The sequence below is a fragment of the Perca fluviatilis genome, chromosome 10 (genome assembly GCF_010015445.1).
Source record: "Perca fluviatilis chromosome 10, GENO_Pfluv_1.0, whole genome shotgun sequence".
Taxonomy (NCBI): domain Eukaryota; kingdom Metazoa; phylum Chordata; class Actinopteri; order Perciformes; family Percidae; genus Perca; species Perca fluviatilis.
In genome coordinates this window covers 20,079,727-20,656,442 of record NC_053121.1, presented here as the reverse complement: position 1 = coordinate 20,656,442, position 576,716 = coordinate 20,079,727, and the positions used below count along the sequence as shown (strand labels likewise).

The following is a 576,716-nucleotide window of genomic DNA, read 5'->3' as shown; positions in this document are numbered from 1 at the left end:
AACAAGTGTTAGACAAAGGCAGAGTGACTAAGAGAGACGGGGGAGGGCGGGAGACAGAATAAATAAAGTATTGAGTTTGTGACTCTGGCAGCATCTAATGGGGTCAGGGAATAAGACACCTTCAAAATTGAGTGTCTGTGTGAAGCTGGCTTGATCAGACACGGTGTGCTGGACATACATCAACACACTCTCACGAACACCGTTGCACACAATCAATCTTTGTGACAAGAAACTCAAACTGTCATGCTCACACAGACAGCCAATCTCAGTTGCAGACAAAGACGAAGTGACGAAGCATGTGTGTTCACACATTTGTCGAAACAAATGAACCAACTTGATCTTTGTCAGTCCCATCCTCTATTCACGTAATGTGCCAAATTTCTTATTAATGCAGACTCCTCTGGTATTGTACAACACATACATACACATCATTGTGGAGACAACATGCACAGTATGTTGTAGAGAATGAGACATTCTCTTCTTTCCCCAGCATATTAACTCTATTTTTTCTTTGTTACCCTCCTTCCATCCTTCACATCTTATCTTTCCCCTGTCTCTCTCCACTTCTTTCTCTCTGTCTCCCAATCCATCTGTAAATCTGTCACTCCCTTCCTCCTGCAGGCCTCAATACTACAAGTTAATAGACGAGTGTATCGCTCAGATCGTGCTTCACAGGAATGGAGCGGACCCTGACTTCAAGTGCCGTAAACTCAGCCTCAACATTGAAGGCTTGATAGGTGAGTTGTTAGACCAGAACACCCATATGATCAAGTCTTTCCTTTTCTCTCTCTAAGAGTACATGGGGCCGTCTTGACCATCAACCAACGCCCTTAAAATGTAGAGCTTTATGCATGCTTTTTCACAGGCATTAAGGACCACATTCACGTAGACCAGAAAAATCAAACATTGTGGCATAGTGCTGTGTGAGTTGAAACTTTCAACCATATTTCACTTTTAGCCTACCCCACTCCAATCACTGACACAATTGCTTTTGTGCTGTCAAGGCTATTATACCTGCTTTATGTAATTTAACCTTAATTTGGTCATTATACAATAATGCGATGTATAATACATTTGATAACCATGGTTGACAAATGTGTAGTGGCCCAGAAACACCACAGGGTGGACCCAGAGAGGGAGTGTGTGTTAGTGTGGGCTGAGTTGTGCGACAGGTTTTACAGTCATAGGTTGGTGGTATAAAATGCACTTTATCAAGAGGACAAAAGCTTTATCTCAAACTAAGCCACCCCAGAGACTGATGTCACAATATAGTAGCTGAGATTTATTTGTCCTCTTCCAATGTTTGATTCTTGACACACAATGATAGATTGGTGAGATGGTAACTCTCAGGCACTGGTGGTGGATGTATTAATATAATAAAAGTCAGTCATCCCCTCTGTTTAGAGCATAGGTTCACAATTTTCCAAGTCTGTCTTAAAAATAATCGTCAGGTGCCCAAATGAACATTGAAATTGGTATTGCTTGCTGTAATCATTCCTCTTTTTTTCAAACAAGCCAAGATCCTTTCCTAATGCTTTTCCAATGGGAGTGATGAGGAACTAATACTACAGTCCTCATTCTGTGCAAAAATACATCCCAAAGGTTATCTGAAGATAATATGAGGCTTCAACAGTCTAAGTTAATCATATCAAGCCTTTTTCAGTACAAAGTTCCCTCTTTGTGTTACTATGCCTCCACTGCAGCTCTGCAAGAAAACAGTGTCGGGGGGGAAACAGAAAAAGGGAATTCTAAAAAGACTTTGAAGGATACTCACTTGATAGTTTCAGACTGGTGTAAGCCTCATATTGGCTTCAGATAAACTTTGGAATACACTTTTGCACAGAATGAGGATGAGTAGATTTAGATTAGAAAAGGATCTTTTATTGGCCAGTATGAAAAAGAGGAATTATTACAGCAAGCTAAAACAGTTTTGACTCATATATGGGCACCTGACTATAGTTTTATGACAGACTTGACAAATTGTGAACCTATTGTCTAAGTGCCCATGAGCAAGACACATAATCCTACAGGGTAACACAGAAAGTATTATGAGGGCCACTGATCCATGTCATTTCCTGTCACTCTATTATATACACGCATGAAAAGCTGAATTTTGGTGAAAAGTGGTGCATGTGGTATTGTGGACGTGAGTGACAGCACTAAATGTTGACGAGGAAACACCTGCTGACTATAGTAAACTAAAGCAGAGCATAATGGAGGTGCAGGCCATGTCTCAAGAGTTCAAAACTCCTTTATGGCAGTTCTCCGTTGCTCACCGCAGGAGGCTCTAATTGCACTGCTTCTAAATGCGTCCTGACACACACAGGCTGGCTGGCCTCCTTTAAGGCTGCCAGAGTTATTATCGGTGGAAAGCAGCCCAATTCTGCCCTGCATGCATTATTTAGTGTTTTTCTTTGAACTCTGAAATTCAGCACAGTTTTTCCCCCTACATTCTGGCTCCCTTAGTGCTCTCTATTCGAAGTTTGTCCCATTTCCCATTTAGCCTAGCCACCATGACAGAAGTAACACCCTTACACATCCAATAACCATGTAAACTCGTACACAAAAGCACACTCTGAAAATGATGTACGTGGGTTGGCATATTATTTTCAAGTTCCTTCATCCGGGAAAATCTTCTCTTTCACAAAATAGATTTCTCACTTTGCTCTTCCTTGCTTACCAGCTTATCTAGATATAAGGCATCTTGCATAGTTTCCACTCCTTTTTCCACTAGCCATATTTCCATGTAACTGATGAAGATTCACACTTTGTCTCTTCACAATCTGTATAATTCACTTTCTATAAGTTTATGCAATTTCTTCATTTTCTATTTTAGCTTTTCACAGCTCTGTGTTTCTGCTATCTATCTGTTTGATCCCTCTTCTGGGCATCATGATTAGCTGTCTTTGATCCAGTGACTTTGTGGCATTCATCTTCAAGCTAATTAGTTCTTTTACTGCACATGCTCGGTAAGCCCTTGGGCACTGAACCACCTGTAGGCCCTGCAATTATTCTGGAAAATAACCCTGTTGGTCAGCCTTTGTTCTCTCACCTTGTCCTTTGCCAAGCAAAACCTCTGATAATGGATTACTTCCAGACTGTTACATGGTCTTTCTATTTTGAAAAAAAGAATTTGATATTTGTGTGAGATGTCTTTCCCATCAAGGGAAATTAGGGTGCTCCCATCTCTCACACATACACACAGTCAGACAAAGGTGTATGTATTGGAGGCTTAAAAGGTAATGATGTGTAGAAGCAGCATGCAACAGATGGCATCCTGTTGTAATGAGATGCCAGCACAATCTTCTCATGGATCTTGACTTTGAGTAGTGTGATAAGGGAAAATAGGGAGACCAATAGGATGCTTGCTCTGTGTGTATTCATCTGTTTGTACTGTAAATGTATGTGGGCACACAGCATGTGTCAGACGGAAGGGTGCGATGTCTTCACTCCCAGACGTGTGCAGGTGCGTTGTCTGAAACGTTCTCATTTCCTTTCTTCTGTCCTCTCTGTTTGTCCACAGACAACATGGTCGACCAGACCAAGGTGGAAACTAGCGAGGCCAAGGCAGCTGAGCTGGAGAAGAAGGTGAAAAACGCACAGTATAATTTACATTGAAAATCATTAACACACACACACACACACACACACACACACACACACACACACACACACACAGACATCCGGATGTCAGGTTTTGCTTGCCCCTCACCTTCCGCTCTCTGTGGGCCAGATGTACTAACACTTTTGCGCCCACTTCAGGCGTATTTGTTTCGCAACGTGTGCGTAAAAGCATGGCGAGGTATGTACAAACAGGCCGCACTGAGGTAAAAGCACAGACTGCCTGTTGCGGGAACGGAAAATGGCAAATTGCGCTTTTCCGTGTCATGCATATGTGTTCACGGGAGGGTCAAGGGGAAAGTGGGAGTTTCCCATAAAGAGATGGGAGGGGAAGCGTAAAGTGCGCCTAATTATGTATTACGTTGTATGTACAAAAAACGCCCGTGAAAGCGCGCCTCTATTTCGCCTCTTAAAAGCAGGTGTAAACCTGGAAGCGGGTTTCCTCGCATATGCCTCCTGGTGAAATGGCAGCAGTAATCCGAGCAAGACGAAGACATAGGCCAAGGAGACGAGCTGAAAAGATTTTTGCCACAAGGATCGCACTTTTTCAGTTGAGTGAACAAGAAATCATTAAGCGTTACAGATTAAGCAGCCATGCAATATTACAGTTACTGAAAGAAATCAAAGATGACATAGAATCTCCCATTCCATTCCAGCAGTTGTTAAACTCCTCGCTACATTACCAATATTGGCATCAGGATCATTTCAAACAGTCATCAGCAGTGGGAATATCGCAGTCTGCACTCAGCCGTATCATAGCACCAGTACTTAACGCTTTGCTACAGCGCAATTTACGGTATAGTGTGCGGAGAAAGGCACTGATTACCCGATGAACTGCAGGTTTGGTAAATGCGACGTAAACTGAAGTATCACAGCATGTGCTTTCTGCGGGTTGGCCATGGCGCTGATAACACTACATTCGCAAATGTACGTACATCTGGCCCTGTTGTTGCCGTTCTCAAAACCCCTGCGATACCGGAAACAACAACAAACTTCGAGCTAGCAGGCCACACGCTGAATATGGCAACTTTTGAAGACCATTTGGACTGCGCAATAAGGCAGGCCTGCTTGGCTCTTTAGGAGAATGATTGTAAAGATTTACAAGGAATTTGTTTATGGCGTTTACTATCTAATTGGGACGTATTGGGACCGATTAATGGGGATTGCTGTGGACGGATTACACACGGCGATACACTGGTAAGAGCAAATTACTTTTAACCATGTATCCAACTAATTTAAATATCTCACATTACTGTATTGTGTGAAACTTCATTTAATATTGTATGAGGCGTTTTCTTTTGTGGGTTGCAAATGTTTCACCAAAACAAGTTCCTTCCCAAGACTATTTTGCAGAGCCACCGCCACTGCGTCATGAGTTTAGCGCCGCCAAGACAATTGTGATTGGTTTAAAGAAATACGCACACACACACACATTGGGATTGTAATGAAATTCTATGCGTCAAGTGTTTGTCTGACATGGGATGACAAATGAGAAAAAGGAAGGGACAGCAGGTGACTAAGAGAATGAGCATACACATGTTTGACAGACAAATACTCTTACAGGCTGCAAAAATGACACACACACACTCACACAAGGTGGTAAATGCCTTGATTGCGGTGTGCTGGTGCCCTGATATTTCTGTCCCAGTGACAGGATAATTGCATAGAGGGAGCTGAAACTAGCCTTCATTCACACAGATATAAAGACACACTCCCACATGGGATCATATCCATTGACCACAAGCACAAATTACGTGAGCACCCTTGGATTCATTTTCGTTAACCACATACACACATACACCATAGTGCTAGTTGTCTATGATGGGGTAATTGCTGGCAGTCTCTTTGGCAGGAATTAGGGATGAGGCTGTCGGGATGCTGACAGCGAGAGTAACGGATCTGCTGTCGGCAAATTAAACAGCCATGTGTGTCTGTGTGTCCGTGTAGGCATCTATTTAAATACACTTATCCTGTTGTCAAGTGTTTAAAAAAAAAAAAAAATCCTTGAAAATCTAAAAATTGGGGGTAAAATGTTTTTCTATTTCTTTTTTTTTATGGATGTGAAGGTTTTAAAATGGAAGTGAGAAGTGAGCTCATACAAGTACACTGAAGCATCCTAACTCAATAATTGACACTAATTTGCAGTGTAAATTATACAATGAAACTAAAAGCATTAGACTGCAGGAAATGGCTTCTAAAGGTCTTTGAAATACAGAAACTGATGCAGCTTTAAGAGGGAGGCGGACGCCTGGGTAGCTAGATAGTTGATAGAGGTTTACTCCTCGACACAGCGGCCGCGGGTTCGACTCCGAGCTGCGGCCCTTTGCTGCATGTCATTCCCCCTCTCTCTCCTCTTTCATGTCTTCATCTGTACTATGAAAATATAGGCCTAAAATGCCCAAAAAATTTTCTTTAAAAAGAAAAAAGAAAAGAGGGAGGCTAAAAGCTTGTGCACGCAAACACGCTTTGCTTCCATATTTCATTGGATAACCCTGGTGTTTTTTGTAGCATCAGGTTTGATATATATTTGGTGTAATAGTTTTATTTAATTTTTTTACTGTTCTTCAATCATCCTTTAAATGAAATTATTTATAAAATTCTTTGGCCTTTGAAGACTTCTCGCTCAACGTAAATCCTGTGGTAGTGCCCCTTTTTAATTGCAGCAACACTTTATTAATTCTTTGTTCATTTTACACAGCCTTTATTTTATAAGAAAAATGCTTGAGAATATTTTAAGATATTCAAATAGTAATTCAGGACATTAATATTCAGTATTTCATTTTTTGAATTATATGATTAGGATACTCAGAAATTAAAGTTTTTAGCTCATATTGTATCAGTATATTCCTGTATGCATGGTACTTTTATTTGCCGACTGAGTCTCATATCCAGAGGGAGAGATTTGTTGTCCAGGTAGATGTGGGGGGTCACTTGCGGTACTGCATAGGTAAAAGTTCACATGATTAGCTGAATATTAATTACACAAACGTATCAGGAAAACCATTTCCACAACAATGGCACAGTATCTGTGCAGTCCTGGTGCCAGTGGGACCTTTTTAGTGCCTAATGGAGGTCTGAGAAAACATTGTTTACTGCCATCAAGATAATGGTTCTTAAAGTTGACTGCTACACACAATTTGTAAAGTCACCAAAAAAGTCTATCTAGCACTTTTACAATACTGCAACTGTATATGTCTCTCTCTCTCTCTCTCTATGACCCTTTACATGTGTGTTAGCTGGATGCAGAGTTGACAGCACGCCACGAGTTGCAGGTGGAGCTGAAAAAACTGGAGGGTGACTATGAGCAGAAGCTGCAGGATTTAAGCCAAGACAAGGAACAGCTGGCCACTGCTAAGCTAGAGCGAGAAAAGCACAACCAGGAACTACAACAACAGCTAAGCACTCTGCAACAACAGGTAAACACTCATCCACCCACCCACCCACCTGTCTATGTGGGGCTCAATGCCTTTTTAATTTCAAATAACTAGATTTGTAATAATACGATGTTTGCATTTTAGTGTTTTTTTTTTTATTTTATTTTTTTTACTGTGGAGTATTGGGTCACGGAGCTAAATGTGAAAACTTCTCAGTGCGTTTTTGATGTGTGAATTAATCTTAAACACCTGAATTCACTGAAATAAAAATGATTTGAACCAAGTATGACAGAAATCTTGGTGGCAAGTTGACCAGCTCAAACAGTACTTCCATCATTGCTTGATGCCATTATCAATATTAAAGAACTGGAACATTAGGACAGATTCAATAAAGATTAAGTTAGATCATTGAGTCTTTTTAAATGTCCCGGAAACGCACAAAACAGAAACTTCTGCTGAAGCCGCAAGAAGTAAAATATTTTGAAGCTTAGAGAAATACAACATTGCAGAAGTCTAAGCACCAAAAAGTTGTCCAACATCTAAGCACACCCACACAAACACAGAAGCTCCTGGCCTTAAATGATTTAGCCAACTGCTAGCATGGCATGAAAAGAGAAAAAAAACTAAAAGAATATCATGAGTAGAAGCCAAATCCTTTAGAGATTAAGAAACTCAGTAAAAACGTGGAAAGTGGGGGAATGGGAGTCTAAAGAGTGAATAAAGGGAGAAGAAAGAAGAAGAAAGGGAAATGATGGAGATGGGAAACTGAAATTTTAAGGCCAAGATACACTGTGTGTGTGTGTGTGTGTGTGTGTGTGTGTGTGTGTGTGTGTGTGTGTGTGTGTGTGTGTGTGTACACATACAGTAGGGAGGCAAAGATGAGGATTGTTTAGCTGTCAGTGTCCTGCTGCCACACCAGCTGGACTCTGCCTCACAGTGACACCCAAACTCACAAACACACCAAGTGACCCAGAACAATCTGCCTCGGTGCATGTGTGCTCATAACCACATGAAGATGTTCCTCTGTGTGTTTTTGTGTGCGTCTGTCAGTAAGAGAACTACAGAGCTTCCAAAATGAGCTTCATCCAAAGTGGCTGATGCCAGCAGAGTCATCGTCTCGCCATGCGAAAAGCCCAAACACACGCATATGCACACACAGTTGTCAAACGCATCAACAGCATCACCAGCCAGGCATCAGACAAGCTTCTCATACTAAGATGGCTCACTTTCTCTGTGTTTGAGGCACTGCCCATCGAAGATTTCTTCACATGTAGAGATCTCTCACTGTCCCTCCATGTGATGCCGTGCCCAACTCTTCATCTGCTGCCTCACTAAGAAAACTTGCCTCTAAGGCCCTTGATGTCTGTTACTGTCTTCTTTTCAAAGTCTGAGGAGACGACACAAACAATTTGTTACGCTGCATACAGACCCTCTTTGACATGCACACTGTTTACACTTCACACACCTAAGAACACATACAGTAAATAAACTTATCTATACTTTAATCCTTTATATCGCATAAAGTATATTCTCATTTAAAGCCCAGTCCTCTCATAGGCCAGTATTAGCTGGCTGACTTTAATGACTTGGACAGTTTTCTCAAGAATTGTCGCCTCACTGATGTAAATACTGAGATTAGTATTTCAATGTTGAAATTAAAAATTGATTTCACCCTGGCTTCTAATATAGAAGTTTGTTCTCCTCCTTAAAACTTTTTCTTTTAAATTCCTCTGTGGACTTAATTCCCCCCTCTTATGTTTTTCTCACTGAGCCTTGTCCTCCATTCTCTCCCAAAACTCAATCCTGCCCAGGCTTTAATCCTTTTCTATGTCGCTCTTTCGCCTCTTTTGTTCTGCTTATTTTTTTTTTTTTTCCTCAAATCTAATCACTCTGTTGGCATGGCTATTCATTGGAAATGGTGGAAATTGCCAATGCTATCCAAATGTAAGAAATAAACAACAAACAATATACTGTCAAGTCATGCTTATGTGATACATTACTGTATATGTTGTCAAGATTTACAGTAGTATGTCAAGTAGTATTTTAATCAATATTTATGATAACCTACTGTATCCTTACTTCCCTGCAGATTGAAAAGCTGTCTAAAGATCTGGAAGAGGCCAAGACCAAAGTAGTCACAGTTACTGTTCCTGTGCCAACACCTGGTTTCTCTCTTCCACCTGCCCCTCCTCTCCCTGGCCAGAATGCAGGTATGCCCCCTCCACCTCCGCCCCCACCCTTACCAGGCCATGTAGGCATGCCTGTTGCCCCATCCCCTCCTCCTTTACCGGGTCATGCCACTATTCCTCCCCCACCGCCTTTACCAGGCATGCCAGGACCTCCACCACCCCCACCTCTCCATGGCATGCCTGGACCTCCACCACCCCCGCCTCTCCCTGGCATGCCAGGACCGCCACCCCCTCCACCCTTCCCTGGGATGGGACCTCCACCACCACCACCACCTGTGTTTCCTGGCATGCCCCCTCCACCACCAGGCCCAGGCATGCCTCCACCTCCATCATTTGGCATGGGGGGCTGGGGTCTCGCTGCACCACCCTCACTGCCTTATGGGCTCCAGCCTAAGAAGGAGTACAAGCCTGAGGTCCAGCTGAAGAGAGCCAACTGGAGCAAGGTCAGTCCTAAGATAGATGGTTCAATATATTATCAATTTTCAAAAAGTGATAGAAAAATTGTCAGTTATTTATCTGGTGATGTAAAATATTATGGACAAAAGAAATGTGCAGTTTTCTTGCTTTTTATGGTCCTACATTCTTTGATTCATCATATGATTTAACTAACCCTTTATAGATTACACCTATGTAGGTACCTGGCTTGAATACTAAGCTTGAATGTTTTAATTCCCATAAAGCCATTTTTGTTGGATACCTCCTGCAACAGATGTTATTTTAGATGGCATCTCCAGAAATGTCAACTTTTAGATCAAGTTGCGATTGCTTGTTATTGTGATAATCTGTCCTGATGCCAAAAAGTAGGCCAGTGTTGATGAGTTGGTGGTCGGCTAATATAACATACTGTAGTTCAGCTCCTTATTATACCATATGCATAATGCTAATGTAAAAACAAGGAGGGATTTTATTGTAAATAATTCTAATGCAATTCATAACTCTAATAAAGTTTGTATGTATTTTACTTTACTACGTTTTACAATACAGTTTGCTCAGGTTGTTCTTTAGTGTGTGCAACAGTGTGAGAGGAATGTGAGGTGGAGCTTCAACAGTGAGATTGTGGCCAAAAGTGACTTGCATGCACACATTATCTCATGACCATGTGCATCATGTTCTCCTCCACCCTCTCATCTGTGATGGTTAAAACATCAAACCGGCCCTCTGTCTTTCTTTAGCCTAAAGCTACTGTTTAATGGCTTCAGCAGACTTCATCAGCATTTAGCCTCTCTCTCTCTCTCTTTCTCTCTTTCTCTCTCTCTCTCTCTCTCTCTCTCTCTCTCTCTCTCTCTCTCTCTCTCTCTCTCTCTCTCTCTCTCGGGCTGGTGAGAGTGTTTGACGAGGATGTCACAGAAATTGCTTTTTAATAAGCCTTCTTCTTTTAACTGCGCCACTGGAAGATAATTAAATTGCTGCTAGAAAGGACAGTATTCTTTTGTAATTTAAATTAGCTTTTTTTTTTTTGCTTGGTCTCATTCTTCTTTTTGCGCGCTCTCTTGCTTTTCTTTCTTGCTCCTTCAGCTCATCCCCATATCACATTTCCTTCCCCTACTCTCTCTCTTCTCTGTCCTACGCCCCCATCCCTGAGGCTTTGTCCATAATGAAAGGACTGATATCTGTAAATTTACTACCACTGCTTTTTCTCTCGCTCTCTCTGTTTCACTTCCTCTATTTCTCTTTTCTTTTAATGAGGACACTCAGAAAGTGAAGGAAAAACATACAAAGTTAATTGTGAATAGTGACCAGAATAAAGAGAGAGAGAGAGCGCAACATCAAGACAAAGAGGGGATACAGAGAGAGCACCCGAGTAAGGGTGAAGAAAGAAAGAATAAAGGGAGGAAAAAAAGCGGAACCCTCTGTATTTCTTTGCATTTCTGTGTGTGAAGTTCTGATGCTCAAGATGCTTTGTGGTAGAGACAGTGTCCGAAGATTAGAGAAGATAACTACCTTTTTCCTCCTCTTTCTTTCCTCTTTCTGCCTTCCTTCTTTCACCCTTCTCTACACCCTCTACTATCATAACCTCGCCTCTTCCTTTTATGGCTGTTTCTTTTGTTCTGCCGACTTCTTTATCTGCTCATCTCATTGTTTGCCAGGTGCACAGATGAACATTTTGGGAAAATTGAGTCAATTTGATGATATGATTATATAACGGATACAATATATCTCTCTTCTTCATTGTATCTCCCTCTGTCTCCCTTTTTCTCTGTGCATACCGCGTTTCTCTCTCTTAGATCGGACCTGAGGACCTCTCTGAGAAGAGTTTCTGGACCAAGGCAAAAGAGGAGAAATTTGAAAACAATGAGCTCTTTGCCAAACTCACCTTGGCCTTCTCCTCACAGACAAAGAGTGAGTGTGTGGCATGTGTGCTTTTACTACTGCTGGTATTATCATGTTGTGTTTCACAGTAATGAGCAATATGTCTTTCTCTGTTTCTCACCTCGCCCACATCCCTCCCCTCTGTCTATTTCAATCCTCCTGCTCTGCTTCCATCAGCTACTAAAGGTAAGAATATCACGCACATACTTCCATTTAGTTCTTTTTTTTTTTTCCACACCTCCTCTCCAGTTTTTTCACCCTTCTCTTCCTGTGCTTGGAGGACACACTGCACATTTACATTATTCAGCAACACTGTGTCAAAACAGCATCTCACACAAGTTCATGAATAAACCACCCACACCTGTGTTTGTGTATGTGTTCATCTTCTAAAAGTGCCTGTGACTTGTTGTGCAGACCCTGGGTGAGATGGTGAGATTTGGGGACAGAGGGAGAGATGGACAAAGAGAGGAGGGTAGTGGGAGGGATAAGGAGAAGGTCACTGATGTCCTTTGACTAGCCACCTGCTGTCCTGGCACAAAGCGCTGACACACAGACGTACGCTCACACACGCGCACCTGTCCACTCCTATCACCTTGTCCTAGTGTCACTGAGCCTTCTGCTCCAACTCCTCCATATTCATATAACCAGGACACCAGGAAATCACAGACTGTGTGTGGCTGTGGGGGGGTTTGGTGTGGGTTGGTTTAAAAAAAAAAAAGGGGGGGGGGGACGGGGGGGGGGGGGGGGGGGGGGGGGGGGGGGGGGGGGGGGGGGGGGGGGGGGGGGGGGGGGGGGGGGGGGGGTGGGGGGGGGGGGGGGGGGGGGGGGGGGGGGGGGGGGGGGGGTGGGTTGGGGGGGGGGCGCGCGGGGGGGGGCGGGCCGGGGGTTTTTTTTGTGGGGGGGGGGCCCCGGTTGTTGGTTTTTGTTTTTTGGGTTTTGCGGGGGGCGGCTATAAAGACACTGTGGCCTTTTCATAGCCAGCCCCACACGTGTGTGTGTGTGTGTGTGTGTGTGTGTGTGTGTGTGTGTGTGTGTGTGTGTGTGCGTGTGCGTGTGTTAGAGGGACCAGGTCCAGTGTGTTTAGTGTTGTAGATTTTCCTGTGCTTCTTGAATCTGTTGAAGTTTGGTAGTTATGAATAACACATTCTTCAAGACAGAACTGGAATTTTATTGAGCTGTTGTGTAAGCATCTTATGTTTTTGTGAGTGTGTGGTTTAATTCACACTGTGTCCGTGTTGTGTATACATGTTTGTGTGTCTGGCGGCGCATGCATACATGCCCAATAAGCAACCAGCCCTGGTTATGCAGATTGACCCTTCACCCCTTGTTCTTCCTTCTCTTGCTTAAACACACCGCTCAAAGCGTAATACATTCCTGCTGACCTCCCTATCCTTCTCCTAATCTCTCACCTCTGGAAGCCCGGCTTCACTCTTTCTCATCCTCCTGTTTCTCCTCGTCCCGTGTCTCCCATTCCTCGTTACCCAGCAAACACACAGACACCACACCGAGTCACCGCTGACCATTCCTGACCTTCCTTCCTCCTCTCCATCAGCTGCCCAGCAGCGCTGTGGGGGTTACACGCACGCACCTCAGAAAAGAGACGTGTGGGGGGGTAGTGTGCTCAGGGCAGGGTCAGGGGTGTTGCCCTCTGAGCCTCATTGGAAGAGCAGAGAGCTGATGGTGGGAGACACGCCCTCTGGCTGCACATGGCTCTCATGGACACAATTCCACACTTTGACACACACACATACACACACACGCAAGCGTACATATATGTTGTTATTTCCACAATCTGTATATACCTAGTTATATATCTTGATATCTCTCTCTCTCTCTCTCTCTCTCTCTCTCTCTCTCTCTCTCTCTTTCTCTCTCTCTCTCACCCTCCCTCTCTCTCTCTCATTGAAAACAGGGTCAAGATCAGTAGTTTAGCTAAGGCAAATTACAGTATCGTCATGCTTCTGTCTTTCTATAGCTGCTCAGTGCTGAGCATGTCATAATTTAACTAAACACATTCTGGAACAATCCTGGACAAACTGCAGAGATGATAATTAAAACCTTTATTGTTTTTAATAGTTGAATTGATATGACTTTTATGTTAAGGTGGATTTTTGCCTTAACAAGAGCAGATCGTGTGAAATCCCACTTAGAAGAGGCATACCCATAAGCCACGAAGCTGTTATCAGAAACTGAGCATCAATTACCAACAGTTTGTTTAATACAGTCTGTTTGTTTACAGTCTGTTTGTTTTCTTTATTAGCATCTACTGCAAATCTATCATAGAGCATGTTTCCTAACTTCTGTGGTGTTAGGTTGTTTTCGTATGTAGTAATTCATCTGATCTAATTTAGATGCTTTTAACTTTTAACACTCACCAACCTCCTTCAGCCTGATAAAATTGTATTTCAGTATTGAGCCTACTTGACTGCATGTTTTCAACAGTGGCTCTGAGGTCAGGCAAGATAACATGTCAATAAGACTACTATTTGAAAAAAGCTTCACCTTACTCAAACTACTTAACTTGCCTTGCGATCAACCATTGCAACCAAGGCCATCGTTAGTAGTACTGTACTGCGCAACATCTTATTCACCAGGATGGAAATACAAAATTAAGCTGTCAACATGGGAAATGAGAAGTATGCATTACATAGTCAGTCAATAAATGGATTTGGGTTTGGCTTATTGAAGATACAAACTGTCAAACGTTTTCAGACAGTGAACAACCTCTGGGACCTGTTTGGGCATTTTCTTTCAGACTTATTATCCTGTACATTTGTACAGTTTGATGACGATGATACAGCTTGGTATTAGTAAGAATTTATTATGATGTAACTAGCCAAATTCTGCTGCAATATTTGTAGGGGAGAAACCATGCTAGTATATTGTCATCTTCTTTCTGCAGATGTGTGGAAAAATGTTTGTGCTTTGCGAGTGTAAGGGCTTAAAACCAGAGACCCGATGTGACTATCTGCTATTGTAAATAAATACCCAAGTTGTTTAGATGAGCAAGTATGTGTGGCTGTAAATCTCTTAGTGTAGTGTATAGGTTTTCAGACGGCAAGCTTATTCCCACATTCTCCTTTTAAGCTACTGGTTCTCAATTCCTCACTTTGAAGTGCTTGTGTGTGTTTTCTTCTATTTTAGTATTTATTTGTGTCACTATTTCTTTTAATAATAATAATAATAATAATAATAACAGTAGAAGTAATAAGGGTAAACAGAATCTTAACACAGGTCCTTTTTATGTGGTAATTTCTTGGAGAGTGCAGGACAGTGACAAGGCTAGAATTGATACACTGTTCATCTAATATGGGTATAGAAATCCTGAACTTTCCTTTTCTCACTTTTTCAGACTGTGTTTGATAGCAGGTGCCCTTTGAAGTCGGCACCTCAGATAGCCCAATTAGCAAAAGAATGAGAGAGCGAGAGATGGAGAGAGAGGGGGAGGGGGAGGAGGAGGAGGGTGAAAAAAAAGAAGAGAGCAGAGGGAAAGGCTGGGCTAGGGGGAACGTTGGTGATTAATTTGATTTGGGAGCGAAAAGGAGACAGAAGGGCCAGGAGCACATATGATTATTAATCCTCATAATGTGAGGATAATTTTCATATCCCAATTCTCCAGCGTTTACACCGTTCCCTAATCTGTGTCTCAGTCTCTTTTGCTGTGTTTCCGTGGTCTGTTGTAGTACGGCGACCTCATTTCTCTTTTCTGGTGGAGATCCCCCACCCCAAGGAGTCACTTTGTGATGCCATCCACTGTATATCGCTGCATAACACATCTACGCATGCAACAGCACCTTCCCGCATCACATTCGCTTTCTAAAAAATACAGACAAGTTTATTGGAAATAAATGCGTGTTTGTCACTGCAAGGGTGCCTGTATGCTGGTGTATGTGCTGCTCGAGAGTGGGTGGTGAGCTCAACCACATTTGCAAACCAATTATAATAAGCTGTTTGATCTCCCTGTGTTCTGAAGAAATCAATTTCCTTCTCTGTAGGTATGTGTGCAGTGCATGTACGTGTATTTGTGTTACTGAGTTTCCTCTTAGGTCTGTTCCATTCACTTTTCACCTTTTAATGAGCCACCAATCAGCTAGAAAGTGCTGTATGTGCTCATGCTTGCCTGAGGCTTCTCCCAGGTTGTAGCCTAATCAGTTAAAGGAATGAGATGTGTCATATATTAGCAATAAAAGACCAGGAGGCATGAAGGGTTATGATACAGTGTTGTTGATTAGGTTATCACATCCTCTGCTTAACAGAGTTCACAACATTTGGTGACTTGTTTTTGTTACAGTACACTGGCTCTGGGTCATTGTCAGTCAAAGGAAAATGTTCATGCTAATGAAATAACTTAAGCAAACGCATGTTTTCATTTTTACATTACAGCAGACTGATTGCAGGGTTGTTAAAAAAAATGTCAGCTGTGTGATCTATTGATGCTGTAGATTTGCCCTTTGGTCATTCATAAGGCGCAGTTTATAGACAATAAGTCACATGAAAAAATAATGCAGTTGAGTGTCTCTTCTGATTCTATACCTGATGGTCGCGCAGTCGCTGCTCCGCATTTGAAAAGCCTGATAAATTACTTGCAAGTTTTAGTTGAAAGTGAGCACAGGTGAGAAAGGGGAAGACCATGCTTTTTACTTCAATAGTCTCCTTTCTTGCCTCCCTCCATCTAATCCTCTTCCATCCCCATCCCATCGTTTAATAATCCCCACACAACCCACTTCTAGAAGATGCATGTTTTTCCACTGTTGGATCCCCTCTAGATCACAGCCAAGAAACATTTGTGAGTTGTGTGTGTATTTGTGCATACATTTGTGTGCATGATTGTGTATAATTAGGGAGAGTTTTAGATAACAGTTTGTGGGATGTGTAGACTCAGAGCTGCAGTCTCCTGAGACTGTTTAAAATATGTACTAATAAAGCACTAAATGAGGAATGGGCACACTTTATTAAGCTGTAAGAGTGTTTGTGCGATTGTGCTAAATTAGTATTGGCTTTGAAAAGCCTGTGTGTATCAGTTTTAAGTTCTCTGTGTGAGTGTGTGTATATGTCTGTGTGTATGTTTGTACTCGTGTAGTGCACAGAAGCAGGCCTTGTTAATAAATCATGCAGTGTTCAGGCTTGGGCTGCATAAAGAGAAGCAGGTTAATGCAAGGGTCACTAATGCTGTAGAAAGAGCTTGGAAAAATATCACACTATTCTTTACCTTCTATTTTATTCATTTCATTTCTGGATGCAGCCATTTCTCCACTTGTATCTGTAATCCCTATTTTCTCTCCACATCACCTTTTTGCCAACAACGAATGATCTCACGTCTGTGAAAGACAATGGAAACAGCACCTATAGCCAACACATAGACTAGCTTTTCAATATGCATGTATAACCTGTAAATGAAAGATTTGATGTTTATAGGTTGTGTTGTGTGTATGTTTATTTGTACCTTTGCTTAAGTTAAAATCCTAACTATACCTCTTAAGCCCTCAACAGTAGCGGTGCATTAGGTTGGCTCTGCTCGCTCTCTAAGCCTCGGTGTGTTTTCTCAGTGCGGCAATAGCAAGCGTTCCCTCATTCACCATCTCTTTATGTTTGAGGAACAGGCGCAAAACGCCGCTCATTCATCAGGCCTTATCAGGTTCAAACACATCTGTGTGTGCTCACATTGGCTCTCACTGCCAAATGCAACAGCTCACTCACATGCACAAGCAGAAGCATACACATGTAAGCGTGCTCAAACACACTCACACATGCTTTTGTTCCACTCATTCTCTTCATTCCATCCCTCGCTCTATCCCTCCCTCGTTATATCTCTCTCCTCTGTTTTACATGCAAATGAGCTAAGTGTACTCATGCCGGAGCATTACCGCTGTGTGTGCCTAATCTCCTTGCTGCCTTTTCTCTTTCCTAGAGATTATCCTGTTTTTAAACGGAATAGGCTTTCTTCGCTTCACTCGGCTCCTCTCCCAACCAGCCAGCCAGTCGGTCAGCCAACGTTCCAATGTCTCATCCCAAAACCATTACCATTTAAATGTTCCCAGTGATATGACAGCTGTGCAGGGACTGAGATAACCTCTGTGTGTGTGTGTGTGTGTGTGTGTGTGTGTGTGTGTGTGTGTGTGTGTGTGTGTGTGTGTGTGTGTGTGTGTGTGTGTGTGTGTGTGTGTGTGTGTGTGTGTGTGTGTGTGTGTGTGTGTGTGTGTGTGTGAGTAGGTTTGTAATCTTTGCGAGTGTATGTCTTTAATTGAGGGTTTGGCTGATAAATTCAAAAGCTTGTTACAGATGCAGAGTATCCCCAGTGTTCATGATTTGGTCTCTTTTCACCCAGGCCAAGAGGGAAAAAAAACATGAACATAGATGGAAGGATGTGGGGATGAAGGGATATATGTATGCACACCTACACTCCTTCCACCCACTCTTCCGTCCTGTTTTGCTCCTCTTGGTAACAGCAGCTTTTTCCTCCCCCTCCTGTATTTCTTATATATGTATAAGTGTGTGTGTGTGCCTGTGTCTCTGAGGTGTCAAAGTGTTCGTGAAGGTAGAGGTACATTCGTTTTCCTATTGTTGGGTTGAGGAGCAAGGGAAGTGATACTGAGGCTGCATCTATGATTAGAAAGCATGTTAATCATGAGATAGGGGGAGAGATAAAGAGGAGAAGAAAGAGTCAAAGTGCATTGCAGCTAAAAGTGCAGATTGACTGTGGATGGCTGCGATTCCCTGCCTCAGAGACTCCCTCTCTGTTTACTTTTTGTAATATTAGCTACCTATCCCTGAGGGCAGTGGCGCGCGCACACACACACACACACACACACACACACACACACACACACACACACACACACACACACACACACACACACAGGAGACGTAGCCCACTTTGATGTCACTGATAGCATACATAAAAAAATGGAGCGGTAAAGAGCAACAACTTCAAAGATGGAGTTGACAAGATAGGAGCATTAACCCCCATCTCCCTTCCTTCTTTTTCTCTTCCTCTTCTCTCTCATGATTTCCTCATCTCTCTTCTCTTATCTCTGCCTGATAAAGGGGTTCTTATGAAAAGAGAGAATGAACGAGGGATGGCACTAGAAAAATGACAGAAGATTGGTGGGGGGTGAAGATAAAGCAAGCTGTACAATGAGAAAAGGCAAGATAGATGGTAGCAACAGAGGCATTTGAAAGTGTCCTTTAAAGTCCAAAGCCCCTATCTCAGTTGAATTGTTTAACAGTAGCCTTGAGCTGCTACTGATGCGGTGTTAGCTAGCTAGTGAGTTATTAGGGTGCTATTAGACTATCTTTCCCATTATGCTGATGGCTCAGACCATGTCTTCGGGGGTTCTCTCACAATCACACATATTAAAACTATCAATTTCACCCAAACTTTGCACACCAACTTTCTTAACAAACACATTATGTTGTTTATTTCCATGTGTGTGCGCACACACTTTGTGCTTGGCTAGGGTGTATATGAGCTCTGTTTTGTAACCTGCCCAGCTTTTATTGCTACTGGTGTAACGTGGCCCCCTGGCCTCTAGCTGTGGAGGCTGTGTGTAATATGTATAACCCAGTGGCATTTAAGCCCGACACCGATGGTATTTACAAGGCTTGGTGGACCAGGTCATGCTCCACTTTCTGACCTTAATGTGTGTGTGTGTGTGTGTGTGTGTGTGTGTGTGTGTGTTGAAATACATGTGTTTTATGTGTCATGGATGGTAGGCAAAATAACTTAGACTTGCATGCATAGTAATAATCTGATTACAGTAATGCTCTGTGTGTAAATGCTACTTGGTCATTTTGCTCCTATGTCTCTGTGCTCCTAGGTGCCTGTGTGTGTGTGTGTGTGTGTGTGTGTGTGTGTGTGTGTGTGTGTGTGTGTGTGTGTGTGTGTGTGTGTGTGTGTGTGTGTGTGTGTGTGTGTGTGTGTGTGTGTGTGTGTGTGTGTGTGTGTGTGTGTGTGTGTGTGTGTGTGTGTGTGTGTGTGTGTGCTCCATTACTCAGTATCTGCATGTGTCGTGTTCTGTGAGACGTGGGTTCTGCTTCGCCCTGCAGGCACCTTAATTTTTCACCGTGCTACGCTGCACTGCATGAAAGTGTGCGTCTACACCCTCTCCTTCTCTCTCTCTCTCTCTCTCTCCCTATTCATCTACCTCCCCCGTCCTCATACTCTCCTACCACAAACACCCCTCACCACACACACATACACGCCTAATCAAAGCAGGGAGCTCTCTAGATTAGCACTTGAGAAAAATCCCTAAAGACATTCCTTCATTTTGACCATTTTCAGGTACTCTCTTTCCTTCCCGCGCCTTCTTCCTCCTTGCTTTGAATTTTTAACCTCCCAACTGAATAAGAGATGTGGCCAACCTCGTGGGGAAGGGAAAGTTGGAGGGAGGGCAAGGAAGGGAGGAGGCGGGGGAAGCAGAAGGGAAAAGGTTGTCCCTAAACATGCTTTCACATTTATCCCCTAAAAACTCCACTCTGTATGCTCAATAATGCATGGCCATCGCTCACTCCCCATCCCCTTCCCCCTCCCCTCATTCCCCTCTTCCTTCATCTCCTTCATCTTCCTCTCATTGGTTCCCCAAGCGCTCATCACTCCACCCAGCAGATTAACTGCGGGGTGAAACTGAGACTGGCAAAGCAGGGTGAGGGTAGCAGGGCACCAAGGACTAACAGTAAAAGAAAGAGAGAGTGAAAGCAGATGAGTAATTTGTCATTGTGTGAATGGAGTTACTACTCTAAGTATTGATCTGAGTGAGTGGGCTTTGAAGTTGTACCATTTCAGAGGGGCCTTAGAGCTCGACTGGCCCTGAAAATTGGAGTCAGACATCACCCAAAATTCTAAACCCACATTGAATTCTTTAATAATTTCTCTGCTTGTTTTTGACCACTTCAGAGACCGAAGCATCCTTGCCTAACCCCAAATCTGCCTGTTCCTGTTTCATTGGGGCAAGAATATGAAATATCACAGTACAACCTTGATGTGCAGTGATGGCAGAAAGTAGTCAGGAGGAGCACTTGGAGCTGTGCCATTTCAACTGAGATTAAATTACACCATCCATAACAAGCTACAGGACCTGAGACAAACATTACCTATAACTAATGCGAGTCACATGTTTTTTTGTCTTTTGTTTTCTATGTATTGTACTTAGAAGTGCTTTGTTTGCTAGAACTGTTGAACTGTAGATGTGCAGCGAGCAGAGCGAACCTTTCAGGACTTGTTGTGCATGCACATGGCATCAGCAGCAACTCCTGTCTGTTTGGGTGAAAGGAGTGGTTCGCCAGAGACTTCTAAAGATCTCTTCAAGAATGTGTTTTTAAGTCTGTTCTGGAAAGTTTTTGAAGAACCCAGAGATGTTTTTGCTTTCAAAATTTCATGTTGATTTTTTGCTCTGAAGCTTTACCTTTTCACTGGTTTCTTTGTTTCTAGCTTCAAAGAATATAGCAGTATAAAACTGCAAGAGCAACAGACCACAACAGCATTGCAAATAGTACCAATAATAATGTATAAAAACATTTTTTTTCTAGCAAATTTCATTTTAATGAAGATCTAAAATTGCACAGTGTTTTTGGCAGTTAAGTTTTAAGGATATTCAGGGATGTAAAGCTGTCTGCGTTGAACTACAAACATGCTGCTTTCCCTTTCTTCCAGACTCTGAAAAATGTGGGTTGCACTTGATGCAGTACTGCAGATTTTATGGGAGAAAGTTACTAAAAACGTTGTTTGTTGGCTCACAAGGTAGTTGGCTAACCCAAGAAAGATAAAAGCTTGCCGCCACTTTGGGAAAGTGCAAATTTTTGGGAGCTGGATTGATGATAACAAGCATTCTGCTTGATTGAAGCCAGTTGAAGGAAACAAACATGAAGGCTACTGCATTGTTTGCCAGAGAAAAATCAAATTGAACATACAGTGGTGGATGAGAGTAGCAGTTTTAAACTTACATTCTGAACCTTAAGACTGCTATAAGAACCCAATAGATCAGTATTTGTCAATATAAGGTTGTCAGCTTTTTCTTTCTTTCAGTTTATTCTACATAGCATTAATATGACTTTCGGAACGAAAAGTACCTTCAGGTTTTTGGAAAAAGTAAGGGAGATTACTGTCAAAGATACAGATGGATGGTTGGTTCAGTAGACGAAAAAGACGGATGGCGTTATTGAGGGTAGAGTGAAGGAGAGAGGCACAGAATGAATGAGGCTCGTACAGTAGAAGGTCGAATGGAGGCAGGAGTGATCTGTGTACGACTGAAGAGAGCACTGAGAGGGAATGACTAATGATCAAAAGGTGGAGAAACATGAAACGACAAGAGTGATTGAGGAGATGGAGATTGTGGTGAGGTAAAACGAGGAAACCAAGTTAAGTTAGCTTTGCAAGCGTGTGAGTAGGAAAAGGGAGAATGAGAGAGCTGGGCAGAGAGTTAAGGGGTTCAGGTTGGTCATAGTGACATGCTGCATTGCTGGCTGCTGTGATAGCTGCAGGAGAGATGACACTGCTCCCCTTAACAAAAGGTGACTTGATCAACATGTGTGCCCTGCATGCCTTTCTCTCTCAGTATACACTTTTGAGAGAACAGATGGCATGGACCGAGAACTTTCTCTGCCTTCAAATGTCTGTGCCTTTTTTTTTTCTCCGTGCCTTTCCTCTCTGAGGAGTGGAACATGTCGCAGCACGCATTTTAATGCCTTACTCTTTTGACAATGTTTGGCTTTCCACTGAATCTCTCCACTTCCCTTCCCTCTTTCTGTTCTCCAAATAGGTTATTTAGGGCTTAGCTGTACACAGTAAGCGGTCAGTCGACACACACACATACATATACACACACACACACACGCGCGCACGTACGTACGTACTATACCACTGGGCTTCCTTAGAGATTGTCTGCTTAATACTGCATAGCACTTAGAGGCATCAACAAGCCCCGTGGTGCTCCACTGAGGTGTAGAATGCATGAAAGCATGCTAATTTGGCCCCCTCAACTCACTCCATCTACATCCATCCCTTTGTGGACCCCCCCCCCAATCCATCCATCACACTACTTCGCCTTTCTACCCCTCACCCACCTGTCTTCGCCGCAGCCAGCATGGTTTGGTGAGCACAGAGAACACAACAGTGTACACACAACAACATGCAATACAATATGTTACACATTATTAATTTATACTGTGGTCCAAATGTCACTAGTTTTTCTTGAGAGTTAGCCAAAATCAACTTGCACTTCCGGAGGCTATTCATTGAATCTACTGTGCTCAATGTTACATGTGTTTATTTTTTGCATAATAAAATGTAATCATTGACCACATAAAGATACATGTAGTTACCTGCTGGGTGCAAAGGATGGTTCATTTGAGTTAAAGAAATTAGCTTCTTGGTCATTCTGTGCATTTTACAACTGTTAGTCAAGCCTCAGCTCAGACTAACATTACCTTTGCTAATGTGAAATTCCTATAAAAATTGCCCTGCACTACTTAAACGGCTGACTCTTACTATATGAATAACACAGTTACAGTAACATCAAACAGTTGGACCTTTATAGTAGCTTGTTTACAACAGGCTATTGATTATACAATGTTACAGCAAAACACTATTTGGTAAAGGGTATAGTTTAGGTTCATGACATTATCAAATAAATACAGTACACCAAGCTAGCCTATTCAAATATGAAGAGAGAGAGAGAGAGAGATTCCAACTCCACAACATTATTGTGGTTATATGACATGTGTATGTGTCATACTCTAGTTTAAGTACCCCACATTTGTACATCATGCTGCAATACTACATCCACTTGGGTATCACAAAACTGTGTACATTCCCTTTTTTCCTATTACTTTTTCCTATAAATTAACAACATAGTCATAGAGTCTACTCTTGGTGGTTTATAGATCAAGTCTTTCCCCCAAAAAACACAGTAGTGAACAGAAATAGAATTGTATTTGCTATTTAAAAAAAAAAAAAAAAAACACAGCTCATCTACAAAGTACAAAAGAACATACACTGAATTAATTGGTTTTGGTGTATGAAAAGGCTCTCTGGTTTTATTTCAGACTGCAGTGTAATGCAGAATACATCACAGGGGGCAATTTGTGTGGCAGCTTTCAAACTAGGACAAGTGTCTGTGTCAAGGGACCTGTGTCTGTTATGTGAGTAAGCACATATCTCCCATGCGTCCTCACTTAAAATGTGTAAAGTAATGCTACGAGTTCTTCAGCACAATAATTCATAGGCGTTTCAAGACGTGCAGTCTAGGGACTCCTTGCACGTTTTGTGTATGTGTGTGTGAGAGTGTAAGTGAATGTGTTTGTGTCATAGGGGACCACAGACACTGTCAGCCTCATTTCCCAACATCATGAAACCGTGGACAGGCTGGCCTTATGAGACCTCAAGTTGAAAAACTGTAAACTGGCATCACACACACACACACACACACACACAGTCATAAGAGCGAAGGGTGGAATCCTGGGCTTGTCATGCTCTGCGCCATAATCCACTTTAGAAGGAAGGATTAATTAGGAATTAAGGAGTGTAATGTTATCAGTGCGTGATCCGTTCACATGCATGCACATACACATATCTCACTCTGTTTGAGTGTGTAAATAGGGCAAGGATCATTCAGAGCTAAGAAAGAAATGTAAAATAATTTTTTAGATTTTTCAGATTTTATTACTTTCTCCTTCAGTTTCTCTCTTTTCACTTTCTCTTTACTCTCTCTCCCTCCTTCTCTCAATGCCTTTTCTTATTACCCTCTCACAATCTTCACCCACCCTCTCACTCTTTTCCCTTTAACTTCCTTCCGATCGTATGTTCTAAGAACATACATAAAATTACTTCTTCAGTCTTCTCGCCCCTTGTGTCCTGCTACTCCTTTCTGCTTCTGTGCCACCATTATCCTGCCCCTTAAGGTCCTGTGTAGGCTTTTATTCAATGCTTTTATCCCCCAGCCTAGCTTTGTCAAAGAGAGAAAGTGTGTTTGAGAGGGATTTCTATAGCTCTGCTACTCTTTCAAGACGGCTACGGCATTTAGGTGTGCCTCTCTTGATGTCCATTTTGTGTCTGGCTTCCCATTTTTCATAGTTTGTCTTTATTCTGTGGTGAATAGTGCGACTTGGAAGCTGCGCTACTTACAATTGCTTGACTCAAGCCCCAGCCCCTTTGCTGTATGAAGCAGCTTTGCTTTCAGACAAGAGTTGAGTGGCTTACCTTTGTCCTTGAGATGATGCTTTCAGTCTTCCTGCTTTTTCGCTCCTCCACCCATCTAGCTGCTCATTTGTGGATGTGTGTGCTCTCTGTGTATGCCCATACTACATTTGTGCTTTATCATACACAATGATTCTAAAGGTAGATTGATAGATGAAAGCAGGAGGATAAAGAGGAATGGAGATGGAGTAGAAACTGGTAAAAATGCAATGCATGATAAGGTTGTTTACGTCTGGATGTTTCCTGGACTTTAATTTTGTGTGTGTGCCTGCCTGCCAGATTTAGTGAGGTGTGTGTTGATACTTCCTTAGGCAGACGGTAATGATATTGTTTTTATTAATGCCTGATTAAAGTTTTAGCATGTGGCTGCTGGAGCTCTTAGTGCTTTTATAACACTGTGCCGCTATCATTCGTCAGCCCTCTTAACACGCAAATACAAAATTCTGCCTCACTTTCCATCTGTCAGTTTTTCTCATAAATGAGCAACATGCATTCATAACGAGCAATACTCCTCTGACCACCACCACCATTATGTATCCATCTCTCTTTTCATGTCTCTGGTTTATGTTTTTTTTTTTGTCTCCTTTAATTTAGCTCTCTTCTGCTCCCTCCTTCCCGTTTTCTTTCTCACTGTCTGCCGCCCTCCCTCTCTCTTGTTCCCTCTGGCACTATTGGCAGCACTCTGTCTCTGTCAGGTGTGTGTGAGATAGCCTTCACGCCATTGACTTGGAGGAGATGGGCTTTTGGATGCCTCAGCCGCTGTTCGACTGGTTCCTTAACTCTTCCTTTTCCAACCGATATGAAGAAATCACTTGTTCGTCACTCTCTGTAGATTTGATTGAAGGTTATTAGACATTTAATAGATCCGACTGGGTGCACTGCGTGTTTTAGCCCATTGCAAATCATGTACCATAAATTGCCACCATCCATTTTAAATGTTTTTTTTTTAATGCTTGATTGCTTTTTTCTTACCCTCTAGGCATGTATTTGTTTCTGCTCATTTCAGCATGGCATAGAAATCAACGTGTAAAGATTTTAAACTTGGTTTAGATGAGTAATCCATCAGTAAACTTCATTAACTTTTTATTGTTGCCAAAGTTGTCTTTGTATAGTAATGTTAGTGAAGGATGGTTTGATAGTAGGCTACTACACATTTAATATATTAATGACATATCAGAGGCTAAAACCCAAACTTAGAGACAACAATAGGATAAGCATAATGTAAGGATCATTTGAATTAATGTGTGTTAGATAACTTCTCTCCAGGTCATAAACACATTACACTTTGGGTTTCATGGCAGTTTCACTGATGACAATTACATAACTTTGTCAAAGGAGGAAAAAAAAGCAGCTGTGATGGATTATGCACCTCAAGCAAGTTTCAAGTTTTTAGCAAGTTGAGTTACATCATGTAGTGAATGAATCAAAAAAGTTTCCAAAACCAACTCTGCAACAAACGGCAAACCTTGCCATGCTGTCAGTTTATAAGATTCTTATGGTTAACGTGTTTGCTGCAAACGCAGAGAAACATGAGAAATGTTTAAGTCACATTGCTGGCCACCTGATGTGTCGTCGTCGTCGCTCTTAGGACACAACGAAACAACACGGTGAAGCACAACAATGAGCTGAAAGCGGCACATAGCCCTAGAATGGCGTGTTAATTCTCAGTTGGATCAGCAGTGCTAGAAATGCTTTTACATTATAGCAATCGTGTGATTCAATATTAATGTCAAAAATATTAACAGGCTAAAACATGCAAACCCATGTACAGTATATGGGACTTTAAGTATTGATTGGTACATGTATTGCTTGCGGGATTATCAAGATATATTTAACTAAAATGCAGTTAACAGTTATTCATAAAACAAGTGGATATTCATTGTAAATATTTAAACATCTGTTGTCTGATGTATTTCTGAGGTCCAATGTTCAAAAGGCTCGGTTTGTTACAGTGGCCGTAGCTGTTCAGTTTGAGATTGTTTGTTTGTGTGAAAGAGAGAAAAGGAGAGGGAGCGAGAGAGTAACAAGGCCAGCTCTGCCTCCAGGCTGTTTGGCCCCAAACTCTCATCAGCCTGCTGGTGCTGAAACGGAGAATCTTCTGCCCCTTGCCACTGTATAACCACCCCCACCCCCACGCACACACTATAAACGCATGCACACATAAAGAAACACACATGCATTCATAACACACACAATCAAAGTTTATGACTTAAATAATTTTCCCCATCTCTCGCTGTCATCCTTACTTGTTTTATCAGTGCATCCCATCTTCTTTTATCCACCTCCCTAATCTGTCTGTGCCTCTGTCAGACACTTTCTATTCCCATATCTTGCCTCTGAGACATGCTCTCTTTTCTTACTCCTCCACTCCCTTCATCCTTATCTTGTTTCCTAGCACCCCCATACATCCACCAGCTTTAGATTACTTTCAGAATGTTTCTTGTCCCCTCTCCCCTCTTTTCCATTTCTCTCTCTGTGTCTCCATCCCTCTCTACCCCCCTCCTCATCTTTCTCCTCTCCTTTCCATGTCTCCCTCTCTTCTCAGCGGTGGTTTTAATGCATTATGAAAATGGACTGGGGCTATGAAAGCGAAACAGGACAAGTTTGGCTGTTTAATGTCACTCCTTTCACTCTTCATCTGCCTCATTGGCACCCTGAGTTTGTGTGTGTTCTTGCTGCTGTGTGAAGTTGTGCTTTTTGTGTGCATATTGGTATGCATGTGCGCGCACACATGCACATCCTTTGGCAGCTTTTTTTGCCGCTAACATTGAAAGCTCAATGTGACCAACACATGAGCTGGTCTTAAGACATGTAGCGACACGTTCCTCTTTAACGTGAACTTCCAGCATGCACACACTTTGGGTAAGCATTAAACTGTATGAATAATAGAATAGACAGGCAGACAGACAGCGTGTAACATGTTTCTCTGAGACATGTCTTAATGGAAAAGAGTGTTAGGGCATGGATAGAAGCATGAAGGGGTGTTTATGAGACTGAGGATAAGTTCTACCCTACAGGGTGGTGTGACCTGGATGTAAGTCTCCCCATTTCCACCTCTCTTACTCTTTCTTTCTTACATTCATACCAACCTGGCCTTCACTCCCTCCACTATTCTCGCTTTAAGTTGAAAGTTCTCACCTCAGAAGAGAAGCAGATCATCCTGTGGAGAGATGGAGCCAGATGAGCTGATTATTTGATGGTAGATGCAGAGTTGGAGAAATGCAACTAATAAAAGAGAGGGGGAGAATTAATGAGTATTGGAACTCATAGTAAGGTGAGACGTTGGTTACCTGGTTGGTGGTGTTGGATGGATGGATGGATAGATGGATAGATGGATAGATGGATGGATGGATAGATGGATAGATGGATGGATGGATGGATGGATAGATAGATAGATAGATAGATAGATAGATAGATAGATAGAGTGAAGAGGTCACGTAGCCACCGCATACCTTAATGTCAACTTAAAGTATTTATACATTTGATGAAGCTGATGGTGTTTGAGCTAGAAGTTTAATGAACTTTTACTGTGCTACTTGAGAGAACCGTAGCATTGATTTAAAATAGCCTCAGTCTTTTCATTTCATTTCTTTTCTTTCCCAGACTGCCTCTCTGCCACTTCCTCCTTTGCCTGTTCTTTCTCTCTGATGTTGGTGTGTGTGTGTGTGTGTGTGTGTGTGTGTGTGTGTGTGTGTGTGTGTATGTCTGGCGATGGATATTCTGAGTGCGAGCGGCGTGTGTGTGTGTGCATCAGGGTTTAATTGCGGTGTGCATAGAAACGAGTGTAATTAGCCAGCGCTCGCTTCCCTGCTGCCCGGCTAACAACCAGCATCCCCTCTGCGCCTGCTCTTTCTCTCTCTGCCTTTCTTCATTGTCTCCCTCCCTCTCTCTCTTGTCTCATGCCTGTTGCCACAACGACAAGCCCCACACCGCCATTGTTCCCCGCTGTTCTCCAAGAACAAAGGAGGAGGCTATTAGCTCCCTGAGAGAGGAGTGGTGGAAATGGAGAAGAGGGATAGAGAAAGGATTGCTGTGAGGGTGGGATGATGAGATGAGAGTGTGAGAGTGAATTGGCGAACAAGTGAGAGAAGGAGAGAGACAGGCATGGAAGAAGTGAAGGAGACAAAGCGATGGAGTTAGAACGACAAGAGTTTGGGAGATTTACACCGAGGAGGAGAAAGAAGGGAAGGAAAAGCTAGAGAAGAACAAGACTTTGTGAGGAAGACTTTGAGAGAATTAGAGAGACCGATTAGAGGAGGAGAAAGGCTTGTGGGGCAGCAGAGAAAGCTCTTTTTCCCCCTCCTTTAGGAGCAAAAAGTGAGCTTGAACAAGTTATTTAATTTTAATTCAGAGAAACATACTTAGCCTCTCTACACAGAGTTTCATCCCACCTTTTCTTTATAATCCTTTCTCTTTCCCTTCTCCCTCTCATTTTTGCCCTTTCTCAGTCCATTACAACCAGCATTGTGTTACAACCAACAGTCTTTGTGTGTTGGCGTGTGGACATGCAAGTTTACGCATATACACTTTGTACTTTATATACACTCATAGTGTGTGTGTGTGTGTGTGTGGGGGGGGGTGTCATTAGTAGCGAGTGTAGGCGGGTAATGCGTTGTCTGCAATGCTAGCCATCTGAATGTTAACAGATTGTAACGCAGGACAGAAAGTGAATTTGGTTTCCTAAGGAAAATGGAGCAAATTACACTTTTATAGCTCTCTGCCACTATCCTTTGCTACCGCCATTACTCACTGGGTGTAGCGGGAGAGAGATGAGGGGAGGGAGCGAACGGGAGAACAAGTTATTTGGAAGATGTCCTTACTGAGGAGGTTAGTTTAGGTGTGATGGTGAAACCGTGGTTTATGGGGAAATGCAGGGGCAGCTTTTTAAGTAGCTGATAACCTCTATCTCTGTTTGACCTTCTTATAGTGATATAGCTCAGAAATGAATGCCTGCTATTACCCCAGGGGAAGTTTAGATAATTGCCAAGATTTCCTTCCCTAGTTGAAATTTGCAGTACCCGTACACATTTAATCCTTAAAGTATAATCCAAATATGAACATGTGCTGTATACAGTTATTATTTTTGGATTAAGATAGCTAGGTGTTCCTCATATTTACACTAATAATTTAAAATCCAAGTCGCTTTTATAATATGTCAATACGGCGATGTTAAAGGAAAATGTAAGCGCTTCTAATGGGGATGTAATGTCATGCCACATGAGTGTCATTTGAATTTGTCAACTTAAATTGTCATCGTTTACAATGATGTGTGAAATAGCAGATGCATCTTAATGTAGATATCGGTGACCTTAGTAAAAGCTTTAATGTTAAAAGGAGATAATTCCACCTAGCTAGAGTTAACTAAAGCTTAGATCGGGCCCAAAAATTCAAGCCCGACCCTACCCGAGCCCGTGCACGTTGTGTCCGAGCCCGGCCCGGCCCGACACATTAACTGTAATTATGAGCCCGAGCCCGATTTAAACCGACAATTTTTTAATACGTGGGCCGTTATAACTGACGTTCTCAACTACAATTCCGAGTTGTTTGAACTGCACAGTGTTTCCTCTATGTTGATAGCATAGTGGCGGTGCGCCACTGTAAAATTTCCAGCGCCACGGTATCAGAAATAGGGCAGATGCACAATAGGGTTTCCGCTATGTACACCATGCACCACCGTTCCTTCGGCTGTTTATGAAAAGTGATGAAGTCGTAGTGCTCTACTGAACTCGAGCGAACTGTCATCCTCTCTCTCCCCCTAAAGTGAGCAGAGCAACTGGAACAGTGACAGGACGTCATCACTCGCGAAGTCATGGCAACCAAATAAACAACAGGGCGAATACTACTTCACTCAATAAGTGATAAACAGCGATGACGCACTCACAGTGTTTGGCACACTGACTTTGATGAATTTACTGTTTATCAGACCCCAGATGAGACAAGAAGCTAATGTTAGCTAACGCTGCTGTGACGGTCCCTCTGCCCCTGACACCCCGCTGCAAGAGAAGGCTGACCAAACCAAACGCAAACCAACATGAAACAGCGTTTAGTTTTGTTGTTAAACTGTGTGTAAAATGAGCGGTGACGTTAAATCACCCTACGGTACCGTCTATTTGCTGGATGGTTTCAAGGTAATGGTCCGCAGCTAACATTAGTAGATAAGCCCGTACACTGACGTCCAATACCTACACCCCCCCCAAAGTTAATTCTCCTGTTTTTCTTTTTTTCTTTACATCTTCAAGCTCCATGTTGCACTTAAGCTACACAATACAGCACAGCAGGCCCGGTGTGATGCGTGCGAGTGGAGGAGACGCTGCACATGATTATGGCATAGCTTTCTCCCCACCCAATTAGGCTAATAAAGTAATGATTAAAAAAACACAAATGCTTGATCAAGGGCCTAGGCCAAAGGATAGTGGCGGGAAATATTGGCCCGACCCAGCCCGATGGTCGTTTGGGCTCAAGTTTGGGCTCGGGCAGAGAATCTAAACTCTAGAGTTAACCAACTCAAACTTCCCACACAAACTTGTTTTCTGAGCATGTTTATGTAGAGCCCAATGTAGGAAAGTTTTTTTGCACACCTCTTTTGTCGGGCAGGTGACCAAAGTAGCAGATCAAAAAGCTTAGAGAAAGTCCCGCACACTGACCATTACGCAAAACAATAATTTATTTAGAAAAATATGTTTCGTTTCAGACCTTCATCAGGTAAATTCCTCTGTAGAGCCCAATAAAATCTCTGCAATCAATCAAAATGTATTTATATAGCACTTCACAGCAACCAACCGGTATCCAAAGTGCTTAACATCAGAAACCAAGAGTAAAAACACATATCATACAATAGAAAGAATGAACATAGAAAACAGTAAAATCAGAAAAGGTTACAAAGAAACAGAAGAATGAAATTGTCACACCACTGCTACGTATTAAAAGCCAGACTAAACTGGTACTTTTGAGTTTGGACCTAAAAAGCGCTACATCTGTGGTAGTGCGAATATCCCAATGTAGGGTGTAGAGAACGGGAGTGATATGTGCACGTCTAGATGTATTTGTTAAAAAGCGAGCAGCAGCATTTTGCACAAGTTGAAGACGTGAGATGGAGGTCTGATTCAGACCAACATAAAGAGCATTACAGTAATCCAACCTTGAACTAATAAAAGCATGAATTGCCTTATCTAGATCGTGCTTGTTAAGGAAAGGCTTAACTTTAGCCAGGAGACGAAGCTGGAAAAAGCTCATTCTAACAACATTACTGATCTGCTTGTCAAATTTCATGCTGCAATCAAAAGTAACCCCCAAGTTTTTGACAGCTGACCTATCCTCAGATATAATTTCCTCCCAGATTTCCCAACAAAAGCATTTACAGTTTTGTATAATTACTGATTTTTGTTTTCTCTATGCAACTTGTGAAAAGCTCCAAAATGTGTTTTTAGTAGCAACATTTAACATGAATCAAATAAAATGACTCTGTTACTTTTATGTGGCCCACTGAAATCGTTGCTTATTATAAAGACAACACAATGGGACCAGCTGCCAGGGTACAAAACAGTGAAAACTGCAGAAGTTAATAATGAAAGAGGAAATTATCATGCCAGTAGAAACCAGTTGTATAATTGAACTTGACTTCAAAGTGAAAATATCATCATGACATTCAAAAGTTTATTGGTGACTACATACAGTATACAGTATGTTCTCCCCCGATAGTGACAGTAAGTAATGCTAATGATGATTAACAGCCAGTAAATGATATTGACAGATCTAAACTGTAACAGATTGAGATATTAGCTTCATAGTCTGACAGGACAAGCTGCTTCACAGCTCTGAATCCTGGAGACAGTCCTGACTATTACCTTAATAGCTGCTATCAACCCTAATCTAAAAATAACCTTTCTTTAGAAGAGTTGGCGTAACATCTGATTAATACATGGCCAGTTCTGTTTTATGGGAATTCTAACAACGGATACAACACATCTTTGACCAACAAGACTGCTATGCCAAAACTCCATGTTGTGCAATATCTGTTCCTGCTCTGTGATTCTGTGATTTTTGCTGTTAAATAAACCTGGCTCGACCCCATTGACCTGAGGTTAAATTAAAAGAACTGTTTAACTCATTAAAGTTTGATATCCTTTTACGATTCACATTGCTCATGTTCACCCTAACAGAATGCATATATTATCGAATTCACTACTGACCTGACATTTTAACACTGTTGAGTGTTTAAATTTTAAAGACTGTGGTCAAAGTTCAATACTTTAATAATCAAATTATAGAATTGTAGATTAGAAACGTACTGTACATATTATATTTCTGTTTGTTTTTTTAAAGCTAATTTTTTGGGCATTTGTTTGGATAGGACAGCTTAGACTTGAAAGAGGAGAGAGGGGGGGAATGACATGCAGCAAAGGGCCGCAGGTCGGAGTCAAACCTGCGGCTGCTGTGTCGAGGCGCCCGCTCTACCAGGTGAGCTAACCAGGGGCCCGGCAATATCCTGGTTCTTAGAACGTATTAAAATTCTGCCATATACACTCACCTAAAGGATTATTAGGAACACCCTACTAGGCAGTTCTGAAGGCAAAATGGGGTCAAACACCGTGTTTGACCCCCTTTTGCCTTCAGAACTGCCTTAATTCTTCGTGGCATTGATTCAACAAGGTGCTGGAAGCATTTTCACAAGAAATGTTGGCCCATATTGAGAGGATAGCATCTTGCAGTTGATGGAGATTTGTGGGTTGCACATCCAGGGCACGAAACTGCCGTTCCACCACATCCCAAAGATATTCTATTGGGTTGAGATCTGGTGACTGTGGGGGCCATTTTAGTACAGTGAACTCATTGTCATGTTCAAGAAACCAATTTGAAATGATTTGAGCTTTGTGACATGGTGCATTATCCTGCTGGAAGTAGTCATCAGAGGATGGGTACATGGTGGTCATAAAGGGATGGACATGCTCAGAAACAATGCTCAGGTAGGCTGTGGCATTTAAACGATGCCCAGTTGGTACTAAGGGGCCTAAAGTGTGCCAAGAAAACATTCCCCACACCATTACACCACCACCAGCAGCCTGCATAGTTCGAGAACTAGTGTTGCAGAGATGCATGAACATCTTGCTTGGCTGGTGGTCAAGCATAGACTATCTGCTAATATGTTAGGATATTTTCATAGAATTATTAACACTCAGATTCCAAAATTTCTTTATGACAATATAATTTACTATTCAGATATGCATTCACATTACACAAGAGGGGCGAATAGTCAACAGATTTCTTTACCCCTACCTAAATCTGACTCTATGAAGAGGACCGTGTTTTATAGGTCAATTGTGTTTTGGAACAATCTTCCAGTTGGGGTTCGTGAAATCAAGGGAAAAACTGGTTTAAAAAAAAGACTAAGACTGTATTTGTTTTCAACATCATAATATCGTCTGGATTGGTTGAGCGAGGTTGTATCATGTGCTATGTTGTTTTGTATTATTTTACTATTATTCTAATCAGTACTTTTTGTATTGTTACTTTTTCTTGTTCTATTATGTGATTTATATATGATATTTTTGTGAGTAATTGTGATTGTAATTACTCACATACACGTTTTGTATTTATTGTTTGGACCCCAGGAAGACTAGCTGTCGTCTCGGCGTCAGCTAATGGGGATCCTTTTAAAGGGAAATTTCACCGCTGGAAAGCTGAATATATCTTTAAATTGGGTCACTAATGTAGTAGAAATGTGAAAAGAAAATTGAAATTGGTGCCTTCTAGGCCGAGATAAGCCAGAAAATGTGTTTTTGGCTCATATGGATAAAAGACACCAAATCCCAGAATGCACTTGCTTTGCTGCTGTATGAGGCCACTCCCAAGCCACGCCTACCCTTTACAGACAGACAGTGAGACGATCAACTCAACAAGTGTGTTTTATTGTCATTTCAACCATATACACCGAAAAACGCTTTTAACCGTGGCTCAACTGGTGTTACACATTTAAAACATGCTTTTTTGGCCACAGCTGATGCATTATCCGGACTTCTTTCAGCGGATTGATTGATAGCTCCAGAGTGAACAGAACTGTGTCCATGGCAATGCTGCTATGCATGGCAACGGTGTGTTATCCTTAGCAACGGTCTGTTATCAAGAAATAACAGACCGCATTCTACATTAGAATTCAACCAAGCCATGTAATAAAAGAAGGCTAACACATAGCTACTAGCATTAGCTCTTGGTGGGCTGTGGTATAAACATCGAGTATAAACACAGCCGTACATTTGCGTGAGATGTAGCTAGAATTGTCGGCATTTTACAGTCACAAACTCCACCAGCAGTTAGCAGTTAGTTGGATACAAATCACCCCATTTCTGCAACAGGCAGTCCGGGGTAACACAGCCCACCTCCACTAGTAGTCTTACCCGGTGACAGAGCAGCAGGCTGGATTGTCCACAGCAATATTTCCACAACAACAAAAACACAGCACAGCACTCTCTGAACTCGCGTTGGGAGTTTCGTTGAAGTTGGATGTAGTCCAGTTTGTTTAATGAGCGGACACTTGCAAGCAGGATTGGTGAACAGATGGCTGGCTAGTGTTAGCTTTCCACCGGCACACTCGTTCAACGCTCCCCGCTGATGAGGTCACTTTACCGGCCACAGGAATCGAGCACCACCGCTGGTCTCCGTGCAGGCAAAGCTCGCGTAGTGTGTGGAGTATTGCGTCTGTAATAAAGTGTCCTGCATATTCTCCGATGTGTTCCAATGTATCCCGGTGGTACACGTGTGTGGTAGTTTGAATGCACATAATTGTTGTTCTAAAATTTCCGTCGGGATGAACAGTTTCTGCTCCTGCTGAGAAGCTAAGCGAGGATTCAAGATGGCCGACACTCGTTTTTTCCTCGGCAATCTCCGGAAAAAGCCGACAGTCCAACCCCCTTTGGGCTATGCGGAAGTGGCTCCTAATACAGGCTGTAGTCTTTTGCCTCTGGGCAAAAAAAGCAAAAATCACCATTTTGCGTCATCTGAGGCTTTTTCCAGACCCACAATACAGAGATCTCCCCTCTCAGGGGGCCATGAGGGAGGGAAGCACGGTCATTCAAAAATACTACCAGGTTTCTACTGATACAAAGCTTAATGCTAATCGGTGAAGTTTCCCTTTAAATAAACAAACAAACAGTGGTAACAAGGCATGACGGATCCATGTTCTCATTCTGTTTACGCCATATTCTGACTCTACCATCGGAATGTCTCAACAGAAATCGAGACTCATCAGACCAGGCAACATTTTTACAGTCTTCAACTGTCCATTTTTGGTGAGCTCGTGCAAATTGTAGCCTCATTTTCCTATTTTTAGGAGATGAGTGATACCCGGTGGGGTCTTCTGCTGGTATAGCCCATCCGCCTCAAGGTTGTTTGTGTTGTGGTTTCACAAATGCTTTGCTGCATACCTCGGTTGTAATGAGTGGTTCATTTGAAATGATCTTCTATCAGCCATGTGATTGGTTGATTAGATAATTGCATTAACGAGAAATCTTACAGGTGTTCCTAATAATCCTTTAGGTGAGTGTATATTATCACTTTCCCATTGCTGTCATGCGTAAACTCCTGGCAATAACTGTTTTTCTATGCAATTAGTGTTCTTTCGGTTCCCTTCAATTGGTGATATTAGATGCATCAATGGGTTTGCTATGCCACTCTATGGGAAAAAGACTGAAGCACTAGAGTGAACAGCTAAAGTGGAAAGCTACAAGAGCATTGTGAGCGCCCGTGGATCCTGTCTCACCATCAAGTCATGATGAAGTAACACGGCAGAGAGAAAGATATGGCTTTTGATTCGGGAATTAAAGCAAAGCTTAGCTAGAGTGAAACAGCAGTCAAGGTTGGCTCAAGGGCAACATTTCCCAGCCAGGCAGCGAATGTGTTAGTGTACACACACACACACACACACACACACACACATATACCATCATATGAGGATTCACCCGCCTGACCTGGCGGCTCTGTTTCCATCCAGGGGGGAGAGGGGGGAATATCTCTCCTGGTGAAGTGTTGCTTCTTAGCGCAGAAAGATTGTACTCCTTCCTCCTGTAGGGAGCCATGATGTGGAAGTGTCTCCATCAGTCTAAACCCACCTGTCTCCTTCTGGATGTTTCGACTCTCCTCTTTTCCTCTCCTCCCTTCTTCCTCTCTCTCTCTCTCTCTCTCTCTCTCTCTCCCCCTCCATCTGCTACCCTCCCTGAACTGACATTTGCTGTCAGGCAGCCTTATTATTTTGTTCTTCAGGTTTCTGATTAGGATTCTCTCGCTTTCTCTCTGTCTTGGTCCGTCTCCCTCTCTTTGTCTGTCTCCTCTTCCTCTGGCCCTCCCCTACAAACAACTCAGTCCAACGATGTTTCCTTTCCTGCTCGTTCTCTCACTTTTCGTCTTTCTTTGCCGCATTCAATTCAGCATAATGTAATTCGGTCCATCTCCCACTATCCTATCTTCCATTACACCTCTCATCTCTCACCGCTTCTCTCCATCTCACTCTGTTTTTTTAAAGGTCAGTTTTCCTTTTCTGTTTTTCTCCCTCCCTCTTTTTCCCTTCTCCCCATAAAGTTATTGCTGCAGTCACTCCCAAGGACTCTGTGTCTCTGGATTTTAATTATACTCTGTGGGCCCTCTACCCTGTCCCTGTAGAAACATGCACACATGCAGGTTTATGCACCCTCCCAGCACGGATGTGGAGCAGACTTGCGCAGAGTAAACAAAGTAAGCTCAACCATGATTGTCCAGCTGTTGATGTTTATCCTTCGTACACACCTAGTTTTAAGTTTGTTATTAAAAGTATGTTGGAGCTTATTACCGCTAATTATTTCACCACAGGTTGATTGTCGGGCTGCGAGAGAAAGTGGATATTGTGTCCATGCTGAGGTCCACAAATATAGCAGGAGTTCATCATGCAACTGGACAGCATAGGAGACAGGAGAGGGTTGTCATGGTGATAAGAATCCCTTGAGGGTATATTTCCCCCCTCATTCTCTCCACAAGTCTGCATCCTGTCAACTTGCTTGTATTTTTCTTTTTCTCTCTTGCTCTCTCTCATTGCAGGTTACTGTCTTTGTTTTACTACCCCTTGTCTTGTTCTGCCTGTCACACTCTGCTCTCTGTTTGTTTCTTTGTCTTCACGCCTCTCAGGCTTTTTTCTTCTTTCTCTTAATGTCTTCTTTTGTTTCCATCTTTTCTTCTTGTTTCTCTTTCTCTCTCCTTTCTTCCGTCCCTGTGGTCCTCACCTCTTGTCCAGCCGTCGAGGGAGGGAGAAGCAGAGGAGGGATAGGAATGCTAATTTTATCACCACAGCGTCGGACTGCAGAAGGAGAGATAGAAAAAGAGAGAGAACGACAAAATGTCACTCGTCTGAGGAAATGAGATGGCCATTGCACTCTGTGTGTGTGTGTGTGTGTGTGTCTCAACAGAAGAGATCAGGATGACAGTCTGAGTGACATTTAGTGTATTTTTCCTCCGCTTTGCCTTGCTCCCCTGCCAAGTAAATTATCTATATGTATAACGTATATAGGTGTGCGTTTTTTTGTGCGCAGGGGGCAAATGATAATGCATGTACGTGTGTGTCTTTGCATTTGTTTGTTTTTTCATCCAGTGCGAGAGCTGTTTTCTACCCTCTTTGTTTTTCCAAGTCAATCATCGGTCTCTCTCACTTTTTCTTCATTCCACTTTTCTCTCTCTCTTCACCCCTCACTCATGTCGGAAATGTAATCACGTTCGGGGGCTGCGGGGGGGGGGGCAGGGAGGGGAGACTTTGAAGCAAACGTGGGGAAGAGAAAGAAAAAGGCATTTGTATGTGTACCCAATTACCACTCCAGCCAGCCCAAAGTCACCTTCGCAGAGAACGGACGCACGCACTCTCAAAATAGCTACTTCCATCCCACCTCCTCTGTGTGCGCATGTGTGTTGGTTACAGTGGTGATGAGGTAGACTGAATAATGTAATGGCCTTCCTCTCCGTGTTCCGCGTGGGTGTCGTCCCTGTGTAATTGTAGATGTGTGTGCGTGTGTGTGTGTGGGAGGGGGTGGTCCTGTGTCTGATTGCACTAGCTGATTGAGTCCTAGCCCTGCAGATTTCAACCCAGGTCCTCAGCCTCTGATTAGGGTGTGTGTGTGTGTGTGTGTGTGTGTGTGTGTGTGTGTGTGTGTGTGTGTGTGTGTGTGTGTGTGTGTGTGTGTGTGTGTGTGTGTGTGTGTGTGTGTGTGTGTGTGTGTGTGTGTGTGTGTGTGTGTGTGTGTGTGTGTGTGTGTGTGTGTGTGTGTGTGACCTGAGCACAATGGTCTTTAACAGTGTCTGTTGCTCTTCTTTGTGAGCATGTACTGAATGCTTGTTCATTTGTGTGTCTATTCTTGTGCTTCTATCTTTGTGAGGCAGACATTTTGACTCTTTTTCTGTTTTTTCAAGGCACAAATTCAGGGTTAGGACTTGGATTAATATTAAGATTTGATTCAGGTATAGTTCAGTGTTAGAGCGTACGAGCTCAGGTCAGGCATGTGGTGCTGATTAACTTCAGCGCTGGGGCCTGCAGACAGTGTGGGTCCTTACAAGTAAAGCAATGCAAACGTCTGTCTGTGTGTGTGTGTGTGTGTGTGTCCTTGTTAACTGTGGCCTCGTTCCGCCTTGCTTCTTAATTAAGAGACCGTAGGCCTCCCAGCACTGCCTGCTATCCCACACTCCACTGAGGCAGAAAAGGACAGGAACAGAAAGGGGGGGAGAGAGAGAGTGGTACACAAACTGGAGACGGAGAGAGCGGACAGAAAAAATACAGAAAAAGCTGTGTCAAAAAATATTTAACAGAAAGAGTGATAGATTTAGAAAGGAGAATGAGGGAAACTAAAACAGGGATTGCCTGTGAAGGAGTGAGAAACCATGGCTGATGAGGGAGAAAGTAATAGAAAATGTGGAAATGTGGATTTAGAGAGAGTGATAGTGTAGACCAATAGGACGCAAGGCCCATAAACATTCTCCATTTCCCCTGCTGAATTGATGTCGCTCATTTCCACAGCCGTCTATGCATCAGATGTGTGCGTGTGTGGTTTTCAAGCGGTAATCTGTTTCATCTTATTCTTTACTTTCCATCTGTATGGGATCTTTCGCTCCATCGCTCCCCATCTCTTGGTATCACTTCTCACACACTCCTTGGTGTGTGTGTGTGTGTGTGTGTGTGTGTGTGTGTGTGGTTAGATACTTGCCTGTATATCCTTGTATGCCTGCCTGGCTATCTCTGCCGTTCACTGCCCCTCTCTTGTCAGTGTGTGTTGAGTGGTGAGATAGTGGGTTAAATTTTAATGGTGCTGCCATCTCTCAGTAGCTTCTGAAAAAGGGCCAATGCAGTCTGACACACTCACTGAGCCATGAGAAAAGACAAGACAGAGAGAGGAGCAATAGCTCGCTAGACATACGCACACATGCTAGCTAACAAGTGCACAGCACAAACAACAGGTAGTCTTGTGTTACAGCATTTTCTGGAGCATTCTGTTGACTGTCAAAACCATAAAGGTCGAATTCTAGTATTTTACAACTTGTGTGTTATCGTCATACTACTACTACTTTATTTAAAGCGTACGGCTCACTACGGCCATTGTAGAGATTGTGTATACAAGTGCTCTACTGTCTTATGTTTAAATAATAAAAGAAAAAAACAAATCACATACAGGCCAGCCTGCAGGTTGAACATGGAAGTAGCTCTCCAGTGCAAAGATAATCCTTACTTTACGTTCATTTTGCAGATCCTTTCGTCCAAAGATGTGCATTGCACAGCAGCAGTCAATCCTTAAGCATTGATTCTTTTCCTGAGTATGCCACTCTTACCATCTATGATTTTTAGTTACAGAAGACCCAGAAAATCACTCCACACACAGTCCCTCTAGGAATGCATTGGGTGAGCAGTACAGAAGTTTGTCTCTGGTTGGCATTATGTGTGTATGAATCTAAACCCAATCACACAAACACACATACTCATATACACACCATGTCATTTGCACAAGCACAACCAGTCTCTTAGCCATGTTGTGTGTTGTTCCTTGATTGTTTTCATTCGCCCAGCATCACATAGCGGTCTGATTGGCAACACGTCCCCTGGTGGCTAACTAAGCACATGCTGGGATTAGGTGTGTACTTTTGTGGACGTGTGTTTTTTTTGTTTGTGTATTTGTGTGCATGCATGTGTTTCTTTTTGTCCAGGCCCAATACAGCCAATTCCTGAGAGAGGCCAGCAGACAGATGTTCTAGGAAAGGATTTGCACGTCTGGCTCTCTGTTTAAATATCGGTTTCTCTAGTTTATTTAGGGCCGGGGTTGTTGTTTTGGTTCTCTTTTGTGGATGGGGTAAACCTGATTTCACAAAACTGAAAACCCTGCAGCACCCCAATGGATCTTTGATGAGAGAGACATTTCCCCAGGTTCCCATACAGATGTAGAGGTTGCCAGATCATGGTTGTCATTCCCCTCCAGCTACTTAGTTTGACTCTGATCCAGCGTCATTGATGTATTTCAAACACCTGCAGTAGTTTTCCCAAAGCTTTTGCAACAAAGAGAAAGGTTCACATACACAAATGCAAAGAAGTGCTCAACGTGTTCTCAGCAGTGTGAATTGCAGGATCTATATATACTTTCTGGTTTTCCAATGAGTCAAAGCTGTAAATAAAATACACTAAATTATAGTTCAAAGGGGGAGCTTTGGGTTTGCATGTATATGGAAATGACTAGCGTGTTGATCATCAGAACTGAGGCAAACGCTTTCTGAAACTGCTCTCATACCCTCTTTCTTCCTAATCCGTTGACCCTATCACACTGTCTTTCTTGTTATCCTTGTCTCTCATCCTTTTTTTGCTCCACGGCCTCTCCCTCACAATACTGCCTCCCCTCAAAATGTCTCCACTTTTCTATTCATCCCCTTTATCTCTCCTCCAGATAGATCTCCTCTCCACATATCTTTTCCCCGCTTTCCTTTATTTTTTCCTCTCCTCTCTCTAGTTTCTTTGGCTTGGTCATAATAACATGTTGGCTGAGAAAACCCATAGTGACAAGCACCAGAAAACAGCCCAATCTTTATGCTTCCAGCCAGATACACTTTCTCAAGTGTCTATGAGTATGTATGTCCTGCGAGCGATGGCTGACATTAGAAAAGGCAAAACTCCCTCCTCCTCTCTAGCCCCCTTATTGTCTCTGGGCCTTGCCTGTGGGTTAATTAGACCTAGCAAAACTGGCCCTTGTCCTCCTCTTTGCCAAATATGTGTGTCTGTTTGTACATATGTGTTTGTACATGCCTCTGTGTGTTTGTGCTTGCGTGCCAATCTTTCCACCATGCGGTCAAGTCACAATTGCTAATCAGGTCTGCGAGCGTTGCCTGAAGAGACCAAGAAAAGGAGAAGGGGGGGGGGGAAACTGGGGAGGGAGGGTGCAAATGAGTGAGTGCTTTCCTTTGTCCTCATCACTGAAGCAGAGATAAAGACGAGTGAAGGGATGGATGGTTGGTTAGAGACGAGAGGACGGAAACTGAGGGATTAACAGAGGATGAGTGTGTGCTCCAGCCCTGCAACGAGCTTTTAACTGTCCTCCATGGCGTGACACCGTGTAGACCCCCATTTTTCTCTGTCCTCCTTTCATCTATTTTGCTTTACATAAGTCAGAACTGCTTGTATTCATAAAGTGCCTCTCTATCACTTACTCATGCTCTTTTTCTTTTCTAGCTTCTTCTTGCTCCCACTCACTCTCTCTCTGCTATCTTTCCATAAGGTAATAATGAATATTTGAGGGCTGACAGGAGCGCAGCACCTAATCCCTTTTGCCCAGGGCAAAATGGGCCTCATGGGGTGCATGTGTGTTACAGTTCATCTAACTTTTTAATTGAGATAGAAACCCAATTTATAAGTTTTCATTTCCACCTCTGTGCTCATGTAAATGAGACCTTCTGCATGGTTGTGCATATGCCATAGAAGCGCTAAGGATGGACGGTATACTTGACAAGCAGGGAATTGTCAGTACGTACATTTGGTAGGCAGCTGGCACTGTACATTTGCCTGCATCTGACAGGATGAAGTGTCCATGAGCAAGAGCTTGTGAAGCGCCCCCCCTCCCTGGTTAGTAAGGGTTATGTTGGGGTGATCTTTCCCTAATGTAAATGATAAAGTATCAAGTTATTAGCTGTTCTTAATTGCTTTTTTCCAAGGCTATATTCAAATATGAGAGATTGTCAGACCTTCACAGATAGCTGTTTGTAAGGACACTAATCTCATCAGTCAGTCAGTCAGTCACACACACACACACACACACACTCACACGTAAAGTATGCAAGTGTCTGCAAATGTCACTGCATGTCAGCCACAGCACCAGGCACAAGGATTAGGGTTGATTGATACCCAGCATAACCGTGAGCGGCTTGATGATGTAATTCATTCTCTTCCCCGTAGAGGGAGCACTGTGCTGTGAAGGCCAGTGCAGTGTCAAGGACATTCACACTGTGAATAACAAACACCAAAGTGCCACACAGACTACCAGAGTACCACAGAAAAACTACTCAACATACTCAGTGAGTCAAGCAGTTAGCAGTCAGACACACACACAGCTGGTTTGAGAGTTTTAAACATTGAACCTTGGTGTTTTTGTGTTGTCTCGAATGTACCCCATTCAAAGCTCAGCTGTTGTGGCTGGCTCCAAGGTCACATCCTTATCGTTTCTGTCCTTTAAACTTCTCTCTATCTCTCTCCACTTTATTTGCTCTCTCATCGTCTCAGTTTTCACACCTTTATTTGCTCTTGCTCCTTTTTATGTGATTTCCTTCTCTCCTTTACACTCTCTCTAGCTCTCACTCGCTCCCTCTTTCTCTCCTTGTAATTAGCCAGTGTAATTGCTGTAGTAAATCTTTTCTGCTGTCCCAAGGAGACTGGCTGATATAGGACTGATTTAATAAGCACACCAGCGGCTCACCTGTGTGTGTGTGTGTGTGTGTGTGTGTGTGTGTGTGTGTGTGTGTGTGTGTGTTGTGTTGTGTGTGTGTGTGTGTGTGTTGGGGGGTTCTGTCTGTGTCCTCTGTTATTTGCTATGGGGATTTATGGGCTGTTAGTGTGGTTTCAGCAAGTGCGAATTCGAGTTCAAGGTAGTGGTGTGTCGACTGTAGTGCACCTTATCAGCAATTCAGGCAACATACTCGGTGTGCGTGTGTGTATGTGTGTCTCATCAGTGATGCCGTTACGTGCCGTGTATGCGTCATTGCTGAAGACCTTCATGGCCAGAAGAGCATAGAGAGGTCAGAATGGCCCTGAGAGAACAACACTGACACACACACACACACACACACACACACACACACACACACACACACACACTGTTTCAAGCCTCTGTCCCCTCTCCCACTTCCACACACTCTATCCTCCTCTGTCTCCCCTATTTGTACTCCCTAAACCATCACATACTGATTGTTTGTACTGTATACATACAGTACAAACACAATCAGTATGTTCTTTCTTTTAGCTTTTTTTCTCTCTTTCTCACACACACACACCTTGGATGGTGTGTGAGATGGAGTGTGAAGGTAATAGACAGTGTATCCAGGTATAGGGGTTTGCCAGCCATCTAGCAGCAGTACACCACTTTCTCCAGTCGAGGGCACTGTGACTCCACACATAAACAGCAACCTCACTGAAGGACCCGCACTTTGTGCCTCCTGTAGTCAATACATTTAGATTATAAACCATGTCCCTCTATATTAAACTACACTAAAATACTTTTTAGTAAGAGGCAGAGGAAAATATCAGAAATTGTGATTTTTATATGTTTTGGCTAATATAGAAAATTCATTTTCAAACAGTTAACAAATCTGTTTTGGATTTTTGTAAGTATACAATAATCGAGTTCTTCCAGTTTAAAGTATATTGAAGTTGTCTGTCATCCAAATGTAAACAAAATAATCAAAATTCAGATCACCAGTTTGCAACCTCCTCTCACTATGAAATTAGTTGGCAAACCATTTAACACTGACTAACAATTGAACAGTCAAAATTCTCAAATATACCTATAATGTATATGTTAAAACATTACTGATTGGATCTTAACTGAGTGATACAACATACCATATTGCCAACATTTAATGACAAAGACAAATGACAAAGAGCTATTTGATGTTAATTTTGAATTTAATAAAATGGAATAAATGTATAAGTTACTGTACTTGTAACTGTACATTATATAAGACCATTAAATAAGCAAATTATGTTTTATACATTCTAACAAGCTTATTCTATAGGCTTGAGATTAAAAATAATTTATTGGAAAACTCCTTTTGAAAACAAGTGGAAGTGTGGTGCCCTTCAGTCTTTTTTGAAAGTTTAGTTAGAGCCAGCAGGCCAAGTCTAATAAGCAGAAGGTAAATCAGAACTAAATTATTTATTCTGTTATTTACTCTAGATATTTTTAGCTATACATATTTGCTATTTTTAATGCTTCTAAAGCAAATGTAGTGTCTAATTTAGTTCATTGCAAAAAATATAAGCTGCAGTTACTCTGTTCATGCACCAGGGGTGCGCAAGTGAGCACAGTCTTAGCCCCTCCCACAATCCCTCCCCCTGCATCCTGGCCCTCCCACATCCTGCCCCCGTCCCCCCTCCCTAATGCCTCACCCTGCCATCTGGTTCTTTTCACACAATCACACACGTACACACACAGTCAGGAATTTTTTTTCTCCTCATTTCCTTTCACAGTGAAAAACAGGATGAAGGGGCTCTTTCAGACCCAAGGTTACCGTGGAAACCCCCTTATTCTTCTTCTGTCAAACTTGCTTACATTGTAACACACACACACACAGACAGAATGTGACAGAATGTTGGACATTTAAAGTTTAAAGGGACCAAGGCTACAGCTGTCCCTCTGTCTGCCTTCTGTTTAGTTTGGACAAAGAACTCTATGCCCCCCTCCCTTTCTTTTTTCCTTTGTCTCATTCCCCTTCTGGTACTAATACTTTAGTGTTCTGAAAGCAAACCTTTTAAAACCAAAAACGTAAGATGTTGTTATTAAGCTTCCCTGAAAAGTGTTTGCTCTATGTTGTTGTTAAAAGTTGGCAAAAGATTTGTTTGTGTCTCTGTATGGTTCTTTCAATTGGGCAACCTCAGCTACTTTTTCCAAAGAACTGCTTACCCCGAGATATTGATGTTGAAACTATAAACCCTCTCATCTGTTCCAGTTTAGACAATCTCCGATGCTGGAATGCTGAATGGAAAAAGTTAGTTTGAAGTTATATAAAGTTAATGTTGTGCTTTTCTTCGATGTTGCCACCAGAGGGCCCATGTAAAACACGTTTGGCGCCACAGATAATACAATAGAGCACATCATCTGAAAGCTTTTAGTGGGTTAAAAATAAACTGCAGCGCTCCACAAGCAGGGAGTGGTGATGAGCGGATGAATAGACCACATGAAAAGACAGTAAAAGAGATTGAAAAGAGCTTTCTGGGAGAGGACTGAAACTATTCTTTGAGTTGAGGCTATTAGTTCAGAGTGGTCAGGAATGAAAGTGTACTATACATTTTTTTCCTCTTTTGTTTGTCTCTCTCTTTGTGTTCCTTACAATCTTGTTCTTTCTTTCTTTCTTTCTTTGTTTCTTTCTATCTATCTGTCTTTTTCTATTTTCCTTTTCTTTCTCCAAGCCTGGCTACCCATCACCTTCTCTACCACATATTCTCTCCTTTTAAGGAGTGAGGGAACGAGAGAGGAAGGGAATAGGAGGGAGGGGGGTTGAAGGACACACTCAGGTCTGCTGACAGAAAAACAGACTCCTCTTTGTGCAGATAGACAGACAGACAGACAGACAGACACACACACACACACACACACACACACACACACACACACACACACACACACACACACACACACACACACACAGTTATATATTGACAGAGACCTCTGCATGACTTGGCTCCTGATGATTCTGTGCACCGCTCCTTCTCCTCTTCCCCTCCATCTCTCTGCTTTTTTTCTCTCTTTCCACTTAATTAAAAACAGAAGTCAGAAATAGAAGAATTTAGTTTTTCTTTCATGGCGCACACATGTCTGCGTGCACAGGCGCACACAGACCACAATCATCTCTCAGTGCCAAACAGCTGTTGGGGAGACGAGGGGGAAGTGTTCCAGGAAAGAAGAGTGAGCGTGTGAGTGTGTGTGGTAGTAGGGGTGGTAGTGATTTGTTTCCACAAAGGGGCCTTCTTTGTGTGACGGTATAACAAAAAAGGCAGCTGGGACGATAAAACATGTGGATGTTGAGATGTCAGAACTCCACTAGTGTGTTCGTATGTACTTGTGTATGTTTGTGTGTGCGCGTGTGTGTCTACTAGTCACACATGTGTTCTGCCTCTGTCATCTCCTCTCCTCCCCCACAATGACCAAGTGTAACATGGTGCAGTGCTTCATAGCCACCACTAGAGGTGCCATTGGCTCATAAATGAAATGAGCCGACTGTGCATGTGGAAACCACAGAGCAGCCATTTTACAATCTGCACACCAGACCCCATTTTATGAATCACCATGATGTCAACATAGCTACGCAGTGCAACTGGCACTGTAGCTATTATAGCACGGATGTACACACACACACACACACCGGCTCTCCTTCTCTCTGAGATACACACACAGGCACACACTGACCTAGTGACATGATGCCATCACTAGGTCACTAGTCTTGTCCCAGACTAACTGGATTGCCAGTCCTTGAGATTATATACTATCTAGATTAAACGTTCATCTGTGCTGTAGCATGTTTACTGGTCTGTCTTTGCACAAGTCATTTGTATGTATACACACATTGTTAACAGGTTTAAGCTTTTATTGATATTTTGATCTCTTTTTTTCTCTCACTATCATCTTTAGATGTATTATTTACCTAATTTTGTGTCTTGAAGAAGTGGATTTTTTTCAGGTCATTATCCATGTCCCTGTTTGTCTCTGTCCTAAGATGTTTATTTGTAGATGCTTGTCACTTCCTTTGAGTTTCTTCCTAACCTGTCAGCTGTGACCTGCTGTGTTTATATGTTTGTGTGAAGATATTTATGTTGTTTCCTCTCAGATGTCCTGGTGGATGTTCCTAGCGTGTGTGTGTGTGTGTGTGTTGTGTGTGTGTGTGTGTGTGTGTGTGTGTGTGTGTGTGTGTGTGTGTGTGTGTGTGTGTGTGTAATGGTTGATTTCCTGCTCTGCTTCCTGCTCTCAGCAGGGAATATGGCTGGCGTGTTAGACACACAATAGTATTATTGATTCATGGTAGTGATACACACAGCTGATTATACTGTAACACAAATTATATGCAAACGGTAGAAGAACAGAGTTCAAACAGATCAGGTTGCCCTAAGGTTTGAATCAAACTTTAGAAACAAGTGATTGTAAATTCTGAGAGAGGGGTTTCATAAAGCTGACGCTGAGTGAAACAATGGGACTTATTGAGGCCATAGTCAACTGACTGACTGACTGTTTTGTGTGCAAGTGTGTGTTCTAAATGGAGAGATGAAGAGCTCATTAAGAGGCCTGGACTCGTTAACAGACTATCCGACTGATTTGCCTCTCGCAGAGACAAAGCACTGTTTGACTGGACAAATGGGAGGATGGACAGATGGATGAATGAGTTGTTATGCTGTAGTGGCTATCGTGTCTATGTGGAGAATACCTACAGTGTTGCTGTTTGAATGAGACTATTTTTCACTTATCTAACAAACTGTGGTTGAATGTGGACAGATTGTGGGGAAAGATGGTGGAATGAGTGTGAAATGGAGTACAGAGAGCTGGTTAGGTAAAACTAAATTACATTTGATAATTAATTTTAGTAACACTGTAGTAATTAAGCAGCGGTAAGAAGGTCTGTCTCTACAGCATCTAGTCATTGTTTTACAGTGGTTACAGTAGTTTCAGTCCAGATAGCCTTGTCTGTTGTAGTGAAACACTTCATTTTAGCTTCGGTTTCCGGGCAGTGGAAACAGGTGGGGTGCTCAGCGCGCACGGTCTGATTTTGATGTGTATTGTTTGTCTGTGTCTCAGACAGAAAGAGACAAAGAGAGACAGAATACTCATACTGTACATCCTGCACCAGCAGTCATGTTGTCTGTTTTTCAGACAGTGATTGTTGTTTCCTGGTTGGTCTTTACAAAGACAAGACACGGATAAGGCCACATAAAAAGAAGACAAAGCCTAAAGAGTGACTGGAAATAAAGTGTGCAGAATAGATCTTCAAGTGTGTATCAACTATTAGCTATACGGAAAGTACTAAGGCATGAGAAATGGTTGAGGCCATTGTTTCTTATAGGATTTTCTTCTTTTTTATATACTTGTTGAACAGGAATATATAATATTTGTGGTACTGAGACATACTCATAGGCATTTTCCATTACCTGTTCCATTGTTATTTATATTCCAGCTAAGGCCCTCACCAGAAATTGTTTTAATTATGAATTAATATTCAGATGTTGTCTATGAAATGTCCAAAAACATGTAAAATGCCCTTCTCAAGTTACCTCAACCCAAACAAAATTATATATATATATATATATATATATATATAAAATACAAAACAACTCCTTAAAATCTCTAACCAGAACATGTTTGTTAAATGACCAAACAGTTGTCAGATTTGTCAGTTTATTTGTCGATCCACTAATGATTTTAGCAGTTTGCACTAATCATGACAAACAATAATTGTTACTGCACTTTCACATGAATTCAAATTGAGTATGAGTAGATAGATAATATTGGCAGCTGTGACATCCAGTGCTCTGCTGACCTCAGATCGGATGTGGCTGTGTACAGTGGGCTATCATGTGGTCAAACCCATGTGCTTGTTCATCTTTCACTCCTAATTCTCATCCAGTGCACATTCACCCCCACACACTGACACATCCTTACAGTTTCAATCCTGACCTTGTCAGGACGAGTTAATGTGAAGTGCTTCTGTCAAGTGTGTGCTTGTGATAGAATGTACTGTATATGCATGTGTGTAAGCTGATTGCAAACTCTAAATCCCTTACAGCTGACAAACGTCCAACCGTATTTACCAGGCCCACACACACCAGGGATGTTTTTCCCCCAGTGTTAGAGCCATTTCATAGCAGTTCCGTCATACCCAAGGCTACTGATAAAATAATCCTAACGCCTCCATGACACCATACAGTTGGGATGAAATGGAAAAAAGTGAAGGCCATGCCAAGTCTGTCAGTCTTTATAGCATCACATAGGCCCTCTATCCATCCCTCTTATCCACTTCTCTCTCTATTACAGAACCCACTGCATTTACTACTGTCCTTCTTTCCAACATTCTTTCTGTTCATATCCAGCTGTACTACTCATCTCACATTAAGAAAGTTACCAAAAAAATGCAATTTCTAACAAAGTCATCTCGTTCTTCTGTCCTCTGAATACTTCCACCACCCTCCCCATTTCTCTCTCCACCTCTCCAGCCAAAAAGGAGCAGGACGGCGGAGATGAAAATAAGCCGGCACAGAAAAAGAAGGTGAAGGAACTAAAGATCCTCGACTCCAAGTGTTCACAGAACCTTTGTAAGTCTGTTACAATCTGTTTTAAAAGCCTGATACCCCCACACCAATGACACTGCTCTTTAAATGCGTTACACCTTTATTGAAATGCCAACGATAAAGTGTGTTTAACTAAATTCTTAATGGATTTTAGTAAGTGCTGTTCATTGTGTTTGCTCATACAGCCATTTTCCTGGGATCGTTCCGTCTCCCGTATGAGGAGATCAAGATTGCCATCCTGGAGGTTAATGAGAAGGTCATCACAGAGTCCATGGTTCAGGTACAAAGCTCAGATCTGCCGCTGTCTTAGTATATATGTTTCTGTTAGAGCAACCATTTATTACTGTTCTAACAGTATGGTGTAGGCCAAGAAAAGTTAGTTTTCCTTGTATTTATCTCTGGGGTCTTTTTCAGACTAGATCAGTTTAATGTGTATTAGATGTTTGTCAAATTGTGAGCGACTATAACGAAGAGGAGAAATGTTTATTGAGCTCATAGTATATTCTGGTGACAGCAAGCCATTTTATGTAACCTTTATTTAACTTGAGATACATTATCTCTTTTATAAGAGAGACCTGGCAGCGTAAGATGGGCATCACAGTTGCAGAAGAACACACAATCTTCAAGATTCTTCACACAAATGTCATTTTGCTTGTATGTGTACACAGTTACTTAGCTATTAAAGCTGATTCCGATTCAAAGCTACTGCTTATTAGCTGAATCTGCATCTGATTGTCCTTCACAGTGATATACCCCGCAGACGAATTTCCTATCACGGGTCTATTAATCGGTCTTTGTGTTTTGTGTAGACCCATGTCTTTCTTAAGGAGTAGTTTTGGACACATGTAAGTGGCAAAAACATAAGTGTCTCCAGATCCTGAATAGTTTGTATATTTTGCTCTCATTGTCATATAGAACCTGATCAAACTACTGCCAGCAACAGAGCAGCTGAGTGTCCTTGGTGAGATGAAGGATGAATATGATGACTTGGCTGAGTCCGAGCAGTTTGGAGTAGTGGTAAGAAAACTTACGCGCACACAAATGAAAACCACAAAACAGACAATTTTGTATTTTGTAAAATCTGTATAGTTTGAATTCCTAGCTAAGCTAGACTAAACATAGCAGGGTATTTAGTGTAATGGCACATGAGGCATAGAAAATGTGGAATTACTGAGATAGAGTCATACCGTTGTCAATATATTAGACACGGAAAATACTAATGCTGTTAAACACAGACCGCTTTGTTCAACTGTGGAAGATGTGAGTAATGAATGAAATCCCCTTTACTCACCCATAACTACACACACACACACACACGCAATCTATGTGGCAACAAACATACCAGCAATGGGTCCCTCTTTTCTCTCTCCAGATGTCCGGCGTGAAGCGGCTGATGCCACGGCTTCAGGCCATCCTGTTCAAGCTGCAGTTTGAGGAGCAGCTGAACAACATCAAGCCAGATGTAGTGTCTGTGACAGCAGCCTGTGAGGAGCTTTGTAAAAGCCAGAATTTCACCAAGCTGCTCGAGATCATCCTCCTTGTCGGGAACTATATGAATGCTGGCTCGCGCAATGGAAATGCATTTGGCTTCTCCATATCATACCTGTGCAAGGTAAAATGAGTTGTAGGCATAGTGTGTACACACACACACACACACACTAAAAAAGGCCTTTAGTCTTACCTTTGTGTACTTCTTGGAGGTCAGGTGTGAAAATGCTGACATATAGTAAATTACATAAGTCCCTTACGAGTAAAGCATTCACCTTAACAGTGCCCTACCTGCAGTGTAATCACAGTGACAGCAAACACTAAATCAATTCACTCTCCAGGTCTTTGCTATGCTAGGCTTCAGCTATTTTCAACACTGAATTGTAGTCTCATACTAAACAAAAACAATAGCATAATCTCTTCCTGTGCCATATTATTCTATATTATAGTTGAGTGAAGTAAAAACACATGTACATAGACAATAACATGCAAGGGTTTTCCCCTATGTCTTTTTAATATTAGTTTTAGGTATGTAGGATATATAACATAGATATGAACATGTACAGATGGCCCCATAATGTTTTCATCAGTACAATGATGCTACACCAAGTTAGTGTAACAACAGTGGTCTTTACTATTCATTTTATTGTATTTCTATCTTTCATAATGTGGAATTGGCAACATGGGCGCGAATTCATAAATGCTGGAAATTTGGAAACCCTTATCTTGCTTGCATATCCATTTACCACATATCTGAAACAGACATTAAATACTTTTGATTGGTTGCTTTTTCAGTGTGCCATTTTTAAATCAATCCTTCTCCCAATTAGCTGCGTGACACCAAATCAGCTGATCTGAAGCAGACACTGCTCCATTTCCTCGCTGATGTGTGCAAGGAGCAGTATCCGGAGGTCATGAGCTTTACCGACGAGCTCATCCATGTGGAAAAGGCCAGCAGAGGTACATGAGGCATCCCAACTGATGTCTATACATCTCCATCCCTACATAGTATCATGCTTGACAATGCCTGGTTACACATCACATGCATCTTTATTAGTACAGTGAGCTCTCAATGTTGTAGTCATATGAAAAAAACAATAGTCCATTATAAGCTACATGTTTTGCATCATTAATGTTTTTCCTGCAGTTTCTGCAGAGACAATTCAGAAGAACCTTGAGCTGATGGGCCGTCAGATCAAGAGCCTGGAAAAAGATCTGGAAACCTTCCCTCCTCCACAGAATGACAAGGACCTGTTTGTGGAGAAGATGACCATATCCTCTTCATTCAGTTACATATGTCATATAATTATTCAGCAACAGTCTGTTTATATCAAAATTCAATAGATCTTTATGACCTGTCACCTTGATGTATGTTCTTTATTCCTTAACACCATGTTTCTACATTTTTGTGGGTACTGCCAATGAGCAGTTTGAGAAGCTGGATCTACTGCATAAGAATATGGAGAAGCAATATTCCGACCTGGGAGAGTACTTTGTCTTTGACCCGAGAAAAATGTCCGTAGAGGAATTCTTTGGGGACCTCAACACCTTTAAAAACATGTTCCAGGTGTGTTTTTTATGCATGTGAATTAACTCTAAGTCTGATCTGCAGGTGTGGTTTTCAGTCTTTACCCACCATCCGCAAATTACAACTACGCAAACTCTTACACATAGAGCGCAAAGATATACGTACACACAAGTGGAGTCGAAAAACATTAAGTAGATGTAAGAGGGAAAGATGAAAGTGTCAAACCAGGAAGAGAAAAAAACGGCTGCACACCTGTTTGTATTGACATAATAATGAAAGGGAGCGACGACTCCATTATGTTGTCAGTTTACACATCAACTGTAAATGTGCCTGTTCGTGAGGGCTCCCACAGGAGGTAACTTGTTTTGCCAATTGCTGTGGATAACTGCCATCCAATTGGTTTGAAGTTATGTTTACATACACAAATATCAATCAGTTCCATCATACATCTGTCTTCTTGAATTTTGTTTTCAGAATCACATTCATACTTTTCACACGGAGTTATCCACACCAAACACTTGATCTTAATTTGCATACATACACTGTGATATCCTTTTCTCTTTGTTACCTCACCAGCAAGCAGTAAAGGAGAATCAGAAGAGGAAGGAGGCGGAAGAGAAGCTCAAGAGGGCCAAGCTGGCCAGGGAAAAGGCAGAGAAGGAGAAGGAGGAGAAACTCAAGAAGAGCCAGCTTCTTGACATCAACACAGGTCACAATTGCTGGATCATATCTGTTTAACTGTGTGTGTGTGTGTGTGTGTGTGTGTGTGTGTGTGTGTGTGTGTGTGTGTGTGTGTGTGTGTGTGTGTGTGTGTGTGTGTGTGTGTGTGTGTGTGTGTGTGTGTGTGTGTGTGTGTGTGTGTGTGTGTGTGTGTGTGTGTGTGTGTGTGTGTGTGTGTGTGTGTGAGACTGCGTGAGAGAGAAAAACACGCCACTACTCTGTTTGTATTTCCCTCAGATTCCAGTTGGGGGCAGTCAGAGTCCACACTTCTGTGGAATATTTGTATGTGTGTCTTTGTGTAAGAACAACCCACCAGTATTTATGGACCAGAGTTAATCTAATGTTGATGACCTGTGTTTTGAAGTAAGGAAGTAACAATATGCTCCACAGAAAGTGAGCACAAGGAGGATGTATATAAGGAGCCCCCTGACCTCTTTCACTCCTCTGGTGAATGATAGATTTGCCTCCATAAAAGAGAACTGAAATGATGCCTAAATCTCTTTATCACCAAAAACATATTTACACTCTTCTATGAGATGCTAGCAGCATATTGTCCTGTGTGTAACACACACACACACACACATTCTCACTCGCTCATCCTCGTATACACACAGTTAACTCTCAAATCCTGCCTTGCAGACACACATTTATGCACAGGCACTTTTCCCCACTACTCTCAGACAGTGACCTAGTTTCAGTACATTCCTTCTCACTCTGGCTCCAGTCATGTTCTCCTGGGACTCAACAGTCAAAATATTCTACAGCCTGTGTGTATGTATGTGTGTCACAAAATGTCTTTTTTCTTGTGAATGTTTTTTGTTATTCTTTGCCTATGTGTTGGAAAACCCTTGCTTTGGCCAAAAAGTGTTTGTGTGTGTGTGTGTGTGTGTGTGTGTGTGTGTGTCTGTGTCTGTTTGTCTGTCTTTCTTTCTTTCTTTCTTTCTTTCTTTCTGGCCTTTCTCCTAGTGGTACATGTTCCAGCTGGCTTCTCCTCTCTTTCTTGCTTTTGTTCCATCACTCCATCTTCTTTTTTCCTTTCCCTCCCCTGTTGTTCATTTAAAGGGCACTTAAAGACACAGCGAGCATCAAGGCTCCACTTGGAATATGTTGTCTCTGTGTTTAAAGTATGGAGGAGACATTTTGTGGTGGAAAGTAAGCTAGTCAAATGTCATACCTCTAGAGGCATGCGCCAATGGAACATAATAGTGCATCAAAGGGGTGTGTGTGTGTGTGTGTGTGCGCACACACTAGAGATCATTTACATACAGGTGGCATATTTGACTGCCCATGTAGCCGGGAGTCATTCAACACCCCCCTATTTAAATTCAACCACACACAAATCTGACATACACACACCTGGTCTTTGTTCTGTATTTGTTTATAACCATCATCAAGGTTGTTTTCAGCAGCTACATTTTCGCACGCTCACATCTTCTTTGTTCCCTTTTTTTTTTCAACTCCCCACCTATCAACTCACACACCCTCACTTTCTCATGAATCCTCTGAATGTTCCTCTTTCTCACTTTCTGTCTTTTCGTACACATTATGTCCCAGTTGTTGGTTAACCCCGGAAGGTCACTGTGTGTTTGCACTTTGTGACCTTGTCATTCCTGTGTGAGTCAGACAGACAGACGCTCACTCACTGGGGCCTTACTTTGCACATGTGTTAAGCATGTGATGATAATTATTGTGACTAACTGATCCTTCTAAATTCATTGTAGATTATTACTTATTTCATCTTTTGATCATCTAAACATTAAGTCCTATTACTTTGCTTTATTTGGCTTTAATGAAACAAAGTTCAGTAATCAGAGTAACAGACTGCCACACCCAAAAGTCCACATTCACCATCTGTGCTTTAAGTAAGATCTTTACTCTAATTTGATCTGATAATATTGTCTACTACTGTAATGAAAAATCCATCCCTGGCTGTCATACAATTATCTTTGGAAAGATGCCAGACTACTTAGCAACTGGCTTTTTCCTCATTTCTACAGCTAGGTGTCAGTACTGTCTGTAAAAGATTGTGTGACGCTGTGTGATTTTTATGTATGTGGCAAAGGGTGTGCGCATGTGTGGTTAACACACCCACTGGTACATGCTGGTATGGGAACTGCCACTAGGAGTGCTCGTGCTCTACACAGAGAGCAAGTGAGGGAGTAGTGTGGGGGAGGGGTAGGAGGAGAGTAGGGCAGCAGATGCTCTCTTGAGGATTAGACTATGTTCTTGTCTCTGTTAAGAGGAGGAGATGAGAAAAGCACATGGTGAGAGGGGGGATGAGATGGGATAAGCCTGGGTAGCCTGCCTCACTCCAGGCCACTGTGAGAGAGGGACACGATCATGGCACATTAGGAATATAGAAATCCAGTCACCAACCCACTTGAATACAGTTTTTCTTTCTCATACTCCTTTACCTTTTCTCTGTGTGTGTTGTTACTCCTCTCTAAATATTTCTATTCATGTCCTGTCATCTGTTATTGTGTGAATGTCCATTAGGGGTGCTACTGCTCCACGCAAGATACTGTCGTGTGTGTGTGTGTGTGTGTGTGTGTGTGTGTGTGTGTGTGTGTGTGTGTGTGTGTGTGTGTGTGTGTGTGTGTGTGTGTGTGTGTGTGTGTGTGTGTGTGTGTGTGTGTGTGTGTGTGTGTGTGTGTGTGTGTGTGCGCGTGTGCGCGCACTGTCATCTGTTATTGTGTGAATGTCCATTAGGGGTGCTACTGCTCCACGCAAGATACTGTCGTGTGTGTGTGTGTGTGTGTGTGTGCGCGCGCGCCATATAGAACCTGTCAATGTGTGTGTGCATCCAATGTAGATCAGATCCAAAGAGACATCTTAAAGAGCTCATGATCTAATGCTGTTACACTAATTAATCCATCTTATGTTCTTACTTGCTCCAGGCAATACCTTGTTTGTTTCGTGCACTGTAGTTGTATGTGTGTGAAGGGTGTGCATGTTTGTGCTGCTCCCAATCCATGCCATTGTTGTACTGAGTCTGATATTGCTACCACAGTTTTTGATGCCATTTTGATATTGATGATATATTGATTCTCAATAATAACACCATTAACCAGATGTGTTCCACACCAAAATCATGTGAATGTAACAAGAGCACATGATTATCAATAAGTGATTGAACCCACAAGTGGGTTTCCCCCCATTATTAGCCCCATTACTAATCACTAACGAACACAACATTGTAAAGCTTCCCTTTGATAAAGAAGACTTTAATACTTTGCTTTATGATATAGTGTTTCCCAAGGCCACCCTCACACAAAAACACTATAGAGCTGTATCTATAATGCTATACAGTGCACTGGCCGTAGGACATTCTAGTTTTAGTTGGGAGTTCACTCTGTCATCAGTAAGCCTGTTTCAGGTCATTGTTTGGTCCCTGTATTGCCTCCAGTACATTTTCACAAATAGATGTGTGTATCTGTGTGCTTGCACCAGTAGTTTAAGCCAACCATGTGATTAGTGTGAGTGGATATGGGCCAGATGTGTTTCCCCGGAAGGAGAAAAACGTGGCCTATATCATTCTAGTCTATCTGTGCAGTTCCAGGACATGGACATTGAGGGGTGTATGTGAGCTGTGGAAGGCCTGTGGAGTGTGTGGAGACTTTCTCTGACGTGACAGGCGAGACCACAGGCCATCTGCTTCATGGCTTACTGCAGAATTTGTGTGTGTGTGTGTGTGTGTGTGTGTGTGTGTGTGTGTGTGTGTGTGTGTGTGTGTGTGTGTGTGTGTGTGTGTGTGTGTGTGTGTGTGTGTGTGTGTGTGTGTGTGCGTGTGTGTGTGTTCGTGTTCGGGGGTTGGGTAGGTGACGACATAAACCTTTAACCCCCAACCTCACTGCCCCCTTTTCCAGACCCCTCTGTCTCTTTTTAGATTCAAATAAAACTAATTAAAACCATCTGCCTGAGCGCTGAGCTGTGCCACTAAATCCTGCCCACAAAACAATCATGACAACACTCACACACTTGTACACACAGCAACATTGCCATGGAGTACCCCCCCCCCTCTTATTTGCCCCTCCCCTGATCCCTCATTTAAGACTACCAGACAAACACTGTTCATGTAAACAAACACCAAGACCACCAATACAAACTGTACCTGTACACAGATACAAAGTTCCTTTTCAGTCAGCATACTTGGCTTTAATGGTGTGTGTGTGTGTGTGTGTGTGTGTGTGTGTGTGTGTGTGTGTGTGTGTGTGTGTGTGTGTGTGTGTGTGTGTGTGTGTGTGTGTGTGTGTGTGTGTGTGTGTGTGTGTGTGTGTGTGTGTGTGTGTGTGTGTGTTATAGAGGTTACCTCCCTGAAAGTGTAGTGTGTAGCCCTTAGCAGAGACAGTAGCTGAACTAGGTCACTGCTTATCTGGGTTAATGTAGCTAATTTGCCCACATGGCCACGTGGCTGGTAAATCACCTCCCTGCCCACATGTGTGTTTGCGTAGCTGAGAGAAATAGAGATAGGTAGAGGGTATAGAAAAACCACCAATCCCTCTACTGTTGTTGGGAAAGAAAATAAGTGTATATGTCAGGGTTGTATTGATTTGAAAATAACATGGTTGCAATAATAGTTGCGTGTGTATGACATGATTAAAAGTTAAGACTCCAAATGTTGATTTAATCCAGCGTTTGTTGATGCGTTGCTGATGTTTTGCTGTTATGTTTACAGAGGATGATGAAACTGGTATCATGGATGGCCTGTTGGAGGCGCTGCAGTCCGGCGCTGCTTTCAGGAGAAAAAGAGGACCACGGCAAGCAGGTACTTGTACACAAGCAGAGCCGTATATCTTCAGAAAACATGCAGATGTATAAAAGTTTCACGTCTTACTTGATTTACAGATTTCTGTTTCCTTTCACACACATTAGTGGTATGCGTACTATACTGAATGAGACAAATGTGTTCCATTTCTCTTCCTCTCTGTCTCTATGCTTCTGTCAACACACAACAACAGACTTGTTTGTGTTCCCCATGTCTCTGTTCCATCTGTTGCACGGCTCAGAGACTGTGGGTTGTGGTTGTATTCTCTGGCCATGGCTACAGGGGGGCAAAGCCAATTCCACCAATGGCTGGCACAACAACAAAAGAAGAGGGAGGGTGTGGGCATCAGGACACTTAAGAGTGGAACAACTGGTGAGGGTGTGGTTGTGGAATAGGAAAATATAGGACAAATATGAATGTAGAGCTAAGGAGGATAAACCATATTGTGGGTATAAAGTTTAAGGAAGTGGCATCAGTGAAAGGGCAATAGGGTGAAAAAAATGAACTGGCTAAAATATGAAGAAAATATGAATCATTAAAGTATTGTTACTTCACATACAGTGATGCCTGTGCAGTTTGACACCAGAATTCATCTTCTGAAGAGGGAAAGTTCCTGTGCTCACCTTAAATGAGACATGTACATATCAGTATGATTTTGTGAAGTTACAACCAGTTGAGAAGCCAGTCATGGTCCAAAATGCAATTTACACAGTAGAAACCTTTTTCAAAAGGTTTTATGGTAGGGTTTGAAACCCCAGCTCACTGCAAATGTGTAAATGAAAATATATCATAAAATCTACAGTGTCAAAATCATTTAACTCAAAATATTTATTTTATTTTATCTTGGAACAAAAAAATATGAATGTTTTTGGTCATTACTGAGCCAGCCAGAAGTCCATGTCCTGTATATGAGGACTTACTCCTCAGCCCAAATCCAGTCTGTATTGATTGTCATTTAGGCCATGTTGTTCAGTCGGTAAGCTCATAGAAACCGGCTCGTAATCTGGTTAGCTACTTATTCTGCTGTGTGTCCCACTGCCCAATCCAGTAGCATTCACTTATTGGAGAGTATTTCTGTCCCTCCTTTTTGTTTTCGGTCTTCTAAATTGTACATGTACCACATTTTGTGGGAAATGTGTCCTGGTAAGACCATACAAATGAAAATGAGGCAGTGCGAGCTGTTAGGATAGAAACTTTGTAATACGATACCTTGTGTTAGGAAACTTGTGTGTAACCATGTGAGCGGGAAAGTGTCCGGTGCCCATTAAGTGAGAGAGAGAGCCTGCATATGTGTTTGTTCACATGCATTCATGTGTGGGTTGAGTATTCACACATAAGAGAGGCTGGGGACGAGCGTGTGCAACCCAATACCTCCCTTAATAGAAGCCAGATGTGAAGCAGTGCTCCAGAGTGGAATAGCACAGAGCCGGAGGGTAGACTGCACTCTTATTTTCCTTCTTTTTTTTTTTTACATCTTTCATCTTCCGTTCTTTCTTTTTTTTTTCTTTCAGTCACTAAATGCATGTATGTAGCCAGTTAACAGTAATTGTCCAACGCAATTAAACTGGCGTTGTAACAAGTGGTCCTCGGTGGTCCACTAAGTCACACTGAGAAAATCGCAGCAAACTTTCTTTAATCACAAACAGCTCGGGCTCATCCCCACGAAACTGAGACAACAGTGAAAAGAGGAAATGGAGGGAGAAGCAGGAGCACTGTAAGAGAGAAAATGGGGCCCACTTGAGGGCTCAGTCAGTCACCCATAATACAGTTTGGCCACCTCAGACTCCTAACAGGAAATACCTTAACATGTGTGTTAGAGAGAGAGAAGGGGAGAGAGAGCCTTACATCCTATGCACACTTGTCTGTGGGAGGAAAGAGAAGGAAAATATAAGTGGTTGTATGTATCACATCTCTGCTCGGTGCCTCCTCCCTGTCTCTATTCCCTCCATGTTGTCATTTTTGTTTTCTTTTGCCAAAGTTCAGGGTTTTCCATGGCTGATGTGGAGGGGGGGTGAAGCCCTGCTGTGGTCTTTAGGCAATCTTAGCTTTGTTAGGAGTTTATATTTTATTCACTTATGTTTGAAGGCTGCTCCTTTCCAGTTACCCACTTTGCTTTGTACACCCGGGAAGTCCTTTATCCACACAAAAGGAGCGTGTCTTTGGTTGGTTGAGTCAGATGTCTTAATTTAGTGGAGCTGAAGTAGGAGAGACATCCTGTCTCTGGCTGTACTGTGGCCACAGGCAGCCTGTATGAACGGACTAAAAACACTCCTATCTAGCTCATGTACGCAAGCAGAGTATTTTTAGTGTTTACTTCATAATTTGTAATACATCAATACAGTTTGCTGCATACAGAACAGAAAAGTGGACACAAATCAGACTTCATTTGTTCTGTGCCTGTTATAGTAACACAACACAATATCAAGGAACCACAGCTCTAGGAAAGAGATGTTTCCTCATCTCTCCACCGCTCACTGATTGAGATATGGTATTTAACTAGCCCTAAGGCCAGTTGAACCAGTTGCTTATCTAATCTCACTCTAATTACTTTTCCATGCAGTTAAAATACAATTGATTTTAACTCTTGTGTTCAATGATATTACTGATCAGATGTCACGTAATGCGCCTGCCAACACATAACAAAGGTTCATCTGCTTGAAGGATCTATAAATAAGCAAAGCAGTAGAGGGGTCATGGGAATACAGCATCACAATGAAGCCACATATTAACAGGAGTTTCAGTTGCCTGATATTCCAACATAATTACCTACATTAAAAACAGGTGCTTAGGCTAATTAGTTCTGCATTTAAGGTAACTGGAGTATTAATCGGGAATAACATTAGTGTCAAGATGCCCGTTTTCATGTAGGACATGATAATACATCGAGGGTATTAATGTTAAATGTAATGAAGCATTATATAAGAGTTCCTCTAAAATGTGAAAAAAATATCTACTTATCTCATGTCTGTCAAATCACCAGTGCCTTTATGCCCATATGTAATACACAGAGAGTTATCTTTTACAGTTTTTGTCAACCCTCTAACACAAATCAAGTGGCAACAAGCATATTCTTCTTAGTTCCGGAAATGTAAAAATATGCATGAACCCATTTCTAACAGGTTGTCCTACATTAACCAGTGCCCAGAGCTATCACTCAGACTTTCTGCCCTATTTTTGATCTGGTAGAAGAATCTTGCTGCCTTAAGGTGCTGCTCGTAGCTTCTTAATTCTGAGTTTGAAAGTCTTATTTCGTACTCTGTATGTCTTTGTCAGAAATAAGAAAATAAAACAAGGAATGATACAAAGCTGCAAAAGCTGAATTACAAAGAGATTTTGGTCATGACCATTTTGTTGGGGTTCTTGAAGCATGCTATAGTTGTAATTACAATGTGAGGTATAATACGTTTAGGGATATTGCTTATCAAGCTACTGCAGCTTGTTGCATCCAATCAGATCAGCTAGACCCAGACGGTGTTTTATCAGAGGGCATCTCACATTACCGTCTACCTACATTAGCCTGCCTACGGTCTATATAAAAGCATCCAAAAAGCAGCATGTCATAGGATCTTTAAGGTTAACGAGCTGCAGGGAAAATGTAAGTGTGTGCATTATGTTCCAAAATAAATGGTCTTCCCATGGCTTTTTTTTTAAGATTATTTTTTGGGCATTTCCTCCTTTTAATGGATAGGACAGCCAGACATGAAAGGGGAGAGAGAGGGAGAATACACGCAGAAAATTGTCACAGGTCAGACCCAAACCCCACCACCTTCTGCGTTGAGGAATAAACCTCTCCACATGTGCGCCCGCTCCACCGACTGAGCTAACCCAGCCACACTTTTAAACACTTTGAGGACAACTTCTAAGGTGGCCTATTGTGGCAACAGTACATATGTATACATAATGTACCACAAAATAGAAACATACAAATACCACAGGTAAAAATAGACTCTTGTTGCAACTTTGTCACAGTAACGTAATAGTGTGCTTATTATGCATATGTGTTTTGCAGTTATTGGTAACAAATCTATTTAAAAGTTGAACATGGGTGTTGGAAAGGTTCAAATGACAGTGAAATGTTGATTTTAACCAAAGGATGTAAAATATACTGCATACAGTGTCTCATCCCCAAACACCTGAGCTGTTGCCTACTGACCACATTACATCTGTCGCTAATCTTACGTCAAATTTGGGCCACAGTAGCGCACCCATTATACTGGTTACTGAACTATTTGTACATTCATCTCCTGTTGCAAATACATTTACAAGTAATTCCCATCAACATAAGAGGCTGCAACTTGTCAACAAGTCAGACATGTATATCAAACCCAAGTTGCAAGACATATTGTGAAACCACCTGCTAGAAATTTGTAAGCATTTTATCAGTGCTCTGGGGCTGACCTGTGTGACATCATACAATGAACACCATCACTGTTTGAAATTGTCAGTTGTCAGAACTTTAACTGCTACCAACTTTCTATGACCACCTTATTTACAGTACATTATAACGGCACTCAATCTCTCTGCCAAGCAAAAATGAACACTTAAAAAGTTACACTTGCAATAACTCTCAAATATATATTACTGTAGATGTGTTAAGGGTTTTAAAAGCATGGTTTTAGGATGCTATGAGTGTGTATCCTTAAAATATAGGCAACATTTTTATATCTGCTGATTATAAATTAAATAAATAAATTTGTTTGGAGCTAGTAACCACTATTGTGCATGTTTTGGTTTTCAGTACGTGAAGTGTGTCCGTACCTTCCCCTCCTCTTACTTCCATCTAGGCACAGCTGTGGTGACTGCAAACGTCACCAACTTTGTGTTAAAGGACTACTAAGGGCCTTTTGAGTGTGTTGTCATGCTTATTGTGTCACGGCATTGTGACTGAATGGAAAGCCACGAGGCTGCAGAGGCTATATATCTCCTCACCTTTGACCTGCACCTCGTGTGTGTGTGTGTGTGTGTGTGTGTGTGTGTGTGTGTGTGTGTGTGTGTGTGTGTGTGTGTGTGTGTGTGTGTGTGTGTGTGTGTGTGTGTGTGGAATGAGCAGACTGCATGGGGTATCCACAGATGTCTACCCTCCGTCTGTCTACCCCCCTTTTATGCTCATACAGACAAAACGCACACACCAGATGCTTGCATGCCGATACAAAGACACATGGATGTTTGCATACCAATGCATGCACCCAAACAGACACGTTACGTTCCAGCGGACAGACAGCCTTGCATAGTTTTTTTTTAAAGGCCCTAAACACCCATACAGGTGTTTTCAGTTAATCTGGCGGATTGGACCTCTTCCTAGGACTGTGTGGGTGTGTTTAGACTGATTGATTGACATCTTCCTGAGTCTCCTTTTAGCTTTGTTGCACCTGTTAGGGCAGGACAAATTACAGTTGTATCATTCTTATTGGTAGAAATGATTTGTGACCTAATATATTCCCATCTAAACTCCAGCCCACTTTAAACCTGAGCAGAGGTCTAATCAGCCAGAGTAACTATAATCATCTGCGTGGGTGTTCAGAGGCTTTAAACACTATCACACTAGCTAAGTTTTCATCCACTTGTCAATCGAATTATCTGAAGTTCGGTAAAAAAACTCATGCGAATAAAGCTGGTGAAAGTGTGTTTCCATCCAACAGCTTTAAAGCGAATAAACACCTGTGCGTAATGACGTCACATGCTGTTTTGCGATTAAATTGGTATATCGAATTGATTTGAGACATTTTATGGTGTTTCCATTCATTTTTGAACTTAACGTGAAAAAGCTTAACATGGTTTAATATCTAAACAACGATCAATCATCACCAGATGTATTATGGTCATCTCTTGTCATGAACACTTAAGCCTGTCAAAAAAACTAAATCGAAATCCAACGATTATAGAAGTTATCTCACGTTAATGTGTCAGATAACGTCCATAATATTTGGACATTGGGTTAGATTTGACCGTTTTAAGTGGTTATGATGAGCAATATAGAAGAGGATTTTTTGGTGATGATTGATCGTTGTTTTGGTACATTAAACCATGTTAAGCTTTTTCACATTAGGACTTATAAAGCCAATGAGAACCGTGGAGAGTCAACCCCCAGCCGCTCTGCTGCCCTGAAGCAGAAACGCTTTATGTCAGATAACGTCCATAATAATTGGACTTTGGGTTAGATTATTTGACAGTTTTCCGTGGTTATGATGGGTAATATGAAAGAGAAATTTGGTGATGATTGATCATTGTTTAGGTACATTAAACCACATTAAGCTTTTTCCTCGCCATATTAATAATATTAATACGGCCACTGATGAAGAAAATATTAACGTGAGATAACTTCTATAATCGTTGGATTTCGATTTAGTTTTTTTGACAGGCTTAGGTGTTCATGACAAGATATAACCATGATAAATCTGGTGATGATCATCGTTGTTTAGATACATTAAACCACGTTAAGCTTTTTCAAGTTAAGCGTTTAATGTCCCTGTCGTAACTGTTGGTCATTTCCTTCGCGAGCTCCTGATAAATGATGCCATTTCTTAGATTTTTGCTATCTAAAATAGCTGTTATATTTTTCTGGTAAATTAAATAAAAAAAGTATCTTGTCTCCTCGTTTGTCCACTTACATCTGTTTTTGTTTTGCAAACCGAGCGGAAATACTGGGCGGAAATGAACTGAAACTTCTACTTCTTCGTTTTATTGCGGGTTGCAACCATAAAATGACCTAAAAATTAATCGCAATTCATTATTAATTCGGCAAATAACGTTTCCATCAGCGTTTATCGCATAAGCCGTATATCGATCAAGAGAAAATCCGATGAGACCGAACGTATTTCATTTGAGTCGATATTCATGAAATTCAGTCGGATTTTACTGTTTCCATAAGGCATTTTTCATTCGATATCACTTAATTCGGATAAAAACGGGTCGATGGAAACATAGCTACTGTGGCTCTCTGCTTTAGATAGTAAGTTACGGTCTGTCTGTCCTTTTCGTATGAATACTGTCAGCTTGGCTACATTAGCTTATTTGTGTGTATGTTTAAAGCAGTTTAAGACTCGTGTGTAGAGGAATGATGTGTCTAAACACTCACTATAGAACCATCTGCAGGGTCACGACCCTTGCCAGAACAACCAATTGCAATAGCAACTAGCTGACAAAGCACCAATCACAACAGAGAGACTGTGATTAAGGGGATAGCAACAATAGAGGCACACGCTTGCTCTGCAGACGGCTTGCTCCTACACAAATAGAAAAAATACCCCTATAGAGATCTGGGCTGTCACAGATGTTCACACAAACACACATAAAGACACACACACAGGAGGCAATAGATCAGACCAATAGAAGAGCACTCATCAATCAAGTCATTACTGAAACACTGGCGATGTCACGCATACTAAACACCTACTGAGACAATAGACTAGACATTAGAAGGGAGAAATGTATATTAATGGAAAAACAACAAATGAAATATTTTTATATTGCTCAATACAGAATACAAGGAAAAACATTGGCATAATGCACTTAGATATAGAATACCCAATATTAATATTATGCTAGAATACCCTATACTTATACTAAACTACTACTACTAAAATATAAACATAGGATAACATGCTATATACTTTAGACAAGTGGGCACATTTCTTAGTTTTTTTTAATGCATGTGTGCAATTTGAATTTTTATGTAAGGCATGCCAGTAAGCCACACATATGCACCAGTTGAGCCCATTCAGTGACATGAAAGGCACATTAATAATAACCCAAACAAGCCAATAGTGGTGCCAGATGACATCACTCTTTCCCACAGTTCTCTAGTGCAGAGCAGCAGTGTGTTACACAATGTGGCCTGAGGAGGGCGATATGACTCTCTGCTAAGATGGAGACACTGAAGGAGGTCCAGCCTACATCTGCAAATACACCATCATGCTAGTCGTGGCACTGTTAACATCAGAGAATAAAGATGGCTGCTTCAGTTGGCATCACACCATTCAGAATTTCTGTTCATTCAGGTGCCACTGAGCTAGTTCTTATTAGCTTCTCATCTCAAGCTGCCCTACACCCACATGTCTGCAAATTCTCTCCTCACTCTTCTCCCTGTTTTTGTATTTTCCCCTCACAAGGTCAGCACACTCACATTCTGTATAATAAAGCGTTCTTTCCCTCATCAGGCAGTCATTATTTAGTCTCCTGGAGTGTAATGTGTTACAGATGATCTTTTCACTTCACTCTTTATGCCACTGATCGACCCTCAATGTACAAACACACTCATTCAACCTCACGCCCACCAGTAAACAGACCCAAAAGCAGTCTTTGTTGTGAGTCCCGACGTCTCGTTTCCTACTGCTGCACACACCAGGCTTCATGCCAAGTGCATGGATCATTTAGTCAACATCACAGCTAGTTTCTGGATACACATGCTGAGTATTTCCTTGTTTTCCACCTTTGTAGTGCCACATGTTAAAGGGGTACTCCATGGATTATTGTACTGCACTTCACAAGGTTTAGAGGCTTGCAAGAGACAGATAAAAATAATCGTCATAGTCAAAGCAGCAGAGGCCGAGATATCCTGACTTTTCATTCCTATGTAGTGTGGGTCGAGTTCCAAAAGCACTGAATCCTTTGTTTCCTTATCAGGATTGTTTTCTCAGACTTTAGACAGCTCCTTTCATACAGTATTTAACAACTGTTTTCAATCTGACTGGTCTGGTGTCCGCTACGAGCTGCATGATCGTTCCATTTGTTTTTTAGTGGATGGTAACTTGGCTGCTTCAGCACTGTGGCCCCCATAGAGCAGGCGCACTAGGGACTTCAGCCAGCCGAGCTAGCTACCTCTGGTTTAGCACTCCGCTAACTTGAATGGGGATTAAATGATTTAATCGTGCGGCTCTTCTAGACTTTACAAATGTAATTGGACCGAATGGATTCAATTTTCATAGTGAAACGAGTCATTTTGCGTGGGGTGTGACACTCAAATGTACGCACGATCTGTAAATCAGTGCGTACATTTTATGATGTTAGTCTGTGGGAAGTTTTTTTGGGCCCTATGGTACTTCCTGGTGGGGGCCTCGTAGGTACAGATAGGATTAGACCTGAGGGCCACAGACAGACTGGAACTTTTGAGAGACAAACACGTTTGTTATGGTCTTTTCATGGGACCTGTTGACAATAACAACAACATAGAATATTGCCTTTTCATTTATTTCTTGTGTTATCTATGTAATATGATATTTTAAATTAACTTAGTATGTTCAGTGAAACCTTTCTGTTAGGGGATGTATTTGCTTCTGAGGCTGGTTGAGTTCATGTAATTTAACTATATTTAAATCCAGAGAAAATGTGCACATTTCTGAATATTTTTCTGTTTCTTTTTTTTTTTTTTTTTTTTTTTTTTTTTTTTTTTTTTTTTTTTTAAACTGCTGCCTGCAATGCAACAACCCTCTGATCCTGACTCTTATCCCCCTCTCTCTTCTTCCTCTCTGTCTTCTCTCTCAAGAGGGAGTGGAGGAGGATGAGAGAGGAGAGGAGCTGGGTTGACAGCCTTTTGAAGAGCTTTTCTCTGTGGGTTGGATTTTATTTTGGGACAAGCTCAGCATAGTACACGTAGAATAAAACCCACACTGACGCACACCCTTTCTTTCGGTTTTGGGGTCATTTGCATAATTTCTAATTAGAAAGTTATGAGTAAGAGAGAGAGATTTGGAAAGGGACAAAAATAGATATGGAGGACATATTTGAGAGTTGACAGAGAGAGAGTGAGAGAGTGTTCTGAAGTAGTTGTGTTTATAAGAGATGCAGAGCGATCTGTGTGCCTCTCCAAGAAAAGTGTGTGAAATGATAATTTGACACCCCAGCTGTCTGTGTTGATCAGTCCAGCTGAGGCTTGCATATAAAGAAGACAAGTCAACTGTGAACATGACTCTAAATCTCCAAATCCTCCTTCTCTTTCTCCCCAGACTCAATTGTGTCTTTGTCACAGCTAGTTCTGGAGACCTGTTCGGTAACTGGTGTTTTTGTGTGTTTATTTTGCTCCATCAGAACCATGTGTCAAACATTGGTTTGTTGTTTGTTACCATGGTTCATTTGCATGTGTATTGCTTTTGGTTTTGCATCATGATGTTGTTGAATTGATCTTTTTTTTTTCTCTCTTCTCATCAGTAGCAACAGGAACATGTGTACAAGTGTGAACATGTGTCCTGTACTTATGTTAACCTTTTATTCATAGAGTCTACGTTCTTAACATACACCAGGCATAACATAACAGAAAAACCCAATCTCCCACTGACCTATATAATTCAAAATGGCCGCTGCTGGCCTCCCACACAGGAGTGTGTGTGTGTGTGTGTGTGTGTGTGTGTGTGTGTGTGTGTGTGTGTGTGTGTGTGTGTGTGTGTGTGTGTGTGTGTGTGTGTGTGTGTGTGTGTGTGTGTGTGTGTGTGTGTGTGTGTGTGTGTGTGTGTGTGTGTGTGTGTGTGTGTGTGAAGGTAGGAGAATGAAATTGACAGCATCCTCAGGGCACAATCTGTCACACTCGCTGTGTTTCTCTGTGCATCTCTTATCTTTCCTCACTGAATCCACTTTTGGTTTTGATCTATTTTACTACTTCCTTCCTTCTGACATTCCTTACAGCTCATTCCTCCTCTGACTCGATCTCTCCATCCATGTTCGTCTCATTTTCATTCATCCCTGCCTCTGTAATCTTCCCACGGCATGAATCATCCTTCTCATCATGGTGTCGTACCTTCTTTTTTTGGTTTTACCCACTCTCCATTCGTCCATACCATCATTCCCTCTTCCTCTAAAGGTCCCTTATAGACCTTATTTTTGTTTCCCACTTTGTCAAGATCTAGTTGAGTCTAATCTGGCATTAGCAGTGAGTTGCTCCAGATGCCACACTAATCCACACACATACGCAGCCACACCATTAAGCCATTTGTGTGTTTGTGTGTCATTGTAATGCATGTACGTGTATGTTGGAAAGAAAGGGAGCTTCCATTTTCGGTTTTATCATTCAAAACACAAGTCTATGGTGTTCTCAGAGGCACATGCTTGTGACTTTGTGCTCAGTCAGTGAAAATGTTAAGTGTCTGTCTGCGTATGTGGTGCTGTTTGACTAACTGAAAATATGATATGATACTTTTGCACATACATCAGATATGTCTCTTCATGGCATGCACTGACATATCTGTATGGATTTGTTATGATACAAACATGACCTCTAAATTACTATGGTCTCTTTACTTGTTTATCTCACTCTGTCTTTCTCTTTCTCAGCCAACCACCGACGAGCTGGTCATGCAGTGACCAACATCCTGGCCAAAGAGCTGATGCAGGAAGACGCGCCTTCATCCAGCAAACTGCCTGCTAAGAAGAAAAAGTCAGAGGAGAAGGTGGAGCCTAAACTAGAAGGAGCTGAGTCATTAGAGGAGTTACTGGAGCCTACTCTCTCTCGGTCCAATTAGGCACACAGGGCAGAAAGTTTTTTACTCAGAGTTAGTGATATCCAAACGCAGATGTATTTGTAGCCATTTCAGGGGCCGATATCAATCTGAGATTAGCTCACAGGAAAAAAAGCCCTGTTTCCCCGACTCTTGTCTTAACAGGACCATCTTTTAGGGTAGTATTGATTGTGGCTTCTCGGAGGACAGGGAGTGGCAGAGGATGAAGGTGGGGCTCCGACCTCAGCCACAACTCCTGGATGGATGTCCCTCGTCATCAACTTTTGGATCTTTGCCATTGTCATAAAGATTTAATTGCTTTCTTCATGTGCACATATCTGTTCATGTTATTTTTTTCTGTTTCACTTGATTCACTTGTCATTTATCAAAGGGCATCTTGAGCGATTCCAAAGACTCAGGAGTGATCCACCCTTTTTTTGTTTTCTTTTCTTCCAAATCTCTAATTTAGACTGGGGATGTCTGGAATATGGCACATCTTGTAGGTGCCTCATAGGGTTTTCTTTGGATGTTCCAGGCCAAGACCACTTTGCGCTTTTTCACACTATGAAACATATTGCTTTGTATTTGCCTGGTATACTGTATGTTACTGTTTGTAAATGTTAATAATTTCTCTGTGTTATTGAAAAAAAAGTGCCAACCAATAGAAATCTAGTCTTGTCATTTCACTCCCAGGTTTTGTCCAGTCACAGTTTGCATTAGGCTGCTGTGTGGACCAGTCCAACAGCAGTCATCACCTGGGTGTTTCAGTGTGTGTATTTTTTACTGAGAAGGGATTTAGTTCACTGGTGTGCATGCATATGTTAGATTTTACATAAAAATGGAGATGATTTACACAAACTTGTCTAAAATACCACACGTGCCCACAACAGTTATATGAAGAAAACCTGCCTACATCTATGAACATTCCCATTAACCCCAAAGGGATGTGGAGATAGATTGGAGGAGAAAGGTCTTCCACACTCAGTTAAACCAAAAAGAAAAACTTTTAAAAGGGTGTTTCCATACAAAAACTAGCCTGAGCAGTTTACATGCCTGTGTGTTTGTGTATAAGAATGAGTGTGTGAAGTAAGCTGCACTTATTTTGTTTTATGTGCACGACTTCCTACATAAATGTGTGTATTTGTACATTTAGGTTTGAGTGTGTGTGTTGCCATCTGTAATTACTGTATGGTACCGACCATGCTGTCATAAATCCTAGGTTTCATAAACAGCTTTGTGGTCTCTCTGCTGAGGATATAGCACACTGGAAAACTGCCCAAAACTGCTGAGATAAGGTGTGTGTGTGTCTGTGTGTGTGTCTGTTTGTGTCTGTGTCTCCACTTTCCCTCCCACTGAACTGCAACAGTAGTTGCTGAATGTCTGGCCTTGTTCTTATTTGTATGCAGTAGCCGTCAGCAGACATGTTGCCGTTATGTTGTGGTGTAATATCCGACAGGAATCCTGAGAGGTAATGTCAGCTGCTCCATGCAATATTTATAACTATGCAAACACGATACTATAGTGTGTACTCCAGCCCTGATACCCAGCCAGCCTCAGGATGTAAAAACTACTGGGTGGACTCCAGTGGTCTTTATCAACCCACTGATTCGAGATCAGTGCTTAATTTTTCCTGTGATTGAGGAAAATTTGTATAGGTCTGAAAGTTCAGCATTTAAGGAACCAAATCTAATTTTTTTTTTCTCAACACCAGTGTTTATATGACATTGTGTCTCTTTGGACATGGAGAAACTAGCACTTAAACAACATAAAAAGAAATGAGGTTTTCAAGGACAGTAGGTATAGAGATCCTTTTTCTGATCAGGTGCTAGTGCTGCATTTTAATCCAGTAACAGAATAATAAAGTGCAAAACCACCTTGTTCACCCAAGCACAAAATATGTCGTATATGTAGTTAAACCAGACACGAGTGCTGTTTTATTATTCTGCCCGTCTCTTCAGGTAGACTGTGCCAGGTGAATGTGTAACATATATTGAAAGTTGGCTGTTTTCTAAATTAAGGAGAGAAAGATTTAGAAAACTGAAAAAGGATATCAGAACATCACTGGAATATTTGTTGTTTTCTAATTTGAATCATTCCTTTTGTTCATTTTTTTTTTTTTTTTTTAAGATTGTTTTCTATGTGAATTTTTACAGTTGGTTATTTTAATGTATTTGAATGGAGACAAGGTGTTTGTTTTTTTGCTCTATGTATACAGAATAATGCACATAGTCATTCTGTTTGCTACACAGAACTATTAAAAATGTCTTAATTCATTTAATGATGTGACTGGCTCATTCTTTGGTCATGTCACGCTGAAAGTGTACACGTCATCTGTCGCCGTGTTAATGTGATCAAATGTCAGTGTGAAATTTCTAGCTCAGTTGTATTCCTGTACTTTTGCAAAAGTGAATTACTTTAAAGCACATTCCTACATACTTTTCACTCTCTCTCATGTAAACACATTGTGCAGTAAAATACCAGATAGTTTCTGCATTCAGTAGTGCAACTAATCATATTGCCAAAAGAGAGCAGAAGAATAAACAGTTTAATTAGTTATTTTTTACAGATACATTGCAGGATTTTGCATGGCACCAGGGTTTCCAGAGACATTTCCATTATTGAGTATTAGACATGATCTCTCACATTAGTGTGTGTGTGTGTGTGTGTGTGTGTGTGTGTGTGTGTGTGTGTGTGTTACGGTCTTTGAGATTTCCTATAGCTTTAGAGGGATGCTAGCCCACTTTACATGTTGTGACTTTAACAGAGCACCCAGTTCACTCAGAGGAAACACACCAGTCTTCAGTCCGACAATCACTCTAACCAAAAGCTTGTATCTCCTCTCTTCGACAGCAGCATTGACTCAGAAAGGTTTTCTAATATAAACTATGATCAGTCATGACTTCCAACTATCTCCTCCCTGTAGTGGTCAGCTAGCCAATCACAGGCCTGTTATGGGAATACCCTGCTGTGTCATAGCGGCTATGCAGATGCATACCCAAAATAGCTAGAGAAGTTTCCTGGCCTCAACTTAATTCTGTAAGGTGAGGTGGATTCCATTCTTTGAACATATTTCCTTCCATATCTCCTAAATCTTTCAGACATTCTCTCCCGCTGCAGCTTGTACAGACTGAAACCTTTGCATCTGCTTTTTGTTTAAATCGGAAAAAGAAAAGCATCAATCATGTCCTTTATTCTCTGGTGGTACTGTTAAGTTAAATCCACCTGAAAAGTGAATTTGCTCCGTGTAGAGGGCAGTCTGTTAGTGAAGATGATAAACTTCACCCACAGTCAGTCATGAAAACTGTCAATTGGGCAATGAAACTCTGCAGGGAAAGCTGAATGGGGCACTCCGTTTCTGGCTAATGTACCTCAGTATAAGCATAGTTTTAGGGCTTTATTCCAAATTTCAATCATTTTTACCTGATGTTCACTGCTCTGGTTGTAGTAATACAATATTAAATGTGACTATTTTCCAATGTCAAGACTGATCCACAGTTTTGTTTTCATGCAAGCAATCATTTTAATTAGGTGTCACAATATCTAAACATATTTAAAGAGCCCAAAATGGTTTCTCTTCAGTTTAAATGGAGCATTTTCTCGTGTTATATCATCTCTGATGTCAGAGAGAAAATAATGAGTTCTGCTTTTGGAAGTCATTCCATAAGGAATCCATTTCCCACCAGCTTTCCTGTTCACTGTGAATGAAGGCCCCTGCTCTTTAGTGAACCTGAGCTGCTGCTGCTGCCGCAGTCCTTTCACCTCATTAACTGCCCTGTTAATTTAACCAGAAAGCCCCAACTTCCTTTCATCATTTCCGATCTTTCTTTGGGCACACACACACACACACACACGACTCTGGCTCGACAATAAAGACGATGGTAAATCAAAATGTCTGTACATCATTTTGATTTCTTTGTATCCCTTTGTGCATCGTACTGTCTATTTGAAGACAGAAATAATCATCATAAGCAGTTGTTCTCGAGCATCTGATCCTAATCAAAGTCAAACCTAAACGGGGCCAGCAGCTCTTTGTTTTCTACTGTGTGTGCACATGTGTTCCTTATGTCATCCACATAATGGTTCCTGAAGTGATTTGTGTGTGTCTCTGCGTGGTAGAACTGCACTGATGATGTCGTTTTATAGCTTTGTAGTGGAATAGAGAAAGTTTCTATCTTTTGAATACATTTTGATATTGCAACTGCCCAAATGGTAATAATAGGCTATCTAATATTCATAAAACTTAAACGTTTAAATTACATTCTCAAAATGCCTAAAACATATTTTAATCTATGCAAAAAAAAGGGGGGGGGGGGGCCCCTTTTTTTTTTACTCGAGAAATCGTTTTTTTAGCCCTAGTCCACTGTGAATGAATTAATTGTCTGCATAACATAGGGAGGGGGAAGAGGAGGCTTTTAAAAGCAAGTGGGGAAAAGCTTTCAACATATGATTTACAGTAAATGGCAAACTATCATAAAGATGTCTCCTTAATCCTGAAGATGAGAGCTTGAGTGACTACAAGAGTTTGGAAAAGAGGCAGGAAGAGGAGTGTTGCATTTAAAATCAGCGGAAAGGTTTGAGAATGAATGAAATGCCCATATAGTAGAGCAGGTGAAAGAGGTTGGGGGATTGAAACAGTGAGAGTAGAAGGCTGGTAGTGATGGAATGATTAACCTTGATGTCTCTGGATTAAAAATATTACTTTATTCACACCAACAGCACTGTGGGAGCGGCTGAGAGCAGACTACCTGCTGCCTTTTGGTTGTCTCTTTGTTGCGTATGTTTGGCACATTTGCACCCCTGAGTAGCCAGTGTGTTCTTATGTGGGTGTGTCTGTGTGCATTGTATGTACTCTGTTACACTCATACTTGTGACTGTGTTTTACACACCACACGTGGCTGTGTTAACATGTGAGCACATCCTGTTCATGTAAGCCACTGCGAACTGCAAGAAAGCAGAAAGCAAACTCTGTTTTTGACTTCAGTTGAATTACACAGAAGAGTACATCAGATACATGTCAGTATCTGAAAGAAAGAGACAGAGGCATGTCTTCTTGGTCATTGACTGTTCTTCAATATCTCTTTATTAAAAGTCCTTTGCTCCCATACTTGTTATGGCTATGTTGTGTCATCCTGTTAGCTGTGTTTTAACATAGGCCTAAAAGGACTAACTTGTTTGTAAAAGTTACACGAGTCATAAGTGGTAAAAGTCAGACAGACTAGGAGGTCATCTTGTTGACTACAATGAAGCAAGCCCATGTTAACTACAACAGGTTGCACAACTGTTGTCACACCATGCTTTTTTCACCAATGTCATCGGGGTGGTAACTAAACATTTTCAGCTATCTTCAGCCATCCTTCACTGAGTCAAACATTTAGTGAATAAAGCATGGTATGCTGTTTGAATTCTAATAGACTTGCACTGAAGCTCACAATGGTCTGCACCTGACTGTGTGTACATTCTCAAAGTTAGAAATTGTAGCCTACTTGTTTGAAATAAATGTAATGCTGCCCTAGCCTCGTGAGACCGTCCTGATCTTGTGAGCTCCAGTTTTCTACTCGCAGATCAGTCTGGCACATAGTCTGGCATCTTGAGATAGAGAAAATTTGGAGCCATTCGCCAAACGACCGACCAAGGGGGTAAGCTTCGCTTCAGAACTCGAACCTCCTATGGCGCCATTTTGATGCTACAACAATATCACCTCTTGTTAGCATTCCATTGACTGCCATTCATTTTGACGCCACTTGGACAGCGAATAACTTTACATCTGAAGCATTTAAAGACTTAATTTGTCCATTGTTTATTTCTAAAGAAACACAACAATGTATAAAAGGCTCCATTACCTTGCACCTCACGTTATGGCTCTGGTGCAGATGGTTTTGTAAAAATAGGCTAACGATTAGTTACACAGTAGAGGAATTACCATATAGTACAGGAGAAGCTCACAGGCAGTTTCAACTTACATGAGCTGTTTAAGTTGAATTACTAATGTTAACTAGCATGTTAGTTAGCAATAATTAGCCTGTGCCTATGTTATCTCCTTACATATACCTACGCTCTCCGTCTCTGCAAGATTGGGAATGATTGAGATTTCTCTTGGCACAGCTACCAGAAGACTTACAACTTTCAGACAGGTTGCTCACGTCACATTTACATTGTCTCTCTCAGTTGGAGGCTGCGCTAGCGCTCACCGGAAAAGTGCTTCTAATATCTTTCACTGGTCTCCGTCCAGAGTAATGGGATGTGTTGGTCCATTCTTATATACTGTCTATGCGACCAACCTATCAGCGTTGGTTTTGAGGCGGGTTTAGGTGTGACGCAATGTTAGTCAAAACAATCCATCTGGCGGAGTCAGGTTAATGCTGCCCCACCATGAGGTCAACAATTATGGTTTTTAGTGACTATTGGATGGATTGAAAAACACATTCATGTTCCTTTTTAGGAGTAATCGTAAAAAACGATCCCCTAACGTTTTTATCTAGTGTCATCATTGGGTCAAACTTTTAATTTGTAAAATACTTGAGTTTATGACCAAATACCTGCAGTACTAATGACATCAGCTTCAGTTATACAAATGTTAGCATGCTAATAATATGCTAAACTGGGATGGTAACATCATACCTGCTAAACATCAGCATGTTAGCGTTGCCATTGTGAGCATATTGGCATGTTGATGTTAGCATTTAATATAGCCTCATAGAGCTGATAGCATGGCTGCAGTCAAAGAATTAGACAGAATCTTCATGTTAATTGGTTAATAATCACAGTGAAACCATCATTGTTATCATCATTGGTGAAATCTGCTTGTGTCAAATATGGTTATGGTTTGGCAATTAAAACCTCTTGGTTAAAGTAAAAAACAGATTGTGTTTAAGTAATAAAAAATGGCAGTACAGACTACTAGTAGCCTATTTAACAGAAAGCAGGTAACAGGTGTTGAAGGAAAGCTGTCTCAGACTCTACACCATTACTTTTCACTGCGCAATATAAACCTAACATGCTTATTTCTAAGTTGCAGTTGCACAAAAATCGCTATGAACACAATTTGTATAAGTTGCATAGATACCACCCAGTAGAATAATTAAGTTATGGTTCGAAAGTTAAAATATTTAGGTTTTGGTTCATTTTAAATGAACTGTTTGAAATGCTTCTATTCATTTGGGTTTATTCTGGTTAAAGATAGGTCAAAGATATAGGGTTGATTTATCTATATTGATGTCTCATTACTATGAAGTTTCAGGTCCTCCTGCTTCCCAGACTTTCTCAGTCTCTTGTTGTGACATTCTGGTGAGTTGAGGGAGATTTGTATGCGTGTGTATCTGAGTGTGTGTGTGTGTGCGTCTATGCCCTTATATGCGTGAAGGGGGTCTGCTGGAGAAAAGCGGTCTGAACAAAGAAAGGGGGCAGTATAATTGGCTTCAGCACTGCCAGACGACACAATGACACAGCTATTGATAGTGGAATGAGTTCCCGGGAGCAGTGGACCAATGGCGGTTCAGGAGTTTGTTTTTCACAGCCTCTGATTGGCTAGCTGAGGGAGGCTGTCGGTCTCCAGGTAGCAAAGTGAACCTCGGAGCATATCTGCCACCCCTCTGCCTCCTGGAGGAGGGAGAGAGGGAGGGAGGGATGGAGGATGGAAGTGGAGATGTGACCTCTGTGGAAAGAAGAAAACAATTGATTTACATGCATACAACCTTTTATCTTTTATATTCTGTATGTTTCCTTTCCCCTGCTATTTCCTTATCCCTTCTACAGCGAACTCTCTTTTCTTTTCCTCTGACCCAAAAGTTTTGTGTTTGCGCCTGCATTTTTTTGGCTGCTATTAGCACCCACATTGCCAGGGCTCTGAAATAAATGTGTTTCATTTGTCTTTAACTTGGCTGTACACTCCACAGCTTCTTTCAGTCTCCATTTCTGAGAACTGTGGATTAAAGCCTCACTTCATTTGTTTAGATTGGCCATTTCTCAACTTCCCTGCTGCTTCAGGAGAGAAATACACACTACTGTGGCATTTCAGCTCCAGAGAAACAGGGTTTGAGTGACTCCTGAAGAATGCAAAAACAGCTTTAACTGTTTTTGAATGTTAGTACGTGTATGACTGTATTTATATTTGAATATGTGCTGAATATGCGTCTGCATATTTGTGTTCATCTTATTTGCATCATTTTGAATTTGCCTGCAAGTTTACATTCACAAGCCTGCATCTTAGTGTGTCAATGTGAATCTCCCTGCATCGGGTCATCATATCTTAATAAAATCCCCTTGATCTAATTACTCGGCTGCTTGTACAACACTCTTCATGTGTCACACAATTAGCAGACAATTAACATGGGCCAGCGAGTGTCAACCGATTGGCTGTGCCATCACACCGCTGAGTGACATCTCTCTCATCACAGTGCTGCCCGAATCACCCTGAAGCCCTAGGGTGCAGAGAGAAAAACACTGTCCACCTGTCTGGTGCAGAAATCTGTCCATTTGTCTGGTCCTCGTCTCCATATACATTCCTGTCTGTTGAGTTACTTCGATGTATAGTTTCTGTTTCTCCTTATATGTCCATGCTTCCCTACTTGTTTTTCTTTCTCCCTTCCTCTTTGCTCTCTTCTTCCTGGATTTCTCCATCCCTTTGTTTCTGAATTTCTCTCCATCCCATATCTGCCTGTCATCTGTTTTTTCTGCCTATATGTCCTCAGTTTGCATCTTGTTTGTGTGTTTGTTGATCTGGAAGTAAAGCATGTCTTGCACTTAACAATGTGATGTGAGTCTGCTGAGAAAACAGTCTGCATGTCCTGCAAATCAGCATGATCTTATGTGACTGGCATCATGTTGTGAAAAGGACTTTGTGTGTGTGTGTGTGTGTGTGTTGTGTGTGTGTGTGTGTGTGTGTGTGTGTGTGTGTGTGTGTGTGTGTGTGTGTGTGTGTGAATTCTGGAGACAACCTAAGCATTAAATCCTATTAAAGAGCAGATTGGGCTTTTGTAAAGAGAATTGTGCATTATCTGAAACAGGTGTCTGTGTGGCTTTTTGTTAAATGTTAAAGATTGACAACACTTCATGTATTACCAGCAGAGGCTGAAGAATTTAGGCCTCATTTTCTGCTCAACCTCCTCACCTTACCTTGCCTCCCTTTTCTCCTTCACTTTTCTCTTCTACTTGTTGTCCATTGCCTTGCAAACTAGCCTTCTCTTTTACAGTCAACTGGCATGATGAAACAGTGAGAAACATCAGATCCAACATGTTTTTATACACCAACAGACTTGTTTGTCGCCATTTAGTGCAAATTCCCTTACATTTTATGGCATGCTGATTTCCTCACCATGGAACCCACAATCACTAAAACGCTTCAACACACATAAATACACATGAATCCTGCCACCACCCACAATTTTCATTTTTGAGCATTTTCTTCCCATAATCCACAATGTCATGGCTCATCCCGACGGATCATCTTCTCTCTCTGGGGATGGATTTCTCCCCTAAATATGAGAGAGATTTAAAGAGAGGAGGGTCTGTCGCCTCTGCTGGCTGTGCTGAAGGCTGATGTGAACAGAATATCAATAAGCACCAAGGGGTCACACAGCCACATGTGTGGTTCTCTCTCTCTCTCTCTCTCTCTCTCTCTCTCGCTCTCTCTACACCACCAGGAATACCTACAGATTCCTCACATGTATGGTGAACAAATACTTATGGTAGACGACATACTACCTTGTTTGTTTCTGAAATAGGCAAATGCTCGCGTGGAGGTGTTGAAATCAGTATCAGTACAGACAGTGTGGACACAACAAACCTGACACACACAGGCTGACAACCGAGAGTCTGTAATTGCTGTAATCTTACACTTCAGTGCAGTCCTATGTGCCATGGTTCCTAATGTTGATGGTCAAACGTGTCTCTGTAAGTCAGTACATTGTTTGTGAGTGTAAGTGTGCAGCATTGAACCCCAAAACATGCAGTCACATCATTATGTCTCTATTAATATTCTTTTTAACTTTTTTTTATCAGGCTGTATTTAGCAACCAGTGACTGAAATGGAAGTAAAAAAGACAGACTGTTCTAGATCTAACATAAGATAAGTGATCCTGGAGTGGTTTGTGCTGGGTAGTTGGAACAAAGGAGATGTTCTGTAGCTCATACTGAATGTTTTTGGTTAATAAAAAAAGACAGTAATGTTTTTGTCCCCTTGTCTCGGCTTCATCGCTGTTCCCTAAGGTGCTTTGTTGTGTTGAGATAAACTATATGTTCCCACAGGGGCTTTTTTTTAGATGGACTGATAAATAGACTTTATTGATGAGACTAAAACTGGCTTAAACTGTGGTCCTGCAGTAGACAGTGACTGATAACACTGATGTGAAGACGTTGAAGGGACGCTGGAATCCACGTGGAACCCTTGAGGCTGTTATGTCTGTCCTGACTAGTCAGGCTCTAATCACAAGGGTCTGAGCCCCTGACCCATTTTGATGAGGTCGTGTTTGCTGTACGTTTATGTGCCCATGTAGACACACACACAAACACACACACACACACACACACAGCCTCAGACACACACACACACACACACACACACACACACACACACACACACACACACACACACACACAAACACGCATTGTTTTTAGGTACGGTTCACTTTGAGGTCAATGGATATATTTTCATTTCATTGTGGAAGGAGGGATAGAAATCAAGAGTTTCGTTTTCTTTGTCGTGTATGAGTGTGTGTCCCTCCTGCCCCCTATCTGTCCATACACATTGATGGAGGTAGAGCTGTTGTCAGTCAATTGACCTACATAAGCTGAGCCTGCAGCCGTCTGATTTCCTCTGGGGGCAGTAACTATCTGGGTGTGGTCTATGTGTGTGTGCGTGTGTGTGTGTGTGTGTGTGTGTGTGTGTGTGTGTGTGTGTGTGTGTCTGAGGCTGTGTGTGCATGCATGTCTACATTTGTGTGTGTCCTATATAAGTTATAACCACATCTCAAAGAGGGTGAATGTGGGGTGAAGATAAGCCTATCCACAGTGACATTTAGAGGGTTAGCAGAGCAGATTCTAACAAATACAGACATTTGAACCTCACAGAATCTTTTTGGTCAAAATTCTAAAGATGTAAGTGAGCTTTATTGTTGATGAATCTGAGTAGTGATTCTTTCAAGTGCCTTTTTTGGTGATGGCCTCTGATTCCTGGTGATTATTATGTAGAAATAAGTGCAGATGTTAACATTTTTCATGTTGATCTTTGTGATCTAAGAAAACCAACAAGGACACACCCACACACAAATACTAATTTTGTAGTTGCTTATTCCACAGAAAACAATAGCTACAATTATAAAAATAGATTATTTGGTAAAGTCATCTATTTCACAAAATTGTCAAACATTTTCGGGTTCCCACCTCTCAGATTGGCTGCTTCCAATAATGAATTGGTCAGATAAAACACTTTAAAGACATCAATTTAATTGATTAAACATGCTTGGAGTAAATATTCAGAAAAGGGTTTTAGGGGAGAAAAATGCAAGGTAATTATGAAGTTGGCACACACTGGTATCTGGTGCCAGTGCACATCTTTTATCTGTAAAAGCTAAATTGAACTCTAAATTTCCAAATGCACATATTTACAGGATAATGGCCATTTTTCTCCTGATGTGCTATAATAAACTGCTGAGAGTGAAGAACAGACTTGCACTGCCAACCCCCCAAAATACCCCAACAATGCCAAGCATCTTATTAGAGGCAATGACATCACTCTTTTGCCTGGTAACTATGGTTACACTTACCTCCTGCTGGCAAGAATCAGCACCCATACCCGACTTTCCTTGATTTTTCTTTTTTTTCTGCTCTCTGCCTGTCTCGCCTGCTTTCCTCACCTCTCTGTCTGCTCTAACTCACTTTGTTCCCTCTATCATGTCTCTCTCTTCTCTCATCTCTCCCCTTCATATTTCTTTTCTTTTTTTAGTGACATACCTATCTGTACTCCCTTCTCTCTTTCATGTCCTCTCTGTCTATCCCCACTGCTTGCTCTTTCTCACAACATGCTGGGCTCAATGTAATTTGTCTTCAAGCTTTTATGGTTTCCTCCTCCTCTGGTTTACCTTTTAAAATGGAGGCTGAGGTGTCATTACCAGAAGAAAGATCACAACAAATGCAGAGGTAGAGATGACCTACATAGACAAAGGAAACACAGATGTGAGCATGCTATAGCTGCAGCTAAAAAAGGCAGTGCATCTTAAACAAAGGGCAATAACACAATGAATGTTACTCAGTCAGGCATAAAATAGGGATTGCAGCAGAGGCGATGAGAAGAAAAGATCAGGCCTATAAACATTGACTGAAATGAGATTGGTGGACAGTTGCAGCTGGACCGTGCAGGCAGAATTAGTCACCGCTGTATACTGATAATGTAAAGGACAGATGCATCAAATGCTGCGTTAAAATCTATTCCAAAGCCTTCTGCAGAAAGGAAGAGTAAAGTGCTGCGAAAAGCTACATCCCAGAAGCAGCCACTGTGAAGAAGAACATGAGGATAGAGGGCAGTGCACTGCATTACAATCCATTTTGCAGACAGGCTTGGTGGGTGGGGGGTAAAAGAGGAGTATTAAGAGGCATTGTGCAGCTTTATTATTGTAAGCAGCTTACAGTCCCTGTGCCGGGCTGCTTCTTTATGTTGGGGGGGGGACAGAGAAAGGACAAAGAGGCGAAACAGAGGAGGAGACCAAGAGCTGGCAGTGAGGGCAGGAGGATGGGGAGACTCATCTTGGTGTCCTCCCATGTTGAAAGGTGTTTGTTTTTTGTCTTTCTTTCAATGTCAAATCACCAAGCCTCTTTCTTTTTTCTCTGTAATCAACATGAATTATTTGTTATATATTGTTTTGTTTTCCTTTTCTTCCCCCTCTTCACGCCAATCTCGCTCACCTCCCAGTGATCCGCTCCCTGTGATGCTAACATGTGTCCCCCTGCTGCTACATGTTACCAGCGAGGTGACTGCCACCACCATCTCTCTCTATCACCCAACTGAGTCAGAGAGAAGAGGGGAGAGGGGGAAACGGATGACGGAGGTTGCCGTGGAAACTGGGAGTCTGTTGCTGGCCAACATCATCTGTTGTTGCTCAATGCGGGGCAGGCACATGAATATTTGAGCTTTATGGACATGGGAAGATGAATGACACAAACTGCTCTCTGGACCTCCACCACCACCACCTCAGATAGAAAATACAGAGAAGTCACTAAAGGGGGAGAGGAGGAAAGGCAGGGAAGGGATGGATGAAAAGGCGGGGTCACAAAGGGAGACTGACAGACTTCCATTTTATCTAGGGCAGAGAGTGTCTGGCTCTCTGGGTTAGCAAAAGAGAGATGAAGAAACGGATGTATGGACGATAATATAAAAGAATGGAAGAAATGAACAGATTTTGACCACTTTTGTGTGCTGACAGAAATGCAGAGAAGATGATGGGAGGCAGAGAACAAAGAGAAAGATGGAGGGCAAGCGGATGACGTGCCATGAGAGCAGTAAATTATGGCACTGAAGCTTGTTTTCCTTTCTCTTCCCCCCTCCTTTTATCACCCTCATTTCTCAGAACATCCTGCAGTATTTTCTAATTGATCCTCTTGGAGGGTTGTTTCCACTACCTGCTGTTGACACACACACACACACACACACACACACACACACACACACACACACACACACACACACACACACACACACACACACACACACGCTTGTCATGATGCATGCAGATGTCCAAATGAGACAGTGAATTGACTTGGGAAGTTTAATTGTGCACAGTCTGACTGCACTGCGTCAAAGAGCACAGAAACTAGAACAAATATGGCTCACGTGTTTGTATCCTTACCGGCTTACAACTCTGTGTCATGAGGATTCTTATGGATTTTCTTGCACTCTTAAAATACATCTGGTTTATATAATAGATGCAAGAATGGGCCTCATGCAGTAGGAATGTGTGAATATTTCCTTCAACATCTTTATTTGGTTATGATGATCAGTTTAAACCTATTGTATTTGAGTATTTCCCATGGTCCAAGAGTAAATTCCCAGAATTGTGAGTGTCCTCTACTGCTGATGGGTTGAACACCTGTCCCAGAGGTCCTGGCATACAGCGGAGTCTCTCGTATCTCACCAACACTGCTGACATAAAGACTACTGTCAGAATGTGAGATATGGCTCTTAAAATATTCCTATGGTCCTCCTTGTCAAATTCAGATCTGTTTAGGTCCAGTTTGTTATTCCCTGTTGAATATGCAAATATGCAGCTTTCTCATATAATCTCCAGTTGATCCGTCTGGATCCATGACTGCTTGACTCAGTTGTTTTCTTGAGCGTGGATTTTGATGTCAATCTTAATGGTGGTTAGATGTCTTTTCATTCCAGACATTTGTGGAGTTTCTAATAATGAAGAACATAAGACCTGATATTACAGGGCAAAACATACTGGCACATTGCTGTATTGTTCCCAATTCTTCTTCAACTCCACTTTGGAATAGAAAGTACAAATGGTCTTTCTCCTGTTGCCGTGACCATGTGCAATTAAAGATTTGAGAATGAGATACAGTAGCAGTTTGCTAGTAGTTTTTCATAATTTTGAGCAGGTTATTGTTACCTAATATCTGCAACAAATTTATGGATGCATGTGCTTTAACATGAAATGGCTTTTTTTTTTAGCAGGTAGGGTCTTACATGAACATATTTTCTGCCAAAAGTAGAACAGTGCTGGTTATATATTTATACAAGATATTTCTGTAGGCTATTTGTCTTTCCTCTGTGCTCTTCTCCCTTGTTTCAGGTAGGCGTGGCTCTACTGGAAATTAAAGGAATAGTTCAAGATTTTTGGGAAATATGGTTATTTGCTTGATACCACTTTCAAACATTATGGAGGTGTTGACCTTCTGATATATACGGAAGAGGATTAGAGGCCACATGTGAAAAATGTATTTGAGTTCAAACTTCTGACTTTTTGGTTGTCACGACAGCAGTTCCTTTTTCAGAGTGGCTGAAGATTTTTCAAATGCTGAATATAGTTTATTTATTTATTTATTTTTTTCAGAAAATCTTCCTTTATCTCAACCACTGCATCTGGTTCTTTTATCAAACAAAGACAGCTGAATATGTAACAACAACACACTATAAAGGCATTTGTATGTTCAAGATGGACTCCCTCAGAGTTTGCATTCCAGCCTCCAGTATCAGACTGGGGGAGAGAGCAGAGAGCAACTTGATGGTGCACGTTTATTAGCCTGAAATATCCATGCAGCAGCTGCACCATTTCCGCGGCAACACCTGTCGCCATGGCACTGAGTTGTCGACATGCCTCTGTATCAGAGTCTGCATGTCTGAGGCGCTGCACATTCACAGCGTTTCCTGCCTCTGAGAACACACACACACACACACACACACACACACACACACACACACACACACACACACACACACACACACACACACACACACACACACACACACACACACACACACACACACACACACACACACACATACTTCCCCAACTAATGCCTTGGCATGTAAAAAATCTCCACCATGCAGCACAGCATCCTTCATATGCAGTGGTGCCAATATGTTGAAGACACAGTTGAAAGTAAAAGGCAGACAGAAAAGGATTTTTTAGCTTAGTGGCTTCTTTGTTGCATCCTTGCATATTCAATTCTCTGCTTTCCTCCCTGCTCCCTCCTCGCACCGTTCCTTCTCTCGTCAATCAGATGGGGAATTTTGCGTTTCCATGACAACCACAGTGGTGGAGGAAATGGATTAGATACTCTACACTGTCTGTGCTGGGGGTGTGGTAGATGCATGTGTGTGAGTGCTGGATAGTGGGGAGGGGTTGCTTATGGGTTATACGTCAAAACACACACAATGTTCGATTTTGGCGAGTGAATGGAAACCAAATTTAAGTTCATTAGATTGCTCTTCATTCAGTGTTTTCTGCCCACTACCTGTGAGCAGATTACATGCTTTGTTTTGCACACTTGACCCTTGATTTGTAACCTGGTAGTAGTGACACCTGAAGTAACCATGAGAGGACACTTCTCCCTCTCATGTTCTCTTCAACCTTGCTGCAGCAAAATCATAATGACGCAATTAACCTTTCTTCTCTGTCACCCTAATTTCAACTCTCACTATCCCTAAGTCTGTCTTTCCCCCTTCATTCCTGTCTCTCAGTCTCCCCCCTGTCTGATTTCCATCCTCCCAGCTGAGAAAACAGGCGCGAGAGCTCTTGGCAGAGATGAGGGAGAGAAAAAGAGAGGGGGGCTTTTCAGATGAAGAGAAAAAGGGTTTGCTGCTTTGAAAGGGAGCATTGTGTTGTTCTTCCACATTGCTACAGCTCCATCTCTGTGATTTAGTCGAGCCAGCAGCCAGCACATTACTGTGTCTCTTTAAATCAGGGTACTGTTAGCCTTAGCAACATTCAGGTTCCAGTGCTCCAATGCTCCTGCTCAATAGCCTCCTCCTCTTCTTTCAGCCAAAGACCACTAAACTCCCTGTTAAGTCTGCCTGATGGGCACATTCCTCTCAGCTGAAATAATAAATGAACACGGGCCTTTTGGAAATTATGTAAGAACTAGAAAATGTATTTTCTGCAGAAAATGTTTGTGAATGCCGAATAGCTAAATTGCATAAAGTAAACTGGATTAATAGCTTAAATCCATAAGAAGAAGGTGAAGTAGTGAGTTGGAAAAGTGAGAATGGTTCTAATTAGTATGAATTTCATTAAAAAGTTGAATAACACCACTAATGTAAAAAAGATGTGGAATATTTAAAGGTTTTTTGAAAAGCTAACACTAAACTACAGTGCCTTGCGAAAGTATTCGGCCCCCTTGAACGTTTCGACCTTTTGCCACATTTCAGGCCTCAAACATAAAGATATAAAACTGTAATTTTTTGTGAAGAATCAACAACAAGTGGGTCCCAATTATGAAGTGGAACGAAATTCATTGGCTATTTCAAACTTTTTTAACAAATAAAAAACTGAAAAAGTGGGCGTGCAAAATTATTCAGCCCCTTTACTTTCAGTGCAGCAAACTCTCTCCAGAAGTTCAGTGAGGATCTCTGAATCATCCAATGTTGACCTAAATGACTAATGATGATAAATAGAATCCAGCTGTGTGTAATCAAGTCTCCGTATAAATGCACCTGCTCTGTGATAGTCTCAGAGGTCCGTGTAAAGCGCAGAGAGCATCATGAAGAACAAGGAACACACCAGGCAGGTCCGAGATACTGTTGTGGAGAAGTTTAAAGCCGGATTTGGATACAAAAAGATTTCCCAAGCTTTAAACATCCCAAGGAGCACTGTGCAAGCGATAATATTGAAATGGAAGGAGTATCAGACCACTACAAATCTACGAAGACCCGGCCGTCCCTCTAAACTTTCAGCTCATACAATGAGAAGACTGATCAGAGATGCAGCCAAGAGGCCCATGATCACTCTGGATGAACTGCAGAGATCTACAGCTGAGGTGGGAGACTCTGTCCATAGGACAACAATCAGTCGTATACTGCACAAATCTGGCCTTTATGGAAGAGTGGCAAGAAGAAAGCCATTTCTTAAAGATATCCACGAAAAGTGTCGTTTAAAGTTTGCCAAAAGCCACCTGGGAGACACACCAAACATGTGGAAGAAGGTGCTGTGGTCAGATGAAACCAAAATCGAACATTTTGGCAACAATGCAAAACGTTATGTTTTGCGTAAAGCAACACAGCTCATCACCCTGAACACACCATCCCCACTGTCAAACATGGTGGTGGCAGCATCACCGGTTTGGGCCTGCTTTTCTTCAGCAGGGACAGGGAAGATGGTTAAAATTGATGGGAAGATGGATGGAGCCAAATACAGGACCATTCTGGAAGAAAACCTGATGGAGTCTGCGAAAGACCTGAGACTGGGACGGAGATTTGTCTTCCAACAAGACAATGATCCAAAACATAAAGCAAAATCTACAATGGAATGGTTCACAAATAAACCTATCCAGGTATTAGAATGGCCAAGTCAAAGTCCAGACCTGAATCCAATCGAGAATCTGTGGAAAGAACTGAAAACTGCTGTTCACAAACGTCTCCATCCAACCTCACTGAGCTCGAGCTGTTTTGCAAGGAGGAATGGGCGAAAATGTCAGTCTCGATGTGCAAAACTGATAGAGACATACCCTGCGACTTACAGCTGTAATCGCAGCAAAAGGTGGCGCTCAAAGTATTAACTTAAGGGGGCTGAATAATTTTGCACGCCCAATATTTCAGTTTTTTATTTGTTTAAAAGGTTTGAAATATCCAATAAATTTCGTTCCACTTCATGATTGTGTCCCACTTGTTGTTGATTCTTCACAAAAAATTACAGTTTTATATCTTTATGTTTGAGGCCTGAAATGTGGCAAAAGGTCGAAAAGTTCAAGGGGGCCGAATACTTTCGCAAGGCACTGTAATTATTGGCTTTAAAAGTTTGAAACCTCAGACAGATCCAGGCTCTATGTGGGCGGCATATATGTCGCTGCCGGTTTGGACACAGTCGAGCAAGACCACGGTAGGTGCCACCCCAATCCAAGGAAAACTGCGAGGCAAGAAAAACTCCAGGGAATAAGCTCCCTGGAGATAAGTTAGTAACAACAAGCATTTCTGGGACATGAATGCACGCAGATGGAAAGAGAGAGGAGATCAGTGTGTCAAAGGAAGTCCCCTGGAAATCTAGACCTATAGCAGCATAACTATGAGCTATCCAATAAGGTACTATGAGCTCTTTAAGATATGATGGTGCCTGGCCTGGCCACATATATTACTTATATTACATATAGATTTTACTGTAAGCCAGTGCAGAGAAGCTAATACAGGAGAAACATGACCTCTTTTCTTAGTTCTTGTCAGAACATGTGCTGCAGCATTGTGGATCAACTGGTGAGTCTTAAGGGACTTGTTTGAGCAGCCTGATAATAAGAAATTACAATAGTCCAGCCTTGAAATAACAAATGCATGGACTAGTTTTACCGCATCGTTTTGAGACAGGATGTGCCTAATTTTAAGTTTGAAATTATTTTCTAGCTGTCTAAATAAATGATAGTATGGTATGTTTAAAAAATGTCATAAAAGGTTATAGTCTAGCATGTCAAAAAAAAGGCATAGTATTGCATGTCGAAAAAAGCCGTTGTACAGTGTCAAAAAAGTGACAAAAATGTCAGTATTTCGAAAAAAAGTGATAAAAAGTCATAGTATAGTATGTCGAAAAAAGTCATAGTATAGTATATTGAAAAAGGTCTTAGTAAAGTATGTTGAAAAAAGTGATTAAAAAGTCATAGTATAGTATGTCCAAAAAGGTGATATAAAAGTCATAGTATAGCATGTCGAATAAAGTCATAGTGTAGTATGTCGAAAAGTCCTAAAAAAGTCATAGTATAATATGTCGAAAAGGGTGATATAAAAGTCATAGTATAGCATATCGAAAACAGTCATAGTAAAGTGTGTCCAAAAAAAGTGATAAAAAGGTCTCAAAACAAATTCTCTTCAAAAATGGCCATCAGGTCGCTCTGGAAGTTGTTGTCAATGGTGTCGGCCATATGGGAAAAAAAGTGATGAAAAAGTCATAGTATAGTATGTCAAAAAAAAGTGATAAAAAGGTGATATTGTAGTATGTAGAAAAAATTGATAATTAAATCATAGTATAACATGTTGAAAATAAGTCATGGTATAGTATGTAGAAATAAAGTCATAAAAAAGTCATAGTATAGCATGTCGAAAAATTATTTAAAAAATCACAGTATATTATGATTCAAAAAGTCATAATAAAGTCATAGTACAGCATGTTGAAAAGAGTCCTAGTATAGTATTACTAAAAAGTAATAAAATAATCACAGTATTGCATGTCGAAAAAAGCCGTTGTACAGTGCCAACAAAAGTGACAAAAATGTCATAGTATATTATGTCAAAAAAAGTCATAAAACTCATAGTATAGTATATTGAAAAAAGTCTTAGTAAACTATGTAAAAAAAAAGTGATTAAAAAGTCATAGTATAGTGTGTCCAAAAAGGTGATATAAAAGTCACAGTATAGCATGTCGAAAAAAGTCATGGTAAAATAGTGATAAAAAACTCATAGAAAAAAAAAGTGATTGTAATTGTAATTGTAATTCATTTATTTGAACAGGGACAGTGCACAAAAAACATTAATAGATGTCTCGTGCCAGGTTGGAGCAAATTGCTAATTTTCTCCTGTAGTCCCTGGGTAGGTAAATTGCACATTAAAATACAGACAAAGTATTTACAGTACAACATAATAAAAAGGTCATAGTGTAGTATAACGAAAAAAGTGATACAAAAGTCATAGTATAGCATGTCGAAAAAAGTGATAATCAAGTCATATTATAGCATGTCGAAACAAAGTCATAAAAGTCATAGTATAGTATGTTGAAAAAGTCATAGTATAGTATGTCGAAAAAAGTCATAGTATAGTATGTCAAAAAAAGTCATAAAAGTCATAGTATAGTATATTGAAAAAAGTCTTGGTAGCACTTTATAATAACTATCCATAATTCATCATTTATTAAGCATTAGTTAACTATTAGTTAATGGTTTGTTCATTATTACTTATTAATTGTTCATACATAGTTCATCATGAGTAAAGTATTTGTTCACACAGTTATAAATGGTTTGTTCATAGTAAACAAGCCTATTAGTTAATGGTTTGTTCATCATTATTAATCAATTGTTCTTATGTAACTCATCATCAGTAAAGCATTTGTTCACATAGTTATAAATGGCTTGTTCATAGTAAATAAGCCTATCTTGAAAAATATGTTTGTAAGTACATGATTTATACTTAACAAATAATGAAACAACCATTTGTAAATTAAATAATTTTCCCATTATAAACCAGTTACTAACTATTGCTAAATGCTTTGTTCATCATTTGTAAAGCACTGCTCCTATGTTAATTCTCATGAATAAAGCATTTGTATACACACTCATAAATGGTTTGTTCATAGTAAATAAGGCTCTCGAAAATTATGTTTATAAATAGAAGTTTGACACTTTCTAAGTATTGCAAAAAACATTAGTAAATTAAATAATTTTCCCTTTATAAACTATCTCCAAACTAGTAGTAATTTATTTGTTTATCATTTGTAAAGCATAGTTCCTACATTCTTTCTAATCAGTAAAGCATTTGTAAATACAGTTAGTAAATGGTTGGTCCATAGAAGGTAAGCCCATGTAAAATGCATTAACCATTTGTAAATTAAGTAATTTTACCATTACCAACTAGGTACTCAGGAACGTAAAAGGTTGTTTATAGCTAGGAAGTTAATGATTAACAGACTATCTAGACCTACATTTTTTTCATGTCTTAAATAAAATGTTATGATTTAGAAAAAGGCCTAAACTAATAGCTGGGGTGTTAACACATCTGTTACAAATACTTACCAATAATGTAATCCATGATTAACTCATGAGTTACTACTGGTTAGTTAAGTATACTGTGTGAGCCCATCTAAAGTGAGTACTTTCTATGCTTTACAAAGCATTTATAAATGAGTTCCAAAGGCTAACACAACCTGGACACACACATGTATTGTTCTATTTGGACATGCCTTCAGAAATATGCCTACGGATATTTACCAAAGTGGTAGTAAAGTATGTTGAAAAAAGTGATTAAAAAGTCACAGTATAGTGTGTCCAAAAAGGTGATATAAAAGTCATATTTCTACAAATTTGGCAAGGGAACATTTTTCACAACAGCAGAAGCACTACATTATCAATTGCTGACATTAGGAGAAACTCATAAGAGGTAAAAACAGGAGGGTATACATCAAAAGGGCAACACAAAAAAAGACATGGTGTAGTATGTTGACAAAATTGATAAAAAAAGTCATAGTATAGTATATCGAAAAATGTCATAGTATACCATGATGAAAAAAAGTCATAGTATAGTATGTCGAAAAAAGTGCTAAAAATGTCATAGTATATTATGATGTAAAAAGTGATAAAAAAAAGTCATAGTATAGCAGGTTAAAGGAAGTCCTAGTATAGTATTACTAAAAGAAGTCATAAAAAGTCACAGTATAGTGTGATGAAAAGTCATAAAAAGTCATCGTATAGCACGTCGAATAAAGTCATAGTGTAGTATGTCGAAAAGTGATAAAAAAGTCATAGTACAGTATGACGTCAAAAGTGATGAAAACGTCATAGTATAGTGTGTCGAAAAAAAGTCATAAAAGTCATAGTATAGTATATAGAAAAAAGTCTTAGTAAAGTATATCCAAAAATGTGAAATAAAAGTCATAGTATAGCATGTCCCAAAAAGTCATTGTATAGTATTTTCGGTAACACTTTACTTGACAGTACCGACATAACCATGACATGACACTGTCATAACTATGACATGACACTGTCATGAATGTGTCATAAACCTTATAAACAAGTCATAAACGTTTATGACTTCTGTCATTAAGTGTCATTCGGTTTTTGTCATGACAAGTTAACATTGTTGGGCTTGTCTTGATTATGACAACTTGACATTAATCAAAGTGATATTACCAGAAGTTGTCTTGGTCATGACAACTTGACATTAAATTTGTCTTGATTATGACACTTTGACATTAATCAAAGTGTCATTACCAGAAGTTGTCTTGGTCATGACAAGTTGACATTAAATTAGTTTGGGATGTCTTTGTAATGACAACTTGACATTAACCAGGATGACATTACCAGAGGATGTCTTTGTCATGACAGCTTGACATAAACAGAAATTCACCTCTTTTTGTATTCATGACATTTTGACCTAATGATTATTATAATTAGATGTGCAAGATTAGAGACCAATTCTAGACTTTTTAGATAGATGTCTGAACAGAAATAAAAATAAAAGTGGTACCAATTGTATTTGTCATTAAGATATCATGGATAAGACTTGTTGTCATGACAACATTATGACAGTGTAACTAATACATATTTTGACCTCAAGTAAAGTGATACCAATTGTATTTGTCATTAAGATATCATAGATAAGACTTGTTGTCATGACAACATTATGACAGTGTAACAAATACATTCTTTGACCTCAAGTAAAGTGGTACCAATTGTATTTGTCATTAAGATATCATGGATAAGACTTGTTGTCATGACAACATTATGACAGTGTAACGAATACATTCTTTGACCTCAAGTGGTGCCAATTGTATTTGTCATTAAGATATCATTTATAAGACTTGCTGTCATGACAACATTACGACAGTGTAACTAATACATATTTTGACCTCAAGTGGTACCAATTGTATTTGTCATTAAGATATCATAGATAAGACTTGCTGTCATGACAACATTATGACAGTGTAACTAATACATATTTTGACCTCAAGTAAAGTGGTACCAATTGTATTTGTCATTAAGATATCATGGATAAGACTTGTTGTCATGACAACATTATGACAGTGTAACTAATACATATTTTGACCTCAAGTAAAGTGATACCAATTGTATTTGTCATTAAGATATCATAGATAAGACTTGTTGTCATGACAACATTATGACAGTGTAACAAATACATTCTTTGACCTCAAGTAATCAATTGTATTTGTCATTAAGATATCATGGATAAGACTTGTTGTCATGACAACATTATGACAGTGTAACGAAAACATTCTTTGACCTCAAGTAAAGTGGTAACATTTGCATTTGTCATTAAGATATCATAGATAAGACTTGCTGTCATTACCACATTATGACAGTGTAACAAATATATTCTTTGACCTCAAGTAAAGTGGTATTAATATACACAGAAATATGGCATACATACAGATAAACTAACTGAAAAAATAAAGTGTGCACACAAAAGAAACCCTTTTCAGTTCTATGAGCTCAATTGTTCTTTGATGACAAGAGTTCAGAGATGTTCAACATTGGGGCCCATATGAGTTTGGTTTCCGTTTGTCCTTCCACCATGAAGAATGAATCAAGGGAAATGCCTACGTTCAGAGTCTCGATCCTGAACTGGGAATCTCTAAACCCTGGAAGTCTCTGGGATGTGAAGAATCGATGTGATTCAATATCCCTCTGTGGACTGGGCCTCCCCCGCGCCTTTTCACCTCCTCCACCTGTAGATAAGCCAAACATTTCTCTCAATTACTATTCAGTAATAAAATCAATTGCTTAGGCTACAATGAAAATAAAATGAGGTCATATTTCAGTTAACCCCTATTGAAATATCTAAACCTCTATTCAGTTTGTACAACCGTTCTTAAATTTCCTCTCTTAGGTATCAAATGTATATAAATCCCTTTCATGTACCAAAAGCACATTTATATTAATAGGCAACCTTTATACAAACAATGCATTTCTAATTCAAGTTGTATGGAACCTTAGTAACATTAACACTATCCTAAATATAACTGCATAAATTACATGTAAACATCTCTCAAATTGTATTATTTTCCCATAACTTAAGCTACAGTGTTGTAATCTAGAGGCATTAAGACTTGCTTGCTTATTTATCTCTCCCTGTAACTGTAGAAAGAATGCACTAAAAATTAGCCTCTTTAAGTTAGCTACTTCACCATAAACTCCAGTTAAACAGTTAAACTCACAATTTGTACTAACATTCATTCAACAAAATACCCACAGCTAGCAATAGTGTTGAAAAGCAACATTATACTTTCCATAACCAATAGATATAATCATTAGCCTTTTTACAGGCAATATGCAGTAGCTAGTCTGCTAGCCTTTTGTGGCTAATTACACTATTAGCATATGAATACAGCACCTTAGCTAACCCGTTAGCGTAATGCTATTAGCACCGATTAGCATGGATGCTAGCAAACTCTAGTGTTAAGGAGTGACTCACCATTTTGCTGCCTATAACTCCGTGACGATAGTTGATTCAGGCACAGCTCTCTTTCACTCTATTTACAACAAGGTATAGCCAGTATTAGATAGTATTTAGTATGTAGAATTGACTTATTTCACTAACTGGCGTTCTTTCTATCTTACTGAGTGAATAACGGCAGCATCCTCCTATTTACCTGAAAGCTTGAAACACTTTGATGGGCTTGTAAATAAGCCAATGGGTGAACTTGGGTCCGTGAGCTGACCAATCAGATTTACGTCTCCTCACATCCCTTTTAGCGTCTGCATCAGAATGTAGGAGGCTGCCATTATTCACTCAGTAAGATAAAAAAGAACGCCAATTAGTGAAATAAATCAATTCTACATACTAAATACTATCTAATACTGCCTATACCTTGTTGTAAACAGAGCAAAAGAGAGCTGTGCCTGAATCAGCTATCGTCACGGAGTTATAGGATGTAAAATGGTGAGTCACTCCTTAACACTAGAGTTTGCTAGCATCCATGCTAATCGGTGCTAATAGCATTAAGCTAACGGGTTAGCTAAGGTGCTGTATTCATATGCCAATAGGGTAATTAGCCACAAAAGGCTAGCAGACTAGCTACTGCATATTGCCTGTAAAAAGGCTAATATAATGATTATATCTATTGGTTATGGAAAGTATAATGCTGCTTTTCAAAACTATTGCTAGCTGTGGGTTTTTTGTTGAATGAATGTTAGTACAAATTGTGAGTTTAACTGTTTAACTGGAGTTTATGGTGAAGTAGCTAACTTAAAGAGGCTAATTTTTAGTGCATTCTTTCTACAGTTACAGGGAGAGATAAATAAGCACGCAAGTCTTAATGCCTCTAGATTACAACACTGTAGCTTAAGTTATGGGAAAATAATACAATTTGAGAGATGTTTACATGCAATTTATGCAATTAAATTTAGGATAGTGTTAATGTTACTAAGGTTCCATACAACTTGAATTAGAAATGCATTGTTTGTATAAAGGTTGCCTATTAATATAAATGTGCTTTTGTTACATGAAAGGGATTTATATACGTTTGATACCTAAGAGAAGAAATTTAAGAACGGTTGTACAAACTGAATAGAGGTTTAGATATTTCAATAGGGGTTAACTGAAATATGACCTCATTTTATTTTCATTGTAGCCTAAGCAATTGATTTTATTACTGAATAGTAATTGAGAGAAATGTTTTGGCCTTATCTACAGGTGGAGGAGGTGAAAAGGCTACGCAGGGGAGGCCCAGTCCACAGAGGGATATTGAATCACATCGATTCTTCACATCCCAGAGACTTCCAGGGTTTAGAGATTCCCAGTTCAGGATCGAGACTCTGAACGTAGACGGATTTCCCTTGATTCATTCTTCATGGTGGAAGGACAAACGGAAACCAAACTCATATGGGCCCCAATGTTGAACATCTCTGAACTCTTGTCATCAAAGAACAATTGAGCTCATAGAACTGAAAAGGGTTTCTTTTGTGTGCACACTTTATTTTTTCAGTTAGTTTATCTGTATGTATGCCATATTTCTGTGTATATTAATACCACTTTACTTGAGGTCAAAGAATATATTTGTTACACTGTCATAATGTTGTAATGACAGCAAGTCTTATCTATGATATCTTAATGACAAATACAAATGGTATCAACTTTACTTGAGGTCAAAGAATGTCTTACACTGTCATAATGTTGTCATGACAGCAAGTCTTATCCATGATATCTTAATGACAAATACAATTGGTACCACTTTACTTGAGGTCAAAATATGTATTAGTTATACTGTCATAATGTTGTCATGACAGCAAGTCTTATCTATGATATCTTAATGACAAATACAATTGGTACCCACTTGAGGTCAAAATATGTATTAGTTACACTGTCGTAATGTTGTCATGACAGCAAGTCTTATACATGATATCTTAATGACAAATACAATTGGTCACCAACTTGAGGTCAAAGAATGTATTCGTTACACTGTCATAATGTGGTAATGACAGCAAGTCTTATCTATGATATCTTAATGACAAATACAATTGGTACCACTTTACTTGAGGTCAAAGAATGTATTTGTTACACTGTCATAATGTGGTAATTACAGCAAGTCTTATCTATGATATCTTAATGACAAATAAAAATGTTACCACTTTACTTGAGATCAAAGAATGTATTTGTTACACTGTCATAATGTTGTCATGACAGCAAGTCTTATCTATGATATCTTAATGACAAATACAATTGGTACCACTTTACTTGAGGTCAAAATATTTATTAGTTACACTGTCATAATGTTGTCCTGACAGCAAGTCTTATCCATGATATCTTAATGACAAATACAATTGGTACCACTTTACTTGAGGTCAAAATATGTATTAGTTACACTGTCATAATGTTGTCATTACAGCAAGTCCTATCAATGATATCTTAATGACAAATACAATTGGCACCACTTTACTTGAGGTCAAAATATGTATTAGTTACACTGTCATAATATTGTCATGACAGCAAGTCCTATCAATGATATCTTAATGACAAATACAATTGGTACCACTACTTGAGGTCAAAATATTTATTAGTTACACTGTCATAACAGTGTCATAACACCCAGTTTTGTGAAATTTCCTGTCAGACATCTATCTAAAAAAGTGCTAGAATTGGTCTCTAATCTTGCACATCTAATTATAATAATCATTAGGTCAAAATGTCATGAATACAAAAAGAGGTGAATTTCTGTTTATGTCAAGCTGTCATGACAAAGACATCCTCTGGTAATGTCATCCTGGTTAATGTCAAGTTGTCATTACAAAGACATCCCAAACTAATTTAATGTCAACTTGTCATGACCAAGACAACTTCTGGTAATGACACTTTGATTAATGTCAAAGTGTCATAATCAAGACAAATTTAATGTCAAGTTGTCATGACCAAGACAACTTCTGGTAATATCACTTTGATTAATGTCAAGTTGTCCTAATCAAGACAAGCCCAACAATGTTAACTTGTCATGACAAAAACCGAATGACACTTAATGACAGAAGTCCTAAACGTTCATGACTTGTTTATAAGGTTTATGACACATTCATGACAGTGTCATGTCATAGTTATGACAGTGTCATGTCATGGTTATGTCGGTACTGTCAAGTAAAGTGTTACCGTATTTTCTATATATTTTTTTATAGTATATCGAAAAAAGTGATAAAATTAGAGAATGTCAAAAAAAGTGATAAAAAATTCACAATATATTATGACGTAAAAGGTGAAATAAAAGGTGATATAAAATATAAAAGGCGATATAAAAGTCATAGTACAATATGTTGAAAAAAAGTGATTAAAAAGTCATAGTATAGCATCACGATAAAAGTCATACTATAGTTTGTTGAAAAAGATGACATAAACGTCATAGTATAGCATGTCGAAAAAAGTCATTGAATAGTATATCAAAAAAAGTCATATATCGTATATAGAAAAAAGTGATAAAAAAAACATCATAGTATAGTATGTCAAAAAAAGTGCTAAAAATGTCATAGTATATTATGACGTAAAAAGTGATAAAAAAAAGTCATAGTATAGTATGTCAAAAAAAGTGCTAAAAATGTCATAGTATATTATGACGTAAAAAGTGATAAAAAAAAGTCATAGTATAGTATGTCAAAGAAAATCTGGAAGAACATCCAAACTCCACACAAAAGTCATGCAATACACACTCCAATATAAGCCTTTGCAAGACAATGCATGTATGGAATGTGTTTTCATACACAATTAATCAGTGGATATTACTTGATAATTGTCGTCGTTCAGGGCAGTCAGGGTGTATTTTTGGAGCTGGGGGAGTGAGCCAACAGAGAAAAAGATCACATTCCTTTCTCTCCCTGTTAATTTTTTATGAGGAACATCAAGCCAATCTTTTTTTTTTCTCTCTCTGCACTGCATAAGAATAAATTACATTATCCCACTGCTGTCTCTTTGTGGGTCTCTGAGATGTTCACATGTAATCTCCACTATCTATAAGTGTGTCATTTGGATTTAGGCCCTGCTTAACTTGACTGTGGCGCAGTAAATATATACATTTGATCCCAGAGTTGTTCCCTTGCAAAATCCAGATTAAGCTGGTCTTTATCCCTGCTGTGTTCCAGTGTGCATATCCACAGAGCAGTGCTCTGTCCTCCAACATGTGGTGACCCAACACACTGCAGAGACAGCTGCAGGATGGCAGGAAGGATGGGGGCAGGGAAGGAAGAAGAGAGGAAGTCAGAGGGTGAGGGGGAGTGTTCCATCCTTTCGCTGGACTATTAAGGGAGGAGTGAAAAAACGTGTAGAAGAGGCACGGAAATTCACTTCCTTTCCCGCCACAAGCAGCCGTTACGTCACATCCAGCTCTTTCCTTACATAGAGCACATGTGATCCTCCTCGACCTGAAATGAGATCCTCATTTCCTCTCGCTGGTCCTGCCTGGCAGCTCACACACTGAGAGAGAGAAAATGCAGCTCTGCTCTACTTTTACAGTATTCTGTTGACAATCTAGACACATTAGAATACATTTGATTAAGAGACTATTCAAGAAATTTGCAATTCAGCACTTGTGTTTCTGTGTTTGAAAGACTTCTTCACTGACTCATGTACATGTGTCACATTCAGGATGTCCAGGCTGTCTGACTAATGTTATTGTCACTCACAGGCAGTCCATTGTCAAGTTCCAGTCTGCTACTGCTTCCTCTCTTTGGACAACCCTGCTATACATAATTGCTTTAAAGTTTTTTGCCTGTGTGTGTCACTCTATTGTGTATATAAATGTGTGTGTGTGCTTGTGTAATCAGTAGGGATGTGTTTAATCAAGCAAGATAGGGAGGGGGGCATAAAGGGGGCAATAAAAGAACTATCTTGCCATTCTGCTGGGTCTCACCTCCAGGAAATGGATGACACATGGGGACAATGAGGACAGCAGGAATCTCTGGGAGTCGCAGGATGACAAACATCAGCTGACAAAGTAACTCTAAAGCTATTGTAAAGCCTAATAGCATATGCATATTGTACCCATATGCACAATTCCCTTTGATTGTAACCATCTCAAATGGAAGCTCATACTGGGACAAACCCACAGTGCGTTATTACCTCTGACTCATCCGCTTGTCTGTGTGTGTGTGTGTGTGTGTGTGTGTGTGTGTGTGTGTGTGTGTGTGTGGAATATTCTCCTCCCGGCTCTGCCATGTTTTCAGCGTATGTCTCTCTCAGAGCTGGCAGGTTTGACTTTTGGCAGAATATGTTTGTCTTCCTGCAGGTCATTCAGCTCAGCCAGGCCCCTAGCGCAGCCAATAATGGCCACTGCATAGATCTGTAATGAAGATGTGGAGAACAGAGACAAGGATCCAGCGGCTGGGGCTGACAGTTGCCATGGTAACCACATATCACAATGAGAGAAGGGTGAGAGGAGTCGGCCATTTTGGGTATGTGAGTCTGCAGTGTTTGATGTTGGAATGCTGCCGTGTGAATTGTGGAGGTAGTGATTTTATTAACTCTAAAAGAAGGATTTTTAATAGGAAAAAAATATTTGTTTTAAAACTAGTAGATTTCTTTTAAATTGAAAGGATCTTTTTCCAGTATTCTCTCACAGCTTGTGGTTTTGTGTAATCTTCAGACAGCAGCCTCACTGTAACTATAAAAATGCATTGGACGGCATGCCTGATTCATGAACACTCACATCATCTCCATCCCTTCAGCTCCTCAGTCCGTCCTTCCATCCCCCAACATCTGCTGTCCTGAGTTAAAGCTTGCTCCTTTTGTTTTGCTTAGTGACGTCCCATGGGCTATTTATAGGGACTATGTAATTGTGTAAGACCTTGTGAAAGGCACAAAGAGCCGGAGCAGGCTGCCATGTTCCCTGTAGTGGCCCCAGGATCCGTGAAAGGAAAGCTAAAGAACATGTGACTCCAATATGATGAGCTAGAGGACGAGACAGCAAGTTGAGGTGGAATGAGAATGTTTTGTCTTGTTACCAATAATATATTCTTTATATTTGGACAGTAGCAGATATCACACAATATAAGGTCAGGTGTTGTGCTATTCTATGTTATTATTAATAATATATAATATTAATAATATATATTTACTAATATTTGTATTATTTATCACTATGTGAGGACAAATTGACAACAAGTATTGGTTTGGTAACACTTTACTTGAAGGTATCTACATAAGAGTGACATGACACTGTCATGAACACATGACACTGTCATGACACATGAACCCTCCCCTAACCCTAACCCTAACCTTAACCATAACTTGTCATGACAAAAACTGAATGGCACTTACTAAAAGAAGCGTTATGTCATAACTTTTATGACTTGTTTATAATGTTTATGACACGTTCATGACAATGTCATGTCACTCTTATATAGATACCTTCAAGTAAAGTGTAACCCTTGGCTTTTAATCACCTAATTGAAAGATTATGGAACAATATATTAAATACATTATGAAGCTAAAATGTAATTCTCTTTTTCCTGCTCGGGGTGAAATAATTTTCTTCCTGCAGTGTCTTTGAAATTGGTAATTTCAATTCAATTCAATTCAATGATGTTGTACAACTCAGTTAGACTCTGGATTTGTTGAATTTAGTCAGAAGTAGCATATACGTGTCCCAATTAATTACTCCCATGCATGATGTGATGAGGGAACAGTAGTTGAAAGGGTACCAAGTCTATGTTAATTTAACTGGTCACACAGACAAAAAGCCCAATGCTTACAGCATTTAATACTTTTCACAGGTAAGTCTCATGAATTAATAGGATTAGCAGTGTAAATGATGCACAAAGTTAACTCACTCAAATTGTAGCCTGCATGAATATTACAAACAACAACAAACACACACTCACAGTATTTTTAAATGATTTCAGAATATTTTTATTTGAAATGTCAGTGTTCAAGAGAAAATAAAACAGCAATATAAATATTAGCATAAAAATAAGAGTAACACAAGGGTATAGCGTGGGGGCTAAGCATTTGATAAGAAAGATAATACAGCAGGATAGAGTAGTATTAATTCAGCAGCGGACGGACTTACACATATATAATATTTATAATCATTTGTTCATATGGACAGAAAGAGAATGAGAGGCATTCTTTCACAAATGCACAAGATAAAATCACCGCAAAAGAACATTAAGAGGTTACAGAAGGATAGAAACATTTCCATTTTTTTTCTTTACAGGGTGATAAAAGATAGTAGAGAGAAAATGAACACAAAAATATGCGCAACACATATCACAAGTTAACTAGTCTACGTGTGTTTACTTATCTAAAGTCGTCTTTAACTTATTTACACTGAAGAGTTAGTTGGCTTCCATGGTGCTTAGTTACTACATTGCAACACAAACTGTTGAAGAACATCTCAGATTTTATTCATTATTGATTTCTTTTTTTTTTTTTAACTGTAGTTTTCTTATTTTTCTTGAAAAACAAAATGCAACACATTCCAGTAGTAAGCCACGCCTTGTGGAGAGGGACTTTTATTTTGAAAATGTTGGACGTGGTCCCTACTATACAAACAACTGGCTCATACCATCGACAGGACTTGTGTTTATTTACAGTGGGAAAGAGCCTCAAAGGGATCAGGGAGTGGAGGGGATCAGTGAGTGGTAGAGGGGCTAAGGTTTCCCATTGATTTCAATGGAGGAGGGATATTTGAAAGGGCTCTCGAGTGGTATCTCCTCACCAACAGGGACAGCTATGCTTGGCTCTGTTGACCTCTACCTGGGTCAGTGCATTCGAGAAAGTTTAAGGGGTGGACAGGTCAACAGTGGTTCCTCTGTACATTCAGTGGGTAGAGCCAAGGTTGTTTACCACCCCCTGGTCGATGTAATGATGCCACCTCAGTCTGTGTACCCCTCACCACACCCCCTCCACCCCCCTGACCCAGCCTGCAAGCTGCCTTTTCTCATGCAGTTGTTTCTGGCCAGAGGCCTGACAGACAGATGGATGGCAAAGTAAAGACTTCATATGTTTTACAAACAATTCCTCTATGCTATCGAATCATTATCTCCCAAAGATAAAAATTTAACAGAAAAAAAACATGTTACTGTGTCACATCAAGAAGTTTCTTCAACACTTCAGGATAGTGAGGGGTAATACTCTGTCGAGGCCCTAGAGGCCTGCAAAGCGTCTAGAGACACCTAAGCATGTAAGTTTACCACATATATGCATTTTAAAGTGATTACTACCCCTACATCATCTTATCTTCATCAATACGAACAGTGCATTTCTCTTTGTTTGGCTCTCAACATAGGGTAGTGAGTGAGGGGAGGACACAAGATGGGTGTGTGGAGGGGAGGGTAGAGGGTGCTGGGCAGCAGGGCATGTTTGTGCCCATCTGGAGGTGTGATACAAGAAGCCAGTCCCTGCTGCTATACCACCTGCATGGCTCGTGACTCCATGACACAACACCCTCTGCCAGCCCTTCCTCTGGGTGCATGCTCAGGTCATAAAAATATCAGGAGAATAAAATCTTATTTTTTAAAACTATGATTACAAAAGTAATTCTCATTGTGTGTCAAAAATGCTACATGTGCATTATATTGACCTGCGATTGGAGTGAGGATAACAGATTCAGGATGTCCTATTTGCTTTTGCAATGCATAGTTTTGCAACTCTAAACTAGTATATGTGGTTTGAACCTTAAAGAGCATGCAGAAGATTTTTTTAATATCTGTCAAACAACAGCCTTATATCCACAAGACTTATGGTTTAAGACCCTGCAAGGCTGACCCTATATAGGAATCTAATGGATGGCAACTAGCGTACTTTACAATAGCTGACTTTCCACCTCAGGGAAAGAGCACAATAAATCCAACATGAAAGACATTAACATTTCATCTCTGAATACATCAGTGTGTATAGCCTTATCGTCCAAGCAAGGTTCCTTACACTGAATCTCTTTGTCCAAGTTTTCTTGATTTTACCAAAAAAAAAATAAAAATAAAAACATCACAATAACCACCCATACCCTGCCAAAATTATCTAACGACAAAGATTATGTGAGCAATACTACACCTTTAGCACAACACGGGTTATCAACACCAACAACAGCCTTCAGCACATTCATGACACTTTCAAAGAACCATCAACATCCATTCAACGTCCATGTGGTCAAAAGTGATTTGCTGTCATTATTTAGACCGTGGCTAACATGAGTGACAGCAGAGCAGTAAGATACCTAATGGGGGGGTATGGGGGGTTGAATTTCTAATCAGATCAGGCCAGGATTATTATTCCTCTACCGCTCTCCATCCAACTCTACTTCTTCTCCTTCTTGGTGGACTTCTTCTTGGAGGCAGGGGTCTGGGCGGCCTTGGGGGGCTCGGGCTGGGCCGAGGCCTGGGGTGGTGGCAGCGCCTGCTGGGCGGCCTGCTGGGCCGTGGCCTGCTGCTGCTGGGGGTTGGAGGTGAGGGTGGCCGTGCTACCAGGGATGTAGACGTTCTGGCGATAGTCGGGCACGTGCTGCAGGGTGAACTGGGGGCTGTAGCGGGTGCTCAGGCCCATGGTGCCGGGTCCCAGGGTGGCTGTAGCCTCACTCACTTCTGGGGGAAATGGAGACAGAGCGGGGAAATAAGGGGTAAGGAGGGAGAGGAGAAAGGGATGCAACTTGTTAGACAACAGGAAGTTATTGCATGACAGTGTTATATTAAAGTATGCAATGAAAATAGGCCATAAAAGGAGATCAAATCAAGAGATAAGGTACTTGATTAAAAGGAGACTTCGTTCGAACATAACATTTGATTTAAACATATTGCACTGCTCAGGCAAAACATGAGGTTGCAGTGAGCTGAACTAAAATGGTGCATAAGTAGAAGAAAGAATATGAACAAAAGACAAAGTGTTACACAATGGTTGATTTTGTGCATGTTTTTTTTTCTTAAAAAAATGTCTCCCTAGCATACTCCTCTGTGTTGCTATCACCATGCCCTTAGTGTGTGTGTGTGTGTAAACATGACATAGCTGCTCAGCTCATAATTCTCTCACAGCCCCTGCATTGCAGAGCCAGAGACACAAACGCTCCCTCCCCCATCCTGTAGTTCCTCTCAGCCTACAGTATATAAACACACATATGCACACAAAAACTTTCATACTAACTTGCTTCCAAACAGCCCAAGCAATAACTGATTTTTAATAATCTTTCTGCTCTTACACAGTGCTTTGTTAGTTGGTTACAGGTTTGCTTTTACGCTGTGGTTAGCACCACGGTACAGAGGAGAGACGACCTTCAGTTTTTATCACGCGCGGTTTAGTCTTTCCTTCCTGATGGCACTAATGGTTCATTCTGTCAAACTTTGTGCTGAGATGCAGGTTACCACTGTTCCACAGACAGAGCCTTTTTCTCTCTCCGTCTCTCTGTTCCCTGCGATGGAAAAATTCCACACCACGTCCGGTGCAGTGTCCAAGAGGGGGGAGGGTATGTATGTGTGTGTGTAGACGGAGGGAGATGTGATGTGTCAGTGGTTTAATTTACAGTGGAAACAATGACTTGAGTCTATTTGGCATCATGTCACCTTTTGCTCTTTGTCATTTCTGCGTATTTTGTGTTTGATTGTCACTATATTCGGTGTTGCTCAGCCTGCTTTCAAGGCCAAATTTATTCGTATTTTTCCATGTTAATACTAAGGCTTCCACAGAAAAATCCCAAAGATGAATCACTGTGTGTCCCTCAGTGCTAGTTAGGCAGTAACTGCAGGAACAGAGAAATAGGACAGTAGAAGGAGGACAGTCGTGCAGTATGAGAATCTTTAGTTATGTATGAGCCCAAAGGTTGCATATTACATAACTTTTCATGTCGCTCTATAGCCTTCTGCTTATGATAAAACACTGTGCATGTGATCAGTGTTTACAGTGGAAACACGCATCTCTGTCATGTTGTTGAATTCAACACATGATCTGTACCGTTTATCTAAGAGACTGCAGGTAGTTACATCCACTGTCTGAATATCCTCAGGATAATTATTAACATACAACCACGACATCAATGTGGAGCTTCATCAATGAGTGAGTCTGGCGAGTTGCCATCCTATCAAACAGGAACCTTAATAAACAACCCCTGCCCACGCACCCTCGCTAAGCTTATGAAGAGAAAGAAATTGTTTTGTAAAAGAGAAGATAAAGTGATAGAAGGGAGGAAAAAGATGACAAGGTATAGAACTCACCGTTGGCTGCAGCCATCAGGGCCTGGAGCTGCTCAGCCTCGGTTGGTGGTTGGGGCCAGGGGCCAGTTCCCATGGCAACCTCAGGTCCTCCAGTTGCCCTATGGCAAAAACGAGGAAAGAACAACTGTCATTAACTGGTGGTTCGTCCTCTCCAATGTATGTTAGCTCACTGGTTTGACAGTTGGTGGTTTATGATGTAAAGGCAAAGCAGCTGATGGCAAAGTACACAGCCTGAGGGAAACTCAGTAAAGATAACAAGTAGCATGTATAGTTTACAAAACAGGGTGTTCCTCAAACAAACGCGCTCTCTTAAACACACTCTTGTCTGTCTGCACACAGACACAGTAGCAAGCGTGTTTGCGCATTCACACACAGTAAACATTGTACAACGTTTACACTCTCTCCGGTATGACCATGAGAACTACGTTGTCTAGTAAATCTGATTAAATATTTAATGATCCCACCTTTAAAGGAAATGGCTGTCTACATAGTCACACATGCGGTGCTCAGTAGGCATTGAACATTTCCATCTGGCAAAACTTCCCCTTCAAAGGCTTATTTATTTAAAGTCTGCAATTTGCATGTGGGGGCAACAAAGGAGAAAGCAGACCTGCGATCTATTATGCTCACCTACTTATTTCCATTCCCACACACCAACACAGGCTCTACCACTGACAACTAGGTCACAATGCTTTAATCCTGGCTCTGCCAGAAAACCAATAGAAATCACAAACAGTCCTATAAAAACATCATGGATGCTGCTTCTAGAGTTGTTCCAGAGCAAAAACAATATGACTTTAGCTCATCTCTCACCCTCCTAAATTGTGTGCCTGTGTGTTCAATACATTGATTATTTGACTTTTTGGGGTAATAAACCACTTGAGGGCATTTAGTGGAGGATCATTTGCCCACAGGGACATGGGTAAAAGGTCCTGGTGAAGTGTACAGATCCAAAGAGGACAGTAAATAACACAGTAAGGTCTCATGCCCTACTTTCTGACAAATACAGGCGTGTACAGTGTGTTAAATACCTAGAAGATAACGAGGAACACTCTATTTAAAACCAACAAAAAAAAACTTGGACAAATTGGTCTGCTTCAGGGAATTAAGAGAAAGTAAAGGACACAACAAGGGAAAAGGGGAAAAGGAATGCTAACATAAATACAGGGATTTGTTGAAGAGCAGGTTGCCAGATCTCACTGCCAAAACTCTGAAGTGGTTTTCAGTTCGGCGCCAGAGAGAGACTGAGGGAGAGAAACATGTAGCCTACAGTCTGTGCCAGGCAGCCAATGAGAAACAGGTTGGGCAAGAGCATGGTCAGTAAAGCCAGGGCAGCCATTTTGTGCCTCTACACATCACTTTAGATAAAAGGGAATGCTTCATTTGAGCTAAATTGGCATCTCTTTGAACTTATCACATCCTGTGGTCGTGTTAAGTGCCTCCTGTGGTCAGGATTATCACTTCCCTTTGGGCTATATTGTGAACTGTGGTCCAGAGGGATGTCCTTGGTTGGCCAGACAGGGCTATCGTTTTTCCTCTGCAACCTTACAGTAGATTACATGTTTTATCTCTAAGAATGGCCTTCCTTGTTGTTTTGAAGATAATCTTCTAGACATTAGCTTAATTTGAGTCCACTCAGCCAGTCACATGGTGATAGGCTGACATCTGACTTTAATGTGTGGACCACTGTTTACTTTTGCATTACATCTGCATTGTCTCTTTCTTGTTGACAAATCACATGAAAAAGCCACGTGGTGATGTTGAGCTACAACCATCACAGACATACATCAAAGACAATGCTGTATGATAAGCCAGTCTTCAAGGAGAAAAAACAAGAGCTCTCAAAGTATAATAACTATATGTACAATATAGCACACATACAAGGCATAACAAATCTACAAAACACTGCACAGAAATTCAAAAGTGTCACACTCCTTTCTACACCACAGCAGGCATTGTGGCCTATGCACATCGATCAACAAACCCCATCAAACTTTTAGGGAGACTAACAGAAGCTATGGGTTAGGTACATCTACACACAGCACAGCACTCAACTGCAGTGCACTACCTAAAAGATTTTAGCCACTCTCTGCCCTTATCAGCTGATCAGGTCCCTCTTCCACCGAACCGTGACTTAACAAAACTGAACACTGATCAGCTTCTAAGGACAGAAAGTGACCACATAGTTTCTACATCTAAATTAGTACCTTGTCCCACTCTTCGGCGTCCATCGTATGTGTGTACCGTATGGCATGTGGGGGCTAAAAAAACAACAAGTTATACAGTCTGAAAGAACCATTGTATATTTGACTAATGGCTTGAGTTAGTATAAGGAAAATGCTGAGATATTGTGCTCTAGATTTCGGTGGAAAATATGTTGAGTCTGCCATATCTATTTAAAATACCAGAGATGGGAAGTTAGTTTTCTTTTTCTCCACCACTAACATAAATTATGCCCAATGTATCCATTATTCCAGTGGTATTCTATAATGACAGTGGTATGTGTGTGTGTCTAACATTTTCCTGACTTGGCTCAACAGAGCGTTTTGCCACAGCTGGTATGTTTCAGGGAGAAGCCTTGACTCATAGAATGTGTTGTGCAATCATTGTTGTAAAAAACTGTTACTGCACACACTCTATTTTAGCCCACACAATATGGACAAATAGCAATCATCAACCATTGACATACACGCTCACTAAAACACACAACTGAAGTGAATAAACACAATTCATCTATTGTCATTAAAGCAAGTCAGTACGACTTCTCAGATGGCAGAAACTACGGAGAGTGCAAGAAGGATAAATACACTATCCCATCCCCCCACTAGCTCTGGTCACCGTCCCTCATCAATAGTACTGAGTGATGGCACACAGGCTCAGAGAGCGCAGAGAGGAGAGGAACAGGAGGGGAGGGGGAGGGGGAGTGGAAGCTGTGGCAGCCATTTTATAAAGCAGCCTGGAACCAGGCAGAGATGCTCATTCAGGAGTGTTAATCAAGAATCTGAATTCACTGAGCAGAATCATGCAATAAAATCATCACTACAGTGTAATTCACTGTAGTGACTATTTCAAGTCAGATTCAGATGGTTCTATTGTGATTTTGTTGTTATTAGTACTCTAAAATCACCAATTTGCAGGGGGCGAGTTCTTACAGCACCCACTACCATCCCCCTCTGTTTTTATTCCTTATCCTTTAGCACTCCCTCTGTCTTTACGATAAGCTTGCCTTGTGCAACACAACAACATGTCCTTGAAATTACGGGCGTCTCAGTTTACTCACCCACTAGGTCCGGGTCTTGGTCCCTGTGTGAAGCGCCAGTCATTGTTGGGGGGCTTTTGCTGTGAAGAGATAGAAGATGCAACATGAATCATATGTTTCATTGCAACAGCAAGGCGTTTCTGAGGTGTAACTTGCTTTGTTGCTTTGTGGCTGACACATCTATGTTTGTGATGTTTGCTTGTGATTTTGAAAAATCATGATGGCGCAGTGGATATAACACATGCCTTTGGTGTGGGAAACCTGGGTTTGAGTCCCACTGTGATATGTCAACCAATGTGTCCCTGAGCAAGACACTTAACCCCTAGTGGCTCCAGAGGCGTGCAACCTCTGATACATATAGCAATTGTAAGTTGCTTTGGATAAAAGCGTCAGCTAAATGACATGTAATGTAATCTTTTTACATTTTTCAGTGAGCCTCAACAAAGGGTTACAGATGGAAACAAATATCTGTATGCTCAGGCATCCATGTTGTTCCAAAAGCTGTGGAGCATAAAATGCTGCAGGGGAGCAAACACAAACACAAACACAAACACACACACACACACACACACACACACACACACACACACACACACACACACACACACACACACACACACACACACACACACACACACACACACACACACAAAGCTTCTGAATCTGAATCTCACTGCACACAAACTAAAATACTAAATTTAACAGTTCATAGGTAAAAAAAAAAAATGCAGGCAAAGCAAAACTATGACACTCCCACAAGACTTTTTGAGGGACAGATTGGTGAGCTTCCCTGCTAATTGATTAACTACAGGGCCTTTAATAAGCATTCACTTGTTAATAGATGGAAGATAATGCTGTTTATTATTTTGATACCCAAACATCATGGAGATAAGGCAACGATGGTGGCTCAGCAGTGATAAAAGTCTCTCTCATCTCTGTGTCCCTGCTACTCTCTATTAATGCCTTGAAGCCCATTGCACTCTTGTCCATCTCTACCTCACTGGCCATGCCACCATGTCTTTTCCATCTCTCTAGCTCTTTCCCTCTCTCTCAGGCTCTCTTGTTGTGCAGTGATGCAGTGAATAGACTCTTGGCTTGGCTCCAGATTCTGCTGCCTAATCGACACAAGAGAGAGAGGCCAGCAGGATGATGTGCTGCATTATTAAAAGAGCTGTTTTACCCGAGGGAATGATGGAAAGAAGCAGAGCAGGACAGAAAACAGAACGCGAAAATACCTACACAAAAGGAACAGTCATGACTGGAGTATCTATTAGAATGCAGGTAAACAAATGCACCAGTGAATGGTGACTTACTGAATGTACAAAGGAAGGAAACACAGGATGTCAAAACAAGTGGAATTGGGAAAAGTGTTCAGTATCCATGCAGACTAAACAAGTGACTGCCAGCCCATGAAAAAAGAATTACCGAGAACATAACAGCAACTTGAATGGGTGAGTATAAATGGCTGACTGGATTCAATTTCAGTTTCATCCAAAAGGGTCTGTTTCACCTTGGTGATGAGTCAAGTCTCGGGAACACTCATAACTTATCATTATTAGAAAACTATAGTGGATGAGGATGATAAGAAGACATATTTGAACTTGTATCCTCCTTTTAGAGCAAAGCCTGGCCGACGTTTCAAGTCTAAAAATGTACTCAAATAAGTGCATATGTACGTGGGCATGCAGTCTGTCTAAGCTTTGGTAGAGAGAGAAAGGATCAGCACTGAGTGGAGGCAAACATAGAGAGGCCCAGCATTCCAGCTGTGTGACTCGTTCTCACCACACAGACACACACTTGTCATTTCCAAGGTCTAATCTCACTGCAGGCATATGGAGTACAGGGTAACCGACTGGAATATTGGGTCCCACTGCTTTCTTAAGGTAAACAGTACTCTAATCCTGCATGCTTCATTATGGACAACTTGGCTACACCTAAACATCACAAGCAGCCAGGTTATATCCAAGAATGTAAATCTCTTCTGCTCAAGAAGAAAGTCAAACTAAGGGAATTCATCCTTTTACTGAACTGAACCACAAAGTGTTAAAAGTTGCTGAGTTTTTAGGTTAAGATTGTTTATACAACATTTGCCAGGGAAAACAAATCTCAAGCCAGGTTTAATGGCACACAGGCATCAACATCTAATTGACCAAGCTCCAATTATCTTTAGATCTGCTTGTTTTTGTTACATAATCTCTGAAGTGAGTTGAGCACTTACGATAGACGCACAATACTTTTTTTTCAGAGTGCAAGTTTGATTTAAAAGGCATGAGATAGAGAGAGAAGGTCAAACACACTACTCGGGGAGACTAGGCCAATTGAGAGAGATGAAGGGATTACAGTTCTGTGGGCCTGGATTCTCATCCAATTGAAATACTTCCATACCTTTATACAATGTCAGTCTGCTTCTCTGACATCTTTAAGTTGAACCAAAGAGCTGTGAGGGCTCCCCAGGTGAATTTCAACTTGCCTGAGTTTGTTAGCTACCACAACACAATGTCTGTCAGTTGAAGTACTATCATTTTAAGAGAAGAGATGGATATTCATTATGTGAGCACTGGATTCATCAGGGGGTATACACTGGACTACTCATCCAACATGTGTGCTAAAACATCTGGTTGACCACTTCTCTATCATGATATATAAAGGTTTATCCAGGTGTACAAAAAACATGTGATCTCACCCCTTTCTCTCCATCTGACAGGGCTGACAAAATACATTAAATGCAAAAGCTTCCTTCCCACATACGTTCCATTAACCTTTGTGTGTGTATGTTAAAAAACTGAAGCTTCAGTTTTCTAACACACACGCACACACACACACACACACAAATTGTATTGGTGTGTAACTGTGGCTGGAGTGCACTTGGTGGTCTGACTCAAATGAGGAAGTCATATCTGTTCTGTTGCTCTGATAACCTTCAGCGTACTCGCACATACACACCATATAACCATCAGCACATAAGCAATGATTGCGCCAGTAGAAATCTAAAAAGATATATAGAAAAATGCGATGTGTAACCACTAAAATGCTGGATTCATTACATTGTTATTCATTACAAGGGAAAGGCTGAGCAAGTGACAAGGGAAAAGCACGTGCTCGATTTTTAACATTCCTCTTGCTTAAACAAACATGACTCAATTCACACAACAGTTTTTCTGAGCAGCATGAGCCAGTTTGTCGCATGTGCAGCTTCATCATCCGTAAAAAGAATATTTACAAAACAGCTCCGCTAGCCATAGTCAGCACGTGCCGACCCTTATAAACTCCCACAGACTCAAAGACTGAAAAACTAGCACAAGGTCATGGGAATTTTCAGATCCTGCTTCATATCTAAGACTTTGCTATGGAGAGGGGAATAATTGCAAAAATGGAAGTAAGAAGGCAATTAAGTTGGTTAGTCAAGCTCATGACTTCAGGATTACATGTCATGTTTCTATGTCCACTGAGCCAGAAAGCTCAATTAATCATGGGAATATTTATCTTTCAATGCAAAGAGGTATGTGTTGCAGGCCAATTGGTAAAAAAAAATAAACCTTTTATTTTATTTACAAATGTTTCTAAAAAACCTTCAATATAATTTTCCCCCAAAACTTTCTGTTAGCACATAGTTAAATAGAGTGTACCAAAACAGCACACTGCACATGAATAGAAAATACAAAGGGCAGTGGGAAGTGACTGGCAATTGGGCACTAAGGCACCAGGTTCATGCTAAAATTAAAAACACTACTGGAGACTCCACATGCCTGATGCTTTGTACACACAATCTCACACACAAGCATATAAACACACACAGTGATGGCTGCTGCTCTAAAGCCATTATAGGCTGTGACGTCTGTCACTATGGCACACGTGTAAGAATCCATCCTTCCTTTCTCTTTGTCTATCCCTCTATGCCTTTTCCTCTGTTGTCCTCATTGCACACGTGTTACTAAAGCAGGGTGACAGATGGTACTCTGCTGACCTCAGGAACATCCTAATTCAGCATAGACAGTGCCAATGTAATACAGATTCATGAGAAACAGGAGACTCTTATGGATATTTAACAGACACAAGGGCAAACATCCTGTTGCATGGAGAAGAAATAGTAATCACCAAAACACCACGGCAAAAATAATGAGCTTCAATCAAACTCTACATTAAACATGACATGGCTGGTGATGAACCCTCATACTCCTCATATTTCTTTTCGTTGAATCCCCTAAAGTGACTCATCCAAGTGAGAGTACTGGCAGCCATCTTCTATCCCTGACACGGCTAAACACTTAACACTGAATGGGTTGGCTATGTCCAATGCATCATTATCTGGTTAGCTTTGCTTCACACCCCACTCTAAACGCTTATAAAAAAGGCATTTCTGACCATGATCTAAGAATGGAAAATATAAATATCTGTCCAGAACTCACAAAAACAAATCACTCATGTGATGCTGAGTCCTGGAACCAATCACCAAAAGTTCATAGGACAACAGGAAGTCAGGGGTCAGGCCAGTGACCCCATGAATTCCTGTTTTTCAGCTACTGCTTTATTCTTTGCCTCCCCCGACCCCACCCCTCTTTCCATTTTCTTTCCTTGGCCATTTTCCTCTCCTTCACCTCCCATCTCTCCCTCGGTCATCCTGTTCCCCTCTCTCTGCCATTCCACTGAGCCAACACTGCAGGATATTTTCATCTGTCTGTCTCCTCCTCTCCATCTGTTAGGAGCACTTATGTTTCCCCCTTTTCCCTTCCTTTGCCATTTCTCCTTAACTACCTTCTTTCTGCCTGACTTTCTCTTTATCGGTTTCTTTCTTATCCATAAAGAACAGTTCCTATCTGTCAATTTAGTTACTGGAAGTCAGATATAGTAACCACATTTGCCTATGCCTTAGGTCAGATTAAACATTTATTTAATTATTTACTGTGCCCAAACCTGTCTAGTAGGACAACAAAGCTCTAAGAGCTGTTTCACCATGTAGAGAGAGGGATCCTCTTGCCAAAACAAAATAGGTTTCAGATAAAATACTGCAGAGCTACGTGAATTTCTAAAACCCACCTAAAGATACTGAAACACCTGTATTGGTCTTATCCCACAATGGCATATCCCACCGATGCCATGCTTGCTCTCCCACATCCCTCACCTCATTGGCTGAGTTCATAAGGTGCTTCCTGCTGAGTGTCATGTTGAGTGTGTTGTTTTGACTCAGCATGGGTGTCTTCATAAATACAAAGTCACTCCGGCTGGATATGGTGGAGTAGCAGGGCCTGTAGGTGCGTGTGTGCGGGTCCTGGGGGCCTCCCACAACCTCCATATAGCGTATGGGTCCATCAGTATTGAGCTGCAGATGCAGGTCCTTGCTTGGCCTCTGATGGTAGCGGCTGGACCTGTGGCGGCCGTAGCAGCAGCTGCAGTCAGAGTCTCCCAGCACTGGGTCACGGTGCCTTAGGCAGCGAACCATGAGGACGACAAAGGTGATGAAGGACACAGCTGATACACAGGCTAGAGAGATGATGAGGTACAAAGTGATGTCCGACATCCCAGTGCGGTGGTAGAAGGGTGTGTGGCGAGGGCTTGCTGGAGCATCGTTGGCCGTGCCCTTCTCATCCACAGTTACTGTAATGTTCACAGAACTGGACTTCGGTGGATCACCATTGTCCTGAATGATGATCATTATGTCATAAGTCAAGCCCCCTTCCTCCTCTGCCCACTTGCGGGCTGTGCGGAGCTCACCGGTGTGTGCCCCTATACGGAACATGCCAGCATTTGGTCCAGGGGCGATGGAGTAAAACAACCATGCATTGTGCCCACTGTCTGCATCCACCCCTACAAGTTTATTTATGAGATGCCCTGGGTTGGCAGATGGGGGCACAGTGAACTGTAATCCTTTGTCTTTTGGGTAGGCAGGGTGTACAATCACTGGCATGTTGTCATTCACATCCACCACAAACACATGCACCGTGACGTTGGCGGTCCGTGGGGGCACCCCAGCATCCCGGGCCTGCACCTCAATACGGAAAGCTTTAAGCTGTTCATGATCCAATGAGCGCATGCTGTAGATGTGGCCACTCTCTGGATTAATGTAAACATAAGAAGATATGGGTGAGCCCTGGACCATGCCGGAAAGGATGGTGTATGAGATGCGGGCATTGTCACCAAGGTCAGGGTCAGTGGCTGAAACAGCAGCAATGGGGGCACTGGGAGCATTGTTCTCTGGGATGTCCACAGAGTATGAAGGCTGAGAGAAAGTGGGGGCATTGTCATTTACATCAGAGAGCTTCACCACAAAGGTGGTTTGTGATGAAAGGGGAGGGGAACCAGCATCAGTGGCCTTGATTACCACTGTGTATTCTGGGACAGTCTCACGGTCGAGGATTCCAGCAGTAGTGAGGCTGTAATGCCTGCCAAAAGCTGAGTTAAGTTTGAATGGCAAACCTGGTTGGACAGTTAATGTAACCTCCCCATTCACACCAGAGTCCAGGTCCCGTGCACTTATGAGCGCTATCACAGTCTCTGGTGCTGAGTCCTCTCTGATAGGACTGGTCAGTGATGTCAGTGTCACCTCTGGTGCATTGTCATTCACATCAATGATGTCCACTACAACGTTACAGGAGCCCTCCATAGCGGGAGAGCCACCATCTCTGGCCTGAACTGTGATGTGGTATGCAGTGGCTATCTCATAATCCACATCACCCTTCACACGGATCTCGCCGTTTTTAGAATCCACACTGAAAAGATTAACAACACGTTCCGGTGTGTATTTACTAAACAGGAAAGATATTTCTCCGTTGTTACCCGAATCCGCGTCAGTCGCGTTCAATTTCGTAACTAAAGTGCCCCGTGCAACATTTTCTAATAGCCTAACTTTCTTTACCGTCTCGTCAAAGACGGGCGCATTGTCATTTACATCTAAAACTTTAATGAGCATAAGTGTTGAGCCAGATCTCTCCGGCTGACCCCCATCTACGGCAGTGAGCATAAGGCGAAACGAGGCCTGCGTCTCCCTGTCCAAAGGTTTATTCACCATTAGCTCTGGAAACTTGCTACCGTCACTTTTAGTTTCCACATTCAGAATAAAAATGTCATTTGCTGCTAGATGGTAAGTGCGTAACGAGTTGGTACCCACGTCTGGGTCGTGTGCGCTCTCCAAACGGAACCTTGTGCCTGGAGCAGCCGCCTCCGATATCTCCAGAGAAATGTTGCTGGTTGAAAACTGCGGTGCATTGTCATTAACATCCAGAATGTCCACCACGACTCGATGAATTTCTAAAGGATCCTCCAGAACTATTTGAAGGTGTAGTGAACATGCAGAACTTAATTCGCACATTTGCTCCCTGTCAATTATTTGTTTGATAACCAAATCGCCGGTCGCCTGCTTTACCTCAAAATACTGCGTTGTGGATTCCGAGACCACCCGCAACCTCCTCTGAACAATCCCATGAGCAGAAAGACTCAAATCTTTAGCGATATTCCCAACGACAGAGCCCGGAATTAGTTCCTCCGGTACGGAATAGCTGAGCTGAGCTGACGCACAGGAGAGGCAAGCTAGATAAAAGCAAAGCCTCCACAGCCTCCCTCCTCCGGAGCGCTTCCTCTGTCTGGAGTCCATTGTGCTGCGCTCCGAGGATCGGAGAACGGTAAAGTTTTTAACTTCTTCTTTCACCGTAACGTATCCATAGTAGTGTTAAAACGAGGCGACCAGGCTTGATGGTAAACATTTCCGTTTCAAAAATAGAGCGATGGGAAGTTTTGACGTGATCATGTCGGCCGATTTTTAAGAAAAAACGAGGACGAAAATCAAAGTATTTTCTGCATCCACTGAAACTCTCTGCTCTGTCTCCTCCGCCTCACTCCCCACATGGGCGGGGAGAGACCACAGAGGCCTTCCCCCTAATTGGAAGACAGGGCTGGTTCAGCTCTGTCACACAGCTCACACACAGAGTGAAAACTTTCCAGTGACTCCACTTCCACTGTTGTCAGTGTAGCCTGTCAACTTCATTCTCATTGTAAAAGTTTGAGAGGGCAATAGAAACGGAATAACAGAGGAATGTGACTGTGGAAAATTACGCAAGAAAAAATATATGGAGAATAGATGCTGATATATTGTTACCGTTGAAAAATTCAGTCACGTGCTCTCATTAAGCGCTCCTCGTTATCAAAACAGCAGCGTATCAAGCAGCTTTTTTTTTGATAGCAATGCTATTTGTATCCGCAGGGGGGCATGGTTTCCAAATTGGTTTTCCACTACCGCATGTCTATCAAAGGGAAGTTTAAGGGCTTAAATGCTTCACTATGAAGTACAAAGTATTTTGAAAAAATATGCAAGCAATAAAATACCACGGAGAGAACAATTTATGTATCCTACAGAGCAGAGTTTTATTTGAGAAGAAACAGCAATGATAAAGTATCATTGTTTCAAACAATACAAGATATTGTAGTTTATTCAAATGGACCATTTAAAGAAAGTTAGAGAGAAAAATAGCAGTAGTAGTTTAACCTAAACATTTAAATTCAAGATGAAAACATAATTTTCACACAAGGGCATCATTAAATTGATGTTTTACATTTTATTTTGATGTACGCCATATTGAACCTATATATTATATTTCATAAAGATATATATTATAATTTCAAATATGTCGCAGGGTTTGATAATTATGAAGCAAGATAGTAGTCTATGTGATCTGCGACGTATCGCAACCCTGGCATCTACTATGCTATAATTAAGTATTTCCTGTACTAAATAATAAAAATGAAAATGTTTTTTTTTTTTTATTATTCATTTTTAAGATCAATGGTGGTTTTCTGCTCACCTGCTGGCTCTCAAAGGTCCAGGTGCTGTCGGGTAAAGACGCATCCAGAACACTGATCACCTCCTTAAAATCATTGGTGCTGCTGGGCTTAATCAAAGTGAAATCACTGTACTCTGACATCGGAGACATACAGGACCTGAAGGACTGACTCTGAGACATCATGTCTCCTCCCAGGACCTCCACGTACTTTATAGGTATTAAAAAATATGTAATTCATATAATCAAAGGAAACGTGAATTCCCAAAAAAAGAACCAAATTGAGTAAGCTAAATCAGATCAAAATCCACATACTTTCCAGAAAGGCATGGTTGAAAGTTTAAAGTCGTTCTTGAAGTCAGAAATCCCAACTATTGGTTATATTAAAACATGTAATTAAACGTTTGCCACCATTATAATACTAAGCTAAAATCTTTCTGGCAATTGCAAGTTGATAATTATTGAAAATGGAAGGTGTGCCTCAATATACCAAATTCTTGATTGAATTCTTGCGCAGTTAATAACGGCATTAACTAGTGTCATTGTATATATTTTTTTTAGCATGCAAGGCTGATAAAAAAAGGCTGAGCAGGCCGCTACCGTTTCAGTTTTACCATGAAAACACGATTATTAGACGACGACCAAATATCACGATATGTTACTTCATTTAATTTATATATGGAAATAAAATAAAAATACAAACTATGTTGGGGACATCAAAAATAAACATTTATCTGCTCACCTGCTGGCTCTCAAAGGTCCAGGTGCTGTCGGGTAAAGACGCTCCGAACACTGATCACCTCCTTAAAGTCATTGGTGCTGCTGGGCTTAATCAAAGTGAAATCACTGTACTCTGACATCGGAGACATCGACACAGGACCTGAAGGACTGACTCTGAGACAACATGTCTCCTCCCCAGGACCTCCACGTACTTTATAGGTCCATCAGTGTTGCGCTGAATCTGCAGGTTTCTGTTGGGGTTCTTGTAATCATCACAGTCGCTCCGTCTCATGCAGCAACTACCGCTGCTTCTGCTGTTCCTCATGCATTTAACCGCTAAGATGAGAAAAGTCACCAGAGACAGCCGGACACGGAGGCCAGAGAGAGAATCAAATAAAGGGTGATTCTCCCAGTTTTCTTGCTGGGCTCGGCCACTTTCTGTCGGAGGTCTAAGATGGGCTCATGGAGGCCGTCCTCCAGCAGGATGGACACCGTGAACGGTGGCGGACTGGACCGGTTCCCCGTCGTCCTGAATCTCTATAAGCAGCCTCTGAGAGGAGTCGTCCTGCTCGGACACAGGCGCGTTTAGTCCTCACCTCCCCTGTGTACAGATTGACAGTGAACAGAGAGGCGTCTGTGGCCTCCGCCAGTTTGTAGGAGATCCAGGCGTTATGGCCCCCGAGTCAAGCGTCCACGGCCGTCCCGCCTAGTAACCAGGTGGCCTGCTTTAGCGGAGCGGGGCATCCTCTGATGAGAGAGACCCCAGGGCGCGGAGGAGGGGGTAAATAACAGCGGGGGCATTGTCGTTCTGGTCCAGGATAAAAACATGGACAGTGGCGTTGCTGCTGAGAGACGGAGAGCCCTGATCCTTTGCCTGAACCTGAATCTGAAACACCTTCAGCTTCTCATAGTCAAACGAGTGCATGCTGTAGATGCTGCCGTTATCTGAGTTAATGTAAACATAAGATGAGACAGAAACGTCCTGCACTTTAGAGTCCAGTATAGAGTAGGAGATTTTGGCGTTTTCACCAAAATCCAGGTCAGAGGCTGATACTGAGTACAGTATAGAGCCTGGTACCCCATTCTCTTTTAAATACACATTATAGGAGGGCTGAGTAAATATAGGAGGGTTGTCGTTCACATCAGTGATGCTGACAGGTATAATCTTCTTACTAGACAGAGGAGGAGAGCCTGAATCAGTGGCTGTTATCTCAATATTATACTCTGAGAAGCTTTCTCGGTCTAATAAACCATTTGTAACCAGTGCATAATTATTAGAAAAAGAGGGTTTCAGATTAAAAGGAGAACCTTTGGTGAGTTGTAACGTTACTTTACCGTTATCACCGGAGTCAAGGTCTCGCGCACTGATCAAAGCCACTACAGTGCCACTTGGTGCGTCTTCGCGTACTGGCTTTGGCTGAGAAGTGAAAACTATTTCTGGAGCATTATCATTGAAATCAGTAATATCAACCTGCACGCGACAGTGGCCCTCCATTTCAGGGCTGCCTTTATCTTTTGCAGATACATCAATGGCATACGTGTTGGTAGTTTCATAGTCTAACTCTCCTTTCAGAATGATTTCACCTGTTAAGGGGTTAATATCGAAGAGTGACAAAACAGATTCTGGTGTCCGAGAACCAAATGAGAATTCAATTTCACCATTTAAACCTTCATCTGCATCTGTTGCTTTGAGCTTTATAACAACAGCCCCATGTAAACTTTTTTCACCCAAAGTTACTTTGTAAATGTTTTTTTCAAACACAGGAAAGTTATCGTTAGTATCAAGCACATGTATGGTTATTTGTAAGGTTCCAGATCTTACTGGATTTCCACCGTCTAAAGCTGTTAGTATTATTTTGTGAACTGCTTTTTTCTCTCGATCTAGAGGCTTTTCTAAAACAAGTTCTGGAACGGTATTACCACCCTCCATCTCTTTTATTTTAAGGGAACAACATTCATTTTTACTAAGAGTATATGATTTGAGTGAATTGCTTCCAACGTCGGGGTCTGTTGCGCTCTCCAAAGGAAAGCGCGTGCCAACTGCCGCTAATTCGGCTAATTTTAAAGATAATTCATTTGAAAGGAAACTTGGAGAATTGTCATTAATATCTCTTATTTCAACCTCAATTCGGTGTAACTGTAGCGGGTCTTCAACAACTACTTGCAGAGGCAGAACACAGCTGGCGCTTTGTCCACATAAAGCCTCTCTGTCTATTCTGTCATTCACCACCAGCTCGCCCTTCCCCGCATCCACAGTGAAATACTGCTCACCAGCCTCAGAGGCGACACGCAATTTGCGTTCAAAAATCTCAGATAGTCCCAAACCCAGATCTTTGGCTAGATTTCCTACCACAGCGCCCTGTTTCAGTTCCTCTGGGATGCTATAACGAGTCTGTCCGTTTATTGTACTCCACAAGAGAAAGAAATGATGCCACCAAAGAGCCTGCCATCTCCAGTCTCGGTATCCCATTCTCTTTGTCATCCCTGATTCAGTAAAATACATCATTTCCAATCCACAAAAACAGAGAACATAAAGTCAAAATCCAAATTCCGCGAGCGTAACATATTCCGTTAAAAAGACGTCTGTTCATGGTCAAACATAAATGTTAGATATAACCTTATACCCCGAGTATATGGACCATTTACCTACTCTCCTCCCAATCTGAGCATTGTGGTTTTGGTCCTGAAGCTGCATGGGGGAGGGAGTAGATCTCTTTGTACAGTTCTGAATGTTATTGGTGCACAGCATCTCTCTCTCACGTCCAATCAGAGGGAAACTGTGCAACATCGTTAAAGACACACTAACCCTTTGTACTGTCATGAAAAAGGGAGTCAGACACAATCACGAGATGCCATTTAAATTCCAAGAGCTATATAAATGTAAAATAAAAAGTATTAAAATCAATGTCTGTATATCAAAATATATATTTACTGTTAACATTCGATTGTGCCTAGACCAAATATATTTGGGTGAGGCTATTTGCACCCCTGGTACAATTAGCAGTGTACGCTATTCGTACCCTGGTGCAATTAGATGAGCTATTCGTACCCTGGTGCAATTAGAAATGAATGCTATTTGTACCCCGCCGATGCACACAGCAATGTGTTCTATTAATACCCCATCTGGTACAAATATCAATGTATGCTATTTGCACCCCTGTGCATTTACAGTACCTTGGCATATATTTACACACAGTTATCCATACTACTCATGTATTACACCTTTTTGGAATATTGTCGCCCTGACATTCTTACCCTAACCATAACCATCCCACTCCTCTTGCCTAAACCTAACCAACCCAACCAGAGCAGGCATATTCATGAGTCTTCCCCTACCACCCTTCAAAAAATATTTCGCGTTCGCGGGCCCTGGCTTGCGCCATTGCATGCAAATTATCCAATCCAAAATGAAAAGAAATTAGATCGTCTTATTGGGGAATCGAACTCCTGTCTCCCAGAGTAAAGCTCAGGGTTCTAACCACTCACCTAACAGTTCTTACAGAGTGTCAAACAACTGTTTACCACTTGGTGTCTTCAAGCCTTGGTTGCTACGTAACCATACTGTATACAAAAAAATAGGTACTAACTAACAAACTAACGGTTGTATGCTTTCACTGAAGACAGAAAGCGCAACTGTAGTATATATTTTCCGCTAGAAATTCAATTGTTATAAACTTTAGAGACAAAACTTTCCTAATATACCAGTTTCTGCTGTCATGGGAGATGAACGTCCGCCATGATTTCGGTGCATGCGAGCAACGTGTTTTTGTTGTCACAGGGTGTGAATAGCTCAGCTGTGTGGCCGAGGCTATTCGTACCGGTGGTGCAAATAGACACTCCGAATTCATTTTCCTTGGCTTTGATTTCTAAGGGGTAGATGTCACCATCAGCGTTTATATAAGTTAATAAACCCATTAAACGTTATGAGTGAAATAGTTATTTTGTTACTTAAACTTCCAAACATTTTAATTGTTACCCCTTCAGTAAAAGCCATCAACAACAACCTATGATCGTGCCCTCCGTACGCCTCATGGGTCAGAGTCGCTGTCCATCGCTGTGGTGCTGAAACGCTCCCCTCGGAAAGCTATTCAACATCAAACACAGCCACAAAAGTTAAAAGACAAATTAAAAGTTTTGATTTGGATATGAATATGATATTTTTTCATTTCAAATATACATCGATTAAGAATTCAATAAATATCCCACATTTTTGGAATATAGCCTTATCGGTATTTTTCACTGTGCAAGCAAAAGTGTACTTTCTTCGCAGTTACTGTAGCTAATAGTCTTACAAAACTGTGTATGTCATTGTTTTTTCACTGCTTACCTGCTGGCTCTCAAAGGTCCAGGTGCTGTCGGGTAAAGACGCATCCAGAACACTGATCACCTCCTTAAAGTCATTGGTGCTGCTGGGCTTAATCAAAGTGAAATCACTGTACTCTGACATCGGAGACATACAGGACCTGAAGGACTGACTCTGAGACAACATGTCTCCTCCCAGGACCTCCACGTACTTTATAGGTCCATCAGTGTTGAGCTGAATCTGCAGGTTTCTGTTGGGGTTCTTGTAATCATCACAGTCGCTCCGTCTCATGCAGCAACTACCGCTGCTTCTGCTGTTCCTCATGCATTTAACCGCTAAGATGAGAAAAGTCAACAGAGACAGCACGGACACCGAGGCCAGAGAGAGAATCAAATAAAGGGTGATTCTCCCAGTTTTCTTGCTAGGCTCGGACACTTTCTGTCGGAGGTCTAAGATGGGCTCATGGAGACCGTCCTCCAGCAGGATGGACACCGTGACGGTGGCGGACTGGACCGGTTCCCCGTCGTCCTGAATCTCTATAAGCAGCCTCTGAGAGGAGTCGTCCTGCTCGGACACAGCGCGTTTAGTCCTCACCTCCCCTGTGTACAGATTGACAGTGAACAGAGAGGCGTCTGTGGCCTCCGCCAGTTTGTAGGAGATCCAGGCGTTATGGCCCGAGTCAGCGTCCACGGCCGTCACCTTAGTAACCAGGTGGCCTGCTTTAGCGGAGCGGGGCATCCTCTGATGAGAGAGAGAGCCCAGGGCAGCGGAGGAGGGGTAAATAACAGCGGGGGCATTGTCGTTCTGGTCCAGGATAAAAACATGGACAGTGGCGTTGCTGCTGAGAGACGGAGAGCCCTGATCCTTTGCCTGAACCTGAATCTGAAACACCTTCAGCTTCTCATAGTCAAACGAGTGCATGCTGTAGATGCTGCCGTTATCTGAGTTAATGTAAACATAAGATGAGACAGAAACGTCCTGCACTTTAGAGTCCAAGATTGAGTAGGAGATCTTCGCGTTTTCACCAAAATCCAGGTCAGATGCTGATACTGAGTACAGTATAGAGCCTAGTACCCCATTCTCTTTTAAATACACATTATAGGAGGGCTGAGTGAATACAGGTGGGTTGTCATTTACATCCGTAATAGAAACATGTATAGTCTTCTTAGTCGACAGAGGAGGAGAGCCTGAATCGATGGCTGTTATTTCAACATTATGCTCAGAGAAACTCTCTCGGTCTAAAGCACCACCGGTAACTAGTGCGTAATTATCAGAAAAAGAGGGTTTCAGATTAAAAGGAGAACCTCTGGGAAGCTGTAATGTAACTTTACCGTTGTCACCGGAGTCAAGGTCTCGGGCACTGATTAAAGCTACTACAGTACCACTTGGTGCGTCCTCGGGGACAAAGTTTGGTTGGGAGGTCAGAAAAATACTTGGAGCATTATCGTTAACATCTAACACTTCAATATGGAGAGTGCAATGCCCCTCCATTCTTGGAGTTCCCTTGTCTCTTGCGCAAATGTCTATTTCATAATTTGCATTTGTTTCGAAATCTAATTTCCCTATAAGACGTATTTCCCCGGTTGATGAATCAATATCAAAGACCGATAGAACATTATCTGGTGTGTGCGTTCCGAATGAGTACTCTACTTCTCCATTAGGACCCTCATCAATATCTTTAGCTGTAAGTTTTAGAATAAATGCACCTTGTATGCTACTTTCGCTTATAGAGACTTTGTAAACATTTTTCTCAAATACAGGAAAATTGTCGTTATTATCAAGCACATTAATGGTTATCAGAGAGGTCCCGGATTTCACTGGGTTTCCCCCGTCTATAGCGGTTAGTTGAAGTTGATGAATAGGTTTTTTTTCTCGGTCGACAGATTTTGACAAGACCAGCTCAGGGACTTTCCTACCACCAGACACATCTTTAATCTTTAAACTAAAAAAGTCGTCTTTATTCAAAGTATAGGACCTCACTGAATTCACTCCAACATCAAGATCTTGCGCAATCTCCAAAGGAAAACGTGCCCCTGCCGCTGTCGACTCTGCTATTTGTAATGTTATTTCTTGCGAAGGGAATCTTGGAGAATTATCATTAATATCTTGTATTTCCACCTCAACTCGGTGCAGTTGTAACGGTTTATCAACGACAACTTGCAGAGTTAACACACAGCTGGCGCTTTGTCCGCATAAAGCCTCTCTGTCTATTCTGTCATTCACCACCAGCTCACCCTTCCCTGCATCCACGCTGAAATACTGCTCACCAGCCTCAGAGGCGACACGCAATTTACGGTCAAAAATCTCAGATAGCCCCAAGCCCAGATCTTTGGCTAGATTTCCTACCACAGATCCCTGTTTTAGTTCCTCTGGGATGCTATAACGAGTCTGTCCGTTTATTGTACTCCACAAGAGAAAGAAATTATGCCACCAAAGAGCCTGCCATCTCCAGTCTCGGTATCCTATTGTCTTTGTCATCCCCGGTGCGTTATAATTATTTCCCATTGAGGTTATTGAAAAGCAGATAATTGCCATCCATTGTCATAAAGCATTAATCCAAAAGAAAGATCCATAATCTCTTCATAAAGTAAATCAAGGTATTTCCTTTTTAACTTCGATAAGAGCATCATTCCCTCTCGTCCAGCTCTGTGCAATCTAAGTGTGTACGTTACTGTGGCTGCATGCGGGAGGGAGTAGATCTCTTTGTACATTTCTGAATCCTATTGGAGCACAATATTCATCGCTACCATCCAATAGGAAGGGGTGGGCAGCGCTTTTAAAGACACAGCCGCCCTTGAAAGAATTTGCCTCGATGCATTAAAAAGAGTGAAAGAAATGATAAGATGCCAGCTGTTACACGTCGCTCATAATGTTAATGCAGATAAAATGAAATCTGATTATGAAAATAGAAATACTGCCTGTGTTCTAGTTACGTCAAGGTTTGACAAGACAAATTATTTTTGTGACTTAAATCAGGAAAAAATTATATTGTGCAGCGTGGTACTGAAAGTAGTTTAGCTATGTTATAATCAAGCCTATTCAGTGTGACGCTGTCCAACTATGTGGTGCTGAAACAAAATGCCATTCATACGACTATAAAAAGAGCATTCCAACATCCTAAACTGCAGTACCATGCAAGCAGAGCTAACAGGAAAATCTGAACTTTGACACAAGTAAGCCTTTAAAGCAGAAACAAACATTAGTCAGGGTGAGAAGTAAAATGCCATTTGCAAACAGAAAGTAAGCGAGCAAAAGAAGCCTAGCATGTAATGGTTTTGATGTGTTGACGGAGATGGGTTCCAATGAGGACGTAGTGATGAATATCTCAGTACCCTGTTTGCTTTTTTTTGGTAACTGACAGCACCGATTTAACGAAATGATAATATAACAGGATGTAATATTATACGTGTAATGTAGGTGTATAGGGGATTTCACCAGAATGCCAAACACTGCGTTTAGCTTAAGAACGCAAAAACAAGCTTGCGACATATTACTTTTACCACACTTAAAGCACAATGAAAACACCATGTTATCAGAGAGCATTTAAGTATTAATAGTTTAAAAAAATGTATACAACGATATATAATTACACAGCAGGTCTACTATTGTTTTCTGCTCACCTGCTGGCTCTCAAAGGTCCAGGTGCTGTCGGGTAAAGACGCATCCAGAACACTGATCACCTCCTTAAAGTCATTGGTGCTGCTGGGCTTAATCAAAGTGAAATCACTGTACTCTGACATCGGAGACATACAGGACCTGAAGGACTGACTCTGAGACAACATGTCTCCTCCCAGGACCTCCACGTACTTTATAGGTCCATCAGTGTTGAGCTGAATCTGCAGGTTTCTGTTGGGGTTCTTGTAATCATCACAGTCGCTCCGTCTCATGCAGCAACTACCGCTGCTTCTGCTGTTCCTCATGCATTTAACCGCTAAGATGAGAAAAGTCACCAGAGACAGCACGGACACCGAGGCCAGAGAGAGAATCAAATAAAGGGTGATTCTCCCAGTTTTCTTGCTGGGCTCGGCCACTTTCTGTCGGAGGTCTAAGATGGGCTCATGGAGGCCGTCCTCCAGCAGGATGGACACCGTGACGGTGGCGGACTGGACCGGTTCCCCGTCGTCCTGAATCTCTATAAGCAGCCTCTGAGAGGAGTCGTCCTGCTCGGACACAGTGCGTTTAGTCCTCACCTCCCCTGTGTACAGATTGACAGTGAACAGAGAGGCGTCTGTGGCCTCCGCCAGTTTGTAGGAGATCCAGGCGTTATGGCCCGAGTCAGCGTCCACGGCCGTCACCTTAGTAACCAGGTGGCCTGCTTTAGCGGAGCGGGGCATCCTCTGATGAGAGAGAGAGCCCAGGGCAGCGGAGGAGGGGTAAATAACAGCGGGGGCATTGTCGTTCTGGTCCAGGATAAAAACATGGACAGTGACGTTGCTGCTGAGAGACGGAGAGCCCTGATCCTTTGCCTGAACCTGAATCTGAAACACCTTCAGCTTCTCATAGTCAAACGAGTGCATGCTGTAGATGCTGCCGTTATCTGAGTTAATGTAAACATAAGATGAGACAGAAACGTCCTGCACTTTAGAGTCTAGTATAGAGTAGGAGATTTTGGCGTTTTCACCAAAATCCAGGTCAGATGCTGATACTGAGTACAGTATAGAGCCTGGTACCCCATTCTCTTTTAAATACACATTATATGAGGGCTGAGTAAAAATAGGAGGGTTGTCGTTCACATCAGTGATGCTGACAGGTATAATCTTCTTACTAGACAGAGGAGGAGAGCCTGAATCAGTGGCTGTTATCTCAATATTATAGTCCGAGAAACTCTCTCGGTCTAAAGCCCCATTTGTAACCAGTGCATAATTATTAGAATATGATGGTTTTAACGTGAAAGGAGAACCTTTGGATAGTCGCAATGTCACTTTGCTATTATTCCCGGAGTCAGCGTCACGTGCGTTAAGCAAAGCCACCACTGTGCCACTTGGTGCGTCTTCGCGCACGGGCTGCGGTTCAGAGGTGAGAACAATTTCTGGAGTGTTATCATTAACATCGACAACATCTATCTGTAGACGACAGTGACTCTCCATTTCAGGAACCCCCTTGTCTTTCGCAGTTATTTCAATTTTGTAAGACGTGACTCTTTCATAATCTAAGTCTCCTTTCAAATGTATTTCCCCTGTTAATGCATTTATTTCAAATACTGATAAGACGAAATCCGGTGTCCGCGAGCCAAACGAGAATTCAACTTCTGCGTTTGGGCCCTCATCAGCATCAGTTGCTGTAATTTTGATAAAAAAAGTATCTTTTGCAGTATTTTCCCCTAACGAAACTTTATATACATTTTTATCGAAAACTGGAAAATTGTCATTTACGTCAAGCACTGTGATTGTTATCTGTGAGGTACCAGACATAACCGGGTTTCCCCCGTCTAATGCAGTCAGTAGTAGCTGATGAACTGCTTTCTTCTCTCGATCAAGGGGCTTCTCTAACACTAACTCCGGGACTGTTTTGCCGTCCTCAACTTCCTTCATTTTTAATGTAAAACAGTCGTTTTTAGTCAATATGTAGGATTTAACTGAATTACTGCCAACGTCAGAATCTTCTGCACTCTCCAATGAGAAACGAGTTCCCACAGCTGCCGATTCAGAAATTTTTAAAGACAGTTCTTTTGTATGGAAACTAGGCGAGTTATCATTTACATCTTTTATTTCTACCTCAATCCGATGTAAACTTAAAGGGTTTTCTAGAACAACCTGCAGAGGCAACACACAGCTGGCGCTTTGTCCGCATAAAGCCTCTCTGTCTATTCTGTCATTCACCACCAGCTCGCCCTTCCCCGCATCCACACTGAAATACTGCTCACCAGCCTCAGAGGAGACACGCAGCTTACGGTCAAAAATCTCAGATAGCCCCAAACCCAGATCTTTGGCTAGATTTCCTACCACAGCGCCCTGTTTCAGTTCCTCCGGCATGCTGTAACGAGTCTGTCCGTTTATTGTACTCCACAAGAGAAAGAAGTAATGCCACCATAGAGCCTGCCATCTCCAGTCTCGGTCTCCCATTCTCTTTGTCATCCCCGATTCGTTAGAAAACGTTATTTCCCATTGAGAAAATCGAAGTAAATATCCAGTTCCAACGTGCATAAGTTATTGCCATAAAAATAAATGAAGCATTTTTGTTCATGTCTAAAGCTTAAATAATTAACATATATTTTTCAGATCCGGGATTAAGCGCATCACCCACCTTCCTCCAGCTCTTTCCATTAACGTTTACAGTGCTGAGGCTGCAAGGGGGAGGGGGTAGATCTCTTTGTACAAATCTGTATGTGGTTGGTGCAAAGCATCCATCGCTAGCATCCAATAGGAAGGGGACTGAGCAGTCCTTTTAAAGACATAGCTGCACTTGTGAGAATCGGTCTAGATGCACTGCTGTGTGTGATAGGAGTGACATGTATTTAATTCCTCTGGTTCTACAATTCTCTTGCTTAAAAAATATGTAATTCATATAATCAAAGGAAACGTGAATTCCCAAAAAAAAGAACCAAATTGAGTAAGCTAAATCAGATCAAAATCCACATACTTTCCAGAAAGGCATGGTTGAAAGTTTAAAGTCGTTCTTGAAGTCAGAAATCCCAACTATTGGTTATATTAAAACATGTAATTAAACGTTTGCCACCATTATAATACTAAGCTAAAATCTTTCTGGCAATTGCAAGTTGATAATTATTGAAAATGGAAGGTGTGCCTCAATATACCAAATTCTTGATTGAATTCTTGCGCAGTTAATAACGGCATTAACTAGTGTCATTGTATATATTTTTTTTTAGCATACAAGGCTGATAAAAAAAGGCTGAGCAGGCCAGCTTTCAGTTTTTACCATGAAAACACGATTATTAGACGACGACCAAATATCACGATATGTTATTTCATTTAATTTATATATGGAAATAAAAATAAAATACAAACTATGTTGGGGACATCAAAAATAAACATTTATCTGCTCACCTGCTGGCTCTCAAAGGTCCAGGTGCTGTCGGGTAAAGACGCATCCAGAACACTGATCACCTCCTTAAAGTCATTGGTGCTGCTGGGCTTAATCAAAGTGAAATCACTGTACTCTGACATCGGAGACATACAGGACCTGAAGGACTGACTCTGAGACAACATGTCTCCTCCCAGGACCTCCACGTACTTTATAGGTCCATCAGTGTTGAGCTGAATCTGCAGGTTTCTGTTGGGGTTCTTGTAATCATCACAGTCGCTCCGTCTCATGCAGCAACTACCGCTGCTTCTGCTGTTCCTCATGCATTTAACCGCTAAGATGAGAAAAGTCACCAGAGACAGCACGGACACCGAGGCCAGAGAGAGAATCAAATAAAGGGTGATTCTCCCAGTTTTCTTGCTGGGCTCGGCCACTTTCTGTCGGAGGTCTAAGATGGGCTCATGGAGGCCGTCCTCCAGCAGGATGGACACCGTGACGGTGGCGGACTGGACCGGTTCCCCGTCGTCCTGAATCTCTATAAGCAGCCTCTGAGAGGAGTCGTCCTGCTCGGACACAGTGCGTTTAGTCCTCACCTCCCCTGTGTACAGATTGACAGTGAACAGAGAGCGCGTCTGTGGCCTCCGCCAGTTTGTAGGAGATCCAGGCGTTATGGCCCCGAGTCAGCGTCCGACGGCCGTCACCTTAGTAACCAGGTGGCCTGCTTTAGCGGAGCGGGGCATCCTCCTGATGAGAGAGAGAGCCCAGGGCAGCGGAGGAGGGGTAAATAACAGCGGGGGCATTGTCGTTCTGGTCCAGGATAAAAACATGGACAGTGGCGTTGCTGCTGAGAGACGGAGAGCCCTGATCCTTTGCCTGAACCTGAATCTGAAACACCTTCAGCTTCTCATAGTCAAACGAGTGCATGCTGTAGATGCTGCCGTTATCTGAGTTAATGTAAACATAAGATGAGACAGAAACGTCCTGCACTTTAGAGTCTAGTATAGAGTAAGAGATTTTGGCGTTTTCACCAAAATCCAGATCAGATGCTGATACTGAGTACAGTATAGAGCCTGGTACCCCATTCTCTTTTAAATACACATTATAGGAGGGCTGAGTGAATATAGGAGGGTTGTCGTTCACATCAGTGATGCTGACAGGTATAACTGTCTTACTGGACAGAGGAGGAGAACCGGAATCAGTGGCTGTTATCTCAATATCATATTCAGAAAATCTCTCACGGTCTAATAACACATTTGTAACCAGTGCATAATTATTAGAAAATGATGGTTTTAAAATAAAGGCAGCACCCTTTGCCAGTCTTAACGTAACTTTACCGTTATTACCAGAGTCATGGTCTTGCGCACTGATTAAGGCTACAACTGTGCCTCTTGGTGCATCCTCACGTACTGGGTTTGGGTTTGAAGTAAGAACTATTTCTGGGGAATTATCATTACTGTCTAGTACTATTACTTGCACACGACAGTGGCCCTCCATCTCAGGTACTCCTTTATCTTTTGCAGTAATATCTATTTCATGCATTGCACTGATTTCGTAATCTAACTGCCCTACCAAGGAGATTTTACCAGTACCTGAATCCATCTGAAAAATAGATAACAGCGATTGGGGAGTATGCTCAGCAAATGCGTATTCAATCTCACCATTAACACCCTCGTCTGCGTCTGTTGCCTCAACTTTTACAAGCACAGAACCAGCGACATTATTTTCATGTACAGTTACATTATACAACGGCTTTTTGAATACAGGAACATTGTCGTTGTTGTCGAGTACAGTAACTAGGATTTTTGTGGTTCCAGTTTTGACAGGGTTACCTCCGTCTAAAGCTGTCAGTAATAACTGATGGACACTTTGTTTCTCTCTGTCAAGCGATTTCTCTAGTACCAGTTCTGGAACTTTTCGATTACCAGGCAGCTCTTTAATCTTCAAACTAAAACACTCATCTTTACTTAAAGTATAAGATTTTACCGAATTACTACCAACGTCCAGATCCTGTGCTGTTTCTAAAGGAAAGCGTATGCCTGTTGCAGTAGATTCTGCTATCTTTAAAGATCGCTCCTCTGTTAAAAAAATGGGAGAATTGTCATTTATGTCTCTTATTTCTACTTCTATCCGGTGTAGTTGTAGCGGATTCTCTGTTACAACCTGTAAAGGCAACACACAGCTGGCGCTTTGTCCGCATAAAGCCTCTCTGTCTATTCTGTCATTCACCACCAGCTCGCCCTTTCCTACATCCACGCCAAAATACTGCTTACCAGTCTCAGAGGCAACACGCAGTTTACGATCAAAAATCTCAGATAATCCCAAACCCAGATCTTTGGCTAGATTTCCTACCACAGCGCCCTTTTTCAGTTCCTCTGGGATGCTGTAACGAGTCTGTCCATCTATTGTACTCCACAAGAGAAAGAAATGATGCCACCAAAGAGCCTGACATCTCCAGTCTCGGTATCCAATTCTCTTTGTCATCCCCGGTCCGTTAGAATACGTTATTTCCCATCGAGGAATTCATCAACACAGCGCAATATTCAAAGCCATCGCCAGAATGAACACTCCTTAAATCCTAAAATAATTGGTAACAAAAGATATATTCCGAACACCTTCGAACAAGCGTATCTCCTCTCCAGCTCTGAGCACTGTGAGGGTTACCGTGGTGAGACTCAATGGGGGATGGAGTAGATCTCTTTGTACAGTCCTGTATACTATTGGCTCACAGCATCCATCTCTGCTATCCAATCACAAAGACCCAACTCTACACACAAAGCTACTGCACACCTCAAGGTCCTAATGCATTTTGACAAGTGTAACATTTGAGAATTTCAGATTTCTGTGATAATTGTCTTTATAGAAAATGTGATAAAAACTCAGATTATGACAAATATAAATATTTGAATTCTAAATCCCCAAATCCACTGGCACATTATTTTCAAAGAATTTCTGCCAACTAATCATGATTATAATATCAATAAATTAAAAACCTTAACACTTTCATCTAAAATATATATTTTACAAAATTCAATTCACAAGTTATTAAAATGATCGCATAAGGTGAAAGTAAAATCTGATAAAAATGGAAATGTTTGCATAGTGAATGCTTTCTTTAAAATTATAAACTGTTTGCATTAGAAAACAGTGACTTAGTCCTTAACTTAAGATATCTTCAAAATAAATGTCAGAACAAAAAGTTGATTGATTTGCTTTCTTAAGGGAACAATACTGTGTAACGTTGAAAAAGCAATCAACTTTCACAATATCTACATCTTAAAACAAACAAACAAACAAATCCCTTGTTGTACACGTTACAATGTCGTAAAGCCAGTCTGTGCATAGTGCGGTTTACCTGCAGAAACGATTCAAAACACAAACTTTATATATTATAGTTATTTTTTATATATATTAAAATTAAAAAAACATCATTCATACATGTTAAGGCTACCCATAGAATAAACATGTCCCATTCAAATTCATTAAAAACAGTTTATGGTTGTATAACACATGAGTTTTGATGAGTTTTTTTGTGTATTTATTTCAGCCTATAATAAGCCCATGAAAATATGTAATAGCAGGTCTACTACTGTTTTCTCCTCACCTGCTGGCTCTCAAAGGTCCAGGTGCTGTCGGGTAAAGACGCATCCAGAACACTGATCACCTCCTTAAAGTCATTGGTGCTGCTGGGCTTAATCAAAGTGAAATCACTGTACTCTGACATCGGAGACATACAGGACCTGAAGGACTGACTCTGAGACAACATGTCTCCTCCCAGGACCTCCACGTACTTTATAGGTCCATCAGTGTTGAGCTGAATCTGCAGGTTTCTGTTGGGGTTCTTGTAATCATCACAGTCGCTCCGTCTCATGCAGCAACTACCGCTGCTTCTGCTGTTCCTCATGCATTTAACCGCTAAGATGAGAAAAGTCACCAGAGACAGCACGGACACCGAGGCCAGAGAGAGAATCAAATAAAGGGTGATTCTCCCAGTTTTCTTGCTGGGCTCGGCCACTTTCTGTCGGAGGTCTAAGATGGGCTCATGGAGGGCGGTCCTCCAGGAGGATGGACAACTTCCAGACCCGTTGCGATTCCGACCGATTCCATCCGTCCCTGAAAGTCCTGCTATACGATACGGACACAGCGCGTTGAAAATAGTCCTACCTCACCTCCTGTGTACAGATTGACAGTGAACAGAGAGGCGTCTGTGGCCTCCGCCAGTTTGTAGGAGATCCAGGCGTTATGGCCCGAGTCAGCGTCCCCGCCGTCACCTTAGTAACCAGGTGGCCTGCTTTAGCGGAGCGGGGCATCCTCTGATGAGAGAGAGCCCAGGGCAGCGGAGGGGGTAAATAACAGCGGGGGCATTGTCGTTCTGGTCCAGGATAAAAACATGGACAGTGGCGTTGCTGCTGAGAGACGGAGAGCCCTGATCCTTTGCCTGAACCTGAATCTGAAACACCTTCAGTTTCTCATAGTCAAACGAGTGCATGCTGTAGATGCTGCCGTTATCTGAGTTAATGTAAACATAAGATGAGACAGAAACGTCCTGCACTTTAGAGTCCAAGATTGAGTAGGAGATCTTGGCGTTTTCACCAAAATCCAGGTCAGAGGCTGATACTGAGTACAGTATAGAGCCTGGTACCCCATTCTCTTTTAAATACACATTATAGGAGGGCTGAGTAAATATAGGGGGGTTGTCGTTCACATCACTGATGCTGACAGGTATAACTGTCTTACTGGACAGAGGAGGAGAACCTGAATCCTTGGCTGTTATTTCAATATTATACTCTAAGAAACTCTCTCGGTTTAAAGGGCCACTGGTCAACAGTTCGTAATTATCAGAAAACGATGGTTTTAGAGTGAAAGGAGACCCTTTGGGAAGCTGTAACGTCACTTTACCGTTATCACCGGAGTCAAGGTCTCGAGCACTGATCAAAGCCACAACTGTGCCACTTGGTGCGTCCTCCCGTACATGACTGGGTTCTGAAGTGAGCACAATTTCTGGAGCATTATCATTTATGTCTTCTACGTCCAACTGTAAACGACAGTGACCCTCCATTTCTGGAAAGCCTTTGTCTTTAGCAGTTATATCGATAAGGTATGTTTTAGAACTCTCATAATCTAATGCTCCTTTTAATACGATATCTCCTGTTATGTTATTGATTTCAAATATTGATAACACAGAGTCTGGAGTGCGGGACCCAAAATAATATTTAATTTCACCATTAAGACCATCATCGGCATCTGTAGCTGTAAGTTTAATTACAAATGTTCCTTTGGTGCTGTTTTCCTTCATAGACACTTTGTACTCGTTTTCATTGAATATCGGAAAATTGTCGTTATTATCAAGTACAGTAATAATAATCTTACAGATTCCCGATTTGACCGGGTTTCCTCCATCTAATGCTGTCAACAGCAGCTGGTGGAGAGCATTCTTTTCCCTGTCTAATGGCTTTTCTAACACCAATTCTGGGACAGTTTTACCATTTTTTGTGTCTTTAAATTTGAGAGAAAAATAATCGTTTTTGCTTAGTGAGTACGTTTTCAAAGAATTGCTTCCAACATCAGGGTCCTCCGCGCTCTCTAAAGGAAAACGTCTGCCAAGTGCAACTGATTCTGGTATATTAAGGTTAATCTCCTCTGTAAGAAAACTAGGAGAATTGTCATTTGTGTCTCTTATTTCCACTTCAATTCGATGAGACTGCAAAGGATTTTCAACAACTACTTGCAGAGGCAGAACACAGCTGGCGCTTTGTCCACATAAAGCCTCTCTGTCTATTCTGTCATTCACCACCAGCTCGCCCTTCCCTGCATCCACAGTGAAATACTGCTTACCAGCCTCAGAGGCGACACGCATTTTACGGTCAAAAATGTCTGATATTCCCAAACCCAAATCTTTGGCTAGATTTCCTACCACAGAGCCCTGTTTCAGTTCCTCTGGGATGCTGTAACGAGTCTGTCCGTTTATTGTACTCCACAAGAGAAAGAAATGATGCCACCAAAGAGCCTGCCATCTCCAGTGTCGGTATCCTATTGTCTTTGTCATCCTTGGTCCGCTATAACACATGATTTCCAATCGAGATCTTGTTTATAACAATGTTGGACTCCATGGTAATAGGAAATACCCCCAAATAAACAAACTCACAATGTTTGAGCATGGCAGCAAGCTAAAATCCAGGTTTAAATCTGAAAAAATACGAGCTCATTGCCGTCTCTCGTCGAGCTCTTTGCATTCTAAGTGTTACAGCAGTGAGGCTGCATGGGGGCAGGGACTAGATCGCTTTGTACAGTTCTAAATTCTATTGGTGCACAGCACCCTTTTCCACTATCCAATGAGAGAGAACCTGATCGACACTCTAAAAGTGGCAGCATCTATTCTCTTTGTAAGATTTAATCTGAGATGATTATGAGAAATATCCCTGCATATTAAACAATATGTGACAACATTGTCGATGTAAAAATGAAAGATAAATGAAAACCATCTTGCAGTCAGAATCTCAAACAAATTGATAACACAATCAAATTTTACATCACAGAAAAACCGTCAAAGAATGAAAATACATTAAATGTTTATCTATTGTCACTATAACTGCATAGCGTAAATACATCAACACTGTGCTGGCGTTGCATGATCGGCTGCATTTCAGAGTCGCTGTTTGCTCTCGTGGTGCTGAAATGTTCAATTGATCAATTCGGCTGCTTGTCTACAGTAGAGTATGCGTCGACTGTTGTCCCTGTCTGTCCTCTTTCCTGTCTGTTAATTAACGTCATTGTGTTTTTATTATTTGTTTTCGCAGTGTCTATTTTAACATTGTATTTCAGTTTTGGAAGATAAAAGTAATGCACTATAGAATTTTTTTCAGACACAATTAAAATTGTTGTTTATAATTAGATATTTCCTGTACTAAATAAAAAATGAAAAAGTTATTTTTTCCTTATTTTTAAGATCAATGGTTGTTTTCTGCTCACCTGCTGGCTCTCAAAGGTCCAGGTGCTGTCGGGTAAAGACGCATCCAGAACACTGATCACCTCCTTAAAGTCATTGGTGCTGCTGGGCTTAATCAAAGTGAAATCACTGTACTCTGACATCGGAGACATACAGGACCTGAAGGACTGACTCTGAGACAACATGTCTCCTCCCAGGACCTCCACGTACTTTATAGGTCCATCAGTGTTGAGCTGAATCTGCAGGTTTCTGTTGGGGTTCTTGTAATCATCACAGTCGCTCCGTCTCATGCAGCAACTACCGCTGCTTCTGCTGTTCCTCATGCATTTAACCGCTAAGATGAGAAAAGTCACCAGAGACAGCACGGACACCGAGGCCAGAGAGAGAATCAAATAAAGGGTGATTCTCCCAGTTTTCTTGCTGGGCTCGGTCACTTTCTGTCGGAGGTCTAAGATGGGCTCATGGAGGCCGTCCTCCAGCAGGATGGACACCGTGACGGTGGCGGACTGGACCGGTTCCCCGTCGTCCTGAATCTCTATAAGCAGCCTCTGAGAGGAGTCGTCCTGCTCGGACACAGCGCGTTTAGTCCTCACCTCCCCTGTGTACAGATTGACAGTGAACAGAGAGGCGTCTGTGGCCTCCGCCAGTTTGTAGGAGATCCAGGCGTTATGACCCGAGTCAGCGTCTACGGCCGTCACCTTAGTAACCAGGTGGCCTGCTTTAGCGGAGCGGGGCATCCTCTGATGAGAGAGAGAGCCCAGGGCAGCGGAGGAGGGGTAAATAACAGCGGGGGCATTGTCGTTCTGGTCCAGGATAAAAACATGGACAGTGGCGTTGCTGCTGAGAGACGGAGAGCCCTGATCCTTTGCCTGAACCTGAATCTGAAACACCTTCAGCTTCTCATAGTCAAACGAGTGCATGCTGTAGATGCTGCCGTTATCTGAGTTAATGTAAACATAAGATGAGACAGAAACGTCCTGCACTTTAGAGTCCAGTATAGAGTAAGAGATTTTGGCGTTTTCACCAAAATCCAGGTCAGATGCTGATACTGAGTACAGTATAGAGCCTGGTACCCCATTCTCTTTTAAATACACATTATAGGAGGGCTGAGTGAATATAGGAGGGTTGTCGTTCACATCAGTGATGCTGACAGGTATACTTTTCTTACTAAACAGAGGAGGAGAGCCTGAATCACTGGCTATTATCTCAATATTATATTCCGGAAAACTCTCTCGGTCCAAAGCACCACTTGTAACCAATGCATAATTATTAGAAAACGATGGTTTTAGGGCAAATGGAGATTTTTTTGGGAGCTGTAATGTTACTTTACCGTTAACACCGGTGTCAAGGTCTCGGGCACTGAGCAAAGCTACTACGGTGCCATTAGGCGAGTCTTCGCGCACTGGCTTTGGATGAGAGGTGAGTATTATTTCTGGTGCATTATCGTTAACATCTACAACTTCAACATGCACAGTACAATGACCCTCCATTCTTGGACTCCCTTTATCTTTCGCACTTATGTCTAATTCATAATTAGCAGTTGCTTCGAAATCTAGTTTTCCTTTAAGAAATATTGTTCCCGATTCATGATCAATACTAAAAACAGAGAGAACAATATCTGATGTGTGCGCGCCGAATGTGTATTCTATCTCTCCGTTTTGACCATCGTCCATGTCAGTCGCTTTTGTTTGAACTATTAATGCACCTTCTGCAGCATTTTCACTAATAGATAATTTATACAACGTTTTCTCAAAAGATGGGACATTATCGTTGTTGTCCAGTACTCTAATAGAGAGCTGAGTGGTCCCTGATCTAACTGGGTTGCCTCCATCTAGAGCTGTCAACAAAAGCTTATGAACAGCCTTTTTCTCTCTATCTAAATTTTTTGCCAAAATCAATTCAGGGACTTTCCTTCCGCCGGCAACTTCTTTCACTCTAATATTAAAACATTCATCTTTACTGAGAGTGTATGACTTTAATGAATTACTGCCAACATCTGGGTCAAGGGCGCTTTCTAATGGGAAACGAACCCCCAAAGCCGTAGATTCCGCCACCTCCAACGTGATATCATTTGATGGAAATTTAGGCGCATTATCATTAATGTCTTGTATTTCTACCTCAACACGAAAAAGTTGTAATGGGTCTTCAATTACAACCTGCAGAAGCAACACACAGCTGGCGCTTTGTCCGCATAAAGCCTCTCTGTCTATTCTGTCATTCACCACCAGCTCGCCCTTCCCCGCATCCACACTGAAATACTGCTCACCAGCCTCAGAGGCGACACGCAGCTTACGTTCAAAAATCTCAGATAGTCCCAAACCCAGATCTTTGGCTAGATTTCCTACCACAGCGCCCTGTTTCAGTTCCTCTGGAATGCTGTAACGAGTCTGTCCGTTTATTGTACTCCACAAGAGAAAGAAATGATGCCACCAAAGAGCCTGCCGTCTCCAGTCTCGGTATCCTATTGTCTTTGTCATCTTTGGTCCGCTATAACACATTAGTTCCAATCGACAACTTGTATAGAACAATGTTGGAATCCATCATTGCAGGTATTATTCCAATATACGATTTACCACAATTACTGAGCATGGCTGTAATCTGAATTATATAAATGTAATTTTATGAAATACGAGATCATTGCTGTCTCTGTCCTCTAGCTCCATGCATCCTAAATGTTACAGCACAGAGGCTGCATGGGGGTAGGGACTAGATTGCTTTGTACAGTTCTGAATCCTATTGGTGCACAGCATCCACCTCTACCATCCAATGAGAGGGAAAATGATCGACACTCTTAAAGTCGCAGCATAAATTCTCTGTGTGTCCCTTCACTTTAACCAAAACCAATTATTTTGAGACTTATAGGACGCCGAATAATGTAAAGGTAGATATCACTATGAAATAATTATTAAATTAATATTTAACAAGCAAGAAAGAACAGGAAATAAGCCTGGCTAATGCATCTTCAGATGTAAACAGTCACATTCTCCACAGTGAGAGGTCTTCTTTTAATCAATCACTAGAAACACGTTCAGGGAACACTATTTTTGTATTTATTTCTAAAAAGATGATCAGCAACAGGGGCGCAACACACGCTCTCACACACATACTAATAAACATTCCACTAAGAGTTGCTGTCCACCTTCGTGGTGCTGAACTATTACAGAAATGACTTTGGAAATGTGTGCGTGTGAGATTATATTGAAAATATAATTATTTTATGTTTTTGAACACAGCCTTGCCTACTATTGGTTTTCATAGATATATAGATAGATAGATAGATAGATAGATAGATAGATAGATAGATAGATAGATAGATAGATAGATAGATCTAATATTGAAAACGCTTTTTGTTTTGCTCACCTGCTGGCTCTCAAAGGTCCAGGTGCTGTCGGGTAAAGACGCATCCAGAACACTGATCACCTCCTTAAAGTCATTGGTGCTGCTGGGCTTAATCAAAGTGAAATCACTGTACTCTGACATCGGAGACATACAGGACCTGAAGGACTGACTCTGAGACAACATGTCTCCTCCCAGGACCTCCACGTACTTTATAGGTCCATCAGTGTTGAGCTGAATCTGCAGGTTTCTGTTGGGGTTCTTGTAATCATCACAGTCGCTCCGTCTCATGCAGCAACTACCGCTGCTTCTGCTGTTCCTCATGCATTTAACCGCTAAGATGAGAAAAGTCACCAGAGACAGCACGGACACCGAGGCCAGAGAGAGAATCAAATAAAGGGTGATTCTCCCAGTTTTCTTGCTGGGCTCGGCCACTTTCTGTCGGAGGTCTAAGATGGGCTCATGGAGGCCGTCCTCCAGCAGGATGGACACCGTGACGGTGGCGGACTGGACCGGTTCCCCGTCGTCCTGAATCTCTATAAGCAGCCTCTGAGAGGAGTCGTCCTGCTCGGACACAGCGCGTTTAGTCCTCACCTCCCCTGTGTACAGATTGACAGCGAACAGAGAGGCGTCTGTGGCCTCCGCCAGTTTGTAGGAGATCCAGGCGTTATGACCCGAGTCAGCGTCCACGGCCGTCACCTTAGTAACCAGGTGGCCTGCTTTAGCGGAACGGGGCATCCTCTGATGAGAGAGGGAGCCCAGGGCAGCGGAGGAGGGGTAAATAACAGCGGGGGCATTGTCGTTCTGGTCCAGGATAAAAACATGGACAGTGGCGTTGCTGCTGAGAGACGGAGAGCCCTGATCCTTTGCCTGAACCTGAATCTGAAACACCTTCAGCTTCTCATAGTCAAACGAGTGCATGCTGTAGATGCTGCCGTTATCTGAGTTAATGTAAACATAAGATGAGACAGAAACGTCCTGCACTTTAGAGTCCAAGATTGAGTAGGAGATCTTCGCGTTGTCACCCGAATCAGGATCAGTTGCTGACACTGAGCACAACATTTTCCCAGAAGCATGGTTCTCTTTTACATAAACGACATAAGAAGGCTGAGAGAAAACTGGTGGGTTGTCATTTACATCTAACAATTCAAGAAGTATTATTTTTTCACTTGATAATGTGGGCTTACCAGAATCAGTAGCACATATCTTTACACTATATTGGCTATTTATTTCACGGTCAAGTGGCCCATTCGTTACTAATGAGTAATGGTTAGAGACAGAAGGATTTAACTTGAAGGGGGATTTGGAAGACACGCTCAACGTAATCTTACCATTGTCACCGGAGTCTGGGTCTTTTGCACTTATCAATGCAATAACTGTTCCAAATGCAGAGTCTTCTGGAACAGGTGTTGTTAAAGACGTCACTATTATTTCAGGAACATTATCGTTGACGTCAACTATTTTAATTTCGACGCCACAATGCCCATCCATTTTAGGGTTGCCTTTGTCTTTTGCAGTTATGTCAAATCTATGTAAAGGGTCAGTTTCATGGTCTAAAATACCTTTCACAACAATAGCTCCAGTAGAAGGTTCAATGTCAAATAATGATAAAATCAGATCTGTAGTTTGCTCTGCGAAGTAGTATTCGATTTCTCCATTTAGTCCTTCGTCTGCATCTGTAGCTGTAACATGCAGTAATTTCGTTCCAGGTGCTGCATTTTCGCTGACATTAGCCTCATATACCTGTTTTTCAAATTGCGGCGCATTATCATTGTTGTCAAGTACTATAACTGTAATTTCAGATGTCCCTGAGCGCACCGGATCTCCACCATCTACAGCGGTGAGGATAAGATTGTGTACAGGCAGCTTTTCTCGATCAAGAGGTTTTTCGAGGACTAGTTCAGGGATCTTTCTTCCGTCCTTATGGTTTTTAACTGTCAATTTGAAATTTTCATTTTTGCTTATCAGATAAGAGCGTACAGAATTAGGGCCGACATCGGGATCCTGTGCACTTTCTAAAGGAAATCGCGCGCCTGGGTTGACCAGCTCTGCAATTTGCAACACTTTCTCTTTAGTAAGGAAACTAGGAGAATTATCGTTTGTATCCTGTATTTCAATTTCGACTCTATGCAGCTGTAGAGGGTTATCTATAACTAGTTCTAAAGGCAACAAACATGACGGCCTTTGTCCACACATTTCTTCCCTATCTATCCTATCAATAACCACCAGTTCTCCCTTCCCCAAGTCTACACTAAAATACTGCTTACCAGCTTCCGAGGTTATCCGCAATTTACGTCTGTACAGTTCAGATACAACCAAACCCAAATCTTTGGCTAGATTTCCTACCACAGAGCCCTGTTTCAGTTCCTCCGGGATGCTGTAGCGAGTCTGTCCGTCTATTGTACTCCACAAGAGAAAGAAATGATGCCACCACAAAAACACCTGCCATACAGGCAATTTGTTTAACATTATTCCTCGTTCCATAAAGCCCATATCTTCTCACTCAAATCCCAACTTCTAATCTGATTAAGTATAGCAGGTATATGATCCCATTTAGATCCGTCCTCGACAGTCATGCTTTGTGTCTGCATATGCATCCCTCCCCTCCTGTGCAGAACATTGTAATGGTTACGACGCAGAAGCTACTCGGTGAAATGGAGTAGATCTCTTTGTACAGCTCTGGATTTCATTGGTAGACAGAGTAAACCTATTTCCACCAATCGTGGCATCAGTAAGTTCTACAGAACAGTGACGTAAAAGTATGATCCATAGAAAGATGATTCTGGTTATTGTGACTCTATCATATAAAATATCATTAGACTACCAATTAAACAGTCTCCCCATCACCTACAACGGTTTATAAACAAATTGAAGACTAAATATAAAAAACTATACAACACAATAATTATTGTCAAACGATGTAGATAATAGATGACTAAGTCCAGTGCTCTACAAATAACTGAATGCCTGATCATTATATGATCACAGATGTAATGCTTTATGTTAATCCATCATATATCCTCTTGCCTCTATGTACCTGAATACAAGCACATGCCTTTGTGGCTGACAAGGCTCTTCGTTGCCTTCCTGTGGCCAGAGAAAGCCAATGCAGACTGCATACGTCATTACGTCTTCAGCGCTCTACACAAACCTCAGAGAACTAATCCTTTCAGCAGCTAACGTAAAATACCCGTATGGAGGTCTGTAGAGCAAATGAAAAGGGAGGGGGCCGGAGGCAGAGAGGCAGAGACAACGAGAGGGAGAGGGAGAGCGCTTGAGCTGCTTTCAGCACCACAAGAGTGGACAGCGCCACACAGGCGGCCAACTACTGCTGCTGCATGCTGCTGAAGAGGCAGTCAGCCTCACCGACTCTCACTGAAGACAGCAGGCAGCCAGAAAAACATTTCCTTACAGAATACAGAAATAAATAGAGTAGATCGGCCTGAAGACACCTAACACCTATTTAAGTGTTACCGCTGCAAACACAAGACATTAATTTATTAACGATGAAAACAAAAGTAAAATAATTAGCTTAAGAATGTATTGCCACATTTAAAATAAACACGTTTTAATACATATAAAATATATCGGCCTATTATGGCCTATTAATATGCTAAATTTATACTTCTGGTATTTTATCAATATCAATGAGGAAAAGCTGCATTCAGAGGTAATTAAATAAAAAATAAAAAATGTTGAGTTCAATTATGAAATCCGAGTTTTTCCAATAAAGACTTGAATATTTTGATGCTATTGTGCTACTAGTCCCAGGATGCTATTTCCTGGGCTGTAGGCATCAATAAACACAAACAAAGTGTGATTCCAATGTAAACATTTAGAAGCACACACCTTTCATTCACACTTTAAATTTCTGGTTAAGCCTCATATTGCATGTGTTCACTGTCAGGTGTTGAGCTACAGTACAAAGTGCTGAAGTTGCATAGGTGGTAAATAGTAATGGACTTGCATTTATATAGTGCATTTCTTGTCTTCTGACCACTCAAAGCGCTTTACACTAAATGTCACATTTACCCTATTCACACACATTGATACACTGATGACAGAGGCTGCCATGCAAGATGCCATCTAATAATCTAATCATTGACACACACATTCTCACACCGATGGCACAGCCTTCAGGAGCAATTTTCTGGGTTCAGTATCTTGCACACAGACACTTCCGACATGTGGATTGGAGGAGCTGGGACGAACTGCCGATCCTCCGATTAGTGGACGACCTGCACTCAGCATAGACTGAAGCGGTTTCCTTTTTACCAAAGGTTACTGATATTTTATCTCCATCCATCGATCCATTTGTCTATTTTCTATACCCACATATCCAGTACAGTGTATCCTACCAGACACACAGGACGGCATGCACACTGGACAGATCACCAGGTTATCACATTGCTAACACACATTAACGAACAAGCACATCTACACCCACACAGAAAGAGAGTGACATGCACACTCCATAAAAAAAGGACTCAGCTAGCCAATAGATTAGAACTTGTTGTGAGGTGACAATGCTAACCACAGTACCACCCCATATCATTTTTCAATATGAACAGTTAAAGCAAAAAGTTAGTTAGTAACTTATACTGTATCAGATAAACAATAGATAAAATTGATAGACACTCAATGATTAGGAAAACCGCAACGCATGTTGGGTGTAAAGCACTGTAATACAATAGACCATCTGTAAATACTACCCAACATACAGTATGTTTAGGTTTTGTTAAGACTACTAAGTTGGACATTTGTGTGTTAAATGGGTTGTATAGTATGTTATAAAGCTGTAGTGTGTGGCGTAGTGTTGGTCTGCATTAAATAAATAGTATTTTTCTAGTATTTGTCTACCTCAGTTACATATAAACTCAGTTGCCAGTTGATTAGGTACACCTAGCTAAAACTAATAGTAGCAGTATAATACAACAGTCCTGCAATAAATCCTTAGAAAATTAAAATACAGTTTTATGTTGAATGTGTGAGGGTAGGCTAAATAACAGAAACACCTCTCTATATAATACAATACAATTCAACAGCACCACAACCTACAACCTCATGAAGGATCATAAAGTTGAATCAACACTTCTCTAAAACAGTTTCAACATAAAACTGAACATTATAACCTTCACAAAAGACAGGATGTATTGCAGGACTGTTGTATTAGACTGCATTAGTTTTAAGTAGGTGTACCTTATAAACTGGCAACTAAGTGTGAACAAATTACAATAAAATAGGTACTTTACATTTGGACTAGACATTTAAATAAGTTGGGCAGCTTACTCTCAAAAATGAGCATATAGTTGAATCAACACTTCGCTCGTCTTTCATTTATTTTCCCCTGACTAAGTTTGAGTCACTTTTCTCTGACATTTTAGAATACTGCAGCTAGGCTTATGATGTCCTCTTTCATGCTATGTTTGTGTTACATAATTTGCATTTTGCTGTACTGTAACTTGCGTTTTACTCCAACATTTTATTTAATGACTGTAATGCCATGCTTTATGATTAACTATATAAAGTGGATGGTGGTCCAAAGCACAAAAACACAGGCCAAAATCCAAGATACAGTGCTGGGCAGTATAATCACTGCAACGTAATTCAGGCATGAGTTACTTATAACAGCTATGTTTCCCTGCTAATACTTTCCTTAAACCATATAAGCCTGTTAGTAAGGAGAGGTGTCCATCTTGTTATTCAAATATAAAGCACTATGCCACCTTAAAAAACAGGGTGTGAGTGGAGCATGTGTAGAAAGGAGCTAAAATGATGATTCAAAATATTCTCAGATTAAAGATTAAAAGTTTAATGTATCATTTAATACCCAGAAACTAGTGTTGAAATTGAATTGTCCACTTATCTACAGTATAGATTGTAAATGATGTCCATGTGATAATTCAGTGTAACACCCCAGTCACATAAAACATATCAAGTCAATTTTTTAGCATAAGATAAGATAGATGTTATTGTCCTGAAGGGAATTTGTCTTGGACAAACAAACAATATCTGCTGTTTAAAGGATTCAACACAACATAGTGCATACATACATACACACATACATAAAGTACACAGACCTGTGTCTGTTGCATCACTCTGCATGAACATGCTCATGTTACATGCAGAGACTGCCACTAGCCAACAAAATTGTACACTGCCCATTGTACAACATAATAGTCAACATAATATGTGCAGTAAGGGTAAGTCACCTTATTAACCTAAAATCCTCACACTGTCACACAAGCCACTCACACTGTCACACATGATCTGTTGTCAACAAATGGTCAATGCCTGACTGGAGGAATCATCAGTGATGATAGATGTTTTTGCTATGTGAACAGATGTGTCGCAGGCAGAAAATCAGATTAACCTTAATCTGATTTAGTGCCAATGTGTAATGCTTGGACAAATAAAACACATTACTGCTATAGTGTGTGTTTGGATTGGTGATCTAGAGTATGATGTGCAGTTGTCAGTGTATCAGTAATCAGTGCTGTTTGTAGAATCATGAAGGTTGGCACCACTCTATGTGTTTGATGGCTGTGAACAATATACAGTAGATGAAAACTATTTCTTACCTTATTTGGTGAGTCAGGGAGGAGACAGGAAGAGCACCAGGCAACAAGGGGGACACATGAAAAAGAAAAAAACAAGAGAGAAAGGATGTCAGTTAGACTGGTGGTCAGCATACAGAGTCTGGCTTTGGGAAGTACAGTAACCAGCATACTTACCATGTGGCTAACAACAAATGGGGTTGTGATTCATGTGGGGATGTATAGGGTCTGTAATGTATGTTTATTTCAATTGAAAATAAATTATTTCATTATTGGATTGTTCACAAAACAGTCTGCTGTGTGTGCACATAAACTATTAAAGTTTAAAAATGTTTGTTTGATCTCTGTCTGTGTCAGCCTTCAGTCAGTATAATAGTGATAAATTGAGTGCCCACAAGCACATACCGTAACAAAATATATCAACTAGGAACACTGTGGGTTATTGTTTAACAGAGAGCTTTCAAAAGTATGATACATTCATTTTATATATTATGATAATAACATAACAATTAGAGCTGTATGTTCAAACAATACTGAACTGGGAATGGGACATAACCTTAAATTATGAAAAATTTAGAAAAAGATCCAAGCTGGATGTCAAGTATCAAACTCATTCAAAAGAATCAGGGAACAGAGTGGCATGTGAGAGTGTTTGCATATGAGTTAGTAAGGGAGAGACAGAGAGAGAGGATGGAGCTTCAGAGAAACATTTTAGTATTGCTGTCCTTGTAAGAGGGATAATGATGAAACAAAAATAAATAATACTGTTGAGAAAGACAGAGGCAGTAACTCTAGCTCAGTGGATAGAGAATGACACTACACAGTCCAGAGTTACAGGTCACTGTGGCAGCTTTACCAACAAATACTGTATATACAGTCATAGTTTTGTGAATCATTTTTAACAGCATTCACTTTCACAGTTTATGGTATGTTAGATTATACTACACAATAAAAACTGGGTACAACAATCAAGTTGCCCTTTAAACAGAAGCATAAGCATACTTTGGTAAAGTGCAGCCACTTAAGCCTAAACCAAGACACTAACACAATCATTGCTGAGAGAACTGAAGACCACCAATGTATGAATCACAACAAAAATACTGCACTGCTGCACAAAGCCACTACCCTCATAGCAACAGCAGGGGGCCTCAAGGCGATGCCCTGAGACAAATCCATGCCTTATTAATGAGAGTCTTTGCTCTGTGACCCTGTGTTTGCCACAGCTGATGTGTGTATGAGTGTCTCTGTGAAAGCAAAGCTTCTTAGACAAAGCAAAGCAGCAACTGCTTTTATTAGACTGGTGTACTGTAGTTTAAATGATACCCTGTCTGTAATATACCTTTTGTTTGTCCACATGAACCCATTTTATGTAATAACATAAGATCACAGTGTCGCTGATATACATCCAAAAATAACACATCAACCAGTAAAACAAGCAACAAGGAAACAAAAAAGGGAAAAGGCTGTTGTTTTCATACAACAGAAATAACGGATTTAATAAGAAATTGGTTATACTAAGCCTATATAATGAACAATACACTCATCATGGAAATGGATTTGCTGAAACTGGGGAAGGCAAAACAACTGGGCAGCATCAATCAGAACAAATATCAAAAGCAGCAATGATAACCGTCTCCCCCTCCCCTTTCTCTATCATCAGTCACCCCAGGTCTGGGGATGCTGCACCTATTTACCCAAAAAAGGGGTGTCTCCTGCTCTCCCAGTATCAACAAATGCATGGAGCCATCACAGCTCAGAGGCTGCATCTGCTGTTGACTCCCTGTGGCTCAATGGGAAATGGTACAGCCCTGCCAGTGAGTCAGCTTGTTGCTATGGCAACACATCCCACCTCGCTTGTTCGCATCCCACCCTGCTTCCTTTGAGCTGGCAATGGTGGCAAAAAATAGCTACAAAAACAACATGGAGGATAAAGAAAGAGAAATGATGCTCAGACACGCACATTTGCAGTTTGATGATATGTTTGTTAAACAAAACATGTTCATGGACTGCTGGGTAATAAATAATCTCTTAATAAATGTCAGAAAAGTTATACAAAGGAGATATTTCTTCTTGTTGTGAACATGGCAACCTACACAGGGATGAAATGACACTGTATGGCATATAATGTCTTTTAATAGACAGAACAAAATGTCCTACATTGAGCAATGTCCCTCTCCCTTTCTCTTTCTCTCTCTGCAGCAGAGTGGTGCAGCTGGAGAGGGGGAGGGGAGGGATGCAGAAAATGAGATCAGGATGAAAAAGGAAGACTGTTGGAAACCAAGACTGACTACTGAACAGTGGCCAGTGCAGAACTCCACACTTCCACCTCATCGGACATGAAACACAAATCCAAACGCAACATCTTATGTATGTTCTCAAGCCCACACACATCTTGTTTACCTGCCTCCATACAAAGAAAGGTACAATTATTATAGTATGCATGTACTTGCTTGCATTCTCTTCAGTTTCTTGGCAAATAAACACTGAGCATGAATCAGTTTTTGTCCTGACATTAATCTAATGCACCTGAGGAACACATCCAAATGAATATCTGCACCATAGATTTCAATATAATTACAATCTGTACATGTTTGACCAAACAATGTATCAATAACTGTTACACGCAAAATATGTTCTTCATTAATAATGCCTGTACAGGCTTTTTAAAATGTCTTTCTAAAAGAAAATATACTTCTACCCCTTTTGTATAAAGCAACAAAACAACAGTCCCAGAGGGACAAGTAGCAACATCCATCATGTGGAGAGAGTATAATGCACTGGAGCTATGTACATATTATGCCCAACTGTAGGGAGTTGGGTTGGGAACCGGAGGGTCGCTGGTTCAAGTCCCCAAACGGACCAAAGTATGCAAAGGTGCTCTTGAGCAAGGCACCGAACCCCCAACTTCTCGGGGCGCCTATCCATCGACAGCTGCATCCCCCTCACTCTGACATTTCTCCATTAGTGCATGTATAGGTACTGAGCATGTGTGTGTCTTTCAGGCCTGTGTACTGTGGACTGCATTGCTCCCTCATTCTCAATCTTCCAAGCACCAGTATGACCGTTCCCTCTTCCCTTATACCACATTTTCTCTTAATCAATATTATTGCGTTGCTCTTTAGATTTTTATTTATTTTACTGATCTGCATTACCCCCCTTTATTATAGTTTGCCTGCATTCATCCCTGGTCCTTTTCTTTGTATGTAGCCTATGCCAATGGCTGCACCATGTTATGAAGGGAACTAGGTCGCTGAAAAAGTAGTACACTGCGTGGTTGTATGTTTCTATGTGGGGACAATCTAGCAACGCTTTAGCAGGAATGAAGCCTAGAATCTCTTTCTTCTGTATTGCCCTCTTACACATACAGTATATAACTAATCATATTTTTACTTGATTTGTGTATAATGTGTATTCTAACAACAGAGTGAAAACATTGTAATTTCCATTGTGGGATTAATAAAGTATAAGGCATTATTATTATTATTATTATTATAAATGCTTTCTGTTGATATCATCAGTGTAATAAGGTGTAGTCTGCTTTGTGGGAATTTAGTCATATCCTAGGGTACCTGATATGTCAGATATCTGGGGTATATTGTAAACAAAAATACAATGAGGGGTTATAGTACAAACATTAACCACATCCCCAAACACACATGGTGCACAGTGTGTGGATGAGCCCCACCGGCATACACATGGGAACACAGCTGGTCACCAGACAGCTTGGCTACGAAGGCGGGACACTTAAACAAGAGCTTGGGCCGGTGGGAACCAGGAGCTTCTGCACATGAGTATAGTTTTATGTTCAGTTACAAGTTTATCAAACTGATGTTTGGAGCTTTGTGTAAGATCCAAAATGAATGATAAAACAACAACATGCTGAATATATATAAAACAGACTGAACCATTTAGCTGCTTAAAAATATGTTTCTGTGAGCTTTGACCCCTATGGAGACACTGGCCAAAAGAATTTATGGTACTCAGTAAAAACCTCCCATAACAAACCTGAGAAAATGAGACATACAGATTTAAACACAGTTGAAACAGGTAAAGCAGACACAGATGTGGGCTAATAATGATTACATACTGCTTCCAGCAGATATGGGGGTTAACACAATTAACCTAGGTTTCTGCCTCGTAGTTTGTCAACTTTTAATTTCACATGCACACACCCTGAACATCCTGCAAACACATAAACCACCCAGAGCAATCACACCAGGAACACTAGTTGATCTAATACTTCCTCTGATACTGGAGAAAACTGAGCAAACATAACTGCAGACAGACCACAACCACATTATACAAGCATTTACTTATCACTCATACATCAAGCTTGATCTTGAAGCTTTATGTGTCCTTTTATCTAAAGACAAGTGTTATTTTCACTAAATCTACAAGATAACATATCAATTTATTTCCCTCAACACAGGTATCATTATAATAACAGGGTTATTTGTGCCCAGTCCACCACACCATCACTTTTAAAACACAACATAGAGCTTTTATATTTAGCATATCATGTAAACCCTCACAGGTGGACACTCATAGAGGAGGTAGGACATTTAGTCAGTCACTGTTTAACTCTTAATAGCAGTCTATATAATGTTCATCAAAATCCTTATTTTACAGTTTGCGGACAGCTGAATATGAATACATGCTAGGTCAGTTTCCTTTTGCCATTCAGTGTTTCAGTTCAAACACATTCAGCCTCTGTCCTGATTTCTCCCATCCCCTTGTCACTTGTTATATAACAATGTAGAACTCTCTCTCTCTCTCTCTCTCTCTCTAGTCTTCCATTCCTTTATATTTTATCAAGAAATATCTACTCTGTTCCTGTGTCTTACATGCAGTTCATGTATGTAATATACACACATAAGATTTCCCCTGCCATTACCTCAGCAACAGGGTTTCAGCATCAAAACTTGCGTGATCAGATCACTAACATGAATGCTGCACAGGGATGGTGAAGACTGTGCCGGTTACCACGTGCCTCTTCCCCTCCCCCGCTGCCTCTCTCTTCCTCTCCATCACACTGCATTGCTCCCTCATTCTCAATCTTCCAAGCACCAGTATGACCGTTCCCTCTTCCCTTATACCACATTTTCTCTTAATCAATATTATTGCGTTGCTCTTTGGATTTTTATTTATTTTACTGATCTGCATTACCCCCCTTTATTATAGTTTGCCTGCATTCATCCCTGGTCCTTTTCTCTGTATGTAGCCTATGCCAATGGCTGCACCATGTTATGAAGGGAACTAGGTCGCTGAAAAAGTAGTACACTGCGTGGTTGTATGTTTCTATGTGGGGACAATCTAGCAACGCTTTAGCAGGAATGAAGCCTAGAATCTCTTTCTTCTGTATTGCCCTCTTACACATACAGTATATAACTAATCATATTTTTACTTGATTTGTCTGCACATCAGTGCAATACATATCACTGCCAATACTATAAATACATTAATTAATATGAATATCAAATAATGGAATTATTAATACATCATGAAGGATGTATGTATGTAATGTCAATTATCTGACATAGTGTACCTTACACACAACATATGAACCCACACATGTAGATACAGGTGTAGCTTTTGTCTGAAGCATGCTAGAGAGTCAACAACAGTGAAACACAAAAATGGGAACACCAGACTTAGATATTATAGTGATATTCCCCGTTTTATGGAGTAACTTAAATTTAAATTGCTGTGTGTTTGGTCAGTAGAAAGGTAAGGTGCATGGCAGGGGGCACAATAAAATATCCAATGTTGGCACTTGCCTAAACAGTGACAAGAAAAATAAATAAATATATATATATATATATATATGTTCAATATACTAGTAGTATGAATCTTTTATTCTTGTACCCAAATGTATCAGTATATAATGTTAAATACAGTCATGAGATCAAATGTGAGATGCTAAATTGTTGTTTTGGCACAATTAGAAAAGTCTGAAACTGAGTCGACCTTTCAGTGAGTACTACAGTAGGTACAGTAACAGAACTATCCAAATAGTGTGTACAGTGGGCAGTAGCTAAACTGAACTGAAGAAAACAGAAATGCAAAACAAACAAAAATAACAATGAACAAGGATTTTAAGGGAACAAGTAAAAGGTTGATCTCACCTCTGTGAGTATATTATCTGACTCTGTTTTATGCCTTGGCACTGTCCTGGTAGCACTATGGTCAACACTCAGAGTGCTCTGACTGAAGGGTCGAGAGCACGTGATATCACTCTTACGGGAGTCAGTAGTTCCGTACACCTCGTAACTGAACGCCTGCTTCAACGTACCGGTACCTCCTACGTCTGCGTAAAGGGGCGGGTAATACGGAATAACAGGGAGATTTCCACTGGATTTGTAAAACACGCGCTCTCGTCTCCACCTGTAGATTTTCACTGATATAATAACCACTAAACACGTGATGAAGAGGAAGGAAACTACAGCCAAAGCCAACACTAAGTAAAAAGTCAGGTTGTCATTGTACTCCTTGTCGTGTGTAAAGTCAGTGAACTCAGACAGCACTTCAGGGAAGCTGTCCGCCACCGCCACGTTAACAATGACTGTAGCTGAACGAGAGGGCTGCCCGTTGTCCTCCACTATAACAGTCAGTCTTTGTTTCACAGCATCTTTATCAGTGACTTGGCGGATAGTTCTTATTTCTCCATTCTGTAAGCCCACTTCAAACAGCGCCCTGTCTGTGGCTTTCTGCAGTTTATAGGAGAGCCAGGAATTCTGCCCAGAGTCCACATCAACAGCCACCACTTTAGTGACCAGATAGCCCACATCTGCTGAACGAGGCACCATTTCAGCCACCAGAGAGCCACCAGTCTGGACTGGGTACAGAACCTGTGGAGGGTTGTCGTTCTGATCCTGGATCAGTATTTTCACAGTTACATTGCTACTGAGTGGAGGAGAGCCTCCATCCTGCGCTTTGACGCGAATATGGAACTCTTTTGTTTGCTCATAGTCGAAGGAACGCACAGCAAGTATCTCTCCACTCTCTGCATTTACTGAGAAATAAGCGGAGGCTGACATCCCATTCAATTGGCTATCTTCAATGAAGTAGGAAATGCGCGCATTGTTCCCAGAGTCTTTGTCACTGGCTTTGACAGAGATGAGTGACATGCCAGGTGAATTATTTTCAATGATGAAAGCGGTGCTAAATGGTTGTGGGAACACTGGGGCGTTGTCATTTACGTCGGATATTCTTAAATGAATAGTCTTGTTTGTGGAATAAGGCGGGGAACCCTGGTCCATTGCTGTTATTGTTATATTATATTCTGGCACCGTTTCACGGTCCAAAACGTCGTCAGACATCAGGCTATAAAAATTTGTCGATGATGACTTGATTTTGAAAGGTAACTCTTCGCTAATAAAACACTTAACTTGGCCGTTTTTATCTGAGTCCAAGTCTTTTATATTGAGCATTGCTATAACAGTATCTGGAGCCGAATCTTCTGGTATGGGATTGGAAAGAGAAATTATGCTTATGACAGGGGCATTGTCATTTAGGTCGCTCACCTCAATTAGCACCTTGCTTGTGTCGGCCAACCCTCCTTTGTCTGTAGCTTCAATATCTATTTCATAATATTTCGCTTTTTCATAATCTAACACGTCAATTACTGTCATTTCCCCGGTATGAGGATCCATATTAAAGTGAGATGATGCACCATCGGTATGGTGGGAGAACGAATACGCTACCTCTTCGTTTGCTCCTTTATCGTTATCAGTGGCACTGACTCTTAAAATAACAGTGCCCCTAGAAGCGTTCTCAGGAACGGTTACTCTGTAAACAGACTGACTGAATACTGGTGAATTGTCATTTGCATCCAAAACCACGACATTTATTTTGACAGAACCGGATTTTTGAGGATTACCACCGTCAAATGCTGTCAAAGTTAATTTATGCTCTTCTTGTTTTTCTCTGTCAAGTGACGTGTGAAGGACCATTTCAATATATTTTGTGCCATCAGGGCGAGAAACAGCATTTAATTTGAAATGATCTGTAGGGTTGAGTTTGTATGTTTGAATGGCGTTATGTGCTACATCAGGATCTTTGGCACTCTCAAGTGAATAGCGAGCCCCCGGTGAGGCCGATTCACTAACCTGGAAACTGTATTCCCTTTTCGAAAAAAACGGAGCATTATCATTAATATCTGTTATCTCTACATCAATTCGATGCAACTCCATTGGATTTTCAAGGATAATTTGGAAATGGAGAGAGCAGGGAGACACTTGCTTGCACAATTCTTCTCTGTCTATCCTTTTAGCCACTACCAAAGTTCCTTTTTCTGCATTCAGACCAATGTACTCACTGCCGTCCTCGGTAAATATCCTAGCCCGCCCAGATTTCAGTCGTTTAACATCCAAGCCTAGGTCCTGAATGATATTCCCGACAACCGAGCCCATCGCCATCTCCTCAGGTATAGAATAACGGACCTGTCCGAGAGCCATTTCTGCGACACAAATGCAGAGAAGCAGCGGCCACCATGAAAGTAATTTTTTTTCGGAAACACGACAAAGAATACCCATAATGACGAGAGACTTCACAAAATCCGAATGGCAAAAACAAAACCACCTGTAAAAATCCGACCAAATATTTGATCATGAGCTCATTGCTGAGTGCTGGCTTTGTCAGTCTAGTTCCGATTAAAGAGCTTTAATAACGCATCAGACAGACGAGGGAAGACTTCACTCAGGAAAGGAGCCTTATTTTCCTCACACTAACCAACAGCGGCACTTAGGGACGTGAAAAGAAACTGCAGAAATACCTACATAATGAATATGGATTGAAATCGTATTACTTGTACAGACAGACAGACAGACAGATGCTGTGGTTTGCTTTTACTGTGATTTCTAACCTGGCGCCTAAATGTGAAACATGAGATTCAAATTTTGAACAATAATAGCCATTTAAAGAGACACAGGAAATGTAACTTGAAAAATGAATGGTTTTGAATATGTGATCATGTTGCTCTCCAAGGTGCTGAAGGTAAGAGGAAAGTGACTTCAACGAAGGAATTGATAGCTAGCCAATTCTAACCTCTAGAGGAGAGTCTGGTTCATCCAGGATGCTCTTTTCACTCTGTATCCGCTGCATCGTCCCTGTAGAACTGGGGTCCATTATCAGCACGTTCTGACTACCAGCTCTGCCGAACTTACAGTCACTCTTTCTGGAATCAGTCGTCCTGCACACCTCGTAATTGTACACGTGTTGGAGAGTCCCTGTCCCCAAAGTGTCTGAGTAACGTGGTGGATAATATGGAATCACAGGGAGATTGGAGTGATACAGGATGCGAGACTGTCTCCATCTGTAGATTTTCACTGATATAATAACCACTAAACACGTGATGAAGAGGAAGGAAACTACAGCCAAAGCCAACACTAAGTAAAAAGTCAGGTTGTCATTGTACTCCTTGTCGTGTGTAAATTCAGTGAACTCAGACAGCACTTCAGGGAAGCTGTCCGCCACCGCCACGTTAACAATGACTGTAGCTGAACGAGAGGGCTGCCCGTTGTCCTCCACTATAACAGTCAGTCTTTGTTTCACAGCATCTTTATCAGTGACTTGGCGGATAGTTCTTATTTCTCCATTCTGTAAGCCCACTTCAAACAGCGCCCTGTCTGTGGCTTTCTGCAGTTTATAGGAGAGCCAAGAATTCTGCCCAGAGTCCACATCAACAGCCACCACTTTAGTGACCAGATAGCCCACATCTGCTGAACGAGGCACCATTTCAGCCACCAGAGAGCCACCAGTCTGGACTGGGTACAGAACCTGTGGAGGGTTGTCGTTCTGGTCCTGGATCAGTATTTTCACAGTCACATTGCTACTGAGTGGAGGAGAGCCTCCATCCTGCGCTTTGACGCGGAAGTGGAAGTCTTTGATCTGCTCGTAGTCAAAGAGCGCACTGCATGGATGACTCCACTATCAGCACTAACGGACACATATGAGGAGACTGGCACTCCGTTAACAGAGGAGTCCTCCAGTATGTAAGAAACACGGGCATTCTGGTTCCAGTCAGCGTCTCTGGCTTTCACTGTGAATATAGAGAGACCTGGTGTGTTGTTTTCTACAATGTAGGCCTCATATGAGCTCCTCTCAAAAACAGGCGCGTTATCATTCACATCAGAGATCTGTAAGGTGAGAGTGACGCTGCTGGAGAGGGAGGGCACTCCCTCATCAGAGCAGGTCACAGTTATATTATACTCAGATCCTGTCTCCTTGTCTAAACCGCTATCTGTAATTAAACTGTAAAAATCATTGGTTGTAGACTTCATCACGAAAGGAATATTATTATTTATACTGCATTGGACCTTGCCATTTTCACCTGAGTCTGCGTCCTCAATGTTTATCATTGTCACAACAGTACCAGGTTTGGCATCTTCTGATATTACGTTTGATTTTGACATTATATGGATATCGGGTTTATTGTCATTCATGTCAATGACGTCGATTATCACTTTACAGGAGTCAACTAGTCCTCCATCATCACTTGCACGGATGTTTATCTGAAATGTTCGAGCTTTTTCATAGTCAACATTTCCTTTCAGCCGGATTTCGCCACTTTGATCATTTACTTCAAATAACCCACGGGCATGATCTAACATACTCGAAATTGAATAAATTATTCTTCCATTAGATCCGTGATCTGCATCTGTCGCAGTAACTGTCACTACAACTGTCCCTACTGGTTCATTTTCTTTTATAGAGGCTTTATAAAGAGGCTGTGTAAAAACAGGAGCATTGTCGTTCACGTCTAAAACGGTGATTAGAATTTGCATTGTTCCTGTCATCTGCGGCTCTCCTCCATCAACTGCCGTCAGAACTAAAGACAGGTGTTCCTTTTTTTCTCTGTCAAGAGGTTTCTCTAAAACCATTTCTACGTTTTTCGTCCCATCTGCTTGATCATGTAATTTAACAACAAAATTGTCTGTCGGATCAAGTTTATATGTTTGCAATCCATTTAAGCCTACATCAGGATCAACTGCCCGGTCTAATATGAATTTAGCCCCGCTAACAGCGGATTCACTAATTTTAAATTTGACGTCGTTCTTGTCGAAGGATGGAGGGTTATCATTAACATCTGTGATCTCAATAGTTACACTATAAAATTCCATCGGATTCTCTAATATAATCTGAAAATGCAATGCACAAGGCGTCGTTTGTCCACAGAGCGACTCTCTGTCTATCCTATGCTTGATGAGGAGGACTCCTCTTTCGTTATTCAGCTCAATATATTCGTCACTGTCTCGAGTAAAAATGCGAGCTTTACCCGACTTTAGTCTTTTAACATCCAAGCCAAAATCCCTTGCCATGTTTCCTACTAGAGAACCTTTTGGCATTTCCTCGGGAATGGAGTAGCTGACCTGCCCGAGCACCAAGCTGAGAGAGAGGACCGAGAAAAACAACAGTACTTGCCCTTTCATTGTTCAGCCCGACGTTATTCCAGTGTAAACCTAGTATGGCTTTTAGATTTTTGCCCTCCGATTTTTTCAGTCAACGAAGGTTTTTAAAGCATATTCCCAAGATGAAAAAAATATTTCCTTTCCTGTATCTCCGGTAAAGTCCAGACGGTGTGCTTTGCCTCTGTCTCATTCTTTCTCTACAATAAACACATGGTGGGAGGTACAATGAGTCTGCGCTAAATCTAATACAGACTGGCCAACAGCGGCACTCTGAGTTCATGAAGTAAATTGCATGAGAAATGTGTAAATACAATTAATATGTGCTGGTAAATAATCAAAAAAAGCAAAGAAAAACCCGTCTTCTGTGAGTGGGCTACTTGATAAATAAAATGGCGCCTAAAGGAGAAACATGAGATGCAAATGTCTGAAAAAAATAGATTGTGTGAAAATATAATAGCAATTTAACGAGACACGAGAAATTATAAACTTAAAAAATACATGATTTTAAAAAGCAAACGTAATCATGTTGTTCTCCAAGGTGCTGAAAATAAAAGGAAATGGTTTCAGGCGTGACTTCAACGAAGGAATTGATAGCTAGCATATTCTAACCTCTAGAGGAGAGTCTGGTTCATCCAGGATGCTCTTTTCACTCTGTATCCGCTGCATCGTCCCTGTAGAACTGGGGTCCATTATCAGCACGTTCTGACTTCCAGCTCTGCCGAACTTACAGTCACTCTTTCTGGAGTCAGTCGTCCTGCACACCTCGTAATTGTACACGTGTTGGAGAGTCCCTGTCCCCAAAGTGTCTGAGTAACGTGGTGGATAATATGGAATCACAGGGAGATTGGAGTGATACAGGATGCGAGACTGTCTCCATCTGTAGATTTTCACTGATATAATAACCACTAAACACGCGATGAAGAGGAAGGAAACTACAGCCAAAGCCAACACCTAAGTAAAAGTCAGGTTGTCATTGTACTCCTTGTCGTGTGTAAAGTCAGTGAACTCAGACAGCACTTGCGGAAGTTGTCCGTCACCGCCACGTTAACAATGACTGTAGCTGAACGAGAGGGCTGCCCGTTGTCCTCCACTATAACAGTCAGTCTTTGTTTCACAGCATCTTTATCAGTGACTTGGCGGATAGTTCTTATTTCTCCATTCTGTAAGCCCACTTCAAACAGCGCCCTGTCTGTGGCTTTCTGCAGTTTATAGGAGAGCCAGGCATTCTGTCCAGAGTCCACATCAACAGCCACCACTTTAGTGACCAGATAGCCCACATCTGCTGAACGAGGCACCATTTCAGCCACCAGAGAGCCACCAGTCTGGACTGGGTACAGAACCTGAGGAGGGTTGTCGTTCTGGTCCTGGATCAGTATTTTCACAGTCACATTGCTACTAAGTGGAGGAGAGCCTCCATCCTGCGCTTTGACGCGGAAGTAGAAGTCTTTGATCTGCTCGTAGTCAAAAGAGCGCACTGTATGGATGACTCCACTATCAGCACTAACGGACACATATGAAGAGACTGGTACTCCGTTAACAGAGGAGTCCTCCAGTATGTAAGAAACACGGGCATTCTGGTTCCAGTCAGCGTCTCTGGCTTTCACTGTGAATATAGAGAGACCTGGTGTGTTGTTTTCTACAATGTAGGCCTCATATGAGCTCCTCTCAAAGACAGGCGCGTTATCATTCACATCAGAGATCTGTAAGGTGAGAGTGACGCTGCTGGAGAGGGAGGGCACTCCCTCATCAGAGCAGGTAACAGTTATATTATACTCAGAGGCTCTCTCTCTGTCTAATTCACTATCTGTCACTAAACTATAGAAATTATTTGATGTCGATATCAAAACGAAAGGAATATTGTCATTTATAAAACACTGTACTTTACCATTTTCACCTGAGTCTGGGTCTTGGATGTTAATCATTGTAACGACTGTGTTAAGGTTTGCACTCTCTGATATGATAGCTGATTTAGACATTATTTTAATCGTTGGTTCATTGTCATTTATATCAACGACATCAACAATCACTTTACAAGAATCCGTTAGCCCCCCGTTATCTATTGCGCGTACATTTATCTGAAAAGTTCGTTTCTTTTCATAATCCAAATGTCCAATTAACCTAACCTCGCCGCTATCCTCATTTACATCAAACATATGTCTGACGTCATCTAAAGTGTTGGTGATTGAATATGTTATTTTACCATTTAATCCGTGATCAGCATCTGACGCACTGACAGTGGTCACGATCGTGCCTTTTGCAGCATTTTCAGCGACAGTGCCTTTGTATATCGGCTGTGTAAAAACAGGTGCATTGTCATTGACATCTAACACTGTGATGAGAATCTGCATTGTTCCTGACATCTGTGGCTCTCCCCCATCTAAAGCCGTCAACGCCAAAGAAATGAACTCATTTTTCTCTCTGTCCAGAGGTTTTTGTAAGACCATCTCAACATTCTTTGTCCCATCGGCTTGGTTGTGCAGTTTAAGTAAAAAATTATCACTTGGCTCAAGTACGTAACTTTGGAGACTGTTTATACCTACATCTAAATCAACTGCTCTTTCTAAAACAAATTTGGACCCAACAACTGCCGACTCGCTAATTATGAATTTAATTTCGCTTTTTTCAAAGGTTGGTGCATTGTCGTTAATATCTGTAATTTCAACCGTTACGCTGTAAAATTCCATAGGATTCTCTAACACAATCTGAAAATGCACAGCACACGGAGTCGTATCACCGCACAACGCCTCTCTGTCTATTCTCTCTTTAATAAGGAGGACTCCTCTTTCGCTGTTCAGCTCGATGTATTCTCTGCTATCACCAGAGTAAACACGAGCGTTACCCAACCTCAGCCGTTTAACGTCTAAACCTAAATCCAGAGCTATATTACCAACCAAAGAGCCTTTCGCCATTTCCTCCGGAATAGAGTAACTGACTTGGCCGAAGACTGAACTAAGAGAGAGGATCGAAATGAACACCAGTACTTGCCGTCTCATTGTTTGAAATTATCTCGGCAAACAGAAAGAGCAGTCTTGTAAAATCCGTCAGAAAGATGGACAAGCATTCAAGTAAAATATGAACCAAAACAATCCTCAAATTCCAAGCGAATGAATGATAGTTGTGCCTCGTTGTGAATATCGACTCCTCTACCGAAGACAATGCGATCTGCGAGTGCCCATTCTCTCTAATACATCGAAATGAAGAGGCGGTACTGCTGTAAATATACTACGACTGCAACAGACTAGGCAACAGCGGCCCATTCAGTTCAGAAAGCAAAACTGCAGAAAATATGTTGTGACAAGAGAGAGCTAGAAAAGGTTATACAATAACGTACAAAGGTGGAATTAAATTGTAATAGTATATCCTTTTCCTAATTAATGAAGTGTCTACATTATAATACAATCTAAATGTTTAAACAATATTTAAAAGTCTCAAAAACATGCAAAGTATGGGGGAGAACATTTACTATTTTCTGTCATACTAAATTACACACGTATAAATGCTCCATGTTGCTCTCCATGGTGCTGAAAAAGAAAAGACCAAACGAATTCACCAAAATGCCGGTGCACTTAAATAAAGCGTTTGGTAGTGATAAGTAATAAATAAATAAATAAATTAACACCTTTCTAACCTCTAGAGGTGAGTCTGGTTCATCCAGGATGCTCTTTTCACTCTGTATCCGCTGCATCGTCCCTGTAGAACTGGGGTCCATTATCAGCACGTTCTGACTACCAGCTCTGCCGAACTTAAAGTCACTCTTTCTGGAGTCAGTCGTCCTGCACACCTCGTAATTGTACACGTGTTGGAGAGTCCCTGTCCCCAAAGTGTCTGAGTAACGTGGTGGATAATATGGAATCACAGGGAGATTGGAGTGATAAAGGATGCGAGACTGTCTCCATCTGTAGATTTTCACTGATATAATAACCACTAAACACGTGATGAAGAGGAAGGAAACTACAGCCAAAGCCAACACTAAGTAAAAAGTCAGGTTGTCATTGTACTCCTTGTCGTGTGTAAAGTCAGTGAACTCAGACAGCACTTCAGGGAAGCTGTCCGCCACCGCCACGTTAACAATGACTGTAGCTGAACGAGAGGGCTGCCCGTTGTCCTCCACTATAACAGTCAGTCTTTGTTTCACAGCATCTTTGTCAGTGACTTGGCGGATAGTTCTTATTTCTCCATTCTGTAAGCCCACTTCAAACAGCGCCCTGTCTGTGGCTTTCTGCAGTTTATAGGAGAGCCAGGCATTCTGTCCAGAGTCCACATCAACAGCCACCACTTTAGTGACCAGATAGCCCACATCTGCTGAACGAGGCACCATTTCAGCCACCAGAGAGCCACCAGTCTGGACTGGGTACAGAACCTGAGGAGGGTTGTCGTTCTGGTCCTGGATCAGTATTTTCACAGTCACATTGCTACTGAGTGGAGGAGAGCCTCCATCCTGCGCTTTGACGCGGAAGTGGAAGTCTTTGATCTGCTCGTAGTCAAAAGAGCGCACTGCATGGATGACTCCACTATCAGCACTAACGGACACATATGAGGAGACTGGCACTCCGTTAACAGAGGAGTCCTCCAGTATGTAAGAAACACGGGCATTCTGGTTCCAGTCAGCGTCTCTGGCTTTCACTGTGAATATAGAGAGACCTGGTGTGTTGTTTTCTACAATGTAGGCCTCATATGAGCTCCTCTCAAAAACAGGCGCGTTATCATTCACATCAGAGATCTGTAAGGTGAGAGTGACGCTGCTGGAGAGGGAGGGCACTCCCTCATCAGAGCAGGTCACAGTTATATTATACTCAGAGGCTCTCTCTCTGTCTAAATCACTGTATGTCACGATGCTGTAGAAATTAGTGGATGTAGGTGTAATTATAAATGGTATATATTTATCAATTAAACATCGGACCTTGCCGTTTTCTTCAGAATCAGGATCATGTACACTCATTGCAGCTACCACAGTGTTGGGACGAGAATCTTCTCCTATTGAATTTGATGATGAAATCATATTAATAATCGGACTATTGTCATTAATGTCACCTACATCAATAACCACTTTGCTTGAATCAGATAAACCACCTCGGTCAACTGCCTCTATATCAATCTCATACTTTTTGGCTTTTTCATAATCAATAGGCCCATTTAATATAAGATGGCCGTCTTCAGTAACGAGGAATAATTTGGAAATGCTGCTCATGCTATTTCCAATAACGTAGCTAACCTCTCCATTGGAGCCTTTGTCTACATCGGAGGCACTCAGTTTTGTGATGAGTGTTCCTGTGATTGAGTTTTCTTTTACATTTGCTTTGTAAATGTTTTGTGTAAAAACAGGAGCGTTATCATTAGCGTCTAATACAGTAATATGAATCTGCATAGTCCCAGACCTCTGCGGTTCTCCTCCATCTATAGCCGTTAACAGTAATGATGCAAACTCCTGTTTCTCTCTATCCAGAGGTTTCTGTAAAATCATTTCGACCTTTTTACCGCCATCAGACTGACTATGCAATTTAAGCATAAAATGATCACTGGGCTTTAGTGTATAGCTCTGAAGACCATTCCGTTCTATATCAGGATCTATTGCTTTCTCTAGCATGAACTTAGAGCCGATGACCGCTGACTCGCTTATTTCAAACCTTCTCTCCTCCTTTTCAAATACGGGAGCATTGTCATTAATATCTGTGATTTCGACAGTAATCGGGAATATTTCTATTGGGTTTTCTAAGGCAATTTGGAAATGCAAAGCGCAAGGCGTTGTCTGACCACAGAGGGCTTCGCGGTCTATTCTCTCCTTGATAATGAGGAGCCCTTTTTCCTTGTTAAGCTGGATGTATTCTGCACTGTCTCCTGTGTGGATGCGAGCTTTACCCGCTTGTAGTCGTTTAACATCTAAACCTAGATCCTGAGCTATGTTGCCGACGAAGGAGCCTTTGGCCATTTCCTCGGGAATGGAGTAGCTGACCTGGCCGAGCACTGAACTGAGACACAGGACCGAGAAAAACAACAGTACTTGCCGGCTCATTGTTCTGCCAGGCTCATCCGTCGAATCAAACTAACGTGTTCTCCTCTCTTTTGCATTCAGATACCGCAAATTAAAAAAAATAATCCAGAAGGATCTGTTTGATCAACGATTGAATATGATATTATTCCAACTTGATATTCCGTGCATGGTGGTTCATCTACCGCCGACTGTACGTTATGCTTTGGAGTCCTTCTCGCTTGTGAGAGGACAAGGGATGTCCTAGTATATAAATATAAATTTAAACGCTAAGACGCTGGTCAACAGCGGCCCACTGAGTTCACAAGTCGAAATTACACGAGTTAAAGAAAAACATGTTGCCTGTTACCTCTATGGCTGCTGTATAAATCGGCACTCAGAAAATACTATTTGTACGGTTTAATTGGCAAATTGATGCTAAACTGTACAGTATTTACCCCGAATGAATAACAATTATTGGCCCAAAATAAAGGAAATAATCTACAGTGTGAACAAAGGAGAAAAACTTTTAGGTAAAGGGTGAATGTAAAGCGAGAGAAAAATAAGACATACTGTTATTTTGCTGTCCAAGGTACTGAAACGTTATGTCCTGTAAACGACATCACTGAAAAGTAAAAATAAATTAAAGTAAAGATATCATAATTGTAACATTCTAACCTCTAGAGGAGAATCTGGTTCATCCAGGATGCTCTTTTCACTCTGTATCCGCTGCATCGTCCCTGTAGAACTGGGGTCCATTATCAGCACGTTCTGACTACCAGCTCTGCCGAACTTACAGTCACTCTTTCTGGAGTCAGTCGTCCTGCACACCTCGTAATTGTACACGTGTTGGAGAGTCCCTGTCCCCAAAGTGTCTGAGTAACGTGGTGGATAATATGGAATCACAGGGAGATTGGAGTGATACATGATGCGAGACTGTCTCCATCTGTAGATTTTCACTGATATAATAACCACTAAACACGTGATGAAGAGGAAGGAAACTACAGCCAAAGCCAACACTAAGTAAAAAGTCAGGTTGTCATTGTACTCCTTGTCGTGTGTAAAGTCAGTGAACTCAGACAGCACTTCAGGGAAGCTGTCCGCCACCGCCACGTTAACAATGACTGTAGCTGAACGAGAGGGCTGTCCGTTGTCCTCCACTATAACAGTCAGTCTTTGTTTCACAGCATCTTTATCAGTAACTTGGCGGATAGTTCTTATTTCTCCATTCTGTAAGCCCACTTCAAACAGCGCCCTGTCTGTGGCTTTCTGCAGTTTATAGGAGAGCCAGGCATTCTGTCCAGAGTCCACATCAACAGCCACGACTTTAGTGACCAGATAGCCCACATCTGCTGAACGAGGCACCATTTCAGCCACCAGAGAGCCACCAGTCTGGACTGGGTACAGAACCTGAGGAGGGTTGTCGTTCTGGTCCTGGATCAGTATTTTCACAGTCACATTGCTACTGAGTGGAGGAGAGCCTCCATCCTGCGCTTTGACGCGGAAGTGGAAGTCTTTGATCTGCTCGTAGTCAAAAGAGCGCACTGCATGGATGACTCCACTATCAGCACTAACGGACACATATGAGGAGACTGGCACTCCGTTAACAGAGGAGTCCTCCAGTATGTAAGAAACACGGGCATTCTGGTTCCAGTCAGCGTCTCTGGCTTTCACTGTGAATATAGAGAGACCTGGTGTGTTGTTTTCTACAATGTAGGCCTCATATGAGCTCCTCTCAAAGACAGGCGCGTTATCATTCACATCAGAGATCTGTAAGGTGAGAGTGACGCTGCTGGAGAGGGAGGGCACTCCCTCATCAGAGCAGGTCACAGTTATATTATACTCAGAGGCTCTCTCTCTGTCTAATTCACTATCTGTCACTAAACTATAGAAATTATTTGATGTCGATATCAAAACGAAAGGAATATTGTCATTTATAAAACACTGTACTTTACCATTTTCACCTGAGTCTGGGTCTTGGATGTTAATCATTGTAACGACTGTGTTAAGGTTTGCACTCTCTGATATGATAGCTGATTTAGACATTATTTTAATCGTTGGTTCATTGTCATTTATATCAACGACATCAACAATCACTTTACAAGAATCCGTTAGCCCCCCGTTATCTCTTGCGCGTACATTTATCTGAAAAGTTCGTTTCTTTTCATAATCCAAATGTCCAGTTAACCTAACCTCGCCGCTATCCTCATTTACATCAAACATATGTCTGACGTCATCTAAAGTGTTGGTGATTGAATATGTTATTTTACCATTTAATCCGTGATCAGCATCTGACGCACTGACAGTGGTCACGATCGTGCCTTTTGCAGCATTTTCAGCGACAGTGCCTTTGTATATCGGCTGTGTAAAAACAGGTGCATTGTCATTGGCATCTAACACTGTGATGAGAATCTGCATTGTTCCTGACATCTGTGGCTCTCCCCCATCTAAAGCCGTCAACGCCAAAGAAATGAACTCATTTTTCTCTCTGTCCAGAGGTTTTTGTAAGACCATCTCAACATTCTTTGTCCCATCGGCTTGGTTGTGCAGTTTAATTAAAAAAATATCACTTGGCTCAAGTACGTAACTTTGAAGACTGTTTATACCTACATCCAAATCAACTGCTCTGTCTAAATCATATTTGGACCCAACAACTGCCGACTCGCTAATTATGAATTTAATTTCGCTTTTTTCAAAGGTTGGTGCATTGTCGTTAATATCTGTAATTTCAACCGTTACGCTGTAAAATTCCATAGGATTCTCTAACACAATCTGAAAATGCACAGCACACGGAGTCGTATCACCGCACAACGCCTCTCTGTCTATTCTCTCTTTAATAAGGAGGACTCCTCTTTCGCTGTTCAGCTCGATGTATTCTCTGCTATCACCAGAGTAAACACGAGCGTTACCCAACCTCAGCCGTTTAACGTCTAAACCTAAATCCAGAGCTATATTACCAACCAAAGAGCCTTTCGCCATTTCCTCCGAAATAGAGTAACTGACTTGGCCGAAGACTGAACAGAAAGAGAGGATCGAAATGAACACCAGTACTTGCCGTCTCATTGTTTGAAATTGTCTCGGCAAACAGAAACAGCAGTCTTGTAAAATCCGTCAGAAAGATGGACAAGCATTCAAGTAAAATATGAACCAAAACAATCCTCAAATTCCAAGCGAATGAATGATAGTTGTGCCTCGTTGTGTACATCGGCTCCTCTACCGAAGACAATGCAATCTGCGAGTGCCCATTCTCTGTAATACATCGAAATGAAGAGGCGGTACTGCTGTAAATATACTACGACTGCAACAGACTAGGCAACAGCGGCCCATTCAGTTCAGAAAGCAAAACTGCAGAAAATGTGTTGTGACAGGAGAGAGTTAGAAAAGCTGAGAGAATAACGTACGAAAGTTAAAGTGTCTTCATTATAATACAATGTAAATGTTTAGAAAACATGCAAAGTATGGGGGAGAACATTGACCATTTCATGTCCTACTCAATAGCACATGTATAAATGCTCCATGTTGCTCTCCATGGTGCTGAAAAGGAAAAGACCAAACGAATTCACCAAAATGCTTTTGTATTTTAATAAAGTATTGGTAATAACAAATAATAAGGGAGGGCGTGTGAATAACACCTTTCTAACCTCTAGAGGAGAGTCTGGTTCATCCAGGATGCTCTTTTCACTCTGTATCCGCTGCATCGTCCCTGTAGAACTGGGGTCCATTATCAGCACGTTCTGACTACCAGCTCTGCCGAACTTAAAGTCACTCTTTCTGGAGTCAGTCGTCCTGCACACCTCGTAATTGTACACGTGTTGGAGAGTCCCTGTCCCCAAAGTGTCTGAGTAACGTGGTGGATAATATGGAATCACAGGGAGATTGGAGTGATAAAGGATGCGAGACTGTCTCCATCTGTAGATTTTCACTGATATAATAACCACTAAACACGTGATGAAGAGGAAGGAAACTACAGCCAAAGCCAACACTAAGTAAAAAGTCAGGTTGTCATTGTACTCCTTGTCGTGTGTAAAGTCAGTGAACTCAGACAGCACTTCAGGGAAGCTGTCCGCCACCGCCACGTTAACAATGACTGTAGCTGAACGAGAGGGCTGCCCGTTGTCCTCCACTATAACAGTCAGTCTTTGTTTCACAGCATCTTTGTCAGTGACTTGGCGGATAGTTCTTATTTCTCCATTCTGTAAGCCCACTTCAAACAGCGCCCTGTCTGTGGCTTTCTGCAGTTTATAGGAGAGCCAGGCATTCTGTCCAGAGTCCACATCAACAGCCACCACTTTAGTGACCAGATAGCCCACATCTGCTGAACGAGGCACCATTTCAGCCACCAGAGAGCCACCAGTCTGGACTGGGTACAGAACCTGAGGAGGGTTGTCGTTCTGGTCCTGGATCAGTATTTTCACAGTCACATTGCTACTGAGTGGAGGAGAGCCTCCATCCTGCGCTTTGACGCGGAAGTGGAAGTCTTTGATCTGCTCGTAGTCAAAAGAGCGCACTGCATGGATGACTCCACTATCAGCACTAACGGACACATATGAAGAGACTGGTACTCCGTTAACAGAGGAGTCCTCCAGTATGTAAGAAACACGGGCATTCTGGTTCCAGTCAGCGTCTCTGGCTTTCACTGTGAATATAGAGAGACCTGGTGTGTTGTTTTCTACAATGTAGGCCTCATATGAGCTCCTCTCAAAGACAGGCGCGTTATCATTCACATCAGAGATCTGTAAGGTGAGAGTGACGCTGCTGGAGAGGGAGGGCACTCCCTCATCAGAGCAGGTCACAGTTATGTTGTATTGGGAGGCGAACTCTCTATCCAGAGCTACCTCCGTAAGTAAACTATAAAATCCATTCATTGTGTTTTCTATTTTAAATGGAATGCCATCATTAATATTACACTTCACCTCTCCATTCCTCTCAAAGTCAGGGTCATTTACTCTTAGCATGGCAATTACAGTATTCTCAGGAGAGTCTTCTAAAATGGTGTCTGATTTAGAGAGTATTTTCAACTGAGGACAGTTGTCATTGACATCAGTGATATCAATTAGTATCTTACTGGAATCAGAGAGTCCTCCGTTGTCTATAGCCTCGATATCAATCTGGAAAAGCTTCGTTTTTTCATAATCTATTTCACCAATCAAGGTAACCTCTCCTGTTTTTCTATCGATCTGAAATTGCTCGGATAATCGACGCTTGGTATTTGAAATAGCGTAGGTTATTTCTCCATTAGAGCCTCCATCTTTGTCAGATGCACTGACTGTTATAACATTGGTTCCCCTCGGAGAATTCTCGGTTAATGTTGACTTGTATACTGACTTAGTGAAAACCGGTGCATTGTCATTTACATCCAATACGTTCACAGTTATCTGCATTGTACCTGACATACGCGGCTGTCCGCCATCTAGAGCAGTTAATAATAATGATATCTGATCCTGGTATTCTCGATCTAGAGGCTTCTGTAGAACCATTTCTACCTTTTTGCTTCCATCCGCTTGATTTTCTAATTTCAATTCAAAATTGTTTATTGGATTAAGCGAATAGCCTTGGAGATCATTAACACCAATGTCAGCATCGATGGCCCTCTCCAGTACAAATTTAGACCCAATAACTGCAGACTCGCTGATTTCAAAACGTTTTTCGCTCGATGCAAAACTAGGGGGATTATCGTTTAGGTCTGTGATTTCTATTGTTATGCGAAACAATTCCATCGGATTTTCCAAAATCATCTGTAAATGTAAAGCACAGGGCGTCGTTTCTCCACACAGCGTTTCTCTGTCTATTCTCTCTTTGATAAGGAGGACACCGCTGTCTCTGTTCAGATCGATATATTCCGCACTGTCTCCCGAATGAATACGAGCTTTACCCGATTTGAGCCTTTTCAAATCTAAACCTAAATCCTGAGCTACATTACAGACTAATGACCCTTTCTCCATTTCCTCGGGAATGGAGTAGCTGACTTGGCCGAACACCGAGGTGAGAGAGAGAACCAAGATGAACAACAGTACTTGCCGTCTCATTGTTTTGTCGTTGTATTCCAGTGTCGTTTAAAAAAAAACTGTAATCCATAAAAATGCTGTTTAAATTTCCGATCGCATCTCAAGAAATTGATCTACTAAAACTAACCGCTTTCCGTGTCCGTGAGCAGTTTTCCATTTAAACGAGGACAGGCGGTTAGTACATTTTTATTGTCTACAATGTCACAGTCTAAGGGGGAGGTTAGACTTGCCAGCCCTATCGAAGACTGCCACACTCTGGCCAATAGCGGCCCTTTCTGTTCAATATACCAAACAGCAAGAGTTGGTAAGGGTGATGAGAGATGCGTTTTAGTATGGGAAAATGAACCAAAACGTCATGATTATGATTAATAAAATGATAAGCAGTAGTAGGAAAAAGTATTTGGCTAGTCTCAGTAAGATGTTGGTTAGGTCTAGGACATGAGTGTTTAAATACAGATTTACCTAAATATATGTCGAAAGTAAGACACAACAATTAGTTATCGTATCATCTAATAGTTTAGTGAATAGATGAAAATGTCCTTATTGGTTTAAAGTCCAACAAAGAAAACATTAAACTACGAAAAGCAAAAACATAAAACTATACGCAAAAAAAATAACTTTTACCGCCTAGCTCTGTGCCAAATAAAAAGTAAAACAGGTTATATATGAGGGAACAGCTAAAGATAGAAGTCACGTAATAGATAGACAATGATGTCATAATTTCAAACGTCTAAGTGTTTAATGTAAGCATGGCAGTCTAACCTCTAGAGGAGAGTCTGGTTCATCCAGGATGCTCTTTTCACTCTGTATCCGCTGCATCGTCCCTGTAGAACTGGGGTCCATTATCAGCACGTTCTGACTACCAGCTCTGCCGAACTTACAGTCACTCTTTCTGGAGTCAGTCGTCCTGCACACCTCGTAATTGTACACGTGTTGGAGAGTCCCTGTCCCCAAAGTGTCTGAGTAACGTGGTGGATAATATGGAATCACAGGGAGATTGGAGTGATACAGGATGCGAGACTGTCTCCATCTGTAGATTTTCACTGATATAATAACCACTAAACACGTGATGAAGAGGAAGGAAACTACAGCCAAAGCCAACACTAAGTAAAAAGTCAGGTTGTCATTGTACTCCTTGTCGTGCGTAAAGTCAGTGAACTCAGACAGCACTTCAGGGAAGCTGTCCGCCACCGCCACGTTAACAATGACTGTAGCTGAACGAGAGGGCTGCCCGTTGTCCTCCACTATAACAGTCAGTCTTTGTTTCACAGCATCTTTATCAGTGACTTGGCGGATAGTTCTTATTTCTCCATTCTGTAAGCCCACTTCAAACAGCGCCCTGTCTGTGGCTTTCTGCAGTTTATAGGAGAGCCAGGCATTCTGTCCAGAGTCCACATCAACAGCCACCACTTTAGTGACCAGATAGCCCACATCTGCTGAACGAGGCACCATTTCAGCCACCAGAGAGCCACCAGTCTGGACTGGGTACAGAACCTGAGGAGGGTTGTCGTTCTGGTCCTGGATCAGTATTTTCACAGTCACATTGCTACTGAGTGGAGGAGAGCCTCCATCCTGCGCTTTGACGCGAAAGTGGAAGTCTTTGATCTGCTCGTAGTCAAAAGAGCGCACTGCATGGATGACTCCACTATCAGCACTAACGGACACATATGAGGAGACTGGCACTCCGTTAACAGAGGAGTCCTCCAGTATGTAAGAAACACGGGCATTCTGGTTCCAGTCAGCGTCTCTGGCTTTCACTGTGAATATCGAGAGACCTGGTGTGTTGTTTTCTACAATGTAGGCCTCATATGAGCTCCTCTCAAAGACAGGCGCGTTATCATTCACATCAGAGATCTGTAAGGTGAGAGTGACGCTGCTGGAGAGGGAGGGCACTCCCTCATCAGAGCAGGTCACAGTTATATTATACTCAGAGGCTGTTTCTCTGTCTAAATCACTGTCTGTCACCAAACTATAGAAATTATTCGATGTACATTTAATTTCAAATGGGATATTTTCATTTATCATACAGTTGACTTTCCCATTGGTTTCGGAATCAGGGTCATTTACACTCATTAAAGCTATTACTGTTTTGTGTGCTGAATCCTCTGATACTGAACCTGATGCTGATATCATATTTACAATAGGGCTATTATCATTCACGTCAATTACATCAATTATTATCTTACTTGAATCCGAGAGTCCGCCTTGATCAATTGCCTCTATATCGATGTGATAACTTTTTTCTTTTTCATAGTCTATAGGGCCATCTAGTATCACATCTCCTTCACCATTAATGTGAAATAACTTCGAAACAGTATTAATGCTATTCCCGATGACGTAGATCACCTCTCCATTTGTGCCTTTGTCTGCATCGGAAGCACTGACTTTAGTTACAAGGGTTCCTATTACGGAGTTTTCTGTAATGCTTGCTTTGTAAACTGGTTTACTAAAAACAGGGGCATTGTCGTTTGCATCCAGTACGGCAACATGAATTTGCATTGTTCCAGTCATCTGTGGTTCTCCTCCATCCTCCGCTGTCAGGACTAAAGACATGTGTTCTTGTTTCTCTCGGTCCAGCGGCTTTTGTAAAATCATTTCTACTTTTTTGCTTCCATCAGATTGAGTATGGAGTTTTAGCACAAAATTGTCACTCGGCTTTAGAGTGTATCTCTGAAGACCATTTAGTCCGATATCATGGTCAATCGCTTTCTCTAGCATGAATTTAGAGCCAATGACTGCTGACTCGCTTATTTCAAACCTTCTCTCCTCATTTTGGAATACCGGGGAATTGTCATTCATATCGGTAATTTCTACAGTAACTGGAAATAATTCCAGTGGGTTCTCTAAGGTAATTTGAAAATGCAAAGCGCAAGGCGTTGTCTGTCTGCAGAGTGCTTCGCGGTCTATTTTCTCTTTAATAAGGAATAACCCTCTTTCTCTGTTCAGCTCGATATACTGAACACTGTCTCCTGTATAAATACGAGCTTTGCCTAACTTAAGACGTTTGACATCTAAACCTAAATCTTGTGCTATGTTACCGACCAAAGAGCCTTTTTCCATTTCCTCCGGAATTGAGTAGCTGACGTGCCCGAATACAGAGCTGAGGCAGAATATGAAGATTAACAGTACTTGCCGTTTCATTGTTCTGTCCGAGATACGTCACACCACTGCTCACTGCTACCGTGTTTTATTCCGTTTTACGAGGGAGATTCCGTTATGTAAATAACGAATTGAAGAGAAAATGTTTTTATTCCCAAGATTTAAAAAAAAGAATTCCAGTTTAAGATTTCCGTGGATAGGGTCTGATCTCGCTCCAAAGTGTGCTTTCTACGTATGTGACTGTGCTTCAGTTATATGCCAGGACGATGACTAGGAGAATCTGTTACAAAAGCAATTAACAACTGCAACATATTGGGCAACAGCGGCCCAATGAGTTCAAATTGTGGAAGTACATAAGAAAAAAGGCAAGAATGCCATGTCAATTCAAAATACTACATAAAATACACATAGCCTGCCCAACTTGCCAGAATAAAAACATAAAAAAATTAATTAAATTATCCTATAGGGATTCAGTCAAATGAAATAAGAAGTAGAATATTGGAAAGACGAGTTTACTACAGACAGGGAGGAAACATGTAGAGGGAGAATACAAAGGGAAACAATGTGAAATGTGTTTCATTGTCGCTTTCCAGGGTGCTGAAATTGAATTTGCCTAACTGACGCATTCTAAGAAACTCATCAGTCTCATACTGTGTAACAACACTTGACGTAGAAATTAGCCCCATGCGACTAACCTCTAGAGGAGAGTCTGGTTCATCCAGGATGTTCTTTTCACTCTGTATCCGCTGCATCGTCCCTGTAGAACTGGGGTCCATTATCAGCACGTTCTGACTACCAGCTCTGCCGAACTTACAGTCACTCTTTCTGGAGTCAGTCGTCCTGCACACCTCGTAATTGTACACGTGTTGGAGAGTCCCTGTCCCCAAAGTGTCTGAGTAACGTGGTGGATAATATGGAATCACAGGGAGATTGGAGTGATACAGGATGCGAGACTGTCTCCATCTGTAGATTTTCACTGATATAATAACCACTAAACACGTGATGAAGAGGAAGGAAACTACAGCCAAAGCCAACACTAAGTAAAAAGTCAGGTTGTCATTGTACTCCTTGTCGTGCGTAAAGTCAGTGAACTCAGACAGCACTTCAGGGAAGCTGTCCGCCACCGCCACGTTAACAATGACTGTAGCTGAACGAGAGGGCTGCCCGTTGTCCTCCACTATAACAGTCAGTCTTTGTTTCACAGCATCTTTATCAGTGACTTGGCGGATAGTTCTTATTTCTCCATTCTGTAAGCCCACTTCAAACAGCGCCCTGTCTGTGGCTTTCTGCAGTTTATAGGAGAGCCAGGCATTCTGTCCAGAGTCCACATCAATAGCCACCACTTTAGTGACCAGATAGCCCACATCTGCTGAACGAGGCACCATTTCAGCCACCAGAGAGCCACTAGTCTGGACTGGGTACAGAACCTGAGGAGGGTTGTCGTTCTGGTCCTGGATCAGTATTTTCACAGTCACATTGCTACTGAGTGGAGGAGAGCCTCCATCCTGCGCTTTGACGCGAAAGTGGAAGTCTTTGATCTGCTCGTAGTCAAAAGAGCGCACTGCATGGATGACTCCACTATCAGCACTAACGGACACATATGAGGAGACTGGCACTCCGTTAACAGAGGAGTCCTCCAGTATGTAAGAAACACGGGCATTCTGGTGCCAGTCAGCGTCTCTGGCTTTCACTGTGAATATCGAGAGACCTGGTGTGTTGTTTTCTACAATGTAGGCCTCATATGAGCTCCTCTCAAAGACAGGCGGGTTATCATTCACATCAGAGATCTGTAAGGTGAGAGTGACGCTGCTGGAGAGGGAGGGCACTCCCTCATCAGAGCAGGTAATAGTTATATTGTATTGAGAAGCAATCTCTCTGTCTAAAGTGACCTCTGTAACTAAAGTATAAAATCCATTTAATGTAGTTTGTATTTTGAAGGGAATGCTACTGTCTATATTACACTCTACATGTCCACTAGTCTCTGAATCTGGATCATTCACACTTAACATAGCTATAACAGTGTTTGGAGATGAATCCTCTAATATGGAGTCTGATTTAGAAACAATATTTATGTGAGGATTGTTGTCATTTATATCAATAACATCAACTATTACTTTGGTGGAATCAGAGAGTCCCCCGCTGTCTACAACTTCAATATCGAGTTGATACATTTTCGCCTTTTCATAATCTATTTCACCTATGAGGATAATGTCACCAGTTTTCGAATTAATCTTAAACAGTTCAGATAAAAGACGTTTGCTGGTAGATATCAGATATGATACTTCTCCGTTAGAGCCGATGTCTTTATCAGATGCACTTACAGTCGTTATGCTGGTGCCTTTGGGAGAATGTTCTAGTATTTTTGATCTATACAGCGGTTTAGCGAATGTAGGTGCGTTGTCATTCGCATCTAATACATTGACAAATATCTGCATTGTCCCTGACATCTGCGGCTCCCCTCCGTCTACAGCAGTTAACAACAGTGAGATGTGTTCTTGCTTTTCCCGGTCTAGAGGTTTCTGTAGAACCATCTCTACCTTTTTACTTCCGTCTGCCTGATTTTCTAGTTTTAATATAAAGTTATGAGTGGGACTAAGTGAGTATCGCTGTAATCCATTCATCCCAATGTCAGAATCAATAGCCTTCTCTAAAACAAATTTCGATCCTATCACAGCGGACTCGCTGATTTCAAAGCGTTTTTCTGCATTAGTAAAACTGGGGCTATTATCGTTTATGTCGGTGATCTCCACTGTTACACGAAACAGTTCCATTGGGTTTTCCAAAATTAACTGGAAATGTAAAGCACAAGGCGTCGTCTCTCCACATAAAGCCTCTCTGTCTATCCTCTCTTGGATAAGGAGGACTCCCCTTTCTTTATTCAGCCCGATGTATTCTACGCTGCCTCCTGTATAGACACGAGCTTTGCCTGATTTCAGCCTTTTAAGATCTAAACCTAAATCATGCGCTATGTTACCAACGACAGAGCCTTTCGCCATTTCTTCGGGAATGGAATAGCTGACCTGCCCGAGCACGTCGCTAAAACATAACACCGAGAGAAACAACAGTACTTGCCGTTTCATTGTTCTGTCTGAGGTCGTTTCCTGCACCGTTAAAACAAAAGCATCCCCAATGCAGTCAATGCGAAAGTAGATAACAAAAAACGTCCACACTTCAACTATACGAATGAACACAATATATCCAGTTCAGTAACTCCTTACAGGGCTCCTCATGAGCGCGGACTGTTTATCCTGTCTTTCTGCGATGATATCCACCGTATGTACACGAAGGGGCAGGACACAGACAGAAACAAATAACATCTAGTTAAATAGCAACGCGCTTGCCAACAGCGACCCTTTGAGTTGAAAATACAAATTACAACAAGTGATATCAAAGACAACTACTGCAATGTTTTCTGGCACTAAACGCGGAACCAAAAACTAGAAAAAGGTGGCCAGTTATTTGACATATCCTAGTGATCCTAGTATACTATTTTGTTCAATTGATTTAGTAACATATTTGAATTGTGAAATTACAAAAGCAGTGTTTTCATAATTATAGTCTATATGAATAAAAAGTATGAAGACAGGAAGAAACATAACAACACAACACATGGGTACAGTCACTGTTGTCAGCAGCGTTAAGTGTCGCTGTCCATTGTACTGAATGTGAACACTGACGCATCAACCTGAACTCCTCAGGCATTTATAAATGCTGTTTGCCGGACTGCTACTGCAGCCAACTTCCTCGTGAAATGAATGCACCAATACCATGACTTTGACATGTATAAAAATCAAACATTGTGTTTGTTACAGTTTTCTAACCTCTAGAGGAGAGTCTGGTTCATCCAGGATGCTCTTTTCACTCTGTATCCGCTGCATCGTCCCTGTAGAACTGGGGTCCATTATCAGCACGTTCTGACTACCAGCTCTGCCGAACTTACAGTCACTCTTTCTGGAGTCAGTCGTCCTGCACACCTCGTAATTGTACACGTGTTGGAGAGTCCCTGTCCCCAAAGTGTCTGAGTAACGTGGTGGATAATATGGAATCACAGGGAGATTGGAGTGATACAGGATGCGAGACTGTCTCCATCTGTAGATTTTCACTGATATAATAACCACTAAACACGTGATGAAGAGGAAGGAAACTACAGCCAAAGCCAACACTAAGTAAAAAGTCAGGTTGTCATTGTACTCCTTGTCGTGTGTAAAGTCAGTGAACTCAGACAGCACTTCAGGGAAGCTGTCCGCCACCGCCACGTTAACAATGACTGTAGCTGAACGAGAGGGCTGCCCGTTGTCCTCCACTATAACAGTCAGTCTTTGTTTCACAGCATCTTTATCAGTGACTTGGCGGATAGTTCTTATTTCTCCATTCTGTAAGCCCACTTCAAACAGCGCCCTGTCTGTGGCTTTCTGCAGTTTATAGGAGAGCCAGGCATTCTGTCCAGAGTCCACATCAACAGCCACCACTTTAGTGACCAGATAGCCAACATCTGCTGAACGAGGCACAATTTCAGCCACCAGAGAGCCACCAGTCTGGACTGGGTACAGAACCTGAGGAGGGTTGTCGTTCTGGTCCTGGATCAGTATTTTCACAGTCACATTGCTACTGAGTGGAGGAGAGCCTCCATCCTGCGCTTTGACGCAGAAGTGGAAGTCTTTGATCTGCTCGTAGTCAAAAGAGCGCACTGCATGGATGACTCCACTATCAGCACTAACGGACACATATGAAGAGACTGGTACTCCGTTAACAGAGGAGTCCTCCAGTATGTAAGAAACACGGGCATTCTGGTTCCAGTCAGCGTCTCTGGCTTTCACTGTGAATATAGAGAGACCTGGTGTGTTGTTTTCTACAATGTAGGCCTCATATGAGCTCCTCTCAAAGACAGGCGCGTTATCATTCACATCAGAGATCTGTAAGGTGAGAGTGACGCTGCTGGAGAGGGAAGGCACTCCCTCATCAGAGCAGGTCACAGTTATATTATACTCAGATCCTGTCTCTCTGTCTAATTCACTGTCGGTTACTAGGCTGAAGAATTTTTTCGACGTTGTTTTCATCAGAAATGGCATGTTTTCTTCGATATTACATGCAACTTTACCATTTTCTCCAGAGTCAGGATCTTGCACATTAAATATAGTTACAACCATTCCTGGCCGAGAATTTTCTGATATTGAATTCGTTTTAGACATGACATTAATAGACGGGTGATTATCGTTCGTATCTGTCACCTCAACAATAATCTTACACGAATCTGTTAGTCCTCCATCATCACTAGCTTGTACGTGTATTTCATAGTGCTGTGCCTTTTCATAATCCAGCGTTCCAGATAAAACTACCACACCATTTTCTTCGTCGATTTGAAACATAATAGGGACATCATCCAACGTGTTTGTTATTGAGTATGATACTTTTCCATTTGACCCTTGATCTGCATCTACAGCACTAACGGTACTCAAAATTGTGTCCTTCGTAGCAGTCTCCATTATAGTAACCTTATATACTTCCTGTGTAAATACTGGGGCATTGTCATTGGCGTCTAGCACGGAAATTTCTACTCGCATTGTTTCCGACAGCTGAGGATCACCACCATCAACAGCTGTAAGAGTTAAAAAGAGGTGATCTTGTGCCTCTCTATCTAGATGTTTTTGCAAAACCATCTCCACCTTTTTACTCCCATCTTGCTGATTTTGGAATTTTAAATGAAAGTTGTCTGTAGGTTTTAGTGAATAACCCTGCAATCCGTTCACACCGACATCTAGATCCATTGCTCTTTCCAGCACAAATTTTGCTCCAATCACAGCCGACTCACTAATCCTAAATTTCATCTCATCCTTTTTGAAGCTGGGTGCATTATCATTAATGTCATTAATTTCGACTGTAACTGTAAAGAATTCAATCGGCTCTTCCAGCGTAATTTGAAGATGTAAAGCGCATGGTGTTGTCTGTCCACAGAGCGCTTCTCTGTCGATCCTCTCTTTCACAAGCAGGGCTCCTCTGTCTTTATTCAGCTCGATGTATTCTGCATTGTCCTCTGTATATATGCGAGCTTTACCCGACTTCAATCTTTTCACGTCTAGCCCTAAATCCTGCGCTATGTTACCAACTAGAGAGCCCTTTGACATTTCCTCAGGAATGGAGTAGGTAACCTGCCCAAATGCTGAGTTTAGCGTACAAATCGAAATGAACAACAGTACTTGCCATCTCATTGTTCTGTCCGACATTTTAGATTCGACAAATACTGTAGTTGTCAAAATATATTCCAAAGCGTTAAGGTCCCTCTATTACAAAGTGTTCCAGAATAAGATTGATTATCTTCGTGTTTCTTGAATCCAAAACAAATGAATCGCAGCGCGGAAATCTCCCGGTTTCTGCAACGAAGCCTGTGTGCAGTATGGGTGTCTCTTTCTCTGTTTAAATTAACAAATGATGGGGGTAGGCTCTACATTGGTCAACAGCGGCACTGAGAGTCCAAACACTTGCACTGCAGAATGCAGGAGAAGGTTCAATATGAATACATAAATAAAACGTTTAGCGATTACAAAATTAATCAAGCAACGCCTCACTTTTGGAAAAAAATATATGTAATTGCTAAATTTATAGATATTATATAGAAACATATATTGGGAGTTCAGTTTTTGCAGTTGTTATGGTAGTGTCTTCGATTAAGAATGTAATAGAAGAAAGAATAAATTCATGTTGTGGAGTTGATCAGAAACAGCTAAATCCTAAAATGTAATCTCCTAAATAAATGCTAAATTAATATTAATATGAACTTAAATTCGCCTATACTTGCCATTTGCAAAGCAGGTGGAGCATAAGGTCATTCGTCACTATTTATGCACACACCCATGGAAATATTACTCTTTTTTTCATTTGATTGATATCCACCTATGGTACCTGTATTTTAAACTGAAACTCTCTAATTACTTACTGACCATTTTCTATTTACTCTCCATACGTGAACTGTAATGAAAGTGGCTTAATATTCTACATTTTAAACTATTTTGTTTATTTCCCACAGCTCTGTCCAGTCTGAAAAGCAGATATTTGGAAGTTCGAGCAGGAACTCAGATGAAGCTACTAATTCTGCTTCACTGAGACAGATGTAGATACAGAAGGACAGCTGGACTGTAATCGGAGCAGATCACAACAAGAAAACTATGAATCTATTGCTGTGGGTTTGTCATTGCTGATGACAAATAGGTGCTCAACAAGAGGTGGATAATGCAGACAACATGCAAAGCAAGGATGGAAGCGACAATGTGTTGTCAGCTATTAAATTTACCAAACAAATACAACCAGTTCAATATCATGCTAGTACGTGTTTCTGGTCTTAAAAAGAATAACAGCAGAGCTCATTGTACACAATTTCAGTAACACCCCTAGACGATCAGTGAATATACCAATATCTGGGTGGTTAACTTTAACACTCCCTTGTCAATTTTTTTCACATCATCTAACAGTATGCCATTTTGATAATTTACCTGACAAAATACTGAGAAGCAGTCAAAGAAGACAAATCAAGTATACAGACAATGGAAATATGAAATAGTAAAGTAGGGACCGACTATGCTTGACATCACTGACTAGGCAGTAATTTTGACTCTTGTAAAATGCCAAATCAGTTGACAGACTATTCTTATCTACATCTTTGTTGTTTCCTATATGCCGTTGGATCTAAAAATATAAAAATTTACAATACTGTAAATAAACACTAACAATGTGCATTCACATTTGTGGTGGAACAATTTTCTGGAAAAAGTATTTTGAAGTAATTGGGCATAATGCTTTGACTGTTACACTGGTGTGTCTTGTGGAGTTTCCCTCTCTGTACACCGCTGTCCATGACACTGGTGCTGAATGCACAATAATATTAACCAACAGGCATGACAAATCATGTGAGAATGTTGCAGTTATAAAGGCAACAGAAAGATTGCATTTTTGCAAATAAGTATGATACTTATTAAATAGGAAAGGTATTTTCAGATTAATAAACATAAGTCATGTTTGCCCTCTTAAAAAATATGCTGTTAAAATATACAAGGGTGAAAACAGGTGATAAAGAAGTGCACAATAAAAAAGAGTTTATAAGATGTAGAATAGTAAACATTGTGTCACTTTTGGCGATCCCAGCATTCTTAAACACAGCAGTTAAAGGGGTTTGAGTGCAAATCAACAAGAAAGTTTCTTAACATAGCACATTCAGCTCTTAATCAATAGTTGAACTCTATTGAAGAGTTATACAAGCTAATAGCAAACTTGCTGCAGAAAAGGTCAGGATTCAAATCTTAAACTGACTTCCAAAGTTGTTGCCTTGAAATCCATGAAATCCATTCTATGTTGGGCTTCTGTACATTTTGCACTAAAGACAACAATGTACAGGTTTTAATAAAACAATTGAAACTTGAAGTAGAGGGTATTAAAGGTCACAATATAAAAAATATTAAGGACGCAACATTGAACGGATTAAAAAATGGCGAAAGTAGAAAGCATAGGTGCATTATATTATGATTTTGACTTTACCAAGAGTTCCAAGTTTAGTGAGCAACATAATGGATTGAAAGAAAAAAGTGCTACCATTAAAGCTGTAATAGAAACCATTGTGTAATTCCATGAGTCTAACCTCTAGAGGAGAGTCTGGTTCATCCAGGATGCTCTTTTCACTCTGTATCCGCTGCATCGTCCCTGTAGAACTGGGGTCCATTATCAGCACGTTCTGACTACCAGCTCTGCCGAACTTAAAGTCACTCTTTCTGGAGTCAGTCGTCCTGCACACCTCGTAATTGTACACGTGTTGGAGAGTCCCTGTCCCCAAAGTGTCTGAGTAACGTGGTGGATAATATGGAATCACAGGGAGATTGGAGTGATAAAGGATGCGAGACTGTCTCCATCTGTAGATTTTCACTGATATAATAACCACTAAACACGTGATGAAGAGGAAGGAAACTACAGCCAAAGCCAACACTAAGTAAAACGTCAGGTTGTCATTGTACTCCTTGTCGTGTGTAAAGTCAGTGAACTCAGACAGCACTTCAGGGAAGCTGTCCGCCACCGCCACGTTAACAATGACTGTAGCTGAACGAGAGGGCTGCCCGTTGTCCTCCACTATAACAGTCAGTCTTTGTTTCACAGCATCTTTGTCAGTGACTTGGCGGATAGTTCTTATTTCTCCATTCTGTAAGCCCACTTCAAACAGCGCCCTGTCTGTGGCTTTCTGCAGTTTATAGGAGAGCCAGGCATTCTGTCCAGAGTCCACATCAACAGCCACCACTTTAGTGACCAGATAGCCCACATCTGCTGAACGAGGCACCATTTCAGCCACCAGAGAGCCACCAGTCTGGACTGGGTACAGAACCTGAGGAGGGTTGTCGTTCTGGTCCTGGATCAGTATTTTCACAGTCACATTGCTACTGAGTGGAGGAGAGCCTCCATCCTGCGCTTTGACGCGGAAGTGGAAGTCTTTGATCTGCTCGTAGTCAAAAGAGCGCACTGCATGGATGACTCCACTATCAGCACTAACGGACACATATGAAGAGACTGGTACTCCGTTAACAGAGGAGTCCTCCAGTATGTAAGAAACACGGGCATTCTGGTTCCAGTCAGCGTCTCTGGCTTTCACTGTGAATATAGAGAGACCTGGTGTGTTGTTTTCTACAATGTAGGCCTCATATGAGCTCCTCTCAAAGACAGGCGCGTTATCATTCACATCAGAGATCTGTAAGGTGAGAGTGCCGCTGCTGGAGAGGGAGGGCACTCCCTCATCAGAGCAGGTAATAGTTATATTGTATTGAGAAGCAATCTCTCTGTCTAAAGTGACCTCTGTAACTAAAGTATAAAATCCATTTAATGAAGTTTGTATTTTGAAGGGAATGCTACTGTCTATATTACACTCTACCTGTCCACCAGTCTCTGAATCTGGATCATTCACACTTAACATAGCTATAACAGTGTTTGGAGGTGAATCCTCTAATATGGAGTCTGATTTTGAAACAATATTTATGTGAGGATTGTTGTCATTTATATCAATAACATCAACTATTACTTTGGTGGAATCAGAGAGTCCCCCGCTATCTACAACTTCAATATCTATTTCATAAATTTTCGCCTTTTCATAATCTATTTCACCGATTAGGAATATGTCCCCGGTTTTCGAATTAATCTTAAACAGTTCAGATAAAAGACGTTCGCTGGTAGATATGAGATATGATACTTCTCCGTTAGAGCCGATGTCTTTATCAGATGCACTTACAGTCGTTACGCTGGTGCCTTTGGGAGAATGTTCTAGTATTTTTGCTCTATACAGCGGTTTAGCGAATGTAGGTGCGTTGTCATTCACATCTAATACATTGACAAATATCTGCATTGTCCCTGACATCTGCGGCTCCCCTCCGTCTACAGCAGTTAACAACAGTGAGATGTGTTCTTGCTTTTCCCGGTCTAGAGGCTTCTGTAGAACCATCTCTACCTTTTTACTTCCGCCTGCCTGATTTCCAGGTTTTAATATAAAGTTATCAGTGGGACTAAGTGAGTATCGCTGTAATCCATTAATCCCAATGTCAGAATCGATAGCTTTCTCTAATACAAATTTCGATCCTATCACAGCGGACTCGCTGATTTCAAAGCGTTTTTCTGCATTAGTAAAACTGGGGTTATTATCGTTTATGTCGGTGATCTCCACTGTTACACGAAACAGTTCCATTGGGTTTTCCAGAATTAACTGGAAATGTAAAGCACAAGGCGTCGTCTCTCCACATAAAGCCTCTCTGTCTATCCTCTCTTGGATAAGGAGGACTCCCCTTTCTTTATTCAGCCCGATGTATTCTACGCTGCCTCCTGTATAGACACGAGCTTTGCCTGATTTCAACCTTTTAAGATCTAAACCTAAATCATGCGCTATGTTACCAACGACAGAGCCTTTCGCCATTTCTTCGGGAATGGAATAGCTGACGTGCCCGAGCACGTCGCTAAAATATAGCACCGAGAGAAACAACAGTACTTGCCGTTTCATTGTTCTGTCTGAGGTCGTTTCCTGCACCGCTAAAACAAAAGCATCCCCAATGCAGTCAATGCGAAAGCAGATAACAAAAAGCGGCCACACTTCAACTATACGAATGAACACAAGATATCCAGTTCAGTAACTCCTTACAGGGCTCCTCATGAGCGCGGACTGTTTATTCTGTCTTTCTCCGATGATATCCACCGTATGTACACGAAGGGGCAGGACACAGACAGAAACAAATAACATCTAGTTAAATAGCAACGCGCTTGCCAACAGCGACCCTTTGAGTTGAAAATACAAATTACAACAAGTGATATAAATGACAACTACTGCAATGTTTTCTGGCAATAACGCGGAACTGAAAACAAAAACAGCTTGACAGTTATTTGAAATATCCATCTAATATTTACAAACATGTATAGTTTGATACTAGTGTGCTCAATTGATTTAGTAACATATTTGAATTGTGAAATTACAAAAGCCGTGTTTTCATAATATAGTCTATATGAATAAAAGGTATGAAGACAGGACCAAACATAAAAACACAACACATGGGTACATGCACTGTTGTCAGCTGTCGCTGTCGCTGTCCATTGTTACTGAATGTGAACACTGACGCATAAGCCTAAACTCCTCAGGCATTTATACATGCTGTTTGCTGGACTGATACTGCAGCCAACTTCCTCGTGAAATTAATGCACCTATATCATGGTTATTGATTTGTATAAAAATGAAACATTGTGTTCGTTACAGTTTTCTAACCTCTAGAGGAGAGTCTGGTTCATCTAGGATGCTCTTTTCACTCTGTATCCGCTGCATCGTCCCTGTAGAACTGGGGTCCATTATCAGCACGTTCTGACTACCAGCTCTGCCGAACTTACAGTCACTCTTTCTGGAGTCAGTCGTCCTGCACACCTCGTAATTGTACACGTGTTGGAGAGTCCCTGTCCCCAAAGTGTCTGAGTAACGTGGTGGATAATATGGAATCACAGGGAGATTGGAGTGATACATGATGCGAGACTGTCTCCATCTGTAGATTTTCACTGATATAATAACCACTAAACACGTGATGAAGAGGAAGGAAACTACAGCAGCCAAGACTAAGTAAAAAGTCAGGTTGTCATTGTACTCCTTGTCGTGTGTAAAGTCAGTGAACTCAGACAGCACTTCAGGGAAGCTGTCCGCCACCGCCACGTTAACAATGACTGTAGCTGAACGAGAGGGCTGCCCGTTGTCCTCCACTATAACAGTCATTCTTTGTTTCACAGCATCTTTATCAGTGACTTGGCGGATAGTTCTTATTTCTCCATTCTGTAAGCCCACTTCAAACAGCGCCCTGTCTGTGGCTTTCTGCAGTTTATAGGAGAGCCAGGCATTCTGTCCAGAGTCCACATCAACAGCCACCACTTTAGTGACCAGATAGCCCACATCTGCTGAACGAGGCACCATTTCAGCAACCAGAGAGCCACCAGTTTGGACTGGGTACAGAACCTGAGGAGGGTTGTCGTTCTGGTCCTGGATCAGTATTTTCACAGTCACATTGCTACTGAGTGGAGGAGAGCCTCCATCCTGCGCTTTGACGCGGAAGAGGAAGTCTTTGATCTGCTCGTAGTCAAAAGAGCGCACTGCATGGATGGCTCCACTATCAGCACTAACGGACACATATGAGGAGACTGGCGCTCCGTTAACAGAGGAGTCCTCCATGATGTAAGAAACACGGGCATTCTGGTTCCAGTCAGCGTCTCTGGCTTTCACTGTGAATATAGAGAGACCTGGTGTGTTGTTTTCTACAATGTAGGCCTCATATGAGCTCCTCTCAAAGACAGGCGCGTTATCATTCACATCAGAGATCTGTAAGGAGAGAGTGACGCTGCTGGAGAGGGAGGGCACTCCCTCATCAGAGCAGGTCACAGTTATATTATACTCAGATCCTGTCTCTCTGTCTAATTCACTGTCTGTCACTAAACGATAGAAATTATTGGTTGATGATTTTAAAATGAAGGGTACATTTTCGTTGATAAAACATTGCACTTTTCCGTTTTCTCCGGAGTCCTTGTCTTCAATATTTATCATTGTAACAACTGTATTGAGTTTGGCATCCTCTGATATCACACTTGACTTCGACATTATGTTGATTTCAGGCTTGTTGTCGTTTACATCTTGTAAATCAACAATCAATTTACAAGAGTCTGTGAGTCCTCCATCGTCACTAGCACGTACATTTATTTGAAAATGTTGCGAGTCTTCAAAGTCAATATTTCCAATTAAAGTAACCTCACCAGTTTCCCTGTTTATTTTAAATACTTTCCTGACATTGTCTAACGTGTTTGTGATTGAATAAGTTATTTCACCGTTAGAGCCCTGATCTGCATCTGAGGCTGTAACAGTGGCAACAACTGTGCCTTTAGGTGAGTTTTCAGTAACTGTGGCCTTGTATGTTGGCTGTGTAAAAACGGGGGCGTTATCATTAGCGTCTAAAACTGTAATGACAATCAGCATTGTTCCTGACATTTGCGGCTCTCCTCCATCTACAGCCGTTAACACAAGCGATATCTGCTCTTGATTCTCTCTGTCTAATGGCTTCTGAAGCAACATCTCAACGTTTTTATTTCCGTCAGCGTTATTGTGCAGTTTCAAAGCAAAATTATCTGTTGGCCTTAATTCATAACTATGAACGCTATTAATTCCAACATCAAGATCCACAGCCCTTTCCAGCACAAATTTTGCCCCGGTGATCGCTGACTCACTTATTTTGAATTTGATTTCCCTTTCTTCAAAGGTTGGGGCATTATCATTGATATCTGTGATCCGGACTGTAACACTGTAAAATTCCATAGGATTCTCCAAAATTATCTGAAAGTGTAAAGCACAAGGCGTCGTCTGTCTGCAGAGTACCTCTCTGTCGATTCTCTCTTTAACAAGAAGGACTCCTCTGTCTCTGTTCAGCTCGATGTACTCATCGCTGTCTCGGGTATAGAGTCGAGCTTTGCCAGAAGCCAAACGTTTGGTTTCTAAACCTAAATCTTGTGCTATATTACCAACTAAAGAGCCTTTCGCCATTTCCTCCGGTATTGTGTAGCTGGCCTGCCCCATTACCGAGCCGAGCGAAAGGAGACAGATGAACAACAGCGCTTGTCCTTTCATTGTTCTATCCGAGTATTTTCTCAGAAACGTGTAACAGTCCGGTTATATATCCCATAAACTGAAGTCAATCCCAGTGACAAACATCCATTTCGCAGCTGTATAATCCAAACAGTAAAAACAACAGTCTCGGAGGTCGTCGTGTCGGTTATCAGATATTCTACATATCCAGAAAGTCGGTTCTTTCCCGTCGTGTTCTCTCTTCATAATGGTGATGTTAAATAGGAGGTGCTGCTACAGCCCTATTCTCAGCCGTGCACACTATGGTCAACAGCGGCCCTAAGAGTCCATAATACAAAACTGCAGAATACCAACATGGAATAATCAGTCCAGCAGACGTACTACTAGGAAAGTGTAACTTGAAATAATGTTGTAAAAGCCGTATAGGTGATATGATCCACCTCCCAAACGGCGAGTCGCCACTTCAAAACAGTTTATAGTTATAATTTATCACTTTTGTTTGCATGTTCAGTCATGATGGGTCTATAAAAGGATAAACCACATCTGACTAAAAGTAGAAAAAAACTACGAAAATAAACTGGTATGCCTAAAAAATGAGGGCATGAAGAGCACCAAGCAGAGACTAGAAAAGTAGCTGTCCGAGGTCCTGAAATAATGAAAGTCTTACAAATGGCCAACACTAATGGCAATCACAAGCCATTTCATATAGACAAAATCATTGCATACTTAAGACATTAAAGTGTCACTAAAGTTTGAAAAAAATAATAATTCATGTTTATTGCGAAACGTTGTGTATAACAAGCACTCGGTAAAAAAAAAATGTATGCTCAATCTGAACAAAAAATAATAAAATAAAGATATTTCAATACCGAAAGAGCCACCTGGAAATTCAATCAGACCAAATACTGACACAAAGTCTCGCTCCAAAGCCAGATTACTGACTCAAAGCAATGTTTCCATGGAAAGGACCAATACAAAACATTTTAAAATAATCTGCATGACAACAAGGTGAAAGTAGTGAAAGGGAGATATCAGTCTGCTTTAACACAATGCAACTAAGTTAAAGTGACGTGCGTGTGAAATAATATAACATTCATCATTGAGAATGTAGGTATGGTTATGGTGAATGGAAAATACTGAAACAGCGTTATGCAGTTCCCTAGCAATGCAAGTAAACACAAAAGAGAAAGGAAGTCACAGAGAAGAAGCTACATTATTGAACTGACCTCTAAAGGAGAGTCTGGTTCATCCAGGATGCTCTTTTCACTCTGTATCCGCTGCATCGTCCCTGTAGAACTGGGGTCCATTATCAGCACGTTCTGACTACCAGCTCTGCCGGACCTACAGTCACTCTTTCTGGAGTCAGTCGTCCTGCACACCTCGTAATTGTACACGTGTTGGAGAGTCCCTGTCCCCAAAGTGTCTGAGTAACGTGGTGGATAATATGGAATCACAGGGAGATTGGAGTGATACAGGATGCGAGACTGTCTCCATCTGTAGATTTTCACTGATATAATAACCACTAAACACGTGATGAAGAGGAAGGAAACTACAGCCAAAGCCAACACTAAGTAAAAAGTCAAGTTGTCATTGTACTCCTTGTCGTGTGTAAAGTCAGTGAACTCAGACAGCACTTCAGGGAAGTTGTCCGCCACCGCCACGTTAACAATGACTGTAGCTGAACGAGAGGGCTGCCCGTTGTCCTCCACTATAACAGTCAGTCTTTGTTTCACAGCATCTTTATCAGTGACTTGGCGGATAGTTCTTATTTCTCCATTCTGTAAGCCCACTTCAAACAGCGCCCTGTCTGTGGCTTTCTGCAGTTTATAGGAGAGCCAGGCATTCTGTCCAGAGTCCACATCAATAGCCACCACTTTAGTGACCAGATAGCCCACATCTGCTGAACGAGGCACCATTTCAGCCACCAGAGAGCCACCAGTCTGGACTGGGTACAGAACCTGAGGAGGGTTGTCGTTCTGGTCCTGGATCAGTATTTTCACAGTCACATTGCTACTGAGTGGAGGAGAGCCTCCATCCTGCGCTTTGACGCGGAAGTGGAAGTCTTTGATCTGCTCGTAGTCAAAAGAGCGCACTGCATGGATGACTCCACTATCAGCACTAACGGACACATATGAGGAGACTGGCACTCCGTTAACAGAGGAGTCCTCCAGTATGTAAGAAACACGGGCATTCTGGTTCCAGTCAGCGTCTCTGGCTTTCACTGTGAATATAGAGAGACCTGGTGTGTTGTTTTCTACAATGTAGGCCTCATATGAGCTCCTCTCAAAGACAGGCGGGTTATCATTCACATCAGAGATCTGTAAGGTGAGAGTGACGCTGCTGGAGAGGGAAGGCACTCCCTCATCAGAGCAGGTCACAGTTATGTTATACTCAGAGGCTCTCTCTCTGTCTAAATCACTGTCGGTTACTAAACTATAGAAATCATTAGAAGAAGTGGTAATAGTAAAAGGTATGTTGCCATTTATTCTGCAGTTCACTTGACCATTGCTACTTGAATCTGGGTCAAGAACACTAAACATAGCTATAACTGTATTTTGGGAAGAATCTTCTGGGATTGAGTCAGATTTGGAAAGTATACTGATTACAGGCTTATTATCATTAATATCAATAACATCAACAATAATTTTACTGGAATCAGAAAGACCACCGCTGTCTTGAGCTTCGATATCAATTTGGTAATACTTGGCTTTTTCAAAGTCAACTTCACCAACTAAAATTACTTCACCGTTTTCATTTATTGTAAATATATCAGACACACTATCCATGGTGGTCGACACTGAATAAGAAACTTCCCCGTTTGTCCCTTTATCTGCATCTGAAGCACTCACTGTTGTCACAGTTGTTCCTTTCTGAGAATTTTCGGCGATGGCTGCCTTGTAAACCGACTGCATAAAAACAGGAGCATTGTCGTTTGCATCGAGCACGGTCACATAAATCTTTACTGTACCAGACATTTGAGGATCTCCTCCATCTACAGCTGTTAACAACAACGATATTTGTTCCTCTTTCTCTCGATCTAACGGCTTGTGCAAGACCATTTCGACCTTTTTAATTACATCTGCATGCGTTTGTATTTTAAGCATAAAATTATCTGTAGATTTCAAACTGTAATTTTTCAGGCCATTTACGCCAATGTCTGCATCAACTGCCCTTTCTAAAACAAATTTAGATCCTGTAACTGCAGATTCGCTAATTTCAAAACGTTTCTCGTCATTTTTAAAACTGGGACTGTTGTCGTTGATGTCGGTAATCTCTACTGTTATTCGAAAAAGCTCCATTGGATTTTCTAGAATAATCTGCAAATGTAAAGCACAAGGCGTCGTCTGTATGCAGAGCGACTCTCTGTCGATTCTCTCTTTAACGAGGAGGACTCCCCGTTCTCTATTCAGCTGTATGTATTCTGCACTGTCGCCCGTAAATATACGGGCTTTACCTGATTTTAGTCTTTTCACATCCAATCCTAAATCCCGTGCTATGTTGCCAACTACAGAGCCCTTTGCCATTTCCTCCGGAATAGAGTAGCTGACTTGACCGAGAACTGATCCAAGAGAGAAGATTGAGATGAAAAGCAGTACTTGCCGTGCCATTGTTCTATCCATATACGTTTTACGCCACAAAAAGACTGTTACACTCGGTTTCACAATAAAAATATCTCCATGTGAAAATGAATTGATAAAGGAATATTAAGTAAATCCACAAATTTTGAACGAGTCGATCCGGCTCAGCGTGTCCGAAAGGGAGACATATCCGTGAAAAAGTGTTTTCACCCTTTTTCTTTCTCTGAAATAACGACATGATATGGGAGGATCTGCTTCAAATCATGTCCACAACTGCAACGCCTTAACCAACAGCGGCCCATGGAGTTCAAAAAGTGAAATTGCAAGAACATTAAACCTAATATTAGTTTAAATAGTTTAGGAATAAGCATTATATGCAATACTGGTGTTATAAAACAGCTTAAAAATTTGTCATCAAAAAGAGTGCGCCGTCACTCCAGTCATCACATAAATGGCAGATACAGAAAATAAACACAACTGAAAGCACATCATTACAACTATATGACACAAGATCAGAGAGAGAGAAAGTGGGTAAAATAGTAGTGCCTCTGTCCAAGGTGGTGACATTCTGTTGTCAGATATACGACATATTTAAACATGTAACTTTAACATAACCAAAGGAGGGCATTTCTAACCTCTAGAGGAGAGTCTGGTTCATCCAGGATGCTCTTTTCACTCTGTATCCGCTGCATCGTCCCTGTAGAACTGGAGTCCATTATCAGCACGTTCTGACTACCAGCTCTGCCGAACTTACAGTCACTCTTTCTGGAGTCAGTCGTCCTGCACACCTCGTAATTGTACACGTGTTGGAGAGTCCCTGTCCCCAAAGTGTCTGAGTAACGTGGTGGATAATATGGAATCACAGGGAGATTGGAGTGATACAGGATGCGAGACTGTCTCCATCTGTAGATTTTCACTGATATAATAACCACTAAACACGTGATGAAGAGGAAGGAAACTACAGCCAAAGCCAACACTAAGTAAAAAGTCAGGTTGTCATTGTACTCCTTGTCGTGTGTAAAGTCAGTGAACTCAGACAGCACTTCAGGGAAGCTGTCCGCCACCGCCACGTTAACAATGACTGTAGCTGAACGAGAGGGCTGCCCGTTGTCCTCCACTATAACAGTCATTCTTTGTTTCACAGCATCTTTATCAGTGACTTGGCGGATAGTTCTTATTTCTCCATTCTGTAAGCCCACTTCAAACAGCGCCCTGTCTGTGGCTTTCTGCAGTTTATAGGAGAGCCAGGCATTCTGTCCAGAGTCCACATCAACAGCCACCACTTTAGTGACCAGATAGCCCACATCTGCTGAACGAGGCACCATTTCAGCCACCAGAGAGCCACCAGTCTGGACTGGGTACAGAACCTGAGGAGGGTTGTCGTTCTGGTCCTGGATCAGTATTTTCACAGTCACATTGCTACTGAGTGGAGGAGAGCCTCCATCCTGCGCTTTGACGCGGAAGTGGAAGTCTTTGATCTGCTCGTAGTCAAAAGAGCGCGCTGCATGGATGACTCCACTATCAGCACTAACGGACACATATGAGGAGACTGGCACTCCGTTAACAGAGGAGTCCTCCAGTATGTAAGAAACACGGGCATTCTGGTTCCAGTCAGCGTCTCTGGCTTTTACTGTGAATATAGAGAGACTTGGTGTGTTGTTTTCTACAATGTAGGCCTCATATGAGCTCCTCTCAAAGACAGGCACGTTATCATTCACATCAGAGATCTGTAAGGTGAGAGTGACGCTGCTGGAGAGGGAGGGCACTCCCTCATCAGAGCAGGTCACAGTTATATTATACTCAGAGGCTCTCTCTCTGTCTAATTCACTGTTTGTTCGTATACTATAAAAACCATTTGATGTATTTTCAATGATAAAAGGCTCGCCATCACTAAGAAAACATTTAACCACTCCGTTATTGTCCGAGTCAGCATCATGCACATTCATAACAGCAACAACTGTTTGAAATGTGGAATCTTCCGGTATAGATTGTGTAGTCGACATTAAATCTATCATTGGAATATTATCATTCATATCAATAATGTCAAATAATATTTTGCAAGAGTCAGTTAGCCCACCTTGATCCCTTGCTTTAACATCTAACTGATAATGTTTTGATGTTTCATAGTCTATTTTGCCAATCAAACGCACCTCACCACTTGCGCCATGTATTTCAAATAAATCCAAAATTCCCTCAGTGTTACTCGAAATTGAATACGTTACGACACCATTTGTGCCATGATCTATATCAGTAGCTGTTACAGTCATCAATGAAGTTCCCTTCTGGGAGTTTTCCATCAAAGTAGCTTCATATGTTGATTGCGTAAACAATGGAGCGTTGTCATTCACATCTAACACAGTTACGTGAATTTGCACTGTCCCTGACAGCGGAGGTTCACCTCCGTCGACGGCTGTTAGTGTTAGAGTCAGTTGTTCTTGTTTCTCACGATCAAGAGGTTTCTCCAAGACCATCTCTACCTCCTTTTCTCCACCTGCGTTGTTGTTGAGTTTCAAAACGAAATTATCTGTTGGGTTAAGGGAATAGCTTTTGAGCCCATTTATACCGACATCATAATCTAATGCTTTCTCTAATACAAATTTGGCACCCCTAACAGCCGATTCGCTAATCTCGAATAGCATATTATTCATTTTAAATAGAGGAGCGTTGTCGTTTATATCTGTTATTTCTACCGTAACGCGATAAAACTCGATGGGGTTTTCCAAAATTATTTGAAAATGTAAAGCACAAGGAGTAATTTGTTTGCATAACGCCTCTCTGTCCATTCTCTCTTTGATGAGAAGGACTCCCTTTTCTTTATTCAACTCGATGTATTTAGCGCTGTTTCCAACATGCAAGCGTGCTTTTCCTGTTTTCAGTCTTTTTAAATCTAAACCTAAATCTTGTGCTATGTTGCCAATCAACGAGCCTTTTGATATTTCCTCGGGAATAGAATAGCTGACCTGCCCAAGCACGAAACAGAGAGAGAGCATCGAGAAAAACAATAGTACTTGCCGTCTCATTGTCTCGTTCAACGTTTCTCTACGATCAAAAAGAATCAGAAAATAATCCGCAAAAAAGACAGTTGTCTTCCACACACTGGAGGAAAAAGAACGAGGAAGCGGCAACAGAAATGTCGATCAATATATTTCCAACTCCAGTGAGTGTGTGAAGTGTCTTCAGTATTTTGAACTGTGCATTGTCTCGACCTTGCTTTTCAGAAATCTAAATGATCTGGGAGGTGCTGCTGAGATCTGCAGTGAAACTACCACACGCTGGCCAACAGCGTCCCTAAGAGTACAGAACACGAAACTGCAAAAGACTGGGAGTTAAGAAGTCCAGGCATTGTAATGTTAAAAAATATATTTTTCAAAGTGCTGGAAACAAACGCATTGTTTAACATGTTTCTCCTTTTTGCCAAACTCGTTTTAAAAAAATTATGAAAGCACAAAGAATGAAAAGCCAGAAACAGGATGAACGTGTCTGAATAAGACCACTGTATGTCAATTTGACTACACTACTTGCTGCTAGCAGGGGATTCTACTTAAAAAGTACACCACGATAACACAGAAACTCGGACACATACAAACAAACACACACACAAACACACACACACACACACACACACACACACACACACACACACAAGGTGCACCTAGAAGAATGCAAGCCAAAATATAGAAATATAGGGTAACTGAACTCCTGCAACAATCCTGCATTGACCTCATTTACGATGTTTCGTCTAGCGCTGTCCGTGGTGCTAAAACGCATTTATTACAGCACACTGAAGAAAATCAGCTACAACCAGTAATTAGTGTCAGTTTTTCTTTATTGCTAAATGGATATATTAATTCAATAATTGCTTTATAACGGAGGCCTCACCTCAACAGGAGAGTCTGGTTCATCCAGGATGTTCTTTTCACTCTGTATCCGCTGCATCGTCCCTGTAGAAGTGGGGTCCATTATCAGCACGTTCTGACTACCAGCTCTGCCGAACTTACAGTCACTCTTTCTGGAGTCAGTCGTCCTGCACACCTCGTAATTGTACACGTGTTGGAGAGTCCCTGTCCCCAAAGTGTCTGAGTAACGTGGTGGATAATATGGAATCACAGGGAGATTAGAGTGATACAGGATGCGAGACTGTCTCCATCTGTAGATTTTCACTGATATAATAACCACTAAACACGTGATGAAGAGGAAGGAAACTACAGCCAAAGCCAACACTAAGTAAAACGTCAGGTTGTCATTGTAGTCCTTGTCGTGCGTAAAGTCAGTGAACTCAGACAGCACTTCAGGGAAGCTGTCCGCCACCGCCACGTTAACAATGACTGTAGCTGAACGAGAGGGCTGCCCGTTGTCCTCCACTATAACAGTCAGTCTTTGTTTCACAGCATCTTTATCAGTGACTTGGCGGATAGTTCTTATTTCTCCATTCTGTAAGCCCACTTCAAACAGCGCCCTGTCTGTGGCTTTCTGCAGTTTATAGGAGAGCCAGGCATTCTGTCCAGAGTCCACATCAACAGCCACCACTTTAGTGACCAGATAGCCCACATCTGCTGAACGAGGCACCATTTCAGCCACCAGAGAGCCACCAGTCTGGACTGGGTACAGAACCTGAGGAGGGTTGTCGTTCTGGTCCTGGATCAGTATTTTCACAGTCACATTGCTACTGAGTGGAGGAGAGCCTCCATCCTGCGCTTTGACGCAGAAGTGGAAGTCTTTGATCTGCTCGTAGTCAAAAGAGCGCACTGCATGGATGACTCCACTATCAGCACTAACGGACACATATGAGGAGACTGGCACTCCGTTAACAGAGGAGTCCTCCAGTATGTAAGAAACACGGGCATTCTGGTTCCAGTCAGCGTCTCTGGCTTTTACTGTGAATATAGAGAGACCTGGTGTGTTGTTTTCTACAATGTAGGCCTCATATGAGCTCCTCTCAAAGACAGGCGCGTTATCATTCACATCAGAGATCTGTAAGGTGAGAGTGACGCTGCTGGAGAGGGAGGGCACTCCCTCATCAGAGCAGCTCACAGTTATATTATACTCAGAAGCTCTCTCTCTGTCTAAATCACTGTCTGTCACTAAACTATAGAAATTATTTGTCGATGTTTTCAGAGTGAAAGGTATATTTTCGCTAATGAAGCATTTCACGTTTCCATTTTCTCCTGAATCTAAGTCCTCAATATTTATCATTGTAACAACTGTATTGAGTTTGGCATCCTCTGATATCACAGTTGACTTTGACATTATGTTGATTTCAGGCTTGTTGTCATTGACGTCTTGTACATCAACAATCAATTTACAAGAGTCTGTGAGTCCTCCATCGTCACTAGCAAGTACATTTATTTCAAAGTGTCTTGACTTTTCGAAGTCAATGTTTCCAATTAATGAAACTTCGCCGTTTTCTTTAGTTACCTCAAATAACTTCCTGATATTGTCCAGTGTATTTGTGATTGAATAAGTTATTTCACCGTTGGAACCCTGATCTGCATCTGAGGCTGTAACAGTGGCAACAACTGTGCCTTTAGGTGAGTTCTCAGTAACTGTGGCCTTGTATGTTGGCTGTGTAAAAACGGGGGCGTTATCATTGACGTCTAAAACTGTAATGACAATCAGCATTGTTCCTGACATCTGCGGCTCTCCTCCATCTACAGCCGTTAACACAAGAGATATCTGCTCTTGTTTCTCTCTATCTAAAGGTTTTTGTAGCACAATTTCAACGTTTTTATTTCCATCAGATGTACTGTGCAGTTTCAGAGCAAAATTATCTGTTGGTTTTAAATTGTAGTTTTGAATATCATTAATTCCAACATCAAGATCCACAGCCCGTTCTAGCACAAATTTTGCTCCGTTGATCGCCGACTCGCTAATTTTGAATTTCATCTCATTTTTCTCAAAGGTCGGTGAATTATCATTGATATCTGTGATCTGGACGGTAACAGTGTAAAACTCCATAGGATTCTCCAAAATAATCTGAAAATGTAAAGCGCAAAGCGCCGTCTCTGTACACAGCACCTCTCTGTCGATTCTCTCTTTGACGAGGAGGACTCCCCTTTCTCTGCTCAGCTCGATGTACTCGTCGGTGTTCCTCGTATAGATCTTAGCTTTACCTGATATCAAACGTTTTATTTCTAGACCTAAATCTTGCGCTATATTGCCCACCAAAGAGCCTTTCGCCATTTCCTCTGGAATAGAGTAGCTGACCTGCCCGAACACCGAGTCGAGGAAAATGAGAGAGATAAACAAAATCACTTGCCGATTCATTGTTCTATCCGTTTTCCCCAGTGAGAGTCCACAGTCTGCTTATATTCCAAACAAAAACAGACACAACAGTGTCAAATCTCAAATGAACAGCTGCGTAATCCACTCATTGGAAGCAAATGTCTTCCAGATCAAAATCTTTCCTCTTCTTTTTCAAAAATGCTCCACAAACAGAACTGTCTGTTCTTTCCCGTCGTGTTCTCTCTGTACTGTGGCGATGTTACATGGGAGGTGCTGCTACAACCCTGCTCTCATTCATCAACACTCTGGTCAACAGCGGCCCTAAGAGTCCATATTATAAAACTGCAGAACACCGACTAAAATTCAGCTCAGGCGACCTCAGTGTAAACTATCTGGAAATGTATTTACAACACATAAGTAATATTTTGGACATTACAAACGACTACTGGAAGACATTTAAATGTATCGTGTTTACTGTTTAGACCGTTTTACTAAATATATTCAAAGATAATAGATACAGAGTGAATGAAACCATGTTAATCAGATCTTGCAGATATATCAGCGATTGGGTGAATTCAAAATCAAATTGAAAGATCGGAAAGGAAAACAAATATCTTGGAAAATTAAAAGGTTTATTTACATAATGATAATTATTGACAAAAAAAATGACAACGACACAGAAAGAGACCGATATTAAAACTGTGGAAACAGAAGTTGACAGACAGGTTAAACATGCGGCTGTCCTATGCATGTCACCGTCCGCAGTTCTGATGTGAATTAACTCTGAATGAGAGACCGAACTCCCAGACTGCACGAGCTGTCGTTCGGATAACGTGATGCCATGAAGAGCAATATTAACTGGAAAACTCATACTAACTACTACTACTACTACTACTACTACTAATAATAATAATAAACTATAATCATTATAAAACCAATACATCGCGTCCTATAAGAAGACAGATTGAAGTTAAAATGTAGAGTATTTCAAATTCCTTTGAGGAAAGCAGACGAAGTTAGCACAAAATGTCTGAAAAAAGTAAAGGGTAACTACCCTTCTGAAAAAGGGTAACTACCCTTCTGAAAAAGGGTAACTACCCTTTTGAAAAAGGGTAACTACCCTTCTGAAAAAGGGTAACTAACCATTCGTTACCCTTCTGAAAAAGGGTAACTACCCTTTTCAAAAAGGGTAACTACCCTTCTGAAAAAAGGGTAACTACCCTTTTCAAAAAGGGTAACTACCCTTCTGAAAAAGGGTAACTACCCTTCTGAAAAAGGGTAACTACCCTTTTGAAAAAGGGTAACTACCCTTCTGTAAAAGGATAACTACCCTTTTCAAAAAGGGTAACTACCCTTTTCAAAAAGGGTAACTACCCTTTCAAAAACAGTAACTAATCATTAACTACCTATTTTTTATGTACCTTATTGTAAAGTGTTACCAAAAGTAACTACTTTACATTGTTAAAGCATAAAACTACCTTAACACAAAATGCCCCTCATAATTGTTTGATCCCCTGTTTGTTACTCAAAAAATAGTTGTGTAAAGCGACCTACACATGATCTGGGGCAAAACCGATCTGCGCAGGCTGTTCCATTGATTTCCTATGGGGAGAGCGTCGCACACCGCTCGTAATTGCCGCGCTGCGCTCAAAGATAAAATTATTTCAACTTTGACTTCGTTGACGTTGACCTTTCATGGCGCAACCATGGGCGCAACCAATTCCAGAACGTTCCTTTGCTGCGCTTTGCCTCTTTGCTCTTCGCCATAACCTCGCGGTTTTGCCACTGATCATGTGTAGGCGGCTTAACATTGATAACATTTTAAATCACGAAGACGGAATTAAAGCAGTCTGACCTCTAGAGGAGAGTCTGGATCATCCAGGATGCTCTTTTCACTCTGTATCCGCTGCATCGTCCCTGTAGAACTGGGGTCCATTATCAGCACGTTCTGACTACCAGCTCTGCCGAACTTACAGTCACTCTTTCTGGAGTCAGTCGTCCTGCACACCTCGTAATTGTACACGTGTTGGAGAGTCCCTGTCCCCAAAGTGTCTGAGTAACGTGGTGGATAATATGGAATCACAGGGAGATTGGAGTGATACAGGATGCGAGACTGTCTCCATCTGTAGATTTTCACTGATATAATAACCACTAAACACGTGATGAAGAGGAAGGAAACTACAGCCAAAGCCAACACTAAGTAAAAAGTCAGGTTGTCATTGTACTCCTTGTCGTGTGTAAAGTCAGTGAACTCAGACAGCACTTCAGGGAAGCTGTCCGCCACCGCCACGTTAACAATGACTGTAGCTGAACGAGAGGGCTGCCCGTTGTCCTCCACTATAACAGTCAGTCTTTGTTTCACAGCATCTTTATCAGTGACTTGGCGGATAGTTCTTATTTCTCCATTCTGTAAGCCCACTTCAAACAGCGCCCTGTCTGTGGCTTTCTGCAGTTTATAGGAGAGCCAGGCATTCTGTCCAGAGTCCACATCAACAGCCACCACTTTAGTGACCAGATAGCCCACATCTGCTGAACGAGGCACCATTTCAGCCACCAGAGAGCCACCAGTCTGGACTGGGTACAGAACCTGAGGAGGGTTGTCGTTCTGGTCTTGGATCAGTATTTTTACAGTCACATTGCTACTGAGTGGAGGAGAGCCTCCATCCTGCGCTTCGACGCGGAAGTGGAAGTCTTTGATCTGCTCGTAGTCAAAAGAGCGCACTGCATGGATGACTCCACTATCAGCACTAACGGACACATAGGAGGAGACTGGCACTCCGTTAACAGAGGAGTCCTCCAGTATGTAAGAAACACGGGCATTCTGGTTCCAGTCAGCGTCTCTGGCTTTCACTGTGAATATAGAGAGACTTGGTGTGTTGTTTTCTACAATGTAGGCCTCATATGAGCTCCTCTCAAAGACAGGCGCGTTATCATTCACATCAGAGATCTGTAAGGTGAGAGTGACGCTGCTGGAGAGGGAGGGCACCCCCTCATCAGAGCAGCTCACAGTGATGTTATATTGAGAAGAGATCTCTCTGTCTAATTCACTGTCTGTCACTAAACTATAGAAATTATTGGTTGATGATTTTAAAATGAAGGGTATGTTTTCGCTGATAAAGCATTTCACGTTACCGTTTTCTCCAGTGTCCTTGTCTTCAATATTTATCATTGTAACAACTGTATTGAGTTTGGCATCCTCTGATATCACACTTGACTTCGACATTATGTTGATTTCAGGCTTGTTGTCATTCACGTCTTGCACATCAACAATCAATTTACAAGAATCTGTGAGTGATCCATCGTCACTAGCAAGTACATTTATTTGAAAGTGTCTTGACTTTTCGAAGTCGATGTTTCCAATTAATGAAACTTCGCCGTTTTCTTTATTTACCTCAAACACTTTCCTGACATTTTCTAACGTATTTGTGATTGAATAAGTTATTTCACCGTTAGAGCCCTGATCTGCATCTGAGGCTGTAACAGTGGCAACAACTGTGCCTTTAGGTGAGTTTTCAGTAACTGTGGCCTTGTATGTTGGCTGTGTAAAAACGGGGGCGTTATCATTAGCGTCTAAAACTGTAATGACAATCAGCATTGTTCCTGACATTTGCGGCTCTCCTCCATCTACAGCCGTTAACACAAGCGATATCTGCTCTTGATTCTCTCTGTCTAATGGCTTCTGAAGCAACATCTCAACGTTTTTATTTCCGTCAGCGTTATTGTGCAGTTTCAAAGCAAAATTATCTGTTGGTTTTAGTTCGTAGTTTTGAACACCGTTGATTCCAACATCAAGATCCACAGCCCGTTCTAGCACAAATTTTGCTCCGCTAATCGCCGACTCGCTAATTTTGAATTTCATCTCATTTATCTCAAAAGTTGGCGAATTATCATTGATATCTGTGATCTGGACGGTAACAGTGTAAAACTCCATAGGATTCTCCAAAATAATCTGAAAATGTAAAGTGCAAAGCGCCGTCTCTGTACACAGCACCTCTCTGTCGATTCTCTCTTTGACGAGGAGGACTCCCCTTTCTCTGCTCAGCTCGATGTACTCGTCGGTGTTCCTCGTATAGATCTTAGCTTTACCTGATATCAAACGTTTTATTTCTAGACCTAAATCTTGCGCTATATTGCCCACCAAAGAGCCTTTCGCCATTTCCTCTGGAATAGAGTAGCTGACCTGCCCGAACACCGAGTCGAGGAAAATGAGAGAGATAAACAAAATCACTTGCCGATTCATTGTTCTATCCGTTTTCCCCAGTGAGAGTCCACAGTCTGCTTATATTCCAAACAAAAACAGACACAACAGTGTCAAATCTCAAATGAACAGCTGCGTAATCCACTCATTGGAAGCAAATGTCTTCCAGATCAAAATCTTTCCTCTTCTTTTTCAAAAATGCTCCACAAACAGAACTGTCTGTTCTTTCCCGTCGTGTTCTCTCTGTACTGTGGCGATGTTACATGGGAGGTGCTGCTACAACCCTGCTCTCATTCATCAACACTCTGGTCAACAGCGGCCCTAAGAGTCCATATTATAAAACTGCAGAACACCGACTAAAATTCAGCTCAGGCGACCTCAGTTGAAACTATCTGGAAATGTATTTACAACATATAAGTAATATTTTGGACATTACAAACGACTACAGGAAGACATTATTGTAATGTATCGTGTTTACGGTTTAGGCCGTTTTACTAATTATATATTCAAAGAGAATAGATATACAATGAATGACACCATATTAATCAGAGCTTGCAGATATAATATTTTAGCGATAGGGTGGACAAAACATAAAATTGAAAGATTTGAAAGGAATAAATATATCTTCGAAAATCAAAGGTTTCACTACATAATCATAATAGTTTACAAATAATGAGAAGAACACATGAAGAGATTGCTATTAAAACTGGAAACAGCAGTTGACAGACAGGTTAAACATGCGGCTGTCCTATGCATGTCGCTGTCCGAAGTTCTGAAGTGAATCAACTCTGAATGAGAGCCCAAACTCCCAGACTGCACGAGTTGTTGTTCGAATAACTTGATGCCATAAAAAGCCATATTAGATGGGAAATATTTATTTTTCTTCCACTACTACTGCTACTACTAAAAACAACACTTACTATTAATATTATTATTATTGTTTTATTATTATTATTATTATTATTATTCTTTAAACAATAAATCGTGTCTTTCAGGAAAACAGATTGAAGTTAAAATGTTTGAAAAAGTAACCAGTTTATATTGTTAGATAGAGCATACAACTCTGTACCTGAACGCAAAATGTCCCTCACAATTGCATGCTCATCTGTTTCTTACTAAACAAACAGTTGTGTAACACGAATAACATTTTAAATAATTAAGAATACACTGAAACGGTATTTAAGCGGTCTAACCTCTAGAGGAGAGTCTGGTTCATCCAGGATGCTCTTTTCACTCTGTATCCGCTGCATCGTCCCTGTAGAACTGGGGTCCATTATCAGCACGTTCTGACTACCAGCTCTGCCGAACTTACAGTCACTCTTTCTGGAGTCAGTCGTCCTGCACACCTCGTAATTGTACACGTGTTGGAGAGTCCCTGTCCCCAAAGTGTCTGAGTAACGTGGTGGATAATATGGAATCACAGGGAGATTGGAGTGATACAGGATGCGAGACTGTCTCCATCTGTAGATTTTCACTGATATAATAACCACTAAACACGTGATGAAGAGGAAGGAAACTACAGCCAAAGCCAACACTAAGTAAAAAGTCAGGTTGTCATTGTACTCCTTGTCGTGTGTAAAGTCAGTGAACTCAGACAGCACTTCAGGGAAGCTGTCCGCCACCGCCACGTTAACAATGACTGTAGCTGAACGAGAGGGCTGCCCGTTGTCCTCCACTATAACAGTCAGTCTTTGTTTCACAGCATCTTTATCAGTGACTTGGCGGATAGTTCTTATTTCTCCATCCTGTAAGCCCACTTCAAACAGCGCCCTGTCCGTGGCTTTCTGCAGTTTATAGGAGAGCCAGGCATTCTGTCCAGAGTCCACATCAACAGCCACCACTTTAGTGACCAGATAGCCCACATCTGCTGAACGAGGCACCATTTCAGCCACCAGAGAGCCACCAGTCTGGACTGGGTACAGAACCTGAGGAGGGTTGTCGTTCTGGTCTTGGATCAGTATTTTTACAGTCACATTGCTACTGAGTGGAGGAGAGCCTCCATCCTGCGCTTTGACGCGGAAGTGGAAGTCTTTGATCTGCTCGTAGTCAAAAGAGCGCACTGCATGGAGGACTCCACTATCAGCACTAACGGACACATATGAGGAGACTGGCACTCCGTTAACAGAGGAGTCCTCCAGTATATAAGAAACACGGGCATTCTGGTTCCAGTCAGCGTCTCTGGCTTTCACTGTGAATATAGAGAGACCTGGTGTGTTGTTTTCTACAATGTAGGCCTCATATGAGCTCCTCTCAAAGACAGGCGCGTTATCATTCACATCAGAGATCTGTAAGGTGAGAGTGACGCTGCTGGAGAGGGAGGGCACTCCCTCATCAGAGCAGGTCACAGTTATATTATACTCAGATGCTGTTTCTCTGTCTAAATCACTGTCTATCACTAGATTAAAAAAATTATTTGACGTTGGCTTTAATCTAACAGGAATATGTTCATTTATTGCGCATTGAACCTTGCCATTATCTCCGGAATCTAGGTCCTGAACATTTACCATAGTCACAACTGTTGATGGTTTAGAGTCCTCGGAAACTACATTAGTCTGTGACATTATATTAATAACTGGCTTGTTATCATTAATGTCTATTACTTCAACCGTAATCTTACATGAATCTGTTAGCCCCCCTTCATCACTGGCTTGCACGTGTATTTGATAGTTGCGTGCCTTTTCATAATCTACATTACTTTTCAAGCTCAAATCTCCGTTTAATTCATTAATTTTAAACATGTCTCGTACATCTGCAGCTGAGTTGGATATTGAATACGTAACCTTAGAGTTTGACCCTTTATCAGCATCTGAAGCACTAACCTTGGTTAAGACTGTACCTTTAGGGGCGTTCTCAGGTATTGTAGCTCTATAAACAGTCTTTGTAAAAACAGGTGCATTGTCATTGGCATCAAGCACTGTAACATGTATCTGTGCCGTGCCAGATAGGGTTGGTTCCCCTCCGTCAACCGCAGTTAACACTAAATATATCTCCTCCTGTTTTTCTCTATCAAGTGATTTTTGTAAAATCATTTCAACTATCTTTTCTCCATCGGGCTGATCTTTCAATTTCAGAACAAAATTATCGGTTTTAGTCAGAAAATAACTCTGTAGACTATTCATGCCAACATCGGGATCTATTGCCCTCTCTAACAAGAATTTTACTCCTTTTGCAGCAGATTCACTTATTTTAAACTCCATGTCAGATTTTTCAAATATTGGGGTGTTATCATTTATATCTGTGATTTCGACAGCAACCGTGTAAAATTCCATAGGACTTTCTAAAATAACCTGGAAATGCAAAGCACAGGGCGTCTTCTTTCCACATAGCCTCTCTCTGTCTATTTTCTCCTTGATAAGGAGGACTCCTCGTTCTCTGTTCAGCTCAATGTACTCTGCGCTGTCTCCTGTAAAAATCCGAGCTTTGCCTAATGATAGTCTTGTTCTGTCTAAACCTAAATCCTGAGCAATGTTACCGATTAATGAGCCTTTTGCCAATTCCTCAGGAATGGAGTAGCTGACCTGGCAGAGCACCGATGAGAGAGAAAGGATTGAGATAAACAACAACACTTGCCGCCTCATTGTTCTGTCTGGCATTTCCATGCAACATGAATCCCGTTATTTCCGTTGGAAATAAAATCCGATGTATTTCCTCGGTAAATACAACAATCTGAAGAAATTAATGAATTACAGTTAACTGCAGCTGTCCGCGTCGATGATGACTGCTCTCTTACTCTGTAATATTCGGACTGCGTGTCTGTTTGCTCTGATTTAGGAAAAGAAAAGACTTTGGGGGAGGTACTGCTGAAACCTATCTAGTTATCACAGATTGGGCAACAGCGGCCCTACGAGTTCAATTTAATGTATTACACAAATCTATCCAAATGAAAAAGTATTAAAGCGTATCAGTTGGCAGAGAGAACAGGTACATCTCAGTTATTTTAACCTCAACACTTCACCTTGAAACGAATGTTGAGAAAAGAAATTTAAATGTAAAGGTACACCAACCTAAATCAGACAGCAGTGCATTAAGCCTTCATGAGGTGGTTCAAACACATATCAAATATAGGCCTAATATTGTTTCTGGAGAAGCAATGCCTTTTCTATTTATACACAAAGAACGACAATGGGGTCTTGAAAGCGTAGGTTGTATGTTTGGCGATGTTGGCCAGTGGTAAAATTAGCAGCGACACCAGGGGACACCTAAGAATAATCTTTCAAGATAAACAGTCTGAAATAATCAATAATGAGTAACAAGTATATGGCGATCCTGAACAGACTGAGATAATGAGTTCAAATGTGATGCAAATACTTATTTTTTAACGCAACAAAACACAAAGTCTTATGCTCTGAAATTAGATGAGAATTAAAGTGCCAATCCTATCCAAAATCCAATAAGAATCCAATATACAAAAACAATTAAAAATCATACGAGATACAAAATAAACTTAAATAATATCAGTGATAATAAACCGCAAATACTCTACGCCATACTGGCTACCAAAAATAAATGTATGTCGATTTAATATACATCTGGGTCACTTTTCTTGAAGTTTAAAACAAGGTTTTTGATGTGTTGCAGTTATGTAAAATTCAATGTAAAACAATGAGTCTAACCTCTAGAGGAGAGTCTGGTTCATCCAGGATGCTCTTTTCACTCTGTATCCGCTGCATCGTCCCTGTAGAACTGGGGTCCATTATCAGCACGTTCTGACTACCAGCTCTGCCGAACTTACAGTCACTCTTTCTGGAGTCAGTCGTCCTGCACACCTCGTAATTGTACACGTGTTGGAGAGTCCCTGTCCCCAAAGTGTCTGAGTAACGTGGTGGATAATATGGAATCACAGGGAGATTGGAGTGATACAGGATGCGAGACTGTCTCCATCTGTAGATTTTCACTGATATAATAACCACTAAACACGTGATGAAGAGGAAGGAAACTACAGCCAAAGCCAACACTAAGTAAAAAGTCAGGTTGTCATTGTACTCCTTGTCGTGTGTAAAGTCAGTGAACTCAGACAGCACTTCAGGGAAGTTGTCCGCCACCGCCACGTTAACAATGACTGTAGCTGAACGAGAGGGCTGCCCGTTGTCCTCCACTATAACAGTCAGTCTTTGTTTCACAGCATCTTTATCAGTGACTTGGCGGATAGTTCTTATTTCTCCATTCTGTAAGCCCACTTCAAACAGCGCCCTGTCTGTGGCTTTCTGCAGTTTATAGGAGAGCCAGGCATTCTGTCCAGAGTCCACATCAACAGCCACCACTTTAGTGACCAGATAGCCCACATCTGCTGAACGAGGCACCATTTCAGCCACCAGAGAGCCACCAGTCTGAACTGGGTACAGAACCTGAGGAGGGTTGTCGTTCCGGTCCTGGATCAGTATTTTCACAGTCACATTGCTACTGAGTGGAGGAGAGCCTCCATCCTGCGCTTTGACGCGGAAGTGGAAGTCTTTGATCTGCTCGTAGTCAAAAGAGCGCACTGCATGGATGACTCCACTATCAGCACTAACGGACACATATGAGGAGACTGTCACTCCGTTAACAGAGGAGTCCTCCAGTATGTAAGAAACACGGGCATTCTGGTTCCAGTCAGCGTCTCTGGCTTTCACTGTGAATATAGAGAGACCTGGTGTGTTGTTTTCTACAATGTAGGCCTCATATGAGCTACTCTCAAAGACAGGCGCGTTATCATTCACATCAGAGATCTGTAAGGTGAGAGTGACGCTGCTGGAGAGGGAGGGCACTCCCTCATCAGAGCAGGTCACAGTTATATTATACTCAGAGGCTCTCTCTCTGTCTAATTCACTGTCGGTTATAACAGTAAAGAAATTATTTGCTGTTGATTTTATGGCAAAAGGAATATTTTCGTTTAAAACACACATGACTTTGCCGTTATCATTTGAGTCCGCATCTTGTATATTAAGCATTGCTACAACCGTTCCCGGCTTCATGTTCTCACATACTGCGTTTGAGTTCGACATGATGTTAATGGACGGCGGGTTATCATTTGTATCTGTCACGTCCACAATTACTTTACATGCGTCTGATAATCCTCCCTGGTCTGACACCTGAACATCTAGCTCATAAAGTCTCCTCTTTTCATAATCTACATGCCCAATTAAAGTCAATACTCCGTTATTGGCGTCAATGTTAAAGAGACCCGCTGCTCCAGATTTTGAAATCATGTATGTTACAATTCCGTTATTGCCTTTATCTATGTCTGTAGCCCTTACGGTAGTAATTAAAGTGCCAACAGGAGCGTTCTCTGTAACACTTGCTTTGTATTCCGGTTTTGAACAAACGGGCGTGTTGTCATTTGCGTCTAACACAGTTATTAGAATCTGCATTGTCCCCGAAAGCTGTGGTTCACCGCCATCCAGAGCGGTTAGTATTAATGATATATGCTCATGTTTTTCTCGGTCTAATGGTTTCTGTAAAACCATCTCGACATGTTTAGTCCCATCGACTCGGCTGATGGTTTTCAGAACGAAATTATCACTGGGTTTCAGGGCGTAGCTGTTTAATCCGTTTACACCAACGTCATTGTCTATTGCTTTATCTAAGACGAATCGAGCTCCAGTCGGGGTGAATTCACTAATTTCATATTTCATCTCACTTTTCTCAAATGTGGGAGGGTTGTCATTTATATCTGTAATTTCGACAGTGACCGTGTAAAACTCCATTGGGGTTTCCAGGATCATTTGAAAGTGGAGTGCGCAAGGCATTGTTTGACCGCAGAGAGATTCTCGGTCTATTCTGTCATTAATAAGGAGGACTCCTCTTTCTCTCTTCAGCTCTATATATTCCTCTGTGTTACCAGTATAAATACGAGCTTTACCGGACTTCAGTCTTTCCAAACCTAAACCTAAATCCTGGGCTATATCGCCAATCAGAGCCCCCTTTGTCATTTCCTCCGGAATGGAGTAGCTGACCTGTCCGTGCACTACACTGAGAGAGAGCAGCGAGATAAACAGCACTTGCCATCCCATAGCTCCGGTCGACACCTCTGTGAAGAAAACCAGAAAATCCTTTGTTTCTTTGCCCCAAGTTTCGATTCTGACCTGTACATACACGTATATGGTCCTAAAGATGGCACTTATCTTAAATTGTCGAACAAAGAAATCCCATTGTGCAGTCCAGGCTTATGCGGTGGCAGTCCCGGCTGTTAACTCTGCCTCTGTCTAATGTAATATGTTGTGGGGGGGAGGTACTGCAACAAATGCTTCCTCAGCAACTCGATGGCCAACAGCGTCCCTCTCTGTTGATAGGACTGAACTACATAGCACATGACTGTGGCAACCACAATTAAGACATTTAAGAAAAATTCAACAACAAAAATTACAAAGACATATATTTATTAATTGAAATACCATATTAACACTTAAAATTACCATCTGTGTACATTACTGATCAATAACAAACACATGACTAAAGCAACAAATAACATGAATCTAAATCTGAAGCAAATATACTGCCAAACAAAAGGGGATGGGAACGGAAATACACAAGTACAGCAACCCAGGCACAAATGCAGCTACATATACCACGGAGTCAAAGAAAATAAAATGGGCAACATGTAAATTAAGTTTCAGTTTACCATAGACTCAGAGCATTGCAATGACAAAACTACCGTTTGCGCTGTCCGTGTTGCAAAAAAGATCAAATGCACTATTAAAACCAATGATTTCTGGACTTAGCATGCATCTATTAATTGTGTAAATTACACGAGAAGAGAGAGAGAGAGAGAGAGAGAGAGAGAGAGAGCGAGAGAGAGAGAGAAGGGCAAAACTGGTGGAATTATAGCCTCTTCCCCCCATATCTTCAGGCATTTGGGTATCACAACTGTTCTGTGCGCTGTCCGTGGTGCTGAATCTATCCGCAACAACTTAAACTGAATTAATTACGTTAACAGGCTGTAATTGAAGCTCCGAAAATGTCATTAACTGTGTTACAAAAATATATCTATGGTGGATGAAGCAAATCTGTATACTATGGATAACTAACCTCTAGAGGAGAGTCTGGTTCATCCAGGATGCTCTTTTCACTCTGTATCCGCTGCATTGTCCCTGTAGAACTGGGGTCCATTATCAGCACGTTCTGACTACCAGCTCTGCCGAACTTACAGTCACTCTTTCTGGAGTCAGTCGTCCTGCACACCTCGTAATTGTACACGTGTTGGAGAGTTCCTGTCCCCAAAGTGTCTGAGTAACGTGGTGGATAATATGGAATCACAGGGAGATTGGAGTGATACAGGATGCGAGACTGTCTCCATCTGTAGATTTTCACTGATATAATAACCACTAAACACGTGATGAAGAGGAAGGAAACTACAGCCAAAGCCAACACTAAGTAAAAAGTCAGGTTGTCATTGTACTCCTTGTCGTGGGTAAAGTCAGTGAACTCAGACAGCACTTCAGGGAAGCTGTCCGCCACCGCCACGTTAACAATGACTGTAGCTGAACGAGAGGGCTGCCCGTTGTCCTCCACTATAACAGTCAGTCTTTGTTTCACAGCATCTTTATCAGTGACTTGGCGGATAGTTCTTATTTCTCCATCCTGTAAGCCCACTTCAAACAGCGCCCTGTCTGTGGCTTTCTGCAGTTTATAGGAGAGCCAGGCATTCTGTCCAGAGTCAACATCAACAGCCACCACTTTAGTGACCAGATAGCCCACATCTGCTGAACGAGGCACCATTTCAGCCACCAGAGAGCCACCAGTCTGGACTGGGTACAGAACCTGAGGAGGGTTGTCGTTCCGGTCCTGGATCAGTATTTTCACAGTCACATTAGTACTGAGTGGAGGAGAGCCTCCATCCTGCGCTTTGACGCGGAAGTGGAAGTCTTTGATCTGCTCGTAGTCAAAAGAGCGCACTGCATGGATGACTCCACTATCAGCACTAACGGACACATATGAGGAGACTGGCACTCCGTTAACAGAGGAGTCCTCCAGTATGTAAGAAACACGGGCATTCTGGTTCCAGTCAGCGTCTCTGGCTTTCACTGTGAATATAGAGAGACCTGGTGTGTTGTTTTCTACAATGTAGGCCTCATATGAGCTCCTCTCAAAGACAGGCGCGTTATCATTCACATCAGAGATCTGTAAGGTGAGAGTGACGCTGCTGGAGAGGGAGGGCACTCCCTCATCAGAGCAGGTCACAGTTATATTATATTGAGAAGCGATCTCTCTGTCTAATTCACCCTCTGTCACTAAAGTAAAGACATCGTTTGATGTGGACATGATTGTAAAATGAATATTTTCATCTAAAACGCAGTGGACTTTGCCATTTTCATCTGAATCTGGATCCTGAACGTTCATCATTGTCAGAACCGTTCCTGGTTTAACATCCTCAGATATACTGGATGACGTTGACATAATATTGATAACTGGTGGGTTATCGTTTGTGTCCAGCACCTCGATTATAACTTTACATACGTCTGAGTTACCACCTTCATCTGACGCTTGGACATCTATTTCATAATGTCGGAATTTCTCATAATCAAGCTTTCCCATTAACGTAACCACGCCATTTTCGTTATCTACACCAAACAGTTCAAGCGCGCCCTCTGGAACATTAGAAATTGAATACTGTATGTGTGCGTTCAGACCTTGATCTGCATCAAATGCGCTTACCGTGGTTAAAACAGCTCCTTTTAACGCGTTTTCTTTCACATTAGCCTTATATTCTGTTTGAGTACAAACAGGTGCATTATCGTTTGCGTCCAAGACAGTAATGACAATTTGCATTGTTCCAGAAAGCTGCGGTTCGCCGCCATCTAAAGCAGTCAATACTAAAGACAACCACTCTTGTTTCTCTCGGTCGAGATGCTTCTTTAAAATCATCTCAACATTCCTACTACTGCCAATTCTATAAGGGTTTAAAGTAAATGTGTCACTTGAACTGAGTGAATAGCCCTGGAGTCCATTAATACCCACATCGTTATCTATTGCCTTTTCTAAGACAAATTTCGATCCAATTTGAGACATTTCACTGATTTCAAATTTAATTTCATTGTTCTTAAAGCCGGGAGAGTTGTCGTTAATGTCGGTGATCTCGACAGTGACGCTGTAAAACTGCATAGGATTCTCCAAAATGATTTGAAAATTAAGAGCACAGGGCGTCGTCTGTCCGCAGAGCACTTCTCTGTCTATTCGCTCTTTGATTACAAGGACTCCCCTTTCTTTATTCAGCTCGATGTATTCCGTACTTTCTCCGGTATATATACGAGCTTTCCCTGATTTCAGCCGTTTCACATCAACACCTAAATCTACTGCTATGTTACCGACTAAAGATCCTTTCGCCATTTCCTCGGGAATGGAGTAACTGACCTGCCCAGATACCGAGCTGAAAAAAACAACCGACATAAACAGTAGTCCTACTTGCCGTGTCATTGTTCTCTCCGACATTCTCCCGTCTACAAAAAAATGGTATCAAATACGTTATCCAGTGAAAGGATTTTAGACACAAATGTCAGTAAAATAATCCAAAATCGACACTTCCAAAATTGCTGATAATTCGCCTGGTATCTCCGTGTTTGATCATCTCGCTCTTCTAAAACGTGCCTATATATACTTTCCCCCTCTTTCTCTGAAACATTTCGAGATGATGGGGGGAGGTACAGCTGCATTGAGATCTAAAATCTCAGCAGACTGGTCAACAGCGTCCCTTTGAGTTGGATGCACAGAACTACACATTACACAGACATTCCTGATTCCTATTGGGTTAATCAGAATCTGAGTTAAAATATGTTAATAATGTGTACACGTTAATTACTAACAAATAATAAATAATTTGCTGTGTAAATCAGCGAAACACACACACACGCACACACACACACGGCAGCCAGCCATTCAACAATGCAAAGCTTCAACAGTGTCCTAAATGTTGCGCAATCCATGGTGCTGACAGGCACTGACAGGACAGTGAAAACACGAATCACTTCCAACTACAGCGCAAATCGATATGTTACGCTATTTCAGAGTTACTGTGAATATGAAGTATTCGTTCAGTTTTACGGAATACCCTATCGATAGTATTGACACTTCGAAAACCAAGGCTTTAATTAAATACAACTTTAAACAGAAGTACATATTTTAAAATGTCACTCTGGTTTAAATTCGTAAAATACCAAGTGCTCAGATAAGTGACGTGAAATCTAAAAGTATCTAATAATAAAATATAACACTGAATTGCAGATTCATAGAACTTTATAAAAAACAAAGCCAACCTCTAGAGGAGAGTCTGGTTCATCCAGGATGCTCTTTTCACTCTGTATCCGCTGCATCGTCCCTGTAGAACTGGGGTCCATTATCAGCACGTTCTGACTACCAGCTCTGCCGAACTTACAGTCACTCTTTCTGGAGTCAGTCGTCCTGCACACCTCGTAATTGTACACGTGTTGGAGAGTCCCTGTCCCCAAAGTGTCTGAGTAACGTGGTGGATAATATGGAATCACAGGGAGATTGGAGTGATACAGGATGCGAGACTGTCTCCACCTGTAGATTTTCACTGATATAATAACCACTAAACACGTGATGAAGAGGAAGGAAACTACAGCCAAAGCCAACACTAAGTAAAAAGCCAGGTTGTCATTGTACTCCTTGTCGTGTGTAAAGTCAGTGAACTCAGACAGCACTTCAGGGAAGCTGTCCGCCACCGCCACGTTAACAATGACTGTAGCTGAACGAGAGGGCTGCCCGTTGTCCTCCACTATAACAGTCAGTCTTTGTTTCACAGCATCTTTATCAGTGACTTGGCGGATAGTTCTTATTTCTCCATTCTGTAAGCCCACTTCAAACAGCGCCCTGTCTGTGGCTTTCTGTAGTTTATAGGAGAGCCAGGCATTCTGTCCAGAGTCCACATCAACAGCCACCACTTTAGTGACCAGATAGCCCACATCTGCTGAACGAGGCACCATTTCAGCCACCAGAGAGCCACCAGTCTGGACTGGGTACAGAACCTGAGGAGGGTTGTCGTTCTGGTCCTGGATCAGTATTTTCACAGTCACATTGCTACTAAGTGGAGGAGAGCCTCCATCCTGCGCTTTGACAGTGAACACAAGCTGCTTGATCTGTTCATAATCAATTGAGCGCACAGCATGTAGAACTCCAGTTTCAGAGTTTATGGACACATAAGAAGAAATTGGGCTACCACTGACCTGCGAGTCCTCTAGAAAATATGATATTCTTGCGTTTTGATTCCAGTCAGAATCTTGTGCGCTTACACTGAATATTGACATCCCAGGGACATTATTTTCAACGATATAGGCAGAATAATTTGGTTTAGTAAAGAGCGGAGCATTGTCGTTTACATCAGAGATCTTTAAGTGTAAAGTTGTTTTAGTAGAAAGTGGGGGTGACCCTGAATCAGTTGCCGTTATGGTTATGTTGTATTCTGGCTTCGTTTCACGATCAAAAGGTGCATCAGAAAGCAAATTGTAATAATTTGTCAAAGAAGACTGGATTTTAAAGGGAAGATCATAATCTATTGAGCACGTTATCTGACCATTTCTTTCAGAGTCTGCATCTTTAACATTAAAAACAGCTATAGTCGTGCCTGGAGGGACATCCTCTGAAATCAGGCTGGAGTAGGACATTATATTTATAACTGGAGCATTATCATTCATGTCAGTGACCTCAATGACAACTTTTGTTGCATCACTCAGGCTACTCTGGTCTTTGGCAATCACTCTTATTTCGTATTTTTTGTCTTTTTCGAAATCAATTATATCAGCCACAGTTATTTTGCCAGATACACTGTCAATTTGAAAATGTTCGCCAGAGTTTCCCTTTACATTAGAAAAAGTATATGTGACCAAGCCATTAGACCCACTGTCGGCATCTGAAGCATTCACAGTAGTTATATAGGTTCCTATGGGTGCATTTTCTGTCACAGTTGCAGTATAAAGTGATTGATTAAATACAGGAGGATTGTCATTGGCGTCAAGAACAGTGATCTCTACATTTGTGGTACCAGATCTCTGTGGAGCTCCTCCGTCTACTGCAATCAGCTTTAAAGAGAGGTGTGAGTTAAACTCTCTGTCTAGCGGCTTCTGTAAAATCATCACGGCGAATTTGATTCCGTCAGCGTTGGAGTGTTGCTTCAAAACGAAATTATCATTAGGGGATAAAACATATTTTTGCAAGCTGTGAATGCCCGTATCGGGGTCATAGGCGCTTTCTAAATCGAAATGAGATCCTGTTGTTGCAGATTCACTGATTTCTAGATTAATTACATTATTTTTGAAAGTAGGCGCATGATCATTTACGTCTAATATTTCTACTGTCACCCTGTGCAGTTCAATTGGATTTTCCAAAATAATTTCGAAGCTAAAGCTGCACGGTGTTACGTCTCCACAAAGCTCTTCTCTGTCGATTCGCTCATTCACGACTAGAATCCCTTTGTCTGTTTTCAGCTCAGCATACTGATGGTTTTCTCCGGTCACGATACGGGCCCGACCAGAGCGGAGCCTTTTCAGATCCAAACCAAGGTCTTGTGCTACATTACCGATAAGAGAACCTTTCTTCATCTCCTCCGGTATTGAATAACGGATTTGACCATTGATAGTGGAAATCATGAAGACAAAAATGAACAGTTGCCATGTAATAGTACAACACATCAGCCATTTTCCGAATCGGCGCAGGCGTATCCCCATGTTGTTAAGAGTAAAATCCTGAATGTAACCGCAAACTATACTCAACGTCAATCATGTACTCGCAAGATACATTCCAGTTCAAAGGTGCTGCGATTCTTTGGAGCAAAAGTGATCGATTATTATCAAACAAAAATACTGTTTTAAAGAGCCTGTATATCCGTCGAACGCTTCAGTGTTTCTCCCTCTCCTCTTTCTCTCCCCCTCTCTCCTCACAGTCCTAACAACACTAGACTCTGTTTTACTGATCAACAGCGTCCCTTAGAGTCCAAACGGAGGAAAGAACCGGGCCACTGCAAATTGGTAAATCAAAACAAAAACAACTTATCTATGCACTCTACTCCGGGAGCCGATAGAAATACAAAACAAAAATCTGAACTAAAAACAACAAAATGAATATCTCAACCCAGGATGTAATCACACACTCCACACATAAACAAACCAAAGACAGTAAAACAGCGATGTAAAGCACTGTTACCAAACTTTCTCTCATTATGTGAAACTGTCCAGCAATGCAGTGCTGAATATATGAATGGCGGTTAATAGTTTAAAGGGTAAATTCTGCCGATAGTTAGAAAGTAGTGAAAAGAGAGGTTAAGAAGAACATTAGCTGCAGCGGAAAATAAGTAAACCATAGTAAACATAGCTCTAGAGTCGATTCAGTAAAGGCTATCAGTCCGCTTTTGCACACAATGCAACTAAGAAAAAGTGATGCGCGTGTTAAAAACTACTTTATGTATGTCGGTAATATTATACTTGTGAAGTAGGGGATGCACAATTAATAACAATTTTATCGAAATCGCAATATGGACTAGTGCAATATCCAAATAGCAATATTTGTTAAAGGCAAAATATGTGTCAAACCATTCTGAATGAAGTACTGAAGTGCTACAGATGCGTCCTGGCCTACAAATCTTATTCTACAGAGTAAAGAAAAATCTTTGTTTGGTACAGATCGTCGCAAAAATCACACTATAATCATGTTAATTTTTAATATTTTTCAATGAAAATGAGAATAATGAAAGAAAAATTACCATTTCCTCCAATATCATGAAGCATATTGCAATTGCAATATCAGTTAAATTAATCGCAATTAGATATTTTCCTCATATCGTGCAGCCGTATTTTGAAGTTCTGAATATGGATAAAAAAAGCAAGTGATAAAAAGTGAGGTGCTGTCCTTAATGCTAAAATGAATGAATGAATGAATGAAAGTGAACTATTGAGCGCTATCAATGTAACTAAATACAGAAGGCAAAATAACGGCAAAGAGAAAAAGCTACATTATTTAACTGACCTCTAGAGGAGAGTCTGGTTCATCCAGGATGCTCTTTTCACTCTGTATCCGCTGCATCGTCCCTGTAGAACTGGGGTCCATTATCAGCACGTTCTGACTACCAGCTCTGCCGAACTTACAGTCACTCTTTCTGGAGTCAGTCGTCCTGCACACCTCGTAATTGTACACGTGTTGGAGAGTCCCTGTCCCCAAAGTGTCTGAGTAACGTGGTGGATAATATGGAATCACAGGGAGATTGGAGTGATGCAGGATGCGAGACTGTCTCCATCTGTAGATTTTCACTGATATAATAACCACTAAACACGTGATGAAGAGGAAGGAAACTACAATCAAAGCCAACACTAAGTAAAAAGTCAGGTTGTCATTGTACTCCTTGTCGTGTGTAAAGTCAGTGAACTCAGACAGCACTTCAGGGAAGCTGTCCGCCACCGCCACGTTAACAATGACTGTAGCTGAACGAGAGGGCTGCCCGTTGTCCTCCACTATAACAGTCAGTCTTTGTTTCACAGCATCTTTATCAGTGACTTGGCGGATAGTTCTTATTTCTCCATTCTGTAAGCCCACTTCAAACAGCGCCCTGTCTGTGGCTTTCTGCAGTTTATAGGAGAGCCAGGCATTCTGTCCAGAGTCCACATCAACAGCCACCACTTTAGTGACCAGATAGCCCACATCTGCTGAACGAGGCACCATTTCAGCCACCAGAGAGCCACCAGTCTGGACTGGGTACAGAACCTGAGGAGGGTTGTCGTTCTGGTCCTGGATCAGTATTTTCACAGTCACAATGCTACTGAGTGGAGGAGAGCCTCCATCCTGCGCTTTTACTACCAGCTGAAGCTCTTTAATCTGTTCATAGTCAAACGAGCGCACTGCATGGATAGCGCCACTTTCAGCGTTTATGGAGACGTAAGAAGAGGTTGGAATACCATTTATCTGTGTTTCTTCGAGAAAGTACGATATTCGAGCGTTTTGATTCCAGTCAATGTCCTGTGCGTTGACGGAAAATATGGACACCCCAGGGGAATTGTTTTCTGTAACGTGAGCAACATAGCTAATTTTATCAAATAACGGGGCATTGTCATTCACATCAGATACTCTCAGACGTAATATTGTTGTGCTTGACAAGGATGGTGATCCTGAATCAGTGGCCCTTACAGTTATATCGTATTCCGATACAACTTCTCTGTCAAAAGGTGAGTCTGTTACTAATGCATAGTAATTAGTTAATGTTGATTTTATTTTAAATGGGAGGCTATGGTCTGTTGTACAAACAATTTGGCCATTTTGCTCTGAGTCTGCGTCAATCACATTAATTATTGCCACTGTGGTACCCGACGCAGAATCCTCCGGCACGGGGCTGGAGAATGACATCACATTTATGACAGGTGCATTATCGTTGACGTCTACAATCTCAATTAGCACTTTACTTGAATCGGTCAGACCTCCTTGGTCCATAGCTTCAATTATAATTTCATATTTTTTATGTTTTTCATAATCTACTTGTCCTACAAGTGTTACGGTCCCCGTAATTTCGTCTAAATGAAATATGTCAGCCAGCTGCTCTTTCATGTTTGAAAATCTATATGTGATAAGACCGTTTGATCCACTGTCTGCATCACTTGCATTTACTGTCGTGATATAGGTGCCCTTTAATGCATTCTCCGAGACAGAAGCCCTGTAGAGAGACTGGTTAAAAATGGGAGGATTATCATTAGCATCAAGCACTGTAATATCTATATTTACTGTACCAGATCTAGCGGGAGTTCCACCGTCAACACCGATGAGCTTCAGTGATATTCGTGGCTTGCTTTCTCTATCTAATTGTTTTTGTAAGATCATTTCGGCATATTTTCGACCATCTGGACTTGAGTGCTGCTTCAAACCAAATATGTCATTGGTAGTTAGTATGTATTTCTGTAGACCGTTGCTACCCACATCTGCGTCTTCGGCACTGGGTAGCAAAAAGCGTGATCCGAGTGTGGCAGATTCGCTTATTTCAAATTTAATTTCGTTCTTTCTGAAAGTCGGAGAATTGTCATTTATGTCAATTATTTCCACTGTTACTCGATGTAATTCCATAGGGTTTTCTAAAATCACCTCAAAGCTGAAACTACACGGTGTTACGTCTCCACAAAGCTGCTCTCGGTCTATTCTCTCGTTCACGACTAAAACGCCTTTGTCTGATTTCAGCTCAGTGTACTGGATGCTTTGTCTGGTCACGATACGTGCCCGGCCAGAACGAAGCCTTTGCACATCCAAACCTAGGTCTTGAGCCACGTTACCAATAAGTGATCCCTGTTTCAGCTCCTCCGGAATTGTATACCTGATTTGGCCAGACACGATGTGACTAAGACACCAAAGGAACAGCATAAACGGCAATATTAACCTGCTATACAAACGCCATTTTCCGCAAGAAGATTTTTCAAACGCCATTGCATAAATAAGAAAATGTAACACCAACAACCTGTTGTTTACAATCCACGGAGAACAAATGCAGTTGCATTAAGAAATCCTTTGAATTTAAAGTCCTCACTGCGAATGGAATTATGGCCGTAGTCCTGCTTATGTAGCACAGTCTGTCGTCTCTCCTGGCTAAACGGAATGAGGGCTCAGCCTCCACTGAATCAACTCTGAACACTTGTTTCACTGACCAACAGCGTCCCTTACTGTCCAAAGCATGATTATCATGAACACAGGCCGAAAAAAAGAAATATGCCAAGAATTGTGGTGTAGAAGAGTTACAATTCTAGATGAAAACAGCAACATTGCAATATGTTCATGTAAAACAGAAAACCAAATATTGGTTTGTGTTGTCTTTTTTGACGAAATGATTAACTGTCATTATTTCCATCAACTGAAAATGTAACTACAATTCTGTTAAACGATGACATTAAATAGTCACACTTTAATTCAACAACAGGCTCTTTCTGCACAGTGAATCAAGCAACATTTCACAAAGAACATGTAACTTCAAGCCAGTGGAGCTGTCCACGAGTTGTGGTTCTGAAAATGCCTCATGGGTTATCAGATTGACATGAAACCAAAGGGCATCAACTCTTTAGTAAGACCCCTGAGAAAGCACAAACATAATAACAGGAGATGGATATGTCAAATGCCTCACCTCTAGAGGAGAGTCTGGTTCATCCAGGATGCTCTTTTCACTCTGTATCCGCTGCATCGTCCCTGTAGAACTGGGGTCCATTATCAGCACGTTCTGACTACCAGCTCTGCCGAACTTACAGTCACTCTTTCTGGAGTCAGTCGTCCTGCACACCTCGTAATTGTACACGTGTTGGAGAGTCCCTGTCCCCAAAGTGTCTGAGTAACGTGGTGGATAATATGGAATCACAGGGAGATTGGAGTGATACAGGATGCGAGACTGTCTCCATCTGTAGATTTTCACTGATATAATAACCACTAAACACGTGATGAAGAGGAAGGAAACTACAGCCAAAGCCAACACTAAGTAAAAAGTCAGGTTGTCATTGTACTCCTTGTCGTGTGTAAAGTCAGTGAACTCAGACAGCACTTCAGGGAAGCTGTCCGCCACCGCCACGTTAACAATGACTGTAGCTGAACGAGAGGGCTGCCCGTTGTCCTCCACTATAACAGTCAGTCTTTGTTTCACAGCATCTTTATCAGTGACTTGGCGGATAGTTCTTATTTCTCCATTCTGTAAGCCCACTTCAAACAGCGCCCTGTCTGTGGCTTTCTGCAGTTTATAGGAGAGCCAGGCATTCTGTCCAGAGTCCACATCAACAGCCACCACTTTAGTGACCAGATAGCCCACATCTGCTGAACGAGGCACCATTTCAGCCACCAGAGAGCCACCAGTCTGGACTGGGTACAGAACCTGAGGAGGGTTGTCGTTCTGATCTTGAATATTTAATTTAATTGTGGCATTGCTGCTTAAAGGCGGGGAACCCCCATCCTGCCCTTTCACAAAAATATTTAGAGTTTTAATTTGCTCATAGTCAAATGATCGAACTGCCTGTATAACTCCACTTTCTGCGTTAACAGATATGTAAGTGGATATGGGGTTACCATTTAATTGAGTATCGATAAGCAGGTAAGACACTCGTGCGTTTTGGCCCGAGTCAGAGTCGTGTGCTTTCACGGAAAACACAGATAATCCTGGGGAGTTATTCTCCATGATATTAGCTTCATAATAATTCTGTTCAAATACGGGGGCATTATCATTGACGTCGGATACACGAAGTGTTATTGTCTTGTCAGTGGAGAGTGGTGGGCTACCTTCATCCATAGCCGTGAAAGTTATATTGTATTCGGGATTATGTTCTCTGTCAAGGACACCGTTTGTTACCAGAGTATAATAATTCTTCAGAGTGGAGTGGATTGCAAAAGGGATACTGCCGTTTACTGAGCAATCTACTTTTCCATTTTTGCCTGAATCAAGATCTTTAACGTTGATGATAGCAACAGTAGTTCCACTGGGAGAATCCTCAGCGACGGTACTAGAAAACGAGGTTAGTGTTATTACAGGTGCATTGTCATTTACATCCGTCACCTCAATTATTACATTTGTTGATGTGCTTTGTCCACCTTGATCTTTTGCCTGTACACCTATCTCATATATTTTATTCTCTTCATAATCGATCATGCCGTTTACAGTTAAATCTCCGCTGTTTTCATCCAGATGAAATAGTCCAGCAACATTACTAGACATGCGATTAAAGTGGTATGTGACACGGCCATTCATCCCTTCATCTGCATCTGTTGCGCTTAAGCTCACCACTAAGGTTCCTTTAGCAACATTTTCTTTAACAGACGCCTTGACATTTGATTGCGTAAAAACCGGAGCATTGTCATTTGTGTCTCGGACAGTTACATGTATTTTTAGTGTCCCTGATCTTTGTGGTTCACCACCGTCCACAGCAGTTAGCGTGAGAAGCATATTTTCCTGCTTCTCACGGTCTAAAGCATTAGAAAGATACAACTGTGCATATTTATGACCATTTGGGCTGGACAAGACCTTAATATTGAAATGTGTTGTTGGGTGTAAGGTATAGCCGTGTAAAGCGTTGATGCCAACATCAGGGTCTGTGGCACTCTCTTGTAATATTTCGGTTCCTCGAAGAGCAGATTCTAGTATTTCAACACGCACTTCTTTCTCATGAAACACGGGTGCATTATCATTAACATCCAACACTTCTACTACAACGCTATGTAGTTGCATTGGATTCATCATAATCATTTCAAAATTCAAGCTACACGGCGCTGTCTGCCCACAGAGCTGCTCTCTATCAATTCTTTCTCCCACGACAAGAATCCCTTTGTCTGCATCGAGCCTAATATACTCGCTGCTATCGCTGCTAACAATTCGGGCACCGCCTGATATCAGTCTTTTAGCGTCGATACCTAAATCTTCAGCCACATTTCCTACAAAAGATCCCTTTCTCATCTCCTCTGGAACAGAGTAGCGGATCTGACAGATAGCCGCGTCAATGAGAAAAAAAAGGATGAAGGCCCGTACTTGCCATGTAATCGTGGGTTCAATGCTGATAAAAGGCATATTCCCGAAGCAATCCACCCTACTCCACATAAAAGTATGTTGCAAAAAGCCGACCTATTACCCCGTATCGTCCTTCTGATGTTTATAATCCAGAGTGTGACAACAAATACATTAGTATACAAATCATTGGTAAAAATGAAGACCGAATGTCCTGCTCTCCGCGATACGCTAAGAGGAATACTGGAGGTGTAGCTGCAGTTCAAAAGCTTCACATGTGTTTTGAAGACCAACAGCGGCCCTTAGAGTCTGATATAAAAATAACAAGAGCTGTCACTAAAGAAAGGGCAAAAAAACCTTCTCTTTGACTAGAGGTTGAAAATGTTAAGGAGCCAGCTGACGTTGTTTGTATTTAAATGTTAGGTTTATTTTCATTTGTGCTGGATGTTAAGATACAATGAAATGAAAATAACTAAATGTAGCGTATAGGTATATTATGTAACAGAAGAAATAAAGTTGGAGAGCAAAAGGAAGTGCAGCCATAAGACATGTTGTTAACTGGAAACACTTTCAACGAACTATTTCACTTCTTCTCCCTCCACAAAAAAAAATGGGCTAAAAAAACAACATGAATATGTTGTAGTTGCAAGACAGACAAAAATCCTGCCCATGCAGTATAGAAAACATTACAGGTTGGTAGCACGCATCAGCATTAGAGTAGGCCTTTTATGTTAATTTTCCTTACTGACATTCTAACTAACTGGCTAAACTCTGAGAGGAGCTGTCCATCACTTGTGGTACTGAAGATGTCATAGTAGTAGGCAGCTAAGCCATGAAAGAAAATTATATGTTATCTAAAAATACACTAGAATTAATGCATTCCAAGTTTGTGAAGAATTATGGATCACATAACCCACCTCTAGAGGAGAGTCTGGTTCATCCAGGATGCTCTTTTCACTCTGTATCCGCTGCATCGTCCCTGTAGAACTGGGGTCCATTATCAGCACGTTCTGACTACCAGCTCTGCCGAACTTACAGTCACTCTTTCTGGAGTCAGTCGTCCTGCACACCTCGTAATTGTACACGTGTTGGAGAGTCCCTGTCCCCAAAGTGTCTGAGTAACGTGGTGGATAATATGGAATCACAGGGAGATTGGAGTGATACAGGATGCGAGACTGTCTCCATCTGTAGATTTTCACTGATATAATAACCACTAAACACGTGATGAAGAGGAAGGAAACTACAGCCAAAGCCAACACTAAGTAAAAAGTCAGGTTGTCATTGTACTCCTTGTCGTGTGTAAAGTCAGTGAACTCAGACAGCACTTCAGGGAAGCTGTCCGCCACCGCCACGTTAACAATGACTGTAGCTGAACGAGAGGGCTGCCCGTTGTCCTCCACTATAACAGTCAGTCTTTGTTTCACAGCATCTTTATCAGTGACTTGGCGGATAGTTCTTATTTCTCCATTCTGTAAGCCCACTTCAAACAGCGCCCTGTCTGTGGCTTTCTGCAGTTTATAGGAGAGCCAGGCATTCTGTCCAGAGTCCACATCAACAGCCACCACTTTAGTGACCAGATAGCCCACATCTGCTGAACGAGGCACCATTTCAGCCACCAGAGAGCCACCAGTCTGGACTGGGTACAGAACCTGAGGAGGGTTGTCGTTCTGGTCCTGGATCAGTATTCTAACTGTAGCCACTGAACTCAGAGGAGGGGATCCAGCATCACGAGCAGTTACGTTAAATTCAAACCACTTGATTTGCTCATAATCAAACGACCTCACTGCATGAATGACACCATTTTCTGAATTTACTGACACTAACGAAGACACAGCTACCCCATGAATCTCTTTCTCTTCCAGAAAATAAGAAACTTGAGCGTTTTGGCCCCAGTCTGCATCTTTAGCACTGATAGTAAATACAGAAAATCCAGGAGAGTTGTTCTCTGGTACAGTTTTACTATATTCTGATTGGTCAAATTTGGGTGGGCTGTCATTAACGTCAGACACTTTTACATTGATGTTTTTACTGCTTGTCAGAGGGGGGGAGCCTTGGTCAGAGACGGTTATGGTGATGTTATACTCAGAAATACTTTCTCTGTCTAAGACGTCTTCGGTGACTATAGTATAATATCCTGTTAATGAAGACTCGATTTTGAAAGGTATTTCAGAGTTAATGGAGCATTTGACAACACCGTTACCATCAGAGTCTTCGTCATCAACGTTGATGACAGCTATAGTTGTACCTGGAGGAGAATCCTCAGATATCGAGTTAGAAAATGACATCAGCTGTATTGTAGGGACGTTGTCATTCTCGTCAATTATTTGAATAACAACTTTGCACGTATCTGAATATCCCCCGTGGTCACTAGCCTTAACGTTTAACTGATGAGTCTTAGATTTTTCAAAATCTAGTTTACCTGCAACTTTAATCTCTCCAGTTTTAACATTTACTTCAAAAAGCTGCTTTGCCTCTCTGGCGACATGAGCTATAGAAAATGTCACCTCGCCATTGACTCCTTTATCTGCGTCACTTGCACTTACAGTGGTTACCACTGTTCCTTCAGGAGAATTCTCCTGGACATCTGCTTTATAAACAGGCTGGCTGCACACTGGCGCATTATCGTTAGCATCTAGCACAGTGATATGAATTCGCACTGTCCCTGATCTGTGTGGCTCCCCTCCATCTGAAGCAATCAGCACGAGTGTGTGAGTCTCCTCTTTCTCTCGGTCTAACGGGTTTTGTAAAATTATTTCGATAAACTTCCCCCCTTGAGACTGGCTCTGTACTTCTAATTTGAAAAAATCTGAGGGTTTAAGTGTGTATTTTTGAATATCATTAATACCAACATCAGGGTCGTCTGCACTCTCCAAAGAGAAGCGAGTCCCTGATGCAGCATTTTCAACTATTTTCAAATTGATTTCATCCTTTGGGAACGATGGACTATTATCGTTTATGTCTATTACCTCCACTGTTACCCGATAAAGCTGGATTGGATTTTCTAAAATTACCTCAAAACTGAAGCTACAGGGCGTCGTCTTTCCACACAGCTCTTCTCGGTCGATTCGCTCTTTAATAACAAGGGTGCCTTTGTCTCGGTTTAAATCAACATACTGTCGGCTTCCTTTTGTAATAATACGAGCTTTACCTGATATGAGTCTCGCCACATCCAAGCCCAAATCTCTAGCAATATTTCCAACAAAAGACCCTTCTGCCTGCTCCTCCGGTACGGAATATCGAGCCTGTCCAGTAACTGAGTTCAGCTTGAAAAGACAAAGAATGACAAACAGTGCTTGCCATCGGCCTCTGCGAGCGGTTATCCACATACACGCCATCATAAATCCAGAGGAACAGAAGCAGTAATCTCTTTCAATTCAAAACTGATGTGATGAAATCCATGAATTGAAAAGGTAAGGGTTTTTAAGCAGAGGAAGTCCACAAGAAATACTTCACTTTAAACCTTCACGGGCCAGACCGTCTTCTCTCCAAGCAGAAAAACACTGAAGGGAATTAAAGGGGTGGACCGCTGCACTGCTTACTTGGAGGGTTAGTCAGCGATGTATCAACAGCGGCGCTCAGAGCCCATCCACGGTAATGTATGTGTGTGCACATTATTAAAAACACTTTAGATGTTGTACTCAAAGCTTATGGATGAATATGGATGTCTGTATATCATGGCTACTGACAGTAATAATTTGATTTCATGAATTGTGAAGGGCACTTTATATTTGCAAATGTTGAGAAATGTGCAATTTAGAATGCATTAATACTACTAATACTAATAATAATAGTAATAACGAAAATAATAAAAACAAGAGGAAAATGTTGATTATTATTACGTATTATGTGTAGTAGTATTTTTAATAGTAGTACTAGACGTATTTTCAGACGGAAGAATTATTAAACAGAAGGTATGAAGAAGGTGGAAAGTTTTTAAGCCAGATTGCACTTTCAGATAAAAAGGGGTTGTCCACATTGTGGTGCTGAGAGAGCACTCGTTCTCGGTTACACTGTAACCTGCTACCTATTGCAATATACACTTAATTTCAGAGAAACAATGTTTGAATAGGTACAGACTTTGCGCATTGCACCTCACCTCTAGAGGAGAGTCTGGTTCATCCAGGATGCTCTTTTCACTCTGTATCCGCTGCATCGTCCCTGTAGAACTGGGGTCCATTATCAGCACGTTCTGACTACCAGCTCTGCCGGACTTACAGTCACTCTTTCTGGAGTCAGTCGTCCTGCACACCTCGTAATTGTACACGTGTTGGAGAGTCCCTGTCCCCAAAGTGTCTGAGTAACGTGGTGGATAATATGGAATCACAGGGAGATTGGAGTGATACAGGATGCGAGACTGTCTCCATCTGTAGATTTTCACTGATATAATAACCACAAAAAAAATGAAAAAAAAAAAAAAAAAAAAAAAAAAAAAAAAAAAAAAAAAAAAAAAAGGGTTGTTTTTGTGGTTTTTTTCGGGGTAATTTAAATTCAGTGAACTCAGACGGCACTTCAGGGAAGCTGTCCGCCACCGCCACGTTAACAATGACTGTAGCTGAACGAGAGGGCTGCCCGTTGTCCTCCACTATAACAGTCAGTCTTTGTTTCACAGCATCTTTATCAGTGACTTGGCGGATAGTTCTTATTTCTCCATTCTGTAAGCCCACTTCAAACAGCGCCCTGTCTGTGGCTTTCTGCAGTTTATAGGACAGCCAGGCATTCTGTCCAGAGTCCACATCAACAGCCACCACTTTAGTGACCAGATAGCCCACATCTGCTGAACGAGGCACCATTTCAGCCACCAGAGAGCCTCCAGTCTGGACTGGGTACAGAACCTGAGGAGGGTTGTCGTTCTTGTCCTGGATCAGTATTTTAACTTTAGCCACTGAACTCAGAGGAGGGGATCCAGCATCACGAGCAGTAACGTTAAATTCAAACCACTTGATTTGCTCATAATCAAACGACCTCACTGCATGAATGACACCATTTTCTGAATTTACTGACACTAACGAAGACACAGCTACCCCATGAATCTCTTTCTCTTCCAGAAAATAAGAAACTCGAGCGTTTTGGCCCCAGTCTGCATCTTTAGCACTGATAGTAAATACAGAAAATCCAGGAGAGTTGTTCTCTGGTACAGTTTTACTATATTCTGATTGGTCAAATTTGGGTGGGCTGTCATTAACGTCAGACACTTTTACATTGATGTTTTTACTGCTAGTCAGAGGCGGAGAGCCTTGGTCAGAGACGGTTATGGTGATGTTATACTCAGAAATACTTTCTCTGTCTAAGACGTCTTCGGTGACTATAGTATAATATCCTGTTAATGAAGACTCGATTTTGAAAGGTATTTCAGAGTTAATGGAGCATTTGACAACACCGTTACCACCAGAGTCTTCGTCATCAACGTTGATGACAGCTATAGTTGTACCTGGAGGAGAATCCTCAGATATTGAGTTAGAAAATGACATCAGCTGTATTGTAGGGACGTTGTCATTCTCGTCAATTATTTGAATAACAACGTTGCACGTATCTGAATACCCCCAGTGGTCACTGGCTTGAACGTTTAACTGATAAGTCTTACATTTTTCGAAATCTAGTTTACCTGCAACTTTAATCTCTCCAGTTTTAGCATTTACTTCAAAAAGCTGCTTTGCCTCTCTGGCGACATGAGCTATAGAAAATGTCACCTCGCCATTGACTCCTTTATCTGCGTCACTTGCACTTACAGTGGTTACCACTGTTCCTTCAGGAGAATTCTCCTGGACATCTGCTTTATAAACAGGCTGGCTGCACACTGGCGCATTATCGTTAGCATCTAGCACAGTGATATGAATTCGCACTGTCCCTGATCTGTGTGGCTCCCCTCCATCTGAAGCAATCAGCACGAGTGTGTGAGTCTCCTCTTTCTCTCGGTCTAACGGGTTTTGTAAAACCATTTCGATCAATTTTCCTCCATGAGTCTGGCTCTGTACTTCCAATTTTAAATGATCTGAGGGTTTAAGTGTGTATTTTTGAATATCATTAATACCAACATCAGGGTCGTCTGCACTCACCAAAGAGAAGCGTGTCCCTGATGCAGCATTTTCAACTATTTTCAAATTGATTTCATCTTTTGGAAAAGACGGATTGTTATCGTTTATGTCTATTACCTCCACTGTTACCCGATAAAGCTGGATTGGATTTTCTAAAATTACCTCGAAACTGAAGCTACAGGGCGTCGTCTTTCCACACAGCTCTTCTCGGTCGATTCGCTCTTTAATAACAAGGGTGCCTTTGTCTCGGTTTAAATCAACATACTGTCGGCTTCCTTTTGTAATAATACGAGCTTTACCTGATATGAGTCTCGCCACATCCAATCCCAAATCTCTAGCAATATTTCCAACAAAAGACCCTTCTGCCTGTTCCTCTGGTACGGAATATCGAGCCTGTCCAGTAACTGAGCTCAGCTTGAAAAGACAAAGAATGACAAACAGTGCTTGCCATCGGCCTCTGCGAGCGGTTATCCAAATACACGACATCATAAATCCAGAGGAATAGACGCAGTAATCTCTTTCAATGCTAAACTGATGTGATGAAATCCATGAATTGAAAAGGTAAGGGATTTTAAGCAGAGTAAGTCCAAAAGAAATGCTTCAATTTAAAGCTTCACGGGCCAGACCGTCTTCTCTCCAAGCAGAAAAACACTGAAGGGAATTAAAGGGGTGGACCGCTGCACTGCTTACTTGGAGAGTTAGTCAGCGATGTATCAACAGCGGCGCTCAGAGCCCATCCACGGTAATGTATGTGTGCGCAATTTTTAGGAACACTATTAATGTTGAATTCAAAGATTATGGATAAATTTCGATGCATGTGATATCACTACTGACTTTAAAAACAAATAATTGCATGTCATAAATTGTGTAGGGCACATTGTATCTCAAATGTTTAGAAACGTGACCAATTAGGATGCATTAACAATATCAAAACCAACAATAATACAAATATTAATAATGATAATAATAATAAAAGCAATATTATTATTATTTGTAGTAGTATTCTTAGATTTTTTTTCAGACGGTAGCATTTCTGAACAGAAGTTATGAGGGAGGTTGAAAGTTTTCAAGCCAGAAAGCACTTTCAGATAAAAAGGAGCTGTCCACACTGTGGTGCTGAAATGAATCGAGAGCGCTTGTTTTCGGTTGAACTGTAAGCAGCTACCTATTGCAATATACACTTAATCTCAGAGAAACAATGTTTGAAGAAGTAAAGACTTTGCGCATTGCACCTCACCTCTAGAGGAGAGTCTGGATCATCCAGGATGCTCTTTTCACTCTGTATCCGCTGCATCGTCCCTGTAGAACTGGGGTCCATTATCAGCACGTTCTGACTACCAGCTCTGCCGAACTTACAGTCACTCTTTCTGGAGTCAGTCGTCCTGCACACCTCGTAATTGTACACGTGTTGAAGAGTCCCTGTCCCCAAAGTGTCTGAGTAACGTGGTGGATAATATGGAATCACAGGGAGATTGGAGTGATACAGGATGCGAGACTGTCTCCATCTGTAGATTTTCACTGATATAATAACCACTAAACACATGATGAAGAGGAAGGAAACTACAGCCAAAGCCAACACTAAGTAAAAAGTCAGGTTGTCATTGTACTCCTTGTCGTGTGTAAAGTCAGTGAACTCAGACAGCACTTCAGGGAAGCTGTCCGCCACCGCCACGTTAACAATGACTGTAGCTGAACGAGAGGGCTGCCCGTTGTCCTCCACTATAACAGTCAGTCTTTGTTTCACAGCATCTTTATCAGTGACTTGGCGGATAGTTCTTATTTCTCCATTCTGTAAGCCCACTTCAAACAGCGCCCTGTCTGTGGCTTTCTGCAGTTTATAGGAGAGCCAGGCATTCTGCCCAGAGTCCACATCAACAGCCACCACTTTAGTGACCAGATAGCCCACATCTGCTGAACGAGGCACCATTTCAGCCACCAGAGAGCCACCAGTCCGGACTGGGTACAGAACCTGAGGAGGGTTGTCGTTCTGGTCCTGGATCAGTATTTTCACAGTCACAATGCTACTGAGTGGAGGAGAGCCTCCATCCTGCGCTTTGACTACTATCTGAAGCTGTTTGATTTGCTCATAATCAAAAGAACGAACCGCGCTAAGAACTCCAGTTTCAGAGTTTAAGGAAACATAAGTAGAAACTGGACTACCACTGACTTGGCTATCTTCTAAAAGATACGAGATTCTGGCGTTTTGATTCCAATCAGAGTCCCGCGCGCTAAGCGCAAATATGGAAATTCCAGGGGAATTATTCTCTGTGATGTAAGCAGAATAGCTGTTTTTATCAAATAACGGTGCGTTGTCGTTTACGTCAGAGATTTTAAGATGCAATTTTGTTGAGCTGGAAAGAGGTGGAGACCCCGAATCAGTGGCTGTTATTGTTATATTATAATCTGAGACGGATTCTCTATCAAAATGTTGATCTGAGATCAAATTGTAATAGTTTGTTATAGATGACTCGATCTTAAAGGGAAGTTTGCCATCTATGGAACATTTTATTTGCCCATTTTTGTCAGAATCTGCGTCTTTTATGTTCAAAATAGCAACTGTTGTACCAGGAGGTGCATCCTCAGATACGGGGCTAGAAAATGACATAATATTTATAACTGGTGCATTGTCATTGACATCAACAACATCTAATATAATTTTACTTGTCCCAGTTAGGCCACCCTGATCCTTTGCCTCGACTCTCACCTCATATTTTCTGTCTTTTTCATAATCTATCTGACCAGACACAGAAACTGTGCCGGAGTTTTCATCAATAGTGAATATATTTCCTGCGCTTCCTTTCGTCTTAGACAAACTGTAAGTAATGAGACCATATGAACCACTGTCGGCGTCTGTAGCATTTACTGTAATAATGCTCGTGCCTTTCGTTGTGTTTTCCATCACAGATGCTTTATACACCGATTGGTTAAAAACGGGAACATTGTCGTTGGCATCTAACACAGTGATATCTATATTTACTGTACCAGATCTCTGTGGTGTTCCTCCGTCAACTGCGATTAGTTTTAAGGACAGATGGGGATGTTTCTCTCTGTCTAAAGACCTCTGGAGCACAATCTCACAATATTTACTTCCATCTGGATTTGCATGTTGCTTCAAAATGAAATTGTCGTTTGGTGATAAAATATAATCTTGCAACGCGTTTTGCCCCACATCCAGATCATCTGCACTCTGCAGTGGAAACTGCACTCCAACTGCAGCTGATTCACTGATTTCGAGGCTGATAGGTTTATCTTTATTTGGGAAGACGGGAGCATGATCATTTATATCCAAAACCTCAACAGTTATTCTGTGCAGTTCCATCGGGTTTTCTAAAATCACCTCAAAGCTGAAGCTACACGGCGTTACGTCTCCACAAAGCTGCTCTCGGTCTATTCTCTCATTCACGACTAGAATCCCTTTGTCCGTCTTCAGCTCGGTGTAGTGAATGTTTTCTCCGGTCACGATACGGGCCCGCCCAGAACGGAGCCTTTTCAGATCCAAACCAAGGTCTTGCGCTACATTACCAATAACAGAGCCTTTCTTCATCTCCTCTGGTATAGAATAACGAATCTGGCCACCTACCATGTTAACCACATGAAGCAGAAACATAAGCAGTCCTATTTGCCGTCGCAATCCATACGACAATGGGCATCTTGAGCATATGTAGGTGAGAGATCTTCGAGTTGCCATCTTGGCAACAAAGAATCAAAAAATATTATCTGTATCCAGTCGATATGACGGTAAATCTGGTTCTGATATATCCGTTTCCTGGTTACATCTAAACACTTCTTCAATTTTTATACGCAAGTCTGCGAGACCATGTTCTCTCCTACGTGCCCTAAACCTCGACAAAACACAGAGAGCCTTCCTCACTGTATAGTCAGTCGGCGGATGGACTAAATGACGACATAACACAGAAAATATTTGACTGACCAACAGCGTCCCTTAGAGTCTAAAAGGGGACATGAAATGAAGCAAATACAACAGCAGTACTGTAACACTATAAAATAGACTGATCGAACTAACAGGTCTCTATTGTAAAAATCACGGTGAGATTAATTTTCAAGACATTATTTGTAAATTAAAGCAAAATTTAACATCTAAATAATTACATAAAAAGCAAACGATAACTTCTAGCAACGACCTGTAGAAAGTAAAATGAAAATATGAAGGTTTTCATTATGTAACGACAGCAATGCGCCCATACAACAATGCATTATCTTACAAGGTGTTGCAGTACATTAAGAGTAATATTATTAACTTTGCTGTCTCCTATATGCACTGTTAATATGTAAAACTTATGTGTAGGGATTTTTAAATAGTTAGATCCGTTGCCCAAAAGCTAACGTGTGAATTCCACATAGTGCAGCGAACGATTAGGATGTGGAGGTGTGATAGATGTGTTGCCTTTCACATCAGAGGTGACGGATCCGTGTTCTGTCTTTTGGGGATTACTAAACGGTGTGGTTTTTCTGGATTAATAGTGACAACAAACTCTACTCAACATTTACGAAGTGCTTTTAACAGCTCAACCTAAACCATGCTCTCACCATCCTTTAAGCGCGCGGATATATTATATTAACAAAATGGAGATAGGAAAAGAAAGTTGACAGTATGACTATGACTATTATTTAGGCATTATTACAGCAAATTTGATACAAATTGTTTTTGTAGGGATACGTTTTCACAGCAAGGATATATGCTCTCCTGTTAAACCGGAATTCCTATCAATTGATACAACCCGACTGAGATGCTCTCCATGGTGCAATACTGTAAATCCAAGGCCAAAAAAGAAAAAACAGAGAATAGACGAAGTTAAATTCTTTAACTGACCTCTAGAGGAGAGTCTGGTTCATCCAGGATGCTCTTTTCACTCTGTATCCGCTGCATCGTCCCTGTAGAACTGGGGTCCATTATCAGCACGTTCTGACTACCAGCTCTGCCGAACTTACAGTCACTCTTTCTGGAGTCAGTCGTCCTGCACACCTCGTAATTGTACACGTGTTGGAGAGTCCCTGTCCCCAAAGTGTCTGAGTAACGTGGTGGATAATATGGAATCACAGGGAGATTGGAGTGATACAGGATGCGAGACTGTCTCCATCTGTAGATTTTCACTGATATAATAACCACTAAACACGTGATGAAGAGGAAGGAAACTACAGCCAAAGCCAACACTAAGTAAAAAGTCAGGTTGTCATTGTAGTCCTTGTCGTGTGTAAAGTCAGTGAACTCAGACAGCACTTCAGGGAAGCTGTCCGCCACCGCCACGTTAACAATGACTGTAGCTGAACGAGAGGGCTGCCCGTTGTCCTCCACTATAACAGTCAGTCTTTGTTTCACAGCATCTTTGTCAGTGACTTGGCGGATAGTTCTTATTTCTCCATTCTGTAAGCCCACTTCAAACAGCGCCCTGTCTGTGGCTTTCTGCAGTTTATAGGAGAGCCAGGAATTCTGCCCAGAGTCCACATCAACAGCCACCACTTTAGTGACCAGATAGCCCACATCTGCTGAACGAGGCACCATTTCAGCCACCAGAGAGCCACCAGTCTGATCTGGGTACAGAACCTGTGGAGGGTTGTCGTTCTGGTCCTGGATCAGTATTCTAACTGTAGCCACTGAACTCAGAGGAGGGGATCCAGCATCACGAGCAGTTACGTTAAATTCAAACCACTTGATTTGCTCATAATCAAACGACCTCACTGCATGAATGACACCATTTTCTGAATTTACTGACACTAACGAAGACACAGCTACCCCATGAATCTCTTTCTCTTCCAGAAAATAAGAAACTCGAGCGTTTTGGCCCCAGTCTGCATCTTTAGCACTGATAGTAAATACAGAGAATCCAGGAGAGTTGTTCTCTGGTACAGTCTTACTATATTCTGATTGGTCAAATTTGGGTGGGCTGTCATTAACGTCAGACACTTTTACATTGATGTTTTTACTGCTTGTCAGAGGGGGGGAGCCTTGGTCAGAGACGGTTATGGTGATATTATACTCAGAAATACTTTCTCTGTCTAAGACGTCTTCGGTGACTATAGTATAATATCCTGTTAAGGAAGACTCGATTTTGAAAGGTATGTCAGAGTTAATGGAGCATTTGACAACACCGTTACCATCAGAGTCTTCGTCATCAACATTAAGGACAGCTATAGTTGTACCTGGAGGAGAATCCTCAGATATCGAGTTAGAAAATGACATCAGCTGTATTGTAGGGACGTTGTCATTCTCGTCAATTATTTGAATAACAACTTTGCACGTGTCTGAGTGTGCCCCGTGGTCACTAGTCTTAACGTTTAACTGATACGTTTGAGATTTTTCAAAATCTAGTTTACCTGCAACTTTAATCTCTCCAGTTTTAGCATTTACTTCAAAAAGATGCTTTGCCTCTCTGGCGACATGAGCTATAGAAAATGTCACCTCGCCATTGACTCCTTTATCTGCGTCACTTGCACTTACAGTGGTTACCACTGTTCCTTCAGGAGAATTCTCCTGGACATCTGCTTTATAAACAGGCTGGCTGCACACTGGCGCATTATCGTTAGCATCTAGCACAGTGATATGAATTCGCACTGTCCCTGATCTGTGTGGCTCCCCTGCATCTGAAGCAATCAGCACGAGTGTGTGAGTCTCCTCTTTCTCTCGGTCTAACGGGTTTTGTAGAACCATTTCGATCAATTTTGCTCCATCAGGCTGGCTCTGTACTTCTAATTTGAAATGATGTGAAGGTTTAAGCAGGTATTTTTGAATATCATTCATACCAACATCAGGGTCGTCTGCACTCTCTAGACCGAAACGAGATCCTGATGCAACACTTTCAACTATTTTCAAATTGATTTCATCCTTTGGGAACGACGGACTATTATCGTTTATGTCTATTACCTCCACTGTTACCCGATGAAGCTGGATTGGATTTTCTAAAATTACCTCAAAACTGAAGCTACAGGGCGTCGTCTTTCCACACAGCTCTTCTCGGTCGATTCGCTCTTTAATAACAAGGGTGCCTTTGTCTCGGTTTAAATCAACATACTGTCGGCTTCCTTTTGTAATAATACGAGCTTTACCTGATATGAGCCTCGCCACATCCAATCCCAAATCTCTTGCAATGTTTCCAACAAAAGACCCTTCTGCCTGCTCCTCCGGTACGGAATATCGAGCCTGTCCAGTAACTGAGCTCAGCTTGAAAAGACAAAGAATGACAAACAGTGCTTGCCATCGGCCTCTGCGAGCGGTTATCCACATACACGCCATCAGAAATCCAGAGGAACAGAAGCAGTAATCGCTTTCAATTAAAAACTGATGTGTTCATATCCATCAATTGAAAATGTAATGGTGTTTTCAGCAAAGGAAGTCCACAAGAAATACTTCACTTTAAACCTTCACGGGCCAGACCGTCTTCTCTCCAAGCAGAAAAACACTGAAGGGAATTAAAGGGGTGGACCGCTCCACTGCTTACTTGGAGAGTTAGTCAGCGATGTATCAACAGCGGCGCTCAGAGCCCATCCACGGTAATGGATGGTGTGTGCACATTATTAAAAACACTTTAGATGTTGTATTCAAGCTCATTGATAAATTTTGATGTCTACAATATTATGGCTACTCACATTACAAAAATAATTTTATGTAATAACTTGTGTAGGGCACTTCATATTTTCAAATGTTGAGAAACGTGCACAATTAGGTTGCATTATTAAGAATAATAATGATAATAATAACAACAATATTAAGAAAACAACAAAAATGTAAGTTTTATTTGTAGTAGAAATTTAGTAGTAGAATTATTTTCAGACGGTACCATTATTAAACAGAAATTTTGAGGAAAGTGGAAAGTTTTCAAGCCACAAAGCTCTTTCAGATAAAATTAGTTGTCTACACTGTGGTGCTGAAACGAAACGAGAGCACTTGTTTTCCGTTAAACTGTAACCAGCTACCTATTGCGATATTCATGTCAGAGAAACAATTTTTTAAAAGGTACAGACTTTGTGCATTACACCTCACCTCTAGAGGAGAGTCTGGTTCATCCAGGATGCTCTTTTCACTCTGTATCCGCTGCATCGTCCCTGTAGAACTGGGGTCCATTATCAGCACGTTCTGACTACCAGCTCTGCCGAACTTACAGTCACTCTTTCTGGAGTCAGTCGTCCTGCACACCTCGTAATTGTACACGTGTTGGAGAGTCCCTGTCCCCAAAGTGTCTGAGTAACGTGGTGGATAATATGGAATCACAGGGAGATTGGAGTGATACAGGATGCGAGACTGTCTCCATCTGTAGATTTTCACTGATATAATAACTACTAAACACGTGATGAAGAGGAAGGAAACTACAGCCAAAGCCAACACTAAGTAAAACGTCAGGTTGTCATTGTACTCCTTGTCGTGTGTAAAGTCAGTGAACTCGGACAGCACTTCAGGGAAGCTGTCCGCCACCGCCACGTTAACAATGACTGTAGCTGAACGGAGGGGGTGCCCGTTGTCCTCCACTATAACAGTCAGTCTTTGTTTCACAGCATCTTTATCAGTGACTTGGCGGATAGTTCTTATTTCTCCATTCTGTAAGCCCACTTCAAACAGCGCCCTGTCTGTGGCTTTCTGCAGTTTATAGGAGAGCCAGGCATTCTGTCCAGAGTCCACATCAACAGCCACCACTTTAGTGACCAGATAGCCCACATCTGCTGAACGAGGCACCATTTCAGCCACCAGAGAGCCACCAGTCTGGACTGGGTACAGAACCTGAGGAGGGTTGTCGTTCTGGTCCTGGATCAGTATTTTCACAGTCACAATGCTACTGAGTGGAGGAGAGCCTCCATCCTGCGCTTTGATAACGAACATAAGCTGTTTGATTTGCTCATAATCAAATGAGCGCACTGCGTGTATCACTCCAGTTTCTGAATTTATAGAAACATATTCAGAAACTTGAGATCCGCCGATATTAGCATTTTCCAGAATATAAGATATACGGGCGTTTTGGTTTTCATCAGGATCTTTAGCACTAACGGTGAGAACAGAAACGCCTGGAGAGTTATTCTCTGCAATAAACGCATTGTAAACACCTTGTGAAAACACTGGAGCATTATCGTTCACATCAGAGACCTTTAAATGAAAGCTTCTTTTTGTTGAGAGAGGAGGCATTCCTGCATCTGTCGCAACAACAGTGATGTTATATTCGGTAATAGTTTCACGATCTAATGCAGTATCTGTTACCAAGGTGTAGTAATTTCTTAAATTAGATTTAATCTTGAAAGGTACATTTTGTTCAATTCTACAGTTTACTTGTCCGTTATCACCAGAATCAAAGTCTTTTACATTTATCATGCCAATGGTTGTACCAGGAGGGGAATCTTCGGACACAGGACTTGTGAATGACATGACGCTTATGGTAGGGGCGTTGTCATTTACATCAATTACTTCAATTATGACTTTACTTGAATCTGTCAACCCCCCCTGATCCTTTGCATCGATTCTCAGTTCGTACTTTTTATCTTTTTCATAATCAACAGAACCTGTTATTAAAATGACACCAGATTTTTCATCTACTGTGAACAAATCACTGAGGCCATTGCTGAGGTCTGACAAATAATACGTTACAATACTATTTGACCCCAAATCTGCGTCACTAGCATTAACAGTGGTAACGTAAGTATCTCTGGGAGAGTTCTCCATCACTGTAGCTTTGTACACCGACTGATTAAAAACAGGTGCATTATCATTGACATCAAGAACAGTGATATCTATATTTACTGTACCAGATCTCTGCGGAGTCCCACCGTCTACAGCTATGAGCTTTAGAGATAGATTAGGATTCGTCTCTCTGTCTAATGGCTTCTGAAGCACCATCTCTGCATATTTCTTTCCATCTGCATTGGAGTTTTGTTTCAGAACAAAATTCTCATTCTCGGTCAAAAAATATTCTCTGAGTCCATTGACACCCACATCTGGGTCTTCTGCACTTGTCAATGGAAATCGAGCGCCAGTATTAGCTATTTCGCTGATTTCAAAATTGATGCTATTTCTTTTGAACGTGGGGGAATTATCATTTATGTCTGTTATTTCAACTGTAATTTGATGTAACTCCATTGGGTTTTCTAGAATGACATCGAAGCTGAAACTACACGGCGTAACGTCTCCACAAATCTGCTCCCGGTCTATTCTCTCTTTCACGACTAAAATCCCTTTGTCTGTCTTCAGCTCAGTATACTGGATGCTTTCTCCAGTCACGATGCGGGCCCGACCAGAACGAAGACTTTTCAGATCCAAACCAAGGTCCTGTGCTACATTACCGATTAGGGAGCCTTTCTTCATCTCCTCTGGGATTGAATAACGGATATGTCCGCTCACCATGTGGTTGAGATAAAAAACAAAGAACAGAAGCTTCCAATTCTGTCCGCAGCCAAAGCGCCATTTTACGCACCGGGAGTAGGGTGTTATTCCACATGCCATAGCAAAACAAAATAGTTCAACGATCCAAGCACGATACGTGTTCCAATAAACACTGGACGTACCTTTAAAGAAAAATGATGTCCACTTTTCAGTTTACCGGATATATATGAATTGAGATATTAATTAATACATGTCTGTTTTCCTCGAATGCCAGCCCACAGTGCAGACTACCTCTTTTTTCTCTCATAAGACACGGTGGTTAGGGAGGGGACTGTGTGGTAATTTTGTAGAGAATGTGTTGGATTGACCAACAGCGTCCCTTAGAGTTCAAAATCAGAAACACAATATAAAACTATTTCTGGAAATATTAGGTGGTTGATTAAATTTGATTGGTGGATAATCAAAATAATCAAAAAAATATAAACGCAATATTCCGCAAATGGACAAAAACCTCAAAGTAAAAACTAGTCTCACCCTGACTTTTAGTATAAGGCTGTTCTTATTAAACTTAATCTAGAACATTGCAATACATGTCACAAAAATGAACAAAAAGCGAATAAACCTTTATCACGACTCGGGGAAGCTATGTTGAATGTGAACTGTTAAAGGAGCATTTTTGCCTGTCACTACAATAATTTAAGTAACATACAAACCACTTCTTTCAACAATCACGAGTGAATTCACAGTAAAAGACTCTGGAGATCACTCATGTTGTGCTAGCACATTTAGAAACTAAATATATCAGTCTGCCCATCAGTAAATGAGAAATAAGGATTATATGTTTTTGAAGTTCCTATCAAGTGCTGCAAAGTGCGATGCTGTCCATGGTGCTGAAGAGGACGGTATAGATTGGAGCACTTCACTATCAATGTAACTAAAAACAGAAGGATAAATAAACTGCACAGAGACAAATCTACATTATTGAACTGACCTCTAGAGGAGAGTCTGGTTCATCCAGGATGCTCTTTTCACTCTGTATCCGCTGCATCGTCCCTGTAGAACTGGGGTCCATTATCAGCACGTTCTGACTACCAGCTCTGCCGAACTTACAGTCATTCTTTCTGGAGTCAGTCGTCCTGCACACCTCGTAATTGTACACGTGTTGGAGAGTCCCTGTTCCCAAAGTGTCTGAGTAACGTGGTGGATAATATGGAATCACAGGGAGATTGGAGTGATACAGGATGCGAGACTGTCTCCATCTGTAGATTTTCACTGATATAATAACCACTAAACACGTGATGAAGAGGAAGGAAACTACAGCCAAAGCCAACACTAAGTAAAAAGTCAGGTTGTCATTGTACTCCTTGTCGTGTGTAAAGTCAGTGAACTCAGACAGCACTTCAGGGAAGCTGTCCGCCACCGCCACGTTAACAATGACTGTAGCTGAACGAGAGGGGTGCCCGTTGTCCTCCACTATAACAGTCAGTCTTTGTTTCACAGCATCTTTATCAGTGACTTGGCGGATAGTTCTTATTTCTCCATTCTGTAAGCCCACTTCAAACAGCGCCCTGTCTGTGGCTTTCTGCAGTTTATAGGAGAGCCAGGCATTCTGTCCAGAGTCCACATCAACAGCCACCACTTTAGTGACCAGATAGCCCACATCTGCTGAACGAGGCACCATTTCAGCTACCAGAGAGCCACCAGTCTGGACTGGGTACAAAACCTGAGGAGGGTTGTCGTTCTGGTCCTGGATCAGTATTTTCAAAGTCACATTGCTACTGAGTGGAGGAGAGCCTCCATCCTGCGCTTTGACGACGAAAACCAGCTGTTTAATTTGCTCATAATCAAATAACCGCACTGCGTGTATGACTCCGCTTTCTGCATTAACTGACACACACTGAGAGACTGAAGATCCGTCAAGATCAGAAACCTCGAGAAAATAGGATATACGGGCGTTTTGGTTTTCATCAGGATCTTTAGCACTAACAGTGAGAACAGAAACGCCTGGAGAGTTATTCTCTGCAATGAACGCATTGTAAACACCTTGTGAAAACACTGGAGCATTATCGTTCACATCAGAGACCTTTAAATGAAAGGTTCGTTTTGTTGAGAGAGGAGGCATTCCTGCATCCGTCGCAACAACAGTGATGTTATATGTTGAAACAGTTTCACGATCTAATGCAGCATCTGTTACCAAGTTATAGTAATTTCTTAAACTGGATTTTATCTTGAAAGGTGCAGTTTGTTCTATTGTACATGTTACGTGTCCATTTTCACCCGAATCAAGGTCTTTTACATTAATAATGCCAATAGTTGTACCAGGAGGAGAGTCCTCTGACACAGGACTAGTGAATGACATGACGCTTATAGTAGGGGCGTTGTCATTTACATCACTTACTTCAATTATCACTTTACTTGAATCCGTTAAACCTCCCTGATCTTTTGCATCAATTCTTAGCTCATATTTTTTATCCTTTTCAAAGTCGATTGGGCCCGAAACAGACAAAACACCAGAGACTTGATCTATGGACAATAAATCAGCTATATTGCTCCTCACGTTTGAAATTGAATATGTGATGTAACCATTCGATCCACTATCTGCGTCTGTAGCATTAACAGTAACAATATTAGTGCCTGTTGCTGCGTTTTCTATCACCATAGCTTTATACACTGATTGGTTGAAAACGGGCGCATTGTCATTGGCATCTAAAACCTTTATGTCTATATTTACGGTGCCAGATTTCTGCGGATTCCCACCATCTACTGCTATAAGCTTTAAAGAGAGATGGGGAACCTCCTCTCTGTCCAATTGCTTCTGAAGCACCATCTCAGCGTATTTACTCCCGTCTGGATTAACATGCTGCTTTAAAACGAAATGATCATTTGAAGTTAAAACATAATTTTGCAGGCCATTGACACCGACATCAGCATCCTCTGCGCTGTCGAGCACAAATCGCGCCCCAAGGTTAGCTGACTCGCTTATGTCTAACATAATATCGGATTTCTTGAATACCGGAGGATGATCATTCACATCTAACACTTCGATTGTTATGTGGTGTAGCTCCATAGGGTTTTCAAAAAGTATTTCAAAGCTGAAGCTACACGGCGTTACGTCTCCACAAAGCTGCTCTCGGTCTATTCTCTCATTCACGACTAGAATCCCTTTGTCTGTCTTCAGCTCGGTGTAGTGAATGTTTTCTCCGGTCACGATACGGGCCCGGCCAGAACGGAGACTTTTCAGATCCAAACCAAGGTCCTGTGCTACATTACCGATAAGAGAGCCCTTCTTCATCTCCTCTGGTATAGAGTAGCGGATCTGAGCAGCGACGATATTAAATAAGTAAAGCAACAAAAGAACCATTACCCGATGATGTCCGAAATACAAACGCCATTTGCAGAGTGGTTGCTGATACGCCATGTCAGAAAGGGAAATTTTCCGAGACAAAAATAACCGAGATCCTCCGATCGATATTCAATAAAATCCACGCTTTCAGATGTACTTTGCTCATATATTAGAAAAAAAGAAATAAAGCCACTAGAATAGCAAAAAGTATTTTTCTTGATGTACAAGTTTCCTGATGATCCGTCTTAGCCTACTTCAATGTGATTTTACAGAGAACGCTCCTGAACTGCAACACAGAGATTACGCATCATATTCTAGTTCAACAGCGTCACTTAGAGTTCAAAACGTGAACACCAGCTGTTTTACAAACTATAGTGAAGGAGGCATCCAAAGCAAATAATAAAGACACATACTGATGTCTGTATTATAATGGCGATTACTTAACATACTACTAGCAATAATAATAATGTTATTCAATTAATTGGATTGGGTAGGGCACTTTAGATTTGCAAAGGCTGAGAAGCATGCTCAATTAGCATGCGTTACATTACATGCGTACATTAACAAGAAGAAAAGCACAAAGAACATTATTATTATTATTATTATTATTATTATTATTAGTAGTAGTAGTAGTAGTAGTAGTAGTAGTAGTAGTACTGTCGCACTAAATGCTTTCTCTTGGGGGAATTACTGGAATTGCTGGGTCTTTGTACATTATAGAGTGTGGTCTAGACCTACTCTATCTGTAAAGTGTCTTGAAATAACTCTTGTTATGATTTGATAATATAAATATAATTGAATTGAATTAAATATTAGTAGTCTTCGTTTTTATACAAGGTGAAGTTTTGAATTAGAAATGTATGAGGGAAGTGGAAAGTTTTAAAAACACTTCCAGTTAAAAAGGAGCTGTTCGAACTGTGGTGCTGATAGAAACCGAGAGCACTGAAACCTATTACCTGTTGCAATTTAAAATAAAAAATAAGACAGGACTTTGCCTGTTGCACATAGCACCAGAAGCTGTATCTTTTAGTCAGGGAATAAAAGAGAACTGACCTCTAGAGGAGAGTCTGGTTCATCCAGGATGCTCTTTTCACTCTGTATCCGCTGCATCGTCCCTGTAGAACTGGGGTCCATTATCAGCACGTTCTGACTACCAGCTCTGCCGAACTTACAGTCACTCTTTCTGGAGTCAGTCGTCCTGCACACCTCGTAATTGTACACGTGTTGGAGAGTCCCTGTCCCCAAAGTGTCTGAGTAACGTGGTGGATAATATGGAATCACAGGGAGATTGGAGTGATACAGGATGCGAGACTGTCTCCATCTGTAGATTTTCACTGATATAATAACCACTAAACACGTGATGAAGAGGAAGGAAACTACAGCCAAAGCCAACACTAAGTAAAAAGTCAGGTTGTCATTGTACTCCTTGTCGTGTGTAAAGTCAGTGAACTCGGACAGCACTTCAGGGAAGCTGTCCGCCACCGCCACGTTAACAATGACTGTAGCTGAACGAGAGGGCTGCCCGTTGTCCTCCACTATAACAGTCAGTCTTTGTTTCACAGCATCTTTATCAGTGACTTGGCGGATAGTTCTTATTTCTCCATTCTGTAAGCCCACTTCAAACAGCGCCCTGTCTGTGGCTTTCTGCAGTTTATAGGAGAGCCAGTCATTCTGTCCAGAGTCCACATCAACAGCCACCACTTTAGTGACCAGATAGCCCACATCTGCTGAACGAGGCACCATTTCAGCCACCAGAGAGCCACCAGTCTGGACTGGGTACAGAACCTGAGGAGGGTTGTCGTTCTGGTCCTGGATCAGTATTTTCACAGTCACATTGCTACTGAGTGGAGGAGAGCCTCCATCCTGCGCTTTGACCCCGAAAACCAGCTGTTTGATTTGTTCATAATCAAATGAGCGCACTGCGTGTATCACTCCAGTTTCTGCATTTATAGAAACATATTCAGAAACTGGAGATGCGCCGATATTAGCATCTTCCAGGATATAAGACATACGGGCGTTTTGGTTTTCATCAGGATCTTGTCCTCTTACGGTTAAAAGAGAAACACCAGGGGAGTTATTTTCCGCGATAAACGCATTGTAAACACCTTGCGAAAACACTGGAGCATTATCGTTCACATCAGAGACCTTTAAATGAAAGCTTCGTTTTGTTGAGAGAGGAGGCATTCCTGCATCTGTCGCAACAACAGTGATGTTATATTCTGAAACAGTTTCACGATCTAATGCAGTATCTGTTACCAAAGTATAGTAATGTCTTAAATTAGATGTAATCTTGAAAGGTGCAGTTCGTTCTATCCTACAGTTTACTTGTCCGTTATCACCTGAATCCAAGTCTTTTACATTTATGATGCCAATGGTTGTACCAGAAGGGGAATCTTCGGTCACAGGATTAGTGAATGAAATCACATTAATGACAGGTGGGTTATCATTCACATCTATCACCTCAACTATGACTTTACTCGAGTCTGTTAAAGCTCCTTGGTCGGTTGCTTCAATGCGTATTTCATATTTTTTGGCTTTTTCATAGTCAACCTGCCCTGAAAGAAATATCACACCAGTCGTCTGGTTAATTTCGAATAAACTGTCAATACTGCCTTGCATTTTGGAAATGGAATAATAAATCAAACCATTTGATCCGCTATCTGCGTCAGATGCATTCACAGTTATAATATAGGTACCTTTTGCGGCATTTTCCATTACATTGGCCTTATAAACTGACTGATTGAAAACAGGAGAATTATCGTTAATATCTAGGACAGTGATATCTATATTTACTGTACCAGATTTCTGTGGCGTTCCACCGTCCACTGCTATCAGCTTTAGGGACAGACTTGGATATCGCTCTCTATCCAATGGTTTCTCAAGTACCATCTCCGCATATTTTCTTCCGTCAGAATTTAAATGCTTTTTTAAAATAAAATTTTCATTTGGAGATAAATTATAGTCCTGAAGCCCGTTGATTCCTACATCAGGATCATTGGCTGTTGGCAAAACAAAACGCGCTCCCGGTGCGGCTGATTCTCCAATCGTCAATTGCATCTCGTGCTGATGAAAAGAAGGTGAATTATCATTAATGTCCAATACTTCAACCGTAACGTGATGTAGTTCCATCGGGTTTTCTAAAATCAAATCAAAGCTGAAGCTACACGGCGTTAGATCTCCACAAAGTTGTTCTCGGTCTATTCTCTCATTCACTACCAGCGTCCCTTTGTCTGTCTTCAGCTCTGTGTACTGGATGCTTTCTCCGGTCACGATACGGGCCAGACCGGAACGGAGCCTCTGCATATCTATTCCAAGGTCCAATGCAACATTACCAATTATGGATCCTTTCTTCATCTCCTCTGGGATTGAATAACGTATTTGACCACTGACAATATGACTGAAAAAAAGAAGAAATAGCATGCTCTGCGACGTCATTCTGTAGCGCAAACGCCATCTTAGAGTCCGGTAGTCACATTTTCCGAAGTCCATGTTACCAAATAAATGATATGAAGTGATACTATCCAAACGTGTTTGTTAGAAAACCTAAGTATTAACAAAAACGTAATTTAAGTTTATAATAGAGATTTGTATTTCCAGCTATCTTGCTGTCGTGGTGAAAAAGATCAAATCAAACCCAGTCTGTACCCACCTCAACGTCTTTTACTGTTTCAATCATATCCACTCACCACAAAGCAGAACGTAGGAAAGGCACCGCCTAAAACACTGTTCAGATTTGTTTTTACTTGACCAACAGCGTCCCTTAGAGTCCAGTCAATGAATATCAACACAAGGAGGGAATATCATTGCAAATGCAATTTTCATAGTAACAGTATACCGACAAATCCTCCTATGTAGATGAGAAATACCATAGCAGGCCTCGAAATTGAAATAGAAAAAAATAAGCACATGACATATTAAATAGTACATCGGGCCCTCATCATTTATGATGTCATACAGTGAATCCTACTACTGCAAACAGTAAAAATTTGAACTATAGAATATACGCACTAAAGCAAAGAGATCTCCAGTAGAGAATAGACTTAACCTACACAGTACAACACAGTCCAAATGAATACATTGAACTACCACTTTTAACTTAATAGTTCCACACAAGCAATCTGAAAATACCAATGTTTTAATTCTAGAATGACATCGATAACAACAATTTAATCACTTGAAGGTTGTTACATAAAGACTGATGTGGAAGCAGCAATAATCGCGTATATTAAATAGTTTTGAGCAGTGGAAATGTAAAAAGTTTAAATTTCATTGTTTGGAAATGCACGCAGTGCACATATATAGTATATCAACATTGATGTATCTTGGAAATGCAAATTAAATACATGTTAATATAATTTGCATGACATACGACTTGAAAGCAACTGCTATATCTGAGAAGAGTTTTGCAGTAGCATGATTCTTACTAAATGACTTAAACTAACAAGCATTCTGTCCATGGTGCTAAAAGTGAAAGTATATTGTTCAATTGTTCTTTATGAATGGAAAGGAAAAGAGAGACACAAAAAGGCATAGAGGCGAAGCAAGATTACCCCAACTAACCTCTACAGGAGAGTCTGGTTCATCCAGGATGCTCTTTTCACTCTGTATCCGCTGCATCGTCCCTGTAGAACTGGGGTCCATTATCAGCACGTTCTGACTACCAGCTCTGCCGAACTTACAGTCACTCTTTCTGGAGTCAGTCGTCCTGCACACCTCATAATTGTACACGTGTTGGAGAGTCCCTGTCCCCAAAGTGTCTGAGTAACGTGGTGGATAATATGGAATCACAGGGAGATTGGAGTGATACAGGATGCGAGACTGTCTCCATCTGTAGATTTTCACTGATATAATAACCACTAAACACGTGATGAAGAGGAAGGAAACTACAGCCAAAGCCAACACTAAGTAAAAAGTCAGGTTGTCATTGTACTCCTTGTCGTGTGTAAAGTCAGTGAACTCAGACAGCACTTCAGGGAAGCTGTCCGCCACCGCCACGTTAACAATGACTGTAGCTGAACGAGAGGGCTGCCCGTTGTCCTCCACTATAACAGTCAGTCTTTGTTTCACAGCATCTTTATCAGTGACTTGGCGGATAGTTCTTATTTCTCCATTCTGTAAGCCCACTTCAAACAGCGCCCTGTCTGTGGCTTTCTGCAGTTTATAGGAGAGCCAGGCATTCTGTCCAGAGTCCACATCAACAGCCACCACTTTAGTGACCAGATAGCCCACATCTGCTGAACGAGGCACCATTTCAGCCACCAGAGAGCCACCAGTCTGGACTGGGTACAGAACCTGAGGAGGGTTGTCGTTCTGGTCCTGGATCAGTATTTTCACAGTCATAATGCTACTGAGTGGAGGAGAGCCTCCATCCTGCGCTTTGACTACTATCTGAAGCTGTTTTACTTGCTCATAATCAAAAGAACGAACCGCGCTAAGAACTCCAGTTTCAAGTTTAAGGAACGTAAACGTAGAAACTGGACTACCACTGACTTGGCTATCTTCTAAAAGATACGAGATTCTGGCGTTTTGATTCCAATCAGAGTCCCGCGCGCTAAGCGCAAATATGGAAATTCCAGGGGAATTATTCTCTGTGATGTAAGCAGAATAGCTGTTTTTATCAAATAACGGTGCGTTGTCGTTTACGTCAGAGATTTTAAGATGCAATTTTGTTGAGCTGGAAAGAGGTGGAGACCCCAAATCAATGGCTGTTATTGTTATATTATAGTCTGAGACGGATTCTCTATCAAAATGTTGATCTGAGATCAAATTGTAATAGTTTGTTAGAGATGACTCGATCTTAAAGGGAAGTTTGCCATCTATGGAACATTTTATTTGCCCATTATTGTCAGAATCTGCGTCTTTTATGTTCAATATAGCAATTGTTGTACCAGGAGGTGCATCCTCAGATATGGGGCTGGAAAATGACATAATATTTATAACTGGTGCATTGTCGTTGACATCAAAAACATCAACTATAACTTTACTTGTTCCTATTAAGCCACCCTGATCCTTTGCCTCGACTCTCACCTCATATTTTCTGTCTTTTTCATAATCTATCTGACCAGACACAGAAACTGTGCCGGAGTTTTCATCAATAGTGAATATATTTCCTGCGCTTCCTTTCGTCTTAGACAAACTGTAAGTAATGAGTCCATTTGAACCACTGTCGGCGTCTGTAGCATTTACTGTAATAATGCTCGTGCCTTTTGTTGTGTTTTCCATCACAGATGCTTTATAAACTGATTGGTTAAAAACGGGAATATTATCATTGGCATCTAACACAGTGATATCTATATTTACTGTACCAGATCTCTGTGGTGTTCCTCCGTCTACTGCGATTAGTTTTAAGGACAGATGGGGATGTTTCTCTCTGTCTAAAGACCTCTGGAGCACAATCTCACAATATTTACTTCCATCTGGATTTGCATGTTGCTTCAAAATGAAATTGTCGTTTGGTGATAAAATATAATCTTGCAACGCGTTTTGCCCCACATCCAGATCATCTGCACTCTGCAGTGGAAACTGCACTCCAACTGCAGCTGATTCGCTGATTTCAAACCCAATAGCAGTGTCTTTATTTGGGAAGACGGGAGCATGATCATTTATATCCAAAACCTCAACAGTTATTCTGTGCAGTTCCATCGGGTTTTCTAAAATCACCTCAAAGCTGAAGCTACACGGTGTTACGTCTCCACAAAGCTGCTCTCTGTCTATTCTCTCATTCACGACTAGAATCCCTTTGTCTGTCTTCAGCTCGGTGTAGTGAATGTTTTCTCCGGTCACGATACGGGCCCGCCCAGAACGGAGCCTTTTCAGATCCAAACCCAGGTCTTGCGCTACATTACCAATAAAAGCGCCTTTCTTCATCTCCTCTGGTATAGAATAACGAATCTGGCCACCTACCATGTTAACCACATGAAGCAGAAACATCAGCAGCACTATTTGCCGTCGAAATCCACAAAAAAAGGACCATATTGCGCACATGTAGGTGAGAGATCTTCGAGTTGCCATCATGGCGACAAAGAATTAAAAAAATCTGTATCCAGTTTATATGAGGGTAAAGCTGGTTCTGATATATCCGTTTGCTGTTTACAATTAAACACGTCTTCAATCTTTATATGCAAGTCTGCGAGACCATGGTCTCTCTTACGTGTGATAAACCTCGACAAAACACAGAGAGCCTTCTTCACTGTATAGTCAGTCTGGGGATGGTCTGAATGACGACATAACACAGAATATTTACTGACCAACAGCGTCCCTTAGAGTCGAAAAGGGGAACATGGAATAAGGCCCTTAGTGCTCTAAAGCAGACACACTGAATTCATCTTTACCTCGTGTGGAAATCACATTGGAATGTCAAGTATTTAGAAAATTAAAACATATTCCAACTGAGGATACTGTATAAGGCCAGATTCGGTTTAAAAGTAAGCCACAAAGGGACCTGTCAAAAATAAAGGAAATTAAATCTAATTCTCAAACAATTCGCCAGCAGTACACTGCAAAGAATAAACAACTGATTTGAAATAGAATACATAAAATCGTTATTTTTAATGGAAATATACATGTTTAAACTCTAAAACCATATTAATGACTCACTACAATGATGATTCAATGGTTTGGAAGGTATTATAAAGACAGATGTGGAGGTTAATCACTCACCTCTAAAATACATTGATATCCAACAATTCTGCAGTACGACGAGTTCAACTGTAATATGCAGTGCACATCTAGGAAGAAGGCTAGTCATGTCACTATTGTGAAGACATATGTTTTGGGTCCGGGTTCTGCCTTATCCTAATGTTCGGCATTGACATTTTCTTTATAATTTGCTATGACTGTATGCTCACTTCATCTTTTCGATGTACGTTTGATGTAAACCATAATAACAGCATCCTTACTTGCCAAGCGATTATATTGTTTAAAGAACTAAATAAGAACTTTGGCTGTAAAATTTGCACAGATATGTGGCGTTTGAAAATTATTAATGCAGCATTACCTTTCCAAAACTGAAAATCAATTCATGTTTGAGCGTTTTTTTGCTCTTGTCACATTATTACTCACTGTGAGCTCATTTTTCAATCTATGGGCAAGTCTCGCATCTCAATTTAAACAAGCACAATGATGGGCAGAAGTAGGAATAGCTCCTAAATGTCTTTGAGCTGTATAACTAAGTTATCATGGCATTAAACACAAAAAGGAAAAACGTAAGTTCGATTTATTTGATAATTTATTTAAAAAAACAAACAAAAAAACAATTGAATCAGATAATTTAACATTTCCCTACGGGGAGACATGGATATACAATACAGGGAAAAAAAAGAATTTTGGCTCTACATCATTCACACAAATAATTAGTTACATTTGTACACACTTAACACCAGTGGTGGAATGTAACTAATTACATTTACTGAAGTACTGTACTAAAGTCAAAATGACTGACTTTGAGTACATTTTATTGATGATACTTACATATTTTTACTTAAGTAACATTTCTAATGTAGGACTTTTATTGTAACAGACTATTTTTACAGTGTGGTATGGCACTTTGAAGTAAAGGATCTGAATACTTCTTCCACCACTGTTTGCCAATAGGCTGTGCTGTGTTTTGATGCTTAGGCTTGAATTTTCATCACATGACCATGCCTCACAGGAAGAAACGCTTTGGATCTTTTTACAGCTGACAACATGTAGAATTGTATGCATTTTACAGCTCCTTGATCATGCAAATGGTTGATTTAAAAAAAATTTTTTTTAACTTGGACATGTTCTATGTGTGTTTTTTATCCTCTTAGTTTTTTTTGGCCTAACTTTGGAGCTGTTTTACATAATCTCTGCGAATATTGGCGAGACGCAATCTGGGACGGTTCGGAATTTCGAGAACCATTCAGTTTTTTCAACTCTTTTCTAGGGTAAGTGGTTTATCTTTGGTAATCTTTTAAACAAACAAAACACAGTGCAGACTACCTCATTTTACCTCATAAGACACGGTGGTTAGGGAGGGGACTGTGTGGTAATTTTGTAGAGAATGTGTTAGATTGACTAACAGCGTCCCTTAGAGTTCAAAATCCGAAACACAATATAGAATTATTTCTGGAAATATTAAGTGGTTGATTAAATTTGATTGGTGGAAAATCTAAATAATCTAAAAAATGTTAAACACAATCTTCCGCAAAAGAACAATAACCTCATAATTAAAATATTCTCAATTCAATTTTATTTATAGTATAAAATCATAACAAGAGTTATCTCTTAAAAAGATATGCAGAAGTGTGAATACATAGAACATTGCAATACATGTCACAAAAAATAACAAAAAGCAACTACAACTTTATCACGACTCAGGAAGCGATGTTGAATGTTGCAGTGAATGGAGCATTTTTGCCTGTCAGTATAATCATTTTAGTCACTTACAAACCATTTCCTTCAACAATCACGAGTGAATGAACACTAAAAGACTCAGTTGACCACTCACGCTATGAAAGCACATTTAGAAACTAAAATATCTCAGTCCGCTATCACTAACTGAGAAATGAGTATATGTTTAAGTTCTACATCAGTATTCCTATAAAGTGCTGCAACGTGAGATACTGCCCATGGTGCTGAAAAGGACGGTATAGAGTGAAGCACTTCACTATCAATGTAACTAAACACAGAAGGAGAAATAACTGCACAGAGACAAATCTACATTATTGAACTAACCTCTAGAGGAGAGTCTGGTTCATCCAGGATGCTCTTTTCACTCTGTATCCGCTGCATCGTCCCTGTAGAACTGGGGTCCATTATCAGCACGTTCTGACTACCAGCTCTGCCGGACTTACAGTCACTCTTTCTGGAGTCAGTCGTCCTGCACACCTCGTAATTGTACACGTGTTGGAGAGTCCCTGTCCCCAAAGTGTCTGAGTAACGTGGTGGATAATATGGAATCACAGGGAGATTGGAGTGATACAGGATGCGAGACTGTCTCCATCTGTAGATTTTCACTGATATAATAACCACTAAACACGTGATGAAGAGGAAGGAAACTACAGCCAAAGCCAACACTAAGTAAAAAGTCAGGTTGTCATTGTACTCCTTGTCGTGTGTAAAGTCAGTGAACTCAGACAGCACTTCAGGGAAGCTGTCCGCCACCGCCACGTTAACAATGACTGTAGCTGAACGAGAGGGGTGCCCGTTGTCCTCCACTATAACAGTCAGTCTTTGTTTCACAGCATCTTTATCAGTGACTTGGCGGATAGTTCTTATTTCTCCATTCTGTAAGCCCACTTCAAACAGCGCCCTGTCTGTGGCTTTCTGCAGTTTATAGGAGAGCCAGGCATTCTGTCCAGAGTCCACATCAACAGCCACCACTTTAGTGACCAGATAGCCCACATCTGCTGAACGAGGCACCATTTCAGCCACCAGAGAGCCACCAGTCTGGACTGGGTACAGAACCTGAGGAGGGTTGTCGTTCTGGTCCTGGATCAGTATTTTCACAGTCACAATGCTACTGAGTGGAGGAGAGCCTCCATCCTGCGCTTTGACTACTATCTGAAGCTGTTTGATTTGCTCATAATCAAAAGAACGAACCGCGCTAAGAACTCCAGTTTCAGAGTTTAAGGAAACATAAGTAGAAACTGGACTACCACTGACTTGGCTATCTTCTAAAAGATACGAGATTCTGGCGTTTTGATTCCAATCAGAGTCCCGCGCGCTAAGCGCAAATATGGAAATTCCAGGGGAATTATTCTCTGTGATGTAAGCAGAATAGCTGTTTTTATCAAATAACGGTGCGTTGTCGTTTACGTCAGAGATTTTAAGATGCAATTTTGTTGAGCTGGAAAGAGGTGGAGACCCCAAATCAATGGCTGTTATTGTTATATTATAGTCTGAGACGGATTCTCTATCAAAATGTTGATCTGAGATCAAATTGTAATAGTTTGTCAAAGATGATTCGATCTTAAAGGGAAGTTTGCCATCTATGGAACATTTTATTTGCCCATTTTTGTCAGAATCTGCGTCTTTTATGTTCAAAACAGCAACAGTTGTACCAGGAAGAGCATCCTCCGATACGGGGCTAGAAAATGACATAATATTTATAACTGGTGCATTGTCGTTGACATCAAAAACATCAACTATAACTTTACTTGTTCCTATTAAGCCACCCTGATCCTTTGCCTCGACTCTCACCTCATATTTTCTGTCTTTTTCATAATCTATCTGACCAGACACAGAAACTGTGCCGGTGTTTTCATCAACATTGAATATATTTCCTGCGCTTCCTTTCGTCTTAGACAAACTGTAAGTAATGAGTCCATTTGAACCACTGTCGGCGTCTGTAGCATTTACTGTAATAATGCTCGTGCCTTTTGTTGTGTTTTCCATCACAGATGCTTTATACACCGATTGGTTAAAAACGGGAATATTATCATTGGCATCTAACACAGTGATATCTATATTTACTGTACCAGATCTCTGTGGTGTTCCCCCGTCAACTGCGATTAGTTTTAAGGACAGATGGGGATGTTTCTCTCTGTCTAAAGACCTCTGGAGCACAATCTCACAATATTTACTTCCATCTGGATTTGCATGTTGCTTCAAAATGAAATTGTCGTTTGGTGATAAAATATAATCTTGCAACGCGTTTTGCCCCACATCCAGATCATCTGCACTCTGCAGTGGAAACTGCACTCCAACTGCAGCTGATTCGCTGATTTCAAACCCAATAGCAGTGTCTTTATTTGGGAAGACAGGAGCATGATCATTTATATCCAAAACCTCAACAGTTATTCTGTGCAATTCGATTGGGTTTTCTAAAATCACCTCAAAGCTGAAGCTACACGGCGTTACGTCTCCACAAAGCTGCTCTCGGTCTATTCTCTCATTCACGACTAGAATCCCTTTGTCTGTCTTCAGCTCGGTGTAGTGAATGTTTTCTCCGGTCACGATACGGGCCCGACCAGAACGGAGCCTTTTCAAATCCAAACCAAGGTCTTGAGCTACATTACCAATAACAGAGCCTTTCTTCATCTCCTCTGGTATAGAATAACGAATCTGGCCACCTACCATGTTAATTACATGAAGCAGAAACATAAGCAGTCCTATTTGCCGTCGCATTCCATACGACAATGGCCATCTTGAGCATATGTAGGTGAGAGATCCTCGATTTGCCATCATGGCAACAAATAATCAAAAAACAACTGTATCCAGTTGATATGACGGTAAAGCTGGTTCTGATATATCCGTTTACTGGTTACATCTAAACACTTCTTCAATTTTTATATGCAAGTCTGCGAGACCATGTTCTCTCCTACGTGCCCTAAACCTCGACAAAACACAGAGAGCCTTCCTCACTGTATAGTCAGTCGGCGGATGGACTAAATGACGACATAACACTGAAAATATTTTACTGACCAACAGCGTCCCTTAGAGTCAAAAAAGGGAACATGAAATGAGGCAAACAACAGCAGTACTGTAACACTATGAAATAGACTGATAGAACTAACAGATCTCTGTTGTAAAAATCACGGTGAGATTAATTTACAAGACATTATTTCTAATTTCAAGCAAATGTCCAAATCTAAATAATTCCGTAAAAGTAAACGATGACTTGTAACAACGACCTGTCCAAAATAAAATGAAAATATGAATGTTTTCATTATGTAACTACAGCAATGCGTCCATACAACAATGCATTATCTTACAAGGTGCTGCAGAACATTATGTGTAATATAATACATATACTATGCACTATTACTATGCAAAACGTCTTTCTAAGGATTTAAATGCGTGGCCCAAAAGCTAACGTGTGAATTCCACATAGTGCAGCGAACGATTAGGATGTGGAGGTGTGATAGATGTGTTGCCTTGCACATCAGAGGTGACGGATCCGTGTTCTGTTTTTGGAGATTACTCAGCGGTGAGATTTTTATTGATTAATGGTGATAACTAACTATACTCAACATTTACGAAGTGCTTTTAACAGCTCAACCTAAATCATGCTCTCACCATCCTTTAAACGAGCGCATATTATATTAACAAAATGGAGATAAGAAAAGAAAGTTGACAGTATGACTATGACTATTATTTAGGCATTATTACAGCAAATTCTATGCACATTGATTGTTTTAGGGATACGTTTTGACAGCTACGATATATGCTCACCTGTTAAACCGGAATTCCTATCAATTGATACAACCCGACTAAGATGCTCTCCATGGTGCTGAAAGTGACGGTATAGCAAGCAACTGTTTGTAATAAATACAATGACAAAACACAGAGAAGAGACGAAGTAAACTGTTTAACTGACCTCTAGAGGAGAGTCTGGTTCATCCAGGATGCTCTTTTCACTCTGTATCCGCTGCATCGTCCCTGTAGAACTGGGGTCCATTATCAGCACGTTCTGACTACCAGCTCTGCCGAACTTACAGTCACTCTTTCTGGAGTCAGTCGTCCTGCACACCTCGTAATTGTACACGTGTTGGAGAGTCCCTGTTCCCAAAGTGTCTGAGTAACGTGGTGGATAATATGGAATCACAGGGAGATTGGAGTGATACAGGATGCGAGACTGTCTCCATCTGTAGATTTTCACTGATATAATAACCACTAAACACGTGATGAAGAGGAAGGAAACTACAGCCAAAGCCAACACTAAGTAAAAAGTCAGGTTGTCATTGTACTCCTTGTCGTGTGTAAAGTCAGTGAACTCAGACAGCACTTCAGGGAAGCTGTCCGCCACCGCCACGTTAACAATGACTGTAGCTGAACGAGAGGGGTGCCCGTTGTCCTCCACTATAACAGTCAGTCTTTGTTTCACAGCATCTTTATCAGTGACTTGGCGGATAGTTCTTATTTCTCCATTCTGTAAGCCCACTTCAAACAGCGCCCTGTCTGTGGCTTTCTGCAGTTTATAGGAGAGCCAGGCATTCTGTCCAGAGTCCACATCAACAGCCACCACTTTAGAGACCAGATAGCCCACATCTGCTGAACGAGGCACCATTTCAGCCACCAGAGAGCCTCCAGTCTGGATTGGGTACAGAACCTGAGGAGGGTTGTCGTTCTGGTCCTGGATCAGTATTTTCACAGTCATATTGCTACTGAGTGGTGGAGAGCCTCCATCCTGTGCTTTGATGACGAAAACCAGCTGTTTAATTTGCTCATAATCAAATGAGCGCACTGCGTGTATCACTCCAGTTTCTGAATTTATAGAAACATATTCAGAAACTGGAGATGCGCCGATATTAGCATCTTCCAGAATATAAGATATACGGGCGTTTTGGTTTTCATCAGGATCTTTAGCACTAACGGTGAGAACAGAAACGCCTGGAGAGTTATTCTCTGCAATAAACGCATTGTAAACACCTTGTGAAAACACTGGAGCATTATCGTTCACATCAGAGACCTTTAAATGAAAGCTTCGTTTTGTTGAGAGAGGAGGCATTCCTGCATCTGTCGCAACAATAGTGATGTTATATTCTGAAACAGTTTCACGATCTAATGCAGTATCTGTTACCAAAGTATAGTAATTTCTTAAATTAGATTTAATCTTGAAAGGTACATTTTGTTCAATCCTACAGCTTACTTGTCCGTTATCACCAGAATCCAAGTCTTTTACATTTATAATGCCAATAGTTGTACCAGGAGGAGAGTCCTCTGACACAGGACTAGTGAATGACATGACGCTTATGGTAGGGGCGTTGTCATTTACATCAATTACTTCAATTATGACTTTACTTGAATCAGTCAAACCCCCCTGATCTTTTGCATCGATTCTAAGTTCGTACTTTTTATCTTTTTCATAATCAACAGAACCTATTATCAAAATAATGCCAGTTGTTTTATCAATCATAAATACATTCCCGATAACACTATTGAGATCTGACAAATAATACGTTACAATACTATTTGACCCGAAATCTGCGTCACTAGCATTAACAGTGGTAACGTAAGTATCTCTGGGAGAGTTCTCCATCACTGTAGCTTTGTACACCGACTGATTAAAAACAGGCGCATTATCATTGGCATCAAGAACAGTGATATCTATATTTACTGTACCAGATCTCTGCGGAGTCCCACCGTCTACAGCTATGAGCTTTAGAGATAGATTAGGATTCGTCTCTCTGTCTAATAGCTTCTGAAGCACCATCTCTGCATATTTCTTTCCATCTGCATTGGAGTTTTGTTTCAGAACAAAATTCTCATTCTCGGTCAAAAAATATTCTCTGAGTCCATTGACACCCACATCTGGGTCTTCTGCACTTGTCAATGGAAATCGAGCGCCAGTATTAGCTGATTCGCTGATTTCAAAATTGATGCTATTTCTTTTGAACGTGGGGGAATGATCATTTATGTCTGTTATTTCAACTGTAATTTGATGTAACTCCATTGGGTTTTCTAGAATCACCTCGAAGCTGAAACTACACGGCGTCGCGTCTCCGCAAATCTGCTCCCGGTCTATTCTCTCTTTCACGACTAAAATCCCTTTGTCTGTCTTCAGCTCAGTATACTGGATGCTTTCTCCGGTCACGATGCGGGCCCGACCAGAACGAATAATTTTCAGATCCAAACCAAGGTCCTGTGCTACATTACCGATTAGGGAGCCTTTCTTCATCTCCTCTGGGATTGAATAACGGATATGTCCGCTGACCATGTGGTGTAGATAAAAAACAAAGAACAGAAGCTTCCAATTCTGTCCGCAGCCAAAGCGCCATTTTACGCACCGGGAGTAGGGTGTTATTCCACATGCCATAGCAAAAAAAAATATGCTCATCAACGATCAACGCACAGTACGTATTCTTGAGAAGAAGAAAAAAAAACACTGAACGTACCTCTAAAGAAAAATTGTGTCCACTTTTCAGTTTACCGTATATATCTGAATGGAGTTATCAATTAATACATGTCTGTTTTCCTCGAATGCCAGCCTACAGTGCAGACTACCTCATTTTACCTCATAAGACACGGTGGTTAGGGAGGGGACTGTGTGGTAATTTTGTAGAGAATGTGTTAGATTGACTAACAGCGTCCCTTAGAGTTCAAAATCCGAAACACAATATAGAATTATTTCTGGAAATATTAAGTGGTTGATTAAATTTGATTGGTGGAAAATCTAAATAATCTAAAAAATGTTAAACACAATCTTCCGCAAAAGAACAATAACCTCATAATTAAAATATTCTCAATTCAATTTTATTTATAGTATAAAATCATAACAAGAGTTATCTCTTAAAAAAAGATATGCAGAAGTGTGAATACATAGAACATTGCAATACATGTCACAAAAAATAACAAAAAGCAACTACAACTTTATCACGACTCAGGAAGCGATGTTGAATGTTGCAGTGAATGGAGCATTTTTGCCTGTCAGTAGAATCATTTTAGTCACTTACAAACCCTTTCCTTCAACAATCACGAGTGAATGAACACTAAAAGACTCAGTTGACCACTCACGCTGTGAAAGCACATTTAGAAACTAAAATATCTCAGTCCGCTATCACTAACTGAGAAATGAGTATATGTTTAAGTTCTACATCAGTATTCCTATAAAGTGCTGCAACGTGAGATACTGCCCATGGTGCTGAAAAGGACGGTATAGAGTGAAGCACTTCACTATCAATGTAACTAAACACAGAAGGAGAAATAACTGCACAGAGACAAATCTACATTATTGAACTAACCTCTAGAGGAGAGTCTGGTTCATCCAGGATGCTCTTTTCACTCTGTATCCGCTGCATCGTCCCTGTAGAACTGGGGTCCATTATCAGCACGTTCTGACTACCAGCTCTGCCGGACTTACAGTCACTCTTTCTGGAGTCAGTCGTCCTGCACACCTCGTAATTGTACACGTGTTGGAGAGTCCCTGTCCCCAAAGTGTCTGAGTAACGTGGTGGATAATATGGAATCACAGGGAGATTGGAGTGATACAGGATGCGAGACTGTCTCCATCTGTAGATTTTCACTGATATAATAACCACTAAACACGTGATGAAGAGGAAGGAAACTACAGCCAAAGCCAACACTAAGTAAAAAGTCAGGTTGTCATTGTACTCCTTGTCGTGTGTAAAGTCAGTGAACTCAGACAGCACTTCAGGGAAGCTGTCCGCCACCGCCACGTTAACAATGACTGTAGCTGAACGAGAGGGGTGCCCGTTGTCCTCCACTATAACAGTCAGTCTTTGTTTCACAGCATCTTTGTCAGTGACTTGGCGGATAGTTCTTATTTCTCCATTCTGTAAGCCCACTTCAAACAGCGCCCTGTCTGTGGCTTTCTGCAGTTTATAGGAGAGCCAGGCATTCTGTCCAGAGTCCACATCAACAGCCACCACTTTAGTGACCAGATAGCCCACATCTGCTGAACGAGGCACCATTTCAGCCACCAGAGAGCCACCAGTCTGGACTGGGTACAGAACCTGAGGAGGGTTGTCGTTCTGGTCCTGGATCAGTATTTTCACAGTCACATTGCTACTAAGTGGAGGAGAGCCGCCATCCTGCGCTTTGATAGTGATTCCAATCTGTTTGATCTGCTCATAATCAAAACAGCGCACTGCTTGTAACACTCCACTTTCTGCATTTATAGACACATATTCAGAAACTGGAGATCCGCCTATCTCAGACTCTTCCAAAATATAGGAAACACGGGCATTCTGGTTTTCATCGGGGTCTTTAGCATTAACACTTAGTATAGATACACCTGGATAGTTATTCTCTGTGATGAATGCACTATAAGAGCCTCGTGGAAATATTGGAGCATTATCATTGACATCTGAGACCTTAAGATAAAATGTTCTTTTAGTTGAGAGGGGTGGCGATCCTGCGTCTGAGGCAATAACAGTGATGTTACATTCTGACAGATTTTCACGATCTAATGCAGCATCAGTCATCAATGCATAATAATTTCTCACGTTGGATTTAATTTTAAAAGGAACATTTCCTTCGATCGTGCACCTTACTTGTCCGTTTTCACCTGAATCAAGATCTTTCACATTAATTATGCCAATGGTGGTACCAGCAGGGGAATCTTCTGACACAGGACTCGTGAATGACATAACGTTAATGACCGGAGCATTATCATTTACATCGATTACCTCAATTTCAACTTTGCTAGAATCTGTCAGTCCGCCTTGATCTTTGGCTTCAACCCTGAACTCAATTTTTTTGTCTTCTTCAAAATCTATTTCCTTGGACACATATATTCTTCCAGTAGCCTCATCTATATCGAACAAATCAGCTATCCCTGCTTTTGATTTTGAAAATGAATATGTTACTTGTCCGTATAAGCCGCTATCTATGTCGCTTGCATTCACAGTAACAACATGAGAGCCTGTTGGTGCATTTTCAATCACCGTGGCCTTATACACAGACTGATTAAACACAGGGGCATTATCATTGGCATCTAGAATGTTGACGTCTATATTTACCGTACCCGATCTCTGTGGATTTCCGCCGTCCACGGCCAACAGTTTTAGAGACAGGCGTGGCTGTTCTTCTCTATCTAAGGGTTTCTGAAGCACCATTTCAGCATATTTACTGCCGTCCGGATTCACATGTTGTTTCAAAACAAAATTCTCGTTCGGAGTTAAGATATAATTCTGCAGACTGTTTTCCCCAACATCAGCATCGTCCGCACTCTCTAAATCAAAACGGGAACCAAGCACAGCTGATTCGCTTATTTCAAATTTCAAGTGACTATTTTGAAAAGTGGGAGCGTTGTCGTTTACGTCCAATACTTCTATCGTTACAGGGTGCAACTCCATTGGTTTTTCCAATAAAATCTCAAATGTAAAGCTACACGGTGTTACGTCACCACAAAGCTGCTCTCGGTCTATTCTCTCATTCACAACCAAAGTCCCTTTGTCTGTCTTCAGCTCCGTGTACTGGATGTTTTCTCCGGTCACGATACGGGCCCGGCCAGAACGGAGCCTTTGCAAATCCAAACCAAGATCTTGTGCGACGTTACCAACAAGGGACCCTTTCTTCATCTCCTCTGGGATGGAATACCGGATCTGTGCCTTCGTTTGATTAAGAAAAATGAATTGAAAAATAAACAGATACACTGCCCCTCGCAATCGTCCAAACAATCGCCATCTTACTCCTCCGCGTCGAGGATGTTCTTTAAATTCCATGTGGAAACAGGGTTTTAGAGTAAATCGAACAATGAAATGAAGATTTAAATTCACTGAGGAAAACGCATACATTACAGATTAATTTAGATTAGCTTTAGAAGTGTAAAGCAACTGTGTCTCCGATGAGCCTCAGCTCGTATGAAACCGATCATTTTCTCTTGTATGACGCAGTGACAGGGGCGGGGACAGCAATGCCTGACATTGCACGGTAGATTTGATTTACCAGGCAACAGCATCACTTAGAGGCTAAAATATGAGACCGTATAGCCAGCCATCCAACTCAACGAGTTTAGTGTTTCGGATATGTTCTATAGTTATGGTATATTTGGCAGGTGTTTGCTCAATCTAATGCAAGGCAAATAATTAATTCAGAGAAAGGCCTCTCTTTAATTGCCAGGAAACATCTACCTAATATTTCAAAGCTCAGAAATTCAAAGCTATTTTTTCTGTTGGCAAAATGATAAATGTGTAAGACGATGGGGCTGATGTCTCTATGAAAGATTTTTCTTAAACAAAGCCTAGAGCGTACATAAAGAAATAAAAAAAGACATTCTTACCCTATGGCAAATTAACATAAATGTATATTAATGTCCATGTTACTTTTAGGTTGAAAAAGCAAACAAAAATAAATGAATGAAATACTTCATAGTCGCTTAATAATATCACTAGCTTTATTATTATTATGATTATTATTGTTATTATTATTAGTCACAACATTGTGAAATTCAATTAACCAGGTCATTTTAAAGTTAACCCAGCGCAACGTCCTCAAATGACAACAGTATCTCAGCGGACAGCAACACTTCAGCACCATGGACAGCAAGAGTTGCAAAACAGACCGTAAACACCATCCTGTGCAACAGGGTTTTTATATGCCCACTATACAACTGCAATTAGTTGTATCAGTACAAACATATGAACCTGAACCCTCCATCAACATTTTATAATGATCACATATGTAAGAGCTGATATTATTTGAATAAAGTCCCACAGACCAATTTTCCAGAGTAGACATGTGAGATACTGCTAATGACTGCTCTCCATTCTGCAGAGTTTCAGTTCCAGCGTCATCCACACTAACCAACCTTTGACACATTGGCTGCACATACTTGTGCACACCTCTTGCACAACTCTTTATTGTACATGTGTATAATATAATTGCACATACTAGTAGATTTATGCACACAACCATCGCCTAATTAAAATTAAGTGAAAAAGAAAAGAGCCAAATAAACTAAAAACCTGTCCAAAAAGCCACTACATTGTTTATGTTTACATAGAAATTGCCATTGTCACCACCTTTAGATATCAATTGACTAAAAGTGGTAAGTAAGTAGTAAAGTGGGTTAGCCAGTGGTAATATTGTGTAGTGTGTTGGGAAGTGGTTCCCATTAATTACACAACTTCCCGGCAGGTCCTTTAACAATGCAACAGCTGCAATAATCTTAAATGTGAGAGAAGAACTAATTTGTTAACTATGTTGAGAACGGTTTGTGGACATACAACAACACAGAGTAAATGGCGCAGATAGATAGAGAAAGAGTCTTTTAGCTACTGATTCAATCTGAGTGTTAAGTGCAGTGACCTACATTTGAGCATTGGACTCCCATCGTATGAAACCACTGCATAACATTCTGCACATGATGATTGTGCATTATTCAGGCGATGACTGCACAGCAGTATCATTAATATGTATGGTTTAAAACCTTGGGTGGAATCACACAGTACACAAAAAAGAGCAAAGCAGCTGCCTGTGTTACAAGACTGCTGCTTAAAATCTCAGTCTTGTATGAATCTGAAACAAAAAGCAGCATTTGGGAAGATATGTGTCTAACTTTGCTAGCTAGGTTATATACAGTGTGTGTGTGTGTGTGTGTGTGTGTGTGTGTGTGTGTGTGTGTGTGTGTGTGTGTGTGTGTGTGTGTGTGTGTGTGTGGTGAAAAATAGATACAGAGGAAAAGAGAGAGACTAAAGAATAGACATGGAAAAAGGGACGGAAGCTCATTATGGGTTAATATTCCTTCATATTGGTTGTGGCAGTTTGAGCATGGTGTTGATGAGACTGTTATACAAACATAACAGAGACCTGTGAGAGATTTAAAGAGAAAGGGAAATGAAAATCATCTTACCTGCTGGATTAAAATTGATGTTTTATTCAAGGAGTGCACCATGAAAAGAAAAGAGAAAAAAAGAAAACAGTATGAATTCTGATGAATTAAAAATCACAAATTAATCACATTGTATCACATTATTTTGCATTACACATATCCACAGTGAAATAAAGACTAATATAATGGTTTGGTTTTGGTTATGAAATAACAGATACTGTGATATTGTGCAACTGAGAATGTCACCACAAACAAAGTGCTATAGGAAAACATCCTGCCTTCAAGCAAGATACACTCAAACTATGGCATATATTTGACAATTAATCTGACTACATATAGATGTCCAAGGTAATACATTTCATGAAGGAGTCTTTTTCTCGACTTAATTAAATAGGACTATTTTGCTATTTTGTAAATACAAATAATATATTGTCAACAAAGCTATAGCTTCAATCTGCTCAGCTCTGTTCTGCTCACTCAGAACATTGTTAGCAAACCAAAAATAGAGTTGTATTTTTCTATTTTAATTTAGTCTTCAGAAGGTAATTTTGATTGTTAATTGGCAGCAGGTATCATATATGTGTTGAATTGCTGCCATCAGCTCTGTTTTAACCAGAGGTGGAGGAATACATTTTTAAATAACTTTTAGGCTTAAAGTTAGTCTATTTCTGAGCATTCAACTTGCATTAATCTATAGAACTTCCTTTATTATTTGCCAGCCTAACGTATCAGCCCTCATCTTGTGATGTTATTATTAACTTGGGTGAAATCACATTTTCAAATCCCTTCCCTTAAAGATACAATATGTAACATTCCTGCATTAAAATGTCTAAAAACGACCATACCTATGTTATATATTTTTATGAGTTGTGTTCTTATAATATCCTAAATGTTTCCACCAAATGTCAAACTCAGAGAAATCTGTTATTTTATTTTCAGACACGTAGCGTTTCCTTTTGTCGCCCGTCAGTGGCATCATATAACCTCTCACCCTATAGTTACACGTAACTTCCATCAAAACACTGCACCCAGATGATATGATAGTAATTGTAAATCATACAATGTCACAGAAAAAAATACTCGTACTACATGCCACTTTGCAACATAGTAATACAACAGAGATCTTATTTATTGATACATAGATCCATCTTAACGTTACTAAAATGTGCTGGTTGACAAGTAGCTAAAGTTAATGCTAAAGCTTGGTGGGTAACATTACAGGGTTACAACATCATTCAACATGCTCATACAGTTATTTTTAGTATGATTGTTTTGACCATGGTTAACAGCACTGGTCTAACCCACGAATGAGTTCACCAGTAACGTTAACGTTAGCTGTATAGATAGACGATTAATCTAATGCTAATTAAGCCAGCTAGCTAGCACACCCCGGTCTGTCTGCCTCACTCCCCCGGCGCAGAGAGACTCAGTCGGGATGAGAGCTGACAACTGTTACTGTTAGCCCCCAGTCAGCTAGAAGCCAGCCACTTTCATTACAGCAATCCCCCCGGCCAGCACTTAACTCCAGTGCCTGGTGCTTACGATGCTAACTGCAGTTTAATGAAGCATCGGGAAACAGACCATATCAGACCCAGCACCCGAGACACAACAGCGGCCTTCCAAACGTTAGCTAGCTACATCTCCATTAAAACAAAACTGAAAGCTCTGTGCTTGAAGCTGTTTAATTGACATACTTTTATCATGCGCTAATACTGTCAACGACACTGCTTGTTCTTGTGACCCAGATAATACCTAAAATTAAGCACTGCTTGTTTTTTCCCCCTTCTTCAATGGCTGAAATCAGGAGCACAACTGAGCCTGCAGCTATAAGATGAAACAGCAACACACATGAGTTCACATGGGAATTATTCTGATGAGAAAACCACTCTGATTTACAACCATGACACAATCAGCAGCAGTCAGGACCACACACACACACACACACACACACACACACACACACACACACACACACACACGCACGATTCTTTTTCTAATAAAATCAACATGACACACATGGAACACTGATGCTTCAGTTTATTCAACACTGTATGTGAAGAGAGTGTATCTTTATTGTACCAGGGATTCTGCTTTGTATGACTGTGTTTTGTACGCTATCAATGTGAGCAAGCCATTTAAATGTTCATTAAAACACCTTTACTAGTACCAGTCCAACGCATTCTCATGAACGGGTTCGTATGATACAAAAAGTTATGCACATTAAAACGTATTATAGGGAAACTAGGAGACCTCAGACTGGTCACTTGACATCGGCTACAGAGCGCCAGTCGCTAGCTGTTTAAGCCACTACAGAGCCGCCGACTACTGTGTACATTGTGCTCCGTCAGGTCAGCGGTAGTGGTGGTTCAGTTACCTGAGAATAGGTGACTGTGAGCCGAGTAAAGAGCACCGCGAGTTGCCGGTCGTGGTGCTCCATCAGGTCAGCGGTAGTTGGTGGTCTAGTTACCCTAGAATAGGTGACTGTGCGCTGGGTACAGAACACCATGAGCTGCCGGTCGTCGTGCTTCGTCAGGTCAGCGGTAGTTGGTGGTCTAGTTACCCCAGAATAGGTGACTGTGCGCTGGGTACAGAGCACCATGAGCTGCCGGTCGTCGTGCTTCGTCAGGTCAGCGGTAGTTGGTGGTCTAGTTACCCCAGAATAGGTGACTGTGCGCTGGGTACAGAGCACCTCGAGCTGTCGGTCATTTCGGGTGGAGATTAAGTTTAGGCAAGAAAAGGTGAGCATTATGCAGCGACGGAAGTTAAGTTTAGGCACCAAAACGACTAGTTAAGTTTAGGAAAAGATTGTGCATGGTTTGTATTATAACACTCCCAAAGAACACACATTTCCTGGGTGAAAGTCTGGTATTTTCCATGTGTAACAAACTCCACTCCCAGGCTTGTAAATCCTATATGTTAACGGCCACTCATCCTCCCCAATCATCTCCCTACGTGGCCAGCCTTGTTCTTATACAGCAACAGTCAATGTGGTGCACACAGCCAAAAAAAAACGTGTAAATCACATGAATTACAGTGCTTAACTTTTCGTAGCTTTTCATGAGAACAGGCTGACCAGTCACAACCTTCCTAGAAATAATTAACAGCTACACTAGTGTCTACATTTACAATCTGAAAGCAAATTTAGTACTGCATTGCCCTAACACAGTATGTGAATGATATCAGAGAATGTAGTTCTGAAAGTTGGTTTAACTGATTACTGACCTTGTTGCTGTTCCAAACTACAGTACATATCAACATGTATCTGTGTACATAAATTATATTTTGTTTTCTGTGGTTTATGTAACTTTAAAAGTGCTTTGTCTTTGTTTTCCTGTTTTCTCATTAGATTTTTACTGTCATATGTCTGAAACTTTGTTGATGCTAAAGAGGCCTTAGAAGAGTCTAATTGAGAGTTGATCTAAAAAAACATTAAATATGGTTTAATCCAAGACACTACAGGTGAATAAGGTAAATATTTAAACTAATAAATATCACCATCTTTCCCATTTGCATTACCAGTTTTCTGAAATGTTATGTTTAAATATGCAAATAACAGCATTATCTAAATAAGTATGGGCTAATTTGCATAATGCCCATAACAGAACAGTGAATATTGAATAAAGCCAGGTTCAAAATTCTTGTTTCATTTTGTTGTCAAAGGTTTTTACAGACAGAATTCTGAACATTTTTATTTTTTTCACACTGTAAATCACAAAATACTGGCAACAGCCATGTTTTCAGGAATAAAATGTTCTATAAATCTGGCCATGAATGATATACGAACAAACCCCTACTTGAAAACCCTTCAGAATAGATAGGAATAAAACTGGAATGTTTGGTGTATGCAAGTGCACAGAAGTGGAGATTTCTGGCTCACAGTATATGCATTGCAAAATTCCATAAATTAACATTGTTTACATTGTATTACATTTTTTTACATTACATTAGCCTACTATATGTCTATTGTTTAGTATGTTGTATTATAAGCAGTTTTGGAAGCACTGCAATAGTAAAACTTTCTTCGCCATATACACAGTAAATAATATTAAGCAATGTTTTAGTAGTGTTGGCTTTGAAGCATTACACTACTTACTAACTACTGATACTAACTTACTGTCTACAGATTCAAATGCAATGGCTTTCACATTGTAAAAAGAATGAATGTATGAGAAATGCCATTCATTCCTACTAAATATTTCAAGTTAGCAGCATATGTGTATGACCTCTAAGTGCATTACAACATTGCCGTAGTGAAGAGTTTTATTCACCAGTATGTTGTAAATACTTGTTGCTCAAACCTAAGGGGAAGCATGTTGTAGTTGTACTAAAAATACATGCAAGTCATTCTCAGGGTGCACATTTTCATTTTCTTGTTACCTAAAGTTGCCTTGGATTTTTTTAATGATGACCTTCAGTTTTGGTTGTTGATATAAAGGTCCTTCATGTCCTTGGACAAATTATTGTACAAATTCTGTGCAAAAGGTTATTAGGACAATGCAAAGGTATAACACAATATTATCTCCCAGTTTATTTTTTATCCGTATACACTCATAGTGTATTTACATATTGTTCAATTTATAGCATGTAGTGCAAAGCTTGTAATATATCTCTTTCACACAACAAATAATGGTATTTTGTGAAAAATAACATGGCCTTATCAAAACGTGGCTGCAGTGTATTCCAAGTCAAAAAATGGAAAACAATAAAAGTGCAAAGGCAAAGGTTTTTTCCACAAAAACATTAACAGAGAAAAAGATACCTATATCATGGACAAAGCAAAATATTAACAAATAGTACTACAGTTCCTGAACTGTATTGTTATTATCAAGGAAGGAAATAAAGTAGTCAGAAAGCTCAACCATGCATATATAATACTAGTAAGTAGTTACAGAATAAGAATTAAAAGAGGCAGGCAAACAAAACAAGCCTTACTAAGTTATAACAAACTGTCTGGTGTAACCTTTTCCTATCTGTGACTTCGAAAAAGGCAAACAAAACTGAGTAAATAGAAATATTTTTTTTTTTATGCTAATATGATACTATTTTCGAAAATATTGAGTTACGATTACCGTCTAAGGTCGTGGTGGGATGAGGTTAAGGTTGTTAGCAAAACTCCAAGTAAATTACAAAACACATTAAACACGGCATTGACAACATATTCAATCACAAATACAATGCTAACATTGTAAACATAATATTTGGCAGTCAAAGGGTCAACATTTAATTCACCTCATAGGGATCATATTTACAATATATACACAATATGTTATGGACGACTCTCATTTGACCACATAACAAGGATGCGGTGCCCCTGCCCTCACCTTCAGACCAGCTCTGTCTGTACTCGTGCGCCTTAGCGTATTTTTTTGATAGGCTGCACTTCTTTGCTTCAGTGTGTCAGTGTCTGTACTTGAACCGAAACGAAAATCGCCTCTCCACGACCCTGTGGTCAAGAATGAATCATACCGGTCATCTTTCAGCAGGGTCCCACTACGGCTTACGTCTGCAAAACTAGTGGGACAGTAAGTCGTGGGGAAAACGGGGAGAGCAGTCGTTGAACGGTAAACATAACTACGCCTGCAGAGCTTAACATAAAACACTCCACTGATTAAAAGGATGAAAAGAGAGGAAACCGCTATCAGAGCGATAATCAAATAGAGCGTTAAGTTATCACTGTCCTGTGACTCATCTGCAAACTCAAAGAGTTCGTTTAAAACAGGCAACCCGTCACCAATGACTACGCTGACTGTAGCGGTGGCGGAGAGAGATTCGGGCCCGTTATCTGTTACTAAAACAACAACAGTTTGTTTCGGTTCGTCGTCCTCCATGAACGTACGCACCGTTCTGATTTCTCCTGTATGCAGACCGACCATAAACAGGTTAGGCCGCGTCGCTTTGATTATTCTGTAGGACAGCCAGGCGTTATGGCCAGAGTCGGCGTCCACAGCTACCACCTTAGTAACCAGGTAACCTCTAGGCGCTTCAACTGGCACCATATCCTCAGCAATAAACCCCGTGGTTTGGACAGGATATAAGACAACAGGTGCATTATCATTTTGGTCCTTAATAAAGGCGTTTACAGTGCAGGTGGTGGAGAGTGGAGGGTCGCCTCCATCTCGAGCTGTCACCTTAATTTGAAAGTAAACGGACTGTTCGTAATCAAATAGGCGTGATGTGAAGAGCTCCCCTGTGTCTGAGTTGATGGTGAGGAAGGAGGACACTTCTGACTGTGTGTCCTTTGATATTTGGTATAGTATTTTAGCATTAGTTCCGTCGTCAACGTCTTCTGCTTTTACTTTCATCACAAACGAGCCAACGGGTTGGTTTTCTAAGATGTTGGCATTGTACTCGCTCTGCGTAAAACTCGGTGGATTATCATTTATATCATTGACCACGATTGTTATAACTTTTACACTAGAAAGCGAGGGGGAGCCCGCATCAGTGGCAGTGATTGTGATGTTATACTCGGGTTCAAGTTCTCTGTCTAGTATTCCGTCAGTCACTAACATGTAATAGTTTTTTACCTCTGATACAAATTTAAAAGGAACATTGTCTGGGATTGTACACGTGACGCGCCCACTGTTTCCAGTGTCCAGGTCATACATATTAATCAGAGCAACCATAGTTCCTGGTTTAGAGTCTTCAGCCACGTTAGCAGAGGCTGACTTTATTTCCATCATGGGTTTATTGTCATTTACGTCAATGACGTCAATTATAAGTTTACAGTGAGACGCCTGACCACCCCCATCTTTAGCCTGAACATCCAGCTCGTGCATACTAGCATCTTCATAGTCAATAGCACCTGCCACCCGAACTTCTCCACTCAAAGGGTTGATTTCAAAAATTCCTCCCATCTTGTCTGACAGGTGACTGAATGAGTAGGTTATCTCTCCATAAACACCTTCATCTGAGTCCGTGGCATTCAGCTTGGCTATGCCAGTCCCTATGGCAGAGTTCTCTGGCACAGAGGCTTTGTAAACTCGTTGGCTAAAAACTGGGACATTGTCATTGGCGTCCAAAACACGGATATGGATAGAAGCAGTTCCTGATCTGACCGGATTTCCCCCGTCGATTCCATTGATTTTCAGTATATGTTCAGCTTGTGCCTCCCGGTCCAAGGACTTTTTAAGAACTAGTTCCGGATAAGCATTGCTATTTATTTGGGTACTCATTTCCAGTGCAAAATGATCGTTCGGGGTCAGTTTATATTCACGGACTGAGTTGGTTCCCAGATCGGGGTCATGCGCACTCTCCAACGGAAAGCGCCTCCCCAGAACTGTGGATTCGACTACATCTAGTTGTATCTCCCCTGCAGCGAAAACTGGGCTGTTGTCATTTATATCTGCAATATCCAAAACTAAGCTGTATACTTGAAGAGGATCTTCAAGTAAAAGCTGGTACTGTAGGATGCAGACACTGGCTTGCGCGCAGAGCTCCTCTCGATCTATCCGTTGGCTGATCAAAAGATTGCCTGATGCAGTGTCCAGTTCACACAGCTGGCTAGTTCCTTCGGCTACAACACGGGTTCTACGAGCATCAAGCTCCGTCACTTTCAGCCCCAGATCCCGCGCTACATTCCCGATAACCGAGCCCCGCTGCATCTCCTCTGGAAGGATGTAACGGACTTCTCCAAACGAAACACCAAAAAGGAGGCAAAACAATAAAAAATGCAGCCACCATTTTAAGTGTATTCGCTGGTCCATGATTAAACATGCTTTCAAAAACAGATGCACTGTCGCCATGATAGCTAAATCCTAAACATATACATCAAATATCGAACTAAAAATGCTGCTGCAGTCCAGCGGTCCCCTGCTTCTCTAGCTGAGTTAATCATGCTCTATTAGGGAAGCTGTCTGCTTGGATTGCTCTCTCTCTGTCCCAATTTCTCCACTGCTCGCTCTCCCGCTCTCTCCCGCTCTCTCTCGCTCTCTCCCTCACACACACACACACACACACACACACACACACACACACACACACACAGTCTCTCTCCCTCATACACTCCCACACATACACAAACAGCATGCACAGCCCTCGGCTCTACTCCAGTTCCACTGGCACAGATAAGGTGAGACGCCATGAGTCAGACATTATAAAAGAGCGTCACCAAGAGACTGAGAGGATTATTGCAACAGTGGACAGCCGTATGCAAAGAGACATATTAGCTGATATTTTAACAGTATCTTGTATTGTGACCAACATAAGACCAGGCAAAAAGCAGGTTGTGGTAACTTACTATTATACAAGATGAACATTCATCAATAGTATCTTGCAGATGTTACTTAATTAATCGCTGTGACATACTGATTTAATATTGCCCCAATGCATTACATTACATTTAAGCTTTGTGGCAGATGGCAGTGGGGTAACACTTTACAATAAAGTACACAAAAAAATAGGTAGTTAATGATTAGTTACTGTTTTTGAAAGGGTAGTTACCCTTTTTCAGAAGGGTAAATAATGGTTAGTTACCCTTTTTCAGAAGGGTAGTTACCCTTTTTCAGAAGTGTAGTTACCCTTTTTCAGAAGTGTAGTTACCCTTTTTGAAAAGGGTAGTTACCCTTTTCAAAGGGTAGTTACCCTTTACAAAGGATAGTTACCCTTTTTGAAAGGGTAGTTACCCTTTTCAGAAGGGTAACGAATGGTTAGTTACCCTTTTTTTTCAGAAGGGTAGTTACCCTTTTCAAAGGGTAGTTACCCTTTTTCAGAAGGGTAACGAATGGTTAGTTACCCTTTTTCAAAAGGGTAGTTACCCTTTTTCAGAAGGGTAACAAATGGTTAGTTACGCTTTTTCAAAGGATAAGTTTAGCTTTTTGATGAACAAGAAGGAAATCAAGTTCTACAAAAAACAGTAACTACCCTTCTGAAAAACAGTAACTAATCATTCGTTACTCTTTCAAAAAACAGTAACTATCATTCTGAAAAAGAGTAACTACCCTTCTGAAAAACAGTATCTAATCATTTGTTACTCTTTCAAAAACAGTAACTAATCATTAACTACCTATTTTTTGTGTACCTTATTGTAAAGTGTTACCAAAATCATTGCAGACTTTGACATCTTGAGCATTACTTGATTCAACTTATTCCCTCTTGTAGGTGCTAAAGAGAACTCTACACCCAAACAACCCACACACAGTTTCTTTCCACACAGCAGCACACTCACAGACAGTTAAATCAGCCATGTGAGGTCGACAAACTATTTCTGTGTAATTACACTGCAATACTAAATTATTGTACTCCTGTATTTTACAGTGCAATATGTGCAATAACATGAATGTAATATGCCATCATTACCATCTGGCAGTATAGATATACTCATCAAATAAATATATGCACATGAATAAAACTCTGAATGAAGAGTGATTATTCACACATTATTATGCAGCAATGAATGGTGCTCCACCTGTATGCGTTTGACTGAGAGTGTACCATTGCACAGTGCCATGCAGATGTCTGAAGAAGAGGAAGATGACCGCGTTTGTTTCTGGTTTGCCAGTGTGCAAATATATGAGCTTCATAATGCATCAAAGTGTTCAACACAGGATTTGGCAATATGAAATAGCTTGTTGTTAAGAGGACTGCGCAAAACACAAAATGAAAATGCATGTTAAAACACCAAAAACTGTTCCATGCCAAGTTTGCATCAGTGAAAGTGCAGTATTGGAAGCATTCAACACTAGTAAGTGAATTACAGCAATTATTTAGAGGGTTGAGTAACTCCTACACTGACAAACGTTTTTTATTTAAAGTCTATTGACGACATGGTTTTAACACTGACTTGAAGAACCGCTAAGAGGTACAACTTAAAATATATCAAAGAAAACTGAAAGTTAAAGGGAATTTGCATTTTATTTAGCCAGTTAAAATTTGTTTGTTGATGAGCAATTTACGTCCATTAGCTAGATGCATTCGGTGCTAATGTTCAGTGTAAAAGGTGTTGATAAAAATGTCTGCAGCAGGGTACCTGACAGAAACTCTGCACTCCACTGTATCATAGCCAACAGTTTTACTGCATCTCCATCTGTCATATTAAGAGACAAAAAAGTGAATGTCTGCCTCCCTCTGGACATAATTCGAAGTAAAAACTAATTTCAATGAATAATAAAATAAAAGATATGAAAGGGTTACTCAGAATTCCTGAGTAAATGTTTATTTGGTTTATAACTGGATAATAAGGGTGGTATCTATTTTATTATAAAAAAAATTGCATTTCTTTAAAATAAACTTGAATATAGTTTGTATATTTATGAAGATATTTTCCTCTAGCAAATGTGGCATTCATATGTGGACGGTGTTTCCAGTAGGTCCCCAAAAATCTGATTTCAAAAGGACTGAAAAAGGGAGTTACATGAAAACCAGATTAACAAGGGGGAATTATTTAATTGAAAACTGTTTTCGAAGAGTGTACATCATAGCCAATCTTAAGAAATAAAAGTCAGCATCAGAAAATTGCTCCACCAAAGACAGATAAACGAGCTGAGACAATCCACAAGCAAGTGGAGTGAGTATGCAACGCATTGAGTGAGTGAGTGAGTGAGTGAGTGAGTGAGTGGTGGTGAGTGAGTGAGTGAGTGGTGAGTGAGTGAGTGAGTGGTGCGAAGCGGTGTGTGTGTGTGTGTGTGTGTGTGTGTGTGTGTGTGTGTGTGTGTGTGTGTGTGTGTGTGTGTGAGGATTTACACATCTGGGACAGATTAGGTGAAGCATGGGCCTACCTCAAGAGAACCCAATACAATCCCCAAACGCATCAGCAAAGTCTGATGGACTTTTCCTCAGAGTCTGGTCAGCAGGCAGTGTGTTGTCATTGTAAGACGTCACAAACTTAAAGTCGCTGGTTCTAGAACCTGTTGTCAGGTACGCGTCATAATTGTAAGCGCTGCGTAAAGTTCCTGTGCCGTCAACATCTGCGTAATTAGGAGGGAGATAAGCGCTGGGGATGGCAACTGCTCCATCAAACAACAGTCTGGGCTTTCTCCTGCGACAAAACCTCACACCCAGGATGATGATAATGAAGGTCAGAAAAAGGTGGACACAGACACCAGCGCGATGATCAGATAAGAGGTCAGTTTGGAGTTCTTCTCATCGTAAGAAATATCTTTCAGTTCTGGCATCTCAGCCAAGTTATTAGAAATAAGTAAATACATGGAACAGGTGGCAGAGAGAGAGGGCTGTCCGTTATCTTTCACTGCTACAATAAGATTCTGTTTCATGCTGTCTGCACACAGGAAAGGCCCGCCGGGGTGCGGTGTGTGGCGGGGGAGAACAAAAAATAAAAAACCCCCCCGTTGGGTTTTTTTTTATTTAATACACCGCCCGCCCGTTTTTTGTCCGCGCGCCCCCCCCCTTTCCCCCCCACTTTGGACACCAGAGAGCCTCCGTGTGCAGCTTTGGGGACCAGCTCGGTCATGAAGGAGATGCCCTCCGGGGCGGGGTACAGTATCTGAGGAGAGTTGTCATTCACATCCGATATGAAGACACTGACGGTCACGTTGCTGCTGAGCGGAGGAGAACCGTTGTCTCTGGCCATCACGTGGACTTTAAAACTCCTGAACTGTTCATAATCAAACGACCTCACAGCGTGGATCACCCCCGTGTCTCCGTTAACAGATAGATAGGAGGACACCGGGGCACCGTTCACCTCACCGGTTAACAGAGAATAAATCACTGTACCGTTTTGTCTCCAGTCGGGGTCTCGAGCAGTAACGGAACATAAAGTGGAGCCAGGTTTGTTATTTTCAGTCACATATGCGCTGTACGACTGTTCCTCAAAACACAGGTGGGTTGTCGTTGATGTCTGCTACAGATAACTGAAAAGTTTTAGAGGAGGACAGAGGTGGAGAGCCCTCGTCAGTGGCAGTGATTGTAATGTTGTAATCAGACACTAGTTCACGGTCCAGTTGTCCTGTGGTCACCACAGAATAATAGTTTTTAATAGAAGGAACCAACTTAAAAGGGACGTTTTGCTGAATGGAGCAGCGGACATGTCTGTTATTCTCAGAGTCTCTATCCTGCACGTTAATGATGCCCACCTCTGTACCAGGTAGGGTATCTTCAGGTATGGAGTTAGTCAGAGATTTCAAATTGACTACAGGGGCGTTGTCATTCACATCAGTGATATAAATTACTGCTTTAGCATAAGATGACAGCCCTAACCTATCTTTTGCTTTAACACGTATTTCAAATGATGTCGCAGTTTCATAGTCAACAGCACCAATTACTCGTATCGCACCCACTTTACGGTCAATACTAAATATCTTTTCACATCATCAGTAACATGTCCAAATTCATACGTCACATCTCCGTTGACTCCCTCGTCTGCATCAGCAGCACTCACTGTGACCACTACAGTATCTACAGGAGAGTTTTCAGGCAGACTGGCTTTATAAACGGCCTGGCTAAACACTGGGGCGTTATCATTAGCATCCAGTACAGTGACGTGTATGACTACCGTACCTGATCTCTGAGGAGAGCCACCATCTAGAGCTGTAAGGAGCAAATTGATCTCTTCTTGTTTTTCACGATCAAGCTCTTTTTCAAGAACAAGCTCTATTGTGTTTCCCTCAACGGCCAAAATGAAATTATCATTCTTTTTAAGGCTGTACTGCTGAACTGAATTTTGTCCTACATCCGCATCGTGCGCCTCCTCTATCAAAAAAACGAGCGCCCCTGACTGCCGACTCTTGAATTTCAATATTTATCAATTCTTCCTTAAATTGTGGCGAGTTATCGTTAATATCTTGAATGTGAAGACTGATCCGATGTAGCTCGAGAGGATTCTCCAGCACCAGCTCATGTTTTAGGATGCACGAAGCCTTTTCTCCACAAAGCCCCTCTCGGTCAATCCTGTCGGCAACAATCAACTCTCCGTTATTCAGGTTTATGTCACAGTAACGTTTGTCTGTCCCATCGGTGTCAATACGGGCTCTTCTGTTAGACAGCGTGCCCGTCTCCAGCCCGAGATCCTTGGCCATATTTCCAATAACTGATCCTCGCTTCATCTCCTCTGGAAAAGAATAGCTCATGTCTCCATATGTGACATGCAAAAAAAGGAGGAAATGAAACCCGTACGTTTGAAATTCCGAATCCATCATCGACGATGAGTTCTTAAAAGGTTGATGAATAAAGCGAACAAAGACAGTTCACCCAAATAGCAACTGCGAGTCCAGTGTGATTGTCCCTAACTAGACACAACAGCAGAAGAATGTACGTCCACCCCAAATGACAGAGGGATTCAAACATCTTAAGGCTGGTGTATAGCGCCACCGTGAGTTAAGTTCAACAAAAACACTGATCAAAATGAGCACTTTAAATTGGCTGTTGCTTATAACTTCTGTTTATTTGTGTGTGAACTACACACTACAACTGCAATATTATCAATATTTGCAACTGCAGTTATCCATAAGGTTCAAACCAGAAAGATCCAGTGTACCTGTGTAGTTTTCCTCCATCAGAATGCAAAACTAACCTGCTGTTCTGCAGGAGTGTTTTCACACTAGATACCCTGAACCTAAAATGTTTAACCTCAGCTGATTTTACTAAGGCCAATATGATAGATGCTTTATATCCTTTTTAACTACTGAATCTCTTGCTTATACTGTTTTCCTGTTTATACTGTCTGATTGTATCCTGGCCAAAAAATAAAACGTATTTACACAAGTTAGTAATTATCTGAACTTGGATCATTTCATTTTTCTATATTTCAAAAGTGGTTAAACTACATTTTCTGTAATGACTATAATCAAGATTCACATATCTGCAGAGCTGTAAAAGTTTGGAATGCTGAGCACCTGCATCTATAGTTGAATTAAATAAGACAGTAGTCGTCTGTAATATTTAAAAGGAAAGTTCATTCATATAGTTACAAAGAAGCCTTACACCTTTAAAGAATCATCAATTTACATATAAATTTGTATATTATACTTGCAGCTTAAACCAATCATAATAAACACACTAAATGTATTTTGTACTGCCTAACTTCTGATTAGCCTATTCAATCACATATCAGGGAGAAACCAGAGTAATGGTGTGAATTTAATGAAAGTGTGGAGAAAACTAAACAAGTTTCTGAAAAGATATTATCTGTTCAGCACCAAGGACAGAGAAATTAGCCCAGATAGTCAAAAACAGTCAAAATAACAAAGAGCAGTCACATAAACAAACAGAGTCAAGTTGGCTGCATTTGTGTTTGTGTGTGTGTGTGTGTGTGTGTGTGTGTGTTTCTTAAGAAAAAAGGCTATGACCCTTAAAGACCACTTGCACTAAACATACTACTACAACTTGTCTAACACTGCAGATCTACAAATATAGTGATTTAAGGTAATGCCAATACCTTTCAACACTACATACAGTTACCTCCTACCATCACAGAATAGGAATTAATACTGATAGGTATGATACAGTTTGTCAATGAGTATCAACAACACAAAAGCAGATGCAGTAAATCAAACAATTACATTAAGGCATAGCCAAGACACAAGTAGTTAAGACCAATCACTTAGTCAATCCACAGAAAACAGTCAGGCAAAACAGGAGTTACCAAAATCACTGTAGTAGAATAATTAATTGCGTTACCTAGAAGAGAAAGTCCCTAATTCTGTCAGCATGACCTCTAGTCTACCTGTAGGGAACTCACACTCTATGTTGATAAAAACAGTGACTGATATTCTGTCACGTCATGACCTGAGAAAATGCATTATTGGTCTAAAACACAAAACCAAGCCTCAATTGACCCAGTAAAAACACAGACTGGACACAATACAGATGTGGTTCCTAAGGTTATGAATAGAAAAATGGGTAACACTTTAGAATAACTACACATAATTCATCATTTATTAAGCATTAGTTAACGATTAGTTAATGGTTTGTTCATGATTACTTATTAATTGTTCATACATAGTTCATCATTAGTAAAGTATTTGTTCACACAATTATAAATGGTTTGTTCATAGTAAATAAGCCTATTAGTTAATGGTTTTTCATCATTATTAATTAATTGTTCTTACAGAATTCATCATCAGTAAAGCATTTATTCACATAGTTATAAATGGTTTGGTCATAGTAAATAAGCCTATCTTGAAAAATATGTTTGTAAGTACATGATTTATACTTAACAAATAATGAAACAACCATTTGGAAATGAAATAATTTTCCCATCATAAACCAGTTACTAACTATTGCTAAATGCTTTGTTCATCATTTGTAAAGCATTGCTCCTATCTTAATTCTCATGAATGAAGCATTTGTGTACACACTCATAAATGGTTTGTTCATAGTAAATAAGGGCTCTTGTAAGTTATGTTCATAAATAGAAGTTTGACACTTTCTAAGTATTGCAAAAACCATTAGTGAATTAAATAATTTTCCCTTTATACTCTACAAACTAGTAGTAATTTATTTGTTTATCATTTGTAAAGCATAGTTCCTACATTCATTCTAATCAGTAAAGCATTTGTAAATGCAGTTAGTAAATGGTTGGTCCATAGTAAGTAAGCCCATGTAAAAGGTTTATCAATATATTTTTTAATAATTCCTACATGATGCATTAACCATTTGTAAATTAAGTAATTTTACCATTAAACGTAAACGGTTGTTTATAACTAGGAAGTTAATGATTAACAGACTATCTAGACTTACATTTGTTCATGTCTTAAATAAAATGTTATGATTTAGAAAAGGCCTAAACTAATAGCTTGGGTGTTAACACATCTGTTACAAATACTTACCAATAATGTAATCCGTGATTAACTCATGAGTTACTACTGGTTAGTTAAGTATACTGTGTGAGCCCATCTAAAGTGAGGACTTTCTATGCTTTACAAACCATTTATAAATGAGTTCCAAAGGCTAACAGAACCTGGACACACACATGTATTGCTCTATCTGGACATGCCTTCAGAAATATAGTTAGTGTTAATACATCTTTAACAAGCACTTACCAACACATCAATTCATGATTAACTCATGAGTTACTAGTGATTAGATGACTACATGGTGTGAGCCCATCTAAAGTGAGGACTTTCTATGCTTTACAGAGCATTTATAAATGAGTTGCAAAGGCTAGCAGATACAACAGAAACACAAGTAAAAAAAAGTATTTGTAACCGTTATTACGATGTAGTAAGAATGTACATTTATGAAATAGCTCGTTGATATCAGGGTGAATTTGGACCAGAACCAGAAGAAAACTAGATTGTTAAGACCCATAGAATTGAACATCAATAAAGAGACTAGGAAACCAGGATAAAGTTTGAGAAGTGTATTAATATACACAGAAACATGGCATACACATATACAGATAAAACACAGGTTGTAAAAATAACAACTAAAATAATAAAGTGCGCTCATAAAAGAAACCCTTTTCAGTTCTATGAGCTCAATTGTTCTTTGATGACAAGAGTTCAGAGATGTTCAACGTTGGGGCCCATATGAGTTTGGTTTCTGTTTGTCCTACCACCATAAAGATGGAATCCAGGGCAATCCGTATAAGTTCTGAGTCTTGATCCTGTAGCTGCCACCCAGCCCACTGAACTGGGAATCTCTAACCCCTGGAAGACTCTGGGATCTGAAGAATCAATGTGATCCAATATCTGTCTCTGGACCGGACCTCCCGTGCGTAGCGCTTCTCAAATCTCCACCTCCTCCATCTGTAGATGAGGTAAAATCAGTTCTCTCTATTACTATTCAGAAATAAAATCAATTGCTTAGGCTACAATGAAAATAATTTTTCAGTTAACCCATATTGAAATATCTAAATCTCTATTCAGTTGTACAACCGTTCTAAAATGTCTTCTCTTAAGTATCAAAAGTATACAAATCCCTTTCAGGTATCAAAAGTACATTTATATTAATAGGTAACCTTTATACAAAAACTACATTTCTAATTCAAGTTTTAAGGAACCTACATTAGTAGCATTAACACTATTCTTAATATAATTGCATAAATTGCATGTAAACATCTCTCAAATTGTATTTTTTCCCATAACTTAAGCTACAGTGTCGTAATTTAGAGAAATTAAGACATGCGTGCTTATTTATCCCTCCCTGCCCAGCTAACAGTAGAAAGAATGCACTAAAAATTAGCCTCTTTGAGTTACTTCTCCATAAACTCCAGTTAAACAATTAAACACACAACTTGTACTAACATTCATTCAACAAATACCCACAGCTAGCAGTAGTGTTGAAAAGCAACATTACTTTCCATAACCAATAGATAGAATCATTAGCCTTTTCACAGGAAATATACAGTACTCCGCTAGCCTTTTGTGGCTAATTACCCTATTAGCATATGAATACAGCATCTTAGCTAACCCGTTAGCTTTGCACTATTAGCACCGTTCTCTTAGCTAATACATCCATGATTAGCACCGATTAGCATGGATGCTAGCGAACCTATTGTTAAGGAATTACTCACCATTTTAATGGAATTCACTGCCTTTAACTCCGTGACGACAGTGGATTCAGGCACAGCTCTCTTTCGTTCTATTCACAACAAAGCATAGCCAGTATTAGATCGGATTTAATTCACTAAATGTCGTTCTTTTCTCTTACCGAGTGAATGACAACAGGCTTATATGACGTTTTGAGCGCGCGCCTAAAGGGACGTGAGGGACGTGAATATAGAGCTCAACAAACAAGCCTAGTTGATAGCTGATTGGTAAACTCACAGACCCAAGTTCACCCATTGGCTTATTTACAAGCCCATCAAAGTTAACAAAATGACAAGCCCCTATATTTTTATTTTATTTTGAGACATTTCATTTTGTTTTCCAAGTTATTAAAATATGGTCAAAAGTAGTTGTAAGAGATATGGGAGAAAATAGTGGAAAACGATTTAACTTTCACTTAGCTTTGATGGGCTTGTAAATAAGCCAATGGGTGAACTCGGGTCTGTGAGCTGACCAATCAGCTATCAACTAGGCACGTCAGATCTCTAGATTTACGTCTCCTCACGTCCCTTTGGCGCTACATCGGAACCGAACGTAGGCAGCCGTTATTCACTCGGTAAGAGAAAAAGAACGACATTTAGTGAATTAAATCCGATCTAATACTGGCTATGCTTTGCTGTGAATAGAACGAAGAGATCTCTGTCTGAATCCACTGTCGTCACGGAGTTAAAGGCAGTGAATTCCATTAAAATGGTGAGTAATTCCTTAACAATAGAGTCGCTAGCATCCATGCTAATCGGTGCTAATCATGGATGTATTAGCTAAGAGAACGGTGCTAATAGTACAAAGCTAACGGGTTAGCTAAGATGCTGTATTCATATGCTAATAGGGTAATTAGCCACAAAAGGCTAGCGGAGTACTGCGTATTGCCTGTGAAAGGCTAATGATTCTATCTATTGGTTATGGAAAGTAATGTTGCTTTTAACACTACTGCTAGCTGTGGTATTTGTTGAATGAATTTTAGTACAAGTTGTGTGTTTAATTGTTTAACGGAGTTTATGGAGAAGTAACTCAAAGAGGCTAATTTTAGTGCATTCTTTCTACTGTTAGCTGGGCAGGAGGATAAATAAGCACGCATGTCTTAATTTCTCTAAATTACAACACTGTAGCTTAAGTTATGGGGAAAATAATACAATTTGAGAGATGTTTACATGCAATTTATGCAATCTTATTAAGAATAGTGTTAATGTAACTAAGGTAGGTTCCTTAAAACTTGAATTAGAAAATGTAGTTTTTGTATAAAGGTTACCTATTAATATAAATGTACTCTTTGATACCTGAAAGGGATACTTTTGATACTTAAGAGAAGACATTTTAGAACGGTTGTACAACTGAATAGAGATTTAGATATTTCAATATGGGTTAACTGAAAAATTATTTTACTGTAGTCTAAGCAATTGATTTTGTTTCTGAATAGTAATAGAGAGAACTGATTTTACCTCATCTACAGATGGAGGAGGTGGAGATTTGAGAAGCGCCACGCACGGGAGGTCCCGTCCAGAGACAGATATTGGATCACATTGATTCTTCAGATCCCAGAGTCTTCCAGGGGTTAGAGATTCCCAGTTCAGTGGGCTGGGTGGCAGCTACAGGATCAAGACTCAGAACTTATACGGATTGCCCTGGATTCCATCTTTTATGGTGGTAGGACAAACAGAAACCAAACTCATATGGGCCCCAACGTTGAACATCTCTGAACTCTTTGTCATCAAAGAACAATTGAGCTCATAGAACTGAAAAGGGTTTCTTTATGAGCGCCTTTATTATTTTAGTTGTTATTTTTCATACCTGTGTTTTATCTGTATATGTGTATGCCATGTTTCTGTGTATATTAATACACTTCTCAAACTTTATCCTGGTTTCCTAGTCTCTTTATTGATGTTCAATTCTATGGGTCTTAACAATCTAGTTTTCTTCTGGTTCTGGTCCAAATTCACCCTGATATCAACGAGCTATTTCATAAATGTACATTCTTACTACATCGTAATAACGGGCACAAATACTTTTTTTACTTGTGTTTCTGTGTAGGCTAGCCTTTGCAACTCATTTATAAATGCTCTGTAAAGCATAGAAAGTCCTCACTTTAGATGGGCTCACACCATGTAGTCATCTAATCAGTAGTAACTCATGAGTTAATCATGAATTGATGTGTTGGTAAGTGCTTGTTAAAGATGTATTAACACTAACTATATTTCTGAAGGCATGTCCAGATAGAGCAATACATGTGTGTGTCCAGGTTCTGTTAGCCTTTGGAACTCATTTATAAATGGTTTTGTAAAGCATAGAAAGTCCCTCCCTTAGATGGGCCCACACAGTATAACTTAACTAACCAGTAGTAACTCTTGAGTTAATCACGGATTACATTATTGGTAAGTATTTGTAACAGATGTGTTAACACCCAAGCTATTAGTTTAGGCCTTTTTCTAAATCATAACATTTTATTTAAGACATGAACAAATGTAAGTCTAGATAGTCTGTTAATCATTAACTTCCTAGTTATAAACAAACCGTTACGTTTAATGGTAAAATTACTTAATTTACAAATGGTTAATGCATCATGTAGGAATTATTAAAAAATATACTGATAAACCTTTTACATGGGCTTACTTACTATGGACCAACCATTTACTAACTGCATTTACAAATGCTTTACTGATTAGAATGAATGTAGGAACTATGCTTTACAAATGATAAACAAATAAATTACTACTAGTTTGTAGAGTTTATAAAAAGGGAAAATTATTTAATTCACTAATGGTTTTGCAATACTTAGAAAGTGTCAAACTTCTATTTATGAACATAACTTACAAGAGCCTTATTTACTATGAACAAACCATTTATGAGTGTGTACACAAATGCTTCATTCATGAGAATTAAGATAGGAGCAATGCTTTACAAATGATGAACAAAGCATTTAGCAATAGTTAGTAACTGGTTTATGATGGGAAAATTATTTCATTTCCAAATGGTTGTTTCATTATTTGTTAAGTATAAATCATGTACTTACAAACAAATTTTTCAAGATAGGCTTATTTACTATGACCAAACCATTTATAACTATGTGAATAAATGCTTTACTGATGATGAATTCTGTAAGAACAATTAATTAATAATGATGAAAAAAACCATTAACTAATAGGCTTATTTACTATGAACAAACCATTTATAATTGTGTGAACAAATACTTTACTAATGATGAACTATGTATGAACAATTAATATGTAATCATGAACAAACCATTAACTAATCGTTAACTAATGCTTAATAAATGATGAATTATGTGTAGTTATTCTAAAGTGTTACCCGAAAATGTAATGATTCAGATCATATCATGAAGCAAGTACAATCACTGCAGACATGTCCATAGGACAACTACAATGCAACTGCAATTAAAATCAAAAACTACTTTTCTCTCTACATTTGTCTGTATTACACAATCAAAGTGGTCGGACCAGAGAGCCATCAACCATTTTAAAAAACTTCAACAAAGGAAAGGCCAAACCAATATACCTGTTAATAAAGTGCAGTAGACTGGATTCAAATATAAAGACATACATACTACAGGTGATGTAATTTCCCTAAAGAACCAGCATGAGACAAAAGTAGCATGTCTGTGTGGGTTTTCAGTCATTCAGCTTTTAATATACTGTATATATACTGTATATAAATTAGCCTGCTAGACATCATTATAACATTTATTCTTTGACCTTAAGTGTAAGAACACTGTGTACATTTAAATGTATTCATGTGGCTGACACTTCTGTCCAAAGAACCATACAAATTAGGCCCAATCCAACCAACAGAAGGCTACATCAAGGACAAGCCATCAGGAATAAGTGTCACAAAGCTCAGTTTGAAATTCTCTCTGAGACAAGTAACACAAAATTAGGCAAATTAAGTAAAACATGCATAAGAAGTTAGATGTTTTTTGTTATTTTTTTGTTTGTTTTGAAGAAGAGAGAGACAGAGAAAGAGAGAGAGAGAGAGAGAGAGAGAGAGAGAGAGATTTGACTGCCAGAAACCTTTAGCAAATAAATCGCATACTAACGTTGGCATATGATAACGTACACCCACAGACGTCTTTTCCTCTGCAACAATGATCATCTGACTGTGTGAAAGATGTTCTTTAGTATCAAAAGACATTGGAAAATGTAACTGGCACAAATATAATCTATCAAAGTCCAACACTGAAAATCAATCCTAGAAGGTTAATTTAAGTTATATATCTTCAGTAATAATATGATTCAAGAACCATATGCACTTATATAAATATTAGTAAAAAAGTTAAAACCAATGTTTTGACCTATGGTTTTGACAGCACAAGAACAATCTTCTTAAAAAATGAATGCCAGAACTTCAAATGATCAATAGACTTAGGCTAAGTCTAAGACAAATTCACTACCAGACTAATAAACTGTAGGTGTCAAGAATGTATTTAGATATAACAAGATTGAAACTAACAAGAGTCATGTAACATCTAAAATTAAACCTAAACAAGAGTTTAACTATTATGCCCAATGTTACATCTTCACAGTATGAAAATTAAAGTGGCATGGTTGAAATTTAATCGATTTTGGAAAGTAAACAAAAAGCTTCTTAGGAAGATTATTGAAATGAATCAAAGAATCGAAAAACATGTTTTAGACCGAAATGATCAGACAGACGAAAACATACAAGGCACAAAATACAATTATGCACCACAACTCATTATCAGCGAAGTAGAAAACAATGTTCTGAGTTTGTAAATACCCAGCTATTAGACGACTCAAATTGAAGTTTGAAAGGAAATTGTGTTTGATTTTTTCAAACAATTGACAAAATTGATGCTTTGTGTATTCATACCTCTAAACACTCTTCCAATTCCCCAAACGCGTCAGCAAAGTCTGATGGACTTTTCCTCAGAGTCTGGTCAGCAGGCAGTGTGTTGTCATTGTAAGACGTCACGAACTTAAAGTCACTGGTTCTAGAACCTGTTGTCAGGTAGGCGTCATAATTGTAAGCGCTGCGTAAAGTTCCTGTGCCGTCAACATCTGCGTAATTAGGAGGGAGATAAGCGCTGGGGATGGCAACTGCTCCATCAAACAACAGTCTGGGCTTTCTCCTGCGACAAAACCTCACACCCAGGATGATGATAATGAAGGTCAGAAAGAAGGTGGACACAGACACCAGCGCGATGATCAGATAAGAGGTCAGTTTGGAGTTCTTCTCATCGTAAGAAATATCCTTCAGTTCTGGCACCTCAGCCAAGTTATCAGAAATAAGTAAATACATGGAACAGGTGGCAGAGAGAGAGGGCTGTCCGTTATCTTTCACTGCCACAATAAGGTTCTGTTTCATGCTGTCAGACTCAGAAATGTCCCGCTGTGTCCTGATCTCTCCGCTGTGGAGACCAATAGTGAAAAGTCCCGGATCAGTGGATTTGACTATATGATAGGACAGCCAGGCGTTCTGTCCGGAGTCCGCGTCCACCGCTATCACTTTGGACACCAGAGAGCCTCCGTGTGCAGCTTTGGGGACCAGCTCGGTCATGAAGGAGTTGCCCTCCGGGGCGGGGTACAGTATCTGAGGAGAGTTGTCATTCACATCCGATATGAAGACACTGACGGTCACGTTGCTGCTGAGCGGAGGAGAACCGTTGTCTCTGGCCATCACGTGGACTTTAAAACTCCTGAACTGTTCATAATCAAACGACCTCACAGCGTGGATCACCCCCGTGTCTCCGTTAACAGATAGATAGGAGGACACCGGGGCACCGTTCACCTCACCGGGTAACAGAGAATAAATCACTGTACCGTTTTGTCTCCAGTCGGGGTCTCGAGCAGTAACGGAACATAAAGTGGAGCCAGGTTTGTTATTTTCAGTCACATATGCGCTGTACGACTGTTCCTCAAACACAGGTGGGTTGTCGTTGATGTCTGCTACAGATAACTGAACAGTTTTAGAGGAGGACAGAGGTGGAGAGCCCTCGTCAGTGGCAGTGATTGTAATGTTGTAATCAGACACTAGTTCACGGTCCAGTTGTCCTGTGGTCACCACAGAATAATAGTTTTTAATAGAAGGGACCAACTTAAAAGGGACGCCTTGCTGAATGGAGCAGCGGACCTGTCTGTTATTCTCAGAGTCTCTATCCTGCACGTTAATGATGCCCACCTCTGTACCAGGTAGGGTATCTTCAGGTATGGAGTTAGTCAGAGATTTCAAATTGACTACAGGGGCGTTGTCATTCACATCAGTGATAGAAATTACTGCTTTAGCATAAGATGACAGCCCTAACCCATCTTTTGCTTTAACGCGTATTTCAAATGATGTCGTAGTTTCATAGTCAACAGCACCAATTACTCGTATCTCACCCACTTTACGGTCAATACTAAATATCTTCTTCACATCTTCAGTAACATGTCCAAATTCATATGTCACATCTCCGTTAACTCCCTCGTCTGCATCAGCAGCACTCACTGTGACCACTACGAGTATCTACAGGAGAGTTTTCAGGCAGACTGGCTTTATAAACGGCCTGGCTAAACACTGGGGCGTTATCATTAGCATCCAGTACAGTGACGTGTATGACTACAGTACCTGATCTCTGAGGGGAGCCACCATCTAGAGCTGTAAGGAGCAAACTGATCTCTTGTTGTTTTTCACGATCAAGCTCTTTTTCAAGAACAAGCTCTATTGTGTTTCCCTCAACGGCCAAAATGAAATTATCATTCTTTTTAAGGCTGTACTGCTGAACTAAATTTTGTCCTACATCCGCATCGTGCGCCTCCTCTATCACAAAAACGGGCCCCCCCTGACCGCCGACTCTCGAATTTCTAATTTGATCGATTCATCGTTAAATTGTGGCGAGTTATCGTTAATATCTTGAATGTGAAGACTGATCCGATGTAGCTCGAGAGGATTCTCCAGCACCAGCTCATGTTTTAGGATGCACGAAGCCTTTTCTCCACAAAGCCCCTCTCGGTCAATCCTGTCGGCAACAATCAACTCTCCGTTATTCAGGTTTATGTCACAGTAACGTTTGTCTGTCCCATCGGTGTCAATACGGGCTCTTCTGTTAGACAGCGTGCCCGTCTCCAGCCCGAGATCCTTGGCCATATTTCCAATAACTGATCCTCGCTTCATCTCCTCTGGAAAAGAATAGCTCATGTCTCCATATGTGACATGCAAAAAAAGGAGGAAATGAAACCCGTACGTTTGAAATTCCGAATCCATCATCGCGAACAAAGACAGTTCACCCAAATAGCAACTGCGAGTCCAGTGTGATTGTCCCTAACTAGACACAACAGCAGAAGAATGTACGTCCACCCCAAAGGACAGAGGGATTCAAACATCTTAAGGCTGGTGTATAGCGCCACCGTGAGTTAAGTTCAACAAAAACACTGATCAAAATGAGCACTTTAAATTGGCTGTTGCTTATAACTTCTGTTTATTTGTGTGTGAACTACACACTACAACTGCAATATTATCAATATTTGCAACTGCAGTTATCCATAAGGTTCAAACCAGAAAGATCCAGTGTACCTGTGTAGTTTTCCTCCATCAGAATGCAAAACTAACCTGCTGTTCTGCAGGAGTGTTTTCACACTAGATACCCTGAACCTAAAATGTTTAACCTCAGCTGATTTTACTAAGGCCAATATGATAGATGGTTAGCTAATTGCTTCCGCTTGCTCCTTCTCAAACTAATCTTTTTATTTTTGTTAAATTCTGATTGTTGTGTTTTATTTGTGGTTTTACATATATTTCTTTTTTTTCTTTTTCAACATTGTTGATTGTTCGAGATAAGTAATAAATAATAATGGTTTATATCCTTTTTAACCACTGAATCTCTTGCTTATACTGTTTTCCTGTTTATACTGTCTGATTGTATCCTGGCCAAAAAATTAAATATATGTACACAAATTTCTGTTGACTAGTTAGTAATTATCTGAACGTGGATCATTTCATTTTTCTATATTTCAAAAGTGGTTAAACAAAATTTTCTGTAATGACTATAATCAAGATTCACATATCTGCAGAGCTGTAAAAGTTTGGAATGCTGAGCACCTGCATCTATAGTTGAATTAAATAAGACAGTAGTCGTCTGTAATATTTAAAAGGAAAGTTCATTCATATAGTTACAAAGAAGTCTTACATCTTTAAAGAGTTATCAATTTACATATAAGTTTGTATATTATACTTGCAGCTTAAACCAATCATAATAAACACACTAAATGTATTTTGTACTGCCTAACTTCTGATTAGCCTATTCAATCACATATCAGGGAGAAACCAGAGTAATGGTGTGAATTTAATGAAAGTGTGGAGAAACCTAAACAAGTTTCTGAAAAGATATTATCTGTTCAGCACCAAGGACAGAGAAATTAGCCCAGATAGTCAAAAACAGTCAAAATAACAAAGAGCAGTCGCGTGAACAAACAGAGTAAAGTTGGCTGTGTTTGTGTGTGTGTGTGTGTGTGTGTGTGTTTGTGTTTCTTAAGAAAAAAGGCTATGACCCTTAAAGACCACTTGCACTAAATATACTACTACAATTTGTCTAACACTGCAGATCTACAAATATGGTGATTTAAGGTAATGACAATACCTTTCAACACTACATACAGTTACCTCCTACCATCACAGAATAGGAATTAATACTGATAGGTATGATACAGTTTGTCAATGAGTATCAACAACACAAAAGCAGATGCAATAAATCAAACAATTACATTAAGGCATAGCCGAGACACAAGTAGTTAAGACCAATCACTTAGTCAATCCTAATTTCTAGTCATTATCTTTATTGTGACTATCATTGGCACTGTTCATCAAACCCCCAACCGGCACCGTCAGACACCGCCTACCAAGAGCCTGGGTCTGTCCGAGGTTTCTTCCTAAAAAGGGAGTTTTTCCTCGACACTGTCGCATTTATGCATGCTCTTGGGGGGAATCACTGGATCTGTTGGATCTTTGTAAATTATAGAGTGTGATCTAGACCTACTCTATCTGTAAAGTGTCCTGAGATAACTCCTGTTACGATTTGACACCATAAATAAAATTGAATTGAATTGAAATCCACAGAAAACAATCAGGCAGAACAGCGCTTACCAAAATCACTGTAATAGAATAATTAATTGGGTTAGCTAGAGAAAGTCCCTAATTCTGTCAGCATGACCTCTAGTCTACCTGTAGGGAACTCACACTCTATGTTGATAAAAACAGTGACTGATATTCTGTCACGTCAATAACCTGGGAAAAATGCATTATTGGTCTAAAACACAAAACCAAGCCTCAACTGACAAAAACAGATGTGGTTCCTAAGGTTATGAATAGAAAAAAGGTAAAAATTCAGATCATATCATGGAACAAGTACAATCACTGCAGACATGTCCATAGGACAGACACTACAATGCAACTGCAATTAAAATCAAAAACTATTTGTTTTTCTCTCTACATTTGTCTGTATTACACAATCACAGTGGTGGGACCAGAAGCCATCCACCACAACAAAACTTCAACAAAGGGAAGGCCAAACCAATATACCTGTTAATAAAGTGCAGTAGACTGGATTCAAATATAAAGACCTACATACTACAGGTGATGTCATTTACCTAAAGAACCAGCATGAGACAAAAGTAGCATGTCTGTGTGGGTTTTCAGTCATTCAGCTTTTAATATACTGTATATATACTGTATATAAATCAGCCCGCTAGACATCATTATAACATTTATTCTTTGACCTTAAGTGTAAGAACACTGTGTACATTTAAATGTATTCATGTGGCTGACACTTCTGTCCAAAGAAACATACAAATGAGGCCCAATCCAACCAACAGAAGGCTACATCAAGGACAAGCCATCAGGAATAAGTGTCACAAAGCTCAGTTTGAAATTCTTTCTGAGACAAGTAACACAAAATTAGGCGAATTAAGTAAGACATGCATAAGAAGTTAGATGTTATTTGTTTGTGTGTGTTTTAAAGGAGAGAGAGACAGAGAGAGAGAGAGAGATTTGACTGCCAGAAACCTTTAGCAAATAAATCACATACTAACAATAGCATATGATAACATGTACGCCCACAGACGTCTTTTCCTCTGCAACAATGATCACTTGATTGTGTGAAAGATGTGCTTTAGTATCGAAAGATACTGGAAAATGTAACTGGCACCAATATAATCTATCAAAGTCCAACACTGAAACTCAATCATATTGCCCCCTTTATGCTCCGTCTAATCAATGATATAAAAAGATTAATTTAAGTCATATATCTTCAGTAATAATTTGATTCAAGAACCATATGTACTTATATACAGTACAGGCCAAAAGTTTGGACACACCTTCTCATTCAATGAGTTTCGTTTTTATTTTCATGACTATTTACATTGTAGATTCTCACTGAAAGCATCAAAACTATGAATGAACAAAAAAGTGTGAAATAACTGAAAATATGTCTTTTATTTTAGATTCTTCAAAGTAGCCACCCTTTGCTTTTTTATTAATAAGGGAAACAATTCCACTAATTAACCCTGACAAAGCACACCTGTGAAGTGAAAACCATTTCAGGTGACTACCTCATGAAGCTCATTGAGAGAACACCAAGGGTTTGCAGCGCTATCAAAAAGCAAAGGGTGGCTACTTTGAAGAATCTAAAATAGAAGACATTATTTCAGTTATTTCACACTTTTTTGTTAAGTACATAATTCCATATGTGTTCATTCATAGTTTTGATGCCTTCAGTGAGAATCTACAATGTAAATAGTCATGAAAATAAAGAAACACATTGAATGAGAAGGGTGTCCAAACTTTTGGCCTGTACTGTAAATATTAGTTAAAAAAAGTTAATACCAATGTTTTGACCTATAGTTTTGACAGCACAAGAACAATCTTCTTAAAAATTCTCAGAACTTCAAATGAGCAATAGACTTAGGCTAAGTCTAAGCCAAATTCTCTGCCAGACTAATAAACTGTAGGTGTCAAGAATGTCAAGAATGTAATCGATTTTGGAAACTAAAAATCAAGCTAGTTAGGAAGATTATTGAAACTAATCAAAGAACCGCAAAAACGGGTTTAGACCGAAAAGAACAGACAGACGAAAGGATACGAACGCACAAAATACAATTATGAACCACAACTCATTATTATCAGCGAAGTAGAAAACAATGCTCTGAGTTTGTAAATGCACAGCTATTAGATGACTTAAATTAAAGTTTGAAAGGAAATTGTGTTTGATTTTTTCAAACAATTGACAAAATTGATGCTTTGTGTATTCATACCTCTAAACACTCTTCCAATTCCCCAAACGCGTCAGCAAAGTCTGATGGACTTTTCCTCAGAGTCTGGTCAGCAGGCATTGTGTTGTCATTGTAAGACGTCACGAACTTAAAGTCACTGGTTCTAGAACCTGTTGTCAGGTACGCGTCATAATTGTAAGCGCTGCGTAAAGTTCCTGTGCCGTCAACATCTGCGTAATTAGAAGGGAGATAAGCGCTGGGGATGGCAACTGCTCCATCAAACAACAGTCTGGGCTTTCTCCTGCGACAAAACCTCACACCCAGGATGATGATAATGAAGGTCAGAAAAAAGGTGGACACAGACACCAGCGCGATGATCAGATAAGAGGTCAGTTTGGAGTTATTTTTATCGTAAGAAATATCCTTCAGTTCCGGCACCTCAGCCAAGTTATCAGAAATAAGTAAATACATGGAACAGGTGGCAGAGAGAGGGGCTGTCCGTTATCTTTCCGCGCCACAATAAGGTTCTGTTTCATGATGTCAGACTCAGAAATGTCCCGCTGTGTCCTGATCTCTCCGCTGTGGAGGCCAATAGTGAAAAGTCCCGGATCAGTGGATTTGACTATATGATAGGACAGCCAGGCGTTCTGTCCGGAGTCCGCGTCCACCGCTATCACTTTGGACACCAGAGAGCCTCCGTGTGCAGCTTTGGGGACCAGCTCGGTCATGAAGGAGTTGCCCTCCGGGGCGGGGTACAGTATCTGAGGAGAGTTGTCATTCACATCCGATATGAAGACACTGACGGTCACGTTTCTGCTGAGCGGAGGAGGCCGTTGTCTCTGGCCATCACGTGGACTTTAAAACTCCTGAACTGTTCATAATCAAACGACCTCACAGCGTGGATCACCCCCGTGTCTCCGTTAACGGATAGATAGGAGGACACCGGGGCACCGTTCACCTCACCGGGTAACAGAGAATAAATCACTGTACCGTTTTGTCTCCAGTCGGGGTCTCGAGCAGTAACGGAACATAAAGTGGAGCCAGGTTTGTTATTTTCAGTCACATATGCGCTGTACGACTGTTCCTCAAACACAGGTGGGTTGTCGTTGATGTCTGCTACAGATAACTGAACAGTTTTAGAGGAGGACAGAGGTGGAGAGCCCTCGTCAGTGGCAGTGATTGTAATGTTGTAATCAGACACTAGTTCACGGTCCAGTTGTCCTGTGGTCACCAGAGAATAATAGTTTTTAATAGAAGGGACCAACTTAAAAGGGACGTTTTGTTGAATTGAGCAGCGGACCTGTCTGTTATTCTCAGAGTCTCTATCCTGCACGTTAATGATGCCCACCTCTGTACCAGGTAGGGTATCTTCAGGTATGGAGTTAGTCAGAGATTTCAAATTGACTACAGGGGCGTTGTCATTCACATCAGTGATAGAAATTACTGCTTTAGCATAAGATGACAGCCCTAACCCATCTTTTGCTTTAACGCGTATTTCAAATGATGTCGTAGTTTCATAGTCAACAGCACCAATTACTCGTATCTCACCCACTTTACGGTCAATACTAAATATCTTCTTCACATCTTCAGTAACATGTCCAAATTCATACGTCACATCTCCGTTGACTCCCTCGTCTGCATCAGCAGCACTCACTGTGACCACTACAGTATCTACAGGAGAGTTTTCAGGCAGACTGGCTTTATAAACGGCCTGGCTAAACACTGGGGCGTTATCATTAGCATCCAGTACAGTGACGTGTATGACTACAGTACCTGATCTCTGAGGGGAGCCACCATCTAGAGCTGTAAGGAGCAAATTGATCTCTTGTTGTTTTTCACGATCAAGCTCTTTTTCAAGAACAAGCTCTATTGTGTTTCCATCAACGGCCAAAATGAAATTATCATTCTTTTTAAGGCTGTACTGCTGAACTGAATTTTGTCCTACATCCGCATCGTGCGCCTCCTCTATCACAAAACGAGCCCCCCTGTCTGCCGACTCTCGAATTTCAATATTTATCAATTCTTCCTTAAATTGTGGCGAGTTGTCGTTGATATCTTGAATGTGAAGACTGATCCGATGTAGCTCGAGAGGATTCTCCAGCACCAGCTCATGTTTTAGGATGCACGAAGCCTTTTCTCCACAAAGCCCCTCTCGGTCAATCCTGTCGGCAACAATCAACTCTCCGTTATTCAGGTTTATGTCACAGTAACGTTTGTCTGTCCCATCGGTGTCAATACGGGCTCTTCTGTTAGACAGCGTGCCCGTCTCCAGGCCGAGATCCTTGGCCATATTTCCAATAATTGATCCTCGCTTCATCTCCTCTGGAAAAGAATAGCTCATGTCTCCATATGCGGCTTGCAAAAAAAGGAGGAAATAGAAGCCACACGCAATTATTTCGGAGTCCATCGTCAAGGATGAGTTCCTATGACGTTAAATAATCTAAGAAACAAACACAGTTCAACCACATAACACGAGTAGTATCAGCAATTCAGCGTGATTGTGCCTGTATCTGGACTACGCAATGGGCGTACAAGAACGTCTGTCCACAAAGGATTGAGGAATTAAAACATTTTAAGACTGGTGTATAGCGACACCGTGAGTTAAGTTCAACAATAACACGGTTAAACACAACATGAACCACTGTTAAATTGGTTTTAGTCTATTTTAAATAACACAAAGTAAATTTACGTCAGTGTTTACACTATTTGTTATTACAGAGACCAGTTGCAATAAGTAGGCCTACTATTGTGCATTTAGTTCAATGCATGGGAGATAGACTCACATCAAGGTCTGAAGACAGCATGCACCTTTTCAAGCCACACTTCTTAAAGATAACCAAGCTACATAAAAGACAATACTTTTAAATTAATTCAGAATGTTTAAACTGTCAGAGGCAGCACACTTACATTACATACATTTAATTACATAATATTGTAATCAATGACTATGTGGAAAGTAATCTTTGTCAGATACACGCAAGGACATAACAACTAGTATAATTTTCTTCATTTGTACTGCATATCGACCATAAATTGATAGTAATCATCTGACAATCCTCAGAAAGAGGGTATTAAGTTTAATTTTAGTCATTTAATCAGAAGGGCATTTCTGCAAGCAGTAGACCAGGTTCCAGTATGTCTACACTGTATGTTGTCAGATGAAATGTGTAAATCTGAAAGGCTGTAGTCATCATAACCCTGATGTATCAGGTGTAGAATCCTGGACTTTCAACAGGTAGTACTTTAAAGTAAGGTTGCTGTCTAAATGTACTGTAGCATAACTGCACAGAACAGGTTTTGCATATTAAAATTACACCATGCAATAATCACCTTTGTCACCTTATCACAGGGTTGTACAAGTTTGGTATACTTAACACTATTGTCTCCAGTAGGATTAAGATGGTAGCTCTCATTTTTCAAGTTCCAGAAAGAGTAGGAGACATGCATGATATAAAGACAAAATGTGTTTAAATTCTGACTAAGAAAGAGATCATATAACCACAGTATCTTATGTCAAAGAATTGCAAACAATGAAGAGAAAACTCAAATCAAAAAGTCAAACAAAACTTTGCTGTGGGGACACACTGTTCTACTACCTTTATTATGAACTACAAAGTAATATAACACTGCCAAACTACAAATAGTATGGTGGTTTGTAGTTAGTTATTTAATCTCACTTTCCCACATAAGGTGAAGAGGAAATAGTGCCCAGCCTAAACCTCGCAGCAATTTTAAAATCACCTTTTGAAAAAGGCACAGAATACAGATACAGGTAGAACTAGGCAATATATCAATATTATATCAAAATCGTGATATGAGAGTAGATATCGTCTTAGATTTTGGATATCGTAATATAGTAATATGGCATAAGTGTTGTCTTTTCCTGGTTTTAAAGGCTGCATTACAGTAAAGTGATGTAATTTTCTGAACTTAACAGACTGTTCTAGCTGTTCTATTATTTGCCTTTACCCACTTAGTCATTATATCCACATTACTGATGATTATTTATCAAAAATCTCATTGTTTAAATATGTTGTGAAAGCACCAATAGTCAACACTACAATATCGTTGCGGTATCGATATCGAGGTATTTGGTCAAAGATATTGTGATATTTGATTTTCTCCAAATCGCCCAGCCCTAGATACAGGATAGTCTGACAGTCAATATCTTATCAAGAGCATAACTAATAGACAATTCATATTTTAATGAAGGACTAAGTGAGCACAAGCACTGAAGATATCTCCATAGCAAAGCTGCGTCTATTGAAACTGGCAAACTACATTTACAATACAAACCACTCATTCAGTTTTCTTTCCATTTACTTAAGATGTGGTGAAAATTAACAGTAAAACACAACAAAACTCAAACATGAGAGGCTAAATTACCATACATGTTTAAGAAGGGGGGTGGACTGCCTTTCAATATAGAGACCTACATTCTTGAGGCAGTGCCTTCTACCTGTGTATATGCCGCTATTACATTACAATATGATGTCTGAGTAGGTTTCCAGTCATCCAATCCCATGAGAGACAGAGCAGTCTGCCAGATACTATTGTAACATATGGACTATTGAAGAAGACCAGTCCTTGAGAGTAATAATTAGTTAAGATGAGCCTTTATTGATCACAAGAGGGGAAATTTAGCAAAAAAGCCATCTATTGTAAATGACATATTGTGGCAAATATGGCAACAGACATCATTCCCTGCTCAACGATGGCCATGTGATTGCGTGAGAGACATTTATTATTGACAGTCTAGACTGTATATTGAAGCCGAGTACTAAGACTCAGATACACTGCATACTCTTTGTTGCTTTCATACAGAGCCCCGGAGGTGACATGGAGGAAAAAAAAGACAAAGGAAAAAAAAAGAAAAAATACATGTACTGGGGCAAACACTAAACTCAAGATCTTGACTTTCAAACTCAAGTCAAGATCTTGAGTTTAGTGTTTGCCCCCAGTACATGTATTATTTTGTTTTTCCTCCATGTCACCTCCGGAGCTCCGTACTTTCAAGCTTATAAGTCATGATATTATTTTTGTATTGCATTTAAAGCATGTGTTTCTGTCAAGATTTCAGGGCACTGCAGGCAGTTATATTTGATTTAAATATATATATATATATATGTTGCAGCAGAATCTATTATTTTTAATGTTTATGTAATAAAAAAAGAAAGACTGCAGACTAACAACAACACAATAATTGAGGACTTAAAGAATTAATGTCGCTCTGTCATCATTAACAACATCAAGAAAAATGTATCCATAATGAATAGTCAGCCCAAACAGAGCATCTAGCTCAGACAGAAGCTATGAAAATGTACCACATGAAGTAAAGAATCATTTGAGAAAAAGATTCAGAGAACAATGCATAATATTCCTGGCTAATCACAAGTAATTCAATCAATGGAGCATTAGCCTACTTGGGCAGCCAGCATCATATCCAGAACTTCCTGATTTACCTAAATAACCCGTAAACACCAGAAATGCACAAAGTACAAATGCAGAGAGCAAGCCAGTTAGTGACTATGGAAGGCATTCAGTAAATTTGTGATTAACAATGATAATAGGCTGATGATGTAACTGCATTTTGGAGAGATTTATGAAAGATTCAAACAACTGTCAATAGTTGAATTTTAAACCACAACACTAACTAGGACAGATTTTCAACTTATATAGAGACACCGAAAATAATAAACAGCAATCAAAGTTAAAGTTTAAGGAATTAAATTAATTATGTGACTCTTCCCAGGAAACATTTCAAAACATAATTTCTAATTAAAAAAGAAAGAGGGTAGCAATTGTAAAATGTTTGTGAAAATTATGTAGATTATTATAATATGTATACAACTAAAACGGAAACGTTTGAGAGTAATGTATCTTTGATTAAACTTATTTCTATGAATTAAAATTAATGCCAGAGAGACCATTCATACCTATGAGGACAGCTCTAATTCTACAAAAACCTCAGCAAAGTCTGATGGACTTTTCCTCAGTCATCTTGGTTGAACACAAGTTCAGTAACATATGAAATGTGTCCCTACCTCAGGAGAAGCTTCGCAATCTCCAAACGCATCAGCAAAGTCTGATGGACTTTTCCTCAGAGTCTGGTCAGCAGGCATTGTGTTGTCATTGTAAGACGTCACAAACTTAAAGTCACTGGTTCTAGAACCTGTTGTCAGGTAGGCGTCATAATTGTAAGCGCTGCGTAAAGTTCCTGTGCCGTCAACATCTGCGTAATTAGGAGGGAGATAAGCGCTGGGGATGGCAACTGCTCCATCAAACAACAGTCTGGGCTTTCTCCTGCGACAAAACCTCACACCCAGGATGATGATAATGAAGGTCAGAAAAAAGGTGGACACAGACACCAGCGCGATGATCAGATAAGAGGTCAGTTTGGAGTTCTTCTCATCGTAAGAAATATCCTTCAGTTCCGGCACCTCAGCCAAGTTATCAGAAATAAGTAAATACATGGAACAGGTGGCAGAGAGAGAGGGCTGTCCGTTATCTTTCACTGCTACAATAAGGTTCTGTTTCATGCTGTCAGACTCAGAAATGTCCCGCTGTGTCCTGATCTCTCCGCTGTGGAGACCAATAGTGAAAAGTCCCGGATCAGTGGATTTGACTATATGATAGGACAGCCAGGCGTTCTGTCCGGAGTCCGCGTCCACCGCTATCACTTTGGACACCAGAGAGCCTCCGTGTGCAGCTTTGGGGACCAGCTCGGTCATGAAGGAGTTGCCCTCCGGGGCGGGGTACAGTATCTGAGGAGAGTTGTCATTCACATCCGATATGAAGACACTGACGGTCACGTTGCTGCTGAGCGGAGGAGAACCGTTGTCTCTGGCCATCACGTGGACTTTAAAACTCCTGAACTGTTCATAATCAAACGACCTCACAGCGTGGATCACCCCCGTGTCTCCGTTAACAGATAGATAGGAGGACACCGGGGCACCGTTCACCTCACCGGGTAACAGAGAATAAATCACTGTACCGTTTTGTCTCCAGTCGGGGTCTCGAGCAGTAACGGAACATAAAGTGGAGCCAGGTTTGTTATTTTCAGTCACATATGCGCTGTAGGACTGTTCCTCAAACACAGGTGGGTTGTCGTTGATGTCTGCTACAGATAACTGAACAGTTTTAGAGGAGGACAGAGGTGGAGAGCCCTCGTCAGTGGCAGTGATTGTAATGTTGTAATCAGACACTAGTTCACGGTCCAGTTGTCCTGTGGTCACCAGAGAATAATAGTTTTTAATAGAAGGGACCAACTTAAAAGGGACGTTTTGCTGAATGGAGCAGCGGACATGTCTGTTATTCTCAGAATCTCTATCCTGCACGTTAATGATGCCCACCTCTGTACCAGGTGACACGTTCTCGGGTATGGGGTTAGTCAGCGATTTCAAATATATAACTGGGGCGTTATCATTTACATCAGTGATATCAATAATCACCTTTGCTTCTGAAGAGAGGCCATAACCATCTTTAGCCTCAACAAACACTTCATATTTCGATCCTTCTTCATAATCTATGTCACCTGTCACACTGATGTCTCCAGTTTTCTCATCCAGTAAAAAAAGCTTTTGTGTTTTATCAGAGAGTCGGCTAAACTCATATGTTACCTCTCCGTTTACACCTTCGTCTGCGTCAGATGCACTAACAGTGATAACTGGGGTTTTCATAGGTGAGTTTTCCGGTAAAGTGACTGTATATACGGCCTCAGTAAAAACTGGGGCGTTATCATTAGCATCAAGTACAATGACGTGTATGACCACAGTACCGGATCTCTGAGGAGAACCACCATCCACAGCTGTGAGCAATACTTTCATTTCCTGCTGCTCCTCTCGGTCTAACTCTTTATTTAAAATCAACTCGCCATATTTTCTGCCAGCACTTGTCGTCTGAATACTGAATAAAAAGTGAGGGTTCGGTTGCAAAATGTACCTTTCAACTGAGTTTTTGCCTACATCTGCATCTTGTGCTGCATTAATGCGATACCTATCTCCTTTGTCAGCTGACTCTCTGATTTCCAATTTTACAATATCCTTCGGGAAAATTGGTGCATTGTCGTTTATGTCCTGCAACTGCAAGGACAACCGGTGTAACTCCAATGGATTCTCTAAAAGCAAGTCGAATTTAAGAACACACGAAGGCTTTTCTCCACAATGCTCCTCTCTGTCTATTCTTTCCGCAACGATTAAATCTCCGCTTCGAAGGTTAATTCCGCAATAGTGTCTGTCGTTTCCCTCCATGTCAACACGAGCTTTGCGAGCAGACAGACTGCCCACCTCCAGCCCGAGATCCTTGGCGATATTTCCAATAACAGATCCGCGCTTGAGCTCCTCCTGTACAGAATAGCTCAGGTCTCCATGTGCGTATTGCAGCGCAACAAAGAAAAAGGCAAAGCCACAGCTTTGAAGAAACCACCGTCTATGCATCATCCTCAGACAGTAGACCAAAACACGTCAATTTCAAGCATTCAAAAACGGTATTCGATCAAATGTGCCTTCCAAGCATTAGCCGTCTTTGTTGAAGGCTGCATAGAACAAGGGTGGTCGATCCCAATAATGGGTGGTGTGCAAAACAAGACGAACACATGACTCCATAGCTGGTCTACACTGACACCGTGAGTACAAATGGAATATAGCAATTTATTTTTAAAATCAATCCGGGCGTTTGACATTTAATGTTTAAATAAAAAACCTTTTTAGAAGGTATCAAACCGTGTAAATGGGAAGTATTACGTGTTTTTTAAATGAAGTGAGATGCTGGTTCTTCGTGCTATAAGCCTTTACAAACAAGAACTCAATTCCTCATAAATTGATCAGCCTCAAGAATTGTAAAGTAATAAGACAACATTACCCAAATGTTTATGTCAAATGTGTATGTCTAAACACCTTTAGGATACAAAAGTCTATACTAGAATATTATTCATTGATTTTAGTTCTGCGTTTAAGACTTTACAACCCTATCTGCATTTAAAGAAAACTGAATGATATGCATGTTAACCCTGCCCTGATCAAATGGTTTCACTCCTTTTAACTAACAGGACACAACAGGTGAAGTCAATGGGACGCTGTCAGAGGTCAAACATAGCAACACGGGGGTCCCATAAGGTTCTGTGGTGTCACCCATACTTTTCACATTCTACACCAATTACTGCAGGAAAGTGCACCCACATAATTATATTATAAAATGTGCAGATTATACAGCAATTCTGAGCGTTCTCCAGAAGGACATAATCCCTTCTGTGTACCACGATGAGATATACACCTTTATCAAGTGGTGTGACACCAACGATCTTATCTTAAATGTCACAAAAACACAGGAGATGGTCCTTGACCCAAGTCAAGTGATTGACCATGAGCCAGTCGTCATCAAAAATCAGAAAATCACCCAGGTAACATCTTAAAAATACTTAAGTGTCCATATAGACAATCTTCTCTGCTAGAAAACACACATTGACCACCTGTGCAAAAGACTGCAGCAGAGATTAGATTTTCTAAGGCGACTGAGACTGTACGGAGAAGGCAGCCAGATCATGCTCATGTTCTACCGGGCGATTCTGGAGACCATTATCAGATATGGAATCACAGCATGGTTTGGCAACTTAACAGTGCAGCTGAAAAGCAGGCTGGTCAGCACACACAAGACAGCTATGAGGATAATAGGCTGGAAAGAGTACAAGCCCATACAGAGCCTGTACGAGCAAGCTGTTTGAAAACAAGCGGAAATAATCACTGCTGACTCTCAACATCCTCTCTTTGGTGAACATGAACTTCTGCCAACAGGAAGATTATGTGTGCCGAAATGTAAAACAAACAGACTAAAGTTATCGTTTATCCCAACGTCTATCAAGCTGCTAAACTCCAATAGTACATCTTAGCACAACAGATCAAAAATGCCATAAATACAACAGCACTTTTGGCACTTCGCACTTTAATTATTACAGTTACTACTTAAGATGTCGTATTGTCTGTACTGTCATATGTGTCCTTCTTTTATGTCCTAAGATGCTTCGTTGATCTTATGTTTATGTTTTTATATTGATTTTAGAATGTTTTTTCTGTTACATGTTTGTGTTGTCAAGCAACAGATTGTAAGACTATTTCCAAGACAAATTTCCCCTCTGGGACAATAAAGTGTATTATATTCAAATGTCTGACCACTGACTGGTTCTGTATTGTTCCACGCTAAATATTGTATAAAATATTGACCACTTTAGTAAATCAAACAAATTGCGTTAAATGTTGTACATAAAAACTTTCAGAGAAGTCCATCTCTCCGTATCTGTTGGTCTGTATGTCTCTCCGTGTAGATTCTGTATTCATACAACATAATGTTTTCAATAAATGTTGATTTTTGACTAATAAAGTCAACTGGTAAAATAAATGTAGGAGCCCACCTACTATAATAATAGTAATAGGTGTTCTATCTTGTACTTCGGATAATAGTCAGACATCACTGCCAAAAGCAAAAAACGTTCTGTGTGCACTGTCAAAGTAAACTATAAAAATAATTGTTTTTGAAAGTATCCAGTCAGTCAGTGATTGTTTCAGTGTTTGGATATGGAGAAAGAATGTAGCTATTGCTAAATATTTGTAATAATAATATAAAATAAACGGAGTGTCTATTTGCACCCCCGGTACGAATAGCCTCGGCCACACAGCTGAGCTATTTACACCCTGTGACGTAACAACAAAAAAAACGTCGCTCGCATGCACCGAAATCATGGCGGACGTTCATCTTCCATGACCGCAGAAACTGGCATATTAGGGAAGTTTTGTCTGTAAAGTTTATAACAATTGAATTTCTAGCGGAAAATGGATACTACAGTTGCGCTTTCTGTCTTCAGTGAAAGCATACAACCGTTAGTTAGTTTGTTAGTTAGTAATTTTTTTTGTATACAGTATGGTTACCTAGCAACCGAGGCTTGAAGAAACCAAGTGGTAAAATTGTGTTCAACTTCCTGAAATAACTGCTAGGTGAGTGGTTAGTGCACTTGCCTTTGGTATGGGAGTTTGGTGCTCGATTCCCCTGTGTGGTGATCTTATATTTTAAAATTTGGATTGGATAATTTGCATGCAATTGCGCAAGTCAGGTCCCGCGAACGCGTATTTTTTTTTGCAGGGTGGTAGGGGAAGACTCATGAATATGCCTGCTCTGGTTGGGTTGGTTAGGTTTAGGCAAGAGGAGTGGGATGGTTATGGTTAGGGTAAGAATGTCAGGGCGATAATATTCCAAAAAGGGTGTAATACATGAGTAGTATGGATAACTGTGTGTAAATATATGCCAAGGTACTGTAAATGCACAGGGGTGCAATTAGCATACATTGATATTTGTACCAGGGGTGCAAATAGCATACACTTCTAATTGTACCAGGGGGTGCAAATAGCATACACTTCTAATTGCACCAGGGTACAAATAGCATACTGCTAATTGTACCAGGGGTGCAAAGAGCATACACTGCTAATTGTACCAGGGGTGCAAGAGCATACACTGCTAATTGTACCAGGGGTGCAAATAGCATACACTTCTAATTGTACCAGGGTGCAAATAGCATACACTTCTAATTGCACCAGGGTGCAAATAGCATACTGCTAATTGTACCAGGGGTGCAAATAGCATACACTGCTAATTGTACCAGGGGTGCAAATAGCCTCACCCTAAAATAAATGAAGAAAGGAAGGAAGCAGTATGAAATGGGACAAAACATGTGTGGCAGTTCACAAAAGAAAATACTTAATGTACCCATCTACCACTTCAAAATGAAAACCACTTGCTGCACTGGACGTGAATGTAAACTATTACTGTAGAAAACTTCAAAATGGTCATAATTCGTAGGAGATTGGGAAGCAATTGAATACAAAACACATCACTGACTGATGAGAGACTTATTTCCAATTCCACCTGATGTGACTTCTTATTTTCCTTCATCTAAAACAATGGAGGCCCAACGTTAATTAAAAAGTCTAAATATATGATAAACTGCAATCTAAAATATAACACAGCCCATTCATTTTTTTAGTGGTAACAAATAACACAGATGTAAGTTGTTCCTGAAAACGTAACAATAGATGAACACCGAGGTTCAGCACCAAGGACAGAGACACAAAGAACTAGATGCAGCTCTACTCAAGATACACAGATGAACACACCAGTGCTAGACAAGCCGATAAATACAGAGAGAAAATTAATCGTATCTCTTATCTTGGAGTTAACCTGACAGAAATAAAATATATGCATACTAAAGTTGAATAATTAAGTAAAAAGCTTGGAGTAGGAGGGCGAGTATAACAGTTAAACACAATGGACCGAACAATACAGGAGGGAAAAAACGCAGATAGGCTGTTCCTCATGTTACTAAAAAAATAAAACAATTGCTTGGCAAATCCCTGAAAAAGAAATCCCAGATACAAGTCAAACCGCTAGAAAAATTATTACCTCCACACTCGAGAGAATCACTCAATCAGGAACTAAAAAGAAAACCAACGTCACTATTTCACATGATAAAACACCCACTGACACACTTCAGTTAGGCCAACATTTAGGGAATACATGCAAAAGCAGTAGCGATGCTTTGAAGATTGTACTAAAATGTAATTGCCACCAAATTCACCAAAGACAAAGAAAGTAGTTGAAAATCTTTGACGAGTGTCAACTAACAGCATAATGTGTTACAGCGTTTTAAATTGTCAGAATAAGTGAGGAATAAGAAACCAACAGACACGTGGCACCTGTTCCTACCTCAGGAGAGACATCACAATCTCCAAACACTTCAGCAAAGTCTGATGGACTTTTCCTCAGAGTCTGGTCAGCAGGCAGTGTGTTGTCATTGTAAGACGTCACAAACTTAAAGTCACTGGTTCTAGAACCTGTTGTCAGGTAGGCGTCATAATTGTAAGCGCTGCGTAAAGTTCCTGTGCCGTCAACATCTGCGTAATTAGGAGGGAGATAAGCGCTGGGGATGGCAACCGCTCCATCAAACAACAGTCTGGGCTTTCTACTGCGACAAAACCTCACACCCAGGATGATGATAATGAAGGTCAGAAAAAAGGTGGACACAGACACCAGCGCGATGATCAGGTAAGAGGTCAGTTTGGAGTTCTTCTCATCATATGAAATATCCTTCAGTTCCGGCACCTCAGCCAAGTTATCAGAAATAAGTAAATACATGGAACAGGTGGCAGAGAGAGGGGCTGTCCGTTATCTTTCACTGCTACAATAAGGTTCTGTTTCATGTTGTCAGACTCATAAATGTCCCGCTGTGTCCTGATCTCTCCGCTGTGGAGGCCAATGAGTGAAAAGTCCCGGATCAGTGGATTTGACTATATGATAGGACAGCCAGGCGTTCTGTCCGGAGTCCGCGTCCACCGCTATCACTTTGGACACCAGAGAGCCTCCGTGTGCAGCTTTGGGGACCAGCTCGGTCATGAAGGAGTTGCCCTCTGGGGCGGGGTACAGTATCTGAGGAGAGTTGTCATTCACATCCGATATGAAGACACTGACGGTCACGTTGCTGCTGAGCGGAGGAGAACCGTTGTCTCTGGCCATCACGTGGACTTTAAAACTCCTGAACTGTTCATAATCAAACGACCTCACAACGTGGATCGCCCCCGTGTCTCCGTTAACAGATAGATAGGAGGACACCGGGGCACCGTTCATCTCACCGGGTAACAGAGAATAAATCACTGTGCCGTTTTGTCTCCAGTCGGAGTCTCGAGCAGTAACGGAACATAAAGTGGAGCCAGGTTTGTTATTTTCAGTCACATATGCGCTGTAGGACTGTTCCTCAAACACAGGTGGGTTGTCGTTGATGTCTGCTACAGATAACTGAACAGTTTTAGAGGAGGACAGAGGTGGAGAGCCCTCGTCAGTGGCAGTGATTGTAATGTTGTAATCAGACACTAGTTCACGGTCCAGTTGTCCTGCGGTCACCACAGAATAGTAGTTTTTAATAGAAGGAACCAACTTAAAAGGCACATTTTGCTGAATGGAGCAGCGGACCTGTCCGTTATTCTCAGAGTCTCTATCCTGCACGTTAATGATGCCCACCTCTGTACCAGGTGACACGTTCTCAGGTATGGGGGTAGTCAGTGATTTCATGTATATAACTGGGGCGTTGTCATTTATATCTGTAATTTCAATTATCACCGTTGCATATGACGCCAATCCCAGTCCATCTTTGGCGCTAATCTGCATTTCATATGATGATTCTTTTTCATAATCAATAGATCCAGCCACTTTAACTTCTCCTGTTTTAGGGTTAAGAGAGAAAACTTGTTTTTCATCTGAAACATGGTCAAATCCGTAAGTTACTTCACCATACATTCCCTCGTCTGCATCAGTAGCACTCACTGTTATCACCAATGTATCCAGAGGAGAGTTTTCAGGCAGACTGGCTTTATAAACGGTCTGGCTGAATACTGGCACATTATCATTAGCATCCAGTACAGTGACGTGTATGACTACAGTACCTGATCTCTGAGGAGAGCCACCATCTAATGCCGTAACCAATAACAAAATCTCTTTTCTGTCCTCTCTGTCTAATTCTTGGTCTAAGACTAATTCACCATATTTTCGTCCACCGCCCTTTGTCTTCACATTTAATTTGAAATGATCATTTTGCTGAAGTGAGTAGCCCTGAACAGCATTTTCTCCGATATCTCCATCGTGTGCCTCATCCAAGAGAAAGCGTGCACCTTTGTCCGCTGATTCTTGAATTTCAATCCTAAGTGACTCCTCTTTAAACTGCGGTGAATTGTCGTTGATATCTTGAACGCTGATACTAATACGGTGCAGCTCTAATGGATTCTCTAGTACGAGTTCCTGTTTTAGAACACACGATGCCTTTTTCGCACAAAGCCCTTCTCTGTCAATCCTTTCTTGAACGATCAAGTCTCCGGTGTTGAGATTTACACCGCAATACTGGACGTTGTTATCCTCAGTATCGATACGGGCCTTGCGAGCAGACAGCCTGCCCAAATCAAGTCCCAGATCCTTAGCGATATTCCCAATTACTGATCCTCGTTTCATCTCCTCCGGAATAGAGTAACTCACGTCTCCATATACAGGGTGGAGGACAAGAAAAATAAAAGCAAGACCGTAGAGCAGCGCAAATCTGTTGCAGCCCATTGTTACAGCGAGAAAGATCAGTACTGCTACTGAGTATGTCAAAATATATCAAAGATGCAAGTGGGGTTTCTCCAATATAGAGAAACAGTCTGTGGTCATATCACGAAGCGTTTTTGTCAAATGCAGTACAATAGCAGAGTCAAGCTTTCAATTCGTCGAGACAGAAGGGAGGAGAATGACCATGTCCTCTCGTTTACTGGTACACACTGACACCATGAGTATTTGCCTGGGTATAACAAGGCGATGTATGACTTCTGACGTCCTTAAATATAGACTAGTTCAGAGAACGTTGTTGATAAAAACAATATTACTACAACTGATAAAAAACAATAATAGCTTTACTATTTTAGGATCAACTTGCCTTAATACAAGATGGCTTGTGATGTAAAAAAAATAAATAAAAAATAACACAAAAAGTGGAGATCAACATGAAACCCTTCAAATTGTGTCTTGCAAACAACCCTATGTTCTCACCTAATTTTTGTCTTGTCAAAATGTACACTAAGCACAGAAACTATTTCTGTAGGCGTTTCCCTTTATCTCACATCTCTATATGCTGCCTGAACATTAAAGGCTAAAATGTTGATCCTAAAACGTTATGTCCCTCCCTCATTGATGAAACGGTGATATTTTTGTTTTCTCCCTTGGTGATCTTTATTGCCATTTCCATCTTACTGGTGTGGATCAAGTAAAATAGAGGAAATTCAGTTAAGTATTGTCTTGCATAACATTTTGTGCTAAAATTATAAAAAGACTGTGCATATTGAAAGCGCAATAAAAAAACAATTTAAGTATTTTAATCAACTATATACAGAACCATCATTTGAAGTTGCATACTGTAAATTGAAGCAATGTGTGCCTTCAACCCTATCACCAACACTTCTGTACTCTATGTTGAAGCACTGCAGGGACACACAGATCTATTAGAATAGTGATTGTCCTTAACTAGTTTTGACAACTTGGAGACACAATCAAACATGTATTTCTTTCCAAAACAAGGTCTTAAGTTGAATGTTTAAATTTACCCTAATAAGCAACAAAACACAATTTGCATTGTCGTTGATGTTGACTTTGGTGTAAACATCAGGAAAAGATAAAATTTTTTCAAATAGAGCTTTGAACATTGTGCAATTGTTCACCAATTAAACTGTAAATTTGGCATATCAGAAAGGCTGACCAACAGCTGTTACAAAGCCCAAGAAAACAATGCTGCCATTTAATTTAATACCTTGGTACAGCAAATGCATCAAATACGACATTATCTGAGTTTGAAGAAAGGAAAATAATAATTCTGCAAAGTGTTTAAAAAAATGCTTTTTTTCCATTTTAATGGAGAGACGACTTTAACACTCTTTTCCCTCTCTGGCAGCTTTTTAATCCATTATCCTTGTAAAGGAATGTTCCAATTTGTACATGACAAAAGTGTCTTACAATAGTCCACGAAGACATCACCTTTATAAAGCGCATCTGTTGATTTAGAAACTGAATCCTTGAATATAATTATTTCAAAGCACCTCTAGCTGTGAGTACAACTTATCAAATACTTTACATTAGTTTTGTACCATACAGTGTTTTGTAATTAGGATTGCACATGGACAACAAAGACAATGTATCCATCAAGAAAAGAAATACCTAAATTCGAAATTGTGCGACAGTCTGGACATGAGGATATACCATATTATGTCAACAAGAGTAACAAAATAAATTAAGTGAAAACGTATTTTCCTTGGCAATGCCCACTTCACTCAAAGCCAACACAGATAATGGAAGCACTACTACTCAAGCAGAACGGTTAAAGAGGCTCAATTTTCATATTCATATGACTCTAATACCGTGTCCCAATATCCACAAAAGGTAATCAGCTCCATCTGAGTGTCAATTCTATAGCTATATTCATAGAATTATAACGAAAAAGAGCAACAACATATTGAAATAAGACAAACACGACGTGAAAAACCTAAAACATTTAGAAAATGCAATAGATTCCCTTAAAGCTCAAAAGAAAGGTGATTTGCAAGAAATGCATCATAGGATCAAACGGAGTTCAGCACCATGGACAGAGTGAAAGGAAGGGCAATAATGTCAACATATCAACATTTATTTAACATAATATCCCCAAATAAAAATATGACCTAACCCTGACAACTTAATCATGTAGGCATCACTTAATGAACTTAGGCATGAACTTAAAAAAGCAAAAAGCAAAGAGGAAGAATGACTGCAGGGCGATGAACAAGAGTTCCGTTATGATAAATGTGTCCCTACCTCAGGAGAAGCATCACAATCTCCAAAAGCATCAGCAAAGTCGGATGGACTTTTCCTCAGAGTCTGTTCAGCAGGCAGTGTGTTGTCATTGTAAGACGTCACGAACTTAAAGTCGCTGGTTCTAGAACCTGTTGTCAGGTAGGCGTCATAATTGTAAGCGCTGCGTAAAGTTCCTGTGCCGTCAACATCTGCGTAATTAGGAGGGAGATAAGCGCTGGGGATGGCAACTGCTCCATCAAACAACAGTCTGGGCTTTCTCCTGCGACAAAACCTCACACCCAGGATGATGATAATGAAGGTCAGAAAAAAGGTGGACACAGACACCAGCGCGATGATCAGATAAGAGGTCAGTTTGGAGTTCTTCTCATCGTAAGAAATATCCTTCAGTTCCGGCACCTCAGCCAAGTTATCAGAAATAAGTAAATACATGGAACAGGTGGCAGAGAGAGAGGGCTGTCCGTTATCTTTCACTGCCACAATAAGGTTCTGTTTCATGCTGTCAGACTCCGAAATGTCCTGCGTGTCCTGATCTCTCCGCTGTGGAGACCAATAGTGAAAAGTCCCGAATCAGTGGATTGGACTATATGATAGGACAGCCAGGCGTTCTGTCCGGAGTCCGCGTCCACCGCTATCACTTTGGACACCAGAGAGCCTCCGTGTGCGCTTTGGGGACCAGCTCGGTCATGAAGGAGTTGACCCCCGGGGCGGGGGTACAGTATCTGAGGAGCGTTGTCATTCACATCCGATATGAAGACACTGACGGTCACGTTGCTGCTGGAGCGAGGAGAACCGTTGTCTCTGGCCATCACGTGGACTTTAAAACTCCTGAACTGTTCATAATCAAACGACCTCACAGCGTGGATCACCCCCGTGTCTCCGTTAACGGATAGATAGGAGGACACCGGGGCACCGTTCACCTCACCGGGTAACAGAGAATAAATCACTGTACCGTTTTGTCTCCAGTCGGGGTCTCGAGCAAGAACGGAACATAAAGTGGAGCCAGGTTTGTTATTTTCAGTCACATACGCGCTGTAGGACTGTTCCTCAAACACAGGTGAGTTGTCGTTGATGTCTGCTACAGATAACTGAACAGTTTTAGAGGAGGACAGAGGTGGAGAGCCCTCGTCAGTGGCAGTGATTGTAATGTTGTAATCAGACACTAGTTCACGGTCCAGTTGTCCTGTGGTCACCACAGAATAATAGTTTTTTATAGAAGGGACCAATTTAAAAGGGACATTGTGTTGCATGGAACAGCGGACCTGTTGATTATTATCAGAATCTGAATCCTGAACGTTAACAATGCCCACCTCTGTACCAGGTGACACGTTCTCAGGTACTGGATTTGCCAGAGATTTCACATAGATTATAGGTATGTTGTCATTGACGTCGGTGACATCAATGGATACCTTTGTGTATGACGATAATCCTAATCCATCTTTTGCTTTAATGCGCAAATCGTATGTTGTAACAGTTTCAAAGTCAATCGCACCATTCACTTTAATTTTGCCGTTTTTACGGTCAATACTAAAGACTCTCTTCACATCATCAGTAACATGTCCAAATTCATACGTCACATCTCCGTTGACTCCCTCGTCTGCATCAGTAGCACTCACTGTGACCATTACAGTATCTATAGGAGAGTTTTCAGGCAGACTGGCTTTATAAACGGCCTGGCTAAACACTGGGGCGTTATCATTAGCATCCAGTACAGTGACGTGTATGACTACCGTACCTGATCTCTGAGGGGAGCCACCATCTAGAGCTGTAAGGAGCAAATTGATCTCTTGTTGTTTTTCACGATCAAGCTCTTTTTCAAGAACAAGCTCTATTGTTTTTCCATCAACGGCCAAAATGAAATTATCATTCTTTTTAAGGCTGTACTGCTGAACTGAATTTTGTCCTACATCCGCATCGTGCGCCTCCTCTATCACAAAACGAGCCCCCCTGACTGCTGACTCTCGAATTTCTAAATTGATAAATTCTTCCTTAAATTGTGGCGAGTTATCATTAATATCTTTAATGTGAAGACTGAACGGATGCAGTTCCAGAGGATTCTCCAGCACAATATCGCGTTTTATTACACACGACAGCTTTTCTCCACAAAGCTCCTCCCGGTCAATCCTGTCGGCAATAATTAAATCCCCATTGCTGAGATTGATGTCACAATAACGTTTGCGATTCCCTGCGGCATCAACACGGGCATTCCTACCAGACAGTTTACTCGAGTCCAGATTAAGATCCTTCGCTATATTCCCAATAACAGATCCGCGCTTCATTTCTTCTTGAAAGGAATAGCTCGCGTCCCCATTCACGGCTTGCCACATCAGAAAGAAAACGAAGCAGCTCCGTTTGAGCCCCATCATGGCAATGCTTTCACAACAGAAAATTGTCCTCGTTTAGGTTACAGATGCAATGAGGATTATACAATTCAGTCAAGAGAAAATCAACAGCACTCCACAGTTACAGGCTGCATCCTAGGACCAAACTGCGAAATTTCCTTTTATTGCTCTGTACACCAGAGGGTGGAGTGGAAATGTTTCACGTAGACTGGCCAATAGCGACACCATGAGTGGAATGAAGATATAACAGACTGTACTTATAAAGTATTACTTTGAGTAGGAGTAGTAGTTGTATAATTGTTGTTATAGTACAGATGGCGTCTTAAAATGATAGAGGAATGATATGAATTCCTTTGCTATTCATGCACCGCCATAATAACACAGGCTATGGGTGTATATATAATTAAGTGTTGTTATAATTAACATGAGTTGCACTCAATAATTTGAATCATCAAAGCTCGTTTCCACGGGAATAATATGCATTTTGTTAACAAAACTGAAAACGCCGAGTCTCCTAATGAAATATAACCATGCAGCCATAGTAAAGCAAGTCTCTGACACAACAATCATCTGATAGACTTACGCATTGATTAACCTCATACATACGATATCTTCTTATAATGTATCACTATACAAAGCCTGAGACTAATACATCCAAACAAATCATATATGTTGAAAAGCGTAAAAGCCACTATCAAACCCTAACAAGGTGAACATCCTGCAAATGACTACTCCATGGAATCAGAGGTTAAGGAAACATTATTCTGCAGCTGAGAGAGAGAGAGAGAAAGAACCAGCGCAAATTGCAATGCTATTAACAGACTCAGTGAGCACAGCCTCACCATCAAGAGAGAGGCCACCAGAGGCAGACCTGACGTCCTAAAAAGGACAGATTGTGCACCCACTGCACACAACATTAGATGGAAACCGAGCTGCACTTTTTAACTAAATCTGCCAACAGTACCATGACACCGGAGTCATATACTTCCCATAGATATCACCCCCCTTCCAAAAAAAAGTCAAAACATGACTAATAAGACAAAACTTCTATACCTGCTAGGTGAAATACAACAATATGCAACACAGCAGCCTGACAGACAGATAACTCTGCAGGAGCAGATTAAAATATGAATTACATTGCGTATTAGTTGAGGTTGGAAAAATTATTTAAACACGTTTTGCCATTAGAATCAAACCGAAATATGGATTTACGGTTTTTCGTACCTCTGGGGAGACTTCAGAATCTCCAAACGGGTCAGCAAAGTCAGATGGACTTTTCCTCAGAGTCTGGTCAGCAGGCAGTGTGTTGTCATTGTAAGACGTCACGAACTTAAAGTCACTGGTTCTAGAACCTGTTGTCAGGTAGGCGTCATAATTGTAAGCGCTGCGTAAAGTTCCTGTGCCGTCAACATCTGCGTAATTAGGAGGGAGATAAGCGCTGGGGATGGCAACTGCTCCATCAAACAACAGTCTGGGCTTTCTCCTGCGACAAAACCTCACACCCAGGATGATGATAATGAAAGGTGTCAAAAAAAGGTGGACACAGACACCAGCGCGATGATCAGATAAGAGGTCAGTTTGGAGTTCTTCTCATCATAAGAAATACTCCTTCGGTTCCGGCACCTCAGCCAAGTTATCAGAAATAAGTAAATACATGGAACAGGTGGCAGAGAGAGAGGGCTGTCCGTTATCTTTCACTGCTACAATAAGGTTCTGTTTCATGTTGTCAGACTCAGAAATGTCCCGCTGTGTCCTGATCTCTCCGCTGTGGAGGCCAATAGTGAAAAGTCCCGGATCAGTGGATTTGACTATATGATAGGACAGCCAGGCGTTCTGTCCGGAGTCCGCGTCCACCGCTATCACTTTGGACACCAGAGAGCCTCCGTGTGCAGCTTTGGGGACCAGCTCGGTCATGAAGGAGTTGCCCTCCGGGGCGGGGTACAGTATCTGAGGAGAGTTGTCATTCACATCCGATATGAAGACACTGACGGTCACGTTGCTGCTGAGCGGAGGAGAACCGTTGTCTCTAGCCATCACGTGGACTTTAAAACTCCTGAACTGTTCATAATCAAACGACCTCACAGCGTGGATCACCCCCGTGTCTCCGTTAACGGATAGATAGGAGGACACCGGGGCACCGTTCACCTCACCGGGTAACAGAGAATAAATCACTGTACCGTTTTGTCTCCAGTCGGGGTCTCGAGCAGTAACGGAACATAAAGTGGAGCCAGGTTTGTTATTTTCAGTCACATATGCGCTGTAGGACTGTTCCTCAAACACAGGTGGGTTGTCGTTGATGTCTGCTACAGATAACTGAACAGTTTTAGAGGAGGACAGAGGTGGAGAGCCCTCGTCAGTGGCAGTGATTGTAATGTTGTAATCAGACACTAGTTCACGGTCCAGTTGTCCTGTGGTCACCAGAGAATAATAGTTTTTAATAGAAGGAACCAACTTAAAAGGGACGTTTTGTTGAATGGAGCAGCGGACCTGTCTGTTATTCTCAGAGTCTCTATCCTGCACGTTAATGATGCCCACCTCTGTACCAGGTGACACGTTCTCTTGTATGGGGTTAGTCAGTGATTTCAGATATATAACTGGGGCGTTATCATTTACATCAGTAATTTCAATAATCACCTTTGCTTCTGAAGAGAGGCCATAACCATCTTTAGCCTCAACAAACACTTCATATTTCGATCCTTCTTCATAATCTATGTCACCTGTCACACTGATGTCTCCAGTTTTCTCATCCAGTAAAAAAAGCTTTTGTGTTTTATCAGAGAGTCGGCTAAACTCATATGTTACCTCTCCGTTTACACCTTCGTCTGCGTCAGATGCACTAACAGTGATAACTGGGGTTTTCATAGGTGAGTTTTCCGGTAAAGTGACTGTATATACGGCCTCAGTAAAAACTGGGGCGTTATCATTAGCATCAAGTACAATGACGTGTATGACCACAGTACCGGATCTCTGAGGAGAACCACCATCCACAGCTGTGAGCAATACTTTCATTTCCTGCTGCTCCTCTCGGTCTAACTCTATTTTTAAAATCAACTCGCCATATTTTCTGCCAGCACTTGTCGTCTGAATACTGAACACAAAGTGAGGGTTCGGTTGCAAAATGTACCTTTCAACTGAGTTTTTGCCTACATCTGCATCTTGTGCTGCATTAATGCGATACCTAGCTCCTTTGTAAGCTGACTCTCTGATTTCCAATTTTACAATATCCTTCGGGAAAATTGGTGCATTGTCGTTTATGTCCTGCACCTGCAAGGACAACCGGTGTAACTCCATTGGATTCTCTAAAAGCAAGTCGAATTTAAGAACACACGAAGGCTTTTCTCCACAATGCTCCTCTCTGTCTATTCTTTCCGCAACGATTAAATCTCCGCTTCGAAGGTTAATTCCGCAATAGTGTCTGTCGTTTCCCATGTCAACACGAGCTTTGCGAGCAGACAGACTGCCCACCTCCAGCCCGAGATCCTTGGCGATATTTCCAATAACAGATCCGCGCTTGAGCTCCTCCTGTACAGAATAGCTCAGGTCTCCATGTGCGTATTGCAGCGCAACAAAGAAAAAGGCAAAGCCACAGCTTTGAAGAAACCACCGTCTATGCATCATCCTCAGACAGTAGACCAAAACACGTCAATTTCAAGAATTCAAAAACGGTATTCGATCAAATGTGCCTTCCAAGAATTAGCCGTCTTTGTTTAAGGCTGTATAGAACAAGGGTGGTCGATCCCAATAATTTGTGGTGTGCAAAACAAGACGAACACATGACTCCATAGCTGGTCTACACTGACACCGTGAGTACAAATGGAATATAGCAATTTTTTTTAAAATTCATCCGGGCGTTTGACATTTAATGTTTAAATAAAAACCTTTTAAGAAGGTATCAAACCGTGTAAATGGGAAGTATTACGTGTTTTTTAAATGAAGTGAGATGCTGGTTCTTCGTGCTATAAGCCTTTACAAACAAGAACTCAATTCCTCATAAATTGATCAGCCTCAAGAATTGTAAAGTAATAAGACAACATTACCCAAATGTTTATGTCAAATGTGTATGTCTAAACACCTTGAGGATACAAAAGCCTATACTAGAATATTATTCATTGATTTTAGTTCTGCCGCTTTACGACTTTAAAACCCTATCTGCATTTAAAGAAAACGAATGATATGCATGTTAACCCTGCCCTGATCAAATGGTTTACCACCTTTTAACTAACAGGACACAATAGGCGAAGTCAATGGGACGCTGTCAGAGGTCAAACATAGCAACACGGGGTCCCACAAGGTTCTGTGGTGTCACGCATACTTTTCACATTCTACACCAATTACTGCAGGAAAGTGCACCCACATAATTATATTATAAAAATTGGAACATGATACAGCAATTCTGAGCGTTCTTCAGAAGGACATAATCCCTTCTGTGTACCGCGATGAGATATACACCTTTATCAAGTGGTGTGACACCAACGATCTTATCTTAAATGTCACAAAAAACACAGGAGATGGTCCTTGACCCAAGGCAAGTGATTGACCATGAGCCAGTCGTCATCAAAAATCAGAAAATCACCCAGGTAACATCTTACAAATACTTAAGTGTCCATATAGACAATCTTCTCTGCTGGAAAACACACATTGACCACCTGTGCAAAAGACTGCAGCAGAGATTAGACTTTCTTAAGGCGACTGAGACTGTATCGAGAAGGCAGCCAAATCATGCTCATGTTCCGCCGGGCGATTCTGGAGACCATCATCAGATATGGAATCACAGCATGGTTTGGCAACTTAACAGTGCAGTTGAAAAGCAGACTGGTCAGCACACACAAGACAGCTATGAGGATAATAGGGTGGAAGAGTACAAGCCCATACAGAGCCTGTATGAGCAAGCTGTTTGAAAACAAGCGGAAATAATCACTGCTGACTCTCAACATCCTCTCTTTCCTGAACATGAAATTCTGCCACCAGGAAGAAGATTCTGTGTGCCGAGATGTAAAACAAACAGACTAAACTTATCGTTTATCCCAACGTCTATCAAGCTGCTGAACTCCAATAGTACATCTTAGCACAAAAGAGCAAAAATGCCATGAATACAACAGCACTTTTGGCACTTCACACTTTAATTATTAAAGTTACTACTTAAGATGTCGTATTGTCTGTACTGTCATATGTGTCCTTTTATGTCCTAAGATGCTTCGTTGATCTTATGTTTATGTTTTTATGTTGATTTTAGAATGTTTTTTCTGTTACATGTTTGTGTTGTCAAGCAACAGATTGTAAGACTATTTCCAAGACAAATTTACCCTCAGGGACAATAAAGTGTATTCTATTCTAATGTCTGACCACTGACTGGTTCTGTATTGTTCCACGCTAAATATTGTATAAAATATTGACCACTTTAGTAAATCAAACAAATTGCATTAAATGTTGTACATAAAAACTTTTTCGGAGAAGTCCATCTCTCTGTATCTGTTGATCTGTATGTCTCTCCGTGTAGATTCTGTATTCACACAACATAAAGTTTTCAATAAATGTTGATTTTTGACTAATAAAGTCAACTGGTAAAGAAATGTAGGAGTCGCACCTACTATAGTAATTGTAATGGATGTTCTATCTTGTATTTCAGATTATAGTCAGACATCACTGCCAAAACCAAGAAACGTTCTGTGTGCACTGTAAAAGTAAACTATAAAAATGATTGTTGTTGAAAGTATCCAGTCAGTCAGTGATTGGTTCATGGAGAAAGAATGCAGCTATTGCTAAATATTTGTAATAATAATATAAAATAAATGAAAAAAGAAAGAAAGAAAGAAAGAAAGCATCATGAAATGGGACAAAACATGTGCAGCAGTTGACAAAAGAAAATACTTAATGTACCCATCCACTGCTTCAAAATGAAAACCACTTGCTCGTACCGGACGTTAGTAAACATAAACTATTACTGTAGAAAACTTCAAAATGGTCGTAATTCGTTGGGAGATTGGGAAGCAATTGAATAAATAACACGTCACTGACTGATGCGAGACATATTTCCAATTCCACCTGATGTGACTTCTTATTTTCCTTGTTCTTCATCTAAAACTATGAAGGCCCAACGTTAATTTAAAAAGTGGAACATATAGAAGTCTAAATATATGGTAAACTACAATCTAAAATACAACACAGCCCATTCATTTTTTAGTGGTAACAAATAACACAGATATAAGTTGTTCCTGAAAACGCAACAATAGACGAACAGCGAGGTTCAGCACCAAGGACAGAGACACAAAGAACTAGATGCAGCTCTACTCAAGATACACAGATGAACACACCAGTGCTGGGCAAACCGATAAATACAAAGAGAAAATTAAACACGTCTTATCTTAGACTAACCCTGACAGAAATAAAATATATGCGTACTACAGTTGAAGAATGAAGTATATAGCTTGGAGTAAGAGGGCGAGTATAACAGTTAAATACAAAGGACTGAACAATACAGGAGGGAAAAACGCAGATAGGCTGTTCCTCATGTTTCAACCAAAATGACAAATGTGCTCAAAAATATGACATGCAAAGAATGTTTGTGTGCAGTACAGCTAAATAACAGATGCTTGGCAAATACCAAAAAGAAAATCACAGATACAAGTCAAACCGCTGGAAAAAGATTACCTCCACACTCGACAGAATCACTCAATCAGGAACTAAAAAGAAAACCAACGTCACTATTTCACATGATAAAACACCCAATGTCACACTTCAGTTAGGCCAACCTTTAGGGAATACATGCAAAAGCAGTAGCGATGCTTTCAAGATTGTAATAAAATGTAATTGGCACCAAATTCACCAAAGACAAAGAAAGTTTTGACGAGTGTCAACCAACAGCATAATGTGTTACAGCGTTTTAAATTGTCAGAATAAGTGAGGGAAAAAAAACAGACACGTGGCACAAGTTCCTACCTCAGGAGAGACATCACAATCTCCAAACACTTCAGCAAAGTCTGATGGACTTTTCCTCAGAGTCTGGTCAGCAGGCAGTGTGTTGTCATTGTAAGACGTCACAAACTTAAAGTCACTGGTTCTAGAACCTGTTGTCAGGTAGGCGTCATAATTGTAAGCGCTGCGTAAAGTTCCTGTGCCGTCAACATCTGCGTAATTAGGAGGGAGATAAGCGCTGGGGATGGCAACTGCTCCATCAAACAACAGTCTGGGCTTTCTACTGCGACAAAACCTCACACCCAGGATGATGATAATGAAGGTCAGAAAAAAGGTGGACACAGACACCAGCGCGATGATCAGATAAGAGGTCAGTTTGGAGTTCTTCTCATCGTAAGAAATATCCTTCAGTTCCGGCACCTCAGCCAAGTTATCAGAAATAAGTAAATACATGGAACAGGTGGCAGAGAGAGAGGGCTGTCCGTTATCTTTCACTGCTACAATAAGGTTCTGTTTCATGCTGTCAGACTCAGAAATGTCCCGCTGTGTCCTGATCTCTCCGCTGTGGAGACCAATAGTGAAAAGTCCCGGATCAGTGGATTTGACTATATGATAGGACAGCCAGGCGTTCTGTCCGGAGTCCGCGTCCACCGCTATCACTTTGGACACCAGAGAGCCTCCGTGTGCAGCTTTGGGGACCAGCTCGGTCATGAAGGAGTTGCCCTCCGGGGCGGGGTACAGTATCTGAGGAGAGTTGTCATTCACATCCGATATGAAGACACTGACGGTCACGTTGCTGCTGAGCGGGGGAGAACCGTTGTCTCTGGCCATCACGTGGACTTTAAAACTCCTGAACTGTTCATAATCAAACGACCTCACAGCGTGGATCACCCCCGTGTCTCCGTTAACAGATAGATAGGAGGACACCGGGGCACCGTTCACCTCACCGGGTAACAGAGAATAAATCACTGTACCGTTTTGTCTCCAGTCGGGGTCTCGAGCAGTAACGGAACATAAAGTGGAGCCAGGTTTGTTATTTTCAGTCACATATGCGCTGTAGGACTGTTCCTCAAACACAGGTGGGTTGTCGTTGATGTCTGCTACAGATAACTGAACAGTTTTAGAGGAGGACAGAGGTGGAGAGCCCTCGTCAGTGGCAGTGATTGTAATGTTGTAATCAGACACTAGTTCACGGTCCAGTTGTCCTGTGGTCACCAGAGAATAATAGTTTTTAATAGAAGGAACCAACTTAAAAGGGACGTTTTGTTGAATGGAGCAGCGGACCTGTCTGTTATTCTCAGAGTCTCTATCCTGCACGTTAATGATGCCCACCTCTGTACCAGGTGACACGTTCTCAGGTATGGGGTTAGTCAGTGATTTCATGTATATAACTGGGGCGTTGTCATTTATATCTGTAATTTCAATTATCACCGTTGCATATGACGCCAATCCCAGACCATCTTTGGCGCTAATCTGCATTTCATATGACGATTCTTTTTCATAATCAATAGATCCAGCCACTTTAACTTCTCCTGTTTTAGGGTTAAGAGAGAAAACTTGTTTTTCATCTGAAACATGGTCAAATCCGTAAGTTACTTCACCATACATTCCCTCGTCTGCATCAGTAGCACTCACTGTTATCACCAATGTATCCAGAGGAGAGTTTTCAGGCAGACTGGCTTTATAAACGGTCTGGCTGAATACTGGCATATTATCATTAGCATCCAGTACAGTGACGTGTATGACTACAGTACCTGATCTCTGAGGAGAGCCACCATCTAATGCCGTAACCAATAACAAAATCTCTTTTCTGTCCTCTCTGTCTAATTCTTGGTCTAAGACTAATTCACCATATTTTCGTCCACCGCCCTTTGTCTTCACATTTAATTTGAAATGATCATTCTGCTGAAGTGAGTAGCCCTGAACAGCATTTTCTCCGATATCTCCATCGTGTGCCTCATCCAAGAGAAAACGTGCACCTTTGACCGCTGATTCGTGAATTTCAATCCTAAGTGACTCCTCTTTAAACTGCGGTGAATTGTCGTTGATATCTTGAACGCTGATACTAATACGGTGCAGCTCTAATGGATTCTCTAGTACGAGTTCCTGTTTTAGAACACACGATGCTTTTTTCGCACAAAGCCCTTCTCTGTCAATCCTTTCTTGAACGATCAAGTCTCCGGTGTTGAGATTTACGCCACAATACTTAACACTGTTATCCTCAGTATCGATACGGGCCTTGCGAGCAGACAGCCTGCCCAAATCAAGTCCCACATCCTTAGCGATATTTCCAATTACAGATCCTCGTTTCATCTCCTCCGGGATAGAGTAACTCACGTCTCCATAGACGGGGTGGAGGACAAGAAAAATAAAAGCAAGACCGTAGAGTAGCGCAAATCGTCTGTATCCCATTGTTTGAGCGAGGAAGACCACATACACAGTCAAAATATTATGATGTAGATCAAACAGTATCAACAATGCATCGTGATTTCATCCAATAAACCAAACATTTCACATTGCAGTCCTATACGGAGCAGGGTTTAACTATGGTAACACAGCTGAGTCAGGCTTTAAATTCGTTGAGACAGTAGGGTGGAGAATGACCATGGCTTCTCGTTTGCTGGTACACACTGACACCATGAGTGTTAGTTTAGGTATAACACGACGATGAAAGATTTTTTCATAACATATTGAAAATGGAGACCAATTCAGTTATCCTAATTTTAAAATGTTTTAAAAGATATTGCTGTACTATTTTAGGGCTATCCAACCATGAGTATTGAGACAACATATAATACCAATGGCCTACTTCTGATGTAAAATAACAAGACAAACATAACAATTGTTTTAAATGTTTATCTCGTTAGAGCCATATTTCCAAACAACAGTTAGAAAAGAACAAATATTAAACTGTCTGATGGCAAAAGGGGGACCGGTTTCATTTTAAATTTCTTTTGTTACTGTTTAATTTTCTCTCAAAACTGCATGAGAACTGATGTCCAAATACCTTAGATCCATCTTTCATGAAATGGTGGACACATTTTGTTTTCTCTTTCTGCACTTTCCTCACATTACCACCTTAATGGGTAAAGGGTCAAGTAACACATATGCTCATTGTAATTGTCTTCATATTTCGCACAATTGCTCACATTGTTTGAGACTTTGTAACTTTGCTGATAGTATGAGACTTTGTAACTTTGCAGATTAAAAGCATGTGGAAATGTATTACTGTATTTAACTAACAAGGTTGAACTTACCAAACCATCATTTGACTGTTGTAGACTGGGAATTGAACTGTCGTGTTTTCAAAAACACATCACAAACGAGAATGTTTAGAACTCAGGGAAAGATCAAAAAGCTTAAATAGGTCTTTGTATGAATGCTTTAGCCTCCAGTGATAGGCAACACAAATGTTTTCAAACACTGAAACAGTAGGAACACATGTTTTGGATACTGTTTTAAACATTGTGTGTCCTATTGTTCTATGATATAGTATTTAACCCTGACGTTTGGGAAACTATAAAAACAAGTTAAGAGTGATTAATAGTTGTTGCAAAGGTAAAGGAAATTGGGCTGAAATTCAATTCCTCAACCTATAACAGTATACATCCATACCATACAACACTGTCAAAACTTTCAGAATAAACCTACTATTTATATGAGCTGCTCCATAAAAACTTGACTGCAATGCCTTGTATTTGGTATGCATTCATTTGCATTCATTTTGTATTGTACAGTGTTTGTAATAGTAGTATTTACTACTATACAACATCATATGGTATATATCAAGGAAACAAGTGCATTACTACAAAAATCGCATTGAAGAAAAACGAGATGGTTGTGCTATTCTGTCGAAGGCATACACTTTGTGAAAAACGGTATGTCATGTGAACTTAGAAAAACGAGACTCTACTAGCAGAACGGAATAAACACAGAGGCTCCATTTACATTATCTTCATACTCCTCTCTCGTTCTACGTTGAAAGTGATAAACTTCTAATGAGTATAAATCCACCAGATTAAAGCAACGACATATGCATATGAAAACACGAGAGCAAGAAAAACCTAAATAGATTAGCAAAGTCTGTAATAAAAAGCCAATGTACTGAAACACAATACAGCAAAGGAGAACAATGACAAGAGCATAACGCACAAAGGTAAACTATCTCTGATAATATATCACAGGTTCAAACAAAGTTCAGCACCATGGACAGAGACATAAGGAACGTACAGTCATTGAAAAAGTTTTCCTTTACTGGAAGATGATATGCAGCGATTATGTAACCACATAGACAAAAATTTACTTCAAGAAAACAAATGTTTAAAAAAAAATTACAAACATCCCAAGGGATTGACAGTATGGACACATTCAACGATAGCATGTGCGCTTAGTGTAATGGTGTGTCTGCGTATGTGAGTGTGGAGGATGAGGTGTGTGGATTGGACATAGTTAGGAAACTGTAAAACTTGCTTTCTGAGCTGTTCAGCTTAGGTACACGCATCTTGGTTGATCACTATTTAATTAACAAAAAATGTGTCCCTACCTCAGGAGAACCATCAGAATCTCCAAAGACATCAGCAAAGTCTGATGGACTTTTCCTCAGAGTCTGGTCAGCAGGCAGTGTGTTGTCATTGTAAGACGTCACAAACTTAAAGTCACTGGTTCTAGAACCTGTTGTCAGGTAGGCGTCATAATTGTGTAAGCGCGCGAAAGTTCCTGTGCCGTCAACATCTGCGTTATTAGGAGGGGAGATAAGCGCTGGGGATGGCAACTGCTCCATCAAACAACAGTCTGGGCTTTCCTCGCGCGACAAAACCTCACACCCAGGATGATGATAATGAAGGTCAGAAAAAGGTGGACACAGACACCAGCCGATGATCAGATAAGAGGTCAGTTTGGAGTTCTTCTAATCGTAAGAAATATCCTTCAGTTCCGGCACCTCAGCCAAGTTATCAGAAATAACACACAAACAGACATGTATTTCTTTCCAAAACAAGGTCTTTAGTGGAATTTTTTAATTTACCCTAATGAGCAACAAAACCATATTTGCATTGTCGTTGATGTTGACGTTGGTGTAAACATCAGGAAAAGATTACTTTTTTCAGAGATAGCTTTGAACATGGTGCAATTGTTCACCTATTAAACTGTAAATTTGGCATACCTTCAGAAAGGCTGACCAACAGCTGTTACAAAGCCCAAGAAAACAATGCTGCCATTTCATTTATTACCTTGGTACATCAAAATGCATCAAATACGACATTATCTGAGTTTGAAGAAAGGGAAAAAAAATAATTCTGCAAAATGTTTAAAAAAAAAATGCTTTTTGCATTTGAATGGAGAGACGACTTTAACACTATTTTCCCTCTCTGGTACTTCTTTAATCCATTATCATTGTAAAGGAATGTTCCAATTTGTACATGACAAAAGTGTCTTACAATAGTCCAGAAAGACATCACCTTTATAAAGCGCATCTGTTGATTTAGAAAACTGAATCCTTGAATATAATAATTATTTCAAAGCACCTCTAGCTGTGAGTACAACTTATCAAATATTTTACATTAGTTTTGTACCATACAGTGTTTTGTAATTAGGATTGCACATGGACAACAAAGACAATGTATCCATCAAGAAAAGAAATACCTAAATTCGAAATTGTGCGATAGTCTGGACATGAGGATATACCATATTATGTCAACAAATGTAACAAAATAAATTAAATGAGAACGCATTTTCCTTGGCAATGCCCACTTCACTCAAAGCCAACACAGATAATGGAAGCACTACTACTCAAGCAGAACGGTTAAAGAGGCTCACTTTTCATATTCATATGACTCTAATACCGTGTCCCAATATCCAAAAAAGGTAATTAGCTCCACCTGAGTGTCAACTCTACAGAAGTTGAGAGAATTATAACAAAAAAGAGCAACAACATATTGAAATGAGATAAACACAACGTGAAAAACCAAAAAATTTTAGAAAATGCAATAAATTCCTTTAAACAAAGCTCAAAAGAAAGGTGATTTGCAAGAAATGCATCATAGGATCAAACAGAGTTCAGCACCATGGACAGAGTGAAAGGAACGGACTGTCAAAAAGTTTCCGTTACTAGGGCATGAAGGGCAATAATGTGAACATATAAACATGTATTTAACATAATATCCCCAAATAGAAATATGACCTAACCCTGACAATTTAATCATATAGGCATCACCATCATTTTTTTATTAGACTTTTAAAAAGTATATTTAAATCACAAGCGCAGACAAGACCAATTTAACTTGAAAGAGCAAAAAACTAAGTTGCAGAATGACTGCAGAGCGATGAACAAGAGTTCAGTAATGCGAAATGTGTCCCTACCTCAGGAGAAGCATCACAATCTCCAAAAGCATCAGCAAAGTCAGATGGACTTTTCCTCAGAGTCTGGTCAGCAGGCAGTGTGTTGTCATTGTAAGACGTCACAAACTTAAAGTCGCTGGTTCTAGAACCTGTTGTCAGGTAGGCGTCATAATTGTAAGCGCTGCGTAAAAGTTCCTGTGCCGTCAACATCTGCGTAATTAGGAGGAAGATAAGCGCGCTGGGGATGGCAACTGCTCCATCAAACAACAGTCTGGGCTTTCTCCTGCGACAAAACCTCACACCCAGGATGATGATAATGAAGGTCAGAAAAAAGGTGGACACAGACACCAGCGCGATGATCAGATAAGAGGTCAGTTTGGAGTTCTTCTCATCGTAAGAAATATCCTTCAGTTCCGGCACCTCAGCCAAGTTATCAGAAATAAGTAAATACATGGAACAGGTGGCAGAGAGAGAGGGCTGTCCGTTATCTTTCTACTGACACAATAAGGTTCTGTTTCATGTTGTCAGACTCAGAAATGTCCCGCTGTGTCCTGATCTCTCCGCTGTGGAGACCAATAGTGAAAAGTCCCGGATCAGTGGATTTGACTATATGATAGGACAGCCAAGCGTTCTGTCCGGAGTCCGCGTCCACCGCTATCACTTTGGACACCAGAGAGCCTCCGTGTGCAGCTTTGGGGACCAGCTCGGTCATGAAGGAGTTGCCCTCCGGGGCGGGGTACAGTATCTGAGGAGAGTTGTCATTCACATCCGATATGAAGACACTGACGGTCACGTTGCTGCTGAGCGGAGGAGAACCGTTGTCTCTGGCCATCACGTGGACTTTAAAACTCCTGAACTGTTCATAATCAAACGACCTCACAGCGTGGATCACCCCCGTGTCTCCGTTAACAGATAGATAGGAGGACACCGGGGCACCGTTCACCTCACCGGGTAACAGAGAATAAATCACTGTACCGTTTTGTCTCCAGTCGGGGTCTCGAGCGGTAACGGAACATAAAAGTGGAGCCAGGTTTGTTATTTTCAGTCACATATGCGCTGTACGACTGTTCCTCAAACACAGGTGGGTTGTCGTTGATGTCTGCTACAGATAACTGAACAGTTTTAGAGGAGGACAGAGGTGGAGAGCCCTCGTCAGTGGCAGTGATTGTAATGTTGTAATCAGACACTAGTTCACGGTCCAGTTGTCCTGTGGTCACCAGAGAATAATAGTTTTTAATAGAAGGGACCAACTTAAAAGGGACGCCTTGCTGAATGGAGCAGCGGACCTGTCTGTTATTCTCAGAGTCTCTATCCTGCACGTTAATGATGCCCACCTCTGTACCAGGTGACACGTTCTCAGGTATGGGGTTAGTCAGCGATTTCAGGTATATAACTGGGGCATTGTCATTTACATCTGTAACATCTATGATGACTTTGGCATAAGAGGTTAATCCCAAACCATCTTTTGCTGTGACGCGCAGTTCAAAAGATGACGCCGTTTCAAAATCAACTGTGGTAGTCAATTTTATATCACCTGTCTTGTGATCTATGATAAACATTGACCTAATATCTTCTGAAATGTGTCCAAAATCATATGTAACGTCTCCATTGAGTCCCTCATCGGCATCAGCAGCACTCACTGTCAGCGCAACAGTACCGAGTGGAGAGTTTTCAGGCAGACTGGCTTTATAAACGGCCTGGCTGAACACTGGGACGTTATCATTAGCATCAAGTACAGTGATGTGAATGACCACAGTACCTGATCTCTGAGGAGAACCACCATCCAACGCTGTAAGAAGTAGATTGATTTCCTTTTAATATTTCGCGGTCAAGCTCTTTGTTAAGGACAAGTTCCACAGAATTAGTTCCAACGCCCAGAATAAAATTGTCATTGCTTTGGAGGTTGTAGGTCTGAACTGAATATTTGCCTATATCCGCATCATGTGCTTCTTCTATTGGAAAACGGGCACCTTTTGACGCGGATTCACTTATATCTATATGGATCAATTCTTTATTAAATCGCGGAGAGTTATCATTTATGTCCTGGACATGCAGACTAATTCGATGCAATTCTAATGGATTTTCTAACATGAGTTCTTGTTTTAAAACGCAGGATGCTTTGTCTCCACAAAGGCCCTCTCGGTCAATCCTCCCGGCAGCTGTCAGATCCCCGTTTCTTAGGTTTAAATCACAATAACGTTTGTCGCTCCCATCGGTATCAATGCGGGCCTTTCGAGCGGATAGCCTGCTTGGTTCAAGGCCTAAGTCTTTGACAATATTACCGATCACAGATCCGCGTCTCATCTCCTCAGGAAAAGAATAGCTTACATCTCCATTGGCAAAATCAAAAGAAACGAGCAGTAAAGCAACGGCACAGCTTTGTAATGCGAGCCCTGTGGTAGGCATCATGTCGCCGATCTGAAATAGTAAACGATCCCTTGCCAGTGTACAGGCACAAAGGCAAAATATTAAGTATTTAAACCAAAAATAACACAATCCGAAGACCAAGTCTCTGCCTTTCTGGACGATCAAATGCAGCACATTTAGTCACATTGTGCGTCGATATCAGTGGGTGGATGTCGACACATAATCTATTACAGCTGGTGCATAGCGACATCGTGAGTCTCCTCTAGAAATTGCATACGTCCACTAGCAAGGAAGTCTGTACAAAGCGTAGAATTATGAAAAAAGCATATATGAAAAGCATATTTAAACTCGGGGAATTATATATTGAAATTCCTTTACACATGTGAGAATGAAACGTAAAGGGCAGGTCTAAAACAGCATTGTTCACCACGGCACGTCAAGCACAGTTTTTAGATGTTCAAAAAAGACTAATTTTTTCTGAACATTATATTCTTGTATTGAAATAAAGTAGGCTACCTATGAAGTTCAACTTGTAGTGAATAATTGTTCTGAAATATTTCTTGAAGCTATCCACAACTGCTCTGGAAACAAGTAATGTTTGTAAAGAGTGAGCAAAACGGCACCCTTTGACAAATCCTATAAAATCCCTAATAAATGACCGACTACATTGTTTAAATATTGTATTTAAGCGAATAAACCATCTTTAAACTGACATTTTAATACCGTGCTAAAAACAATGACGGGAAAATAAATACGTTAATGAGCACCAAAAAGAACAGTTTCATTTAATTGCAGGATTCTAATCACTTTGCTCAAAACAATAGGGCTACATTCTTGCACAGGCTACTCGGTATACAAAATTCAACAAGTCAGGTAAACAGCTAGACTTCACTACAAAATGCAACTTGTATTGGATTGTTTTTGTTTTTAAATCATTAAAAAGAAAATGAATAAGCATATACATAAATAGGAAAATAGGCAGTCTATTATCTGGGACTGCAAATATGACGATGCCATCAAATACATACAAAGAAACGACTGTAGATGTGTTACACAGCAACACTGCTCAAACCGAAAAGCATGTAGTTGTAAGGTAGAGGAAGAAAGAAGATGTACAATATAAATGACATATGACAACCCAGACACCTAATATTAGAGTCCATAATATCCTTTACAAGCTATGGGTAATTTCCTATGGAAAGAAAGACTCAACCTAATAAGTCTTACCCACAACAACAACAACAATAACAACAACCAGTGACCAAATTAGAGACCAAAAGCAAGAAAATTGTCAACCACTTAAAAGTTTTCAATCGTTAAAAAGGCATATTTGACTGGTTTGTGATTCATGTGAACATGGTGGCAATACCTAAACATGTTAGTCATATTTGATGAAATGAATACATGCTTCAAGATTCAAAAACCTCAACAAACAATGTATCTGTTTCCAAGTATCCAAAAGATTCAAAAGAAAGCTCAAAAAGCAACTAAGGACAACTACTGTAAAAGCAATAAAATGCATCTAATAAAAGATCTGAAATAACTACGATGCAAAAATCTAAACATACATATCCAAATCCAAATCCTATATATATATACACACACACACACTCACCTAAAGGATTATTAGGAACACCTGTAAGATTTCTCGTTAATGCAATTATCTAATTAACCAATCACATGGCAGCTGCTTCAATGCATTTAGGGGTGTCGTCCAGGTCTAGACAATCTCCTGAACTCCAAACTAAATGTCAGAATGGGAACGAAAGGTGATTTAAGCAACTTTGATTCGTGGCATGGTTGTTGGTGCCAGCACGCGCTGGTTTGAGTATTTCACAATCTGCTCAGTTATTGGGATTTTCACGCACAACCATTTATAGGGATTACAAAGAATGGCCTGAAAAAGTAAAAGCGTCCAGTATGCTGCAGACCTGTGGGTGAAAATTCCTTGTTGATGCTATGATGCTAGAGGTCAGAGGAGAGTGGGCTGACTGATTCCAGCTGATAGAACTTTGACTCACATAACCACTCGTTACAACCGAGGTATGCAGCAAAGCATTTGTGAAGCCACAACACACACACCACTGAGGCAGATGGGCTACACCAGCAAAAAACCCTACCGGGTACCACTCATCTCCACTAAAGATAGGAAAATGAGGACCAAAATTGGACAGTTGAAGACTATAGAAATGTTGTCTGGTCTTATGAGTCTCGATTTCTGTTGAGACATTCAGATGGTAGAGTCCAAATTTGCGTGAACAGAATGAGAACATTGATCTGTCATTCCTTGTTACCATTGTGCAGGCTGGTGGTGGTGGTGTACTGGTATGGGGGATGTTTTCTTGGCACACTTTAGGCCCCTTAGTACCAAATGGGCATTGTTTAAATGCCACAGCCTATCTGAGCATTGTTACTGACCATGTCCATCCCTTTATGACCACCATGTACCCATCCTCTGATGGCTACTTCCAGCAGGATAATGCACCATGTCACAAAGCTCAAATCATTTCAAATTGGTTTCTTGAACATGACAATGAGTTCACTGTACTAAAAGGGGCCCCACAGTCACCACATCTCAACCCAATAGGACATTTTTGGGATGTGGTGGAACGGGAGCTTCGTGCCCTGGATGTGCGTCCCACAAATCTGCAAGATGCTATCCTCTCAATATGGGCCAACATTTCTAAAGAATGCTTCCAGCACCTTGTTGAATCAATGCCACAAAGAATTAAGGCATTCCTGAGGACGAAAGGGGGTCAAACACGGTATTAGTATGGTGTTCCTAATAATCCTTTAGGTGAGTGTATATATATATACACACACACACACACACACACACACACACACACCACCAGTCACAAATCTGAAGAAGTGAGTAGCCCATTTTTAAGATAACATATTTCAAATCAAATCAAATGTTGATGCTCTTACCTCAGGAGACTTATCACAATCTCCAAAGACATCAGCAAAGTCTGAGGGACTTTTCTTCAGAGTCTGGTCAGCAGGCAGTGTGTTGTCATTGTAAGACGTCACGAACTTAAAGTCACTGGTTCTAGAACCTGTTGTCAGGTAGGCGTCATAATTGTAAGCGCTGCGTAAAGTTCCTGTGCCGTCAACATCTGCGTAATTAGAAGGAAAAAAAGCGCTGGGGATGGCAACTGCTCCATCAAACAACAGTCTGGGCTTTCTCCCGCGACAAAACCTCACACCCAGGATGATGATAATGAAGGTCAGAAAAAGGTGGACACAGACACCAGCGCGATGATCAGATAAGAGGTCAGTTTGGAGTTCTTCTCATCATAAGAAATATCCTTCAGTTCCGGCACCTCAGCCAAGTTATCAGAAATAAGTAAATACATGGAACAGGTGGCAGAGAGAGAGGGCTGTCCGTTATCTTTCACTGCCACAATAAGGTTCTGTTTCATGCTGTCAGACTCAGAAATGTCCCGCTGTGTCCTGATCTCTCCGCTGTGGAGACCAATAGTGAAAAGTCCCGGATCAGTGGATTTGACTATATGATAGGACAGCCAGGCGTTCTGTCCGGAGTCCGCGTCCACCGCTATCACTTTGGACACCAGAGAGCCTCCGTGTGCAGCTTTGGGGACCAGCTCGGTCATGAAGGAGTTGCCCTCCGGGGCGGGGTACAGTATCTGAGGAGAGTTGTCATTCACATCCGATATGAAGACACTGACGGTCACGTTGCTGCTGAGCGGAGGAGAACCGTTGTCTCTGGCCATCACGTGGACTTTAAAACTCCTGAACTGTTCATAATCAAACGACCTCACAGCGTGGATCACCCCCGTGTCTCCGTTAACAGATAGATAGGAAGACACCGGGGCACCGTTCACCTCACCGGATAACAGAGAATAAATCACTGTACCGTTTTGTCTCCAGTCGGGATCTCGAGCAGTAACGGAACATAAAAGTGGAGCCAGGTTTGTTATTTTCAGTCACATAAGCGCTGTAGGACTGTTCCTCAAACACAGGTGGGTTGTCGTTGATGTCTGCTACAGATAACTGAACAGTTTTAGAGGAGGACAGAGGTGGAGAGCCCTCGTCAGTGGCAGTGATTGTAATGTTGTAATCAGACACTAATTCACGGTCCAGTTGTCCTGTGGTCACCAGAGAATAATAGTTTTTAATAGAAGGAACCAACTTAAAAGGGACGCCTTGCTGAATGGAACAGCGGACCTGTCTATTATTCTCAGAGTCTCTATCCTGCACGTTAACGATGCCCACCTCTGTACCAGGTGACACGTTCTCTTGTATGGGGTTAGTCAGTGATTTCAGATATATAACTGGGGCGTTGTCATTTATATCTGTAATTTCAATTATCACCGTTGCATATGAAGCCAATCCCAGTCCATCTTTGGCGCTAATCTGCATTTCATATGATGATTCTTTTTCATAATCAATAGATCCAGCCACTTTAACTTCTCCTGTTTTAGGGTTGAGAGAGAAAACTTGTTTTTCATCTGAAACATGGTCAAATCCGTAAGTAACTTCACCATACATTCCCTCGTCTGCATCAGTAGCACTCACTGTAATCACCAATGTATCCAGAGGAGAGTTTTCAGGCAGACTGGCTTCATAAACGGTCTGGCTGAATACTGGCACATTATCATTAGCATCCAGTACAGTGACGTGTATGACTACAGTACCTGATCTCTGAGGAGAGCCACCATCGAATGCAGTAAGCAATAACAAAATCTCTTTTTTGTCCTCTCTGTCTAAATCTTTGTCTAAAACTAATTCACCATATTTTCGGCCACCTGATTTTGTATTTACATTTAGTTTGAAATGATCATTCTGCTGAAGTGAGTAGCCCTGAACAGCATTTTCTCCGATATCTCCATCGTGTGCCTCATCCAAGAGAAAACGTGCACCATTGACTGCCGATTCCTGAATTTCAATCCTAAGTGACTCCTCTTTAAACTGCGGTGAATTGTCGTTGATATCTTGAACGCTGATACTAATACGGTGCAGCTCTAATGGATTCTCTAGTACGAGTTCCTGTTTTAGAACACACGATGCCTTTTTCGCACAAAGCCCTTCTCTGTCAATCCTTTCTTGAACGATCAAGTCTCCGGTGTTGAGATTTACACCGCAATACTGGACGTTGTTATCCTCAGTATCGATACGGGCCTTGCGAGCAGACAGCCTGCCCAAATCAAGTCCCAGATCCTTAGCGATATTCCCAATTACTGATCCTCGTTTCATCTCTTCTGGGATAGAGTAACTCACGTCTCCATATACAGGGTGGAGGACAAGAAAAATAAAAGCAAGGCCGTAGAGCTGCGCAAATCTGTTGTAGCCCATTGTTACAGCGAGAAAGATCAGTACTGCTACTGAGTATGTCAAAATATATCAAAGATGCAAGTGGGGTTTCTCCAATATAGAGAAACAGTCTGTGGTCATATCACGAAGCGTTTTTGTCAAATGCAGTACAATAGCAGAGTCAAGCTTTCAATTCGTCGAGACAGAAGGGAGGAGAATGACCATGTCCTCTCGTTTACTGGTACACACTGACACCATGAGTATTTGCCTGGGTATAACAAGGCGATGTATGACTTCTGACGTCCTTAAATATAGACTAGTTCAGAGAACGTTGTTGATAAAAACAATATTACTACAACTGATATAAAAACAATAATAGCTTTACTATTTTATGATCAACTTGCCTTAATACAAAATGGCTTGTGATGTAAAAAAAAAAAAAAAAATTGGGGATCAACATGAAACCCTTCAAATTGTGTCTTGCAAACAATCCTATGTTCTCACATAATTTTTGTTTTGTCAAAATGTACAATAAGCACAGAAACTATTTCTGTAGGCGTTTCCCTTTATCTCACATCTGTATATGCTGCCTGAACATTAAAGGCTAAAATGTTGATCCTAAGACGTTATGTCCCTCCCTCATTGATGAAACGGTGATATTTTTGTTTTCTCCCTTGCTGATCTTTATTGCCATTTCCATCTTACTGGTGTGGATCAAGTAAAATAGAGAAAATTCATTTAAGTATCTTCTTGCATGCCATGTTGTGCTAAAAGTATAAAAAGACTGTGCATATTGAAAGCGCATGTAAAAAACAACTTAAATATTTTAATCAACTATATACAGAACCATCATTTGAAGTTGCATACTGTAAATTGAAGCAATGTGTGCCTTCAAACCTATCACCAACACTTCTGTACTCTATGTTGAAGCACTGCAGTGACACACAGATCTGTTGGAATAACCACTGTCCTGAACTAGTTTTGACAACTTGAAAACACAAACAGACATGTATTTCTTTCCAAAACAAGATCTTTAGTTAAATGTTTGAATCTACCCTAATGAGCAACAAAACACAACTTGCCTTGTCGTTGATGTTGACGTTGGTGCAAACATCAGGAAAAGATTACTTTTTTCAAATAGAGCTTTGAACATTGTGCAATTGTTCACCTATTAAACTGTAAATTTGGCATACCTTCAGAAAGGCTGACCAACAGCTGTTACAAAGCCCAAGAAAACAATGCTGCCATTAAATTTAGTACCTTAGAACAGCAAATGCATCAAATACGACATTAACGGAGTTTGAAGAAAGTAAAAAAAAAAAAAAGAAATTCTGCAAAGTGTTTAAAATAAAATGCTTTTTGCATTTGAATGGAGAGACGACTTTAACACTATTTTCCCTCTCTGGCACTTTTTTAATCCTTTATCATTGTAAAGGAATGTTCCAATTTGTACATGACAAAAGTGTCTTAAAATAGCCCAAGAAGACATCACCTTTATAAAGCGCATCTGTTGATTTAGAAAATGAATCCTTGAGTATATTAATTATTTCAAAGCACCTCTAGCTGTGAGTACAACTTATCGAATAACTTACATTAGTTTTGTACTACACATTGTTTTGTAATTAGGATTGCACATGGACAACAAACAAAAAGTATCCATCAAGAAAAGAAATACATGAATACAAAACTGTGCGACAGTCTGGACATGAGGATATACCATATTATGTCAACAAATGTAACAAAATAAATTAAATGAGAACGCATTTTCCTTGGCAATGCCCACTTCACTCAAAGCCAACGCAGATAATGGAAGCACTACTACTCAAGCAGAACGGTTAAAGAGGCTCACTTTTCATATTCATATGACTCTAATAACGTGTCCCAATATCCAAAAAAGGTAATTAGCTCCACCTGAGTGTCAACACTACAGAAGTTGAGAAAATTATAACGAAAAATAGCAACAACATATTCAAATAAGACGCACAAATAGCACAACGCGAAAAACCTAAAAAATTTAGAAAATGCAATAAATTCCCTTAACAAAGCTCAAAAGAAAGGTGATTTGCAAGAAATGCATCATAGGATCAAACGGAGTTCAGCACCATGGACAGAGTGAAAGGAACGGACTGTCAAAAAGTTTCCGTTACTAGGGCATGAAGGGCAATAATGTGAACATATAAGCATTTATTTAACATAAGATCCCCAAATAAAAATATGACCTAACCCTGACACCTTTACCATAGAGACATCACCAGAATTTATGAAAAGACTTTTAAAAAGTATATTTAAGTCACAACCATAGACAAGACCAATGGAACTTAAAAGATAAAAAAAAACAAAGTCGGTCGACATAAAAAGGACGATGAACAAGAGTTCAGTAATACGAAATGTGTCCCTACCTCAGGAGAAGCATCACAATCTCCAAAAGCATCAGCAAAGTCTGATGGACTTTTCCTCAGAGTCTGGTCAGCAGGCAGTGTGTTGTCATTGTAAGACGTCACGAACTTAAAGTCACTGGTTCTAGAACCTGTTGTCAGGTAGGCGTCATAATTGTAAGCGCTGCGTAAAGTTCCTGTGCCGTCAACATCTGCGTAATTAGGAGGGAGATAAGCGCTGGGGATGGCAACTGCTCCATCAAACAACAGTCTGGGCTTTCTCCTGCGACAAAACCTCACACCCAGGATGATGATAATGAAGGTCAGAAAAAAGGTGGACACAGACACCAGCGCGATGATCAGATAAGAGGTCAGTTTGGAGTTCTTCTCATCGTAAGAAATATCCTTCAGTTCCGGCACCTCAGCCAAGTTATCAGAAATAAGTAAATACATGGAACAGGTGGCAGAGAGAGAGGGCTGTCCGTTATCTTTCACTGCTACAATAAGGTTCTGTTTCATGCTGTCAGACTCAGAAATGTCCCGCTGTGTCCTGATCTCTCCGCTGTGGAGACCAATAGTGAAAAGTCCCGGATCAGTGGATTTGACTATATGATAGGACAGCCATGCGTTCTGTCCGGAGTCCGCGTCCACCGCTATCACTTTGGACACCAGAGAGCCTCCGTGTGCAGCTTTGGGGACCAGCTCGGTCATGAAGGAGTTGCCCTCCGGGGCGGGGTACAGTATCTGAGGAGAGTTGTCATTCACATCCGATATGAAGACACTGACGGTCACGTTGCTGCTGAGCGGAGGAGAACCGTTGTCTCTGGCCATCACGTGGACTTTAAAACTCCTGAACTGTTCATAATCAAACGACCTCACAGCGTGGATCACCCCCGTGTCTCCGTTAACGGATAGATAGGAGGACACCGGGGCACCGTTCACCTCACCGGGTAACAGAGAATAAATCACTGTACCGTTTTGTCTCCAGTCGGGGTCTCGAGCAGTAACGGAACATAAAGTGGAGCCAGGTTTGTTATTTTCAGTCACATAAGCGCTGTAGGACTGTTCCTCAAACACAGGTGGGTTGTCGTTGATGTCTGCTACAGATAACTGAACAGTTTTAGAGGAGGACAGAGGTGGAGAGCCCTCGTCAGTGGCAGTGATAGTAATGTTGTAATCAGACACTAGTTCGCGGTCCAGTTGTCCTGTGGTCACCACAGAATAATAGTTTTTAATAGAAGGAACCAACTTAAAAGGGACTCCTTGCTGAATGGAGCAGCGGACCTGTCCGTTATTCTCAGAGTCTCTATCCTGCACGTTAATGATGCCCACCTCTGTACCAGGTGACACGTTCTCTGCTATTGGGTTCATCAGGGGATTTCATATAGATAACTAGAGCGTTGTCATTTACATCAGTGATTTCAATCATTACTTTTGAATCGGATGAAAGTCCATAACCATCTTTAGCATCGATGCGCATTTCATATTTAGAATTACTCTCGAAATCAACCTGTCCTATGACTTTTATTTCTCCAGTTTTACTGTTCAGTGAGAAAACCTTTTAGCCCTTTCTGATATGCGGCTGAACTCATATGTCACCTCCCCATTAACTCCCTCGTCTGCATCAGTAGCACTTACACTGACGACTACAGTATCAAGAGCAGAGTTTTCAGGTAGACTGGCTTTGTAATAGGCTTGCTCAAACACTGGGGCGTTATCATTAGCGTCCAAAACAGTAACGTGTATGTTAGCAGTTCCTGATCTTTGTGGATTGCCACCATCAATGGCAATCATCACGAAATTTTAAACCGTGTTCTTTTTCACGGTCGAGCTCTTTGTCTAAGACTAACTCGACGTTTTTAGACCCATCTGCATCGTCTCGAACAGATAAAACGAAGTGTTCATTCTTTTGTAAACTGTATTGTTTAATTGTATTTTGTCCAATGTCAGCGTCATGTGCTTCGTTAACACGATATCGAGCTCCTTTTGATAGCCGATTCGCTTATTTCCAGTTTAATTGTATCCTTTTGGGAAAACGGGTGAATTGTCGTTTACATCCTGGATGAGCAGTGAAATACGGTGCAGCTCCAACGGGCTCTCAAGGACCAATTCAAATTTAAGCATACATGAAACCTTCTCTCCACACAGCTCCTCTCTGTCAATCCTTTCCCTGATGATAACATTTGCCGTTTTTAGATCAACATCGCAGTAGTGCGCATAGCTTTCCTCAGTATCGATACGGGCTTTACGACTGAACAATTTCCCTACTTCCAGCCCGAGGTCCTTAGCAATATTTCCAACAATGGATCCGGGTCTCATCTCCTCCGGAACAGAATAGCTGAGGTCTGCAGTGGTGATGTGGACAAAGACGGCAAAGCCGCAGACAAAGCTCAACAACGATTGTCCTTTGAGGTCCATAGTTTCTCCCGAAAGAAGATATGAACACGCAAATTCCCCTTTTTGCTGATAAAATTCAGAAGTAATGGTGAAATTAAGACCGCCGCTCATACAACAATGGCAGCTCTGGTTATAAAGCTTGAATTACTCCTTTTTCAGTGGGTGGAGATATGAACCTCCTCATATCTGCAAGTGAGCAGCGACGCCGTGAGTTTATTTGGAATATTGCAAAAAAAAAAAAAAAACTACTAGCCCAGCATAAGATGCCACAGTTGCTGCCATGATCGACACTGCAGTATCATATTTCAATGTTCAGACGAAAAGTGGAAATGTTTACTGGGATGTTTTGGGTTTGGTGTATAAGCGCATAAAGAGAAAACATTATTCAGCACCATGGACAGCGTATGAACGGCGAGGAGTCGACCCAAAGCTCTCTCTAATTTGACATTTCTGTTTCTTAAAGTATAAATAAATAATAGGGACTGATCATTGAACATAAAATAGAATTATGGTGTGACATTTCAAGTGGTGGGTGAAATACAACGTGAATAAACTGACAATGGCAAAAACGTGTTTCAAATTGAATTATCGAGGCCTACAAAATATTTGTATCTCATTTTCCCATTTATTCAATATATAGGAGGCTGTTTTATTTTATCTGTGCATCAGTCGGTTAACAATACATACATGTAACTAAGAATTCCAATAGGCATGTGTGATAGTTAGGCAATGTCTTAGAGTAACAGAACGCGCAGTAAGCTTCATATTTATTGAACAAGTATTTTGTTTTTCCATCAATTAATAAAATCTAAAACATGATCAAAGCTTACAATCAGTATCACATTTACAACAGTTGTTTGAAATGTGATTAAATGTGTCGCTTAAGCACGCATGTTTGGTCAGCTTACATTTATAAAAAGAACTACATATAAAAATTCAAACTTTGAATAATGCTACTTTAAACGTTGATGGGATGAAAGGAACAAATAGCGTTTCCAAAAGCAAGTGATAAACGCAATAGACCGATTGCGAGGTCACAGATATCAAGTAAAGATGGATTTGTTATGTACAGGTGAAAAATAAGTTGTCATGATAAAACCCGGGGCTACATTTGGTTAAAAAATACAATGTCTTTAGCTAACATGTAACTGCTGATATTTAAATGGGTCTTAATTACACGCTGAAATATAGTCACTGATATATGTAAAAACAAATACATTAGAACTTGACACAAAGACAACTTTTAACAGCAAAAGGCTAAATGAATGCCTTATTTCCCTTCATTTGAAAAACATACAATCCAGATACTGTAAATAAGCGGTATTAAATCACAATAAAGCACTGGAAGAAAAGTGTGAAAGCAAAGCCTTTTCACGTCATAAATATGGATTGTTATGCCAAAAACAAACCGCATACAAAAAAGGCATCCGACTGCTCGTTGCTTATTTGATACAATGCATGCAAGTTTACCTGAAGTGCATGGCGACACTAATGGAAGGTCACCATCAACGTTAAATGTTAGATACAACAATATATAAGGCCTACCTCTGGAGACTCATCTGGCGGACCAAACACCTCAGCAAAGTCTGATGGACTTTTCCTCAGAGTCTGGTCAGCAGGCAGTGTGTTGTCATTGTAAGACGTCACAAACTTAAAGTCACTGGTTCTAGAACCTGTTGTCAGGTAGGCGTCATAATTGTAAGCGCTGCGTAAAGTTCCTGTGCCGTCAACATCTGCGTAATTAGGAGGGAGATAAGCGCTGGGGATGGCAACTGCTCCATCAAACAACAGTCTGGGCTTTCTCCTGCGACAAAACCTCACACCCAGGATGATGATAATGAAGGTCAGAAAAAAGGTGGACACAGACACCAGCGCGATGATCAGATAAGAGGTCAGTTTGGAGTTCTTCTCATCGTAAGAAATATCCTTCAGTTCTGGCACCTCAGCCAAGTTATCAGAAATAAGTAAATACATGGAGCAGGTGGCAGAGAGAGAGGGCTGTCCGTTATCTTTCACTGCTACAATAAGGTTCTGTTTCATGCTGTCAGACTCAGAAATGTCCCGCTGTGTCCTGATCTCTCCGCTGTGGAGACCAATAGTGAAAAGTCCCGGATCAGTGGATTTGACTATATGATAGGACAGCCAGGCGTTCTGTCCGGAGTCCGCGTCCACCGCTATCACTTTGGACACCAGAGAGCCTCCGTGTGCAGCTTTGGGGACCAGCTCGGTCATGAAGGAGTTGCCCTCCGGGGCGGGGTACAGTATCTGAGGAGAGTTGTCATTCACATCCGATATGAAGACACTGACGGTCACGTTGCTGCTGAGCGGAGGAGAACCGTTGTCTCTGGCCATCACGTGGACTTTAAAACTCCTGAACTGTTCATAATCAAACGACCTCACAGCGTGGATCACCCCCGTGTCTCCGTTAACAGATAGATAGGAGGACACCGGGGCACCGTTCACCTCACCGGGTAACAGAGAATAAATCACTGTACCGTTTTGTCTCCAGTCGGGGTCTCGAGCAGTAACGGAACATAAAGTGGAGCCAGGTTTGTTATTTTCAGTCACATATGCGCTGTAGGACTGTTCCTCAAACACAGGTGGGTTGTCGTTGATGTCTGCTACAGATAACTGAACAGTTTTAGAGGAGGACAGAGGTGGAGAGCCCTCGTCAGTGGCAGTGATTGTAATGTTGTAATCAGACACTAATTCACGGTCCAGTTGTCCTGTGGTCACCAGAGAATAATAGTTTTTAATAGACGAGACCAACTTAAAAGGGACGTTTTGTTGAATGGAGCAGCGGACCTGTCTGTTATTCTCAGAGTCTCTATCCTGCACGTTAATGATGCCCACCTCTGTACCAGGTGACACGTTCTCTGGTATGGGGGTAGTCAGTGATTTCATGTATATAACTGGGGCGTTGTCATTTATATCTGTAATTTCAATTATCACCGTTGCATATGACGCCAATCCCAGACCATCTTTGGCGCTAATCTGCATTTCATATGACGATTCTTTTTCATAATCAATAGATCCAGCCACTTTAACTTCTCCTTTTTTAGGGTTAAGAGAGAAAACTTGGTTTTCATCTGAAACATGGTCAAATCCGTAAGTAACTTCACCATACATTCCTTCGTCTGCATCAGTAGCACTCACTGTTATTACCAATGTATCCAGAGGAGAGTTTTCAGGCAGACTGGCTTTATAAACGGTCTGGCTGAACACTGGCACATTATCATTAGCATCCAGTACAGTGACGTGTATGACTACAGTACCTGATCTCTGAGGAGAACCACCATCGAATGCAGAAAGCAATAACAAAATGTCTTTTCTGTCCTCTCTGTCTAATTCTTGGTCTAAGACTAATTCACCATATTTTCGTCCACCGCCCTTTGTCTTCACATTTAATTTGAAATGATCATTCTGCTGAAGTGAGTAGCCCTGAACAGCATTTTCTCCGATATCTCCATCGTGTGCCTCATCCAAGAGAAAACGTGCACCTTTGACCGCTGATTCGTGAATTTCAATCCTAAGTGACTCCTCTTTAAACTGCGGTGAATTGTCGTTGATATCTTGAACGCTGATACTAATACGGTGCAGCTCTAATGGATTCTCTAGTACGAGTTCCTGTTTTAGAACACACGATGCTTTTTTCGCACAAAGCCCTTCTCTGTCAATCCTTTCTTGAACGATCAAGTCTCCGGTGTTGAGATTTACGCCACAATACTTAACACTGTTATCCTCAGTATCGATACGGGCCTTGCGAGCAGACAGCCTGCCCAAATCAAGTCCCACATCCTTAGCGATATTTCCAATTACAGATCCTCGTTTCATCTCCTCCGGGATAGAGTAACTCACGTCTCCATAGACGGGGTGGAGGACAAGAAAAATAAAAAAGCCAGACCGTAGAGTAGCGCAAATCGGCTGTATCCCATTGTTACAGCGAGGAAGACCACATACACAGTCAAAATATTATGATGTAGATCAAACAGTATCAACAATGCATCGTGATTTCATCCAATAAACCAAACATTTCACATTGCAGTCCTATACGGAGCAGGGTTTAACTATGGTAACACAGCTGAGTCAGGCTTTAAATTCGTTGAGACAGTAGGGTGGAGAATGACCATGGCTTCTCGTTTGCTGGTACACACTGACACCATGAGTGTTAGTTTAGGTATAACACGACGATGAAATTTTTTTTTCATAACATATTTAAAATGGAGACCAATTCAGTGATCCTAATTTTAAAATGTTTTAAAAGACATTGCTATACTATTTTAGGGCTATCCTACCATGAGTATTGAGACAACATATAATACCAATGGCCTACTTCTGATGTAAAATAACAAGACAAACATAACAACTGTTTGTTTATCTCGTTAGAGCCATATTTCCAAACAACAGTTAGAAAAAGAACAAATATTAAACTGTCTGATGGCAAAAGGGGGACCGGTTTAATTTTAAATTTCTTTTGTTACTGTTTTAATGTCTCTCAAAACTGCATGAGAACTGATGTCCAAATACCTTAGGTCCATCTTTGATGAAATGGTGGACACATTTTTTCTTTTTCTGCACTTTCTTCACATTACCACCTTAATGGGTAAAGGGTAAAGTAACACATATGCTCATTGGAATTGTCTTCATATTTAGCATCTATTGCTCACATTGTATGAGACTTTGTAACTTTGCTGATTGTATGAGACTTTGTAACTTTGCAGATTAAAAGCATGTGGAAATGTATTACTGTATTTAACTAACAAGGTTGAACTTACCAAACCATCATTTGACTGTTGTAGACTGGGAATTAAACTGTCGTGTTTTCAAAAACACATCACAAACGAGAATGTTTAAAACTCAGGGGAAAGATCAAAAATCTTACATAGGTCTTTGTATGAATGCTTTAGCCTCCAGTGATAGGCAACACAAATGTTTTCAAACACTGAAACGGTAGGAACACATGTTTTGGATACTGTTTTAAACATGGTGTGTCCTATTGCTCTATGATATAGTATTTAACCCTGACGTTTGGGAAACTATAAAAACAAGTTAAGAGTGATTAATAGTTGTTGCAAAGGTAAAGGAAATTGGGCTGAAATTCAATTCCTCAACCTATAACAGTATACATCCATACCATACAACACTGTCAAAACTTTCAGAATAAACCTACTATTTATATGAGCTGCTCCATAAAAACTTGACTGCAATGCCTTGTATTTGGTATGCATTCATTTGCATTCATTTTGTATTGTACAGTGTTTGTAATAGTAGTATTTACTACTATACAACATCATATGGTATATATCAAGGAAACAAGTGCATTACTACAAAAATCGCATTGAAGAAAAACGAGATGGTTGTGCTATTCTGTCGAAGGCATACACTTTGTGAAAAACGGTATGTCATGTGAACTTAGAAAAACGAGACTCTACTAGCAGAACGGAATAAACACAGAGGCTCCATTTACATTATCTTCATACTCCTCTCTCGTTCTACGTTGAAAGTGATAAACTTCTAATGAGTATAAATCCACCAGATTAAAGCAACGACATATGCATATGAAAACACGAGAGCAAGAAAAACCTAAATAGATTAGAAAAGTCTGTAATGAAAAGCCAATGTACTGAAACACAACACAGCAAAGGAGAACAATGACAAGAGCATAACGCACAAAGGTAAACTATCTCTGATAATATATCACAGGTTCAAACAAAGTTCAGCACCATGGACAGAGACATAAGGAACGTACAGTCATTGAAAAAGTTTTCCTTTACTGGAAGATGATATGCAGCGATTATGTAACCACATAGACAAAAATTTACTTCAAGAAAACAAATGTTTAAAAAAAAATTACAAACATCCCAAGGGATTGACAGTATGGACACATTCAACGATAGCATGTGCGCTTAGTGTAATGGTGTGTCTGCGTATGTGAGTGTGGAGGATGAGGTGTGTGGATTGGACATAGTTAGGAAACTGTAAAACTTGCTTTCTGAGCTGTTCAGCTTAGGTACACGCATCTTGGTTGATCACTATTTAATTAACAAAAAATGTGTCCCTACCTCAGGAGAACCATCAGAATCTCCAAAGACATCAGCAAAGTCTGATGGACTTTTCCTCAGAGTCTGGTCAGCAGGCAGTGTGTTGTCATTGTAAGACGTCACGAACTTAAAGTCACTGGTTCTAGAACCTGTTGTCAGGTAGGCGTCATAATTGTAAGCGCTGCGTAAAGTTCCTGTGCCGTCAACATCTGCGTAATTAGGAGGGAGATAAGCGCTGGGGATGGCAACTGCTCCATCAAACAACAGTCTGGGCTTTCTCCTGCGACAAAACCTCACACCCAGGATGATGATAATGAAGGTCAGAAAAAAGGTGGACACAGACACCAGCGCGATGATCAGATAAGAGGTCAGTTTGGAGTTCTTCTCATCGTAAGAAATATCCTTCAGTTCCGGCACCTCAGCCAAGTTATCAGAAATAAGTAAATACATGGAACAGGTGGCAGAGAGAGAGGGCTGTCCGTTATCTTTAACTGCCACAATAAGGTTCTGTTTCATGCTGTCAGACTCAGAAATGTGTCCGCTGTGTTCTGATCTCTCCGCTGTGGAGAGCAACACTGAAAAGTCCCGGATCTGTGGATTTGACTATATGATAGGACAGCCAGGCGTTCTGTCCGGAGTCCGCGTCCACCGCTATCACTTTGGACACCAGAGAGCCTCCGTGTGCAGCTTTGGGGACCAGCTCGGTCATGAAGGAGTTGCCCTCCGGGGCGAGGTTCCGTATCTGAGGAGAGTTGTCATTCACATCCGATATGAAGACACTGACGGTCACGTTGCTGCTGAGCGGAGGAGAACCATTATCTCTGGCCATCACGTGGACTTTAAAACTCCTGAACTGTTCATAATCAAACGACCTCACAGCGTGGATCGCCCCCGTGTCTCCGTTAACGGATAGATAGGAGGACACCGGGACACCGTTCACCTCACCGGGTAACAGAGAATAAATCACTGTACCGTTTTGTCTCCAGTCGGGATCTCGAGCAGTAACGGAACACAAAGCGGAGCCAGGTTTGTTATTTTCAGTCACATATGCGCTGTAGGACTGTTCCTCAAACACAGGTGGGTTGTCGTTGACGTCTGCTACAGATAACTGAACAGTTTTAGAGGAGGACAGAGGTGGAGAGCCCTCGTCAGTGGCAGTGATTGTAATGTTGTAATCAGACACTAGTTCACGGTCCAGTTGTCCTGTGGTCACCAGAGAATAATAGTTTTTAATAGAAGGAACCAACTTAAAAGGGACGCCTTGCTGAATGGAGCAGCGGACCTGTCCGTTATTTTCAGAGTCTCTATCCTGCACGTTAATGATGCCCACCTCTGTACCAGGTGACACGTTCTCAGGTATGGGGTTAGTCAGCGATTTCAGGTATATAATTGGGTCATGTCATTTACATCTGTAACATCTATGATGACTTTGGCATAGGACGTTAATCCCAAACCATCTTTTGCTGTGACGCGCAGTTCAAAAGATGACGCCGTTTCAAAATCAACTGTGGTAGTCAATTTTATATCACCTGTCTTGTGATCTATGATAAACATTGACCTAATATCTTCTGAAATGTGTCCAAAATCATATGTAACGTCTCCATTGAGTCCCTCATCGGCATCAGCAGCACTCACTGTCAGCACAACAGTACCGAGTGGAGAGTTTTCAGGCAGACTGGCTTTATAAACGGCCTGGCTGAACACTGGGACGTTATCATTAGCATCAAGTACAGTGATGTGAATGACCACAGTACCTGATCTCTGAGGAGAACCACCATCCAACGCTGTAAGAAGTAGATTGATTTCCTTTAATATTTCGCGGTCAAGCTCTTTGTTAAGGACAAGTTCCACAGAATTAGTTCCAACGCCCAGAATAAAATTGTCATTGCTTTGGAGGTTGTAGGTCTGAACTGAATATTTGCCTATATCCGCATCATGTGCTTCTTCTATTGGAAAACGGGCACCTTTTGACGCGGATTCACGTATATCTATATGGATCAATTCTTTATTAAATCGCGGAGAGTTATCATTTATGTCCTGGACATGCAGACTAATTCGATGCAATTCTAATGGAATTTTCTAACATGAGTTCTTGTTTTAAAACGCAGGATGCTTTGTCTCCACAAAGGCCCTCTCGGTCAATCCTCCCGGCAGCTGTCAGATCCCCGTTTCTTAGGTTTAAATCACAATAACGTTTGTCGCTCCCATCGGTATCAATGCGGGCCTTTCGAGCGGATAGCCTGCTTGGTTCAAGGCCTAAGTCTTTGACAATATTTCCGATCACAGATCCGTGTCTCATCTCCTCAGGAAAAGAATAGCTTACGTCTCCATTGGCAAAATCAAAAGAAATGAGCAGTAAAGCAACGGCACAGCTTTGTAATGCGAGCCCTGTGGTAGGCATCATGTCGCCGATCTGAAACAGTAAACGATCCCTTGCCAGTGTACAGGCACAAAGGCAAAATATGAAGGATTTAAACCAAAAATAACACAATCCGAAGACCAAGTCTCTGCCTGTCTGGACGATCAAATGCAGCACATTTAGTCACATTGTGCGTCGATATCAGTGGGTGGATGTCGACACATAATCTATTACAGCTGGTGCATAGCGACATCGTGAGTCTCCTCTAGAAATTGCATACGTCCACTAGCAAGGAAGTCTGTACAAAGCGTAGAATTATGAAAAAAGCATATATGAAAAGCATATTTAAACTCGGGGAATTATATATTGAAATTCCTTTACACATGTGAGAATGAAACGTAAAGGGCAGGTCTAAAACAGCATTGTTCACCACGGCACGTCAAGCACAGTTTTTTAGATGTTCAAAAAAAGACTAATTTTTTCTGAACATTTATATTCTTGTATTGAAATAAAGTAGGCTACCTATGAAGTTCAACTTGTAGTGAATCATTGTTCTGAAATATTTCTTGAAGCTATCCACAACTGCTCTGGAAACAAGTAATGTTTGTAAAGAGTGAGCAAAACGGCACCGCGACGACAAATCCTATAAAATCCCTAATAAATGACCGACTACATTGTTTAAATATTGTATTTAAGGGAATAAACCATATTTAAACTGACATTTTAATACTGTGCTAAAAACAATGACGGAAAAATAAATACGTTATTGAGCACACAAAAAGAAAAGTTTCATTTAATTGCAGGATTCTAATCACTTTGCTCCAAAAACAATAGGGCTACATTCTTGCACAGGCTACTCGGTATACAAAATTCAACAAGTCAGGTAAACAGCTAGACTTCAATACAAAATGCAACTTGTATTGAATTGAATTTGTTTTTAAATCATTAAAAAAGAAAATGAATAAGCATATACATAAATAGGAAATAGGCAGTCTATTATCTGGGACTGTAAATATGACGATGCCATCAAATACATACAAAGAAACGACTGTAGATGTGTTACACAGCAACACTGCTCAAATCCGAAAAGCATGTAGTTGTAAGGTAGAGGAAGAAAGAAGATGTACAATATAAATGACATATGACAACTCAGGCACCTAATATTAGAGTCCATAATATCCTTTACAATCTATGGGTCATTTCCTATGGAAATAAAGATTCAACCTAATCAGTCTTACCTACAACAACAACAACAACCAGTGACCAAATTAGAGACCAAAAGCAAAGAAAATTGTCAACCACTTAAGTTTTCAATCGTTAAAAAGGCATATTTGACTGGTTTGTGATTCATGTGAACATGGTTGCAATACCTAAACATGTTAGTCATATTTGACGAAATGAGAAATTAATACATGCTTCAAGAATCAAAACCTCAACAAACAATGTATTTGTTTCCAAGTACCCAAAAGACTCAAAGGAAAGCTCAAAAGCAACTAAGGACAACGACTGTAAAAGCAATAAAATGCATCTAATAACAGATCTGAAATAACTACAATGCAAAAATTCGAAACATACATATCCAAATCCATATATATATATATATATATATATATATATATATATATATATATATATATATATATATATACACACACACACACACACAACTAGCCCAGTCACAAATCTGAAGAAGTGAGAGCCCATTTTTTAAGATAACATATTAAATCAAATGTTGATGCTCTTACCTCAGGAGACTTATCACAATCTCCAAAGACATTAGCAAAGTCGGATGGACTTTTCCTCAGAGTCTGGTCAGCAGGCAGTGTGTTGTCATTGTAAGACGTCACGAACTTAAAGTCACTGGTTCTAGAACCTGTTGTCAGGTAGGCGTCATAATTGTAAGCGCTGCGTAAAGTTCCTGTGCCGTCAACATCTGCGTAATTAGGAGGGAGATAAGCGCTGGGGATGGCAACTGCTCCATCAAACAACAGTCTGGGCTTTCTCCTGCGACAAAACCTCACACCCAGGATGATGATAATGAAGGTCAGAAAAAAGGTGGACACAGACACCAGCGCGATGATCAGGTAAGAGGTCAGTTTGGAGTTCTTCTCATCGTAAGAAATATCCTTCAGTTCCGGCACCTCAGCCAAGTTATCAGAAATAAGTAAATACATGGAACAGGTGGCAGAGAGAGAGGGCTGTCCGTTATCTTTCACTGCCACAATAAGGTTCTGTTTCATGCTGTCAGACTCAGAAATGTCCCGCTGTGTCCTGATCTCTCCGCTGTGGAGACCAATAGTGAAAAGTCCCGGATCAGTGGATTTGACTATATGATAGGACAGCCAGGCGTTCTGTCCGGAGTCCGCGTCCACCGCTATCACTTTGGACACCAGAGAGCCTCCGTGTGCAGCTTTGGGGACCAGCTCGGTCATGAAGGAGTTGCCCTCCGGGGCGGGGTACAGTATCTGAGGAGAGTTGTCGTTCACATCCGATATGAAGACACTGACGGTCACGTTGCTGCTGAGCGGAGGAGAACCGTTGTCTCTAGCCATCACGTGGACTTTAAAACTCCTGAACTGTTCATAATCAAACGACCTCACAGCGTGCATCGCCCCCGTGTCTCCGTTAACGGATAGATAGGAGGACACCGGGGCACCGTTCACCTCACCGGGTAACAGAGAATAAATCACTGTACCGTTTTGTCTCCAGTCGGGATCTCGAGCAGTAACGGAACATAAAGTGGAGCCAGGTTTGTTATTTTCAGTCACATATGCGCTGTAGGACTGTTCCTCAAACACAGGTGGGTTGTCGTTGATGTCTGCTACAGATAACTGAACAGTTTTAGAGGAGGACAGAGGTGGAGAGCCCTCGTCAGTGGCAGTGATTGTAATGTTGTAATCAGACACTAGTTCACGGTCCAGTTGTCCTGTGGTCACCAGAGAATAATAGTTTTTAATAGAAGGGACCAATTTAAAAGGGACTCCTTGCTGAATGGAGCAGCGGACCTGTCCGTTATTCTCAGAGTCTCTATCCTGCACGTTAATGATGCCCACCTCTGTACCAGGTGACACGTTCTCTGCTATTGGGTTCATCAGGGATTTCATATAGATAACTGGAGCGTTGTCATTTACATCAGTGATTTCAATCATTACTTTGGAATCGGATGAAAGTCCATAACCATCTTTAGCATCGATGCGCATTTCATATTTAGAATTACTCTCGAAATCAACCTGTCCTATGACTTTTATTTCTCCAGTTTTACTGTTCAGTGAGAAAACCTTTTTAGCCCTTTCTGATATGCGGCTAAACTCATATGTCACCTCCCCATTAACTCCCTCGTCTGCATCAGTAGCACTTACACTGACGACTACAGTATCAAGAGCAGAGTTTTCAGGTAGACTGGCTTTGTAATAGGCTTGCTCAAACACTGGGGCGTTATCATTAGCGTCCAAAACAGTAACGTGTATGTTAGCAGTTCCTGATCTTTGTGGATTGCCACCATCAATGGCAATCATCACGAAATTTAAACCGTGTTCTTTTTCACGGTCGAGCTCTTTGTCTAAGACCAACTCGACGTTTTTAGACCCATCTGCATCGTCTCGAACAGATAAAACGAAGTGTTCATTCTTTTGTAAACTGTATTGTTTAATTGTATTTTGTCCAATGTCAGCGTCATGTGCTTCGTTAACACGATATCGAGCTCCTTTGTCGGCAGATTCGCTTATTTCCAGTTTAATTGTATCCTTTGGGAAAACGGGTGAATTGTCGTTTACATCCTGGATGAGCAGTGAAATACGGTGCAGCTCCAACGGGCTCTCAAGGACCAATTCAAATTTAAGCATACATGAAACCTTCTCTCCACACAGCTCCTCTCTGTCAATCCTTTCCCTGATGATAACATTTGCCGTTTTTAGATCAACATCGCAGTAGTGCGCATAGCTTTCCTCAGTATCGATACGGGCTTTACGACTGAACAATTTCCCTACTTCCAGCCCGAGGTCCTTAGCAATATTTCCAACAATGGATCCGGGTCTCATCTCCTCCGGAACAGAATAGCTGAGGTCTGCAGTGGTGATGTGGACAAAGACGGCAAAGCCGCAGACAAAGCTCAACAACGATTGTCCTTTGAGGTCCATAGTTTCTCCCGAAAGAAGATATGAACACGCAAATTCCCCTTTTTGCTGATAAAATTCAGAAGTAATGGTGAAATTAAGACCGCCGCTCATACAACAATGGCAGCTCTGGTTATAAAGCTTGAATTACTCCTTTTTCAGTGGGTGGAGATATGAACCTCCTCATATCTGCAAGTGAGCAGCGACGCCGTGAGTTTATTTGGAATATTGCAAAAAAAAAAAAAACCCCCCCCCAAAACACCCCCCCCCCCCCCCCCCTGATCGACACTGCAGTATCATATTTCAATGTTCAGACGAAAAGTGGAAATGTTTACTGGGATGTTTTGGGTTTGGTGTATAAGCGCATAAAGAGAAAACATTATTCAGCACCATGGACAGCGTATGAACGGCGAGGAGTCGACCCAAAGCTCTCTCTAATTTGACATTTCTCTTGTTAAAGTATAAATAAATAATAGGGACTGGTCATTGAACATAAAATAGAATTATGGTGTGACATTTCAAGTGGTGGGTGAAATACAACGTGAATATACTGACAATGGCAAAAACGTGTTTCAAATTGAATTATTGAGGCCTGCAAAATATTTGTATCTTATTTTCGCATTTATTCAATATATAGGAGGCTGTTTTATTTTATCTGTGCATCAGTCGGTTAACAATACATACATGTAACTAAGAATTCCAATAGGCATGTGTGATAGTTAGGCAATGTCTTAGAGTAACAGAACGCGCAGTAAGCTTCATATTTATTGAACAAGCATTTTGTTTTTCCATCAATTAATAATATCTAAAACATGATCAAAGCTTACAATCAGTATCACATTTACAACAGTTGTTTGAAATGTGATAAAATGTGTCGCTTAAGCACGCATGTTTGGTCAGCTTACATTTATAAAAATAACTACTTAGACAAATTCAAACTTTGAATAATGCTACTTTAAATGTTGATGGGATGAAAGGAACAAATAGCGTTTCCAAAAGCAAGTGATAAACGCAATAGACCGATTACAGGTCACAGATATCAAGTAAAGATGGATTTGTTATGTACAGGTGAAAAAGAAGTTGTCATGATAAAACCCGGGGCTACATTTGGTTAAAAAATGCAATGTCTTTAGCTAACATGTAACTGCTGATATTTAAATGGGTCTTAATTACACGCTGAAATATAGTCATTGATATATGTAAAAAATACATTAGAACTTGACACAAAGACTACTTTTAACAGCAAAAGGCTAAATGAATGCCTAATTTCCCTTCATTTGAAAAACATACAATCCAGATAATGTAAATAAGCGGTATTAAATCACAATAAAGCACTGGAAGAAAAGTGTGAAAGCAAAGCTTTTTCACGTTATAAATATGGATTGTTATGCCAAAAACAAACCGCATACAAAAAAGGCATCCGACTGCTCGTCGCTTATTTGATACAATGCATGCAAGTTTACCTGAAGTGCATGGCGACACTAATGGAACGTCACAATCAACGTTAAATGTTAGATACAACAATATATGAGGCCTACCTCTGGAGACTCATCTGGCGGACCAAATACCTCAGCAAAGTCTGATGGACTTTTCCTCAGAGTCTGGTCAGCAGGCAGTGTGTTGTCATTGTAAGACGTCACAAACTTAAAGTCGCTGGTTCTAGAACCTGTTGTCAGGTAGGCGTCATAATTGTAAGCGCTGCGTAAAGTTCCTGTGCCGTCAACATCTGCGTAATTAGGAGGGAGATAAGCGCTGGGGATGGCAACTGCTCCATCAAACAACAGTCTGGGCTTTCTCCTGCGACAAAACCTCACACCCAGGATGATGATAATGAAGGTCAGAAAAAAGGTGGACACAGACACCAGCGCGATGATCAGGTAAGAGGTCAGTTTGGAGTTCTTCTCATCATATGAAATATCCTTCGTTCAGCTTCCGGCACCTCAGCCAAGTTATCAGAAATAAGTAAATACATGGAACAGGTGGCGAGAGAGAGGGCTGTCCGTTATCTTTCACTGCTACAATAAGGTTCTGTTTCATGCTGTCTGACTCAGAAATGTCCCGCTGTGTCCTGATCTCTCCGCTGTGGAGACCAATAGTGAAAAGTCCCGGATCAGTGGATTTGACTATATGATAGGACAGCCATGCGTTCTGTCCGGAGTCCGCGTCCACCGCTATCACTTTGGACACCAGAGAGCCTCCGTGTGCAGCTTTGGGGACCAGCTCGGTCATGAAGGAGTTGCCCTCCGGGGCGGGGTACAGTATCTGAGGAGAGTTGTCATTCACATCCGATATGAAGACACTGACGGTCACGTTGCTGCTGAGCGGAGGAGAACCGTTGTCTCTGGCCATCACGTGGACTTTAAAACTCCTGAACTGTTCATAATCAAAAGACCTCACAGCGGTGATCACCCCCGTGTCTCCGTTAACAGATAGATAGGAGGACACCGGGGCACCGTTCACCTCACCGGGTAACAGAGAATAAATCACTGTACCGTTTTGTCTCCAGTCGGGGTCTCGAGCAGTAACGGAACATAAAGTGGAGTCAGGTTTGTTATTTTCAGTCACATATGCGCTGTAGGACTGTTCCTCAAACACAGGTGGGTTGTCGTTGATGTCTGCTACAGATAACTGAACAGTTTTAGAGGAGGACAGAGGTGGAGAGCCCTCGTCAGTGGCAGTGATTGTAATGTTGTAATCAGACACTAGTTCACGGTCCAGTTGTCCTGTGGTCACCAGAGAATAATAGTTTTTAATAGAAGGAACCAACTTAAAAGGGACGCCTTGCTGAAGGGCGCAGCGGACCTGTCCATTATTTTCAGAGTCTCTATCCTGCACGTTAATGATGCCAACCTCTGTACCAGGTAGGGTATCTTCTGGCATGGGATTTGTCAGTGACTTAATGAACGTAACAGGCGCATTATCATTGACATCTGTGATATCAATTATTAATGTAGAAGATGACACTAATCCAAGACCATCTTTGGCTGTAATTTGTATTTCATAGGCGGACAACTCCTCATAATCTATTGATCCACTTACTTTCACTTCACCAGTTGCCTGATCAAGAGAAAACAAGTTATTACTTTCATCTGAAATGTGATCAAATTCATATGTCACCTCTCCATTGATTCCCTCGTCTGCATCAGTAGCACTCACTGTGACCACTACAGATTCTAAAGGAGAGTTTTCGGCAATACTGGTTTTATAAACAGCCTGGCTGAACACTGGAGCGTTATCATTAGCATCCAGTACAGTAACGTGAATAACTGCAGTACCTGATCTCTGAGGGGAGCCTCCGTCTGTTGCCACAAGCACAATCATTAGCTCCTGCTGTTATTCTCTATCCAGCTCCTTCTCTAAAACTAACTCACTGTATTTTCCTCCTCCGCTTTTTGCAATAACATTCAATCTGAAGTTTTCATTTCCCTCGATACTATAGCCCTGGATGGCGTTTTGTCCGACATCTGCATCGTGGGCCTCATCTAGACGGTAGCGACTTCCTTTAATCGCCGATTCCCCAATTTCAAATTTTATTGTATTCTTTTTAAACTGTGGCGAATTGTCGTTGATATCTTGAACATGAACACTAATGCGGTGCAGCTCCAAAGGGTTCTCTAAAACAAGCTCCTGTTTTAAAACGCAAGATGCCTTTTTGCCACAAAGACCCTCTCTGTCAATCCTGTCGGCAACGATAATATCTCCAGTACTGAGATTAATGTCACAATACCGTTTGCTGTTTCCGTCTGCATCAATACGAGCCTTTCGGGCAGTCAGTTTGCCCACCTCAAGTCCAATATCTTTCGCTATATTTCCAACAACTGAGCCGCGTTTCATCTCCTCTGGAAAAGAATAGGACACATCTCCGGTGACGGTTTGCAGCGCTAGGATAAATATTACCAGAGAGGTGACCAGGCCAAGCACGGAAAATGCTTTGTTTCCCATTTCCCTGCAAGACCGGTGCCAAATCCACAACAACTAATAGTTGCAAAATAAAAACAGCCAACCGAATCCTCTTCAGACAACAAATGCAGTCCGATTATAAATGGTGCAATTTTGCTGCTTTCACCAACAGACAATCTATCCTGATTTAGAAATGTACAGGCGTGTCGGGTAACATAGTACTATTAAGTAAAGCTTGTGGACAGCGACACTGTGAGCAAATCATCAGCATTACAAAAAGATTTGAATATTTGAGTACTATGATGATAAAGATAAAAACAGCAAAGTCCAGCTTGCAGTCAGATCCAAACATAAATAAATGACCAGTAACAACGTAGGGGAGTTTTCTGTTATAAATGCCAGCACGTGTTTACCTCCGTAAGATGATTTAATTGCACAGCAGTGATGAAACTGTGGATCTGGAAGGTTTGGGCTGGTTTCAGCACCATGGATAGATACCACACTATAATGTAAGGCGCACAATGGAACATAGCCCATGTTTATCACGAGTCTCAGAGACGTACCAAACTGCAAAATCAAAACTGTGGTGTTATTTCTGAGTGTGATACACATGATAAAAGCACCAGTATTCCACCTGTTCTTTAAGACAAATTGTGTTCAACATTCGGTTATAATCAATAGGGAGCTGAGGAATATAATGGATCTTTAAAAATCTATGCAAATCCTTATTCATTTATAACTGCTTCTTGATCAATTTCCCCACCACTATATAGTTAATGGAAGAATTCAGTTTTCACGCCAACTACTGGTCTCCAAAAATAGTTATCGACGCTGACTGCACATCGTTTTGATAAATTATGCGTACCAATTACAATACCACAACGACAGGCTTCAATGTGAAACTATTATAATGGACCGATTAACATTAAAGGGTAACCTTGGGCTAAGAAATATAGGAAGCAGTGTAACATTCATATATAACATTGAAAAGTCAGTTAAGCATGTCAATGATTACACACGGTTAATATCATAGATGTGTAATTGTAAATGTTTGGATGTAATTGTAGGGTGATTTCTTCGGATAATGCAAAAACAATGTAGTAGACTTCAACCAAACAAGCATTTTTACAGAAAAACAAATGTGTTGTGTGTTGTTTGCTGGAAGTATGAAGAATTACATTTTGAAAGTATGAAAAATGAAAGTTAGGCTTACCCCACCGCATTAAGTAACTAATAACTAAAGAATACTTAGTGGTGTTCAAGTATTTTAACGAAAACTGATTTAACATTGTTTGTGTATAAAAGCTCCACACAAAGGAGGGATTTGTCTTTGTGTCATAACATGCACATGAGCCTACCTCTAGAGGCTCCAAAGAATCTTCAAACGGGTCAGCAAAGTCTGATGGACTTTTCCTCAGAGTCTGGTCAGCAGGCAGTGTGTTGTCATTGTAAGACGTCACAAACTTAAAGTCACTGGTTCTAGAACCTGTTGTCAGGTAGGCGTCATAATTGTAAGCGCTGCGTAAAGTTCCTGTGCCGTCAACATCTGCGTAATTAGGAGGGAGATAAGCGCTGGGGATGGCAACTGCTCCATCAAACAACAGTCTGGGCTTTCTCCTGCGACAAAACCTCACACCCAGGATGATGATAATGAAGGTCAGAAAAAAGGTGGACACAGACACCAGCGCGATGATCAGATAAGAGGTCAGTTTGGAGTTCTTATCATCATAAGAAATATCTTTCAGTTCCGGCACCTCAGCCAAGTTATCAGAAATAAGTAAATACATGGAACAGGTGGCAGAGAGAGAGGGCTGTCCGTTATCTTTCACTGCCACAATAAGGTTCTGTTTCATGCTGTCAGACTCAGAAATGTCCCGCTGTGTCCTGATCTCTCCGCTGTGGAGGCCAATAGTGAAAAGTCCCGGATCAGTGGATTTGACTATATGATAGGACAGCCAGGCGTTCTGTCCGGAGTCCGCGTCCACCGCTATCACTTTGGACACCAGAGAGCCTCCGTGTGCAGCTTTGGGGACCAGCTCGGTCATGAAGGAGTTGCCCTCCGGGGCGGGGTACAGTATCTGAGGAGAGTTGTCGTTCACATCCGATATGAAGACACTGACGGTCACGTTGCTGCTGAGCGGAGGAGAACCGTTGTCTCTAGCCATCACGTGGACTTTAAAACTCCTGAACTGTTCATAATCAAACGACCTCACAGCGTGGATCGCCCCCTTGTCTCCGTTAACGGATAGATAGGAGGACACCGGGGCACCGTTCACCTCACCGGGTAACAGAGAATAAATCACTGTACCGTTTTGTCTCCAGTCGGGGTCTCGAGCAGTAACGGAACATAAAGTGGAGCCAGGTTTGTTGTTTTCAGTCACATATGCGCTGTAGGACTGTTCCTCAAACACAGGTGGGTTGTCGTTGATGTCTGCTACAGATAACTGAACAGTTTTAGAGGAGGACAGAGGTGGAGAGCCCTCGTCAGTGGCAGAGATTGTAATGTTGTAATCAGACACTAGTTCACGGTCCAGTTGTCCTGTGGTCACCAGAGAATAATAGTTTTTAATAGAAGGAACCAACTTAAAAGGGACGCCTTGCTGAATGGAGCAGCGGACCTGTCTGTTATTCTCAGAGTCTCTATCCTGCACGTTAATGATGCCCACCTCTGTACCAGGTGACACGTTCTCAGATATGGGGTTAGTCAGTGATTTTAAACTGATTTCAGGTGGGTTGTCGTTTACATCTGAGATTTCAATTATCACTTTGGAATCTGAGGTGAGCCCATATCCATCTTTGGCGTCTACGCGCATTTCATATATTGACTCTTTCTCGAAATCCAAAGGCCCTATTATTTTAATTTCTCCTGTGTTGTGATTTAAAGCGAATACTCTTTTACCCGTTTCCGAAATGCGACTTAATTCATAAGTCACGTCGCCATTTAGACCTTCATCTGCATCAGTTGCAGCCACTGTAACCACTACAGTATCTAGAGGAGAGTTTTCAGGCAGAATGGCATTATACACTGTCTGGCTAAACACTGGGGCGTTATCATTAGCATCCAGGACAGTCACATGGACAGTTGCAGTGCCAGTTCTTTGAGGACTACCTCCATCTAATGCAGTGAGCAATAATCGCAATTCATGCTGTTCCTCGCGGTCTAAATCCTTATTCAACACTAGCTCTGCAAATTTACCCCCATCTGATTTTGACTGAATTTTCAACACTAAATAATTGTTCGCCTGCAATGCATAGCTTTGAACAGCGTTTTGCCCGATATCTATATCGTGTGCCTCCAAAACACGGAAGCTAGATCCTTTCACAGCCAGTTCATTAATTTCTATCTTGATTTCATCTTTGGTAAAAACAGGCGGATTGTCGTTGATATCCTGTATTTGTAGTGAAATTCGGTGCAACTCCAGAGGTGCCTCTAAGATTAAATCAAATTTAAGGATACAAGATGACTTTTCGCCGCAAAGCGCCTCTCTGTCAATTATTTTAGCCACAGTCAAATCTCCAGTGTTAAGGTTGATGTCACAGTACCGTTCACGGTTCAGCTCGCTGTCAATGCGGGCCTTTCGAGCAGATAATTTCCCCACGTTTAAGCCGAGGTGCTTTGCTATATTTCCTATTACAGATCCGGGTTTCATTTCCTCTGGAATAGAAAAGATCACGTCTCCGTTACCGATGTGAAGCAGCTGAAGAAAGAAAGCAAAGCTGTAAAGCAGGCGGGCCGCTGAATATCCATTGTGTGCCATCCTGAGACAAGAGTGGAAAACTCAAAAATGTTGAAAGGTGTTATTTATCCCCGTGCGAATATCTGTGCGGTCCAGTATTACATAATCAAACATCAGCTGTACTTGCAAACAGTGTATCTGAAGCGTACGGCTGACCAAAGCACATCCAAGGGTAGGCTACAATTTGACAAGAATGATCAAACCTAGAGTAACAAAGCACAAGCAAGGAGTGGAGGCGTGTTTCCTCTGCTAGTGAACAGCGACACCCTGAGTTCAATTCCATGTCTGCACATAAAAGATCAACACAATGCTTACACTAGAACTGTTTTCTTGTTAGTTTCACTATATTTCGGCACAAATCAATGCACAAAAAGAACAAGCAATTTGAGTTTTACTATAGAAATAAACACATTTCGCAACCAAACAGACAGTTGGTGGCCGAATTGCAAATCAAACGTCTTACTGGCTGGCCCAAACAATTGTATACCTTGCTAAAAAAGAAACATATTACTTCGGTCAAGCAACAATTTGATAGACGAGGGTACCACCAAGTGAATGCACAAAAGTATTAGAGACATAAACAGAAGCACTAATCTTAGAGTGGAGTGTGAGGTGTAAAAGGATAAAGTTGCACATTGAGGGTTAAAATCAAAAAGTCTTATACAAAGCAAATAGTATAACATGACAGACAATAACGGCCTTATACAACATATTTACCAGAGAGCTAAACTGGAAAAAATAACCTTAATGAGATGTGAATATGTTTATACATCTTAGGGAGCTACGATGCTCATGATGTACTTCCAAAGCTGTGCACACATAACATAACATACGAAAGAATCAAATAACCTTAAATTCTTATTAAGTATTAGCTCCTTAGTCAGAAAGTGGTGTGGCATGAAATCAGTCTTGAAAGCACTATTGCACTGTATAAGGGCGTCATTTGGATATATCCAGAGTAGGAGGAAGCAGGTCTTTATGACCCAAGGAATCTTTAAGGTTCGATTTTGTAAAGTAATTCAAAAGGGATACCACTGAATATTAAATAAAGAATGATCAGATCTTAAAACATAACCTTCTATCATTAGCTGGTGGGAGACCTGAGCAGTATCATCTCCATTGAGGAGAACATATACTGTAAGGAGACTGGCGTGTAGATTTGATTGGATTTCTGATATATGCTGGCTGGCTTGCTCATCAACGATGTAAACTGATGGCATCAGTCTCTGTCTCTATGGTTTATGCTTCTGTGATGAATTTATTTTGTGATGTTTCTTTTGTACAAAGCAATACATGTGTCTCTGATTCATTTATTGTAAACATGATTTTACTGACTTACATACTTGACATTGTTAAAATCTAAAGTTATATTTTGGTTAATCAGTATATGGTTTAAGTCAAGGTTTTTTTTTCCTCTTTCTAATTCCTTTCAGGTTTACTATAACTGTGGAAAACAGGATTAAAACCTGTCTATAGTTGAGACCACGTTATTTGTATCACAATACAGCAACATTTATATGCTAAGTGATATTGCTAAAATATGGCATCTTAATAGTTATAAGCCTAGATGTGATTGCTTTACCGGAAGACTTTTTAATCAAATATTATTTCAGACAACCAGCCTTGCCATTAGATATTCATAAATCAGTACAAACATTTTAACATTTAGTATCAGCCCTTTTTAATACTTCTGTAGACAAAACTTGAAGCATGAGATGATGCTTGCCTCTACTGAAACAGTGAATTCCTGTATAACAGTATATTGCCACTCTTGAGTGTAATATTGGTGCATGTCACATTGGCACTACATGGCTTGGTCATAGACAGTATTAAACCCTATCTCCAACAACATCCGGACAAGGATAACATCCACAAGGGTATACTGAAAATGTGCCATGGATCGCACAGGTGATAGCACATAGTGGCATTATAAATGAAGGATGAGCAGCTAAACAAATTTTGTGTAGTGAAACAATAGCAGTGTGTAGAAGTCATCCAAATCAATCTAAGTAAAAACAATGCTGGCATAGTACAACAGTATTTTGATTTACAGAGAACATTCCTATATCTGCCATGAAAACTCAAGAGGTAGATCTACATAACCAGCAAACTGAGTTCAAAATGCAAATATAAGTGTGTTACTTTTAAAAACACCATTCAAGACCACCCTATTCATCAACTTTCAATTTCCAAACATTATTATCATTATAATTTATTATCATTATTATTGTTATTATTTTACTGTGGTTTCTGGACCAAAATAACGGTACAACGGTTCATATATTTGTTAAGATATACTGTAATGTAGTATTGCATGTATTCTAAAAGCAGAGGGATACTTCTCCAAACCCCTACTGACTGTAAACCTTCAAAATACATAGTATACTCCCTATTGCCATTACTGAAACACTCATTTTTTGTTTTGTTTTTCTGAACAGACAAAAAATCATCCGATGAATGATGGATACCCAGGTAAAAAAGTAGTATACTTTAGTGTATTAGAAATATGAATGAAGTACATGAAGTATAAAACAAGTATGCTTCTACTTGTTGTGCTTTATTTAAAGAGTATTTAATATGTACTTTTTAAAAGTATACTTCAAAATAGATGTAATTAAGTTCAACTTCAGAGTCCAAAAAGTAAGTATACTAATTTACCAGTAATCAAATTATTTTTTAAATGTACTTTTTGAAAGTGTACTTTTTTGTTAATGTATTTTAAATTGTATAGAAGTTTTTTTTTTTTAAGTGTATTAAATTTGACATACTTAGAGTGGCAATTCAGTGTACTTATGGGAAGTATATTTTTTGGGAAATTAATTGTTAGTATACTTTTTTAAAGTGTACTATGATCTCACTTCATTAGAAGTGTGACTTCTGTACACTTTATACAGTACACTCTAAAAAAAGTGTATTTTTAGTGGCATATCAGAGTACTTTCATAAAATATGTTAAAATACAAAAATGTATAGTGGTAACTTAGTGTACTTATAGTAAGTACACTTATTTTTAATACAGAGTTAGTATAATTTTTGAAAGTGTACACTAATTTCACTTCATCAGTAGTGTAATCTTAGTACACTGTAAACAAAGTGCACTAAATATAAGTGTACTTTTATTAGCATATCAAAGTACACTGAAAAAATGGGAAATAGCAGGTCCTTGAATTTACAAAAATGAATTTAGAATATGCTACGCAATTCATTTATATTCCTTTCAAGAACATGGTTCAATCTTGTAGACTTCAGTTGTTTTTGTATAGATTCCTTTTGCGTTGATTGAAATTGATTGAATTGAACATTTTAAATGATCGAATTAAGTTTGCTCACTACCGGAAATGGTATATTTGAATCCAATGGCGCCAGGAAGTGTAGGTGGCACTTCCCGGGCACTGACACCAACCGTTTATATACTGTCTATGCTGCCAACACAGCCAAACTGTTTCAACAAGGACATTGCCAAAACAAGAAGAATGTGAAGAAGAATGTTAAGTATGTGTTGGCTGCGTGCAGGATTAATTCTACAGCAGCCATATGTTGTCTCCTTCACGAAAAAGTAAGTTAACATCAATCAATCATCATGTTCATAATGTTTTTGTACTGCATGTAACGGTTACAAAAGTCTGTTCACTTGTTTGTGCATTCTATAAATACATCGGTTTTCGTGTAACTAAGTTAGCTAATACCATCACTAACTAGTAACTACTTAGTTTAGCATTAATAATTGTGTTTCTCCCCTTGACGGTCCTGCTCCTAACAACGGTATTTCAATGTAGCTAACGTAATGTTAATGGCAGCCGGTGAAGAGGAGCGAGTCGGCCTCATAAGAATGAGTGTTAAGTGGTCTGGTTTAGTTCGCAACATTTAGATTACATTAATGCTGTTGTAACCTTACTTTAATAGCTAAGGTTAGCTAGCTAAGACCACAGGCTTACAAGTTCAATGTAAGAACGAACGAGTGTTGTAGCTAAAGTTATTCAGTTACTGTGTGTGTGTGTGTGTGTGTGTGTGTGTGTGTGTGTGTGTGTGTGTGTGTGTGTGTGTGTGTGTGTGTCGGTTATATGCGGGAGGGTGCTGCTGACATGAACATGTATCGGGGCAACTGACGTTAGCACAGTGTATGGGAACTCATTTTTTTTTTCTTTTCTTATTTTTTTACCATGTCATTTTCCTAAATCTCTCTCCACTCCTGCACACTAAAGAAGCCCTCCATAAATTATTAAGTTTTCATATAAATGAAGCAGCGTTTTTAAGGTCGGACTCAAACTGGATTTTTAGCCCACCTTTGTGTCTTTGTTGTGTGCTTTATTTTGTGTGGTCTTTTCATTTTTGAGTCAATGTGCTTGGTTCACCTCACTGATTCTAAATGTTTTCTTTCATAGGATCCTATTTGAACAGCATACACAATCAAATGCTTTATAGTGGTAAGTGCTGTCATATTTCTTTTTTCTTTGTATATTTCCTAAAATAATTGAAAGTAACAGATGGAAACATTTATTTGTTTCTCAATTGTTTACAAATGAAAATGGACCTACTCTCACAGATATCGCCATTTTAAACTTTAACAGTATCAGAAACATTAAAACACCAACTGGTTGTTTAGTGTTATTTCTTTTTTTGAAAAACATTAAGATTTTAGAATTGTGGAAAGGTTATGTAATGTTATATGTTATATTTTACATACCACAATTTATTGGCAAGCATGGCATACAAATTGTAAGGCCCAACGTCTACTTATTTTTCATCTTTCTCCTACTATATTCATCTTTTTGTCTCAGTTTTAACCTTTCCTCTATTTATTTTCTTACTTATCTTCATATTTGTATCTTTCTTTGTCTTTACTGTCAATCTCTTTCCTACGTGATTTGGAGTTGACAGCAAGGCTAGTACCTTTGTAGTAACCATTTTGTAATATTCTTAGAGAAATATGTACCCATATGACAGTGTACACCAGTTGACTTCAAAGTGTAGTGTGTTCAAAAAAAACAATGCAATCCACATGTTTATATATGTTTATTACAGTTAATAATTAAATAATCTAAGTACTACTAAGTGTGGTAAAGCCACATATTTTTGCAATCTGCACTTTAGTTTGTGTGATTTGTTTCTGACTTTCATATGAAAGTTTACACCAGGCTTGGTCAGTGCTCAATATACTACTGTGATTGAAGTAGTTAAATAAAAGATGTCATTCATATAAATTCATGCATCACCTAATTTCATCATCACATACAGGCCTGGCCTCCAGGAAATAACAGTTTGTTTAATCTATATAATCTTGTGTTGTTCATACTATACAAGGATGTATTACTTGTCTTTGTTGAATAATACAGAAGAGAGAGCTTAAAAAATTATTGCATATTAAATTGCAATCACAATATTTGTGGGAGAAAATCGCAATTAGATTATTTTCTAAAATCGTTAGCCCTACTTACTACTCCCTTATGATTTAATACTTGTGTATTAGTTTCTCGATTGGTCTTATTGACTGCCTTTTTCTTTTTTTTTTTAATAGGGCATGGATGAAGACGCCATCAACGAGGCCACTGAAGAAACCAGTGTTGGGACATGGGGGCACTGGTATTGTCCTTGAAGGCATCAAGATGTTGCAAGATCTTTATAATGTAGCATTACCTGTTGCTACGCTGTTTGGACTAATGTACAGTATGCCCTGAACTTCAGCTATCCTGCTCGCCTTCGATCCAAAAGATTTGCATGGAACTTGATGGAGGGAAACTTACCAACAAAGCACTTGCTCTAAAAAACAGGCTCTTCCAGTGAAAGGACCAGAGAGACTGCGCCGTCAACCAAACAGCGTAGTTGTCCCTAAAGGCATCGTTGGTATGGCTGTACTCTTTGGACTAGTTTTTTTTTTTTTTGAATTAACTGGACAGGATATGCATGGAGCTGCATGGAAATAACCTTTTGCAAACCAAGCAAAAGTTTTCTCTCTAGAAAACAGACTCCATTATAGACCAACAGGCATCTTTGGTACTGCTATACCAGATGGAATGTTTTTTTTTTTTTACACAGGGTTAACATTTTTTGTCATTTGAAAAACTACTTTGAAAACAGAGTGCACAATTTAAAAGGTAACTTCGGGTTTTTCAACTTGGACCTTATGTTCCTCTGTTGTTGTTACTGATGGGAAAAACGATCTTCGACATTGGTCCAGTATGAAGCGAGTAGGCCTGTCACGATAACAAGTTTTGCTGGTCGATAAATTGTCCCAGAAATTATTGTGATAAACCATAATCTTGTTGTCCTGAGACCATTTTCATCTAATATAATGATAATGGCATAATAATGCAGGTACACTTTTTCAAAGATCTATAAACTTTTATTTCTAAGGAATTTTTAACACTAGAACTGGAAGACATCGTCCACAGCGGCGTATGTCCGAGCACGGCGGATATCGCTCATTCTTTTTATTTTATTTTATTTATTTATTTTTTTCTCTTGACGCTGCCTTAACTGTTCAAGGTGCCTGCTTTTGCCAATATCTGCTTTTTGTGTTTTACTTTTGTCTCAATAATAAAGATCCTTTTCTGAAATGCAATTTATAATCTGTTGATGTAATGCACTTGAACTGAATTGTAATATAATACACTTGTAGTGTAATAGCAACATTCATGCTTAAGTATAACAAAATGGGGATAAAAATACAGATGAAATATACTTCAAAAAATTTGTTTCTACCTTACACTATAATAACATTGCACTGAAAGTACGTGTTTATGATGTTTAGGTTGTAATTGAACTTCACTTCAAACACATTATTATTGTCATAGTGGGACACTTTAAAAGCACTAAATATAGTTATGAAGTGCATTTGTAGATCACTTGAAATATCACAGAGGCATACTAAATTAACATAGTTTATAGTAAGTATGAAAGCAGTATGCACAAAATATACTTAAACGCAACTGTAAGTTGCGCTGCAATGCCTTTTTAAGTGTATTTCAATAAGAATGGCAATACAATGCAATTGTACTGTAAGTGTGCTTAATTGCTCATGAATCTTGATTGTCATTAGTGTATTTTAGTGCACTTGAAGTTTAAAAAAAGTTGTTCCATTTTAGTATACTATTTACACTTGAAGTGTAGTCAAATAGATGTTAAGTTGAAGTTAATACATAATTGAATACACTTAACTATACTTGGATTTGACGAAAATAGTACAAAATTTAGAAAATATACTTAGTACACTTTATTAAAGTACATTTTTAATAGAATTTTTTTTCACCTGGGTACGAAAATAATAGAAGTTAATGTTTCTTCAAACATAAGACTATACAGATGGTTTTCCTCTGATCCAAAAGCTAAAATTTCCAAAACGGAAACGAAATTTCTTTCATCTGCAACCACAAAATAATTTTTTTTTCCATAAAAAAAACACCACTGTCAAACAACACGTGAAAAAAACGTTAAAATGAATTTCCAGTACTCGGTAAAAAAAGAAAAAGAATTAATCATACCTCTGGAGATCCATCTGACTCTCCAAATACATCAGCAAAGTCAGAAGGACTTTTCCTCAGAGTCTAAAATGTGTCGCTAAATTAGGCATGTTTGGTCAGCTTGTATTTCTAAAAAGAATTAGATGCAAATTAAAACTTTGAATAATGCTACTTTAATCGTTGAAGGGATGAAAATAAAAAATGAGGGTCCAAAAAGTGATAAACACAATGGACCGATTGCGGTCACATATACCATGTAAAGATGGAGTTGTTAGATACAGGTGAAAAAGAGGTGGTCATGATGAAGCCCGGGCTACATTTCGTTGAAAAATATAATATCTTTAGCTAAAATGTAACCGCTGATATTTAAATGACTACAGAGATCCTAATTACACGCAGGTAGGTAAAGGTAAAAACAAATACATTAGAACTCGACACAATGACTACTTTTAACACCAAATGGCTAAATGAATGCCTTATTTCCCTTCAAGTGAAAAGCATACAATCCAGATAATGTAAATGAACGGTATTAAATCATAATTAAGTACTGGAAGAAAAGTGTAAAAGCAAAGCCTTTTCACGTCATAAATATGGATTGTTATGCCAAAAACAAACTGCATTTAAAATAAACGCATCCGACTGCTCGTGGCTTATTTGATACAACGCATGCAGGTTTACATGAAGTGCATGGCGACACTAATGGAAGGTCACAATCAAAGTTACATTTTAGATACAACGATATATAAGGCCTACCTCCAGCGAATCATGTGATGCTCCAAACGCATCAGCAAAGTCTGATGGACTTTTCCTCAGAGTCTGGTCAGCAGGCAGTGTGTTGTCATTGTAAGACGTCACAAACTTAAAGTCACTGGTTCTAGAACCTGTTGTCAGGTAGGCGTCATAATTGTAAGCGCTGCGTAAAGTTCCTGTGCCGTCAACATCTGCGTAATTAGGAGGGAGATAAGCGCTGGGGATGGCAACTGCTCCATCAAACAACAGTCTGGGCTTTCTCCTGCGACAAAACCTCAACACCCAGGATGATGATAATGAAGGTCAGAAAAAAGGTGGACACAGACACCAGCGCGATGATCAGATAAGAGGTCAGTTTGGAGTTCTTCTCATCGTAAGAAATATCCTTCAGTTCCGGCACCTCAGCCAAGTTATCAGAAATAAGTAAATACATGGAACAGGTGGCAGAGAGAGAGGGCTGTCCGTTATCTTTCACTGCTACAATAAGGTTCTGTTTCATGCTGTCAGACTCAGAAATGTCCCGCTGTGTCCTGATCTCTCCGCTGTGGAGACCAATAGTGAAAAGTCCCGGATCAGTGGATTTGACTATATGATAGGACAGCCATGCGTTCTGTCCGGAGTCCGCGTCCACCGCTATCACTTTGGACACCAGAGAGCCTCCGTGTGCAGCTTTGGGGACCAGCTCGGTCATGAAGGAGTTGCCCTCCGGGGCGGGGTACAGTATCTGAGGAGAGTTGTCATTCACATCCGATATGAAGACACTGACGGTCACGTTGCTGCTGAGCGGAGGAGCGTACCGTTGTCTCTGGCCATCACGTGGACTTTAAAACTCCTGAACTGTTCATAATAAACGACAAACTACACAGCGCGTGGATCACCCCGTGTCTCCGTTAACAGATAGATAGGAGGACACCGGGGCACCGTTCACCTCACCGGGTAACAGAGAATAAATCACTGTACCGTTTTGTCTCCAGTCGGGGTCTCGAGCAGTAACGGAACATAAAGTGGAGCCAGGTTTGTTATTTTCAGTCACATATGCGCTGTAGGACTGTTCCTCAAACACAGGTGGGTTGTCGTTGATGTCTGCTACAGATAACTGAACAGTTTTAGAGGAGGACAGAGGTGGAGAGCCCTCGTCAGTGGCAGTGATTGTAATGTTGTAATCAGACACTAGTTCACGGTCCAGTTGTCCTGTGGTCACCAGAGAATAATAGTTTTTAATAGAAGGGACCAACTTAAAAGGGACGCCTTGCTGAATGAAGCAGCGGACCTGTCCGTTATTCTCAGAGTCTCTATCCTGCACGTTAATGATGCCCACCTCTGTACCAGGTGACACGTTCTCAGGTATGGAGTTAGTCAGCGATTTCAGATATATAACTGGAGCATTATCATTCATATCAGTAACATCTATTAAAACGTTTGCGTAAGAGGTAAGTCCTAAACCATCTTTAGATTCCACTCTCATTTCAAAAGAACTAATTTCTTCAAAGTCAATCACTCCTGTTACTCTAATATCTCCAGTTTTAGGATCAATAGAAAATGCATTAAAATCGTCATCAGATACATGGCTTAAATCATAAGTCACATCTCCATTCACTCCTTCATCTGCGTCAGTAGCACTAACATTAATCACTATGGTATCTGGAGGAGAGTTCTCAGGCAGACTGGCTTTATAAACGGCCTGGCTAAACACTGGGGCGTTATCATTAGCATCCAGTACAGTGACGTGTATGACTACAGTACCTGATCTCTGAGGAGAGCCACCATCTAGAGCTGTGAGAAGCAACTTAATCTCACTTTGCTTTTCTCGATCCAGTTTGTTATCTAGTACGAGTTCAACCTTGTTGCTGTCCACAGCGAGAATAAAGTTGTCGTTCTTTTGTAAGCTGTACCTTTGAACAGCATTTTGACCTATATCTGCGTCATGGGCCTCCTCGATAGAGAAGCGGTTACCCTTTTCAGCTGACTCCCTTATTTCCATTTTAATCAATTGTTTTTTGAATTTTGGCGAGTTGTCGTTTACATCTTGAACATGAAGAATTAGTCGATGAAGCTCCAGAGGATTTTCTAACACTAGATCTACTTTCACAACACAGGAGGGTTTCTTGCCACAAAGGCTTTCTCTGTCCATTCTCTCCGATGTGACCAACTCTCCGGTACTCAGATTAATATCACAGTACCGTTTACGAGTCCCCTCAAAATCAACACGGGCCTTTCGGGAAAATAAGGTCCTCAGATCAAGACCGAGATCTTTGACTAGATTTCCAATAACAGAGTCGCGTTTCATCTCTTCTGGGATAGAATAACTCAGGTCTCCATGAACGAGGTGCAGCGTTACAATAAAGGAAGCAAAGCAGAAGATCAGACGAAGCGATGGAAATCCTTTGTCTCCCATCCTGACACTAAAAGGTGTCCTCAGCTTGTACAACTTCTACTATCCAGTGCGGGAAAAAAGCTGTCCAAAAACAACAAATAATCCAACACTTCACAGCAATACACACGATACAATATGTTTGAAACTATTCAACCGTTTCTCTGGAAAATCTGCAGCTCACATCTATGTAGTAGTGGGTGGAGTAGTGAATGTATGTTATCTGCCAGTCAACAGCGACACCATGAGTCACTTTTTATCTTCGCATTGGTATGTTATAAAATATTCCTCACTTTGTCTCAAAACACAAAAAAGATAACATTCACTGACGTTCAAATGAAATGCACGTGTGGTAAATTTATAATTTGCTTAAAAGACACAAGCGAGCATTGTAAATGTCTCAGGTTTGAAGATGTAGGTGTTGTTTCCCCTATAGCTGAGCTCAATGAGATTTGGTTTTAAATATGTTACCGTTGCTTTACCTTTCTAATGTTTTTTATGGAAGTAGGCTATAGATAAATACTACAGTTTGATCCTCCGAAAGAAAGGGCAAGCTAAACGTCCAGTACAACACTGTAACAAATTGTAAAATACAGCTGCTGCTGCTGTTGTTGTTGTTCGCTCCATAATGAGGCTATGAGCTGGAGTAATCACGTACATTACAAAAATTCAGTGTGTTCATTACATATTTAGTCAATTATTATTAATATTACTATTATTAATTTATTGTAATTCAAACAACATGTCTTAGGAGAAAAAGACATCCAGCTGAGGCTGTGAGCAAGAGCTTGAGGAGTGTTTTCAGCACCACGGACAGATCCCTTAAGAATTGGCAGGGCTGATTGCACAAATATATTAAACGCTGTTTTGTCTTGGCCAGTGTTCTTAAACTGTACGAATGTGGTTTGTAATAGAATAAAAAAAAGTGAACAAGGAATTATTTTTACAAACCCGTTAGCCAACTTCCCTTCGGCTGAGTCAGATATAAACCTATAATTTCCATAACCTGTTGATAAGTGACAGTGAAACATACTTAAAAAATATTATACAGCGAACAATGTGAAAGACTCAGGACAGCCTGCTCAAAAGTCTTGATTTCAAAAATTATTTTTCTGTGACAACTTCACTCATAACTACATTTTGCTGGTATAATATTCTTGTAACTATCCTTTTTTTCACGAGGCCCAGGTTGTCTGCTGGCAAAGATCAGGTTGAAGTAACTTCCAGGTGGCGAATGATTGTGTTATTCTAAATAGCGAATTAGTCACACTTAACATAATCCACGAACAGCAACATAATAAAACCAATAAACTGAATTACATATTACAATTATTTCATCAATGAATCGCATTCAAAGTTGAGCTTTCTGAGAGTGTGGCAAAAAACTGAAAAAAAAAACTTCCCACATAACCAAGTGTAATGCCATGGTTTTGAAGGACAACAGCCACAAATATGTAATCTTTTTCTGACGTATTTACTAAGCAAACGGAGAAAAAACGTCCATGATGCAAAAGAAATATGCTTCAACAGCCACACAATCATTTTCGGAGGTATACACACATAATGGCAGACAGCCATAAAAAAAACTCAATAAACCAGTCAAAAACGCATTGTGAGCAGTGAAGCACTTTGAACGGTTCCTACCTCTACAGACGGCTCTAAATCTTCAAACGGGTCAGCAAAGTCTGATGGACTTTTCCTCAGAGTCTGGTCAGCAGGCAGTGTGTTGTCATTGTAAGACGTCACAAACCTAAAGTCGCTGGTTCTAGAACCTGTTGTCAGGTAGGCGTCATAATTGTAAGCGCTGCGTAAAGTTCCTGTGCCGTCAACATCTGCGTAATTAGGAGGGAGATAAGCGCTGGGGATGGCAACTGCTCCATCAAACAACAGTCTGGGCTTTCTCCTGCGACAAAACCTCACACCCAGGATGATGATAATGAAGGTCAGAAAAAAGGTGGACACAGACACCAGCGCGATGATCAGATAAGAGGTCAGTTTGGAGTTCTTCTCATCATAAGAAATATCCTTCAGTTCCGGCACCTCAGCCAAGTTATCAGAAATAAGTAAATAAATGGAACAGGTGGCAGAGAGAAAGGGCTGTCCGTTATCTTTCACTGCCACAATAAGGTTCTGTTTCATGCTGTCAGACTCAGAAATGTCCCGCTGTGTCCTGATCTCTCCGCTGTGGAGACCAATAGTGAAAAGTCCCGGATCAGTGGATTTGACTATATGATAGGACAGCCAAGCGTTCTGTCCGGAGTCCGCGTCCACCGCTATCACTTTGGACACCAGAGAGCCTCCGTGTGCAGCTTTGGGGACCAGCTCGGTCATGAAGGAGTTGCCCTCCGGGGCGGGGTACAGTATCTGAGGAGAGTTGTCGTTCACATCCGATATGAAGACACTGACGGTCACGTTGCTGCTGAGCGGAGGAGAACCGTTGTCTCTGGCCATCACGTGGACTTTAAAACTCCTGAACTGTTCATAATCAAACGACCTCACAGCGTGGATCACCCCCGTCTCTCCGTTAACAGATAGATAGGAGGACACCGGGGCACCGTTCACCTCACCGGGTAACAGAGAATAAATCACTGTACCGTTTTGTCTCCAGTCGGGGTCTCGAGCAGTAACGGAACATAAAGTGGAGCCAGGTTTGTTATTTTCAGTCACATATGCGCTGTAGGACTGTTCCTCAAACACAGGTGGGTTGTCGTTGATGTCTGCTACAGATAACTGAACAGTTTTAGAGGAGGACAGAGGTGGAGAGCCCTCGTCAGTGGCAGTGATTGTAATGTTGTAATCAGACACTAGTTCACGGTCCAGTTGGCCTGTGGTCACCAGAGAATAATAGTTTTTAATAGAAGGGACCAACTTAAAAGGGACGCCTTGCTGAATGGAGCAGCGGACCTGTCTGTTATTCTCAGAGTCTCTATCCTGCACGTTAATGATGCCCACCTCTGTACCAGGTGACACGTTCTCAGGTATGGGGGTAGTCAGCGATTTCAGGTATATAACTGGAGCATTATCATTCATATCAGTAACATCTATTATTACTTTGGCATACGAGGTTAACCCTAAACCGTCTTTGGCTTTCACTCTAATTTCAAAAGAACTCCTTTCTTCAAAGTCAATCACTCCAGTTACTCTAATTTGTCCCGTTTTAGAATCAATTGAGAAAATATTTATATCATCCTCAGATACGTGACCAAACTGATATGTCACATCTCCATTCACTCCTTCATCTGCGTCAGTAGCACTAACATTAATCACTATGGTATCTGGAGGAGAGTTCTCAGGCAGACTGGCTTTATAAACGGCCTGGCTAAACACTGGGGCGTTATCATTAGCATCCAGTACAGTGACGTGTATGACTACAGTACCTGATCTCTGAGGAGAGCCACCATCTAGAGCTGTGAGAAGCAAATTAATCTCGTTTTGCTTTTCTCGATCCAGTTTGTTATCTAGTACGAGTTCAACCTTGTTGCTGTCAACAGCGAGAATAAAGTTGTCGTTCTTTTGTAGGTTGTACCTTTGAACAGCATTTTGACCTATATCTGCGTCATGGGCCTCCTCGATAGAGAAGCGGTTACCCTTTTCAGCTAACTCGCTTATTTCCATTTCAATCAGATTGTCATTGAATTGCGGCGAGTTGTCGTTTACATCTTGAACATGAAGACTTAGTCGATGAAGCTCCAGAGGATTTTCTAACACTAGATCTACTTTCACAACACACGAGGGTTTCTTGCCACAAAGGCTTTCTCTGTCCATTCTCTCCGATGTGACCAACTCTCCAGTACTCAGATTAATATCACAGTACCGTTTACGAGTCCCCTCAAAATCAACACGGGCCTTTCGGGAAGATAAGGTCCTCAGATCAAGACCGAGATCTTTGGCTAGATTTCCAATAACAGAGTCGCGTTTCATCTCTTCTGGAATAGAATAACTCAGGTCTCCATGAACGAGGTGCAGCGTTACAATAAAGGAAGCAAAGCAGAAGATCAGACGAAGCGATGGAAATCCTTTGTCTCCCATCCTGACACTAAAAGGTGTCCTCAGCTTGTACAACTTCTACTATCCAGTGCGGAAAAATAAAAGCTGTCCAAAAACAACAAATAATCCAACACTTCACAGCAATACACACGATACAATATGTTTGAAAATATGTAATCGTTTCTCTGGAAAATCTGCAGCTCACATCTATGTAGTAGTGGGTGGAGTAGTGAATGTATGTTATCTGCCAGTCAACAGCGACACCATGAGTCACTTTTTAGCTTCACATTAGTATGTTATAAAATATTCCTCACTTTGTCTCAAAACACAAAAAGATAACATTCACTGACGTTCAAATGAAATGCGCATGTGTGGTAAATTTATAATTTGCTTAAAAGACACAAGCGAGCATTGTAAATGTCTCAGGTTTGAAGATGTAGGTGTTGTTTCCCCTATAGCTGAGCTCAATGAGATTTGGTTTTAAATATGTTACCTTTACTTGACCTTTCTAAAGGTTTTTATGGAAGTAGGCTATAGATAAATACTACAGTTTGATCCTCCGAAAGAAAGGGCCAGCTAAACGTGCAGTACAACACTGTAACAAATTGTAAAATAAAGCTGTTGTTGTTGTTCGCTCCATAATGTGACTATGGGCTGGAGTAATCACGTACATTACAAAAATTCAGTGTCTTCATTACATATTTATTCAATTATTATTATTATTAATAATATTACTGTTATTACTTTATTGAAAGTCAAACAACATGTCTAAGGAGAAAAAGACATCCAGCTGAGGCTGTGAGCAAGAGCTTGAGGAGTGTTTTCAGCACCACGGACAGATCCCTTTAAAAATTGGCAGGGCTGATTGCACAAATATATTAAACGCTGTTTTCTCTTGGCCAGTGTTCTTAAACTGTACGAATGTGGGTTTGCAATAGTATAAAAAGAAAGTGAACAAAGAATTATTCTTACACCTAGCTAACCCGTTAGCCAACTTCCCCTCGGCTGAGTCAGAAATAAACCTATAATTTCCATAACCTGCTGATAAGTGACAGTGACACATACTTAACAACAATGTGAAAGACTCAGGAGAGCCTGCGCAAAAGGCTTGATTTGAAAAGTAATTATTCTGTGACAACTTCACTCATAACTACATTTTGCTGGTATAGTATTTTTGTAACTATCCATTTTTTTCACGAGGCCCAGGTTGTCTGCTGGCAAATATCGAGTTGAAGTAACTTCCTGGTGGGGGATGATTGTGTTATTCTAAATAGCGAATTAGTCTCATTTAACATAATCCACGAACAGCAACACAATAAAACCAATGAACTGAATTACATATTACAACTATTTCATCAATTAATCACATTCAAAGTTTAGCTTTCTGAGAGTGTGGCAAAGGACGGAGAAACACTTCCCACAGACACAAAGTGTAATGCCATGGTTTTGAAGGACAACAGACACAAATATGTAATCTTTTTCTGACGTAATTTACTAAGCAAACGGAGAAAAAACGTCCATGATGCAAAAGAAATATGCTTCAACAACCACACAATCATTGTTGGAGGTATGAACACATGCTGGCAGACAGACAAAAAAAACTCAATAAACCAGTCAAAAACGCATTGTGAGCAGTGAAGCACTTTGAACGGTTCCTACCTCTACAGACGGCTCTAAATCTTCAAACGGGTCAGCAAAGTCTGATGGACTTTTCCTCAGAGTCTGGTCAGCAGGCAGTGTGTTGTCATTGTAAGACGTAACGAACTTAAAGTCACTGGTTCTAGAACCTGTTGTCAGGTAGGCGTCATAATTGTAAGCGCTGCGTAAAGTTCCTGTGCCGTCAACATCTGCGTAATTAGGAGGGAGATAAGCGCTGGGGATGGCAACTGCTCCATCAAACAACAGTCTGGGCTTTCTCCTGCGACAAAACCTCACACCCAGGATGATGATAATGAAGGTCAAAAAAAGGTGGACACAGACACCAGCGCGATGATCAGATAAGAGGTCAGTTTGGAGTTCTTCTCATCATAAGAAATATCCTTCAGTTCCGGCACCTCAGCCAAGTTATCAGAAATAAGTAAATACATGGAACAGGTGGCAGAGAGAGAGGGCTGTCCGTTATCTTTCACTGCCACAATAAGGTTCTGTTTCATGCTGTCAGACTCAGAAATGTCCCGCTGTGTCCTGATCTCTCCGCTGTGGAGACCAATAGTGAAAAGTCCCGGATCAGTGGATTTGACTATATGATAGGACAGCCAGGCGTTCTGTCCGGAGTCCGCGTCCACCGCTATCACTTTGGACACCAGAGAGCCTCCGTGTGCAGCTTTGGGGACCAGCTCGGTCATGAAGGAGCCTTGCCCTCCCGGGCGGGGGTACAGTATCTGAGGAGAGTTGTCATTCACATCCGATATGAAGACACTGACGGTCACGTTGCTGCTGAGCGGAGGAGAACCGTTGTCTCTGGCCATCACGTGGACTTTAAAACTCCTGAACTGTTCATAATCAAACGACCTCACAGCGTGGATCACCCCCGTGTCTCCGTTAACAGATAGATAGGAGGACACCGGGGCACCGTTCACCTCACCGGGTAACAGAGAATAAATCACTGTACCGTTTTGTCTCCAGTCGGGGTCTCGAGCAGTAACGGAACATAAAGTGGAGCCAGGTTTGTTATTTTCAGTCACATATGCGCTGTAGGACTGTTCCTCAAACACAGGTGGGTTGTCGTTGATGTCTGCTACAGATAACTGAACAGTTTTAGAGGAGGACAGAGGTGGAGAGCCCTCGTCAGTGGCAGTGATTGTAATGTTGTAATCAGACACTAGTTCACGGTCCAGTTGGCCTGTGGTCACCACAGAATAATAGTTTTTAATAGAAGGGACCAACTTAAAAGGGACGCCTTGCTGAATGGAGCAGCGGACCTGTCCGTTATTCTCAGAGTCTCTATCCTGCACGTTAATGATGCCCACCTCTGTACCAGGTGACACGTTCTCAGGTATGAGGTTAGTCAGCGATTTCAGGTATATAACTGGAGCATTATCATTCATATCAGTAACATCTATTATTACTTTGGCATACGAGGTTAACCCTAAACCGTCTTTAGCTTTCACTCTCATTTCAAAAGAACTCCTTTCTTCAAAGTCAATCACTCCACTTACTCTAATTTGTCCCGTTTTAGAATCAATTGAGAAAATATTTATATCATCCTCAGATACGTGACCAAACTGATATGTCACATCTCCATTCACTCCTTCATCTGCGTCAGTAGCACTAACATTAATCACTATGGTATCTGGAGGAGAGTTTTCAGGCAGACTGGCTTTATAAACGGCCTGGCTAAACACTGGGGCGTTATCATTAGCATCCAGTACAGTGACGTGTATGACTACAGTACCTGATCTCTGAGGAGAGCCACCATCTAGAGCTGTGAGAAGCAAATTAATCTCACTTTGTTTCTCTCGATCCAGTTTGTTATCTAGTACGAGTTCAACCTTGTTGCTGTCAACAGCGAGAATAAAGTTGTCGTTCTTTTGTAGGCTGTACCTTTGAACAGCATTTTGACCTATATCTGCGTCATGGGCCTCCTCGATAGAGAAGCGGTTACCCTTGTCGGCTGACTCCCTTATTTCCATTTTAATCAAATTGTCATTGAATTGCGGCGAGTTGTCGTTTACATCTTGAACATGAAGACTTAGTCGATGAAGCTCCAGAGGATTTTCTAACACTAGATCTACTTTCACAACACACGAGGGTTTCTTGCCACAAAGGCTTTCTCTGTCCATTCTCTCCGATGTGACCAACTCTCCAGTACTCAGATTAATATCACAGTACCGTTTACGAGTCCCCTCAAAATCAACACGGGCCTTTCGGGAAGATAAGGTCCTCAGATCAAGACCGAGATCTTTGGCTAGATTTCCAATAACAGAGTCGCGTTTCATCTCTTCTGGGACAGAATAACTCAGGTCTCCATGAACGAGGTGCAGCGTTACAATAAAGGAAGCAAAGCACAAGATCAGACGAAGCGATGGAAATCCTTTGTCTCCCATCCTGACACAAAAAGGCGTCCTCAGCTTGTACAACTTCTACTTTCCAGTGCGAAAAAATAAAAGCTGTCCGAAATCACCAAATATTTTAACACTTCACAGCAAGGTATAAGAAAGAATATGTTCGGAAATGTAACCGCTTCTCTGGAAAATCTGCAGCTGATATCTATGTAGTAGTGGGTGGAGTGGAGGGAGTCTATTATCTGCCAGCCAACAGCGACACCATGAGTCACTTTTTTATCTTCACACTAATATAAGTCATGAAGTATTCCTCACTGAGTCTCAAACCACATTAATATTATATTCACTCACGTTTAAATGAAATGCAGATATAAAGAAATATTTCTGATTGAGCATCCGAAAGAGAAAGCCAGCAAAAAACTTTTATTACATTATAACATTCAAAAGCGCTAACGTATTATTGTGGTATAAAACTGTGATTGAGCGCTCCAAATCAAGCCAATGAGCGGAGGAAATCACGCAAAAACCAAAATCTGAAATTGTCATTGCATAAAAATGTATTTATAATTAGCTATTATCCTTATTATAATTATTATTATTAACAGTCAGGCATCATCATGGCTGAGGAAAAGATGACATCTCCATGTGCTGTTGTGTCTGAGCGTCTGAGATCCCGTGAGGTTTGGCAGGGTTGCTGGTACAAGGATATATTGTATAACACTACTTGTTTCTCTTGGACAGAGTTTTTAAGCCTGTAATAATGTGTGTAAAATACAAATTCATAAAACTAAACAACAAATTATCATTACACCTAAACCGTTAGCTAGCGCCCCATCAGCGTTTCCATCGCTTGGTGAACACTGGAAAAAAAAAAGTTTTTCAGCGGTACAATGTAAAAGTAAAGACTCGCGAGAGCCACGGCAACATGCTTAATTTAAAAAAAAGAAAACAGCTTCACTCATAACTACAGTTTGCTGGTAAAAATGTTCTTGTAACAATATTTTCCACGAGGCCCAGGTTACCTGCTGGCTAATATCAGAATGAAACACCTCCTTCCTTGGAATGATTTTAACTAAAATACCAAATTAGTCCCATATAATAAATATAATACACAAATAGCAGCTTAATGAAACCAACGAACTGAAATAAACTTTCAGACCAATTATTTTTTTTAACGAATCATTACCAAAGTGTATCTTACAGAGAGAAAGGACCTGAAAAGAATCTTTTTAAATAGCACTGACACTATTTGTTGACAAGAACAACAGAACAAGTTTCACAAATAGACACTAAGTGAGGAGTCCCATGGTTTTGAAGGACACCAGGAAAAATATGTAAAAAATTACTGACGTAATTTATGAATTAAGCAGTGACCAGACAACCAAAGTTTTCATCCACTATGAAAACACTTCACTTAAACAACCGCACAATCATTATTAAATTGCAGAGACATAAAATGATGCCTAACATAGACCAAAATAACTCAATAAACCAGTCAAAAACGCATTGTGAGCAGTGAAGCACTTTGGAAGGTTCCTACCTCTACAGACGGCTCTAAATCTTCAAATGGGTCAGCAAAGTCTGATGGACTTTTCCTCAGAGTCTGGTCAGCAGGCAGTGTGTTGTCATTGTAAGACGTCACAAACTTAAAGTCACTGGTTCTAGAACCTGTTGTCAGGTAGGCGTCATAATTGTAAGCGCTGCGTAAAGTTCCTGTGCCGTCAACATCTGCGTAATTAGGAGGGAGATAAGCGCTGGGGATGGCAACTGCTCCATCAAACAACAGTCTGGGCTTTCTCCTGCGACAAAACCTCACACCCAGGATGATGATAATGAAGGTCAGAAAAAAGGTGGACACAGACACCAGCGCGATGATCAGATAAGAGGTCAGTTTGGAGTTCTTCTCATCATATGAAATATCCTTCAGTTCCGGCACCTCAGCCAAGTTATCAGAAATAAGTAAATACATGGAACAGGTGGCAGAGAGAGAGGGCTGTCCGTTATCTTTCACTGCCACAATAAGGTTCTGTTTCATGCTGTCAGACTCAGAAATGTCCCGCTGTGTCCTGATCTCTCCGCTGTGGAGACCAATAGTGAAAAGTCCCGGATCAGTGGATTTGACTATATGATAGGACAGCCAGGCGTTCTGTCCGGAGTCCGCGTCCACCGCTATCACTTTGGACACCAGAGAGCCTCCGTGTGCAGCTTTGGGGACCAGCTCGGTCATGAAGGAGTTGCCCTCCGGGGCGGGGTACAGTATCTGAGGAGAGTTGTCATTCACATCCGATATGAAGACACTGACGGTCACGTTGCTGCTGAGCGGAGGAGAACCGTTGTCTCTGGCCATCACGTGGAATTTAAAACTCCTGAACTGTTCATAATCAAACGACCTCACAGCGTGGATCGCCCCAGTGTCTCCGTTAACAGATAGATAGGAGGACACCGGGGCACCGTTCACCTCACCGGGTAACAGAGAATAAATCACTGTACCGTTTTGTCTCCAGTCGGGGTCTCGAGCAGTAACGGAACATAAAGTGGAGCCAGGTTTGTTATTTTCAGTCACATATGCGCTGTAGGACTGTTCCTCAAACACAGGTGGGTTGTCGTTGATGTCTGCTACAGATAACTGAACAGTTTTAGAGGAGGACAGAGGTGGAGAGCCCTCGTCAGTGGCAGTGATTGTAATGTTGTAATCAGACACTAGTTCACGGTCCAGTTGGCCTGTGGTCACCAGAGAATAATAGTTTTTAATAGAAGGAACCAACTTAAAAGGGACGCCTTGCTGAATGGAGCAGCGGACCTGTCTGTTATTCTCAGAGTCTCTATCCTGCACGTTAATGATGCCCACCTCTGTACCAGGTGACACGTTCTCAGGTATGGGATTAGTTAGCGATTTCAGGTATATAACTGGAGCATTATCATTCATATCAGTAACATCTATTATTACTTTGGCATACGAGGTTAACCCTAAACCGTCTTTGGCTTGCACTCTCATTTCAAAAGAACTCCTTTCTTCAAAGTCAATCACTCCAGTTACTCTAATTTCTCCAGTTTTAGGATCAATAGAAAATACATTACCATCATCATCTGCTACGTGACCAAACTGATATGTCACATCTCCATTCACTCCTTCATCTGCGTCAGTAGCACTAACATTAATCACTATGGTATCTGGAGGAGAGTTCTCAGGCAGACTGGCTTTATAAACGGCCTGGCTAAACACTGGGGCGTTATCATTAGCATCCAGTACAGTGACGTGTATGACTACAGTACCTGATCTCTGAGGAGAGCCACCATCTAGAGCTGTGAGAAGCAACTTAATCTCGTTTTGCCTTTCTCGATCCAGTGTATTCTCTAGCACGAGTTCAACCTTGTTGCTGTCAACAGCGAGAATAAAGTTGTCGTTCTTTTGTAAGCTGTACCTTTGAACAGCATTTTGACCTATATCTGCGTCATGGGCCTCCTCGATAGAGAAGCGGTTACCCTTGTCGGCTGACTCGCTTATTTCCATTTCAATCAAATTTTCTCTGAATTTTGGCGAGTTGTCGTTTACATCTTGAACATGAAGACTTAGTCGATGAAGCTCCAGAGGATTTTCTAACACTAGATCTACTTTCACAACACACGAGGGTTTCTTGCCACAAAGGCTTTCTCTGTCCATTCTCTCCGATGTGACCAACTCTCCAGTACTCAGATTAATATCACAGTACCGTTTACGAGTCCCCTCAAAATCAACACGGGCATTTCGGGAAGATAAGGTCCTCAGATCAAAACCGAGATCTTTGGCTAGATTTCCAATAACAGAGTCGCGTTTCATCTCTTCTGGAATAGAATAACTCAGGTCTCCATGAACGAGGTGCAGCGTTACAATAAAGGAAGCAAAGCACAAGATCAGACGAAGCGATTCAAATCCTTTGTCTGCCATCCTCGGAAAAAGCATGTCCATGGCTTGTGAAAATTACTGTAGGCCTACGTACACAAAATGTAATTCCAAAACAGTCACTGATCCAACATTTTACAACAGCAAAGGCGATGATAAACAGTCGGGGATAAAGGTATTGTACTGAGAAATTACAACCGATTGTAATGCAGTAACAGTGGGTGGAGATGTCTGTGCTCCTTGTGTGCAAGTCTACAGCGACACCATGAGTTGCTTTTTACTTCTTGCACCTGCCTGAAATATTCTCGACAAAGCCGTATCTTCACCCACTGACCCGAACTTTTTTCCACATAACATAAATTCCACAGTGTAATGTATACTGTTCAACGATTTAAAAAAACAGCTGATTGGAAAACACTTTATTAAATATATACTTTTATTATGTTATTGGTCAACTTGTATTTACTTCTAGACAAAAACCTAAAAATAAAATAAAACTTAAAACGTAAAAAATCGATTTGCACGAGTAAAACATTATATAAATGTTCTTTCAGCACCATGGAGAAACATCAGCCACTCCTTAATTAATAAAGACTAGACTATATATAACTATACAATAATGCCAGTACACAGTTTGTAAGTTGTAAATAGCTTTATTATCTTTATGACCTTCCATCTAATCTACATGTACTGAAACTGATATATTTTTCATCGTTTTGAACATGTTCCTTGACTTTAGGCTGCCAATTTCACACCTGCCTACAGGTGAAAACTAGCCTCCTGGCTAAATCTGGCATCTTTACAGTCATGTTTATGCACTGTCCCTGAGAAAATAAACTGAATAAATACAAAATAAATACTCACAAACAGAATGTGTTAAAATTTTGCTTGCTACAAATTTTCATTAATTGTTATAACTTATTAGGAAGACATATTTTTAAATGAAATGCTGCACATGTAGGCTATGCTAATTAGGTGTAGCTCATTTTAAGCTCTTTTATCGTGTTACAAAATATTCACTACTAAGTAGTAGTAGTCATAGTTGTAGTAGTAGTAGTAGTAATAGTAGTAGTAGTAGTACTAGTAGAAAAATACATACAAGAGATAAATAAGTTTCCAGTTGCGCTAGTTGTTTCAGTGCCATGGACAGAGAAAACATATGGCATGGGAGGGCTTGTTCTACAAAACTACATGACTTCTTTTGAGGTACCATTTTGTCTCCAGTCAGGGTGGGACCCTAGCAGTCATAGAATGATAGGTGACAAACGATTTGTTACAATTAATAATTCATACATATCCTCAACACATCTTTGGAAATATGTGTGGCCAAAAATGTACGGTAAAGCCACACAGACAATTAAGGCAGTAAGACCGTCAACAACCACACAAAATTGACTAAAACAGAGAGACCTACACTGTTTCAGCACCATGGAAAGCAACACATATTGCCATATTAGCACAACTGAGTCAGTGCTTAGGTAATTAAATATAAAAATAATTCAAATTTGTCAACATCTTAGTTGTTGCATAAGAAAGTTCAACTTAATTTACTCACCAGTACAGTAGTTCTGGAAGATTAGCAGAATGTTCTTCAGGTGTGTCCGGCATTATCCACAAGCAAGGGTTTTCTCTCAGGATCTACTGAAAACTGAGGAGAGAATACAACACCATCAGATTTAGTTTAGTATACTGTACTTTCTACTGAAGGATTGTGCAGTTTGTATGCTGTATTGGTATTGTAATCAAAAACTGGATAATTAAATAAATAAAGATTTTAATTTAACATACAAATTTATAGGATTAAATTCACCAGACAAATTATGTCGATACTGTTACAAGTATCCAGTTATGAAGGGTGGAAAAGGGTTAGGCTAACTGAACTTCAAAAGGCTATGTTTTCTACACGAATAGTAAAACGGTTATTGAGCAAACAATTTTTTATTGTGAGGCACCATGCTGTCAGGATCAAATATTCACCATTTTTAGCATAGGTTTTTAACGTGCCTCTCCTTCTTTGATACAGCACACTTTCAAAGTCACTGACAAAAGTTGTTATTTTCTGACACATTAAAGATTGGCTAATGATAACGAAACTTGTTTCACACCTGTAAAGCGCAGTGGTTCAATACACGTCGGAGCTTGTGTCAAATACAGAATACCACGTGACCGACGACGACAGAAGCTTCAAACGCACTTGTGTCTCAGTAGCGCTCCATTTAGTTGGACTGTTTTGCAGCTAAACTATGTGATAGGTACATTAGTGGGATACGAAGAGATGACAATAATTGAGAAATAGCCAGAAATATGGCGATGTACACTAGAAATACATAATCATAGGTATGAGAATATTTCCACTTGATAGCCTACCACGTAATAAGCCTAATGTAATAAAAAAACTACTAAATTCATCATCCAATCACATTGCGACTCATATGAAATGATACAAAAACCAGCCAAGTTAAATGCATGAGCCCACAGTGGATAATGGGCCTAAACTACACCGTTGTGACCAATAAGGTACATATTTGAAAGGGTAGGCTTTTTGAACAATGCATTAAATCATTATTTTACTATAACTTAACTACACAGTAACTACAACATTTAATGCAGCGCTTACTTAAAAAGTAGCCCATTACAGATTTGATATTAACAACACGCAGGCTTGCTGAACTTTTGTTGCACACAAATGAGACTAAAACCATTCAAATAAACCAGGTGTTGTAGTGCTTCGACCCCAGTCTTGAAGAGCTACCAGCCACCAGGTGTTACTATGCTTTCTGCGTTATTTCTACGTTAGAGTATTTTTGCGGCACAAAATAAATAAGTCATAGCTATATACATCCGGAAATAAAGCCCCAAGGCTTCCCAACTTTCTGGGGAATATTAAAATACAACGAAATTTAAATATTTTTAGCTAGCTACTTACTAGGTGACACGGTGGTGGAGTCCCGGGAACTTATCCAGCCAGTTGGCGTTTGTAAAGCCAGACAAAACAAAGCAGCTATTATGTTGAATCTTGTGACTATAAGCAAAGTTAGCTAGCTAGTACTGAAGCTTTAACGCTTAACTTTGAAGTTATTAAGGTAATGGTTAACATCCGCTTCCCTCTCTTCCTTTTATACACTGGTCTTTTTTTTTTTTTTTTTTCTATTTTATTGATTAGTTTGTAAGCTTGATAAAGAATAAGTTTACCGATTAATACTGAACCAACGAATCGATTGTTACAACTTTGAAGTTGAAAAAAGAGGCGAGCACAGCCAAACAGCGTTAGCGCGCTTCATTCATTTAATAAATGGACTCTTTTGTGTGACGGACCGGAACTTGACCTTAATTACTTCCACTAAACAACTATTTGAACGTTTAAATCAGGTTTAAATCAATGGTTTAAATAGCTATTTAAGTGCCACGTTTATGCTTTGGATTTAGCTACATCATATGTATAGTTATATTCGGGATTAACATTGACCTTTACAACAACGTTATATGTATTCTTATTATTATGTTTATTTTTAGATTCATAATTAGTAGTAAATATAACATTTAAATGTATGTAATAAGAACCTGCACCATTGTTAAAATTACTTTTGGGTAATATGTGTGTCCTAAATTGTCAGCACAGCAGTATTGTAATCTCTGAAATTGACTCATTTTGGTCACTATTTCCACTTAAAAAAGCAAAAACTAACAAACAAAAAGCGGTAACATTCGACATAATTGTGACATGACACTGTCATGAATGTGTCATATAAACAAGTCATAATTAAACGTTTATGACTTCTGTCATTAAGTGTCATTCGGTTTTTGTCATGACAACTTGACATTTTTTGGGTTGTCTTGATTATGACAACTTGACATTAATCAAAGTGACATTACCAGAAGTTGTCTTGGTTATGACAAGTTGACATTACATTTGTTTGGGATGTCTTAGTAGTGACAACTTGACATTAACCACGATGACATTACCAGAAGATGTATTTGTCATGACAACTTGACATTCAATTTCTTTGGAGTGTCCTTATTAAGACAACTTGACATTAAACAGGATGACATTACCAGAGGATGTCTTTGTCATGACAACTTGACATAAACAGAAAATCCACCTCTTTTTGTATTCATGACATGTTGACATAATGATTATTATAATTAGATGTGCAAGGTTGGAGACCAATTCTAGCACTTGGTCAGATAGATGTGTGACAGGATATTTCACAAAACTGGTTGTCATGTGTAGCCCAGGCTTAATAGTGACACTCCTATGTTATTTTATTTTATTTTGAGACATTCCTTTTCTTTTTCAAGTTATTAAAATGTGGTCAAAAGCAGCTGGTAAAAGCTATGGGAGAAAATAGTGGAAAATGATTTAACTTTCACTTATTTTTGTGTTAGCTTTGATGGACTTGTAAATAAGCCAATAGGTGAACTTGGGTCCGTGAGCTGACCAATCAGCTATCAAATAGGCTACGTTAGATCGCTAGATTTACGTCTCCTCACGTGCCTTTTGGCGCCTGCATCGGAACGTAGGAGGCTGCCATTATTCACTCAGTAAGATAAAAAGAACGACAGTTAGTGAAATAAATCAATTCTACATACTAAATACTGTCTAATACTGGCTATACCTTGTTGTAAATAGAGCGAAAGAGAGCTGTGCCTGAATCAACTGTCGTCACGGAGTTAAAGGCAGTGAATTCCGTTAAAATGGTGAGTCACTCCTTAGCACTAGGCTAGGCCTTGAGTTCGCTAGCATCCATGCTAATCGGTGCGCAAAGCTAACGGGTTAGCTAAGGTGCTGTATTCATGTGCTAATAGGGTAATTAGCCACAAAAGGCTAGCGGAGTACTGTATATTGCCTGGGAAAAGGCTAATGATTCTGTCTATTGGGTTATGGAAAGTAATGTTGATTTTCAATGCTATTGCTAGATGTGGGTATTTTGTTGAATGAATGTTAGTACAAATTGTGAGTTTAATTGTTTAACTGGAGTTTATGGTGAAGTAACTTAAATAATAAGTTAGGCTAATTTTTAGTGCATTCTTTCTACTGTTACCGGTGCAGGGAGAGATAAATAAGCACGCATGTCTTAATGCCTCTAGATTACAACACTGTAGCTTAAGTTATGGGAAAATAATACAGTTTGAGAGATGTTAACATGCAATTTATGCAATTATATTTAGGATAGTGTTAATGTTACTAAGGCTCCATACAACTTGAATTAGAAATGTATTTTTTGTATAAAGGTTGCCTATTAATATAAATGTGCTTTTGGTACATGAAAGGGATTTATATACTTTTGATACCTAAGAGAAGAATTTTAAGAACGGTTGTACAACTGAAATATCACCTCATTTTATTTTAATTGTAGCCTAAGCAGTTGATTTTATTACTGAATAGTAATTGAGAGAAATTATTTGGCCTTATCTACAGGTGGAGGAGGTGGAGATTTGAGAAACGCTACGCAGGGGAGGTCCAGTCCACAGAGGGATATTGAATCACATCGACTCTTCAGATCCCAGAGACTTCCAGGGTTTAGAGATTTCCAGATCAGATGGCTGGATGGCAAGCTACAGGATCGAGACTCTGAACGTAGACGGATTTCCCTTGATTCATTCTTCATGGTGGTAGGACAAACAGAAACCAAACTCATATGGGCCCCAACGTTGAACATCTCTAAACTCTTGTCATCAAAGAACAATTGAGCTCATATAACTGAAAAGGGTTTCTTTTATGTGCGCACTTTATTATTTCAGTTGTTATTTTTCATACCTGTGTTTATCAGTATGTATGCCATATTTCTGTGTATATTAATACACTTCTCAAACTTTATCTTGGTTTTCTAGTCTCTTTATTGATGTTCAATTCTCTGGCTCTTAACAATCTAGTTTTCTTCTGGTTCTGGTCCAAATTCACACTGGTATCAACTACATAACACTACTGTCAACAAAAAATTTTACATCACATGATAATGTGTTAGGAAGGTAATTTTATGTGCGATGGCACTTCTTAAGACGTCTTATCCTTCATGATATCTTAATGACAAATCAGAATGGTACCACTTTACATGAGGTCTAAGAATCTATCCATTACACTGTCATAATAGTGCCATAACAGCCAGTTTTGTGAAATATCCTGTCACACATCTATCTGACCAAGTGCTTGAATTGGTCTCTAACCTTGCACATCTAATTTTAATAATCATTATGTCAACATGTCATGAATACAAAAAGAGGTGAATTTTCTGTTTATGTCAAGTTTTCATGACAAATACATCCTCTGGTAATGTCATCCTGGTTAATGTCAAGTTGTCATTACAAAGACATCCCAAACAAATTTAATGTCAACTTGTCATGTCCAAGACAACTTCTGGTAATGACACTTTGATTAATGTCAACTTGTCATAATCAAGACAACCCAAACAATGTCAAGTTGTCATGACAAAAACCGAATGACACTTAATGACAGAAGTCATAAACGTTTATGACTTGTTTATAACATTTATGACGCGTTCATGACAGTGTCATGTCACAATTATGTCGATACTGTCAAGTAAAGTGTTACCCAAAAAGCTTCATTTTGAATATTGGGCATTCAAAGTACTTTCTGAAACTAGGCCTGGGATAGCTTGTGTCCATAAAAATTTGAAAAATAAAACTTCTGTTGTAGAGCTAAACAAAATACGTCATTGGAAAGGTCTCGACCTGGAGAGTATGAACATTCTTCATGGCTACTGCTTTGAAATACTGACCATTGAACCTTGGTGCATGTTTGAAGTTCTTAATGAAGCAACAAAAGGGGCTACATACATGGGAAATGTTATAGAGCGCTCTTGACCTCAGCTATCATGTGAGTATAGTCAACAACTGGGGGCCCTATCAAAGGTGGTTAAAATATCGTTAAAATTCACCCATTTAATAATTAAATATTTAAAATCTGATATAATGTGTTGCCATCCCCTTAGACTCCTCAGTGTTCTCTTAAGCCGCACCATGCAGCTTCATACAAATCAGCACAACAGTTGTAGTTCTTCCGTTCTGCAAAGTAGGGTTGTAAATATGGTCGGAAAAAGATATATCTACTAAATATATTGTATAATAAGTAATTTACTTGTTATAATAAAATATATATCTACTAAATATTTTGTATAATAAGTAATTTATTTGTTATAATAATAATAATTGATCAAGTGTGATGTGAATAGCTGCTGTGACAATGGCTAAATACATGGCTACAACTTATTGCGGGACAGCTATATTGTAGAGTCAATACACCTGTGTGGTTCTTTTCATTTTTACATAACAAAATCAGGTGTATTGTTGCAATAATTGTTACGGACAGGACAGAACGGGCCCAAATGCAAAGCTCAGAGGAAAAAGGATTTATTGGGATAATGCACAGGGGAGCAGGAGCGGGGGTGTGGGGAGATGGACGCCAGAGACTGGAGCGAGGACACGAGGGCTGGGATAGGGAAGGAGAGGGAGCTCCAGGGGAGTGGGGAAACTGGGGCCAAGAAGTCTGGGGAGGAGGCACTTGAGTTTGGGGAGGCAGAGACAATGAAGAGGGAAGGCTGGAAGCGGGAGCGGAGGCAGGATGGAGCCGCGAGGAGGGGACCGCATGGTGAAGCCAGCTGACTGGAGACAGGGAAACGGTGAAGGTGATGACTGCAAGGAATAAACACAGAGAACAGGGTGAGACAACAACGGAGGACACAGGTAAGTACAAAGGTTTCTGAGAGCTTGTAGCATGCATCACCAGGGTGGCTGAAACAACGATCAAGCGAAGATGGTGAGTAGATCCGGGGTTTTAGTACTGGTCTTGATTGACGTTGGGAGAGGTGAAGGTGGGATGACGAGCAGGTGTGCGTCATCAGCTGGCTGGTGCAGGCAAGGGGGAAGGGGAAAAACAAGCGAGACACAGAGAGAGGCAGGGCCAACAGAGAAACAGACAGGAGGCACAGTGGAAAAACAAAATAGGAAACGAAACAGAAAATAGAAAACCAAACAGAAAACTCACAGCCAGCCGATCCCAATCATTACAGTAACCTTCATTTACACATGAAAACATATATAAGGCAGGCCCTCTTTTACAAATGTGTCTTCTGTTTGTTTGGTTTTTTTTTTACATATAAATGGTGTAAAGATACAATAATATGGTCAGTGTAAATTGTAGGGTTCCTCATAACACCAAAGCTGGCTATACCTTGAGTACTGCAAACTTTAGAAAGTCACTGAACAACAACTTCTATATTGTCCAAAAAGAGCAAGTTTAGATTTAGATCAGCAGGACAGTACACAGTTCAAGAAAAACAAACATGAACTTTGTTGCAAGACTAATCAACTTATCAGCACCACAGCATCAACACGATCCTCACAGCATTTAAATAAATAATTTCTGTATTACCTAAATAGCCTGATTTTGTAGTGTTCATACCTAAGGCATCAATCCCTCACCTTTTCAGACTCTTTGAAACTTCATCTTCATCCATCTGGAAGGTGACAAAAGAAAACAGACTGCTATGCCAAGTTACCAGGCAACCCAGGTACCAGGTTGTTTCTAAAATGATTGACAGGTTATTGCCAGGTGGTTAGTAGAATGATTGCAGTGTAGTTACTACAGTTAGACTTACAGTCTCATCAAAGCAGATGTAGACAAGCCAAGAGGGATCATGTTTCCTGAACATCGGTTGTTGCTGGAAAGATGCTCACAGCGGTGGCCACTGAATGCTGTTGTATTCCTTTATTACTTTATCTTGTTGCAGTTCACTAGTTGATTGGACAGTCTGATGGCAATGCCCTGCCCATCTGAAGCAAAGTTAGTAAACAGACATGCAAAGAAATCCATTATTTAGTTTATTTGAAAGTTGGATCTTAATTTTCACTCCCTCACAAAATGTTCATGGAATAATGGTCTTTTTCTATGAGTTAAATCTAACATTTCATGGACTCGGTTTTCTCAGTCCTAATAAAGTATTCTGCTACTACTACGGCGTCAGGATGTGATAGCAGGTATCCATGTGCATCTTTTTTAGCAACAAACATGCACGTCCCATGTAACGGCTCAACCACACTCGTTCCTGAGCTTTGCTTCCTCATAAGCCAAAGTTGGCATCAAGTGTCACTATCATATCTCCATCTGCCTTGGAAACAAACATTCAGAGTAATTATGGTTGTGTATCTGGTGCTACAAAAAAAGAGTTCAGGCCAGAAGCAACCAGGGAATAAATAATAGATACACATATTCACACAGCCTTCATAAATGCAAAGCACCTGGTATACTATTACTATTATTTTATTACAATACTTTATACAATAATTAACTGATTTTCCAGATATCAATTCAATTCCATAATTTCATGGAAACTGCAATTTATGAGTAATCAAACAAGAACTAAGATGGAACAAGAACCCACCTTTGGACCATGTCCATAATCTAACTGTGAGTCTATGTCAATCTACTAAACGTCTATGTCAGAAGTGGTGATGCCTAAACTGGGATAGTGATTCTCCCAACAGGGCTCTGTTGAGTGTGTAAAACTACAGTATAAACAGCAGTCACTGAAAACATTACTGTTTGTACAAAGGCCTTCACTAAGAAGTTATTGTAATTACAAAAACAGATCAATAATAATTTTGCATGCAACTGTATAATGCTAGATGGTTCGTTAAATGTTTACTTTTAGTTGTGATGATATATTACATTTAATGAAGAAGGTGTGTAATCATATGCAGTAGTTAATTTCCACTTCCATATAAACATAAGAACTGAACTGTTTGCAGGCTTCACACACACACACACACACACACACACACACACACACACACACACACACACACGACAGTGCAGAGCAGTCCTGCCAAATGAATAAGGGAAATCTTAAAAACTTGGACTCAAAATAAATTGATTGTGTTATATACTATAACCTAATGTAACATATAACCTAATGTTTATTTTTGGAATAACGATAAATGCATTACAAATTCAATGGATTCCTTATAGGAAATCATTGCACCACATTACAGTATTTACTTAACCTGTCAAGAAAATATATTACATAAAAAAAATGTCAATGTAAAACGATAAACCTGTGTTGAAAATGACATTCATGTCCTTTAGGTACACAGCATGGGTGTCGTGGCGGATGGCATTCTGTAAGAAAGATTGCTAGCTCTAACAGTTTTTAAAACAATACTCTCAAGAAGACTCCAACAATTAATACTACATAGTGCTAAAACATTTAGAAGAATCTAATAAATCTATTTAAAATGACTGAGTCTGATATACGAATGGGGGAGACCAGGACAGTTGTAACACTTTTGTGCAATTTTTAGCAATACATCAAAAACCATTTACACTGGAATAACCAATTTGTTATATAATAAACTTCAATCTGTCAACTGCTGAAACAATGTATTTAAGTGGTTTTAGGAAATATGTACAGGTTGCAAAATTGATTTTAATACAGTCTCTCCACTGTTACAACCGTCCCAGTGTACAGGGACGGTTGTAAGACATGTCAGGGACGGTTTTAACATGTCTAAAATATAAATAATGAATCAATCATATACTCAAAATGGAAAATATTATGCATCAGTCATGTTATTATGACTAATCAGTTCATGTTTTTAAGTAATGATTACCTTTTTTTTTTCATACTACATGACAAAAAGGAGGTAAAGCCGTCAAATTATAATGCAGGAAAAATATTTATTGGGTAGAACACCTCAAAAATGTTTAAACATGAAATCACACATTCGGCAGTGGTGGCCTAAAGGTTAAAGAAGCGAGCTTGTGACCGGGAGGTCACCGGTTCAATCAATCAAAAAGCTTGTCCCTCCTGCATTACCACCACTGAGGTGCCCTTGAGCAAGGCTCCAGTGGAGCTGCTCAGTGGCCAGCAGATCAGACTGTGGTTGTACTGGGCAGCTTCCAGGTATAAATGTGTAACTGTGTGAATGTGACAGGTCATCGTTGCAAATGAGAATTTGTTCTCAATCGACTTACCTTTTAGGTTAAATAAAAAAAAATAAAAAAATTCTCAACAACAGAGGGAGAGGGGGTGGGGGCCTCGGTAGGCTTCGTCCGAGTCACAGTTGTGGCAAGTGTAAAAATCCCTTCCATCTGTGCTCTACAGGACCAGCACTGGAGCCAGGAGAAGCTATCCAAGCACACAATGCAGAATTCATTTTCATCATCAGATGAGTCCTGAATTTTCTGCTTCTTCAGTTTGGATTTTTTTTCTTGTTGCCGAAATTCAGTTTTCTTTTAGCTGCAGACCTGCTTTTCTCAGCCTCATTTGTTTTTTTACGGGAGTATCTGTAAGGACAGTGGTTTCTATTATTTTCCTGCCCTTTGTCGTCTGCTTTCTTGGGCCAGCTTTTGGGTGTGGACGGATGGACACAGGTGAAAAAGTTTTGTCCATAGCAGAGGATGATAGCTCAGGCTCAGGCTCGGACACCACACATGGTGTGACAGGGGGTGATGTTCTAAGTGGCATCGAGGATGCCACCGTTGCCACATTGGGTGATGGAGTTGTAGAGGAAGATGGAACCTCTGGTGTCACTGCTGGCAGTGGGCGGTCTGTGACTAGGGATGGTGCAAAGTCACTGTCACTGAAAATATTCCTATTAAAAAGGCCAAATTCCAGTGCACGCAAACCCTGATTTAATATTTGCCGGTGATGCAGCACAGGGAAGGGCACTCTTCACAATGCCTGGCAGATCATAAATGGTCATTGTGGCTCCTGGTTGAGCTTTTATCCAGCTGTCACAGCAGTTGTATACCAGCCTCTTCAGTGGCCCATTTACACTGCGATCCAAGGGCTGCAGCTTATGGGAACAGTGTGGGGGGAATGAGAGGAAGATGATGCCATGGCTCCTGCAAAAATCAATCCCCTCCACAGAAAGGTGGGAGGTATGGTTGTCCAGAATTAGCAGCACTTTTGACTCCAGTGAGGACTTGGTGTGAGTCTGGAAGTGCTTGAGGAAGACCAAAAAGTCCTCCCCTTGCATCCACCCAGATCCATTTGCTGTACCGATACAGCCAGGAAGGCCATTGCTGGTAAAGGAAGGATGGATCTTTTTTCCGGGGAAGATGAACATTGGTGGGATGGAATTCCCCAAGACATTCACTGCACAGGCAAGTGTAATTAGTGTACCCCGTTCTGCAGTGGTGACTGCACCTACTTGCTTGACTCCCTTTCTGGACACAATTTTTTCAGGATTTTGCACTGTGATGATTCCTTTATAGAAAAATATTATTTTATTTAGTGCTTTTATTCTGTAATGCTTTTATTTTGTAAGGCTGTAGATCTTTGCCAAATCATAGGCAAACTTCCGGGCCTAAATTATATAAATTTTGTATTAGTTTAATACACAACAAATGTACATAGCATAGCCTACTCTAGCTTAATACATATAGCCTACCTCCTTTGGGTTCAACCCATAATACAAATCAGCTGCCTGCATCAGGCTTAAGAGGAGCTCCTGCTCTAGTGAGAAAACCCTTTTCAGAGTCCAGTATCCAACTCTGGGAAATGTCTTTGATCCTTGGCTCCTCTTCTTGTGGAATCGGTGCACGGTCACATGGCAAATGCCATATGATTTGGCCACTCCCCTGACTGACTTTCCCTGTCTGATTTAATCGGAAGCCCTTTCCAGCACAGGAAACGGGACTCCCCTGTCTGTCTTCCTTTTTCTGATATTTGGCATGCTGTAAGCAATCACGTTTCCACTGACTATCTTTATATAAAAAAAGATAATTACCTTAAAATGTGATTTGATGACATTTTACATTTAATTTGCAATGCACAGTGCACATTTTACTTTTTAATTTGCACATTAAAGGGAAACTATGCCGTTTTTTTGTTTTTTTTAGCTTAATTGACCTTAACTTAAAGGGGAAATCCGTTGTTGAATGGGTTTTAGATATGTTAAGTATGACCCTCAACCACAAGATTGAGGGATTTCCCCTTTAACATCTTCGGAGTCATTGGAATGGTTATATGACTTGTTCTGGGGTGAATGGTGGCCGTCTCGCTTCCCCCTAGCATCTGTGAAAACCAGAAAACAGCCATGCAACTTTGGGCCGGCGATTAAACAGCAAAGAAATTGCCAAAACTGCATAGTTTCCCTTTAATACCAATATCTGCAACTATATCCCTAACCTTAGTTAGTTTTTAAAATATAAATGCAACTTGGTTGGTGATACTGGGACGGTTGTAACTGGGCGTTACAACCATCCCAATATCACCAACCATGTTTTCATCTCATGTGAGCTAGCTTGACTGCTAGTTTGACACTCGTTAGCCATTTCTATTTTTAGCTTACAAAACAGTGATTCTAATAATACTTCTTTGAATTCATAGACATTTGATCTTATAACAGTATCCAAAAAAGTACATCAGAAAGAAAAGTATTTTGTTTTACCTGAAAAACAACCTTTTGTAAATAACACCATCAGGAAGTTTCAAGAATTTTTTTAGCAAGAATGGAGGGAAACTAACTGAGCATGAGCACAGTGCCAGTGGGTGTCATCACTCTAGGTTGTTTCTGATTGGAGGTGTTACAACCATCCCCTGTTACAACGTTACAACTGAACGTTGTAACAGACGTTGTTTGCAACTTTCCCTGGTCTCCCTGCATACTATTGTTCTTACATTCCACTTATCAGGAAGGTGCAGTGAATTTTTGTGTGTCCTGTTCAGACAAGTCTCATAAAGACTGCAGTAGAGTTGCACTCCAAGCACCTATAATCAGCATGTTCTCGACACTGGGTAGTGATAAGTGCTGAACATTCAAACAACACCTTAAGCATGTCATCTTTGACTGCGTTCCAGACATTCAGCTTTCTCTTATTTGCCTTACTGTATGCCGTCTCACAACATGAAATACAGCTCAGTGCCACATCATCAGATTGACTAAATAATCACAGTTTAAAGCACTCATTTTAAATGGTCTTACATTATTCACCAGACTTTAGGTTGAGCGGTGAGCTGGATTCCTCTTGGACTGGATCTGGAGATTTGTCTTCCTATTGTTGATCCAGAACCATAGCATGAGCTCACGCTTGGCTTGCTGAAATCCTGCATTTTTTCTTTTCTTTTTTTCTTTTTAATATATAAAGATATTAGAACTGTTTCTAAACCAACTTGCTTCTAAAATGAAATTTCTGTAAATTCCCTTAGACATAGTCAAGGTAACATGAAAAAATCTAACAAAATATATGCTGCTGTGGCAGTCCTGAATTTGCTTTTGTTCTTTTAATAAAAACAGAAAATAACTTATTACGTCGACGTAATGAGTTATTTTCTATTATTTCCTATATGAATTATTTAACTCATAAAATCCTTTTGGTTTTGTGAGCATCACATCGGTTACTGTAGGCTAGTTTATCAGGCGACTGTTTTTCAAACTAAATAGCCAACTTGCTGCACTTCACCACACCAAATGATCTATATTCACCTTCATTCAGCCCTTTTGTAAGTTGCGCTGCTGAACATTGGCTACATGAACCAAAATACAAGCTGCGCATGGACACAATACAACAGGACCATCAACCAGCTGTGAAAACTGCTTTCTGAGCCACTAAAAGGTGTAGCGGGCCCTTATTTTTACAGTCTATAAAAACGGTGGATTTAGATTTAGACAGGCCGTTTTTACAGTAAGACTAAGTAGGCATACTCACCCTAAGCTGTCCAATTTGAAAAGAGGTAAACTAAATTGTTCTGCATTATTGCTCTGAATTACAGTAGGAAGTATGACAAAACTTCAATTTGTTGGCCTATGTGTATTTCTAATAGGCCTATTAATGTGATTGCCTCATTTTTTTTGTAAAAATGTTTTCATCTAAATGCTGCTTATGTTGCAATACTTTTTTTTTTCCTTTTTAGGCTACATCATTGTTGGGTTATCAATTGAATGAATACAGTATGTTTACCAACAAATATTGAAATGAATCAGGGCAAACAACAATATTTAAGTATTAACAATGATGAAACTCATTTGTGAGCTGAATTCAACTATCAATGTAAGGTAATCTCTTGGGAAATATAGCCTATTTTAAAGCAGAAGTGACCTGAAATTAATCAAGCCAGTTCAGTCACAAGAAATAATGACAGTCAAGATTATATTTTCACAATTAATGACAGTTTAAAAAACATCAAAATAATAATAAAAAACCACATGTGGTTAAATGTGCTGTGGTTATTCAGCCAGGAGATGGCGCCTTTTGCTTAGCACTCCTACAGATAGAAAACGTGCAGCAGATAGAAATGATTGTAAAAGGCAATGTGCTGCCATCATGTATTTTCAGTAAGGTTTTGTGAACTTGCATACTACTTATACATTTATATTTAGGCCACCATTGGGCTAATTCATATAATTATCATTAATCATGACAAATTTACTCAATTCTCACTTTCTTTCACACACACAGTGTCTCTGCAGTGTAATGTGTAGTGCTGTCATTGCCACAGGCCAAAATTATTGTGCACATTAATCTTTCCATCTTCATACTGGCTGCTTCCAAGTCACTTAATTTGCTTTCCTTAGCAAGATGCTGGTTTTGCTGAGTCACTGCAGCTGGAAACATTACCAGCCAACACACCCAAAACGACAAACACATACACACTACATATTGGTGCACCCCAATGCCCCAATGTTTTCCAGCTGCAGTATGTTTTATCTGTTTTATCATGTGTTTAAAGACCCTTTTCACAATTGCAGTTCACTATTTGGCCTTCCTCACCTAATAAGTTCAATTCGTATTGCATACATTAAGGTATGACTGATGCAATGCACAGTATAGTGCAGTCTATGTTTATGTTGTGTTTAAAGTGGCTTGCATTTGTCTCTGTGGACTTCACACAGCATCTTATAAAGAGAGTGAGTACAGTGGCCCACTGCTCTGCTTGCCTGTCTCTGTTCACTCTGCCATAATATATATCCATATCCATTAGCCAGAGATTCACTGCTCTGCAGACCAAACACTGCAGGCTACTTTCCTGCACTGAGCCGGTTTGCTTGTTTGTTAATTTGTTTGTATAACTCAAATGAGCCAAAATTCAGAGAGACCAGACCACGTTTTGTGAATGCTCATGGGAATATGTAACTGTAAGCATTTTAAATGTGTGGGTGTTAGTGTTTTTTGTTAAAGTGTTGGGTTCTTCCATGGATCTGTTGTTCTTAACAGTGAAATGTAAGCGAGGAGTCGGAGACACTGTTTGTAGTATTGCATCATCAAATCAGCAGCCAGTCATCTGTGCTGTCTGTGGCATATAAAAGGACCCCCCCCCCACACACACACACACACACACCTTGACCCCATAGACACCTCACTGTTTCAACCCTGCTCTGTTTGCTAAGTATATACGGCTGTCGCCATAGAGACTATTCCCCAAATAGCTGTAACCATAGAGACAGTTTTTGTCTGTCTCTTGGAGAAAATAAAACAAAGACGTGGCATTTTCACAAGCAATCTTTTTAAAACATGAACTCTTGAGCCCCTGTCACTGCTACCCCTTCTCTCTAGATGAAAGATAAAAGCCCAAACTGGAGACAGGGAGACTTCATTAACTTTATATTTTTCAAGAGCAGCATCAAAGACACACATCTATTTAACACTCAGCCATGGATAAGTCTGAATGTTTGTTTATTCCAAACAAACAAAATGGGAAATATGCTGTAGTTCTTAGAGCTTTAAACTACCCTTTAGGAAATTATTGAGCTGGCTGCCTAGACTGGATAAAAGTATTGATTATCAATGCTGCATCTTATCTAGGCCAGCATGACTGATGTCTCTCTATTGTGATCTTTTTTTCTACACTCACCCGCTGGGATACAATAAATATGCTTAGCCACTTTATTAAATTATATTGTTTCTGAAAGCTTCTTTTCACAAGGGACAGTTTGCACAATCTGTGACCATGGCTTTCAACCATAGACTGTATATTATGCTTTCAACAAGGAGAAATGAGGCATCAATGCTGGGCAAGTCTTTCTGCCTGTGTCTCTCCTCTGAGTTCTTGTCAGTGCAGAGAAAGAAGTGGGATGTGAGCATATATGATAGAGGAGAGCAGCCGATAATTTGTCAGTCCTGCCTTCACTGATGTGAAGAGACATACTTTTTCTTCCTCTTAGGGATTCATTATTTCCCACTCTTCTGGAGTGTTACATTGACCCCTTACCAACTCTCCTGAGATACAAGTCTCCTCTGTAAAACAAGTACAAGATTAATACTGATTTCTAATTAAGGCTTTCACTACATAAGGCCGTCTTTTAATTAAAATACTCTTATTCATTACACAGTATTTAAACAAAATGTAGATGAAAAACCTTAGCTTTTTAATAAAAACCTAAACAAATTACAAAAAAAATATCGAACTCTGTATTGCTGCATTGTAATAAATTCAAATGACAGAGAAAGAAAAAGGCAGACAGGCTGGCAGATTCCCTTTAGTTAGTTGGTGTTTTTTGTGTTATAGCCAATATAGAATAGAATAGAATAGAATAGAATAGAATAGTTTATTTGTCATTGCTTTACAGACAATGAAAAGCAGTTTAGGAGCTCAGCATTGACAGCATAACACAACTTTAAAAACACAAACAGTCATGCCAGGATAAAATACATAAATAGATATAAGTTAAAAAGTTGCATGAAGGATTAGGGTATAAAGCCCCTTTTCCCATAATATATAACCAAATATCATCTTGGGGGGAAACAGATATGAGAGCTTAAACTCAGAGGTAAATAGAACACACACACACACACACACACACACACACACAATGACAAGACAATAAATTCACATTTATTTTTAAGAAAGAAAACTTTATTAGTGATTTATAAACAAAACACACTACCACTGTATCCATTTAGGTAAAATAAACCAAATCAGAAAAGAAATGAAATTCACTACTTCACTGTCACAGTTGATGAGCAGGTGTACAAAAAAGGGTTTTACAACAGATCTGGGCTAGTCCATTTAGGACAGCACATTTCCACCATAGTTCACCACCATACATTGGGAAAGAATGACAGCATGAACGCTCACTAAACACAAGCATACACTACATATACCTTTTTATACACATTTTTTTCAGTAATTTTTTTAAGAGTGAAAGGGAAGTAAGTGATAGCTCATCATAGGATCATACATATTTCAGTTACAATATTACAGTGTTAGTTAGATCATCATGTCAAAGCTGGACATAGAGTGATTTTTTTTTCTTTTTTTTCTTGCTTTGCTTGTTTTCAAAAGGAAAAATCATAGTTGGTAAAAAATAAAAATAAACTTGCGTTGAAAGGTATCACACTATAGCATTTACAAATATCTAAAGAGGTTTAGTGGATGCCATACAACATCTGTGGAGCGTGAAGATTGTAGTACATAGATGTTTGGCAGACAGAAGTACATACAAATATCTCCTGTGCGAGTAATGAAGAAAAATGATAATACAAAAGAATAAAATCATAGCCATCTATCTATTTATATATATATTTCTCTATATAGTATGTGTTTCCTTAGAGCAGTACATGCAGCAGCCACTTAATGGAGTGACGTCATACTGAGCCGCAAAACTTTGGGGACGTGGCAACAAGTTACAGGCAGGTGAAGGGAACCAACAGAAGCAGGTCTTGAGGCATGAGTTTGCCCCTTTTTCAAAACCTCCTGAGAGAGGAATGGTGGGATATAGTTGTGGGATGGGAATCCCTAGATGCCCATATTTTTTAGCAGGTCTAATTACTAATGCAGAGACAATCCATGAAAAGTCTACGCTACATTTACAGCGTAGATGAAAGCTAATATGTGACTCAACAATCTTAAACAATCAATTTGGAGAACAACTCTCTTCTCTTGTACATGGAGGTGGAGGGCCAGCCCACGGCACCTTTCTCCTCACTTTATCCCAGTCCTCCACTCCTTAAATCCGCTTCATCCCACCTGGTCCCCTCTCATCAGTGGCTACACACAGAAAATGAACTGTGTACTGTAAGTAATCGCAAGTTAAAAGCACTGAACCATTGTGCACTTAGAGAGACATCTGACAAGAGTTCAGAGTGTAGACCCCTGACTGGGCTTCCCCAGGCCTCATCCACATTACTCCATGCTGTTCTCAGCACACCACAATGTTCAGAGTAGGCCATTCCCAGGATTGATCCTGAGCGGGGGGTTAGGGGCAGGGTCTGAGGATAAATGGGGGTCGGCATGACACGCAAAAAGCAGTCAAAGCTACGAAGAAGAACAGAAAAAATGCAGGCATATGTCATTGTGAATCTCTTTAGAGAATAAATGAACAACAGAACAAGTTCACAAACTTCATCATCACATGAAGAGGCAGTCATTGGGATGGTTGACCATGGGGAAAAAGGCAGTTGGGGGAGGAGAGGATGGCTTGTGGCAGCTTGGGGCAAGTACAAGCAAGTGAGCAGTTGTAAACTCAAGGTAAGGACTGGTTGCTACCAAACATTCAAAGCAGAAAGCATCAGGCTTTTGCTGCGGCAGGGGGAGAAGAGAAGGTGTTATCAAAATCTCGAGACTGTCCTAATATTCTGTAAGGTTTCATCAGAGTCCACTGACTGAAAGTGGAGTCACAAGCCAGCTCAGCTGGACTCTCCCTTCTGTGATCCTCAGGAGAATGTGAGGTGTCCTCCCATCTCTCCATCTTTCCGGTGCTCTCTGCATTCCTCAGTTGGGGTTCTGGCGGAGATGAAGCTCTCTGTGTCTTTCAAATGCAGTGAGCAAATACAGAGTGGTTGCAAAGGATACTGCTTCCATCCTGAGAGAGTTGATGTACACATGCGCACCGCATAGTCGACTTTGCAGGGCAAAAAGCTTGCAGTGTCTAGTTTTAAGCACATTTCTTTGATGTCAGTTGATTTTATCTCCTTTTTTATTTCTCTGCCTCTCTATATGCCTCAAGTGTTTTCCATGACTACTCTGTCATGGTAAGTATGTGTATTTGTGTTTGCATGTTTTAATGTGTGAGCATGCGTATGTGTGCATGTGGTTTCATTGAGATCTCAGGAAACACTGTTGTAATTATCAGAGGAATCTGCAGCAGTGTCATGTAAGCCTTAAGTTTCAGTGACCCTCTCATGTGCTATTTACAAGTAGTATGTGTCCAGCTCCAGATGGCATACATCTCTCTCAATCTTCTTTGTCGTTCTTCTTTTCCTTGGCTGGCACAGAGCTTTTTGTTGTTCTTGTACAAAGTATTTGTCTTCTCTCAGGGAGATTGGTTTACACATCAGTTGAGGGGGGGGTAAGACAGAGGTGCCAACGTGCCCAGTGGGTTAAAGGAGAAAAAAATGTAATATGAGGGCAAAGAGTGGTCGCTTCTTATTGGAAAAGATGACTGACTTGAGTAGACTTAGGGTGTATAGGCACATAGGGGCGTGGAGCAAAATCAATAATTTTATTGTTTATCAAGGCAAGATCGATAATTTACCTTAGTAAGGGACTGAAGGTAAAATAAATCTTGGTAAGGCCAGGTTCTTTAAAATATTATTACTGAAAATAGGTAATAAAATGAAATTTGAAAATCTGTAATAGTTTTCAGATTTTCTTTTCGCCCAGTGGACTTTGGTTGGTACCTCTGTTTTAACAGCGCCCTTTTCATCTTTGCTATTTTCTCTTTTTGCTTCTCTACTCATCTCCATCATCCTTTCCCTTATCCTTTTTGTCTTTCTTCTCCTTCTTCTTCTTCTTCTTTTTCTTGGCCTCCTCTTTCTTTCCAAAGGTGATGAAATCGCTTTTGTCGTCCTCTCCTCCCTGGTTCTGTCTGATGGATATAATGGCAGGGGAGCCAGGGATGATGAAGGCTTCTGGGGGAACCTCACCGGGTTTCAGGTGCTGTGGGGGTGCACCAGGACCGCCGGGGCCATAGCGAAAGTGCCAGCTGTTGCTGTCTACACCAGCACCCATTGGGGGGGACACCTCTCCCCCTTCAGCATCTGAAAGAAACATAAATATATGGAAGATGGGTAATTATTTGCTATCTATTTGCTTCAAACAGATGTGGTTATTAAAATGTCCAAATGTTATGATTTTCATAGACTCCAAATTGTAATGTAAAAAGCTAAATTCTTCAGACAATAGGGGAGATTGACTAAGTCTTGTGCACCTCATCTGTGATGCATGCTGCACCTAAATGAATGTTATGAATTCTATTTATGAAACACAACAGCTTAGCAGCACAATTTGCCAGTCATCTAACATACAGGTTGTGTTTGTACTTCATGCATGCAAATTTAAGAGAGGATAGAACAAATAACTGGAGGAGATATTATAATGGAGGTCGATGGAACACATTCTGCTGGATTTACACACATTTGCCCAATATACAAGGTCAGTTTTATTTTGAAAATCATCCGTCTCTGAAGGGCAGGTGCAAATATGAGCAGGTTTATATAGTAAAGTGGCAATTATAAGGTCTAATGAGCACACAACTTTTGTTTTAGAAATATTTATAGATATTGTATTTATTTATTAATGGCTATATTGTAGTAATTTCACATTCTTTCTAAAAACATGTGATTCTTAAATTTTAAAAAAATTAGCACAGAGTTATAAAGAATAAAGGATATTTAAAGTGGAACTTGTAGTTCAATGAGCTGCTACTGCACCAAAGCAAACACGTCCCTAGGATGACCAGTACATTGTGGTGGCTTGTATTTTTTATAAGCAATCTTTCCTTCTGTGCATCATGTAATAACTCCTATTAGTTCCACAAACCTTTCTATAAAAAATATTATTTATGGTCTACAAGTATCTCTATTTAGTATCACTACATTCTGCTCCCTTTTGAGCTCACAGAACGTGCCTGCAGGAGGCAGTCCTATTGGCTGACCTTAAAACAAAAATCTCCCCTGCACTACATGCTGCATACATAAATCAGGACATCCACTGCAGCCACTGTAAAAATCCAAATGGTCAATAACAAGTGGCATTCCTTGAGGAAAGGCCATGACATGCTATACAAGGTGGGAGTTGGTGGAGCTGAATGGGAGGTTTCCAAGAAGAAACTGCTAAGTGGGCAATGAATCAAAGGCTTCCTCCTGGCCAAAGCTAATATCTGTGGCACTGTTTGATGAAACGTTAAACCTTTCATCATTATGTTAAGGCCTAAGAAAGGTAAGAAAGTATTTTAGTGTAATTTAACTGAACTGTTTTGCAAGAAAAGTGGACACAAAGCAAACACATCTGTATCCAGTAATTGGCAGGTGTAACTGTATTTAGCAGGGCATTATCAACCAACCTGACCATGAATCAAGAAAAGATCACGCCCTTACTTCATTGTGTGGGCATGTCATTATATTTATGACTATAACAAAACTAAGCTCAGTCTACCAGCAAAAGACCCCGGCACTTTGGTTCTTTCCTCACAGCAATGACCTACTTGCCTCACATATTCCTTTTATTTATCTCACTTTTCTGAGTTCTATCCAAAGGGGAGATTAACTGAGCAGGGCTCCATCCAACCAGAAGGAACAGTGTCTAGAAGAGGAAGCCTGACCTCATGCAGTACCCAGAGCAGAGAATACCATCTTCCAATCTTCTCTTACCGCACTATTACCCAGTCAGCCTCAAAATATACACTCTATGTTTGGTTTAAGCTTTCTTCATGCTGCATGTCTTACAAAGAAATAACTGCCATCCTAAATATAGCTGGACATAAAGAATGCAAAAGTAGTTCTGACTATACTATATATGTACTGTCAGGTGTAAGCTGAATTTTATTCAGTTATGATGACCTGGGTGATACAAGGGATAGTGGTCAAAGTGACATTAGGGATATAAATAAATTCTCCTTTAAATGACTGAGACAGAACAAGAGCCTCATATGCAGTTAATATGTTTGTTTGGCTGTTACAATACTGCACTGCATTGTTCTATTGTTCTACAAATTATCAAAACTAATTTAGCCACAAGTTATTAGCATTTATAAACTTTAATTTGTGAGATGATGGAGTTTATTAGTTCACTTTTCAGATATAATGTATTCCAATCCGTTTCCCTCTTCAATTGCTATTCCTACTTTTAATTCATATTTCACTTACTCTTCCTACTTGTTTTTCTTTCTATATTTTACCATTTTCAATTACCAGCTCTCGGTGAGATCTGCTCACAGTGAAGGATTCATGGAGTAAATCCATGACAAACATGATGTCTCCTGCTTGGCATACAATCCTAATCAGTCATAGAGGCACACACTGCTGTAAAGCTTCTCCTTCTGCAAGGAAACGGCCCAAGTCAAAGCAGACAACAGCTTTAAATCAAATTTGTTTTAAAGCGTGAGCTTTAAAATACACTGATTCTGTCTGAATTGGAGCTGAGATGATAAGTTCATTAATAAATAACACTGCAAATTGAATAGTTTGGGGTTTTCGACTGTTGGTTGGACAAATCAAGCAATTTGAAGACATTCCTTAACTTTTTATTCTCATCTTCTTACATTTTAACTGTTTTTTCCTGTTCTTTAATGTTTTATGTAAAGCACTTTGAATGGCCTTTTTGTTGAAATGTGCTATACAAATAAAGCTGCCTTGCCTTGCCTTTAGGAAATTGTGGTGAGCACTATTCACTGTTTTCCCACCTTTTATAGACCAAGCAACTAACTGATAATTGGGGAAGTAATTGGGAGGTTGTCCAATAATATATATATATATAGTTGCAGGCCTAGTCTGATTTGTCATTCTTAACATCATGTTTAATTCCCTCAGATATATTGAAGAAATCAAACTGGGACCGCCGTACAAGAATTAAGTGGGTCATGTATTTGAATTGTTTCACCTCAGTATCCCCCTAAAAGCCCTCATGCTTTCACCGACTGCGACAACACAGCTGCAAGAGCTGCAGAGAGAAGACTGAATTTGATAAAGAGACTGAGAAGATTAAGACAGTACAGGCTAAATCCAGTCACTGCTCCTCCACATGTAGACACAGAGACAGCTAGAGTCACATATATTTACAAAGTGAGTCTTTCCCCCAGTTGATAAATCCTCATCTGACTCCCAAAGCAGAGACATGACCCTGATTCTATTATCTCAAAAGAAAAAGAAGCAAAACAATACTAAATATAAAAAAGGAGCTGGCAATGCTTTGCTCTAAAGTGTCCACTCTCTTGCCTCAAAGAAATTACCTGTCTAACTCAATGTGGGAACCTGACACACCAGTGCCCCCATGCAAACTTGCATTCACAAACAAAACAACACCCCGGAGAGTGATGAGTCATGCTAAGAGCAGACAGATGGAAAAGGGTAAAGCAAAGCAGGGCAGGGTAAGTCTCTTGAAAGGGTCAATGTCTTATGCTGTATTTTAAAAAAGGACAAATCCTGGGACACACTGTAGTCTGGCTGTGTTAAACTCTGGTGCAACTGAAAAGGTCACATCATAATAGTCTTTGCTGCTTTGGGAGCTACTTTTTGTAATTTTTAAATGAACATTTCTAACAAGGGAGGAGGAACACAATGTAAATAAGTTATATATTTAACTTTATTGTGTCTATCCTCGGCAATATAATACATATTTAGTGCAATGTATGTATGACCTATTATATATTTGTTTTAAAATGTCAAATAAATCAAATCCACAACATATGTAATTTTGAAGTTACAGACAATGCTGACAATATGGGATTTGACCTCTGATTCATATCCATTCCCCCTATATTTAACCCCATTTTTTTATCCCCTTATACTGTATGTCTTTCCTCACTTTATTTGCTCCCTGCCTCTTCTCTGCATCTCTTCCTTCACGACGGTAACAGACTCCCCTCGCCCAACACTGATCTCCACACAGCCATTGCTTCAATCTGATTTGTCGAAGGCTGTTGCAGAGCAAAACTTTCTCTCTTCTCTGTTCATTTTGCACAACCTCCCTCCTTCTCTTTTCCTTGCCACCCTCTCTCTCTCTCTCTATTGCTCATTTCCCCTGACCTTTTAACTAATCTTGCGTGAAAACTCAGCCAGTTAATACCAGTCCCTCCCAGTTATTGACAAGTCTTAATCATTGCCAATCAATGTTTATGGTAACGTTAATGTGGTTGCGTATTAAACTGCTTGTCCATCAATGATAACTACCAGGCACATTAGACACAAGGATGGGTTATTTGTTTTATAGTGATGCCCCCAGCTGTATTACTCTCTCCATGCATCTGTAACTAGTAGCATTTGAAACCCTTGCAATGGAAATGCTAGCGCGACGCAGGCCACTGTAATCAATAATTTTGCATTACAGACTGTGATTTTCTCCATATCCTCCCATGAGTTTGATCTCTCCCCTTGTCTCGCCCTACCATCTCTGCGTGTGAATGTCCCATCGCTCTCCTGTTGCCGCCCAAGGTTTTCACAGTCACTTAAATCACCCAAGCTCCATTTTGCCACGTCTACTTTATTCATCCCCTTGTCTCGCCCTACCATCGGCCAGTTGGGCAGAAGCGCAGTGCAGTGTTACATAACGAGCTGAGGAAGAAGAGGAGGAGGAGGATGAAGAAGAAGAAGAAAAGGGGCCAGGAAGTGCAGGGATGCAGATATGAAACACGATGCTCACCACAAAAACGGAGGGTGGGAGGAGGGAAAGAAAGGATTAAAAGATCCTGAAGGTGCGATTCTTTCTTTTTTTCACACTGCAGTGGTAGAGAAATCTGTGATTGTTATGATAGCAAACAGTCAGCTCGGACCACACCCTTCTTCAAGATAGCACCTGTGTTTGTAAGTGCTGTGCAGTGAGCATTGTGATAAAAACTAAGTGTGATGTTGCTGTCTATTCAAAACCTAATTCTTATTCATGTGTCTGTGTTTTTTACTGCTATGCCTGGGTAGTGATACAAGAATACATTTTGTGCCTGCATAAATTTCCATATATTCCCCAATCTGCTAACAGTAAATGAAATAAAGAAAGAAAGAATGAAAACTGTTGTGGGTAATCATACAATAATGATGGCTGGTTGTGGGTTTTAAAGAGCAATTATACCTCTATATGCATATTAAGAGTGTACAATTTGTGTATGCGTGTGTGTGTGTGTGTGTGTGTGTGTGTGTGTGTGTGTGTGTGTGTGTGTGTGTGTGTGTGTGTGTGTGTGTGTGTGTGTTTGTGTTCATGCCAGGTTGAGCACCTTGCAGTCTGCTCCCAGCTGGCTCATGTGGCAGATGGTGGACACAAGCAATCCCAAGTGACAGGGCTTAACAAAATAAAAATAACACTGAATGTAGATGGGTATGTGTGGGAGTTTGACTTGTTGTCTGTGTATCTGTGTGTATATGTCAGTATGTGTAGGTGCTATAATAAAAATAAAATAAATGGAGAAGTAAAAATTGATTTATTCTCCAGAGACAAAGAGAGGGAGAGAGCTGGCAAGATATATAAAGACTCAGAGAACGCAGGATGGGAAAAAAAAAACAGAGTGACAATAAAAGAAAGAAAATAACTGAAGTCGAGAAGAGGAAACAGATGGGGCAGAGGGATTTAGAAACAGTCTCCAGCAGCTTCTAGACTGGTCTACCTTGCCTTACTGATTGTGCCAATAATCTTTTCATATCGAGTACACCTTAAGACTGCAGCTTTAAAATAAGATATATAGGTTTGAACTGAATAAACTGTTTGTCTGTTTGTATCTCTTCTTCACCTACCTCTTTGTGTCTGTTCATATCCACTAATCTACACTATACTACTACACCTACCCTTGCTGATGAGACCAACAAAGATACAGTAAATGTAAATGCATGAGGTCATGGTCGTATATGCTACATAGCAGATATATGGTAAAGCCCAGAGTTATTGAAAGAGAAAATGAAGCATTAATCATCAGTAGAATCTCCTCTTGTCCACTTCTCCTCTTGTTTCTCCTGGCATTTTGCCTCCACCCATGAGTCTGTTTTTCCCTTGACAAGTGCCCGCTACAGTTAATTACTGTTAACTCTAATCAAATCTGTCTTGCTCTCTTCCTCTTTGTATATGTTTCAGTGTGTATGTGTGTGCACGTGTGATCTGGGGTGATACAAAAAACAGTAAACCTGCATCTATCTCTGCAGTACACCACCGCCCCATGAATGCAGGTCACTGTCCTTCGGTTACTCTCTCCTTCCCTTTAAACCTCTTACCCCAACTCTCACTTAACACCCGGTCTGTTTTAGCTATTGCTTATGTACGTGCATTTTGTCTTGCATCCCATTGTCTTGTCCTTCACCTGATGCCAGTTTTTTTTTCTTTCCCCCTTCTTTCCTCTCCTTCAGCACCTTTTGTCCCACACCATATGTTTGCACCCCACTCTTCATAACAGCCCCATCCCTTCCTCTGTCTCCTGCCAATATCAGTGGCCATGAATGGTTGCCGTGGAAACAACATCCTCCAGTGAAGCAGTAGGACATTGGTAGGAGTCATGGTGACAGTGCTTGTGCTGATGAAGAATAATGCTGCAAGCTCTCTCTCTCTCTGTCCCCCCCCTCTCTCTGTCTAGTCTAACCACTCTCCCCTAGCAACAGCAGCCTCATACAGCTTCCTCTCTTTCCTCTGCAGACTTTGGTACAGTCGATCACTCTGATTTACTCATCGCCACTCTCTCCCAAACAGTTTATGTTCATCGCATGTCTACCTTCCTCTCCACCTTATCCTTTATTGCTTATTCTATTGTTTCTTTTCAATCCCTCGTTTTGTAAACTGCCATCTCCCTCCCCCCCCCCCCCGTCTCTCTCTGCCCATCTCTCCAGGGGATGGTTGCAATAGTGCACAGTTCTATCTATGGGTCCTTAGTTTAGAAACATAGTTGTGAAATAGTGGGAGAGACAGAGGAGAAAGACATAGAGGGAGTGAGAAACAGATAGGGTGAGAGAGTTAGACAGCAAGCACAACCCTGATTTCATTAATGTGGGTCTGTTAATCTGGGCGTGGGCTGCGCTCCATCTGTCACAGCAGGAGCAGCACACAGAGCAGACAGCCAAAACACTCAGAAGCACAGCCAAGCACACATGCACATACACACGAAAACACTAAACGAGATGCAACGACACAGACACACAAATCCACACGCTCTAAATCAGAGAGGGAAGAAACAGGGGTGTTGTCGGCTGTACCTCCGTGTCTCACATTGAAGAAAAAAATAGACTGTATGGTAAAACATCACCCTGTAGATACAGCACCCAGGCTGAAACAATTGCCTCAACAAACCAAACTCTGATATACTCCTGCTCTCCAACTAAGGACCACAGCCTGCCTAGCAAACAAGATGATTTAGTTATAAATAGCACAGCCTGTGACTCATAGTGATGTGACAGGCCACATTGAATCAATATCTCAATTTCCATGATGAACAGAACCAACTTCAAAGTCAGAACACAAATCTTTCCCAATCTTGTCCTCCAGTCAGGGAGCTCTAGAAATAAATTATTTTCATGTTATCTGACACTCTTAAACCAGAATTATCCTTAATCCAACCCTAACATTTGACCTGAAGCTAACATAGCCCTCAGCTAATATTTCCATTTTAAACATTTCTAACAATGAGATAAAGAAGGGACAGTCAGCCCTGAGGCAAAGCAAGGTAGCGTGTGGACGTGTTGTTCTTGAACTGCCACAGCTTAATTAGACCACCTTAAGTCCCCACCAGCTGATCTTGTTACCACTGACCCAATCTGAAGACGTCGCTACTGCCTGTTCTGTTGTCTCTATCTCTCTTTCCCTCTCCGTCTTTCTGTCTCTCATGTTTTGAAGTGCCTGCAGGCTGTAAGTCCTCAGCCTAGGCAACAAATCGATAGCAGAGTGGAGGAGGCTGTGTGTGTGTGTGTGGACAGGAAGAGAAAGTAGTTAGAGTGTGTGTGTGTGTGTGTGTGTGTGTGTGTGTGTGTGTGTGTGTGTGTGTGTGTGTGTGTGTGTGTGTGGTTTGTTTGCCTGCCCAGCCCACCGCCTCCTGTCTTTGGAAGACACCAGGCCAAGCCATCTCCACTTTCTTAATTACAAATCACCTCTTTATCTAAACTTAATTACACTGTCGTCCTTGCTCCAGTCCTCTCATTGTACATACTCCTGCCTAGTTATCTCACCTGCCTCCTGCTTCATTTTTCTCTACCAGGCCACTCTTTTCTCTACTTAACTCTTAATCCTCTTTCGACCCCACTTCCCTGTCATCATGAGGGAAGTCATGAAAGAAAGAAATGCACGTAGGGTGCTGACACAGTGTATGCAGTGCTTCTTTGGTCATACATCTTGGTTCAGGGCAGGGAATATGGCACCATATGCAATGACATTAGAAACATGACAATGTCCGTGAAATGTCATCTAGCAGTGAGTATGTTGTCATTTAGAGTTTTGTTTCGCTCCAGTGTTCCTCTTCTTGCGATTCATCTAGCAGTGTTTTCTAATGAGCTCCTTGCAGTGTTTTTTTGAGCCTCTGTGAAGTTTTTTCCAGCATGAGAAAGGCCAGATGGCCAAAAATGTGTTGTTGTCTATAAATGTGGTCACTACTTGCCACTGAGTGTGACTCTTTCCTGTCATCATTTATTAACATAATAAGGATAATGCACCAATCTTTGTGAGCGGGATGGAGACTCTACATGTGAGTCTGTTCTATCAAATGGTGTCAAATGTTAAATTTAGATGTAATGGTTATCAAGCAACAAACTAAGTTGACACTTCCATGTGCGTGTCACTGGCCTGCAGATGCTTCACAGCAAAGGCGCTGCCAATAATTACTATTTTGTTTTGAACAACACTATGAATATGACTCATATTTGCAATTGTATAGGCTGTCTTGCAATGGAAATGCCTGATGGCTTAAATTCTTTAAAATATTGTACCCTTAAAGAGACCAATATTAAAATCTATCACTACAAAGCATTCAACTGTTTGTTGAATGTAATGCTCAATTATGGAATGCACAGACACGTTTTAAATGTCTATATGTTATATAAGATTATTATAGGCTTACAAATTTATTAAAATATGGAACATTTATAATATGTGTTGCCGACATCACCAAACCCCTATTCTTGGTCTTTGTGAGAGCTAGAGAATGAAAGAGATCCACATTAACAGATGTGAAAATGGAATTGTGTTTTATTATTCTTCTCTAATGTTTGTCTCCTGTGGCTTATGCCTCTGTAAACATCTTGCAGATAATCTAATCACCTATTGCCTGTCTTGCCCTCATTTTCTCTGTTTTGTCTCCCTTCATGATACAGAGAGCAGAGATATCCATCTACGCCTACGTAGCATTCTGTCATTTCCTCTCCCTGCAGCAGTGGGAAGTGGTATGAGTGGGTCGGGGCGATCTCGTAGCTGATATTTCTGTATTCCTCATTTTATTACTCTCTCGTGGTTTGGTACGCGCTTGAGAAATGCACAGTTGTTGGTATAAGATATTATTAGCTGGTTTTTCTCTGATTCTGTGTCATGGAATGTGTTGCACAGATATCCATTAAACTATATTTTAGATGGTTGTCACTATTTTAGACCTTTAGGACTAGACTGGGTCCATGTGTGCCAAGCAGACCTCTTAATTTATGTAAAAAACAAAATTGAACTGTGGACAATTTTAAATAGTTCTGATTGTTGTAAGTGAGAGTTGCATGACTGATTCTTACCAGCGGCGCTGGATGCAGTGGGCCAGTTCTGAACAAGGACACCCTGGGCTCCTTGCATTACTGAGGACTCTTCCATGTGTACTGAGCTGAAAAACAAAAAACAAACAACATGCACATATTACACTCTGGAAAGGTATTATCTAACCTATACATACTATACACACTATACCATGCTAAATTAAACTGCACAACAGAAGGAATCCACACATATACTTTGTGAAGCTCTACGATATGATTGTTTCACGTGACTTAAATATAAGATCGCAAATATTTAATTATCTCGTCTCCATATGTTTCCTATAATACACAGTATTACAAATTCAAACCTTGGTGCTCTGTGTGTGGGGGTTAAAGAATGTAACACACAGATTAGGATTAAAGTATTCACCCTACATTTTTCTGATATTCTCTGGATTATAGATTACAGATGGCCACTCTTACATTTTCATGCACACTCTGTGGGATTTCATCACCCTCCCATCTACAACACCGCACTCTCAGTAGTGCTGAACAATAGCAACATAAATTCTGCTACAAACCAAAGTTCTCTCTCACTGCTTCTACCTAATCTCTAAAAAGAGGAGAATTATATTTTCTGGCTCTGAAAATAAGATTTTAGTCATGAAAATCCAGGTGTACTGCTTTCTTATACGTTTCAAGCAAGGAGGGCAGAACCTCTCTTAAAGGGTAATTTCACCCAAATTATACAAACATACAGTAACAGCCGAGCCATGAGCAATAAATCTAACCATAATATGACATGATTTGTCTGTTATTTGGCTGCACCACCCATTTAAAGGTTACCTTCAAACTACTGGGTATTAGCAGCAGATTAATGACTTCTCTTCTTAATTTTGTTCAAATGTTCAAGAGATATTTTAGATACAGTAACATACTCAAATTGTTATTCAAAAACCACTACTCTGACTCTCAATCGCTACCTGCTGCTGCTCCACTTAAATCCACCTGTCTACTCTTCTCCCAACCGTCCCTGGGTGAATAACTAGGTCTTTAGAAGTTAAAACCTTTACTGAGGTCTCTGTGAGCAGGTCTTTCTTCCTGGAAATTTGTGTGCTTCTAAGGCATCAATAATAGCTTTACTTCTCGAAAACAAGGAGCTTTCATTCTTTATGAAAGATCTTGGGAACCAGGCAGTATAAATCTGCAGTTTAGTAATGCTAAAGACAACCCCTAACCCTAACCCATCAAGGTACACTGATGAAATAGTAATGGCAAACACTAGGCTGATAACACACTTTTTAGCTAATGCCGGTCCTGCTGTCTGTAAACAAACACAAACAAACACACACACACACACACACACACACACACTTTTTCCAATAATTATAGTTTCTGAGAAGGAAAAAATGTATTTGTTTCAAATCATAACTACAGTGATTGCAAAATTAACCTAGACACAATCTCCTAAAAATGTAATGTGCATTTTACCAGAGATTAAATGAAATAGGTCAGTGCCATTACATGGTGTAGGGGTGTGATATCCAAAATCTCTTATACAAGCTCTGATTACAGATGAACATTCAGTGAAGCCCCAGCAATGGGGGATAGTCAACTTAAAACACATCAGAGGTAGTGAGTCACAGGAAAGATTTAATATGTTAGACTGGATCACACAAGCACATCAACGCTCATTAATCGCTGCTGTAATTACTGTGTGAATGAATCTGTGTAACATCAATGACACTCAGATGGTACACAGTTATTTATCTGACATGGACATCAAAGTGCACATTTGAACACATATATACAGTATGTGTATACAGTATACGAATGATATAACACATACAGTACATAAACACTTGGGCCTCAGGAGACTCATGTCAATGAGCAGCAACAGATGAATGATTTGGTAACACTTTAGTAATAACTACACATAATTCATCATTTATTAAGCATTAGTTAACGATTAGTTAATGGTTTGTTCATGATTACTTATTAATTGTTCATTTTACATAGTATTTTTACAATTATATAAATGTTCATCATTAGTACACAATAAGTTTGTTCATAGTAAATACTATTAGTTAATGGTTTTTTCATCATTATTAATTAATTGTTCTTACAGAATTCATCATCAGTAAAGCATTTATTCACATAGTTATAAATGGTTTGGTCATACGCTGTAAATAATTCGTGAAAAATATGTTTGTAAGTACATGATTTATACTTAACAAATAATGAAACAACCATTTGGAAATGAAAACATTTTCCCATCATAAACCAGTTACTAACTATTGCTAAATGCTTTGTTCATCATTTGTAAAGCATTGCTCCTATGTTAATTCTCATGAATGAAGCATTTGTGTACACACTCAGAAATGGTTTGTTCTTAGTAAATAGGCTCTTGTAAGTTATGTTCATAAATAGCAGTTTGCGACACTTTCTAAGTATTGCAAAACCATTAGTGAATTAAATTATTTTTCCTTTTATAAACTCTACAAACTAGTAGTAATTTATTTGTTTATCATTTGTAAAGCATAGTTTCTACATTCATTCTAATCAGTAAAGCATTTGCAAATGCAGTTAGTAAATGGTTGGTCCATTTAAGCCCCATGTAAAAGGTTTATCAGTATATTTTTTATTAATTCCTACATGATGCATTAACCATTTGTAAATTAAGTAATTTTACCATTAAACGTAACGTTTTTTTGGTTTATAACTAGGAAGTTAATGATTAACAGACTATCTAGATTAGACTTACATTTGTTCATGTCTTAAATAAAATGTTACGATTTAGAAAAAGGCCTAAACTAATAGCTTGGGTGTTAAAACATCTGTTACAAATACTTACCAATAATGTAATCCGTGATTAACTGATGAGTATACTGGTTAGTTAAGTGTACCTGTGTGAGCCCATCTAAAGTGAGGACTTTCTATGCTTTACAAACCATTTATAAATGAGTTCCAAAGGAGAAATAGCCCCACACACATGTATCGCTCCATCCTGAAGACGCCTTCAGAAATATAGTTAGTGTTAATACATCTTTAACAAGCACTTACCAATATACAATTCATGATTAACTCATGAGTTACTAGTGATTAGATGACTACATGGTGTGAGCCCATCTAAAGTGAGGACTTTCTATGCTTTACAGAGCATTTATAAATGAGTTGCAAAGGCTTGCAATACAACACAGCAGCAACCGATAAAATGTACATTTATAAATAGCTCGTTGATATCAGGGTGAATTTGGACCAGAACCAGAAGAAAACTAGATTGTTAAGACCCAGAGAATTGAACATCAATAAAGAACGAAACCAGGATAAAGTTTGAGAAGTGTATTAATATACACAGAAACATGGCATACACATATACAGATAAAACACAGGAATGAAAAAACAACTAAAATAATAAAGTGAGCTCATAAAAGAAACCCTTTCGTTCTCTATGAGCTCAATTGTTCTTTGATGACAAGAGTTCAGAGATGTTACCAACTTATATGAGTTTGGTTTCTGTTTGTCCTACCACCATAAAGAAGGAATCCAGGGCAATCCGTATAAGTTCTGAGTCTTGATCCTGAGTCTTGATCTGTAGCGCCACCCAGCCCACTGAACTGGGAATCTCTAACCCCTGGGAAGACTCTGGGATCTGAAGAATCAATGTGATCCAATATTTTTGACTTCCGCGGCGTGCGCTTGTCAAATCTTCACCTCCTCCATCTGTAGATGAGGTAAAATCAGTTCTCTCTATTACTATTCAGAAATAAAATCAATTGCTTAGCTACTGAAAATAATTTTAGTTAACCCATATTGAAATTATTACAATACATTTCTAATTCAAGTTTAAGGAACCTATAGTTAGTAGCATTAACACTATTCTTAATATAATTGCATAAATTGCATGTAAACATCTCTCAAATTGTATTTTTTCCCCATAACTTAAGCTACAGTGTCGTAATTTAGAGAAATAAAGACGTGTGCTTATTTATCCCTCCCTCGCCCAGCTAACAGTAGAAAGAATGCACTAAAAATTAGCCTCTTTGAGTTACTTCTCCATAAACTCCAGTTAAACAATTAAACACACAACTTGTACTAACATTCATTCAACAAATACCCACAGCTAGCAGTAGTGTTGAAAAGCAACATTACTTTCCATAACCAATAGATAGAATCATTAGCCTTTCACAGGAAATATACAGTACTCGCTAGCCTTTTGTACACTAACCCTATTAGCATATGAATACAGCATCTTAGCTAACCCGTTAGCTTTGCACTATTAGCACCGTTCTCTTAGCTAATACATCCATGATTAGCACCGATTAGCATGGATGCTAGCGAACCTATTGTTAAGGAATTACTCACCATTTTAATGGAATTCACTGCCTTTAACTCCATGACGACAGTGGATTCAGGCACAGCTCTCTTTCGTTCTATTCACAACAAAGCATAGCCAGTATTAGATCGGATTTAATTCACTAAATGTCGTTCTTTTTCTCTTACCGAGGAATGACAACAGGCTTATATGACGTTCCGATGCAGCGCCTAAAGGGACGTGAGGGGACTGAATATAGAGCTCAACAAAAGCCTAGTTGATAGCTGATTGAGTACTCAAGTTCACCCATTGGCTTATTTACAAGCCCATCAAAGTTAACAATAATGACACCCCTATATTTTATTTTATTTTGAGACATTCATTTTGTTTTCCAAGTTATTAAAATATGGTCAAAAGTAGTTGTAAGAGATATGGGAGAAAATAGTGGAAAACGATTTAACTTTCACTTAGCTTTGATGGGCTTGTAAATAAGCCAATGGGTGAACTCGGGTCTGTGAGCTGACCAATCAGCTATCAACTAGGCTACGTCAGATCTCTAGATTTACGTCTCCTCACGTCCCTTTTGGCGCTACATCGGAACCCGGAACGTAGGCAGCCGTTATTCACTCGGTAAGAGAAAAAGAACGACATTTAGTGAATTAAATCCTAGCTAATACTGGCTATGCTTTGTTGTGAATAGAACGAAAGAGATCTGTGTCTGAATCCACTGTCGTCACGGAGTTAAAGGCAGTGAATTCCATTAAAATGGTGAGTCATTCCTTAACACTAGGCCATGAGTTCGCTAGCATCAATGCTAATCGGTGCTAATCATGGATGTATTAGCTAAGAGAACGGTGCTAATAGTACAAAGCTAACGGGTTAGCTAAGATGCTGTATTCATATGCTAATAGGGTAATTAGCCACAAAAGGCTAGCAGAGTACTGCGTATTGCCTGTGAAAAGGCTAATGATTCTATCTATTGGTTATGGAAAGTAATGTTGCTTTTAACACTATTGCTAGCTGTGGGTATTTGTTGAATGAATTTTAGTACAAGTTGTGTGTTTAATTGTTTAACTGGAGTTTATGGTGAAGTAACTTAAAGAGGCTAATTTTTAGTGCATTCTTTTACTGTTACCTGTGCAGGGAGGGATAAATAAGCACGCATGTCTTAATTCTCTAAATTACAACACTGTAGCTTAAGTTATGGGAAAATAATACAATTTGAGAGATGTTTACATGCAATTTATGCAATTTTATTAAGAATAGTGTTAATGTAACTAAGGTAGGTTCCTTAAAACTTGAATTAGAAATGTAGTTTTTGTATAAAGGTTACCTATTAATATAAATGTACTTTTGATACCTGAAAGGGATTTGTATACTTTTGATACTTAAGAGAAGACATTTTAGAACGGTTGTACAACTGAATAGAGATTTAGATATTTCAATATGGGTTAACTGAAAAATTATTTTCATTGTAGCCTAAGCAATTGATTTTATTTCTGAATAGTAATAGAGAGAACTGATTTTACCTCATCTACAGATGGAGGAGGTGGAGATTTGAGAAGCGCTACGCACGGGAGGTCCGGTCCAGAGACAGATATTGGATCACATTGATTCTTCAGATCCCAGAGTCTTCCAGGGGTTAGAGATTCCCAGTTCAGTGGGCTGGGTGGCAGCTACAGGATCAAGACTCAGAACTTATACGGATTGCCCTGGATTCCATCTTTATGGTGGTAGGACAAACAGAAACCAAACTCATATGGGCCCCAACGTTGAACATCTCTGAACTCTTGTCATCAAAGAACAATTGAGCTCATAGAACTGAAAAGGGTTTCTTTTATGAGCGCACTTTATTATTTTAGTTGTTATTTTTCATTCCTGTGTTTTATCTGTATATGTGTATGCCATGTTTCTGTGTATATTAATACACTTCTCAAACTTTATCCTGGTTTCCTAGTCTCTTTATTGATGTTCAATTCTCTGGGTCTTAACAATCTAGTTTTCTTCTGGTTCTGGTCCAAATTCACCCTGATATCAACGAGCTATTTCATAAATGTACATTCTTACTACATCGTAATAACGGTTACAAATACTTTTTTTTACTTGTGTTTCTGTTGTATCTGCTAGCCTTTGCAACTCATTTATAAATGCTCTGTAAAGCATAGAAAGTCCTCACTTTAGATGGGCTCACACCATGTAGTCATCTAATCACTAGTAACTCATGAGTTAATCATGAATTGATGTGTTGGTAAGTGCTTGTTAAAGATGTATTAACACTAACTATATTTCTGAAGGCATGTCCAGATAGAGCAATACATGTGTGTGTCCAGGTTCTGTTAGCCTTTGGAACTCATTTATAAATGGTTTGTAAAGCATAGAAAGTCCTCACTTTAGATGGGCTCACACAGTATACTTAACTAACCAGTAGTAACTCATGAGTTAATCACGGATTACATTATTGGTAAGTATTTGTAACAGATGTGTTAACACCCAAGCTATTAGTTTAGGCCTTTTTTCTAAATCATAACATTTTATTTAAGACATGAACAAATGTAAGTCTAGATAGTCTGTTAATCATTAACTTCCTAGTTATAAACAACCGTTTACGTTTAATGGTAAAATTACTTAATTTACAAATGGTTAATGCATCATGTAGGAATTATTAAAAAATATACTGATAAACCTTTTACATGGGCTTAAAATGGACCAACCATTTACTAACTGCATTTACAAATGCTTTACTGATTAGAATGAATGTAGGAACTATGCTTTACAAATGATAAACAAATAAATTACTACTAGTTTGTAGAGTTTATAAAGGGAAAATTATTTAATTCACTAATGGTTTTGCAATACTTAGAAAGTGTCAAACTGCTATTTATGAACATAACTTACAAGAGCCTATTTACTATGAACAAACCATTTCTGAGTGTGTACACAAATGCTTCATTCATGAGAATTAACATAGGAGCAATGCTTTACAAATGATGAACAAAGCATTTAGCAATAGTTAGTAACTGGTTTATGATGGGAAAATGATTTCATTTCCAAATGGTTGTTTCATTATTTGTTAAGTATAAATCATGTACTTACAAACATATTTTTCAGATAGGCTTATTTACTATGACCAAACCATTTATAACTATGTGAATAAATGCTTTACTGATGATGAATTCTGTAAGAACAATTAATTAATAATGATGAAAAAACCATTAACTAATAGGCTTATTTACTATGAACAAACCATTTATAATTGTGTGAACAAATACTTTACTAATGATGAACTATGTATGAACAATTAATAAGTAATCATGAACAAACCATTAACTAATCGTTAACTAATGCTTAATAAATGATGAATTATGTGTAGTTATTCTAAAGTGTTACCAATGATTTTTATTTGGAGCTGTGAAAGACTTATTATTATGGCTTTGGGTGTTACGGAGAAATACTACTTATAATTTCTCTGACATAGGAATTGGAAAGCCAGTTGTTGTCTGTTCAAGGCTAGTGTTTTAAAATGATCCATCTATGCCATATCTATCTATAGGAAGTGGATAGATTACATAGATATGATAGGTAGCTAGATATCATGGCTAACTCATTAAGCCTGTGACTTTTTGTAATTACGGTGTCATCTCATTAGCATCACCCTTGATTTGGTTGGGTCAATCTGATCCCACAGCAGGTAACAGCCCAGTGTTTTATGGGTAATCTGATCTCTGGCGTTGTCATGCAGTTGTCCCAATGTCTTTCCACCTGACTACCTGCCCTTCATCCATCACTGACCCTGTATCTGCTTACTTTGCCCTCCTGTCAGTTCTCCATCTGTCTATGGCAATATTGAGAGAGCCATTTCAAACCACATTTCTCCTCACTGTGTCGCTTTTCTGATAATTCACATTCAATTACTTTCAATGGTCATTATAAGAGTAATACTTTCTGTTTATTAAAATTTAGATAAACTGGGGTTTTCTCACAATGCACTTTAACTGTATATACTAATGTACATTGGGAAATATAAATGTAAGTGGGTAAAACAAGATGGTAATTATGCCACATCTTTTCCCTCAGCACCTTGATCACAGCTGAGCAACAGCTGGCAGCAAAGATGATCTCAGACATCTTCACTGGAATAGGCCAATGAATGTCTCATCTGGCTATGTGGAACAAAGATTGGTAGGGCTTTGGAGACATTTATAATGTCTTCCTGGTGGCCATGTCATAGGTACACTCTGTACCCTTTACATGTAGATATATTTTAAATTCCATTTCCACAAACTAAAACGGATTTAGAGAATTACTACACTGTATGAAATTATTCTATTTGGTCTCCACTGCAGGATGACAGGGCTTCTCCCTTTGAACTGACCGAAGATTGACTTTGCCTTACATTTTACTTCATTTTCAGTTTGTATGATTTCACATCTTAAATGTACAGTATGCCTCAATGGCATACTGAAGCCATTTCTGTAGATTATTTGAGGATATGTTACATGACTCCCACAATCAACTATACACTTGTGTTAGGTGGCTAAATTAAACTTTGTTCAAAACCATCTGAGGTAGCAATCAGTCTTAATGAAAATGGGTGGTGCTTAAGATCAGTGGCTGGTGAGATACGATGAGATACTTACTGCAAAGTGACAGAAAACAAAATGGGATGCTTACCTCTGCATCACACCTCCTGCTCTCAGGGAGGCCGAATATCTCCAGTCTGCACCCGGCCCTTTGGGCTGCAAGAGAGAAGGAGAGGAATTGAGTGTTAAGTACAGGCGAAAGCCAATACTGTCTCATTAATAAGTCATGGAGAGAACTGCTAGTGCATGTGCATCACGCACACACAACAACACACAAACTCAGTCGCACACACAGACAGTCATAGCAGTGACAGCTTGCCCCTGCCTTTGGAGAGAAGTGAGTGATGAATTAAAGCTTGCAGGTGCACTCCTCCCATCCCCACACCCTCTCCTCCTCCCCCATTCCCTCCCTATTTCCATCCATGTCCTCTGGGAAAAAAAAATGACTTTGAGAGATTTCACCCCAGCAGCCCACTGACCCTGGTACTGTGATGCATTTGCCCTGAGGCTACATGCCCAGGGTTGGTCCACTCAGACCAGGCTGTTCAGGGACCAGTCCATTACCATAGTGCTGATAATAGACTCAATTCAAGCTACAGTAAAGCTCAATAAAGCTAAAGCTACAGCTGTCTCTACCTAATTCCCCCATCCCTTGCTCCTACATTCTGTTAGAATATTTCTAATATTTTAAGTGTGTAAATCAGTCTTCACAAAATTACTGAAATATCAAAATGTTTTTCGTTGATGCTAGATAATGGTTTCTGAAAGACCTGCATCGTCTGCTGTATTTTTCCTTTTCACCATACCACCCTCACTTCCTCTACTCTGCCTCTGTATATTCACCAACCCCCCTCCTGTGCTGTTGAGTTCTTTCTCCCTGTTTTATCCTCTTAACTCTGATCAAAACCTTGAGTGTCACTGGCAAACAGTCTGCCTGAGTCAGTCTGACACATCTCACCATGGTAACTATGCAGAGCTCAGTCTACATTTTACCCTCCATCCAACGCCCTCTTTCATTTCACTCCTGTGAAGGTCACAGGTGGAGGAGGGATGGGGGAAGATATCAGATTAACCCCCTCGGCCCTGCATTTAGACTCAGACACACCACAACACAACAGAAAGACACAAAGGGACACCACTGCAACCTCTGCCTGTCTGCAAGTGATGCAATTCATTTCTGACATCCTAATAAGAGATTTCAATGTTTGTGCTTCTAGTGAATTTGATTATCAGAAACATATTACGATACAACATTGCAAAACCTGACAAAATGTGGTTAGACTAAAATTCAGCAGTGGTGCAGCAAAATGTGCTGTTAACCTGATCATATAACTGAGATGAGATTGTATTTTCTTGAACCTCAACCTAAACCACTGACAGAGCTAAACCAATCTGACTAACACTAAATTCTCCGTGCTTGGCCATGCAGTTCATAAGAGACCCATTTGCAATTCCACTTCCTTTCAAATATGACAGATGTTCACTTGCTGCTGAAGCTGCATTGACCTCTATGAGTTTGCAGTGGACATTCATCACCCTTGAAATCCAATATTTGGTCTTAATGAGAGAAGCCTGGTATTCCTCCTGGACTCATTCAAACAGAGAAGAATGTCTACAGGGATACAGAGCAGTGCAGCATGGGAGACACTTATCCATTCTGAAAACTAAGGGTGCACTTGATTATTTAAAGACAATCACTCCTCAAAAAGCAATCATTGGCTAGATCGATAGTTTAGGTTAATATTGAAAGGAAAAGAGAGTGAGACAAAAAAAATATTAAAATAAGACCAGATTGTCCACAAATGGGACTTAACGGCTTTGCTAATCATTTGCCCTGTTGTGGCATGGAAGTGGCCGAAGGGAGAGGTCCTATAGTATTTATGGGTGTAAATGGAAACACACACACTAGCATATACACACATTAGATACAACTATCTGGAACCTAAACATGTCCATTGTCTGATAAACTCCCAAGGGTATACATACATACAACTAGAATGTTACCAGTTAATGCAATAAATGTAAACAGACAAACAAAAACAAATCTGACTCATACAGAGGATGAGAAATGTTATGCATTCTGTTTCATCCTTTGAAAGGGAGACACCACATTAGGTGGATATGAAAAAAAATACCATTGGTTTTCTACTGTATTCATTTCCTTGTCTGGCTGTACTTTGTAAATCAGAGAATAAAGAAAGATTTGGTTTGGCCACTCAACCCTTTTCTCGCCTTTTTTCCCCCCATTCTTCCCTCTCCCCCTGAGTGAACACTTCTAGCATGGATACAGAGCTCACACCTCCGCCATCAACACTGTGTCCAATCATCTTTCATCCCCCGCCTCATCGGCGCGGAGCCAGCCAATCCATGCCCAGTAATATGAAACACATCGTTGCCAATTAATTACACAGCAAGAACAAACATGACTGCCATTTAATGAGAAACATGTCAAGTGACAACAGAACAGTTACCTTTAATATTTCTTTATTTCTGTTTTTATCACTTATTCTCTCTTATATCCTTTTCTGCACAGACCAACTCAGAGAGGCTCCAGGGCAAACACGATCATGTACAAAACAAATAATGTTTGTTTTATCCTAATAATACCGTTTGTTTTACTACAACCAGAAATTATGCAAACAACCTTGTGCAACCTTTTACATGGGGGAAAATACATACAATAAGGCTGTAATCTAAATGATACTCAGACACAGTCTCTGCCTCATTCTTCACCGATTCCCAAACTCTGGCTCACTGTTTAGTACCACAGAGGTACGTGACCAGAAGAGGATATTTTGGTGCAGTGGGACTGTTGGCCCTCGTAGCTGGCGAAGGCTGTACTATTTCCCAGACTCTCCATCTCTACAGAGATGGCCACTGAATGCCCTCTGGACATACTGGACTTGAATAGTGTAGCTCACAGCCCACATAAGACAAATAACAATGGCTGTGTGGGGTCATAGGTGAACAAGCTTAAATCCACTGGCTTGTTTTGAAAAGAGAGTAAGTAACAGGGTGCAGAGAAAGAGACCAAGAGAGCGAGAGAGATGGTTCTTGAAATATATGTTGATTACAGCTTTCCGCAGAACTGTGGAGGACAGGTGCACTTTAACATCATACACTGAATCACCAAACAACTAGTTTTTGTGTGTTCCATGCTTGCTAAAGACACTACATCCAGCAAATCAGAGTGCACCCACTCAAATAAAACCATAGCCCAAATAAACTACCCTCACTTGTGTATGCCAGGTTTCTAAGATGCAGACCTGAAGATAAATGGCAACTAATGTGAAGACCAGTAAAGGTAATAGTACAAACAAAATGGGTGTATCTTTCTTTAATCTGATACATATAGATCCTATAAATTAGTTTAGGAGAACTTAAAGGACTAAGCAGATCCTGGGAATGCATAATAATAAATAATATATATTTATAAAATTTCAAACGCCAGAAGTGCAGATGAAAGCCTTAAACAGCTCCTGAACCATAAATGTCAACTGCAATCCTACTGCAAGAACACCGCCCTAGAGCGAAACCTGAACCATAACTCTCTGAGAATTTTCCTTTTATGACTTGTGCTTTGTGTGTCATTTACTGTTAATAAGGCAATCTAAAAATAACAAACCACAGAGATCACACCAGACACACACCTGAATGGCAGTTGCATCTGGCATACTGAGACGGCGTACAAAGAACTGGCTCTGTCCACTGTGGCTGGTGACGTAGCTTGAGCCCCAGGTGCCACTGTGCGGTCGTCCCGTGTTGTAGAACATAAAAGTGTCACTTCCTGACGTGGCGGTCAGGCATGTCTTGTAACAGTATGTTTTGGTCATAGACCCATTTCCCCGCACTTCAATATAATGCGGTTCCACTTTGAGGTCACGTCGCAGGGCCACATTGTCGTTTGGTTGCCCTCCACCTCCACCTCCGCCTCCTCCACCCCCTCCGCCACCTCCTCCACCTGCAGCTCTTCCTCCACCCCCACCACCACCAGCTGAGGTGCCCCCCTCTGGAGCACTCTTCTTGGATACGCAACATGGGGAGCAGGAGCCAGGCTGGGTGCAGTAGGCATGGCAACGCACAATGGCCAGCACAAAGATGGTGACCAGGAACACGAAGGTTGTGGCACTCAGGGCAATGATAAGGTAGAGGGTGACATTGGAAAACATTAGGGGGCTGTTGGGCCTGATGATGCGCTTGGGGTCAGGGGTCAACTTCGGTGGCAGCTCCATCACGTGCACATAGATGGTGGCCGTGGAGGAGAGTGGCGGTAAGCCGTTATCGTGCACTAGCACTGTCAGAACGAAGGAGGTGGAGTTCTCCTCAATTACGCGCCTTGTTGTGCGGATCTCACCTGTGTACTCATGCACCTTGAACAGGTCAAGGTCTGTGTTGGTCTGCTCCAGGGCATAGAGCAGCCAAGCATTCTGTCCTGCATCGCCATCCCATGCTGTCACCTTGCTAACCAACACTCCTGCTTCAGCGTTTTTCATCAGCGTCACTGTGGTGCGGCTCCCATTAGCAGGTGAGTAGACTATCCTGGGCACATGGTCATTCTGATCCATAATGTAAACATACACTGTGGCCACACGGCTAAGGGGAGGCACACCATTGTCCTGGGCTTTAATCTGAAAGTGAAACTCTCTCAGCTTTTCAAAGTCGAAGGCTCGCAGGGCATATGCTTCACCTTTATCAGGTTTGATGCTGACGTAGCTGGCTACAGGAATACCATGGTTGTTGTCATTCAGGACAGTATAGGTGATGCGTGCATTTTCTGCAGCATCAGCATCAGTGGCCTTAACAACACACAGAGGTGCACCGGGAGCATTGTTCTCTGTAACATAAACAGTATATGATGTCTGTTCAAAACGAGGTGGGTTGTCATTCACGTCTGCAACGTCCACCTTAAAAGTCATTTGAGATGACAGGGGTGGGGAGCCTCCATCTACTGCGTTGACAGTGACATTGTAGGATGAGATGGTTTCACGGTCCAGGAAAGCGGATGTGACGATGGTATAGTGGTTCCGGAAAGACTTGATCTTAAAAGGCAAATTGGGCATGATCTCCAGGCTAACTTGTTTATTTGGTCCAGAGTCACGGTCATTCACACTGATCAATGCTACAACCGTGTCGGCCCGGGCATCCTCACGTACAGGGCTGGAGAGTGAAGACAGTACAATCTCAGGAATGTTGTCATTGACATCTAAAACTTCTACAACTACTTTACAGTGAACTGCTACAGGAGATGCCCCCTTGTCCATCGCCTGTATGTACATTTCATATGAGTTTGTCTCCTCATAGTCTATATTGTTTTTCACCCTAATTTCCCCTGTTACTGTGTCCATGGAAAACATCTGTCTGACTCTTTCTGGTGTGTAACTGCTGAAGGAGTAAAACACTTCCCCATTTGAGCCTTCATCGGGGTCTGTTGCATTTAACTTGATTACAAGTGCACCCTTTGGAGAGTTTTCGTACAGTTTTACTTTGTACACGGAGCTGTCAAACGCAGGTACATTGTCATTGGCATCAAGTATGCGTATATTAATTTTGGCCATGCCAGTTCGCTGTGGGGTGCCCCCATCCATTGCTGTCAGGATTAGCTGATGAGAGGGCATCTGCTCGCGGTCAAAGGGCTTTTTGAGAATAAACTCGATGTGCTTATTATTAGAAAAGGGCTTAATGGAGTCCAGTGTGAGGTGGTCGTTTGGGCTGAGGCGGTACTGCTTCACAGAGTTGGAGCCATCATCTGCATCCTGAGCTCCCTCGATGTGGAAGCGCGACCCAGTGAGAGCGGACTCCGACAACTCAAGCTGATATTCATCTCGAGGGAATTGCGGTGCGTTATCGTTCACGTCCAAAATCTCCACCTCCACGTTGTGCACCTCCAGTGGATTCTCTAATACCACCTCCAGGTTGCGTGAACAGGTGCCACTGAATTCACAAACGGTCTCTCGGTCAATGCGGTCACTCACCACCAGCTTCCCGGTTTTGTGATGTATGGTAAAATATCTCCGTCCACTGTCCGATGTGATTCTGATTCGTCGCGTGGAAAGTTTTCTCAGGTCCAGACCCAAATCCCGGACAATGTCACCGACCAATGCCCCGTTCTCCAGCTCCTCCGGAATGGAGTATCGAATTTGTGCATTTGTAAGGCCACTGATTACAAAAATAACCAAATATAAAGAAAAAGGCACATTCTCGTTTACACTGTAACAGCATCGCGCAGTCACAGCCATCGCAGGCAGGCAGAATTTGCAGACGGGTTGAGAAATATTTCCGCCTTTTCAGCTTGCTGTGCGTGCCCACCCGCCTCATTAAAAACAAGGGAATAGTCCGTGCATAACTCCGACTATGTGCAGGACGACCACCGCATCCTCTCTGGTGCCTGTTTAAAGGGAATTTTCCCCTTTGCATCCATGTTTTCCTTTGTCTGTGCTGTGCTGGGTGCTGTTTTTTATTTTTTATTTTCTCTATCCTACAGGCAAGGCTGACTGCTTTCACTGATGCTGCCTCTCTCTCTCTCTCTTTCTCTCTCTCTGCCTGCGATGGTGTCTGTGGGCAAAAGGGGAGGGGGAGCCGCTCGCTCAAACGATGCTGGCTGCATTTCAGCATTTCCGCAAAAAAAAAAAAAAAAAAAATCATCGAGCACATCTAATACAAATAAAAACACAAAAGACGAAACGATTCTGGAGTTGTATCTATGTAGAAATCTGGACTCCGTAGACGGAGCGGCCAATGTCATCTGATTCTGCACACTGATTTCAGGGAAAGGATTTCGACACAATCGTTTTCCCTGTTTTTGTCAGTGCCACCGCCCTTTTCATTGTGCGCCGTTAAACTGATTTATGAACCAGCCTGGCGATTAAATTTCCTCACTGATGGAAACCCACAATTACTCAGGGACCCTCGAGCCAAACAGAAAAGCAGATGTCTGATACATGTAGACCATATTTTGAAAATAAAAGGAAACAAATAAATAAACAAATAAACCAACTGTAACAAAGCTCCAGTGAATTGGCTTTAGTGTAGCAACTCCAAGCAACCTAATGTTCAGCATTAATATGTGGTGGAATGTAACTAAGTACATTTACTCAAGTATTTGTACTTGAGTAAATGTACTTTACATGAGTCTTTTCTTTTCATGCTACTTTCTACTCCACTACATTTCAGAGGGAAATATTGTACTTTTTACTCCACTACATTCATCTGACAGCTTTAGTTACTCGTTACTTTACAAATTAAGAGTTTTGCACACAAAACACATGTAGTTTATAAAATATGATGTTTTATTATAAATTAAACTACCCAACAACAGCCTACAAGTCCAGCTGAAATGATTAGACGATTAAACACAGAACTGTTTGGATCGTTTCCAATTTCTGCAATGTGAGGAGTACTCTTACTTTAAAAACTTTAAGTACATTTTCCTGATGTACTTAACATACTTTTAATTATAAGTAACATTTTCAATGCAGGCCTTTTACTTGTAACAGTGTGGTATTAGTACTTTTATTTAAATAAAGGATCTGAATACTTCTTACACCACTGAGCATAATATACATGACTTTTATTGCATTAGCCAAGTTAAAGAAGGGGTTTTATTATATTTGAGCCATGGGGATAAGAAGTGACATTTTCTGTCCCTTTGTCATAACACATTTTCTTACAGTGACAACGCTTTGCACTCACACCGCTTTTGTTCATTCCCACATAAAAACACGTCATGAGGATATTTACTGGTGATGATGCTAACCGGGTCACAGACAAAATGCTCCAGATGTGACCACTCTTCATATCTGACAAAAATACATGGTACAGTGGTTATGCACACATTAACTGCACAGCCACTATTATCTCCAAGTAACCACATCGGTATTTGCTACTGTACTTACAAAGAACAGCCTTTTGGAGGGATTTTGCACGCATCCACACATTTCCCTCAGCCATCGGCTTTATATCCTTAATTATTGACTTCATATATTAGAAGATGCATTAGCCTACAGCGACCAAATCCCATCACATATCCATACTTTTGTTTCAGTTTCAGGTAACAAATACCATTATGAGATCCCACTCGTACGTTTTGACGCTGGATCCTGCAGATGGTCTGAACAGCGCATGTGTGTAGCAGGTGGTGACATTAACACCCAAATCCTATTGCTCTGGCTGTCTTCTAAATACTCCGGCCTCAAAACCCATGTACCTCAATTAAATTCAAATTCCATTCAAGTTAATTGGATTAATGCAATCAACATGGCAGAGAAATGGAAGATCTTTTGACACTATTTTAACTTAGCAGTGACGACTGCAGAAATCATAATCAACAGAAATTCATTGATCACAGTTTCACAATAATAGGTCCTCAATGCATCGTTGTTGTCTGAGGATCAACAACGATGCATCGAGTAAGCCACCGACATTAAAACTGTGTTGATGGGATCTATCGCCACTCTTTAAACAAGTTATATGCTGTGAAGATGTGGCCTTGTGAGACCCTGAGCCTTCCTGATTGGACCCGGCCACTGGGCCAAGATGAGCGTCCACTACCGCCCACATAATATTTTTTTCTCTCCTGGTGCGCTGCCACTCTCACCCACGCCCAGTCTGCCCACGGCGATAACAGCGCTTGGCATCCCAGGAGACAGGGAGAAGACAGTGACTCACTCGGATGCTGCTAGTGGATTGGTAGATACAGAGTGACTCTTCACACTACAAGGCGACGAAGAGGAGGTGGCAAAATGGGGAGTTATAGAAGCAGCCAAATGTCCGTCGAAGGAAGACAAATTATAGCTACATACACCAATCCTATCGACTCTACATACAGTGCATTTATAAAAGACTCAATTTGTGGTATAGTTCATCTCTTACTCTATCAATATCATACAAAAGTGTACATGTTGTACTCATCAGTAAAAAAGGGTTTGGCATTTAGGCCTACTTCTCTCCCACTGAGCAGCAGTGATAACACAGTTTCTTTCAACTGGGGCCTTTCAGCGGTCTCTGATGGTTCTACATGTATGGTCTGCCATGCGAAGCGTGACATTTAGCAGATTTTCCGGTGGGATATGTGGACCTCTGTGTTTGGCAATGACACAAAAATGAAAACAGGCAATGTTTATCTTGTTGACAACAAACAGATCTGGATTTACACCTGACCTTTGCACCTGTCTCTCTCATTCTCCTCCTCTCCTCTGTGTTGATGTTACAGCTCTCTCATACTTTTTTCAATTACATCTGTTTTAGCGATAATTGCATGCTGCTGAGCTGTGGATTATTTCATTTTTCACTCAAGGGTGCTGCAGATAAAGCTATCACTATTATTCCACCTCAGACAGACGCCTGTTACGCATCCACAAACACAGATTTCAAAGATCTAATTGGTGTTTATGTTTACTGCATCTTGTCTTAAAACAATACAGGTTGTCAGAACTTCGTTCCCCCTCCTCATCAATTAATTTACCTGACCTTGACATCTTTTGTTTTCTCAACCACCCTTCCTATCCCTCCATATTCTCACTTTTCCCAATGGTCTCTTGCCTACTCTCTCCACTCTGGAGAGTCTCCAGCTGCGCCTCTGTCAGACATCCGCTGTTCCAGCTGATGACTGGTTGAGGGGCATACTGGGGTCTTAAGTGGAAACCCATGCCCATGCCTTTTGCGGACTGATAGAGAAAAACAAAAAACAGTGGGTGAGAAAAAAAAACTGTGGCTTTATACATGTAGGCCTCAGGCCTGTGATATATATATATATATATATATATATATATATATATATATATATATATATATATATATATATATATATATATTATATACCCTTTCTAAAATATTGAATTATTTCTTATTCTCAATCCTGTGATATATATATATATATATATATATATATATATATATATATATATATATATATATATATATATATATCACAGGCAAGAGGCCTACATGTATAAAGCCACAGTTTTTTATATATATATTTAATTAATTTATATATTTTTTATATTTTTATATATATATATATGAGTATAAGAAATAATTCAAATAAAAAAAATAGAGACTCTTTTTGTTCATTCCCTCTGCCAGAATATTAACACCCCCCATTGCATCAATTATGCATGATGGCCACCATATTAATAACATTCTCTTCACTAAGACTCAACCTCATTAATACTGTAAGCAGCCGCTCTAAAAGCCATTCATATTACTTCCCCTCAGAGTCTCTCATCTGGAATTCCCCCATTTTAGTGAGTCAGATGACAGCAGAGATCCACAGAAAAACGGGTCACAGCTGGGCTATCATGAAGCAGGACTCCTTACATCACTCCCTCAGTCAACACACATTTAAACAGAGACAGTCATGCAAAAATAAAGGGCATTTGTTCCTGTAGGCACACACACACAAATATATATAAACTATAAATACACAAATGCTATCCAAGGACAAAAATAATTGTGTCTGAATGAATGCCAGAGCATCCTTTTTTTCTTAAATGGCAGGAAACAGCCATCAAGGGCTTTGATAAACCAATGCATTGACTGCAGGGAATATAGGCACATGCAGAGGTGATACTGACTACACCTATACAGGTTCACAGAGAAAGTTCATTATATGCTTTATTTTAAAGCATTTAGATGGAGAGGGAAAACCTTTTTATTCAGGTCCATAATCAGAAACTGCTAGCTGAAAGTTTTCATATCAATGTTATTCAAAATATCATAAAGCTTTGGTCATTTTGGATAGCGTTGGTATACTGGTCACATTTTAAAGGCACAGATCCGATTCTCCTTTTTCTTTATGTTAGTTTAAAGAGAATGTGAGCAAAAAAAAATAGAATAAATGACTGCAGGCTGTTGTGTAGGTGGGCAGCAGCGTCTGTGGTATCAGGAAATGTACTTTCAGATTTGGCTAAATAAAAAAAAGATGTACTGAAACTGACAAAACAGACCTTTTCTTAGAAGAGACAGCAGAAAGCAGCATTCTAAACAACTGTCTCACCATTATGTATGTTAAAGATCGAAGCTACCCTTGGTGGGAGTGATCATGGGATTTATAAAGTCAAAATACATTTCTTGAGGGACAATCACCAGCCAATCATGTTAACAATGTTGTGCTTTGGTTATCTCCTCTACTGAAACCAAAATATAAACTGTGTATAAAACAATACAGTATCTCTAGTAAAAGTCTCAGAATCGCTGTATATTTGGAATTATGCCTCAGTAGAAAAGGAGGAGGCCAATGCTACTGGCACTGCAAATTTAATTATACTGTATGGGTGGGAGAGGCTGACTGAGCAAGAGGGAGCAGAGGTGGGTGAGACAGTGAAATTGGTCCCTCTGTTGGACTGAAGCAGTAGTACAAGGGTTGGACACGTGATCACCACCCTACTGCTCATCCATACAGGCTTTCTCATTAAGCCAAAGCACTAAAACCTAATCCCAGCCATGAGTGTGTGTGTGTTTAAGAGAGAGAGAGGGAGAGAAAGAGAGGAGTGCACAGACGTCAGACTGCAGTGGCAGTCATTTTCTCTTTCATTTTCAATATAGTGACCACAATGATGTACGGCAAGACATCCTCCAGAGGTGAGACGAGAAAGAGCAGTATAAAGGATACAGATAGAATCTACAATCTGTAATCGGTACAAGAGCAAGTATTTATCAAAACAGTAACTATACATTTTACATAAATGTACTTGATACACATCACACGCACGTAAAATAAGGATTCAAGTGCAAAATGGTGACAGCCTACATAGAACAAAGCCAGTTGAACTTAAGCATTTTGTCTCCCTTACCAAAAAAGGGAATAAACAACCTTCTTTCACAGATAAGCTCATTTTATCTGTATCACTCCTTCAAATGAAATGACAAATGCATAGAAATACAAAACTCAAAATACTTGATAAATTGTATTAGCAATACAGACTGGAGAATGGTATTATTTAGTAAATAGGGTTATAACACTATGACAAAGTGGTGTTCTCATACCTTTTTCTCATCATATTTTTCTCTACGCACAATAACTTTCCCATCTTTAAATCTCAGAGAACAAAAGTCCCATGGTAATCACAATCCTTTTACTCAGGTGGAAACACAGTAAGCGGATAGAGGAGGCATTCTTTGGGTATGTTTGTTTGTGCTTATCCCTTGTGTACGTTGCTTTCAAAAATAAAGGGCCTGAGAGAACTAAAAGCAGCCCAAATCCGTCCCTCTGGGGCCCTGTAAGGGTTAAACAGTTCCTTGGTTGTCCTGGTTCAGCCTGTGCATACATCAAACAGATTCTTGTTGTGGCACTGAACAAAGCTATCAGAAAACGCAGGCAGGCTTTGGATACTTCCCTCTTAGGATGCCCTGGCTTTGTATACTTGCCGGATGGGAGAGGATGGAACCCGTGGTTCGGAGCATGACAAAGCTGATCTAATGACGGCAACAACATCCCGATGCCACTAAGAGGGAGCACAGATGGAGGACGGGTTGGATGAAGTGGGGGAGAAGGGAAGGGGTAGTGATAAGTTCTTCCTTTTATCTGTGACCAATTGTAAGCCTGTGATATTCTCACTCAGCTGCGGGGCATGTATTTAATGTGTTTTTTGTCCATGTCCTCCTCAGAAGCTCCAGTTTTCTCACTATATCATGCTCAAGGCTTGAGTCTGTGCTGCTGTATTTGTGACTTTCCCTAAAACCCTCTCCCTTTTTAGAACTGATTTTTCTAATCACACGCACTTCTCCTTCGCTTTCTCACTTCCTTTACCCTTCGTCTGACTTGGCATTTCTGCTCAAGATGCTGCACGTCTTTGGTTGGCATCTTTCTCTTTGTCTCTCTCCATCTCCCCTGCCCCCCATTGTGTCCACCCTGTTTCCTTCCTGCTTGCATCTATAGTGAAGCACATGCTGGGACTGATGTCTGGGTGGGGGCGGGTACATACTGGCAGCTCCCTGGAAACAAGACTAGTTCATCATTTCATTATGGCTCAGTACAGTCTCCATGGTAACCACAGATAGCAGCGCTAACCTCACTCACACACAAGGACACACCCTTGTAAATGAGAAAAACAGGAAGTGCTACATAAGAGGTGTGTGTGACAGACACAGAGATAAATAAAGAAGAGTTCATATATTTTCTATGAATCACTCTGCTGCTATGTCACCTTGGATTAAAACTGGTGAGGTAAGGACATTAATACGTCATGCCTTTGGCCCATCTGTCAAACCCATCTGTGTACTCCACCACTGACTTAGGTGAATGCTACATCATAACTGTAGGACTACAATCTATGAGCTGTGAACCACTTAGCTGTATGCCTCAACCACAATAATGTACTGTAGAATCAATAATTTAATGCAGCACCGGGAGACAGAGTTAGAAGCTTTTACCGAATACACACTCTAAACCCCATCATAAAAGTCATCATGTTATACATACTGCCAAAAAGCTATAGCTCTCCCAATAGCTCTTTGTGTGCAATGTGTATATTTTATTATTATCGTAGTTCTACAAATCACACAGCAGGCAATATCTGCCCTATGGAGAAGAAAAAAACACAGTCTTGCCGCTCCATAAAAATATCCTGTAACACAACACATCGACACAGACACATGATGTTCTGATAGCTGCATGGATAAAAGCCTCTCCTCCTCATCCACCCTGGTCCTTTGCCCCGCCCAACCGGTTTGGCTGTGATTGACACTAGGTGTTGTCGGCCCCGCCCAGCCGCAGAGCAGAGAAGGAGGGAGAGCTGAGCCGAGCGGAGCTGATACCTCGATCGGTACTGAAGCTCCCTGCTGCTGCTGCTGCGGAAAATTACCTGCCCCTCCCCCCCTCTCTCACTCACTCAAATTCACAGTGAGCTGCAGCATACAGAACACATACTGAACGCCTTTTACGCAGAGACAGCTCTAGGCATTGTTTCAGGAACCACGGTATGGATAGCTTGTACATACAGTATAGCAGAGCCTGTATCGGAGAGAGAGGCAGGCACATACCACACAGGTTCATTCAGATGGCGGATGTAGCGCGCTGCCATTTTTAAACCACGCGCTGACCCATTTAAGAGTATGAGCTTCACACAGCCCATTCGCATCGCCTGCAATATGTAAAGTCTGGTTGAGAGCGCAGAAAGCCCGGTTTCAGTCTCCGTCACACGAAACCAACCAAACGAACGAAGTTGTGACAGATTAGTCCATGCTTGTTTGTTCTGGGCCACTCCCTAAAATGAGGTCACATCATCTGACTCTAAAGCATCATAAATGCACTACCACAATGTACTGTGAGCTTCACCGGGAATATCTGAACACACTCCAGCAGTAAGGAGCAATTACAACATCATTAAATAGGCCTGCACGAATGCCACACAAATGTACATGAAAAGCTAGATTTAAACACTGACAAATTAAACCAAAACAGAATACACGCGGCGCCTCTGTCCTAGGCCTACTGGGCATGAGCGGATCAAGGTTGCCTCTATACTCTGTACAAACATTAGGGATGTTAATGAAAATATATTAGATCGTGTTTACAGCGTTCTAAATCTGATGACACATGTCTGCAGAGATGGACGTTAATTCCCTGTTAGTTCTCTCAGCTGCTCCCCTTCTCAGGAGAGCTGGTGAAGGAGAGGGGGAGGGGAAAGTGATCCGGCAGCATGGAGCAGTAGGAGGAAGAGAAAAAGGAAAATGTCTTGATATTGCAGAGCAATAAAATGGGGAAACAGAGCAGGCAAGATTAGGAAAAAATAAAGGAATTCTGAGGATGTGAACGTTATTTTAATAAAAAAATACGTTTTAAGCAGTTGTATTTTGAGAGCAGGGTCAGAAAAAACAACATCAAAGGAACATGTAATTCCCCAGGCTCACTATTAATTTATATTGAAAGTAAAAAATATGGCTTGGCTAAAAGTGAAACTTCCTCATGGTGTTTATCTATTATTAGAAGTTCACTATCACACACTAAGTATAACATTATTACAACAGTATGTATTGGGGTCTTGAAGTGCAATTCCTAACAGCTATAATAGAAAGACAAATGGGCATAGCATAATAACTTCAAAACATAAACCTATATTACAGCAGTGAATTTTTAAGGGAAATGTTACTTAAACAACAACAAAAAGTATGTAAGAAATTGCTCTGGGTAGAATGCAGAAATATAAGTAAAAGCAGTAGAGAATTAAAAGCTGTAATGGTGAATAGGACTAAGGATAATGTGTGACTCAAGAGAAGCTGATGGAAACATCTCAGGAGAAACATTCAATTGCTGGAATAGAAAAAAATATGAGTGAAGGCTGAAGATTTATCAACCCTTCACACCCATAATCCACCCAAAAAGGTGGGTTATTTTGCTTAGACCAACTCTTACAGCAGTGTGGCCATAGACAAATTGTGCTTGCTTGACATCGCCCTCACATTCCTGTTGTACCTGATGAGGTGGGATAAATTACACCATAATCATTCTTATAGGCCTTCTTCACAGATGACATTTTGACATGAACATAGTAAGCACAGGTAATAACACATTTGTGCTAGCTGAATTCCATTCAGCTGCTACAGGTTCAGGGTTCTGGTACTGTGCATGCCTCGGCTCACACTGTCACACTTGAACAAACAATCGTTAATGTTATCAGTAACACTTGTGCTTTTCCTAGTATGACAACTCAAAATATCTGCTGTGAAAAAAGCCTATGAATGCACTGAGTTTGGTGACCTCATATCATTTCCAGCATACCCCTCCAAATTTCAACCTGAGCTAAAAAAAAATAATGAGCCAGAATAACTGAAGAAAACTCCTGTGTGTATGTGAAATGCCTCTAACACAAACTATGAACAAAATACAAAGAAAAGCTCAATCAGATATGGAGTGGTATCTCTTTTTATAGTAGATTTGCCTTGTGATTAGGCTATATAAATTAGAGAAATAGATCGATAGATAATCAAGAGCTAGGCCTAAAGTTAATTTGTGAGTGAGACAGTGCACTGACACCTGATAACATACAGTTTGAATGCAGAACTAGGACAAATGCGTATAACTGAATAGAGCACCGAGGCAGAAACAGGTCAAACGTGTAGTCTAATCATCTAAACTAAAGCAAATCAAAACAACGTGAAACATAGCTGCTGTCAATAATTCCCTATGTGTAATGCCACAGAAGCCCTCCATCAAGAAACATTCAGGCTACTTATTGGTTTCACTAAGCACAAAAAGAAACCAAGTCATAGGTCATCAAAAAGCATGGTCACTAACTCTGTTTACTTCTGGTTTTCCAACCTAGCCATGAGTTCATTCACATAAAGAAGCAGGGTTTGTAATTAGCCAAACGTTAATCACACGTGACCTCAACCTCAACAGTCGGTAGAAACTGGCGCTTGTAAAGTAACAAAATCAACACTTACTCGGATCGACTGGGGTGATTTTTATGCAAAACAATACACCCCATGTGAAGTCCAAAATGTCCTCGCTTGTGGCCGACAGCTAACGTAATACTATCAGAATGGTTGCAATACAACTTCAAGCCATCAGTGGCAGCACTGAGCGCAGAACCTTCTGACCACCGCATCGCCAGTGAGCGAAGAAGAAGAGTTTTAAGCGTCTTGTTGACATTCTGAGATTTTGGACAATATGAGACAAAGCTGCGTTTCTGTTACATGAACACCCGCATATCATCAACTTATTTCGCCTGACCGGTTGCTAAGCAGTTCAACTTATCTGCTTTCAGTAGGTTTTCAACATACGAGCCTTTAGCAACTTTAATGGGACATACATATCTTGAGCTATTAGCGCGCCAAACTTCTCAGGGCAGAAACTTGTTACAACAACCACTGTGAGTTAGCAAAATCAATGTTTCTACCGTTGAAATTGACGTTGCAGAAGTGTGGTGATACATGCGTGGTTTGATAAGTTGCTGTGCCTTTTTAATACACAAGTACCCTTTTTTTCAGGGAATTGGTCGCCATTCGAATCCATGCTAACCGCAGTGAATCCAAGTTGACTAGCTAACAACTGCTGTCCTCCCTGTGGCTCGGAGGGAGTAAGCTACAACTTCGGAAACACATTTCAAGTCTACTGATGGTGAGTACTGAATCTCAAGATGGCTGTCCCTATATACTGAGCTGTATTGCTCTGCAGGCACTGGTCTGAAGCCGAACTGGACTTGTTTGGACTGGTACATTAATCATTGTACTGTGTGCCTGTTGGGCTACTTGATATGCTGGGCAACTGAGCTTCTTTTTCTTTTGCGCTGGATATGAGCTACCTTGCTATTTCAAAACAATTGCCACTGTTGCATGGCAATGATAAAGTATCTATCTATCTATCTATCTATCTATCTATCTATCTATCTATCTATCTATCTATCTATCTTCTATAGTGTTGTAAATATGGTTTTGGTATTGGTGGTGGTAGAGAGTAGCCCCCCTTAATCACTTTGAGTGTCTATGATAAAGCTATATAAATGTAATTATTATTACTATTAATAAAATATGCTCAATGACTTTGTGACATTCTGATTTACTTTCCCCCGCAAATACGACTAGGAAAAAGCATCTTACAAAGGGTAAAAACGTAATCTTAAATGTACGAAGTGTAGTGTGGTTTGCTGAGATCCACAGGTATGGAATGAGATTGAAAACACCAAACAACATTTATTTCTGTGTTTGCTTTCAAAAAGAGCTTAAGGCAGCAGAATACTACTAAAGTATGTTCAAGCTTGAATAACCTAAATGGCTGGGGACTTCTAAACTAGTTATTCTACTCAAACATCCATTTAAATTGTACTGTTATTTCCACTTGCCATATGTTTACACTGATGGGATTACATGTCTTGGGACCATTTAGTAGTTTGGGTTAGGGTATTTAGTTCTTACTGTCTTTGGTTAGGTGTTAGTGACTGGGCCTCTATTCTCAAGCTTCGATAACTTAAGGTGGGCCATTTCACATATAACCATTATGTTTTAGGAGTGTACTTAACTGTTTTATGAAGAAACTAAACTGAACTGAAGTACACATTATCATTAATTTAACCTTCACAATGAAGAGTTGTTTATGAATTCTGTTGCTGCCAGAAATGCTGAACTGTTGCTTTTCATGACATTACTCACAAGTTGTACCTAGTTTTACTTTATTAGGTTTTGATATTAAATGAAAAATTGAAAAAAAATTCTAATTTAGTTATGATAATAGTTTTTGGCAGCACTACCAACACTGTTTTGTGCTGTGCTCAGTGGGATAACAAGCGCGCTGTTGTGACAAAGACGCTCTAACAGGCCCCCGCGATTTCAGGACCATGGATAGTGCTAATGCCAAAAGCAGTCAAGGAAGGAAGAAAAAGTAGGGTACTGAAACAAATAATAGGAAACATTTCTTCCACAGACCAGCAGAGGTAATAATTTAGATACTGTAGGAGACGGTGTATACAAAAGGAAAACAAAATAAAACCTAGTGTGTGTGTGTGGGGGGGTACATCTTACCTTTTCTTTATTGGGTAAAGTCTGAGTTCTGGTAAAAGTGTCTCCTCCGTTAATACTGATCAGCTCAGCATCTACAGGCGGAAACTGTGCGGGGAAAACCACTACGTCACTCTTCAGCGTGTCTGAGCTGAAACACACGTCATACTGCTGAGTAGACTTAGAGTAAGACCAGCTCCCGTCAGGGTGGGTGGTGATCATTGGGGCGCTGTACCTGCTGAAACTGCCGTCTGTCCTGTGGCATCTGACAGCTATTAAACTGATGAGACTCAGCAGAAAGATCACTGACACCGACACGATGGCGATCAGCAGATACAGGTTTAAATCAGAGAAGCTCTCCTCCTTTATGGGCACGTGTCTGAACTGAGTCTGGATGTCAGCTGTGCTTTCAACCACCACCACATCAATAGACACAGTAGCTGACAGGGAGGGTTCTCCGTTATCAGAAACCAACACCACCAAGGGGTGAGTTTTCAGGTCATTGTCACTCATTCTCCTCTTAGTCCTGATTTCTCCGGTGCTGGTTCCGATCCGGAAGAGGTTGTTTCCTTTGGGCTCAGACAGGTGATAAGAAAGCAGCGCATTGTATCCAGAGTCTGCGTCTACAGCCCTGATCTTTGCCACAAAGTATCCCGCTTCAGCAGAATAGGGGGTCTCACTGTTAACGGAGCCGTGCTCAGAATAGGGCGCGAGAATTGTTGGATTATTGTCATTTTCATCCAGAATTAAAACGTTCACAGTCACGTTGCTGCTGAGCGGAGGAACACCAGAGTCTGTGGCCTGAACTTTAAACTGAAACGTTTTTAACTCCTCGTAGTTAAAAGACTGCAGGCTGACTATATCTCCAGTCTCTGAGTTGATGTTTATTACTGATCCTATTAAATTGTTTTTATGATTATTATTTACTGAAAACGTTATTTTTGCATTTTCGTCTACATCCGGATCATCTGCAGTCATAGTATAGATAACAGCCCCCACGGGACTGTTCTCTTTGACGAAAATGTTTATTACAGGCTCTTTAAAATGAGGTGCGTTGTCATTGACATCAGACACGTGGACTGTAATAACGCTTGTACTGGAAAGAGGCGGAACCCCTTCGTCAGTCGCTGATATTGTCACATTATATTGAGAAGCTCGTTCTCTGTCTAGAGTTCCGTCTACGACCAAAGAGTAATGATTTTTATACGTGTTCTTAATTGTAAACGGCACTGAATCAACTATTCTAACCTGAACAACGCCATTTTTATTTGAGTCGTTATCTCTCACTGTTATAAGTCCAACCATTGTGTCTAGGGGTGCGTCTTCCCTCACTACGTTGACTAAGGATGTTACTGATATTTCTGGTGGATTATCATTAACATCCGTGATTTCAACGAGTACTTTACAATGAGATGCTCTTGCATTTGCGCCTTTGTCTTTCGCTTGGACACGTATTTCAACTGCATTGCTTTTTTCGTGATCCAATTCACCATTTACCGTAATCTCCCCCGTTACTGGATTAATGGCAAATTTGTCAATATCATTATCACTGTCGTGATTTATAAAAGAATACAGTATTTCTCCGTTAGGACCCTCATCTAAATCCTGAGCATGCACAGAAATTACGGTGGCACCTTGCGGCGTGTTCTCGAGCAATGTGGCTTTGTACAGCGGCTTGTCAAAAATCGGAATATTATCATTTACATCTTGCACATTAACTGTGATATGTAATGTGCCTGATTTAGGAGGTTTTCCTCCATCTACAGCGGTCAATGTTAGTTTGATAACTGTCTGTTTCTCACGGTCTAAGGCTTTCTGCAGCACCATTTCAGCAGATATAGTCGCCTCTCCACCATTCTGTACATCCAGGGTGAAATGTTCATTTTGACTCAGCTTGTAGCCCTTAACCGAATAACTGCCGACATCTGCATCGAAGGCCTTTGCTAATGTAAATCTTTCACCAGGAAATGCTGACTCGGACACGTTCAAAACAGTTCCCGGTATCCGAAATGCGGGTGCATTGTCGTTAATATCCAAAATTTTAACCTCAAAGCGATAGAGATTCAGCGGAGAGTTCACAATGGCTTCAACTTCCAGAGAACACTTCACATTGCGAGAGCAGAGCTCCTCTCGGTCTATTCTGTCTTTCACCAAAAGTATCCCAGTCTTAACATTTGCTTCGAAATATCTCGTATTAGGTCCTGAAATCTGAAAACCCCTAGTTTCCAATTCTTGTACATCTAGATGCAAGTCTTTCGCCAAATTCCCCACAGTGGTACCCGGGCTCGATTCCTCCGTAACAGAATACACAGTCTGTGCTGCTGCGAGACTACATATGTGAGATACATGGAACAATAAATAAATCCACATCCGAAAAATATTTCCTTGTTGCATTCTGCCCATAGGCTGCTAAACAAGTAATTCGAAAAAAATCACTCCAGCGGTACCATTGCCCAAATAGATCCAGATCGGAGCCCTTCATACAGTGAGGATGTTCTCTACTGCTACGATGAACAAAGAATTACTAACGCCTCTATTAAACGGAAGGGGAGGACCGTAGCACAGATAGTGTTTTAACTCTTTGAGCTGATAGCGACATCTAGTGGTCATTTTGAAGTCAGAGGCAAGAAAAGATTAATTGATGAAGTATTAAATCTTAAGCTTAATTAAAGTAATCACATCTTAAGCGTCTTAAAGTCACAGGAAAAGCAACAAGCGCACATGGCATTCTAGAAAGACTAGGTGGCCATAATAGACAGGCTAATAGGCTAAATATATATTTTTTTAAATGTTGGAAAGTGTTGCATGATGCAAATTAAAGTAACTGACCAACAGGTCACAGAAGAACAAATAAAGACTATACTATTTTTAAATAGATGAGTCCCCTTAAATTTGCATAATGAGAAGAAGTACATTAGATCACACACAATTACACTATTGTCGAGGACAACACAAGTCTAAGACTTATTTTCATTGTGGTCCTTAAACAGTTACCTGCTTTAGGAATCAAACCACATTATGTGAAAAAGTAAAGCCTTAAATCACTCACAAACCCCTGTGATTCATGTGCCATCACCCTTACCTTGTCTGTGCTGGGTAAAGTCTGAGTTCTGGTAAAAGTGTCTCCTCCGTTAATACTGATCAGCTCAGCATCTACAGGCGGAAACTGTGCGGGGAAAACCACTACGTCACTCTTCAGCGTGTCTGAGCTGAAACACACGTCATACTGCTGAGTAGATTTAGAGTAAGACCAGCTCCCGTCAGGGTGGGTGGTGGTGATCATTGGGCGCGCTGTACCTGCTGAAACTGCCGTCTGTCCTGTGGCATCTGACAGCTATTAAACTGATGAGACTCAGCAGAAAGATCACTGACACCAACACGATGGCGATCAGCAGATACAGGTTTAAATCAGAGAAGCTCTCCTCCTTTATGGGCACGTGTCTGAACTGAGTCTGGATGTCAGCTGTGCTTTCAACCACCACCACATCAATAGACACAGTAGCTGACAGGGAGGGTTCTCCGTTATCAGAAACCAACACCACCAAGGGGTGAGTTTTCAGGTCATTGTCACTCATTCTCCTCTTAGTCCTGATTTCTCCGGTGCTGGTTCCGATCCGGAAGAGGTTGTTTCCTTTGGGCTCAGACAGGTGATAAGAAAGCAGCGCATTGTATCCAGAGTCTGCGTCTACAGCCCTGATCTTTGCCACAAAGTATCCCGCTTCAGCAGAATAGGGGATGCTCTCACTGTTAACGGAGCCGTGCTCAGAATAGGGCGCCAGAATTGTTGGATTATTGTCATTTTCATCCAGGATTAAAACGTTCACCGTCACGTTGCTGCTGAGCGGAGGAACACCAGAGTCTGTGGCCTGAACTTTAAACTGAAATGTTTTTAATTCCTCGTAGTTAAAAGACTGCAGGCTGACTATATCTCCAGTCTCTGAGTTAATGTTTGCAACAGAATTTAGCGGAATAGTTTTTGAAATGCCATCTAATGAAGAATACGTTACTTTTGCATTTTCTTCTATATCACGATCAACTGCCGTTATAGTAAAGATAGTAGCTCCCACTGCACTATTCTCATTCACATATACATTAATCACAGATTCTGAGAATAACGGGGCGTTGTCATTCACATCAGAAATGTAAACTGGAATAACACTGGTGACGGAGAGAGGTGGAGTGCCTTCATCACTAGCTATGACGGTAACATTATATTGAGAAAAACTCTCTCTGTCAAGGGGTCCATCGACTGCTAATGAATAATAACTTTTGTAGTTTAGCTTTAGTTTAAAAGGCACTGACCCGAGAATTGTAGCAGAAGTGAGACCATTATTACCCCCATCTTTGTCAGTCACAGTCACCAAGGCGACCACTGTCCCTACCTCAGCATCTTCTTTAACTGGGCTCATAAGAGAGGTGATAATGATTTCAGGTATATTGTCATTAACATCAGTTACTTCCACTAACACTTTACCATGCACACTTCGAGAAGGCATACCCTTATCTCTTGCCTGTACACGGATATCATATGCTGTATTCTCTTCATAGTCTACTTTTCCTGTTACAGTTATTTCCCCTGTGTCTGGGTTTATTGAGAACAAAACTTCAGGATTGAAATTTCCCCTCTCAATAAATGAATACATAATCTCACCATTTATTCCTTCATCAAAATCCGTAGCAGTTACAGTCAGTATGGATGTCTGAAATGGTGCATTTTCAGTGACCTGGGCCTTATACAGAGGTTGACTGAATACTGGAGCATTGTCGTTCACATCCATAACATGTACCACTATTTTTAATGTCCCTGACCGGGCAGGTTTTCCTCCGTCCAGAGCAGTTAATGTAAGGTGGATAACCGACTGTTTCTCCCTGTCTAAAGATTTCTGTAGCACTAGCTCAGCAGACTCACTGTGCTGTCCGCCGCTCTGTACGTCCAGTGAGAAATACTCATTTGGACTCAGTTTGTAACTCTTAACCGAGTTACTGCCCGTGTCTGCGTCGTTTGCCATTGGGAGTAAATATCTCTCCCCGGTAAAAGATGATTCCGAAATATTGAAAGTCTTTTCTTTCTCACGAAAAGATGGTGCATTATCGTTAATGTCAATAATTTGTACCTCTATGCGATGCAGATGCATCGGGTGGCTCAGAATGGCTTCTATATTCAGGGAACATTTTACCGTATTTGGACAGAGCTCTTCACGATCAATCCTATCGCAAACATATAGAGCACCCGTTTTTAAATCCAAGTCGAAATATTTCTGAGAATTCCCAGATACAACTCGTACATCCCGTTTTTCCAATTCGTGAACATTCATTTGTAAATCCTTAGCGAGATTTCCCACGACCGTTCCTTTGTCAACCTCCTCGGAAACGGAGAACGAGAGCTGCGCTGTAGACTCATCACACAAACAAAGCAACGCTATTATTTGTATCCAGACCGTGACTGTTAGTCCTCTACGTCCCATCGCTGCCACAGAATGAAAGAAATAATCATTTTCAAACATGTCCGCACTTAAGGTAAATAACAGACGAAGCCTTTGCTGTCCTGTGACCGTTTGTGTGTTTTCTGACAAAGCACTGTGGACTGCTGATGCTTCGTACGGAGAGGAGGAGTCTGGGGAAAAAAAGCAGCCACAGAATAGTGTGGTCTCGAGCGACACCAACAGTTATTTTGGTGCTAATATATGAAAACATGAATATGATATGCTTAAATATAGCCTATATTTGTGCAGAAGGTCAAAGTAGCAGATACATCTATTTCAGTGGCAAAGTATTGATTTTATGTTGATAATATGATATAATATAAGGCAGCCTTTTTCGTGCACGCGAAAACACAATCCAGAGTTCAGCACCATGGACAGCGTCCCCGCTGGTCAGCAGTATGACAGAGATGGAACTTAATCAATTCTTTCTCAGCTTAAAATACTATTATTCAGCAACTATTTCGAAGAATATCCCACATGAACTCCCCAACATCCAGCATCATACTAGTGAATGGATTTTCTAGAGGAAAAAATCTGTCAGGTGATTGATGATTTATATCCGCTAAAGTAATACTTTGTATCGAGTTGCTTTCTCAAACATACATACAATTAATATCACGAACAATCAGCAAACTACTCTTGGGTTACAAACAACTCACCTTGTCTGTGCTGGGTAAAGTCTGAGTTCTGGTAAAAGTGTCTCCTCCGTTTATACTGATCAGCTCAGCATCTACAGGCGGAAATGGCGCGGGAAAAACCACTACGTCACTCTTCAGCGTGTCTGAGCTGAAACACACGTCATACTGCTGAGTAGATTTAGAGTAAGACCAGCTCCCGTCAGGGTGGGTGGTGATCATTGGGGCGCTGTACCTGCTGAAACTGCCGTCTGTCCTGTGGCATCTGACAGCTATTAAACTGATGAGACTCAGCAGAAAGATCACTGACACCGACACGATGGCGATCAGCAGATACAGGTTTAAATCAGAGAAGCTCTCCTCCTTTATGGGCACGTGTCTGAACTGAGTCTGGATGTCAGCTGTGCTTTCAACCACCACCACATCAATAGACACAGTAGCTGACAGGGAGGGTTCTCCGTTATCAGAAACCAACACCACCAAGGGGTGAGTTTTCAGGTCATTGTCACTCATTCTCCTCTTAGTCCTGATTTCTCCGGTGCTGGTTCCGATCCGGAAGAGGTTGTTTCCTTTGGGCTCAGACAGGTGATAAGAAAGCAGCGCATTGTATCCAGAGTCTGCGTCTACAGCCCTGATCTTTGCCACAAAGTATCCCGCTTCAGCAGAATAGGGGATGCTCTCACTGTTAACGGAGCCGTGCTCAGAATAGGGCGCGAGAATTGTTGGATTATTGTCATTTTCATCCAGGATTAAAACGTTCACAGTCACGTTGCTGCTGAGCGGAGGAACACCAGAGTCTGTGGCCTGAACTTTAAACTGAAACGTTTTTAACTCCTCATAGTTAAAAGACTGCAGGCCTACTATATCTCCAGTCTCTGAGTTGATGTTTACAACTGAAGTTAGCGAAATAGTTTTTGAATCACCATCTAATGAGTATGTTACTTTCGCGTTTTCATTTATGTCAGAATCGACTGCAGTTATCGTATAGATACGAGCTCCAACGGGACTGTTTTCTTTTACATAAATATTAATCACGGGTTCAAGGAAACGAGGCGCGTTATCGTTTACATCAGAAACCTGAACAGTAATAACGTTGGTGCTGGATAGAGGCGGGGTCCCTTCATCAGCAGCCATAATCGTGACACTATAAAAAGAGTGTCCTTCTCTATCAAGAGGTCCATCTACAACTAAAGAGTAATAATTTTTATAATTGGAAGTTAGCTTAAAAGGTGCAGACCCGATAAGTGTACAGCGAGCCTGGCCGTTTTTTCCTCCATCTGTATCAGTCACCGTCACTAATGCGACAACGCTTCCTATTTCAGCATCTTCTTTAACCGGGTTCATGAGTGACGTCACCACAATTTCTGGGACATTGTCGTTCGCATCAACTAGCTCCACCAGCAGCTTTCCATTTGCACTTCGAGCCAAACCCCCTTGGTCTGTTGCTTGAACATGAATATCATATGCTGACTGTGCTTCGTAATCCAAATGACCCTTTACCGTGATCTCCCCAGTTTCGGCATTAATGAAAAACACATCTGCAGGATTGAAGTTTCCACGCTTGACAAAAGAATAAGTGAGCCTCCCGTTGTCTCCTTCGTCTAAATCCGTGGCACTTAGTTGAATCACTAATGATCCAGCTGGCGCGTTTTCATTTACCCGTGCCTTGTAAAGGGTTTTACTAAATGACGGCGTGTTATCATTGGCATCCAGGACATTTACATGTATGTGTAAGGTTCCGGTTTTAGGTGGCTTTCCACCATCTACAGCGGTCAGCGTTAGTTTAATAACGGCTTGTTTTTCACGATCTAAAGCTTTTAGTAGCACTAATTCAGCGGATACACTTTGTTCTCCGCCGCTCTGTACATCTAGTGAGAAGTATTCATTTGAACTCAGCCTGTACGTCTTTACTGAATGGCTTCCCGTATCTGCATCAAGAGCCAAGGGAAGCAAAAAGTGTTCGCCCGTAGGTGATAATTCAGATATGTTAAGTGAATATGACTTCTCGACGAAGGCAGGTGCGTTGTCATTTAAATCAACAATTACCACCTCAATGCGGTGGAGTACCATAGGATTACTCAGTATAGCCTCTAAGTTTAGCGTGCATTTGATCGTGGTTGGACAAAGCTCCTCGCGGTCTATTTGCTCATTAACATAAAGATCCCCCGTTTTAAAATTCGTCTCGAAATATTTCTTACTGTACCCAGACACGATATTCAGATTCCTCGTTTGCAGCTCCCGAACGTTGACATTTAAATCCTTTGCAAGATTCCCCACCACAGTCCCTTTGTCCACCTCCTCGGAAACCGAGTAGGATATCTGAGCAGCAGACCAGTCAGATAAAAACAGGATGAACAGCCAGCGGAGTATTCCGCTACTCCTACTACTACTGCCCATCGCTGCTTTCAAAGAAAGTGACGCGATACAAAATATATGCATCCATAAAACGCCACTCGATCGGACAGCATTTATAATCCCATACAATCCTGTACTCTTCTTTTCATCGCCACTCGTTTTCCTCTCACAAAGCACTCGCAGTCTGCTGACGCTTCACACGGAAAGGAGGAGACTGAAAACACCGAGCTCACAAAAACATGTGGTCATCAGCGACCCCACGCGTTAAAATTTAGAAATTAAAATGGTTTCAAAATTCGAGTTGCACACCACGTGTCTCATATCACAACACGTGTAATACATTGTATACCTTCATGTTTTAAATGAACTAAAAGACGACTTAAAGTTTGCTTTAACTAGTTGTGTAAAGAGGAAAAAATCCCGCTAAATAGTCACATTTTACTGCAGAAAATGACAGTGAGAATAATCTGAAATTTTTGTTAGACATGGAAAAGATAAATCAAACTTGTTGTAAATATATGAGTTCCAAGGCATCGAAAATATTTCCCATGAAGACAGGGTAATAACAAGCGTCAACACTACTGTCATTTGAAGACAGTTCAGCATGTAATAATGATCAATAAAACAATTGATTTTCAAGCGTTAATAAATGTACGAATTGACAGCCTTAGTAAATGAAACCAGGAGTGATAGCATGACATGCCAGAGCATTTGAATTGTGAGCCCAAGAGGACGAAGAAGACACCAGTAATGTTTTCAGCACCAAGGAAAGTACCCTACAATCCTACTTGCAGATATGCCCACTATTTTACAATTCATGCAAAGCCTGTTTTCTGTTTAAATGCAAATGTATTTCCATGTATGTAAAAGGGACATTCTTAAATGGGATTTTCTGACTTTCTGTCATGGTTGCAAGTCATGTATGTCAAAGCAAGAAGAGAGGAGTGAAAGGCTGCAAACAACTCACCTTGTCTGTGTTAGGTAAAGTCTGAGTTCTGGTAAAAGTGTCTCCTCCGTTAATACTGATCAGCTCAGCATCTACAGGCGGAAACGGTGCGGGGAAAACCACCACGTCACTCTTCAGCGTGTCTGAGCTGAAACACACGTCATACTGCTGAGTAGATTTAGAGTAAGACCAGCTCCCGTCAGGGTGGGTGGTGATCATTGGGGCGCGGTACCTGCTGAAAGTGCCGTCTGTCCTGTGGCATCTGACAGCTATTAAACTGATGAGACTCAGCAGAAAGATCACTGACACCGACACGATGGCGATCAGCAGATACAGGTTTAAATCAGAGAAGCTCTCCTCCTTTATGGGCACGTGTCTGAACTGAGTCTGGATGTCAGCTGTGCTTTCAACCACCACCACATCAATAGACACAGTAGCTGACAGGGAGGGTTCTCCGTTATCAGAAACCAACACCACCAAGGGGTGAGTTTTCAGGTCATTGTCACTCATTCTCCTCTTAGTCCTGATTTCTCCGGTGCTGGTTCCGATCCGGAAGAGGTTGTTTCCTTTGGGCTCAGACAGGTGATAAGAAAGCAGCGCATTGTATCCAGAGTCTGCGTCTACAGCCCTGATCTTTGCCACAAAGTATCCCGCTTCAGCCGAATAGGGGATGCTCTCACTGTTAACGGAGCCGTGCTCAGAATAGGGCGCCAGAATTGTTGGATTATTGTCATTTTCATCCAGGATTAAAACGTTCACAGTCACGTTGCTGCTGAGCGGAGGAACACCAGAATCTGTGGCCTGAACTTTAAACTGAAACGTTTTTAACTCCTCGTAGTTAAACGACTGCAGGCTGACTATATCTCCAGTCTCTGAGTTGATGTTTACAACTGATGAAACAGGAATATTTTTTGGATAACTATCTAACAATTTGTAAGTCAGTTTTGCATTATTGTCCAAATCCGGATCAAAGGCATTTATTGTAGAAATAACGGAGCCTATTGCACTATTTTCTTTTACATACACATTAATCACAGGCTCCATAAATCTAGGTGCATTATCATTGACATCGGAAACATGAACAGTAATGACCCTGATACTGGACAGAGGTGGACTCCCTTCATCTGTGGCTGTAATGGTGACATTGTAAAGAGAAGTGTTTTCTCTGTCCAGTAGTCCATCTACTACTAATGAATAGTCATTTTTGTAGTTGGACTTCAGTTTAAAGGGAACAGACCCAACTACCTTACAGTTGGTTACACCATTGTTTCCTCCATCTTTATCACTCACTGTAACCAAAGCAACTATTGTCCCCAGTTCTGCATCTTCTTTTACTGGGGTCATGAGTGACGTCACCGATATTTCTGGGGCATTGTCATTCACATCAATTATCTCTATCAGCAGTTTAGCATGTGCACTACGAGGAGAGATGCCTTGATCTATTGCTTGGACTCTTACCTCATAAGCAGACGTATCTTCATAATCTAATGTGCCCTTCACAGTGATTTCTCCTGTTTCTGAATTTAGATCAAACATATTTGATGGATCAATATTTCCTCGTTTGATCAATGAATACAGGATTTTACTGTTCATGCCCTCATCTAAATCGGTTGCATTTAACTTTATTACCACTGCTCCATGTGCAGTATTTTCAGATACACGTACTTTATACAGCGATTTGCTAAAAATTGGTATATTATCATTAACATCTAATACATTAACATGTATTTGTAATGACCCCGATCTAGGCGGTTTACCTCCATCTATAGCCGTCAAGAGAAGTGTGATCACCGGCTGTTTCTCTCGATCTAAAGCTTTCTGAAGTACTAACTCAGCGGACACACCGTGTTCTCCTCCGCTCTGCACATCAAGCGAGAAATATTCGTTTTGGCTCAGCTTGTAAGTCTTCACTGAGTTGCTGCCTATGTCTGCATCCACTGCTATTGGGAGAAGATATCGTTCTCCAGTTAAAGAGGATTCTGAAACATTCAAAGAATGCGTTTTTTCCAAAAAAGTAGGCGAATTATCGTTTATATCTAAAACGTTAACCTCTACGCGTTGTGCAGTCATTGGATTGTTTAAAACGGCTTGTATTTTGATGGAGCATTTTACCACATTAGGGCAAATCTCTTCTCTGTCTATCCTCTCGTCCACAAATAGATTCCCGGTCCGCAAATTCACGTCAAAATATGTCTTACTGTAACTCGAAACAATACGTAGATCCCTGGTCTCTAGTTCCTGTAAATTGAGGTTTAAATCCTTTGCAATATTCCCCACTACGGTGCCTTTGTTCACCTCCTCAGCAATCGAGTAGGATAACTGCGAAGCAGACAAGTCACAAAGACAAAGAAACACAACAATGCGAATCCAGACGTACTCCTTTTGTAGTCGAATATACATTGTTGGCGCAACAAAAGAACTGAACCCTATCGATCATTTATCCTCGGATAAGTCCGTCCAAAGAAATATAGTTGTGGGGAAGCTCCTGCCCTTCTCGTCACAGCACCTTCCGCGGGTATAATAATGGCCGATGACGATTTAATTTTTTCCCATCCAGGGAGGAGGAGTTTTGGACATACAAACACATTCATGTCCATGGTCTCATGCGACATCATGTGGTGAATAATAGGTAAGCGAATACAAACCAGTGTATAATATAGTCATATATTTCTAATATTATGAATGACATAAATGGTGAGGTTTAAACATTTATATTAATGTGTAGAGTGACAAACCTCAAGCTAAATACTGTCTAAACTAGCTATTGTATGAAGTACAAATAATACAACATATACAGATTGAAAATAACTTCGAATTTGTTTTCGAGTGTAATTTCCATACTACAAACGTCCCATGATTAGAGTAAATCATAAATTAAAGAAACCAGTTTGATTCAACAGGACTTTCCCGAAACAACATATTGTCAACACAAAGTCAAACACCCCTGACAGCGCCTTTTCACTACATTCAGTATCAGGAGGCATTGCAAATGTTTGATCACAGCAGAATGATACCAGCTATATACCGAGGTTGCAAACTCAGCACCTTATCGATTGTTAAAATTATGTAAAGAACAGCTTAGATCGGTGTAATCAATAATGACATGCTTTCAACAGGCAAAAAAAATAAGCGGATTTTGCAGCTAAATAGCACAAAAACATGGTTCAGCACCACGGAGAGCTCTATTTAAATATTTGCATTAAACTAGTTTGATCGTCCCACTTTAACACACGAGCTGTCTAGTAAAAAAGTATTGAAGCTAGGTATTTTAAGGAGGAGAACATATGGAACAAATTCTGAAAGCGATACAGTTATGGTCGAAATACTGTACATCGTGAGACTCATAAGCAGCAGGTAAATTGCATTATATTTTTGATGATAGCATTGTTAAGTTCTACAAGCATTGAGCACAGATGGCCTACCTTGTCTGTGTTAGGTAAAGTCTGAGTTCTGGTAAAAGTGTCTCCTCCGTTAATACTGATCAGCTCAGCATCGACAGGCGGAAACGGTGCGGGGAAAACCACTACGTCACTCTTCAGCGTGTCTGAGCTGAAACACACGTCATACTGCTGAGTAGATTTAGAGTAAGACCAGCTCCCGTCAGGGTGGGTGGTGATCATTGGGGCGCTGTACCTGCTGAAACTGCCGTCTGTCCTGTGGCATCTGACAGCTATTAAACTGATGAGACTCAGCAGAAAGATCACTGACACCGACACGATGGCGATCAGCAGATACAGGTTTAAATCAGAGAAGCTCTCCTCCTTTATGGGCACGTGTCTGAACTGAGTCTGGATGTCAGCTGTGCTTTCAACCACCACCACATCAATAGACACAGTAGCTGACAGGGAGGGTTCTCCGTTATCAGAAACCAACACCACCAAGGGGTGAGTTTTCAGGTCATTGTCACTCATTCTCCTCTTAGTCCTGATTTCTCCGGTGCTGGTTCCGATCCGGAAGAGGTTGTTTCCTTTGGGCTCAGACAGGTGATAAGAAAGCGAGCGTAGTATCCAGAGTCTGCGTCTACAGCCCTGATCTTTGCCACAAAGTATCCCGCTTCAGCCGAATAGGGATGCTCTCACTGTTAACGGAGCCGTGCTCAGAATAGGCGCCAGAATTTTTGGATTATTGTCATTTTCATCCAGGATTAAAACGTTCACAGTCACGTTGCTGCTGAGCGGAGGAACACCAGAGTCTGTGGCCTGAACTTTAAACTGAAACGTTTTTAACTCCTCGTAGTTAAACGACTGCAGGCTGACTATATCTCCAGTCTCTGAGTTGATATTTACAACTGATGAAACAGGAATATTTTTTGGATAACTATCTAACAGTTTGTAAGTCAGTTTTGCATTATTGTCCAAATCCGGATCAAAGGCATTTATTGTAGAAATAACGGAGCCTATTGCACTATTTTCTTTCACATAAACATTAATCACAGGCTCCATAAATCTAGGTGCATTATCATTGACATCGGAAACATGAACAGTAATGACCCTGATACTGGACAGAGGTGGACTCCCTTCATCTGTGGCTGTAATGGTGACATTGTAAAGAGAAGTGTTTTCTCTGTCCAGTAGTCCATCTACTACTAATGAATAGTCATTTTTGTAGTTGGACTTCAGTTTAAAGGGAACAGACCCAACTACCTTACAGTTGGTTACACCATTGTTTCCTCCATCTTTATCGCTCACTGTAACCAAAGCAACTATTGTCCCCAGTTCTGCATCTTCTTTTACTGGGGTCATGAGTGACGTCACCGATATTTCTGGGGCATTGTCATTCACATCAATTATCTCTATCAGCAGTTTAGCATGTGCACTACGAGGATAGGTGCCTTGATCCATTGCTTGGACTCTTACCTCATAAGCAGACGTCTCTTCATAATCTAATGTGCCCTTCACAGTGATTTCTCCTGTTTCTGAATTTAGATCAAACATATTTGATGGATCAATATTTCCTCGTTTGATAAATGAATACAGGATCTTACTGTTCATGCCCTCGTCTAAATCGGTTGCATTTAACTTTATTATCACTGTTCCTTGTGCCATATTTTCACGCACACGTATTTTGTAAAGCGATTTGCTGAAAATTGGTGTATTATCATTCACATCTAATACATTTACATTTATCTGCAATGTACCTGATCTAGCGGAGTTTCCTCCATCTACAGCGGTCAGAATAAGTTTAACAACTGGCTGTTTCTCTCGATCTAAAGCTTTCTGAAGTACTAACTCAGCAGACACACCGTGTTCTCCTCCGCTCTGCACATCAAGCGAGAAATATTCATTTTGGCTCAGCTTGTAAGTCTTCACTGAGTTGCTGCCTATGTCTGCGTCCACTGCTATTGGGAGAAGATATCGTTCTCCCGGTGACATTGATTCGGAGATGTTTAACGAGTAGGACTGTTCAATAAATTCTGGCGAGTTATCATTTATGTCTAAAACACTGACCTCGATGCGGTGTACATTCATTGGATTGCTTAAAACAGCCTGTATCCTCAGGGAGCATTGTGCCGTGTTTGGACAAATCTCTTCTCTGTCTATCCTCTCGTCAACAAAGAGGTTCCCCGTCCGCAAATTCACGTCAAAATATTTCTTACTGTTACTCGAAACAATACTTAGATCCCTGGTTTCTAGATATTGTACATTAAGGTGCAGATCCTTTGCGATATTCCCCACCACGGTGCCTTTGTTCGCCTCCTCGGAAATGGAGTAGGATAATTGCGAAGCAGACGAGTCACAAAGACACAGCAGCGCAACAATATGAATCCAGGCATATTCCTTGTTTCCCATCGCTGTACAATAAACACTGAATTCCGCTTATCATGTATTTCCAGTGTATACATCCGTCATAAACACAAATCGGCAGCAGCCCTTCTCCCCACAGTACAATCCCGTGTCTCTCTAAACTGATGGCTGGCCAATGCCTGTTTTAGGTTTCTGTGCAGGGAGGAGTTTTACACATATTGTAACAATCATATCTGTGGTCTCCAGCGACATCATGTGGTAAATGACAGATAAGTCAGTGTAAGTAACAGCCCGATGATTTGCAGTATTATAAAATATGAAGTATTAAAAGCGTTGGCACATACTGTTAATTGACTTCCGTGTTTGGAAAAAAAAATCAAAAGTATTTTCTAAAACATATAATCATGTCCGTTTTCAAATGTAAATCTATCAACTTAAGGCGCCATTCAAGGTTACAACAAAGCTCCAGTGATGCAGTGTGTATGCACAAAGTAAGCTAACTTAATTTTAGGGAATGTCGAGCAAAATGGAACTCTTTACGTAAAATAACTAATTAGCCAACGAATCCCTTAAATAATACAAGTGTATAATTTTAATGTAGATAGAGCTTCCAAATGTTGACTTTATGTAAGCACCACGGAGAGCGCTGTACACAAAGGCTATAAACTGTATGGATCCAGTGTACTAATGAGCTGTGTAGAGGCAACACTATCAAACAGTCCAGTTTTTGAACAATTGTATGTCAACTGGGGAGCTATTACTACTTTTATTACTTTGTTTTCAGGTTTTGTTGACTTGTGTATGCACAGTTATCGTAGCAAAATATGTAAATCATGTCAATTGCAAACTGAAAGCGCTTCAGTGAAGAACCATACCTTGTCTGTGCTGGGTAAAGTCTGAGTTCTGGTAAAAGTGTCTCCTCCGTTTATACTGATCAGCTCAGTATCTACAGGCGGAAACGGTGCGGGGAAAACCACTACGTCACTCTTCAGCGTGTCTGAGCTGAAACACACGTCATACTGCTGAGTAGATTTAGAGTAAGACCAGCTCCCGTCAGGGTGGGTGGTGATCATTGGGGCGCTGTACCTGCTGAAACTGCCGTCTGTCCTGTGGCATCTGACAGCTATTAAACTGATGAGACTCAGCAGAAAGATCACTGACACCGACACGATGGCGATCAGCAGATACAGGTTTAAATCAGAGAAGCTCTCCTCCTTTATGGGCACGTGTCTGAACTGAGTCTGGATGTCAGCTGTGCTTTCAACCACCACCACATCAATAGACACAGTAGCTGACAGGGAGGGTTCTCCGTTATCAGAAACCAACACCACCAAGGGGTGAGTTTTCAGGTCATTGTCACTCATTCTCCTCTTAGTCCTGATTTCTCCGGTGCTGGTTCCGATCCGGAAGAGGTTGTTTCCTTTGGGCTCAGACAGGTGATAAGAAAGCAGCGCATTGTATCCAGAGTCTGCGTCTACAGCCCTGATCTTTGCCACAAAGTATCCCGCTTCAGCAGAATAGGGGATGCTCTCACTGTTAACGGAGCCGTGCTCAGAGTAGGGCGCCAGAATTGTTGGATTATTGTCATTTTCATCCAGGATTAAAACGTTCACAGTCACGTTGCTGCTGAGCGGAGGAACACCAGAGTCTGTGGCCTGAACTTTAAACTGAAACGTTTTTAACTCCTCGTAGTTAAAAGACTGCAGGCTGACTATATCTCCAGTCTCTGAGTTGATGTTTACAACTGATGAAATTGGAAAACCTTTCGGATAAGTATCCATTAATGAATAAGTCACTTTAGCATTTTCATTTGTGTCTGCATCCTGTGCACTTGTTGTTGTAATAATATCTCCCACTTTACTATTCTCCTTAATGTAAATATTTATATTGCCTTCTGGGAAACGAGGCGCGTTGTCATTAATATCTGAAACTTGCACAGTAATTACAGCTGTGCTAGAAAGAGGTGGACTACCTTCGTCGGTGGCAGTGATGGTTACATTGTACTGTGACACAATCTCTCTGTCAAGGAGACCGTCAACTATCAGAGAATAATAGTTTTTGTAATTTGACGTTAATGTAAAAGGGACTGAGTCTTTAATTTGACAAGTGGTAAGGCCATTTTGCCCTCCATCTTTATCAGTCACAGTCACCAATGCAACAACTGTTCCAATTTCAGCACTTTCCTTTACTGGACTCATTAGTGAAGTTATAGAGATTTCTGGTGCATTGTCATTGACATCGACAACCTCCACCAGCACTTTAGAATAACCACTGCGAGGGGAAGCGCCCTGGTCTGTTGCTTGTACTCGTAATTCATATGCATTGCTTTCTTCATAATCCAATTTAGCCTTCACAGTGATTTCACCACTTTCAGGACTAACAATGAATTTTTCAGGAGAGTCCACATTTCCTCTTCTCATTAAATGAAATCGGATGTCTGAATTTGACCCTTCATCTAAATCAGTTGCATTTAGTTTCAATATTGTTGTACCTATGGGGGAATTTTCGCTGACTCTTACCTTATAAAGCGGCTTGCTAAACGAAGGCGTGTTGTCATTAACATCTATCACATTCACAAAAATGTGCATAGTGCCAGACCTTGCAGGTTTCCCTCCGTCTACAGCGGTTAATGTTACTTTAAAAGTGTGTTGTTTCTCTCGGTCTAAAGCTTTCTGCAGCACTAACTCAGCGGACGCACTCTCTCCTCCACTACTCACATCTATAGAGAAATGCTCGTTCGGATTTAACTTGTAGGTTTTCACTGAATTACTGCCGGTGTCTGCATCCTGAGCTATTGGGAGCGGATACCTCTCTCCCGTCGAAGAAGACTCGGAGATATTAAACACATGGGTTTGCTCGAGGAATGATGGTGCATTATCATTGATGTCCACAATACTGACCTCAATGCGATACATATTCATAGGATGGCTCAATAGTCCCTCTATATTTAAGGTACACTTAGGTAGATTCGGACAAAGCTCTTCACGATCTATCCTGTCGTTAACAACCAAAGCTCCTGTTCTCAAATTAGCCTCGAAATAGTTCTTACTGTATCCCGATACAATTCGAAATCCCCGTTCCTCCAATTGTTGTGTATGAATGTTTAAATCCTTTGCGAGGTTCCCCACCACTGTGCCTTTGTCCACCTCCTCGGAAACAGAGTAGGAAATCTGAGCTGCAGACCAGTCAGATAAACAAAGAAGAATGGCGCACACCATCCATTCTGCCTCTCTATGCTGTTGACGAATCATCCTTTTGTTTAAATTAGAAATTCAGGCAAGCAAACGTCATTCAGCCACAAAAACGGGAAAATATCCATAAGACAGCCAAGATCTCTTCATTTATGGACCATCTTTAAAGACGAAGTGTTTGACTAACCCAGCCCCACGAAACGCACAGGCTGTTTCTTATTTCACCGACATCGGAGGAGGAGTTTTTGTTCATTAATGAAAGCAATTGAATGTGTGGTCTCGAGCGACATCTTGCGTTCCTTTTGATAGACCACAGTCGATTCTTTACTAACCGCACCTCATGAGTTAGTGTCTTTTCTTAAAGGATATAGCAAAAATTTATTAATGATCGGATTCCGTGAATAATTGTTTTCTTTGTTGCAAAAGAAAAATCAGTAAGAACAGAGAAAAGGCAAGTAACTACAGACCAAATTAATCAGAATATAATATATAACTGTAAAGAGGGAGAATAATATATTGTGAATTGTACATTGAACATTGAATTAATTAAATGACTAATGATATATGGCTGTACCATGCTCTTGCTGCTGAACATATTTAGTAATGAGCTTCCACCACTAAAAATAAGTGTTATGACAATATACAACAGGACCCTTCATTTTATTCCTCTATTTAGCTCATGACATTTTTGTTGTGGATATCGATGATGATAAATGTCTAGGCCCGTATCATTCTAAAATGTTTTACCGCTTTATAGGACCCACCGACAACCTATGGCACGTGTAATATCAGTTAGCCGTAAGTAGGACATGAAGTTAAGCATGTCCCGAAGACTGTGGCACACGGAGAGATATCAGCACCAAGGAGAGCGTCTTGAGATAATAATTTGTTACCATCAATGATGAACGGAACCACATTTACCTTCAGTTAAACCTTCTAAAGCTATATTTGAAAGACAACATTTCCACTGGTTCATGTTCGCTGTTTATGGCTCTTACCTTGTCTGTATTGGGTAAAGTCTGAGTTCTGGTAAAAGTGTCTCCTCCGTTAATACTGATCAGCTCAGCATCGACAGGCGGAAACGGTGCGGGGAAAACCACTACGTCACTCTTCAGCGTGTCTGAGCTGAAACACACGTCATACTGCTGAGTAGATTTAGAGTAAGACCAGCTCCCGTCAGGGTGGGTGGTAATCATTGGGGCGCTGTACCTGCTGAAACTGCCGTCTGTCCTGTGGCATCTGACAGCTATTAAACTGATGAGACTCAGCAGAAAGATCACTGACACCGACACGATGGCGATCAGCAGATACAGGTTTAAATCAGAGAAGCTCTCCTCCTTTATGGGCACGTGTCTGAACTGAGTCTGGATGTCAGCTGTGCTTTCAACCACCACCACATCAATAGACACAGTAGCTGACAGGGAGGGTTCTCCGTTATCAGAAACCAACACCACCAAGGGGTGAGTTTTCAGGTCATTGTCACTCATTCTCCTCTTAGTCCTGATTTCTCCGGTGCTGGTTCCGATCCGGAAGAGGTTGTTTCCTTTGGGCTCAGACAGGTGATAAGAAAGCAGCGCATTGTATCCAGAGTCTGTGTCTACAGCCCTGATCTTTGCCACAAAGTATCCCGCTTCAGCAGAATAGGGGATGCTCTCACTGTTAACGGAGCCGTGCTCAGAATAGGGCGCGAGAATTGTTGGATTATTGTCATTTTCATCCAGAATTAAAACGTTCACAGTCACGTTGCTGCTGAGCGGAGGAACACCAGAGTCTGTGGCCTGAACTTTAAACTGAAACGTTTTTAACTCCTCGTAGTTAAAAGACTGCAGGCTGACTATATCTCCAGTCTCTGTGTTGATGTTTACCATTGTAGACACGGAGACTGTGTTACTATTACTGCCATAAAATGAATATCTAACCTGGCCATTCTTGTCAATGTCAGCGTCAGATGCAGATACCGTTTTAATGATTACCCCAACGTTACTGTTTTCTTGCACGTACACATTAACCACGGGTTCTGAAAAACGAGGCGAGTTGTCATTTACATCAGAAACGTGAACAGTAATAACACTGGTGTTGAAGAGAGGGGGACTCCCTTCATCAGTAGCTGATATGGTGACGTTGTAGTTGGAGGTAATTTCTCTGTCAAGAGCCCCGTCAACAACTAGAGAATAATAGTTTTTATAATTTGTCTCTAGTTTAAAGGGAACCTGATTTAAGATTTTACATCTCACTTCACCGTTTCTACCGCCATCACTGTCTAGGACGGATACAAGTGCAATAGCAGTACCCACTTCAGCGTCCTCCTTTACAGTATTTAACAATGACGTCACAGTGATCTCGGGAGCGTTGTCATTTACATCAATTACTTCTACCAGCACTTTACAGTGAGCAGACATCGGTGGCTGAGCTTTATCGTTGGCTTCTGAACGGATCTCGAACGCTGTATATTCCTCATAATCGACATTAGCTTTGAGCATTATTGCACCTGTTATGGGATCAATATGAAAAATCTCTAATATACGATCCTGCCCTTTACTTCTTAAGGAATACACTATCTCACCATTTATCCCCTCGTCTGCGTCGGTTGCATTTAGTGTAATCACAGTTGTCCCGATTGGCATGTTTTCAAAAATACTAGTTTTGTACAAGGGACTACTAAACACTGGAGGATTATCATTTATGTCTAAAACGTGAATAATGACCTGTGACGTGCCAGATCTCGGTGGAGTCCCTCCATCTATAGCAGTCACAGTGAGATGTATCACAGGCTGTTTCTCTCTATCCAGCGTTTTCTGTAAAACTAACTCGGCATACACGCTTTCTCCTCCTTTGATCGTAGCGAGAGAAAAATATTCATTTGGTGTCAATTTAAACGCATTAACTGTATTCTTACCTACATCTGCATCGATAGCCTCCGACAAAGCGAATTTCATTCCAGGCAGAGTATTCTCTGCTATGTCTACAGTTTGAGACTTTTCCGTGAATAACGGGTCGTTGTCGTTAACATCTAGAATATTTATTTCTAAGCGATACAGCTTCAAAGGACTGTTTATAACAGCTTCTACACTTACTGTGCATTTTGGTGCTTTCGCACAGAGCTCCTCTCTGTCTATTCTCTCATTAACGTAGAGAACACCAGTCTTTACGTTTACCTCGAAATATTTTCTTTTTGATCCAGTAACAATCTGAAACATACGAGATTCCAAATCCTGAAGGCTGAGGTTTAGATCCTTTGCGATATTTCCTACAGAAGTCTCCGGATTCAATTCCTCGAACACGGAATAGGAGAGCTGCCCAGACTCCGCTTCCCAGCAACACTCCAGTAGCACAAGCAACAGACATGAAACAATAGACGTCCTCAGTGGTGCAGGCATAATTCCACGAGGTGATTTCAAAGCACATCAAATGCAAGGAAACACGAATTTTACAACTATGAAAAAATACAGCTTTAGACTGCGTCAAATATAGATTGTACAGATGGATGAAACATCTTTTCTCTGCCCGTTCGCTGTCTCTCTCATTGTGACAAAGCCTGGAGAAGACAAATCGTCATCTAAAACTGGGAGGAGCGTGAAACTAGTACATAGGAACTCTCAATGTTACAGTCTATAGCGTCACCACGTGGAGATATGGCAAAATTGATATAATCTGTATTGAAAAGCAGGTGCTATTTCCAAGAGGGGCTAAATGTTTTCAAAGGCTTTTAACGTTGGTGAAAAGGCAACTGAAATGCTACCAAATCAAAACAATGTTAATCCGGTTTATTACAAGTAATTTCAATTTACAAAATGATGAAAAAAACATCGTGAAACATTCTACAATCTGGCACACCATGGGATCCAGCATATTCAAGTTCCCAACTTTTCAAAACCAAGTTAAGGTTTTCGAAATAAAAAAACGAGCAGAAAGCCACACAATAAAGTTTTGTCCTGGATTTAATTGATCAATACTACCAGAAAAAATCCTAATATTAAATCAGTTGCAAATTATTCTTACCTTGTCTGTGCTGGGTAAAGTTTGAGTTCTGGTAAAAGTGTCTCCTCCGTTAATACTGATCAGCTCAGCATCTACAGGCGGAAACTGTGCGGGGAAAACCACTACGTCACTCTTCAGCGTGTCTGAGCTGAAACACACGTCATACTGCTGAGTAGATTTAGAGTAAGACCAGCTCCCGTCAGGGTGGGTGGTGATCATTGGGGCGCTGTACCTGCTGAAACTGCCGTCTGTCCTGTGGCATCTGACAGCTATTAAACTGATGAGACTCAGCAGAAAGATCACTGACACCGACACGATGGCGATAGTAGAAACAGTAAACAGGACGAAGCTTCCTCCTTTTTGACCAGCACCTCGTTGTCTGAACTGAACGGAGTCTGGCTGTGCGCTGTGCCCACCACCACATCAAATAGAACAGAGTAGCTGTAAAGAAACCACCGCACCAAAACCAGGAGCGACGGGTAGTACGTCATTGTCACTCATTCTCCTCTTAGTCCTGATTTCTCCGGTGCTGGTTCCGATCCGGAAGAGGTTGTTTCCTTTGGGCTCAGACAGGTGATAAGAAAGCAGCGCATTGTATCCAGAGTCTGCGTCTACAGCCCTGATCTTTGCCACAAAGTATCCCGCTTCAGCAGAATAGGGAATGCTCTCACTGTTAACGGAGCCGTGCTCAGAATAGGGCGCCAGAATTGTTGGATTATTGTCATTTTCATCCAGAATTAAAACGTTCACAGTCACGTTGCTGCTGAGCGGAGGAACACCAGAGTCTGTGGCCTGAACTTTAAACTGAAACGTTTTTAACTCCTCGTAGTTAAACGACTGCAGGCTGACTATATCTCCAGTCTCTGAGTTGATGTTTACCATTGAAGCTATCTGTGTGGTCTTTGGAGAACTGTTTATTAAGTGGTACGTTGCTTTTGCATTTTCATTCAAATCTGAATCTAATGTCTTTAGTGTATGAATTGTATTTCCAATCGGACTATTCTCTTTAACATAAACATTAATCCGAGGTTCCAGGAATCGAGGAGGATTGTCATTAACATCAGAAACGTGAACAGTAATGACGCTTGTGCTCGACAGAGAGGGGGTTCCTTCATCTGCAGCTGTAATTGATACATTATACAGGGAAACACTTTCTCTGTCAAGAGGCCCGTCAACCGACAAAGAATAATAGTTTTTATAGTTGGATTTTAATTTAAATGGCACAGAACCTGTAATTTTACAGTTTGTCAAACCATTTTTACCTCCATCTTTATCAGTGATAGTCACCATAGCAACAGCTGTGCCTATTTCAGCGTCTTCTTTTACTGGACTCATGAGTGATGAAACCGAGATTTCTGGAGCATTGTCATTGACATCAATAACTTCGACTAAAACCTTGCTATGTGCACTGCGAGGAGGATTGCCTTTATCTCGTGCTTGAACACGAATCTCGTATGCTTGATTTTCCTCATAATCAATATTACCTTTTACAGTAATTTCTCCAGTATCATCATTTAGGACAAATTTGTCGTCAGGGTTTAGACGTCCCCTTTCTGTGAAAGAGTATACAATTTGACTATTAACACTGTAATCTAAATCAGTAGCTGTCAGTTTTAATAACGTTGCGCCAATATTTGTATTTTCAACAACTTGGACCTTGTAAAGAGATTTACTGAACAAGGGTGAATTGTCGTTTACATCCAGTACATTAACTTGTATCTGTAAAGTCCCCGTTTTGGGAGGTTGTCCTCCATCTATCGCAGTTAGTATGAGTTCAATCACAGCCTGTTTTTCTCGATCCAGTGCTTTCTGCAGCACTAACTCTGCGGACACACTCTGGTCACCAATGCTTTGTATATCCAAAGAGAAATGATCATTCGCATTCAATTTGTAAGTCTTAACCGAATTAGCACCTACATCTGCGTCATGAGCTATCGGCAGTGGATGCCTTTCTCCGACATATGAAGATTCAGACATATCTATTGTAGTTATTTCTTCCAGAAAAGATGGAGCATTGTCATTAATATCATTTATAACAACTTCAATTCGATGGAGGCTGCGAGGGTTACTCAATATGGCCTCTATATTTAAAGAGCACTTTACCGTATTAGGACAAAGCTCCTCCCGATCTATCCTCTCGCTAACGAAAAGTACTCCAGATTCATGATTAATGTCAAAATACGGTGTTTTATATCCAGAGGTAATCTGAAGACCCGTGGAATGGAGTTGCTGCACATTGAGATTTAAATCCTTAGCGAGATTTCCCACCGCTGTCCCTTTGTCTACCTCCTCTGAAATTGAGTACGATATCTGAGCCACGGACCAGTCGCAGAGACAAAGCAGAGTGAAAAATAGACCCCCAATATTATCCCATTGTTCCCGAGTAGCCATGCTGTTGAGGCAAATACAACGAATCCTGTTTTTTTTTCTTTTTGGCCTGTCCACGAAAAGTGAAAAATAAGCTGTTTTTATGTATCCATCCTCGCTTAGAGTCCTCTCTCTTCAGGGTTTCACTCGTCTGTACGCTATTTTCACAAAGCACTGCCCAGATGATGACGTTTTCTTTTCCGTTATAAATAGAGGAGGAGTTTCTAAACGGTGAACACAAGACTGTAGCCTGGTCTCTAGCGACATCCAGTGACTCTTTTGAATACAGAAAGATGGCTCGGAGCATAGGGGGATATGTTTATTATAAGATACAGTAAACCATATTCATTAATACAATTAATGGGTTGATATTCGATGACTTGAGCTCAACTGGTAGACTGCTCATAGAATAAAATGTATCTGTGAAATATGTAGTTTAGAACATTCGTTAACATCTATTTATGTAGTTATGGTGTCTGAATTCAAATGCAGCACCACGGACAGCACCTCCACTGCATCTCTCAATACAGAGAACAGAATAAAGAGAATTGTTCAGCACCATGGGCAGCGGCCCAATGCCGTTTTAATGCAACTCGTGCTACTGCTCAAGTGTCTCCAGAGTACTGTATCCAAGACACGTAAAACTCAGTGAGAAGATACCAACTTCGTTGCACTTAATGTGTAATTCAATCAAACAAACCATCCTCGACATCATTAAAACTCATTGATTCACCTGCCAACTTTCTAGTACCATCACGCGCCATTAAACCAGTTAAAATCAGGTTGTATATCAGATGGACTACAGATAAGTGTAAAATAAGTTACGAGCCCATTTAAAATGCTTAACAATGATAGATAATATTTATATTTATAGCTGTTAATAGCTGTAATAGATGTTAGGTAATATATTGAATTTGAAATAAATGTGTATGCTTTTGAAGTATTTTCAACAAACTCAGGGCATGGCTATTATCAACATGTTCGTATATTTGTATCTAACAAAAGAAACGCACATAATGTTAACCCAAAGATTAAAAATATTCACTCCTTTTTAGATTAATGAAATTAGGCATGGCTTACCTTGTCTGTGTTAGGTAAAGTCTGAGTTCTGGTAAAAGTGTCTCCTCCGTTAATACTGATCAGCTCAGCATCTACAGGCGGAAACGGTGCGGGGAAAACCACTACGTCACTCTTCAGCGTGTCTGAGCTGAAACACACGTCATACTGCTGAGTAGATTTAGAGTAAGACCAGCTCCCGTCAGGGTGGGTGGTGATCATTGGGGCGCTGTACCTGCTGAAACTGCCGTCTGTCCTGTGGCATCTGACAGCTATTAAACTGATGAGACTCAGCAGAAAGATCACTGACACCGACACGATGGCGATCAGCAGATACAGGTTTAAATCAGAGAAGCTCTCCTCCTTTATGGGCACGTGTCTGAACTGAGTCTGGATGTCAGCTGTGCTTTCAACCACCACCACATCAATAGACACAGTAGCTGACAGGGAGGGTTCTCCGTTATCAGAAACCAACACCACCAAGGGGTGAGTTTTCAGGTCATTGTCACTCATTCTCCTCTTAGTCCTGATTTCTCCGGTGCTGGTTCCGATCCGGAAGAGGTTGTTTCCTTTGGGCTCAGACAGGTGATAAGAAAGCCGCGCATTCGTATCCAGAGTCTGCGTCTACAGCCCTGATCTTTGCCACAAAGTATCCCGCTTCAGCAGAATAGGGGATGCTCTCACTGTTAACGGAGCCGTGCTCAGAATAGGGCGCCAGAATTGTTGGATTATTGTCATTTTCATCCAGGATTAAAACGTTCACAGTCACGTTGCTGCTGAGCGGAGGAACACCAGAGTCTGTGGCCTGAACTTTAAACTGAAACGTTTTTAACTCCTCGTAGTTAAAAGACTGCAGGCTGACTATATCTCCAGTCTCTGAGTTTATGTTTACCATTGTGGGGAGGGGCAGAGATTTACTATTACTGTCTAAAAATGAGTAGCTAACCTGACCGTTGTTGCTGACGTCAGCATCAATTGCAGTCACTGTTTTAATAACTCTTCCTACTTTGCTGTTTTCTTTTACGTAAATGTTTATTTCATGTTCTGGAAAACATGGGGCATTGTCATTAACATCAGAAACATAAACAGTAATAACACTGATGTTCGAAAGAGGAGGACTCCCTTCATCGGTAGCTGAAATCGTTACATTGTACTGAGGGGTTACCTCTCTGTCTAAATGTCCGTCAACCACTAACGAGTAATAGTTTTTGTAATTCGTGTCCAATTTGAACGGGACAGTATTTAAGATCTCACACTTCACCTCACCGTTTGTACCACTGTCTCTGTCTAGAACGGATACAAGTGCAATGGCAGTACCTACATCAGCATCCTCGTTCACTGTGTTAAGCAGTGACGTCACAGTGATGTCAGGAGCGTTGTCATTTACATCAATTACTTCGACCAGCACTTTACTATGAGCAGACAGAGGAGGCTGGGCTTTGTCCCTTGCCTCTGCTCGGATCTCAAATGCTTTTCTTTCCTCATAATCGATTTTGCCTTTTACTGAAATGATCCCCGTTTCAGGGTCAATTTTGAAAATATCCAAAATATGGTCCTGATCCTTACTACGAAGAGAATATACAATTTCACCGTTCGTGCCTTCATCTGCGTCGGTCGCATTTAAGGTGAAGACCGCTGTACCAATCGGGATATTTTCAAACGTTTTAACTTTATAAAGAGTGCTGCTGAACATTGGTGCGTTATCATTAATATCTAGTACATTTATTTCAATTTCTGATGAACCTGAATTTGGTGGAGTTCCCCCGTCTACCGCAGTTAACATGAGCTGTATATGTGGCTTTTTCTCACGGTCTAGGGCTTTCTGCAGCACTAACTCTGGAGATATGCTCTCCCCTCTTTTGTGTGTAGCAAGATTGAAGTATTCGTTTGGACTGAGCTTATACCCGCTAACACCGTTTTTACCCACATCAGCATCGCTTGCCTCCGATAACGCGAATCTAAATCCAGGCAAGGTGTTCTCTGCAATGTCCAGTATTTGTGATTTGGTGTTAAAAGACGGAGAATGGTCATTCACATCTTTAATTTCTATCTCTACGCGGTAAAGCTTTAATGGGTTGTTTATAACTGCCTCTACGCTAACAGTGCATTTGGGTTCATCTGCACAAAGCTCCTCTCGGTCTATCCTCTCATTGACATACAGAAATCCGGTCTTTAGGTTTACCTCGAAGTATTTCCTCTTAGATCCTGGAACAACCTGAAACAAACGGGACTCCAAATCCTGCACATTGAGGTTTAGATCCTTGGCGATGTTTCCGACATTAGTCCCCGGTTTTACCTCCTCTGAGACGGAGTATGAGAGCTGCACAGACGCCGCTTCCCAGAAACAATCCAACAGCACCAGCACCAGATATGTAACAATAGACCTCCTGCTACTCGGAGAAGGCATCATTCCACCGAAAAAAACAAACAAAGCATACATCCACAATGGAGTTTCTACCGTGGACTGATGAGATGTGACAATATTTTAGTCAACACTATTTCTATGTTTTTATTCTTAAAGACGGAGACTCCATTATGCCCTCCCTTCTCTTCCCGTGTCTCTTTGTGATGAAAATCCACAGTCATTCCGTTTTTACTCTGGGAGGAGCCTCGGCATTTCTGTGTTACGGTCTATAGCGTCACTGTGTGGTAACTTTGATTAACAGCAGACGTTATAAACAACTATAAAATACCCTTCCTCTATGAGAAATGCTGGACAACCACTTAATTACAAACGGCACTTTAAGTAATTGTAAGGATTTGGATATATTAAAAACACGCAATGTGTTTCGAAGTACATGGACAGTCTTACACTTTTTACAGCACCATTGAATGCAGATTTACAATCCTTGTGGTAAACAATTTGCTGTGTTATTGATATATTAAATTATGGAAATTTCAAATACTTTCAACGGATATTCAACGCCGACATTAAGACTGCACGTCTGACAACAGTCAACAATAGGCTATATTTAAACTTAAAATAGAGGAATTGACGTTTTTCGGACATAACTCAATAAATGAAAAAACAATTTGCATCATAATAGGCGAAATATTTGTATTGGCAGTAGAAAACCTGAAGTTATATATGGAAGTAAAGCATTCCCATTTCTGTCGGAACGGGTATTACAAATGATTTGCAAGTCGCTCTTCAACAATTGTGTGTATATATATATATATATATATATATATATATATATATATATAAAGAAATAAACATGTCAAACAAGCACTGACTTGACATATTTTGAGTGAATAGTCATGGGCTGACATTTTGTTGACCACGCACTGGAAATTGTAACAGGAAAATAAGTTATTGCAAAGATCCAGATGACTGTTAGAGAATAAGATAAAATCATGTATTTAGTACCGCTTCCTTTTCACACTCTATTCTTAACATTAACATGTACGCCTGCAAATATACTGCAAATAAACATACGGCTGTTTATATTTAGTTGTATTTTCCATATGCCATAGGGATAGCAGGCAGAACACATTCAGAAATGTGTGTTCAGCACCACGGACAGCAGCATACAAATGTAAATGCAGAGTTAGCAGCTAAAAGAAAAGGGGGATTCAACAACATCTGAAGAGCAGACCTAGATCAACATAAGACACCAACCCTCAATGACTACTAACTCAAACTTTAAATATATTCCAATAAAAGCTTGTTGTTGCACAAAGCCCTTAATTATTGTAACAATTATAATTTCACTGTTGAATATCAACCTAAATGAAGGGCAATAATAAGACGTAGTTAATGCCAATGTTCTTACCTTGTCTGTGTTAGGTAAAGTCTGAGTTCTGGTAAAAGTGTCTCCTCCGTTAATACTGATGAGCTCAGCATCTACAGGCGGAAACTGTGCGGGGAAAACCACTACGTCACTCTTCAGCGTGTCTGAGCTGAAACACACGTCATACTGCTGAGTAGATTTAGAGTAAGACCAGCTCCCGTCAGGTGTGTGGGTGATCATTGGGGCGCTGTACCTGCTGAAACTGCCGTCTGTCCTGTGGCATCTGACAGCTATTAAACTGATGAGACTCAGCAGAAAGATCACTGACACCGACACGATGGCGATCAGCAGATACAGGTTTAAATCAGAGAAGCTCTCCTCCTTTATGGGCACGTGTCTGAACTGAGTCTGGATGTCAGCTGTGCTTTCAACCACCACCACATCAATAGACACAGTAGCTGACAGGGAGGGTTCTCCGTTATCAGAAACCAACACCACCAAGGGGTGAGTTTTCAGGTCATTGTCACTCATTCTCCTCTTAGTCCTGATTTCTCCGGTGCTGGTTCCGATCCGGAAGAGGTTGTTTCCTTTGGGCTCAGACAGGTGATAAGAAAGCAGCGCATTGTATCCAGAGTCTGCGTCTACAGCCCTGATCTTTGCCACAAAGTATCCCGCTTCAGCAGAATAGGGGATGCTCTCACTGTTAACGGAGCCGTGCTCAGAATAGGGCGCCAGAATTGTTGGATTATTGTCATTTTCATCCAGGATTAAAACGTTCACAGTCACGTTGCTGCTGAGCGGAGGAACACCAGAGTCTGTGGCCTGAACTTTAAACTGAAACGTTTTTAACTCCTCGTAGTTAAAAGACTGCAGGCTGACTATATCTCCAGTCTCTGAGTTTATGTTTACCATTGTGGGGAGGGGCAGAGATTTACTATTACTGTCTAAAAATGAGTAGCTAACCTGACCGTTGTTGCTGACGTCAGCATCAATTGCAGTCACTGTTTTAATAACTCTTCCTACTTTGCTGTTTTCTTTTACGTAAATGTTTATTTCATGTTCTGGAAAACATGGGGCATTGTCATTAACATCAGAAACATAAACAGTAATAACACTGATGTTCGAAAGAGGAGGACTCCCTTCATCGGTAGCTGAAATCGTTACATTGTACTGAGGGGTTACCTCTCTGTCTAAATGTCCGTCAACCACTAACGAGTAATAGTTTTTGTAATTCGTGTCCAATTTGAACGGGACAGTATTTAAGATCTCACACTTCACCTCACCGTTTGTACCACTGTCTCTGTCTAGAACGGATACAAGTGCAATGGCAGTACCTACATCAGCATCCTCGTTCACTGTGTTAAGCAGTGACGTCACAGTGATGTCAGGAGCGTTGTCATTTACATCAATTACTTCTACCAGCACTTTAGTATGAGCAGACATCGGAGGCTGGCCTTTGTCCCTTGCCTCTGCTCGGATCTCAAATGCTTTTCTTTCCTCATAATCGATTTTGCCTTTTACTGAAATGATCCCCGTTTCAGGGTCAATTTTGAAAATATCCAAAATATGGTCCTGATCCTTACTACGAAGAGAATATACAATTTCACTGTTTGTGCCTTCATCTGCGTCGGTCGCATTTAAGGTGAAGACCGCTGTACCAATCGGGATATTTTCAAACGTTTTAACTTTATAAAGAGTGCTGCTGAACATTGGTGCGTTATCATTAGTATCTAGTACATTTATTTCAATTTCTGATGAACCTGAATTTGGTGGCGTTCCCCCGTCTACCGCAGTTAACATGAGCTGTATATGTGGCTTTTTCTCACGGTCTAGGGCTTTCTGCAGCACTAACTCTGGAGATATGCTCTCCCCTCTTTTGTGTGTAGCAAGATTGAAGTATTCGTTTGGACTGAGCTTATACCCGCTAACACCGTTTTTACCCACATCAGCATCGCTTGCCTCCGATAACGCGAATCTAAATCCAGGCAAGGTGTTCTCTGCAATGTCCAGTATTTGTGATTTGGTGTTAAAAGACGGAGAATGGTCATTCACATCTTTAATTTCTATCTCTACGCGGTAAAGCTTTAATGGGTTGTTTATAACTGCCTCTACGCTAACAGTGCATTTGGGTTCATCTGCACAAAGCTCCTCTCGGTCTATCCTCTCATTGACATACAGAAATCCGGTCTTTAGGTTTACCTCGAAGTATTTCCTCTTAGATCCTGGAACAACCTGAAACAAACGGGACTCCAAATCCTGCACATTGAGGTTTAGATCCTTGGCGATGTTTCCGACATTAGTCCCCGGTTTTACCTCCTCTGAGACGGAGTATGAGAGCTGCACAGAAGCCGCTTCCCAGAAACAATCCAACAGCACCAGCACCAGATATGTAACAATAGACCTCCTGCTACTCGGAGAAGGCATCATTCCACCGAAAAAAACAAACAAAGCATACATCCACAATGGAGTTTCTACCGTGGACTGATGAGATGTGACAATATTTTAGTCAACACTATTTCTATGTTTTTATTCTTAAAGACGGAGACTCCATTATGCCCTCCCTTCTCTTCCCGTGTCTCTTTGTGATGAAAATCCACAGTCATTCCGTTTTTACTCTGGGAGGAGCCTCGGCATTTCTGTGTTACGGTCTATAGCGTCACTGTGTGGTAACTTTGATTAACAGCAGACGTTATAAACAACTATAAAATACCCTTCCTCTATGAGAAATGCTGGACAACCACTTAATTACAAACGGCACTTTAAGTAATTGTAAGGATTTGGATATATTAAAAACACGCAATGTGTTTTGAAGTACATGGACAGTCTTACACTTTTTACAGCACCATTGAATGCAGATTTACAATCCTTGTGGTAAACAATTTGCTGTGTTATTGATATATTAAATTATGGAAATTTCAAATACTTTCAACGGATATTCAACGCCGACATTAAGACTGCACGTCTGACAACGGTCAACCATAGGCTATATTTAAACTTAAAATAGAGGAATTGACGTTTTTCGGACAAAACTCAATAAAAAATTTTTTTTGCATCATAATAGGCGAAATATTTGTATTGGCAGTAGAAAACCTGAAGTTACATATGGAAGTAAAGGATTCCCATTTCTGTCGGAACAGGTATTACAAATGATTTGCAAGTCGCTCTTCAACGAACACACACACACACACACATATATATATATATATATATATATATATATATATATATATATATATATATATATATATATATATATATATATATATAAAGAAATAAACATGTCAAACAAGCACTGACTTGACATATTTTGAGTGAATAGTCATGGGCTGACATTTTGTTGACCACGCACTGGAAATTGTAACAGGAAAATAAGTTATTGCAAAGATCCAGATGACTGTTAGAGAATAAGATAAAATCATGTATTTAGTACCGCTTCCTTTTCACACTCTATTCTTAACATTAACATGTACGCCTGCAAATATACTGCACAATTAAACATGGCTATATTTATATTCAGTGTATTTTCCATATGCCATAGGGATAGCAGGCAGAACACATTCAGAAATGTGTGTTCAGCACCACGGACAGCAGCATACAAATGTAAATGCAGAGTTAGCAGCTAAAAGAGGGGGGGGATTCAACAACATCTGAAGAGCAGACCTAGATCAACATAAGACACCAACCTCAATGACTACTAACTCAAACTTTAAATATATTCCAATAAAAGCTTGTTGTTGCACAAAGCCCTTAATTATTGTAACAATTATAATTTCACTGTTGAATATCAACCTAAATGAAGGGCAATAATAAGACGTAGTTAATGCCAATTTTCTTACCTTGTCTGTGTTAGGTAAAGTCTGAGTTCTGGTAAAAGTGTCTCCTCCGTTAATACTGATGAGCTCAGCATCTACAGGCGGAAACTGTGCGGGGAAAACCACTACGTCACTCTTCAGCGTGTCTGAGCTGAAACACACGTCATACTGCTGAGTAGATTTAGAGTAAGACCAGCTCCCGTCAGGGTGGGTGGTGATCATTGGGGCGCTGTACCTGCTGAAACTGCCGTCTGTCCTGTGGCATCTGACAGCTATTAAACTGATGAGACTCAGCAGAAAGATCACTGACACCGACACGATGGCGATCAGCAGATACAGGTTTAAATCAGAGAAGCTCTCCTCCTTTATGGGCACGTGTCTGAACTGAGTCTGGATGTCAGCTGTGCTTTCAACCACCACCACATCAATAGACACAGTAGCTGACAGGGAGGGTTCTCCGTTATCAGAAACCAACACCACCAAGGGGTGAGTTTTCAGGTCATTGTCACTCATTCTCCTCTTAGTCCTGATTTCTCCGGTGCTGGTTCCGATCCGGAAGAGGTTGTTTCCTTTGGGCTCAGACAGGTGATAAGAAAGCAGCGCATTGTATCCAGAGTCTGCGTCTACAGCCCTGATCTTTGCCACAAAGTATCCCGCTTCAGCAGAATAGGGGATGCTCTCACTGTTAACGGAGCCGTGCTCAGAATAGGGCGCGAGAATTGTTGGATTATTGTCATTTACATCCAGAATTAAAACGTTCACAGTCACGTTGCTGCTGAGCGGGGGAACACCAGAGTCTGTGGCCTGAACTTTTAAACTGAAACGTTTTTAACTCCTCGTAGTTAAACGACTGCAGGCTGACTATATCTCCAGTCTCTGAGTTGATGTTTACCATAGTCGAGAGTGGCAATGAGTTACTGTTACTTTGTAAAAATGAATAGCTCACCTGACCGTTTTGATCGATGTCTGCATCAATTGCTGAAACCTTTTTTAAAACTGCTCCTACTGGACTGTTTTCTTTCACATAGACATTGATTACGTTTTCTGTGAATATAGGTGTATTATCATTCACATCTGAGACGTGCACATTAATAACGCTCGTGCTGGAGAGAGGTGGGCTGCCCTCATCAGTCGCAGTGATGGTGATATTGTATTGAGATGCGCTCTCTCTGTCAAGAGGACCGTCCACCACCAACGAGTAGTAATTCTTATAATTGGACTCCAATTTAAAAGGAACATGATTGGAAATTTTACAGTTCATCATCCCATTTTTACCTCCGTCTTTATCAAATACTGAAACAAGTGCAATGGCGGTGCCAACAGACGCATCCTCCTTCACGGTGTTCAACAGTGAAGTAACTGAAATTTCAGGGGCATTGTCATTGACGTCTAAAACTTCAATCAATAATTTGGCATGTGATGTCATCGGTGAGGAAGCTCCATCACTGGCTTGTACTCTAATCTCAAAAGCATTATTCTCTTCAAAGTCTATATTATTTTTATTTGTTACAGTCCCAGTTTTTTCATCGATAGCAAACAGGTCAGTTTTGGTCACACGGTCTATTTTACTAAAGGAGTACAATACCTGTCCATTTGGGCCTGCATCCAAATCGGTAGCATTTAATGTTATTATCGATGTTCCTATCTTAGCGTTCTCATACATACGGGCTTTATAGAGAGTTTGGCTGAATACAGGGGGGTTATCATTAATGTCCAATACATTTACTATTATAGTCATACTGCCAGATTTAGCAGGAGTCCCTCCATCAATGGCAGTCAGTATGAGTCGGATCACAGACTGTTTTTCTCTGTCTAAAACTTTCTGAAGCAGTAATTCGGCGGTAACACTCTCTCCTTTATGTGTAGCGAGAGAGAAGTGTTCATTTTGGCTAAGCTTGTAGCTATTTACAGTATTTTTACCGACATCTGCATCGTGAGCTCTTTGCAAGGGGAATTTAGCCCCTACTGCTGTATTCTCACTAATGTTAATTATCTGCGACGTGCTGAGGAATGACGGGGAATTATCATTCACATCTAAAATTATTATTTCAATCCGGTACAGTTTTAAAGGGTTGTTAATAACTGCTTCTACACTGAGCGAACATTTTGGTTCATCGCCGCAGAGTTCCTCTCGATCTATTCTCTCATTAACGTACAGGACACCAGTCTTTAGGTTTACCTCGAGATATTTTCTCTTTGATCCTGCAACGATCTGAAACAAGCGGGACTCCAAATCCTGGACATTGATGTTCAGATCTTTAGCGATATTTCCGACAACAGTCCCCAGATTTACCTCCTCTGAGACGGAGTAAGAGAGCTGCCCAGACACCGCTTCCCAGCAACAATCCAGCAGCACGATCAAGAGACATATCCACACAGAGCTCCTTCTGCTCGGCAAATGCATTATTCCATACATCGAGAAGGAACATGTAGGCAAATCTGGACAATATGTTACAACAAAGAGATCAAGATCAGGAAAGCTATATTCCAATAAAAAATGTCGGCATGTCCGCGACCATCAAGACAACCGTTCTTTGTCGTCCGACCTCTCTTTGTAACAAAGCCCACAGAAACATCATCCGCTGAATCTGGGAGGAGCCCTTAGCTACCAAAGAGATCTTCCAAATGTGATGGTCTACAGTGTCCTCGTGTGGACATAACTACGTGCTACATAAATGTAAAGTAGTAAACATTCTTAAATTTCCCTAAACATTTATCGATTGTAAAAATCTAAATGTCAAAAAATAAACAAGAACATTCCGCCCACAAATTACGATAATAACATTGTATGGCTGAAGTGTTCCTTAGAATACAGCATCTTTTAAAACTTAACTGAAATGTCAAACAAGAGCCTTACAGCCCTGACAGTGGGTTATTTTGTGGTAAATACAGACATACATTGACCTTTTTAAAACTTAAGAGCAAAGTGAAGATAAAAATGGTTTTCTTGAAGATAAATTATGAAATCTGTAACATGGTGTTCAACAGTAATTGCCAAAGCCAATGTATTTAAACATTGTGGACTTCAACACGGTTTAGTTTTGCATAATGTTCTGGAAATTGAAAGCAAGTTTAAAAAGTTAAAATGAGTTCAGCAGGATAGCGACCCACTGCAAAAAGGCGAATCGGCAGCCAAACAACAACTGACATTTAAAAACCATCCAAATGACAAGCAGGCTACATTCTACAGTATTAATCTACAAACTACTATTTTTTTTTGCACTTAATATACATTTTTAATTAAAAAAACTCGAGTTCGTGTAAATGTAATGACGGTTTCTTGACGCAACTAGCATCTCTTTAAAAAAAACAACGTAGGCTAAATTATGGAGTTATATTCCTATCTTTAATCAAGAGCGCATTCTTTCAATTTGAGAGCATTTCTCACTGATATTACGTTCAGATTTTGTAATAATTTCCCTCAAAACCTTGCTCTCACACTCAAATAGTCACTGCTCGCGCTTGGATTTGCTCTGCTTGTGCTCAAAGTTTGTGCTCGCGCTTGGATTTGCTCTGCTTGCACTCAAACTTTCTGCTTGGACTCAGATATGTTGTTGTTTGGACAGATTTCCTGCTCTCAGCTTTGAACCTTCTCCTCGCACTCAGGCTGATTCTGCTCACTTGCAAAGTTTCTGCTCTCGGATTTCTCCTGCGCGCTTGGATTTTTTGTGTGTTATAACCCTATCAAAAGTCAACAACCAATAGAATGCCAGCTGTAGTGTTGACCAATGAAATGATCCCAACCCTGTTGAGGGTGCGTTCACTTTACTTTAGAACGTCTGTTGAGGGCGGCTGCACTGTAACCTGACTGTAACCAAGTTTATATATCCCCGCGCCGTTTATAGCTTTATTATAAGTATATGTCAACAATGTGCACAGAATGGTCGACGCACTTTCACCTGCACCCGTCAGGAAACGGGAGAAAGCTTTGAAGTGGGACGTATGAAGTTATGTCCACAACTACGAGGGTGAGTAACATAACTTAAGCACCTAGCTAGCTAGCTAGCATATGGCCTAGCTTGATGTCCAGAAACAAATAGAGGTGGTTTAATGTACCTAAACAATGATCAATGATTACCAAATTTCTCTCTCATATTGCTCCTCATAACCACTGAAAACTGTCAAAAAAATCTAACCCAAAGTCCAATTATTATGGACGTTATGTGACTGATAACTGATTGATATCTGATTGATCATTGTTTAGGTACATTAAGTTACCACGTTAAGCTTTTTCACGTTAAGCGTTAGAATGTCCCGGCTGCTGTTGAGGGAAACTGTAGTCTATAACTTCCTGAGCGACTGATCGTCCATTTTTGCCCCCTTTACATAATAAATATGGCTATGAAATGGAACATGAAATACATAAATGAGGCAATACATATATAGGCATTAGTCATTATAGTTCAATAGCCTAAATACATATGTTTTACTTATATTTATTTCCGGGGACTTTTATTTATTCCGTCTATTTATATGCACGTTATATTCAAAGGAAGTTTAGTTATCTCACAGGCTCAGACTAAAAGCAGCAGCAAGCCTGCCTGACATCAGTGCATAGCATATCACTGCAAAGTAAATAAAATATGAATAAATCACGAGCGCGGTAGATTCCCAGGTCAGCTAGAGCGGGTAACGCAGCTCTGCAGACGGACCAGAGTCAGTCAGCACCGGGGAGCGAACCGCGGGGACCAAGCTCACAGGGCTGGTAGCTAGCTGCTAGCTAGCTGCAGCAGCTAATATTAGAATATTAGACCCAGCACCGGAGGTCTGATCCCCATGATTTAAAACGAAAATCAAATAACCATTTGTTTTTTAATACCTGTTTATGAAATGAAAATCAAATGAACGAAAAAGTACACGGACCCAGTCTGTTAAGTACAATTTCACCACTAATAAAACAGATCTAGAGATGATATGCTTTATTTGCAACTTAAATGTAATTTTTTAAATTAATACAAAGCAAACTGAGCAGAAAGAACAAGTATTTTGTTGGTTTGTTTCTCTTCTTCCAGGTGTGACTTAAGTACCCGTTGAGCTGCATCACAGCTGCACTATGTGCATGGACCTGTGCCAGTCAGAACATCACTCACCTGTGTGCAGAGGACAGGCAGCAGTAGCACAAACCAAGAAGGTTGGCAAGTCTGATAATAATGCAATTGTAAAAATAATAATAATATAATAGTAAAATCATGTTACATACACTTATGTTTCTTGCTTAAATTCACAGGGTGCACAACCAGGCCTGGGAGAGAAAATTACTGATGTCCACAAAACCAAATCAGAGAAGGTAAGGTAAGATAGTAATGATGTTAAAGCAAGCTATGTACACCTAATATAATACGTGTTGATGTCTATGAATCTGTCTTTAATAGGAGCATACTATACAAAGACAACAGTGGAGAGTTCCTGGATCGGTCTGTCCTCAAAGTGCCAGAGATCTACAAGGACTTCACCCTTTTCTGCACCATCAGCGTATAATCAAAGTGATAAAAGAGAGAACAAATTATTGTTTTCTCTGTTGACATGAATAGGTGCCTGTAATGTCTGTCCATATATTCAATCAATTCAATAAATGTTGATAAGTATCACTGCTATTTCTTAAATCATTGTAGTTTTTCAGAGCAATAAGATACAGATTATTAAAACCATGTTCACATTTGCAACAAATTAAAACCCTGATCAAGGCAAATTGTTTTTCATGTTCCATAACATTTATAAAAAAAAACCAGTACAATTAAATTTACCAGAGCTGACACTTGGTAAATAGCTTTAATTTACCTTGTCAAAACAATGAGTAATTCATAACAAATTGCACAATATTTGACACAAAACCTTAAAAGTGTATGGTTCATACTACGGTGAAGCAGTACAATGCTGCCTATAGGATTTACTGTAGCAGGAACATTGATATTGGCAAACAGATGACCCAGGTTCAGGTGAGTTTGTGAGCAGGGTTATGAATAAAGATAAGATAGGCCTAGTGTTCACAAGAGGGATGATTCAGGTATGGCAACACAAATTAAGAATAATTCAATTAAATAGGAGGTATGTACAACTAGTAGAAGATAAATTAACTATACAAGAGCAATTAAGGTAAAGTTTTGAGGTGGCAAGCTAAAGTATAGTCAATAGCATGGAGTCAAGTCAACAGTGTACACCAGAATAATATATACTGTGATTAAGTAATGATACTTACTGTTGTCTGTACTAATATAACACAAAAAAATAATACAGTGTTTGATGCAGTATGGAGAACAACCAAGTCCCATATGAACCCAAGAGACTTTAAGTGCAGCTGTTGATGATGTTCACTACAAACAAAACTTGCAGATGGTTGTAGTCTGTAGCCAGTCATACAGTAGGTAGATCTGGAGCAGATGGTTGTAGTCTGTAGCAAGCCGTACAGTAGGTAGATCTGGAGCAGATGGTTGTAGTCTGTAACCAGCCATACAGTAGGTAGATCTGGAACAGATGGTTGTAGTCTGTAGCCAGCCGTACAGTAGGTAGATCTGGAGCAGATGGTTGTAGTCTGTAGCCAGCCGTACAGCAGGTAGATCTGGAGTAGCAGGGTGAATTCTAGCTATCATGGGTTGGTGATATGACACACAGATCAACAGGGGTCAAACCCCTCAGCCCCACCTGGATGAAAAGAAAGTAAAACAAAATACTTGTTTTTTCAGTTCAGTTTGCTTTGTATCAATTAAACAAATAACTGCTATTTAAGGAGCAAATAAGAAACCATATCATTTCTAGATCTGTTTTAATTATAGTGATAAAATTGAACTTAACATTACGTTTTATACAGATTGCTATGAATCTATTTTCAAACTAATGTTATATGAAGGAATGAAGACTAAATTCTGATGAACAACAAACAACAGTGATGCAAAAACTGACACAAACAATCCAGTTTCTTGTGTTCTTTCAGTTATATTACAGTTTATGTTTTACTACTGGCTCTAACATGAAATTAGCCAAATCCCAGGAACATGGTTAACCAAACGAGGAAAAAATACAAAGTAGGGTCATCACATATACACACACTGTCCGTCATATGTCGTTCAATCTAGCTAGCTATACAATAAAGAACATATATTTGTTTCTGGACATCAAGCTAGGCTATATGCTAGAAGCCATATGCTAGCTGCTAGCTAGCTACGTTGCTTAAGTTATGTTACTCACCCTCGTAGTTGTGGACATAACTTCATACGTCCCACTTCAAAGCTTTCTCCCGTTTCCTGACGGGTGCAGGTGAAAGTGCGTCGACCATTCTGTGCACAATGTTGACATATACTTATAATAAAGCTATAACACGGCGCGGGGTATATAAACTTGGTTACAGTCAGGTTACAGTGCAGCCGCCCTCAACAGACGTTCTAAAGTAAAGTGAACGCACCCTCAACGGGGTTGGGATCATTTCATTGGTCAACACTACAGCTAGCATTCTATTGGTTGTTGACTTTTGATAGGGTTATAACACACAAAAAATCCAAGCGCGCAGGAGAAATCCGAGAGCAGAAACTTTGCAAGTGAGCAGAATCAGCCTGAGTGCGAGGAGAAGGTTCAAAGCTGAGAGCAGGAAATCTGTCCAAACAACAACATATCTGAGTCCAAGCAGAAAGTTTGAGTGCAAGCAGAGCAAATCCAAGCGCGAGCACAAACTTTGAGCACAAGCAGAGAAAATCCAAGCGCGAGCACAAACTTTGAGCACAAGCAGAGCAAATCCAAGCGCGAGCAGTGACTATTTGAGTGTGAGAGCAAGGTTTTGAGGGAAATTATTACAAAATCTGAACATAATATCAGTGAGAAATGCTCTCAAATTGAAAGAATGCGCTCTTGATTAAAGATAGGAATATAACTCCATACTAAATTAGACTGCACCATATCGTAACAAATTATCTACATAGAAAAAGTACAGCAACGAGTATTTAATGTTTTTATCTCTTACCTTGTCTGTGCTGGGTAAAGTCTGAGTTCTGGTAAAAGTGTCTCCTCCGTTAATACTGATCAGCTCAGCATCTACAGGCGGAAACTGTGCGGGGAAAACCACTACGTCACTCTTCAGCGTGTCTGAGCTGAAACACACGTCATACTGCTGAGTAGATTTAGAGTAAGACCAGCTCCCGTCAGGGTGGGTGGTGATCATTGGGGCGCTGTACCTGCTGAAACTGCCGTCCGTCCTGTGGCATCTGACAGCTATTAAACCGATGAGACTCAGCAGAAAGATCACTGACACCGACACGATGGCGATCAGCAGATACAGGTTTAAATCAGAGAAGCTCTCCTCCTTTATGGGCACGTGTCTGAACTGAGTCTGAATGTCAGCTGTGCTTTCAACCACCACCACATCAATAGACACAGTAGCTGACAGGGAGGGTTCTCCGTTATCAGAAACCAACACCACCAAGGGGTGAGTTTTCAGGTCATTGTCACTCATTCTCCTCTTAGTCCTGATTTCTCCGGTGCTGGTTCCGATCCGGAAGAGGTTGTTTCCTTTGGGCTCAGACAGGTGATAAGAAAGCAGCGCATTGTATCCAGAGTCTGCGTCTACAGCCCTGATCTTTGCCACAAAGTATCCCGCTTCAGCAGAATAGGGGATGCTCTCACTGTTAACGGAGCCGTGCTCAGAATAGGGCGCGAGAATTGTTGGATTATTGTCATTTTCATCCAGAATTAAAACGTTCACAGTCACGTTGCTGCTGAGCGGAGGAACACCAGAGTCTGTGGCCTGAACTTTAAACTGAAACGTTTTTAACTCCTCGTAGTTAAAAGACTGCAGGCTGACTATATCTCCAGTATCTGAGTTGATGTTTACTATTGTAGACAGCGGTACTGAGTTACTGTTACTTTGTAAAAAAGAATAGCTAACCTGACCGTTTTGACTGATATCGACATCAACTGCAGTCACCGTTTTAATAACTGCTCCTACTGGACTGTTCTCTTTCACATAAACATTAATCAGTGGCTCTGAGAAGCGAGGCGGGTTATCATTAACGTCAGAAACATGAACTGTCACTATGTTGGTGCTGGAGAGAGGTGGAGTCCCTTCATCAGTTGCGACGATGACGACATTGTACGCGGCCATCGTTTCTCTGTCAAGTGCACCATCAACTACTAACGAATAATAGTTTTTATAATTTGTGTCCAATTTGAAGGGGCTCTCATTCAGAATGACCGCTTTTACTACACCGTTTTTTCCACCATCTTTGTCCAGTACAGAGACAAGTGCTATAGCAGTACCAACTTCTGTGTCCTCCTTCACTGTGTTTAATAGTGACGTCACAGTGATCTCAGGAGCGTTGTCATTTAGGTCCACCACTTCTACCAGCACCTTACAATGAGCCGACATCGGAGGCTGGCCTTTGTCGCTAGCCTGTGCATGAATCTCAAACGCAGGATGTTCTTCATAGTCGATCTTACCTTTGATTAAAATTGTACCTGTTTTAGAATCAATTTGAAATAAATCTAAAACATTATCCTGACCTTTTTTTCTCAAAGAGTATTCTATTTCACTGTTTAAACCCTCATCTGCGTCTGTTGCATTGAGACTTATCACAATCGACCCTGGTGGCAAGTTTTCAAATATTTGTATTTTGTACAAAGATCTACTAAAAACAGGATTGTTGTCGTTAGTATCCAAAACGTTGATAATAATTTGTGAGGTTCCTGATCTGGATGGATTTCCTCCATCAACTGCAGTTAGTGTAAGTTTTATTACAGAGTCGTGTTCTCGGTCTAAAGATTTCTGCAGTACTAATTCAGCAGACACGCTGTCTCCCCCTCTGTGGATTTCTAAAGAAAAATAACCATTATTACTAAGCTTGTATGTATTAACTCCGTTCTTCCCAACATCCAAGTCCGATGCCTCAATTAGTCCAAATTTCACTCCTGGTAAAGTACTTTCTGCAATGTTAAGTGACTGCAATTGCTCTGAGAAAACGGGGGCATTATCATTAATATCTATTATAGTTATCTCTAAACGGTAAAGCTTAAGTGGATTGTTGATCACGGCCTCTACATTGACGGTACATTTTGTAGCCTTCGCACACAGCTCCTCATGGTCTATTCTTTCATTGACATAAAGAACACCAGTTTTCAGATTTACATCGAAATACTTTCTCTTTGATCCAGCAACGACCTGAAACATACGAGACTCTAAATCCTGGACATTAATATTTAGATCCTTGGCGATATTTCCAACAGAAGTCCCCGGGATTACCTCCTCTGAGACAGAGTAGGAGAGCTGTCCATACACCGCTTCCCAGCAATAATTTAGCAGCACGGCCACAAGATATATCCGAAAAAGACTCGTTCTGCTTGAGAAATACATAATTGCATCCATCCCGAAAAAGGCATAAATCCCAGTGCAAGCAATCCAGTCAAATAGTCATATTAAAAGTGAAGTAGACCTTCCTGTTCCTCGTATTCTTATCAGACAGCTAGAAAACGTTTTCATCCTTTTCTCTCTCTCCCTGCGTCTCTTTGTAACAAAGCCCAGAGAAACATCGTCATCACCCCTTTTTCTGGGAGGAGTCTACATAGTGCCTCCTGAAATAACGTACAGATGTAATGGTCTGCAGTGTCCCCATGTGTTGAAAAGAAATGACTGCATTCAACCTTTGACAACAAAATGGAATGACTAACCAACTGTGTAAACGGAGAATTGTTTACAATAACAAATATAAATTGTACTATAAATGTGTTTAACAATTTCAAACGATCATAATTAACGTATTTCGACACAATTCCCTAACTTAAAAAATCCCCATTTCTATCCATACCAAATAGTCCTTCACCTGTTAACTGATAGCCTGGCTTTGAAGCTACAAGTAAAATGCGACGTACATTATGAGTAAAACATACACAAACACACAATATACAAAGATGTCTGAAACTGACAGAAAATAAAAATTGCAATATTCCTTATTTTCAAAAAATGAATACAAATTAAAGGGAATTAAGGTAATGAAATAAGATATTGATATATCTTCCCTAACTGTTATGAAACGGGTTTGCACTCTTAATTAGTCAATAATAGGATAATTGTCATCAAATCCAAATATACTGTATGTATATAATGGCTTGAAATCACACCACCATTTTTACATTAGACACATTTTCCGCGTTGCACTCTCTGGACCCCGAACTGCATACTGGCCTGCATACAGTGGTGCTTATTTCAGCACCATGGACACATGCACTTTCTGTATAGTGTGAGAGACTTATGAACTTCAAATACTTTCATTACTCTGGCTCATGTACCATTCTACCTTTCAAAAGAAAGTCCAAAGCAAAACAAACACATTTATGAATAAAACGTGGAAACTTCTTAAAAAATAATTTCACTTTCATATATAACAAAAAAAAAACGCGGAAGGGCCATGCTTTGAGCCTCAGCTCTCAGAAGTATATGAATACATGTACCATTTTCAAGGTTTTCTTACCTTGTCTGTGCTGGGTAAAGTCTGAGTTCTGGTAAAAGTGTCTCCTCCGTTAATACTGATCAGCTCAGCATCTACAGGCGGAAACGGTGCGGGGAAAACCACTACGTCACTCTTCAGCGTGTCTGAGCTGAAACACACGTCATACTGCTGAGTAGATTTAGAGTAAGACCAGCTCCCGTCAGGGTGGGTGGTGATCATTGGGGCGCTGTACCTGCTGAAACTGCCGTCTGTCCTGTGGCATCTGACAGCTATTAAACTGATGAGACTCAGCAGAAAGATCACTGACACCGACACGATGGCGATCAGCAGATACAGGTTTAAATCAGAGAAGCTCTCCTCCTTTATGGGCACGTGTCTGAACTGAGTCTGGATGTCAGCTGTGCTTTCAACCACCACCACATCAATAGACACAGTAGCTGACAGGGAGGGTTCTCCGTTATCAGAAACCAACACCACCAAGGGGTGAGTTTTCAGGTCATTGTCACTCATTCTCCTCTTAGTCCTGATTTCTCCGGTGCTGGTTCCGATCCGGAAGAGGTTGTTTCCTTTGGGCTCAGACAGGTGATAAGAAAGCAGCGCATTGTATCCAGAGTCTGCGTCTACAGCCCTGATCTTTGCCACAAAGTATCCCGCTTCAGCAGAATAGGGGATGCTCTCACTGTTAACGGAGCCGTGCTCAGAATAGGGCGCGAGAATTGTTGGATTATTGTCATTTTCATCCAGAATTAAAACGTTCACAGTCACGTTGCTGCTGAGCGGAGGAACACCAGAGTCTGTGGCCTGAACTTTAAACTGAAACGTTTTTAACTCCTCGTAGTTAAACGACTGCAGGCTGACTATATCTCCAGTCTCTGAGTTGATGTTTACCATAGTCGAGAGTGGCAATGAGTTACTGTTACTTTGTAAAAATGAATAGCTCACCTGACCGTTTTGATCGATGTCTGCATCAATTGCTGAAACCTTTTTTAAAACTGCTCCTACTGGACTGTTTTCTTTCACATAGACATTGATTACGTTTTCTGTGAACATAGGTGTATTATCATTCACATCTGAGACGTGCACATTAATAACGCTCGTGCTGGAGAGAGGTGGGCTGCCCTCATCAGTCGCAGTGATGGTGATATTGTACTGAGATGCGCTCTCTCTGTCAAGAGGACCGTCCACCACCAACGAGTAGTACTTCTTATAATTGGACTCCAATTTAAAAGGAACATGATTGGAAATTTTACAGTTCATCATCCCATTTTTACCTCCGTCTTTATCAAATACTGAAACAAGTGCAATGGCGGTGCCAACAGACGCATCCTCCTTCACGGTGTTCAACAGTGAAGTAACTGAAATTTCAGGGGCATTGTCATTGACGTCTAAAACTTCAATCAATAATTTGGCATGTGATGTCATCGGTGAGGAAGCTCCATCAGTGGCTTGTACTCTAATCTCAAAAGCATTATTCTCTTCAAAGTCTATATTATTTTTATTTGTTACAGTCCCAGTTTTTTCATCAATAGCAAACAGGTCAGTTTGTTTACCTCGGCCTACTTCACTGAACGAATATAATACCTGTCCATTTGGGCCTGCATCCAAATCAGTCGCATTTAATGTTATTATCGATGTTCCTATTTTAGCGTTCTCATACATACGGGCTTTATATAGAGTTTGGCTGAATACAGGGGGGTTATCATTAATGTCCAATACATTTACTATTATAGTCATACTGCCAGATTTAGCAGGAGTCCCTCCATCAATGGCAGTCAGTATGAGTCGGATCACAGACTGTTTTTCTCTGTCTAAAACTTTCTGAAGCAGTAATTCGGCGGTAACACTCTCTCCTTTATGTGTAGCGAGAGAGAAGTGTTCATTTTGGCTAAGCTTGTAGCTATTTACAGCATTTTTACCGACATCTGCATCGTGAGCTGGATGCAGAGGGAATTTAGCCCCTACTGCTGTATTCTCACTAATGTTAATTATCTGCGACGTGCTGAGGAATGACGGGGAATTATCATTCACATCTAAAATGATTATTTCAATCCGGTACAGTTTTAAAGGGTTGTTAATAACTGCTTCTACACTGAGCGAACATTTTGGTTCATCGCCGCAGAGTTCCTCTCGATCTAGTCTCTCATTAACGTACAGGACACCAGTCTTTAGGTTTACCTCGAGATATTTTCTCTTTGATCCTGCAACGATCTGAAACATGCGGGACTCCAAATCCTGGACATTGATGTTCAGATCTTTAGCGATATTTCCGACAACAGTCCCCAGATTTACCTCCTCTGAGACGGAGTAAGAGAGCTGCCCAGACACCGCTTCCCAGTAACAATCCAGCAGCACGACCAAGAGACATATCCACACAGAGCTCCTTCTGCTCGGCAAATGCATTATTCCATACATCGAGAAGGAACATGTAGGCAAATCTGGACAATATGTTACAACAAAGAGATCAAGATCAGGAAAGATATATTCCAATAAAAAATGTCGGCATGTCCGCGACCATCAAGACAACCGTTCTTTGTCGTCCGACCTCTCTTTGTAACAAAGCCCACAGAAACATCATCCGCTGAATCTGGGAGGAGCCCTTAGCTACCAAAGAGATCTTCCAAATGTGATGGTCTACAGTGTCCCCGTGTGGACATATATCATGAATACAGCTACATCAAACACGACATTTGTAGAAAAAACTATACACTCTTACTTCTTAAACATGAAGGAATTGCGAAAATAAAAAGGTCAAATAATAAATTAGAACGTTAAGCCACTGATTACTGAAACTAATATTGTTTTACTAAAGGGTTCTTTATTATACAGCCTTTTTTGCCTTTTTCTTTTTTTTAAATTAACTGAAATTCTAATGAAATGCCTTACATTTGTTGTGGTAAATACAGAAATGCACTGACTTTTTCAAACTGTAGAGCAAAGCGACTGCAAATATGAAATAGAAAGTTTTCTTGAAGCGAAATTACGAAACATGTTACATATTGTTCAACAGTTATTGCCAAAGACGTGTAAATACATTTTAAAACATTGTTGACTTCAACACGGTTTGTTTTGTTCAGCACCACGGATAGCGACCCACAAAAAGAATGAGAATCTGCAGCCAAACAACACCTGAAATTCAAAACCTATCAACAAATTACAAGCAAGCTACATTCTACAATATCAAACTATAACTTTTTTACTTGATATTAATTCACTTTTAATTTAAAACAAAGGATAGTCTGTGTAAAGGTTTCTTGACGTTACCTAGCATCTCTCTTTAAAAAATAACGTAGGCTAAATAAATCTGCACTAACTAATTCTCTGCATAGAAAAAGCGCAGCAACGAGTACTTAATGTTTTTAATCTCTTACCTTGTCTGTGTTAGGTAAAGTCTGAGTTCTGGTAAAAGTGTCTCCTCCGTTAATACTGATCAGCTCAGCATCGACAGGCGGAAACGGTGCGGGGAAAACCACTACGTCACTCTTCAGCGTGTCTGAGCTGAAACACACGTCATACTGCTGAGTAGATTTAGAGTAAGACCAGCTCCCGTCAGGGTGGGTGGTGATCATTGGGGCGCTGTACCTGCTGAAACTGCCGTCTGTCCTGTGGCATCTGACAGCTATTAAACTGATGAGACTCAGCAGAAAGATCACGGACACCGACACGATGGCGATCAGCAGATACAGGCTTAAATCAGAGAAGCTCTCCTCCTTTATGGGCACGTGTCTGAACTGAGTCTGGATGTCAGCTGTGCTTTCAACCACCACCACATCAATAGACACAGTAGCTGACAGGGAGGGTTCTCCGTTATCAGAAACCAACACCACCAAGGGGTGAGTTTTCAGGTCATTGTCACTCATTCTCCTCTTAGTCCTGATTTCTCCGGTGCTGGTTCCGATCCGGAAGAGGTTGTTTCCTTTGGGCTCAGACAGGTGATAAGAAAGCAGCGCATTGTATCCAGAGTCTGCGTCTACAGCCCTGATCTTTGCCACAAAGTATCCCGCTTCAGCAGAATAGGGGATGCTCTCACTGTTAACGGAGCCGTGCTCAGAATAGGGCGCGAGAATTGTTGGATTATTGTCATTTTCATCCAGGATTAAAACGTTCACAGTCACGTTGCTGCTGAGCGGAGGAACACCAGAGTCTGTGGCCTGAACTTTAAACTGAAACGTTTTTAACTCCTCGTAGTTAAAAGACTGCAGGCTGACTATATCTCCAGTCTCTGAGTTGATGTTTACCATTGTAGATAACGGCAATGAGTTACTGTTACTTTCTACAATTGAGTAGCTTACCTGGGCATTTTGATCAATGTCTGCATCAAATGCAGATACTGTTTTTAGAACGGCTCCAACAGGACTGTTCTCTTTTAAATATACATGAACTAAAGTGTCTGAAAAACGAGGCGAGTTGTCATTGACATCAGAAATATAAACGGTAAGATCACTGGTGCTCGTGAGAGCAGGGATTCCATCATCTGTAGCTGTGATCGTGACATTATAATGTGATGCACTCTCTCTGTCTAGTTGTCCATCTACTACCAAAGAGTAATAGTTTTTGTAATTTGTTTCCAATTTAAAGGGGCTGTCATTTTTAATGTTACAATGAACTGCTCCATTTTTGCCTCCATCTCTGTCCAGGACTGACACAAGTGCAACAGCAGTGCCTATTTTTGCATCCTCTTTCACTCTGTTAATTAATGATGTTACAGATATGTCAGGAGTATTGTCATTTAAATCCACCACCTCTATTAGTACTTTGCATTGTGCTGCCATTGGAGGATAGCCTTTGTCACTAGCTTGCACGCGGATTTCAAAAGCCATGTGCTCTTCAAAGTCAATCTTTCCCTTAACTGTTATTAATCCTGTGAGCTCATCAATTTGAAATAGTTCCAAGACATGATCCTGATCTTTGCTGCTCAGTGAATATGAAATCTCCCCATTTGGTCCTGCATCTGAATCTGTTGCTGTTACTGTTATTATTGATGTACCGAGCGGTACATTTTCATTAATACTTGTTTTATACAATATTTTTGTAAATATTGGGACGTTGTCATTAACGTCTAAGACATGTATTATTATCTGTGATGTTCCGGATTTCGGAGGTGTCCCTCCGTCTACAGCAGTCAATGTGAGTTTAATTACAGGCTGCTTCTCTCGGTCTAAAGGTTTCTGGAGGACTAGCTCAGCAGACACACTCTCTCCTTTGTTCAGCGATAATGAAAAATGGTCATTTTGATTTAGCTTGTATGTACTAATGCCATTTTTGCCTACATCGGCATCATAGGCCGACAGCACAAGGAATTTAGTCCCAGGTAGTGTGCTTTCGGCTATTTCAATACTTTGCGAATTAGCACTGAAAGACGGATAATTGTCATTCACATCTAGAATATTTATTTCTAAACGATAAAGCTTCAATGGAGCATTTATCACAGCCTCTACGCTCACTGTGCATTTCGTCGCCTTCGCACACAGTTCCTCTCTGTCTATTCTATCATTGACAAAGAGAACACCAGTCTTTAGGTTTACCTCGAAGATTTTTCTCTTAGATCCGGTAACAATCTGAAACATACGAGACTCCAGGTCCTCGATACTGAGGTTTAGATCCTTGGCTACATTTCCTACAGAAGTCCCCGGATTCACCTCTTCTGATATGGAGTAGGAGAGCTGCCCGGACACTGCTTCCCAGTAACAATCTAGCAGCACAAATAACACGTATGCCACCACAGGACTCCTGTTAATTGAAGACATAATCCAATCCGACGTGAAACCAACATAGAAACAAGTCTAATGGATGTCGAGTATTGACCGAAACTGTATTCCTTTTTCGTCTTTACTGTCCAAAATGCAGATTATGTCCCAGCCTTCTCTCTGTGCTTCTGCGTCCCTTTGTGTCAAAGCCCAACAAGACATCATCACGCTCTTAATGTGGGAGGGGCCTGGTAATCTGAATAAAATCGTTTGTGTTATGGTCTACAGTGCCCCCGTATGGTCTTGTGGAGTAACTACATTACAAACCAGGAGAAAATCAGTATAACATCATACAAAGCATCTCTATTTAATGTTCGGCACAAAAATGACCAATTTTAAAACGAACAGAAAGTCAGGAAATAGCAGGTTGCTTTCTTTGAAAACGAATTTACCTGTCGTATTATCTGGTAATATGCAACGTTTTATGTATTTCAAAATGAGGGTCATCTCATCTTTTTGTGATTGGCATGTATATGCCTTTGACTGAAATCAATATACCGGGAATGCTATGGCGTACGTAATGACCGAAAATCTCAAAGGGTCTTTGTTGATATACTTAAAACTAAACACCATAAAAGCAAACTTAAACAATTGACAGAAAAACAAGGAGTGCACCACCACCTATTAATGAACTATGAACGAAATAAAGCAAGCCAACACTGCGAACTAATCGGCGATCAAATGTATGATGCATACTTTGTTCCCAAAACATAACATTCATTGTCAAAGAAGAGCAGATGAACGTGATACTTGGCAACTGCGTGAAAAAAAGTTAATCTTCTTATCGGGTCACTATTGCATTTAAACAGAAAAGACCGGCTTACACGTTGTAGAAGATGACAGATAAACAACGTCACCCTTTTCAAAGTATTTAGAAGGAGTAAATGGACGAAATCAGTTTTCACACCAACAAGTGTGCATAAACATACAGAAAGATACAAATACAGAAGGAAGGGAAAAAAAACAACGAACTAGCCTTCTAAATACATGAATAGCAAACAAGACCAGCGTTTTTTTAAACTCACTATGTTGTCTTAATTTGTGGCATTATAAGCGTGGTACTCTTACCTTGTCTGTGCTGGGTAAAGTCTGAGTTCTGGTAAAAGTGTCTCCTCCGTTAATACTGATCAGCTCAGCATCTACAGGCGGAAACTGTGCGGGGAAAACCACCACGTCACTCTTCAGCGTGTCTGAGCTGAAACACACGTCATACTGCTGAGTAGACTTAGAGTAAGACCAGCTCCCGTCAGGGTGGGTGGTGATCATTGGGGCGCTGTACCTGCTGAAACTGCCGTCTGTCCTGTGGCATCTGACAGCTATTAAACTGATGAGACTCAGCAGAAAGATCACTGACACCGACACGATGGCGATCAGCAGATACAGGTTTAAATCAGAGAAGCTCTCCTCCTTTATGGGCACGTGTCTGAACTGAGTCTGGATGTCAGCTGTGCTTTCAACCACCACCACATCAATAGACACAGTAGCTGACAGGGAGGGTTCTCCGTTATCAGAAACCAACACCACCAAGGGGTGAGTTTTCAGGTCATTGTCACTCATTCTCCTCTTAGTCCTGATTTCTCCGGTGCTGGTTCCGATCCGGAAGAGGTTGTTTCCTTTGGGCTCAGACAGGTGATAAGAAAGCAGCGCATTGTATCCAGAGTCTGCGTCTACAGCCCTGATCTTTGCCACAAAGTATCCCGCTTCAGCAGAATAGGGGATGCTCTCACTGTTAACGGAGCCGTGCTCAGAATAGGGCGCCAGAATTGTTGGATTATTGTCATTTTCATCCAGGATTAAAACGTTCACAGTCACGTTGCTGCTGAGCGGAGGAACACCAGAGTCTGTGGCCTGAACTTTAAACTGAAACGTTTTTAACTCCTCGTAGTTAAAAGACTGCAGGCTGACTATATCTCCAGTATCTGAGTTGATGTTTACTATTGTAGACAGCGGTACTGAGTTACTGTTACTTTGTAAAAAAGAATAGCTAACCTGACCGTTTTGACTGATATCGACATCAACTGCAGTCACCGTTTTAATAACTGCTCCTACTGGACTGTTCTCTTTCACATAAACATTAATCAGTGGCTCTGAGAAGCGAGGCGGGTTATCATTAACGTCAGAAACATGAACTGTCACTATGTTGGTGCTGGAGAGAGGTGGAGTCCCTTCATCAGTTGCGACGATGACGACATTGTACGCGGCCATCTTTTCTCTGTCAAGTGGACCATCAACTACTAACGAATAATAGTTTTTATAATTTGTGTCCAATTTGAAGGGGCTCTCATTCAGAATGACCGCTTTTACTACACCGTTTTTTCCACCATCTTTGTCCAGTACAGAGACAAGTGCTATAGCAGTACCAACTTCTGTGTCCTCCTTCACTGTGTTTAATAGTGACGTCACAGTGATCTCAGGAGCGTTGTCATTTAGGTCCACCACTTCTACCAGCACCTTACAATGAGCCGACATCGGAGGCTGGCCTTTGTCACTAGCCTGTGCATGAATCTCAAACGCAGGATGTTCTTCATAGTCGATCTTACCTTTGATTAAAATTGCACCCGTTTTAGAATCAATGTCAAATACCTCTATAACATGATCCTGGCCTCTACTTCTCAATGAATATTCTATTTCAGCATTTAATCCCTCATCTGCGTCTGTTGCATTCAGAATTATAACAGTTTTGCCTACTGCTAAATTCTCAGAAATCCGTGCCTTGTATAAAGAACTGCTGAAAACCGGAGCGTTGTCGTTGATGTCTAAAACATTGATAATGATCTGAGACGTTCCTGATTTAGGTGGATTTCCTCCGTCGACTGCTGTCACTGTGAGTCTTACAGTGCGTTGCTTTTCTCGGTCTAAAGCTTTCTGAAGCACAAGCTCGGCAGACACAGCCTCTCCGCCTTTGTGAATCTCTAAAGAAAAATAATCATTTGGACTTATCTTGTATGTACTAACACTATTCTTACCAACATCGAGATCCGATGCCCCTATAAATCCAAATTTCCCTCCTTGCACAGTACTTTCAGCAATGTTAAGAGACTGCAAATTCTCAGGGAAATATGGTGCATTATCGTTTATATCGACTATATTTACCTCCAAACGGTAAAGCTTTAGTGGATTGTTGATTACGGCCTCTACATCGACAGTACATTTTGTAGCCTTCGCACACAGCTCCTCGCGGTCGATTCTTTCATTGACATATAGAACACCAGTTTTCAGATTTACGTCGAAATATTTTCTATTTGATCCGCTTACAGTCTGAAACATACGTGCTTCCAAGTCGTGAACATTAAGGTTTAGATCTTTAGCAAGATTTCCCACAGATGTCCCCTGGTTTACCTCCTCTAATACAGAGTAAGAGAGCTGTCCAAATACCGCTTCCCAGCAACAATCCAAAATAACGACTATAAAAATCCCCAAAGTGCTCCGTAAAGTCCGCGTCGACATATTTGTATCCAACGTGAACAGCGAATATGGATTCTAGTCTCAAAAATTCAGGATTAAAGCAAAGTGCCAGAATCCAGTTTCGTCTCTTTTAGGGAGTAAATGATGGCCACGCAATCCATTCTTCCACTGCGCCCTTTGTAACAAAGCCCCGAGAAACATCAGCATGCTCTGAATCTGGGAGGAGCCTGAAGCAACCAAGATGAACATCAAAATGTGATGGTCTACAATGTCCTCGTGTGGTCGTTTGAAATAACTACATTTACCACTAAAAACAGATAAATCACCAACATTCTTCTGAACTTTCAAGTCAACCTACAGCTAACAAGAAGTCACACATCACAGTAGACCAAAAACTGTCTAATGCCGATATTTACTTATTTACAGATTTGTGTTAGAACAAAAACGTGCAAATACAATAATAAAAATAAACAATAATGCATTTGTTCATATCTCTTTAAGTCTATGAATTAAACTTATACGTCACGTATCAAGAGACAGATTATTGTAAGAAAACTCCAGTGAATATACCCTCCAGACCGCACACACCACATTGTGGCGCTTATTCCAGCACCATGGACAACGACATAAACATACTGCAACGCTCTCGGAAGAATTAATGAGAGGCTTACTCGTCAATATTACCATTACTTAAGTGTATGTAAGGATACACATTTGAAAACACATATACATAAACAGAAAGTTATCACAAAGTAATTTCCTTTTCATACATAAGAAAAATGAACAAGGCAGGACATTTTCTCAGACGCAGCCCTAAAAAACTAGCACTGAAACGTGTTGCTTTTTCATACTTTTCTTACCTTGTCTGTGCTGGGTAAAGTCTGAGTTCTGGTAAAAGTGTCTCCTCCGTTAATACTGATCAGCTCAGCATCTACAGGCGGAAACGGTGCGGGGAAAACCACTACGTCACTCTTCAGCGTGTCTGAGCTGAAACACACGTCATACTGCTGAGTAGATTTAGAGTAAGACCAGCTCCCGTCAGGGTGGGTGGTGATCATTGGGGCGCTGTACCTGCTGAAACTGCCGTCTGTCCTGTGGCATCTGACAGCTATTAAACTGATGAGACTCAGCAGAAAGATCACTGACACCGACACGATGGCGATCAGCAGATACAGGTTTAAATCAGAGAAGCTCTCCTCCTTTATGGGCACGTGTCTGAACTGAGTCTGGATGTCAGCTGTGCTTTCAACCACCACCACATCAATAGACACAGTAGCTGACAGGGAGGGTTCTCCGTTATCAGAAACCAACACCACCAAGGGGTGAGTTTTCAGGTCATTGTCACTCATTCTCCTCTTAGTCCTGATTTCTCCGGTGCTGGTTCCGATCCGGAAGAGGTTGTTTCCTTTGGGCTCAGACAGGTGATAAGAAAGCAGCGCATTGTATCCAGAGTCTGCGTCTACAGCCCTGATCTTTGCCACAAAGTATCCCGCTTCAGCAGAATAGGGGATGCTCTCACTGTTAACGGAGCCGTGCTCAGAATAGGGCGCGAGAATTGTTGGATTATTGTCATTTTCATCCAGGATTAAAACGTTCACAGTCACGTTGCTGCTGAGCGGAGGAACACCAGAGTCTGTGGCCTGAACTTTAAACTGAAACGTTTTTAACTCCTCATAGTTAAACGACTGCAGGTTGACTATATCTCCAGTCTCTGAGTTGATGTTTACCATAGTCGAGAGTGGCAATGAGTTACTGTTACTTTGTAAAAATGAATAGCTCACCTGACCGTTTTGATCGATGTCTGCATCAACTGCTGAAACCTTTTTTAAAACTGCTCCTACTGGACTGTTTTCTTTCACATAGACATTGATTATGTTTTCTGTGAACATAGGTGTATTATCATTCACATCTGAAACGTGCACGTTAATAACGCTCGTGCTGGAGAGAGGTGGGCTGCCCTCATCAGTCGCAGTGATGGTGATATTGTACTGAGATGCGCTCTCTCTGTCAAGAGGACCGTCCACCACCAACGAGTAGTAATTCTTATAATTGGACTCCAATTTAAAAGGAACATGATTGGAAATTTTACAGTTCATCATCCCATTTTTACCTCCGTCTTTATCAAATACTGAAACAAGTGCAATGGCGGTGCCAACAGACGCATCCTCCTTCACGGTGTTCAACAGTGAAGTAACTGAAATTTCAGGGGCATTGTCATTGACGTCTAAAACTTCAATCAATAGTTTGGCATTTGAGGTGAGAGGAGATGAAGCTCCATCACTGGCTTGTACTCTAATCTCAAAAGCATTATTCTCTTCAAAATCTATATTATTTTTATTTGTTACAGTCCCAGTTTTTTCATCTATAGCAAACAGGTCAGTTTGTTTACCTCGGCCTCCTGCACTGAAGGTATAAAACACCTGTCCATTTGGGCCTGCATCCAAATCAGTCGCATTTAATGTTATTATCGATGTGCCTATCTTGGCATTCTCATACATACGGGCTTTATAGAGTGTTTGGCTGAATACAGGATGATTATCATTACTGTCCAATACATTAATTATAATTACCATAGTGCCAGATTTAGCAGGAGTCCCTCCATCAATAGCAGTCAGTATGAGTCGGATCACAGACTGTTTTTCTCTGTCTAACACTTTCTGTAGCAGTAATTCGGGAGTTACGCTCTCTCCTTTATGTGTAGCGAGAGAGAAGTGGTCATTTTGGCTAAGCTTGTAGCTATTTACAGTATTTTTACCGACATCTGCATCGTGAGCTGGATGCAGAGGGAATTTAGCCCCTGCTGCCGTACTCTCTGTAATGTTCATTAATTGAGATGTGCTGAGGAATGACGGGGAATTATCATTTACATCTAAAATGATTATTTCAATCCGGTACAGTTTTAAAGGGTTGTTAATAACTGCTTCTACACTGAGCGAACATTTTGGTTCATCGCCGCAGAGTTCCTCTCGATCTAGTCTCTCATTAACGTACAGGACACCAGTCTTTAGGTTTACCTCGAGATATTTTCTCTTTGATCCTGCAACGATCTGAAACATGCGGGACTCCAAATCCTGGACATTGATGTTCAGATCTTTAGCGATATTTCCGACAACAGTCCCCAGATTTACCTCCTCTGAGACGGAGTAAGAGAGCTGCCCAGACACCGCTTCCCAGTAACAATCCAGCAGCACGACCAAGAGACATATCCACACAGAGCTCCTTCTGCTCGGCAAATGCATTATTCCATACATCGAGAAAATACATAGAAAGATTCGGCCAATAACATCACTCAAATCAAGAAACTAAGCAGAATAACCAAATACACGAAATGAGTTTTCGGCATATTTACACTACAATAAGAGTATGGTCGTCGCACCGTTCTCTTATGCCCTCGAAGTCTCTTTGTTTCAATCACCCGAGCTGTATCATCTTCATTTGAAAGGGAGGAGCCCCGATCCACCAAAGAGAAAGTCCAAATGTGATGGTCTACAATGTCCCCATGTGGACACTTGCACGAACTACATTCAACATAACCCATTACAACTTTAGTAAGACGCTTGCATCCTGACTTTCCCCTTGATCATGTAGCTAAGCCATTCCATATCTCAAGGAAGAGTCAGCAAAACTGCCTATATGATTACACGTCCTTTAAATTTAAAGTGTATACCTTTTTTGTATTTTTTTTATAATTTGAACTATTTTAGACACTCGTTTAATACTTGACGAGTTAGCTGTTGAGGTTACAGAAGTTCTGTTTATGTTCGAGGAAGATATTTTAGTTTAGTAAGTACACAAACAAAAACCCACTTTGCACACCACTTTTCTCTTTTCGACTAATGGCATATTCACACTGAATTTGCTGATAAATTATGTAATATATTATGTAGAAAAATTATATTGCCAAGTATATACACATTATATAAACTTAATTTCTAGGAGACAGGGTTGCAATTATTCTCATTAATAAGCGAATTTGTTTTCTTTTGTCCTGTGGTTTAGAAACAAAATAGGGCTGGGCGATACGGAGAAAATCAGATATCACGATATTCTTGACAAAATACCTCGATATGGATATTGCAGCGATATTCTAGGGTTGACAATTGGTGCTTTAACAAAGTATCTTCACACTTAGATTTTAGATAAATATTCATCAGTAATGTGGACATAATGTTTAAGTGGGGAAAAGGCAAATAATAGAACAGCTAGAACAGTCTGGTAAGTTCAGAAAAGTATATCACTTTACTCTAATGCAGACTTTAAAACCAGTAAAAGACAACACTTATGTCATCTCACGATATTACGATATCCAAAATCTAAGACGATATCTAGTCTCATATCACAATATCGATATATTGTCGATATCTTGCCCAGCACTAAAACAAAACAAGATCTGAAACGTGCGTTCAGCACCACTGATAACAAACCAAACCTGCAGCAAGTAATGGTTGAGATCAGAAGTCCCACATTTAAGACAGGCTTTCATAAACATACTCAATAGAATATGTATACAGTAAATCAATCTGAATGCCCAAGTAGCTTTTATTGTGTAATAACCTACGGACTTAGTGACATGGCACATCATTATTTGGAAAGTATTTTTAAGTGAAACTGCATCAACTCCAACACAATTCTCGACATAACTGTAGTAAAACAACATGTCTAATTACGCAAAGCCATTTTGTTCTTACCTTGTCTGTGCTGGGTAAAGTCTGAGTTCTGGTAAAAGTGTCTCCTCCGTTAATACTGATCAGCTCAGCATCTACAGGCGGAAACGGTGCGGGGAAAACCACTACGTCACTCTTCAGCGTGTCTGAGCTGAAACACACGTCATACTGCTGAGTAGACTTAGAGTAAGACCAGCTCCCGTCAGGGTGGGTGGTGATCATTGGGGCGCTGTACCTGCTGAAACTGCCGTCTGTCCTGTGGCATCTGACAGCTATTAAACTGATGAGACTCAGCAGAAAGATCACTGACACCGACACGATGGCGATCAGCAGATACAGGTTTAAATCAGAGAAGCTCTCCTCCTTTATGGGCACGTGTCTGAACTGAGTCTGGATGTCAGCTGTGCTTTCCAACCACCATCACACAATAGAACCAGTAGCTGACAGGGAGGGTTCTCCGTTATCAGAAACCAACACACCCACAAAGGGGTGAGTTTTCAGGTCATTGTCACTCATTCTCCTCTTAGTCCTGATTTCTCCGGTGCTGGTTCCGATCCGGAAGAGGTTGTTTCCTTTGGGCTCAGACAGGTGATAAGAAAGCAGCGCATTGTATCCAGAGTCTGCGTCTACAGCCCTGATCTTTGCCACAAAGTATCCCGCTTCAGCAGAATAGGGGATGCTCTCACTGTTAACGGAGCCGTGCTCAGAATAGGGCGCGAGAATTGTTGGATTATTGTCATTTTCATCCAGGATTAAAACGTTCACAGTCACGTTGCTGCTGAGCGGAGGAACACCAGAGTCTGTGGCCTGAACTTTAAACTGAAACGTTTTTAACTCCTCATAGTTAAACGACTGCAGGTTGACTATATCTCCAGTCTCTGAGTTGATGTTTACCATAGTCGAGAGTGGCAATGAGTTACTGTTACTTTGTAAAAATGAATAGCTCACCTGACCGTTTTGATCGATGTCTGCATCAACTGCTGAAACCTTTTTAAAACTGCTCCTACTGGACTGTTTTCTTTCACATAGACATTGATTATGTTTTCTGTGAACATAGGTGTATTATCATTCACATCTGAAACGTGCACGTTAATAACGCTCGTGCTGGAGAGAGGTGGGCGGCCCTCATCATCAGTCGCAGTGATGGTGATATTGTACTGAGATGCGCTCTCTCTGTCAAGAGGACCGTCCACCACCAACGAGTAGTAATTCTTATAATTGGACTCCAATTTAAAAGGAACATGATTGGAAATTTTACAGTTCATCATCCCATTTTTACCTCCGTCTTTATCAAATACTGAAACAAGTGCAATGGCGGTGCCAACAGACGCATCCTCCTTCACGGTGTTCAACAGTGAAGTAACTGAAATTTCAGGGGCATTGTCATTGACGTCTAAAACTTCAATCAATAGTTTGGCATGTGATGTCATCGGAAAAACTGCCCCATCACTGGCTTGTACTCTAATCTCAAAAGCATTATTCTCTTCAAAGTCTATATTATTTTTATTTGTTACAGTCCCAGTTTTTTCATCAATAGCAAACAGATCAGTTTGTTTACCTCGGCCTACTTCACTGAACGAATATAATACCTGTCCATTTGGGCCTGCATCCAAATCAGTCGCATTTAATGTTATTATCGATGTTCCTATCTTAGCGTTCTCATACATACGGGCTTTATAGAGTGTTTGGCTGAATACAGGGGGGTTATCATTAATGTCCAATACATTTACTATTATAGTCATACTGCCAGATTTAGCAGGAGTCCCTCCATCAATGGCAGTCAGTATGAGTCGGATCACAGACTGTTTTTCTCTGTCTAAAACTTTCTGAAGCAGTAATTCGGCGGTAACAGTCTCTCCTTTATGTGTAGCGAGAGAGAAGTGTTCATTTTGGCTAAGCTTGTAGCTATTTACAGTATTTTTACCGACATCTGCATCGTTAGCTTGTTGCAAGGGGAATTTAGCCCCTACTGCTGTATTCTCAGTTATGTTAATTATCTGCGACGTGCTGAGGAATGACGGGGAATTATCATTCACATCTAAAATTATTATTTCAATCCGGTACAGTTTTAAAGGGTTGTTAATAACTGCTTCTACACTGAGCGAACATTTTGGTTCATCGCCGCAGAGTTCCTCTCGATCTATTCTCTCATTAACGTACAGGACACCAGTCTTTAGGTTTACCTCGAGATATTTTCTCTTTGATCCTGCAACGATCTGAAACAAGCGGGACTCCAAATCCTGGACATTGATGTTCAGATCTTTAGCGATATTTCCGACAACAGTCCCCAGATTTACCACCTCTGAGACGGAGTAAGAGAGCTGCCCAGACACCGCTTCCCAGTAACAATCCAGCAGCACGACCAAGAGACATATCCACACAGAGCTCCTTCTGCTCGGCAAATGCATTATTCCATACATCGAGAAGGAACATGTAGGCAAATCTGGACAATATGTTACAACAAAGAGATCAAGATCAGGAAAGATATATTCCAATAAAAAATGTCGGCATGTCCGCGACCATCAAGACAACCGTTCTTTGTCGTCCGACCTCTCTTTGTAACAAAGCCCACAGAAACATCATCCGCTGAATCTGGGAGGAGCCCTTAGCTACCAAAGAGATCTTCCAAATGTGATGGTCTACAGTGTCCCCGTGTGGACATATATCATGAATACAGCTACATCAAACACATTCGAAGAAACTATACACTCTTACTTTTCCTTAAACATGAAGGAACTGCGAAAATAAAAAGGTCAAATAATAAACTAGAACGTTAAGCCACTGATTACTGAAACTAATATTGTTTTACTAAAGGGTTCTTTATTATACAGCCTTTTTTTCTTTTTTTTTTAATTGACTGAAATTCTAATGAAATAACTTGAGGCAGTGACATTGTTTTATTTGTTGTGGTAAATACAGAAATGCACTGACTTTTTAAAACTGTAGAGTAAAGCGCCTGCAAATTTTAAATAGAAAGTTTTCTTGAAGATACATTATGGAACATTTTACATATTGTTCAACAGTTATTGCCGAACACATGTGTAAATATATTTAAAAACATTGTGGACTTCAACACGGTTTGGTTTATAAAGTGGAGTTCAGCACCACGGATAGCGACCCACAAAAAGAATGAGAATCTGTAGCCAAACAACACCTGAAATTCAAAACCCATCAACAAATGACAAGCAAGCTACATTCTACAATATCAAACTACAAACTACTATTGTTTTTACTTGATGTTAATTCCCTTTTTCATTAAACAGGATAGTCTGTGTAAAGGTCATGACGGTTTCTTGACGCTACCTAGCACCTAAATAAAACTGCACTATATCGTAACTAATTCTCTACATAGAAAAAGCGCAGCAACGAGTACTTAATGTTTTTAATCTCTTACCTTGTCCGTACTGGGTAAAGTCTGAGTTCTGGTAAAAGTGTCTCCTCCGTTTATACTGATCAGCTCAGCATCTACAGGCGGAAACGGTGCGGGGAAAACCACTACGTCACTCTTCAGCGTGTCTGAGCTGAAACACACGTCATACTGCTGAGTAGATTTAGAGTAAGACCAGCTCCCGTCAGGGTGGGTGGTGATCATTGGGGCGCTGTACCTGCTGAAACTGCCGTCTGTCCTGTGGCATCTGACAGCTATTAAACTGATGAGACTCAGCAGAAAGATCACTGACACCGACACGATGGCGATCAGCAGATACAGGTTTAAATCAGAGAAGCTCTCCTCCTTTATGGGCACGTGTCTGAACTGAGTCTGGATGTCAGCTGTGCTTTCAACCACCACCACATCAATAGACACAGTAGCTGACAGGGAGGGTTCTCCGTTATCAGAAACCAACACCACCAAGGGGTGAGTTTTCAGGTCATTGTCACTCATTCTCCTCTTAGTCCTGATTTCTCCGGTGCTGGTTCCGATCCGGAAGAGGTTGTTTCCTTTGGGCTCAGACAGGTGATAAGAAAGCAGCGCATTGTATCCAGAGTCTGCGTCTACAGCCCTGATCTTTGCCACAAAGTATCCCGCTTCAGCAGAATAGGGGATGCTCTCACTGTTAACGGAGCCGTGCTCAGAGTAGGGCGCGAGAATTGTTGGATTATTGTCATTTTCATCCAGAATTAAAACGTTCACAGTCACGTTGCTGCTGAGCGGAGGAACACCAGAGTCTGTGGCCTGAACTTTAAACTGAAACGTTTTTAACTCCTCGTAGTTAAACGACTGCAGGCTGACTATATCTCCAGTCTCTGAGTTGATGTTTATCATTGTAGATAATGGGCTACTGCTTTCTTTAAAAAAAGAATAGCTCACCTGACTGTTCTGGTCAATGTCAGAATCAGTGGCAGTCACTGTTTTAATAGTTTCTCCCACTGGACTGTTTTCCTTTACGAATACATTAATTAGGGGCTCTGGGAACAGAGGTGCGTTATCATTTACATCAGAAACGTGTATTGATAGTACACTCGTGCCGGAGAGGGAAGGTGTTCCCTCATCAGTGGCGACTATGGTGACATTGTAGTTAGAGACACTCTCTCTGTCCAAGGGCCCGTCCACTAACAACGAATAATAATTTTTGTAGTTTGTTTCGAGTTTGAGAGGAACCTCATTTTCAATTTGAATTTTTACATCACCGTTTTTGCCACCATCCTTATCGAGGACTGACACTAGAGCAACTACGGTGCCTACATTAGCGTCCTCTTTCACTGTGGTATGTAGTGACGTCACAGTGATCTCCGGAGCATTATCATTCACGTCCACGACTTCTACCAGCACTTTACAGTGAGCAGACATCGGAGGCTGCCCTTTATCACTAGCCTCTACACGTATCTCAAAAGCCTTTTTTTCTTCAAAGTCTATATTGCCTTTTACCTTAATGACACCCGTTTGACTTTCAATTTCAAAGATATTAAGTACGTGATCTTGATCTTTGCTTCTCAGTGAATACACAATTTCACTGTTCAGGCCCTCATCTGCATCGGTGGCGTTCACAGCGATTACTATTGTGCCCAGTGGCGTATTTTCGGGAATTTTTGTCTTGCACAACGTTTTGCTAAATATCGGAATGTTATCGTTAATGTCTAGAACATTGACAACGAGCTGTGAGGTGCCTGATTTCGGAGGACTCCCTCCATCTACAGCAGTTAGTGTCACGGTGATCACAGGCTGCTTCTCTCGGTCTAAAGCTTTCTGCAGCACTAACTCAGCAGACACGCTGTCGCCTGCTTTGTGCACTGCCAAAGAGAAATGCTCATTTTGGCTTATTTTGTAAGTACTGACTGCGTTTCTCCCCACATCTGCATCAGTTGCTTCAGATAATGCGAATTTCACTCCTGGTAAAGTACTCTCTGCGATGTACAAATGTTGCAATTTGGTCGTAAACAATGGGGCATTGTCATTTACATCTAAAATGTCTACGTCAATACGGTAAAGCTTTAAAGGGTTATTTATGACGGCTTCTACACTTACTGAACATTTAAGTTCATCTGTGCAAAGCTCCTCTCTGTCTATTCTCTCACTGACATACAGAACACCAGTCTTTAGATTTACCTCGAAGAATTTTCTCTTTGATGCAGTAACAATTTGAAAGATACGGGATTCCAAGTCCTGTGAATTAAGGTTCAGGTCCTTAGCGATATTTCCAACAGGAGTCCCCGGGTTTACCTCCTCTGAGACGGAATAGGAGAGCTGCCCAGACACCGTTTCCCAGTAACAATCCAGTAGAAAGAACCATAGATATATCCTGAAAAAGCTCCATCTACCAGGCGAAGACATATTTCTGTCCAGTATGAACAAAACCTGAATATGACTTCCAGTCAGGGTCAGAAGTTGCAGGTAGTAACCTATGGAAAAGATCAACCGAGGTGAGCTTTGAATATAATCTGATAATTCTGTGTTTGTTTCACCGTTCTCCCTCTAACAAAGAATGAAGAAATGTCCCAATCGCCTGAAAAAGGGAGGGGCCTCGTTGTATCAGAGAGTACCGCTGTCTCTGATGGATCAACAGTGGCGCCACGTGGTGAAATAGACAACATGCAGAGAGCAGTGAACACAGCCACGTCACTCCATAAAATATAGATACATATATGTGCTGCTGAATAGCCTAAATCAAATTAAATCTCAAAATTGCGTTTCAGCACCATGGACAGCACACAATGGCTTTGTATATAAAGCCTCTGCTTGTCCTGATGTGTGTGACTGTGTCAGAACTCCTTCATATATAGTCTGTTCACACACACATCTTTTTAAATATGGCATCAATTTACTAAATATTTGTACAAATAATTATTTCAGTCATAACAAACATTTTCAAAACTGGCAAAAAATTGTAGAAATAAATTATACATTTTCTTATTGTATTTCGGTGTAATTTAGTGTTCCTCCCCATTTCAAAAGAGACAGTAGTCATGAGTTTATGGACATTCCCTTGTCTGTAATCCCAGGATTAAGCCTGGGGTTCAGAAATTCTTGTCCTATTTCCAGGAAACATGATTTGATTTGAAAATATTAATAACCATCACACACTGAGCTGCAGTCATCCGCTAACCCAAAAATGCAATAATAATAATAGCTCACAAAAGATGACCTGTGCGCTCAATTTTCCTAATGTAATGCAATTAAAAATGGTATGTACAATACAAGGACATTGAACGAATGTACATGTAGGACACACACGCACACACACGCACACACACACACACACACACTTGGAGGTCACTGTTTATACTGCACCGACCTTACAGGTCTTTAGTCTGGATTAATTTTCTAATAAAATCAAAGAGAATGTATCTTTATTGTACCAGGGATTCTGCTTTGTGTGACCTTGTTTTGTAATCTTCAGATGTGAGCAAGCCATTTAAATGTTTATTAAAACCCCTTTACTAGTACCAATCACAACCTTCCAAGAAATAATGAACAGCTACAGTAGTTTCTACATTTACAGTCCCCAAGCAAACATAGTACTGCATTGCCCTCACACAGTTTGTGAATGATATCAGAGGCTGTAGTTCTGAATCCACACTGATTGTGTCATGGAGACATAAAAGATGCTGAACACACATCACCTCCTCTTCCAATGCCAAATACAGCTCCTCTGGGAAGCATCTGCAGAGTGGTCAATTAATCCATTAATAGCTCTGTATGCACGAATGTAGAAAAAGTATATAATAATAATATGCAAACACATACACACAGAAGCAGATACACATGTGCAGTTTTCATTGATAAAGTTTTAGTTGATTACATTAACCATGTCCTCATGAAGACAGTATTTCAGTTTTTATATATGAACTCTGTATGCATTAATAAAAGTCACATTTCCTGAGAATATGATAATTTAATTTGCTGAATAATTAATTGTAAATAAATGGTGGTTAAGAAAACACACAGTTTACTCCCTAAAGACAGGGAGCTGTGCATAATAAATCTAGTAGTTGGATGCATGTGTGCCTTTTAACCTGCTTCTCTGTCTGTGGTGTACCTATCACGTGATGAAGTTAAAAGGAGAAACAGTATGCAGTGTGATTAAAGGGGCAGAGTGAGCAGTAGGTGAAAGGAGGGGGTGGCATGGGCGGAAGCAGTCGGCAGCAGTGTTACACGTGTTTACTGCATTATTAAAGGGCTGCCACCACATATAGTTACCAAATTATCTTCTATATCTCCTCCATACTAACAATTTTATGATAGTCCTTCGCATAACCATCAGCTGTGTGTGTGCTTATCAGTAAGTGTGTGTTATAAGGGTGTGTACTGTACTGTTCATCCGTGTGTGAGTTGATGGGGGAAGGGTGCTATCTGAACATGCTCCAAGGCGAGTCTCTCCCCCCCTTTCTTCTCTCCTTCTGCACAGCTCTCTTGTCTCCATAGCAACGCCATCTCAGGCACAGACATGATGCATGTGTGCACAAACCAACACACACACCCTCACTAATGCAGAAGCCTATGGGTTTATTTTTTTTCCAAAGGCACTGAATAGTATAAAAAGTAATTCACTGGACTTCCTACTCACTTCTAGATTTTTATCTAAACAGTTCACTTTCACGTAGCCCTTCTAATCTCACTGAATGAATCGGATAACACTGTGACAGGCGCAGAACACACACACACACACACACACACACACACACACACACACACACACACACACACACACACACACACACACACCTCTCAAACCCCACTTGTATGCATGACACACTAGGCTGTCCGCAGTTGCTGTTGGGCTGCTCATGCATTGATAATGTAGCACTGCAGTTGCATATTCAGTATGACAGATTCACTTTAACAGCAGTGCTCACTTCTCTTTCCACCCCCACAGCCCCACAGAGAGCCTGACCTTTGCAGTCAGCCATGCCCAACCCACATTACCCTCTCTGGGCCAAGACTCTGGGGACCACCCCCACTCCTGCAGTGTGCACACTACATCCTGCTTCATGTGATGAGAAACTGATGTCATTGTACTATTTTTGTGTGGAGTAGAACTCATCACGGCACAAGGGGGCAACCTACTCCTTGCGCACGTTTCCTGCTTTACTCAGTACCAACCCTCCCGTACTATATCATGCTTCTTGTTCAGATCTATTTATTTTATGCTTTTTCTTTGTGTGCTGAAGTGTCTAATTGATTAGGTTCTAATTATCTGGTGATTCTCTGATAAACAGCGCTGATATGACTCATGCATCACTTTATTTTAGAAACAGTGCCACACCCAATTGCAGTGCTGTAATGCCTTATATTCTCTGATAAAGCAGAGGTGTATGGAGATAAAGAGGTAACAAGACTCGCTTAATGTAATAGAAACAGGACATAAGAAGTGATATTGCAGAAGAGGAACTCAAATGAAGTGGGGAGGAAGGCAAATTGCACTTGGGAAGATAAAGATGTCTAAAAATAGACAGGGATATACTTGCTTTTCATGAGGGGGTATGTTCTAAATTTGGAGATATACCTCCCTAGCTACCATATGAAACATTAAAAAAATAGTTTTTGGGGGATTTTGTATTGTAAATCATGATCCATAGCTGTGCACAGACACAATGAGTACCTTATATAATACACCTAGAAGGTTAGACTCTTATTTGTATGGACACATAGAGCTACACATGAAAAGTTACACAAAGGTATGACCCATAATATAATCTGTTATGGATAGATAGGGAGAGAGGTGAAGGGAAGATACATCACTTAGTATTTAATCCAACTAGCACTTAATCATTTATTTCTAAATCTGCACTTGCCTCCACTGGTTTCTGGAGTAAGTAGGACAGGGGCGGGTCCAGGGAAACATGAGCCGGTACACAATGAAAACCAGGACACAGCAATATGGAGCATGCCCAAATGCAGACGTGCACATACCCTTGAGATAAAACTAGAGGCACACCAAAACAGTGTTCACTCATTTGGAAAGGTTGGCACAATGCCCAAAAATCACATAATTAGTTACTCTACTGTAAAACAACAGGCAGGAGAAACAGCTTGCTATTGTTGCCGAAGTGATTGTTCTATTTGATGTTGTCATTAGCTGTCATTGTCCAATCAGGGAGATAGGACAGTATACTTTAGATTTTAACTCAGTACACCTATATTGCTAATACATTTTATTTTCAGTACTTTGTGGTGTTTTAGGCTATCCATCTATGCACCAACGCTAACCATTGCTTAATTTAGATATAAAAACATTGATAAATTGTGTCAGTTTACAGATGATCTGTAGTGTAAAGGGCCCTCTGTTCATAAAAGCCAAAATATCCTCAGCATAATGAAGCCTTGCATACAGATTTCAACAGAGACAGGGTGTGTTATTGCACCTGTAACGGTGAATTCACAATAATTCGTAGTAAGCTTCTATACAGCATTAATCAGTGTCTTTGTGTGGAGTTTAACTGCAGGAAGTAATCGTCAGGGTTTGTGTGATTTGCATGTGTTTTTGTGTTTAAGAGTCGTGTGACAGCGAAATATTGAACTGGTCAGAGAGACAAAAAAAGAGAAACAGTGTGTTTGTTAACATGTTAAAAAAAACATCTAATCCAGCAAACAGGGTGTGAAAGCAGAGGCACAGGGGTTTATATTGCAATGACAGATCATTAATCAAAACTGTAAATAAAACAGGATGCACAACAAGCTTTGATAAAAGCAAATGTAGCTTGGAAATCTGATTGGTCAGCTAGAATCAATGTGACTGTAATGGACACTCTGATTGGCTCAACACTGTGCCTAGAGACAACGGCAGTGTCTGATAGATCTCTGCTTTCACAGGGTGCACCCATAATAGATTCACTATCTCCCCTCTTGTATCCATGGTGATGCAGATGCAGCCCCTGTCTGTGCCCCTCCCTGCACCCCCCTCCTCCGCACCCCTCTTTATGAGCACTCAGTACATATGCCAAGGACAGGGCATTTCTTTTTCACTAACCACAACCATACAAACAAAAAAATATGAGTTATATTAGATTGAAATGTTTATATATATTTTCCACATTGTGCACATTTACCCATTTTATACAAGCCTTTAATGTGATAGAGGACACACACCCTCCATGTACCCTCGCTTTCTCTCCTATTCTCATTTATCTGTTTCCCACTCACACACAGAAACCGCCTGAACCAAACATTTTTGGTGGGATTAAGAATAAATCTATCTTTATAGTCAGGCCTGGCTAACCTAGATTTGTCAATCAAACAGTTCACTGGGGAAGAGGGCATGGACTGTTTGGCTTTAATCAGAATGTAAAATGGGACAAGACCCACTATCCATGGATCAATACTGACACAGAACTTCAATAACAATACCAGTCAATAGACTGCCACATACAGAGTGGTCACATGCTAAATAATTGAATGTATGGACACACAGACACACATAAGGCACAAAAGAAGTGGCATGTCATTTCCACTTTTTGCCACCAGGGGGAGCTTTTTCACCCTTTTCTTTGTTCTCTAAAGCAGTTTCCACAAGCACAGCCAGACACAAACTGATGTCAGAGGCATGCAATGCTATAAAGCCTTATATTAGATTAGCACGCTCACCCACTCCAAAAAGTGTATCAGTGTTACAGATACACTAGCAGCCTTGGTGTCTGCCACACATTTTCTCTGCCTGCGGAAATTAAAATGTCAACTCTCCCAGATAGGAAAGGAGATGTGGATGTATCAAACAATACCTGCACATTCCCATCCAGCCTGATATATATCAAAACGAAGAGGGACAGACAGAGATATAATTTCCTCAGCCACCATTAAAGATTATGCAGAATATGCTGTATCCTTTATAGAGCACTTGCATATATAGTTTACATTATTTGCATGCGTAGGGCAATTGCATATTGGCAAATGTAAAGCACAGATTATCCACACTTTGGTGTCTCATTTACATTTTCCGTGCATCAGCAAATTCTACCTGTATTTATCAATTTAGCACTATGTAATGCCTATTTTTAGTTTCTTATCAGTCATGCAGTACTGAATATGCAGAAGGCAGTGCTGCAGGAGCAGGCCTGATGCACGGGTGCTTGGCCCATTTCTTTAAAAAAAGGTCTGAATAATAAAGGAGAGTGCTGGCCTGCAGAGAATCTGATGGTTGAAACAGCTGAAATTGTTGCTCTGCTTTCCACATAAAAATGAAGATAACTATTTATAAAATAATGACTTGCCTATATCATTTCAGCTTCAGCTCTGTTGCTGCCAGTCTCCAAGAATAGCAAACACCATCGTCCACTCTCATCAGCATCAAAACTTAAACAGCTACATGGACATTGTCCTGGTATGTGTAGCAACAGAAGCTTATCATAATGTGGTGAAGATGTTAAGTGCACCGTGTGTGTGTGTGCATGTGTGTGCGTGTGTATAGAGAGAAAGGTAGAGGTAGTATACGATTCAATTGCCAGTTTCTCAGGAACACCTGACTAAAACTAATACACACTGATGCAACATACCTGCAATGACTCCTGCCTCTATGATGGTTATAATGTTCAGCTTTGGTGAAACTATTTTAGAGAGGTGTTGCTTGATCTTAAAGGTCTTTTGGGTGCTGTAGTTTGTGATGCTGTTGAACTGTATTGCGATATTCTGATGTATTTCTAATATTTTGTTAACCTTATTTGGTTTTGAAGTAAACATTAAACACCTCTCGATATAATGCAATACAATACACCAGCACCTCAAACTACAGCTTCCAAAAGATGATTAAGTTAAAATAAACACCCTTCTCACATATTTTCTGGAATATATTGACACTGACAATAAATATATATTGAATGAATCTAGGAGGCGACAGAATTAAAAAAAATTAATTAGGGTTAATAATCACCTCCAATCAGGCCAAAGCAAAGGATCAACAGTAACATAGAAATAGGAAAAAAAAAAAGCAGCCTGGACATTAGTCTGGAATTTACGGGTGAGGGGCATCCCAGCCAACTTCCTGTGCTGTTGCCTTTTCAAAGCTACTCTTCAAGGCATCATTAAGATGATTCCACCTAATCCCATTACAGGAGCAACATAGTAGAATTATTACTTTACACACTTTGCAGAAGCCTTAATCCAGGGCAACTGGGGATTCTGACAGCAGTGGCAGAATGGAAAGAAGGCTTTGACAAGAAGTTCCTATTTAAAACACCTGAAGGAACACGGATAATCTTTTGTGATTTCAAGCATTTGGTATGACGAATAATTACTTTCCATACAGTACATGTTGATCTAATATTCTGGTTTCACAAAGGCAATGTTTACTGCAGGATTACATTACATTGTGCATGTATTTCTATTTTACTGGTCACTGTGTTATTCTTTTCTTATTCTTCATACATTGGATATCTTTGCTCCATAAGAAGCAACATGAGCACAGTTTACTACTTTAGTTTTCAGTTAGAGGACAAAGCAAAGTGAATCAGGATTAAGATGAACATTAGGGAGTAAACAAGGGCTTAGGGAGCAATTATACTCCAGTCTTATTGCATAGACCCCGCTTACAGTAGTCTGTAAACAAGCAGACCAAACTCCTTGTTATTTTGGTATCATGTTTTTAACGCCTTTGTTGTCTCCGCTCAGTTTTGCTCTTCTACTCACATTAAGCAGATTCTGACTTCATTCATTATCTGTAATGTGATGCATAGATTATCTAACCCAGTGTCTACTGTGGACGATTTTGTTTTGGTGTACATGAAATATTTAGTTTTTCTATTCGATGTATCATATAATCTGCTGTTAAACCCTGCTGATATCTAAACCTTCAGACTAAACATGTGATGTGACACACTGACAGCGAAGCACTGAGAGCTGGGCTATAGGTTAAAAGCTACATGAGATGAGAGACACAAACTCAGAAGGCACACAACTGATTACAAATACATCATAATGTCATGTCCCCATAATGATCCATACAATGAAATTATGCATTTAATTGGGCATTTGTTATATCTGCAATTACCCTGACAGTGTGAAGTGTGACACTTTGAATAGCTAATCAGTCTTTGAATGACCAAAACCACTGTTAAAATGCAGGAAAAGGCAGAATCTCAATGCAAGCAATTTTACATATATCATCTTTGAAAAACTGTAACAAGAAAGTAGGCAATAAAAACAATTCTCCTGCATCTGAACATTTATGTTATTTTTAGCTCCAGATTATGCACTGCAATATGTTTACGGTTTCTTGAAAACAATGTGTAATTGTCACTAGTAATCATGATCACTAATAGTGCAACCCTCAAACACAATCTGAAGCCACCGCATTAGGCCCAAGGCTGTACACCAGGAACCAGCAGAGCTTCATCTTTTAGTGAGACACGATGAGATGAGCACTGTCTAGAGTCAGTTAACAATACAGGACAACGTGTATCATAAAGTGAATATGGTGCACAATCAGCCTTATCTTACAGAAATCCCCCATTTATCCACACCATGTGGAGTGGTTTTATACAGTACAACAAAGCAAGAGTTAATTGAGTCACGTTGGTTTTCTTATAATTGGTTATATATGTTCAGTTCAAATGGAACATTTAAATGTGAAAACCCGCAGACACATTTGTAAGGAAAATAGGAGGGTGAAAGTACCGCTTGAAAAGCCTTGAGAACAAAACCATGCTTTATCGCTATGTCTGACAGTTCTCACACTGCATACTGTATAAAGTAGCCATTGACAATTGTTAAGGCCAAGTCAGTTCAACGACAAATGGCCAAAATAGCCACTCTTGGTTCATATACAGGACACGTACACAGTAACAGAGAATAGATTCAGATTATTGTCTTTGGCTGTAGGCCTGAGACTGTGAAGAGCCAGACTAAGGTTTGGTAGTGCGTCTCATTCCTCTGCTTTTGCTGCAGTCATAAGGCTGAGGGAAAGAGAAGGTGCTTTGACATATTCAGCTCTATTCACTGCTCCAGTTTCTACAGAGAGAAGAGGTAGTGTAAAGAGGAGAGGCTGTCTCTGTGGTCAGAAAGATAGAGAAGAACGGAGAAAGCATGATGGAATAAAGACTAATGGACAAAGCTATGTTTTCCAATTGCAATTAACAACCAAACTAAGAATAAAAGATTTAAATGAAAAAGAAAGGTGAGAGAGACCGATAGAGAGTAACACAGCCTACAAATGGTGTCAGCCATAATCTATCAGCTTGTAATTACATGAAGAAACAGGAGGGGGCATAAGAGAGAGTACCAGCTAGAGGAAATCAGGATGTGCAGGAAGAGGAGAGGGATGAAGCAAATCAGAGAAAAAGATTATGTCTAAGAATGAGATAGAAGAAGTGATATGAAAAAAAAAGATATGTACTGAAAAAACAAGAAAATGAAAAGAAACCAGTAAAATGTGAAGGCGAGAAGGAAAGCACACGAGGCTGGAGCAAATTACGAGAACAAAGGCAGGGGAAGAGGGAGCCAGTCGGTGGGAGGAGAGAGAGGGATATGAGTCAGGTTTACATCATTAACACTCCTCTTCCACACCCATGTTTCATTGTTTTATTCATAGACTGCACCCACTAAGATGGCGGGAAACATGGAAGAACATTTAGCGATCAGTACACATCTAAACAAGCATGCACACAACTCAAGTCTGTTTTGCTACAGGGCATCACATAACCAAATCTCCCTAATATCATGATGGAATAATAGCAATAACCATGAATGCCAAAGACCATGAATCCTGATTTCATGTTTCCATTACAGATGGTTCACCTAAAAATAAAACACAGCAGACCAACTTCACAAAATGAAAATCTACATGTGGGATGAGATGACTCACCCACTGTACAGAACAGCTCACTGGTTCACACTCTCAGGGATGACCAGAAGGAGCCAAATGACGGTCGGGCCATTTTAAAAATAAGAAGAAAGTGGATAAGACGTTTCAGCCTGTACATGTAGCTTTAATAAGTGTTAAAACAGGCGTTTTCTCTATCTACAGTCAGTGGCATCACACACGCTTGATATCAGGACAGTGAATGATTTATATGTCTTTATGATACAATTCTGACCACATTTTCATGCTTTTAGAAAAAGGCTGTTTAATCTATCACTGACGTCTGGTGAAAACTCGCACCTTCAACATTTGAACTTTTAAGAAAAAAGAAAAAATAATTTACTGTTTGTTTGTCTGAGCTGACCTAATTGCTTTTTTGAAAATGCCTTACAGTTCAAGAGATGCAAAATCTTCCTAGAGGGCCATGCAATACTACTAAAGTTAAATTATGAAATAAACACAGTGACAATATGCTTTTTGCATGACACAAATATCACGATTAGATCACAAAGGAAGGTTATGTCCAGTTTGACCAGACCACTCAATGAACTCAATATACAATTAATGAAACATACTCACACATATATACAAAGTTTTTTCTGTATTATTTTTCAGACAATGTTGTTTTAGTTACAGCCTTGTAACTGAACAGACGCACACATTCTAGTGGAATTCTACTTGCACTCCTGCTAACCATGTAAAAAAGCATTAAAAGAAAATGACAAGTTATCAATACTGTGGTGTAGCAACATTAAAGAAGTCATAAACACACATAAGCTTGACTATAGAACGTTCTTGTTGTGAATACCCACACAGGGAACATCCAGAGAAATAAGAATGCAATTGCTAAATAAAGGCATAGTAATTACCCAAGATGCTTAGTGGGGATATGACAGTGGCAAATAACCACAGGGGGGAGAGGAACCCTTCAGCTAGAGACTGGATCCATCTAACAGCCAACATCTGATCCCATCCATGCATGGCCAGAAATTAATACAACATACGGTATTTAATCAGACAAGTGTATGGCAACTGTGGCCTTATACCCCGTCTACTCCACAGTGAGCAGTGCAGATGTATTGCTGTAAGAAGGCAATCCTCTTACTATGACTGCATCCAATGTCTAAACAGCTGACTCTGGATTTTCCTCACCCACACATTCTATCAATCAGAGATCACAACCCCATCCCATTAAATCTAGATCACTGGGCGCTTTTAGGCAACAGGGTGACCTTAAAGGGGATTTTCAACCAACTGTGTCTTCACTTGTTTTCCACTTAATAGCTGTCTGTCTTGCATGTAGCCTTGCGCTGCCCGCTCAGTCAGTTCAATCCTCCAGGCATGCAGTGATGACCTAAGCACAGCAGCAGATGTTGTGGCTGTAGCTCATACAGATGCCAAGTGCAGTGCAGACCTACATCTGTTCTGACCTCTGTTGATTCAGAAAAAAAAAAAATATTTAAACATAGCACTGGTCTAACTGCACTTAAGCTATCAAAGCTATCAAGCAGTGGTTGTTACATCAGACAAACAGACAGATATATATGATATAGGTATGCCTATATGTTGTTTAATGCTGTTATTGTATTAATATTATTATTGCTGGTGAATTATTACATTGTTAAAAGATCAGTTAATTCAAAAATAAGTCAGAGAGCACATCGCATAATGTAGCACTAGATATTATAAGATAAGCTCATCATCTATGTGTTTAATATGACACATGAAGATAGTGTGCATAAATGGTTTTCATTAGTGCAATGTCGTTAATGTGCATAGACGTAGACATGGTTAACAACCTGGAGAAAGGCCTTGATTCAGCTGCAGTGGAGTGATTCTAAAGTGAGAATGGCAAGGTCCAACCTTAGGACCTTAGGACTCATCCACACAGCAATGAGTCAATGGACTGAGACGTTATGAAACTAAGAGCTTATATAACCGAGTGGTGGAGAGAAGAAAGGGTCAGCCATACTCACACAATACCAGGCATGAAGGTGATAGTAGTGAGACAGAAATATATTTACAGATTCCTTACTATTTGCTATGATACGAAGGCAACCAGGTCAGACTTGCTGTACATGCTCACAAATAAAACTGTCATGTCTGTGTATCAACAAGGAAGAACCAGCTTTGACCCATTTTCTTAAGAGAAGTGACTAGGCTGGTCCGAACCAGTCTCATCATGTTCTAGGACAAATGACAAGCGAAAGGAGCTGTGCCAGGGAGTCTTGGCCCACAGCTTAGAATGCAGCCTGCAATGCAATTTTTGGCCCACTGACTCTGATTTTGCCCTGGTAAACCAGTGCAAACATTTAGTACATCTGCATGTCGTGTTGTTACTCTTTGTCAGTAGAGAAGAAAGGGTTTTCTGTACAGTTGAAATCTGTGTCAGTGTCACACATTATAGATAACAACTGGTATCCGTTTATATAAAAGTGCAGGATTTTAAACTTTTATATATCAAACTCAAAGTTAAAGTCACATGTAAATGCTATAATACTGAGAAACTTTGTCCAACCTTTCTTTGCCACGCTGCATTCAAAGTATAGCACTTCAGAGGGTTGTACTGACTGTTATTGACCATATACTGTATAAGCTGCACTGCAGCAGTGCCTGTGCTTGCTGAAATTCACAATTGCATCCTCCTGATTCACCAACACTAAATAACCTGAATGGTCCGCAGAGAGGAAACGCTGACAAAAACACTCACACTCCCCTACACACAAGCAAACAGGGGCATTACATCTAGTATCAGCCCGGATAACAAACTGTTTAGCAGCATCTGGACCGCATGCAGCTAATGAGGAACAATACAATAGAACCTAAAACAGCAGTTATTTCTTAATTAATTAACACAATGCCAATATAATAGTCAACAAAAATCAAACTTTATATACCACCTCTCTTTCTCCATTCACATTCACTCATCAGCTTAATTAGTGAAAACTAACTCTCGAGTCAACCTTGTCAACTGTAAGTGACTGGTGATAAAATATAGTGCTGGGGGGGATGTTAAATGATAAAGTGATGATGAACATTATATATGTGGCTGATTACCTGCCTCTACAGTTCAGCTTCATCAAAGTTTTAAATCATGCATGGTGCTTGTTAGCCATATTAAATGCTTGTGATTGTTTTTTTCTAATTGGAATCTGCAACAAAGGAAAAGAGAGTGGAAATGAACATAATTTAATAGTGAAATGGTGGGAGGACTTATCTCAGTAATCATTGAATTCAAGTGTACAGTAAGTGACTTTAAATGACTGATCTCAGGAAACAAAGGAAAGCAAGGTTTAGAGGAGAGATAGAAATTAAAAGAAAGATGTTTCACACAAAGGCATAAGAACAGAGTATACTGTAGATGTAAAGTTTGCAAAGCACAATGCTTTTTTGGGACAGTGCCTAATTATCTCACAGTGGATGTGTCTTTACTTATCTCTGCGAGTCAATATACAGTATATTACCAAAGAAGCATGCTCTGCATGTGCTCTGTTTTCTTGCTCTCTGCATGTCTTTCCCTCTATCCATCCAGCCCCCTTCTGTGAAAGTGCCTTTCAATAAAGTGGATTAGGCATTTGTGAGTATGTGCAGCTGTGTTGTTGTGCATGTGTGTCTATGAGCACAAGCGTGCGTGAACATAAAGATAGTAGCTGTTTTCATGTAACCGACTGTGTGTGTAAATTAGATTACCATCACTGCTGCTGACCTCAATGTGAGTTGCGCCATCCTCCAACAAAGCTGTTGCAATAAGAGAGAATGTGCCCTACTGACACACAACAGCACATGCAGCATCCACAGCCACAACCCTACAGGCATGAGGCACAGCAACAGAGCTGAAAAGCATGTGACAGAACGAGAGAGGAGAAAGACTACAGAAAGAAAGACAGAAAATGATAGGGAGACAAAAAAGGGTGGCATATGAAAGAGGAAACGAAGGACAGAGACATAAAAGCGAGAAAAGGAGGCCAAGAGTGTGATGGGGGAGGGGTGATATCAATATGGAGGGTAAAGAAGGAGGAGAGAAATCGTGAGGAGACAGAGAGGGAAGCTGCCAACATGGAGAAATGAAAAACAGGCCAATACATGAAACGGAACAGAGATAGAGGCAGAATAGAACAGGGAGTACTGCAAATGAATTATATCATACACAGTAACCTTTACATTGCAGTATCTAACAAAGAAAAGGCAAACTATGGGGTATACAGTTTGTGGGGGGAGTTGAGAATTGACAGTGAAATGAAAGAAGATAATACAACAGAAAACATTTTGAAAGGTTTATCCACAATGTTGGTAAAGAGTTAAGGGAGAAAAAACTTAGAAAGCAAAGGAAAGGATGGAACACAAGGAGGAAAGTTTGCTTTGGAGAAAGCATTTTTGTATGAATGCAGAAGAGCAGCCATGTAGAATAAAGCCAATTCTTTCAAGCTGCTGACATAACAGTACATACATACAGTCTTGCTGTAACAGCTGTGTCCCCCTTTTTTTTTTTTTTTTTTTTTTTTTTTTTCTCTCTCTCTCTCTGTTATTTAGCTTGTTCTCTTCCCCTCTCCCTTTGACACTGAATGTAGTTTAATGAGGAACATGCTCTCACCCACTTAAGAAAGACAACATACAAAAAAACACAAGGGTCATTGCACTGTGAATGATTTTCAGTGCAGACACTAAGCATGCAAACACAATTGCACAGATCTGCTGAGCCAGCCAAGCAGACAGACAAAGCCACTGGAGCAAGTGGCCACACCTCTGCCAAAGAAAGCACACAGAATGAAAATGTACTGGTAGTATCCTATGATAGACGTGCTGTATTTAGATTACAGTCTCCTGTTGTACAGTCATGTTTTAAATCAAAATCAAGAACAGAAGTACATTTTAAAATGTAGTTGCTAACTTGTGTTAGCACCTGCATGTTGTCAACAAGGCTAAAACAGGGGCGACCTCTAGCTCACCCAGTAAGAGCATTCGCCCCATGTTGGCTGAGTCCTGCAGCGGCGCAGGGTTCGAATCCGACCTGCTGCCCTTTGCTGCGTGTCATCCCCCATCTCTCTACCCCTTTCTGGTCTATCCACTTTGAAAAATAAAGGGAAAAGCCCCAAAAAATAATCTTTAAAAAAACAAGGCTAAAACAATTTGTATAATCAAACACAATGTGTAGATTCATAAGACCAAGGCACATGTGTTTGCATTCTAAATGCAGTTTATGACCCTACTTGTAATTCGTCCACTCCTACTCTCCCATCATTTTGTTCTTTCCCCAAAAAAATGCCATGGCAAAGGAACGAGTGCAGTGATATACAACAACTCAACACTTTCTCACAACTCCAGCTCACGGTGTAACCAGAGATAACCAATGTGATCCACTGGCATCACACCTGCACTTTTTAGGTTTAATGAGATGCACACATTTTTAATTACATCAATAAATCTTTTTTCTGGGCATCTGCTGTCCAGGCACAGCTTAGCACTGCTGCTGTTTTGCAAAACACATGATGCCCCACACACTTTTATCTCACACACAAACGTGCAAATAAATATGCACAAAGAGAGGCAGTTTTTGCTATCTAGAAGTGCACTGAATAAAACTGGACAAAGGAAGTTCAGAGAAAGTGTTTTCAGCCTCTACTCCATAAATCTGAGTTGCTGTCCTATTCTGAATCTGAACGGAGCCTTTCCCTTCTTGCATATATATTCCACTCTGGTCGACTGCTTTATTTTACATGCTGCTTGGTGGGTCCAAATATCCACTCAGCTTTCAACAATGACAAATATACCGACAGTTTAAAATATGTTTTTCTGACAGTCTTTTTTTCTAGGTAGGAAATCTAAGGTTGACCCAGTTGTTTGAGAGGGAAGATTATCTCCAAACTATAAAATATCTAATTACAAGCTCAACTGTTCCTGCCTTCACTATTGCTTCAATATTTGCACCATCTGTTGCCGGATTCACAATGGAGATTTCACCAATATAATCCATGTGTTTCTATCTAAATAAACCAATTTTCATTAAATATTGTGAGATGTCTATAGATGAGCCATACAAAAGCCACTTCCCCTCCCCCCTCCTCTACTGCTCTCTCTCTCCCTCTCTCCCTCCCTTCATCCTCTTCTGCTGCTGTTGCTAAGACCACTGAGCGCATGCTAGTCTGTGGAAACCAGTAGACTCAGAGAGGTGGATCTCCTCGTGTGTTGCTATGGGCAACACACAGTGTTCGACAGAGAATCAGCCCAGAAGCCTAGCATGCAAACCTACATACATGTGATAAAATATGACCTATTTTTCAGTCAGTCAAACGAGATCAACTGCGCAGAAGCTAATGTGTATATAAATTATGTTATATGTTCAATATTTTACATCACTGTAGTATTTTTTTTTTAAGGCCAAAGCGCTACAAGTTGATTAAATGAAAAATAGTACAAATATACTGTATCTATTGCTGCTTTGCAGTCCTTACGGAATGAAGATCCCTGCTGAAGCAAAATGTCCCAGCGCCACCTGACTGGCTGTACATTGTGATTCACTGCACACCAGCCGCAGGCTCCCTCTCTCCCCCTCTCTCTGTCGTAGCTGCAGCCATTCATGGACCACTGAATCACCTCAACTACATCAGTGAGCACAGACCTCGAGTAACTCTGTTAGCCAGTCAGTCACTCCCTTTACACACATGTAACAACACTAATAGATAGAGCAAAAAAACATACATGTATACAAGCGTGTAAAACACACTGACTACAATTTCTGTACTCTTCTGATAAATAATATGCCTTTTCAAATGATATGGATACTGAAAAAAAGTCAGTGGAGGATTAGATGCAGCATCTCAAACATTGCAGATGTTGGGAAATTGCTTCAAAATTTAAGGATTAGCTAACACAAAGGGACAGTGGTTACTGCAATAAACGAAACTTCACTTTTTTAACTGAACCTAAACATTTCCCTATTTCTCCCTATTCACAAGGTTTAACTACAAGCAGCTCAAATTATGCATGTATTATGTTTCACAGCCAGTTTATAATTTAATATGACACAACCAGCCATGGTCTGAAACAGACACATTACAGTTAAAATGATTAATAGTCAAAGTGCACAATACAAAGTTCTCAAAGGTCTGAAAAAAGTCAGATGTGATTAAATACTAGACAAACCCAATACAACAGTTTAGAGGCATTCATTTTCTTAAGGAAAAAAAGGAAGAGATTGCTTTGGCTCTCTTCTCTGGAAAGCAGTGTCTTCAGTGTCACAAGGAAGGATGCTTTGCTATTTACAGAAACATCTTCACTAATTTAACCAATGTTCCACAGCGAACACAACATCCTGTTTTACATAGCCCACAAAGGTCAATATATTTTATAAGGTTGTATCATTTCTTGGAATTAATTTTATTTTAAGTACATGAGGACAGCCAGCATCAAGCTACAAACACAGCATACTAACTGAAGTACAATGTGTTATTTACTAATATAATTAACATTCTGGGCTGTGTGAGTACCAACCGTACGACCCCCCTGTAACAACAACTTAACTCTTCAGTTTCATAACAACATACAACCTCCTCATTCCCCTGAGTGATGAATTTTATGTCTGTGGTTCATCTGAAGCCAGCTATTCTGAATTGGTGGTGTGATTCAATACTTTTGGCTCACTTAAATCATCTGATATCTGCATCTCATCTATCAACAGTATTCATACCAGAACTGCCTTAAAATGAAGTGATCTTTCTTACCTCTCCAGATGTCCCTCTCCTGTCAGGGAGCACTAGTGTGTTTGCATGGCTGCCCGGGACTATAGTAGATCCTATACTCATTCTGGGTCCTACTAGCATGTACCGTTTGTCACCAGATCTGTACTGGATGCTGTGACACAGTGTCCCATCATAATTAGTCTCTTGTAGATATTTAGAAGTATAGTCTGTGGTTTTGGAGCACTGCATTGCAATCAGCACGATGATACTGATGAGAAAAAGTGTTGAAACTGAGCCCAAAGTTATCATCAGGTAAAAAGTCACATTATTCTCCTCCTCATCCTTTGTTGCACTTTTAACATCAGAAGCAGCAAAAGCCTCTTTGGGCTCCACAACTTTGACAAGCACAGTAGCTGTTGCTGAGAGTGAAACGTTCCCATTGTCTTTCACCAGTATGACCAGTTTATGCTCAGCCTCGTCTGTCTCTGTGAATGAGCGAAGTGTTCTGATCTGTCCTGTATAGCGGTCCAAACCAAAGAGACTGTGGTCAGTAACGTCCTGCAGTGAAAACAGTAACCAGCCGTTATATCCTATATCAGCGTCATAGGCTCTGACTTTAGTCACCAAGTGTCCTGCGTTCACATTGCGGGGAATCTCCTCCACACCTTCAGCAGAACCGTTAGAGCTGACTGGATACAGGATGACTGGAGCGTTGTCGTTCTGATCCAGAATGAACACGTTCACTGTGACGTTGCTGCTTAGTGACGGAGTTCCAGAATCTGTGGCAACAACTTGGAACTGGAATGTTTTCAGAGTTTCAAAATCAAAACTTTTTAGCGCCAAAATATCTCCAGTTTCAGAGTTTATGTTAAGAAATGATGTGATTGTTCTGTGTTCATCCCCATGTCTCACAATGTTATATGATATGAGAGCATTATCACCCTCATCACAATCAGAAGCACTCACTGAAAATAAAGAGGCTCCTGCAACATTGTTCTCAATAACATAAAACGTGTATGGATTTGTTGAAAACTCTGGACTGTTGTCATTCACATCTGATACAGTCACACTTATTGTCCTATGAGATGACAAAGGTTTGTCACCAGCATCTTTAGCAATTATTGTTACATCATATTTGGACTGATGCTCTCTATCCAGCAGAGATTTGGTGACTATAGAGAACATATTGTCTTGTAAAGATGGTGTTAATGTAAAAGGTACATCCTCACTTACATAACAGATTACTTTTCCATTTAAACCTGAATCATTATCATTCACACTTATCAACGCTACTGTCGTTCCAGGTTTGGAGTCCTCAGGAATTGCACTTGAAAAGGATGTCACCTCAATCTCAGGTGCATTGTCATTCAGATCCACAATAGTTATGATAACACTTTTTTCTGTTGCTAGGGGGACTGGTCCTTTATCAGAAGCTTTAATGTCAATTTCATACCTGTCTTTTGCTTCAAAATCGATTAGTCCTTTAACAATGATTTCACCAGTATTAGCGTCAACTTCAAAAAGTTTACGTAATTTATTATTTACATTATTACCGAACGAATAAACTACCTCCCCATTCAAACCATCATCTAAATCTGTGGCATTTACTTGCATTATAGTTGTGCCAATAGGTGAATTTTCACTCAACACCGCAGCATATGAATCTTTGGCAAAAACTGGCATATTGTCATTTACATCTAAAACATGAACGATAATAGTCATATCTCCTGATCTAGCAGGCTTCCCTCCATCAACTGCTGTCAGCAGTAATCTATGACTTCTCGCAGTCTCTTTGTCCAGCGGTTTATGCAAAAACAAAACAGGAATTTTCCCATCTTCTCCTCTATCTTTAACCTCCAGTCGAAAATTGTCATTTTGACTGAGCTTATACAGTTGAATAGAATACATGTCACTGTCTGGATCATAGGCACCTTGTAGCTGAAATCGTGCCCCAGGTAAAGCAGATTCTGAGATCTCTAAACGCGTCTCGTTTTCAGAGAAGGTGGGAGAGTGGTCGTTAACATCCAAAACCTCAACGGCGACGTAATGCACCTCTAACGGATTCTCCAGCACAGTCTTTATGTTGATAATGCAGGTACTGATCCGTTCGCACACTTCTTCTCTGTCAATTTTCCCGTTAACATGTAAGATGCCATTGTTGTTCAGTTGAAAGAGGGGTTCGGTCGATCCAGAAACGATGCGAAATCCTCTAGCACTCAAAGCACCTATATCCAGCCCCAAATCTTTAGCGATATTCCCAACAACAGCACCCACCGTAAGCTCTTCGCGAATAGAGTATCGTAGCTGTGCCGAAGTAAAATTAAAAGTAAGATTCAAACAAACAATGAGAACGATGAGGCGCTCCAACAGTGCTGTGCACCCTCGCCGTGCCATATTGGATTAAAACGAAACAAATATTAGAAATCCAAATGTGAGTCTACATAGGAACAAACATTTTGTAAAAAATAACAACTGCCTGATTTTCGAAAAATGTTGGTGAACGAGTCAAATATTTGAAGCCATCGCCCTAAAGCACAAGTGCACCTTCGCGAAATAGCACCAAACGACTGACGCAGAGGATGTTGAACGAGTCGTTCACTTCCACAAGCAGTGACACCATGCGAGCTGAAGTTACAATGCAGACACACTTTCAATGAAAAATCGTCTTTTTTATGTGACGTTCGCAGTAGTTAAGCATTTGTAATTGCCTGCTGAGGTTGCAAAAAGGAAAAAAAAGTGAACTCATACCATTTCAGAATTATTGTTATGACAAGACAATCTACCATAATTACACGTGATATTGATTGGATAAGTATACGTAAATTATAAATAATATGATACACAATAATAATTACTTCCATAAATCAATTAATTGTCTATAACAAGCCAGGGTTTTCACGATAAAATGTCTTACCTCTCCAGATGCCCCTCTCCTGTCAGGGAGCACTAGTGTATTCGCGTGGCTGCCCGGGACTATAGTAGATCCTATACTCATTCTGGGTCCTACTAGCATGTACCGTTTGTCTCCAGATCTGTACTGGATGCTGTGACACAGTGTCCCATCATAATTAGTCTCTTGTAGATATTTAGAAGTATAGTCTGTGGTTTTGGAGCACTGCATTGCAATCAGCACGATGATACTGATGAGAAAAAGTGTTGAAACTGTGCCCAAAGTTATCATCAGGTAAAAAGTCACATTATTCTCCTCCTTATCCTTTGTTGCACTTTTAACATCAGAAGCAGCAAAAGCCTCTTTGGGCTCCACAACTTTGACAAGCACAGTAGCTGTTGCTGAGAGTGAAACGTTCCCATTGTCTTTCACCAGTATGACCAGTTTATGCTCCGCCTCGTCTGTCTCTGTGAATGAGCGAAGTGTTCTGATCTGTCCTGTATAGCGGTCCAAACCAAAGAGACTGTGGTCAGTAACGTCCTGCAGTGAAAACAGTAACCAGCCGTTATATCCTATATCAGCGTCATAGGCTCTGACTTTAGTCACCAAGTGTCCTGCGTTCACATTGCGGGGAATCTCCTCCACACCTTCAGCAGAACCGTTAGAGCTGACTGGATACAGGATGACTGGAGCGTTGTCGTTCTGATCCAGAATGAACACGTTCACTGTGACGTTGCTGCTTAGTGACGGAGTTCCAGAATCTGTGGCAACAACTTGGAACTGGAATGTTTTCAGTGTTTCAAAGTCAAAACTTTTTAGTGTCAAAATATCTCCAGTTTCAGAGTTGATATTTAAAAACAGAGCAACATTTTCTCCACTGCTGTCCCTCGGAATGTGATATGAAATATGTGCATTAGCACTATCATCAAGGTCAGATGCCCTAACTGAAAATACTGGTGCTATTAGGTCATTGTTTTCAGTAATATAGAACGTATATGGGCTCACTGAAAACTGTGGTCTGTTATCGTTCACATCTGATACAACCACACTTATTGTCTTTTCAGATGAGAGCGATGGCTCACCACTGTCCTTTGCAACAACTGTCAGTTCATAAGAAGATTTTTTTTCTCTGTTAAGTTGTGATTTAGTCACTATTGCGTACATATTATCTTGCAAGGATGGAGATGTAGCGAAAGGAACGTCCTCGCGTATAAAGCAGGAAACCTTCCCATTGGCGCCTGAATCCAAATCATTGACGCTGATCAAAGCTACTGTTGTTCCAATTCTAGAATCTTCTGGAACTGATTTCGAAAATGATGTAATTTCAATCTCTGGGGGATTATCGTTTAGGTCTATTACCTTTATTATCACAGTTTTGTCTGTGGAAAGGGGGATAGTGCCCATGTCTGAAGCATGTATATCAATTTCATAACTCTTATTTTCTTCAAAATCAATTATACCGGTCACTTTAATTTCACCCGTCCTTGGGTCTATGTGAAATAGTTTTTGCAAGTGTATATCCACTTCTTTACCAAATGTGTAAACAATTTCTCTGTTAGCACCCTCATCCAAATCGGTCGCATTAAGCTGAATAACTAACGTACCAGGGTGCGCGTTTTCATTTAAGATGGTAGAATATACATCTTTTGTAAAAACAGGTGAATTGTCATTAACATCGAGCACCACAATTACTATTTCTATTGTTCCAGACATCGCCGGCTTCCCACCATCAATAGCTGTAAGCAGAAGCTTGTGTTCTCCCATAGCCTCTCTGTCTAACTGCTTTTGTAAAATCAGAAAGGGCATCTTACGGTCTTCGCCCCTCTCCTTAACTTCCAAACGAAAGTGGTCATTGTGGCTGAGTTTATACTGCTGAACAGTAAACTGACCACCATCAGGGTCGCGTGCAGGTTGAAGCTGGAACCGTGCTCCCGGTAATGTCGATTCAAATATCTCCAGTCGTTTCTCTTTCTCTTGAAAGACGGGGGAGTGGTCGTTTATATCCATCACCTCTATGGCCACGTAATGGATTTCCAGAGGATTTTCTAGCACGGTTTTAATGTTGATTATACAGGTGTTGCTTCGTTCACAGATCTCTTCCCTGTCCACTTTCCTACTTACATACAGAATACCGTCGTCCTTATTCAAACGAAAAAGGGGTTCTGTTGAACTGCCAACAATACGATACTCTCTATCTTTCAGCGTGGCCTTATCAATTCCTAAGTCTTTCGCAATGTTTCCAACAACACTTCCTTCTTTTACCTCTTCGGAGATGGAATATCTGATCTGAGCTGAGGCTTCGTTCCAAAACGTCACCAAAGCCACCATGTAGGCGACGCATCTCCATCGCTCTATCCACGCCTGGCGTCCGCTTTGTTCCATTATGTACAGACAAAAAAAAGAATAATTCCGGGATCTATAATTGTATGGTCAAAAAATAACAATCAGGCTTATTCCTATGCAAACTGTGCTCCATCGCCAAGAAAGCCCTGGGAATTGTACAGAGCTAGTTTCGTGTTCAAGCCCTTTACTCGTAATGCCAAAATACAGGATTGGACCTAATGGTGACGACGAAAAGCTCTGCTGACGCTATTGACCATTATACCGACACCATGCGATCCAGAAAGTTATTACACCACTGTTAGGCTAAAAACATGGTCAAATTAAAAGTTCACACTGCAACGAAAACACTAGGTAAAAGAAACAAACCGCTTGTGAATATATTTACAAAGATTTGCGTCAACAGTCATTTTTATGAACCCCTGAACTCGAGTCACAATCAATTATAAAAAAACAGCTATTATTTCGAAGAGTCTAGACCACTAACAGGTCCTTATTTCTGTGCCAAGAGAAATTGCTGCGTTTAAAAAAAAACAAAAAAAAAACGTTCAGCACCACGGACAGCAACACTTCCTACTGCAGTCGGAGGCGTCAGAATAGATACTTGTTAAAACTGCATCGACAAATATAGTGTATCTCCTATTCAGCAACAAGAAAACAGCATTGTATTTGTCATCTAGATGGAGATGCTGTGTTTTAACATCAGAAATTATATTTGTTCTAAAACATATTTGACTTAAATTCGTTCATTGTTCTAAAATGTGACCACTATGGATTACGCACGAAGGCAAGTCAATTCTGTGATACAGGTAGCAGTTGAAATTAAGCAACACGGAATTAAAATGCTGTTTAGTGACAGGTGCTGCAGTGTATTCAGGGGCACCTTCAAGAGCAGAGCCTATTTCTCCATATAAGTGTTAGTGTAGTAAACGATCCAATGTTATTTGATGTTAACCTGTTTAAATGTGTGTATTCAGATTGCCGTGAAGGTACTGCATATCTTTGTAAATATTAAAGGCGGGAAGTTGTAATATTGTAAGTATTAATTAATGTATCTTACGTATTAACATGTATCAAAACACCAGAGCAAAACATATCAGTACCATGGACAGCAAAAAAAAGCCGTTTGTTTGTCAGAAAATAGCGAGAGAAGGACAAATGGATGAGTAAGCATATACATCAACCTATAGGCTATTAACAAATTAGCTATATAACAATGCTTAAAGATCTGCCTGCATACTGTATGATCAAAATTGCAGCTGAAAACCAAAGGGTACCAGTCAAGTGTCCTACTTCACTAAACTATATCACAATTCCAAACAAACAGTACACATGCAGTATATATGCAGTAGATGATTGACTGAACTAATTAATGAACAAACAAATTATAAGGCTGCCAGCGGAAACAGGTCAGGGTTTTCACAAAACTTGTCTTACCTCTCCAGATGCCCCTCTCCTGTCAGGCAGCACTAGTGTATTCGCATGGCTGCCCGGGACTATAGTAGATCCTATACTCATTCTGGGTCCTACTAGCATGTACCGTTTGTCTCCAGATCTGTACTGGATGCTGTGACACAGTGTCCCATCATAATTAGTCTCTTGTAGATATTTAGAAGTATAGTCTGTGGTTTTGGAGCACTGCATTGCAATCAGCACGATGATACTGATGAGAAAAAGTGTTGAAACTGAGCCCAAAGTTATCATCAGGTAAAAAGTCACATTATTCTCCTCCTCATCCTTTGTTGCACTTTTAACATCAGAAGCAGCAAAAGCCTCTTTGGGCTCCACAACTTTGACAAGCACAGTAGCTGTTGCTGAGAGTGAAACGTTCCCATTGTCTTTCACCAGTATGACCAGTTTATGCTCAGCCTCGTCTGTCTCTGTGAATGAGCGAAGTGTTCTGATCTGTCCTGTATAGCGGTCCAAACCAAAGAGACTGTGGTCAGTAACGTCCTGCAGTGAAAACAGTAACCAGCCGTTATATCCTATATCAGCGTCATAGGCTCTGACTTTAGTCACCAAGTGTCCTGCGTTCACATTGCGGGGAATCTCCTCCACACCTTCAGCAGAACCGTTAGAGCTGACTGGATACAGGATGACTGGAGCGTTGTCGTTCTGATCCAGAATGAACACGTTCACTGTGACGTTGCTGCTTAGTGACGGAGTTCCAGAATCTGTGGCAACAACTTGGAACTGGAAAGTCTTCAGTGTTTCAAAGTCAAAACTTTTTAGCGATAAAATGTCTCCAGTTTCAGAGTTTATGTTGAGAAATGAAGTCACTTTATCTTTATCTTCCATTTCTTAAAAAAATAAAAAAAAAAAATATAAAATTTTTTTAAATAAAAAAAAAAAAAAAAAAAAAAAAAAAAAAAAAAAAAAATGTTCCTGGGTCGTTGCCTTCAATGACATAGAAAGTATATGGACTCAGTGAAAACTCTGGACTGTTGTCATTCACATCTGACACCACAACGCTTATCGTCTTTTCAGATGATAATGAAGGGTGACCAGCATCTTTTGCAACTACTGTTATAATATAATGTGACTTTTTCTCTCTGTCCAGAGGCGATTTTGTTACTAGTGAATACATCTTGTCTTGTAAAGATGGGGATAAAGCGAAAGGAACATCTTCACCTATGGAGCAAATAACTTTTCCATTGAGACCAGAGTCCAAGTCATTAACACTGATAAGGGCAACTGTAGTGCCTGGTCTGGAATCTTCAGGGATGGAGCTTGAAAAGGAAGTAACCTCAATTTCAGGTGCATTATCATTAACGTCAACTAATTTGATAATTACGCTTTTTTGGGTTGCTAGAGGAGCGAGACCTTTATCTGATGCCTGAATTTCAATCTCATATTTTTCCTTCTCCTCATAATCTATCAAACCTTTCACAATTATTTCACCTGTTGATGGATTGATATCAAAAAGCTTTAATAATCTATGACTCACACTGTTGCTGAATGAATAAATCACATCTCCGTTTGCTCCGTCATCTAAATCCGTTGCATTCACTTGTATGACTGTTGTACCTATTGGAGCATTTTCATCGAGCATCACAGAATAAACATCTTTAGAGAAAACAGGCGCATTATCATTTACATCTAAAACATTTACTAGAATATTCATCTCGCCAGATTTCGGAGGTTTCCCTCCATCCAATGCAGTCAGCACTAATGAGTGGCTTACTGCAGTTTCTCTATCTAAAGATTTTTGAACAACCAATATAGGTATTTTACCATCGTCTCCCTTATCCTTAACTTCCAAACGGAAGTGATCATTGGGGCTAAGTTTATACTGCTGAACAGAAAAAGGACCACCGTCTGGATCGCGTGATGCTTTTAACGGAATACGTACTCCAGGTAACACGGACTCAAAGATCTCCAGCGTTTTGTCTTTCTCTGGGAAACTGGGAGAATGGTCATTTATATCCAGAACCTCCACTCCAACATAGTGGACCTCCAGTGGGTTTTCCAGTACAGTTTTCAGATTCATCAAACATAAACTGCTTCGCTCGCACACCTCTTCCCTATCAATCTTTTGGCTTACGTACAGGATGCCGTCGTTCTGATCTACACGGAAAAGAGGTTCTATCGCAGTAGAAACAATCCGATACTTCCTGTCTTTCAGCGTGCTTTTATCTAATCCCAAATCCTTTGCTATATTTCCAACCACAGTTCCTTCGTTAACTTCCTCAGAGATGGAGTATCTTAATTGCGCCGAGGCCACGCTCCACAAAAGCACAGCAACCACACAGCCGACATATCGTCTTCTCGCCCTTCTTGCCTCGCATCCTCTTTGTTCCATGATTGAAAACAAATTGTTGTGGATTCCTCACGGGATTAATAACCGTGTTGTAGGGAATTAATCCAACACATCCGACATATGCAAATGTTCACTCTGTTTAAAAATGCTAGAAACACGGGACAACATGTATTTAAATACAGCAGTAAACTGCCAAGCGATTCTGCTAGTATCGAAGTGAGAGCCTATAAAGAGGTGGAACCAAAATGCAGTGACGATAGATTAGATCCGTTTTTTGCTAACATACTGACACCATGCGATCTTATTGCTCACTACAATGAAAACAAAGTTTCTACAGCTATTTTTTTTTATAGCAAAATGGAAAGGTTTTGCATTTATTTACTTTAGCCCTGTACGTAGAGGTTGTGAGTGACAGTGCCTCAGATAAGGACATGCCTTCTTAAGATGATTTAAACAGTAAACACAAAACTAATATTCCTTTGAATGGAGATGGGAACATCAAATTCTCCCAACATGTTGGATGCTTCAATATACCAGTACTAACTTTGAATTTGGTTCGTTTGATATTCATAAACAAAACAAGTATGGTTAACCATGGACAGCGAATAACGCTAAAATTCGGCCCAATCCTATGTGTGCTTTTAGATTACATCGCAGAAGCTCAGAAAGCTCAAAACAGATCATGGTCTAAGTGAAAGTGCAGAATGTTCGACACTGAACTGTTCTTCGATTAAATCAAAGTATATTGTAATACTGGTATGTGTTTTTTTCAGAATATAGTGAAAAAGGAGACTACGACATAAAAAACGGATAAGTAAGCAAATAGTCAATCTATATTAATAGCTGTTATAATTAAATCTATGATCAAAATTGCAGCTGAAACCAAAGAGTACCAGTCAAATGTCCTACTTCTTAAAATTATATTATATTGTCGGACAAACAGTACACATACAGTATATGCAGTAGAGTAGATAATTGACTAATTAATGAACAAACAAATTATAAGGCTGCCAGTGGAAACAGCTCAGGGTTTTCACAAAACATGTCTTACCTCTCCAGATGTCCCTCTCCTGTCAGGCAGCACTAGTGTGTTTGCATGGCTGCCCGGGACTATAGTAGATCCTATACTCATTCTGGGTCCTACTAGCATGTACCGTTTGTCTCCAGATCTGTACTGGATGCTGTGACACAGTGTCCCATCATAATTAGTCTCTTGTAGATATTTAGAAGTATAGTCTGTGGTTTTGGAGCACTGCATTGCAATCAGCACGATGATACTGATGAGAAAAAGTGTTGAAACTGAGCCCAAAGTTATCATCAGGTAAAAAGTCACATTATTCTCCTCCTCATCCATTGTTGCACTTTTCACTAAAGCAAGCACGAAGCCTCTTTGGGCTCCACAACTTTGACAAGCACAGTAGCTGTTGCTGAGAGTGAAACGTTCCCATTGTCTTTCACCAGTATGACCAGTTTATGCTCAGCCTCGTCTGTCTCTGTGAATGAGCGAAGTGTTCTGATCTGTCCTGTATAGCGGTCCAAACCAAAGAGACTGTGGTCAGTAACGTCCTGCAGTGAAAACAGTAACCAGCCGTTATATCCTATATCAGCGTCATAGGCTCTGACTTTAGTCACCAAGTGTCCTGCGTTCACATTGCGGGGAATCTCCTCCACACCTTCAGCAGAACCGTTAGAGCTGACTGGATACAGGATGACTGGAGCGTTGTCGTTCTGATCCAGAATGAACACGTTCACTGTGACGTTGCTGCTTAGTGACGGAGTTCCAGAATCTGTGGCAACAACTTGGAACTGGAATGTTTTCAGTGTTTCAAAGTCAAAACTCTTTAGCGCCAAAATGTCTCCAGTTTCAGAGTTTATGTTGAGAAATGAAGTCACTTCATTTTCTTTACTTCTATCTCTGAGAATATGATAGGAAACAAGTGCATTGTCGTTTTCATCACAATCCAAGGCTTTAACAGAAAACACAGATGTTCCTGGATCGTTGCCTTCGGTGACATAGAAAGTATATGGACTCAGTGAAAACTCTGGACTGTTGTCATTCACATCTGACACCACAACGCTTATCGTCTTTTCAGATGATAATGAAGGTTGTCCTGTGTCTTTTGCAGTTATTGTCAGGTCATATTGTGTCTGTTTCTCTCTGTCCAGAGGCGATTTTGTTACTAGTGAATACATCTTGTCTTGTAAAGATGGGGATAAAGCAAAAGGAACATCTTCACCTATGGAGCAAATAACTTTTCCATTGAGACCAGAGTCCAAGTCATTAACACTGATAAGGGCAACTGTAGTGCCTGGTCTGGAATTTTCAGGGATGGAGCTTGAAAAGGAAGTAACCTCAATTTCAGGTGCATTATCATTAACGTCAACTATCTTGATAATTACGCTTTTCTCTGTTGTAAGAGGAGCAAAACCTTTATCTGATGCTTCAATTTCAATTTCATATTTGTCTTTTTGCTCATAGTCAATGAGACCTTTGACAATTATCTCGCCTGTTGATGGATTGATATCAAAAAGCTTTAATAACTTACGATTCACAATACTGCTAAATGAGTAAACCACTTCTCCGTTCGGTCCGTCATCTAAATCCGTTGCATTCACTTGTATGACTATTGTACCTACTGAAGCGTTTTCATCGAGCATCACAGAATAAACATCTTTAGAGAAAACAGGCGCGTTATCATTAATATCCAAAACTTTTACTAGAATATTCATCTCGCCAGATTTCGGAGGTTTCCCTCCATCCAGTGCAGTCAGCACTAATGAGTGACATCCCGCAGACTCCCTATCTAAATATTTCTGTACGATTAATATAGGTATTTTACCATCTTCACCCTTATCCTTAACTTCCAAACGGAAGTGGTCGTTTGGGCTGAGTGTATACTGCTGAACAGAAAAAGGACCACCGTCTGGATCTCGTGCGTGTTGAAGCGGAATACGTACTCCGGGTAATACAGACTCTGACATCTCCAGCGTTTTTTCTTCATCTGGGAAACTGGGAGAATGGTCATTTATATCCAGAATTTCAACCCCTACGTAGTGCACCTCCAGTGGGTTTTCTAGTACGGTTTTTAGATTCATTAAGCACGTATTGCTCTGCGCGCACACCTCTTCCCTGTCAATCTTTCTGCTCACATACAGGACACCATCATTCTGATTTACATGGAAAAGGGGATCCGCATTACTAGAAACAATCCGATACTTCCTGTCGATCAGCGTGCTTTTATCTAATCCCAGATCTTTCGCTATATTTCCAACCACAGTTCCTTCGTTTACTTCTTCAGAGATGGAGTATCTTAATTGTGCCCAGGCCACGCTCCACAAAAGCACAGCAACCACACAGCCGAACAAATATCCTCGCGCATTTCGTCTCTCGTATCTTCTTTGTTCCATGGTGAAACCCGAAATCGTCAATAATTCCTCACAAAAACAATAATTACTGCATTATAATGACAACATCCAAATCTTCCATGTGTAAAAATATTGATCCTCTTCCTATACCGACAGACATGAGTGCAAATATAGTGTTTCCAAAGACAGCAGGAAGCTGAAAAACGCCTGCGAAAATGTCGAGTTGATGACTATAAAGAGATGGAACCAAAATGCCATGATGATAAGATCGTGTACTGCTTCGTTTTGCTATTACACTGACACCATGCGATCTAAATTTTCACTGCAGAAATTCAAACGGCAGTACCACGTTTAACAGAATGGTAGTTTGTTTTTTCTTGTGCGTTTTTTATTTATTTATGTCAAAACAATGGTCAAATAGTCACGTGAATGAAAATAGATGCTATGGTAGCTCAGTGTCAACCAATACCTCCCTTCAATAAAGATACACAGCGAAGCTTCTCAAAATGTCAAAGGATTCTGCATAACACGTGAGAATATCTTTGTGTGATAGATCAAGTAGAATTAATTCAAACTTTGAGATAAAGCCATGTGTGGTTTAGTCCTTGGGTTCAGCACCATGGACAGGGATAACAACTAACTTTACTTCTGTCTAAATATATTTGGTGATTTTATCATTCCATTTCAAATTTATTTGTTAACGATGGACATTTTTTGCAGAGCAGTCATACTGTTCCTGTACCTTTCCTGACAGGTGTTATTATGTCTATGATTGGGTATGGTGTATGTACAGTACTTTTAGAGCAACAAAAAGACGGGGTCAAATTTATTGAATGTGTTCAGACTTACTTAGCCAGTAAAGCTGATTCTGATTCTGATGCAGCGCAGTCGTGTGACTGAAACCAGTTCGCTCTCATTGTTCGCGTTCACCTCATGTCATTACGCACGAATAACATGAACAGAATTGTAACATACATCAGCTAAGAAATATACCCAAAGTTTAAAAAAACGAACAGGCCTATATTAAAAGCAGCAAAGACAGTAGGCAATTAAGTGATGATAAACCGAGTTGTAAACTTTGTAAAAAACGACATTGAAAAAACAATCCACAAGTGTTCATCGCTCGTCCAAGAGAAAATGCAGACAGTGCGCAAAAGCATTTTTGAAGGTTATTGATTGGGTTTTTCAAACTAGTGACAAACCAAGCGACGTCCAGAATTGTTATATAAAATGCTCTTTCTCTGGTTATATCATCCTAGCCTAGCTTAATTTTCAATAGAATAACTATTTAGGAAAAACAAAAAAATCTTATAATGTCTTACCTCTCCAGATGTCCCTCTCCTGTCAGGGAGCACTAGTGTATTCGCGTGGCTGCCCGGGACTATAGTAGATCCTATACTCATTCTGGGTCCTACTAGCATGTACCGTTTGTCTCCAGATCTGTACTGGATGCTGTGACACAGTGTCCCATCATAATTAGTCTCTTGTAGATATTTAGAAGTATAGTCTGTGGTTTTGGAGCACTGCATTGCAATCAGCACGATGATACTGATGAGAAAAAGTGTTGAAACTGAGCCCAAAGTTATCATCAGGTAAAAAGTCACATTATTCTCCTCCTCATCCTTTGTTGCACTTTTAACATCAGAAGCAGCAAAAGCCTCTTTGGGCTCCACAACTTTGACAAGCACAGTAGCTGTTGCTGAGAGTGAAACGTTCCCATTGTCTTTCACCAGTATGACCAGTTTATGCTCAGCCTCGTCTGTCTCTGTGAATGAGCGAAGTGTTCTGATCTGTCCTGTATAGCGGTCCAAACCAAAGAGACTGTGGTCAGTAACGTCCTGCAGTGAAAACAGTAACCAGCCGTTATATCCTATATCAGCGTCATAGGCTCTGACTTTAGTCACCAAGTGTCCTGCGTTCACATTGCGGGGAATCTCCTCCACACCTTCAGCAGAACCGTTAGAGCTGACTGGATACAGGATGACTGGAGCGTTGTCGTTCTGATCCAGAATGAACACGTTCACTGTGACGTTGCTGCTTAGTGACGGAGTTCCAGAATCTGTGGCAACAACTTGGAACTGGAATGTTTTCAGTGTTTCAAAGTCAAAACTTTTTAGCGCCAAAATGTCTCCAGTTTCAGAGTTTATGTTGAGAAATGAAGTCACTTCATTTTCTTTACTTCTATCTCTGAGAATATGATAGGAAACAAGTGCATTGTCGTTTCATCAAAAAAAAAAAAGGGGGGGGCCTTCCCTTCCCCCCCCCCCCCCCCCCCCCCCCCCCGGGCCCCTTTTCCGTTTTCAGATATATATTGAATTGACTGTTTATCTCCTGTCCAGAGGCGATTTTGTTACTAGTGAATACATTTTGTCTTGTTGCGATGGTGATAATATAAAAGGATCATCCTCATTTACAGCGCAAATAACTTTTCCATTGAGACCAGAGTCCAAGTCATTAACACTGATAAGGGCAACCGTAGTTCCTGGTCTGGAATCTTCCGGTATTGAGCTTGAAAACGATGTGACTTCAATTTCAGGCACATTATCATTAACGTCAACTATTTTAATAATGACGCTTTTTTCTGTCGTAAGAGGAGCCAGACCTTTATCTGATGCCTGAATTTCAATTTCATATCTGTCCTTCTCCTCATAATCTACCAAACCTTTAACAGTTATTTCACCTGTTGATGGATTGATATCAAAAATATTTAACGTATTCTGATTCATACTCTTGCTGAATGAGTAAACTATTTCTCCGTTCGGTCCTTCATCTAAATCAGTTGCATTCACTTGTATGACTGTTGTACCTACTGGAGCGTTTTCATCGAGCATCACAGAATAAACATCTTTAGAGAAAGCAGGCACGTTATCATTTACATCTAAAACATTTACTAGAATATTCATCTCGCCAGATTTCGGAGGTTTCCCTCCATCCAATGCAGTCAGCACTAATGAGTGGCTTACTGCAGTTTCTCTATCTAAAGATTTTTGAACAACCAATATAGGTATTTTACCATCGTCTCCCTTATCCTTAACTTCCAAACGGAAGTGATCGTTTTGGCTGAGTTTATATTGCTGCACAGAGAAATGACCGCTGTCTCGATCCCGTGAAGGTTTTAGCTGAAACCGTGCTCCGGGCAACACGGACTCTGAAATCTCTAATATTGTCTCTCTTTCTGGAAAATTAGGGGAATGGTCATTTATATCCAGAACTTCGATTCTAACATAATGAACCTCCAGTGGGTTTTCTAACACGGTTTTCAGATTTATTAAACATGTACTGCTATGCGCGCACACCTCTTCCCTGTCAATTTGTCGGCTCACATACAGGACACCATCATTCTGATTTACATGGAAAAGGGGATCCGCATTACTAGAAACAATCCGATACTTCCTGTCGTTCAGCGTGCTTTTATCTATTCCCAGATCTTTTGCTATATTTCCAACCACAGTTCCTTCGTTTACTTCCTCAGAGATGGAGTATCTTAATTGCGCCGAGGCCACGCTCCACAGAACCACAGCAACCACGCAGCCGAACAAATATCCTCGCGGATATACCCTTCGTGGCTCGCATCTTCTTTGTTCCATGGTTAAACACGAACTCCTCAGTAATCCATCACAAGGATAATAACTACTTTGTAAATGCGGACTTCAACACTTTGCTATATATACACATATTAATTCACTTCCCATATATCCAGATATTCAGGCAAACCGACAATTTACACAATATAGGCACAGGAACGATCCTGCTGGTAGCGAAGTGAGAATGTTTTCAGGAGGTGGAACCAAAAACCAATGGCGATAAGCCCATGCAACGCTGACTTTTTACATTACACTGACACCATGCGACCTTATTTCTCACTGCAGAAATGTGAAGGATGTACTGCACATTAGATCATTGTTAGTTTGGTTTTCAGACCGGAAAACGAAGCCAAACACTTTCAGCACCTAGGACAGGGATAGTGAAGTTTTGCAGTTCAGTATACAGGACCTCTTCGATTAAGACGTTATCACATTTGTTTTCAGGTTCTCTTGTCGTACTGAGTCAACTTAAGTAAGTTTTTCCACATTACCATGCAGTAGTTGCAACTCTACGGTATGGTATAGTTTACTCTTTCGCCATGTGCCGTTCATTGCTGAGTATATTGACGAAGCACACACACCAATCGGAAATAGGCCATCTTTCATTTGCTCCTCCGCAATTTTATATTATTAATCTAGATTAAGAAATGAAAAAAGGTTGTGGAAGGTATAATTAGATAAGATACGAACTCAACCTAAAACAATTAAAAATACTGGAGCAAAATAAAGGAGCAAAGAGCATTGTTTATATCATTGCCCAAGAAAAATTTCAGAATGTCAAACCAGCTATGAAGTCCGAATTGTTATGATATAGTTGATAAAGGTATTGACCACCATAATAATAAATAAAATTGTATTTCATTTGTTTATGTCAACCTTAATTACCTCTATAAAAAAATCCTAAAAAGGACATGAGGTCACAATTGTCAGGGAACCAGGGAAGCCAACAAATTCAGTGCCATGCTATCTAAAAACATTACCCATGAGGCATCGTTGATATGTTTAGTAAACAAACAATACAGTTAGTTATCCACATTTTGCCCTTAAAAAGCTCTTACCTCTCCAGATGTCCCTCTCCTGTCAGGGAGCACTAGTGTATTTGCATGGCTGCCCGGGACTATAGTAGATCCTATACTCATTCTGGGTCCTACTAGCATGTACCGTTTGTCTCCAGATCTGTACTGGATGCTGTGACACAGTGTCCCATCATAATTAGTCTCTTGTAGATATTTAGAAGTATAGTCTGTGGTTTTGGAGCACTGCATTGCAATCAGCACGATGATACTGATGAGAAAAAGTGTTGAAACTGAGCCCAAAGTTATCATCAGGTAAAAAGTCACATTATTCTCCTCCTCATCCTTTGTTGCACTTTTAATATCAGAAGCAGCAAAAGCCTCTTTGGGCTCCACAACTTTGACAAGCACAGTAGCTGTTGCTGAGAGCGAAACGTTCCCATTGTCTTTCACCAGTATGACCAGTTTATGCTCAGCCTCGTCTGTCTCTGTGAATGAGCGAAGTGTTCTGATCTGTCCTGTATAGCGGTCCAAACCAAAGAGACTGTGGTCAGTAACGTCCTGCAGTGAAAACAGTAACCAGCCGTTATATCCTATATCAGCGTCATAGGCTCTGACTTTAGTCACCAAGTGTCCTGCGTTCACATTGCGGGGAATCTCCTCCACACCTTCAGCAGAACCGTTAGAGCTGACTGGATACAGGATGACTGGAGCGTTGTCGTTCTGATCCAGAATGAACACGTTCACTGTGACGTTGCTGCTTAGTGACGGAGTTCCAGAATCTGTGGCAACAACTTGGAACTGGAAAGTCTTCAGTGTTTCAAAGTCAAAACTTTTTAGTGCCAAAATATCTCCAGTTTCAGAGTTTATGTTGAGAAATGAAGTTAATTTATCAGCGCTTGAGTCTCTGAGAATATGATAGGAAACAAGTGCGTTGTCGTTCTCATCACGATCAAAAGCTTTAACAGAAAACACAGAGGTACCTGGCTCATTAGCTTCAGTGACATAGAAAGTATATGGAGTCAGTGAAAACTCTGGACTGTTGTCATTTACATCTGATACAACAACATGTATCGTGTTTTCAGATGATAACGCTGGTTGGCCAGAATCCTTTGCAATTATCGTTAGAACGTAATGTGATTGTTTCTCTTTATCCAGAGGCATTTTCGTTACTAATGAATACATTTTGTCTTGTAACGATGGCGATAACATAAAAGGAACATCCTCAAGCAAAAAGCAACTAACTTTTCCATTGAGACCAGAGTCCAAGTCATTAACACTGATAAGGGCAATTGTAGTGCCTGGTCTGGAATCTTCGGGGATGGAGCTTGAAAACGAGGTGACTTCAATCTGGGGTGCATTATCATTAAGGTCAACTATCTTAATAACCACACTTTTTTCAGTTGTTAGAGGAGCGAGACCTTTATCTGCTGCCTGTATTTCAATTTCATATTTATCCTTGTGCTCATAGTCTATCGGACCTTTTACAAGTATCTCGCCTGTTGATGGAGTTATTTCAAACAGTTTAAATAACCTATTATTTACGCTGTTGCTAAATGAGTAAACCACTTCTCCGTTCGGTCCGTCATCTAAATCCGTTGCATTCACTTGTATGACTGTTGTACCTACTGGAGCGTTTTCATCGAGCATCACAGAATAAACATCTTTAGAGAAAACAGGCGCATTATCATTTACATCTAAAACTTTTACTAGAATATTCATCTCGCCAGATTTCGGAGGTTTCCCTCCATCCAGTGCAGTCAGCACTAATGAGTGACATCCCGCAGACTCCCTATCTAAAGATTTTTGTACGATTAATATTGGTATTTTACCATCTTCTCCCTTATCCTTAACTTCCAAACGGAAGTGGTCGTTTGTGCTGAGTTTATATTGTTGCACGGAGAAATGGCCACTGTCTGGATCTCGTGCGGCTTGTAGCTGAAAGCGTGTTCCACTTAACACAGATTCTGACATTTCCAACTTTTTCTCTTCATCTGGGAAGCTTGGAGAGTGATCATTTACATCCAAAATCTCAACTCCAATATAGTGGACCTCCAGCGGATTTTCGAGCACTGTTTTCAGATTAAGCAAACATGTACTGCTTCGCTCGCATACTTCCTCTCTGTCAATCTGTCGGCTCACATACAGGATGCCATCGTTCTGATGTACATGGAAAAGAGGATCCGTTGCACTAGAAACAATCCGATACTTCCTGTCTTTTAACGTGCTTTTGTCTAATCCCAGATCTTTTGCAACATTCCCAACCGCAGTTCCTTCATTGACTTCCTCAGAAATTGAATATCGTATTTGCGCCGAGGCCACGCTCCACAAAAGCACAACAACCACGAAACAGAGCCACCGCCGTATCACCCTTCCTGGCTTGCACTTTCTTTGTTCCATGGTCATCAACGAAAATTGTAACAATCCTTCATGAAAAAAATAATGGCATCAGAAAAACAGCATCGTGCGCAGTAGCATGTATAGTCGTTTTTCTCTTCTCAATAAATATGAAATATAGACAATTTTACAATGGATAAACCGTCACCTCACAAACGACGGTGCTATGTTGAACTAGTAAAATCATCAATGGGCGTCTCATACAATGCAGCTGACATGAGCTCTTGTGAAGCACTTATGTTTTCGTGCACTGACACCATGCGATCTCTCTTTTCATTGCAAGTGAGAGAATTTCGAAGACCCCATTAATCTACAGACATGACCACAAACACTCAGGTTGTCAATTATACATTATGCACCCCGGCTGCTCTAATATCCATTTCTGAAATCTCTATCCTGTGTATATCTATATCCAAAAAGCATATATAGAGTGATGGCAAATCCATTTTAACAATTGACCAAATTTAGTTTGTTCCCGAAAGGCTTTTTAACTTGTGACGCCCATCGAAATGATCGTAAACTGATGAGAAAAAAAGGGAGAAAGAAAATCAGCACCAAGGACTGAGAAAGTAACCACCTGCATATCCGTAGCCCTTAATTTGGCACTATTTCTATTTTCAGCTTGAAAACATTTCTAATCATTGAATACGTTTAATACCTTAACAATACGCAACATAAGACATATATCAGCATAAAACGTAAATCAGCTTGAAAGCAATCATGCAGGAGGAAGAGTCAAACTGTTGATCTTACCTCTCCAGATGCCCCTCTCCTGTCAGGGAGCACTAGTGTATTCGCATGGCTGCCCGGGACTATAGTAGATCCTATACTCATTCTGGGTCCTACTAGCATGTACCGTTTGTCTCCAGATCTGTACTGGATGCTGTGACACAGTGTCCCATCATAATTAGTCTCTTGTAGATATTTAGAAGTATAGTCTGTGGTTTTGGAGCACTGCATTGCAATCAGCACGATGATACTGATGAGAAAAAGTGTTGAAACTGAGCCCAAAGTTATCATCAGGTAAAAAGTCACATTATTCTCCTCCTCATCCTTTGTTGCACTTTTAACATCAGAAGCAGCAAAAGCCTCTTTGGGCTCCACAACTTTGACAAGCACAGTAGCTGTTGCTGAGAGTGAAACGTTCCCATTGTCTTTCACCAGTATGACCAGTTTATGCTCAGCCTCGTCTGTCTCTGTGAATGAGCGAAGTGTTCTGATCTGTCCTGTATAGCGGTCCAAACCAAAGAGACTGTGGTCAGTAACGTCCTGCAGTGAAAACAGTAACCAGCCGTTATATCCTATATCAGCGTCATAGGCTCTGACTTTAGTCACCAAGTGTCCTGCGTTCACATTGCGGGGAATCTCCTCCACACCTTCAGCAGAACCGTTAGAGCTGACTGGATACAGGATGACTGGAGCGTTGTCGTTCTGATCCAGAATGAACACGTTCACTGTGACGTTGCTGCTTAGTGACGGAGTTCCAGAATCTGAGGCAACAACTTGGAACTGGAATGTCTTCAGTGTTTCAAAGTCAAAACTTTTTAGCGCCAAAATATCTCCAGTTTCAGAGTTGATATTTAACAATGAGATCAATGTATTATCCCCACTTGTTTCTCTGAAAATATGATATGAAATGAGAGCGTTATCACTTTCATCACGATCAGAAGCTTTTACTGAAAATACTGTTGCTCCGGGGCTGTTGTTCTCGGTAATATAAAATACATAGGGTCTTGATGAAAACTCTGGACTGTTGTCATTTACATCTGATACTACGACGCTTATGGTCTTTTCAGTTGAAAATAACGGATCACCTGTGTCTTTCGCAATAATTGTGACATCAAATTGGGAAACATTTTCCCTGTCCAACTGTGACCTGGTTACAACAGCGTACATGTTTTCTTGTAATGATGGAGATAAAGTAAAAGGCACTTCTTCTCTGATTGTGCAAATGACTTTACCATTGATTCCAGAGTCTAAATCACTGACACTAATCAGAGCCACTGTAGTTCCTATCTTTGAATCCTCCTTGATAGAGCTAGAAAATGATGTCACTTCTATCTCAGGTGCATTATCATTAACATCAATAATATTTATCATAACGCTTTTGTCTGTTGTTAGAGGAACTGGTCCCTTATCGGACGCCTGAATGTCAATTTCATAACTTTTACTTTCCTCGAAGTCTATCTTACCGGTTACTTTAATTTCACCAGTGTTTTCGTCTATACTAAAGACATCCATTAATTTTGTATCAACTTCGTTACCAAATGAATATATAATTTCACTATTTGCACCCTCGTCCAAATCGGTTGCATTTACCTGTATCACCACAGTGCCAACGGGAACGTTTTCTTTGAGTGTGGCAGAATAAAACTCTTTGGTAAACACCGGGGAGTTGTCATTAACATCAAGTACATCCACAATAATTTCTATAGCGCCAGACTTCACTGGTTTTCCTCCATCAACGGCTGTTAGATGTAGCTTAAGTCTTCCCACTGTTTCTCTATCTAACTGCTTCTGCAGAACTAAAAATGGTACTTTACGGTCCTCGCCTCTATCCTTCACTTCTAATCTAAAATATTCGTTATGGCTGAGCCTATATTGCTGAATGGAGAACTGGCTTACGTCGGGGTCGCGCGCAGCTTGTAGTTGAAATCTCGCTCCTGGTAAGGCCGACTCAGAGATCTCAAGCCTCTTCTCTTTCTCTGGAAAAACAGGCGAGTGATCATTTATATCCAGTATTTCCACTGCCACGTAATGGATTTCCAGCGGGTTTTCTAGCACGGTTTTCAGATTGATCAAACATGGGCTTGTCCGTTCGCACACCTCCTCTCTGTCTATTCTTCTTTTCACATACAATATACCGTTATCTTGATTCACTTGAAACAGGGGTTCAGTTGAGCCTGCTACAATGCGATATCCTCTGTCCTTTAGTGTACTCTTATCTAGCCCCAAATCCTTAGCTATATTCCCTACGACGGTTTCATCTTGAACCTCCTCCGATACTGAATATCTGATCTGTGCAGAAGCTCCGCTCCATATAATATCCAGAATAAGCATGAAGGCAAACCAAAACTGTAGCTCCCTCCATGCTTTGCGTCCTCTTTGTTCCATGACCCGAAGGCGATAAAGAACAGTCCTTTAACTACGTCGTTATATAAATTAAACTTAATCCGCTATGTTTCTGAATGACCGACGTCTGTTTTGTTTTTTGTTTTTTTACAAAACGGCTGAAAATGAAACAATGGCTGCTGCCAATAGCGATTTTGCGCTCAAGTATGCTGTTTGAGTAAAATGCAAGGGCTCGCTCCAAATAAAGCTCGTGACGTAAAGTGCTGCCAGATGCACAGAATCACTAAACTACACTGACACCAAGCGTTGGAATCGTTATTTCCACAGATTACAGTAGTGGTCAGTTAACACATCGAAGACAATCTTCACATGTTCAGAGTATTGAGACATATAGACCTGCTTTGACTTTTGACAGAGAGAAAAGGCTTAAGCACATGTTGTAACCTTGATCTTTCTATTTATATTTCCGGCATAATAAAGTAATACATCCATTTGAGGAAATCACTCTACCACTCATCAACGAAGCAGTCAATACATTGTAAAATAACATACCATACAAGCACCATTATGTGATTAGCAAGTGACCCACGATCAGAACGAACGTATGTATGTAAGCAAAACACACAAAAGGTGTAGCTCCTCTGCTAGTCATAGAGAAAAAAAATCAGTGCTAAAGGGTCCTTGAAAAAAAAGAAGATTTTCACACCAAGTGTTAATTAGGCTATGTAGGGGACGGGGAAATGAAAACATCAAAAACATTAATCTTACCTCTCCAGATGTCCCTCTCCTGTCAGGCAGCACTAGTGTATTCGCATGGCTGCCGGGGACTATAGTAGATCCTATACTCATTCTGGGTCCTACTAGCATGTACCGTTTGTCTCCAGATCTGTACTGGATGCTGTGACACAGTGTCCCATCATAATTAGTCTCTTGTAGATATTTAGAAGTATAGTCTGTGGTTTTGGAGCACTGCATTGCAATCAGCACGATGATACTGATGAGAAAAAGTGTTGAAACTGAGCCCAAAGTTATCATCAGGTAAAAAGTCACATTATTCTCCTCCTCATCCTTTGTTGCACTTTTAATATCAGAAGCAGCAAAAGCCTCTTTGGGCTCCACCACTTTGACAAGCACAGTAGCTGTTGCTGAGAGTGAAACGTTCCCATTGTCTTTCACCAGTATGACCAGTTTATGCTCCGCCTCGTCTGTCTCTGTGAATGAGCGAAGTGTTCTGATCTGTCCTGTATAGCGGTCCAAACCAAAGAGACTGTGGTCAGTAACGTCCTGCAGTGAAAACAGTAACCAGCCGTTATATCCTATATCAGCGTCATAGGCTCTGACTTTAGTCACCAAGTGTCCTGCGTTCACATTGCGGGGAATCTCCTCCACACCTTCAGCAGAACCGTTAGAGCTGACTGGATACAGGATGACTGGAGCGTTGTCGTTCTGATCCAGAATGAACACGTTCACTGTGACGTTGCTGCTTAGTGACGGAGTTCCAGAATCTGTGGCAACAACTTGGAACTGGAACGTTTTCAGTGTTTCAAAGTCAAAACTTTTTAGTGCTGAAATATCTCCAGTTTCACTGTTAACATTTATAAAAGAGGTAAACAAATGGTCTCCGCCTGTGTCCCTTAATATAAGATATGAAATAACAGCATTACTGCCCTCGTCATCATCACGCGCTGTCACGGATAAAATAGAGGCTCCCGGGTTGTTATTTTCAGTTATGTAGAAAGTATATGGGTTATGTGAAAACACTGGGTTGTTGTCATTCACATCTGACACATCCATGTGTATAGTTTTTTCTGATGATAAAGATAGTGCACCTGCGTCTTTAGCTACAATTGTGACAATATATTGCGATTGCTGCTCTCGATCCAAAAGCAATTTTGTTACCAGAGAATACATGTTATTTTGTAAAGATGGAGTGAGCGTGAAAGGAATATCTTGGCTTATGTAACACATAACTTTTCCGTTGAGACCAGAGTCCGAATCTTTAACACTAATTAAGGCTACTGTGGTTCCTGGTTTCGAATCTTCCGGGAGTGCACGAGAAAAAGATGTGACCTCAATCTCTGGTGCATTGTCGTTTACATCAACAATGTGTATAATAACACTTTTTTCCGTAGCTAGTGTAGCCGCACCTTTGTCGGATGCCTGGATATCAATTTCGTATCTGCTACATTCTTCAAAATCTATGGCCCCTGCTACAGTAATTACTCCAGTCATTGAATTTAAATTAAAACGTGAACGGGCCCGTGCATCCACATCATTTCCAAATGAATATACAACTTCACCATTTGAACCTTCATCCAAATCAGTTGCATTAACTTGGATTACATTTGTACCAATAGGAGAGTTTTCTTTTAGCTGCACTGTATATGAATCCTGGGTGAAAACTGGGGGGTTATCATTGACATCGGAAACATCAACAATTATTGTCATGTTACCGGATCGTGGAGGTTTACCTCCATCAATGGCTGTCAGAAGTAATGCATGGGTCTTGGCAGATTCTCTATCAAGTGGCTTTTGAAGAATTAAACTAGGAGTTTTACGGTCCTCACCACGATCTTTCACTTCCAAACGAAAATGTTCATTCAGACTTAACTTATACTGCTGAACGGATAATGAACCACTATCAGCATCACGCGCAGCTTGTAACTGGAATCTTGCTCCTGGTAATGCAGATTCAGAAATTTCTAACATCTTTTCTCTTTCGGGGAAGCTTGGTGCGTGGTCGTTTACATCCAGAATCTCCACTGCTATATAGTGCACCTCCAGGGGGTTTTCTAACACAGCTTTAAAATCGATTAGACAAACCTTACTTCGGTCGCACACTTCCTCTCTGTCAATTTTCCGGTTTACATACAAGATACCATCATCCTGGTTTACTCGAAAAGGAGGCTCTGTCGTGCCGTAGACAATACGGTACCCTCTGTCCTTCAGTGTGGTCTTATCAACACCTAAATCCTTAGCTATATTTCCAACAGCAGTTCCTTCTTTCTCTTCCTCGGAGATGGAATATCGGAATTGTCCTGAAGCTCTGCTCCAAAACGTAACCAAAACCATCATATAGGCAACCCACTTTGTCCGCTTACTCCATGTTTGGCGGCGTCTTTGTTTCATGATGTGAAGATGAAACATTTAAAATGAAATAAAAAGCTTTCAAATATCTATACTCCTATTCTAACATGCACTTCCTTCGTCACATTCGTTGTCATAATCCAACCATTCTCCAACAGAGCATTAGATATTTTTTAACGCTAAATTGTGTATTCCAGCCGTCAGCACGTATACGGTTCTGTCAGTGATGGTTTTAGACTCTAAAGAGGAAGGGGATGGGTCTCGTGGCTATGACGAAAACATATGAAAGCATTATTTGTTACTATACTGACACCAAGTGATAGAGAATCACACTGCAGTACTGTATTTAAAAATAATAGCAACAATGTATTAAAAAGTGGACTTTGCACGAAAAAGAGTTTTTAACAATGAAGACAAGCGGCCTGCCATATTCCCACTTAAAAAGCCAAGTTGGGACAAGTTCAGGCAAAGATGCCGCCTTCAATTAAGAGAGAGTGCGTGGAGACATAACTCTTACCTTACATTATATTACCGGTTACTGCCATGCCTCAAATTGTGCCAAAAAAGAGGGACTGGCTTAAGAATGTTTCAGCACCACGGACAGCGACAGCCTGCACTCACCTAAACCACGACCGTATTAGACATACACCACATGAAGATCGCTTCGATTGCCATTGTAAAAATACTTATGAAATCATTCCAATTAACAGTATCAGAGTGTTTGCCATGTAGAAATTAGTCTTGCTTCATAACCTTGGACATCAATCAATTCGATCCCCCAAATACAAACCAGGAACACAGCAAGCTCCAGTATTACATGATAATTCATAAATCGGAGCTAATGTTATTCACACAAAATGAGCTCTAAAAAGTTACAGGACAGAACGAACAAACTATTGCTCTTACCTCTTCAGACGCTGGCCTCCTGTCAGGCAGCACTAGTGTGTTTGCATGGCTGCCCGGGACTATAGTAGATCCTATACTCATTCTGGGTCCTACTAGCATGTACCGTTTGTCTCCAGATCTGTACTGGATGCTGTGACACAGGGTCCCATCATAATTAGTCTCTTGTAGATATTTAGAAGTATAGTCTGTGGTTTTGGAGCACTGCATTGCAATCAGCACGATGATACTGATGAGAAAAAGTGTTGAAACTGAGCCCAAAGTTATCATCAGGTAAAAAGTCACATTATTCTCCTCCTCATTCTTTGTTGCACTTTTAACATCAGAAGCAGCAAAAGCCTCTTTGGGCTCCACAACTTTGACAAGCACAGTAGCTGTTGCTGAGAGCGAAACGTTCCCATTGTCTTTCACCAGTATGACTAGTTTATGCTCAGCCTCGTCTGTCTCTGTGAATGAGCGAAGTGTTCTGATCTGTCCTGTATAGCGGTCCAAACCAAAGAGACTGTGGTCAGTAACGTCCTGCAGTGAAAACAGTAACCAGCCGTTATATCCTATATCAGCGTCATAGGCTCTGACTTTAGTCACCAAGTGTCCTGCGTTCACATTGCGGGGAATCTCCTCCACACCTTCAGCAGAACCGTTAGAGCTGACTGGATACAGGATGACTGGAGCGTTGTCGTTCTGATCCAGAATGAACACGTTCACTGTGACGTTGCTGCTTAGTGACGGAGTTCCAGAATCTGTGGCAACAACTTGGAACTGGAAAGTCTTCAGTGTTTCAAAGTCAAAACCTTTTAGCGCCAAAATATCTCCAGTTTCAGAGTTTATGTTAAGAAATGATGTCACTTTATTTTCATAACCTGCATTCCTGAGAATATGATACGAAATAAGCGCATTATCTCCCTCGTCGCGATCAGAGGCTCTTACAGAAAACAAAGAGGCCCCTGGGAGGTTATTTTCGGTGATGTAAAAACTATAGGGGCTCACAGAAAACATGGGACTATTGTCATTAATATCTGATACAAACACGCTTATAGTCTTTTCGGATGTTAAGGCTGGTTCACCTGCGTCTTTAGCGATTATTGTAATATCATATATTGATTGCTGTTCCCTGTCAAGCTGTGACTTAGTGACAACAGCGAACATGTTATCTTGTATTGAAGGGGTTAATGTAAACGGGCTGTCTTCGGCTACATAGCTGATTATTTTGCCATTCAATGCAGAGTCTAAATCAGTAATGCTGATCAGCGCTATGGTTGTTCCTGGTCTAGAGTCCTCTGAAACGGCACTTGACAACGATGCCACTTCTATTTCAGGAGGATTATCGTTTGTATCTCCAATTTTAATGATGACACTTTTATCTGTTCTGAATGGAATGCTTCCCTTGTCAGATGCCTGTATATCAATGTCATAGCTGTCCTGTTCCTCAAAGTCTACACGACCTTTCACAATTATCTCCCCAGTAACAGAATCGATATCAAACAGCTCTCGAATTTTACCTTTTACATCACTGCCGAATGAATAAACCACTTCCCCATTGGGACCGTCGTCCAGATCTGTTGCGTTAACTTGGATGACTGTTGTGCCAGCTGGGGCGTTCTCTTGTAGCACGGCGGAATATGTGTCTTTGGTGAACACTGGCATATTGTCATTAACATCTAGAACATCTATGTATATTTCAACTGTGCCTGTCTTTGTGGGATTTCCGCCGTCTATAGCAGTCAACACCAATTTATGACTACGTTTGGCCTCTCTGTCAAGCTGCCTCTGTAATTGTAAAATTGGAGTTTTACCATCTCTGCCGCGGTCCTTAATCTCTAAACGAAAATGATCATTCTGACTGATTTTATACTGTTGGACGGAGTTTGTTCCACCATCCGGGTCGTGTGCATTTTGCAACTGATATCGTGCCCCTGGCAACGCAGACTCTGAGATCTCTAGCCTCTTTGTTTTCTCTGGAAATGTGGGAGAGTGGTCGTTTAAATCTGTTATCTCCACGGTGACATAATGAACTTCTAGTGGGTTTTCGAGAACAGTTTTAAGGTTAATTAAACATGCACTGCTCTCCTTACATACTTCCTCCCGATCTATTTTATGGTTCGCATAAAGGATCCCGTCATTCTCATTTACCTTGAAAAGAGGTTCAGTCGAGCCGGACATAATACGAAATCCCCTCTGCTTCATTAAATTCAGGTCAATTCCCAAATCTTTAGCTATATTTCCAACAAAGCTTCCCTCTTTGAGCTCTTCAGCTATAGAGTATCTCAACTGTGCTGAGGCTACTCTGAAAAATAAAAGCAAAAACAAAACGGCGATTAAATTCGATTGCTGTCGCCATGCCTCCCGTCCTCTTTGTTTCATGTTTTGAGGTAAAAGTACAAATCCAAACGCGTCCAACATTGTCCACCTATCTATATTTGCGTTTCCATCACAGCACAAACTATATTTATGTCTCCTTAGAATGTATTTTGCAAAAAACAGTCACGGAGGCCTAATCCAAGTCTGCCAGCTAAATGTTGTCTAACCAGTCTGAACGTAGTAGGGGCGGATTCATGTGGATCCTGCGCTAAGACGCTATAAGGCTTTATACTGATAAGGTACTGCCACCCTGTGAATGTCTGCAATAATGCATTTCATGACGTTATACAAATTACTACTAAATGTCACTGTATGTGTTCAATTGTTTTGAATAAAACAGTTCATCATGTGGGCTAAATCCATTTTCAGCACCATGACAAAGCGGATCCTTAAATTAGCATGTATATGCAATATAACTATTTACTCACCTCTCCAGATGTCCCTCTCCTGTCAGGCAGCACTAGTGTATTCGCATGGCTGCCGGGGACTATAGTAGATCCTATACTCATTCTGGGTCCTACTAGCATGTACCGTTTGTCTCCAGATCTGTACTGGATGCTGTGACACAGTGTCCCATCATAATTAGTCTCTTGTAGATATTTAGAAGTATAGTCTGTGGTTTTGGAGCACTGCATTGCAATCAGCACGATGATACTGATGAGAAAAAGTGTTGAAACTGAGCCCAAAGTTATCATCAGGTAAAAAGTCACATTATTCTCCTCCTCATCCTTTGTTGCACTTTTAACATCAGAAGCAGCAAAAGCCTCTTTGGGCTCCACAACTTTGACAAGTACAGTAGCTGTTGCTGAGAGTGAAACGTTCCCATTGTCTTTCACCAGTATGACCAGTTTATGCTCAGCCTCGTCTGTCTCTGTGAATGAGCGAAGTGTTCTGATCTGTCCTGTATAGCGGTCCAAACCAAAGAGACTGTGGTCAGTAACGTCCTGCAGTGAAAACAGTAACCAGCCGTTATATCCTATATCAGCGTCATAGGCTCTGACTTTAGTCACCAAGTGTCCTGCGTTCACATTGCGGGGAATCTCCTCCACACCTTCAGCAGAACCGTTAGAGCTGACTGGATACAGGATGACTGGAGCGTTGTCGTTCTGATCCAGAATGAACACGTTCACTGTGACGTTGCTGCTTAGTGACGGAGTTCCAGAATCTGTGGCAACAACTTGGAACTGGAATGTTTTCAGAGTTTCAAAGTCAAAACTTTTCAGCGCCATAATGTCTCCAGTTTCAGAGTTTATGTTAAGACTGAATGATTGGAGTTTGTTATTCTCTTTTCCAGCTCTCAAAATATGGTATAAAATACGAGAATTATCACCCTCGTCGTGGTCTGATGCCCTCACAGAAAACACTGAAGCTCCTGGAGAGTTGTTCTCCATAACATAATATGTGTAAGGGCTGGCTAAAAACTTTGGACTGTTATCATTCACATCTGATACAACAATACTAATGCCTTTTTCAGAAGACAACGAAGGAACACCTGCGTCTTTTGCAACAATTGTAACATCATATATGGACTGCTTTTCTCTATCCAAGGGCGATTTTGTGACTATAGAATACATGTTGTCTTGTGTTGAAGGTGATATTATGAAAGGTACATCTTTACTAAAGGAGCAAATCACTTTCCCGTTAAGACCAGAGTCTTTATCAAGAACACTGATTAATGCCACAGTGGTTCCCAGTCTTGCATCCTCTGGTATTGCCCTTGAAAATGATGTAACCTCTATATGAGGGGCGTTATCATTCACATCAACAATATTCACCAACACACTTTTGTCTGTCCTCAAAGGAGCTGATCCTTTATCAGACGCCTGTATATCAATTTCATAACTTTCCTCTAATTCAAAGTCTATCAGATCTTGAACAATAATGTCACCTGTAGTTGGATCTACACGAAAAAGTTCACGTATTCTGCTGTTCACATTTTTTCCTAATGAATACGCAATCTCGCCATTAGATCCTTCATCTAAATCAGAAGCATTTACTTTTATAATTGTTGTGCCAATGGGAGCATTCTCATCCAAACGTACAGAGTATGTGTCTTCGTTGAATACTGGCATATTATCATTGACGTCTAAAACGTCAACTGTAATTTCAGCTCTTCCAGATTTACTTGGTTTCCCTCCATCAATAGCTGTAAGAAGCAATTTATGATTTGTCTTTGTTTCCCTATCCAGCGTCTTCAGTAAAACTAAAATTGGTATCTTTCCATCTTTTCCACGATCTTTGACTTCTAAACGAAAATGATCACTAGGACTTAGTTTATACTCCTGGATTGAAAACTGACCAACATCAGGGTCGTGTGCTGCTTGCAGCTGGAGGCGCAAACCTGGTACAACTGACTCTGAAATTTCGAGACGTGACTCTTTCGTTGAAAAGGTAGGAGAGTGGTCGTTCACATCCAGCACCTCTACAGTCACATAATGAATTTCGAGAGGGTTTTCCAGCACAGTTTTTAAGTTGATCAAGCACACACTACTCCGCTCACAAACCTTCTCCCTGTCAATTATTCGGTCAACGTACAATAACCCGTCGTTCTGGTTTACATGAAAAAATGACTCAGTGGAACCCTCAACAATGCGGCATCCTCTCTCTTTCAGTGTGTTCTTCTCCAATCCCAAGTCCTTCGCTATATTCCCAACAACAGTTCCTTCTTCAACTTCCTCAGCGATGCAATATCTTAACTGCGCCGAAGCTCTGCTCCACATCAAAATTATTGAAACAATGAAAGCGATCCACCGCCATTGCGCTCTCGATGTTCCACGTCCTTTCTGCTCCATAACTAGAAATTAAAAATTTATCCCGATGATTCAGAATAACGACTCCTTCATCAAAAGAAAAATAGATGTACCTAAAATAATATGTACATTTTCCAGTGTATAATCAAAATCACGGACGCTGAATATTCGCTGTGAGAGTACAGGATGTATCCAGTACTGAAATGCGAAAACCCATCCCACAAGGGGAGGAACCATATATTTGACAAAAGGTTTTTTTATTTTTCTCTTTTTTTTAACATACTGATAATTTGAGAATTACCACCGTGTTTCACAAAATTTCTACACAAACATAAAAAATTTAGAAAAAAAGGGGTTTTAAAAAAAAATATTTTTTTTTTTTTTTTTATACACAACCGCTGCTTTTATAAAAAAAAAACATTAAAAAAAAAAAAAAAAATTTTAAAAAAACAATGGATAGCGATATTACCACACTTCCCCAAACCCCAAAAAACACATCTCACAAAACAAGAAATGTGTATTTGTGCTAGTACCTCAGCTATAAAAAAGTGTACAGTAAAGAGACATGTTTAGAATTAAACGCAAACCAAAGTTTGAGCCATGTAAACCACCTTACCTCTCCAGATGTCCCTCTCCTGTCAGGGAGCACTAGTGTATTCGCATGGCTGCCCGGGACTATAGTAGATCCTATACTCATTCTGGGTCCTACTAGCATGTACCGTTTGTCTCCAGATCTGTACTGGATGCTGTGACACAGTGTCCCATCATAATTAGTCTCTTGTAGATATTTAGAAGTATAGTCTGTGGTTTTGGAGCACTGCATTGCAATCAGCACGATGATACTGATGAGAAAAAGTGTTGAAACTGAGCCCAAAGTTATCATCAGGTAAAAAGTCACATTATTCTCCTCCTCATCCTTTGTTGCACTTTTAACATCAGAAGCAGCAAAAGCCTCTTTGGGCTCCACAACTTTGACAAGCACAGTAGCTGTTGCTGAGAGTGAAACGTTCCCATTGTCTTTCACCAGTATGACCAGTTTATGCTCCGCCTCGTCTGTCTCTGTGAATGAGCGAAGTGTTCTGATCTGTCCTGTATAGCGGTCCAAACCAAAGAGACTGTGGTCAGTAACGTCCTGCAGTGAAAACAGTAACCAGCCGTTATATCCTATATCAGCGTCATAGGCTCTGACTTTAGTCACCAAGTGTCCTGCGTTCACATTGCGGGGAATCTCCTCCACACCTTCAGCAGAACCGTTAGAGCTGACTGGATACAGGATGACTGGAGCGTTGTCGTTCTGATCCAGAATGAACACGTTCACTGTGACGTTGCTGCTTAGTGACGGAGTTCCAGAATCTGTGGCAACAACTTGGAACTGGAACGTTTTCAGTGTTTCAAAGTCAAAACTCTTCAGCGCGGTGATGTGTCCATTATCTGAATTTACATTCAGGAAGGTTGTTAAATCATTCTTTCTAGCAATATGATATGAAATAGCTGCATTGTCATTTGCATCATTGTCCTTTGCGCTTACAGAGAATATCGACCCTCCAGCAACGTTATTTTCTACCAGATAAAACTGTATTGGATTTTGAGAAAATTGTGGACTGTTGTCATTTACATCTGATATCTGGATGTTGAGAGTTTTATCAGTAGATAAGGGAGGTTCACCACAATCGGTGGCTTTTATTGTTATTTCATAATGTGACACCTCCTCTCGATCCAAAAATCCCTTCGTGACAACTGAGTACGTGTTTTCCTTAAAAGAAGGCTTTAATTCAAAAGGCACGTCCTCGGTAATGCGTGATATTATTTTTCCATTGACACCAGAGTCTTTATCCGTCACACTAATAAGTGAAATAACTGTGCCAGGCTTTGAGTCTTCAGACACTGTATTTGACAGTGATGTCACTTCTATTTCCGGTGGATTGTCATTAACGTCTTTTATCTTTATTATAACTTTACACCTGCTTATTAGCGGAGGCGTTCCTTTGTCAGATGCCTGAACATCTAGTTTATAAATCTCCGTTTCCTCAAAATCCAACGTCCCTTTCAATTTAATTTGTCCACTTAAACTATCTAATTCAAATATCTCGTAGATTTTACGTGCTAATGTTTTGCTAAGGCTGTACTCTATTTCTCCATTGGTCCCTTCATCTGGATCTGTTGCATTCACTCTTGTAACAGTAGAACCAACTGGGACGTTTTCATATATTTCTATTTGGTAAGTATCCTGACTAAACATTGGACGATTATCATTAATATCAAGAACTATAATGGAAACATTTAGTGTCCCTGATCTGTGAGGTTTACCTCCATCAACTGCTGTAACAAATAGCACGTGTTTATTCTTTTGTTCTCTGTCTAAGGACTTTTTCAGCACTAAAAATGGTATTTTGTCCTCATCACTTTGACTAACATCTATTTCAAAGTGATCATTTGATGTTAATGTATATGTACGAATAGAATTACTTCCAGCATCCGGATCACGGGCTGCGTGCAGATCGAATCGCGTTCCCGGAGATGCATGTTCAAATATTTGAAATTGCTGTTCCTTTTCTGAAAAACTGGGGGAGTGATCATTTACATCCGTAATTTCTACAACTACGTAGTGTATTTCCAAAGGGTTTTCAACAAGGATTTTCAGCTCCATTAGACACGCACCACTACCGTGACACAGCTCCTCTCTGTCGATCTTTTTACGGACCTGTAACGCACCATTGTCCGTGTTTACCTCGAAAAAAGCGTCCTTGGATCCTGACACAACACGAAATCGTCGATCAATTAAAGAGGTTTTGTCCAGACCAAGATCCTTAGCAACATTTCCAACAACGGTTCCTTCTTTCATCTCCTCTGGAATAGAGTATCTCAATTCAGCCAGAGCCTGCTTTCCGAAAATCAGCAGTAAGGACAAATGAAAACCAAGCAAAAAATATATACTTGATCGACATCGTATTTCGCTCCCCATCGTTATCCAACAACACACACACACACACCTGTTTCTGCAGCAAATCAAATGTGTATATCAGCCCAGTTAGTATTGTTTGTTTAGAAAACGTAAAACACCGTCTCAGCCAACTCGCACTCTCAAATCAGATGTATCCTCTGCTGTGTGTACCAAACAAAAGCTTTCTTATGGGAGGGACTGAGTCTTTAATGGGCTTTTTGATGTAACAGTGACACCAAGAGGGCAGCATTTTAGTCGATTTAAAGTCCTTAAAATGGCAATACCTGTATAGTTTAATCAGAAAATTCACCTTAAGATGTTTAAACAGAAGAGGCGATAAAGCAGTTGTGAAATTACAACATGATCCCAAACGTGGAATTCAATGGATGGGCTCTATCCTTAGAGCTATATACTAATTTGTTCTTTCTGCTACACACAGAACAAGCTAACTGTATGAATTAGTGAAATGCCATGCTCAGAAATAATAAAAATGTTTGTTATTGTTTTTTGGTTTTTTGCTTTGCTCATATTCCTGATTGCACATAGTACAGAAAAGTAAAGTCAGTGTATTTTAGTATCATATATAGCGATTCCAAGCATAATTATTTGTGTCTATTATTATACATTTTGCACAATCGTGATAAATACTGCCAACACAAAACTAACTATATTAGTGTAAGCAGGCATTGTTCAGAATTGTATTACAATTTTAGATGGTTGGTGGTAAAGCTCTTTGCTCACATGTTTCCAAAATGAGGCTACCATTAAGTAACCCATTTACTTTGTTTAATTTCTCACTGGGAAAGAAGAATAAGTTATTTCAGGAACACCTCTGGTGTTCACAATGAGAAAGTTGTGCATCAGACAGAAGCTTAAGTAAACAGAAGCAGGAAGCTGAGGCCAGCATTATAATAAGTATACAAACTCACATTGTTTCTTTTGGAAACAGAAAACACAATAATACCTGTATCATACATTTATGAAGGCATTTAAACGAGCTGACTAAGACAACAAGTCCATGAACCTCAAATAATGGGATATGCATTTGAACAACAAAAACACAACACTTGCTACATTAAACTCTTACCTCTCCAGATGTCCCTCTCCTGTCAGGGAGCACTAGTGTATTTGCATGGCTGCCCGGGACTATAGTAGATCCTATACTCATTCTGGGTCCTACTAGCATGTACCGTTTGTCTCCAGATCTGTACTGGATGCTGTGACACAGTGTCCCATCATAATTAGTCTCTTGTAGATATTTAGAAGTATAGTCTGTGGTTTTGGAGCACTGCATTGCAATCAGCACGATGATACTGATGAGAAAAAGTGTTGAAACTGAGCCCAAAGTTATCATCAGGTAAAAAGTCACATTATTCTCCTCCTCATCCTTTGTTGCACTTTTAACATCAGAAGCAGCAAAAGCCTCTTTGGGCTCCACAACTTTGACAAGCACAGTAGCTGTTGCTGAGAGTGAAACGTTCCCATTGTCTTTCACCAGTATGACCAGTTTATGCTCCGCCTCGTCTGTCTCTGTGAATGAGCGAAGTGTTCTGATCTGTCCTGTATAGCGGTCCAAACCAAAGAGACTGTGGTCAGTAACGTCCTGCAGTGAAAACAGTAACCAGCCGTTATATCCTATATCAGCGTCATAGGCTCTGACTTTAGTCACCAAGTGTCCTGCGTTCACATTGCGGGGAATCTCCTCCACACCTTCAGCAGAACCGTTAGAGCTGACTGGATACAGGATGACTGGAGCGTTGTCGTTCTGATCCAGAATGAACACGTTCACTGTGACGTTGCTGCTTAGTGACGGAGTTCCAGAATCTGTGGCAACAACTTGGAACTGGAACGTTTTCAGAGTTTCAAAGTCAAAACTCTTTAGTGCTGAAATGTGTCCATTATCAGAATTTACATTTAGGAAAGACATTATGTCATTTTGACTCCCTCCTCTCACTATATGGTATGAAATAGCTGCATTGTCATTCAAATCATTGTCTGTTGCGCTTACAGAAAATATTGAATTTCCGGGAACATTATTTTCTACCAGATAAAACTGTATTGGATTTTGGTCGAAATGTGGACTGTTGTCATTTACATCTGATATTTGAATGTTGAGAGTTTTAACAGTAGATAAGGGAGGTTCACCACAATCGGTGGCTTTTATTGTTATTTCATAATGTGACACCTCCTCTCGATCCAAAAATCCCTTCGTGACAACTGAATAAATGTTCTCCTTATAGGAGGGCTTTAATTCAAAAGGCACGTCTGACGTTATGCTCGATATTATTTTTCCATTGACACCAGAGTCTTTATCCGTCACACTAATAAGTGAAATAACTGTGCCAGGCTTTGAGTCTTCAGACACTGTATTTGACAGTGATGTCACTTCTATTTCCGGTGGATTGTCATTAACGTCTTTTATCTTTATTATAACTTTACACCTGCTTATTAGCGGAGGCGTTCCTTTGTCAGATGCCTGAACATCTAGTTTATAAATCTCCGTTTCCTCAAAATCCAACGTCCCTTTCAATTTAATTTGTCCACTTAAACTATCTAATTCAAATATCTCGTAGATTTTACGTGCTAATGTTTTGCTAAGGCTGTACTCTATTTCTCCATTGGTCCCTTCATCTGGATCTGTTGCATTCACTCTTGTAACAGTAGAACCAACTGGGACGTTTTCATATATTTCTATTTGGTAAGTATCCTGACTAAACATTGGACGATTATCATTAATATCAAGAACTATAATGGAAACATTTAGTGTCCCTGATCTGTGAGGTTTACCTCCATCAACTGCTGTAACAAATAGCACGTGTTTATTCTTTTGTTCTCTGTCTAAGGACTTTTTCAGCACTAAAAATGGTATTTTGTCCTCATCACTTTGACTAACATCTATTTCAAAGTGATCATTTGATGTTAATGTATATGTACGAATAGAATTACTTCCAGCATCCGGATCACGGGCTGCGTGCAGATCGAATCGCGTTCCCGGAGATGCATGTTCAAATATTTGAAATTGCTGTTCCTTTTCAGAAAAACTGGGGGAGTGATCATTTACATCCGTAATTTCTACTATAACATGGTGCATTTCCAAAGGGTTTTCAACAAGGATTTTCAGCTCCATTAGACACGCACCACTACCGTGACACAGCTCCTCTCTGTCGATCTTTTTACGGACCTGTAACGCACCATTGTCCGTGTTTACCTCGAAAAAAGCGTCCTTGGATCCTGACACAACACGAAATCGTCGATCAATTAAAGAGGTTTTGTCCAGACCAAGATCCTTAGCAACATTTCCAACAACGGTTCCTTCTTTCATCTCCTCTGGAATAGAGTATCTCAATTCAGCCAGAACCTGCTTTCCGAAAATCAGCAGTAAGGAAAAACGAAAAGCAAACCAACAATAGTCACTTGAGCGAGATCGTCTTTTACTCCCCATTGTTGTCCAACAACAAATACACACACAGGAGCCAGTTTCTGCAGCAAATCAAATCTACCCGTACGTTTAGTTTCCCATGTTTAGAAAGCACACCACACCATCTCATCCAACTCGCACCCTTACATCTAATGTATCCTCTGCTGTTTGTACCAAACAAAAGCTTTCTTCTGGGAGGGGCTGAGTCCTTTATGGCCTTATTGGTGTAACAGTGACACCAAGAGGGCAACATTTTAAACCATTTAAAGTCGTTAAAATGGTATTCCAGGGTATATACTTTGGTCAGCAAATCCACTTGGAGATATAACAAAAACGGAGATAAAGCAGGTTTTGGAAAACGAATATGATTACAAACGCGTAATGCTATGGACAGGGCATAGAGCTATGTAGGCTACATTTTCTTCTCTGCCACACAGAAAAAAAAGTATGAATCAGTGAAAGTCCATCTTCAGAAATAATCCAAATAGCAAATACTCTAAATTGGAACATACATGAAGTGTCAGAAAAAATTGCTAACCCAATTGTATTCTTTTTTTTTCTTTGCTCATATTCTTGCTGGAAAACAGTGAAGTCAATGCATTTCAGCACCATGAATAGCGATTCCAAACATACTAGCAGTTTTTTTCTGTCTTAACCACATTTGCGTCCTAAATTATGAATGCCTATTGCATAATGATCATGAATACTACCAACACAAATAACCAAGAGCATGTGAGTGTATGCAGACATTGTTTTGATTTTTAATACAATTTTATATGGTGGTGGAAAAGCTCATTGCAGAAAAAGAGAATAGAATCACGTAAGGGATTAGCTTTTTCAGTTCTACCACTTGGAAAGATGGATCATTGTATAGAAATACCTATAGTGTTCATAATGACTAGTGTATGGGTGTGTATAAGAGAGTCCAGGGATTAAAGGAGCTAAGAGAAAATTGTGCATCAGACAGAAGAACTTGAAAACAGAAGCAGGAAGCTGAATCCAACATTATAGTAAGTTGATGAACTCACATCTGTCCTTTTGAAAACAGAACACACAATAACGTGTGACAAACATGTCTGAAGGTAGTTTGAACATGCTGAATAAGACACCAAAATTCCACAAACCTCAAACAATGTGATATATATCTGAATAGAAAACGCCACACTTGCTGCATTTTAAAGTCTTACCTCTCCAGATGTCCCTCTCCTGTCAGGGAGCACTAGTGTATTCGCATGGCTGCCGGGGACTATAGTAGATCCTATACTCATTCTGGGTCCTACTAGCATGTACCGTTTGTCTCCAGATCTGTACTGGATGCTGTGACACAGTGTCCCATCATAATTAGTCTCTTGTAGATATTTAGAAGTATAGTCTGTGGTTTTGGAGCACTGCATTGCAATCAGCACGATGATACTGATGAGAAAAAGTGTTGAAACTGAGCCCAAAGTTATCATCAGGTAAAAAGTCACATTATTCTCCTCCTCATCCTTTGTTGCACTTTTAACATCAGAAGCAGCAAAAGCCTCTTTGGGCTCCACAACTTTGACAAGCACAGTAGCTGTTGCTGAGAGTGAAACGTTCCCATTGTCTTTCACCAGTATGACCAGTTTATGCTCCGCCTCGTCTGTCTCTGTGAATGAGCGAAGTGTTCTGATCTGTCCTGTATAGCGGTCCAAACCAAAGAGACTGTGGTCAGTAACGTCCTGCAGTGAAAACAGTAACCAGCCGTTATATCCTATATCAGCGTCATAGGCTCTGACTTTAGTCACCAAGTGTCCTGCGTTCACATTGCGGGGAATCTCCTCCACACCTTCAGCAGAACCGTTAGAGCTGACTGGATACAGGATGACTGGAGCGTTGTCGTTCTGATCCAGAATGAACACGTTCACTGTGACGTTGCTGCTTAGTGACGGAGTTCCAGAATCTGTGGCAACAACTTGGAACTGGAACGTTTTCAGTGTTTCAAAGTCAAAACTTTTTAGCGCCGAAATATCTCCAGTTTCAGAGTTTATGCTGAGAAATGACGTCACTGAATTTGCATAAACTGCATCTCTTAGAATATTGTACGAAATAAGAGCATTATCTCCTTCGTCACGATCAGACGCAGTTAAATAAAACACCGACATTCCGGGAGGGTTATTTTCAGTGACATAAAAATTATATCGGCTTATTGAAAACTCTGGGCTGTTATCGTTAACGTCAGAAACAACAACTCTTAATGTCTTTACAGACGTTAAGGCTGGTTCGCCTGCATCTTTTGCGATTACTGTTACATCATAAATCGATTTATTTTCCCTGTCAAGCTGCAACTTTGTCACGACAGCGTACATGTTGTCCTGTATTGATGGCGTTAGTGTGAAAGGGACATCGCCTTTTGCAAAGCTTATAATTTTCCCGTTTACTCCAGAGTCCAAATCGGTAATGCTAAGAAGTGCTACCGTTGTTCCTGGTCTGGAATCCTCTGAAATTGTGTTCGACAGTGACGTTACCTCAATTATAGGTGCATTGTCATTTATGTCTTTAATATTTACAGTAACGCTTTTTTCAGTTCTAAACGGAACAGCACCGCTGTCAGATGCCTGGATATTAATCTCGTAACTGTCATCCACTTCATAGTTTAATTGTCCTTTCACTGTTATTTCACCTGTGTTCGGGTCGACATCAAACAGTTCGCGCACCTTACTATTCACATTACCAAAAGAATAGCTAACATCTCCATTTAATCCGTCGTCCATATCTGTGGCATTTACTCGTATGACTATTGTTCCAATTGGCGAATCCTCATTTATCTCTACAGAATAGACATCTTTAGTAAAAACTGGCGCATTGTCGTTCACATCTAATATGTCTATAGATATTTCCATGGTCCCTGATTTAGGAGGTTTACCCCCATCCATGGCTGTGAGCAGTAGTTTGTGGCTGCTAGAGGTCTCTCTGTCTAACGGGCTTTGTATCTGTAAAACAGGCACTTTGCCATCTTTCCCGCTATCTTTCACCTCTAGACGAAAATTATTATTAGGACTTAGCCTATACTGTTGAACGGAATTCACACCACCATCTGGATCGAGAGCAGCATGCAACTGAAATCTGGTTCCCGGTAAGGTGGACTCTGAAATCTCTAGCCTTTTGTTGTTCTCCGGGAAAGAAGGCGAATGGTCATTTATGTCTAACACTTCCACAGCAACATAATGGATCTCCAGTGGGTTCTCTAGCACGGATTTAAGGTTTATCAAACATACATTAGTCCGCTGGCATATTTCCTCACGGTCAATATTCCGATTTACGTATAAAATCCCATCATCTTGGTTTACCTGGAAAAGGGGTTCACTGGAGCCAGAAACGATACGAAATCCCCTTGCTTTTAATATATTAGAATCTATTCCCAGATCCTTTGCTATATTCCCAACAGCAGTCCCCTCTTTGATCTCTTCCGATATAGAATATCTTATCTGTCCAGATGCATTGCCGAAAATCAAATTAAAAGCCAGCACGAGGACCACCCATTTGCTTTCTTGTCGCCAGGAGTCCGTTCCGCTTTGTTCCATTGCTTATGGACAGTTGATAAATCCAGTAAATACCAAGTGATCTACAGACTGTTTACATATCCATTAATTGAGAACAAAAACCACCGTCTTATAATGCGCTCGGTTTGTCTAGACGACAAAATCGTTGGAACAAATTACATTCGGAGGAAAATGGTCTGCCCTTCTGAATGCTTCAGAGGCAGTCCCAGAGACCCATGGATGGTGAACTACTGTAATTCGTATTTCTGGTTGTTTAGTGCCACCATGCGATTCTATCACACAAACTGATTTAGTCAACTTCTACAACACAATCTTACAACCAAACACTGTACACGAAGAGGCGATTCATTGACAATATCACATGACACCAAGCCAGTTATGCTCACAATTAAAAATTGATTAATTACGATGTTGTATAATCATTTAGATCATTTTTTATTTGATAATATATTATATTATATTGATATATATATAAGTGAAATTCTACGACTTCATCAAAACACAAGTCTACAAACCTTATAGCATAACTAGCTTAAACAAATGCGTAGTAAGTAAGTAATATTTTTTATGTATGGTGATATTTATTAAATCACCTCATTGACTTAGAATGTGTTCACTGTCACTGATATTTAAGGCCCTTTATGTTTATATTAATGTGCTTCACACCAGCATGATAAACAATATTTAAACATATCTTACCTCTGAAATTGCGGACCTCCTGTCAGGGAGCACTAGTGTATTCGCATGGCTGCCCGGGACTATAGTAGATCCTATACTCATTCTGGGTCCTACTAGCATGTACCGTTTGTCTCCAGATCTGTACTGGATGCTGTGACACAGTGTCCCATCATAATTAGTCTCTTGTAGATATTTAGAAGCATAGTCTGTGGTTTTGGAGCACTGCATTGCAATCAGCACGATGATACTGATGAGAAAAAGTGTTGAAACTGAGCCCAAAGTTATCATCAGGTAAAAAGTCACATTATTCTCCTCCTCATCCTTTGTTGCACCTTAAACAAGCAGCAGCAGCAAAGCCTCTTTGGGCTCCACCACTTTGACAAGCACAGTAGCTGTTGCTGAGAGCGAAACGTTCCCATTGTCTTTCACCAGTATGACCAGTTTATGCTCCGCCTCGTCTGTCTCTGTGAATGAGCGAAGTGTTCTGATCTGTCCTGTATAGCGGTCCAAACCAAAGAGACTGTGGTCAGTAACGTCCTGCAGTGAAAACAGTAACCAGCCGTTATATCCTATGTCAGCGTCATAGGCTCTGACTTTAGTCACCAAGTGTCCTGCGTTCACATTGCGGGGAATCTCCTCCACACCTTCAGCAGAACCGTTAGAGCTGACTGGATACAGGATGACTGGAGCGTTGTCGTTCTGATCCAGAATGAACACGTTCACTGTGACGTTGCTGCTTAGTGACGGAGTTCCAGAATCTGTGGCAACAACTTGGAACTGGAATGTTTTCAGAGTTTCAAAGTCAAAACTCTTTAGTGCTGAAATGTGTCCATTATCAGAATTTACATTTAGGAAAGACATTATGTCATTTTGACTCCCTCCTCTCACTATATGGTATGAAATAGCTGCATTGTCATTCAAATCATTGTCTGTTGCGCTTACAGAAAAAATAAAATTTCCGGGAACATTATTTTCTACCAGATAAAACTGTAAGGGGGTTTGGTCGAAATGTGGACTGTTGTCATTTACGTCTGATATCTGGATGTTGAGAGTTTTAACAGTAGATAAGGGAGGTTCACCACAATCGGTGGCTTTTATTGTTATTTCATAATGTGACACCTCCTCTCGATCCAAAAATCCCTTCGTGACAACTGAGTACGTGTTCTCCTTATAGGAGGGCTTTAATTCAAAAGGCACGTCTGAGGTTATGCTTGTAATAATTTTGCCATTTGTACCGGAGTCTTTATCCGCCACACTGATGAGGGAAATAACCGTTCCCGGCTTTAAATCTTCAGACACTGTATTTGACAGTGATGTCACTTCTATTTCCGGTGCATTGTCGTTGACGTCTATTATTTGTATAATGACTCTGCACTCACCTGTCAATGGTAGTGTTGCTTTATCTGATGCCTCAACATCCAGTTTATAAACGTCGTTTTCTTCATAGTCCACTGCTCCTTTAACTCTAATCTCTCCGGTTAATTTATCCAATTCAAAAATGTCAAAGATTTTTCGCCTCAAGGTATTTCCGAGGCTGTACTCAACTATGCCATTGGTGCCTTCATCGGGATCCGTTGCATTCATTTGAAATATTGAAGTGCCGATTGGAGCATTTTCATATATTTCTATTTGGTAAATCTCCTGACTAAATATCGGACGGTTATCATTACTGTCAAGAACAATAATGGAAACATTTAGTGTCCCTGATCTTGGAGGTTTGCCTCCATCAACTGCTGTAACCAGTAGTGTGTGTTTGTCCTTTTGTTCTCTGTCTAACGATTTCTTCAGCACTAAAAACGGTATTTTATCCTCATCGCTTTGACGGATATCTACTTCAAAATGATCATTTGCTGTCAAAGTGTACGTACGAATAGAGTTAATTCCAGCATCGGGGTCACGAGCCGTGTGCAGTTGAAATCGCCTTCCTGGCAGTGTGTGCTCAGCTATTTCAAATCGTTGTTCTCTTTCAGGGAAACTAGGAGAGTGATCATTTACATCAATAATTTCTACAATTACGTAGTGTATTTCCAACGGGGTCTCAACAAGGATTTTAAGCTCCATTAGACACGCACCGCTGCCCTGACAGAGCTCCTCTCTGTCAATATGCTGGTGGACGTACAATGCCCCATTATTCTGGTTTACTTCAAAGATAGCGTCCTTACTTCCAGACACAACACGGAACCGTCGATCAATCAAAGAGGTGATTTCAAGGCCAAGATCCTTCGCAACATTTCCAACAACAGTTCCCTCTTGTACCTCCTCTGGAATAGAGTATCTTATCTGAGCCAAAGCCTGTTTTCCGAATAGCAGCAGTAGAGCCAAATAAAAAGCAAACCAGGAGCAGTCCTTTGTCCGAGTTTTTGTATTCGTCCCCATCGTTATCCAACAACACATATGCTTCGACAAGCAGTTATTATAGTCCAAACGCTGAATATCGCATATTGTAAAATCCTAAGCGTGATTTCATCGGCTGGTGTGTTTGATTCAAACACCTTACTTGGGCTATTTAGTAGGAAACAAAAGCCTTTAAAGGGGAGGGACAAAGTCGTCTATGGTTTCCCGATGTAATAGTGACACCCAGAGGTAATTTCTAAGAACAAACTTTACTACATATTACATATGCAAAATTTGAAGTGTTGCATTCTTTTAGATGCCATGTACCTACCAAGATGCTTATGCATTCAACTTTAACTTTTCGGCTTCTTTAACATTGCATTACTGTTTGACTTGTCCATGCGTGTCAGCACCATGGACTGCAAACACAAATAGTGCACATCCTTTCCCTCTTTTAATATTAGTTCAGTATTAAAATAACTAAGTCCATGCATAATGCCCAAACAACTCAAAAGAAACCCTGTTACATATACAAACCTTTCATTATTGGTTAGAAGTTGTAATGGCCTGAGGCCTGACTTCCAAAAACTTACTACGTGCAAATATAGATAACAATTACAATTTTGCCTGTAACCCAGAACATGTTAATTTAAGCACCATGGACAGCGGTCACAATCAGTGGAAATACTCTCCTCTTTACAAAGAATGAACTCTTTTTTTTACGTATTTCAAATGTGTTAGTTTTCATCATGGTTATTATATGTATATCAATGAACAAGATGCACAAACATTGAGAGTAGAGAGCACAGTGGCCGTTATAGACGGAGCTATCTTGCCACATCCAACATTTTTCTTCATTGACTTGCCTTTTTACATCCCTATCTATGTCAACAAGCACTTTGTATGATAAACGAGAATAAAACATACTATTAACTTAAACAAACCTAGTATAATCTGTACAAAAAAAGCAACACACTTAAGACATTTTTGAGTTTGGTGCCAGTTATATTTCATACTTTTCTCTGTGGTAAAGGCTTGAGAGACATGATGTAAAGCAAACTTTGAGCAAAACACAGACAAAGAATTGTATGCTTGTAAAAAATATTTTATAACACTTTGTTTTCTTACCTCTCCAGATGTCCCTCTCCTGTCAGGGAGCACTAGTGTGTTTGCATGGCTGCCCGGGACTATAGTAGATCCTATACTCATTCTGGGTCCTACTAGCATGTACCGTTTGTCTCCAGATCTGTACTGGATGCTGTGACACAGTGTCCCATCATAATTAGTCTCTTGTAGATATTTAGAAGTATAGTCTGTGGTTTTGGAGCACTGCATTGCAATCAGCACGATGATACTGATGAGAAAAAGTGTTGAAACGGAGCCCAAAGTTATCATCAGGTAAAAAGTCACATTATTGTCCTCCTCATCCTTTGTTGCACTTTTAACATCAGAAGCAGCAAAAGCCTCTTTGGGCTCCACAACTTTGACAAGCACAGTAGCTGTTGCTGAGAGTGAAACGTTCCCATTGTCTTTCACCAGTATGACCAGTTTATGCTCAGCCTCGTCTGTCTCTGTGAATGAGCGAAGTGTTCTGATCTGTCCTGTATAGCGGTCCAAACCAAAGAGACTGTGGTCAGTAACGTCCTGCAGTGAAAACAGTAACCAGCCGTTATATCCTATATCAGCGTCATAGGCTCTGACTTTAGTCACCAAGTGTCCTGCGTTCACATTGCGGGGAATCTCCTCCACACCTTCAGCAGAACCGTTAGAGCTGACTGGATATAGGATGACTGGAGCGTTGTCGTTCTGATCCAGAATGAACACGTTCACTGTGACGTTGCTGCTTAGTGACGGAGTTCCAGAATCTGTGGCAACAACTTGGAACTGGAAAGTCTTCAGTGTTTCAAAATCAAAACTTTTTAGTGCCAAAATGTCTCCAGTTTCAGAGTTTATGTTGAGAAAAGACATTATGTCATTTTGATTCCCTCCTCTCACTATATGGTATGAAATAACTGCATTGTCATTCAAATCATTGTCTGTTGCGCTTACAGAAAATATTGAATTTCCAGCAACATTATTTTCTACCAGATAAAACTGTATTGGATTTTGGTCGAAATGTGGACTGTTGTCATTTACATCTGATATCTGGATGTTGAGAGTTTTAACAGTAGATAAGGGAGGTTCACCACAATCGGTGGCTTTTATTGTTATTTCATAATGTGACACCTCCTCTCGATCCAAAAATCCCTTCGTGACAACTGAATAAATGTTCTCCTTATAGGAGGGCTTTAATTCAAATGGCACGTCTGACGTTATGCTCGATATTATTTTTCCATTGACACCAGAGTCTTTATCCTTGAAACTGATAAGAGAAATCATTGTGCCAGGTTTTGAGTCTTCAGACACTGTATTTGACAGTGATGTCACTTCTATTTCCGGTGGATTATCATTAACGTCTTTTATCTTTATAATGACTCTACACTCACCGGTCAGTGGAGGTGTTCCTTTATCGGATGCCTCAACATCCAGTTTATAAACGTCGTTTTCTTCATAGTCCACTGCTCCTTTAACTCTAATCTCTCCGGTTAATTTGTCCAATTCAAAAATGTCATAGACTTTTTTCTTAAGAGTTTTTCCGAGGCTGTATTCAATTTCGCTATTGGTGCCTTCATCGGGATCTGTCGCATTAATTTGAAATATTGAAGTACCGACTGGAACATTTTCTTTTATTGCAATTTGATAAATCTCCTGACTAAATATCGGACGGTTATCATTACTGTCAAGAACAATAATGGAAACATTTAGTGTCCCTGATCTTGGAGGTTTGCCTCCATCAACTGCTGTAACCAGTAGTGTGTGTTTGTCCTTTTGTTCTCTGTCTAACGATTTCTTCAGCACTAAAAACGGTATTTTATCCTCATCGCTTTGACGGATATCTACTTCAAAATGTTCATTAGACGTCAAAGTGTACGTACGAATAGAGTTAATTCCAGCATCGGGGTCACGAGCAGTGTGCAGTTGAAATCGCCTTCCTGGTAGTGTTTGTTCAAATATTTCAAATATTTGTTCTTTCTCTGGAAAACTAGGAGAGTGATCATTTACATCAGTAATTTCTACAATTACATAGTGTATTTCCAACGGGTTTTCGACTATCACTTTTAGCTCCATTACGCAGGCACCGCTGCCCTGACAGAGCTCCTCTCTGTCGATTTTCTTATGGACGTACAGAGCCCCATTGTTCTGGTTTACCTCAAAAAATGCATCCTTAGATTCAGAAACAACGCGGAATCGTCGGTCAATCAAAGAGGTGATATCAAGGCCAAGATCCTTCGCAACATTTCCAACAGCAGTTCCATCTTTTACTTCCTCTGGAATAGAGTATCTTATTTCTGCCAAACCCCGTATTCCGACGAACAACAGTAGAGCCAAATGAAAAGCAAACCATGAGCAGACCCTTCTTCGAGTTGGCCTTTCAATCACCATTGTTATCCAACAACACATTAATACACAAAAACGTCACTGCAATAAATGTCTATATCAAACCGGCTTTGAGTTCATATTTACAAAAAGCACAAAACTATTCCGTCTGGTGGCGAGCTCCATTCAAATGCCTTTTCTGCTTTTTTCAGAAAGCAAACAAAAGCTTTATGAGGGGAGGGACGATATTTCCTTTGGTTTCCCACTGTAATACTGACATCTAGAGGTAATTGAGAAAGTACAAGGATATGTATACTCAAATTAAACAAATGCATCAACCCAATTGATCAGGTTTGTACCAATACACTTCAGGAATTAAACATCAGATTTGTCTGGCAAATAAGGTGATGCCTCTTGATGGTATGGAAAAGCGCATTAGTTTAAGTTGTTAAAAAAATACTGCAGTTAACAGGCTTTAAAAAGTAATGCTTTTTTGTTTATTTAATTTAACTTCGTTTTGCAATTTGTTCTGTTTGATTAAAAAAGCAATTGCGTTTCAGCAACATGGATATAGATCTGAACGAAGCGTTTCGCCATTTTAAAGAAAAGGAGTTCCGTCTCATGCTCAGTACTCGTAAGTATCAACGGAAACACCAGGAATTTCAAACTTTCCTATTAGTTGTATTTTATGATTTGGATGCATGTTAACATAAATATCACAGACACACTGCAAAAATATAGTTTGCAATGTTTGCTGTTTCGTTCGTTGGCAAGAGTAAAGCCAAAGCATTTCTGTACAGTGGACAGCAGTCATAATTAGGCGAAGATTGTGGTCTTTGAAATGGCTGACATAAAATCAGCTATTTTACATATTTGAAATGTTTGGTATGTCTTAGCTTACATAGGCTTGAACATTACAAACAAGTAGTAGGTGAAGATATGAACAAAGCTAAAACTCTGCAGTTGGCCTTTGCCGAAACAGTTCAGGAAAGGAACTAAGCTTTTGGTGCTCTGACTTGCATACCTACATACCTTCTTTTGGAAACCCTGAACACCGTCTGGTGAAAACAGTGTATGTAATTAAAGTCAGACTAACGGGTAAATGTTCAAATAATAAGCATCACTTAATCAGACTTGTAATATGGTAGAGTTTGTTTTGAGCTATTTTGTGGGGGGGTTTGTACAAGGGTCTTTAGACATGTGAAGAAAAAAATAGGCAGTTGAACACAAAGCAAGGACCGAACATAATGCATATATAAATATCATATATCCAATAGTTCTCAAGCTCTTACCTCTCCAGATGCCCCTCTCCTGTCAGGGAGCACTAGTGTATTCGCATGGCTGCCGGGGACTATAGTAGATCCTATACTCATTCTGGGTCCTACTAGCATGTACCGTTTGTCTCCAGATCTGTACTGGATGCTGTGACACAGTGTCCCATCATAATTAGTCTCTTGTAGATATTTAGAAGTATAGTCTGTGGTTTTGGAGCACTGCATTGCAATCAGCACGATGATACTGATGAGAAAAAGTGTTGAAACTGAGCCCAAAGTTATCATCAGGTAAAAAGTCACATTATTCTCCTCCTCATCCTTTGTTGCACTTTTTAACATCAGAAACCCCAAAAGCCTCTTTGGGCTCCACAACTTTGACAAGCACAGTAGCTGTTGCTGAGAGTGAAACGTTCCCATTGTCTTTCACCAGTATGACCAGTTTATGCTCAGCCTCGTCTGTCTCTGTGAATGAGCGAAGTGTTCTGATCTGTCCTGTATAGCGGTCCAAACCAAAGAGACTGTGGTCAGTAACGTCCTGCAGTGAAAACAGTAACCAGCCGTTATATCCTATATCAGCGTCATAGGCTCTGACTTTAGTCACCAAGTGTCCTGCGTTCACATTGCGGGGAATCTCCTCCACACCTTCAGCAGAACCGTTAGAGCTGACTGGATACAGGATGACTGGAGCGTTGTCGTTCTGATCCAGAATGAACACGTTCACTGTGACGTTGCTGCTTAGTGACGGAGTTCCAGAATCTGTGGCAACAACTTGGAACTGGAATGTTTTCAGTGTTTCAAAGTCAAAACTTTTTAGTGCTGAAATATCTCCAGTTTCAGAGTTTACATTTAGGAAAGACATTATGTCATTTTGATTCCCTCCTCTCACTATATGGTATGAAATAGCTGCATTGTCATTCAAATCATTGTCCGTTGCGCTTACAGAGAATATTGAATTTCCAGCAACGTTATTTTCTACCAGATAAAACTGTATTGGATTTTGGTCGAAATGTGGACTGTTGTCATTTACATCTGATATCTGAATGTTGAGAGTTTTAACAGTAGATAAGGGAGGTTCACCACAATCGGTGGCTTTTATTGTTATTTTATAATGTGACACCTCCTCTCGATCCAAAAATCCCTTCGTGACAACTGAATAAATGTTCTCCTTATAGGAGGGCTTTAATTCAAAAGGCACGTCTGACGTTATGCTCGATATTATTTTTCCATTGACACCAGAGTCTTTATCCGTCACACTAATAAGTGAAATGACTGTGCCAGGTTTTGAGTCTTCAGACACTGTATTTGACAGTGATGTCACTTCTATTTCCGGTGGATTGTCGTTGATATCTAGGATTTTTATAACGACTCTACACTCACCTGTTAATGGTGGTGTTGCTTTATCTGATGCTTCAACGTCGAGTTTGTAAACGTCGTTTTCTTCATAGTCCACTACTCCTTTAATTTTAATTTCTCCAGTTAATTTATCCAAATCAAAAATCTCATAGATTTTTCGCCTCAATGTTTTACCAAGGCCGTATTCAATTTCCCCATTAGTGCCTTCATCGGGATCCGTTGCATTCATTCTAAATATTGAAGTGCCGATTGAAACGTTTTCTTGTATTTCAATTTGATAAATCTCCTGACTAAATATCGGACGGTTATCATTAATATCAAGAACAATAATGGAAACATTTAGTGTCCCTGATCTTGGAGGTTTGCCTCCATCAACTGCTGTAACCAGTAGTGTGTGTTTGTCCTTTTGTTCTCTGTCTAACGATTTCTTCAGCACTAAAAATGGTATTTTATCCTCATCGCTTTGACGGATATCTACTTCAAAATGGTCATTTGCTGTCAAAGTGTACGTACGAATAGAGTTAATTCCAGCATCGGGGTCACGAGCCGTGTGCAGTTGAAATCGCCTTCCGGGTAATGTTTGTTCAGCTATTTCAAACGTCTGTTGTTTTTCAGGGAAACTAGGAGAGTGATCATTTACATCAGTAATTTCTACAATTACGTAGTGTATTTCCAACGGGGTCTCAACAAGGATTTTAAGCTCCATTAGACACGCACCGCTGCCCTGACAGAGCTCCTCTCTGTCAATATGCTGGTGGACGTACAATGCCCCATTGTTCTGGTTTACTTCAAAGATAGCGTCCTTACTTCCAGACACAACACGGAACCGTCGATCAATCAAAGAGGTGATTTCAAGGCCAAGATCCTTCGCAACATTTCCAACAACAGTTCCCTCTTGTACCTCCTCTGGAATAGAGTATCTTATCTGAGCCAAAGCCTGTTTTCCGAACAGCAGCAGTAGAGCCAAATAAAAAGCAAACCAGGAGCAGTCCTTTGTCCGAGTTTTTGTATCGGTCCCCATCGTTACCAAACAACACATATGCAGACAGGATCCGGTTACTTCGACAAACAGTTATTTATGTCCAACACGCTGAATATCGCATATTTACAAAATCCTTATTGTGATTTAGTCGGCTGGTGTGTTTGATTCAAACACCTTACTTGCGCTATTTAGCAGGAAACAAAAGCATTGAAAGGGGAGGGACAAAGTCGTCTATGGTTTCCCGATGTAATAGTGACACCCAGAGGTAATTTCTAAGAACAAACTTTACTACATAGTAAATGCTACATATGCAAATTATGAAGTTATGTATTCTTTTAGATGCCATGTACCTACCAAGAGGCTTATTGATTCACCTTAAACATAGTAATCATTGTGTTTCTTTAACATTGCATCACTGTTTGACTTGTCCATGCGTGTCAGCACCATGTACAGCAAACACAACTAGTGCACATCCTTTCCCTCTATAACAAAAGTAGTTCAGTATTAAAACAACTCCATGCATATACTTCCCAAACAACCCAACAGAAACCCTGTCACATATTCAAACCTTTCAGTCAGTTATTGGTTAGAAGTTGTAATGGTCTGCCTAACTTTCAAAACTCACTGTCGTGCAAATTCCCAAATATAGATAACAATTACAATTTTGCCTGTAACCCAGAACATGTTAATTTAAGCACCATGGACAGCGGTCACAATCAGTGGAAATACTCTCCTCTTTACAAAGAATGAACTCTTTTTTTTACGTATTTCAAATGTGTTAGTTTTCATCATGGTTATTATATGTATATCAATGAACGAGATGCACAAACATTGAGAGTAGAGAGCACAGTGGCCGTTATAGACGGAGCTATCTTGCCACATCCAACATTTTTCTTCATTGACTTGCCTTTTTACATCCCTATCTATGTCAACAAGCACTTTGTATGATAAACGAGAATAAAACATACTATTAACTTAAACAAACCTAGTATAATCTGTACAAAAAAAGCAACACACTTAAGACATTTTTGAGTTTGGTGCCAGTTATATTTCATACTTTTCTCTGTGGTAAAGGCTTGAGAGACATGATGTAAAGCAAACTTTGAGCAAAACACAGACAAAGAATTGTATGCTTGTAAAAAATATTGTATAACACTTTGTTTTCTTACCTCTCCAGATGTCCCTCTCCTGTCAGGGAGCACTAGTGTGTTTGCATGGCTGCCCGGGACTATAGTAGATCCTATACTCATTCTGGGTCCTACTAGCATGTACCGTTTGTCTCCAGATCTGTACTGGATGCTGTGACACAGTGTCCCATCATAATTAGTCTCTTGTAGATATTTAGAAGTATAGTCTGTGGTTTTGGAGCACTGCATTGCAATCAGCACGATGATACTGATGAGAAAAAGTGTTGAAACGGAGCCCAAAGTTATCATCAGGTAAAAAGTCACATTATTCTCCTCCTCATTCTTTGTTGCACTTTTAACATCAGAAGCAGCAAAAGCCTCTTTGGGCTCCACCACTTTGACAAGCACAGTAGCTGTTGCTGAGAGCGAAACGTTCCCATTGTCTTTCACCAGTATGACCAGTTTATGCTCAGCCTCGTCTGTCTCTGTGAATGAGCGAAGTGTTCTGATCTGTCCTGTATAGCGGTCCAAACCAAAGAGACTGTGGTCAGTAACGTCCTGCAGTGAAAACAGTAACCAGCCGTTATATCCTATATCAGCGTCATAGGCTCTGACTTTAGTCACCAAGTGTCCTGCGTTCACATTGCGGGGAATCTCCTCCACACCTTCAGCAGAACCGTTAGAGCTGACTGGATACAGGATGACTGGAGCGTTGTCGTTCTGATCCAGAATGAACACGTTCACTGTGACGTTGCTGCTTAGTGACGGAGTTCCAGAATCTGTGGCAACAACTTGGAACTGGAACGTTTTCAGAGTTTCAAAATCAAAACTCTTTAGTGCTGAAATGTGTCCATTATCAGAATTTACATTTAGGAAAGACATTATGTCATTTTGACTCCCTCCTCTCACTATATGGTATGAAATAGCTGCATTGTCATTCAAATCATTGTCTGTTGCGCTTACAGAAAAAATAAAATTTCCGGGAACATTATTTTCTACCAGATAAAACTGTAAGGGGGTTTGGTCGAAATGTGGACTGTTGTCATTTACGTCTGATATCTGGATGTTGAGAGTTTTAACAGTAGATAAGGGAGGTTCACCACAATCGGTGGCTTTTATTGTTATTTCATAATGTGACACCTCCTCTCGATCCAAAAATCCCTTCGTGACAACTGAGTACGTGTTCTCCTTATAGGAGGGCTTTAATTCAAAAGGCACGTCATTCGATATGTATGAAATAATTTTTCCATTGATACCGGAGTCTTTATCTGTCACACTAAGTAGTGAAATAACTGTGCCAGGTTTTGAGTCTTCAGACACTGTATTTGACAGTGATGTCACTTCTATTTCCGGTGGATTATCATTAACGTCTTTTATCTTTATAATGACTCTACACTCACCGGTCAGTGGAGGTGTTCCTTTATCGGATGCCTCAATGTCAAGTTCATATACGTCGTTTTCTTCATAGTCCACTGCTCCTTTAACTCTAATCTCTCCGGTTAATTTATCCAAATCAAAAATATCATAAACTTGACGCTTCAAGGTATTTCCGAGGCTGTACTCAACTTCTCCATTTGTGTCTTCATCGGGATCGGTTGCATTCATTTGAAATATTGAAGTGCCCACTGCAACGTTTTCTTCTATGGAAATTTGGTAAATCTCCTGACTAAATATCGGACGGTTATCATTACTGTCAAGAACAATAATGGAAACATTTAGTGTCCCTGATCTTGGAGGTTTGCCTCCATCAACTGCTGTAACCAGTAGTGTGTGTTTGTCCTTTTGTTCTCTGTCTAACGATTTCTTCAGCACTAAAAACGGTATCTTACCCGCATCGCTTTGACGGATATTTACTTCAAAATGGTCATTTGCTGTCAAAGTGTATGTACGAATAGAGTTAATTCCAGCATCGGGGTCACGAGCAGTGTGCAGTTGAAATCGCCTTCCTGGCAGTGTGTGCTCAGCTATTTCAAATCGTTGTTCTCTTTCAGGGAAACTAGGAGAGTGATCATTTACATCAATAATTTCTACAATTACGTAGTGTATTTCCAACGGGGTCTCAACAAGGATTTTAAGCTCCATTAGACACGCACCGCTGCCCTGACAGAGCTCCTCTCTGTCAATATGCTGGTGGACGTACAATGCCCCATTATTCTGGTTTACTTCAAAGATAGCGTCCTTACTTCCAGACACAACACGGAACCGTCGATCAATCAAAGAGGTGATTTCAAGGCCAAGATCCTTCGCAACATTTCCAACAACAGTTCCCTCTTGTACCTCCTCTGGAATAGAGTATCTTATCTGAGCCAAAGCCTGTTTTCCGAACAGCAGCAGTAGAGCCAAATAAAAAGCAAACCAGGAGCAGTCCTTTGTCCGAGTTTTTGTATCGGTCCCCATCGTTACCAAACAACACATATGCAGACAGGATCCGGTTACTTTGACAAACCGTTATTTATGTCCAACACGCTGAATATCGCATATTTACAAAATCCTTAGCGTGATTTAGTCGTCTGGTGTGCTTGATTCAAACACCTTACTTGCTATATTCAGCAGGAAACAAAAGCATTGAAAGGGGAGGGACAAAGTCGTCTATGGTTTCCCGATGTAATAGTGACACCCAGAGGTAATTTCTAAGAACAAACTTTACTACATATTCATACCATACAAAGTTTGAAGTGATGCATTCTTGCAGATGCAGTGTACCAATATGCTTATTTTATTATCTTAAAAATAATATTTATTGTTTTTCTTTAACATTACATTACTGTTTGACATGTCCGTGCGTTTCAGCACCATGGACAGAAAACACAAGTAGTCGCCCAACCTTTCCCTATAATATCAAAAGTGAAGTATTAACACAACTATGCCCATGCATAATGCCAGAAAAACTCAAGAGAAACACTGCAACATATTGACAAGTTTCGTTAGAAAACTCACTTCTCACATTTTCCCGAATACTGACTATATTTACTCTTTTTAGCTAGACAACGGGCACATTTGAATTTCAACACCATGGACAGCTGCCGTAATCACTGGAAATACTGTCGTCTCTACAAAGAATTAACTCTTTTATGTATTTCGAATGTTTTAATTTTCAACATGGTTATGATATGTATATATTAAGAAGATACACACCACTGAGAGTAGTAAGCACAGTGAGTGTTATAGACGGTGCTATCTTGCCACATCAAATATCTTTGCTACATTGACTTGCATTTTTACATCCCTTTCTATTTTAACACGCACTTTGTATGATACAAGAAATAAAAGATACTATTAACTTAAACAAACCTAGTAGAATCCTTTCAAAATAAGCAACACACTCAACACATAATTGAGTTTGTTGCAAGTTATATTTGGTACTTTTCTCTGTGGTAACAGCTTGAGAGACATGATGACAAGCAAACTTTGAGTAAAGCGCAGAGAAAGAATTGTATGCTTGTTTTTAAAGTCTTACCTCTCCAGATGTCCCTCTCCTGTCAGGGAGCACTAGTGTATTCGCATGGCTGCCGGGGACTATAGTAGATCCTATACTCATTCTGGGTCCTACTAGCATGTACCGTTTGTCTCCAGATCTGTACTGGATGCTGTGACACAGTGTCCCATCATAATTAGTCTCTTGTAGATATTTAGAAGTATAGTCTGTGGTTTTGGAGCACTGCATTGCAATCAGCACGATGATACTGATGAGAAAAAGTGTTGAAACTGAGCCCAAAGTTATCATCAGGTAAAAAGTCACATTATTCTCCTCCTCATCCTTTGTTGCACTTTTAACATCAGAAGCAGCGCACAAAGCCTCTTTGGGCTCCACAACTTTGACAAGCACAGTAGCTGTTGCTGAGAGTGAAACGTTCCCATTGTCTTTCACCAGTATGACCAGTTTATGCTCCGCCTCGTCTGTCTCTGTGAATGAGCGAAGTGTTCTGATCTGTCCTGTATAGCGGTCCAAACCAAAGAGACTGTGGTCAGTAACGTCCTGCAGTGAAAACAGTAACCAGCCGTTATATCCTATATCAGCGTCATAGGCTCTGACTTTAGTCACCAAGTGTCCTGCGTTCACATTGCGGGGAATCTCCTCCACACCTTCAGCAGAACCGTTAGAGCTGACTGGATACAGGATGACTGGAGCGTTGTCGTTCTGATCCAGAATGAACACGTTCACTGTGACGTTGCTGCTTAGTGACGGAGTTCCAGAATCTGTGGCAACAACTTGGAACTGGAATGTTTTCAGTGTTTCAAAATCAAAACTTTTTAGCGCGGAAATGTGACCGTTATCTGAATTAATATTTAGGACAGACTTTATCTCATTCTGACTCCCTTCTCTCGCTATATGATATGAAATAGCTGCATTGTCATTCAAATCATTGTCTGTTGCGCTTACAGAGAATATTGAATTTCCAGCAACGTTATTTTCTACCAGATAAAACTGTATTGGATTTTGGTCGAAATGTGGACTGTTGTCATTTACATCTGATATCTGAATGTTGAGAGTTTTAACAGTAGATAAGGGAGGTTCACCACAATCGGTGGCTTTTATTGTTATTTCATAATGTGACACCTCCTCTCGATCCAAAAATCCCTTCGTGACAACTGAATAAATGTTCTCCTTATAGGAGGGCTTTAATTCAAAAGGCACGTCTGACGTTATGCTCGATATTATTTTTCCATTGACACCAGAATCTTTATCCGTCACACTAAGTAGTGAAATAACTGTGCCAGGTTTTGAGTCTTCAGACACTGTATTTGACAGTGATGTCACTTCTATTTCCGGTGGATTATCATTAACGTCTTTTATCTTTATAATTACTCTACACTCACCTGTCAGTGGAGGTGTTCCTTTATCGGATGCCTCAACATCCAGTTTATAAACGTCGTTTTCTTCATAGTCCACTGCTCCTTTAACTCTAATCTCTCCGGTTAATTTGTCCAATTCAAAAATGTCATAGACTTTTTTCTTCAGAGTTTTTCCGAGGCTGTATTCAATTTCGCTATTGGTGCCTTCATCGGGATCTGTCGCATTAATTTTCATTTAGTGTCCCTGATCTTGGAGGTTTGCCTCCATCAACTGCTGTAACCAGTAGTGTGTGTTTGTCCTTTTGTTCTCTGTCTAACGATTTCTTCAGCACTAAAAACGGTATTTTATCCTCGTCGCTTTGACGGATATCTACTTCAAAATGTTCATTAGACGTCAAAGTGTACGTACGAATAGAGTTAATTCCAGCATCGGGGTCACGAGCAGTGTGCAGTTGAAATCGCCTTCCTGGTATTGTTTGTTCACCTATTTCAAATATTTGTTCTCTTTCAGGGAAACTAGGAGAGTGATCATTTACATCAGTGAT

General features: G+C 40.7%; 44 protein-coding genes, 5 long non-coding RNA genes and 19 pseudogenes across 97 annotated transcripts in view; 5 read left to right on the top strand and 63 right to left on the bottom strand.

Moving 5' to 3' along the window:
• The window catches only part of LOC120566601 (protein diaphanous homolog 1), a 113,222-nt gene extending 42,761 nt beyond the window's left edge, over positions 1–70,461 (top strand). For both annotated transcript variants that reach the window (XM_039813132.1, XM_039813131.1), the window contains 16 exons: positions 622–737; positions 3,524–3,588; positions 6,858–7,037; positions 9,085–9,627; positions 11,410–11,524; positions 11,672–11,680; positions 50,116–50,214; positions 50,376–50,470; positions 51,106–51,207; positions 51,563–51,802; positions 52,509–52,638; positions 52,826–52,950; positions 53,081–53,245; positions 53,783–53,915; positions 58,602–58,691; positions 69,951–70,461. In XM_039813132.1, coding sequence (XP_039669066.1) covers positions 622–737; positions 3,524–3,588; positions 6,858–7,037; positions 9,085–9,627; positions 11,410–11,524; positions 11,672–11,680; positions 50,116–50,214; positions 50,376–50,470; positions 51,106–51,207; positions 51,563–51,802; positions 52,509–52,638; positions 52,826–52,950; positions 53,081–53,245; positions 53,783–53,915; positions 58,602–58,691; positions 69,951–70,138 — 2,395 coding nt within the window. In that variant the 3' untranslated portion in view covers positions 70,139–70,461. The remainder of the gene's footprint in view (positions 1–621; positions 738–3,523; positions 3,589–6,857; positions 7,038–9,084; positions 9,628–11,409; positions 11,525–11,671; positions 11,681–50,115; positions 50,215–50,375; positions 50,471–51,105; positions 51,208–51,562; positions 51,803–52,508; positions 52,639–52,825; positions 52,951–53,080; positions 53,246–53,782; positions 53,916–58,601; positions 58,692–69,950) is intronic.
• Positions 70,462–95,098: 24,637 nt separating this feature from the next.
• Positions 95,099–96,423, top strand: LOC120567131. Its single transcript, XR_005640524.1, has 3 exons — positions 95,099–95,261; positions 95,351–95,408; positions 96,162–96,423. It is a non-coding gene; the product is annotated as an uncharacterized LOC120567131 (long non-coding RNA).
• A 5,407-nt stretch (positions 96,424–101,830) lies between these two features.
• LOC120567191 (protocadherin gamma-A11-like) lies at positions 101,831–371,834 on the bottom strand. Of its 36 annotated transcripts, XM_039814080.1 has the most exons (6): positions 366,165–367,832; positions 354,702–355,569; positions 109,416–109,477; positions 108,343–108,396; positions 106,136–106,233; positions 101,831–104,518 (listed from the first exon to the last, which is right to left on the bottom strand). In XM_039814080.1, exons 1-6 carry the CDS (start codon positions 367,679–367,681, stop codon positions 104,235–104,237), a joined length of 2,883 nt encoding a protein of 960 aa, XP_039670014.1. In that variant the 5' UTR covers positions 367,682–367,832; the 3' UTR covers positions 101,831–104,234. The 36 variants fall into 36 exon arrangements, with proteins under 36 accessions (XP_039670014.1, XP_039670015.1, XP_039670018.1 ...); XM_039814081.1 differs by lacking the exons at positions 354,702–355,569; positions 366,165–367,832 and adding an exon at positions 369,302–371,834; XM_039814084.1 differs by lacking the exons at positions 354,702–355,569; positions 366,165–367,832 and adding an exon at positions 369,302–371,834 and having other exon boundaries at positions 109,416–109,474.
• On the bottom strand, positions 126,785–129,660 carry LOC120567195 (protocadherin gamma-C5-like). Its single transcript, XM_039814111.1, has one exon. The coding sequence runs from the start codon at positions 129,323–129,325 to the stop codon at positions 126,785–126,787; it is 2,541 nt and encodes an 846-aa protein (XP_039670045.1). The 5' UTR covers positions 129,326–129,660.
• Positions 130,160–133,003, bottom strand: LOC120567208 (annotated as a pseudogene).
• On the bottom strand, positions 133,732–136,566 carry LOC120567204 (annotated as a pseudogene).
• Positions 137,070–139,798, bottom strand: LOC120567199 (protocadherin gamma-C5-like). Its single transcript, XM_039814116.1, has one exon. It carries the CDS (start codon positions 139,602–139,604, stop codon positions 137,085–137,087), a length of 2,520 nt encoding a protein of 839 aa, XP_039670050.1. The 5' UTR covers positions 139,605–139,798; the 3' UTR covers positions 137,070–137,084.
• On the bottom strand, positions 146,956–158,588 carry LOC120567215 (protocadherin beta-16-like). The gene is given in 3 exon segments (XM_039814130.1): positions 146,956–147,012; positions 156,045–156,904; positions 156,907–158,588. Coding segments are annotated over 3 exon segments (2,424 nt in total). The 5' UTR covers positions 158,429–158,588; the 3' UTR covers positions 146,956–146,970.
• On the bottom strand, positions 158,962–161,700 carry LOC120567227 (annotated as a pseudogene).
• LOC120567197 (protocadherin beta-16-like) lies at positions 167,849–170,413 on the bottom strand. Its single transcript, XM_039814113.1, has one exon. It carries the CDS (start codon positions 170,396–170,398, stop codon positions 167,864–167,866), a length of 2,535 nt encoding a protein of 844 aa, XP_039670047.1. The 5' UTR covers positions 170,399–170,413; the 3' UTR covers positions 167,849–167,863.
• Positions 171,101–173,892, bottom strand: LOC120567225 (protocadherin beta-16-like). Its single transcript, XM_039814139.1, has one exon. The coding sequence runs from the start codon at positions 173,516–173,518 to the stop codon at positions 171,116–171,118; it is 2,403 nt and encodes an 800-aa protein (XP_039670073.1). The 5' UTR covers positions 173,519–173,892; the 3' UTR covers positions 171,101–171,115.
• LOC120567220 (protocadherin beta-16-like) lies at positions 177,163–180,011 on the bottom strand. The gene has a single exon (XM_039814134.1). It carries the CDS (start codon positions 179,695–179,697, stop codon positions 177,283–177,285), a length of 2,415 nt encoding a protein of 804 aa, XP_039670068.1. The 5' UTR covers positions 179,698–180,011; the 3' UTR covers positions 177,163–177,282.
• Positions 181,467–184,889, bottom strand: LOC120567200 (protocadherin beta-16-like). Its single transcript, XM_039814117.1, has one exon. The coding sequence runs from the start codon at positions 184,482–184,484 to the stop codon at positions 181,977–181,979; it is 2,508 nt and encodes an 835-aa protein (XP_039670051.1). The 5' UTR covers positions 184,485–184,889; the 3' UTR covers positions 181,467–181,976.
• Positions 191,746–194,190, bottom strand: LOC120567221 (protocadherin beta-16-like). The gene has a single exon (XM_039814135.1). The coding sequence runs from the start codon at positions 194,173–194,175 to the stop codon at positions 191,761–191,763; it is 2,415 nt and encodes an 804-aa protein (XP_039670069.1). The 5' UTR covers positions 194,176–194,190; the 3' UTR covers positions 191,746–191,760.
• Positions 202,651–205,374, bottom strand: LOC120567212 (protocadherin beta-16-like). Its single transcript, XM_039814127.1, has one exon. It carries the CDS (start codon positions 205,172–205,174, stop codon positions 202,724–202,726), a length of 2,451 nt encoding a protein of 816 aa, XP_039670061.1. The 5' UTR covers positions 205,175–205,374; the 3' UTR covers positions 202,651–202,723.
• LOC120567226 (protocadherin gamma-A2-like) lies at positions 206,134–208,771 on the bottom strand. Its single transcript, XM_039814140.1, has one exon. The coding sequence runs from the start codon at positions 208,562–208,564 to the stop codon at positions 206,165–206,167; it is 2,400 nt and encodes a 799-aa protein (XP_039670074.1). The 5' UTR covers positions 208,565–208,771; the 3' UTR covers positions 206,134–206,164.
• Positions 206,156–211,994, bottom strand: LOC120567217 (protocadherin gamma-A2-like). The gene is made up of 2 exons (XM_039814132.1): positions 209,580–211,994; positions 206,156–206,188 (listed from the first exon to the last, which is right to left on the bottom strand). Exons 1-2 carry the CDS (start codon positions 211,977–211,979, stop codon positions 206,165–206,167), a joined length of 2,424 nt encoding a protein of 807 aa, XP_039670066.1. The 5' UTR covers positions 211,980–211,994; the 3' UTR covers positions 206,156–206,164.
• On the bottom strand, positions 212,771–215,490 carry LOC120567354 (protocadherin gamma-A5-like). The gene has a single exon (XM_039814313.1). It carries the CDS (start codon positions 215,225–215,227, stop codon positions 212,771–212,773), a length of 2,457 nt encoding a protein of 818 aa, XP_039670247.1. The 5' UTR covers positions 215,228–215,490.
• On the bottom strand, positions 216,489–219,184 carry LOC120567214 (protocadherin gamma-A1-like). The gene has a single exon (XM_039814129.1). It carries the CDS (start codon positions 218,949–218,951, stop codon positions 216,513–216,515), a length of 2,439 nt encoding a protein of 812 aa, XP_039670063.1. The 5' UTR covers positions 218,952–219,184; the 3' UTR covers positions 216,489–216,512.
• LOC120567201 (protocadherin gamma-A5-like) lies at positions 219,562–222,324 on the bottom strand. The gene has a single exon (XM_039814118.1). The coding sequence runs from the start codon at positions 222,079–222,081 to the stop codon at positions 219,577–219,579; it is 2,505 nt and encodes an 834-aa protein (XP_039670052.1). The 5' UTR covers positions 222,082–222,324; the 3' UTR covers positions 219,562–219,576.
• LOC120567203 (protocadherin beta-16-like) lies at positions 222,736–228,673 on the bottom strand. The gene is made up of 2 exons (XM_039814119.1): positions 226,497–228,673; positions 222,736–223,313 (listed from the first exon to the last, which is right to left on the bottom strand). Exons 1-2 carry the CDS (start codon positions 228,507–228,509, stop codon positions 222,843–222,845), a joined length of 2,484 nt encoding a protein of 827 aa, XP_039670053.1. The 5' UTR covers positions 228,510–228,673; the 3' UTR covers positions 222,736–222,842.
• Positions 225,970–248,881, bottom strand: LOC120567198 (protocadherin beta-16-like). Its single transcript, XM_039814115.1, has 2 exons — positions 246,533–248,881; positions 225,970–226,378 (listed from the first exon to the last, which is right to left on the bottom strand). The coding sequence occupies exons 1-2, from the start codon at positions 248,690–248,692 to the stop codon at positions 226,013–226,015; spliced, it is 2,526 nt and encodes an 841-aa protein (XP_039670049.1). The 5' UTR covers positions 248,693–248,881; the 3' UTR covers positions 225,970–226,012.
• Positions 229,186–232,067, bottom strand: LOC120567353 (protocadherin beta-16-like). The gene has a single exon (XM_039814312.1). It carries the CDS (start codon positions 231,706–231,708, stop codon positions 229,186–229,188), a length of 2,523 nt encoding a protein of 840 aa, XP_039670246.1. The 5' UTR covers positions 231,709–232,067.
• Positions 232,828–235,414, bottom strand: LOC120567216 (protocadherin gamma-A10-like). Its single transcript, XM_039814131.1, has one exon. It carries the CDS (start codon positions 235,267–235,269, stop codon positions 232,843–232,845), a length of 2,427 nt encoding a protein of 808 aa, XP_039670065.1. The 5' UTR covers positions 235,270–235,414; the 3' UTR covers positions 232,828–232,842.
• LOC120567193 (protocadherin beta-16-like) lies at positions 235,870–238,778 on the bottom strand. Its single transcript, XM_039814110.1, has one exon. The coding sequence runs from the start codon at positions 238,453–238,455 to the stop codon at positions 235,888–235,890; it is 2,568 nt and encodes an 855-aa protein (XP_039670044.1). The 5' UTR covers positions 238,456–238,778; the 3' UTR covers positions 235,870–235,887.
• Positions 238,983–241,952, bottom strand: LOC120567213 (protocadherin beta-11-like). Its single transcript, XM_039814128.1, has one exon. It carries the CDS (start codon positions 241,751–241,753, stop codon positions 239,309–239,311), a length of 2,445 nt encoding a protein of 814 aa, XP_039670062.1. The 5' UTR covers positions 241,754–241,952; the 3' UTR covers positions 238,983–239,308.
• Positions 242,690–245,412, bottom strand: LOC120567210 (protocadherin beta-16-like). Its single transcript, XM_039814124.1, has one exon. It carries the CDS (start codon positions 245,165–245,167, stop codon positions 242,705–242,707), a length of 2,463 nt encoding a protein of 820 aa, XP_039670058.1. The 5' UTR covers positions 245,168–245,412; the 3' UTR covers positions 242,690–242,704.
• LOC120567205 (protocadherin gamma-A3-like) lies at positions 250,975–254,040 on the bottom strand. The gene has a single exon (XM_039814121.1). It carries the CDS (start codon positions 253,829–253,831, stop codon positions 251,360–251,362), a length of 2,472 nt encoding a protein of 823 aa, XP_039670055.1. The 5' UTR covers positions 253,832–254,040; the 3' UTR covers positions 250,975–251,359.
• On the bottom strand, positions 254,940–257,733 carry LOC120567207 (protocadherin beta-16-like). The gene has a single exon (XM_039814122.1). The coding sequence runs from the start codon at positions 257,421–257,423 to the stop codon at positions 254,955–254,957; it is 2,469 nt and encodes an 822-aa protein (XP_039670056.1). The 5' UTR covers positions 257,424–257,733; the 3' UTR covers positions 254,940–254,954.
• LOC120567196 (protocadherin beta-16-like) lies at positions 257,903–260,923 on the bottom strand. Its single transcript, XM_039814112.1, has one exon. The coding sequence runs from the start codon at positions 260,842–260,844 to the stop codon at positions 258,310–258,312; it is 2,535 nt and encodes an 844-aa protein (XP_039670046.1). The 5' UTR covers positions 260,845–260,923; the 3' UTR covers positions 257,903–258,309.
• On the bottom strand, positions 267,386–270,765 carry LOC120567209 (protocadherin gamma-A2-like). Its single transcript, XM_039814123.1, has one exon. The coding sequence runs from the start codon at positions 270,620–270,622 to the stop codon at positions 268,160–268,162; it is 2,463 nt and encodes an 820-aa protein (XP_039670057.1). The 5' UTR covers positions 270,623–270,765; the 3' UTR covers positions 267,386–268,159.
• On the bottom strand, positions 285,158–287,631 carry LOC120567238 (annotated as a pseudogene).
• LOC120567241 lies at positions 291,551–294,036 on the bottom strand (annotated as a pseudogene).
• LOC120567234 lies at positions 308,893–311,452 on the bottom strand (annotated as a pseudogene).
• LOC120567352 (protocadherin beta-15-like) lies at positions 318,156–320,720 on the bottom strand. The gene has a single exon (XM_039814311.1). It carries the CDS (start codon positions 320,589–320,591, stop codon positions 318,156–318,158), a length of 2,436 nt encoding a protein of 811 aa, XP_039670245.1. The 5' UTR covers positions 320,592–320,720.
• LOC120567351 lies at positions 324,474–327,003 on the bottom strand (annotated as a pseudogene).
• Positions 329,595–332,442, bottom strand: LOC120567350 (annotated as a pseudogene).
• On the bottom strand, positions 334,478–337,057 carry LOC120567349 (annotated as a pseudogene).
• LOC120567348 lies at positions 342,949–349,572 on the bottom strand (annotated as a pseudogene).
• Positions 360,400–363,291, top strand: LOC120567247. The gene is made up of 3 exons (XR_005640534.1): positions 360,400–360,635; positions 361,462–361,503; positions 362,595–363,291. It is a non-coding gene; the product is annotated as an uncharacterized LOC120567247 (long non-coding RNA).
• A 1,424-nt stretch (positions 371,835–373,258) lies between the features above and the next one.
• On the bottom strand, positions 373,259–375,852 carry LOC120566534 (annotated as a pseudogene).
• A 1,291-nt stretch (positions 375,853–377,143) lies between these two features.
• On the bottom strand, positions 377,144–379,706 carry LOC120567211 (protocadherin beta-15-like). The gene has a single exon (XM_039814126.1). The coding sequence runs from the start codon at positions 379,592–379,594 to the stop codon at positions 377,144–377,146; it is 2,451 nt and encodes an 816-aa protein (XP_039670060.1). The 5' UTR covers positions 379,595–379,706.
• Positions 379,707–380,531: 825 nt separating this feature from the next.
• LOC120567249 lies at positions 380,532–382,610 on the bottom strand. The gene is made up of 3 exons (XR_005640536.1): positions 382,455–382,610; positions 381,084–381,176; positions 380,532–380,765 (listed from the first exon to the last, which is right to left on the bottom strand). It is a non-coding gene; the product is annotated as an uncharacterized LOC120567249 (long non-coding RNA).
• A 1,425-nt stretch (positions 382,611–384,035) lies between these two features.
• Positions 384,036–385,204, top strand: LOC120567248. The gene is made up of 3 exons (XR_005640535.1): positions 384,036–384,070; positions 384,159–384,226; positions 384,948–385,204. It is a non-coding gene; the product is annotated as an uncharacterized LOC120567248 (long non-coding RNA).
• A 14,825-nt stretch (positions 385,205–400,029) lies between these two features.
• On the bottom strand, positions 400,030–553,420 carry LOC120567189 (protocadherin alpha-C2-like). 13 transcript variants are annotated; one of them, XM_039814067.1, is made up of 4 exons: positions 550,946–553,420; positions 419,035–419,099; positions 410,091–410,176; positions 400,030–400,469 (listed from the first exon to the last, which is right to left on the bottom strand). In XM_039814067.1, exons 1-4 carry the CDS (start codon positions 553,289–553,291, stop codon positions 400,162–400,164), a joined length of 2,805 nt encoding a protein of 934 aa, XP_039670001.1. In that variant the 5' UTR covers positions 553,292–553,420; the 3' UTR covers positions 400,030–400,161. The 13 variants fall into 13 exon arrangements, with proteins under 13 accessions (XP_039670001.1, XP_039669993.1, XP_039669998.1 ...); XM_039814059.1 differs by lacking the exon at positions 550,946–553,420 and adding an exon at positions 545,225–547,758; XM_039814064.1 differs by lacking the exon at positions 550,946–553,420 and adding an exon at positions 535,808–538,299.
• LOC120567246 lies at positions 414,733–415,955 on the top strand. Its single transcript, XR_005640533.1, has 2 exons — positions 414,733–415,131; positions 415,904–415,955. It is a non-coding gene; the product is annotated as an uncharacterized LOC120567246 (long non-coding RNA).
• LOC120567222 lies at positions 446,756–452,714 on the bottom strand (annotated as a pseudogene).
• Positions 450,118–465,688, bottom strand: LOC120567202 (annotated as a pseudogene).
• LOC120567219 (protocadherin alpha-3-like) lies at positions 453,357–455,860 on the bottom strand. Its single transcript, XM_039814133.1, has one exon. It carries the CDS (start codon positions 455,784–455,786, stop codon positions 453,372–453,374), a length of 2,415 nt encoding a protein of 804 aa, XP_039670067.1. The 5' UTR covers positions 455,787–455,860; the 3' UTR covers positions 453,357–453,371.
• On the bottom strand, positions 466,727–469,834 carry LOC120567347 (protocadherin alpha-3-like). Its single transcript, XM_039814310.1, has one exon. It carries the CDS (start codon positions 469,316–469,318, stop codon positions 466,727–466,729), a length of 2,592 nt encoding a protein of 863 aa, XP_039670244.1. The 5' UTR covers positions 469,319–469,834.
• On the bottom strand, positions 470,235–472,846 carry LOC120567346 (protocadherin alpha-10-like). Its single transcript, XM_039814308.1, has 3 exons — positions 471,442–472,846; positions 470,698–471,329; positions 470,235–470,255 (listed from the first exon to the last, which is right to left on the bottom strand). The coding sequence occupies exons 1-3, from the start codon at positions 472,409–472,411 to the stop codon at positions 470,235–470,237; spliced, it is 1,623 nt and encodes a 540-aa protein (XP_039670242.1). The 5' UTR covers positions 472,412–472,846.
• On the bottom strand, positions 478,544–481,329 carry LOC120566714 (protocadherin alpha-4-like). Its single transcript, XM_039813319.1, has one exon. It carries the CDS (start codon positions 481,013–481,015, stop codon positions 478,544–478,546), a length of 2,472 nt encoding a protein of 823 aa, XP_039669253.1. The 5' UTR covers positions 481,016–481,329.
• LOC120567224 (protocadherin alpha-10-like) lies at positions 482,088–484,868 on the bottom strand. The gene has a single exon (XM_039814138.1). It carries the CDS (start codon positions 484,506–484,508, stop codon positions 482,103–482,105), a length of 2,406 nt encoding a protein of 801 aa, XP_039670072.1. The 5' UTR covers positions 484,509–484,868; the 3' UTR covers positions 482,088–482,102.
• On the bottom strand, positions 485,386–488,179 carry LOC120567231 (protocadherin alpha-8-like). The gene has a single exon (XM_039814143.1). The coding sequence runs from the start codon at positions 487,838–487,840 to the stop codon at positions 485,453–485,455; it is 2,388 nt and encodes a 795-aa protein (XP_039670077.1). The 5' UTR covers positions 487,841–488,179; the 3' UTR covers positions 485,386–485,452.
• LOC120567228 (protocadherin alpha-4-like) lies at positions 488,778–491,595 on the bottom strand. The gene has a single exon (XM_039814141.1). It carries the CDS (start codon positions 491,285–491,287, stop codon positions 488,888–488,890), a length of 2,400 nt encoding a protein of 799 aa, XP_039670075.1. The 5' UTR covers positions 491,288–491,595; the 3' UTR covers positions 488,778–488,887.
• LOC120567223 (protocadherin alpha-10-like) lies at positions 492,076–494,863 on the bottom strand. The gene has a single exon (XM_039814137.1). The coding sequence runs from the start codon at positions 494,494–494,496 to the stop codon at positions 492,091–492,093; it is 2,406 nt and encodes an 801-aa protein (XP_039670071.1). The 5' UTR covers positions 494,497–494,863; the 3' UTR covers positions 492,076–492,090.
• LOC120567206 lies at positions 495,824–498,578 on the bottom strand (annotated as a pseudogene).
• On the bottom strand, positions 510,840–534,924 carry LOC120567244 (annotated as a pseudogene).
• On the bottom strand, positions 510,840–541,521 carry LOC120567236 (protocadherin alpha-8-like). Its single transcript, XM_039814146.1, has 2 exons — positions 538,913–541,521; positions 510,840–512,565 (listed from the first exon to the last, which is right to left on the bottom strand). The coding sequence occupies exons 1-2, from the start codon at positions 541,271–541,273 to the stop codon at positions 512,548–512,550; spliced, it is 2,379 nt and encodes a 792-aa protein (XP_039670080.1). The 5' UTR covers positions 541,274–541,521; the 3' UTR covers positions 510,840–512,547.
• Positions 510,840–566,903, bottom strand: LOC120567230 (protocadherin alpha-3-like). Its single transcript, XM_039814142.1, has 2 exons — positions 564,353–566,903; positions 510,840–512,565 (listed from the first exon to the last, which is right to left on the bottom strand). Exons 1-2 carry the CDS (start codon positions 566,723–566,725, stop codon positions 512,548–512,550), a joined length of 2,391 nt encoding a protein of 796 aa, XP_039670076.1. The 5' UTR covers positions 566,726–566,903; the 3' UTR covers positions 510,840–512,547.
• LOC120567235 lies at positions 525,459–528,016 on the bottom strand (annotated as a pseudogene).
• LOC120567237 lies at positions 528,833–531,725 on the bottom strand (annotated as a pseudogene).
• LOC120567239 (protocadherin alpha-8-like) lies at positions 547,981–550,520 on the bottom strand. Its single transcript, XM_039814147.1, has one exon. It carries the CDS (start codon positions 550,369–550,371, stop codon positions 547,996–547,998), a length of 2,376 nt encoding a protein of 791 aa, XP_039670081.1. The 5' UTR covers positions 550,372–550,520; the 3' UTR covers positions 547,981–547,995.
• LOC120567243 (protocadherin alpha-8-like) lies at positions 554,346–556,850 on the bottom strand. The gene has a single exon (XM_039814149.1). It carries the CDS (start codon positions 556,710–556,712, stop codon positions 554,346–554,348), a length of 2,367 nt encoding a protein of 788 aa, XP_039670083.1. The 5' UTR covers positions 556,713–556,850.
• Positions 557,864–560,427, bottom strand: LOC120567242 (protocadherin alpha-3-like). The gene has a single exon (XM_039814148.1). The coding sequence runs from the start codon at positions 560,231–560,233 to the stop codon at positions 557,864–557,866; it is 2,370 nt and encodes a 789-aa protein (XP_039670082.1). The 5' UTR covers positions 560,234–560,427.
• A 1,003-nt stretch (positions 566,904–567,906) lies between the features above and the next one.
• On the bottom strand, positions 567,907–570,509 carry LOC120567233 (annotated as a pseudogene).
• Positions 570,510–571,235: 726 nt separating this feature from the next.
• Positions 571,236–574,070, bottom strand: LOC120566533 (protocadherin alpha-8-like). The gene is made up of 2 exons (XM_039813058.1): positions 571,352–574,070; positions 571,236–571,245 (listed from the first exon to the last, which is right to left on the bottom strand). Exons 1-2 carry the CDS (start codon positions 573,790–573,792, stop codon positions 571,236–571,238), a joined length of 2,451 nt encoding a protein of 816 aa, XP_039668992.1. The 5' UTR covers positions 573,793–574,070.
• A 652-nt stretch (positions 574,071–574,722) lies between these two features.
• The window catches only part of LOC120567245, a 2,527-nt pseudogene continuing 533 nt past the window's right edge, over positions 574,723–576,716 (bottom strand).

Bases quoted from the DNA above. Each gene is read 5' to 3' on its own strand.
- LOC120567191 (XM_039814070.1), bottom strand. From the start codon at position 125,717: ATGGCAATTATCTGCTTTTCAATAACCTCAATGGGAAATAATTATAAC. The intron at 106,234-108,342 runs GTACTAATTTAG...TTTTTGCCATAG, and splicing joins ACGCCGAAGAGTGGGACAAG to GGCAACTGGAGGACCTGAGG. The intron at 104,519-106,135 runs GTGAGTTCTATA...CATTTCCCCCAG, and splicing joins CCTGATGGCTGCAGCCAACG to AAGTGAGTGAGGCTACAGCC.
- LOC120567195 (XM_039814111.1), bottom strand. From the start codon at position 129,325: ATGCACGTTGGAACTGGATATTTACTTCGATTTTCTCAATGGGAAATA.
- LOC120567199 (XM_039814116.1), bottom strand. From the start codon at position 139,604: ATGTGTTATAGCGGACCAAAGATGACAAAGACAATAGGATACCGAGAC.
- LOC120567197 (XM_039814113.1), bottom strand. From the start codon at position 170,398: ATGAGACGGCAAGTACTGTTGTTCATCTTGGTTCTCTCTCTCACCTCG.
- LOC120567225 (XM_039814139.1), bottom strand. From the start codon at position 173,518: ATGAAACGGCAAGTACTGTTAATCTTCATATTCTGCCTCAGCTCTGTA.
- LOC120567220 (XM_039814134.1), bottom strand. From the start codon at position 179,697: ATGTCGGACAGAACAATGAGATGGCAAGTACTGTTGTTCATTTCGATT.
- LOC120567200 (XM_039814117.1), bottom strand. From the start codon at position 184,484: ATGAAACGGCAAGTACTGTTGTTTCTCTCGGTGCTATATTTTAGCGAC.
- LOC120567221 (XM_039814135.1), bottom strand. From the start codon at position 194,175: ATGAGACGGCAAGTACTATTGTTTTTCTCGATGCTCTCTCTCTGTTTC.
- LOC120567212 (XM_039814127.1), bottom strand. From the start codon at position 205,174: ATGGAAATGCCAGACAGAACAATGAGGCGGCAAGTGTTGTTGTTTATC.
- LOC120567226 (XM_039814140.1), bottom strand. From the start codon at position 208,564: ATGGGATGGCAAGTGCTGTTTATCTCGCTGCTCTCTCTCAGTGTAGTG.
- LOC120567217 (XM_039814132.1), bottom strand. From the start codon at position 211,979: ATGTCGGAGAGAACAATGACACGGCAAGTAGGACTACTGTTTATGTCG. The intron at 206,189-209,579 runs GTTAGTTATCCA...TCTCCTCTAGAG, and splicing joins AACCAGACTCTCCTCTAGAG to GTTAGACTCATTGTTTTACA.
- LOC120567354 (XM_039814313.1), bottom strand. From the start codon at position 215,227: ATGGGGATACGCCTGCGCCGATTCGGAAAATGGCTGATGTGTTGTACT.
- LOC120567214 (XM_039814129.1), bottom strand. From the start codon at position 218,951: ATGGCGTTTGAAAAATCTTCTTGCGGAAAATGGCGTTTGTATAGCAGG.
- LOC120567201 (XM_039814118.1), bottom strand. From the start codon at position 222,081: ATGTGGAGTAGGGTGGATTGCTTCGGGAATATGCCTTTTATCAGCATT.
- LOC120567203 (XM_039814119.1), bottom strand. From the start codon at position 228,509: ATGATGTCGTGTATTTGGATAACCGCTCGCAGAGGCCGATGGCAAGCA. The intron at 223,314-226,496 runs GTGCCGTCTGAG...AGCTTCCCTGAA, and splicing joins TGGCGGACAGCTTCCCTGAA to GTGCTGTCTGAGTTCACTGA.
- LOC120567353 (XM_039814312.1), bottom strand. From the start codon at position 231,708: ATGGCAACTCGAAGATCTCTCACCTACATATGCTCAAGATGCCCATTG.
- LOC120567216 (XM_039814131.1), bottom strand. From the start codon at position 235,269: ATGGCGTGTATGTGGATAACCGCTCGCAGAGGCCGATGGCAAGCACTG.
- LOC120567193 (XM_039814110.1), bottom strand. From the start codon at position 238,455: ATGGCATGTGGAATAACACCCTACTCCCGGTGCGTAAAATGGCGCTTT.
- LOC120567213 (XM_039814128.1), bottom strand. From the start codon at position 241,753: ATGGCGTATCAGCAACCACTCTGCAAATGGCGTTTGTATTTCGGACAT.
- LOC120567210 (XM_039814124.1), bottom strand. From the start codon at position 245,167: ATGGACTTCGGAAAATGTGACTACCGGACTCTAAGATGGCGTTTGCGC.
- LOC120567198 (XM_039814115.1), bottom strand. From the start codon at position 248,692: ATGATGGCAACTCGAAGATCTCTCACCTACATGTGCGCAATATGGTCC. The intron at 226,379-246,532 runs GTTATTATATCA...ATTTTTTTTGTG, and splicing joins TCTTCATCACGTGTTTAGTG to GTTATTATATCAGTGAAAAT.
- LOC120567205 (XM_039814121.1), bottom strand. From the start codon at position 253,831: ATGATGGCAAATCGAGGATCTCTCACCTACATATGCTCAAGATGGCCA.
- LOC120567207 (XM_039814122.1), bottom strand. From the start codon at position 257,423: ATGAGCATATTTTTTTTTGCTATGGCATGTGGAATAACACCCTACTCC.
- LOC120567196 (XM_039814112.1), bottom strand. From the start codon at position 260,844: ATGTATGCGTTTTCCTCAGTGAATTTAAATCTTCATTTCATTGTTCGA.
- LOC120567209 (XM_039814123.1), bottom strand. From the start codon at position 270,622: ATGGCGACAGTGCATCTGTTTTTGAAAGCATGTTTAATCATGGACCAG.
- LOC120567352 (XM_039814311.1), bottom strand. From the start codon at position 320,591: ATGGGATACAGACGATTTGCGCTACTCTACGGTCTTGCTTTTATTTTT.
- LOC120567211 (XM_039814126.1), bottom strand. From the start codon at position 379,594: ATGGACATGCTTTTTCCGAGGATGGCAGACAAAGGATTTGAATCGCTT.
- LOC120567189 (XM_039814056.1), bottom strand. From the start codon at position 425,179: ATGGCTGTGACTGCGCGATGCTGTTACAGTGTAAACGAGAATGTGCCT. The intron at 419,100-422,593 runs GTGTGTGTCTGG...TCTCTCTTGCAG, and splicing joins CAGATGCAACTGCCATTCAG to CCCAAAGGGCCGGGTGCAGA. The intron at 410,177-419,034 runs GTAAGCATCCCA...TTTGTTTTTCAG, and splicing joins GCAGGAGGTGTGATGCAGAG to CTCAGTACACATGGAAGAGT.
- LOC120567219 (XM_039814133.1), bottom strand. From the start codon at position 455,786: ATGATTCGTCAACAGCATAGAGAGGCAGAATGGATGGTGTGCGCCATT.
- LOC120567347 (XM_039814310.1), bottom strand. From the start codon at position 469,318: ATGTATGCTTTGTTTGTTTTTTTCGGTGGAATGATGCCTTCTCCGAGT.
- LOC120567346 (XM_039814308.1), bottom strand. From the start codon at position 472,411: ATGACTATAATAGTAAATGTATTGGACATTAATGATAACCCCCCTGTA. The intron at 471,330-471,441 runs GTGACTGTGAAC...ATTCTGCTGAAG, and splicing joins TTCCCCCGCTCAGCAGCAAC to CGGGATACTTTGTGGCAAAG. The intron at 470,256-470,697 runs GTAAGAAAATTG...ATTCTCTAACAG, and splicing joins CTTTACCTAACACAGACAAG to TCATCTGGATCTTTGCAATA.
- LOC120566714 (XM_039813319.1), bottom strand. From the start codon at position 481,015: ATGGATGCAATTATGTATTTCTCAAGCAGAACGAGTCTTTTTCGGATA.
- LOC120567224 (XM_039814138.1), bottom strand. From the start codon at position 484,508: ATGTATGGAATAATGCATTTGCCGAGCAGAAGGAGCTCTGTGTGGATA.
- LOC120567231 (XM_039814143.1), bottom strand. From the start codon at position 487,840: ATGTCTTCAATTAACAGGAGTCCTGTGGTGGCATACGTGTTATTTGTG.
- LOC120567228 (XM_039814141.1), bottom strand. From the start codon at position 491,287: ATGTCGACGCGGACTTTACGGAGCACTTTGGGGATTTTTATAGTCGTT.
- LOC120567223 (XM_039814137.1), bottom strand. From the start codon at position 494,496: ATGTATGGAATAATGCATTTGCCGAGCAGAAGGAGCTCTGTGTGGATA.
- LOC120567236 (XM_039814146.1), bottom strand. From the start codon at position 541,273: ATGGAACAAAGAGGACGCAAAGCATGGAGGGAGCTACAGTTTTGGTTT.
- LOC120567239 (XM_039814147.1), bottom strand. From the start codon at position 550,371: ATGGAGCAGAAAGGACGTGGAACATCGAGAGCGCAATGGCGGTGGATC.
- LOC120567243 (XM_039814149.1), bottom strand. From the start codon at position 556,712: ATGGGGAGTAAAAGACGATCTCGCTCAAGTGACTATTGTTGGTTTGCT.
- LOC120567242 (XM_039814148.1), bottom strand. From the start codon at position 560,233: ATGGAACAAAGCGGAACGGACTCCTGGCGACAAGAAAGCAAATGGGTG.
- LOC120567230 (XM_039814142.1), bottom strand. From the start codon at position 566,725: ATGTGTTGTTGGATAACAATGGTGATTGAAAGGCCAACTCGAAGAAGG.
- LOC120566533 (XM_039813058.1), bottom strand. From the start codon at position 573,792: ATGTGTTGTTTGGTAACGATGGGGACCGATACAAAAACTCGGACAAAG.